General features: G+C 43.9%; 2 protein-coding genes and 1 non-coding gene across 3 annotated transcripts; 2 read left to right on the top strand and 1 right to left on the bottom strand.

Moving 5' to 3' along the window:
• Positions 1-7,907: 7,907 nt before the first annotated feature.
• LOC121293075 (homeobox protein DBX1-like) lies at positions 7,908-53,685 on the top strand. The gene is made up of 6 exons (XM_041215670.1): positions 7,908-8,061; positions 35,483-35,542; positions 37,826-37,896; positions 45,657-45,752; positions 50,426-50,581; positions 53,114-53,685. The coding sequence occupies exons 1-6, from the start codon at positions 7,908-7,910 to the stop codon at positions 53,426-53,428; spliced, it is 852 nt and encodes a 283-aa protein (XP_041071604.1). The 3' UTR covers positions 53,429-53,685.
• Positions 53,686-116,603: 62,918 nt separating this feature from the next.
• On the top strand, positions 116,604-413,513 carry LOC121293181 (protein kinase C-binding protein NELL2-like). The gene is made up of 20 exons (XM_041215961.1): positions 116,604-116,685; positions 117,356-117,484; positions 168,816-168,966; positions 178,420-178,593; positions 182,068-182,164; positions 184,357-184,429; positions 186,771-186,853; positions 189,153-189,281; positions 193,806-193,908; positions 212,830-212,921; positions 215,094-215,196; positions 216,929-217,057; positions 237,192-237,317; positions 289,806-289,928; positions 314,464-314,559; positions 392,367-392,507; positions 393,076-393,269; positions 403,358-403,534; positions 409,804-410,028; positions 413,007-413,513. The coding sequence occupies exons 1-20, from the start codon at positions 116,634-116,636 to the stop codon at positions 413,055-413,057; spliced, it is 2,448 nt and encodes an 815-aa protein (XP_041071895.1). The 5' UTR covers positions 116,604-116,633; the 3' UTR covers positions 413,058-413,513.
• On the bottom strand, positions 391,206-391,314 carry LOC121293462. The gene has a single exon (XR_005946541.1). It is a non-coding gene; the product is annotated as a U6 spliceosomal RNA (small nuclear RNA).
• Positions 413,514-415,445: the final 1,932 nt, after the last annotated feature.

The following is a 415,445-nucleotide window of genomic DNA, read 5'->3' as shown; positions in this document are numbered from 1 at the left end:
TGGAGCTATGGATAGTGATGGTGGAAGTCCAATTTCTTTCCATCACATGGAATCTCTCCCACTCTTACCGCCTGCCATTGGCATATGGTGGAAGGATTTACAAGTTGACAAGGCCCCACATGGGAGACTTATAAAGAAGGCAAATACACATGGGATACAGGGTAATTTGATAAGGTGGGTTCAAAATTGGCTTAGTTGTAGGAGACAGAGGGTGATGACAGAAGGATGCTTTGGTGACTGGAAGCCAGTCACAGACCCAGTGGCGTACCACAGGGGTCTGTGCTCGGTCCCCTATTATTCATCATTTATATAAATGACATGGGTGACTATGTGGGGGGCAGGATTAGTAAGTTTGCGGATGACACAAAGATTGGCCAAGTGGTTAACAGTGAGGTTGAGTGTCTTGGGCTACAGGAAGATATAGACAGGATGGTCAAATAGGCAGATAAGTGGCAGATGGAATTTAACCCTGAAAAGCATGAGATGATACACTTTGGAAGGAGTAATTTGACAAGGAAGTATTCAATGAACAGCATGACACTAGGAAGTTCTGAGGAACAAAGGGACCTTGGCATATGTGTCCGTAGATCTCTGAAGGGAGAGGGACATGTTAGTGGGGTGGTGAAAAAGGCATATGGGACACTTGCCTTTATCAATCGAGGCATAGGTTATAAAAGTAGGGAGGTCATGTTGGAGTTGTATAGAACCTTGGTGAGGCCACAGCTGGAGTACTGTGTGCAGTTCTGGTTGCCACATTATAGGAAGGATTACTGGAGGGGGTGCAGAGGAGATTCACCAGGATGTTGCCTGGGATGAAACATTTAAGTTATGAAGAAAGGTTGCATAGACTTGGGTTGTTTTTGTTGGAGCAGAGAAAACTGAGGGGCAACCTGATCGAGGTGTACAAGATTATGAGGGGCATGGACAGGGTGGATAGGGAGCAGCTGTTCCCCTTAATTGAGGGGTCAGTCACGAGGGGGCACAAGTTCAAGGTGAGGGGGAGGAGGTTTAAGGGGGATGTGAGGAAAAACTTTTTTACCCAAAGGTTGGAGACGATCTGGAATGCACTGCCTGGGAGGGTGGTGGAGGCGGGTTGCCTCATATCCTTTTAAAAGTACCTGGATGAGCACTTGGCATGTCATAATATTCAAGGCTATGGGCCAAGTGCTGATAAATGGGATTAGGTAGGTAGGTCAGGTGTTTCTCATGTGTCAGTACAGACTCGATGGGCTGAAGGGCCTCCTGCATTGTGTGATTCTGTGATGTCTGTTTGGCTGTTTTATAAATGCAATTCCCTTGGCCATCAAATCCTGGACTGGGACTTGAACCCAGAGCTTCTGGCTCAGAGGCAGGAATGCTACCCAACGCACCACAATGCTTCCTATTATGCAGAATTTATGCCTTTTATAATTAACTGAAATATCCTGTCAATACATCTCTGAAAACATCTCTGTTTGCCTCCTAAAAATAGCTCTATTGAATGAATCCATTGTGTATTGCCAAAGTAAAACATCAAAGGAAGACATGCCTGTCAAGCTTTGGTGCATTTACACTGATTAATCCAACCCCTACAAACCTCCGAAAACTCTGCATTCCTCCAATTCTGGCCTATTGTGCACCCCCTTCCTTTGCTCCACCAGTGATTCCTTAAGCCACCTAGGCCATACCCCCTAAAATTTCCTACCCAAACCTCTGCACCTTTCGACCTCCCCTCCTTTAACACCTTCCTTAAAACCTTTCTTTGATCAATCTTTTAGTCACCTGTCCTAATGTCTCCATTTTTGGCCCGGTGTACGCTTTTGGTTGATTAAGCTTCTGTGAAGCACCTTGGGATATTTTACTACGCTAAATTTGTAAATTCAAGCTGTTGTGGTATGCCAAGCTCTATGTCACACCAGCATCATTGATTAGGGGAAATAATCAGAACTATTTAGGATTAAGATACAATTTACTTAAGAAAAGTAATAAAATCCCAAATGGTACAGTTGTTTACAGCGCCAATAGTCAGCCTACCCACACTGCTAAGTTCCTGAATTCAGTCACTACACAATGAGGAAAATTGTTTTTTATGGTTTTCAGGCCTCTTGTGGCTGCTGAAAATCCACAAGGCTTTTATGTTGAGAGCCGTCATAGTTCCTGTTGCAGAAAAATTGCTGTCTCCACTCCAGTTCTTCATAATTAGGCTGCTCCCTTATTCCTGTGTCAGAACTGTAGATCTGTAATAAAATATAGTCTGTGATCTTGCTAACTGGAATGAGGTTTTAACAAAATAAATCTGCAGGTGCACTAATGCACAGACTCTCCTGGGATTGCAACCGCAGAAGCACTCAATACGAAAGTGTCTTAAAAACAGGTTGGCAGTCTGCTAGCCCAGCCAGAGCTGGTCCGTAGCTGTATGTCAGAAAAAGATCATGGTGGAGGATGCTGATTTTGGGCAATGGAATGCTTTCTATTTCAGTATTCATTATTAGCATCAAGCACATTTAAATGCTGATTAAAGCTCCTTGCTCTCTACAACAATATACTTCTGCTTTAACCTTAGGAGAGCATCCACTGCAAATGATGTTTGTGTTATAAAGTCATAAGTCTATCCTTATTTGTCTCCAACACTCTGGTCAACCTGACTTGCGATTAACTGGGATATCTAAGAGGTAATGTTTTAATCTTTAGCTTCAATTAAGGCTCACTATTTTTATACTCACATCTTCTAGTCTCGTATAACGTTTGATCTTTAACATGTTCCTATTGTATTCATAACGTGAACCATGCTCACATTAAAAATTTAAACATTGGTTTTCCTTTGTCTCAGATCTCCATTATTGATATCTTCATGTAATCTTGCTATTGTAATTTGCTTCTCTCGTTTAAATAAAATATAGTACCAGTGGACACTTGTGGGAGAGCTGTATCTTCGGGGTTGTATTCTATTACATTCATATTTGTATCTACAATAATTCCAGTGTGCTTGTTATGTGTACTTGTCTGTGTATCCTGTATTTATACTTTTTACGCTTTCAGGCTTTTCAAATCCAATTGCATAATCCAAGGTGACAACAAATCACAGCATTCCAGATCTGCTTGACGCGAAGTGAGATAAAAGGCATCCCTCTGGTGTTAGAGTGTCATTATCTCAAGATTATATCATAATGAAACCAGCTTATATTTTACAAGTCATTGGGTGGAATTTTCCGAGCCTGCTGGTGGTGGGCGTGAAAGATGGCGTGCACAGAAAATATGGCGAGACCCACTTCACGCCGGTATGAAGGCAGGTCACGATCTTCTGCTCAGCCTGCCGATGGTGGGCCATGTTTCCCACTATCGGCCGGCAGGGAGCTAATTGTAGTACATTAGCATATAATTAAAAGGCTATCCCACCAGGTTTTTGGAACCCTGCCGTATCGTCCATCCACGTTGCCGGGAAAGCACGCCGACGTGTTTCACTACAGCACGCAGGCAACGTGCACCAGGTGGCCTTCACTATGGGGGAACTGAGGGGTGTGGGCAGCAGCATTCTCCACAGCTCGCCCATTGTTCACAGGTCTCGGGGCTCCAGGGGGCAGGGTAAACTGATGCCTGGCCCCACAGGCGACTGCTGAGGGGTGGCGGGGGGGGTGGTGTCTGGAGGCAAGAGTTGACCAGTCTCAGAAGAGACTGCTGAGAGGGGTGGGAAGGACAAGTGCTACCCTGGCGCTGCATCCTACATACAGATGGGAGCCAGGGTAAGCAAGGGAAGTAGCCATGCGTTAGGGACATCTGTATAAACTGACCATGCCTCTGCAACTAAGACAGATCAGTTGCAGTCACAGGCTCCTAGTTTGCCTGCCCATGCTAGCACCGCAGAGGCACCAGAGGACCACCAAGCGGTCTATACCATACCCCTCCCCCGCCTTTCAGGGCTCCACAGGTGACCTCTGTGGGATTTCACAATCTGCCACCCACAAATGCATCCATGAGGTCACAGATGCCATCTTCTCCATGGCACACAACTTTGTGCATTTACTGGGACAGCCAGGATGCAAGAGCCATTGGATTTTCCCTGATCTCGGGATTCCCACAGGTGCAGGGTGCGATTGACTGCACTCATGTGACGCTCAGGTCTCCATCGCTACATTTGGTGGACTTCATCAACCGCAAGGGCTTCCACCCACTGAACGTGCAGCTAATATGCAACTGCTAGAAACGCATCCTACAGGTATGTGTACTGTTTCCAGAGACTGCGCAAGATGCTTGAGTCACTCGAAGTTCCCTGCAGTCTTCCAGTGTCCACAGAGGCTGCAGGATTGGCTCCTTGGGAACAAGGGCTACCTGCAGAGGCTGTGGCTGATGACACCCGTGTGGCGGCCTCAGAGTGCAGCAGAGCGACACTATAATGAGGCTCATGCTGCAGCTCACAACTTGGTGGAGCTGGACATTGGGATGCTGAAGATGCGGTTCCAGTGCCTGGACTGGTCTGGTGGAGCCCTGCAATACAGTACCCAGAGGGTGTCACACATCGTCGTCGTCTGCTGTGCCCTTGACAACCTGGTGCTGAAATGGGGTGAGGAGCTGGCCGAGGGGGAGATGGAGGAGCTGCATATCTCCTCTGATGAGGAGGACGCTGACGGGGATGAGGGTGAGGGGGTCCACAGTGGTGGCGACGACAGGGATGAGACTCTCACACTGGCCAGACAAGGCAGATGCACTCGGGAGGCCCTCAAAGCTGCCAGATTTGTGGAGGATGATGATGACATGCAGTGAGGTGTCCCTGTAGATCCTCACATTGCAGTTGTGAATGTTTGACTCCAGTCTGGCTTATCGCAGCGCCAATACCCTTTGTGAGAATGCTCCTTTCACGGAAATGCAGTGGAGGCCCTAATAGTCGCTCGATCACAGGAGGATAATGACAACATGCAGTGACGACACTCCATAGATCTTCAAATGGCCTCTGAGAATGTCTGACTCCTGTCTGGCTGAGGGGAGCTCGCTTGCCCTCCATGATCAGGGCCATCTCAGAGATGCAGCCATGAAACTTTAGACGCATCTGATGCTGTGTCCACCTTCAGCACCTCAGCCCTTCAGGAGCTGGTGCACAGCATCACTGGTCGCAGATGCTGGTGTGATGGGGGCCAGCCCCACCATAAAGGTGCTGAGAACAGACAGAGAGTATGAGGGAACTCTGTGATGCCAGCCCACTACATTGTGGCAGCAATGACCAGCACCGCCGAGGTGCAGGCATCAGTAATGTTTCCAGGGAGTGTGAGGCTGGACCATCACTGTGGTCTGAAGGCCGCGCAGACCCCTGGACTGAGACACCTGCCTTTTATCTTGTGCAGAAAGGTTTCACAACTGAGCGACAAGAACACAGCTCATCAGGACAAGGAGCCAAAGGTAGGGAGACATTCTTGGGAGTTTATTGACAATAGTGAACATTATGTACAAGTGATTAGCACCTGTGCCTAGACTGTGCAACTAAGTCTTCTTAACTTTCCTAACCCTGCTGCTACATTTTGGCGCACCCTGGACATCCACAGCAGAGGTGGAGGTAGCCTGCTGACCATGACGTCCTGTCTATGATGACTTTGGCAGCGTCCTCTGGAGGGCCAAGACTTGGAGGGCCCCAGACTGCTTTTGGAACCCAGCTGTGTGGCAATACACCCTCCTCGGCCTGTGAAGCTGGAGCTGCGGAGGTCACAGGAAGAGGGGATTCGGATGGGCCGGTCACTCCCAGAGTCACCTGGGTGGATGGCCCCGGAGCGTGCACCTGCTGATCCTCCTCCCTATAGGTGCTGAGGACCCCTGCCTGACTCCGTGAACGGAAGGGGTAGCTGGACTGAGACCAAGCTGCCCAGCATCCCTCTCGCGTACACACTGTTGGGGGCCAACTATGGCATCAGCGACGGAGTTAAGCCCATGCAGTAATGTAGGAGTGACATCCTGGATCAAGGTCTCCATGGTGGCCACCATCCTGCCAGTGTTGACCTCAGCATGTTGCAATGCCAGCGTTATCACCTCAGCCTGAAGACGGACAGAATCCTCCATTGTGCCTTGCAATCTGAGGAGTGCAGCGGACATCCCTTCCTGATGTTCCCTAGCTTGCCTTTGCAGCTCCAGCAACTGTGACATGGCCAAGTCCAGAGGCTTATCATCTGACTCGGACTCAGCAACATTCTGGCCTCCACAGCAGTCCTCCGAGTGCTGGAGACCTGGAAAATCTCTGCCTCCGCCTGCTGTGGATCAAAAAGTGTGATGTGCTCACCAGGTTTTGATCTTGCGGCTGCTCTAAAGCTAGGTCCCACAGACGTGTGTGTCTCTGCACTGGTGGAGGGTGTGGCTGAGTACTGTGACAGGACTTCAGGGAGGATACCTTCAGATTCCTCTTCAGAGGTTTCTTCGGAGCTTGCTCGGAGGCTCTGGGTCCCAGATGTGCCTGTGAAAGCAAGGGGAGGTAATTAGTTTATGGCAGTGGCCTGTGAAAGAGGATACATCACTCACAGCATGGTTGTCTGATGGATGTTGCACTGATGGATCCTCACTTGGGAGAGCAGCACTGACCTCACCGTCAGCACAGAACCGGTACCGGTCATCGCTGGCCAGCTGGATGGCTCTGTTTTCAAATTCTCTCAGAACTATGAATTCCTCCACCTGTCTGAGACCCTTCCCTCCTGTTGTGTGCCAGTTTGTCCTGCTTGGATAGAGATGGGGAGAGTGTATCAGGATGCCTGCCAGGCCAGATGATAAGTATACCTGGCCTGTGTAGGTGGTGAGTGGTCCCATGGATGGGATGAGGACAATGATGGTGTGTGTGAAAGAATGAATGGCGATGTCCCTTGCACTGCCAGCGAGTGAGGGCCCTGAGGGTGTGCGATGGGTTTGTGAGTGTGTGAGTTGGGAGTGATGAAAAGAATGACTTACCCTGGCGGAACGGAGGAGATCATTCATCCTTTTGTGGCACTGGTGGTTGTCCTCCTCTGCAGGGCCTTCATGCTGACCACCACTACTACCGCAGGTGATATGATGTCTTGGTAATGTTGGAAACTTGCCTTAAAAAAAGGACAGGCCTCTGTACTAATTATTCCTGAATGTAAGGTATTCAGGAAATATAGGGAAGGAAAGAAGGAGTGGTAGCAATATTAAGGAGAATATTACTGTGCTGGAGAGAGAGAGGATATCCTAGCGAGGTCAACGACAGAATCTATTAGAGTTAAGAAACAATAGTACTATCATTACACAACGGGGTTATTTTATAAACCAACTGGTGGGAAGGATATAGAGGAGTAAATTTGCAGGCAAATTACATAAAAGTGCAAGAACTATAGAGCTGTGACACTGGGAAACTTCAGTTATCCTAATATAGATTGGGATATTGCCATAAAATAGGGCATCTTAAGTCCATTGTTGGAAGCTGAATGGTAAACCGATGGTCGTAGTAGGAATGTTCAGTGGGTCCTCTGAAAAGGCTGTACCAGTAAAGGAAATTGGTTTTAAAATTGTAGGAGTAGTAGAGGTAAAACATGTTTCCCCAGAACCGACTAGAATGGGGATATGGCTCAGGATAGTCAAGAGAATTCTTCCTTGACTATTGCTAAAGGGAGCTAGGCTACTGGAGGTTTCAGATGTTTTGTCTCAAAGGGAGAAGTATTCCCTTACATCTCAAACAAAACAAGTAAAAAAATTAAAATTTCGAGAGACACTGGGGCAGAACAGTCATTGGTGGTGGCTGATGATACAATTTGTGTCCCAGATAGTTTGTTGAAGGGAAAGGTATTAATAGGAGATATTTGTGGAATTTATAAACATGTTCCTTTGTGTAAAGAGAATTTACCAAGTGACTTAGTAAATGGAATTGTTACAGTGGGAATTATTCTTAGGGCACCTATTGAAGGGGTAGATTTTATTCTGGGTAATGATTTGGCTAGCAAGACAGTAGCATGGTGACAACTGTATTGCAGCTGATATTTAATCATGCTGATCTTACCAAACTCCAAAAAATTACTGTGGTCAAATTTGAGAAGCTTATTGCCAATAACGAGCAACTGAAGGAAAACCAGATCAGTGTGGAGAACCAACTTTCGTGTATGAAAGGTGAGTTTGCCAATAAAAAGTGAGAATTGATGAGAACAATTGAGCATCAGTCACAGAGTCACAGGAAACAGAACACTTCACTGAGGACTTGAAATGTCTAAAAAAATAAACTTGTAGAATCAAATTCAACAAAGGTAGATCTTCAATTAATACTTGGTGAACTTCAAGCATCAGAAGTCTCTATGAAGTATTGTTAAAAGCGCCTTGGACAGGAAAAGGAATTGTTGTTGAATCAGAACAGTTGGTTGAATACAGAATTAAAAGCCAACTGATAAACTATTAGAAGTTCGTCATGAAAAGAGCAATGAGATTCTTGAACTCCGATGTGATTCGGAGAACCAAAAGAATGAGATGCAGAAGAGCAGATCCAGAATTTAAAAGCAGATAGGGCCATTTTTAACAAACAGGTTGAGGATCTAAGGAGTGAACTGAAGAAGTTTGAAGAGCAGTCAGTAACCATGGAAGAAAGATTCTAAAATGAACTGAATGCCCTTGCGAAGTTGTCAACCTTGTTCCACAACTGACCCTGAACAAAGGCAACTGAAATCACCAAGGTAGTTGCTGAGCTGAATGAAAAGATTAACATAGTTGGAAAAGAATTGGAAAGTGAGAGAGTAAATAAATACTTGGATAAAATTGTGAAAGAAGCAGAAATAAAAGTTCAGTTTTTGAAATGTCAATGGAAAGAATAGGAACGTGTGCAGAGGACTGTGGAACATCTTGTCAATAAACTAGAAAAAGATTTGAGTAAAGAGGGGAAACGTCCCTTGGTGCAAGTTTATTCATCTGGTGTTGATCAAAACAATGAAAAGAAAAAAATCATAGCAGGAAGAAGTGAGTGAGGAAGATAATTTTGAAGTTGGTTGCCAATCAGACATCCATGGTTTGTGTCACAAATGTAAAGGCCCCATTGGAGACTTGTTTCCATTAACAGAGGAGAAGAGTAAGAAAAATCTTGTGTTCTTCCATATTAAAATTGAGAAACCAAGGTAAAATTAATTTTTATCACGTAAATATGGATGCATATCAATCATATTTGAAGAGAAGACCACCAGTGTATTGGTTTGCAGTAACACCAGCAAGGTTGAAAACCCTTGTATAAAATAGAAATATAAGCTGATTAATTTGTTGCTAAAGAAAACTTCAACGTATCTTCACTGCCTTTGGTAGACCTTGAAAGGTTATGGCCGGAAACTATATAATTGTTGATGTTCTATTCAGAGTTCAAAGGAAGGCTGTCAGAGAAGATTCCCATTCTGTTAGACCTCAGCTGGAGTATTGTGTACAGTTCTGGGCATCACATTATAGGAAGGATGTGAACACACTGGGGAGAGTGCAGAAGAGGTTTACAAGAATGGTTCCAGGGATGAGAAACTTCAGTTATGAAGATAGATTGGAGAGGTTGGGACTGTTCTTCTTGGAGGGAAGAAGGCTAAGAGGAGATTTGATAGAGATGTTCAAAATCATAAGGGGGTTGGACCGAGTAGATAGGGAGAAGCTGTTTCCGCTTATAAAAAGGATCAAGAACGAGAGGGCACAGATTTAAAGTGATTTGCAAAAGAAGCAAGTGTGACGCGAGAAAAAACTTTTTCACACAATGGGTGGTTCGGGTCTGGAATGCACTGCCTGGAAGTGTGGCGGAGGCAAATTCAATGGAAGCATTCAGGAGGGCATTAGATGATTATTTGAATAGAAACAATGTGCACGGGCACGGGGAAAAGGCAGGACAATGGCACTAGGTCATAATGCTCATTTGGAGAGCTGGTGCAGACAAGATGGGCCAAATGGTCTCCCTCTGCTGTTACAATTCTGTGATTCTGAGTTATGACATAAGAAACAGGAACAGGAGTAGACCATTCGGCCCCTCGGGCCTACTCCACCATTCAATAACATCATGGTTGACCTTCTTGTGTTTCGATTTCCACATTCCCATCTACCTCCTGATAACCTTTGATTCCCTTGCCCAACAAGAATCTATCTACCTCTGCCTTAAAAATATTCAATGCCCCCCACTTCCACCACCTTCTGAGGCAGAGAGTTTTAAAGTTGCACAACCCTCAGAGAGAAAAGTCTTATCCTCATCTCTGTCCTAAAAGGATGACCCCTAATTGTAAAACAGTGCCTAATTCTGGACTCACCCATAAGAGGAAACATCCTTTTGACTTCCACCTTATCAAGGCCGTTCAGGATCTTCAATCAAACCACCCCTCACTCTGCTAAACCCCAGACTGTGTCCAGCCTGTCCAACCTGTCCTCATAAGACAACCACTCATTCCAGGTATCAATCTAGCAAACCTCCTCTGAACCGCCTCCAATGTATTTACATCCTTCCTTCAATAAGGAGACCAAAACTGCACATCGTATTCGAGGCGCGGTCTCACCAATGCCCTGTATAACATCTTCACTTTTATGTTCAATCCCTCTCGTGATAAAGGATAACATTTCATTCGCCTTCTTAATTACTTGTTGTAACTGCATACTAACTTTTTGTGACTGATATTGTGACTTATATGACAATTCTATGAGGTTTATCTCCGTTAATCCTACTTGTTACATCTTTTGACTTTTATTTTGGTTAAATATTTGTAATTGTGTAATACAATGTGTAGTTGTGAAATAAAACGAAAAGATTATCTGTTTCGTATAATAAGCTTTAGAAGGTTTATGATGTTAAGTTTTTGTAAAGAAAGTGTTAAGCCATTGTAAAGAAACCTTCACTGTAGTGAAGCTTTCTTTCTTCTGAGCGGTAGGTGTAATGAGCTCTGATACTTACTTTAAGTTGACTTTGTGAGCCGCAGTTTGGGATCAACAGTTCCTGGTGGCCCTTGGGACGTCTGCACATGCATTAGTCGGGAAATGACCGCAAACGCACAGTTCATTCATTTTTACATCTTTAGGCTGGGAACCAGCCTTGTGCACATGCACAGAAGCAAAGGAAGCAGGGAAAGCAAAGTGAAATGGCATGAAACAGCAGGTCAGGAACCATTTCAAGAGAAGGTGTCCCAGGCAGCAGGACACGGGGAGAGGGACAGGGAGAGAGTCCCACACCAAGAAGGAGGTTCCCAAACCAGGGATTGGGACAGAAAGATGTCCCAGAAGAAAGTCCCAGGCAGGGACAAAGACAGGGATCAGAGATAGAACCCAGTGAGCCAATATCAATGACAGGAGCAGAGAAAAAGGCTCCAGCTTAAAGGAGGAGTTGCAAGGAGGGGACTTGAAGTGATGTGGGCTTGAGAGAAGCCCAGAAAATCCGAGAGGGCGGCCAAAGGTTGGTGACGCTGTGCTGTGGGCCATAGGGCAAAGATACTCTCTAGAGCAGTGGTGTTCCGCTTGGCACAGCTGAAGATCCGAAAGTGTGCTTGGAAGGAGAGGCTTGAGTGCACTCGGGGGTCCAGGGGAAGGAATCTCAGAAGGCGAAATTGAAATCCTGGAGGTAGATCCCTGTTGAAGCTGTCCAGGTGGGAACGACGCTTGAAGAGAATTCCAAGGCGAGATCTTCAAATATGGTGATTGGAAACCCTGGTGAGAAAGATAGATGTTCAGTGAGACCAGTTGGTTCATGGTGTGTCAAGCGTCTGGGTGGATTGTTGAGAAATTCATAGAATCTGCTTTGGACGCATCTGTCATTTATTTTGGAATGCAGTGTGTCTGACCACAGTTCACCTGTGTATATAATGTTCCTTGTTTAATTAATGTTAAAAGTTCATCAGCAGACTCCTGTAAATTTGTTCAGGAACTTTCCTCCACAGCTTCAAAAACAGTTAGGAATTGTCTAGCCAGGTTCCCCTCTGGAATCTGACTTGTCCAAAAGTAACATCACCCAGGATTGGAACAAGTGTCCAAGACAAGTGATGCAGTTGGTAGTATATGGCATTTGGAGATGCATTCACTGACCTTGACCACCTATGTGAGGCCATTAAATTTCTTGGGACTCTGTATCCAAGTCCTCAGGGTTTGACTACTGGGATTGACCCTCACAGCTAATTTCTCCCATTACCTTCCCAGTGTGTGTCTGGAAGACCTCCTGTCCCCTTGTGGATACAGGACATCTTGCTTGCTCATGGTGGAGGAAAGGTTTAATTGTATGAGTTTTGTTCAGACCATCACAAAACAGGTTAGTTTTCTCCTACTGTTGATGTGTTATTGTGATAATAATGCTGATCAGTGTGAGGCGAACAACAGATGACTGTGAGTTACAATTTTAGAGGATTAAAGCAAGAGATTACCATGCTTGGAATTACTGGCTTGCAGTGCTTCAAAAAACTCATTGAGACCTTTGTTGTCAGTTTACACCACCAGGTGGCAGTGTAATTCAATGCAATCTCTTTTTATCCGATCACTGCAATTTACGTGCAGTACAGTATTCCATAAACTGTAACAGTTACTTTAATATGTCACTCTGAAAGGCAAAAATCGCCATCGGTCAAAGCGTACACCAAAGTTTTAAAATCTTTTTCATGAATGAAACTGGAAGTAAAGTATAAAATTAATGAGAGATAAAAAATGTAGTTATTTAAAGATGAAAATAACCTTCCAGTTATATTTTGAAACTATCTTAGTTTATGGGGCTCCTTCAGTGCTGAATTAATACCCACCTGAAGGAAAGGCAAGGAGAAGTATTTTCTGTTTAAAGTATGACTCAACCATTTCTCTTTCTGAAAAAAGTGTCATGTTGCACAGAAAAATCTTCATTTCTGTACAGGCTTCTTGGTTGTTTCAGGTCTCCACCCCGAGCTGTTCTGTAGATATGGATTAGAAGCAGCCCACATGCACCACAGAGTTTAAATGGTTTTCTAATAATCCTGCATCCACTTGTTCCTGTGTGGACAACCTTTGTTGGCCCAGAATAATTCCTCCCGCTGTGTTTTCAGCTAACAGGCCAATTATCTTATATCAGTATGGACAGTCCAGCAAAGCCTGAGAAACATGTTCCTGGGACAGACGCAGCACAGAAAACAATTTCAATGCAAAATGGTTACAATTTTGGCCTATTTAACAGAGCCATTTGTTGAGTTGATAATCGATCCACAGGCAGAATGCCCCTGTGGGCTTGTACTCCACATAGTCCCTAGTGTGAGATCACTGTGGTGAGTCTCTGCCAGTTCAATTTGATTTGTGCTCCCCAGGCTTCACCAGACCACTCTGTAAAGAGTGACTCTTTGCAGGTGACTTGTTATCTCTTCACACACCTCCATTATTCCTGGAGTAACAACAGCACACATTCTGTCCCCTGACAATTTAGTCCCTGACCAGCCTTAATGTGAAATTCATATCTTAGCACAATGCTGCCAGCATTCACCATAACCGGCCAAACTAATCCTGCATTGTTTTCCGATACTAGCCTGGTTTCTAGAAACGGCTAAAGCTATTTGTAAGTTAACTTTCAAGTAATTCCCTATATTACATCATAATAATATAAAAGTGTAAGAAATAGGAGCAAGAGTAGACCATATGGCCACTTGAGAACATCCAACCTAAGGCTGGTCAGGGACTGAATTGTCAGGGGACAAAATATGTGTTGTAGTTACTCTGGGAATGATGGAGGTGTGTGAAGAGATAACAAGTCATCTGCAAAGAGTCATTCAGTGGTCTGGTGCAGCCCAGGAAGCACGAATCAAATTGAACTGGCGGAGAATCACCACAAGGATCCTACACAAGGCACAGTATGGAGTACAAGCCCACAGGATCGCTCTGACCTATGGATCAATTATCATTTCATCAAGTGGGTTTGATGAATAGGCCAAAACTGTAACTATTTTGCAATAAAGTTGCCAGTAGCATAATGGCTGAGCTGATCTTGGCCCTATCTCCACTTTCCTGCCTGTTCGCCATACCCTTAACTCCTCCTGTAGTTAATCCTTAGACTCCTCCTTAGACTAACTAAGCCTTGAATATATTCAATGAATCAGCCTCCCCAGCTCTCTGGGGTAGAAAATTCCAAAGCTTCATGACACTCTGAGTGAAGGAATTCCTCCTCATCTCCATCATAAATGGGCGATCCCTTATCTTGAAACAACCTCAGCATCTGCCTTGTTAAGCCCCCTCAGCATCTTATATCCTTCAGAAAGATGACATCTCATGCTTTTAAATTCTCTGAGTATAGGCACTAGCTGCTCAACCTTTCCTCATAAGACAACCCCCCCATCCCAGGAATCAACCTAGTGTACCTTCTCTGAATTGCCTCCAATGCAATTGTATGCTTCCTTAAATAAGGAGAGTGGAACTATATACAATAATATGTATAAATATCCAATCAAAATGGACAAACTAACCACATTTTGTCCTTCCAGTTTGTGGGTGGAAAAGCAAATCCATGATTTCCTTTTTGTGTGTGAAATGTACACTCTCTACATCCATTATTAAATTATTCTTATCTTGTTCCATCTAATCAGTCATCCTGGTGTAGGAAATGGCAAGTTTCTTTTCCATTTATGCAATGGCATCCAGCAAGGTCAACAACAAATGAGATCAGGATGATCTGAAATAAATGTGATCTCAGGATTTAGATAGGATTTGCCCACATGTCACCTAGTATTAAATTACCAGCTCAGTGCAAGCGCTGGGTCTTTAGAAAAAGGCAGATTTGTATCAAACAGCTATGACTGGATAGAGTACAGTGCTGAGAGTCTGTACCATTTACAGAGTAGTCAGAAAATAGAAAACTGTCACAGGTGGAACTTAATATGGAATCAGCATAAATACATAAGAGATCATCTGTCAGCTCACAACTGGAAATGCTCTATGTATAAATATATAGGGCCTGTTTTTAACCCTGTGTAAGTAGATGGGTTTTGAATGAGTTAAAATCTCATCCTATGGATCCGAAAATAATTGGTAATCAAAAATACTGCAAAGAGTGGATTATGAAATGTTGGAAGAAGCAATTACCCCACTGAAATGTCAAATATTTGAATGCTTGCTGTTCTATATCATAAGAAATAAGTAAAGGATGAGGAAAGTTATTTACCCCATTCATGTTTATCCCTTGAGCACTCCAATTCAACCAGTCAGGATCAAACTGCATTTTAATTGCTCAAAATGTCATTGATATTTTAATAATATTCCGAATATTTCTTATTTTTTAAGTAAGTAAAGACATTTCCCTGTTTAAAGAATTTACACTCTGGTTCTATTCCTTAGAAATACTATTCCAGGTTCACCTTATCTAAACAAATGAACATTTTGTAAATCTCAATGAAGGTGCCCTTTTAACCTTCTCGTGGCTATGTGGGGCCTTACTTTCTCTAATCCTCCCTTACAGTTAATCTCCACTCACCTTGGAACAATTCCTGTTGTTCTTCTTTGCAAGATAATAACATCCTGATTGAAGCGGGAAGACCAAAACCCTACCCAGTCTTCAAAATGCATCGGGCCAATGCATTATGTAACCTCTTTAAAGTTATACTCCACTGTTCCGGCTATCCATCCAAACATATAATTTGTTTATGAATTGCTTGTCCACATCATCTCAGCATTTCAAAGAATGAATCTAGGGTTACAAACCCCTTCCTAATTCTCCTTTTGCTAAATATATTCTTGCAGTTGTATACCCACGTCACTCATTGCTCCCTCCGATATGCATTACTGAAGGTTTTGTCACTATTACATTTCAATTCTTATCTGTCTACTCAGTTGTATAACTGAAACAGTAAAAGTTTTCAGCAAAGTTTTAACTGCTTCCCTTTTTGGCACTGCTGTCCCCATTTTGGAATTCCCTATTAATGAAACAAGTTTAAAACTGCCTTCTGAATATATGCCTAGATGACAAGTTTTCAGCTGGCTGATGCTACCACCCCTGAATTTCTTGGATCTCAGTAATTGCTTTAGAAACATAGACATAGAAACATAGAAAATATGAGCGGGAGTAGGTCATTCGGCCCTTCGAGCCTGCTACGACATTCAATATTATCATGGCTGATCCTCAATATCAATGCCATGCTCCTGCTCTCTCCCCATACCCCTTGATGATTTTAGAGTCTAGCAATCTACCTATTTCCTTCTTAACTATATTCAGTGACTTGGCCTCCACAGCCTTCTGTGGTAGAGCATTCTACAAGTTCACCATCCTCTGAGTTTCTCCCTATCTCAGTCCTAAATAGCCCATCTCGTATACTGAGACTGTGACTCCTTGTTCTAGGACCCTCAGCCGGAGGAAACATCATCCCTGCATCTAGTCTGTCCAACCCTGTCAGAATTTTATACATTTCAATGAGATCCCCTCTCATTCTTCTAAACTCTAGTGATTACAGGCTTAGTTTACCCAATCTCTCCCCCTCCGACAGTCCTATCACCCCAGGAATCAGTCTGGTGAACCTTTGCTGCACTCCTTCTATGACAAATATATCCTTTCTTAGGTAAGAAGATCAAAATTGCACACAGCACTCCAGGTGTGGTCTCACCAAGGCCCTGTACAGCTGCAGCAAGACATCCTTGTGCCAGTACTCAAGTCCTCTCGCAATGAAGGCCAACATACATTTGCCTTCCTAATTGCTTGCTGCATCTTCATGCTTGCTTTTAGTGATTGGTCCCTTTGTATATCAACATTTCCCAATTTATCACCATTTAAATAATAATAGTCATTCTGTTTTTCCTACCAAAGTGGATAACTTCACACTTATCCACATTATACTGCATCTGTCATATATTTTCCCACTCACTCAACTTGTCTAAATCGCCTTGAAGCATCTTAACATCCTCCTCACCACTCACATTCCCACCTAGTTTTGTGTTGTCAGCAAACTTGGAGATATTACATTTGGTTCCTCATCCAAATCATTGATATTAATAGCTGGGGCCCAAGCACTAATCCCTACCGTACCCCGCTAGTCATCGCCTGGCACTCCGAAAAAGATCCATTTATTCCTACTCTCTGTTTCCTGTCTGCTAACCAATTCTTAGTCCATGTCAATATATTACCCCCAATCCCATGTACTTTAATTTTGCACACTAACCTCTTACCTGGGACTTTATCAAAAGCTTTCTGAAAATCTAAATACACCATGTCCACTGGCTCTCCTTATCTATTCTGCTAGTTACATCCTCAAAAAACTCCAGTAGGTTTGTCAAAAATTATTTCTCTTTGATAAATCTGTGTTAACTTTGTCTAATTTTGATGATATTTTCCAAGTATCCTATTAACACATCCTTTATAATAGAGTCTAGCATTTTCCCTACTACTGATGTTAGACTAACTGACCTGTAATTTCCTGTTTTCTCCCTCCCTCCATTTTTAAATAGTGGGGTTACATTTGCCACCCTCCAATCTGCCGGAACTGCTCAAGAATCTATAAAATTTTGCAAGATGACAACTAACGCATCCATTATTTCCACAGCGACTTCCTTTAGTACCTGGGATGTAGATTATCAGGCCCTGGGGATTTATTGGCTTTCAGTTCCATTAATTTCTCTAGCACTATTATTTTAGTAATGCCAATTTCATTCAATTCCTTTTTCTCATTAGACCCTTGGCTCCCTAGTATTTCTGGGAAGTTATTTTTGTCTCCCTCCGTGAAGACAGAACTAAAGCAGCTGTTTAATTGCTCTGACATTTCCTTGTTCTCTATTATAATTTCTCCTGTTTCAGACTGTAAGGGACCTACACTTGCCTTCACTAATCTTTTTCTTTTTACATATTTATAGAAGCTTTTATAGTCGTTTATGTCCCTTGCAAGTTTACTCTTATACTCTATTTTTCCCTCTTAATCAATCTCTTGGTCCTCCTTTGCTGAATTCTAAACTGCTCCTAATATGCAGGCTTGCTACTCTTTCTGGCAACTTCATATGACTCCTCTTTGCAACTAATATTATCCTTAATTTCTTTTGTTAGCAATGGTTTGCCTGCTTTTCCTGTTGTGTTTTTGCACCTGAAAGGTATGTTTAATTGTTACAATGCATACATTTGTTCCTTAAATATTAGCCATTGTCTATCCATTTTAGGCATTGCCTTTTAATGAAGTTCCCCTATCTATTATAGACAACTCACCCCTCATAGCTTCAAAGTTTCCTTTGTTTAGATTTAGGACCCTAGTTTCAGATCAGGCTACTTCGCTTTCCATCCTAATGAAGGATTCTATCATGTTATGGTCACTGGTCCCTAAAGGTCCCTGCACAACAAGATTATTAATTAACCCCTTCGCATTACATAATACCAAATCTAGGATGGCCTGTTCCCTCGTCGGTTCCTCGATTTACAGGTCTAAAAAACCATCTCATACACACTCAGAAATTCATCCGCCACAGTATTATTGCTAATTTGGTTTGTCCAATCTCTATGTAGATTAAAGTCACCCATGATTTCAGTAGCACCCTTATTACATGTATCTCTACTTTCCTGTTTAATGCCATCCCCTACTTTACCACTACTGTTTGGAGGCCTATAGACAACTCCCACTAATGTTTTCCATCCCTGTTGCTTCTTAACTCCACCCAGCTTGACTCTACAGCTAGATTTTCTGAGCCAATGTCCTTTCTCACTATTGCATTGATTTCATCCTTGACTAACAATGCCACCCCACCTCCTTTTCCTATTTGCCTGTCCTTCCTAAATATCGAATACCCTTGGATATTCACTTCCCAGCCTTGGTCACCCTGCAGCCGTGTCTCCTTAATCACAATCATATTATACCCGTTAACATCTATTTGCGCTGTTACTTCATCTACCTTATTGTGAATCTCAGTGTATTCAGATAGTGCCTTTAGAATTGTCTTGTTAACATTTTTTACACAGTTTTTTTATACTATGGCCCTATTTGCTGCTACACCTTGTTTCCTCAACCTTCTACCTTTTCTTTCTACTTTTCTGTCTTTCATCTCTCTTTGTTTCTCTCTCTTGTGTCTCCCCACTGAGGTTCCCATCCCTCTGCCACTCTAGTTTAAACTCTTTCCCACAGTACTAGCAAATACCCCTGTGAGGATATTGGTCCCAGTCCTGCTGGGGTGCAACCCGTCCAGCTGGTACAGTCCCATCTTCCCTAGAACTGGTCCCAATACCTCAGGAACCTAAATCCCTCCCTCCTATACCATCTCTCCAGCCATGCATTCATCTGGTCTATTCTCCTATACCTAACCTCGCTAGCACGTAACACAGGGATAATCCTGAGATTACTACCTTCGAGGTCTGCTTTTTAATTTATTTCCTAGCTCCATATATTCTGATTTCAGGGCCTCATCCCACTTTCTACATGTGTCGTTCATACTGATGTGGACCATGACTGCTGGTCGTTCACCCTCCCCACTTCAGGATGTCCTGTAGTTGCTCAGTGACATCCTTGACCCTGGCACTAGGGAGGCAATATACCATCCTGGTGTCATGTCTGCGGCTGCAGAAGCATCTATCTGTTCCCTTTACAATAGAATCCCCTATCCCTATTGCTCTCCCAATCTTTTTGCTCCCCCCCACAACCCTCCCCCCCACCCCACCCCCCCCCACCCCAAACCACGCCCCCCCCCCCCCACCCCCCCACACCCCCGATCTCTCCCGTGCAGCTGAGCCACTTGTGGTGCTATGGACTTGGCTCTTGCTGCATCCCCCTAAAGAAACCATCTCCCGCAGGAGTAGCCAAAATGGAAAATCTGTTCGAGAAGGAGATGGACCCAGGGGACTCCTGCACTACCTGCTTAGTGCCTTTACTCTGTCTGGTGGTCACCCATTCCCTTTCCACCTGTGCACTCTTTACCTGCAGTGTGACCACCTCACTGTACGTGCTATCCACGAAGATCTCACCCTTGCAGATGCTTCACAGTGACTCCAGCTGTAGCTCCAGCTCCGAAACACTGATTTTGAGTAGCTGCAGCTGGAGACACTTCCTGGACACTGGTAGTGTCCTTGACTTCCCACGTTGCACAGGAGGAGCCTTCCATGTGTCCGAGCTGCCCTGCCATGACTTACCCTTAAATTACTCCTTTTTCTTTTACTTCCTCTAGTTTGAAGAATATTAAATATATACTAGGACCTTACTTCTTATACTTCAAACACTACTTAATCTAAACTAAAGACCAATTTTAAAAACTCTACAGTAGAAATGCTCACCAGCTCCTACTTAACAAATCCATTCCTCTCGCGCTGGCTCCCAGTCCTGCACTGGTGTCCGGCCTAGTTCCCCTCACTCTTTAAGGCTGCTGCTCCTCTCGCATTATCAAATGCCAAAGCAAAAAGCAAAGGAATACCTCTTTCCTTTCCTCCCCTCACCCAACTCCCATCAGTCTATTCTAAGTTGCGCCAAGTTGGCTGGCTTCATATGCCCCTAAGACAAAGGCGAGCTGACCCAGTTACAGAGGAACCAGTCTCAGCTGCTTCTTTAATTAACTAAGCCCAACTGCTCACCCAGTGGAGACCTTGTTAAATCCCAGCTTAAGGGAAGAACCTTCTGGCTGGCCTGCACGCCAGCGCTTAAAATGTCAGCACGCGGCATCGTGATATTTAGATCGGTGGGTACGCTATGCAGTGGGATGCGCACCCGCCATTAATTAAAGGCCGTGTTAAGGCCATTAACTCTCCAATCGATCAGGATTTTGAGGTGCCCGTGCAAACGTCGGCTCAGCGCACAGGCACAACGGGCAGGCGGGTGAGTGATTTTTTTTACAAACATCATTCAGTGGCGGGATGAGGTTTGATATCGGGATTAAAAACTTTTAATAAAGTGTTTGTGTTCTTCACTAACATGTCCCATCTCATGTGACATTTTCACGAGGGGGACATGTTAATGATTTTAAAATTTTTCTATGTTTAGAGTTTCACAGAGTTTCAGCAATCTCCCTGAGACAGCACTTAGCCTCAGGGAGATGTCCACTCTTTCATGTGCATGCATGAAAGAACGCACTCTGGCAGTTGGGGAATCCCAAACCCTCCCTCCCATCTGCACAGGACCTGCATAGCGCTTCCCATCGGGCATCACGCTGGGCAGGCCTTAATTGGCCCGCCCACTTAAAATTGCGGTGGGGCCTGTTTCGGCGGCGGCGATCGGCTGCCTGCCCGCCTGTCAAGGGCAAAATTCTGCCCTAAGGCTGGGAACTTTAGAATTTAAACTGTGGATTTCAGTTAAATGCTAACTGCAAACAAAATTAGAGTGCGATGGCGGCGATGGCATAGATGGTGACTAGTAATCCAGAGGCCCAGTGTAATGCTCTGGGGATCCGGGTTCAAATCCCACCATGGCGGATGGTGGAATTTGAATTCAGTAAAAATCTGGAATTAAAAGTCTGATGATAACCATGGACCCATTGTTGATTGTTGTAAAAACGTTTAGGAAATCTGTTATCCTTACCTGGTCACATGACTCCAGGCCCACAGCAAGGTATTTGACCCTTAACTGCCTTCTGAAATGGCCTAACAAGCCATTCAGTCTGCTCAAACCACTACAAAGTCACAAAAAATAAATGAAACTGGATGGACCACCCGGCATTGATCTAGGCACCGGAAATGACAACAGCGATCTCAGCCCTGTTGATCCTCCTCACTAACATAGTGCCAGAGCTGTCCACAGACTAGTCAAGCAACAGCCTGACATAGTCATCCTCACAATATCAAACCTCACAGATAATGTCCCAGACACCACTACCACCTGGGTATGTCCTGTCCCACCAGCAGGACAGAGCCAGCAGGAGTGGCAACTCAGTGGCATACAGATGGGAGGGAATTGCCCTGAGAGTCCTCACCATTGACTCCAGACGCCATTAAGTCTCATGGCATCAGGACCAACATGGGCAAGGAAACCTCCTGCTGATTACCACATACCACCCTCCCTCAGCTGATGAATCAGTGTTCCTCCATGTTGAACATCGCTTGGAGGAAGCAATGAGGGTGACAAGGGTGCAGAATGTACTCTGGGTCCATGTACTTCAAGGTCCATCACCAAGAGTGGCTTGGTAGCACCATTACTGACTGAGCTGGCTGAGTCCTAAATGACATAGCTGCTAAACTGGGTCTGCAGCAGATGTTGAGGGAACCAACAAGAGGGAAAAACATACTTGACCTCATCCTCACCAACCTGCCTGCCACAGATGATTCTGTCCATGAAAGTATCGGTAGGAGTGATCACCACACAGTCGTTGTGGAGACGAAGTCTTGCGTTCACATTGAGGTTACCCTCCATCGTGTTGGGTGGCACTACCCCATGCTAAATGGGATAGATTTCGAGCAGGTCTAGCAACTCAAGACTGAGCATCTATGAGGCACTGTGGGCCATCAGCAGCAGCAGAATCAAACATAATCTATAACCTCATGACGCAGCATATCCCCCACTCTACCATTACCATCAAGCCAAGGGATCAAACCTGGTTCAATGCGGGAGGGCATGCCAAGAAGAGCACCAGGCATATCCAAAAATGAGGTGTCAACCTGGTGAAGCTACACCACAGGACTACTTGCATGCCAAACAGCATAAGCAGCAAGAGATAGACAGGGCTAAGCGATCCCACAACCAACAGATCAGATCTAAGCTCTGCAGTCCTGTCACATCCAGTCATGAATGGTGGTGGACAATTAAACAACTCACTGGAGGAGGAGGCTCCACAAATATCCCCATCCTCAATGATGGAGGAACCCAGCACATCAGTGCAAAAGATAAGGCTGAAGAATTTGCTACAATCTTCAACCAAAAGTGTCGAGTGGATGATCCATCTCGGCCTCCTCCAAAGGTCCCCAGTATCACCAATGCCAGTCTTCAGCCAATGTGATTCCCTCCACATGATATCAAGAAATGGCTGAAAGCACTGGACACTGCAAAGACAATATTCCAACATTAGTACTGAAGACTTGTGCTCCAGAACTTGCCGTACCCCTAGCCAAGCTGTTCCAGTACAGCTACAACACTGGCATCTACCCGGCTATGTGGAAAATTGCTCAGGTATGTTCTGTACACAAAAAGCAGAACAAATCCAACCTGGCCAATTACCGCCCCATCAGTCTACTCTCCATCATCAGGAAAGTAATAGAAGGGGTCATCAACAGTGCTATCAAGTGGCACTTGCTTAGCAATAACCTGCTCACTGATGCCCAGTTTGGGTTCCGCCAGGGCCACTCAGCTCCTGACTTCATTGCAGCCTTGGTTCAAACATGGACAAAAGAGCTGAACCCCCGAGGTAAGGTGAGAGTGACAACCCTTGACATCAAGGCAGCATTTGACAGAGTATAGTATCAAGGAGCCCTAGAAAAACTGGAGTCAATGGGAATTGGGGGAAAACTCTCCACTGGTTGGAGTCATACCTCGCACAAGTGATGATGGTTGTGGTTGTTAAAGGTCAGTCATCTTAGCTCCAGGACATCACTGCAGGAGTTCCTCAGGGTAGTGTCCTTGGCCCAACCATCCTCAGTTGCTTCATCAGTGACCTTCCTTCCATCAGAAGGTCAGAAGTGGGGATATTCGCTGATGATTGCACAATGTTCTGTACCATATGTGACTCCTGAGATACTGAAGCAGTCCATGTCCAAATGCAGCAAGACCTGGACAATATCCAGGCTTGGGATGACAAGTGACAAGTAATATTCATGCCACACAAGTGTCAGACAATGACCATCACCAACAAGGGAGAATCCAACTGTCACCCCTTGATGTTCAATGGCATTACCATCACTGAATCCCCCACTCTCAACATCCTGGGGGGTTACCATCGACCAGAAACTGAACTGGACTAGCCATATATACTGTGGCTATAAAAGCAGATCAGAAGCTAGGAATTGTGTGACGAGTAACTCACCTCCTGACTCCCCAGAGCCTGTCCACCATCTACAAGGCACAAGCCAGGAGTGTGATGGAATACTCTAGGTATTGCCTGGATGAATGCAGCTCCCACAACACTCAAGAAGCCTGACACCTTCCAGGACAAAGCATTGATTGGCACCACATCCACAAACATGCACTCCCTCCACCACCCACATACACTAGCAGCAGTGATTACCATCTACAAGATACACTGCAGGAATTCACTGAGGCTCCTTCAACAGCACCTTCCAAACCCATGACCACTACCATCTAGAAGGACAAGGGCAATAGATAGATGGTAACACCACCACCTAGAAATTCCCCTCCTAGTCACTCACCATCCTGACTTGGAAATATATCACCGTTCCTTCACTGCCGCAAGGTCAAAATCCTGGAACTTGCTTCCGAACAGCACTGTGGGTGTACTTACACCACATGGACTGCAACGGTTCAAGAACGCAGCTCACCACCACCTTCTCAAGGGCAACTAGGGATGGGCAATAAATGCTGAATGAATAAAAAAGAGTAGTAATCCAGAGGTCTGCACCAGCGATCTGGAACCATGATTTCAAATCCCATTATGGCAGTTGAGGAATTTAATTTTTGTTGATAAAATGAAGCTGGAATAAAAAGCCAGTATCAGTAAAGGTGACCATGTAACTACCAGGTTGTCATAAGAACCTATCTGGTTCATTAATGTCCTTTAGGGAAGGAGATCTGCCACCCTTACCTGGTCTGGCCTGCATGTGACTCCAGAGCCACAGCGATGTGGTTGTCTCTTAAATGCCATCTGAAAAGGCCTAGCAAGCCACTCAGTTGTATCAGAGGTAGAAGTGAGCTGTCCGAGGCTGAGAGACTATGAGGTTGGAAGTTGAGGAGGTTCCTTCCATAAGTGAACCAAATATGTTTTTACAGCCATCAGTAATGGTTGTAAAAATATAAAAACAAAAAACTGCAGATGCTGGAAATCCAAAACAAAAACAGAATTACCTGGAAAAACTCAGCAGGTCTGGCAGCATCGGCGGAGAAGAAAAGAGTTGACGTTTCGAGTCCTCATGACCCTTCAGCAGAACTGGGTGAATCCAAGGAGAGGGGTGAAATATAAACTGGTTTAAGGTTGTGGGGGGGGCGGGGGTTTGGTGGGGGGAGAGAAGTGGAGGGAGGTGGTGTGGTTGTAGGGACAAGCAAACAGTGATAGCAGCAGATCATCAAAAGATGTCACAGACAAAAGAACAAAAGAACACAGAGGGGTTAAAGTTGGTGATATTATCTAAACAAATGTGCTAATTAAGAATGGATGATAGGGCACTCAAGGTATAGCTCTACTGGGGGTGGAGGGGAATAAAAGATTTAAAAATAATGGAAATAGGTGGGAAAAGAAAAATCTATATAAATTATTGGAAAAAACCAAAGGAAGGGGGAAGAAACAGAAAGGGGGTGGGGATGGAGGAGGGAGGTCAAGATCTAAAGTTCTTGAATTCAATATTCAGTCCGGATGGCTGTAAGTGCCTAGTCGGAAGATGAGGTGCTGTTCCTCCAGTTTGCATTGGGCTTCACTGGAACAATGCAGCAAGGACAGACATGTGGGCAAGAGAGCAGGGTGGAGTGTTAAAATGGCAAGCGACAGGGAGGTTTGGGTCATTCTTGCAGACAGACCGCAGGTGTTCTGCAAAGCGGTCGCCCAGTTTATGTTTGGTCTCTCCAATGTAGAGGAGACCGCATTGGGAGCAACGAATGCAGTAGACTAAGTTGGGGGAAATGCAAGTGAAATGCTGTTTCACTTGAAAGGAGTGTTTGGGCCCTTGGACGGTGAGGAGAGAGGAAGTGAAGGGGCAGGTGTTGCATCTTTTGCGTGGGCATGGGGAGGTGCCATAGGTGGGGGTTGAGGAGTAGGGATGATGGAGGAGTGGACCAGGGTGTCCCAGAGGGAACGTTCCCTATGGAATGCCGCCGGGGGGGTGAAGGGAAGATGTGTTTGGTGGTGGCATCATGCTGGAGTTGGCGGAAGTGGCAGAGGACGATCCTGTGAATGCGGAGGCTGGTGGGGTGACAAGTGAGGACAAGGGGGACCTTATCATGTTTCTGGGAGGGAGGAGAAGGCGTGTGGGCGGATGCGCGGGAGATGGGCTGGACACGGTTGAGGGCCCTGCCAACAACCGTGGGTGGAAATCCTCAGTTAAGGAAGAAGGAGGACATGTCAGAGGAACTGTTTTTGAAGGTAGCATCATCAGAACAGATGCGACGGAGGCAAAGGAACTGAGAGAATGGGATGGAGTCCTTACAGTAAGGGGTGTGAGGAGCTGTAGTCTAGGTAGCTGTGGGAGTCGGTAGGCTTGTAATGGATATTGGTGGACAGTCTATCACCAGAGATTGAGACAGCAAGGTCAAGGAAGGGAAGGGAAGTGTCAGAGATGGACCACGTGAAAATGATGGAGGGGTGGAGATTGGAAGCAAAACTAATAAATTTTTCCAAGTCCCAACAAGAGCATGAAGCAGCACCGAAGTAACCATCGATGTACCGGAGAAAGAGTTGTGGAAGGGGGCCGGAGTAGGACTGGAACCAGGAATGTTCCACATACCCCATAAAGAGGCAGGCATAGCTGGGGCCCATGCGGGTACCCATAGCCACACCTTTTATTTGGAGGAAGTGAGAGGAGTTGAAGGAGAAATTGTTCAGCGTGAGAACAAGTTCAGCCAGACGCAGGAGAGTAGTGGTGGATGGGGATTGTTTGGGCATCTGTTCGAGGAAGAAGCTAAGGGCCCTCAGACCATCCTGGTGGGGGATAGAGGTGTAGAGGGATTGGACATCCATGGTGAAGAGGAAGCCGTTGGGGCCAGGGAACTGGAAATTGTTGATGTGACGTAAGGTGTCAGAGGAATCATGGATGTAGGTGGGAAGGGACTGGACAAGGGGAGAGAGAAGAGAGTCAAGATAATGAGAAATGAGTTCTGTGGGGCAGGAGCAAGCTGACACGATCGGTCTACCGGGACAGTTCTGTTTGTGGATTTTCGGTAGGAGGTAGAAGCGGGCCGTCCGAGGTTGGGCGACTATCAGCTGTGGGAGGAAGATCTCCAGAGGAGATGAGGTCAGTGACAGTCCTGGAAACAATGGCTTGATGTTCAGTGGTGGGGTCATGTCCAGGGAGAGGTAAGAGGAAGTGTCTGTGAGTTGACGCTCAGCCTCCACAAGGTAGAGGTCAGTGCGCCAGACAACAACAGCACCACCCTTGTCAGCGGGTTTGATGACAATGTTGGGGTTGGACCTGAGAGAACGGAGTGCAGTAAGTTCAGAGACCGACAGATTAGAATGGGTAAGAGGAGCAGAGAAATTGAGACGACTAACATCACGCCGATAGTTCTCAATGAAAAGATCAAGAGAAGGTAAGAATCCAGAGGGAGGGGTCCAGGTGGAGGGAGAATATTGGAGGTGGGTAAAAGGATCCGTTGAACGGGGAGAGGACTCCTGCCAAAAGAAGTGAGCCCGGAGACGAAGATGGTGGAAGAAGAGTTCAGCATCGTGCTGAGCCCGAAATTCATTGAGATGAGGGCGTAAGGGTATGAAACTAAGTCCTTTGCTGAGCACTGAACGTTCAGCATCAGAGAGGGGAAGGTCAGGGGGTATACTGAATACACGGCTGGGGCTGGGATTGGAAGATGGGGTGGGGACGGAGGGACAGGCAGGGGTGGAGGGTCCTAGATGGGTGTTGGTGTCGATGAGTTGTTGGAGATTGCATTCCTTAGCACTTGAGAGAAAGAGAAAAAGTTTCTTGTTGAGGCGTCGGATGAGACGAAGAATATAATGAAACTGGGGGCAGCTTTGAAAAAGGGTACGGCGGTGCTGCTGGAGGGAGAGGTCGAGTGTGTTCATATGGCGGCGCATGGCATTGAGTGTGGATCTCAGAATGTGACGGGAACAGCAGTCCGAGAAATGTTTTATGTCCCGGAGATACCTGTAATCCTGGGTGGGTTTGAAACAAGTCATGGTCATTGTTACAGAGACTAACATTATATTCCAGATTTATTAATTGAATTTAAATTCCACCAGCTGCCATAGTGGGAATTGAACTCATGACCCAGATCATTAGCCTGGGCCTACTGGATTACTAGGCCAGTGACATTAGCACTATGTCACCATCTCCCCCAATTACAGATGAATTTCCTCAGAAGAAGCACTGTAATTCCGCTTACCCCTTAGTTATGTCTATGCTTTCCATGAAATTTCAGAACAGTTCCCCATTATTTGGTCTAATTTCTTATCCAGTAACTCAAATATATTTAAGTGAGCCCCATCCTATAATCTGCATCTTTATCTGATTCAATATGGTTAGCAAAGGAATCAAAGGAGACAGCAGGGAACTATTTTTATTTGGCATGTTGTTATGGTCTGAGATGTGGTGTCTGGAAGGTGGAAGGAGATTCAACAGTAACTTTCAAAGGGGAATTGGATATAGAATTGAAAAAGAAAAAAATGCAGGGCTATGGGGGAAGAGCAAGGCAGTGAGATTAATTGGCTAGCTTTTTCAAAGAGCCAGCACAGGCATGATGGGCTGATAGGCCTTTGTCTGTGTTGTAAGATTCTGTTTCATTGCTGAGAAGTGGATTCTACAATTTAGCGCCTATATATTTGCCACTTTCCATTGGCTTTCTCTCTTTCTACAGTTCCATCTTGATGGATCTTCACCTGTAACCTTAGAAGATTATTAATGCCTATCAATTTCCACTTCATGTGCATAAAATTGCAATGGAGATAATGTCATGTATTGAAGTTTCGCTTTCCTCTCAGCCACATTACATGGCAAAAATATCTTGAGAATATCAATGGTAATTATGGCAAAAAGTGAAATCTCTGTTGCTAAATGGCTTATTTTGAATGTTTCTCTGAGGAAAGTGGCCTCATATTGATGTGAATCCCTCTTATTGTCACTTCATGCCTATTGACTCTTTATTGACTGGCAAATTGAAAGCGACAATAACAGGAGTCATCTGTATTATAATAGAAATGTTCCTTTCCTAAAAGGATAACGTTTGCATCCAAAACAGGGTAATTCTTGTGTTTTCTTTTTTTAAAAAAAACTTTGCGTTTAGTGACATTCTCATCTCTTGTGTTAATGCAAGGTCTATTGAGCTTAAGCTCATGCTCCATTACCCTCAGTCTGTGACTGAATGTGCATAAAGTTCAGGGGTCTTGAGCACAGTGTGAAAAGGCAAGAGGTTTCACTCTCACCCTCAGAGCTCATTGGAACTCCATCTAAACACAATAAATACTCGCACATTATCAGCAGTTGCACTTGAGAATATTTACCAGATTAACAGTCTGGTGTCACGGGGAATTCAATACACCAATACTGCATCCCACACAGTGAATCAGTCAAGTGACTGACAGATTCGTTGATTGGTGTTGTACGTTAAATAGTGTAAAACTATCACTTTTCAGGAGGGCAAATTGCAATTTGTTAGTTATTCTCTCCAGTTATGGAAGAAGCAGAAACAAGTATGTGTAAACAAGACAGGAAAAGGATACAGATTTGAGCAGAAGACTGAAAAATTTTCCCCATGTACAAAACCACTGCTTGAGATTAAAAATATCCAAAGACTTTTAGGGTAGTTGTGTGAATATTTTTAAAGCTGAAAGTTGATGATAATAATAACAAGGGCAAATGAAAATAACGAAAGCCACCATTGTGTAATTTCCATGGGGATGAAGGACAGACTGATCCCAAAACACCAGCTAAATCCCCACCATCCCATGAAATTTGGTTCATTCAGAAATCATAAACCTGTGGCACTGTGGTTTGATGTCAGATTATTTTCATAACATTTAAATGGTTAAGTACATGCAATCAATTTAAAAATATTCTTATCTCAATGCAAGTCAATTTGTTTTATGTCAATGGGTTTCATGTCTATTGTTTGCTGGCCCTATAAGTGTCAGTTATTAAATATGTTCCATGTGCATATTAAATGCACCTAAAATCACTAAACCAGACCAATTAAAGCAGAAAAACATTCCCATTTCAAATTCCTTCTTCGAAGTATAGTCAGTGGTCTCAGACAAAACTGTTTTCGGGACATTATAGTCTCAATCGATTCAATTCTTTTATTCTTGAAGCCTCAGTGTATGGTTCACAACTTCAGTCGAAGGCATCACTGACCTTTGTAACACTTGAAGCCAATAGCTGTGTCTATATAGCACAGACATCTTGATTATGAATTGTTACGCACTGTACACTTTACGATTTAACTTCAATTAACAACTTCCGTCGGCTTCTGTTTCTTTCCTTTTTCGAGTAAGTCTGGTTACATACTCTCTACAAATGTAAACTCTCAGTGAGCTCAGTTGCACACCATTCACTCGAGAAAGACCCCTCTGACAGATCCCAGTAAACAAAGCACCATAGAAAATCTCCTTGCACTATCACAGGCAATAGGCATGGAAAGTGATTTTTCACATTAGCAGTAGCCTGTTGAAAAATTTAGGCAGGGCAATGTCACTTTATTTTTTTTCAGTATCTTTAGCTGTGGGCAACTTTTAAATGAGCTTACATGCAACCTTTGGCTTCCTATCACTCTAACAATAGAGCAATTTGTTAAGGACAATTTTACTACACAGCATGTGGCTTCCAATTTTTTTTCGCATTACAATGTGGCCACTGGCTGCTCAAGGCAAAACTTCTATGGGACAAAGATTTGCCCAGTTCATACAGCATCATTAAATGATTCCGTTGTGGAGTAAGCAGAGTATGTATGTTCCAAGCAACATCAAATAGATGTTTTGTAATTTGATATACAACAGTGAAACACCACGACAAATAAACTATATGAATCCCTTTGTTCCTAGTGTATGACTTAAACAAAACATGCCTTACTGGAGCATTGGGTTCTCAAACGGAAGGTCTATAACCCTTCGCTTGATTGACATAAATGCTTGAATAGTCATGGGTGATTTCACTAGTTTCTGTCTAGGTCACCTGACTGGAAATTTGATCTCTGGGGGCAGGGTGGGATATTAGGACTGTACCACCCACAACAAAGTGTTCTTCCTATAAAGGAACAACATTGACAGCAGCTGTAAAATGTAGTGATTTGGCAGGCCGGGCTGTTCTAACCATTTAGGTGAAGCGCGAAAATAAAATACTATGGTGAGAATCTAATGGAGAATAACCACTTGACACATTTACAATTAATAAACACCATACATTAAAGGGCTATTTGCTTAGATGTTGAGACTTATGTAAAGCTTGGATAAAGATTTTAGTTCACCTGGCCTAGATGGATAATTGAATTTTCTTCTTTTAGACACCAGATCAGCACAATTCACTGTGGGACCTTGGCAGTAATTCTCTGAGCCCTAGAGGATGGGGTCAGAGGCAGGAAGGCTAGCAACATGGTGTGGGAAGAGATAAGGTGTGCCCAGTGCCTTCCCACCACCATGCCATTTTGCCAATGGCAACCCAGAATGGAAAAACAGCAAAAACTGGGAAATAAGAACTTAAAAACATATGAACAAGGAGCAGGACTGGGCCATTCAGCCCCTCGAGCCTACTCTGCCATTTGATAAGATCATGGCTGATCTGATTGGAACCTCAAATCTGTATCCCATCTACTCCTAACAACCTAGCACCCTCTTGCTTACCAAGAATCTATCCACCTCTGCCTTAAAAATATTCAAAGTCTCTGCTTCCACTGCCTTTTCAGGAAGAGAGTTCCAAAGATTCATGACCCTCAGAGAGAAAAAAATTTCGCTTCATCTCTGTTTTAAATAGGCGACCTTTTATTTTTAAACAGTGACCCCTAGTTCTTGGTTCTCCCACAAGAGGAACCATCCTCTCTACATCCACCCTGTCAAGTCCCCTCAGGATCTTGTATGTTTCACTCAAGCATCCTCTTATTCTTCTAAACTCCAGCGGATACAAGCCTAGCCTGTCCACCCTTTCCTCACAAGACAACCTGCATGTTCCAGGTATTGGTCTGGTAAATCTTCTCTGAACTGCTTCCAAAGCATTTACATCCTTCCTTAAATAAGGAGAGCAATACAGTACACAGTACTGCAGATGTGGTCTCACTAGTTTTCTGTATAACTGAAGCATAACATCCATACTTTTGTATCCAATTCCCCTTGCAATAAATGATAACATTCTGTTAGCTATCCTAATTACTTGCTGCACCTGCATACTAGTCTTTTGCAATTTATGCACTAAGACACCCAGATCCCTCTGCATCTCAGAGTTCTGCAATTTCTCATCATTTAGAAAATATGCCTTTCTTTTATCCTTCCTGCCAAAATGGACAATTTCACATTTTCCCACAATAGACTCCATTTGCCAGATCTTTGCCCATTCACTTAACCTATTTATATCTTTTTGTAACCTCCTTATGTCTTCTTCACAACTTATGTTCCTACCTATCCTTGTGTCATCAGCAAATTTGGCAACCATCCCACCCATCCCTTCATTCAAGTCATTTATATACATTGTAAACAGTTGAGGTCCCAGCACCGATCCCTGTGGCACACCACTCATTACATCTTGCCAATCTGAAAAATGCTGGAGTTGGTGACCACTTAATTGCTGGTTAAATTTAATTTAGAAACTGAGGGCAGGATTCTATGTTGCTGCAGTGAGGGGTTTCCACCCCTCTGCAGCCCCCCCTCCCCCCACCCCCCGCCCCTGGTGAAAAAGTTGGTAGTGAGCCCACGTCTGCTCCAGTGGATTGCCCCACAGCCGTATAAAGCTCGGAGAGACATTAATTTTTTCAAGGTGACACTTCCACCCCCAGCCACCTGGCAAGAAAGCCCTGTCTCCAAGGGCTGCTAGCCAATGAAAATGGTCTGCAGCTCTCTGGTCCCAGCAATCCACTGGGAGCAGTGTATAGCCACTGCTGGGGCTGCATGTAGTACCCAAAAGCGATCGTAACTGGAGCCGGATGAGTAGGTTTGAGTTGGGGTGTTGTGTGGGGTGGGGGTGGGGAGGTATTGGCAGGGCCAGGCTAGGAGGCCCCGGCAAGGGGGTAAAGAAGGGTGGGACTGGGGTACTCAGACCAAGGGGGAGGGGGGAACCCAGGGGGATTAAGCATTGGGGTGGATCCTCCAATGGGCCCAGGAGACCATAACATAGGTATCCCTCCCTTTCTTGCTAATAGCCCAAGGAGTGAAACCTGGTGGGCTTCAAACTTGGCTTCAGCTTTTACCCACCAGGGGAAGAATTGCAGAGGGGCCTGCGATTGCCCCATGGGTGGGTGGACCGCCTGACGTCTCCCCCACCATGCGTGAAATTGTGGTGGGGTTGGGAGTGGATGGGTGGGCGTCCGGAATGGTGTCCATGGCAATAGGCCCAATTTTATGCCTGCCGCTGCCGGCCTGCCAACCCGCCCCGAGGGAAGGGTTAAATTATGCCCACAGAAAATTAACCATTTCTGTTTAGGGTTTTCATATCTTAACTGTGTGAAAAAAAAAACCTCTCAACCATGCCATCCTTTTGGTGATGATTTTAAATTTATGCTCTCTAGTTGCTGACTCATCGTCCAATGGAAATAACTTTTTCCTGATTTAGTTGAGTAAAATTCTGATCATTTCTGAGCACCTCTAATTGATCTCCTCGGAGCCCTCAGAGTTAACATTTCAGCTCAATGATTTTTCACCGAATGGAAGGTCATTAACTGGTAATGTTAACTTTGTTTCTCCCTCCACAGATGCTGCCTGACCTGCCGAGTTTTTCCAACATTTTCTGTTCTAGTTTTACATTTCCAGCTTTTCTTTTAATGAGGATTTTAAATGTTTTTTTTTCAACAGATGTACAAGCTTGATTTCTTAAGAATTCTCAGGGAAACTAAACTTGGTCAGAAAGCTAACAGTGACATCAAACTGACAAAACAGCAGGTTCTGAAAATAGCAATAAAAGCTATGGAAGATCAGACACAAATCAAGAAAAGCATGAAAGATCACACGAATAGCACTTATTAAAAAGGAGGCCGCTTTACTAAGCAAGGAACGGCCCTGGATTAGATCCAACGTGGAAAGGAAGCCCGAGAGAATGCCACTATTTATTATGAAAATTTATGTGATCAGCATATTACAGCTGTTATGGACAGTTCAAGTGATACGAACAAACATACGAACAAGGAGCAGGAGTGGGCCATTCAGCCCCTCAAGCCTGCTCCGACATTTAATAAGATCATGGCTGATCTGAGAGTGACCTCAAATCTGCATCCCACCTACCGCCAATAACCAATCACCCCCTTGCTTACCAAAAGTCTATCCACCTCTGCCTTCAAAATATTCAAAGACTCTGCTTCCAACACCTTTTCAGGAAGAGAGTTCCCAAGACTCACGACCCTCTGAGTGAAAGAATTTCACCACATTTCTGTTTTAAGTGGACGACCCCTTATTTTTAAACATAGATCCCTAATTCAAGATTTTTCCACAAGAGGAAACATCCCCTCCACATCCACCTTGTCAAGACACCTCAGAATCTTGTATGTCTGTTTAAGGAATCCTCTTTTGATTTGAATGTTCTGCTTTTCTCTCTCAGACAGCTACCTCCACAAGGGAACTTAAGTTGGAGACACACCTCCTAGTGGTTAGTTACAGAAAGTTAGATGGCAGAGATACAAATAGCATGGTGAGAATGAGAGAAAGAAAATGAAAGAATATTTTTCTGAGAATAGTAACATAATAAACACAAGAAATGCATAGTTAAAAATGCTGGTCACTCTATTCAAAGAGCTAAAACTTAAAATAACAACAACTTACATTTATATGGCAACTTAAACATAATAAAACATCCCAAGGTGCTTCACAGGAGCATTATCAAACAAAATATGACACCGGCTGCATGAGGAGATATGAGGTCGAATGACCAAATCTTAGTCAGAGGTAGGTTTTAAAACTAATTACTTGTTTACTTGCCTCAAAGCTATTTGTGGGACCTTGCTGTACTTAACTTAGCTGCTATGTTTGCCGGCACAATGGCAACTACAATTACCCATGTAACAGCCACTGTTATTGATAATTCATTCCATGGATCCTATTTCTAAAATACTATTCCTCATGATCATTTCTCTTCTTTTTATTATTTCACGGGAGCGGGCGTTGCTGACTAGTCCGGCATTTAGTGCCCATCCCTAACTGTCTATGTGAAGGTACGGGGAATGTGGGGTGGGCAATAAAGGCTGGCCCAGCTGGTCACGTCCCGTGAATGAATAAGAAAAAAAGGTAGTGAGGGGCAACCTTCTTGAACTGCTGAAATTGCATTTTGTGATCTTGTGAATCCTCTGGCTGGCGTGCTAACATTATTGCTGACAAATCTTCCGGTGAAATTGATCCCAAGTGAGCTGCATGATTAAGTAGATTAGCCGCCATTAAAAGCTTTATAAATTATGCTCCACCGCACTAAGAACAAAAACACGTACTTTTATATAAATAAACGTGATTCTACTGTTGTATTGTGGATTGACATTTAATGATCAACTGTTTTAAATTGTTCATGTGGCCATTATTAATAGTGTTATTTCTAAAAAAAAATTTGATATCTTTACGCTTTACTTCAGTCAGTAGGATGTAGACTTTTGTGAGCATGGTCCACCACGTCACATGCATTAAAAGATCAATTGAATCGACATTTTATTCTTTGAATTTCAATAATTCGTTTTTAATGAGTTGAAGGAAAACAAAATAAATTGTGTCCAAAGTCTGTATTTGGGTCGGTGCTTTTGTTTCTTTCACACAGCTCATGAAGAAGATAAATTTAGCTACTCTGTTCTGAGCTACTTCCAGCAAGATGTTCAAGGTAAGCTGGTTTCTATAAACAAATAAGCTCTTGGTGACACAAGCAATACAAGAAAAAGCTGATGTGGGAAGTGAGGTGGGGTATTTAATTTAAAGGAGGAGTACCTTACACACATGTAAGCACAGGCTGGAATTTTCCTTTCCCACTGGTGTCGGGCATCATGGCAGATGGGAGAGCACAATATGACGAGAAGGCCAAAGATCGGTTTCACACCAGCATGAGAGCACAGAGGGGTGATCTGATGGTAAACAAAAACAGAATTACCTGGAAAAACTCAGCAGGTCTGGCAGCATCGGCAGAGAAGAAAAGAGTTGACGTTTCAAGTCCTCATGACCCCCATGCAGCACCTGCACTCACCCAACACGAGGATCCACTCACTTTCGATTTCGACAGCCATGGTAATCGTTAAGTTTCTCATCAGCACCCCTGTCCTTTCCCCTGTGAACTGAAGTAGAGATAATTAGTGCATGGCAGCAGAGTAAGAGCAGGAGAGAGAGCACTCATGTTCTTTCCCCCATCACTGTTGACTCCCCTGGCATCACCTTTCACCTCCCCCCACTGCCACCTGCCAACCCAAACTCTGCTCTTTCTGCGGTGACGGAGCACGAGGTTGAGGGGGGTCAGATGCAAAGGAGACTCGGAGGGAGTGGAGAGCCTCTGAGATTCTTGAGTGGATGACCTGGGGTGCCCAGCTGCCGCTCTTCCTCCCTTTGGGTGCCCAGGGGCCTTGGCCTGACTTTTTGAGGGGAAGCAGCACCTGGAGGTGTGTCGCGTTCCCCGTTTTCTTCTTGCGCTGCCACTCTGTTGAGGGCTTTCAGCAGCTTTGCATTTCATTCCCCTGCCTTCTGCTGACTTTCCACGATGAGCTGGAAGGTCAAATCCAGGGGCTTGTCATCTGACTTGGACCGCACAGATGTCTCTTCCCCAGCAGAGCTGGGGAGCTCGGCCAAACCTGCCTCCTCCTGCTGCGGACATTTGCCCGTATGTGACCACCGGATTGTGAACCCGAGCCTGCTCTAGATCCAAGTCCCACCGTAGTGTGTGTCTCTGCGCTGGTGGAAGGTGTGGGTAAGGGCTGTGACAGGTCTTCAGGCTGCTTATTTCCAGCTCTTCAATGGAGGAGGTGTCCTCTTGGCTGGAGGTGAGGAACTGGATGGAGCTGAGGGGCTGGCTAGCTGAGGGTGTCAGTCATGTGGTAGAGTTCCCTGTGAACTGAAGTAGAGATAATTAGTGCATGGCAGCAGAGTAAGAGCAGGAGAGAGAGCACTCACAGTTACATTTAGAGAGGGATGATGGGGTGCACGATCCTCATGTGGGTGTTCACTGCCAACTTCACCATTGCTGGCAAGGTCCACATCCTAACCAGTCAGCACGATGGCACACTCCTCAAAGTGAGTGAGGGATCTAATGTGGTGCACGCCACCCTTGGTCTGGGACCTCTCGCTCCTGTTGTGAACTAGATTCTCCTGCATGCAAACAGATGGAGAGAGTGCGAGCAGGGCGCATGGCCCCGCGTGGAATGTTTGTGTGGTGAGCAGAGCCATGGACACGATGAGGATGTGAGCTCCAGAGGGCATGAGCCTGATGGAGATGTGAGGGTGTGTGTGAGAGTTAGTGGTGTTGTCCCTTGAGGTGTGAGATCCCTGTGGATGTGTGATGGGTTTGTGAGTGTGCGAGTTGAAGGTGATAAGAAGAGTGACTTACCCTAATGGAACGGATGAGACCATTCATCCTCTTCCTGCACTGGATGGCTGACCTCCTCTGTGCTCCAGTGGCGCTGACCACCACTGCCACTGCCTCCCAGGCCGGATTGATGACTCTGATGGACCTCCTGTGGCCAAAGAGGGGCTAGAGCTCATCACAGTGGCCTTCCACGTGTGCGGTAGGTACTCCAGAGAGGCCTCACTAAATTTGGGGGCTGAGGTCTTTGCTTTTGGGACCATCTGTCACCTGGAGCAGTCCTGGTCTGAAGATATGAAGTCGGCTGTGCTCTGGCGTGCTTTAAATATGGTGCCCGGAGTGAGGAAGCGCTGAGGTCACAGCGTGGTGGGCAAATCCAAGCTTGCCTGCCAGCCATAGGCATGTTTCCCATGAATGCATAATTAATGAGACGGGACCCGGGAATGGGACCAAACAGTGCGAAAAGCCGCCATTGCGTCCTTTTTCCCGCTCTCTACCGCACTTTGCGAATCTGGGACGATTCCGCCCACAGTTTCTGGGTGGCCTGATTTACTTAAGCCTCGCCTGGGCAAGTGTAAGAATTTGCTGTTTAATGTTTCACAGGAACTGATAGTTTCCCACAAATAGTGCATATTGTGGACTTTCATATGCTTCTAGTTCCCATCTCCAGCTGCGTAATAACAAAAAACAATCACATGCATAATAATAGCTACAACCTGTGGCTGCCGCCTTGTACTAAAGAGAGTTATAGAAATGTAATAATTAATGTAGACCCTTGTAGCAAAAAGCTGAAAGTTATCCAAAAATGTACCTTCCCCATCCTAAGTACTAAGCGATATTTCCTTTCCCAAATTACAGTTACGCATATTTTTCTGCATCTTCGTGGTACTGTTGGCTTCAAATACACCGTTATGAAATCGGAATGTTTTTTGCCGCTTGACCCAATAAGCGGCTTTTCGTTTTTATGTTGCGTTTGATACGCTGAGCTGCACTCTGCTGCTTAAACTAGATACAACCACCAGCCAACCCTCCGTTCCTTTACTAATCAGAAGGTTACTTCCTTTGGTTTAACTAACAGCCAGCATATTAATTACTGCAAAGTAAAATAATTAGGCAGGAAAATGTAATTAATGGGATAAGTTGTGTTAATTATCATTGATAGTGCTAATTTATTCTAAATGCTTAGAGAACCAAGCGACTCCCTCTCCCCATATTAACAATTAGGAGATTCACCACTCATCTTTGAAGATTGAAAATCACACTGAAACTGTAGCCGAGCCATTTTTCTAAGTGCACGCCTGTCTGCAGCAGACATCTTTCTAAAGTTGGGTGGCATTCTCGAAAATCGCGAAGGGGATTAGAAAAACAGAAATGAGTCAAACATTTCATAGCGTCCAAGGGAGGCAGCTGATGAGTCAAATGTATTTAAATACAACCAGGCAAAACTGAGTGCGCGCCTAATTTCGAAACGGAATAGCCATTTTGCTTTACTTCCATTGAGCACCACGTAGCTTTGCTGAAGAATTAGATTACAGTCCTGCCTCTACTCTTCACAATCACCCGCTTGCCCCACAAGAAACTGGAGCAGATTTACCTCTGAACATTACTGGGAATGTTTTCCACTGACTCAGAACTTTTTAGATCGACCCAGAATATATATATATATATTTAATGATGATAACAGATAAAACAGAAAGATGGAGTAGCTGGACGATTCTGCAGCAACCCTGGATAAACCTCGCTTTCTGGGGGGCATTATGTGTCTCTAAATAGTCCGAGCCGTTTCGGAGAGAATTATCCCGGGCTACTTTCACAGGTATCCCCCAAGCTAGTACAACATTTCGACTACCCGCACACAAACCGATCCACGTTGTAACGGATGAATCGCCCTGTCAGTATAGTAGGGCCCTTCATCCAGAATTATCATTCGCTTCTATGTAAAACTGGATGCAGCACAGTATCATATCTAACCAATCATTTGCGACGGAAAATGGGCTACAGAATTGGCACCGGTAGAGATTATAAATTCGTTTCTATTTGATGGTGGTTTAGATAGACGCAAATTACCTCCAACCCCCGGGCATGTTATATTAGTATCCAGTAACACTGGCCTATTGGACTATTTGATTATTGCAAACTTCTGCAATGTGTTTTTTTTAAAGTCTATCGGTTTTCACCCTCGTTTCTCCCTTTTGATTCGTTGTTTATTAAAAATTCGAATGAAGTCCGTGCGAGGACAAGACACCAAAGCAGGTGTGATCTTTCGGGGTTTCTTTTCTGTTCGCTTATTTAATGCAAGTTATTGATGGGCAGGGTTATGCAAAAAGAAAAGAGAGAGAAAAAAAGTTTGTAGAAATGCGGCCGTGTAATTGTGAATAAGTATTAACCAATTGTCTGGATTTATAAAATCCAAGAACTGTATCCATCGGTTATTTCAATGAAGGCTGCATTTCAATATTTTGAACTCATCTGTAGGATGGATTTTTTTTTCAAATGTGTTATTTCTTCAGTGTTGACCTTCAAATTAGGAATGAACCATAAAATTGTGTGTTCATCTCTGGAATCTTCTTTCAATGCAATATTGGAATAGTAAAAGTTTTTTTTAAATAAGGGGAATAATGAGATCGATCTACCAGATTAAACATATGCAAATTTAAATCTAACACGGGATTTGACACTTCTGAAATTATCCTACAAGAATTATCCTTTTTTATTACATTTTATACTATATATTTATTGATATATTTATTTATTATATATACATATTTATATACATTTATTTTATAATATAAAAGAATTACTTTATGTACAGGACCGGCGCCAAGGTTAAAAATTATATATTTTTATTATTCACTCATGGGATGTGGGCATCGCTGGCTAGGCCAACATTTATTGCCCATCCCTAAATGCCCTTGAGAAGGTGGCGGTGAGCTGCCCTCTTGAACCGTTGCATTGCATGTGGACGATTATTATCATTTGCGGAGAATTCAAGATATATGATTGTAGTTAATTTCGTATGGGGGGGCGGGGAGTGGGTGATAGTGGTACGCGATATTTATGATGCTAACCCACGACCAGAGAAAACAGAATGTCCTGGCGTTTCCTTTAGCAGCCGATTTCATTTCGAATTCCCAGTTACCAGTTGGTCCGTCTTTGGAAGGCGCCTGCAGAATTGACTGGGAGAAAGTAGCCATTCGGATGTCTTTCGTGGTGAAGTGAGGAAACTGGTGAGGTGGCTCAAGGCGGGTGAAAGGGATGGATGGCCCTTGGAAATTCTGACCTTGAGACCTGGAGCCCAGTGTTTCGGCAGACTAGGAATTGTTGCTATAGTGCGGCTCGTCACCGCCTGGCTAGAGAAAGCATTTTCACCACAACCAAAACAGGGAAAAAATAGCTCTGATATAAAACAGCTGACATTTCATTTCTGCTCGAGATTGAAGTGTTATTTCCTTTTGCTTTTAATTGCCTAAAATCAAGATTAACAAATTGCAAAAAAAATGTTACGGATACAATGATAAACAGAATTTCAAAGACTAGTTCGTCGAATATTATCAGGATTCAATGTTAGAAATCTGTTCATTGATGTGAGGTAAAGGTTGTGTTCATTACCACGAGAAAATTCGCACTTGGGCCTTTAGCCACCGGTTTTGGCTATAATTTGAAAACGGATTAGGATTTGGGAAAAACTTCCCTTTACAGTTGAAAGTTTTACTGTGTGAAAGAGTGACATGTGGACACACCTTCCGTACCGTCAGAATTACATTGTTCATCTCACTGCAGAATCACATGTAAAGCTTCGGGCCAATCGCATCACACCCTGCACTGAGAAAGCAGGACTGACTCCAGACTTTCCCAAAAGTTACAACATTTTGAAGAGTTACTTATCAACAAAGGACCGAGCACCTTCGGTTGCGTTTGTGTTTCTAACTTGCTTGGAGTGAGAGAGAGAGAGAGAGTGTCGGTCGCTACAATCGTTGCTCCCGTTTTGTTCATTCTCAACATGCTCCCCAGCCCGATTCCAACACAGTCAGTGTCCTGGGAAGTGCTGGGCTCTTCTCCTTTCCTGGACTCACCTCAGCTTCCCGCATTCCACAACTCGGGCAAAAGTTTTCTAATTGACAATTTGCTCCGGGTAAATGGCCCCTTGAGCCGCCCGCTTCGACCGATCCTTGCAAATCCTGTTCCAGTGAAAGTGCCCCAAACTGCGGAACAAATCGGCCCATCGGGAGGTCCACATCCTACAAGACCCTCCTTTCAGCTCGTTAACCCCTCAGACAACCAGCTTGCTTCAGTCACCTCCAACAACCAAACAGTCTCATACCCTGAAATAGGTAAGAGTTCACACAATTTCGCTTTATTCAGCAGACCACATCAATATCACTGGAAGGTATAAATCCCTCATTTTGAGAGCGCCATTTCTGAATTATACACCTGTGTTAGCATTTTTACCTGTAAACGTTTCACGCAGAAACATTCCGAAAAATAGTGTTGCTACCGTCTAGTTAAAACTTATTGATGACTTAATTATTCAAAAAATGTTCATGCGCGATTTTGCAGTTTGGTCAATATTCTAAATCAGTGTTGATTTTAAATCATAGTATAATTTTGTCGCACCCCGTCTGTGAATGTTCCTGTAGATTCAACTAAAAAATAATTATAAAATTATTATAATTATAAAATAATTATAAGGTTGATGGACCTTGTGCTTTCATGGCTGCAATTTACACTGTTACTTTGGCACTGAATGCGAAGCAGATTCAGATAAACATTAACACAAAAGTAACGCTGCAAACCATGATTTGATTAGACTACATCCAAGTGATGACAGCACTAATATAGGAGGCTGTATCACTCCACTTTGTCTTTACACAGGGTACAATATAACCCCAGCCCAATGCCAAGCCAGCTTTTAAGAATTTTACTGGGATCTCCTTGGACCTGTTCCTTTAATGTTCAGGAAAAACAAACGTGTCTACCCCTGCTCTCAACGTTAAAAAACAAAAAAAGTGAAAGAACTGGGGTTGGGATGGGGGGAGGGGGAGAAACGAACATCGAAATTCTGTGGCCAGGGCGGTCACCTCAGTGTTTCCGTCCCAGCCTGGAACATTGACCTGTTTGTTTTTTCCACAGGTACCAAAGGACCTGTTGTGTGTTTCCGGCATTTTCTGGTTTTTGTATAAGACCTGTGTTGCCTGGGGAGCTGAGCCCTGCGCAAGCACCTCACTGTGACTGACAACAATGTGCAGTCTGGCAGTATAACTCCAGCTTGATGGCTGCACATTTCACACGTTGCAGATACTAAACTGAGACTGGTGGCCAGATGTCTTTTGCATCTACCCACACAAAGATACAAAAAAAAGGACAAAAAAGATCACGTTCTATAATTTCTGACAAGACATACTACCATTCAACCATGATAGAGAATGCCTTGTAACCGAGTTTTCTGCAACAATAATTGGCCAATTGTGCTACATATTTTGAATGTATGAGAATTGGCTTTAGCTTCACATCAATCCAAACTGTGTGAAGCTCGCCAGAAGTGAGTTTACCAAGAGATCACGTCGTAAAGGTTCAAATGTTTCTCTGGTTTCACAATGGTTGCAGCAAAGCTTAAGCGGTTCCTCAGATGCAGATTGGAGTCCAGGGAACTTTTTAAAATTTGTTTTCACGTTAGCATTAATCCGCATTTAGATGGAGAGGGAGTGTTGCACACTGATAAATTCCCAGGTCCAGGCTGAGGGACAGGGCGGCTGACAAAGGCCATCCCCTGAGGCCTTTCAGCCACAGCACACCCAGCAGCTCAGGCCTTTCAGCCACAAGACAGAGGGACTGGCAAGTGGGTGAACCCCCTCGGGTTGTATGTTTGACATGTAATGAATATTGTAAATATTAACTGTAATTGTAAATGCAGTGAGTAACATGCAATATTGGGGGGAAAAAACTGATTTGGTTTGCAACTTGTCCAATGTCAACTTTGAACAGTCATGTAATGTACTTCTATCAATTTTATCAATAAAGTATATTTTTGGAAAATAAATTAGATGGAGGGGAAGACTCTGCACCCTTGCAAAGAACTCCATTTTCCCTAACCCCAGTAGTATAACTTAGATCAATTGACTACATGGCCTTGTAAACACATACTGACGCCAAAGTAGCTTTTAAAGCCACAGGAATATCCAACAACACTGTTATGTTCTTCCAGAAAAAGGGGGAGTATTTCACAAATATCATTGCTTTTAAAGATGTTGAAAGCTAATGTAAATATATTCATGTCGTTCCACCATATACACAAGAGCATAAACATTCTCTTGGAACTGTAGTTTAACCAACAGGAGTTGTCCAATTAATGTTTCCTTGGTATCAATTAAAGAACCCTGTTATAAAGTGCTAACTTTACTCCTGCCCATAATTCCAATGCCACTCATATGTTTTATTTCCTGCCTTAAAAGTAATTTAAAAAATCAAACGTTATAAATTATCCTAAGTAATCATAAAAATTATAAACATCTGGTTTACAGAAACAATAACAGAGAAGACTGGAAATATTCAAGTCAAATACTAATCAAAAATTCACCACTCTGACAGTCAAACACTGGTTGATTTCTTTCTTCCAGGTGCTGAGCAATGTGCTGTGTATTTTCAATATTTTCTTTCTTTTTCAAATAAATTCCAGTATTTCACGTGACCTTACACAGATTCCGGGCAATATCCATAAAGAAGACAAGAGGAGTGTTCCTCTGTATCTTTCAGACTAAGCCATATCTTGAAATGTATTATGAAGAATAATTGAAAACTTGGCTGTAGTTGAACTGTGAATTTTGCATTGGTACAACTTGGTTTTAAAGAGATAATGTGCAGACCTAAGTTAACTAAAGTTAAGCAGCAGGTGATTCCCCCTGTGAGGCCGGCTTGCATCAGTTTGTGTATTTACTGGTTGTAGCAAACATTTCAAGTTTTCTTTGGAGCAACCTTTAAAAGTAATCAAAGTTTGCATGGGATCTTTTTAATGTTGTGGGGAAGGGGCACTGGTGCACTCTCAGCTTCTCCCTGGGTGGATGAGGGTAATGCTGTTGATGTGGTATGTGGTCTTCCAAAAAGCATTTGATAAGGTGCCACAGAGCAGATTTCTGAGCAAAGTTAGAGCTCATGGAATAAAAGGGACAGTAGGAACATAAATATAAGAATTGACTGAGTGACAGAAAATAGAGGGTAGTGGTGAATAGTTGTCTTTTGGATTGGGGGAAGATTTATAGTGGGGTTCTGCAGGTGTCATTGTTAGGATCCCTGCTTTTCCTGATATATATTAATAACCTAGATATGGGTGTACAGGGCACAATTTCAAAGTTTGAGGATGAGACAAAACTTGGAAGTATTGTCAACGGTGTGGAGGATAGTGTTGAACTTCAAATGGACAAGTGGCAGATAAAATTTAATGCAGAAGCGTGAAATGATTCATTTTGGTATGAAGAACAGGGATAAACAATATAAAATAAAGGGTACAATTCTAAAGGGGGTGCAAAGCAGGGCACAAATCATTGAAGGTGGCAGGACAGGTTGAGAAAGTGGTTAAAAAAACAGACAGCATCCTTGGTTTTACAAACGGGGGCACAATTACAAAAGCAAGGACATTTACAAACCTTTATAAAGCATGGATTCAGCCTCAATTGGAGTTTTGCATCCAGTTCTAGGTGCCACACATTAGGAAGGATGTAAAGGTATTAAAGAGGATGCAGAAAAGATTCACCAGAATGGTTCCAGGATGAGAAACTTCCCTTATGTAGATGGATTGGAGAAGTTGGGACTCTTCTCCATGGAGAAGAGAAAATTGATCGGGGTATGCAAAATTATGAGGGGTGTGGACAGAGTAGATAAGGAGAAACTGTTCCTAAACGTGAAAGGTTCCAGAATCAGAGGACATGGATTTAAGGTAAAGTAAGCTATTAAAAAAAATGGGGGCATGAGGAGAAGCTTCTTTATGCAGCCAATGGTTAGGATCTCGAATTCACTGTCTGAGTGCGTGCAGGCAGATTCAATCGTGGCTTTTAAGAGACTTGGATCGTTATCTGAAGAGGAAAATTTTGCAGGTCCATGGGGAAAGGACTGGGGATCGGCACTAGGTGCATTGCTCTTGCAGAGCCGGAACGAACGACACGACGGACCGAATGGCGTCATTCTGTGCTATAACCATTCTTTCATTTTATACTATTCTGCAGTAAGATGGTCCCGACGACCAGCGCAAATAATAACACACCTAAAAGTCTCCAATTCGTTGCCCCGTGATTTACAAAACATGTGTAGACACCAGAGTCATTAGTATGCAAATGATTTCAGTGTTAGTCATTTTAAGAAATACTTTTGTAGTTTTTCATTTGATGGGTGAAATACGCTGAACAAACTGTTTATCTCAATTTTTTTTTTGGTTTAATATTTGTAGCTTTATCCAAATGTTTCCTGCCGACTTACCCCCAGGTCTTCTTGGCTTGCTGTGGTGGGTCCTGTCAGCAGCCGGTCTCCCCCACTGCTTTTCCGAGTAAGTTTTTGTGCTGCATCAGTAATGCTTGATGTGTTTTGTATACCGTAGCAATACGATTTCATGTGGTCTGAAAAATGGTTACAAGTCAAACGCCACGTTTCAGCTTCACAGTTAATGTGTCAGCATTTCAATATATTAAAAATCAGCCGCCTCATTGACACTTTGTAAGTTTCCATAGAGACTTGCGTCACTTAACGTAACATTGCATGTGCATGACTGTATTTAAAATGTATTAAAATGATCTATTCACAGTTAGCACTTAACCTATTCCAGGGTTTGGCGCAGAAGTAATTGCACCTTCATTCAGTCTCGGAGGAAAAAAAATGACTTTTATTTCTAGATTGTTTACAATAAGAATATTTCTCAGTAAATTAGGGGAAATGAGCGACTAACGAATATTAAGTACATTAAAGTGGTATGTTTTTGTGATAGCCTTTGCTTGCCCAAGGCACTGTGGCATTAAATCAAACCGGCTGTTAAGTGAATTCAGATTTGCAGTGACTAAATGGCTTTTTTTAAAAAAAAACTCCGAAAGGAGAGTTGCCAACTTGAATGCTTCTTGACAAGTGAGGCAGCAAATTCTGGCTGTTTAATGAGCTGAGACTCTCTGAGATGTTTTCAGGGGGCTGCCACTTTCCCACAGAGCGTTTTACATGGCTGTGGCTCCTATACAATAGCCAACAGGACCATGACCAATCGCCACTTTCACTTTCTTCATCCACACGCGACCTCGCCACTATTTTTCACAGTGCAGATGAACTTTCCAAATCAGCCTGCATTAAGAAAGCACTGGACGGGGGTCAAGCGCCCTTTCGTACTGCCATAAATAAAGCTCTGTTTGCAAGTATCAACTCAGTCTCTCACATTCCATTGGAGGATCCTGCACCACAATCATTGAGATCAGTTCATTGAAACATAAATGAAACCGACTTTTATAGACTTTCTTTAGCTGATCTGGGTAGACCGTCCTGTCTACCTCAATAGAAGTCAGTGGATGAACAGAGGTTAGAAGCAAAGACATTGCTAAGTTTTCTGATCATATGGTGATTAAATCCCCAGCCAGCCAAAAGCACCGTCTTTCGGCTGCTCTATTCCCAATAACACGTTACATTTCGATCAGGCTCATCATACATGGGAAAGATACTTCCAAGCATATAGCAGGAAGCAGAAGGAAAGAATAGGTAGAATCGGGCAGAGCTAACCGAGCACTTGAACTGCTTAGCAGGCTTTTGAAAGCAAATAGGAGGACTTAATGGATTACGATTATAGGAGGGGATTCCAGAGGGTAGGGACATGGTGGAATACCAAAGGGTAGGGATATAGTGGCCCAAAGCATGATGGAGTGAAGAAAAAATGAAATCCAGAGTCAAACCATGCTAGAGGAATGCAAGTGTGGGCATGGGGCTGAAAGAGATCTTGGAAATAAGATGGGGCGAGCCATTTGAGGCATTTGAAGACAGAGAGAAGGGTCTTTGTAAGGGTATGGGGAGCTTGGTAAGGACCAAGGTGATGATAGCTCAGGCTTCGTTCAGGGAAGTCTATGGTAGCAGCGTTATGAAAGAGTTGCAATATGTAGAGGGTGGAAAAAGTGGGGAGTGAGGGGAGCTGGTGGTGGGGGGTTTGGTTAGGAAAGTTATCAAATTCTCAGTTGGTACTTTGGAGAGTTAAACACTGATTGTGAAAGGTGGTCTAGGTGAAGAAAATGTACAAAGAGCAAATTCAACTCATGATCCAGCAATATACTAAGATTAATATCTTGCATTGCTTATTTACCCTCTATTTAACTATTTAAGTTTTTAAAAGATATATTTGCAAGCCTCATGTATAGTTTGTCTTATTTAAATGTGCATCAGGGTTGTCTGCCAAAAAATTGCTTTATTTGTTCTCCGAACAATGATTGATACTAGATTAGTGAGCTCCAGTAAGTGGGAAAAATTGTGATACTTGTAGTGTATTTTGCCTTTTGAGTCTAGTACAGATTCCATCATAATTGGTTGGGTTAGTTTATTAAAGGAGCCCCCTGTAGGAATGATATAAATCTTCTTCCACTGTCAATCTTCCTGCATTCATGGATCTCATGGTGAAATTAATACATCTGAATGAACCAATGATGATCTAAGGGTATCTGCTGAATGGGTGCATACTGATTTGTTGCACAGGTAATAGGTACATCCATTATGCTGGGCTTTTACCTTTAGTGATGACACAATTACACATAAATGATTCCTAAAATCAGTCATGATAGTGATAGTAATTTAATATGTTCATCCCCCTGGCTTTCAGTAACATCAATCTTAATCTGATGAACAATAGCTATTTAAATCTGTATTTGGTATTAATTTAGCTAATTACCCCCACTCACCTACAACATACCAAACCTCTTTTTTAGATTTCAACTTTTTATAATATTTTCCCATAAAATTTGGATTTATAACTTTTATTTGCTTAATGTCACAGCCATATCACGCTTTAATTAATACTTGATTTGTGAGCAGATACTTAAAGATTTCCACTGAATGCCAAGATTGGACTGTTCTTGTGGTTCATGACAACCATATCCCTAATATGATGTTTCAAAATTAATTTACTTTATTATACAATGTAAGAAAATAATTTTTAAAATTCCATCTTGCAGAAAACAAACAGAAGTATGGTTATAGAGTAATCTATTAATTATTGTCTATTTTTAGGAAGTGTTATCAATGACTTATTTTTGCATTGGAAATGTTTTAGCTCTTTAACCATTAGTAATTCACTGATTGAATAACAGGGATGTTATTTTTGCAAAGTTCAGCCAGATTTTGAAAAGAAAAATCATTAAGCACTCTGATGAAAATTAATTCTAAATAACAATACTGGATTCAGTCAGCTATTATCAATGCTTATGATTTTCATGGAAAAACAGGTCGCTGGCACACTGCTTCATGCAACCTCTCATCTATGCATAGCTGATTTATTTTGAAATTGGTTTTGTTTCAAATGGGTGCAATTGCAAAATGTGAACCTAAATCAGTGGTTAAAATAGCCTGGAATAAAAACAGAAGTTGATTTATTCAATCACCATAAATCACATTTCAGGATAGGATTTTCACAAATGAGATATTCTGCAATTTTTCATAAATTATCATAAAATCCTTTAGCTTGCTTTGTTAAGAATGACCTACTATATGTGACACTGTTTATCAATTAGTCCATGCCAGATTAGAACAAAATAATGTTTTCATCATCAAATACCCATGAAACAAGATGTAAATTTATAATCCAGGTTGCAATTCAAATTGAATGCATAACACAAAGTACATTTCTGTTTGTGAGTATAGGTATTGTAACTAGACAATGCTAATCCAATAGTTGAGTTGAAAGTAGAGCAAACTGTATATTTATTTGACACCTTACACCCGTCAGAAACATGCCAACATACATCACATACAAAAAGTGGCCCACAGTTTTCCAACAAATAACTAGTCAAATCTATTTTGATAGCGTTGGGCCAATGGAATGTTTACTAGAATACCTGTAGAATTCTGCGCGTTTCTTTGAATAATGGGAGAGAATCTTCAATTCAACCTGATTCACTGGAATGGACAGAATGGCATTGGTTTAACATTTCACCCAGAGGACAGCACCTCTGACACTGCAGAACTCCTTCTGTATTTCACTGTAACATATGCCTGGATTATATATGTTCAAAGTCATAGAGTGAAGCTTGGGAGAATGGGTGGAAATTCAAGCAAGTGTGGGTGAACAATAGAGATATCTTATCAGTCACACATTAAACTAATTTGATAATTTTTAGGTTCTCGATGCATCTAGATTTGCCATTCAAAGTTCCTGACCACCTCAATGTTTCATTGGCATTTGGAAAGGAAATGTTATGTGTTGAAGGAAAAGCTACCCTTAAAATTGGGACTGTCATTTTAATTATTGGAAATTTAGGTAATACCCCCATGATAACAAAGATACTACCAGAGCTGAAGAAGAGTCATAAGGACTCGAAATGTTAGCTCTGTTTTTTTCTCTCCATAGATGCTGTTAAACCTGCTGAGTTTGTCCAGCATTTTCTGTTTTTGTTTCAGATTTCCAGCATCCGCAGTATTTTGCTTTTATCTTAAAGTTTATGGAAGTTGGACTTATTTCAATTATGAATGGGATTGACGCAGTTGATGTAGAGAACTTACTCACTCAAATGATGGGTTCAAAACCCAACAGACATCATTTTAAGAATTAGCAGTAAACAGAAGCATTTCACGTGAAGGATAATTGGCAGAGGGATAGATTTTATGAATTCATATTTCCAGCACTGAGTGTTGTATGACAAGTGTGGATTGAAAATCATGCAGGAAGCACTGAGTTCAGTGCATTACTGATGCATGCTCCCTTTGTGCAAAGCTGTGTGCTGGAAGCACCAAGCCTTAAAATCCACCCTGTAAAAAACAAATTGCCAGGGAATATTATTGATGCAAGCCATATAAACCAGTGCAAGATTCAACTAAATACGTTTCTGGAGAATGAGGTGATTGAGGGATAGGGTTGAGATTAATCAATTAGTGTAAGTTTTGCAGGTCAATTTTTTTCCCTTTTCCTAAAGCTTTCCATAATCCTAAATATATTTATTTTACTCCTTAGTTAGCACATCTTTCAGGAGCTGTGAATTTCCTCTTTGGCCCCAGGTTAGTCACAGCAAAGTGCGAAGAGGAATCCTGCGGAGAGTGGTCTTCTCTGAGGAACAAAGAAAAGCACTGGAGAAAACCTTTCAGAGACAGAAATACATCAGTAAAACAGACAGGAAGAAATTGGCTACGCACCTTGGGCTTAAAGATTCACAGGTACTATAAATCAACATCTTAACTGATTAATTAGCAATTAATAACAACAACAACTTATATTTATATAGCACATTTAAAGTCATGAAATGCCCCATGGTGCTTCACTGGAGCATTATAAAACAAAGAATGGCACTGAGCCACATAAGGAGATAATCAGATGGCCAAAAGCTTGGTTAAAGAGCTAGGTTTTAAGAAGTGTCTTATAGGAGGAATGTGAGGCAGAGAGGCGGAGAGGTATAGAGAGAGTATTGGGGCCTAGACAACTGAAGGCATGGTGACTAAAGGTGGAGCATGAATAAAAGACACATTCTATATGTTCAAACGTTTTGCATTTGAGAAAGAAAAACTCATATGATGCAATGCTTGCAGAAGAAATATTGTAAAGTAAGGTTGCTTTCAGCGTGATGTGATAAAATATATTAATTATATAATACATTAAATTGGAGCTAGACTTTTGAAGCTCTTCCTGCCAGAAAACTGATCATGACGTGCTCCACTGAATTCTTGACCATGCACTCGCTCACCACCTCCTGGTGGGCAGGTGTAATGACAAAAGATGTACCTGCCCATGTGCAAATGAGGCAAATATCCCCTTCAATGCACTACTTGCTTTTATAACTTCAAACTGATGAATGCAAGAGCTACTGAAAATGTTTATTTCAGTGTCAAGGCCTGTACTCTCATTGTTAAGAGTGTGGTCATGCTCAGGGCTCATAAAGGGGAGTGGGAGCACAGCAATTAAAAACAGTTGACCTTTTTCAGGTAGTTCAGAGGCTGCCTGCTTTGGCACAACGTCTTGGTGAATGACAGGGTATCAGCCCCAATATAATAACGACTTTGGAGTCAGAAGTTCTGCTTTGTGGTAGGTACAAGTCCACTCTATTAGAAATTCATAACAGCATGGCAAAGAGAACGATGGGTGGATTTCAAAAGTGTTCAGTTTTTATCAGTATCTCGAGTCCAGCAAGGCATTTACTGAGACGTTATCTAAGCATATATCCAAATATAACAAATAGGTACTTAGGCCTCAAAAATATCCCAAAATAAATAATACACATTATGTACCTAAACTTCAGAGTATGCAAAAGTCTACAGTGTTAACAAATTGGGTTATATTTCCTTTCCTTTCAATCATGTTGTGTTTTTATATAATATTTTGCTGCATTTCAACTTTGTTCCTGTATTCACTTATCATCACACATTCTCATTTAGTTTACAGAACTGTAGTCATTGTCAGATTTCTCCTGGCCAGTGTCATTAACACCCAATGATGTGCTCTCTTAGAGGGGCAAAATTTCTGCTTAAGCTGGAGCTCTTCAATGTAGCATGGTAGTTCAACTGCTGAAAAACATACCTGGTCAAGGCAAGACATTCCAGAGCTCACCAAGGCCAGGCTTTAAACTGATTACTCATTAGGTGGAAAATAAATGAAAAATATTTTCAAGAATCTGATAAAACATTATATTTACAGATAACCTGAACACAATTTATATATGGAAATACATTGAAATGGTCTATTTATGTCTTAAGTATTTTTTGATCACTTTTATAACAGGGGATTGTGAATAATAACTTCCTTAAAGCAGATTTTGCCCAAACAAAAGGAAGAAAGAATACTTGGAATGCAAAGATCAGTTCTTATATTATAACCCGCACATTCAGGAGTGTGTTTGGCGAGGGGGGTGGGGGGGGGGGGGGGGTGGTGGGCGTTGGTAGTGGTAGCTTAGTTGGCTAGCTGTGTACTGTATGATATGAAGCCACCAGCGCAGGTTCAATCCCTGTACTTGAAATAATAGTTCACGTTTGCAGAGTAGTGCCCCTCAAGCTATTGCCTCTCTCTAATGGAGAGAATGCCTATGGTCCCTTTGCGGTCTATGGCCTAATCATATTACCATTCAGGAATGAAAACTATCAAAGATGCCCTTACAGGGAATTTCACATCATTCTGTAATACTGCTACATGTTATAGTCAATTGCTTATTTTATGTTCAGTATTTAACTTGAAAATTTGGATTTGTCCACTTCTTGAGAGAGACATTTCTTTTTATCTCGTCCTTCAAGCACCATGCCCTAAGAGGGCATTGGCAAGCATAGACATTCATTGGATTGGTCTATGATTATGTTTAGCAAAGTACTGCAGTGGTTTTGCTATTGCCTTCTGAAGTATGGTGACCAGGAATCTCTGCCACCTGCCATCAGGCACATTGGAAGGATTTATAAGCTGATAATCAACCAGGTTACAAATGCACCTTTCATGGCCATCAAGTCCTGAAGTGGGACTTAGAACCTAGAGCTTCTAGACCAGAAGTAGGGACACTACCACTGCACCACAAGACCTCCTTTGTCTTTGTTTGGGGCTTCTAAATGGGAAATGATTCCAACCAAATCCTTTCCAACGATGTAATTTCAATACTGCATCTAATTAAACCATCTCTCTTAATGCATTCTTAGTTTAAACAATGAAATGCAGGCAATCCATTGTTACTTACAATACTAATAATAATGCTTTTATTGATATTTTCAATTTAAAAGGTAAAAATATGGTTCCAGAATCGAAGAATGAAATGGAGAAATACTAAGGAGAGAGAACTGCTTACACAAGGTTGCTCACGTGAACAAACCCTACAAGAGAAACCAGCTTCAACTTCTGACCTGAACAACATTACTCCAAGTGGGTCTGACAGAAAAGCAACACATGTAGGACAAGCATCCATGTGCAAGTATGTTGCAATTTCGTCAAGGTCTCAGCATAGTCAGGCTGCTGAGAACAGAGTTCCAGATCTGAAAATAGAGTTGTTAGAGACAGCTCTACATTCCAGCTCTGTACAGCACAAAAAAGACACCTGAGCCTTTGTTTCCCAATGGTCACAAATAGTAAACTTTCGCCTCGTTAATGCCCCATTCTGTGTGATCTGCTTCTCTGGCTTTGCCAGTGCTTAGAAGGATTCACACTTGTTTGGAGACATTTTCAGCGATTATAATGCCAACATATGAAATGTAGCATGTCTACAGTAATGCTGACGATTTATTTCATTCAGATGCCTTTAAACATTGATTCGTTTGCAAATTTTTCAAAGTTGCTCTGCTTTGTTGATAAAATGTTTTTAGGAAATGTGCTGATTGTAAAATATGGAACAAAGTTTTACATAGGATTAATATTCTTCAAATTGAATTTGGCAAATGTAACATGTTGCCCATGAACTATGTTTCTTGTATAAAAACTAAACACAAAATAAAGCAAACCTTAACATTGCCATGAAATTGTACTGTATTCTGGATTATAACATTGGCATTGAAATTATGTATTTGATACATGTGTATCAACACAAATGTTAATATAATATTTGCTATGAGGAAGTAATGCCAGAAAATTATACCAGCCTTGTGTTGCCATCATTTTCAATCATCTCCGATTTAGTCATCAAAAACAAAATTAATTATTTAATCCAAAGTGATTTGCATATTAGCAGATAAAACTGGTCTCTTAATGTTACCATGCTCAAAAACATTTGTAGCCTGTTAACTTTAGATTACCCTGTCTAAAACAGCCTAGCTTGAAACTGTAAACATGATGGGCTTAATTTTCAGGCCCGCCAATGGCAAGAATGGAGGAGGATTGGGCCTAAAATTACTGGTGCCGGCCAGCATGCCAGTTTCCTGACCCCATTCCCAGTGCTGGCCATTTTTACCGAGGCAGATTTGGGGCTGGTAGGGCTACCCACTCACACTAAGGGCGGAATTTTCCGTGCCTGCTGGCGTCGGGTGTATTCAGTGGCACGAGTGGACAATATGGTGAGAAGGTCAAAAATTGGTTTCACGATGCTGTGAAACCAATTTGCAATCGTCCGCTCTGTCCGTCAATGGCAGGCTGCATTTCCCGCTGTTGGACATTGGGAACCTCATTGTAATACATCCGCATTTCATTATAAGCCCAGCTGGCCAGAACCATCCCCCCACGCTGGATTATCTGAGCATGCCAGCTGTATGACTCTATTTTCAAAGTCTATTAGAACCTTGATGTCAGGCATTCCTCCACCAGCCTGCGAGCTCTCCCTCTTGTTGTGTGCCAGCTTGCCCTGCATGAATACAGATGGGGAGAGTGTAAGTGGGATATCTGCCAGGCCAGGTGATAAGTATCCCTGGCTTGTGTGGGTGGTGAGTGGTGACATGGATGGGGTGAGGACAATGAATGTGTGTGTGAGCGAGTGGATGGTGCTATTCCTTGTACTGGCCCAATGGGTGAGATCCCTGTGGATGTGTGATGGGTTTGTGAGTGTGTGAGTTGAGAGTGATGAGGAGAGTGACTTACCCTTGAGGAATGCAAAAGATCATTCATCCTCTTGTGGCACTGGATGGCTATCATCTTTTGTAGGGCATTGGCACTGACCACCACTGCCATTGTCTCCCAAGCTGGATTGGCGATATTGCTGCCCCTCCTGGGCCAGAGTGTGGGGTAGAGGACATCACAACAGGCCTCCACGATGCCCAAAAGGCACTCGAACGGTGCGTCATTAAACCAGGGGCATGCTGTTTTCTTGCCTTCCAGAGCCATGTCTCCCATGCACCAATCCTGGGCTGGAAGCACTGAGAGGTGTGTGCGCGGCTGCACTTTAAATATGGCACCCAGCATGAGGAAGCAGTGAGGTGATGGTATAGCGGGTGATTGAGAGCCCGCCCACCATTGAAACGTCATGTTTCCTGGGAATGCATGATTAGTGAGGCAGGATTGGAATGATATGGCGTGAAAAGCTGCCATTGTGGCCGGTGGGAGAAACGTTCCTTTCCCACCCGCTACCGCACTTAGTGCAAATCTGGGAGAGTTCTGCCTAAAGTGTTCAGCCAATTAGGCTTGTTAAGAACATTGTTAAGCGCACTTAGAGAAGGCCAGCTGGGATTTTCCAGTTGGCCTCCAGTTTCCTGAAACGAGAAGGAGCGTAGTTTAACTGCCTAGAGCCCAGCATCCAGCAGCAGGCTGGAGTGGTCAGTGCTCCATGCAGGCCTAGAGGCCTTCCCTGACTGCTTGGGTGTGGTAAAGAAACTTCTGGAAACTATAGTACGGGATAAAATCAATAATCTAATAGACAAGTGCAGGATAATTAAGGAAAGCCAGCATGGATTCATCAAGGGAAAATTATGTTTAACTAACTTGATGGAGTTTTTTGAGCAGGTAACAGAGATGGTTGATAAAGGAAACGCTGTTGATGTGGCGTATATGGATTTTCAAAAGGCATTTGGTACAATGCCACACAACAGACTTGTGAGCAAAATTCTAGGTCATGGAATAAAAGGGAAAGTAGGCACTTACATAAGAAATTGGCAGAATGATAGGAAACAGAGAGTTTTCACCCCTTTCCTATTTCTACTTAGTTCTGTCGAAGGGTCATGAGGACTTGAAACGTCAACTCTTTTCTTCTCCGCCGATGCTGCCAGACCTGCTGAGTTTTTCCAGGTAATTCTGTTTTTGTTTTGTAATAAATGGTTGTTTGTCAGACTGGAGGAAGGTTTGTAGTGGAGTTTCTCAGGGGTCAGTGTTTTGGACCCTTGCCTTCCTGGTACATATTAATGAGCTAGACTGTGGTGTGCAGGGCATGATTTCAAAATTTGCATATGATACAAAGATTGGAAATGTTGTCAACTGTGATGGGGACAGTCTTGAACTTCAAAAGGACATAGATAATTTGGTGGATTGAGCAGACAAGTGGCAGATGAAGTTCAATGCAGAGAAGTGTGAGGTGATTCATTTTGGCAGGAAAGATACAGTGAGACAGTATAAAATAAAGGGAGAGCTTCTAAAGGAGCTGAAGAACAGAGAGACCTCAGTGTATACGTACATAGGTCATTGAAGATGGCAGGGCATGTTTAGAGAGCAGTTAATAAAGCATATAGTATCTTAGGCATTATTATGGACAGGGTAAATAGTGAGAAACTGTTCCCACTCAAGGGAACATCAAGAACTAGAGGGCACAGATTCAAAATAGTTGGCAAACGGAGTAAATTTGATGCGAGGAAAATTTTTCACCCAGAGGATGTTGGAGACTGGAACAAACTTTCTGAAAGGGTGGTGGAGGCAGGTTCAATTGAGGTATTCAAAAGGGAATTGGATTGCTCCCTGAAAAGAGTGAATGTGCAAGGTTATGGGGATAAAGCAGGGGAGTGGGACTAGGTGGAATGCTCTTTCAGAGAGCCAGTGCAGACTTGATGGGCTGAATGGCCTCCTTCTGCACTGTAAAGGTACTGTGATACTCTGTGGGTGATGCCACCCTACACATGTGGCCTGGCTGCTGTATCTGTTCATTATTTAATGTTTAAAGAATGTCCATGGAAGGGCACTTCCATGTTGAAGCACCCTCTGTCAATTACCATCCATTGCAGGCTGCTGCTCATCTGAAGTTGAAAGGCCTCTGATTGACTTTCCAACGTCAAGAGCCCCCTGCTGCCTTCAGTTGGACAGGGAATCTATCTTCATGCCAATTAATGGGGTGACCCTGTGAAAGCCCTAAAGATTGATTGTTTTCTCCCCAACTCCTGATACCCCTCCACCACCCAGGGACAGATTCGGAACCCAGGAACAGTCCCGACTTCTGTTCCCTGACCCCAACGTCCAAATTCAGCTTGATGATACAGCACAGAAAAAGGGTCATTTTTGGCCAATAAGGAACCCAAGGGGGATGTTTTTCTCCTCGTCGGGTGGGTGGGCCCGGGAGGGCCGTGAAACGGTCCACCACCCGCGATCGAGCCCTGATGGTGATTTCATGCTGGCTGACCAATTAACGGCCAGCCAGCCGTGAAACACATGCTGGGACCCTCAGTGCTGCTGGGGTGGGTGTGGGCGGGGTGCGAGCGCTGAGGTTTTGTGCATGGGTGAGGGTGTGTTCACTGAAACCTCCCTGAAGGCACTGAGCTGCCTCAGGGAGTTGAAGATTTTTAAACTGAAAAATAAAGATTTGAAAAATAAGGAAAACATGTAAAAAAGGAGTTGAAAATTTTTTTATTGCTTTTTCAGTCATTGTTGGAAACCTCATTCTGCCCGTGGATGAGGTTTTGCAAATAATGCAAAGGCCGCCTGGTCTATTCGCCTGCCCGCCACCTGGAAGGTTGGACGGGCAGTGAAAAATTCAATTAAATTATTTGATTAATGGACTTAATTAGCCCCCTTAATTGTCGCCGGGCGCGCTGCTGACTCTTGCACATGCCCTCCGACTGAAATATCACATGAGTGCGCGATGGTGCGCCTGCACACCATGCTGGAAATCCTGCCCGCTGTCTCATTTTTGACAAAAAGTTTTATGTAGCAGGCACGTTCTCATCCTCAGCTAATGTATTTGTGCCTGTCTATTCTTTCAACATTATTAATACTAACTACAAAACTGCCTACAATGTAACAGGTAATTAAAACATCCAACTCAAAAAAAAATATTTTTAAACTTTCTATGTTAGAATAAAACATTACGGGAAGCTTGTGTGTATTATTTTGGATTAATTCATTATTATTCTGATATGTTCATTTGCTGAATATTATCAATTTTACAATATTGTAACTGGGCTTCATTTTATTATGAGAATTATCCTTTAGTTCCTTTGAGTGATAAGTAGTAATTAAAGGTGAAACTATACTTACAACCTCTAATAAATTATATCACACAATACCCTTAATGATGTAAAACACCCTAAGATTCATTGGAGTATAATCGGATAAAAATTAATGTCAAGTCAAAGACAGAGAAATTAGGGCAGGTGACTAAAAGCTTGGTCAAAGACATGTCTTTTCAAGAGCATCTTAAAGGAGAGAGATGCAAAGAGATTTCAGGAGGACATGCCACTTAGGACTGAGATGGTTGAAAGAATTGCATTCATTGGTAGATGATTGGAAGTTGAGGATGCATAAGGAGCCAGATTTCTTTGTTTCCAATTGTGGTTTAAACGTGGAACACATATTTTCTTCTAATTTATTCTGAAGTGTCAAGGGAACCTTTACAATCTTTTAAGGTCGTTTGAAGTAGTGAATTCTACAAGCTTTTGAAAATCAAAGCTTGAAACAATTTTAAACCAGATTTGAGAAGGGGTTGATTATCCAGCCTTCACACTAAACTAAGTCATTTTCATTTATGTTGAGAATACAATTTTCCAAGCTCAAATGAACATGGTAAATTCTGTTGTATATATTTTTATTCTTTCAAAGGGTGTGGGTGTCGCTGGCTAGACCAGCATTTATTGCCCATCCCTAATTGCCCTTGAGAAGGTGGTGATGAGCTGACTTCTTGAACCGCTGCAGCCCACAGTGGTGCAGGTACACTCACAGTGCTGTTAGGGAGGGAGTTCCAGGATTTTGACCCAGCAAGAGTGAAGGCACAGAGATATATTTCCAAGGTGTGTGGCTTGGAGGGAAACTTGGAGGTGGTGGTGTTCCCATTTTGTTTATCCCAGTTCCAATAGAATCAAAAGTATCTGGTGTGCAAAATAGTAAAAGCAATTTTATATCTTGAATCCTTTTCTTTTTGTGCTAATGCTTTCCCCTTTGTCTGTTCATGACATTTCTTTTGAATTTCCAAGACACAACTTTGGCAGACGACCAGCAGAGTCACTGAAAAATTGGCAAGGATAGGTAAAATGGCCATTAACCTTTTCCCTAGGGATTCTGCCAATCTGCTTCCCAAGTTAGAGGGAGAGATCCAGAGAATTTAATGCAAATTCTCTCCTATTCATTCCTTGCTGTACAGGGTGCCATCTTGTATTTGAGGATTATTGATATGTAAAATTAGGTGATGAATGTCGGCAGGCTATTTGGCCTTAAAGGGCATCACAGACAATACTGTCCTTGTGCAATGCTCACGCACGCGCTCACACACATACACATACACATACGCATGTGTGCACACACACAAACACACATACACAAATGGAATAGCTATCAAAAAACCTTTTTGAACCCATCCCCACTGAAACAGGTCTTCAGATCTTACTCCATCTACTACTATACCTTATGGGATTGTGAAAAGTTCCATTGGTAGCTGCGTGTCCTGACATTGTAAGTGCACTCATGAAATGAAGGACTTTTACTGGGAAGTCTTCAAATACAAATTTACCATTTTGCTGCACAAAGCAACCATTACTAAATAAACTTTGCTTAGCCATCAGATGCAGGTTGCTATTTTCATTAATTCAGGTCAGTGTTATAAGCTGAGGTTGTGTTGGGTTAGTTCAATATGATTTGCTATTTATCTCTATTATCAGATTTGCTCAGTTAGTCACAATGATGTTTCTAAGCCAGAAGGCCAGTATTCAAGTCCCAGTTTAGGATTTAAGAATATAACCTAGGCTGACACTATAGAATAAAGGGTTAACATCAGGAGCACCTGAAACTGATGTAACTGTGATACAATGTCACATGATTAAGCAGCCACGATCTGGTGGGAAGCAGAAGTACAACCTCATGTAGAGTATTGAGATATATATATAGATCTGTAAACGAACATGAATGTTTCAAAGAACAGTTTTCAGTAGCATTTTTAGGATAACAGGCAAAACCTGAAGAAACCAATCTAGACTCAGACCCAAGACAAAATGGATCAGAAGTTAAGCAAATACCCACGTAATTGTTCAGGTGGATGTAAATGATATCCTGACACTATTTGAAGAAGGAGGAGCTCAGTCCCGTGACTTGCACATCGTGCGCTGTGTGGGAAACCCTAGATGCTCTTGGTGGTCTGGAAGACCATGTGTGCAGGAGGTGCCTCTGACTGGAACAATTCGAGCTCCGGGGTTTGGAGCTTGAGTGGCAGCAGGGGGCACTACAGAGTGTATTCACGAGGCTGAGAGGTTCGTGGATAGCACGTCTCAGGATGTGGCCACACCACAGCTTAAGGAAGTGCAGGTAGAGAGGGAATGGGTGACCGCCAGACAGAAGAAAGGGACCAGGCAGGTAGTGAGCGAATCCCCCAAGTACATCTTGCTCACAAACTGCTTTTCGGCCTTGGAAAATGGTGAGAGTGACGGTTCCTCTGTGGCAGCCAGCCAGAACAAAGGCCGAAAAACAGTTTGTGAGCGAGATGCCCTTGGGGGATTCACTCACTACCTGCCTGGTCCCTTTCTTCTGTCTGGCGTTGTGGGTGGTCCAGCTGCTGAGGGCGGGAGGAAGAAGTGTGGAAGGGCAGTAGTGGTAGGGGATTCAGTAGTGAGGAGAGTAGGCAGGCGCTTCTGCGGCCGTAGATGTGACTCGAGGATGGTATGTTGCCTCCCGGGTGCCAGGGCCAAGGGTGTTACGGAACGGCTACAGGGCATTCTGAAGGTGGAGGGTGAACAGCCAGAGGTCATGATCCATGTTGGGATCAATGACATAGGAAGAAAGAGAAATGAGATCCAGCAAGCAGACTTTAGGGATTTAGATAGGAAATTGAAAAGCAAGACTTCAAAGATAGTGACCTCCAGATTACTCCCAGTGCCACACAGTGGTGAGTATAGGGACAGAAGGATAGAGCAGATGAATGCGTGGCTGGATGGATGGTGCAAGAGGAGGGCTTCAGATTCCTGGGGCATTGGGACCATTTCTGTGGGAGGTGGGACCTGCAGAGGTTGGACAGCGGGTTTGATAATGCTGTTGGGGTGATTTAAACTAAATTGACAGGGGGATGGGATCCTGAAAAGTAGTTCAGTGTGGGGAGAAGTTGCGATGGAACTAGAAGTTATATCATTGCTATGACTGAGACTTTGCTAAAAGAAGGCAGGATTGGTAGCTCAACATTCCTGGTTATAGGGTATTCAAACAAGATAGAGAGGGGGATAGAAGAGGAGGAGGATTTGCAATATTGATCAAGGAATCAATTAAAGTAGGGAGGAGGGATGATATTTTGGAAGGATCATCAAATGAGGCTATATGGATAGAAGTAAAAAACACAAAAGGGGATACCATGCTGTTGGGTGTGTCCTATACCCAAACAGTCATGGAGAGATAGGGGATTAAATATGTAATCAAATTTCAGAGAAGTGTAAGAATAATAGGGCAGTAATAGAAGGGGATTTTAACTAACCAAATATTAGCTGGGATAGTTTTAGTGTACAAGGTAGGGAGGGAGCAAAATTCTTAAGTTGCATCCAGGAGCATCTTTTAGCCAGTGTGTGGAAAGCCCAACAATGGAGGGGGCAGTCTGGATCTAGTATTCAGAAATGAGCCCTGGAAGCTTGAAGGAGTATCAGTAGGGGAGCATTTTGGAGACAGTGACCATAACTGAGTTAGGATTAGGGTAGTTATGGAAAAGGATAAGGGTGGGCTGGGAATAAAAGTTCTAAACTGGGGAAAGGCTAATTTTACTAAGATGAGATACGATTTGGCCCAAGTGGACAGGGAGCAGCTACTTGCAGATAAAACTGTGTCAGAGCACTGGAAGGTATTCAAGGAGGAAATAGCAAGCATACAGGGCAAATATGTTTCCATAAAGCTGGAGGGTGTGGGGTGGGGGGGTGGAGGTGGGGGAGGGGGGAACCAAGTCCAGAGAACACTGGATGTCAGGGACATAAATGTTAGGATTAAGAGATGAAGAGAAGCTTATGGCATATGCCAAGGGCTCAGGGATTGTCAGCATAGATTTGTTAAGGAAAGGTTGTGTTTGACAAATTTGATCAAATCTTTTGAGGAGGTAACCAGGAGTGTTGATGAGAGTAATGCATTTGATGTGGTCTACATGGACTTCAGCAAGACTTTTGATAAGGTCCCTCATGGCAGACTGGTCAAGAAAGTAAGAGCCCATAGGAGCCAAGGCAAAGTGGCACATTGGATCCAAAATTGGCTGAGAGGCAGGAAGCAGAGGGTGATGATAAAGGGATCTTTCGGTGACTGGAAGTCTGTTTCCAGTGGGGTTCCACAGGGCTCGGTGCTGGGGCCCTTGCTGTTTGTGGTGTACATAAATGATTTGGACTTAAATGTAGGGGGTGTGATCAAGAAGTTCACAGGTGGCATGAAAATTGGTAGGGTGGTAAATAGTGAGGAGGATAGCCGTAAACTGCAGGAGGATATCAATGGACAGGTCAGGTGTGCAAAGCAGTGGCAAATGGAAGTCAACCCTGAAAAGTGTGAGGTAATGCACTTGGGGAGGGCTAACAAGGCAAGGGATTGCACTATGAATGGTATGACCCTGGAAAGTACTGAAGATCAGAGGGACCCTGGTGTGCATGTCCACAGATCCCTTAAGGTCGCAGGACAGGTAGATAAAGTGGTTAAGAAGGTATAAGGGATACTTGCCTTTATTAGCCAAGGTGTAGAATACAAGAGCAGGGAGGTTAGGCTGGAAATGTATAAAATGCTGATTAGGCCACAACTGGAATACTGTGTGCAGTTCTGGTCACCACATTATAGGAAGGATGTGATTGCACTGGAGAGGGTGCAGAGGAGGATGCTGCCTGGGCTGACGGTTCTGGACTATGAGGAAAGATTGGATAGGTTGGGGTTGTTTTCCTTGGAGCAACAAAGGTTGAGAGGGGACCTGATAGAGGTGTATAAGGTTATGAGGGGCATAGATAGGGTGGATAGGAAGGCACTTTTTCCATTAGTCAATAACCAGGGGGCATAGATTTAAGGTAAGAAATAGAAGGCTAAGAGGGGAGTTAAGGAGAAATCTTTTCATCCAGAGGGTGGTGGGAGTCTGGAACTCACTGCTTGAAAGGATGGTTGAGTCAGAAACTCTCGTAACATTTAAGAAGTATTTAGATATTCACTTGCATTGCCATAGCCTCCAGGGTTAAGGGCCAAGCACTGGAAAATGGGATCAGTGCAGTCAGATCTTTGCTAACCGGCACGGACACGATGGGCTGAATGGCCTCCTTCTGTGCTGTAGTTATCTATAAGTCTATGAGTCTCTATAAGAACTGGAAGTTCTCCAGTTATAAGGACCAACGCTTTTCTCTTGACCAACACGGCTAAGTAAAAAATAATTAATTAATTTAAAGCAAACCAGAAGCAGCATGAAGCAGAGCGGAGCAGGGTGAAGCAGCACAGGGGCACTGTATAGCAGAGTGGATGAAGTATGAAGCAGAGTGAGAGCAGAGTGAAGCAGAGTGTGAGCAGAGTGAATCAGAGCGTAGCAGAGTGAAGCAGAGCGGGAGCAGAGTGAAGCAGAGCGGGAGCAGAGTGAAGCAGAGCGGGAGCAGAGTGAAGCAGAGTGGGAGCAGAGTGAAGCAGAGCGGGAGCAGAGTGAAGCAGAGTGGGAGCAGAGTGAAGCAGAGCGGGAGCAGAGTGAAGCAGAGCGGAGCAGAGTGAAGCAGAGCGGAGCAGGGTGAAGCAGCACAGGGGCACTGTATAGCAGAGTGGATGAAGTATGAAGCAGAGTGAGAGCAGAGTGAAGCAGAGTGTGAGCAGAGTGAAGCAGAGCGTAGCAGAGTGAAGCAGAGCGGGAGCAGAGTGAAGCAAAGCGGGAGCAGAGTGAAGCAGAGCGGGAGCAGAGTGAAGCAGAGCGGGAGCAGAGTGAAGCAGAGCGGGAGCAGAGTGAAGCAGAGCGGAGCAGAGTGAAGCAGAGTGGAGCAGAGTGAAGCAGAGCGGGAGCAGATCAAGTTGCGATTTATGAGTCTGAAGTGAACAGGAGAGGGAAAAAAGAAAAAAAAAGCTGATATCACATGACAGGGCAGATTTTTGGGAACAGTCCACTGGTTCGCTTTTAAGTTAATTTAAATTAACCATCCATGAAATAAGACTTGATTAGTTAATTAGTATAAAAGCTAAAAATTTAATCCAATTTGATAATTTATTATATAATTAAATCAGTACTCAGTTAATCAACCAGATCAAACAGATAAAGTTAAAGCTTAATAATAGGATGTAGTAAAACTAAAGCAGGAGAGGGGTGAAACAGAGCAGGAGCAGAGTGAAGTACAGTGGGAGCAGAGTGAAGTACAGTGGGAGCAGAGTGAAGCAGAGCAGGAGCAGAGTGAAGTACAGTGGGAGCAGAGTGAAGTACAGTGGGAGCAGAGTGAAGCAGAGCAGGAGCAGAGTGAAGCTGCACGGGAGCAGAGTGAAGCAGAGCGGGAGCAGAATGAAGCTGCATGGGAGCAGTGTGAAGCAGAGCAGGAGCAGAGTGAAGCAGTGCAGGAGCAGAGTGAAGCAGAGCAGGAGCAGAGTGAAGCTGTGTGGGAGCAGAGTGAAGCAGTGCAGGAGCAGAGTGAAGCAGAGCAGAAGCAGAGTGAAGCAGAGCGGGAGCAGAGTGAAGCTGTGTGGGAGCAGAGTGAAGCAGAGCGGGAGCAGAGTGAAGCTGCACGGGAGCAGAGTGAAGCTGCACGGGAGCAGAGTGAAGCAGAGCAGGAGCAGAGTGAAGCAGAGCGGGAGCAGAGTGAAGCAGAGCGGGAGCAGAGTGAAGCAGAGCAGGAGCAGAGTGAAGCAGAGCGGGAGCAGAGTGAAGCAGAGCGGGAGCAGAGTGAAGCAGAGCGAGAACAGAGTGAAGCAGAGCTGGAGCAGAGTGAAGCAGAGAGAGAGCAGAGTGAAGCAGAGTGGGAGCAGATCAGGTTGCGACCTGTGAGTCTGAAGTGAACAGGAGAGGAGAAAAATAAAAAAATACAAGGTGAAATCGCAGGACAGGGCAGATTTTTGGGATCAGTACACCGGTTCGCTTTTAAGTTAATTTAAATTAACCAACCATGAAATATGACTTCATCAATTAATTAGTATAAAAACTAAAAATTAAAGCTGATTTAATAATTTATTATATAAGTAAAACTAGTACTCAATTAATCAACCAGATCGAGTAGATAAAGTTAAAATGAAATAATAAGAGATAGTAAAACTAAAGCAGGAAAGGTGTGAAGCAGAGTGGGAGCAGAGTGAAATGGGGCAGGAGCAGGATGAAGCAGAGTGGGAGCAGGGTGAAGCAGAGCGGGAGCAGAGTTAAGCAGAGCAGGAGCAGAGTGAAGCAGAGTGTGAGCAGAGTGAAGCAGAGCGAGAGCAGAGTGAAGCAGAGCGGGAGCAGAGTGAAGCAGAGCGAGAGCAGAGTGAAGCAGAGCAGGAGCAGAGTGAAGCAGAGCAGGAGCAGAGTGAAGCAGAGTGAGAGCAGAGTGAAGCAGAGCGAGAACAGAGTGAAACAGAGCGGGAGCAGAGTGAAGCAGAGCAGGAGCAGAGTGAAGCAGAGAGAGAGCAGAGTGAAGCAGAGCAGGAGCATAGTCATGCAGAGCGGGAGCAGAGTTAAGCAGAGCGGGAGCAGAGTGAAGCAGAGCGGGAGCAGAGTTAAGCAGAGCGGGAGCAGAGTGAAGCAGAGAGAGAGCAGAGTGAAGCAGAGAGAGAGCAGAGTGAAGCAGAGTGTGAGCAGAGTGAAACAGAGCGGGAGCAGAGTTAAGCAGAGCGGGAACAGAGTGAAGCAGAGAGAGAGCAGAGTGAAGCAGAGTGTGAGCAGAGTGAAGCAGAGCAGGAGCAGAGTGAAGCAGAGTGTGAGCAGAGTGAAGCAGAGCGAGAGCAGAGTGAAGCTGCACGGGAGCAGAGTGAAGCAGAGTGTGAGCAGAGTGAAGCAGAGCGAGAGCAGAGTGAAGCTGCATGGGAGCAGAGTGAAGCAGAGTGTGAGCAGAGTGAAGCAGAGCGAGAGCAGAGTGAAGCAGAGTGTGAGCAGAGTGAAGCAGAGCGGGAGCATAGTCATGCAGAGCAGGAGCAGAGTTAAGCAGAGCGAGAGCAGAGTGAAGCAGAGTGGGAGCAAAGTGAAGCAGAGCAGGAGCAGAGTGAAGCAGAGCGGAAGCAGAGTGAAGCGGAGAGAGAGCAGAGTGAAATGGGGCAGGAGCAGAGTGAAGCAGAGAGAGAGAGCAGTGCGAAATGGGGCAGGAGCAGGGTGAAGCAGAGCGGAAGCAGAGTGAAGCAGAGCAGGAGCAGAGTGAAGCAGAGCGAGAGCAGAGTGAAGCAGAGCAGGAGCAGAGTGAAGCAGAGCAGGAGCAGAGTGAAGCAGAGCAGGAGCAGAGTGAAGCAGAGCAGGAGCAGAGTGAAGCAGAGCGGGAGCAGAGTGAAGCAGAGAGGGAGCAGAGGGAAATGGGGCAGGAGCAGAGTGAAGCAGAGCGCGAGCAGAGTGAAGCAGAGCAGGAGCAGAGTGAAGCAGAGCGGGAGCAGTTTGAAGCAGAGCAGGAGCAGAGTGAAGCTGTGTGGGAGCAGAGTGAAATGGGGCAGGAGCAGAGTGAAGCAGAGCAGGAGCAGAGTGAAGCAGAGCAGGAGCAGAGTGAAGCAGAGCAGGAGCAGAGAGAAGCAGAGCGGGAGCAGAGTGAAACAGAGCGGTAGCAGAGTGAAGCAGAGCAGGAGCAGAGTGAAGCAGAGCGGGAGCAGAGTGAAACAGAGCGGGAGCAGAGTGAAGCAGAGCGGGAGCAGAGTGAAGCAGAGCGGGAGCAGAGTGAAACAGAGCGGGAGCAGAGTGAAGCAGAGCGAGAGCAGAGTGAAATGGGGCAGGAGAAGAGTGAAGCAGAGCAGGAGCAGAGTGAAATGGGGCAGGAGCAGAGTGAAGCAGAGCGGGAGCAGAGTGAAATAGAGCGGGAGCAGAGTGAAGCAGAGCGAGAGCAGAGTGAAGCAGAGCAGGAGCAGAGTGAAGCAGAGCGGGAGCAGAGTGAAACAGAGCGGGAGCAGAGTGAAGCAGAGCGGGAGCAGAGTGAAGCAGAGCAGGAGCAGAGTGAAACAGAGCGGGAGCAGAGTGAAATGGGGCAGGAGCAGAGTGAAGCAGAGCGGGAGCAGAGTGAAACAGAGCGGGAGCAGAGTGAAGCAGAGCGGGAGCAGAGTGAAACAGAGCGGGAGCAGAGTGAAGCAGAGCGGGAGCAGAGTGAAATAGAGCGGGAGCAGAGTGAAGCAGAGCGAGAGCAGAGTGAAGCAGAGCAGGAGCAGAGTGAAGCAGAGCGGGAGCAGAGTCATGCAGAGCGTGAGCAGAGTGAAGCAGAGCAGGAGCAGAGTGAAGCAGAGCGGGAGCAGAGTGAAACAGAGCGGGAGCAGAGTGAAGCAGAGCGGGAGCAGAGTGAAGCAGAGCAGGAGCAGAGTGAAACAGAGCGGGAGCAGAGTGAAATGGGGCAGGAGCAGAGTGAAGCAGAGCGGGAGCAGAGTGAAACAGAGCGGGAGCAGAGTGAAGCAGAGCGGGAGCAGAGTGAAATGGGGCAGGAGAAGAGTGAAGCAGAGCAGGAGCAGAGTGAAATGGGGCAGGAGCAGAGTGAAGCAGAGCGGGAGCAGAGTGAAATAGAGCGGGAGCAGAGTGAAGCAGAGCGAGAGCAGAGTGAAGCAGAGCAGGAGCAGAGTGAAGCAGAGTGGGAGCAGAGTCATGCAGAGCGTGAGCAGAGTGAAGCTGAGCGGGAGCAGGGTGAAGCAGAGCGGGAGCAGAGTGAAGCAGAGCAGGAGCAGAGTGAAGCAGAGCGGGAGCATAGTCATGCAGAGCGGGAGCAGAGTGAAGCAGAGCGGGAGCAGAGTGAAGCAGAGCGGGAACAGAGGGAAATGGGGCAGGAGCAGAGTGAAGCAGAGCAGGAGCAGAGTGAAGCAGAGCGGGAGCAGAGTGAAGCAGAGCAGGAGCAGAGTGAAGCAGAGCGGGAGCAGAGTGAAGCAGAGCGGGAGCAGAGGGAAATGGGGCAGGAGCAGAGTGAAGCAGAGCGCGAGCAGAGTGAAGCAGAGCAGGAGCAGAGTGAAGCAGAGCGGGAGCAGATTGAAGCAGAGCAGGAGCAGAGTGAAGCTGTGTGGGAGCAGAGTGAAATGGGGCAGGAGCAGAGTGAAGCAGAGCAGGAGCAGAGTGAAGCAGAGCAGGAGCAGAGTGAAGCAGAGCGGGAGCAGAGTGAAACAGAGCGGTAGCAGAGTGAAGCAGAGCAGGAGCAGAGTGAAGCAGAGCGGGAGCAGAGTGAAACAGAGCGGGAGCAGAGTGAAGCAGAGCGGGAGCAGAGTGAAGCAGAGCGGGAGCAGAGTGAAACAGAGCGGGAGCAGAGTGAAGCAGAGCGGGAGCAGAGTGAAACAGAGCGGGAGCAGAGTGAAGCAGAGCGAGAGCAGAGTGAAATGGGGCAGGAGAAGAGTGAAGCAGAGCAGGAGCAGAGTGAAATGGGGCAGGAGCAGAGTGAAGCAGAGCGGGAGCAGAGTGAAATAGAGCGGGAGCAGAGTGAAGCAGAGCAGGAGCAGAGTGAAACAGAGCGGGAGCAGAGTGAAGCAGAGCGGGAGCAGAGTGAAGCAGAGCGAGAGCAGAGTGAAATGGGGCAGGAGAAGAGTGAAGCAGAGCAGGAGCAGAGTGAAATGGGGCAGGAGCAGAGTGAAGCAGAGCGGGAGCAGAGTGAAATAGAACGGGAGCAGAGTGAAGCAGAGCGAGAGCAGAGTGAAGCAGAGCAGGAGCAGAGTGAAGCAGAGCGGGAGCAGAGTGAAACAGAGCGGGAGCAGAGTGAAGCAGAGCGGGAGCAGAGTGAAGCAGAGCAGGAGCAGAGTGAAACAGAGCGGGAGCAGAGTGAAGCAGAGCGGGAGCAGAGTGAAGCAGAGCGGGAGCAGAGTGAAATGGGGCAGGAGCAGAGTGAAGCAGAGCGGGAGCAGAGTGAAACAGAGCGGGAGCAGAGTGAAGCAGAGCGGGAGCAGAGTGAAATGGGGCAGGAGAAGAGTGAAGCAGAGCAGGAGCAGAGTGAAATGGGGCAGGAGCAGAGTGAAGCAGAGCGGGAGCAGAGTGAAATAGAGCGGGAGCAGAGTGAAGCAGAGCGAGAGCAGAGTGAAGCAGAGCAGGAGCAGAGTGAAGCAGAGCGGGAGCAGAGTCATGCAGAGCGTGAGCAGAGTGAAGCAGAGCAGGAGCAGAGTGAAGCAGAGCGGGAGCAGAGTGAAACAGAGCGGGAGCAGAGTGAAGCAGAGCGGGAGCAGAGTGAAGCAGAGCAGGAGCAGAGTGAAGCAGAGCGGGAGCAGAGTGAAGCAGAGCGGGAGCAGAGTGAAATGGGGCAGGAGAAGAGTGAAGCAGAGCAGGAGCAGAGTGAAATGGGGCAGGAGCAGAGTGAAGCAGAGCGGGAGCAGAGTGAAATAGAGCGGGAGCAGAGTGAAGCAGAGCGAGAGCAGAGTGAAGCAGAGCAGGAGCAGAGTGAAGCAGAGCGGGAGCAGAGTCATGCAGAGCGTGAGCAGAGTGAAGCTGAGCGGGAGCAGGGTGAAGCAGAGCGGGAGCAGAGTGAAGCAGAGCAGGAGCAGAGTGAAGCAGAGCGGGAGCATAGTCATGCAGAGCGGGAGCAGAGTTAAGCAGAGCGGGAGCAGAGTGAAGCAGAGCGGGAGCAGAGTTAAGCAGAGCGGGAACAGAGTGAAGCAGAGAGAGAGCAGAGTGAAGCAGAGTGTGAGCAGAGTGAAGCAGAGCAGGAGCAGAGTGAAGCAGAGTGTGAGCAGAGTGAAGCAGAGCGAGAGCAGAGTGAAGCTGCACGGGAGCAGAGTGAAGCAGAGTGTGAGCAGAGTGAAGCAGAGCGAGAGCAGAGTGAAGCTGCATGGGAGCAGAGTGAAGCAGAGTGTGAGCAGAGTGAAGCAGAGCGAGAGCAGAGTGAAGCAGAGTGTGAGCAAAGTGAAGCAGAGCAGGAGCAGAGTGAAGCAGAGCGGAAGCAGAGTGAAGCAGAGAGAGAGCAGAGTGAAATGGGGCAGGAGCAGAGTGAAGCAGAGAGAGAGAGCAGTGCGAAATGGGGCAGGAGCAGGGTGAAGCAGAGCGGAAGCAGAGTGAAGCAGAGCAGGAGCAGAGTGAAGCAGAGCGAGAGCAGAGTGAAGCAGAGCAGGAGCAGAGTGAAGCAGAGCAGGAGCAGATTGAAGCAGAGCGGGAGCAGAGTGAAACAGAGCGGTAGCAGAGTGAAGCAGAGCAGGAGCAGAGTGAAGCTGTGTGGGAGCAGAGTGAAATGGGGCAGGAGCAGAGTGAAGCAGAGCAGGAGCAGAGTGAAGCAGAGCAGGAGCAGAGTGAAGCAGAGCAGGAGCAGATTGAAGCAGAGCGGGAGCAGAGTGAAACAGAGCGGTAGCAGAGTGAAGCAGAGCAGGAGCAGAGTGAAGCAGAGCGGGAGCAGAGTGAAACAGAGCGGTAGCAGAGTGAAGCAGAGCGGGAGCAGAGTGAAGCAGAGCAGGAGCAGAGTGAAACAGAGCGGGAGCAAAGTGAAGCAGAGCGGGAGCAGAGTGAAATGGGGCAGGAGAAGAGTGAAGCAGAGCAGGAGCAGAGTGAAATGGGGCAGGAGCAGAGTGAAGCAGAGCGGGAGCAGAGTGAAATAGAGCGGGAGCAGAGTGAAGCAGAGCGAGAGCAGAGTGAAGCAGAGCAGGAGCAGAGTGAAGCAGAGCGGGAGCAGAGTGAAACAGAGCGGGAGCAGAGTGAAGCAGAGCGGGAGCAGAGTGAAGCAGAGCAGGAGCAGAGTGAAACAGAGCGGGAGCAGAGTGAAGCAGAGCGGGAGCAGAGTGAAATGGGGCAGGAGAAGAGTGAAGCAGAGCAGGAGCAGAGTGAAATGGGGCAGGAGCAGAGTGAAGCAGAGCGGGAGCAGAGTGAAATAGAGCGGGAGCAGAGTGAAGCAGAGCGAGAGCAGAGTGAAGCAGAGCAGGAGCAGAGTGAAGCAGAGCGGGAGCAGAGTCATGCAGAGCGTGAGCAGAGTGAAGCTGAGCGGGAGCAGGGTGAAGCAGAGCGGGAGCAGAGTGAAGCAGAGCGGGAGCAGAGGGAAATGGGGCAGGAGCAGAGTGAAGCAGAGCGCGAGCAGAGTGAAGCAGAGCAGGAGCAGAGTGAAGCAGAGCGGGAGCAGAGTGAAGCAGAGCAGGAACAGAGTGAAGCTGTGTGGGAGCAGAGTGAAATGGGGCAGGAGCAGAGTGAAGCAGAGCAGGAGCAGAGTGAAGCAGAGCAGGAGCAGAGTGAAGCAGAGCAGGAGCAGAGAGAAGCAGAGAGGGAGCAGAGTGAAACAGAGCGGGAGCAGAGTGAAGCAGAGCGGGAGCAGAGTGAAGCAGAGCGGGAGCAGAGTGAAGCAGAGCGGGAGCAGAGTGAAACAGAGCGGGAGCAGAGTGAAGCAGAGCGGGAGCAGAGTGAAATGGGGCAGGAGCAGAGTGAAGCAGAGCAGGAGCAGAGTGAAATGGGGCAGGAGCAGAGTGAAGCAGAGTGGGAGCAGAGTGAAATAGAGCGGGAGCAGAGTGAAGCAGAGCAGGAGCAGAGTGAAGCAGAGCGGGAGCAGAGTCATGCAGAGCGTGAGCAGAGTGAAGCTGAGCGGGAGCAGGGTGAAGCAGAGCGGGAGCAGAGTAAAGCAGAGCAGGAGCAGAGTGAAGCAGAGCGGGAGCAGAGGGAAATGGGGCAGGAGCAGAGTGAAGCAGAGCGCGAGCAGAGTGAAGCAGAGCAGGAGCAGAGTGAAGCAGAGCGGGAGCAGAGTGAAGCAGAGCAGGAACAGAGTGAAGCTGTGTGGGAGCAGAGTGAAATGGGGCAGGAGCAGAGTGAAGCAGAGCAGGAGCAGAGTGAAGCAGAGCAGGAGCAGAGTGAAGCAGAGCAGGAGCAGAGAGAAGCAGAGCGGGAGCAGAGTGAAACAGAGCGGGAGCAGAGTGAAGCAGAGCGGGAGCAGAATGAAGCAGAGCGGGAGCAGAGTGAAGCAGAGCGGGAGCAGAGTGAAACAGAGCGGGAGCAGAGTGAAGCAGAGCGGGAGCAGAGTGAAATGGGGCAGGAGCAGAGTGAAGCAGAGCAGGAGCAGAGTGAAATGGGGCAGGAGCAGAGTGAAGCAGAGCGGGAGCAGAGTGAAATAGAGCGGGAGCAGAGTGAAGCAGAGCAGGAGCAGAGTGAAGCAGAGCAGGAGCAGAGTGAAGCAGAGCAGGAGCAGAGTGAAGCAGAGCGGGAGCAGAGTCATGCAGAGCGTGAGCAGAGTGAAGCTGAGCGGGAGCAGGGTGAAGCAGAGCAGGAGCAGAGTGAAGCAGAGCGGGAGCAGAGTCATGCAGAGCGTGAGCAGAGTGAAGCTGAGCGGGAGCAGGGTGAAGCAGAGCAGGAGCAGTATGGAGCAGAGCGGGAGCAATGTGGAGCAGAGAGAGCAGTGTGGAGCAGTGCTGGAACAGATCAGGTTGTGATCTATGAGACTGAAGTGAACAGGAGAGGAGAAAAATTTTTTTAAAAGGTGATATCGCATGACAGGGCAGATTTTTGGGGTCAGTCCACTGGTTCGCTTTTAAGTTAATTTGAATTAACCAACCATGAAGTAAGACTTGATCAATTAATTTGTATAAAAACTAAAAATTAAAGTCAATTTGATAACTTATTATATAATTAAAATCAGTACTCAATTAATCAGATCAAGCAGATAAAGTTAAAATTAAATAATAAAAGACAGTAAAACTAAAGAAGACTGAATGTTTCATTAAGGTGAAGTCTACAGCTTCTGGAGTATAAGAATAAATAAAAAATACTTTCAGTTAACTGCTCCAAAAAATAAAGTAATATCCGCACAGGAGAAGCAATTGATTTGTGAGTAGCTAGTGTGCCATTATTTATTTAAGTAGTAAGTTTAATAGACTAATAAATAAAGGCTTGGCAAGGCTGTTCAGACCTGTGAAGTGCACATCCTGCTCCATGTGAGAACTCGAGGACCCTACTTGGGTCCTGGACAACCATAGGTACAGAAAGTGTTGTTTAACTGGAGGAGCACCATCTCCTGTTTATGGAGCTTGAGCAGCAGCTGCCATCACTGCAGTGGTGAAACTGCATTCTCGTGGGTAGCACGTTTATAGTTTTGGTCACCTCACAGCTTTAAGGGTATGCAGGAAGAATTAATGGGTGTCTGCCAGGCAATCAAGAATAACCAGGCACTGAGTACAGGAGCCTTTTGAGTGCATCTCATTCTCCAACTGGTGTCCTGTTCTGAATACTGGTGGGAGTGATGGGCCCTTGGAGCTGTGCAGCCAGAGTGTGGTCTTCGGTGCCATAGCTGGCCCATCTGTACAGGGGAAGGGATGTGGGCGTGTGGCACGCAGAAAGCAGATTGGAAAATCATTAGTGATGGGAGATTTGACAGTTAGAGGAACAGGCTTGGGGAGATAGGACCTCTAGATGCTGGATGGGTTGCTCCTGAACAGGGCTGGGGCCAATGTCCTTGTGAATTTGCTAGAGCTACTGGGGTGAATTTAAACTAACTTGACAGAGGTGTGAGAACCATGAGAGAAAATTAGAAAGGAAAACCAAGGGGCACAGAGAATTAGGAAAGACAGATGGCACTAGAGTAGATAATAGTAAGGTCAGAGTAGGAGGGAATGTAATAAGGTCTAAATTAAGTTCGCTGTGCAGGTAAGTGAATGTACAGAGCATGGTAAGTAAGGTTGGTGTGGGGCAGGTGCAGATAGCCTCATAGAAATATGATATCATGGTAGTAGCAGAGATCAGGCTCAAAAAAGGGCAGCACTAGGTATTAACCGTTCCTGGATACAAGGTGTTCAGGAAAGATAGGGAAGGAACAAACAGGAGATATAGCAGTATTGATTCAGAAGCAAATTACTGTGCTGGAGAGAGGGTATCCGAGCGGAGTCAAGGACGGAATCTATTTCGTTAGAGCCAAGAAACGATAGAGGTACCATTACACTACCGGTGTATTCTATAGGGGAAGAAATAGAGGAAAAAATTGGCAAGGACATTACAGAAAGATGTGAGAGGTATATGGCAGTTATAGAATTATAGAGTGGCTTTAATTTAGACTGGGATTGTAATAGTGTAAAGGGCAGAGAGAAGCAAAAGTTCCCAGAGTATGTTCAGAAGAATTTTCTACATTAGCACTTTTCTAGTCAATGGGAAGAAGGCATTGCTGGATCTGGCTCTGGGGAATTAGGTGGGCCAGATGGATCATGTGTCTGTAGGGAAACCTTTAGGGGACAATGATCATAGTATCATAAGGTTTAGGCTGGCTATCAAAAAGGGTAAAAAGCAATCCACCATAAAAATAAAAGGGCCAACTTCAATGGAGTGAGAGCGGATCTGGCCCAGGTAAATTGAAATCAAAGATTGGCAGGCAAAACTATAACAGAACAATGGGGTGCCTTTAAAGAGGAAATAGTTCAGGTACAGTCAAGATACATTCCTATGAGGGGGAAAGGTCGGGAAAACAAATCCAGAACTCCCTGGATGTCGAAAGAGAGAGTAAGATGAAGCAGAAATAGGATGCATCTTATAGATAAAAGCAAAAAACTGCGGGTGCTGGAAATCCAAAACAAAAACAAAAACACCTGGAAAAACTCAGCACGTCTGACAGCATCTGTGGAGAGGAATACAGTTAATGTTTCAAGTCCGAGTGACTCTTCAACAGAACTAAGGAAAAATAGAAAACAGGTGAAATATAAGCTGGTTTAAGGGGGGGGGGGGGGGGGGGGGGGGGGGGGGGAACACGTGGAGCTGGATAGAGGGCCAGTGATAGGTGGAGATAACCAAAAGATGTCGTAGACAAAAGGACAAAGAGGTGTTGAAGGTGGTGATATTATCTAAGGAATGTGATAATAGGCGACATTAAGAGTAGAAAGCAGGAAAAGCAAGGTAAAGATAGCCTTAGTGGGTGTCGGGTCGGGGGAAGGGATCGAAATAGGCTAAAAGGTAGAGATGAAACAATGGACAGAAATACATTTAAAAATAATGGAAATAGGTGGGAAAAGAAAAATATATATAAATTATTGGAAAAGGGGGAGATTGTAAAAGGGATAGGGATGGAGGAGAGAGTTCATGATCTAAAATTGTTGAACTCAATATTCAGTCCGGAAGGCTGTAAGGTGCCTAGTTGGAAGATGAGGTGCTGTTCCTCCAGTTTGTGTTGAGCTTCACTGGAACAATGCAGCAGGCATGAGAGCAGGGTGGAGTGTTGAAATGGCAAGCGACAGGGAGGTCTGGGTCATGCTTGCGGACAGACCAATGATGTTCCGCAAAGTGGTCACTCAGTCTGCATTTGGTCTCTCCAATGTAGAGGAAACCACATTGGGAGCAGCGAATGCAGTAGACTAAATTGAGGGAAATGCAAGTGAAATGCTGCTTCACATGAAAGGAGTGTTTGGGCCCTTGGACGGTGAGGAGAGGGGAAGTAAAGGGGCAGGTGTTGCACCTTCTTTGGTTGCATGAGAAGGTGCTGTGGAGGGGGTTGAGGTGTAGGGGGTGATGGAGGAGTGGACCAGGGTGTCCCAGAGGGAACGATCCCTGCGGAATGCTGCCGGGTGGTGAAGTGAAGATGTGTTTGGTGGTGGCATCATGTTGGAGTTAGTGGAAATGGTGGAGGATGATCCTTTGAATGTGGAGGCTGGTGGGGTGATAATAGAGGACAAGGGGGACCCTATCATGTTTCTGGGAGGGAGAGGAAGGTGTGAGGGCGGATGCGCAGGAGATGGGCCTGACATGGTTGAGGGCCCTGTCAACCACTGTGGGTGGAAAACCTCGGTTAAGGAAGAAGGAGGACATGTCAGAGGAACTGTTTTTGAAAGTGGCATCATCAGAACAGATGCGATGGAGGCAAAAGAACTGAGAGAATGGGATGGAGTACTTACAAGAAGCGGCGTGTGAGGAGCTGTAGTCGAGGTAGCTGTGGGAGTCAGTAGGTTTGTAATGAATATTGGTGGACAGTCTATCACCAGAAATTGAGACAGAGAGGTCAAGGAAGGGAAGGGAAGTGTCAGAGATGGACCACGTGAAAATGATGGATGGGTGGAAATTGGAAGCAAAATTAACACATTTTTCCAGGTTCAGACGAGAGCATGAAGCAACACCGAAGCAATCATCGATGTACCAGAGAAAGAGTTGTGGGAGGGGGCCATGGTAGGACTGGAACAAGGAATGTTCCACATACCCCATAAAGAGTCAGGCATAGCTGGGGCCCATGCGGGTACCCATAGCCACACCTTTTATTTGGAGGAAGTGAGAGGAGTTAAAGGAGAAATTGTTCAGTGTGAGAACAAGTTCAGCCAGACGGAGAAGAGTAGTGGTGGATGGGGATTGTTTGGGCCTCTGTCGGAGGAAGAAGCGGACAGCCATCAGACTATCCTGGTGGGGGATGGAGGTGTAGAGGGATTGGACTTCCATGGTGAAGAGGAGGCAGTTGGGGCCAGGGTTGATATGATGTAGGGTGTCAGGAATCACGGATGTAGGTGGGAAGGGACTGGACAAGGGGAGAGAGAAGGGAGTCAAGAGAGCAAGAAATGAGTTCCATGGGGCAGGAACAGGCTGACACGATCGGTCTGCTGGGACAGTCCTGTTTGTGGATTTTGGGTAGGAGGTAGAAGCGGGCCATCTGAGTTTGGGAGTCTATGAGGTTGGAAGCTGTGGAAGGAAGATCTCCAGAGGAGATGAGGTCAGTAACAGTCCTGGAAACAATAGCTTGATGTTCAGTGGTGGGGTCATAGTCCAGGGGGAGGTAGGAGGAAGTGTCTGCGAGTTGACGCTCAGCCTCTGCGAGGTAGAGGTCAGTGCGCCAGACAACAACAGCACCACCCTTGTCAGCAGGTTTGATGACAATGTCAGGGTTGGACCTGAGAGAATGGAGTGCAGCAAGTTCAGAGACAGGCAGGTTAGAGTGGGTGAGAGGAGCAGAGAAATTGAGACGATTGATGTCACGCTGACAGTTCTCAATGAAAAGATCAAGAGAAGGTAAGAATCCAGAGGGAGGGGTCCAGGTGGAGGGAGAATATTGGAGGCGGGTAAAAGGATCTGTTGAACGGGGTGAGGACTCCTGCCCAAAGAAGTGAGCCCGGAGACGAAGACGGTTGAAGAAGAGTCCAGCATCATGCCAAGCCCGAAATTCATTGAGATGAGGGCGCAAGGGTATGAAACTAAGTCCTTTGCTGAGCACTGAACTTTCAGCATCGGAGAGGGGAAAGTCAGGGGGTATGGTGAATACACGGCCGGGGCTGGGATTGGAAGATGAGATGGGGACAGAGGGACAGGCAGGGGTGGAGGGTCCTGGATGGGCATGGTGTCGATGAGTTGTTGGAGCTTGGGTTCCTTTGCACCCAAAAGAAAGAGACAAAGTTTCTTGTTGAGGTTTCAGATGAGATGAAAAATAAAATGAAACTGGGGGCAAGGGCAGCTTAGAAATAGGGTACGGCGGTGCTGCTGGAGGGAGAAGTCGAGTGTGTTCATATGGCGGCGCATGGCACTGAGTGTGGATCTCAGCATGCGACGAGAACAGCATTCCGAGGAGTGTTGTATATCCCGGAGATACCTGTAATCCTGGGTGGGTTCGAAACATGAGGGATGGAACTTCAGTTGAAATCCACGTGGGGTAAGTCGGAGACGGAGACAGTCACTGAGGAAGGAAATATAGCTGTGAAAGCGAGTTTTAGTCAACTCCTTGTCAAACACCAGGAGAGAAATGGAAACAATGAAGGTGAACAAGGCAAAAGAGAGAGACGGAAATCCTGTCAGAGAGAAGAGCAATACTTCTTCAAAGTAGGCATTCCTTGAAGAGAAGTGGCAGTCAATCAAACACTAAGATAAAAGCAAAAAACTGCGGATGCTGGAAATCCAAAACAAGAACAAAAATAACTGGAAAAACTCAACAGGTTTGACAGCATCTCCGGAGAGAAACACAGTTAACGTTTCGAGTCCGTGTGACTCTTCAACAGAACTAAGGAAAAATAGAAAACAGGTGAAATATAAGCTGGTTTAAGGGGTGTGGGACAGGTAGAGCTGGATAGAGGGCCAGTGATAGGTGGAGATAACCAAAAGATGTCATAGACAAAAGGACAAAGAGGTGTTGAAGGTGGTGATATTATCTAAGGAATGTGATAATAGGCATCATTAAGGATAGAAAGCAGGAAGAGCAAGGTAAAGATAGCCCTAGTGGGGGTGGAGTGGAGGGAAGGGATCGAAATAGGCTAAAAGGTAGAGATGGAAATACATTTAAAAATAATGGAAATAAATGGGAAAAGAAAAATCTATATAAATTATTGGAAAAAAGTGAGATCGGAAAGGGGGTGGGGATGGAGGAGAGAGTTCATGATCTAAAGTTGTTGAACTCAATATTCAGTTCAGAAGGCTGTAAAGTGCCTAGTCAGAAGATAAGGTGCTGTTCCTCCAGTTTGCATTGAGCTTCACTGGAACAATGCAGTAGGCCAAGGACGGGCATGTGGGCATAAGAGCAGGGTGGTGTGTTGAAATGGCAAGCGACAGGTTTAAATATGTCTTCTTGCTCGAGTTCAAACTCATTGAAATCAATCCCAGTGGCTGTATGAAAAATACCACCTAATAATCCTATACGCAACTTAAAAGTGCATGTATATATCATAGAAAGCAACGGCTGAATTCTTTTCTTCATAAAGTGACTATTTGTCTCCTCTATACAACTATTTCCTCTGCTGGGTGCCAAGCAATTGTTATAGTGACCTTTCCATTTCACTGATTTCATGCTGATTTGTACCTTGCCCTCTATCCTTCCCAGAGGACCGTTAGCAAGTATTTTTCTATCAAGATTGATTGCTTTAAAATTTAATCATGATTTGAATGTGCTGTGCACTCCATCAGGAACATAATGGTGTTATCTTTGATATGACTTGAATGTGATATGGGTCGATTTTCTTCAACTATTTGAGAGCAATGCTGCTTTTTATCAGCAAGTAACTTATTTTACTTCTGTTGAGGCTGGGGATAGAATTCCTGGGGCTACCCTGGACATGGCTCTTGATGTGTCAAAAGGGTCAAAAGATCAACAGGTCATTACACTTCATAGTGCATCCAGTGCAAAGCTACTGATCAGCTCAAGTAGCTCATTGACAATGTGTGAAGAAATTGAAAAGGCGTACTTTCATTTGCAAGAGATGTAAAAAAGTTACCAATCAGAAATGAACAAGCAAAACAACCAGTGATACTATTCATTAAATAAAAGCGGAAATCATTGGAAATAATCAGCAGGTCCTGCAGCATCGGTGGAGAGAAAAACAGAGTTAATGTTTTTGTTCAGTTACTCTCTGTCAGAGCCCAATGAAATTAAGTCATTATTTTCTGCAAATTCAGCATCTGGAGCCAGCAACTACCAGGAAACAAACCAACTCAATTGTTTGAATTATTCCTTCATAAATTTAACTGGCTAAAAAAGTCTTTCCTCAAGTCGTCTTTGCTTCTTTTGCCAATCACCTTAAATCGATGGCCTTCTAGTTCTCGATCCTTCTGCAACAACAAGAACAGTTTCCCCAGATCTTTAACAATTAAGGACTGGAACAGTCTTCCACAAACCTCAATCCCCAGGGCCTCTCAGGTTTCATCTAATGAAAACCTGTTGAACTTTTTAAATTAATGTGTCCTTCAACTGCTGTCATTGTGCACTTCCTGTGAAAATTCTCTAGTAGAAGTCTATGGAGGGAAATGTTACCAAGTACCAAGTATATTTTAATGGCTGTCTTCCTTCTTCATGCAGGGCAGCATATACAACTGGAACTGACGTATAACCAAAGCATGAAAAACTACAGTCATTGATAAATTATAGATCAGACCTGTTACATCACCGAAACAGGCACTTGGGTCCATCAAGACTGTGTCAGCATTTTTCTTCACATGAACCATCTTGTCTAAACCTACTTTTTGTGTAATCCTCATATCCTTAAATGTTCTTTTTCAAGCATTGATTTAATTTCCTTATATAAGAATTTGTAGAATCTGCTTCAATAATGCTTTGTTACAGAGTTTTCTTTAGCCTAAACATCATCTGCATAAAGAAATTCTTTCTAAGTATTCAGGGGGAGTAGCCTTGTATTATTTACCCTATTATATAACTCCTTGTAATCTTGAAGATCTCTATCATCGCTTACTAACCTCATCAGCTGCAATGAAAAAGGCCATAGTTTCTCATATGTCTCCTCATAACTGTTACCCCCTTATCCCTGGTAACATCCAAAGCAATCTACACCTTTTCATTGTTTTTCTATCCTTCTTATAATGAAGTGCCCAAAACTGCAGATAATACATCAATTATTGCCTAAGGTCATGTACAAGTTCAACATTCCCTATTTCTTTTGTATTTCAACATCTCTAGATCCAGAAGCAAAGCTCTCAGTACTACACTGACGTGTCAATCCACACAAACAAAAATTGTTTATAAAAAAAACTTTTTGTCTCTCTATCTCTCCGCCCCCCACACACACACCTTAAACCAGCTTATATTTCAACTCTTTCTTGGACTCGAACGCAAGTTCTGTCGAAGGGTCATGAGGACTCGAAACGTCAACTCTTTTCTTCTCCGCCGATGCTGCCAGACCTGCTGAGTTTTTCCAGGTAATTCTGTTTTTGTTTTGGATTTCCAGCATCCGCGGTTTTTTTGTTTTTATCTCTGTGTTTAATTGACTGCCACTGCTCTTCAAGAAATGCCTACCTCCTTGAAGAAGTTCTGTTCCTCTCTGCGACAAGATTTCCGTATCTCTCTGTTGTCTTGCTCACCTTCTTTGCTTTCCATTTCCCTCCTAGTGTTTGACAAGGTGTTTACTAAAACCCACTTTCATAGCCATATCTCCTTTCTCAGTGACTGTCTCCGTCTCCGACTTACCCCACGTGGATTTCAACTGAAATTCCACCCCTCATGTTTCGAACCCACCCGGGATTACAGGTATCTCCGGGACATAAAACGTTTCTCGGACTGCTGTTCCCGTCACATTCTGAAATCCACACTCAGTGCCATGCGCCGCCATATGAACACACTCGACCTCTCCCTCCAGCAGCACCGCCGTACCCTTTTTCAAAGCTGCGCATGCCCCCAGTTTCATTTTATCCTTCGGCTCATCCGACGCCTCAACAAGAAACTTTTTCTCTTTCTCTCAAGTGCTAAGGAACGCAAGCTACAACAACTCATCGACACCAACACCCATCTAGGACCCCCCACCCCTGCCTGTTCCTCCGTCCCCACCCTTTCTTCCAATCCCAACCCCAGCCGTGTATTCACTATACCCCCTGACCTTCCCCTCTCCGATGCTGAACGTTCAGTGCTCAGCAAAGGACTTAGTTTCATACCCTTACGCCCTCACCTCAATGAATTTCGGGCTCGGCATGATACTGAACTCTTCTTCCGCCGTCTTCGTCTCCGGGCTCACTTCTTTGGGCAGGAGTCCTCTCCCAGTTCAACGGATCCTTTTACCCATCTCCAATATTCTCCCTCCACCTGGACCCCTCCCTCTGGATTCTTACCTTCTCTCGATCTTTTCATTGAGAACTGTCGGCGCGACATTAGTCGTCTCAATTTCTCTGCTCCTCTCACCCATTCTAACCTGTCTCTCTCTGAACTTACTGCACTCCATTCTCTCAGGTCCAACCCTGACATTGTCATCAAACCCGCTGACAAGGGTGATGCTGTTGTTGTCTGGCGCACTGACCTCTACCTCGCGGAGGCTGAGCGTCAACTTGCAGACACTTCCTCCTACCTCTCCCTGGACCATGACCCCACCACTGAACATCAAGCCATTGTTTCCAGGACTGTCAGTGACCTCATCTCCTCTGGGGATCTCCCTCCCACAGCTTCCAACCTGATAGTTGCCCAACCTCGGCCGGCCCGCTTCTATCTCCTACCCAAAATCCACAAACAGAACTGTCCCCGGTAGACCGATCGTCTCAGCTTGCTCCTGCCCCATAGAACTCATTTCTCGTTATCTTGACTCCCTTCTCTCTCCCCTTGTCCAGTCCCTTCCCACCTACATCCGTGATTCCTCTGACACCTTACGTCACATCAACAATTTCCAGTTCCCTGGCCCCAACGGCTTCCTCTTCACCATGGACGTCCAATCCCTCTACACCTCCATCCCCCACCAGGATGGTCTGAGAGCCCTTAGCTTCTTCCTCGAACAGAGGCCCGAACAATCCCCATCCACCACTACTCTCCTCCGTCTGGCTGAACTTGTTCTCACACTGAACAATTTCTCCTTTAACTCCTCTCACTTCCTCCAAATAAAAGGTGTGGCTATGGGTACCCGCATGGGCCCCAGCTATGCCTGTCTCTTTATGGGGTATGTGGAACATTCCTTGTTGCAGTCCTACTCCGGACCCCTTCCACAACTCTTTCTCCGGTACATCGATGATTACTTCGGTGCCGCTTCATGCTCTCGTCAGGACTTGGAAAAATTTATTAATTTTGCTTCCAATCTCCACCCCTCCATCATTTTCACGTGGTCCATCTCTGACACTTCCCTTCCCTTCCTTGACCTCTCTGTCTCAATCTCTGGTGATAGACTGTCCACCAATATCCATTACAAACCCACCGACTCCCACAGCTATCTCGACTACAGCTCCTCACACCCTGCTTCCTGTAAGGACTCCATCCCATTCTCTCAGTTCCTTCGCCTCCGTCGCATCTGTTCCGATGATGCTACCTTCAAAAACAGTTCCTCTGACATGTCCTCCTTCTTCCTTAACCGAAGTTTTCCACCCACGGTCGTTGACAGGGCCCTCAACCGTGTCCGGCCCATCTCCCACGCATCCTCCCTCACGCCTTCTCCTCCCTCCCAGAAACATGATAGGGTCCCCCTTGTCCTCACTTATCACCCCACCAGCCTCCACATTCAAAGGATCATCCTCCGCCATTTCCGCCAACTCCAGCATGATGCCACCACCAAACACATCTTCCCTTCACCCCCCTTATCGGCATTCCGTAGGGATCGCTCCCTCCGGGACACCCTGGTCCACTCCTCCATCACCCCCTACTCCTCAACCCCCTCCCATGGCACCACCCCATGCCCACGCAAAAGATGCAACACCTGCCCCTTCACTTCCTCTCTCCTCACCGTCCAAGGACCCAAACACTCCTTTCAAGTGAAGCAGCATTTCACTTGCATTTCCCCCAACTTAGTCTACTGCATCCGTTGCTCCCAATGTGGTCTCCTCTACATTGGAGAGACCAAACGTAAACTGGGCGACCGCTTTGCAGAACACCTGCGGTCTGTCCGCAAGAATGACCCAAACCTCCCTGTCGCTTGCCATTTCAACACTCCACCCTGCTCTCTTGCCCACATGTCTGTCCTTGGCTTGCTGCATTGTTCCAGTGAAGCCCAACGCAAACTGGAGGAACAACACCTCATCTTCCGACTAGGGACTTTACAGCCTTCTGGACTGAATATTGAATTCAACAACTTTAGGTCGTAAGCTCCCTCCCCCATCCCCACCCCCTTTCTGTTTCCCCCTTCCCTTTTTTTTCCAATAAATTATAAAGATTTTCCTTTTCCCACCTATTTCCATTATATAAAAAAAACCCCACTAGAGCTATACCTTGAGTGCCCTACCATCCATTCTTAATTAGCACATTCGTTTAGATAATATCACCAACTTTAATTTTAACACCTATGTGTTCTATTGTACTATTGTCGTTGACATCTTTTGATGATCTGCTTCTATCACTGCTTGTTTGTCCCTACAACCACACCCCCCCAAACCACCCCCACCCCCCCCCCACCACCTTTTTGTCTCTCTATCTCTCCGCCCCCCACACACACACACCTTAAACCAGCTTATATTTCAACTCTTTCTTGGACTCGAACGCAAGTTCTGTCGAAGGGTCATGAGGACTCGAAACGTCAACTATTTTCTTCTCCGCCGATGCTGCCAGACCTGCTGAGTTTTTCCAGGTAATTCTGTTTTTGTGTTAAAAATTGTTTATACTTGCTTCTTTTAGCTCTAATAGTGAACATGATATGGGATGTACGCTCCATCTGCCATGGAAGTATAACAATCGTGCTACAGATTTCTCCAACAAACAAACTAATTTCAGTTGGGAAGAGGGATGAATGCAAAGGGTAAGCGAGTCAGCTAAAGTTACCTTTTCCCAACTCCACCCAGTGGCAGATGAGTTGAGGAATCTATTTTTTCCAACAGTGAACTATTGCTGAATCTGGGACTTAAAAAATGCATTCTTTGTAGTTATTATGACTCTGTCCCTGCCTCAGCTCATCTGCTGCTGAAACCCTCATCCATTCCTTGGTTTCGTGTAGACTTGACTATTGCAACACATTCCATGCCTTCCATGTTCTATCCTCAGTAAACTTGACATCATCCAAAAACCTGCTGCCCAAGTCTTAATTCTCACCAAGTCCGATTCACCCATCACTCCCTCACTTGTTGACCTATATTGGCTCCTGATTGAGTAATGCCTCAATTTTAAAATTCTCTTCCTTGTTTTGAAATCCCTCCATGGCTTGTCCTTCCCAATTGTTGTAATCTCCTTCAGCTCCATAAATCTGGAAGATAACTGCATTTCTCTAATACTGGCTTCTTCAGCATTCCCAATTTTAATCACTGCACCATTGGTGGCCGTGCCTTCAATTGCCTGGGTCCCAAGATCTGGAACTCCTTACCTATACCTCTCCGCCTCTCTACCTTGCCTTCCGTCTTTAAGAGCTACCTCCATGACCAAGCTTCTGCCCTTTATCTCCTTATCTGCCTTGGGTATTATATTTTGTTTTATAATGCTCCTGTGAATCGCATTGGTACAATTCGTACTATACAAATACAAGTTGTTGTTTTTTGTTGTGATACCATTACATGTCAAATACTTGCCATAGTTCGAATAAATGATTGCATGAGAGAACAAAATATATTTAGTGGCCCACATTTTACAGCTTTCTAAGCTTTTTTAAAAAATATTGTAGTGCAATATCTCTTAAGTACACTATCACAGCAGCAACTCTCTGATGATTCACTACACAAAGATACATTCAGACATGATGGTTAACAAAATTCTACTGCATTAATTTAAGTGTCAGAGTGCAATATCATCAAATTGGATTGGAAATAAAACTCCAGAAAAGACAGGTTGGAATGAACAACAACCACACTAAGTACAGCAGTGTAAAAAAGGAGCATTGACGCTGTTAACTAACATAATTATAAATGTTACGGCAATAGTTTTCTGTAAAATAATTACAAAAAAAATTCCTACCCTTAACCATATTTTACTTGGAGCAAAAGTTGAGAAGGATGACATTCCTTGGACACCCTGATGAATTCCTGCCCCAATTCCAGTGGGAGTCAAATTTCAGTGGAATGGGCACAATTTCTACAAGGCCAGAAAGTGAGCCGGGAGAAGGGGTGTGGGAGTGGGCCAGCAATGTCCAGACAGGGTGAGGGGCGAGGACTGTCCGGAGAGGGTGAGGGGGATGAACACTGTCCGGAGAGGGCGAGGAGCTGAGGGCTGTTCAGGGAGGGTGAGAGCTGTCTGTAGAGGTTGAGGAGTGAGAGGGTGAGGCCTATCCGGAGAGGGTGAGGGGGTGAGCACTGTCCAGAGAGGGTGAGGATGTCTGGAGAGGCTGAGGGGTGAGAGGATGAGGACTTTCTGGAGAGGGTGAGGGAGTTAGGACTGCCCGGAGAGGGTGAGGGGGTGAGGACTCTCTGGTGAGGGTGAGGTTGAGCACAGTCTGGAGAGTGTGAGGGATAAGCACTCTCTGGACAGGGTGAGGGGTGAGCACTCCCTGGAGAGGATGAATGGGTAAGCATTGTCCAGAGAACCATTGAGGGAGGGGGGGGGGGCGGTTGAACACTGTCTGAAGGGAAGGGGTGAACATTGCCAGGAGGGAGGTAAAAATTGATGGGGGTGGGGGTGTGGGGGCTGAACATTTCTGGGATGGGCTGAACATTGCCAGAGGAGGGGGTGGTGAACATTGTTGGGTGGGAGGGGTATTGCTGAGAGTGGGGAGGGTGAACATTGCTATGGGCTCTGGAATGCTTTGACCCTTCAGTCGATTTACTTGGAGTTATGCTGGTTTTATACCTGCAATGAAAACTATAAGTAAACCTGTGTAAAAACCAGGTTAGGTATGGTGCGAACAGCTCAAGTCTTCATGGTTCTAGCCATCTGATCCCACTGCTTTAGAATCACAGGGAAATCTGGAAGGTTAAAACCAACAATCAAAAATTTAAATTTCCCACTGAAGCACCACAGGCATGCTTACATTGGGGTTTCCTCAGTATCATGAGGTGCACCAGCAATGGAAGTTGAGTTCGTGGCCTCTCCCACATCGGAAGATTTGGACCCATGTACGTTGAAACTCCTGTAAGCCCTAAGATGTTTTAAAGTTCTATAAATAAACTGTTTTGATTTAGAACCAGAGTCATCTCTGAATTGCTTTGAGACATATAAGATATACAGCAACCCGACGAATACATGCCAAAAATTGGTGACAAGGATGGTTGAGAGCAGTTTAATTTTATCAGCTTCAGGATAGTTTCATTCATCACTGGGACACCCTCCCACTTGCTCACCACGGGGATTGAAAGTCTGGATGTAGCAGTGATTTGTTAGAAAATGATACTTGTACACTGTCTCAGAGCAGAAGGCCAGCGAATATTCAAGCAGCTCACAGAAGAAACATCCTCATTTGATCTGATGGTTAATCGCTCTCGAAAAATACTTTGGGCGAAAGAGAAGCTTGTTGATCGACCAACATGCATTCGGTCAGAGCTCGCAAGGGAACAGTGAGTCCATCAAACAATACGCGGTAGCATTGTAGCACTTAACCTCTACGTGTAAATTTGGCACATGAATCAATGAACTAATCTGTGACTAAGTAATTGAAAGGGCTTCAAATCCACAAAGTAGGGGACATCTCCTCACTAAGAATGGTAACTTAACTTTGGAAAAAGTCACAATTTTGGCAGTCCAAATTGAACCTGCCATGTTAGAGTTGAAGAGGAGATGCACCCTCAGACTCTGGTTTGCAGACACAGTTTGCCCAACCAGGTCAAGTGCAAGGATTAAGGAACAAGGGGACCTCAGCAATCTCGTCAACACGTACCGCATCACGGTATCTTCAAAACTGTACCCAAGTTGTGGAAATGCTCGTCAAGTCATGATGCCATATCCAGCTCAAGGAAACAGGTGAAACTCATGCTTTAAGTGGAACCATTTTGAAGAAGTGTGTAGGTTGCTGAAGCAATTGTTTGACATGTGAAAGAGTCCTCCCTGAGAGTGAGGTACAACATGTGTATACCATCACAATAGGGTCATTTTAAGATGTGCTAAGTTGGGAACAAACCGTACAAACCCAAACAAAAACAGAAAATGCTGGAAAAACTCAGCAGATCCAGTTAGACCTGCAGAGTTTTTCCAGCATTTTCTGTTTTTGTTTCAGATTTCCAGCATCCGCAGTGTTTTGGTTTTACCTACAAACCCAAACTTGATGGAAAACGATTTGCTCACAGAAATGTGTACAAGAACCACAAAAAGATACACTCAGAAGAGAGTCCATTCCGGTGTGAGGTGTGTAAGGCTTTGTTTTGCATTCTTTCTCTCGGCAGAGACATCTGCTGATCCACAACAGCGAACGAACTTTCAAATCTGATCTATGTGATAAAGCCTTTGTGATTGCCTCTGTGCTTAACAGTCATAAAAAGACACACACTGGGCAGGAGAAGATTTGTTCACACTGTGACCAGGAATCTTCCAACAATGAAACATTACATGTGCATATTTGGTGAACGCCCTAACTGTGTCCCTACTGTGACAAAGCTTTCAGCAAGAATGACAGATTAAAAGATGCATATTAGAATACACATGCGGCACAAATCTTACCAGTGCTCGGAATATAACAACTTTTAGTTAGAAGAGGGGCCTGGATGAATATATGAAGACACCAGGTGAACTTATGGTAGGTCAGAATCTTTGCGCACCACTGAGCCTTGTTCACCACATTCAACACCTCTGTGTTCTTTTGTCTGTGACATCTTTTGGTTATCTGCTCCTATCACTGCTTGCTTGACCCAACAACCCCACCCCACTTCTTTCCCTCCACCCTCCCCCTTAAACCAGCTTATATTTCACCCTTTCCTATTTCTACTTAGTTCTGCTGAAGGTTCATGAGGACTTGAAACGTCAACTTTGTTCTTCTCCGCCGATGCTGCCAGACCTGTAGAGTTTTTCCCAGCTATTTCTGTTTTTGTTTTTGTTAAAGCAAAAGCATACTTTGACAAGTGAACAGGTGCAAGGGAACCAGGGTTTGAGGTTGGAGATTGGATTGGAATCAAACGGCCAAACTGTGACCACAAATTTTCATCACCTGTATCAGATCCAAAGCAAATCAAATGGCTACTTGGTACCAATGTGTGGTGAGTGTCACTTTAAGGCCAGTTCAACTGAGTAGGGGTCACGTGAGTTTTTCAACCAATGTGTGGCTAGTGCAGAGGAATAAATTCTAGGGAGGTGTTTCTTAGGAAAACTGGCTGTATGAGGGGCTGGCTGGATGCAAGCAGCCAGGGAAGCTCTTGTGTAAATAAAGTTCATTTTGTTTGACTCAAGAAGCCTCCCAGAACGTGTTTCTTCACAATGCTTATCTGTTAGATGACAACGCCAAGATGAATGTGAGACACTTGATAGCAAGCAGACCAGGATCTTTTGAGGACAGTGATTATGAGGATACATTTCCTTTTCCAATGAGTGGTGTTGATCATCTGCCTCATTAAGTTGGTCATCTGAACCACAACATCACTTTCATAGGTCTAATCGCAGAGCAAAGTATCTTCGTAAATCAAACTCTATTTCTGTACTTAAGAGAAAACAGATAAGTTGAACTCTAAGAAATGACTTGATGTATATATGTTTATTGTTTAGAATTATTTAATTGAAAATAAAGTCTTTAGTTAAAAGGGGGAAAGGAGTAGTGTTCAATGGTTTGTCTCTCCCATGTTTCATTATGCTAATCTGATTCATCCTTCTCTCCTAAAAACTTTTCTTTGATTAATTTCACAGGACCTATTATCTCATGTCTGTAAATTAATTCAAAAGAGCTAAAACCAGTAGATTCATTTGGAGAATCTTGGGTAGCTAATAAAAGAAAATCCAGTCCTTTGTCCCAATCATGGGGATATTCATGACAATGTGCTTTAGTAATTGTTTTGAGAGTTTAATGGTACCTCTCTAAAGCGCTCTGTGTTTTTGGCTGATATGCTGTGAACTTTAACTATTTTATACCCAAACTGCTTATTATGTCCTGAAAAATTTTAGACATAAAATTGGAACCTTGATCCGACTGGATCTCCGTCAGTAATTCATATTGAGTAAAAAATTGTGTTAACTTCTCTAGAACTACTTTATCCCTAATGGTCCTTAAAGGGATGGCCTCTGGAAATCAAGTTATCATGTCATGTTAGTAAGGATATACTGGTGTCCTGCTTTCATTTCTGGTAATGGTCCCACAAAATCCTCTAACACCCTGCTGAATTGTTCTTTAAAACTGGTATAGGAAATAAGGGTGCCAGTTTGATTACATGTTGTGGTTTCCCTACCATCTGCATCTGTGGCACATTTTACAAAAACTGCACCACGTCCTTATGAAAACCTGGCCAGTAAAACTGCTGGTTTATCTGCGCTTGAGTTTTCCATATCTCCACATGTCATGCCATAGGAATTTCATGTGCTATCCATAATATCTCTTTACGATATTTGGGTAGTACCACTACCTGATGAACAGGCGTCCACTCCTCATCTGGAGGTCTGTGAGGAGATCTCCACTTCCTCATTAGAATTCCATTTCTAATATAGCAATATTCTGGAACTGCCTTAGCCTCAGCTTCAGATTGGGCTGATTGTGCTATCTTACTTAACTCTGGATCAGCTTGTTGTGCCTCAACTAGAGAAGATTTGTTAAATGTCTCTTTTGGATTATCTAAGTCTTTAAAGCAAGTTTCAGCAAGCCCAATATCTGTCTGTGGTATCACTTTGACCTTTGATGATGGACTCTGATTAGCCATTGCTCGGGTCATCACAAAGGAAAAATTCCTGGAATCTTTTCTTGTATCTGCTCCATCTCTTTAACCTCACTTGGGCTTTCTGTAATTATGGGAGAAGCTATTACCTTTGCTCCAGCGAAATCATTTTCCAGGAGTAAGTCAACTCCATCTATGGGTAACTTCTGAACAACTCCTGCCTTTACTGTGCTAGGCAATAGTTCATACTCCAAGTGCATCCAGTACAAGGGTATGGGTATATACTCCCCACCAAAATACCATTGACAAAAACTTTGGTTTTTAATGTGGTCTCTGGTGGAAAAGTTATGCCTTTCCCCAGCAAAAGTGTTTTGAGTGGCTCCTGTATCTCTAAGGTTTAGCTGTCTCATTTGAGTGATAAGGGGTTACATTCCCTCTAGACAAAAATTCTTTATAACTCTCATATATTTCATTCACCTCTCCTGAACTCACAGCAGTGTTCACACTCAGCTCCACAGCTGAAGTTAACATTACATCCTCATCTGCTGTGCTTTCAGTCAGGGCTCCTTTTCCTGAATCACTCTTATGTACCTCAATAAGTCCCATGGGTTTCCCATACAACTTCCAGCAATTGGCACGAGCATGCCCCACCTTGTTACAATGGAAATACTTACGCCTTCAAACATCACTTCCACCCTCAGCATTTTCCCTTCTGGGCTGAGGAGGAGTTTCTGGGGTATTTCCAACTGTCCCTTCTTTTCCCTGGCTACTTGTCTTCCTTTCACCTTCCCACCTTCCCAGGTTTGTGGGGATGAAGAAAGCGGGTTTAAATTTATGGATCACATCCTAATTGTCAGCCATCTCTGCTGCCTGCCTAGCTGTTTTAAACTTCTGGTCTTCAACATGGGTTCTAACTATTGCAGGAAGTGAACCTTCAAATTCTTCCAAGAGAATAATTTTTCTAAGAGCTTCATATGTTGTCTCTACCTTTAATGCCAGTATTCAATGGTCAAAATTACTTTGCTTTACCTTCTCAAACTCAACATAGGTCTGCCCAGGCTGATTCCTAATATTCTGAAATTTCTGCCTGTATGCCTTTGGGACTAACTCATATGCACTAAGAACAACCTTTTTTACTGCATCATAATCCACGGAGGAGTCAGGAATCGAGCAGTGTACAAGGAACTGATCCTTATACAATGCTTGATTGCTGACTTCCAGCAACCCCCACCCCCCACCATCCCTGACCCTTTGACTACCCACCCACCCCTCGACTACTCTCTTGACCCCCCCAACTACTCCCCTACTTTCTGACTACCCCCTGACCCCCTGACTACCCTCCTGACAACCTGACTGCCCCATGCCTACCCTTACATCCCTGACTACCCTCCTGACCCTCTGAAAACCCCCCACCATCTTGATTGCCCTCCCAACCCCTGAAAACACGCCCACCACCCAACTGCCCTTCTGAATACCACCCCCCCACACCCCTGACTACCCTCCTGATCCCTTGACTTAAGCCCACATCCCAACTACCGTCCTGACACCCCCTCAACTCCCTTTCCCCCCGACTGACCGCCCGACCCCCATGGCCCATCCTACCCCACTCCGACCCATCTTACCAACACCCAACCCATCCTACCACTCCGACCACCCTAGCCCTCGCTCCTCCATCCTACCCACTTACCTTCCCCACTTAGTTTCTCCCTGGCTTCCTGAAGTGGCTGGGACCTTTAAATTTACCTGCTTTAAGGCAGCTGCTGCTGTAAAATGGGGGTGTGGCTTCACTGCCTCTGACTTTGCTGCACTAGACCGAAGGCCTAGGGAACCCGCTGTGCTGCACTATTCTCACCTGGCCCGAGTCAGAGGGTCGGGTGAGAAATGTGCAGCTCCATTCCAGTGAAATTAAAAAGGAGCAAGTGGCAATCCAACTGTGATTGCCAACCCTTGGAAGTTCTAGCCTATAATGCGTTGAAATTCCTGTAAGTTCTAAGGTGTTTTAAAGTTCTATAAATACACCATTTGGATTTAGAACTGGAGTCATCTCTGCACTGCTCTGAGATAGATAATATATAATGCATCCCAGCAAATACATAACAGGGAGCAGGCAACATTTCCATCGTTCCACAGTTAGTTGTGCACCACTGCATCAAGGAGGTGACAGAGGCCAGGTGTGAAAGGGGAATTTATCACCATCTCTTGTGCCAGAGAGGAGCAGGAGGTGAAAGGACATAGCTTTTCCACCTGGCTTGTGGGATTTCCAATTGAACAAGTGCGCCATCACTGTAAGCATGTGATTTTACAGGCCCCATCTGTTAGCGGAAGGATGGATGTATGGCCACTGCAAGGGGCACCACTCCATGAATGTCCAGTTCAAGTGTAACCATGCACAAAGAATTCTGTTGGTGAATGCCTTCCATTTTGGAAACAGCCATGACATTTCCATCCTGCACCCCTCAGCTGTACTTGCCATCTTTGGCCACAGTGACAAACCAGAGGCTGGCTACTTGGTGACAGGGACACCAATTTACACTTGGCTCATGGCTCTCCTGCACCACCCAACCAGGCATGGAGAGTACACATACAATGAGAGCATTCTACCACCAGGGACTTCATGGCGCAAACCATTGCCCTCCTCAGACAATGGTTCTACTGTTTAGATGGCTCGGGGGAGCCCTGCAGTTCCAATGGGAATGTAGGTCCAAGTTTGTGATGGCTGCTGCACCATAACCCTGCTGCCATGAGGGTGCAGCCTTTGCCACCAGGCCTTTGAATGACACCACAGAAAGAGGAGGAGGAGGTGGTGGAGGAAAAAGACAAGGAGGAGGAAGACAAAGGGAGGAGGCATCTGGGACCTCTTTGTTCTGGGCAAGCTGTCCATGAATGGTTACTCAGACTCCTGTACCCTTAAAATTTCATCCCAACATCATCGTTGTTCCACAATTCCCCACCTTTTCATTCCTCTCTGCTATGGACCATCACAGCGACCTCTTTGCTAAAATCCTGAGATAAAAGAATACCACTAAAAAAGAATTCCGCAGTAACTTTATTCAACAACACTTCCAATAATGCATGCAAAACTGAGCTATTCAGCCTTGTACGTTTCCTTAGTGGCTGTCCTGTGCATGCCTTTGCCTGGCCTAGTGCTCCTATGCACTACTGCCCCAATGGCTACAACATGGCTGGTGGAAGGTTGCTGAACTTCACGGGAGGTGACGGCAGGCTGCAGATGGCCTTGCAGGATGTCTTTGAGCAGCCCTGGGCCTTGAAGACCCGGCTTCAGACTCCACCACCTCAGCATTTCGGATCTGGTGGAAAACATACATTGCAGAAGTGACAGCCATTATTCTAAAGAACCTGCGTTGTGTTAAGGAATCACAACAACATAAAATGTAAGATCGCAGGCTATGGAAATATAAATGTAACGGGCTTCCAGAATAGATTAGAAAACAAGACCAGGTGCTCAATCGATCTTCAGGTCACTGGGAAGTAGGATTATTGAATGAATGAACATGCATGTAATATATGTTCATAATGGAAGACATATATTAATATATGTATTATATTATTAATATATCAATATATATATCAATATATATATCCATACAGAGATGGAGTGAGAAAAGAGCTTTGGAGAAAATATGGAATATATAATTAATAGGAAGATCCCTTCACTACCAATCAGTTGGAGGAATCAATATTGTGGCACCACTATGCATGAGAAGCTTGGGAGATTGGGCTTGGTATATTGGGGCAATTCTAGGCTTCAGGGAAGGTGAAAAGGGGAAGTTAACACAAGCTGAAGCATTTCCAGCAGGGGAGATGTCAACCTCATTCTGTTCAGTAGTTACACAGAACATGACATAGAATTTACAGCACAGTCTTTACCATTGTTTGTGCTCCACATGAGCATTCTCCCACCCTGCTTCATCTAACTCTCTCAGCATATCCTTCTAACCCTTTCTCCCTTGTACACTCGTATGTTTCCCCTTAAAGGCATCTACGCTACTCGCCTCGACTGCTTCATGTCGTAGCGAGATTCACAGGCGGATTAATAAACAGGATTATGGTAGTAAAATCCACGGCACTGTATTAAAACAATAACAGCCAAAAAGGCATCGTAATCTGGGACCACACACCTATGAAGTAAAAAATTTAACGTGAGAAAGACAACTTGCACTTGTGGCCAAAAATCAACATGTAGGAAAAGCAAAGAAAATGTATTGTGGTAGAACAGTTGAGGTTTTGGGATAGGATTGGGAAAATCTGTATGAATTCCTTCATTAATTTGGGCACTGTTCGTGCCTGTGAAAGCTAAATTTGTTTTCTGCTGTAAAGCAGACTTAGGGAGAGCTTGTGGGAATTTCTGGTATAATTATAACAAGTTTCACCCAAGTCAGGTTTTGAGAGCAGGAATGAAACAGTTTGTTTGAAGTGTTCTTTTGAGAGTTTCAGGAAACCTTAAAAGGAAACATTGACAAAATGATGATTACTATTGGCGTTTAGAATAGAGCTGGCTACATTTAAAAAAGGCATTTAATCTATAAATGTCATTAGGTATTTAGTGGATTGGTTCTGCTCATTAATCTATCATATTCTCCAGGGGAGACGCCTTTAATGCATTTTAAATTCATCAATTTTATAAATGGGCTTTGCAATTGGAACAATACCATATGATTTCTCAAAGGACCCACAAGCCACAGAATGCGCTCAGTGTATCTGGAATTTTGAAGAAAGGGAATGATCTACGGACTAATGACTGTAATGAATGGTCCATCATGCTCAGTTCTGGATTGAGCGGCTTTGAGCTAATTAATACACTCAAGTGTACTTTGTGCCTTAATCAGCTCTCCAACTAATAATACATTGCTTTGCAGTGTTTACATTTTCTTTTCTCTTCCTAACATGACAGTAATTAGGAGCTAGGCTAATACTAATCAGAGAACGTGATGAATATTCGATTTAAAATTTATTATAAGGTACGGTTGTCAACATTTTTCCATCATAACATGGGTATTTGTTGCTTTTTGTTGTTCAATCTGGATATTTAAAGATGAATCTCACTGTTTTGGGCAGGTCTGCTTGTTGCTTGTAGGTTAATTCCAGTTAGCCAAATTGGGGCGCAAATGGAGTTCTTCATCCTTTTGGAAATATGAATTTAATGGTGTTCGCTTGGGAAACTTTGAAGGTAGTAGGTGATCAGAATAAACTGGCACAGTTCAGGTAATGTAAGGGCAATAAGAAAAGGAACTTACATTTATATAGCGCATTTCATGACCTGAAAATGCTTTGCAGCCAAGTAAGTATTCTTGAAGTGCAGTCATTTTGGTAATGTGAAGAAATTATTAACACATACGGAGAGTATCAAAGCATCCTCTACATTGCAAATGTCATTAAACTTAATTAGGCAAAACTTAATTAAGTAACACTTAATTATTCTGCTAAAACCTAATCTATGAACTATGAACTGAAAACTGAGGGCATTAGCATAAATATATTTAATTTTCAAAGAAACTTCCTTAATTATCTTGATCAATTTGAGTGATGGCGTTAGCAAAAAAACTCTTCTAGTTCTTCCAACATCACACACCTCATGCAGCCCTGTTGGCATCTGAAGGTGAGTCATAGGGACTCAAAACATTAACTCTGTTTCTCTCTCCATAGATGCTGCCAGACCTGCTGAGTATTTCTAGCATTTTCTGTTTTTATTTCAGAGCATCCGCAGTATTTTGCTTTTATACTATTGTCTTGAAGCTTGTTTTCTGTCTCTGCTAAGTAATGTTTTGTTTATATGAACCTTCATTAGCATTAGCCTTTCTCTTTCCCATCATTCAGTCTGATATTGGCTCCATCTTGAAAACATATTTAAGGCCATTCTTCGGTCAATTCTCTCACAAGTATACAGCCAGTGTCTTGGAGGAGACTAGGAAAACCAACAGTGAATTTAATTTAACTTAAGTTTGAATTCCAGTCCCAGGAAATAACTCTAAACATTGAAAACAAAAACAAAAATACCTGGAAAAACTCAGCAGGTCTGGCAGCATCTGTGGAGAGGAACACAGTTAACGTTTCGAGTCCGCATGACTCTTCAACAGAACTAAGGAAAAATTGAAAAGGAGTGAAATATAAGCTGGTTGGGGTGGTGGGGGGTGGGGGGGTGGGGGGGGGGGGGGTGGTTGGGACAAGAAGAGCTGGTTAGAGGGCCAGTGATAGGTGGAGATAACCAAAAGATGTCACAGACAAAAGGACAAAGAGGTGTTGAAGTTGGTGATATTATGTAAAGGAATGTAATAATTAAGGGTAGAAAGCAGGACGAGCAAGGTACAGATAGCTCTAGTGGGGGTGGTGTGGGGTGAAGGAATCGAAAAAGGCTAAAAAGGTAGAGATAAAACAATGGATGGAAATACATTTAAAAATAATGGAAATAGGTGGGAAAAGAAAAATCTATATAAATTATTGGAAAAAACAAAAAGGAGGGGGAAAAATCAGAAAGGGGAGGAGAGAGTTCATGATCTAAAATTTTTGAACTCAACATTCAGCCCGGAAGGCTGTAAAGTGCAGAGTCAGCACTCTAAACATTGGTTTTCTTTGTACTGAGTAGTGCCAATGCTGTTAATTTTAATAGAGATATTTTAAAAACCCATTTATTTTCCACTCCCTTTCACTTTCAGATGCTTCCCTGCACCATGCACCGACTCTTAAGGACAGGAAGGAGGCCATGTGATAGTAGCCTGTAGGAGATTCTCCACTGTTACGTTTCCCTGTCCTTCCAATAAGGAGCCACTTGGTAATTACTGGGTGTCTTTCTGTGACAGCAAGACATCATCATGTGCATGATTATGAACATGAATTTGTATTCCTTAACTCTATATTACAGCGTGTGGATCTGCTTCTTAAAATTACTACGCTGATAAATTACACTTCATATTTTAAAAGTGAATATTTATCTCAGGCTAACCCATCAGAGCCCCTATTACATCAATTATTATTAATAAAGCAAAGTATAATCAGGGAAAACCAATTTTTCTATTCCCTCAGGAATGATTTTTCAAATAGTTTTATATACCAGCTAGACAACTTTTAGTGGGAACCACTGAAATAACTAAATCACACGTGAGAGGCCCCACAATTAGAGAACTAAAATTTTCAATTGCAGAGGGTGAGTTCTAAGCACCATTAATATTTTGGTTTTCTATTAGACATCACTGACCCTATATAATCAACACAAGTCAATTGCAAAGCAATGCAGGTACTTTAAGACATAAATGTGATCATCATATTCTAGCATTATAACATGATTATAACATTATCATACTCTAGTGAAAGGCTATGAATGTGAAATGCTAACTTTGTGTCTTTCTCCACAAATGTTGAGTATTTTCAGCATTTTCTGTTTTTCAGATTTCCGGCATCTTATCCCTTCTGCCTGTAAACTAACCATGTGGCCACAAGATGGCAGCGCAAACAAAGAGTTGACTATCTTGAAGGCGCACCAAACATTAAAATTTCTCTCTTTGGTCCCAAAGAATCTCCCAGCAACTTGGAAAATTATTCAGCATTGTAATCACACACGGAGCACAACAGCAAATTTATTTCTCCCTTCCATGCTTCAGCTAAGTTTAGTTGTTTCACCTCTCTGGTGCTTTAAATCATTGAGTTGGACAAGTCATATTATATCTTCAAGATACGTGTTAGTTGCTACATAGCTAAGGCTGACTCAGGCCTCACAGGGATGGAGGGGCTCTCTGAAACCGCCAAAATAGCGCTGGAGCCATAATTCCGGAAGCCCTGCCCCCGAACCAAGCACCCACCATTTTCGACAGGGGGAACACAGAGGAACACAGTGTGTTTGCACAGAGGAAGCTGCCTTCAACAGGTCCAATTTTCACCAGTGGGATGTCTAAAACATGACTTGTAAGCTTTATACCTTTCAGGAGAAGGTCTCACCTTACCAGAGTTCTTTGGAAAGGTAGGCTACCCTTTTGGATAGGTCCAGGGACATCATTGGGAGGGGTAAGGTGCCCTTTGGGAGAGGTCAAGTACCCTTTGGGATTGTTGTAAGTAGACATGAATGTGCATAAAACGTGGGTAAATTCATTGGAATTGCAAAGTTGTCGAGGCGTTTAAATCTCTTGTCCTTTATTCTTAAAATCAAACAGGCTGCAGTTTAAAAATAATCTGCACTTGCAACCTCACTCTGTTGTCAGAAGCCTGAGAGCTCTTATTATAGGATTCATGCTGCAAAACTGATTTCATAACCTATCCTTATCACAATGGGGTGCCTGTCAGTTCACATTTTGATAGATAGCTCTGAGTGGTTATAAAATCTTTGATGTGGGCCTATGAATACATATGATTGTTTTTATAAGAGATTAAGCACTTGAAGTAAATGTTTGTTTTTATAAGCAATTAAATCATTGAAGAAATTAAGAATGGTGAATGGGTTTAATCAATGAGAGTATTTTTTAAAGTAGTGAAATCATTAGTAAAAACTTAGAACTTTATTTTATTTAATCTCAGCATGGGTCCTGAGGTTTGCCCATGGTGGATACTTGGTGAGCTGGCATGGAGGTTGTAAGGGCAAAGGGTAGTGGGTTGTGGTGGCATGGGCTGGCATTAAGATGGCATAGGGACTATAAAGGCACATGGGGTGGGTAGAGGGGCATAGGTTGGTGTGGAGAGCATGAGGGCCATGGGCAGTGGGTAGAAGGACATAGATTGGCAGAGGGGTAATGAGGGGTCAGGGGCACATGAGGTGGCATGCGTTGGCATGGATGGGGCATGGGGAATGTTTGGGGGAGTGCTGAAGAGTGTGAGGGGTGAGTGCTGGAGGGCTGTTTTTTGGTTTATTATTTTTCTTACAAGTCCCGGAGCACAAGGTGGCATTCCACGCTGCATCTACATCTGACAGTTCCTTTGGCTGCCTCCCCACTGTTTCTGGATGCGGCCCGACTTCTGTTAACTCCTGCCTCCCGGAACAAAAATCAGACCATCCCGGGCAGTTTCTTGGGAGTTGGGTTTGCGGAGTTGAGGCTTTCCCCAACTCTGCATGCCTAATGTGAGAGCGAAAATCCAGACCTCAGTTGCTTCTGCCAACAGGTCTCCACTATAACTGCATGTAATGATTACATGTAAATGTAAATACTGATAGTTATCCATCTTGAATGCCAAAGGGCACTAATTCTAAGCTATTTTGGCATTTCAGTTTTCCCTTGCTGCAAGAATTTCTAAATGATCCATCCAGAACTCAGGGTAGTCAAGAACAAAATTACTATTGACCATGATATACATACTTTCATTAAGCACAAATGACTCGAAGGGTTAAGTAAGGAATTAGATCATCTGTAAATCCAATGTACAGAATAGACATTGCAATTTACAACACATTAGAGCAATAGGATGAAACAGCTGCAGAAAATGTTTGGAGATGTAACAGTGCAGCATTAAGAAATAATTGTAAGTGGAAGAGTTAGATGTGTCGCAAATGATTGGGGAAGAGTACATTTAAATAAAATGTGAAAAGAGACGTCTAGTGTTTCTGTAGGGATAGCCGGGTTAACAGAAGCTAATAAGAAGGATGAAAACACCTTGGGCCAGGATTTTCCGTGCCCGATTGTGACGGGCATGTTCGGTGGCGAGATCGGAGAATCTTGCGAAAAGGCCCTAGGCGTGTTTCTGGCTACATGAATTCAGGAAGCGATTGTCCCCTCTCTTCACATCAATGGTGGGCCACACTTATCTGCCGTTGAATGTCGGGAACTTAATTTGAATGCGTTTGCATCTCATTATTGTGGCCACACGCCAGGATCAGCACCCATGTCAATGTGATTATGACAGCCTGATTTACAATTGCCTTTAAAAGGTGTGCACCTGGCGACCTGAACTTCTAGGGGAACCCAGGGGTGAGTGCACAGTGATCACAGTGCAAAGAAGCGGCTCCGCAGATACAAGGGGAGGGGTCATAGGCAAATCTCCACACTGTCTTCTTAGCAGCTCGATTGTGGTGCTGGGACAAAGACAACAGTGCAAGAGGGGAAGGGAACTTAGGGGCAAAGGCTAAAGAGCAAGGGGGAAGGGGGAGAAGGGAACTTAGGAGCAAAGTCTAAAGTGCTGGGGAGATGGAACCGTGGGGTAAGGGCTACAGTGCAAGAGAGGGTCGTGGCAGCACAGACTGAAGGTTGAACATAAACACATGTCAGGGGTGAGCACTCTTCCACAGCTGAGAGCGTTTAGCTTGAGCTCAATTGAGATTCCTGGAGTCAGGCTAGTCAAACAAATGTGCCCACTCAAGCAGCGCTAATTCCTCACGGTGCCAATGATTGGTCCTTTACTGTTAACCCCTTGCGCGCACACTTCAAACTTGAATGAGTGCTATGGTGCTGCAGAACCATTGGCGATTGGACAAGTTTGAGGATCCTGTTGGGAAAGTTGACTATTGAACACTGGCGGAGGGGTGCGCTCCTAGTCCCTTGCATTATCACTATGTTTAATTTGACATTGAAAAGTCACCCTCATTGTCCAAGCAAACCGTGAAGCCTTGGAGTGCAGGTTAGGACAATGACTGCGTCTGAGATGAGAGTTCAGGATGCAGTCGAGTGGCCGAAGCTGTCACACTCGGTCATGTGGTGTGGGGCAGTGCTGGGTGTGGACATGGTGAGCCAGCATGCACACTAAACACTGGGCATCCATGTGGTGGCCTGGACCCTCTGGCATGCATTAGAGGCCTTGAGAGGCAGCCGCAGGTGATGACTTGACCAAGAGTGGTCCTTAGGAGACAATTGCTGACCCTTGCGTCTCTCTCTTTGATACTGCAGTGAAGGGACCATCAGGAACATGGAGCCTGGAGATCTCACTGTCTGCCACATTGCTTATAGGCAGGAGAGAAGAGAGAGAAGAATGTGAAGGAGGCACCTGGCTGGCTAAAGGGAGGAGCAGAACCCTGAAGACCCAGGGGTGGCACAGCTGCCTCTGCTTGCAGAGGATGAACCCCACAGATCTGTCGTATCGCTGGATCCAGGGTCTATACATGGTGCATGAGCTACCTGCAGACGAGTGAGAACCTCAAACTACCAACCCGTGGCTCCACTCTCCTGAAAACTGTCATCCCATTTCCAATCTACCTTTCCCCTTCCAAGTCCTCGAACTTGATGTTGCCTCCCAAGCCTCTGCCTATTTTTGAACACCTGCGACCAGAATTCCACCACTGCCATAGTTCTGAATCATAGTGACATCTTAGTTGGGTGGGACAGAGCTAAACCTATTTCTCCTTGTCTCATCTGCCTGCAGCATTTGGCATGTTTGACCACAAAATTCACCTGTAATGCCTCTCCACCATTGCCCAACTGGAGAGCACTGCACTAGCTTTTTTCTTTATGTGCTCATGGGGCTTGGGCATCACTGGCAAGGCCAACATTTATTGAGACACATGTAGGCCAGACCTGGTAAGGATGGCAGATTAGTGAACTAGATGGGTTTTTACAATCAGCATCAGATTTTTATTGAATTCAAATTTTATCATCAGTTGTGCTGGAATTTGAGCCCAGACCATTGCCCTGGGTCCCTGGAATGCTAGTCTAGAGACAGTACCACTATGCCACCTCCCCCCTTGATTTAATTATCTATCCAGTCACAGCCAGAGAATCACCAGTAATGGCTTTTCTTCCTGCTACTGCACAGTTATCTCTGGTGTCCCCCTAGGATATATTCTTGGTCCCCTCTTATTTCGCATCTACATGCTGCCCCTTGCTAACAGCCTCTGAAAGGTGTTCCCACATATACATCAAACCAGCCTTACTTCACCTCCATCTCTCTTGACCCCTCCACTGGTCTCTAGCTTGTCACTGCTTGCCTGACATCCAGTACTGGGCAAGCAGAAATTTCCCCCAACTAGATACTGGAAAGAGTGAAGCCATTGTCTTCAGTCCCTGTCACAAACTCCATTCCTACACTACCAACTTCACCCTTCATCCTGGCAACTGTCTGAAGCAGGCTGTTTGCAAATGCAAACCTGCTGAGTACTCCCAGCTTTTTTTTATGGTGTTATGTTTTTATTTCAGAGTGTTTACAATCCTGATGTTATATTTGACCGCTTAATGAGCTTCCTACTGCATAACTGCACCATCATTAAGACTGCCTATTTCTACCTCTGTAACATTGCCTGACTCTTTCCTTTGCTCAGCTTATTTCCTGCTGAAACTATCATCCATGCCTTTGCAACCTCTAGGTTTGACTATTTGGGAAGGCACTGCACCCTTAAAAATAAAATGACCAAACAACTGCTGCGTGGCTCTGCCAAGCTGGCAACAGTAGGACATGCACTCATTTAAAATAGGAACCACGTGAGCTTGTGTCTGAACTTCTTTCCACTTGTGACAATTTATCATGGTGAGTCGGAGTAAAATTACATGTTGCCAACCGGTGAAAGGGTAAGGGTATCAACCTTCACCAGGGGCTACATTGTTATGTGAAAACCCCTGCACTGTAAGCAAGAACATGACTGTGCTTTTTTAGCTTTCAAATCTACAGCCTGCATAGCTCCCAACGCCAACCATTGAAGGGTAAAATGACAACTTCACTACTTTGCTAATGTGCTGCGCAGTGGTTGTTCAATTTTCAGGCACCCAGCTGGCAAATAGCAGCCAACGTGCTAATGTTAGCTCTAAGCAGACTTAGTGTTGCTTCATGAAACCAAACAAAAGGATTGGAGAAATAGGTCTAAATTAATCAAACACAATGCATTGAGCTAATTTTCTCTTTCGCTCAAAGCTGGGATCAGTCAATTGACTCGTGTTGATCTTTCTGACCTCATGCTCCCCACCCCCACTAACCCTCACTACTCTTCCAGTGACAGCTGCTAAATTGATAGATAGTGTGAGTCAGCATAAAAATGGCATCAAGCTATCAGCTGCAACCTGTGTAATCATGTTATTAAACTATCTGCAGTATGACTAGGAACTAATGCTGGAGTCACAAGTTTTATTCGCTTGACTCCAGCCATTGTGCTTTTCCAATCGCACTTTGAGATATACCAAGCTTTAACTCAGTAACTTTGCAAGGGTTTCACACTGGAATGTACTCACAGTCCCTGTTAACATTGTGGGCATGGAGATTGGAATAATATTAGCACTGTGTAAACACTTTAGTGTCATTCTATAATTCTCAGTAGCCAACAAAGGTGCAGTTTTGTTTTAAGCAACATTTAATTTATATCTCACATCATCTTCAAAATAATGAGATTTACAAATTAACAGTAAACTGTTTAGAACTTGGAGACCATTTGCAATAACTATTTAAAAAATGTAATCTTAACATATTTTACTTTTTAGTCCATAAATAGCAGCATTAGCTTAGCTCGGTGGTAACCTCTTGTTCCTAAGTCAGAAAGTTGTAGGTTCCAACCCCACCCCAACGGCTGGGTTTTCATGGAGTGTGGAAGGTTCTGTGGACCATTAAAAATGGTGGGTGGGACCTGGATGAGTAAGTCCTGCCCTAATTTCCAAAAGATTCAATTTTTGCCAGCAGCTGGAATGGTGCAAGGTGTCAATCACTCAGGTGGGAAACTTAAACTCAGTAGGGTCTTTTGAACTTAGTGCTGAGTTCAAACAGACCCCATTTTGGCTGATCTAAGGGCCTTGACCTGCAGTGTGGGAGTCAAAAATTGATGGAGTAGATTAAACACTCTTGAAGGCAGATAATATCTGTTTAACTGTCACAATATGAGGTTCTTTAAACTTGAAAAAGGTAGGTTTAAGCTATTAGCAAGAGTTTAAAAATACCTTTTGGTGGATTACTTTGATTGACAGGACATCTGGTGTAAATTAGAAAAGAATCTGTTTGATCAGTTTTAATAGAGCTTTTTAACAACATTTCCCAATGACTAGTACTATGTCATTATGAATGCTTGGCTGAGTGTCAAAAACTATAATTACATCAGCAGGGGGTGCTGAGATTACAGTTGTGCAGTTTAAAGAGGTCTTTAAACAATTAGCTGTCTTTGCTATGGGGTATGAATACTGTTTGTTTGTTTTTATAAGAGATTAAACACTTGAAAAGATTTAAAAATTTTTACTGGGTTTCGTGAATAAGAGTTTTGTCATGATCAAGTGTATATGAGTAAGAGCTGTAGCAGATTGTTAGTTTATTTTTTTTTATCTCCACATGGCTCCTGAGGTCTGCTCCTGATGGATACTGGGTGAATGGCTATGGGGGTGGCATGAGGGAATGGTGGGCATGTGTGTGGGACATGAGTTGGAATGAAGGGGCCATGGAGGGTATGAAGTGCCATGGGGCTTGGTTGGGATCATGAATTGGCATGGAGGGGCTGTGGAGGTTATGAGGGGGCATGGCATGTGTGGACAGTGGGTGGGGGGAGAACCAAAGTGGATTTTCTAACCAGCCCGCCTTGGCACCCACTAGCCCCATGGCCGATTAGGATCTACTTCTGGGGTTGGCAAGCCCGATTCAATTCCACTCCTGCCTCCCTGTAGCAAAGCTTTGATCTACTGGGGCCCTTTAAACTAAGGTGGGTCTGCCAACTTGGGAAATTTCTTGACTTGAGGCAGCAAAAATCTGGCCCCAAGACTTCAGCATAGAATCTTGAGTTAAAGGGAGTTCTGCACTGTCAGAGGAAACGTTTAGCTCAGGCTCCATTCAGGTCGGTGTAAATGGATCCCATGGCATTTTTCAAAGGGGGATTGCTGGTAGCCTGGCTAACATCCATTCCTAAACTAACACCACCTTTGCTTGCAGAGTTTTTATACACTCTAACAAAAGTAATCCAGTAGCCAGGCAGTGCTTTGAGACATCCTGAGGACATGGTAAGCACTGTGTAAATTTAAGTTTTTATTTCATGCAAATGCTCCTACATCCTTCAGGTTTCCCAAATTATGGTAGACTGGGCATTTGTACCTGCCATAGGCTGGACATAATCCTTACAAACTCAAACAGCAAAAGGTGCTCTGAAAATCCCTGAAGATTAATTCCTCTCTGATGGATACAATTGCCAAAACTTGCATTCTATATGACAGACAGGCAAATAGCTTTAAGCACATTTCCTCAATTATCTGCAGTCTTCCCACTGACATGTTTGGGGAAATCTGTACAAGAAGAAATTTCATTCTGTTACTATTTTCTGGTCCTGAAAACTATTTGTGCTTTGGCCTTATTCTGTACCGTCAGCCCTCTGATTTATTATCTTCTGACATGTGGCACAGTTCCATTTTGCACAGTTAGAATTGAGGTGGATTGGAGATTATAGAGGTGACAACATTTATTTACTTGATGGGTTTTAGGTGCAAAGATGGGCCACTTGATTTCACCCAATCAACCACGCTTTGGGATGTGTCAACTCTTCTGAATTATCAGTGTAGTCATTGCAGATTTCAGATTGACTTTGCTGATCTATTTCTTGTAATTGAATCTATAAGGCAATACAGTCCAGCTTGACAAGGGAATGATATTTCTTCTCTGGGTTTTAAAGTGTTGATTTTACAAATAATCTTCACAGAAACTTAATGTAGCCACCCTGGGTTTTTTATGGAAATGGGACTGCTCCAGTTATGGAAAGTGATTTTGATCCATCCTAAACACTTTGAACGTTTTGAAGAGAATGACTTATTGAGTCAGTGGCTATTTTGTTTCATACAGTACAATATTTAGGAAAAAACCCCAAGAGACTATGATGCTCTGATTTCTTTTCTGCGTGCTTATTACCAGGGTACTGCCATTCTAAATATCTTTGTAACACATTATTAAAGAACAAAAAATGTAGAATGAAAGGTGATACTTTTAAAATGTCAGTAATTACAAGAGGTTAAAGTATAACTGTAATCCATAATTATGGTAGCGAAGAAGTTGGATCCATCTCAATTTGTCCAATTATATGTGAAATTTCATAAAATCACTTAGTAGGTAAAAAAACTGTTCTAGCGAGGAAAAATTAATCACTTTTTGACAGGAGCTCTCATATCTGATTTAGAGGAGGATGTCTGTCATTTTGCTTTGTGTGCTTCGTCTCCTTGCATGATTTTTATTGAGTGTTGCTTGATGAGACTCTTATTTATGCTTCACCATATTACACTGGAGTTAAAGCAGGAAGGTCCATTATATTGGGACAGAGGAGCCTCTGTAAACTTGCACTTTGCCATTTGGACGGGTTCTGAGATTGTGGCATCTCTTGTGCAACTGTTTGAATATATGCTAGAGATAGTTTTATGATTATGATGAAATATTCACAAATTAAATAGGAAAGTAGAAATGCATCCTTTCAGTCTTTTTCTACTGATAAAATCTTTTTAAATTGTCATTGCTTCCCATGGCAATAACTCAAGTCAACCAGTTAATATTATCTTGGGATTCACTGTTACACTTGTTAATTGTGACCTTCCAGAGCCTACAGTATAACACTAACTGCTTGTGGCTATGAAATGTTCTCTTAATTACAGATAAGTATTTTATAATTTTGCTAAAATTCATGTTACGTCCACAGGGATAATGTGCACTTCATTTATAAACTTTCCATTCAGGTGAAATTATACCATTATGATACACAAAATTATAGGGTTTGATGTAGACAAGAACAGTTGGTCAATTGAAATTAACTAGCAGTTCATTCTAGATTTGTACCAGCAAAAAGGCCTGGAATGCTATGTGTTAATCTTTCAAGAATTGCCAATGTCATGTTAGATTTCAGATTACCTTTGCTGATATATTTTCTAGCCTCAGTCATTCAATCTTTTTATATGGGTCTCCTGAAGTCTAGTTCATTGCAGTTCCAGATGGCTCATTAATCAAAGGAATAAGACCCCATATATTTTACAAATAAAGTGCAATTGATCCCTTTCAGTTTGGTACTCTAGTTATTTTGTCTTTGTTGAGATGAGGAATTATTGCAGGTTTTAACCCAAACAGTTTCACAAAATTATACAACAATTGATTAGCACATCAGTGCAGGAACAATTATGTATTTAGTACAACTCCACTGAAAGCTTATTATAATGATCTCTGCTAAAATGAGTCTTTGTAATTCAATTCAGAATCCCAATGCAGTACAGATTCACATAACTACTGATGTAGGGAAACGTTTCTCATTTTCATGGAATTTTGCAATGGCCAGTAACATTTCAGAATAAAAATGTTCCACTATATTAAATTAGATACAGGGGTAATTGTCATAAATGGTATTCTAGGCAAAATTATTAGAGGTCCTTTTTTGACAGATTGTGTAGAGTTGCTCCTCTAACCTAATTTGAAACCTTTGCCTTTGAATTGAACAAAGGGAATGCAATTCAAAGTCAGAGAATTGGATTATTATTTGAATAAAGGAGTGATGATTGAGTAAGAAAAATGTTGCTTGGTAGTATAGCACTTGAGTATAGCTGAAAAAAGAGACATGCTATTGAAGCTTTACATCTTGCAGTTAACTGTTCCCTTTTGCATTCTCCATGGCAACACCTATAAAAATCAGAGTTCACTTGCCAACTAATCATCACTTCCTTGTCATGCAGTATAAATTGTTGTTCCCTTTACCATTGGTATTCTTGCGTATTTGTCCTGATGAGTGCAAGATGAAAAGCTTCAGCAACATGTCTCTTTTTTCAGCAATACGAAAGCAAAATGTATTTAGAAACTATTTCTATGCCATCATTATATATTTCTTTAGCCAAAATGTACAGAATTAACCATTCAACGTTACTGTGATTGTATCATTGAGATGTCAGTTGTGTTCTGCTATTGAGCTGAGAACAGTAACTGCAAAGAGAGGCTCTCAGCTTGGTGAGCACCTTTTGTACAATGGGTTGTGAACTTGCCTTCCTATCACCACCACAGAGTATGTATTTTCCCAGTAGATTTAGAGCGATTTGAGAACATCATTGAGAGCATCAACTTTCCCTAACTTTTTAAAACCAACGCTTCTCCTGTCTGTAAAGTGTCCAGAAGGTATCCAATGGACCCCCAAGAATGCATTTAAAATTATCTTGAAAGAAAGTAGTACGACAAGGCTTCACTGAAGGGAATCTCACACCACACTGCTCCAGAGGCAGCCCAGGCCCTCAACCTGGAGCAATAATTTTAATTCCATGAGGTAATGCTGATAGTATAATCATCTGCTATATTCAGTAACATTTCATCTATAGGCTTACATATGCGAGATAGGGCCCAGCCCTTTAAGTTAATATGACCTTCCACTGCAACTTCTGAGTCGGCAGCCCATGGGCTGAACTTTTGTTTGTGTGCATTTCTGGATCTTCACCCAATGTTGGCACATTATGCCCGATGCGATTTTGGAAGTGTAGCACCCAATTAAGGACAGAGGCCAGGCTCTCAAGGTTTGAGGGCCAAATGATACCCTCCAGCACTGGAAAATCACTGACAAACGTGGGTGCTGCCAATGTAGATAGGAGAGAGGTGGAGGTGCCTTCTGTGGAGTTTTTATAAATGTTTAAGTTCATAAAGGCCAAAGCTGCCAAGCTGTCACCCTGGAGGGGCAAACAAGCCACTGGATGACCAGTGACCATACAGCTGTGCCCTTTGGCTATGGTGGGTGTAGGGCATGTCCTAGCAGGATGGAATGCTGGCACTGACACCCACTCCCCTCCCCATTGGGTGTGTCATTGGAAGGTTGGCTCCATCTCTCTGCCGTGTTTTGGCCTTAATGGGCAGCTGCATGGAGACCTGGTGAGTGCAGGGTATATGTCCATTAATTGGCATAATGGGCTCTAGCCACTGTGGCAGGTAGCTGACCAGGAATAACTACACAGGGGCCAGAATTATTTCCTCTTCGGGCAGGCTCAGCAGGAGTGGGCGGGGGCGGTCTGGAAGTTGACTGCCGCCCGCGAGCGGCTCCGGTCCGCGGTTTTACGCAGGCGGGCCAATAAAGGCCTACCCTGTGTGTATCGCGAGTGGCAGCGCTCAGAGCTACCTGTGCGGGCAAGGGGGAGGAGGGAGAGCAGGCCTGGCGCATGCGCGTGAAAGAGTGCTTCAATCTCCGTGGAGGGAATGGAGTTGCCTCAGGGAGATTGGAGCACTTTTTTAAAAAATGATTAAAGACATTAACATTTTTTTAAATGTCCCCTGATGTGACTCTCTCACATGAAACAGGGCATATTTTAAATTCAAAAATAAAGTTTTAGTTAATGTTTATTTGCTTTAGGAGACCTTATCCTGCTCGTGGATGAGGTTTCCTAAAAAATGTAAAGGCCGCCTGGCCTTTTCGCTTGCCCGCCAACTGTAAGGTTGGATGGGCAGCATTAATTTGATTTTAATTAGCTTGTTAATGGCCTTAATAGGCCTTTCAATTATTGGCTGGTGTGCAGCCGACTCTAGTGCACGCCCACCGAACGAAATATCGTGCAAGTGCGCAATGATGCCAGGACGCATGCCCGATGTCATCATGCGTCATGTTATGTTTGGGTGTGTTGGGCATGTGCCCACACGCCAAACGTAAAATTCTGGCCAGGGTTCAAGAAATGGTCTGCCAACAGCACAGCACACTTTAGATGAGTCCTTCTCTGATTTGTATTCTACTCTTTCTAACTATAGAGTTCAGCATTTTTCTGGCTAAATTTATAGTTGGATAAAACACACATTTTGTATTTTACCAGTATAACACTCACATCATTGTGCAAGTCAATTTAATCTATTTGAAGTCAATGAAAAATTGTTGGAATCATATTTATATATCACATATCATATTTATGCTGAAACTCTGCTGTTCATCTTTAGGGATTTTAAGACATTCCAGCTTATGCAAAACTGGTTTGGAATATTTCTGTGTCTCCTCTTTTAGGGTTTTGTAGACCTGTTAAATGTACAACTCAGCACTTTAGGTATTACACCATTTCAACACATTAAATGTACTGACACACTAAACCATTGAGTGGCAGCATGTGATTTACCATTCTTAGCTAGTGTGGCTGGGGAGAAAAGATAGATGACACTTCAGTGACACTTCAGTGGAAGCAATAGAGGGAGGGAATAAACTAGTGAATTGAAAGCAGCCCCAATGCCATATATTGGGCTCAAAGTAGCCCCTCTAAGATGATAGGTCACTTGCTCATCTTCCATGGTGCATGTCATAGAATGAATTCCAGTTGGAAAAAAATTGCTTTCACAAAATGAAAGAAATGTTTATGTTTTTTACTTTTCAACCAACCGTTTATATGTTTTACGGACAGCAGATATTATTTTAATTTAAAAACTTCTTGAAATCATTTTGAATACATACATGAACTGTACAAATTTTGGAAAATATTTTGTCTGCAGCTGTTGCTAATACTTTTGAGAAGAAAGGTGTGAATTTTACCGAAAGAGAATGCAATTTTCATCTGACCAGCAACCTTTTGCAATCACAACTGCCTCATCACTACAATATTTATTTTTAAGACCTGGAAGACAGACCTTGCAGATTGTGCACTTTATTGCAATTTTCAATGACAAGAGTGATTGGTTGCATAGATAAACTGCAGATTTATTCCCAAATAAATTAAGTTCAATCCCTATTAGCCCATTTAGACATTCGCATTCATTTTACAGGAAATGGTGTGCAAGGCAAATATCATTTACTGGGTAGTTATTTTCCTATATCAGATTTATTGTCAAACATGGGTTTTATTATTTTGTTTTCACTACTTCTGATTTTCTGATAATAACTTCCAGGCAGAAAAATATAATAGAATCCTATGCAAGCAGAAATATATCTTATGACCTATCAAAGCAACAGAATAACTAGATTGGTTTCTAACTGCGTTATATTATACTGTACACACTTGAAGTGTGTAGATTGTATTGTATATCTTTGGATATATAAAGTTTATATCTTCCCTAGATTTCCAATTCTGTTGTATTCTTTAGCATTATTATTGCCATAGATAATAAACACCATTCTGAGTATTTGCTGATATATTCCTCAATAGTGTCATTCTAGTGAGCACCTGAGATAAAGGTGCTATAAGGTGAGACTCAAAGTGGATCAAATTTGTTAGGACCCTTATTTGCATATATTCATGTTACTGCTGCCTGAGTCTGGGAGGGGCTTCAGTTGTGAAAGGAAAAAACGATGTTAACATAGTTGTGGAGTGGGAAATGAGTGATAAGTGTTAAGTGCACTTAAGTTCAACCTTAACACCCATTGCTTCTAGGCAAAGGGAGTTAAAATTCCCTATCTGGTGTCAGGAGCCTGACTTCAGAAGAAGGATAAAAAAAAACTTGCTGTTTACAGCCTTGAAGAGAAATGACTTAGAGATGATTTCAGCAAAGATAGTTAAAGGCATGGAAAAAGAAAATGTGCAAAATTGCCTCAGTGGAGCTGCACGAATAATACAGTTAATACAGGCTCAGGCTGAAAAGGGGGAGATTTAGAACTGATATCAGGAAGTTCTACTCGCAAAACACGACCAATATGAGGAATGGACTATCTGATCGAGCGGAAGAGATGAAAACCATGGAATAATTTAAGAATCAATTTCATACCTGAATGTGAAGACTTTAGGATACTCTGGATGGATGAATTAAGATAAGCTGAGTGACTCACTCATCTGTAATTATCTTGTGATAAATCACAAACTTATTTTTTAATTTCTGGTATAAATCACACTGGTGAAAAATTACCTGGTTGTATAAATCGTCCAGTTGTACTTGACTGAAGTGAAACGCACACCAACCATGAAATTGAATATCAGATGTTACGGTGCTATCGATACTTATTGGAAGAATTTCTAGGAATTTTTTTTCTTATTGTGTCATATTTGTACCTTTGTTTCGTTTCTGCTCCCTTGATCAGTCAGAGAGAGTGAAATGGTCTTCTCCTGTCTTGCACATTCCTATTATCCTTTGAGTACATGTAATGGGAGTCACATGGATTTATGAGGAAGCAATTTGTTATGAGTAACAATTTGTCCTTCCAATAATAACATATTGCAACATAATTACTGTTCAGGCCTAAACTACAAAGATATAGTCACTTCTGAATTACATAAAGACCACCTGTGCACTTGGGTGAACGTATGTCTATCTGTCACGCATTTCATGAGCATCTATTTCATCATTTCATATGCACTGCACACGTTACTGCTTGTAAAGCTCAGCTAATGGTGCATCAGAGTGATCTAATACAGACAAGAAGATTTTTACAGTGAACAACAAAATACATTTGATACTATTGGTACCAGCAAACACCTGATGCCGCCAGAAGTACAGGCTACAGGGAAACCATTTACACATTTTTACAAAAATTGATCTTTCAGAAAACATGAGCTCAATGGCTTTCATGTATGTCTGGTAGACTGTTCTTGAGCTTTATTCTATCTATCTCAGAATTAACTCGCATGTTCTCACATAATCACCTCTTATTCTATACCGGCCACAAAAATTGTTTATGGCGAATTCAGGCTAAATAAAACTCCAGTGAAAAGCTTGATTGCGGTGACTTGCTTTGCATTTTGGGGTGAAGGATTATCAGAAGCAGGCAGGAAGTTACAGTCAGATCAGCCATGAACTTATTGAATGGCGGAGCAGGCTCCAAGGGCCGAGTGGCCTACTCCTGCTCCTAGCTCGTCTGTTCGTATATAATTTAACAAATAAAATCATTAACTGTTTGTAGTGAAAAAAATCCGTGCTAATAGTCCACAGTTTAATACGTGAGGATCAAGGAAATGTTTCTCATGGTAAGCGGAACCCAAGCTATCCAATGCTAAAGCTTTTAATCTCTAATCATACAATGGCTGAACCCTCTGAAATTCACATGTTAAAGTATTCATTCCTTTTCAGTTTTTGAAGACAGCCAGCATTCAGCTTATCTTCCTTTTTATGTAAAGTATGCAGGCTAGTAACTTGGAAAATCATAGGAGTGCAACATTTTTTTTAGATTGGAAAGGAGACAAGTTCAAATTGGCTTGACTTTGTTAAAACCGAATGTCCGCTTTCATCAATCAGAATGGATACTTGTATAAAAAGATTTCCCCGCCTCCCCACTTTCAAGCCAAAGAGCCCATACAACATCAAGACCTCATAAAAAAGATGCCATGTCATTCACAACCTTTCCCCAGAAAGCAGGAAATTTGGCATTATTATGTACCGATCAATCCACGCACTGCCGCAGATAGAGCTTGGAGGACAAGAAGCCGGAAATGAGAAGCTGGAGATCTTAAGCCGGATAAAATGGCAAACTGGAAGAAGAGAGAGGTGAGCGGCACTGAAGAATCCGGAATAGACAGAGAGTGTAACTGAGTCATGAGCAGGTGAAGATGAAGGTGCCACCGAAAATGCCAAATCCAAGACACTCAGTCCCTAACAGTCACCTAAGTTTCTAGTCTTCAATATTTCATCCATTTATTCTCAGGATGTATGTGATGCTATTAAGTCTGCATTCATTGCCCATCAATAGTTGTCCTGAGAATATAACGGTGGAGCTTTCTCCTTGAATTGTTACAGTCCTCGTGATGATGGCATTCCCACAATAGCGTTAAACATGAGTTGTTGATGATTACATAATACACTTTCCTTCTTATTGAATTTTGTAGTAATTATTTGCAACTGGGTGGATTTTTAAGTCATTTCAGAGGGCACCAAGAGTCAACAACATGGTGACTGGGGCTCATGCCAAATATATGCCATGTATATGGTTGTGCTTCCCTGAAGCACATTATGAACTAGTTGGGTTTTTAATAATAGCCTGTATGTTTTCATGGTCACTTTTATGTCACTGGCCCACAAGCTGCTTGATTTATTAAATACAAGTTCGCAAGAGTGGGATTGCAGCACATTGGTGTACTAGTCCAGTACCATAATCACTGGGAGATCATGAGTGTGTAAAATGTTCAATAAAACTCAGTGATCTGACTCCTGTTGTAGCAAAACTGGTAGTTAAATTAACCATCATTTTGGAATTGGTAATTTCAGGTCGTAGAACCATGCAAAACAAAGGAGGCCATTCAGTCCATTGTGCATGTGCCAGCTCTTTGAAAGAGATATCCAATTAATCTCACTTCTCATAGCTCTACAATGTCTTCCTTTTGAAGTATTTATCCAATCTCCCATTGAAAGATATTATTGAAACTGCTTTCATCATGCACCCAAGCAATCCATTTCACATCATAACAATACCATATGTTAAAAAAAATCTCATTATCCTTCTCATTGCCAATTATCTTATATCAGTTAGAAGAGCCAAGTTATATGATTAGGCACTGACTGACTCTACCCCATCTCTCAATCAGGAGAGAACACTGCGCAAGAACTCATATATGGCACACAGGATTCTGCTCTTCTGGTCACTAGAAAGAAAAACTTGCACTTATATAATAGTTCTTATGGCCACCAGGTGTCTGTAAAGCTCATGAAATGCTTCTGAAATGTAGGTTCTGTTGCAATGTAGGAAGTATGGCAGCCAATTTGCACACATAAAGCTCCCATGGACAGTAATGTGATAATGACCAGATAATCTATTTTTGTGATGTTGATTTGGAGATAAATATTGGCCAGGACTTTGGGGACAATGCCCTCTGCTCTCCTTTGAAATAGTGCCATGGGATCTTTTATGTCCACCTGGGAGGCCTCAGTTTAACATCTCATCCAAAAGATTCCTTCAGTACTGTGTGGGAGTGCCATACTCAATTTGTGCGCTCAAGACCTGGAGTGGGACTTGAACCTAGAGGTTGGTTGACATTAGAGGAAACGTATAACACTGGATCCACAAGATTACTGGAAATCTTTTAATCCCAGCTTTACATTGGGAACAAGTTATATTACACTTCATACCAAGTCAAGGTAGGGTGAAGTGACAGCCTGGAGGGTGCTTATCACCTTTTGGCTTTAGTTTGCTCAACAGTCAGAACAGGAGCTTAACTCCTGAGATCTTCCTGCCTTTTGCCTGTCAACATGACCTCAATCCATTTCACATCAACAGCAAGGTGCCAGGATAAACTGGAACCTTAGACTGACCCCTTTCAGAGATAGAAGGCCATGCAGCTCCTCGAGCTTGCTGCACCGCTCAATCAGATTGTGGCATCCATTGCATTTACCTGCCTTTGTTCCATAAACCCTATGTAAACAAAAAAACCTATCCACCTCAGTCTAGAAAGTTCCAATTATTCTGGAAATCACAGCTTTTTGGAGGAAAGAATTTCTGAATCCTGATACCATGTGAATAAGGAGGAGGTGATGGTGTAGTGGTATTCTCACTGGATGATGATCTGGGTTTAAATCCTGCCACAGCAGATGGTAAAATTTTAATTCAATAAAAATATGGAATTTAAAAGTCCAATGATGACTATGAAACCATTGTCAATTTTTGTTGTAAAAATCCATCTGGTTCACAAATGTCCTTTAGGGAAGGGAATATGCCACTCTTACCTGGTCTGGCCTACATGTGACTCCAGACCCACAGCAATGTGGTTGACTCTTAAGTGCCCTCTGAACAAGGGCAATTAGGGATGGGCTAGTAAATCGCTAGCCAGCGATGCCCACATCCCATGAACGAATAAAAAAAAAGTGCTCCCTTATTTCCCACCTGAATCGCCTAGTTCTAATGTTAAGACTAATTCCCCTTCGTTCTAGATTCCCGGAACGGAGACAAAGATTCCTCTATATCGATCCTAAGCATTTTAAACACCTTGATCAGATCAACCATCAGTGCCCAAAGGGAACACAGGCCAAACTGTTGAAACCCGTCTTCCTTATTGACCCCGGGGACCTTTCTGGCGCATCTGTGCAGCGGGGTAGGGTACCTGAGCCCTTTAAGCCCCCGCACTGTTCTATTAGATGTGCTCCCATTCGATCAGATAGCGCCACTAATGTCAGCGCTGTTGCAAAGCACACAGGTCACCAGAAATGTAGCTCAATAAGGGGAGAAAAGAAAGTAATCTCATAAAACAGGCGATCAATTCTGCCTGCCTTCTGTGGTGGGTGGCAGGGCTGTGTATTTTGTTTTATTATGTAGGTGTTGGGTGTGACGAAATGAGAAGGGGTATTATTCCGTGAAATAAATCAGATTTTATCGCCGGAAATCTTGTTTCAAAGTATTCTGGCTTCAGGGGTGGATTAGAGGCACTCAGCGCGCTGAAGGCTGATACAGCGAGAAAGATTCTCCCTGCACTTGCTTGTTGGTGGAGATTTTCGCTCCTGTGAGGAACCCACAAGGAGATGTAAATAGCCCTGAACTGCCAGTTGTGTGTTTTTTTTAGTGTCTCCCGACAGCGCTGGTAAAGCAAGTCTCTCTTCAGGCTCTCCAGAGACTGACACATAACAGGTTCCCTCTTTCATCCTCCAGCAGTTATCCTCCTGCTCCTGACGGTTGCCGACCTGGGTCGGACCATCAAACTCCCCACACTCCAGACCGCCTTAACCAACGCAACTGGATTTCATGGTGATGCTGTGAAGCCGGAGCTTGTGTGATGTGCTGGGCTGGCTGCTGATGGTCGCCAGTGTCTCTGTCTCTTGTCTCTCCCGCTCTCTCTCTCTCTTTCGGCCTGATCCGCATCACCACTTCGGCTCGCTTCCACTTTTGAGGCAGCCCTCAACCGCGGTGAAAGCGCTGGGATAATTATGGACTAGGAGTTCTCCCCACGATGGCATTCGCGATCTTCAGAACTGTCCTCGCACTTTTTCATATCGCACAAGGTAACAGTCGCCTCGTTTCTCTGGGTTTTAAAAGCCCGTAGAACGAAACAAGGGGTCTAACGCCCTACAGAGGGACATGGGTCTCAACACTCTGAGGATGGGCAAGGGGGTCTTATCACCCTTGTGATAAGAGAAGGCAGTTAATATCGTGTAGATGGGCAGGGTTTTAACAGCCACAGAACAGCAAGGCTTTTAACAATATATAGGCGGAGAAGGGTTTTAACACTCTATAGATGAACAAGGGGCTTAAACATCATGTAGGTTAACAATGGTTTAACATTTACATGAACAAGGGGTTTGACATTCTGTAGATGAATTTAGCAACCGCCGGTTTCAAACCAGAGCGTTTTCTAGTTAATCAAATTGAAGAGTAGACTTTTTCTTTAGGGGAATAGAAGGTAGCCGAGTGTTGGATAGGAAGCAATTTGAGCTGGCTGCTTGGGAATGCTTTTCCGAGTTGAGACATACAAACAAGATTTATTGAGTTGCAGTCGCTTTGTTTCCGCTCCTGAGATTTTTGCACATGAAAAGTAAATAAACATGAGAACGGAAGAGGGGGTCTGTCATTTTTTTTAAAAAAAACATCATAATACGGTGTAACTTAGATCGACAACTTGCTTCTGATCCAGCGGAGATGACTGTGAGTCTAGTAACATCTGGTTGATATCAGTTTTAGGATTCGGCGTCGATCCAGCCCTGGAAATTGACGTTTTCTCTGCATTGCAACTGAGCGATACGACCGAGGGACTTGCCCAGGTTCCAGGATTCCGCAATGGCAGCAGAGCCTTTCTGTTCCAAGGTAACCAGGGGCCCCTACCCCTTTGAACAAGTCCCGCCTGAAAGGACCGTGTAGTTTCATGCCCGGTCTTTCGACTCGCCCTAGAGAACAGGATAGTGGTCCGAGTGTGCACCAGTGCAAACGGGACACGAAGTGTAGATTTGTGTGGCGTGATTTCCACCAGTTACCGGCCCGCGCGTTCTATCACTAGGCTTGTATAAGGTTAAAAAGTAGAATTTCCCCTTTTGCTTAATAAAGGATTATCAATGATTAATAGAAACTTGACTGACGGTATGTTAAACTAACCTGAGCGATAAGCCTGGATAAAATATCAACCAGGCTGGTCGAACAGGTGTAAAAAAAAAGATCGAGAGCTTTGTCGCATTTCATTAACTATCTCACAAACAGAAAAAGTACCACTCAATGAATTGACAATTATAGATCTATTAATTGGAAACAAAAGCAAAATAAGAATTTCATTTGGGGAGGAAAATAAAATCTCTGCCCAGAATTTGACAAAATAACTTGGCAGGACCCGTTGCATTCCTGGGACAAGTTGCTGATCAATAGCTGGAGTGACCCTGAAGATTGACTGTGAGATCCTTTCTGTGAAGGCTCAGTGTTTATAATGCAGCGGAGTTACTGCCGCCCAGCTCCGCTTGACTGAGGGCTATTGAAAATATGTGCAATGCTGACAATTTCTCCCTGAGCGTTGATGCAGGATTTATTAATGTTTTCCTGTAATGTTTGGAGCGTGGCATTTCACATTTAATAACATCGTCGCGTGAAGGCAAACAAACAATGCTTCATAGAAATTTGTAAAAAAAAATCATATTTCTGCTTGTGAGACCTTGCTGTGTGCAAATGGACTTCTGTGCTTCTTACATGACAACAGTGACTACATTTCAGAAAGTACCTGTCTGGCAACGATGTGATGGTTTTGGGAAGTCATGCGGATGTGAAAGTTGTAATGCAAGTTCCTCCCTTAGCACAAGGCTGGAGTAAGACTAACTTGTATGGCTATCCAGAGTCTGGCCATCTAATCTCTATAGATACGCTGGAGACTTCAGCATTAGAGCTATGTTTAGAGCTATGTTTGCTTCACTTTGGAAATAATGTGTTAATTGCCTTTGCTTAGCAAATTTTAATCGGTGGCAGTTCAGTGAAGCACCTTCTATGTTTTAGGCTCCATATAAATGCAAGTTGTTGTTCCAGTTCACTGGACATAAATTAAAATGGTGGACCAGTGCACTTCTGGCATAGGTGTGTTAGCACAAGTTCATTCTTGAAGTATGAACATTGCTGTCAAGGCCAGCATTTATTTCATGTCTTCCAGTTGCCCTTGAGAAAATGATCTTGGGTCTGGGGTTTGGGCGGGGGGGGGGGGGGGGGGGGGGGGGGGGGCGGAGGTGGGGGGAAGGGGGCGCAGGCAGTGTCCATGTTTCAGTCAGGATGGTAGTGATGGTTGGGAAAGTTGGACTGGGTAGAGGCGGGGATGGTGGGAGTGCGGGGGAATGGGGGTAGAGTAATGATGGTGATCTGGGGAATCGTAGCAGTGACTGGGGGAGAGCCGTGACCAGCTGCAGCTCACGTGGTCCAGAGAAGCATTCCTCCATTTAGGTAAGTATTTTTCCTGTTTTGGATGCAGTCTGCAGTTGCTCCTTGAAGGACTGCCTGATAGATCACATCTGGACTTGTTTTTTCTGATGCAGCTAGTTTTGGCTGCTTCAGGTCAAACTGATATTACTGAACTCTAGAGGTGCAGTGAGAGTGACTGCCCTTGATATCAAGGTAGCACTTGACCGAGTGTGACATCAAGGAGCCCTAGCAAAACTGGAGTCAACAGGAATCGGGGGAAAGTTCTCCGCTGGTTGTATTCATACCTAGCACAAAGGAAGATGGTTGTTGTTGGATGTCAATCATCTCAGTTCCAGGACATCACTGCAGGAGTTCCTCAGGGTAGTGTTCTAGGCCCAAACATCTTCAGCTGCTTCATCAATGACCTTCCTTCCATCATAAGATGTGGTGATGCTTGCTGATGATTGCACAATGTTCAGCACCATTTGCAACTCCTCAGATATTGAAACAGTCTATGTCCAAATGCAGCAAGACCTGAACAATATCCAGGCTTGGGCTGACAATTGGTAAGCAACATTTATGCCATAAAAGTGCCAGGCAGTGACCATCTCCAATAAGAGAGAATCTAACCATTTCCCCTTGACATTCAATGGCATTGCCATCACTGAATCCCCCACTATCAACATCCTGGGGGGTTCCCATTGACTAGAAACTGAACTGGACTAGCCATATAAATACTGTGGCTACAAAATCAAGTCAGAGACTAGGAATTGTGTGATGCGTAACTCACCTCCTGACTCCCCAAATCCTGTCCACTATCTACAAGGCACAAGTCAGGAGTTTGATAGAATACTCCCCACTTGCCTGGATGAGTGCAGCTCCAACAACACCTAAGAAGCTTGACATCATCCAGGACAAAACAGCCTGCTTGATTGGCACCCCATTCCCAAACTTCACTCTCTCCACCACTGACACACAAAAGGCAGCTGTGGGTACCATCTATAAGCTGCACTGCAGGAATTCACCAAGCCTCCTTAGACAGCACCTTCCAAACCCACGATTGCTACAATCTAGAAGGACAAGTGCAGTAGACACATAATAACACAAGCACCTGGAAGTACCCCTTCAAGCCACTCACCATCCTGACTTGGGATTTTATGTTCCAGAAAACTTCTAGGCCATAGTTTATGTGCTAAATTAAGCCAAAAGGGAGTTAACATTATTATTCAATTGATGTCATTACACCATATCAACATAGTCCTTACTGCCTTGTCAGATCCTACCACATCAGATTTTGTTGAAGTACAAAAGGCTGATAGAGTTGTGTCAATCGCCACATCTTCATGATTTTTTAAGTGTGAATTCTGGTGGCTATCATGTAGACAAACACAGCAGCATTTGTTAACATTCCACAGATAAAGTTGCAGGACCTGGATGACATTCAGCCTTGGGCTGATAATTGGCAAGTAACATCCACACCACACAAATGACAGACATTAACTTCTGCAACAGTGGAGAGTATATCCACTTCCTGCGACACTCACTGGCATTATCATCACCAAATTCTCCACCATCAACATCGTGGGAGGGGAGGGGGGGGTGGGTTAACATTGACCAGATAACGATATAAATATTGTGGCTACAAGAGCATATCAGAAGCTGGGTATTCGCAGCAAATAACTCACCTCCTGACTCCCCAAATCCTCTCCACCATCCACAAGGCACAATTTGGGAGTGTGGTAGAATGATCATCACTTGCCTGTATTTCTGCACCTTCAACAATACTCAAGAAGCTCAATACCACCCAGAACAAAGCAGTCCACTTGATTGGCACCACATCCACAAACATTCACTCTCCCCACCACCAACGCACAGTAGCAGCAGTGTCTACCATCTACAAGATACACTGCAGGAATTCAACAAGGCTCCTTAGACAGCACCTTCCAAACCCATGACCACTACCATTTAGGAGGGCAGCAGATAGATGGGAACATCACCACCTGGAAGTTCCCCTCCAAGTCACTTACCATCCTGACTTGGAAATATATCACCATTCCTTCACTGTCGCTGGGTCAAAATCCTGGAAACCCATCTCTAATGGTGCTGTGGGTATACCAACACCACATGAACAGCAGTTGTTCAAGAAGACAGCTCACCACCACCTTTTCAAGGGTAATTAGAGATGGGCAACAAATGCTAGCCTAACCAGCCGTGCCCACGTCCCTTGAAAAATTAAGTAAAGCAAGAACCCACAACAAGCCATCAGAAGCACGGTTGATTAATCTACGCTTTGTATTGCTGGCTGAAGGAGAACTGTTGGTCATGGTATTCAGAGAACTTCTGCCCTTCATTGAATAGGCTTAACTAATTCTTTAGAATTAATTTTTTAATGTTTATGTGATACAGTAGGACTGCACTTCCAGCAATGCAGCACCCCCTCTGTCTGCTTAGCATATGTGCTTAAGTCCTTTAGTGTGGCTTGAACCATAATCCCACTAATTGAGAATATTGTCAACTGAACAAAATTGACACTATCTTTAGTCGAAGGAAAGAATGACACTGGGCCTGGTATTTATAGTTTGCCACTTCCCCACCCCCCTTCTCCCTGCCCACACCCCCTCCCCCACCTCACCCCCTCCACCCGAGCTAAGGGTGTTTGGGAAAAACAAGAAATGCAGTGATCTCACTTCCTGAAATAATGTTTTTAGTTTACCAGCACACAAAGCTCTGGGGGGCAATTTTCAATTACCAGCTGCCCAATTCTTTCACCTGCTTGAATAACAGGCAGCAACAACTGAAAACTAGAGCTAGGCATCTCTGCGGCCTTATGATTGCCCTTATAATGTAATTTTCAGGCTGACCTGTGATTTAACAAACAGTCTACTCACCTGAAAGAACAGAGGAGTGGGACTGCTTAAATATGCAAACTGGGGCTATGAAACCTGAAAAATGGGCACAGCGTGCACTCTGCATGTTCAGTTTTACCAAGCATTGAGTGACATAACCAGCAGTCCTTAAAGAGACTGCTGGGTGCTGCATGTAAATAAATAATAGCCCAGGAAGCTTGCAAATTTTTTTAAGAGCCCTTCCTGGATTCCCCAAAAAAGTTCAGACCACTCTGCCTGTCCATTCATGGCCCCTCCTGGGGTAGCTTCACTCCTCTTCTATGCCTAACCTGCCAACTGTCCTAGAGTGGGAGGTGGTCAATTTCCTGCCCAGTTGGTACCTCAGCTTAATGGTGGCATGTTAATATGGGCCAGGGCATCAAAATAGCTCAGAATTCATGTTGGCACAGAGAGGTGGGCCGAGTGCCACTCCACTGGTTTTGCACCCATTTTGCTATTCCTTTAAAATTTCACCCTACGCTCACTGCCCCCCCCCCCCCCCCCCCACCCCCCCCCGCCCCCACCCCCCACCTCCCCTCACCCCCACCTTCCCCCTGCCACCCCTTCATTTCCTATTTGTTTTATCAGGAACGGTTGTAACTTCCCTGAACTTCTGAGGTTACATATGACACCTCTTAATTTGTAGTTTGGGGGGATGTGCATTCACCATAAAAATAAAGCTGCATTGCTGACGATTAGAATCAATTGTATGAAAATGTGGTGACACCATGATTCTTTGCCTATGAAGCTTTAAAGCAAATTGACTGATTGTGTTTGCCAGAGTGATTTGTAGAAATGGCATTTATTTAATATCCATTGGCTACATAAGACTGAAAAAATATACTTCAGTGTACAATTCACTACAATTCAGTTTTCAATAAACGATTTATGAATATTGCACCAGCCTAGCTCTGTAAAGGTAGTTTTAGGAGGCTTTTACTTCTGGTGCCAAACCTCTGATACTAACCTGAATTTGCTGCAGTAAATTAGGCTGAACTTTTAAAACTTTTTAATTGTTCCCTTCAAAAAAGAAATGCAGTTCTTCAGTTAAATATACCCACAGAGAACGATAACTTCTTAAAAAGAAAGCAATCCCCACGAAGCCAATGGAAAGAAAACTCGTGCACAAGGTTTCACTTTTTGAAACTTCTGCTGTAACAAACCAACCAAAATCAACTTAATTCAAACATTAATTAATTCAACTAAAAAGGTAAATTTTGCTTTAATTAGTTGATACAATAAAGATGCTCCTCACATAGTTACAAGTGCTTGCATTACTTCCTGCACAAATGTACGGCCACATGTGATCTCAGTCTTTCCAACTCAGCTTCTACTATGCCACTTAATTGTTTTGGCCCTTGAGTCGCATTCACCAGCAGCTTTGTTCCATTCAAATTCCTCGGATATGGTCAACACTGACAAGGTGGCTGTCTACAAGCCCTCTCTCACTCGGGTCATGGCAGTTCTGATGCCATAGAATCCCTGGAGACTCCCTTCTCCAACTCTTTTAAACTGTCTTGTGGGTGCTGGCAACCCTCCCCGGCTTCAGCTTTCTGGTCTTTCCAACTGGATAACAGACAAGTAGCACAGTTTCTGCTCTATTCTCAGAGACCTGCTTCAACACTAGGAAATCTAAAGATTTCCAAACAGAAACTTTGGAGAGAAATTGCTTGTCTCCTCTTTACATGAATTCTCTGTGTACTCTGAACTGCCAAACAGAAAACACTGGCTGACCCAACCTGACTGCAATGCTTTCTATTTATTCTTTGCTCTTGGCTGTTCATCCTGATGGCAACCCCAGGTAACCTGAGCATTTCTTGGAATGTAATGATGTCAGGAACCTAATTAATCCTCTTTCTGAATAGTCCCCAGCCCACTTTGGTCATAAAAGGATTTTGCACAAAAGAAAATACAGACTTCTCCCAGCACATGGGTCTTCGCAATGCCCTGTAAATTGGATGTAACTAATATAATTGATACAAAGGGGAAGAATTTCTGTGCTGCTTCTTTTGACTGATTGCCACAACTTTGGCAGAAAATCTGCAGAAACCCTGAAGAAACGCTGTAAATACTGCTTTTCATGATTTTCAGTAGATCATCTGCTTCATAGGTGGTGGTAGATCAGGAAATTTACCTCCAATATCGCTAATGACATAAAAATTATTCAAGAGTTGTTTTGGTTTTGATTTTGTCTGTGCTAGTGTACGGTATTTATAACATCCTATCAGTGAAAATGTTTCTCACTTGTGCTTCATCCTCTTAGACAGGCAGATGCAGATTCTGAATGCTTGTGAATATTAATCATGATTCTAAGGTCAGTTACTGACTATAAACTCGTAAATATAAGCAGAAATGCTGGGAAAACTCAGCAGGTCTGGCAGCATCTGTGGAGAGAGGAACAGAGTTAATATTTCGAGTCCAGAATGATTCATCCTCAGAACTCTATAAGCTATAAGCTCTTTTTCTTATTCACTTACTAGTAAATCTTGTCTGCATCCTCTCCAAGACCTTGACTTCCTTTTTAAAGTGCGATGCCTAGAACTGGCTGCAGTATTCCAGCTGGAGCCTAAACAGTGTTTTATAGAGGTTTACTATAACTTCCTTGCTTTTGTACTCTATGGACTATTTTTTTTATAACAGATCCGGCCCTGACCCACCTCCAGTGGGAAACTGATTAAAGTTAAGATTTTCACTTGGGCTAGCCCTTACTTGGCATTGAGGCAAGTTCCCTGTTCAATTAAGAGTGGGTGGACTCTTGAAACTGGAAAGCCAGTCAGAGGATTTTCAGCTTAAGGGAAGCAGCTGGCTGCGGTGCAAGGTAAGTATCTGAGAGGGCCCCTCAATAAGAAGGTGTCATCTCAGCCATTTATTGGAAAAAAAAATTCAGAAACAGAGAACGCAACCAAGCCACCACTGTTGGGGATGGGGGAAGTGTTGTGGTGGTGGTGGTGAGGGGGATGGGGGTGAGGGGTAACTCCTTGTGACCTTTGACTTTAACCCAATCCAGACAGGCAGAGAGAGCCTGTAGGCCTGTCTGACGCACTGACAACTCAACCTGCTGTTGGGTGCCCCTCTCTAGGTGTTTGATCTGCCCCTCCTGTCACGTCAAAAAACTGGTGACCGACTGCAAAATCCCAATTGACCTCCTTAAAATGCCTTTAACAAGGCACTTAATGAACAGAATTGCCTGCCTGTCTCGTTGGGGGGGAGGTTGTCTTCCCAGGTCAGGAAACCCTATTCAGCCATTATCATGCCGGCTGGTGCTGGTATTTTCAGGTCCCCCCCCACCATTGCCCATCTCTGTTCCCCATCTCGGTGGGGGTGGGGACCCGAAAATTCAGCTCTGCACCTTTATTTTGAAAGCCACGGATCCCGTATGTCTTTTTAACAGCCTTCCCAACTAGTCCTCTCACCTTCAAAGACTTGTTCAAGTACGTTCCCAGGTTTCTCCTCCTGCACCGCTTCTAAAATTGTACCATTTATTTTATATTACCTCTCCTCATTCTTTCTACTGAAGTGAACCACATCATACTTTTCTGTGCTACTTTTCATCTGTAATGTGTCTGTCCATTTCTTCATGTCTGTGCCTTTTGAATTTGTTGCTATCCTTCTCATTTTCTACTGCATTTCTGAGTTTTGTGCCATCTGCAAACGTTGAAATTATGCCCTTTATACCCAATTCCAGGTCATTAATATATATCAACAAGAACAGCATACTTCCCCAGTCTGAGAAACAACTATTCACCACTAGTGTCTGCCTGATGTCTCTTAGCTAATATCATATCCATGCAGCCACTGTCCCTTTTATTCCAGTGGTTTCAATTTTGCTGAAAAGTTGATTATCTGGTATTTATGGAGAGCCTTTTGAAAGTTCATACATATATCAATCACGCTACCCTCATCAGCCCTTTCCATTACATCATCAAAGAACTCAATCAAGTTAGTCAAACATATTTTGCTTTCAATAAATCTGTGCTGGCTTTCATTTAATAACCCTTGTTTTTCCAACTGCCAATTAATTTTTTCCTGAGCTAATTTCTCGAAAAGTTTCCCCGCCTCTGATATTAAGCTGACTGCTTTGTAGTTGTTAGATTTATTCCTCTCCTCTGTTTTGAACAGGGGTATAAGATTTGCTATTGTTCAGTCCTCTGACATCACCCCTGTAGCTAAGGAGGATTGGAAGACTGTTGCCAGAACCCCTGTAATCCCTAACCTCAGAAGCCGAGGATGCATCCCATCAAGACTGGATGACTTTTCTACTTTGAGCATTGCCAACCTTTAAAGTACCACTTCTTTGTCTATTTTATCCAATTTCTCGATTGCCTCTTCCTTCACTATGACATTGGCAACAGATTCTTTAGTGAAGAAAAATGCAAAGTGGTCATTTTGTACCTCAGCCATGTCGTCTGCCTCCACATGAAGATTTCCTTTTTGGTCTCTAATTGTCCTTACTCTTTCTTTGACCATTTTACTATTTATATGTTTATAAAATATTTTCAGGTTCTCTTTTATATTACCCGCTAATCAATTCTCATTCACTTACATTGTCTCTCTTATTTCCTATTTCAGTTCCCTGTTGTACTTTTTTCTTTCAGCTTGGTTATCAACTGAGTTACAAACCCAATATTTTTCATTAGCCTCCTTTTTCTGTTTCACTTTAATCTCTATCTCTTCACCCATCCATGGGAGTTCTAGCTTTGGATGCCCTTCCTTTCATCTCATGAAATGTGACTGGCCTGTACCCGAACTGCATCCTCTTTGAAGTCATCTCATTGCACACCGACTGTTATATTGATCAATCTTTGATTCAATTCCACCTAGGCCAAATCACTTTCCAACTCATTGAAATGAACCCTCCTTCAGTTAAGTATTTTCACATTTAATTTTTACTTGTACTTTTCTATAACCACCTCAGACCTAATGATTTTATGATCACTGTTTCTTAAAAGCTGTCCCACTGAAACATGCTCCACTTACCTCACTTCATTCCCCAGAACAAGATCCTGCATTGCTTCTATCCTCATTTCGGCTCATGGTAATCAAGGAAATTTTCTTGTGCACATTTCAGAAATTCCTGCTTCCCTTTGCTCTTTTTTCAGCCTCTACTAGGATAATGGAAGTCCCCCATTTTCACTATTCGATTGTTGTTGCATTTTTCTGCAATTTGCCTGCAAATTTTCACTTCTCATTTGTCCCATTATTAGGTCATCTATACTATATACCTGGCTCCATAATAGCTTCTCTATTGTTCCTCAATTCTGACCAAATAGATTCTGTCTTTGAACTCTCAAGTAAATCATCCCTTTCTAATGTGTAACAATATCTTTGATAAATACTGCCATCCGCCACCCTCCTTGGACTTTTCTTCCTTCATTATCTTTCAGAAAGTGGGGATAGCTTAGTTGGCTAGCATGTGGTTCAGAATAATGCCAACACCAAAGGTTCGAATCTGGTTCTGGCTTGGGACCTCCTTCCTCGCCCTGCCTCTGAGAGTGAAAGTCAATGGCAAACCACCACTGACAAAAAGTGCCAAGAACATGGCTCAGGATAAAACACCAGCAGACAATAAGCCAAGGAACTCAATGAATGACCTTTCATGAATACAGCTTAGCTAGGAATAATAAGTGCCCATTCTTCCCCTTGCTTGAACATGGTCTCAGTTATAGTAATTGTATCATAATCTCATGTAATTACCTGTGCCTGCACCTCACCAATTGTGCTCCATGCATTTTCACAGTCAATCTAAATCTGTCTTAGTGTGCCTTCCATTTCCTTCCATCTGATGCCTGGTATTTCTGGACTATTCTTCATCCTAATGATGTTTGTCTCTCTCAGTCCTCTGTGTATCTTGTATCTCCTCTCTGGTGCTTCATCCTAGTGTTTTCTCCCTGCTGAAATTGACTTAAACCATCTCCTACAGCACTTGTTAACTGTGTGGTCATTGGTCACAGTCCTGTTGAGGCATAACCCATCAATATTTTATGGGTTTCTCCTTATCCAGATCTGGTCCCATTGAATGCTCCAATGTTTTCTATGGGATTACTGCTGGGACAGAGTGACTGGTGAATTTGCCAATGACAGTGACGGCATTCCAAAAGCCATTCATTGGAGGTCATTTTCACTTTGGCTGGGACAGAGAAGTATCAGTAAAAACCCTGCTTGATGTTCCTTTGCTGTCAAGTCAATGGAAAACTAAATTGGGCAGTGGGAAATAAGTTTACACTCCCACCGAAAGTGACAACTATCCTCATTGTGTAAAGCCCTTTGAAACGTTTCAACCTTGTGATAGGTACTCCATGAATGTAAATCAGTTTTTTTTTCTGTGGAGGTCCTGGCTTAATTGTGATACCAAAGTTAAAGCGATGGTATTTTTTTTCTCTTTTCAGAACTGAGAGTTGACTTTGTTAGATACAGGATTTACTCTATTTAAAAAGATGATGGGTCTTATGTCTGGAGCTATTGGATTGCCTAGGTGCAGAAAATACAGGAATATCAGTCAAGGTGAGCACATGCCTTTAAAAGACCCTTCCTGTTATTTCCATCCATTAAATTAAATTTGCAGGGCTATGGGGAAAGAGAAGGGGTATGGGTCTAATTCGATAAATGCTTCAAAGAGCCGTCACAGACACAATGGACTGAATGGCCTCCCTCTGTGCTAAAGGATTCAAAGGGCTGAATTTTCCACCCGTTGGGGGAGGGGGGGGGCTGAGGGCGGGGTTGTGCTGGGGCGGGCGGGAGCGAGCGCAAATCCAATCGGTGCCCCCGATCAGGTGCGTGCCGCCATTTTACATGGGCGGGCCAATTAAAGCATGACGCACACCCGGAAGCGCTGTGCGCTCCCTTTGCGGGCTGGGGGGGAGGAATTCCCTCAGTCAGGGCTTGCGCTCCTTCATGCACATACGCACGAAATGGGACAGAAATCTTCCTGAGGCATGGAGAGGCCTCGGGGAGATTAGTTTAAGTCCTGGAAAATTTAATAAAGGTGAAAAAAAAATTTAAGGACATGAAACTGTCACATGAGCTGGGACACGTCCATTAATTTTTTCAAAAATTTTTATTTAATTAATAAACCCTTCATGAAACCTTAACCTGCCCGTGGATGAGGTTTCATGAAAAATGCGGAGGCCGCCTGGTCTCTTCGCCCGCCCGCCAACCTTAAGGTTGGACAGGCAACATTCTTGGCAACTTTCATTACTTTGTTAATGGCCTTAATAGGCCTTTGACAATTCGGCAGGTGTGATGCCCACCGAACCGACAAGCTAAATGATGCGCGGTGACCTCGGGACGCCCGCCTGACGTCACTGCGCATCAACGTAAGCGTCGGCGAGCGGGCCCTGCCCCCGCTTGCCGACAGGAAAATTCTTCCCTATGAATACAGGCATGTGCTCCTCGCTGAGTGATTTTCCAGTATTTGCAGCACCCACTCAATCTTATAGGTGAAGATGCAGGAAGGAGGAAAAGCCTCCCCGTAATTCTTGCTGAAATGCTATAAATTTCTTTGGTTGCTCCTGCATTGATTACTAATATTTGTCATTATTACAGAACTGGCAACAAAACTCCAGCAGCAGAAGGGGTTACCATATGTACTGGGTAGCATTTCTGTACTTCAATTTAACCCAGTCCTTTTGAGAAATGAGAATGATAGTTTGTAAAGAACAGGCTAAGGCTCGAATGGCTGTTGTGTTTAAGAATGAATATATGAGCATAAAAGATATAACCTGGAAATGAGGATCTGACATGTATAAATGAATCATTCTGTAAAAGATGGACCACTTCACAATTGGATACTGTGCAATAATGATAAGGGATGGCAGAGGTCAAATATACAAAACACAAATTGGAAAGGGGAGGAGAGTGAAGGCAGAAAATGAACACATTTTACGTGAATTTATTTACTTCGGAGCATGAGCAGGCGCTACCATAAATCCCAGGAGGCTGTCTCTCTGGGGATGCATATTTTGCACATCAGTGACAGTGAGAGAGAAAGATCAGGAGAGGAGAAGTGAAAGGAGAAAGTGGATAAATAAATATATAGAGACCTGTGAAATTCTGCCTGATGTGAAAGAAAATAGAGAGGGGGAACAGTACTGCATTTCAACACCATGCCAACTTTGCATTTGCAAAAGGCAACGCTGAATAAGAAATAGAAGATAAGTACCAGGAGACAGGGAGAAATTCCATGAAAAGGGAACAAAGGGAAATGGGTGTGGATCGACCACATTAATATTTATAAACGCCAAAGCAATATTGTTTGAATTTTATTATTGATGTTACAATTAGGCAACAGGCAAATCGCAGCCACTGAGGTAATTGGATTTTGAGGGCAGCCCTCCCTAGCTCAGTTCAAAGCATGGTATAAAAAATTCTGAAAGCTGATTAAAGTGAATTAAGATATTGTGAAGCTGGCGGGATGGGGAGAGTGAAATGAAATTAAGCTGAGGGAACCCAGCCTTCAAAGTAGGCTAATATATTTAAATCGCAGCATGCAATGTTAATAACAAATGATTTTGTAAATTTATGTGAAATTCCTTTGTTAAAATAGTGAACAGAGAAATGGCAACAGGCATTGCCGAGCTCAACTTCAATGCCTTAGATGGAGCTTATTAGCTGGCAAAAGATTAATATTCAGTTGCTGGAAAAGCAGACAAATGGTTTCTGAGTCAGTCAGAATAATAATGGCAACATTGAATAGAGTAAGTTTTAAGTGAAAAGGAATAGACAACAACATTTCTCAAGAACGTAAGCATATCATTCCGATGATACTTCGATCACCTACAAAGACGATTTTAAGGTGGAAAGATATTTTAATATTTTTGGAGTTTGAGTTGCTATTGTGGCATGTAAATTGATATTTTCTCATCTGATCTAAAGCATTTTGTTTAACAAAGGATCATCATACCTCAGGCTACATTTGTTCAGATAGATAAGTTTGTAACTCTGCAACTAGCAATCAGCTAGATTATTTGAGGATATTTATGCAAATAAACTCAGAACCCTGAAGAATAAAGAGTGAGGAAAAACTCTTGCTACTCTGCCAGGACGGTCAAGTGACAAGTTAGCTGAGGCACAGGGATCGTAGTTGTATGTTTCTGTTCAGCTTATTTCAAGGAAGGCTTACTTTGTATCTGTCATTATGCCTGATCCTGAGAGAACACAGTGGCCAGTGTGAGAGGCAGGCTTGAGTACATAGCATCTGAGCAATGATAAAATTAGGTCCTGACGTGAATGAAAGTCACAACTTCCCATAATTTTATTTTGTGTCTTTTTTTAAAACACAGAATGATAAGATGTGGCAGGGAGCTGGAATTCTGCATATATAAAGTAAGCTATTGAGTTAGCTGGCCATTCAATGGCTAAAAAAACCGGCACAAATCATGTAAGGCTGCTCCCACGCTTTTCACTGCTGGCTCAGCTGTAGCATTGGCACAGGCCTGCGAGCAGGTTCTCTGCTTTACACACTCAGCTGGGGTTCTTGTTGTGGAATGAGGAGCACCTGAGAAGGAAGGTGAGAAAAGCAGTGTTTATAAAAAAAAAACAAAGAAATTGATCTGTAAATTAATTGACTTTATTAAAAATGTCATTTGAGTCTTCAGGATTATTACCTAAAAGAAAAATTCCCAATGAAGCTGTCCTCTGCCATTCCTTTCCTTTTTGGCCAATGGGATTTCACTGTTTCTGATTTTGAAAGCATTTCCTGATTGAAACACCTTGACATACAGCATCCCGTGTCATAGTATCCAGCACATACACAATGGTGGCAAGATGAACACTTTGATGTGATTGCTTCTGAACTGCTTCATCATTTATTGATGATTCTATTAAAGTACCACATGTGTTTGAATCATCCAAAGGCATTGCCAAGGAATGAATTAATATCTGCTCAGTGAAAACGCACAGTACTTCAGCTCTTCTAAATAAATTCCTACCCAAGGAAAATTATGGGGTAGAAATGAGTCTGAGCCCATTTTTAGGCCCACGCTTAGTGCTGAGGAACTAGTGCGCTCCTGAAGCAGGAAGCCCAAAGATCAGTAGAAACCATTACTCAGCCCTCATTGGCATACTTGGAGTGAGCTATTAGTGCTGGTCCTGCCCCATGGGGGCAACTGATTTTTGGCTGCCTGAATTGCTGGCAGTGACCCTCAATTAAGTCCTGGGAGAAGGACTGGAACGGTGTGGGGTAGGCTCTGATCACGACTCCTTTGGAGTTGGGGCTGGACTTCTGGTTCTTCAGGTACCATAGGAGAGTGCTTTTGACAAAAAACCCCCATAAGTTTGCCTTTGGTTGGTTGCCACGGAGGCTGGCGAATCTTGAAGGCTCTGGTCAATATGACTTTGCCAAAAGGCTCCTTTAACATGCGCCAGGCCTCAAATTTACATACTTAAGAGGCCTTATGCTTAACTGTTAAGTTTACCACAACTATTTTAACCCCTATTACCCTAATTCTGCTGGATGGACTGAGTTCAAATGTGTCGCATAAAATCTGACACCTGTTTCTCTTAATTCCACATTATTTCATTTAAAATATTTGTTAACCTCTATGTTCACCAAAAAGATTATTTCTGTTAGCTTGAGCTTTTTTTTTTACCCCCATAGGATTTGCTGTAATTCAATTTTCCTTCTGCCCTTTTTATTAATTGTTTTCTCTCAGACTCTGCATCATTGATTTTATCTGTTACAGAGCTAATGTTTCACTGAGGCTATGTGTCCTTGATTTGCAAGTTTAAGCTGTGGGATTTTGGACTAAGTGACAAAAATTCTTCACTCAGAAAAGTACTTTTTAAAAGAGAATCATTGCAGTTTTAAGCAGTTAAGTTAAATTGTTTGTTGTCAAAGAGCTGGTTATCATTATTGCTTTAAATATCAAGCACAAATAATACTAAAACAAGATGTGACATGGTAGCATTTTTGAGACATGAATTGCCATTACATATCTACAGAGTACCTAATTACAGACAAGCAAAAATATTTTACATTTTGAAAGGGTAGCAAATCCCCTTCTCAACACTGTGAATCCTCCATTTTGTTGCCTGTAAGGTATTTGAAGTAACTTCATTCGGTCTGATGTTTGTGCAGCATATTAGACATGAGGTCAGCAGTACATAGTCTTTTAAACGACCTTTAGTCAATAGGGTCAAACCACAACTAAGTTGTAGCTTGACCTTGTCAAAGAGAAGCCCGGTTGTACTGTGAAACTTAACAAATCCACTTGTGAACGCAGTAATCCACTATGGGCTGGGAATTCAGAAGAGATGTGCGAAAGCTTTTGTAAGGAAAAACAATATACAGAAAAGCAGATACTGTGTTGCTGTATTTAATAATGTGTTAGGAACAAAAGGTTTTAACATGAAAGCGTTGAGCATTCAGGCAATGACATTGGACAAGGTAATTTCTGGATTCAAATCTCATGGCCAGGATATATTCCAGATGGCATGGTTTCCCGATCTGCTATCTGAGGAAGTGGCAGGGAACACATCACGGCTGACTCTGCCTGCCCTGCTGCCAGTTAAAGTTCCTCACTCCGGAGGAAGCCCCACCTTAGGGAGCTGGTCAATCTGATTGGCCGGCAGCTCTCTGGTCCCTGCAGCGACGGGAGCCGCAGTGGACAGAGGTGGAAGTTCATGCAGCCAATGTTCCGGGAGAGCATGGAAAGGTGAGTTTTCAGGGTCTCGGGGCGGGGAGGGTAGGGAAGGCCTGGGTGGGGGTGGATAGTGGGGGATTGGGGTGTTGGGGGAGAGGCCGGGGTGGGGGATGGGGAGGGTGGACCCGAGGTCATTGGACCTTAAGTGGGGGGCAGGGGGGTGGGTGCCCAAATTTAGAAGGGGGCTTCTGATGGAGGTGACCCCCACACCATTCCTGCCCGAGACCTAAACCCGATCATTTTCAGGCTTCCCCCACACCTGGGAAATCCTGCCAGCAGCCTAAGTAATTGGCCACTTAAGGGCTTCAGTTGGGGAAAGGGCAGGCAGCCTGTCTGAGGCAAGAAGCCCGTTCGAGCTATTTCACACTCTGATGCCCCCCCCATCCCCACACCTCAAAGCCCACCGGCAGGGGAACATGAAATTCAGGCTCATGATTTATTTTCACAATGAATGAATTTCCTGTGGTTAAGTTAACTGTGAGTCCTATGAATCTTTGGGGGTAATTTTCTCCTTCATCACTTATTTGGTAAACTGGTGGAGGAGATCATCTGCCGGCCATAGAACCCACCTGAAAATCAATGGAAATGAAAATTGGGTGAATTGACAACAGGCAGGCAATCCACTCCATCAGATTACCAACCAAGTGCTGAAAGTGACAATGATCTCCCTGTTTTCTATATGTCTTCACGTTGTGGTGTTGCTTTGTCTCTTTATGTGCCCTCCTGTTTCTGTGTCCTTCCCGATCCTCTGTATCTGCACTTTGCTGCTTCAAAGTCTGCACCTCTCTCTGTCTTTTTGCATTGCTCTGCTTTTTCTTTTCCGTCTTATCTTATGCCTCTACCCTCTCTTTTCTCATTCCTCCTCCTGGTGTCTCATGCTGTGGCCCTGATATTTCTGAGGAGCTGGGGAGGGTGCGGAGGAGAGCAGGAGGTGACCCTGTCAAGACCGGGAATGTGAAGGCCCTGCTGATCTTACTGGCAGAGTCGCTTTTAAATAAGAGAATGCATGGCCCCACAGCCAAACCTGCCAGATTGACAGCTCCATTCTTTTAACTGACCCGTGCCAGCTGATTTCCGCCAGTCAAGTGCAATTAAAATCAGACCATGTGTTTCACTTCTCTTCTGCTGGATTTTATTTTTCTTCCCTCTCTCTCTGTATTATTCTACTACTGTTCAGTTTAGCATCTAGACATCACAAGTGGCAGATAGAATTCAGACAGAACCTCAGGCAGGTGCAATATAGTGGGTAGAGGATTTTCATGGATTTAGCTAAGGTCCCAGGCTGGTGGGACTTCAGGACTCATGGACATCAGGGGAGGGAGTGACCCCAAGCAGCAGTTGGATGTGGAGATGCATATGATATAGGGCTACAGGCAGAGGCACATGGGTGGAATAAGAAAGTAAATAAGAAAGTGAAGTGATTAATAACCTCCTGAGGTTTGAATGGTGTGCGTACTTAATGGTTGAAAATATAAATTGTCACTAACACCTCCTACTGGCAAATGAAGATGCAAATGACAGAAACAAAGCTATGATTGATCCAAAGACATTAACAAAACTCAGGCCAGTACTTAGAGCAGATATGCTGCTTTAGGTTACTCTGTTTTAATGTTAAAAATGCCACTGGCAAACGTTAACTTCACTGGACTCAATGGAAAGTTGCATAGTGTTGCGAAATCTCCAGGATTGGCCTGGAGTCTCCAGGCATTGAAGATCAATCTCCATGTGCAACCCTGGAGAAAAATCATAGGAAGAGTAAAAAAATATTTTTTTTTGTCATTTTCAACAAACATTTCTCTTTACCAGGTAAAAGAAAATATTAAAAATGGGGAAAAAAGTCTAATTGGCTGATGGTCATGCCTCATCCAATTGGGTTATGAGTCTTATTGCCTTCTAATTGGTGTAGGAAGGCAGTGTATCACAAGGATGGTTGTGTTGGGTGACTAATGGCTGGCATATGAGGGCAAGTCATATGATGAAACCTCCAGGAATACATTTCATCACGGTTGGCAACCCTAGAGCTACCTGCAATATTCTTGCTAGAGTTTAACACAATTGGTTCATTTGGTAGAACAACAATTCTCCCTGGATAGTTCAAAATAAAATCTCTTAATAGCACAGTCTTCTTCAATATTAATTCATAATCATTTGAAAAACACCACTATAAATCAATACAAAGCTAGGTCTTACCCTTTAAAATTGATACACTAAAGGTTTTAAGTTAGAAATCCTTTGGATTTCATGAGTTCTATCAACAGCCCAGTCAGTTTATCATTTTACTTTCTCCAGCATGGGCACAGGACCTTTTAGGGCACAATCATAATAATGTTTTTATTGTAACCTCCTAGAGTTTGCATACCTCAGCGTGGAGATCAGTAAAACTACAGAAATCGTATTGAAAGAGAATCAGTTAGTTATTGACAAAAAACAACAGTTAGTTATTGACTTGGCCTGGTCCCATATCTGTGAATATCTAACAGTTTGAGAGTGCCCTTGTGTTCATTCATTTATTTTTGTCAGCTCTTTTCCTGTGTTTGTCTTCTATTTCCAAAAGTCACTTTTTGTACTTCTGTATGTGTGTTCTGGGAGCTTCTTCCCCTGGTATTTTGGAGAATATTTTTGTCTTGTTGTGCTAATGCAGAATATTTACAGAGTTCACTGAGGTAAGGAAAGAGTTACCTTTATTAAGAAACACATCTTACTGTAGCATCCTTGCCATGAGGTCTACAAGAGAGACAGAACAATAAGATATTGCATCATGTCCTGTGATGATGTACACTGTGTCCCATTAGCATATTACACAGTTAGAATTAACCGTTATACTACATCTCCCCCAGGACTTTCTGTCTATTTTACTACACCTCCCCACCAAGTCTCTGACTTTCATTTTTTTTTCAAAAGGACAACCACTGTGGCGGTTTCATTAGTCTACCCAAACAGGTCCTCAGCTCCTTTGGAGGAGATTGTCAGTTTGAGTCCTGTGGGTGATCTCTCACTCTGGTGAGCAGAAAGGAGAATTAATGGATGAATCATATTCAACAGCCTGGTAGTCACGTGTATTGGTAGATGAATACAGCATCTCTGGTCTGTTCAATTTGGTAGATGGCTGCTTTGACTGTGTAGAAAGTTACTTTTGTGTGGCAACAATGCAAGTGCTGTTCTGTCTCACCATATCATTATCTGTTTGGATGAGGTAGGACCATGGATGTGGTGTCTGTTCAATCACTTGTCCATAGTGAGCTTGGTATTGGATCCAAACTGGTGGGAGGTCTGGCAGGTTGCATGCATTGTAACATTTGTCTTGGTTCTACACCTGGCTGGAACAAAACTCCCTCCTATTTTGCTCTCACTTTTTCCAAGTCATATCTGCAGTATGAGCTTGTATGGGAGAGTAGGGAGTTGACTTCTCAGCCTTCTTCCCATTAGGAGTTCACAAGATGCCCATTTTGGAGTGGAGTTGAATGACAGCCCAGAAGTTAAATTAAATGTCATTGTTCTTCTTCAGCAATGCTTTCACTTAACACACTTCTATTTCAGCTTCACTGTTGGCTTGAGTATATCTTGCTGAGCTGGTAGTATGGACAAATCCATATGATGCCGTGTACTCTTTAAAATATTCACTGGCAAACTGTGGTCCATTGTCTGCGATTACAAGGTCTGAGATTCCATGTGTTGCAAATGTCTCTTTCAGTGATGTAATCACTGCTTCAGAAGTGTGACCCTGCAGTTGCTTGACTTCTATCCAGCTTGAGTAATAGTCTACTACGATCAAGAACATCTTGCCTTTGTATTCAAAGAGATTCATTCCAAGACATTCACATGGTCTTGATGGAAAGGAAGAGACATCAACTGTTCTCTTGTCTTCTGATTATGAATAGCACACGTAATATAGTTTGACATCATCTCTTCCAATGATTTTGAGAGATCTGGCCACCAAACAGAATATCTCTCTGTGGCATGACATTTTGTGATGCTCAATGTCCTTGGTGCAATCGTTGCAGTATGTTAAGGGCAGAATTTTGCCATCGGCGAGTAGGGGGTGGGGCCCGCTCACCGAAGTGTAAAATGATGCGGATGACATTGGGCGGAACCCCCAACAACACCCCGCCCCATTTAAACTTTCAGGAAGGCGGGGGTGCAGCAAAATCAGCTGCAGGCCCGCCGACCTGTTAACGGCCAGTTAAGGCCATTGACAGGATCATTTAACCAATTAAAGGACCTGCCCGTCTAATCTTATGGTTGGCGGGTCGGCCAGGAGCCCTGACGGCAAATAGAGAAAACATGAAACCTCATCCAGTGGTGGGATGTGGTTTCATGCAGGGTTTTAAAAATGTTAATAAAGTTATTATTTAAATTATGAACATGTCCAAACTCATGTGACATTGTCACATGAGGGGGACATGTAAGGGATTTTATCTTTCCTATTTTTAATATTTTTCAAAGTCCAGGCGTTCTCCCTGAGGCTACACTTAGCCTCAGGGAGATGTGTGCTCTTTCGTGCGCATGCGCAAAAGAGTGCACTCTCGCTTTTAGGGAATCCCCCCCCCCCCCACTGCTCAGGGAGTGCATAGCGCTTCCCGTTGGACATCACACTGGGTGGGCCTTAATTGGCCTGCGCACGTAAAATGGCGGTGTGGCTCGCTTTGCTGGCGGGGATCGGCTCTGCGCCTGCTGGAGATTGGGTTGGGCCCGCCCGCTTGACAGGCAGAAAATTCTGCCTCAAGTCTCAGAACTCTTGGAATTATCAATCTCTCATCACAGATGGGTAAATCATCAACTACACTGAAGTGCCCTCTCTGTTCATAGTACGGTCTGAGAATGGAATTGTGTGGCATGTATGCTGGCCGTCCTTTGAAATAGTACCCTCTGGCCTGAACACATTCTTGCTCAGATTTCTGTCCATCGCTGGTTTCATTCAGTTTGCTGAGTTGTTGCTTACAGAGTAGTGGTTGTTGCCAATGTGAATGTTCCCACCTCTTCAACAAGGGCTGCATCATCTTGTTCAGGTCTTGCTCCAGGGATACAGGACAAAGCATCTTCTTTAGTCTGCTGTTTTTCTGAAACATACTCCGTCTTTGCATCAAATCTCATCATTCTCAGGCTGAATCATTGTATTCGTTGAAGCATTTTTGCTAACTTCTCAGAATTTAAGAGTGTCACTAAGGGTTTGTGACCTGTCTCTATTTTGAAGTGGAGACCAAGAACAAAATCTGCAAACTTTTCACAAGCCCATGTAACAGCTAATGCTTCTTTCTTTATCACTTTTGTATCTCTGTTCAGTCTCATCAGTGCATGGGATGCTAGGTAAACTGATCTGCACTTACCATCCATCTGTATCTGAAAGAGTACAGCTCCCAATCCTGTAGAAGATGGATCTGCAGCAATGATAATGAGCAGCCCTGAGTCATAATGAGCTAAAATATCAGGCGATATCAACATCTCTTTGATTTTCTCAAAAGATCTCTGTTGTGCTTCCTCCCAGCACCCTATACTGTCCGGCCATAACAGCTGATGTAGTGTCTCATTGACGACTGCTGGTCGAGCAATAACTTTCCGACTTGGTTTACCATACCAATGAATTTCTGGAGCTGAGTCACGTTTCGAGGAGTTGGAAACTCTTTGATTGCTCTTATCTTCCATGGATCAACTCTGACACCAGATACATCCACAATTTGCCCAAGGAGCTTGACAGGCGACTGCGAGAATTCGCATTTGTTGTTCAGTGTAAATCCCGCTGCTCACACTCTAGTATCACTTTCTGTGTGAGCGGATCTATGGATCAGGACATCAGGCATGTGACATACAACTCCATCCAGTCCTTCCAGAGTATTTGCCATTGCTCTCTGGATGGTTTCTGGAGCTGATGTAATGCCAAAGGGTAATCTTTGAAATAAAACCTCCCAAGTGGTGTAATCTAGGTTGTGAGCAACTTAAACTCTTCATCAAGGGGTAGTTGCCAAAAACCACTTTGTATCTAGCTTTGTGAATATTGAACTCTTTCCCAATTTTGTTAAGCTTTTGCCTACAGATGAATTTCAGAATGAACTTCGCATTCAACTGTTTTGTTCAGCTGGATAAGATTTACGCAAATTACGCACTAAGGCACGAGCGGAATCATCCCCCCAGACCAGATTTATCATTTTGCCGGTGGGAAACCATGACGTCTCAGAACATGTCCAGGCAAGTGTGATGTGCAGAAGTTGGGGCTTAATGTTAGAACCTTGCTCAGATTGTGGACATCTGAGGACTAGAAGATGCTGGAGCCTTACAGCTACTGGACCCTGGAGGAACAAATGCATCGCCTGCTGGGTAGATTCTCATGGAGATGGCTCCACAGCGAAGCAGCTGTCGGAAGGTGGGAGGTCTCCATTGATGTCTCGGGTCTACTTCGGAACATCACGGTCTTGGCCATGGGCTGCTATGGATGATCAACAAATTAGGGGAGACGAAAATCCAGCTGTGATTGGGAGAGGAACGTCTACCGGGAGGTGGTGGGAGAGGAAGTCCTAGGTTTGACTGGGAGAGGAAGGGGGAGAGGTTGGGAGAGGGTGGGTGAGGGTGTTGGTGGGAGGGAGTGAGTTTGGCAGGAGGGGGAAACTAAGGTGTTGTGGGGATGAGGTTGGGAGGGGGGAGGAGGGTATAATGGGGGAGAATGGGGCAAGTGAGGAGGTAGGAGTAAGGAGGGAGGAAGGTTCAAGGAAGGCTTTCGGAGGGGTGAAAGAGTTCGGGGGGAAGGACTTTGGGAGGAGGAAGGAGTTTTGGGGGAGGAAGAAGTACAGAGGGTGGATGTAATCCAGTGGGAGGAAGAGGTTTGGAGCAGGGAAGGACATCAGAGGGGGGAAAGGACTTTCGGTGGAGGATGGAGTTCAGAGGGAGTAGGGAGTAAGGGTGGAGGAGGGAGTAAGGGTGGAGGAGGGAGTAAGGGGAGGGATGTCCAGGTGAAGGTGCAAGGGAGGGGTCTGTAGAGTCAATGACTGCCTCCTAGAGAATGAACTGAGAGTGAGCGTGGTAGGAGGGGATGGTGAGTATGTTGTGGGAGGCGCAGATTGAGCCGGAAGGGTGGGAGGGTGAGGTTGCGACACAAGCTGTAGAAGGGATGGCAAGATTGGTTGGTGGGGGCAGACACAGACTCTGGGGGTGGGAGGGAGGAGGTCAATGTGGATGGGGTGGGATTCTCAGGAAGGTAGGGTATGTGCAAGTTCATCTGGACATCCTGGAAAGAAAAAGGCTTGGGTTGGTAGGTGATGGTAGGGAGGTGGAATGTGATGCCAGAGGTCTCACCATGGATGAGGGAAAGGACATGGGTGATTGGGGGAAGGGAAAGGGCGGGGGAGCTAAGCAGAAACGTGACAAATACCATTTTTCTCAAATCGCAAGTGTATGGGCACAAGTGCTGCATGAGAGTGTGATCAGTGGGTGGTGGAGATGCAGGTCAGCTCAGATGGACAACTGAAAGAGAACCCCAACATTGAGATGACTGTGATGGAGGAACGCTCTGAGTGTGCGAGGGAATGCTTGCACAAGGCTCCAAAAGGCCCTGCCACATTCACACTCCTCCCTCCAGAATCACCCGTGCTCCGGCTGCGTGTAACTGAATTGATAGCTGGGGGAGGGATGCAGGGGGACAACTCGTGAAACCTGTAAATGAAGCTGAAAGACACCATTACACATTATTCAGTGAAAGTGGATATGTTTTCAGATTATAGAGTGACAAAATGTGTTCACTCATGCAACCACTTGTGATCAGAAATTCTTAATTTTTCTAGGCCTACCACTTGTTCTAGGTGCTGCCCTGACATCTGCTGGAGGGGTGGAGACAGCCGGTGGAATGGTTGGCCCTCTTGCCACTGATGACTTAGGCGAAAGCTTTGGCTGTCCTTCAGTGAGCCAGCTGCTCCCTCTCCGGTGACAGAGGACGAGGTTGAGGGAGTAACAAGCAAAGGGGATCCGGAGGGAGTGGACAGCCTCTGAGATTCCTGAGTGGATGACCCAGGGGTGTGCAGCTGCCATTCCTCCTGCCATCGGTTGCTCGAGGGTCCCGGCTTGACTTTTTGAGGGGAAGGAACACCTGGAGGGATGCCCTGTTTCCCTCTCATGTTGCTACTGCAGGACCTCACCCATGGTTCCCGCGATGGAGTGCAGGTCTGTGCATATCTCCACATTCTGCTGGTCCAGTGTCTCCATGGCGTCCACCACCTTTCCCATGTGCGCATATGTGGGCACAACTTCATCAGAGAGCAGGCAGATGCTCTCCTCCGACTTGCATTGCACTCTGCTGAGGGTTTCCTACAGCTCTGTGTGATGTTCCCCCGCCTTCTACTGACTATCCAAGATGAGTTGGAAGGCCGAATCCAGAGGCTCATTATCTGACTCGGACCTCACAGATGCCTCTTCCCCAGCAGTCCTATGAGTGCTGGGAGCTCAACTGAATCTGCCACCTCCTGCTTCTGACATGTGTCCGTGCGGTGACCACCAGATTGTGAACCCATGCCTTCTCTAGATCTGGGTCCCACTGAGGTGTGTGTCTCTGTGCTGGTGGAGGGTGTGAGTAAGGGCTGTGATGAGTCTTCCAGGCTGCTTATTTCCAGCTCTTCAATAGGGGAGGTGTCCTCTTGGCTGGTGGTCAGTACCTGGATGGAACTGAGGGACTGGCTGGCTGAGGGTGTTGGTCACTTGTCAGAGCTCCCTGTGAACCAAAGCAGAGATAATGAGTGCATGGCAGCAGAGCCAAAAGCAGGAGAGGGAGCACTGTTGTGTTGAGAGAGGGATGATGTGGTGCAGGATCCTCATGTGTGTGCTCACCGCCGACCTCATCGTCACTGCAGGCACTGTCCATGTCCTCATCAGTCAGCGTGATGGCATGCTCCACAAAGTGAGTGGGCGGCCTAATGTGGGCCACTCCACCCCTGGTCGGGTGCCTCTCCTTGCTATAAAACCATAAGGCCATAAAATGTAGGAGCAAAAGTAGGCCATTCGGTCCATCGAGTCTGCTCTGCCATTCAATGAGATCATGGCTGATCTGATAATCCTCAACTCCACTTTCCTGCCTTTTCCCCATAACCCTCAATTCCCTTACTGATTAAAAATTTGTCCATCTCATCCTTGAATATACTTAAGGACCCAGCCTCTACAGCCTTCTGCGGTAAAGAATTCCACAGATTGACTACCCTCAGAGAGAAGAAATTCCTCCTTATCTCTGTTTTAAATCAGCACCCCCTCACTCTGAGATTCTGTTCTCTGGTTCTAGACTCTCCAACAAGGGGAAACAACCTCTCAGCATCTACGCTGTCAAGCCCCCTAAGAATCTTATATATTTCAACAGGGTTGCCTCTCATTCTTCTAAACTCCAAAGAGTACAGGCCCAACCAACTCAACCTCTCCTCATAAGAAAATCCCTCCATACCTGGGATCAACCTAGTGAACCTTCTCTGGACTGCCTCCAATGCCATTATATCTTTCCTTAGATAAAGGGACCGAAATTGTTCATAGTATTCTAGGTATGGTCTAATTAGTGCCTTGTATAATTTTAGCAAGACTTCCCTATTTTTATACCCCATTCCCTGTGAAATAAAGGCCAACATTCCATTTGCCTTACCTATTACCTGTTGAACTTGTATGTTAGCTTTTTGGGATTCATGCACAAGGATTCCCAAATCCCTCTGTGCTGCAGCTTTCTGCAGTCTTTCTCCATTTAAATAATATTCAGCTCCTCTATTCTTCCTGCCAAAGTGCATAACCTCACATTTTCCTACATTATATTCCATCTGCCAAGTTTTTGCCCACTCACTTAACCCGTCTATATCCCTCTGTAGGCACCTTGTGTCATCCTTACCACTTGCCTTCCCACCTATTTTTGTGTCCTCCACAAACTTGGCGATAGTACATTCACTTTTCTCATCTAAGTCATTAATATATATTATAAATAATTGAGGCCCCAGCACTGATCCCTGTGGCACTCCACTAGTTACAGACTGCCATGCTGAAAATGTCCCCCTTATCCCAACTCTCTGTCTTCCATTAGTTAGCAAATCGTCTATCCATGCTAATATACTACCCTCAACACCATAGGCTCTTATCTTATTAAATAGCCTTATTGAACACCATTTGGAAATCCAAATATATTACATCAACTGGTTCCACTTTATCTATCCTGCTTGTTACCTCCTCAAAGAACTTTAATAAATTTGTTAGGCATGATTTCCCCTTCATGAAGCCATGCTGACTCTGCTTGATTAGATTATGTATTTCTAAATGCTCTGCTATTACATGCTTTGTAATAGACTCCAACATTTCTTCAATGACAGATGTTAAGCTAACTGGCTTATAGTTACCTGTTTTTGTCTACCTCCCTTTTTGAACCAGGGTGATACATTGGCTGTTCTCCAATCCTCTGGGACTTTTCCAGAATCTAAGAACTCTTGAAAGATTACTATCAGTGCATATACTATCTCTGTAGCTACTTCCATCAATATCCTAGAATGCAACCCATCAGGTCCAGAGGTCTTAGCAGCCTTTAGCCCCAGTAGTTTCTCTAGTACTTTTTCTCTAGTAATAATTATGCAGTTATGAGCTGAGGTGAGTCAGCTTCTCCTGCATGAAGACAAATAGAGAGGGTGTGAGCAGGGTGCATGGCACTGCGTGGAATGTTTGTGTGGTGAGTGGAGCCATGGACAGGATAAGGGTGTGAGCTCTAGAGGATATGGGCCTGATGGAGATGTGAAGATGCATGTGAGAATTGGTGGTGTTGTCCCTTGATGTGTGAGATCCCTGTGGATGTTTGCTGGGTTTGTGAATGTGTGAGTTGAGAGTGAGGAGGTGGTTGACTTCCTGGCGGAACTGATGAGAGCATTCATTCTCTTCCTGCGCTGGTTGGCTGACCTCCTCTGTGCTCCAGTGGCGCTGACCTCTGCTGCCACTGCCTCCCAGGCTGGATTGGTGACTCTGATGGACCTCCTGAGACCAGAGAGGGGGTAGAGGACATTGCGCCGGCCTTGCATTATGTCCAGCAGGTGCCCCAGAGGGGCGTGACTAAATTTGGGGTCTGCTGTCTTCTTTGCTTTCAGGGTCATCTGTCACCTGGAGCAGTCCTGCTCTGAACTCATGGGGCAGAAATTTGCCCTGAGCAGGCGGGTGCGTGCTTGACCTGCTCGAGTGTGAAATGACGCGCGATGACATCAGGTGAGGGTTCGGATGCCGTTGTGAACCCATGTGATATTTCAGTTGGCAGGAGTCAGCAGCGCGCCCGCCGACAATTAACAGGCCTATTAAGGCCATTAAAGTTATGGTTGAATGAAATTTTTCACTGCCCCATCCAACCTTAAGGTTAACAGGCAGGCGAAAAGGCCAAGCGGCCTTTGGATTTTTTAGGAAACCTCATCAACGAGCGGGATGAGATTTCCAACAGCAATTAAAAATTAAATTAAAAAATTAAAATTTCATTTATAATATGTCCCTGTTCATGTGACAGAGTCACATGAGGGCACATGTTTTTAACATTGCTAAGTTTTTTCTTTCTGATTTTTTAAATCTTCAGCTCCCTGCCGCAGCTCAGTGCCTCAGGGCAGTTTTATTGCGCATACTCAAGCGCATACGTGAACTTCTGCGCTCGTCCTCCTCCCGCTCCCACCCCAGCAGCGCTGAGCCCTGCAGCGCACGTTTCACTCTGGCCAGCCGCTAATTGGTCAGCCAGTGTGAAATCGATGTCGGGGCCCGATCGGGGGCAGTGGTCAGCTTCGCGGCCGATCCTGGGCCCGCCCACCGCATCTGCCTGACGAGGGGAAATTCCTGCCCGTGAATTTGGCATGCGCTCTGGTGCACTTTAAATATGGCACTCGGAGTGAGGAAGTGCTGATGTCACAGCGTGGCGGGCAAATCTGGAGCCCGTCCACCAGCAGTCTGGCGTGTTCCCCGTGAATACATAATTAATGAGGCAGGGTGCGCCAGGAATGGGACAATATGGCGTGAAAAGCCGCCATTGTGGCCAATGGGTAAAACGTTCCTTGTGCAAATCTGAGACGATTCCTCCCATTGGCTTCATTTTAGGATGTGGGTGATGTGAAGCTGTCTTCAGCTTTCCCAGTCCTCTGAACAGCTGTGGAAATTCAGCTCTGCTTGACTTTCTAGTTCCTCTACCCTCAAATCAGATATAACTTGATACAGACTTTCCTGCTTAACAGTGAACTTCTCTGTTTCAGTATTACATATGAGGTTCAGAAGCAGAGGACAGCAATTTAGCATGATTGCCAAAAGGAGCAGAGACGAATTAGACTCTTACCTGAATAAGAAGAATGTGCAGGATTACTGGGTAATCCTGGTACAGGAAGGTGGGGTAATGGCACTAATTGAATTGCTCATTCTGAGAGCTGGTACAGACATGATGGGCTAAATGGCCTCCTTCTGTGCTGCAACAATCCTATAGTTCTATATATTCAGTTGTCCTATGAGCTTGAGTTCTGTGCTTCTTGGCCTGTGTAGTTTTTTGCAAGCTGGTTGAAGAAAACTTTTCTCCAACCACGGTTCAGCATCAGAAAGAACCAAAACTGCTACAGCTGTGTCTAGCTTGAAGTGTGAGTTTTTTTCCCTCTACAAGGATATCAGCATTTCAGTAGCTTCCTCTTGGTGCTTGGATCTCTCCAAGAAAAGGTATCTTAATATAATTGATATCTTCTACTTCATGGACCTTGCCATCTTTCAACAGCTTCTCTTGTTGCTTATTCTGCACAGGCTCCTTGCTGCGACACACAGCCTGAAAGTGGCCCTTCTTCCTGCAATAATGACATGCGTCCTCTGTGGTGGGACAATTTTTGCACTTCTGTTTTTTTCCGCAACTCCAGTTAGCTGGGGTGGTTGATGGACACTCTTCCTGGCTCCTCTACTTATGTATGGCCACCTCTCTGCTTTTAAATTTAACGTACTTCACTGAGTCAGTCATTTTTGGGATATGGCTCTCCCTGTCACCCTGAATCACCAATTGATTTTGCTTCCTGACCGCAGCTTGTCTGCTTAGTTGAATTGCCTTTGTTAAGGTTAAATCATCTCTCAATTGTAAGTGTACAATGCTTCATCCAAGACTCCAACAGTAATTCTGACCCTGATTAGTTCATCTCTTAAGCTGTCATTTGTACAGTTCTTTGCAAGTCTATGCGGAAAGTTGATAAATGTATCAATACTTTCCCCTTGTCATTGGGTACGTTTGTTAAATTTAGCCCGCTCGAGCATGGTATACTTTCACAGATTGAAGCAAGCACCAAGTGTTTTTATTAATTCATTGTACAAAGCTTTTTCTTCATTGATCCCTTGCCTGGCTAGGATATTGTCTGCACAGTCACCCATCACATATGACAACGTACTGCCCGGCTCACTGCTCAGCTTTGCAGCGAGGCCTGACAAATCTTTGATGCCAATTCAGCCGTGCTTCTGCTTGGCTGGGGCCTGCAACTTGGTCAAAGCTTTCTGGTAATGGCAGAGACTTTTCCATAATTGTTTTCTCACTTTCTGCCACCATATAATATTCTTGATCTTGTTGTGCTAACGCAGAATATTTACAGAGTCCTCTGAAATAAGGAAAATGTTGACTTTGTTAAGAAACATGTCTTTTTGTGGCTTCCTTGCCATGAGGTCTACACAAGAGAGCAGGATCATCAGGCATTGCATCACTGCAGCAAATAGGGTCAAAGGCGGAAAAAAATGGTGAAAAGGCTAAATTAATGGCTCTTTACTTAAATGCATGTCGTATTCGGAACAAGATAAGTGAATTAATGGCACAAATAGAGATTAATGAGTATGATCTTACGGAGACATTGTTACAAAGAGGTCATAGCTGGGAACTAAATGTTCAGGGATATGTGACTTTTTGAAAGGGCAGGCAGGATAAAGGGTGGTTGGGTAGTTTTGTTAGTATGAGATGGAATAAGTACGATAGCAAGAAATGATCTTGGATTGGAAAATGTAGAATCTAAATGGGTGGAGGTAAGAAATAACAAGGGGAAGAAGACATTGGTGGGAATAGTCTATAGGCCCCCTTACAGTAGATATACTGTAGGACAGAGAATCAGGAGATAATGAGGGCATGTAAAAAGGCAGTACATTAATCATGGGTGAATTTAATCTTCATGTAGGTTGGGAAAATTAAATTGGCAGAGATAGCCATGAGCAAGAATTCATAGAGTGTATTCGGAACAGATTCTGTTGTGGATCCAACCCGGGATCAGGCTATTTTAGATCTGGTAATGTGTACTGAGGTGGGTTTAGTAAATGATCTCAGAGTAAAAGATCCCCTAGGGAACAATGACATGGTAGAATTTGGCATTCAGTTTGAGAGTGAGAAACTTGGGTCAGAAACAACTGTGCTAAACTTAAATAAGGGTAATTACAAAAGAATGAGGGCAGAGTTGGCTGGAGTGGACTGGGAAAGGAGTTTAGCAGAAAAGATGGTTGATGAACAAGGGCAGGCATTTAAGAAAATAGTTCATGACTCACAACAAAGATATAATCCAGTGAGCAAGGAGGATTCTAGGAAGGGGATAAACTGACCTTGGTTAACCAAGGAAGTTAAGGATAGTATCAAATTGAAAGAAAAAAAACATACAATGTGGCAAAGAATAGTGGTATGCTGGAGGATTGGGAAAGTTTTAAAAACCAACAAAAGATGACCAAAAAAAAAGGGAGAAAAGTACCTTTGAGAGTAAACTAGCAAGTAATATAAAAATGGACAGTAAGAGCTTCTTTAAATAGTTCACTTCTTTAAGTGAACATAGGCCTCTTAGAGAATGAGGCTGGGGAAATAATAATGGGGAACCAGGAAATGGCGGAGGGGTTGAACAAATACTTTGCATCAGTCTTCACAGTAGAAGCCATCATTGCATTCCAAAAATACTAAATAATCAAGAGGCAAAGTGGGGAGGAAATAAATAGAATAACTACCACTAGAGAAAAAGTACTAGGGAAACTAATGGAGCTAAAGGCTGATAAGTCCCCTGGACTTGATGGGTTGCTTCCTAGGATATTAAAAGAAGTAGCTACAGAGATAGTGGTTGCACTGGTAGGAATCTTCCAGAATCCTTAGGGAAAAATTTTCCCCTCGATGGGGGGGAAGTGTGGGAGCAGGCGCGGGTGGGTGCGCCTCTGATCGGCCGATTTTACATGGACAGGCCAGGGGTGCACATGCGCATGAAAGATTGCATAGATCTCTCTGTGGCTAAGTGCTGTCTCAGGGAGATCAGCTCCAATTTAAAACTTTTAATAAACATGTGGATGAGGTTTCATGCTTTTTCCAAAGCCCGCCAGAGCTCCTGGCCTGCCCGCCAACCTTAAGGTTGGATGGGCAGGTCCATTAATGACCTTAATTAGTTTTTCAAATGGCCTCAATAGGCTGTTGACAGGTTGGCAGGCGCACAGCTGGCTTGGCTGTGCCCCCGCCAACCTGAAAATGGAAATGACGTGGGGTGATGTCGAGAGTTCCACCCGATTTTACACATTGGCGAGTGGGCCCTGCCCTTAGATTCTGGAAAAGTCCCAGAGGATTGGAAAACTGCCAATGTAACACCCTTATTCAAAAAGGGAGGAGACAAAAAAACAGGTAACTATAGGTAAGTTAGCTTAACCTCTGTAATTGGGAGAAAGTTAGAGTCTATTATAAAGGATGTAATAGCAGAGCATTTAGAAATGCATAATATAATCGAGCAGAGTCAGTATGGCTTCATGAAGGGAAAATCATGCCTGACAAATTTATTAGCATTCCTTGAGGAGGTAACAAGCAGGATAGATAAAGGGGAACCAGTAGATGTAATATATTTGGATTTCCAAATGGCGTTCGATAAGGTACCACACATAAGGCTACTTAATACGATATGAGCCCATGGTGTTGAGGATTGGAGTGCCACAGAGATCAGTGCTAGGGCCACGATTATTTACAATATATTTTAATGACTTGGATGAGGGAAGTGAATATACTATTGCCAAATTTGCGGATGACACAAAAATAGGTGGGAAAGCAAGGGATGAGGATGACAGCAAGAATAAAAATGTAATAAAACATGTCCTTTTCATGTGACTCTTTAATTTTAATAATTAAATTTTAAAACTTTTATTTTATTATTATTTGCTTTTGGAAACCTCATCCTGCCCGTGGATGAGGTTTCAAAAAACATGCAAAGGCCTCTCAGCCTTTTTGCCTGCCCACCAACTGTTAGCTTGGACGGGCAGTGAAAAATTTAATTTAATTGATTGTTTGATGGCCTTAACAGGCCTTTTAATTGTCGGTGGGTGCGCTGCTGTCTCCGGCGTGTGCCTGTTGACCAAAATATTACGTGGCTGCACGTTGGAGTCGGCACGCTTGGCCGAGATCAACGTGCATCATTTCATGCCCGAGTGGGCCTGGTGTGCGCCCGCCCGCCAGGAGAAAATTTCTGCCCATAAGGTTCTTAGGGGTCTTGACAGGGTAGATGCTGAGAGGTTGTTTCCCCTTGTGAGAGAGTCTAGGACCAGAGGGCACAATCTCAGGGTAAGGAATCGCCCATTTATGACAGAGATGAGGAGGAATTTCTTCTCTCAGAGGGTAGTGAATCTATAGTTAATCTGTGGAATTCTTTACCGCAGAGGGCTGTAGAGGCTGGGTCACTAAGTATGCTCAAGTCTGAGATGGACAGATTTTTAATCGGTAAGGGAATCAAGGGTTATGGGAAGAAGGCAGCAAAGTGAAGTTGAGGATTATCAGATTAGCCATGATCTCATTGAATGGGAGAGCAGACTCGATGGTCCAAATGGCCTAATTCTGCTCCTACGTTTTGTGGTCTTATGGTCACTCCCTATAATGATGCATACCATGTCTCATTAGCCTATTAAATAGTTAGAATTAGCCAGTTATGACATTTTGGAGGTAGGTCTCTTTATTTGTCTGTGTGTTTTGGGGGATCTCTTTCCCTGAATTTGTCTTTGTATTTCTGTCAATCTCTCCCTTCATGCTTATCTCTGTTATGCTGTAATCCCCAGTTATATTGAATAGCTTGATTGGATGTTACTGTAAAAGGATGGCTCTGCGACACCAGATCTCATCCTTGAACTAATCAGCGGTGAATTCCATTCTGACATCAGTGAGCTAAATAAAACAAAGCTTTTCAATAGCTGTAGTTTGCTTTTAAATAGCACCTTTAACATAGTAAAATGTCCCAAGGTGCTTCGCAGGAGCATTATCAAATAAATTTTGGCACTGAACCATGTAAGAAGATGATATGGCAAATGGCCAAAATCTTGGTCAAAAAGGTAGGTGCCTTTTAGGATGAAAGAGAGATAGAGAGGTTGAGAGAATTCTGGAGTTATGGCTTCGGCAGCTGAAGGCATAACCACCAATGGTGGAGTGATTAAAATAATGGATGCTCAAGAGTCCAGAACTGGCCAATTTGAACCATCAGCATGTTTAATTGCAAAGTGTACAGCAGTCAGCGATAACACCAGACTGCCACTGAGATTAGTATTTTTAAGTTATTCCTCTGCTTTCATGGCTATCCATTGCTGTTCTTTTGGATCAAAGGATATGTCACGATATCAACAATGTACATCAAAGAAGTTTCACCATGTAATGCTTTTGCTATGCACATCAAACAGCTTTTTAAAAATGCTTTGATAGCCACTTATTTCCTGTAACTAATAATATTCAAGGCTTTGTTACTGCACCTGTACCTTTATGGACCAGTACAGCCTTCCACTGACTCAAAAACAGAAAATGCTGGAAAAACTCAACAGGTCTAGCAGCATCTGTGGAGAGAGAAACAGAATTAATGTTTCGAGTCTGTTTGGCCCTTCTTCAGGGCTGAAGAGAATTGGAAATGTGACAAAATTTATACTGTAAAGTGGGGTGGGGCAGGTGGAGCTGGATAGAAGATCAGAGATATGTGGAGACAAAGGAGGCATTGACAAAGATGTCATGAACTAAAGGACAAAGGGAATATTAATGGTTGTGTTTAGTGCTAAAAAAGGTGCTGATAGTGGCATAAGGGTAAGAAAGCAGACCGTGATATTAGCAGAACAAGGGAGCCCACAAACTGCCACAGCTACCTCGACTACAGCTCCTTGTATCATGCCTCCTGTAAGGACTCTATCCCATTCTCTCAGTTCCTTCACCTCCATCGCATCTGTTCCAATGATGCCACTTTCCAAAACGGTGCTTCTGACATGTCTTCCTTCTTCTTTAACCGAGGATCCCCCTGCAATGTGGTTGACAGGGTCCTCAGCCAAGTCCGACCCATCTCCCGCGCCTCTGCCCTCACACTTACCCCTCCCTCCCAGAACCCCCCCGAAAGGGTCCCCCTTGTCCTCACTTTTTGCCCCACCAGCCTCCGTATTCAAAGGATCATCTTCTGCCATTTCCGCCAACTCCAGCATGATGCCATCACCAAACACATCTTCCCCTTGTGCCCCCTGTCAGCATTCTGTAGGGACCATTCCCTTTGGGACACCCTGGTCCACTTCTCCATCACCCCCAATACCTCATCCCCTTCCCACGGCACCTTCCCATCACAGAAGGTGCAACTCCTGCTCCTTTACCTCCTCCCCCAACATTGTCCAAGGGCCTAAACACTCCTTCCAGGTGAAGCAGTGCTTCACTTGCACCTCCTTCAATTTGGTCTACTATGTCCACTGCTCCCAATGTGGTCTCCTCTACATCGGGGAGAGCAAACGGTGACTGGGTGACTGCTTTGCGGAACACCTTCATTCTCTCCGCCAGCATGACCCAGACCTTCCTGCCACTTGCCATTGTTCTCATTTTCACATGTCCGTCCTTGGCCTACTGCAATGTTCCAGTGAAACCCAATGCAAACTGGAGGAACATCTTCCGATTAGGCACTTTACAGCCTTCTGGACTTAACATTGAGTTCAACAACTTCAGACCATGAACTCTCTCCTCCATCCTCACCCCCTTTTTTTAATCTCCTTTTTTCTACCTTCATTTTTATGTGTTATCCATTTTTATTTTTATTTGTATTCATTTATCGGTGGTTTAATCCCCCTTTTTATCCCCCCTTTCATCCCATTTTCTATCCTTTATTTTCCCATCACCGTCCCCTCCCCCCAACCCATCGCCTACAGGGCCATCTGTTACTTGTTCCATGATGTTCTTTCATACAATGTTACCCTTGTTCTGATATTATCATATTCTGCTTTCTTACCATTATGCCACTATCAGCAGCAACCACGACCATTAACATTCCCTTTGTCCTTTAGTTCATGACACCGTTGTTAATCCTTCCTTTGTCCCCACCTATCGCTGGCCCTCTATCCAGCTCCACCTGCCCTACACCCCTTTAAACAGTATAAATTTCATCACATTTCCACTTCTCTTCACCTCTGAAGAAGGATCATACAGACTCGAAAAGTTAACTCTGTTTCTCTCTCCACAGATGCTGCTAGACCTACTGAGTTTTTCCAACATTTTCTGTTTTTGCTTCCACTGACTCGCCTCTTCTCGATGCCAAAAGTATACTCTGTTTCATTTATTGACATTCGGTTTCTCTTTGTGAGCTTCAAGAAGCAACTTTTTGCTTTTCATATTTTTTTTCTCTGGGAACATTAGTTGATAATAAACTCCAGCTTCCTGCAGAATTTTGACAGAAAGGTTTTAGAGAACAGCACTCATAGCTGACAGGTACTGTGCTGCAGCAACTCACTCTCTGCTTGTTGTCTGCTTTCAACTACATCTTAAAGAGGCTCCCTGGGCGAGTTACAAAGGCTCAGCAAAATTATACCAGCTGTTGACAGTAGCAGGTGTGGGGAGGGGGGTTGGTGGCGTTGCAGCTGGGTGGTGGCAGGGTTTGGGGAGGGGGGGCGGGGTGATGATGGGGAACGACATAACCAGGCAATGTGCGTGGTTTTACTAGGTATGAATATTGACAAGATCAGGATTGGAATTTTTCAGGACTACTGCTTTTCTGATAGTTTTATATGCGTCCACTGAGATCAGTAAAGTAGGCCACTTGCTCCAGCTTCATCCCAAACACTGTAATATAAAATATTTAATAAGAATTGCATATATGTTGGCTGTTAGATTCTTTCTCTGAAGTCGATTAACATGTGTGAAAGAATTTACTGCAGACTTTAGCAAATGAGTTACTTTGGGATTTCTCAACACTGTTTTAAATCCATATTTCTCTTTGTTTGAAGCAAAAGTGCATGAAAACGTTAGTCATAATAATACATTTTTATATGCTGATAAATAATAATGTCATAAGACATAGTAACACTTATATACACTCCTTGACAGGGTAAGTTTCAGTGTATATTGGTGTAAGTCAGCTGATGTGACATCCTACAGCTGAGGTAAGATCATTAAAATTGTATAAATTTGAATCAGCTAAGCACTTTTAACATGCCTTAATGTTTAAACATCTACAGGAAAATAAATTCATAAGCCTTAACATTAAATGGTGTGATATTAGTGTACAACAGCCTAATGTGTTCATATGAAATTCCTTGGTTAGATATTTTATTGGAGAATTTGACCTGCTTATTTTCATTAAAATCGTGCTGAAAGGGAATTTACAATTGAGACAAATGTTCAAGCATGGCTATATTGTATTGTACAATAAAGACCATAGTTTTTTAGTACTAGTTCACTTAATCAAATCAGATTTCTTGAAACTAGCTTTCTCAAAATAAAGCAAGAAATGGGAGCTCAGGAGCATTTGTTGTTCATGATAGCAGAAGAAGCAAAAGCGATGTGAAAAAAAAACCTTTCTCATGCAGCGAGCGGTTAAGGTCTGGAATGCACCGCCTGAGACTGTGGTGAAGGCAGGTTCCATCCAAGCATTCCAAAGGGAATTAGACTGTTCCCTGAAAAGGAAGAATGTGCAGGGTTACGGGGAGAAGACGGGAGAATGGCACTCAGCTCATTTGGATAGTTGGTGCAGACGCAATGGGCCGAATGGCCTCCCTCTGAGCTGTAACAATTCTGTGATTCTGCGGGTGGGATTTTCCACACCCGCCCGCCCCTGCGATCTTCTGGTCCCACCACAAGTCAATGGGCTTCTGGCACTGCCTCACCCGTGGTTGGTCCTAAAATCCCGGCCTAGGATTCTGTGTTAGCTTTTGGTAAACATGATTTTTTTTTTTGTCAGCTATTGAGGATGTTAAAACATAACAGTTTAAGAGTTGGTCTTGTTAACATTCAGCTGTGCGTCAACCTCCTTCCTTCTCTGGTTTACAACATGAATCGAGTAAATACAAGGTGGAGTAAATGAAGCAAACTTTACGTAAACTAGTATAGGTGACTGACCTAACTAGGGCGATAGTTAAAGCAGGTGTCAGGGGGCCTTGTGAGCGTCATCTCCTTTGGGAAAGGCCCATTGGTATTAAGTGCCTCCCAAGCACTTAAGTGGCTGGTGGAGGGCTTTTCCCAGGATCAAGGATCCTGGGGGCAGATGTCCCACCCCCAAGACCTGTTTGCCAATCAGAGGCCAGCAGCTATCCATTGCAGGCAGCACCAGTGGCAGCTTTGGCGATGCACCCAGGGGGATGCAAGGTGAGTGAAGGCAAGATGGAGTTTGTGGGATGGGTGGGGAGGATTGCTGGAAGGAGGAAATATGGCAGCAAGAGCAGGGGGTGGCTCTCTGCATGCACCCCCTCCTCACCTTGGGTCCCTTGATCAGACATTGAGAGTCTTTGAACAAGGGATCCCCTGTCCCTCCCTCAGGAACCCACAAGCAAACCCAAGAGGGTTTGCTTTTTGGGCTTTCGATTTTCAACGAGTGCCCTGCCTTCCACAGCGTTGGTGGGATGAGGCCATTAAGTTGGCATTGATTGGAAAGGCAGGGGGCAGCAAGGTCCCCACCTGGCACCCTCCCACCTCCCCAATTAAATGTTCCCCCCAACTCGCCTAGGGAGAGGATACTAAATTCCACCCGGAGAGCAGCTTTCAGTTCCTCTATTTTTTGATCTGTTTAAAAAACTGTTGAAAACCATGCTCCGTCATACATCATATTTTGCCTACATTAAAAAGGGCACAAATACGACCTCATGATACGACTGTTCCTGAATCTCTTGAAAAAATGTAAACAATTGTAGATGTTTACTCCAAAGCCACATACTTTATACTAGACTTTCTTGAATCCTTTGAAGAACAGGCTTTATTAACCATTACTGTCTATATTATTAGTTAGTGGATCCCTCTACTTTTATCTATTCCCCTAATCACTAAAGTTATACCTTAATCTGTCATGCTGACATCATTGCTGTCACTTTATACTTCCTTGAATAAGCACTTTCATGTACAACTCTCAAGACACTCAAAGCAGAAGACAGAATATACACTCTTCTCACAAGACTACAAAACCACACTGCTTATATTGGAATATCTGATGCTCCAAGATACAAACAAGTTCAATTATTAACCCTTAGACTCCCCAGGAGCCAACGTACAACTCTCCAGGATGCCAAACACTTCATTGCACCCATTTCTGGGTGAAAAAAAAAGGTAACAAATACCAATTTCATGGGCTTATTTCTGTGATCCGTAGCAACATAGAAACATAGGACTTGGGAGCAGAAGGAGGCCATTTGGGCCTTCGAGGCTGCTCCACCATTTGATAAGATCATGGCTGATCTGGTTATGACCTTAACTCTTACTTTTCCCCCTATAATCCTTGCCTCCTGAGAATGATTGAAATGTGCCCAGCCCTTTTGGAGGCAGGTGCTTCTCTGGCAGCCACTTAAAACAGACCTCAGGCCCCTTCCACATATTAATTAGAGGTGCGACGCCAGTTTGAAGGTCCCTTTGTCAATTTGGGCTGCCCCAAGTGGAGCATGTGCAGGACATGCTCTTCTTAAGTTTTATTCACCATTAGTATCTTTACAATAGTTCATGGATCCCTCTACTGTTAGTTGTTACCCTGGCCACTAAAATTTTAACTTAATCAGTCATGCAGCTTTGACACCAAATAGGTAAGTAAAAATGTTTTTTTAACAGCAACATGTGGAGCCAAGGAGAGCAGGAATCTAAGGGAAGTTGCAGCCCGCTGATCACTACACCCCCTCCACAGTCCCTCTGCCATTGTTCTTCACCACCCTTCCATCTCCCAAAAGAAGGCGGATCAATATTGGTCTCTTGGAAATGAGTGATTTGCCTCTGGAGGCAATACCTAGAGTATTCCAATGAGGCCCAAGGCCCAATTTAGGAACGTCTTCAAGCCTTCAGATTTGGCACAAAAACAAGTCATAACTGATTTTTACTGTTTTGAATAAACCCAATTAAACTAAATTAGCATAACGAGGCACAACATTAAAACGTAGCTCCTTAAAGGGAAACTGCAAAAAGAAAAATGATCTTAAAGGAAACTTACAAACATCAGATCAAAATGTGATTAAAGGGGTCAATAACACACCCCAGTCCCTGTGGGGCCCACTGGGCATGGGAGACCTCGATTACGCCAGCGGAACCTTGTTCAGAACCAATTTTTACCCCAGCTTTTCCTGCTTGGGAACATGCAGGCAAAAGATACTGAAAATACTCAATAGTTCATGCAGCATCCACAGAGAGAGAAACGGAGTTAAAGGACTTAAGTATACGAGGTGCCGGATTCCTCCACCACTGGCTGTTAACGAGCTGGAGGCAAGACTTCCATCCTTCTGGATCAGGAAGTCCCACTTTGGAGAGCTGCCAGCCAATCAGAGGCCGGCAGCTCTCCAGCACTTCAGGACAGAGGCATGTGGTGTTGGATTTGTGGATATGTTTGGGGGTCCCTTTGGTGATGATGGGCCGAGGAGACCAAATAAACAGGGATCCCCTCCTGTCCAGCAGCAGCCTGTGCAAAGAAACCTACCGGGCTGGCTGGTTAGCATGGGCCTCTCCCACTATCGGTTAAATCCCGGCAGCAGTAGGATGAGACCCTTAAGCGGGCATTAATTGCCCACGTAAGCACCTCAGTTGGCCGACTGGTGGGTGAGCCATCCAATGCCACCCCCACCGCTGTTTTTAATTGTGATGGGGTCAGGGACAGGTGGGGAGCAATGGGCAGCCCACCCACTGGTCTTAATGAGCCCCTGTGCCCCTCCTGCCAGCCTTCAAACCCATCGACGGTGGAGCATATAATCCAGCTCAACGTATCAGGTTAATGACCTCTCATCAGAACTATAGAAGTTAGAGATATAACAGGTTTTAAGCAAGTACAGAGGCAGGGAAGAGTTGTGAGTTGGAAAACCAAAGGGAAGATCTGTGATAGGATGGAAAGCAAGAGAATTAAATGATCAAAGGGTCGATGTCACATTGCAAAAGGAGATTTTTATTCACAGCTATGGCACTGGCATTCATCTGAAGTTGCCTAGTTTCTGCATCAGCCAATTATCAGTCTATGACAAAGGGCAGGATTTTCAAAGGCTGATGTGGACAGGATGGGAGGTGGGCAGGCCTAGAATTTTGTGCTGCCGGCCAGCTTGCCAATGCCCATGCCATCCCTGAACCTTTTTCAAGAAGACCTAACCATCTGGATAGGTGGCCTCTACCACATTGATCCCACCTCCGGGAAAATCGCCTGGAGCTGGAGCACATCGGGTGCCTGACCCAACGTGCTGTTTTGCACCTTTACCCTTGGTTCCACCCATAACCTGTCTCTGTAGGATCAGGAAAATTCAACCCATCGAGCAGTTTTGTCCCTTCACCAATTGTCATGTTGGACTTAGGAAAACACATGCAATTGGCAGCACAACAACCAGGTAGATTAAAAAAAAAACCTACACAACTGATTGGGGATTAAACAATTCCACAAAGTTTTCACGAGAACAAACATAAAAGGCATTGATTTTGGGAAGAGTGATGGAGACGACCAATTCACTGCAAATGAATTTCAAATCACTAACAAGTCATTGGAGTTATAAATATGTCACTGATACATGGGATACTTCTTGGGTGTTTCTTTATCATGTTAATTTTTGGGCATCTGTTTTCTTTTTGATCAGAATGTTTCTGCTATCTCTTTAATTTCTCTGCTTCAGAAAGTGCACACATGACCTCTCTAATGTCTTATTAAATGCTATCTTTAAGCTGGCCAATTAGCAGCTTATGAAAGTGGTATTAAGTTGTGCAACCTTGGGTAGGATTTTTCTCATGGGCCTCAGGGCACCAATGTCAGGATCAAGTGGGGGTCAGAAGCCCGTGTTGTATGAAAAATAGTCCCCTGACTGTGATTTTCTCCAAATTGGTCAATGAATGACCAGAGGGCATGCTTATCATCCAATTAAGAACAGCTCTCAAAGTTGGAGGGCCAATAAGGGTTTAAGTTAAAGTTTTAAACCAGAAATGATCTGAATAGCCAGGCCACCATTGTAGGAACACCTCCAGAGGGTAGCCTGCAGCAGCAGCTGTGACAGGCTGAAAGGCATCTTCAAAATAATGACATGGGATCCTTTACATCACCTGAGAGGGCAGACAGGACCTTGGTTTAATATCTCATCTGAAGGAGGACACATCTAACTGTGCAGCCCTCCTTTAGTCCGGCACTGAAGTGTCAGCCTAGACTTCAAGCCGAAGTCTTTGGGGTGGGACTTTAATCCATAACCTTCTGCAGCAATGAGAGTGTGATCCACTGAGCCAAGACTGACAAAGCTTTCATTTTGCGTCTCCATGGCCATCGTCATTGACTGTCCCTCGATTCGAGGATGACGTTTACTCAGGATGGTGAGTTTCTGCCATGGGTCATCATATGACTGAATACACATTGCAGGATGTCCCACAAGGTATTGGGATCCCGATTACAGGGTTGCCTTCATTATCTTTCTTTCTCTGCTGCCACTCTGCCTCTGCCTGTTGTGACTCAAAGCGTGATGAAGCTTTATGGACAAGTTGTCACCATTTTGAATGACTGGTAGCAAGTTCTTCCCAGTCATTAATGTCAATGCCGCTGTGCTTCAAGGAGAGCTTCAGAGGGTCCAAGCAGTGTTTTCCTCATCCTGCCCAGAACACTGTTCAATTAATTGCCGTGCCCCTCAAAGTAAGGGATGTTCCTGATATGAATGGAATACTTCCTTTGTAATTATCATCAGCAGCAAGCACTCTCAGATCAGACATACTGTGGCCTAGGTACAGAATAAAGTCCCCAAAAACATTCTGAGTTAGATATAACATGTATTAGTTATGTTCCCTCAATTTTGTGTCTCAAGTACTTTCAGCACAGGTTAGAGAAAACAAGATCTGGTGGAGGAGACACTTCTCAACCATCTGGGCAAGTGTCCAGTCCATTAAAGTTGACTTTGCAGGAGTTTTGCCTGAATGCTTATGCAGCTCATTCCAAGAAGGACACCAACAATTGTTCACTGGCCTCCCATTGAATGGGGAGGACGGAATTTCTCTAGCACTCTTATGTGTCACTGATGCACAGTCCAGGTCTCACTGCAGGAGTGTGGTGATGACAACTGCTCTGTACAGTAGGGCTTTTGTTGACTTGTGGAGGTCTATTGTCAAACACTCACTGTTGTAGTTTGTAGAAGGCTCAGCTGGTGTAGTGTTGTTGGATCTCCTCACCAAGGGCGACCTTTTGAGAGGGGTGGCTGCCAAAATAAGAGAAGTGCTCGACATGTTCCAGAGTTTCTGCTTTAACATACATGGAAGGTAGAATATTTGGCTGGACAAGTCTGGGTTGATACCTGAGTTTTGTTTCTGCAACATTCAAGGATGGGCTGAGTCTCTTGTATACCAAACTGCAGAGATTGAGAGTGGCTTGCAAATCTGGTACACAGTGGGTGATGACACTCCAGTCATCTGCAAACTGTAGACCGTGACCACAGTGGTCAGTTTAGTTTTGGCACGGAGGTAACTGAGGTTAAAGAATTTTCCAACCAGGCATTATTTAATACTGACAGCAGACGGCATTTGATCTTCGATGATGTGATCAGGTAGATTGTAAATAATATGGCGGCTATCGTACAGCCTTGCTTGACCCTGGCCTGATTTTGAAGGCGTCTGTTTCAGATCTCCTTCTCGGTCATATCATCATGAAGTAATTGCAGGATTGTGACAAAGTATCTTGGACATTCAAATCGCTGGTGCACAATCCACAGAACCTCGCGATTTACTGAGTCAAATGCTTTTGTCAAGTGGATGAATACAAGGAAGATTTCTTGGTGCTGTTCTCAACATCTTTCTACGGTTTGTCTAGCAGCAAAGACCATGTTGGAGGTTCGTCTGAAAGGTCCAAAGCCACACTGTGCCTCTGTGAGGATTTCCTCAGCCACAGGAAGTAGATGATTCAGGAGAATCCGTGTAAGGATTTTCCCTGCTATGAGCAAGAGGGAAATACCTCAGTAGTTTCCATAGGGGTAGGGGAAGCCTTGAACGAAGGATGCTCAGGGTATCTTTGTGGGGACTGTTCTTCCTCCTGACCCACAAGAAACCTTTGTAAAATATAAAAGTTTAATTTACCTGGGCCACCTATTAGTGAGTTTGAGATTTTGGGGCCTTTAGTCATTCGCACATTTAAAATCCTGACAACACAATTTATATTAGGCCCTTACTCCTCCGATATGGGCAGTCTTCCCATGCCTGAATTCATGCAATTAAAGACTGGGGACATGGAAACATTTTGGAAACAGGGTGCAATGCCCTTCCCCACATCTGCTATCTTAGCCTACATCGCCAAAACATTTTCACTGAGCTGAGAAGAGAAGGCTTGTGGACAGAGGAGGAAACAAGATCAAGCCTTAAAACAGCCTGTAAATGAGATCAGTGACTTGGAAATCAATATGACGTTGGCAATAGTTTGTACATTTTTTTTTCACTAAGAAGTTGCTTGTATTTTGCCTGCTTGATTGGAAAACTGTATGTTTTAAGGGAGGAATCAATTTAAATTGTAGCTTGTGGCTCAGAATAATTTGCCAGTGTATAAGAATGTTAGAGGAACTAATCTGCAATGAAGTAAAAGGTGCAGTATAGGCATTCCCATTGATGTATAGTATTGTGAGAAGGAGCAGAGGTCACACAGAGCAGGAAAAACTGCTAGAAGAGGGAGGAGGAGGAGAAAGACTCTCAATAGGAGGTCATCTCTGTCCAGCATGTTCAAGGAGTAATTCTCCTACCTGAAACTCAGTGAGGAACAATGGGTGGAATTTAATGCCCTGCCCCATAGCGAGTTTGGTGGTAAGGTAGCATTTAATTGGGCAGGAGGATGGTGGGTGGGGAACCCACAACCTACCCACTTCCATCCTGATTAAGTCTGTGGCAGAAAGGACCAAGGGTGGTCTCTCCCACTCCCCCCACTGCCAATTATGGCCCTCAAGTGGGCAATTAATGCTGACTTAAGGGTCTCATCCCACCACCACTGGTATTACTGGTATTAACCCAGCAAAGTGTTGGGGGGGGGTGGCGGGTGGGTTTGCCATTGGGGGAGTATGACAAGCAAGCCCATGAGGGACCCAGCATCGGAAAGTAGGCAGGTCACTGAGAGCCATCCCCTGCTCTTGCTGCCCCCCCTCCCCTGTGACCCCCCCACCTCATGAACACTTACTGGCCATCACTCACCTGTGTGCCTCGGTCTATCCACGACCCTAAGCCTCAGATGGGTGTTGTATCAGCAGCAGCCATTACTTCCCTCGTGGCACTGCTGTTAAATAGAACTGCTGTCCTCTGATTGGCTAGCAGCTCTTGATGTGTGCGACATTCCTGGGACCTGAGTGGCACCTGATGTGACAGCCCTTCCCTAAAAGTGACCTCCGTCATCTCCATTAAATCAAACACCATGTGTGAGATATTTGCACTTGATTAAGGACGTTTGAGCTGAAATCTGCAACAGGTGTAGCTACAACTGTCAGCTCAGAGCAGGGAAAAGACTGTATTACCAATGGCTGTAAAGGTGGTCGTAGTGATTAACTTTCATGTGTCTGGTTCCTTTCTGTCAGGAGCTGGAGGTATTTGTAACACCTCACAGTTTGCTGTTCACTGTTGCCTAAGGGAGCTCACTGAGGCTCTCTAGTCAAAGGCAGCCAAATACATTTCATTCTCTCTGGCCAGGGACAAGCAGGTGGAGCAAGCACATGACTTTGTTAGGACTGCAGTCTTCTCCATTGTGCAGGGTGCCACTGGCTGCACACAAATCATGTTGCAGGCACTGCATGTCAACTCTGTTCTATACTGGAACTGGTAGGATGTGGCATTTGAAGATGCATTCACTGACCTGTCCACTCGTGAGAAGTCACTGAACTTATTGTGGCACTACATCCAGGTCTCCAGAACTTGGCTCCTGGCATTGATCTCCGCAGCTATCTGTTGCCCCTGCTTTTCCAGCATGTGTCTGGAGGGTCTTCTGGCCCCCTGTGGATACAAGATATTTCGCCTACTTCGACCTCCTCCACCAGGGCCTCCATTGCAGTGTTTTCAAATTGTGGAGCTCAGCTACTCCCATGTTGTATCATTCTTCACTGTTTCCGAGGCTAGATTTTCTTTGGAAGATAGGAACATAGGGCTTAGGAGCAGCAGGAGGCCATTTGGCCCTTTGTGCCTGCTCCACCATTCGATAAGATCATAATTGATCTGACAGTGGTCTCAACTTTACTTTCCCATCAACCCTCCCATAACGCTTGACTCTACCAAAAATCTATGCAACTCAGCCTTGAATAAATTCAATGACACACTGTTTTCTGGGGAAATGAATTCCAAAGTCTAGCAACCCTCAGAGATATAAATTCTCCTCACCTCAGTCTTAAAAGGCAGACCTTCCTGCTGGACTCCCAGTGCCTGCTTCAGCCACAAAGCACCTTCCCTTTAAGCAGTGGAGGCCACCTTTAACTGGTTCTGTAAAATCAAGCTTAGGGATGCCATATCTGCTGATTACAAGAAACACATTGGAAATGTACTAGCAGTTCTGAGTTACTCTGTGATTTGATTTACCTTCCTCAAAGCATTCTCTGAAATTAAATGGCTGATTGGCTTAGAATTTGTAAATTCAGGTTGAAAAACAGAACAAACTTGTGACAGAAAGATAAACGAAGATTAATGTAATTTTCTGTTCAATTTGAATGTGAATATAAATTGATATTCAATCATAGTTGGCAACTTGCTTTATGTCAAATATAATACTTGCAGCATTTTTTTAATGTTACTGATATGAGCAATTATTTTAGATAGCATTATTCTGTTGGTGTTTTTAAAGTTCCCTGGTTATCTAGTTTTTAAAGCAAATGTTAAAGCAGTTGTTATGACTACGTGAGGAGGGGTAAAAATTGTTTCCCCTAACTCCCCACTCTGGCTGTAACGGGATTTTCTGAAGGTTTTAGAAGGATGGAGGAATTTTCTCAAAGTCTGTGTTTAACCATTTACATACTAATTGTTAAGAAACGAGTCTGGCAGGCTTTCTTGGACGTTTTAAAAGAAAAAGGGGTTAGTTTTAATCAAGTTAAGAATGCACCCGGGTAAAGAAAGCAAAATATTTCAAAAGACAAATCCGCCCTTCTCGAACTTTCACGACCCACATTCACACACACAAGCATGCAAAAATTACAAGTGATACTGGAGGTAGTTACATTCTTAGCCAGATTAAAAGTTGATGCTGAGAGATAAGGAAATGAGAGCTCACAGTTTGAGTCCTTGGCCGCAGCAGAATATTTTCCAGGTTCCTTTAAATTCCAGGGGTTGAGTTGAAGTCCATGTAAAGCTGCAATTGTCAGAGACAATTTTCTTTTTAATCTGTAACCCGTCTTTTCCAGAAATCGATGAGTTTTGCTCATGAGGTTCCTTTTGATGATGAAAATTCATTATTTGTGTGCTGGATTTTTAAACTGATAGGGTCTTAACTTGGGGAAGAATAGAGAAGGGAATACCTTACTGCTCCTTTGGCAGCTTTCCTGACTATTACTTTACTTCTGAGTTTAGTACCTGTATAAAGAGATTTCAAAAATGGTTACCAGTACAAACATGCAAACATATGAACAAGGAGCAGGAGTAGGCCATTCAGCCCCTCAAGTCTGCTCCACCATTTAATAAAATCATGGCTGATCTGATAGTAAGCTGAAATCTGCATCCCACTTACCCCCCGATGACCTATCACCTTCTTGCTTACCAAGGATCTATCCACCTCTGCCTTAAAAATATTCAAGACTCTGTTTCCACCACCTTTTAAGGAAGAGAGTTCCAAAGGCTAAGAGGGCTGCCTCATTTCTGTTTTAAATGGGCGACCCCTTATTTTTAAACAGTGACCCCCAGTTCTAGATTCTCCCACAAGAGGAAAAATTGTCTCCACATCCACCCTGTCAAGACGCCTCAGGATCTTATATGTTTCAATCAAGTCTCCTCTTACTCTTCTAAACTCCAGTGAATACAAGCCTAGTCTGTCGAACCTTTGCTCATAAGACAACCCACCCATTCCAAGTATTAGTCTGATAAACCTTCTCTGAACTGCTTCCAACACATTTACATCCTTCCTTAAATAAGGTGACCAATACTGTACACAGTACTCCGAATGTGGTCTCACTAGTGCCCTGTACAACTGAAGCATAACCTCCCTACTTTTATATTCAATTTCCCTCGCAATAAATTATAACATTCTATTAGCTTTCCTAATTACTTGCATACTAGCCTTTTGTAATTCAAGCACTAGGATGCTCAGATCCCTCTGCACCTCAGAGCTCTGCAATCTCTCACCATTTAGATGATATGCTTCTCTTTTATTCTTCCTGCCAATGGACAATTTCACATTTACCCACATTATACTCAATTTGCCAGTTCTTTGCCCACTCACTTAGCCTATCTAAGCCTATCTTTGTAGCCTCCCTATGTCCTCTGTATAACTTACATTCCTCCTTAACATTGAGTCATCTGCAAATTTGGCAACCATCCCATCCATCCCTTCATCCAAGTCATCTATATAAATTGTAAACAGTTGACGTTCCAGCACTGATGCCTGTGGCACACCACTCGTTACATCTTGCCAACCTGAAAAAGGCCTATTGACGCCTACTCTCTGCTTCCTGTTAGTCAGCCAATCTTCTATCCATGCCAATATGTTATCCTCTATACCATGAGCTTTTATTTTCTGCAATGGCTTTTGATGTGGCATATATCAAGTGCCTTCTGGAAATCTAAGTACAGTACATCCACCAGTACCCCTCTATCCACAGCACATGTTACTTCCTCAAAAAGCTCCAATAAGTTAGTTAAACACGATTTCCCTTTCACAGTTCAAGTACCTTATTCAAGCACCTTGATCTTCTTTTCCACAATGATTTTAGAAAGGGTTTGTTTATCTGATGTCTGAATCTGGCTTTTGATCTATGCTTATAATGTCCCAGTCATTGGCTTCTGAAGGATTCATTATCCATTTTTATGACCCTCTTCCAAATAGCTATTGTCCTGGTAGACTTTTGGTCTCTGCTGGAGAGGTAATCTTCTAAAGATGCAAATGATATGTCTCATTCCTTTCAATAGTTCCCTTTTGAAATGGACTTTGACACCCTTGGGTGTGAAATTCTATGAGCAACATCTGTCTTACTTAATTAACTTAGAAACCTTAAGATCATTATTTTCAACATTGACTTACATCATTTGATACACACATCGACCAAATCCAAGCATGTCTGCAGTGCAATCCTGGGGGTTACCATTGACCAGAAACCAAACTGGACTAGCCATATAAATACTGTGGCTACAAGGGCAGGTCAGAGGCCAGGAATCCTGTGATGAGTAACTCACCTCCTGACCCCCCCAAAGCCTGTCTACCATCTACAAGGCACAAGTCAGGAGTGTGATGGAATACTCCCCAGTTGCCTGGATGAGTGCAGCTCCAACAACACTCAACAAGCTTGACGCCATCCAGGACAAAGCAGCCCAGTTGATTGGCACCACATCCACAAACATTCTCTCTTTCAACCACTGATGCACAGTGGCAGCAGTGTGTACCATCCACAAGATGCGCTGCAGGAATTCACCAAGGCTCCTTAGACAGCACCTTCCAAACCCACAATCACCATCCTCTAGAAGGACAAGGGCAGCAGATAGATGGGAACACTACCACCTGGAAGTTCCCCTCCAAGTCACTCACCGTCCTGACTTGGAAATATATCACCATTCCTTCACTGTCGCTGGGGTCAAAATCCTGGAACTCCCTTCCTACACCACAGCAGTTCAAGATGGCAATTCACCACCACCTTCTCAAGGGCAACTATGGAAGGGCAATAAATGCTGGCCAAGTCAGTGAAACCCACATCTTGTGAATGAATTTAAAAAAAAATCCATATAGAAACTTTCCAGAAAAGTGGCCAACGTACACATCAGGTGACCTGTGGCAGCCATCTTTGTTCAGTGTCTTTTCTTGTCTTTAAGAAGTCCTTGTTGAACAGTTCAATATAGGTTTGGTCAGCCGATAAAACTACAGGTTAATATGCAGAAATCATGCAGAAATCCTGTCATCATGACACAGTAAACAATGCATCAGGATGACTACCTGAATGAGTGCTGATAACATTGGTTATTGTCTATTTCAGGTTGTAGTAAGTATACTGAACAGTGTTTTCCCCAGTGATTTTGACTCGTTAGCAATAACTTGTACCACAATTAATGTCCATTTTATTTAGCTACTGTCATGAAGAGATATTGATGTCTATAATAATATTATTTTTAAAATTGAATTGTAGCAGAGTTTGTGGTTATGTGTTTGACTGTGTGTGTCTTAACTGGATTAAAACCAGCTAGTCTGGGTGCTTTGATGTATAGTAGTTTGAGATGTTAATTGGGTAAACAGTAAGGAGGATAGAAGGTAAAGCGTAAATTTGCATTTGTTGAATAAAGCATGCACCTAGCTGGGAGACACCAAGCAATGCATTTATATTACTAATAAAATTAGTGGGATGAAAATGTTATTGTTAGAAGATGTGATGTTAAAAGCTGAGGATACCACAGAAAATTTACATTCAAAGGAAAAGCTAGGTATAAACAGAATGGAATTTGTGTGTGTAAGACAGAGGCATTTAAGATCTAACCAGCCCGTTAGCCAGGAACTGTGTCTGCAAAGGAGTCAAATTGCAAGGAGCCTCATTTTGAAATTGTAAGGTCAAATGTGCTCTGCCTGGTGTCTGTTTAAAGTCTATGGACCGAATCTTCCTTTCGGCACGCCCCCACATGCTGATGTGTAAAATGATGCACAGTGACATTGGGCGTGCGTCCTGACATCACCGTGCGTCATTCTGATCTTCAGTTCGGTGGGCGCGCTCTGGAGTCCGCTGTGCACCCACCGAACTGTCAAAGATGTGTTGAGGCCATTAATTACCTCATTAAGGTGATTGTCGGGACTGCCTGACCAGCCTTAAGGTTGGTGGGCAGGCGAGGAGCCCTATCAGCCTTGACATTTCTCATGAAATCTCATCCATGGGTGAAGGGTTTATAAATTAAATAAAATTTTTTATTAAAATTCATAACCATGTGATGGCTCATGTGACACTGTCACATGAGGGGACATGTCTGAATAATTAAAAAAAAATTGTTTAACATCTTTTAAACTGAACTTAATTTCCCTGATGCACGGAGCTGCCTCAGGGAGATTTTTGCGCTGTTTTGCGTGCATGCGCTAAAGAGGCCCCTCGTCTCCCTCCTCTCCCTGCCCGCACAGGTAGCACTGAGCACTTCCAGGTGCGCGTCACACTGGGCAGGCCTTAATTGGTCCACTCACGTAAAATGGCAGGGCGCAGCTGATCCCGGGCGGCGATTGGCTCTGCGCCCGCCCGCGCTCTCTCCCCATCAGCCCGCCTGAAGGGGAGAAAATTCTCCTCTATGGGTTATTGTTGCCTTAGTGGAGTTTTACCTGGGAGGGATTAGTTTGGGGATTTGTTTAAAAGATATTATGGTATTATTTTGTAGACATGTGTATGTGTTTAATTTGTTGTTAAATTAATAAATGTTTAATTTAGTTTTATTTAAAAAACCTCTTGAGGCTCAGTGGTCTTATTCCTGAATCCAGATATGCATCTCCAACACACCAATTGAAAGTATAGGTTGTGACAGTTGTTTGGGTCTTAACCAACCTTTACCAACTGCTGTGTCATAACACTACTGTTAAATGAAATGTAATTGTGAGCAAAGTGGGGCTAGAGCACTGTGAGAAGACCACTTGGCCTGTTAAGGATATTAAACTATTGAATTCTACCAGTAGTGCAAAATAAATTGTGGTAAATTTGCAGATTTTTCATTAACATTACCAGCTCTCAAAAGAGAAATTCTTAGCCTGCTATTGAAATTTTGGAGGAAATAATTGTGGCTTACCGCTGGTTCACATTTTCCCACCGTGTACTTTACAGATACTGCAAGAAGCCTAAAAGCATCTCCGTCTGCAGTTGAACACATCTCTCAGAAGTTAAGACACACACGCGAGTTTACCGTTCTGATTACACTGAAGCAGGTCCATTATAATTCAGGAGTCATCCTGTCGATTCATCATTCAGATAAGAGGTCAGTGGCATCCTGCTTATTTCATATGAAGACTGCTCATTCTGCCTGTTTATGATAAGTACAGTAAAAATCAGGGAAAAATCCATCCACAGCTGCAGTTTAATATCCAAGGTAAACAGCATTTGGGCTAATTACAAAATCAGCTAAATATTGCCTTTAGGAAAAAATTACAGAATATATTTTATTACTTTGGCACATTGTCAGTTTATTTTTCCCACTGCATCTTTCAGATGAGAGCAAAGAGAGCACTACATGATGCAGTAACAAGAGATCAGTTGACTTCAGAGCTTTGTGGGGGGAGAGAGTCTGTCAGCAGTGATATTTGGAATCAGAAGTAAAAGTTCAAAGCTGCAAAGCTCTGTAGCCGCAGTTTGTTTTCTTCAAGTTGCCACTATATTTTTAACTTCCAATTTTTCTCCTCTCTTGAAGGCAGGGAGTCAGGTTGGTGCATAATTGACAGGTGTTGTTAGTCCTGTAGTGCCTGACCCAAGTGGCCATTCTTCAGGTGTCAAATAGGGCAGTGAGCATTGACTGGTTGTTTGACCATGGGGGCAAAATTCTTTCTCACTTAAGATATATGCACCTTGTATTTTTATAATGCTGGATAATAATTAAAAAGAGGGAAACTCTGGCTGTGTTTTCTCACTCTTCCTAACTTGTGGAATATTGCGGCTAATTATAATATTTGCATCATTCTCTTGGTTGAGATTATGGAACTTGGTATGAACTGGGGAATAAACTTGGTATCCTGATGCAAAGTATCTTTATTTGTTTTTCACTTAATGAGAAAGGATAAGAGTTCACAGGCACTTCTGTTTCTCCTGCCAGTAATCATGAATATTTAAACAATTGCCCCAAGACTATTTATATGACATTGCTGGCGTAAATGCTAATTTCTCATTAATTCAATGATATAAACTTTTACATGGCTATTTGCCAGTGCTTTTATGTTGCTATGATGGTAGCATAATCTAATGCTGTAAATATAGGAGTCCATGTGTAACATAAATTAAAACTGACATCAGTGTTCTTGGAAGAGATTACATCAAAAAAGATCAGATGAACTCAATCAGAATTTTCCTCCAATTAATACGTTGAAGGATCAGTGGATTATGCTAACCAGTTAGTCAGTTGTTCATCCCTTACCTCTGACTGTAAAAACTCATCAGGTATTTTTTAACAAAGACATCAGGATGAAGCATATATGACTTTAGCTGTGAATAGAGACCCAAGCCTCTCTGATGTCTCTTTAGAATATATATTAAAACAAAACCATACACAACAGTGAACACTACAGAAACCAGTAATAAATTTCAAGCATAAATTCATCCCTGGGCCATTTGTCCTCCAGTTGGGTTTTATGAACTCCTTTAATCTTCCTTATCCAACCTCGATGATTTACCCAAGATGTTCTCAGTTATTTAGATAATGGGAGCTGCACACTGTTTCACAATAAGTTCTTGGAATCCTACTTTCCAAACTCAATAATTTTACCTTCTTCCAGACCAGTAAGATCATAGTGATGTTTCTCTTAAGGAGCTTTGAGCATTTTATGTGCATGATGTCACTGAACAAGTTATTAATGGATATGAAGATGTTTTAAACAATACAATCAAATGGGATTTAATTTCCTTTAAAAACCTTTTTTTAGTTTTCAGACACTCCCCACGCCTTGCTTTTCTTCAAATATCTGATAATGGCTCAAAAAGTATAATTCCATTATTTAAAATGACGTGGTTCATACTACTTTTCTTAAAGTTTAGCATTAAAAGATGACTTTCCCTAATCTTGCATTACAAAGGTAATCTTCTAAGAGTTTGTGAGTAGTTATAATAGAAGTCCATCTCAACACTTTCATTCAGGGATTGTAATTGTAGATACTAAGGCTACAGACTGGAGGGCGCGCAATTAATAGAATTCAATATTCTGCAGTTCAATTTCTGATGCAAAAAATGTGAAATCTTTAAAATGGATTGATTTAAATAATAAGGCAAATCTAGGACTGATTACAAAGGGAATAGTAGATACCTAGGATTGATTGCATAGACAATATTGGCTACCTATGAGTGATTGTATGGAAAATAATGGAAATCGAAAAGCCATTACATAGAGAATAATGGAGAGCTAGGATTGATCTCAAAGAGAATAATGGATGTCTTGACTCACTTACATATACAATAATGAATGCCTGTAATTGATTGCATACAGAATAATGGATACCTTGCAGAGATTATTACATATAAAATAATGGAAATCTGAGAGTGATTACCTAGAGTGTAATGGAAACTTGAGAATGATTACAGAGTGGATAATAGATATAAAGAATTGATTTCAAAGAGGGTGACAGAAGTCTGGTTGTAGTTGCTTAGGGGTAGAAATTCACTACATAGAAAATGGGGAAAATGCTTCTTTTTCCCAATAGTTGATGACCTAGTCATTTCAATTGCAGAAATCATACATTCCAAAGCCACAGTTTTCCACAATTTCACTAGTAGGCCTTTAATTATGGAGAAGATAACAGGTATTCTCCTATTATTCACTGAAAGACGAATTTTGCCCAACCTAAGATTAAAGGTTACCTGTGTGTAATTGCACTGCAATAGTCTCATGGTGACTTCCATAATAAATCATCCGATGGTTTGTAACTCATCTGGGATTAAGTTACTGCCTTGTAATCACTCTAGTGTGTCAATTATATTTAAAATAAATGCTCTGTGGGGGAAGGGTTATTCAGCAGATTCTGTTCTGCACTGTATTGTTGGCGTTTCACACTGAAGATTTAATGATTTCACTACAAGAAATTTATTGAGAATGGATTTGCAGTTCTTTAAAGACATTGTAGGAACTGTATTCTTAGAATGTGATATTTAGTAAGAGCCATAAATTAATATGAAACCTTCAGAAAATATTAAATGTGCAGTGTAGTTTGAGCCTGCAGTCTTAATCCCTTTAATAAACATGTGGGATCAGATGTAAGGATTAGTCTGTGTGGTAGTAAGATTTACAGCTGATTTGTCCCCCATACGTTAGAGTGAAGATACAGAGCAGCCTGGGGTCAAATGTGCTTCATGACTTTCATGTCCCTGCTGACACAGTACTTTATTCTTATGTTAGCCTTTATGTTACTGGGAAAAATCTCAAAGGATTCACTAGATGACACTTTTGCTGGCTGAAATCCCAGAATACAGAATCTGTTTTTTCAGCTACTTGTGCGATGTTTTCCACAACAGCTATGTTGCCAGAGATTAAGTTGACACAATAATGGGGCTATCTCAGCATAGCATTTGTTATGTAAATGAACATTTCAGATAAATATATCAAGGGGGCACCAATTGCAGGGCTTTGGTATTAGCATCTATCTATTTTTTTGTTTCCATGTGGACCAGGAGAAGCAGGAGCAGACACTCAATCAACCCCACCCCCATTCCCACTTAACTCACTACAGAGACCATCCACTTGAGACTCCAGTGGTTGATTCTCAAGATCTTAAGTCTGGCCAGCTGTTACTGGCCAGCTAAACTGAATACCATAGGAAGATAGGAACTGGAGCAGGTAATTTAATTGCTCACATCAGTTCTGCCATTCAATGTGGCTGAATTGTGACCTAACCCCATATCACTTAATATATTTGGTTAACAAAAATCTATCATTCTCAGACTTACAATTAACAATTGACCTAGCCTCAATTGCCATTTATGGAAAAGAGTTCCAAACTTCTTGCATTGTAAAAGTGCTACCTAATTTCACTCCTGAAAGGCCTTCATCTCATTTTTAGGCCATGTCACTTAGTCTTAGACACATCAACCGGCAGAAATAGTTGAGAATAAAAACAGAAAATGCTGGAAAAGCTCAGCAGGTCTGGCAGCATCTGTGGAGAGAGAAACAATTAAAGTTTCAAGAACATATGACTCTTCTTCAGAGCTGAAATAGACTGGATAGAGAGATAAACTATCAGTTTCCTTTTACATCTTGGAAACTTCAGATCACGCCTTATTCTTTCAAACTCTGGGGAATGCAATGCTAGTTGGTGTAATCTCTCCTCCTAGCTTAATGCCTGGAGACCAAACACTACTCCAATAAATCTACATTGCACTCCCTCCAAGGCCTCCCTTTCTAAGGTAGAATGGTCAGATTGGAACTCAATATTCCAGTTGTGGTCTGCTTAGGGCTTAGATGAGAATTTTAAATTTTGAGGCATTGAGAGACTAAGAGTCAGCATAGGTCAACAAGCATACAGTTAATTGGCATGCAGGATTTAATGAGGGATGGGATACAGGCTGGACAGAGGATGTTAGGTGAGTTGAAGTTTATGGAGAATCGAACGCGAGAGGCTGACTACAATATCACTGGGATAATTGAATGTATGGTTGGATGTTTCAGTGACAGATGAGATGAGGTAAGGCATGAGGCGGGCGATGTTATGTAGGTGGAAGTAGGTGACTTAACAGATATGGGGTCAGAAACTGACGCATTGCTCTGCCTGTAGCATAATTTTTACCCCCTGGATTAGCCTTCCAGATGTAAAGGCCAGCTTCCATTGGCCTTTTTGATTATTTTCTGTACCTGTCCAGCATGTAATTGAATCCTACTAGGTGCCAGATGGTTTCCTGCCCACTTTGGAACCCAACTGTATGAATCGTGCCAGGAGTTATAAAATCTGAGTGCAGCTCCTTGACCCCTCCCACAACCTTTGTACTTTTTTTATTCATTCATGAGATGTGGGCATTGCTGGCTAGGCCTGCATTTATTGCCCATCCATAATTGCCCTTGAGAACGTAGTGGTGAGCTGCCTTCTTGAACCACTGCAGTCCATGTGGTGTAGGTACATCAACAGTGCTGTTAGGGAGGGAGTTCCTGAATTTTGACTCAGCGGCAATGAAGGAACGGTGATATATTTCCAAGTCAGGATGGTGTGTGGCTTGGAGGGGAACTTCCAAGTGGTGGTGTTCCCATGCATCTGCTTCCCTTGTCCTTCTGGATGGTAGCATTCGTGGGTTTGGAAGGTGCTGTCTAAGGAGCCTTGGTGAGTTCCTGCGGTGCATCTCTAGATGGTACACACTGCCACCATTACGTGTTGGTGGTAGAGAAAGTGAATGTTTGTGGCTGGGGTAGCAGTCAAGAGGCTACTTTGTCCGAGAGGGTGTCGAGCTTGTTGAGTATTGTTCGAGCTGTGCTCATCCAAGCAAGTGGGGAATATTTCATCACACTCCTGACTTGTGCCTTGTCAATGGTGTACAGCTTTGGGGAGTCAGGAAGGGAATTACTTGTCACAGGATTCCTAGCATCTGATCTGCTCTTATAGCCACAGTATTTATATGGCTAGTCCAGTTCAGTTTCTGGTCAATGACAACCCTCAGGATGTTGATAGTGGGGGATTCAGTGATGGTAATGCCACCGAATCTCAAAGGGCGATGGTTAGATTCTCTCTTGTTGGAGATGGTCATTGCCACATTGCAAATGTTACTTGCTACTTGTCAGCCCATGTCTGGATATTGTCCAGTCTTGCTGCATTTGGACTTGGACTGCTTCAGTACATGAGGAATGGCAAACAGTGCTGAACATTGCACAATCATAAGCGAACATCCCCACTTCTGACGTTATGATGGAAGGAATTTAATTGATGAAGCAGCTGAAGATGGTTGGGCTGAGGATACTACCCTGATTAACTCTTGCAGTGATGTCCTGGAGCTGAGATGATTGACCTCCAATAACCACAAGCCTTCCTTTGTGCTAAGTATGACACCAACCAGCGGAGAGTTTTCTCCCTGATTCCCATTGACTCCAGTTTTGCTAGGGCTCCTTGATGCCACACTTGGTCAAATGCTTCCTTGATGTCAAGGGCAGTCACTGACACCTCACCTCTTGATTTCAGCTCTTTTGTCCATGTTTGAAACTAAGGCTGTAATGAGGTCAGGAGCTGAGTGATTCTGGTGGAACCCAAACTGAGCATCAGTGAGCAGGTTCTTGCTAAGCAAGTGCCGCTTGATAGCACTGTTGAATATTACTTCCATCACTTTACTGATGTTCAAGAGTAGCATGATGGGGTGGTAAACGGCTGGGTTGGATTTGTCCTGTTTTTTGTGCATGGGACATACCTGGGCAATTTTCCATATTGCTGGGTAGATGCCAGTGTTGTAGCTGTACTGGAATAGGTTGGCTAGGGCGTGGCATATTCTGGAGCATTAGTCTTCAGTACTATTCCGGACTATTGTCAGAGCCCATAGCCTTTGCAGTATCCAGTGTCTTTAGCTGTTTCTTGATATCACATGGAATGAATTGAATTGGCTGAAGACTGACATTTGTGATGCTGGGGATATCTGGAGGAAGTTGAGATGGATCATCCATTCAGCACTTCTGGCTGAAGATTGTTTAGAATGCTTCAGCCTTATCTTTTGCACTGATGTGCTGGGCTCCTCCATAATTGAGGGTGGGAATATTTGTGCAGCCTCCTCCTCCGGTGAGTTGTTTAATTGTCCACCACCATTCATGACTGGATGTGGCAGGATGGCAGAGCTTAGATCTGATCCACTGGTTGTAGAATCGCTTAGCTTGTCTATCGCATGCTGCTTAAGCTGTTTAGCATGCAAATAGTCCAGAGTTGTAGCTTCACCAGATTGACACTTCATTTTTAGGTATGCCTGATGCTGCTTCTGGCATGCCCTCCCGCACTCTTCATTGAACCAGGGTTGATCCCCTGGCTTGGTGGTAATGGTAGAGTGGGGGATATGCCGGGCCTTGATTGTGGTTGAGTGCAATTCTGCTGCTGCTGATGGCCCTCAGCACTTCATAGATGCCCAGTGACTAGATCTCTTCAAAATCAATCCCATTTAGCACAGTGGTAGTGCCACACAACATGATGGAGGGTATCCTCAATGTGAAGGTGGGACTTCGTCTCCACAAGGACTATGCGGTTGTCCCTCCTATCGATGCTGTGATGGACAGATGCATCTGCGGAAGGTAGGTTGGTGAGAATGAGGTCAAGTATGTTTTTCCCTCTTGCTGGCTCCCTCACCGCCTACTGCAGACCCAGTTTAATAGCTATATCCTTTAGGACTCAGCCAGATCAGTCTGTAGTGGGACATTGGAGTCCTCCACCCAGAGTACATTTCCACCCGCAGTGCTTCCTCCAAGTGGTGTATAACATGGAGTACTGGTTCATCAGCTGAGGGGGCACAATATGTGGTAATCAGCAGGCAATTTCCTTGCCCATTTTTGACCTGATGCTATGAGAGTTCATGGGGCCTGGAGTCGATGTTAAAGATTCTCAGGGCAACTCCCTCTTGACTGTATACCACTGTGCTGCCACCTCTGCTGGGTCTGTCCTGCTGGTTGGATAGGACATAATCAGGGATGGTGATGGGGGGGTCTGGGGCGTTCTCTGTAAGTTATGAGACCATGAGAATGACCATGTCAGGCTGTTGCTTGGCTAGTTTCTCAGACAGCTCTCCCACCTTTGGCACTAGCCCCCAGACGTTAGTAAGGAGTACTTTGCAGGGTTGGCATCGGCATTGTCATTTCCAGTGCCAAAGTCGATGCCAAGTGCCCCCTCTGGTTTCATGCCTTATGGGTTTTGGCTTGCTAGGCCATTTCAGAATCAACCACCAGGTAAGGAGAGCAGGTTTCCTTCCGTAAAGGGGCATTAGTGTATCAGATGCATTTTATGACAATCGACGATGGTTTTGTTAGATTTTTATTGAATTCAAATTCCACTCTCTGCCATGGTGGGGTTCAAACCCAGGCCTCTGGATTACTAGTCCAGTGACAATACTACTGCACCACCACCTTCCCCTTAACACTGATTCTATCCTTCTCCCGAACCAGTGCTTTGGGCTGACACAGACTATTCACTACGTCAGTATCCTGTTCAATCCTGAGGTGACTCCATATCTTTTCCATCACCATTAACATCACAGGGCTTGCCTCATCCCATCACAGGTCTTACCTCATCCCATCTGCTACCAAAACTCTCACTGACACATTCAATTATCCCAATGACACACTGGTCAGCCTCTCATGCTCAGGATTCCATCAACTTTAACTCATTTAACACTTTCCCAGTTGTATACGATCCATTGTTAAATCTGGCACACCAAATAACATTTGTCCTTGTTAACCAATGCTGGCTTTTAATCTCCTGACATCTCACATTTACAATTCTCATCCAAAATCCTTCAATGATCTTTCTCCTCCTTATCCCTATAACATTGTCATCCCTACAATCTCCTTGGATTCTCCAATCCTCTGTCTCTGGCATCTTCTCCTTCTTTCTCCTCCTACTTTAGGCGGCCTTCAGTCACTTGGGCCCCCTTGCCTGAAATTCTCTCCCTCAACCCCTCTGCCTTGCCACCTTCCACCTCCCTTCAAGACCTTCCTTAAAATGGACCTGTAGTCAAGTTTTCAATTACTCCTCTCAACCTTTCCTTCTTTGACTCATTTGGTTTTCCTGATGCACGTGTGAACATAGGAAATAGGAACAGGAGGCCATTTAGCCCATCGAGCCCTGCTTCGCTATTTAATTAGATCATGTCTGATCTTCTACCTTAACTTCTCTTTCTCACACTATCACCATATTCCTTGATGCCTCTACTATCTAGAAATCTATCGATCTCTGTCTTGAACATACTCAATGACTGAGCCTCCACAGCCTTCTTGGATAGAGAATTCTGAAGATTAGCCACCCTCTGAGCATGGGCCTAACCATTATTCTGAGATTGTGGCGTCTGATTCTAGACCACCAACCCCACCCCCCCCCCCCCCCACCTACCACTCCCACCACCACCCCAGCCATGGAAAAATCCTTCCTGCATCTACCCTGTTGAGCCCTGTAAGAATTCTGTATGTTTCAATGAGATTGCCTCACATTTTTCTAAACTCTAGAGAACTCAGGCCCACTCTCCTCAATCTCTTATCATAGGACAGTCCCATCATCCCAGCAATCAGTCTGGTGAATCTTTATTGCATATCCTCTGTGGCAAGTATATACTTCCTTAAGCAAGGAGACCAAATCTGTACACAATACTTAAGGTGCTGTCTCACCAAAGCTCTCTACAACTCTTACAACTACTTTTTAATGTTAAAGGCACTTTATGAGTGCAAGCTTCTGGCATTGTTACATTTTGTTAATGACATTTATGTAGCAACAGAAACACAGGGAATGCATTGCAACAAACCTTTTGTTAATCCGTCCTTGTTTTGTTATTACTGAGAAACCAAGTTAAAGAACAACACCCAGGTTAAAAAGAGTGGAAGGGAAGATATAGCTAATCAAAAATTAGTAATTGTATGATGTCAAACTTGGACTTTAAAAGAAAAGATTGTAGGGAAACAGAAACGCTGAGGCAGATAAGGCATCTTGCGTAAGAGTAAAAGGTTGTGAGGTAAGTCCTGATTTCAACACGAAGAATTATCTCAAGAGTTTTACAGGCGTTACAATAAGAATGCTATCTTTTCTAGGTACCTGGAGGTGGAGAGTAGTGGCCATCGGAATGAAGTGCGTTTTCACTATCGATCTGGCAGCCACCAGTCCCACACAGAGGTGTTTCCATATGCTTTGGCTGATGGCCAGTGGCATCGAGTTGCCTTGGTCATTAGTGCATCCCACTTGATTTTATATGTGGACTGTAACAAGTAAGTAAATGAGGAAAGTGGATAGAGTTGGAATGCTCATTCTGCATGGTGAGTTGTAGGTAATTGCACTGCACTGAACCCAAGACTAATAGCCATTGGCATTGATGACAAATGGGCAATTTGATCAATTTTATAACCTATTTTACAGTCATTGATTAAACATGCACATTATTACTAGAGATTACTCATTTTCTCCTAAAATGGACAATTCCACATAGATCTAAATGACACGAATAAGTTCAAATTATCCCATAGCCAAAGTGAATGCAGATGGCTCACAGCAGTCAACCTCATCTCCACGGTATATACTAAAGTATTCACAAAAGCGTCTGTTTAATAAGTGAGTGAAAGGCATCCCACATGAGGAAATGGGATATCCTTGCAGCTTTTTTTTGTTTAATTTTGAGATGCAGAATGCAGGGAGGGCTCATTTCTTGCCCATCCTTAGCTGCCCTAAGAAGCTTCTCCTCGACCTCTGCTGTCTTTGTGCTGATAAGGTTGCCATGGTGGTGTTAAGACTTTGAGCCAGGAATGGCAGTATATGTCCATGCCAGGTTGGTATGTGACCTGGAGGCCACCATGGTTACTTGATCTTGCTGTTGTTCCTTTTCCTTCTTAGTGGTAGAAGTTGGGGGCTGGGAAGTTCTTCTTGAAGTAAGCTTGATGAATTAGCTCAATGGTTATAACCAAATTTCAATTATTAAAAGCATTCTAAAAATATATGAAAAATTAAACTATGGCCTTCCTCTAGAATTCTCAATTTTTATGAAAAGCTTTTAGTCATATTCATCATTCAAAATGTCATCCTGTCAAAGGCGCTAGCCTAGTTCCTGCCATCTGTAATATTTTGCCTGATTTAACAGCTCAGAAGTGGTGAGACATTCTAAAACTTAAAAGCGGTTCTTAGAATTTTGTAATGTGACATCAGTTTTTGAAGAAGGGCTTGAAAATGTGGGCCTTTTCACATGGAACAAAGAAGAAACAAAAAGCATCTAATAGAGTTTTTAACGTTTTAAAATTATGAAAGCCTTTGAGAGATTAAAAGGTGAATTTTTTCCGCTGCTTGGAGATTCAGGATTAATGGGGTGTAAACTCAAGGAGGGTGAACCTCCTCAGAGGATTCAACTCTTTTGCTGCAGTGGAAACCTTGTAGACAGGTTTACATCAACTACCCTTGAGGTTATGGTGTCAGAACGGGAGAAGCCCCAAGGAAACTTAACCCCCCCTCCCCCTCCTCCAAACTAAGATTGAACAAACAGGGAGGAAGTTAGAAGAAATTTTTCACAAAGGGTATGGAGGGACAAATTTTCATCTTCATGGCATGGCCAGTACTGGAACATTGGATAGGGGGTGGTATAATAGTGGTAATATTACTGGATTAGTAATCCAGAGAACCAGACTAAAGCTCTGCAGATATGAGTTCAAATCCCACTCTGGCAGCTGAAGGCATTTAAATTCAGTTAGTTAATAAAACTGGAATGAAATACTAGTCTCATTAATAATGATGATAGTGTTTTGAGGGGTGTGTTGTAGTCTGTACAAGCCTTTGGAGCATAGGGCTCACTGCTGCCCAGTTAACCATGACCTTAGTCTCAGGTTTGAGATCTTGGTCTTCAAATACTCTTTTCTTTAGAAAAAAATATATAATTATATAAGGCTTTGATGAGAGCACTTCTGAAGCACTATTATATATAACCTTATGTCAGGTCAGCCATGATCTTATCAAATGGCGGAGCAGGAAGAAGGGCCGAATGGCCTACTCCTGCTCCTAAGTCCTACGTCCTTATAAAACTATTGGATTGTTGTAAAAACCCATCAGTTTCACAAGTGCCCTTCAAGGGAGGAAATCTGCCATCATTCCCTGGTCTGGCATACGTGTGACTCTACACCAATGTGGTATACCCCCTGAAAGTTAATCCCGAGTAAGCAACTCAATTTCAAGGGCAGTTAGGGATGGGCAGTGAATGCTGGCCTTGCCAGTGATGCCAACATCCCCAAAAAACGAATAAGAAAACAGTAGTGGTTAGTCCACCTGTTACAGAATCTGCTTGATTTTCATTCCACTGATTTCCATGGAATCAGAGCCAGACCAATTCTGTAGCGGGTGGGAGATTTGCTGCACCGGATTACTGCCCATGAATGTTTTTTTCTGAAGAATCTATGGAGGCAAAGAATAACATCGCTTAAAAGGGAAATGGATAAATGTGGGTAAAGGAAAAATGAGAAAGCTTATGGGGAAATGGTGGGAAAATGAGATTGGAGTAGGTAGCTTCATGGGAAGATCCAGCATGGATACAGGTCTGATCTGGTAAATGGTTCCATCCACTGTTGCATGTTTCATGATTGTGAGTCATTAGTAATAGTTGTGAACTATTTATTACATTTTGTGGATTATTTTGGTGAAAGGGTGAAAACAGGCACTAAGTGGGTGCTGTGCTAATAGGCTATGCCAGTTTGGAAATCTGATTTCAACACACAATTTTGGCCCTAATTGCTGATTACCATAATTTAAACTTTCTGGGGATGCTAAAACAGACAATCGCAGCACCCAAGCGCTGATTAAGAGCAAATTTTGTGGAGCAGCATCTGTGGACTGCACACATTGATATCCATTGAAGGTGTGCAGTGCACTGGCTGATGCACACCAGCACAATTCAGGATGACTCAAGGATTGGGGGAGAAGGTGCACGGGTTTTCCAGTGCAGCACTGAAGGAGGTCCAGAGGAGGTGGGCTGTCTACAGAGTGGGGGAAGGATTCTACTTCACTCTGCTGTCCCTCCTTTCTGCAGTATCTGGTGCTACTCTGCCTGGCCTCATGTTCTCCTCTCATTTCTCATCCAGACCAAAGGGGAACCCAAGCAAAATGACCCTAACCAAGCACTCCCATTCTCCTGGTGACTCCTATAAGGTGTCCAATAAGTATGTAGCAAAGCATTTAGACTTCTTAGGTGAAGTCTTCAGAGAATTTCTGGAATAAATGCTGATAGAGTGTTGGTGAAATCTTGACAAAGTGTCCCAGAAAGACTCCTGATGTGTTTCAAACCTCCAACAGCAAGTAATAAACCTTTAAGTAGTGCTCAAAATACTCAGCAACATCTTGATTACTCCTATTCAGCTGGTTGTTGTTCGGAGAGGGCATTAGTTCAAGAACTAGTTGCCAAAATCCATACATGCTGGCAGACAACTTAATTGACAAGCAGTCTCTTAACAGTCCTCCGGGTGCTCGTTCCTAACCTGTGCTTCAAACTCCTTTACCAAGGTGGTGTTGTGAGCTACACTGGCTTTCCAGCTCAAATACCCACCTTGACCACCTTGTAGGCTCTTCAGTATCTAAGTTATCTGGGGAAAATCACCCCCTTAATGAAAGCCATCTCACATAAAAATCAATTCTCTTAGCCATTAGACTCACCAGGATTCACAAATCACTCTAGTGATGCATTATATTTGGACATCTTGGTTTTTTATTGTCTGTAGGATTTATGAACGAGTTATTGAAAGGCCGAGTATGGACATTCCAACTGGCTCAACATTTTGGTTAGGACAAAGGAACAATGTTCATGGCCTTTTCAAGGTGAGTGTGTGTCATAATATTATAACTGCTATATTCTTAAATTTTAAATGAGTATTAAAATACATTTTTATTAATAGATAAAAATCTATTGTTTGAAAATATATATCTCTATTCTGAATCATATTTGCATAGAAGATATTGAGCTTTGAAAGCTGTTAACGTTATATGTTTTTGTCCTGTTCTCAAAAACATATGCTTCAGAACTAGTATCAATAAACTATATGGTTCATCATGCAACCAGGCCAGAAATCGAAGTTGCATTTACACTGCAGCTACTCTCCCAGCCAGGTAGAACTCTGTTTGCATTGCTTGCTTTCCTTGGCTGGCACTCTAGTTTCCAGAAAAGAGCTCTGGGGATGCCCAGATACATGCATAGGCAGAACACCTTCCAAATAGTTAGACTTCTATATCTTTAGAGAGCTTGGGTGCTCGATTCCCTGCTCCCCATGCACTTTAAGTGAGGCCAGGCAGATTCAATAAAAAGTCCAACAGTCTCTTGAGTGTTGAACTGAATTTAAACCCATGGCAACTCAAAGCAGTGTGAGATCCATGCTTACATTTCAAAGTTTAGCATGAGTGCAAGGCCCAAAACCACTTTGTATTGACATTTAGGGTAAAGTACAAATGCACCCTCAGGCTAATCTGAAATGGACTGGTTTGCACGTGGCCTGAGAAAGCCAAATTTTGTCTTGGATTGTGTCAGATTTGTACTTTGCTAAGATTGGCGCTAACTAAATGTTTTACTTTGTCAATAATGAGGAAATAGGAACTTAGTGGGATTTGTTTATCATTGTTGATCTGGGAATCTGAATCAAGAGCACCTTTCCCATCCTAACACTTCAATTTAATGACACAGTTGTTTTTGTCAACATAGCAAAACCAGAGTTTGAGGAAAATTTGTATTTGTATCTACTTTACATCACTTGTAGAACTTATGCTGAAATAAACCAGTGCCATCATGCATTTTTACAAACTCAAGCTGTAAATTCAAGAAAAGGATGAACTGCCTCCTTTGATACTTGTGGTTGACCATTTATCCAGCATAACATCAACATCAGGCCTCTGGATTCTGCACTGTGATCTGCCGTAGCCCGAACGGTGCCACAAGTGCAATGGGACCACCACAGTCTCACCTCAGTCAGTTTTTAGTTAGCCAGCTTCACCTGCCTGAAACAGATGTTAGACTCTTTATATATAAAAGCTGGATTTCTGCACTGATGATGGGACCCTGAATTTCTCCCCTACAATCTCTAACCCTTACTGGGTTAACACCAATTCATCACTCAAGTTTCGATCTCGAGTTTAAGATGAGGTGATCATTTCGAATGATTAAAATAATTCTGGACCTCAACCCAGCGGGGCAGGAGCTTCCCCTTGTCGGGCGGGGCGGGTGGGCCAGGGAGCGGCTGTGTAATGGTCTGCCACCCGCGAATGGGCCCCGACTGCGATTTCACACTGGCCGGCCAGTTAACTGCCAGCCGGCGTGAATCCCGCGCTGGACCGCTCAGCGCTGCTGAGTTCGGGGGGGGGGGGCGGGAGGAGAGCAAGCGCTTCAGTGAAAGCTCCCTGAAGGCACAGAGCTGCCTCAGGGAGCTGAGGATTTCTAACATTAAAAACAAAGGTTTTAAAATTAAGGTAAACATGCCCCCTCGTGTGGCCCTATCACATGAGCAGGGACATCTTTAAAAATGAGAGTTAAACATTTTTATTTTATCTTTAATTAACATCAAAACCTCATCCCGCCCGTGGATGAGGTTCCCTCAAATATCGAAAGGCCGCTTGGCCTTTTCGCCCGCCCGCCAAACGTAAGGTTGGACGGGCAGGGAAAAATTCACTTTAATTATTTTATTAATGGGCTTAACAGCCCTCTTAATTGTTGGCGGGCATGCTGCCAACCTGCGTGTACCCACCGACCGAAATGTCGCATGATGACCTCAGGACACTCGCCCGACATCATCGCGCGCTATTTCACGCTCATGCGTGTCGGGTGCGGGCCCGCACGCCAAGCTGACAATCCAGCCCAGGGATTTCTTTTTACTTTTGCATTGAAGTTAAAGAATGTATTTTTTTGTACAAAAGAAGTGGGAGCAGCCCTAGACTGACTCTGTAATTGAAGAATGTAATTATCTGGAGAATTGTAATAGAGCCCTTTGTGTTGATAACTCATTCTGAAAATTATTTTTTCTCTACAGGGTGTGATGCAGGATGTGCAGATTCTTGTGATGCCGCAGGGATATATTACTCAATGCCCGGACCTCAATCGAAGTATGTTTAATGATTATATTAGCTGTGTATATATATATATATATATATATATAGTGAAAAATCACAGATGAAGACATCATCAGAACGAAGGCCATCAGTGTTATGAACCTGGCCATTCTTTACTTCTCCATTAGCTGCCTGGCTTATAAAACAAAGGATGCCAAATGATTACTAAAAGCTATTTGACAGTAATGTGCACTTCAGTATGTCAGGGTAAATGTCATATTTTAATAATCCTGTTTATTTGTGGTTGGGAGGGATCAGCAATATCAAATGTTATCTTAAAAGCAAGTATATTAAGAAACAGAAAATGCAGTGTGTGTATGCAACTCCTGCAGGAGAAGTAGAAGCAGAAATTGCTGGAAAACTCAACACTCCATTCTCTGGAAGGAAACAGAGTCAATGGGCTAGACATTCAATGCCTAGTAAACATGGGGTTAGAGGCAGGAGGGGGCAGAGAAAATAGGGATTAGCCACATCAGGACAGCTCCCTGATACGTTCCTGCCACCTAGGACATTTCCCAATGGCAAGTGAGAACCTGATTGGCAGCCAGGCCAAGGAAGCGGGCAGCCACTTAAGATGATTCGAGTCCCAACTAGGGGCAATTTTATGGCTTCACCAGCATTTTGTAGCTGGTGGGACAGACCCCCTGCCATGTATGGAGGCTGCCATCTCACGGCAGCCTCTCTGTTCCATGCCCCAATAACCCGATTGCGGGCTGGAAAGCCCCACATCCATTGTCTAATCAATTCCTCTGGAGGAGTTTGCACTCTGCTCAGAGTAACCTACAATCTTCAGCCCTCGCCACTTTTCATCTTCATGAATGCCTCCCATGGCGCCTCCACGTTGAGATGGTCGCTGTAGTCACCGACCTGCCTCAAGGAGCACCAACTCTCTTGGCGGGGCTGCCAAGGTTTCAGACCAGCCAGCCCTCCGATTAATAGGATGACAAATGCAATTAGGAGATTAAGCAGCCAAATAGGAGTGCACCTCCGGGAACAGGCACCGGCAGCCAAGAGCCAGTTCAGGAACCCCAATTGATCCCAACGTCGGGGCTCTGAATGCTGTGGTAAAATCCAGCCCTTCATTTCAATCATTGTTCATCAGAGCATGAACTCTGATGCTCTGCCCAGAGATGTTGCCTGTCCCGCTGAGGGTTTCCAGAACACCCTGCTTTTATTTCAGATTTGCAGCATCGGCAACATTTTGCTTTTGAAAGCAAGAGACGAATTTATATAGCGAACAACACTCTTCATCAGAACTAGTCGGCTAGAGTCACAATTGGAGTGTTAATCTCTCCCATTCAAATGCTAAGAAACCTATCATACCTTTCCATCATTTTTGTCTTTTATTTCAGATTCCCAGTATTCATCTTTCTTAGGCTGGGATTCAGGCAGGATCTGTTGCGGGCAAGAATGGAAAATTTGGAGAGCCAGCCCAAAGTACGTTGACTGGGATTTTCCAGCCCTGTTGTGGTGGGACCTGGCATGGGGGGTGAGGCGGCCCTCCAAAATGTCTATTGACTTTTGGCGGGACTGGACCATCCCGGTGGCAGGCGGGGCTGGAAAATCCCGCCCTTTATTTTTTTACAGGATGTGGGCGTCGCTGGCTAGGCCAGCATTTATTGCCTATCCCTAATTGCCCTTGAGAAGAAGGTGGTGAGGTGCCTACTTGAACTGCTGTAGTCCATGTGGTGTAGGTACACCCACAGTGCCGATAGGGAGGGAGTTCCAGGATTTTGCCCCAGCGGCTGTGAAGGACGGCGATATAGTTCCAAGTCAGGATGGTGGACAGCTTGGAAGGGAATCTCCAGGTGGTAGTGTTCCCATGTATCTGCTGCCCTTGTGCTCCTAGATGTTAGCGATCATGGGTTTGGAAGGTGCAGTCTGGAGCTTTGGCGAGTTCCTGCAGTGCATCTTGAAGAAGGTACTCACTGCTGCCAGTGTGTGTTGGCGGTGGAGGGAGTGAATGTTTGTGGATGGGATGCCAATCAAGCAAGGTGCTTTGTGCTGGATGATGTTGAGCTTCTTGAGTGTTGTTCGAGCTGCACTCATCCAGGCAAGTGGAGAGTATTCCATCACGCTCCTGACTTGTGCTTTGTAGCTGGTGGGCAGGTTTTGGGGAATCAGGAGGCGAGTTATTCGTTGTAGGATTCCCAGCCTACCTGCTGTTGTAGCCACAGTATTTATATGGCTAGTCCAGTTCAGTTTCTGGTCAATGGTAACCCCCAGGATGTTGACAGTGGGGGATTCAGTGATGGTAATGCCATTGAACGTTAAGATTTTTATCTGTCTTGAATTTCACATTCTTGCTTTAAAAACTCAAACTCTATCATTTCAGCCTGTCCAACATGCAATGATTTCCATGGACTTGTACAGAAGATTATGGAGTTGCAAGATATTTTAGCCAAGACATCAGCAAAGGTCATTTTTTTTAAAATAGAAAGACTTTTAGATAATCAATTTCTCCGTTAGTTAATTTTTTAAAAAATGATTTAATACATTATTGCACTTCTCTGGGCACCCCAATGTGCTTCACGTTTCCTATTGTTATGTAAGCAAATATAGCAGCCACTTTGCACACAATATGAGTTCCACAGATAATGAGATGATTGACCAATTTGGGCTGCTTTTGACAGAATTGATGGAGGAATTGGCTAGGAGGCTGGAAGAAATCTCTGCTCTTCAATTAATACCAAATACACTGGATCTTGGCATAATGGAACGAACTCTTCAAAAACTGTAATAGTATTTCCACATTAAAAAGCAAGAGTATATTCTCTAGTTTATTCAGAGAGCATTATGAATTAAGAATATCACAAAACTTATTTTAGGTTTCGTTGACTGCAGTACAGTCATGTGGCTCCTTCTGAAGTATGCTGATGATATGACAATCAATATCCTTTGGGTTTCAATCACTTTCTGTTTAAGTCCTCTGACAGTAAATGAATCTGTTATCTTTTTGTTCTTGATTAAATTGTGGTTCTGAAGTCAAATTTGAAACCAATTAAAACAAAGCAAATTATGAAGTTTGACTGAAGTTTCCCATTTCCCAAGTTGTTTGGTTTAAAATGTCATGTCTTGTATCGGAAATATGAAATAATCCCTTCTGGAGTGTGGAACCACCCCTAATAGGCTTTGAGCCTGGCATCAGTTATATTGCTCAGGCCTCAGTGAGATGGACCGATCACTGTAATTACAAATGAGACTTGAGATTTTCTTTTTATTTCATTGAGAGGATGTGGGCATTCCTCACAAGGTCAGCAATTATTGCCCATCTATACTTGAATACAATTGAGTGGTATGCTGGGTCGCTTCAGAGGGCAGTTAAGAGTCAACCACATTGCTGAGGGTCTGAAGACATGTATAGACCAGAAAGGGTGAGGAAGGTATACTTGCTTTCCTGAAGGACATTAGTGAACCAGATTGGTTTTTATGACTATCCAGTAGCTCCTTGGTCACCATTATGGATAGTAGCTTTTTGATGCAGATTTTTGGAATTGATTGAATTAAAATTCCCCAGCTGCCGTGGTGGGATTTGAACTCATATTTCTGGATCATTAGTCTAGGCCTCTGGAATACTGGTCCAGCATGCTACTGTAAGCAGCACCTGGCCCTCCCCCTCCGCCCCACAGTACCTACACCACCCTCGCCCACCCCCGCTTCAGATGTTAAACAAAGCAAGTTGAGGAAATTTTGAAGCAATTTGGGATTGACCAATTTTTTGTGATCAGCTGTCCAGAAAGCTCCTCACAGTGGCAGACATGGGAAAGTCAAATTGAAGCAGTTCCTGTATCAGCTGCAGCATAAACATTCATAATGCACTTTTCAAATATTTTTAAACTAAGCTGTGCAACCATTTGAAGCTGATGTGACTAATGATAGGATTATGCATTAACACTGATTTCATCATACCTACTTGCGTTTACAAAAGTCGAGTGTTTTTACCAGACATTTACTTTTTAAGTAGCTGAAAAGAGACTTGTTGCTGAAGGTTTTTGTAATAGGCGGAGTACAAACCTGTACACAGTACAGCCCATGCTTGCAAAACATAAAAATAAAGTCTAATGCTAGATGTGATTTCATGATTGCACAGCGCTTGCCGAACAACCCTGAGTGAGCTAATAGCTACGCTAACAACCAGTTTGAGATAATAAATTGAGCCCATAACATGGCTCGTTTACTCTTGCTATAAACAACATACATTCGTAAACAAGGACCCATCCTCTACAAACAAGAGCAACGTGTTCAAGCCATGCGCCTTTTTTAAAAATTCCCCGGGAGGTTGGAGAGCCCATGGTTCACCACTGTTTTCTCCAAGGCATTGCCTCAGCCAATCAGAATCGACTTGCCAACCAATCAGCACCTTTTTCTCCTATAGTATAAATTGGTTTAATAGTTTGAAATTTGACATTCTTGTGTTTGTCCTAATAAGTTCAAGACAAAAAGATTCAGCAACATATCTCTCTTTTCGGCAGGATTCAGGTTCTATGCTACCAAGTGACTGTTTTTAAACAGCTCTGTATGTGGCAATTTTGAGTACTTTTAATTTGGCCCAGCAATGGGGCTCCATCAGAGCATAGCCTGAAATCCCAGATTACAGGAAGCAGCTTCTCTCACAGCAGTCAAAGTATTTTCTTCTTTTAAAGTAACCAGGTACTTATTTGCTATATAAAGGTTATATAAGATTATAATGAGTCTGTGAATTGAATTGTTCACACAGCTATCTTACGCTGAGGAGAAGATGAACAGTTTGGATCATTGTTACTGTGAGAAGAGCTGTAAGGTGAAAGATCGGGTCTACAGGGAATCGGTGTATTGGGCAGATGGCTGTAAGAATTGCACGTGCAAGGTACTCTGCAACACTTGCTCTTTTACCAGTGCAGATAACAGTGCTGAAAGCTAACTCTTCCTTTGTTTTATACTTTCCCAGTTTCTATGGCTCCTGAACAGCCTGTGTAGAACTGTTCTGCTTGTTATATGAGATTAAATTGAAAACGAGGCAGCATGGGGGAAATTAAATGCGTTGGAGGGAATACCTCTTCCCCCCTCCCCACCGATTTGTGGTTTTTAGCATGCCACAAAAATTTTCATTTAACACCAGTTTAAAAATGTCCCAAGATGCTTACAGCGGAGTGGAGAAAACATAGATAAAAGGAATAAAGGATTGGACAATAAATCGTGGGCTAAACGTTAGGAGAAATCTTGATCAAAAAAATGGATTTTGCAAAGAACAAAATAGAAAGGTGGAGAGGTTTAAGGAACTGGCTGAAGAGAGTTTGGACAAGATGGTGCATGTTCTGTTACCAATGATAATAAGTGAGTGGCGACCCAAAAAATGCTTGAGTTAGATGACTGAAGGATTGGAGAAGGGATATAAAGCTCCAATACAATGGACCAATGGTCTCTAGAAAGCAATTATGCTTAGCCAGCGGTGACTGCATTTTCACTGGCCTGTGACAGTGGGTTTGGACCCCGAAAACAGAAGGAAATTCTTGTTGGGCAATGGGCAGGCTTCATGACATATTTTTTCCTATATAGCCGGCACTTAGAAGAAGGAGGATTGATGGTCGGAACAGTTACCTGCCATGGCATAGCGGTAACCTATTAATCCCCTTAAAGGGTTAATTAAGGGCTTTCTCCTGATGCTGACTCGACCTGTTATCTGGTGCACGAGTTGTCAAGAGGCCGCCCATGAAACTGTGTCAGACTCCCAGCAGCATGGTGAGCAGACCTCAGAGCTGGAGGCTCCAATGTATCTGGAAGTCTCCGCTCTGAGAATTGACTGCATCTGCAGCAATGCCCATTACTGTGGAGGGCTTTTCCCCTAATCCCTGAAGGCCCTGGCCTGTCTAGCTTTGTGAATGACCAGATGTGTGTCCAGCGAACAGGAATGGAGGTGCCCTTGCGCTGCCTTACACACTTCAGTAGCGTCCACCTCTCTGCCAATCTTTCACCATTGGAAGGCCTGCTATTAGCCCTCCAGACTCGAGAGCTTGCTTGCTACCCTTAATTGGGTGGGGTTCCCAGAGTTGGCTACTCGTGGCTGCCTCCTTGAAATTCCCCCTCTACATCCCAGCACTGGCGGGTCTGGATTCCCAACTAGTCTTGTCAACTGTGGTTAAATGTATTCCTGGAGGTTTCATCACATGACTTGCCCCGCACTCTAGCCAATAGTCATTTGACACATCCATCCTTGTGATGCACTGTCTTCCTACACCAATTGGAAAACAAAGAATCATTACCCAACTGGGAGATGCTTGGCTGTCAGCCAAACAACATTTCTTCCAATTTTGTTATTTTATATCTGGTAAGGAGAAATGTTCAAAGAAAATTAGAAAATAAATCTTTTTTAATATCTCTATGACATTTCTCCAGGAGTGCCCTGGAGATTGATATTCAATTCCTGGAGACTCCAGGGAAATCCTGGAGGATTAGCAATCTGCACTTCCTCCCAACGGTGGGATTGGGAACCAGGAATCAAAATTCAGCCTCAGAGATCTATTGTGTCAGTAGACCACAACTTTATTCTAAGTACCAAAGAGTTCCATTTTCCAACAGTTACTGATCTGATGCAGCCAGGTTAACTATGCATGTCTCCAACCTAGAGCAGGTTGTGTGTCCCATCCGGACAGCAAATCTAACCCTCAACATCTGATTAACAGGAACTTTCAGAGACATGCAATGTTACCAAAATATGACCAATGCTGACTATTGTATTCATGATGACGCCATCATCTAAAGTCTGGTTCTTGTTGTTACACCTGTGGGCGAATCAGACAATTTAATTCCCAGCAGATACCTCTGACAGCACAAGTGGAATGCTTCCAGTTTCTTGATGTCTTGCTTAACCAACATCCATGTAGGGAGTAGAGGAAAAGGACGAAGATTGTAAATGCAGCAAAGGACAGGGAACTGATGTATGTCAGCAAGGGTAACAATGGGTGAATGGGATAAAATGTAAGGCAGGGTTTGGGTATCGAAACTTTTGGATTCTATGAAGTGTAAAAAGCAAGGAAACTAGAAAGCACAGTGGAGGAATCACGTCTTATATGGGATAAACTTACCGAATGAGCTTCAGCAGTGGGTGGGAAGAATATCTTCAGGGTGGGGACTGACGCAAGAAAAAATAACTGAACCAATGTCCAAGGGCCTTTCTTAAAGGAGGAAGCCTAAAGGCAGGAGTCAACAATGTTAATCCAGTTGGGGAGCCCCTATACAAACTCAGTGATTCTGCTTGGAAACATCAATAGGCAAAGGCCTATCCAAGCGTCATTTAACATTTCTTTTACAACTGCACCTGATTGCACTGGCCAATTTTGTGGATAGGGCCAGCTTTGGGTGAAATGTATTTTAGATCAGTGTTAAAATTTGCAGGAACTTGATTTATGCTTAATGTAAAATTCCCTGTTAGCTGGCTGATTTCATAAAATGGAACAAACGAATGGTTACAGCACAGAAGGGGACCATTCAGCCCATTGAGTCCATGCTGGCTCGCTGAAAGGGCAAACCAACTGGTCCCACTCCTCGGTCCTTACCTCATAGCCCTTTTCAGCTGGATTGTGTTGATAAAACCAGCACAGCCTAACTGCTCTGTGTATTGTGAGTGGGAGTTTAGGTACATCAATTAAACGCTGCCTGGGAATAATGTAGAAAAGACATCTTACTCTTAAGCCTAATAAGATAATAGCACAATGCACTGATTGGCCAGCTAGTTAAAACTAAAAGTTGGGAGGAGCTGGAAGCAAAGAGCCACTCTATAAAAAAATATTGAGGCACATTTTAGTATGCCTATAATTTCACTTTAAGTTCTGCAGGGCACAAGGCAAACGCTCATGCCAGAATTTTCCTCAAAGTTTCCGCTATAAGTTTAGACTTTCGGATGAAGTCCAAGGAAATTCCTATCAATGATTTCGAGCTCATCCTTTTTTCTTTGCTGACCTTTGCCAATATTATAGGTATGGTAATATAGACAGAGTCATTTTGAAGTATAAAGTGTGAAATCATTCCCCCTCCCTCTTTTATCTACCCAAAGTGTGAAGGGAACATTAGTAGGAAGAATTACAAAACATTAGGACTTCTGAAACAAAACAGAAAATGCTGGAAAAATTCAGCAGGTCTGACAGCGTTAGTGGAGAGAACAAAAAACAGAGTTAATGTTTTGAGTCTGCATGACTCTTCTTCAGAGCTAAAGAGAAGTAAAAATGCAATGAAATTTATTCTGTTTAAGGGAGGGGGGACAGGTGAAGCTGGATAGAAGGCCAGTGATAGTTGGAGGCAAAGGAGAGATTGTCAGAGATGTCATAGACAAAAGGACAAAGAGGTGTTAATGATAGTGGTGCTAGCTAAAGGAGGAGCTGATGGTGGCATTAAGGTCAGAAAGCAGAATGTGATAATAGCAGGACAAGGGTAAGCACTCTGGAAAGAACAACATGAACGAGTGACAGACGGTCCTGGTGGGAGTGGGGTTGGGGGAGGGGATGGTGCTGCGAAAAAAGTTTGAAAATAGGATAAAAGGTGGGGATAAAACAATGAATAAAAATAAGTTGATTAAAAAAATTTAAAAATGAAAATGAATATTGACAAAGGAGATAAAAAAGTGGGCGAGGATGGAGGAGAGAGTTCATGTCTGAACCATTTTTAAATTTTTGTTATCCACTTATTTTTATTCTTATTTATTTTCATTTTTATTCATTGTTCTAATCCCCACCTTTGATCCTATTTTCAATCCTTCTTTCCACCACTGTCCCCTCCCCCACCCCACCCTTGTGACAGGGTCATCTGTCACTCGTTCATGTTGTTCTTTCCAGAGTGCTTACCCTTGTCCTGCTATTATCACATTCTGCTTTCTGACCTTAATGCCACCATCAGCTCCTCCTCTAGCCAGTATCACTATCATTAACACCTCTTTGTCTTTTTGTCCATGACATCTCTGGCAATCTCTCCTTTGCCTCCACCTATCACTGGCCTTCTATCCAGCTTCATCTGCTTAACCCCCCCTTAAACAGTATAAATTTCATCACATTTTTACTTCTCTTTAGCTCTGAAGAAGAGCCATACAGACTTGAAACATTAACTCTATTTTTTTTCTCTCCACAGATACTGTTAGACCTGCTGAGTTTTCCAGCATTTTGTGTTTTTGTTTCAGATTTCCAGAATCCGCAGTGTTTTGTTTTTATTACAGTAGGACTTCTGTCAGTTAGATTTTACAATCATACATAATTTTTTTTGCAATATTATCAGTTCCTCAACATGTAAGGGATACATAGAAAGATTGGTATGTATAAATAGGCCAAGAATTATTATGTTTAATAATGCATTGATGTTGATGTCTAGTGAAGCGAGTCTTGAAATAACATCACAATGTTTTCCCCAGAATGGAACAGTCCAGTGCAAGAGGCTGATCTGCCCTCCTGAGAATTGTCCTCCAGGTAATGCTCCAGTGTATGTGGAAGGAAAATGCTGCAAGGAATGTCAGCGTGAGTAGCTTATGATTTTATCTATGCTTTTGTTAATGTTACGAGTCCACACTCCATTATTTCTTGAAGGGCTAAAAATCAAGATGCTGGAGCAATTTACACTTTTCACCTTTACAGATCTTTGTTTTTTTTTAAATTTGATACAATGGGTAATCATAAAGGCTGTCCCAAGACAATATCACTTCATAAACAGCAGCTACAAATGGTATCAGAGTCCACCAGAGTCTTATTTTTCCTGTTGCTTACTGGAGAATTGCATTGTTTTCCACTCCCTGCCATTCCTCAAGCTGAGCTATTTGTGAATCAAGGATGTCATTGCGCCTATGAACATTCTATAGTGCAATGTGGTGATCTATCAATGTGCTGCTAACTTTACTATTTCTAATGATTGTAAATGTTTATGTGGTTTAAGACAGACCAAGTCCAAAATCTACCGCCAAAGCGTCTGTAATCTTGAGAGACCAGGCCTCTCACTCCTACTTTCTGTGTTGCATTTGTGGGCCCCAGTTTGCTTTCCCCTATTCCTTGAGTTACACCAGTGGCACTGATATGCACCTTCTGCTTTCTGCACTTCATTTCTGACTCCCAAACTACCCTCTGGGAATAGTGATTCTTTCTCATTGTCTCCACACCCAGGGACTCTTCAGCTATTTTCACTCGCTAGCTCTACATTCTCCTCTTGTGGTACCAACAATGCAGCAAATAACTGAGCAGTCAGGAGAAAAATATCCCAAGGTGCTTTACAGAAGCAGTGATGGAGGTGTTTCCATGGGAATGAAGCTCCAGGACATGTGCAAAATCGGTTGCGGGCAGAAAAAATGGTGATGGTGAGGTTGGAAGTCACCATAAGACCCAGCAGCAGTGGAGAGGTGTATTTTGGCTGAGAACAGTTCATATCTGGCCAGGAACTAGGCTGTAGCTGAAGTTAAGAAACCATGTAGGCCAGTCACAGACACAGCAGGAAACAGTGACAGTGAGTATGGGCTATTAGCTGAGCAAAGTTACTTTATAAGTTAAGCAACTGAACAGCAACTGAGTCTTGTGGTGTAGTCCAGTGCAGAAGCATAGTCTTGATGTCCTGAGAAGTGCAAGAATTTGGAAATTTAGAAACTTGAGAAAAGATCCACTGCTACTGAGGAAAACAAAGAGCATTCACTGAATAAAGTGACTACTTAAAGAAGATCTGCATTCATATAGAGCTTTTCATAACTCTGGATATCCCAAATTGCTTTACAGACAATGAATCAGATAATAACCTGATCATCTGTTTTAGTGATGTTAGTTGAGGGATAAATATGGCCAAGACTTCTCCACTCTGCTCTTCTTTGTAATTATGCCATGGGATCCTTTACTTCCATCTGAAAAGGCAGGTGGAGTACTGCCAGAGTTACCTGTCTCAATTTGCTTTCCATTTGCATATCACTGAACTGTCTAGCTGACACTTCAGATGCGTTTTAGGAACTGGCAGATTAAAGTGTTAATTCTGGACTCCACTGTAGGATTTTTTTCTCTCAAGAGTAAAACTCTTCATCTGCTAGTGGTCCTGACACATTGACATTAATGAACATCCAGAACTGATTCACTGAATCTTCCCCAACAGTTTGCTATGGTTAAGCGCACACGATATTGGAAAAGAAACGTTAAATGAATAACATTTCATCAAGAAATGCAGGTTGTGGGCTGCAAGCAGAATAGTTGACAGGAGTCTTTAAATATAGATTTTAATCAACATAATTGAGCCCTACATATCGAAATTGCAGCTGCAATGCTCAGTAGCTATTTTGCCTCTCTCACATGGGGGAAGCTGCATAATCAGTGACTTACCATCCAGTATCATCTGTTATTGTCGGAATAATAATAAAGTGGGGTCATTTGTCAATACAATCTGCAGACCGTGTCTCAGCCAGAATAGATTGGGGTGCATCAGCCATCAACCTTTAAGCTTAGTCTGTTTCCTGCTTGACAGAACATTATTTAATAATTTGCAGGTACTTGTGAAAATAATGTAAATTGCTTTTACAACTCAAATTTGAGTGCACTCTTGAGTGAAGAACATGTGTACAGTAACTTTGTTTCTCTCTGGGGATGTTTAACTGTCCTCCAACTCCACTGGGATTCCTTCTTGTTTCTTGTGACTATTTTGTTTTATTAATAGGTCTGTATGTCAGTAATAATGTGCTTATTATAAAAAAAAACTAGTTGCCTTTGAAGAATTAGGTTTAGATTCTATTGCACTAAATTACACTGCAATTCGTGCATGTAGATAAGGAGTTGCGTTGTCTTCTCTCTTAAAGTCAGATGTTTGGGGCATTTGAATGGAGAAGGTGGCCAATATTAGTTTGGTACCTGAGGTGCCTGCATTGTCAATTTTCCTATACTTTAGGCAGTGCACCAACCTCACACCCCATTTACTCACCTGTCACCTGGCTGCAATGTATAAGAAGTAAAGGTAAATTACAATTCTACACTGTTATTTTTAAAACAAATTGTCATTAACTCCAATATGATTAAGGGCACCCTTTCCAGTTTAAAAATATTGCTGGAGATTTTCTCACGTGTTCTCCAATCAGGTGCTGTAACCTTAGCGGAAATTCCCATTTAAATGTCTATCCAGGATTTCCGCTAATCTTAAAGCTGTGAAAATCCCAAAAGAAATTTCCTGGCATATGACTTTTGAGTCGCATCAAGAAAAGCAGGGAATGTGTGGTGTCTTTAAATTTTAAGCTCCATGTGAAGCTGGGCTTATTGATTTTACAATAGAGTCAAAGCAGAAGTGGACGGGCGAATATGCTGAAATGATTAACGAAACAGTAATTTGGCAGTACATGGTGTGTTTGGTATCATCAATTACAACCTGGTTTTCACATCAAGATGATAGAACGGTACCTTGTGTTCCCAGTGAGACTGAACTGACGGATTCTAAAAATAGAAATGATAAAATGTAACTGTTTTACTCAAGGAATCCATGAGTTTTTTTTGTGCTTCTTCAATTTCAAACTTTTAGATCTCATTGGGTTTCACCTCAGTAGTAATTGTTTTCAGGAGGTTACTTATTTAAATGGACAGCCAAGGCACGCTATTTTAAAAAAGAATGTATCGTGTAACATTCATATGTACTAGTCAACCTTCCATGGCATTGCTCAGTTAGGCTGGGGAAACAATGGGGTGGAACTTGATTTAGCGCCCATTTAGTCATTTGGTAGCACAGAACTTCAGTATTGATGAAAAAAAAGACATGTCGAAGTTTTTCATCTTGCACTCTTCTGGACACTCGCAAGAATACCAACATAAGGGGAAAGCAACAATTTACAGTGTGTGTGAAGAAAGTGCTGATTGGTTGACAATAGACTCTGATTGGTAGAGGCGTGCCATGGAGAATGCACTAGTGATGGTGACTTATAATTAACTGCCAAGCGTTGTTTGAAATTTAAACCAGGTAGCTTTACCCTGATTAGTTTACCACCCAAGTATTGAGCCATAAGAATTGCCCCGCCAGTGTTTTTTTTAAAGAGTGTACAGTGCCATCCTCTAGAGAAACTTGGATACACATGCATTGCCATTATGGTGATAACCCATTGACTTCAATTGCAGCATTGGCAGCTTGAATGGCATGCTCACAGCAATCTTCATAGTCTAGCTAGTTTGTATATTTAGCTATGTATATCCCATAAAGACTTTTTTGTTTGAGATAAGACAAGTAAAATTGATCCTATTGGGTATTCAGGGTGAGCATTTAGACTGTTTTCACTTTTCATTTAAGCTACAGACCCATTGGATATCCATAAGACTGAATATCTATTCATAACTTTGCAGTCAAGTATCAAAGTTGACTGCCACCTTCCCCCAAGTTAAAACAATGAGGGCCTGGATGAGTGAAGCTCAACAACACTCAAGAAGCTCAAGGGTGTTCAGGGCAAAGCAGCCTGCAAGATTGGCACCCCATCGACAACTTAAAGATTCACTCTTTCCATCACCAGTGCGTAGTGGCGGCAGTGTGCACCATCTATAAGATGCACCCTGCAGCGACTTGTGAAGGCTCCTTTGATAGCGCCTTTAAATCCAAGGGCCAGAATTTTGACGTCAGCATGCAGGGACAGGCCTGACACAGCGATGTGTAAAATGATGCACAGTGATGTCGGGCGTGTGTTCCAATGTCACCATGAGCCATCACGATATTTCGGTAAAAGCAAAATACTGCAGATGCTGGAAATCTGAAATAAAAACAAAAATAGCTGGAAAAACTCAGCAGGCCTGACAGCATCTGCGGAGAGGAATTCAGTTAATGTTTCGAGTCCATATGACTCTTCATCAGAACTAAGGAAAAATAGAAATGAGGTGAAATATAAGCTGGTTGAGGGGGTGGGACAGGTAGAGCTGGATAGGGGGCCAGTGATAGATGGAGGCAAAGAAGAGATTGCCAAAGATGTCGTAGTCAAAAGGACAAAGGGGTGTTGACAGTGGTGATATTAGCTAAAGGATGTGCTAATGGTGACATTAAGGGTAGAAAGCAGGACGAGCAAGTGACAGATAGCCCTAGTGGGGGTGGGGTGGGGGAAGGGATCGAAATAGGCTAAAAGGTGGAGATAAAACAATGAATGGGAATACATTTAAAAATAATAGAAATAGATGGGAAATAAAAATATATATTAAAAAAATATATAAAAAATATATAAATTTTTGCAAAAAGGGGGATTGGAAAGGGATTGGGGATGGAGGAGAGAGTTCATGATCTGAAGTTGTTGAACTCAATGTTAAGTCCGGAAGGCTGCAAAGTGCCTAATCGGAAGATGAGGTTCTGTTCCTCCAGTTTGCGTTGAGCTTCACTGGAACATTGCAGCAGGCCAAGGACAGACATGTGGGCATGAGAGCAGGGTGGTGTGTTGAAATGGCAAGCGATAGGGAGGTCCGGGTCATGCTTACGGACAGACCGAACGTGTTCTACAAAGCGGTCACCCAGTCTGTGTTTGGTCTCTCCAATGTAGAGGAGACGGCATTGGGAGCAGCGAATGCAGTAGACTAAATTGAGGGAAGTGCAAGTGAAGTGCTGCTTCACTTGAAAGGAGTGTTTAGGCCCTTGGACGGTGAGGAGGGGGGAAGTAAAAGGGCAGGTGTTGCACCTTCTGCGGTTGCATGGGAAGGTGCTGTGGGAGGGGTTGAGGTGTAGAGGGTAATGGAGGAGTGGACCAGGGTGTCTCAGAGGGAATGATCCTTACGGAATGCTGCCAGGGGTGGTGAAGGGAAGATGTGTTTGGTGGAGGCATCATGCTAGAGTTGGCGGAAATGACGGAGGATGATCCTTTGAATGCGGAGGCTGGTGGGGTGATAAGTGAGGACAAGGGGGACCCTATCATGGAACTGGGAGGGAGAGGAAGTTGTGAGGGCTGATGCGCGGGAGATGGGCCGGACACGGCCCTGTCAACCACCGTGGGTGGAAAACTTCGGTGGGTGGGTGCACTATGAGCTCTGGTGCGCACCCGCCATTAATTAACGGGCCACTTAAGGCCCTTGAGGCATTAATAGATGGTGATTTTTCAGAGCCTGTGCGATCTGCAGAGCATGGCATGGGTGCAACGGGCAGGCAGGTGGGCCACATTTTTAAAAACCTCATCCATGGGCAGGATAAGAGGGGTGAGTGGGCTCACAAGTGGTATTTGGTAGACATTTAATGTTTAAACTTAATACTACTTGTCTGTGTGAACAGGAGAATTTCAAATCTCTTCACAGCTGCTTGCACAGGAATAACAGGCTTCAAGTCAGGACTCTGGAGTAAACATCATTCTTGGGGCCTTGCTGGTTTCAGGCAGCCTTCCCTTACTCTGGGAATGGGGGTTGTGCTCTCCACTGGAGGCACCACCTCTGAGGAGGAAGAGAGGGCCTGAAATGGGGAGGAGGCCAGGAGTCCATATTCAGCCTCCAGGGGAGCCACCTATAGGAGGACAGGTGCAGGCACAAGGGGCTCAGGGTCAAACGGAAGTGCAAGGCAGAAGGATCAGCAGAAGATGCCACTCTCCTGCTGCCAGGGTTTACAGGTGGCGAAGCAGCTACCTCAATATGTCTGAGGTGCAGTGCCGAAGGAGGCTCCGTCTCTCAAGGGAGACAGTCATCTCCATTTGTCAGATAATGGGCCTTGAGATCAGCGCCAATTGTGTGGGTGGGCACCCCTTGCCAGTGGCGTTGAAGGTCATGGCTGCCCTCAACTTCTATGCCTCTGGCTCTTTCCAGGGATCGGTGGGTGATCTTGTTGGAGTCTCCCAGTCAGCTGTCCACAGTTGCGTCAAGCAGGTCATAGACACTCTGTTCGGGCGTGCATTAACTTTCATTCACTACCGCTGGGACGAGGCCAGCCAGACAGAGCAAGCCAGAGGCTTTGCAGCAATTGCTGGGTTTTCCTGCGTCCAGGGTGCAATCGACTGCACAAATGTGGCCATCAAGGCGCCAGTCCGTGAGCTGAGTCCCTTTGTCAACAGGAAGGGATTCCACTTCCTGAATGTGCAGATAGTGTGTGACCACACGATGCAGATTCTACAAGTCTGTGCAAGGTACCCAGGCAGCTCCCATGATGCCTACATCCTCAGACACTCCCAGGTGCTGAGGGTCTTCAGTGCCCCGCCCAGCTGGGTGGATGGCTGCTGGGTGACAAGGGCTATCGCCTCAAAAGGTGGCTCATGACACCTCTCCGCCATCCAAGAACAGAGATTGAGCAGCGGTACAATAGGAGCCACACCTCCACAAGGGCTGTGGTGGAAAGAACCATTGGTCTTGTCAAGATGCGCTTCCGATGCCTGGACCATTCAGGGGGCGCACTCCAGTACCCCCCAGATTATGTGTCACTGATAGTGGTTACATGCTGTGCTCTCCACAATCTGGTGCTGGAAAGGGGAGATGCAGTGGAGGAAGAAGATGTAGACGCAGATGCTCTGGCTGCACATGATGAGTCCAGCAGTGGGTCCAAGGACGAGCACGCTCAGGAGAAGGCTGAGGAGGCAGACACTGACCCGGGCATATGCCAGGGTGGCAGGGTCACCCAAGAGGCTTTAATGCAACGAACCTTCAGCTAGCCCACCACAGATGGACCTCCAATACACATCAGGGCTGCAGGCTCCATATTCGATAACTGAGAGCAACATCTGCCTGGTTAGGAATATTAACTATGTGCCTTGTCAATAAAGCTTACCAACAAACAAGTCACTTATAACATCATGGGTTCCCATCCACCTGCAGAAGTAAGGAAACACCTTGAGCCTTGTTCACAACTAAAACATTTATGAACTCACAAAACAAAACGGAAACGAAACTTCATTCACAGGTGTTGAGCTGCACACTGAATTATAATCAACTAATTGCGGGGAAATAGAAAACCACCAGTGAGAAGCCCATGGTGTGCCTAAGGTGCCTTAAGCTTAAGTTTCCGGGTGTCATGTCTAGGTGCTCCTCCCTCGCTGGCACTGGCATCTGAGGCAGCCTGCTCACCCTGCTGTCCTGTTGGCCTTGATCACCTTGGCGGACATCCCCTGGCCCATGGAGCCTGTAATGGCCCTGCCTGGGAGGGAGTAGCCAGTGGCATGGCTGGCATCTCCCCAGGTGCCGCAGCCTCATCGGATCCCATGGTCATTGGCAGAGAGGCGGATGAGCTGCTGCCCTCTTCTGGAGTGCCCTGAGAGGAGCCCGCAGAGACGATAGGCAGTTGCTGCGCCAACGTGAGGTCGCTTCGGGCCTCGCTACTCACCATTGATGGATGGGCACTAGCTGGGATACTGGGTGCCCAATCCATTTCCCACACTGACGCTGACCACCTGAGGTCATTGTCCTGTGAGGGCTTGCTGGTCCAAGCGCATCCCCAGGAAGCCCTGAATATTCTCCTGGACGAGCATCTCCATGAGAGTCTCTCCACAGAGGAGGCATTACCCTCGGCCATGAGAGTCAAGGCATTGCTGATGCACTGCATGGAGCCCTCCATCACGGAGACCATACCACACATTGCCTCATGTATCTCCGCCAGATCCTCCCACGGATCCTGCTGGACTTCCAGCGTCTGCTGCCTCAGGGATGACGCCAGAGGCCCATCATCAGGTACCAACTGAGCATGTTCCTGGTCCCCTGTAGTCTTCTGACTGCCGGTGCCATGGGCACTCTCTGTCTCTGCCTGTACCTCAAGTGAGTGTGAAGTGCCCTCACCACTGTGCTCCGGGATCTAGCCGACAATCTCATCCTCACCGAGGTGCTAGTATCTGTGATGGTGCCTGCCTGGTTGGTGCTTGTAAGTCATCAGGGCCCTCAGGTGTTAGTGGCGGGCCCTCTGCTTCCTCGTTCTGGGCGTGCTCCGGTGAGACTGAAAGGAAGAACGGTTTGTGGTGGTTGGGGGGGCTGCAGAGGTGGCGAACCTACCTGCTGTGCTAAATGACCCGTGCCAACACAGTACTCGCCCTTCCCGATCTCAGCAGGTCGGCGAAGTGCTTGCAGCACTGAACCCAGGTGCGTCGCACCACATTGTGAGCGCTGACCCTTTCTGCCACCCCCTCCCAGGCACTTTTTGTCATGTGGGGGGTGGGGGGGGGCCTCCTCTTCCTGTCCCTCAGCACTAGGATTTCACGTGGTGCTGCCACCTCCTCGACGAGGGCAGCAAGGCATTCACCTGAGAAGCAAGGGGCACAGTGCCCAGCTGACGTGCCCTCCTGCCTGGCCTGCTCAGCAGCAACACTCTCGGGAGCCCTTCTGCTGGCCATCATTGCCAGCCTTTGAAAGGCTGCCTGTGCGCTCTTTAAACAGGGCGCCGGGTCGCCATTGGACACAACAGTCATTGCTACCTGCCCCCTCCCGCTGTCCTAGGGAGCTGCGAATCACGCTGGGCGTGCCTTAAATGGCCCGCCCATGTAAAATGGCGGCACGGAGCCAATCACGGGTGGCGATTGGCTCCACGCTCACTCGCCCTCGCTTCCAACTGGCCCGCCTGACAGGCAGAAAATTCTGCCCAAGATCTTTTCCACCTAGAAGGACAAGAGAAGTACATGCATAGGCACAGCCATGAGCTGTAAGTTCCTTTCTAAGTGACACATCGCCCTGACTTAGAACGATATCACCATTCCTTCACTGTCACTGGGTCAAAATTCTTGAACTCCCACCCTAACAGCAATGTGGGTGTACCTACACCACATGGACGGCAGCAGTTCAAGAAGGCAGCTCACCACCACCTTCTCAAGGGCAATTAAGGATGGGCAATAAATGGTGGTCTTAATCATATGCCAGGAACGACTAATAAAATAAGGGCTTTTTGGCTTTGAAGCACTTTCGATGTCCTGATTTTTCTGAAAGATGTTGTATAATTGCAACCTGTATATTTATCCTATCACTGAAGGTTTGAGAAGAGAATACCACAATGAACAGTTGGTGAAGGACATGTTTTCAATTTGTACAGCTCTTGCATTCAAAGCCACTTCAATGGCACATCTATAAACACTGAGGCTTGCCAATAAAGCTGTCCATGCTAGCATTTTTTGGACACTCATTAGATTTATTGCTTGTTGCACAGACTGTGGTGTAGGAGCTATTGTGGGAGCCTTTTGAAAGTCATAAGGTTCAGCGAGATGAAGCATTCTCATTTAGCTCCTGTTCTAAATCTTCAACTGCTTCTTCTTTATTTACATAGTCAACCAATAAGATTATGATGTGAATGTTACCGATTTATTTAATAAGTAAAATGATTATAGTGCTTATTCCATAAAGAAATGGTATTTTATTTCAGTTTCTGTATGTATTTGTCTTGAAGAGGTGGGTGAATATCAAAGCTCCTCACATAAAATAAAAACCTTAAGGGTAGAAATTTATCTTTTGCGATACTGCAAAACAGCGATTTGAAATCCAGAAATTTCTACCCCATTAGCTTTATCAGGATTGAACACAGTTGAAAACTATTGTTGGGTTGAAGCCTTTTTTAATGATCATTTACTGTAGTGGAGACATTTAAAACAGTCAGCTATTCCTGTTTAACCATTAGATTTAACAAAATTATATAACAATGTCCGAGTTCAAAACCAGAAGGCTTGACTGTGCATTCTTATAGATTTGAATTGACAGTGACCTGCTTACTTATAAGAAATAGGAGCAGGAATAGGCTATTCAGCCCATCGAGCCTGCTCACCCATTCAATAGTTGGGGGAGATGGTGGTATAGTGGTAATACCATTGTAATCCACAGGCCCAGGCTAATGCTCTGGGGGTATGGGTTCAAAAGCTACCATGGCAGATGGTGGAATTTAAATTCAATTATTAATAAGTCTGGATTGCAAACTAGCTGCAGTAATGGTGAGCATGAAACTATCATTAATTGCCATAAAAATCCATTTGGTTCACGAATGCCCTTTAGAGTTTAAAATCTGCTGTCCTTACCTTGTTTGGCCTACATGTGACTTCAGACCCACAGCAACGTGCTTTACTCATAGCTTCCTTCTGAAACGACCTAGGAAGCCACTCTGGTACAAAACTACTACAGGACGGACTATAGTAGTTCAAGAAGTTAGCTTACCACCAGCTTCTCAAGGGAAATTAGGGTTGAACAATAAATTCTCTGTTTAACTTGAATATATTCAGTGACCCAGCCTCACTGCTCTCTGAGGAAGAGACTTCCAAAGATTAGCAATTCTGAGTGAAGAAATTCCTCCTCATCTTTGAAAATGTGAGGGCCAGGATTTTCCCCTCAGCGATTTGGGGGCGGGGCCCGGTCGCCGAGGGTAAAATGACACGGGATGACATCACTGACAGGCTATTTAAAGTAATTAAAGACCTGCCCGTCCAACCTTAAGGCTGGTGGGCAGGCCAGGAGCCCCAGCTTATTGATGAAACTTCATCCACTGGCGGGATGAAGTTTCATGTCCGTATTTGTAAAAAATTAATAAAGTGTATGTGTTCTTTATTAACATGTCCCATCTCGTGTGACATTGTCACATGAGGGAGACATGTTAATAATTTTTTAATGTTTCTATTTTTAATGTTTTTGACACTATCAGTATTTTTCCTGAGGCAGGACTTTGCCTCAGGGAGCAGTGCGCACTTTGACAGCTGGGGATTCCCTCCTCGCCCCCACCGCACAAGAAATGCATTGAGCTTCCCGTTGGGGATGCTGCTGGGCGGGCCTTAATTGGCCCGCTCAGTTAAAATGGCGGCGGGCCCCGTTTCAGTGGCGGGGGTTAGCTGCCCACCCGCCGCTAAGCCGGTGGGGCCCACCCACCATCCAAAGACAAGATTCTGCCGGAGATCTCTTATTCTGAAAATGTGCCCTCTAGTTCTAGTTTCCCCACACGAGGGGAAACGTCCCCTCAATATCTTTCCTATCAAGCATTCCAGAATCTTATCGGTTTCAATAAGATCACCTCTCATTCTTTGAGTACATTCCAATGAGTATAGGCCCAACCTGCTCAACCTTTCCTCAGAAGACAAGCAATTCATTCCAGGAATCAGCCTAGTGAATCTTCCCTGAACTGCTTCCAATACAAGTACATTGGCTCCTTAAGTAAAGAATCCAAAACTGTATATGGTACTCCAGAGGCAGGCTCACTAAGGCCCTACACAGCTGTATCAAAACTTCCCTACTTTTATACTCAATCCTCTTTGCAATAAAGGCCAACATTCCATTTGTCTTAATTACTTACTGTACCTGCATGCTGATTTTTTGTGATTCATGTACAAAGACAACAAGATCCCTCTGTACTTCAGAATTCTGCAGTCTCTCTCCAGTTAAATAATATTCTGCTTTTCTGTTCCTCCTGCCAAAATGGACAACCTCACATTTTCCCAAATTATGATCTATCTACCAAATCTTTGCCCACTGACTTAACCTATCTATATCCCTTTGCAGACTCCTTGTATCCTCCTCAGAACTTGCTTTCCTACCAAATTTGGCTACAATACCTTCGGTCCCTTCATCAAGTCATTAAAATACCATAAGACCATAAATAAGAACTGGAAACCATTTTTACCAACCCTTGAAGCCACCCCACAAACAATTGAATCTACACTGTTTCTGAACTCCAGGCATAAAGCCTAAATTTCAGTTCTGTACTCCAGGCTTAAAGCTCGAATTTCCGTTCTCCAGGCATAAAGCCCATATAAAAGAAAATGTTTATACTGAAACCCGGCCCTAGTGAGAATACTCTCTGCATTGCAGGCATAAAGCCCAGACAGTAATGTCAGTATACTAATGTCACCCCCTTAAGATTAGTTGGTAACTCAAGAATATAGACAGTAAATAGCTGAGGTTCCAGCACTGATCCCTGTGGCACTCCACTAGTTAGTTTGCCAACCTGAAAATAAACCCCTTCTCCTCACTCTCTGTTTCTTGTTAGTTAATCAATCCTCTATCCATGCTAATATATCACCTCAACACCATGAACTCTTAACTTGTGCAGTAATTTTTTATGTGGCAGCTAATTGAATGGCTTTTGGAAATCTAAATACACTACATCTACCAGTTCCCCTTTATCCACTTGTTACATCCTGAAAGAAATCTAATAAATTTGTTAAATACAGTTTCCCTTTCACAAAACCATGTTGAATCAACCTGATTGTATTATAATTTTCTAAATCTCCTACCATGCTTAGTAATGGATTCTAGCTTTTTCCCAATGACAGATGTTAGACTAATTGGCTGATACTTTCCTTCTCTCTGTCTCCATCCTTTCTTGAATAGTGGTGTTACATTTGCGGTTTTCCAGTCTGCTGGGACCTTATCAGAATCTAGGAAATTTCAGAATCTTACAACCACAATCTCTGCAGCCACTTTATTTAAGATGTTAGGATATGGGCCATCAGGTTCAGGGCACTTGTCAGATTTTAGTCCCATTAGTTTTTCTCGTACCTTTTCTCTAGTGATTGTTTTAAGTTCCCCCCTCCCTTTTGCCACTTTTCAATTATTCTTGGGGTGCTTTCTGTGTGCTACTGTAAAGACAGATACAATACACTTGTTCAAAGTCTCTGCCATTTCCTTGTTTCCCATTATTACATCCCCAGTTTCACTCTCCAAGGGACCAGTGCTTACTTTCACTATTCTTTTAATTTTGATATATTGTAGAAGATTTCACTGCCTGTTTTTATATTTCTGGCTAATTTCTCTCATAGCCCAATTTCTCCCTCTTTTTTTAGTCATCCTTTGCCTGTTTCTAAAATGTTCCCAATCTTCAGATCTGTCATTAATCTTTGCAGCAGTTTGATACCATCCTGAATTTTCTTAGTCACGGAAGGTGCATCCTTCTTATACAGCCTTTCTATCAAAATTGAATATATCTTAATTGAGATTTATGAAATATCTTCTTAAATGTCTGCCACTTCTCTACCATCTTACCTTTTCACCTATTTTCCTATTCCTCTTTAGCCAACTCTATATTCATACGTCTGTAATTGCCTTTATTTAAGTTTAAGACACTTGTTTCAGGCCCAAATTGCTCACCCTCAAACTATTTATAGATTGTATAAGACTTGTTACCAATGTCATAAACATATATTTATTATGTACATGTCAGTGATATAGAGGTAAATTGCTTTATATTCTTCAGTGCAAAAGTTATGGGTGAGGTTTACAACTGATGATTTTTCATTTTGTGCCTTAAAAATTGGCGACTGGCAGTTAAAAGGCCTGTTGGGGTCCTCCTGCAAATAATTGCTTTCAATTCCCAGGCAGGCCTTTAAATGGGGTCTCATTATGCGCTCCAAAAACAGGCAGGACATTCTTTTGTTATACAAATTGGGGGCCTATGAGGCACTGAGGGGCCTAACAGAGCCCTTAAAATGACAGTCCTCTCCATAATGCAGTACTACAATACAACAGTGACTACACTTCAAACATACTTCACTGGCTGTAAATCACTTTGTGATGTTCTGAGGTTCTGAAAGGCATTATATAAATGCAAGCTCTTCCATTTTCCATAAAATCAATTCTCCTAACTTCTCTCATTTGTTCTCTTAGACTTTATTATTTAGTGCAAGCTGATCCGTATTCTAATTTTTGTGTTGCACCTATTGTTTCACTTGATTAGCCACCTGAAAGTTACATTTTTCTTTTAAAAATATCTAATTCTCGTGGGTTTTTTTTAATATTTTGACTATTGCAGCTGGAGTCATGTCCCCAGTTTTAATTGCATCTCTGGGCTGGATTTTACAGCCGCAAATCAGGAAGGTTGCACCCTCCACCCCCTGCCAGCGATTACATCAGACATGTTGTGCTGATCTCGGGTCAGCAGTTCAATGTCACCCCAGCAGTCTCTGATAATATGGCCATTGAAATTGGAAGCTCACCGACCATTTTGAAAAATGCAATTATCTGGCTATTGAGCTTTTTAAAGAAGCAATTGACTGCAATTTTACATTGCACATTCTATGTAGTCACATGGGAAAAACACTGGGGATGAGTTGGCTTACACCAGGTATGAGGAGGCAGCACAAAGCAGATTGAAAAGCCTGCAAAGGGGACCATGGGGCAGTAGCAGCAGAGCCTGCTGCTGAAGGTGGCAGTGTTGGCTGTTAGTAGACTTTACTTCAGTTTTTCTATAGGCTGACATTACAAATAAGGAAAGTGTCAGAGAGAAGGGGGCCTGATGATAGGGCTATCCTGGAGGGTGAGGGCTCCAACAAAGGAACCTGAGATCACTGTACCCATGGAGACTGTGCACTCTGGAGGAGGCTTCTCCAGTGAGGAAGAAACAAAGAGAAGGAGGCAGAGGAGGCCAGCTGTCCAGGGACAGGGGCACCCTGCGGTCCAGGCAAGAAGGGGACCTGCTACTGCATAAGGACCAGAACAAGACAGACAGCAACAGCAACCAGTCCATGGTAGGACAAGACACTATCCTGTACAGGGAGTCTACAGGCAAAGAACGAATTCCCTTCAGCTCTCGGAGCACCACTACCTTCACAGACTGCGTCTCTCCAGGGAGACAGTGACCTCCCTTTGCGAATTGTTGGTTGGGGAGATCAGTTCAAATTTTGTTGGTGGCCATCTATGCCTGTTGCTCTCAAGACAATTGTGGCCTTGAATTTTTATGCATCGACATCTTTCCAGGCACCAGCAGAGACCTTTGCAGCATATCTCACGCTTTAGCTCACCATTGCATAAAGGTAGTCATGGAAGTTATGTTTAGGTGGGAAAAAGGCTTCATCTCCTTCACCACTGGTGATGTTAGTCAGGCCAAGAGAGCCAGAGGCTTCACTGGATTCCCCAAAGTTCAAGGTTTGATAGATTGCATGCATGTGGCCAAGAGAGCTCTATTGGGCTGGCCTGGGGCATTTGTCGATTGTAGAGGTTTTCATTCCATTCAAATGTCCAACTTGTGTGTGAACATTGTAAAGGATCATGCAGGCGTGTGCTCACTCCCCTGGGCATAGTCACAGCTCATACATCCTTAAGGAGGCCCTTCCAGGCGCCATGGATGTTCTGTCCACCAGAGCCATTGGAAGGTTGACTACTTGGAGACCAGGTGACGAGATGACTCATGACCCCGGTGAGAAATCCATGGACAGAGGTTGAGATACGTTACGATGAGAGCCACGCATCTACCAGAGCCATCATTGAGCAGACCACAGGTACAGGTGGCTCTCTGCTATTTTCTTTGGCCTGTGTCTCACTAATCAGCATGATCTGCTGCGCCATACACAACCTAGCATTCCAGAGATGGGAGGCCACAGCAGAGATGATCTAATAGAGTGAGCCACATCCTCTGACGACAAGTCTCGGGATGAGTCTGAGGATCAGCAGGAAGTCATTGTCGAATCATGTGGCTATCCTTGGTCTAAACCCACAATTTGGCCTAGCAGCAGCAAGAGATGGTGAGGATTTGAAGCAGAGAGTGCTGGAAATGGCCAGGTGGTCTTTCAGCCTCGGTGGAGAGAGACAAACAGTGTTAAATGGTAGAATATAACTTTTTCTGAAAGTTTATTATTCAGAAGGCGAATGGGATAGGTGTGCTCAGATGGCATTTCCTCCCTGGCAAGGGCCCTGTCTGAGCCACTGCTGGAACGATAGTCCACAGAATGAAAAAAAATTACTCTGCCACCTGCTGCTACTCCACAGCTTCAGCATCCGATATGAAGGCTGTCACCTTTGAAGGGCACAGCCACCGTGGAATTCTCACGAACCAACCACAGCCACCAACCCGATGCCAGCGTGCCTTTAAATGGGTGGCCATGGCCGACTTCCAGTTCATGGCCTAACCCTGCTCCCGCTGAATGTCCCGCCCTACATGCCTGTTTGGACATGGAGCCCTCCTTCCCAGCACTAAATGGCCAGCTTTTCTGTTGGACAGCCACTAATGGCGAGCCACGCTTGATTAGCTGTGCTGAAGCGGCAGGGGTGGAGGCGGGGTCAGGAGCAAGCGGACCACTTTCTGTTCCGCCTCCCTGACCCCACCAAAAACCATAAAATCCAGCCCTCTGTGTTGCACCTGAGAACCTCCCCTGGCTTTATCCCATCAACGAAGGAGGGAAACATTAGTTTGCAATAGACTGCTGTACTGTCCTCCTTTGTCACAAATCTCTAATACCAGTACTCTGAAAAAAAGTACATGGAAGGCTATTTGTAGAATGGACTTGCCGTTAATGTCAGATAGCAACCCAGGTGACAGCTGGCTGTATCTCTTCAGTTACAACATCCTGTAATTGAGATGTTAAATCTAGGGTTTTAGGGAGATTGATTTCTGTATGGGTGCAGTGTGTGTGGCATGGATCCAGTATTTGAACTGCTGTTTCCTCTCTCCCTGATTGAGAATACACCGGATTTCAGAAATCAATCTAGTGCATTAGATATTTTAAACGTGTCAGTCGTTTTTTGTTACAGAATCAAGCACTTCCATTTTTTTTGTGCCACAAGTCAAATAAAGTGTCAAGCTCCTTCCACTCTGTCCCCACAAGGTCCATTCATTTCAATCTTTGAAACCTTTGAATGTATTGCTTTCCTTTCCCCTCCTCTCCCCACTGTGTACCTGTCACTTGATGCCATTCCTGGCACCAGCCATTTTTCCAAAGGCAGCAGGTAGCCAAATAGGCTTGTCAATTGGTCCTAATTAGGCCCTTAAAGGCTGGAATTTCCCAGATTCCTGCATCAACCTGGATCACTTCAACTGCGTTGAGGCAGGCACCCAGCAGCAGGCTGGGAGGTGGGGAGATGGTGGGGGAGGTGAGGGGTGCCGCATTCCAGGCAAGCCTAGAGGTCCAGCCAGCCTGCCAGCCACAGGCCACAATATAGAGGGATTCTGCCTTTCCCTCCCACCCCCCCTACCCACAGTGGTGGCTGCTGTTTTTCAAATAAGTTGGAAAGAGAGACACTCCATGTTGAAGCACAATCTCTGTTCCTTACCATCCATTACTATCTGCTCCTCCTCTCAAGTTGCAAGGTCTCTGATTGGCCCCTCCAGCATCCAGAGCACCATCACACCCCCTTAATCGGACATGGAACCCATCTCCATGCCAATTAATGAGGTGCTTCCATGAACATCCCAGGTCAGTCGCTGAATCCCCTTGGACACAGAAACAGTCCCTACTCCTGTTACCCATCCCAGGAGGGAAACTCCAGCCCCACCTTGTTGTAGGACCTATATACCACTTTGTTATTTAACATAAAGCACTGAGGGACTGCGTGATGCATTGATTTAGCAGAGCGTTGTTTCATGTTTGACACCTGACTTTAAATCCAGCCTGGATGGATGAGTTGAAATTCTTTCCCTTTAGGAAACACTTTTTTTATATTTAGGGTTTCTATATTTCAGGTAGCGAAAGATGAATATGTGGATCTTTGAATCTACTATCAGGAAAAAGGAGACTGATTTAACAATGTCAATGTGGTGGGGTTGGCACAGGGATATGTGCCTCCCAAAATGGTACAAAAATTTTAAGGATTAAATTAGATGTAGTTGGTAGGGACGTGGTCTTGTGGTGGAGTGGGTAGCATCCCTGCGACTGAGCCAGAATCTCCTGTTTCAAGCCCACCTCCAGGACTTGATGGTCAAGGAAGGTGGATCCGTAACACAGCCAAACGGTTGAGGATCAATTTGTAAATCATTCCAACATCTGCCAGTGGCAGGCAGTAAGTGCAGGAGAGATTCCTGGTCAGCCATGTGATGGAAAGAAATTGGGGCCTCTACCTATAGCCCCACGTTATAACATTCGTGTAAGAGTGCATGTTTCCACAGCAACTCTGACTTCTTGGCCCCGTCAGCTGGACAGCTGGTGTGGATCAGATTGGTGCCAACAGCACAGGGTGGATTCAGGACTTGCCTTTGGATAGAGAATTCAAGAAGTAGTTGTTGGAAGGGAAAAGATTCTGGGCCTTTCATCCCCATTACAGCTCAAAGCACAAATCAAAACCTAGAGGCATCAAAGCAGTTTCACTCAGGATGATTACAGAATGACTGGAGAAGGATATTGATAAATTCACATTGGCACAATATGTAGGACCCTGCAATGAAATTTGGATTATCACAGGAAATGTCCCTTCGATCATGCTTTACTGCTAATGGCTTAATGTCCAAAGTGTCCAGCCCCTTGCCAGGACTAAACACCAATTGGGGAATTTCAGAATTCGATTATTGTCATTTTTGTGGCATTTAAGTCTTTATCCCAATACCTTTTGTTTTCAGTGTTATTATTTATGGTAAAGTTTCATATTATTCTTTTCGTAAAGCTAAAGCCATTCCGCTCAGTCATAAGGATAGCCTCTTGGACACAGTACTGGTGGATAGCTGTAACCTAGAGTGGGTCTGCACCTTTAGGAGAGACAGGAAAATGTCTAACAGATGCCTTTCCATCAGGGATATAACTGTGTATTGCTGAATGATTGTCCATCAGATGGAACCTAATTAATGTTCTTTATTTTTCCAACCCTCTTGCTTAGAAAGATTGGCTGCTTTGTTGAACAGATATAAAAACTGAAATTATGTGTTTCTGTTATCAGCTGTATGTGTCCTTGGCAACAAACTTTACTATAATGGGCAGAGAATGACAGACTGGAAAGCATCAGGAGAGTGTTACCTCCTGGAGTGTAAGGTAGGAATTGTTTAAATGTCATACAAAGCTACTTAATTCTAAATGTAAACTTTGATGTGTAAATGCAAGTACTCACTTTGTTCTTATTTGCAAATTATTAGTTTTATTTAGATTGTTTTCAGGATATGGGTGACATGGCTGCTTTTATTGCTCATTCCTTTTGTCCTGAAAAATTGATGTGGGCCTTTTCCATGAACTGCTGCAGTTAATTCTAGTGACAGTGTTAAGCAGACAGTTCCAGGATTTTGACAATGAGGGATCATTATAAATGTCCAAGTCAGAATCGGAAGGAGCCTTGATCTTGATGGTTTGCTGTGATCTGCTGCTCTTGCCCTCCTTATTGGTAGAGGTCACTGGACTCCATTCAAGACTGAAATGCTTGATTTTTTTTCCCCCTCTGGTTTAGTGTTGCCAATATAACCAAGCCAAAGATGGACAGGAGTAGGGGAGGGAGATGCAACTGATGGAGCTTGTGTTTTTGTTGGTCATTTTACCAATTACAAACTGCAGCCAAAAAAACATAATCAGCAATGTAAATGAGGACTGAGTTCATGGATTTCAATGCCTTTAGCCTTAGTTAGTCAAATCCAAAATATGCTGTGCACACGGCTCACTTGCTGACAGATACATTACTTGCGCAATTTCTGTTTGTTAACAGCCAGATGTTCTTTAAGTTGTTCAAAATGTATTGGATTCATAACTCTAGTTGCTAATTCTCTCTCTTTTTTAATAATAATGGTCTGATTGAAGCAAGGTTCCTGCACTGCACTTCAGGTTGCTGAAGTTCCTCTTGCCCTTCATCCATGTGCAAAGCTGAGTTACAAATTACATTGGAACTTAAACCAAATTGTGTCAATTTTAAATCTTTCCTATCCTCCCACTGCCCAGAAAGTTTTAAAAGATTAGATTAGAAATTAGAAATTCTTCTGATTCTAAAATTTCCTGCTGTCCCACAAGGGATGTGCCTGTATTCCAGATAAATTGGCTGTTCAAACAAAAAAAAAGACAGGTAGCAAATGCTATTTGCTGGCATTAGACTTTCACTCCTGCATCTGTAGCACCTCCTTAAATGGTTCACTTTTAAGTTATGAAGTATTGATGCGCATTTCTATAATTGTGCTGCAGGATCTAGCTACCTGAAGAGGTTTGCCTAGAGGAGAAGCTGGCTGTTTAGGGAGAACTGAGCTTTTCCTATAAATGTTGTGCTGTGAAAATAATGTTCTGTTTTCTAAATTGAAATATATATTTAATAATCTCCGAAACCTCATTAGTGCATGGTATTGTGCGATAGCTATGCCAGCTTTAATGTGAATAAAACTTTGGAAGTATCCCAACATCATTTTTACTTAGCTTGTTATCATCCTTTCCTCTATGACAAACCACAAAACTACAGAGTGCAGTGAATAGGGGGTGAAGAACACAATAAATCTCTTCCTATGTTGCAAGTTTAGAAGAGAGTCTTACCCAACTTTTCAGACAACCTGACACCAATTGGCAGTCTGCTCAGAAAAGGCACGAGAATGGCACAAGGAGTCACATTGGTCTAATGTTGTCAAAATGACATGGAAACATTTTCAGTTCTTGAGCACTGATTTTTTTCCCTGCTCAACTTCCAAAAATAAATATAACAGGTGCACAACTGACACTCTGCAACTTCCGAATGCAAATGAGAATTAAGGGAAGAAAAATTCCAAATATTTTATGAGTAAGAGTTAAACAGTGGTTATATTTGTATGGCAAATTTTACCACAGTCCTCTTGAGGATTAAATGTTCAAAAGCTAAATATCTGTTAAAATATACAATTGTAAACAGTAGACGTAAAATCCTGAAGATGCAAACATAAAATTTGGTAATAAAAATAATGAAACGATTCTGTTCAAAGCAATAACAAATAAGTCTGCTTTTGGTAGCACAGAACTTCAGTATTCCTGTAAAAAGAGACATGTCAAAGCTTTTCGTCTTGCACTTATCAGGACGTTCACAAGAATACCAATATAAGGGGAAAACAACAATTTATACTGTGTGTGAAGAGAAAAGCTTAGACATGTTTTTTTTGGGCAATATTTAAGCCTACCTTAAAGAGTAATGATTCTTTTAGACAATTAAAGCTCTAAAGTGACAAAGTTATGCTTCTTAAAATGGGTTTACTTAACATCTGCATCACTTGACAGGACAAATCGATGCAACGTGTTCTATATCCAAGCTGCCCTTCACTGCCTTGCTCACGATCAAGCCAAATCTCCCTGACGAACAGTTGCTGTAAAGTTTGCAGAGGTAACCAATGCAGAGCTTAAGGGTCTTTATTGAAGTTAAGCCCTGACTCAGGATCACTGTACCACATGTGAAATCCAGCCTGTTCCATTTTAGGACTTGGTTGATCAAACCTTCCTGGTTAAATGTTCCACCTAAACTCTGGCAAATCTGAACAACTGCTTTGAATAAAATGAGCATTTATTTTCTTTGAGATGCCAGAGTGTAATTATTATCTGCCCAGATACTGTGTTACAGTGATTTTGAGGACTACTGATCACTGTTCTTTGTGCATGACAAAATAATAGAAAGTCAGGTATCCATTTGCAAAATCACCATGCTTCAGTGTGCTGTGATATGGAGCAGCAGGTCACATGTCATGCCTATAGGTCTCCACTTGGTGAGAGTACCCTTTCTAACCAGAATCAGCCAGAGAGTTGTGTAGAATGGGGGTTGAGGAAGGGATCGTCAAAGACCAAATTGATCTGGCCTTTTCTTGCCAATAACTAATGGGCTAAAGAGCACCACGCAAAAAGGTCTGAGAGGAAATTACATGACTGTTTTTTCAAGGAATGAAAGACTTTGGCAACAGTGGGAACACTAATAGAAATACAGTTCTCATTCCAGAAAAAGTCACATTGGGGACTGGGTCCAGCTATTTAATATGCATAAAACAACAAATAATGGGCCAGATGTTTCACAATCATATTAAGTTCAATGGGGAGTCTCACAGCAAGAAAAAACTGCTTTTGGCTAATGGCGGACTGTCACAAATCATCCAACAATTTGTGGAGGATCAGAACTCATATCATCCATCTTTTACTCAGCAAATACCTGGACATGGTATTTATGCATTTATAATGGGGAGTGATGTTAATGCATCATTCTAATGGTGTGAATTCCCATGAAATGTCTAACCCATTAATTCTGCACAATAGAAATATTTGGTAGTGGATATTAATTATATCAATGAGGGGAGTTGGATGGAAAAGTATTTCTGCAGTAAATCACCATTCCACCATTCCACCCACCATTCTCTGAAAATTCTGTCTTAAAGTCCAGCCTCTCCTCATTTACTGAAATATTCCCTTGACAGTGACAGGTGGCATACCAATTGCTGTTCTATTTTGAGCTCCATTTGTCATTGTCAACTATTGACAGGGTCTGCCTGTAAACTGGTTTCACTCAAAAGAGCATCCATGGAAAATTAAATAACTTACAATAAATAAATAGTCCTATGAACTGGCGAATAAAACATTGGAGCTAACTTGAATGAAGTCATGAAAATTATAGTAGTCTTTACCTCTAGATGTGACCCAATGTATTTTTATTTGCTTTTAGTGATTTTCAGGTTTGCCTCCTTGATGCATGATTTTAGATGAATGGGAATTGATGGGTTGATGGGACATGGGCAATGGGTCCTTCATAGCGGACCCACCAAACAGCATCATAGGCGCAATTTTATGGCCCCTCTTGCCAGCAGGATTTTTCCAGTCCCGCTGAAGCCAATAGACTTTTGAATGACTCGTCGTGTTTTCTGGCCCTGTCCCTGCTGCGCTGGGGCTGTAAAATTCTGCCCATAGGTACAAGTGGCAGATTGAATGAAGCTCTCTATCTTTGAGTGCAGGGTAAGACCTCGGACCTTCTAAGTAGCTCTGTACTGTACCAAAGCTGAGGAACATTGCATGCCACTCCTATTAGAGTACAAGGAAGGCTTTCTTACTAAAAGAACTTCAATCATTCTTTCCCGCCGCAGATAATGACTTTTGCGCTGAGGGTCCCAAATGCATTGAGAATTCTGAATGTAGGAACTTGGAAGCTGGTGCAATCTGCAAGTGCAAAACTGGCTTTACGCCTCTCCGAGATGATGAAGCCTACTGTGAAGGTTAGTGTGTACGCATTTAATAGTAGAGCTTCTTATTTCATGTGCCAATGTTCACCTTTACTAATTATGGGAAGGAAACATAGGGGCAGGAGTCAGCCATTCAGCCCCTCCAGCCTGTCTGCCTTCAGTTAGATCATGGCTGATTTGGCTCCAGTTTGCTCCCTTTGTTCCATATCCCTTGGTGCCCATACCTAACAAAATTCTATCAATCTTAATCTTGAAAACTCCGATTGTCCCAAAATCTACAGACTTTTGGTGAAGAGAGTTACAAATTTCTACTATCCTGAAAAGGCATTTATGTTACAGTAGAAATGCTCGTAATGAGATTTATGTACTATTTATGTATAACATTTACACACAGATATATTTTTAAGCTATCGCTTAATGGTGGATGTTTTCATGCTACATGTATTAGGATAAATGTTAAACCTACTGTTGCAAGATAAAACTGGTGCTGAAGATCAGCTTCCCATCATGGAAAAGGCCCAACTTATACTTCCATACACATCAATGCAAATGAAAAATTACAGTATCAATAAGAGGTGGATAATCCACAAAGCCAATTTTATGTCCGTGTGGGAAGTTGAATATCCATAGGGGCAGCACATTATGACGTTGTGTAGTATTGTGATACTGCAACATAAATATGTTGGGACTTTAATTTCACGATAAAACATATGCTGTTGGCAAGATAAGGGTAAAACAATAATTGGAAGAGATTTTTTGGAAATTCATGTGATCGGATTTATGTTTCCACAAGTGAGTCAGTCTTAAACTTGAAATGGACAAGCTGCAAGTGAGTAACTGTCAGCCTCATATTGACAATAAATCAATTTAAACAACAGCCACCGCATGTTCTACTTGCAATATTTGCTACATTGTTTTTTTTTAATATTGGGTATTTGAGACTGGTAGATTGATAATAAATAATTTAGTGATGTTCTGCTTCACTGTGGAGATATGAATTTCATTTCTATAGTTCAGAGAGTACACATATGTTTTAAGGATAGTTTACTTTGCTATATTGGTGTACTGTGCTATAGAGCAGTAGGTTACACTTCCAAGGCTTTGTTCTTTACCAAGCCACTGGGGAAGCTGTGGAAAGGAGGTGAGGCATCGGCCAGAAGGAGGAAGAAAGAAGGATGAGATTGAATTAACTTGGGCAGTGCAGCCGCCATCTGAATTATGCAGTACTTCCTGTGTTTGCAAACTGACATTGGCTCCTGGTCCAGCCATGCTTAGATTTCAAAATTCTCATCCTTAATCCCTACATAGTTTTGCTCCTCCCCATCTTGCGACCTTTTCCAGCTCTACAACCGCCCAAGAACGCGGTGTTCCTTCAACTCTGGCCTTTTGGGATCCTCCACTCTCTTTGATCTACCCTTAGCTGCTATACCTTCAACCATCCAGGCCTTAAGCTCTGGCATTCCAGCCCTGAGCTTGTTCACCTCTCCCTCCTCCTTCAAAACACTCCTTAGAACTTTTCTCTTTAATCAAGCCCTAGGTCATCTTTCCTAATAACCCCCCCTATCTTTGCTCAGTGTCAATTACTGAATGATTGTACTTTTCTAAAGCAACTTGGAACTTTATTATATTAAAGGAAAGGCACTATATAAATATAACACTGAGTTCAACAATTTCAGACCATAAACTCTCTCCTCCATCCTCACCCCTTTCTTATCCCCTTTATCAATATTAATTTTTATTTTTTTATTTTTATTTTTTATCCACTTATTTTTATTTTTATTTTCATTTTCATTTTTATTCATTGTTTTATCCCAACCTTTTATCCTATTTTTGATATTTTTTCGGACCACCATCCCCTCCCCCCAGCCCACCCTCACCAGGACCATCTGTCACTCGTTCATGTTGTCCTTTCCAGAGTGCTTACCCTTGTCCTGCTATTATCACCTTCTGTTTTCTTTCCTTAATGCCACCATCAGCTCCTTCTTCAGCCAGTACCACTATCATTAACACCCCTTTGTCTTATTGTTCATGACATCTCTCCTTTGCCTCCATCTATGGCTGGCCTTCTATCCAGCTTCACCTGCTCCATCCCCCTTAAACAGTATAAATTTCATCATATTTTTACTTCTCTGTAGCTCTGAAGAAGAGTCATATGGACTCGAAACATTAACTCTGTTTTTCTCTCCACAGATGCTGTCAGACCTGCTGAGTTTCTCCAGCATTTTCTGTTTTTGTTTCAGATTTCCAATATCCGCAGTATTTTGCTTTTATACCATATAAATACAAGTTTTTGTAGTTGTAGGATTCAGAGAATAAACAGTGGTATACATTTTTGTGCATGTTGCAAAATCAGTTGGGTGTCAGATTCAATTGTTGTACAATTTTCCATCTGTAAGAGCTTAAGGAACATGAGCAGGAGTTGGCCGTATTGTCCCTCAAGCCTGATCTATCATACAATATGATCATGGCTGAACATTTACATCAGCTCCACTTTCCTGCTCCATCTTAATATTCCCTGATAACCTTAATGCCCAAAGATTTATCAATCTCATTCTTCAATATATTAATCAACTGATCATCCATAACCCTCTGGAGTAGTGACTTCCAAAGGTTCCCAACACTGAGGTGAGGAGATTTCTCCACATCTCAGTCCTAAATGGTCAATTCTTGTTATTGAAGATATTACTCCCAATTCTAGACACTCTATCCAGTGGAAATAGCCTCTCAGCATCTAACCCTGTCAAGCCCTTTAATAATTCTGTAGATTTCAATGAGATCACCTCATTCCTTTAAACTCCAGAGAGTATAGGCCCATTCTAGTCAATCTCTTCTCCTAGCACAGTCCTCTCATCACAGGAATCAATCTAGTGAACCTTTGTTGCATCCCCTCTAAAGCAAGTATACCCTTCCTCAGATGAGGTGTTCAAAACTATACCTAGTACTCCAGGTGTGGTTTAAGCAAAGCCTGTATAATTACAGCAAGACTTTCTTATTCTGATACTGCAGCCCCCTTTCAATAAAGGCTGACATACCATTTGCCTTCCCAATTACTTGCTGTACCTTCGTTAAGATATGGACAAAGAATTCTGGGCCAATGAAGTTGAAAAGTCACACAAAACTGCCCACCCAGATTGACAAGGGGTGTGTCTGTGTGTGTGGGTGTGTTGTGCATGTGTGTGTGTGTGTATGTGTGTGTGTGTTTATGGTGGTGACCCTGATAATGTAGAAAAATAAAGTTATGCAAATAAAAATGTTAAAATTAAGCATTTCCCACAAGCTCCGGCAAGGTAGAGCAGTTATTTCAAGAATACAGAAGAACCAAGGTTCAAAAAGGTTTCAGGCACAAGTGGGTAGTGATAGTCAATTATATGAGTGAAGACTACCTGGAATTCAGTCATGAATAAGATATCTTATTAATTGTGTGGAAGCATAACTCCTGAGGGAATTTAATACTGTTCTTTAAATTTCATTGCGGAACTCAACGCACAGCTCACTAATAATTATTAGCTCACACTTGGGAAGGAATATTGGATTTACACAGAAGTGAAATAATCCCATGAGGCATTAAATGACTGGTAGAGACTGAATAAAAGCCGGTACAAAGGTCGTTTGAAAAGGTACAGTAATCTACTTTGCACAGTGATCAAAAAATACATTAGATTCCACTGTATGTAGTAAGCAGCAGAAAGCTGCAGTGCTTGTGAGGCCTGCCAGCACACAACTAGCTGCTGTCCTCTGCAGTAAAAACAACATTAACTTTGGAGATTAAATGGGGTGTGGGTTTTGCTGGCTGGGCCAGCATTTATTGCCCATGAGAAGGTGGTGGTGTCTTGCTTGGCCATTTCAGAGGGCACTTTTAATAGTCAACCACAGTGCTATGGGTCTGGAATCAAATGTAGGGCAGAAGATTTCCTTCCCTAAAGGACATTAATGAATCAAATGGGTTTTTACAACAATCATCATTAGATTTTCAATTCCAGGTTTTTATTGAATTCTCATTTCACCATCTGTCATGGTGGGATTCAAACCCAGGTCCACCAGAGAATTACCCTGGGTTCCTGGTCCAGTGACAATACCACTAAGCCATCGCCTCGCTCTAATATTTCATGAAAAGCAATGCTGTGCATGTGGCCTAGATAAGAGAAAAACAGCTGCCAATTGCTACTGACTTGCGAATAAACCCTAGTGCAGAGCAGGCATGACACCAGTCACCCTTTGCGAAGTCAGAGTTATCCTATCAATCTGTATACATGTGCCTGAACCTATCATTAATTATCAGTATCCAATATTGATCATATAATCTTCCCATGTTGTACTATGTATGCAAAGCTGGCATTAAATGTGATAGATGCACAACTATGCACAACTTGGTACAGCTTTTTAAAAAACCTTTTGAAAATGCACCAACATTGACAATAATTCAAAGTGGGTAAATCTTTAGAGGATTTTTAAGCAAATTCCAATCAGTTTAGATTGTTTAAGTTCAGTTCATTCACAGCTACACTCACTCATTGGTTCTAGAGATGTACATTTGATTAATTAGAATGATATGGTAAAGGCTGTAGTGCTGAAACAATACTTCAATCAAGAAACAGCGAAGACAGGGGACAGGATTTTATATTCGGTGTGTGGGGGTGGGCCCGACATGCCAGAGCATAAAATGATGCATGATGATGTCAGGCGTGCGTCCTGATGTCATCGTGCACCCTTGCGATATTTCACTCGGCGGGCGCGCACCAGAGTCAGCTGCACACCTGCCGATAACTGAAAGGCCTATTAAGGCCATTAGCTAGGCAATTAATTTCAAGTTTATGCTAAAAACAAAAAGATAAAAACAAAAAACTGCGGATGTTGGAAATCCAAAACAAAAACAGAATTACCTGGAAAAACTCAGCAGGTCTGGCAGCATCGGCGGAGAAGAAAAGAGTTGACGTTTTGAGTCCTCATGACCCTTCAACAGAACTCAAATGAGTTTATGCTGCCTGTCCGACCTTACGGTTGGCGGGCAGGCGAAAAGGCCAAGCGGCCTTTACGTTTTTTAGGAAACCTCATCCACGAGCGGGATGAGGTCTCCTAAAGCTTTTACGAATTAAATAAAATGTTTTTTCTGAAGAATATAAGCATGTCCCATCTCATGTGACACAGCTCCGTGCCTCAGGGAGATTTAAACGCTCTTTCGTGCGTATGCGTGAAAGAGCGCTGGACCTGACTCTCCCTCCTCCCCCCGCCCGCACAGGTAGTGCTCAGCACTACCGCTCGCCTATTACGCTGGGTGGGCCTTAAGTGGCCTGCCCGCGTAAAATGGCGGTGCGGAGCTGATGGTGGGCAGCGGTCAGCTCCGGGACTGACTCCGCCCACTCCTGCCGAGCCTGCCCGACGTGGGAAAAATTCAAGCCATGGATTCAAGCCCATGATTCCATACATGGTGAGTTCCTGATCTGGCTCCTGTCAAAGAAAACACACTGAAATGAATTTAGGTTTTTCCCCCACAGGCAGCTATCAGGAATGAAATCTCACATCTCTCTTAAAAAAGCAAAATACTGTGGATGCTGGAAATCTGAAATGAATTCAGGAAATGCTGTAAATACTCAGTAGGTTTGGCTGGCACCTGGGGAGGGAGAAACAGCTAATGGGGAAATTTTCTCAGAGAGCTGGAGGTGCCGTTGAAGGCAAATGGGCCAAAAATTTTGTGCTAAAGGATGGTGTGTTGTGATTTTCTGGAGGCGGCTTCACAGAGATGACTATTTCCTGTTTGGCAATGATGGGAATGCAATCAACCCAATTAAGGATCCGCTTGACGGTGCTAATTGGAGAAGCGCAATGATTTTTGCTAGTGTCGCACTGTCCCCCTACTGCATCTGCATCCCATCAATTAAAGGAGGTGGCTACACAAGGGAGGTGGAGGCTGCATTACAGATGAAGAAAATGGCAAGGCTGCTGTTTTCCCATCTCACAGCCTTGCCATTGACTGTGGAATTCCTGGAGACAGGTGACTTTGTTCACCATGGACCTAATTTTTTTCTATTCATTTATGGGATGTGAGCATTTCTGGCGTTGCCCTTGAGAAGGTGCTGGTGAGCCGCCTTCTTGAACCGCTGGTGTAGGTACACCCACAGTGCTGTTAGGGAGGGAGCTCCAAGATTTTTGACCCAGTGACAGTGAAGGAATGGCGATATATTTCCAAATCAGATGGTGAGTGGCTTGGAGGGGAACTTCCAGTTAGTGGTGTTCCCATATGTCTGCTACCCTCGCCTTTTTGGATGGTAGAGGTCGTGGGTTTGGAAGGTGTACCTTAGGAGCCTTGGTGAATTCCTGCAGTGCATCTTGTAGATGGTACACACTACTGCCACTGTGGATCGCAGGTGGAAGGAGAGAATGTTTGTGGATGGGGTGCTAGGCAAGTGGACAGTATTCCATCACAGTCCTGACTTGTGCCTTGTAGATGGTTGACAGGCTTTGGGGAGTCAGGAGGTGAGTTACTCATCATAGGGTTCCTAACCTCCAATTTGCTCTTGTAGCCACAGTATTCATATAGCGAATCCAGTTCAGTTTCTGGGCAATGGTAACTCCCAGGAATTGTGGGGGTAAGGGTCAAATTTGGGAAAGTGTGGTAAACCAAAGAGTAGAGACAAAGCAAGAGAGAAAGATATGAAAATGAGAAATGATAAACAGATGTGACAGGAAGAGACAGAGAATACAAATCTAAGAGTAAATCAGTAGCTAAGGCTAAATGCTACAAAAATATTAAAAGGACAAAGCTAAAGGCTCTGTATCTAAAGGCACATAGCATTTAAAACAAAACAGATGGACTGATAGCGCAAATAGAAATAAATAAGCACAATCTGATAGCCATTACAGAGATTGGCTATAGGATGACATAGATTGGCACCTGAATATTGAAGGGTATGTGACATTTAGGAAGGGCAGGAAGTGGGAAAAGGTAGAGGGATGGCTTTGTTAATTAATGATAGTATTAGCACATTAGAAAGGGATGACCTAAGTTCAAGAAACCAGGATGTAGAAGAGGTATGGGTTGAGGTGAGAAATGTTAAAGGCAAGAAGTCACTTGTGGGAGTTATGTACAGGCCCCCTAATTGTAACTACACGGTAGGAAAGAGCATAAAAGAAGAGATAATGGGAGATGGTCAGAAAGGTACAACAATAGTCATGGGGAACTTGAATCTACATACAGATTGGAAAAATCAGATGGGCAAGGTTAGCGCAGATGAAGCGTTCAATGAGTGTCTTTGGGATAGTTTCTTAGAACAGCACATGCTGGAGCCAACCAGAGAGCAGGCTATACTAGACCTGGTATTGAGCAATGAGATAGGATTAATTGATAACCTCATAGTGAAGGCACCCCTAGGTAGCAGCGATCAAATGATTTAATTTTACATTCATTTTGAGGGAGAGATGAGTGCATCCAAGAAAAGTATTTTAAACTTAAATAAGGGTAATTATCAGGGCATGAAAGTGGAGCTAGCTAAAGTGAACTGGCAAATGGGTTTAAGGAATCACTCAATAGAGGTTCAGTGGCAGACATTTAAAGCGATTTTTCAGAATAAACAGAATATACACATTCCAATGAGAAAGAAAAATTCCAAGGGGAGGGCCCACCATCCGTGGTTAACTAAAAAAGTTAAGGACAGGATCAAATTTAAAGAAAAAGCATATAATTATGCAATGAAGGGTGGCAGGTCAGAAGATTGGAAAGAATATAAAGAACAACAAAGAATGACAAAGTGGTTAATAAGGATGGAAAAATTAGAGTATGAGAGAAAGCTAGCTACTAATATAAAGATGGAGAGTAAAAGTTTCTATAGATATTTAAATAAGAAAAGAGTTAATAAAGTGAGTGTTGGTCCTATACAAAATGAGTCTAGGGAGTTGATAATGGAGATGGCAGTTGAATTAAACAGGTATTTTGCTTCCGTCTTCATTACAGAAGACACAAGTAACATCCCAGAAATAGCTTAAATCAGGAAATGGAAGGAAAGGAGGGACTCAGGAAAATTCCAATCACCAGGGAAGTGGTATTTATCAAATTGGGCTGTGGGCTGACAAATCTCCAGATCTAGATGGACTTCATCCTAAGGTCTTGAAAGAAATGGCTATTGAGATAGTTGATGCATTGGTTTTAATTTTCCAAATTCCCTAGATTCGAGGAGGATTCCATTAGATTGGAATATAGTGAATGCATACTCATTTTTTCAAAAGGGGAGGGAGACAGAAAGCAGGAAACTAAAGGCCAGTTAGCCTAATATCTGTCATAAGGAAAATGTTAGAAGCTATTTTTAAAGATGTTATAGCAGGGCACTTAGAAAAATTTAGGGTAATCAGGCAGAGACAACATGGTTTTGTGAAGGGAAAATCACTTTTAACCAATTTATTAGAGCTCTTTGAAGAAGTAACATATGTTGTGGATAGAGGGGAGCCAGTGCATATACCATACTTAGATTTTCAAAAGGCATTTGATAAGGTTACCACATGAAAAGTTATTACAAAAAAAAATCATGGCATAGGGGGTAACATATTGGCATAGGTAGAAGATTGGCTAGCTAACAGGAGGCAGAGAGTTGACATAAATGGTTTTTTTCCCTGGTTGGCAGGATGTGATGAATGGTGTACCATAGCAATTAGTGCTGCAGCCTCAATTTTTTACAATTTATATAAATGACTTGGATGAAGGGACAGAAGGAATGGTGGCTAAATTTGATGATGACACAAAGATAGGTAGGAAAGTAACTTGTGAAGAAGACATAAGGAGGCTACAAAGGGACATAGATAGGTTAAATGAGTGGGCAAAGGTCTGGCAAGTGGAGTATAATGTGGGCAAATGTGAAATTGTTCATTTTGGCAGGAAGACTAAAAAAGAAGCTTATTATCCAAATAGTTAGAGATTGCAGAGCTCTGAGATTCAGAGAGATCTGGGTGTCCTAGAGCATAAATCACAAAGGCTAGTATGTAGGTACAGAAAGTAATTAGGAAAACTAATAGAATGTTATCATTAATTGAGAGGGGGATTGATTACAAAAGTAGGGAGGTTATGCTTCAGTTGTACAGGGCACTGGTGAGACTGCATCTGCAGAATTGTGCACAGTACTGCTCTCTTTATTTAAGGACAGATGGAAATGCATTAGAAGCAGTTTAGAGAAAGTTTACTAAACTAATACAAGAATGGGTGGGTTGTCTTATGAGGAAAGGTTGGACAGTTCAGGCTTGTATCCACTGGAGTTTAGAAGAGTAAGAGGCGACTTGATTGAAATCTTTAAGATCCTCAGCGGTCTTAACAGGACAGATATGGAGAGGATGTTTCCTCTTGTGGGAGAACCTAGAACCTAGGTCAGTGTTTTAAAATAAGGGGTCGCTCATTTAAGACAGAGATGAGGAAAAAATTTTTCTTTGAGCATTATGAGTCTTTGGAACTCTCTTCCTCAAAAGGCAGTGGAAGCAGAGTCTTTGAATATTTTTAAGGCAGAACTGGATAGATTCTTGATTAACAAGGGGTTGAAAGGTATCAGGGGTAGGCAGGAATGTGGGGTTGAGGTAACAGTCAAATCAGCCATGATCTTATTGAATGGTGGAGCAGGCTCGAGGGGCCGAGTGGCCGACTCCTGTTCCGAATTCATATGTCCATATGATAATGGGGGATTCAGTGGTGGTAATGCCATTGAATGTCAAGGGGCAATGCTTAAATTCTCTCTTGTCGGAGATAGTCATTGCCTGGCAGTTGTCTCAGGTAGTCTCCTGATACCAAAGACAGCTCCAGTGCTTTCCTGCTGCTTAAGCCTCGGCAGCGCCCCCATTGATCGCACCTTGCATTGGCAGGGTTCTGCCTCAGAATGCGCCTACTGTCCCTAATTCAACCAATTGGCAATATGATGTCAAATGGGGCTGGGACAGGGAAATGGTCCTGACATGAACGTCCCAATGCTTGCAGAAAAACCCAGCCCAAAGTTTCAGGTGGATGACCTTTCATCAGAATTGGGGAAAGGTCATTGATCTCAAATGTTTCTCTCTCCACAGATGCTGCCAGGCCTGCTGAGTACTTACACCTTTCTTAGTGGCCCTTGCTAAAGTAGCCAAAGTACAGGCTTCAGAGAAGTCCTTTAAACATCCTGTTGAACAGTGCATGACAAAGAAAGACTGAATTATGTACTCAGGCTTTTAAGCATAATGACTCATGAATTAGTGCATAATTTAATAAGTTGAAACTTGCAAAAATGAAAGGGATTGCAACACCTGGTTTGAGAGATTTAAGTATAACTTGCATATTACAAATCCTAAATTGAATAACATAATTTATTAGTGAGGCAAATGGCCTATTTCTAGTTAAGTTTTTGAGGCCTTGCCTATTTGTGTTTATATAATGATTGTGGAGGGAATATATAATTCAAAACTGGAACAGAAATAAAGACGGCAAGAAAATAGCAACAATAATACGATTGAATTTGATTTTAGATTTGAGAGGGAGAAGGGAGAGTCACAACCAAGGTTTTAATTAAGGCAAACTTTGATGAGATGAGAAATGTATTAACTACACCAAACTGTGCTGAACTATATAGACCTCCAATAGGCTTTTGATAAGGTTCTGGCAAAGAGGTAATTAGCAATAGAGTGAATACAATTATTTGTAGCCATGTGATTTTATGTTGCTTGGGAGGTAGGAGACAAAGAATAGGGATGTCCTCTCATATCCCACATTGCCACCTCCATATCCCCATGCCCCTTTAATAGCCCCCCATGCCCACTCTCCCAATATTCACTATGGACAGAATGCATAAGCCCTATATTGACATTAGGAAGTCTTTGCTCAGGAAACTGTCAAAATAAACAAACAGCCATTCAAAAACCTCTTCAAAATGCTTTAATCCTATTAACTGCTCATAAATCCATCAATCAAAACAAAGTTCACAATCCTCTTGACACTGTATCAACAACCCCTGCTGAATTGAATTAATTAGTGGGGTTTGGAACTAAGCCAAACATTCATAATGGGATTCCAAAGCACAGCTATGTCAAAAAAGCCTCCAGAGCTGAATACACTAAAACCTTTTGGAGCAGTGGAGCTAATGGCCATCTGTTCCACTGCTTCAAGACGCTAATCATATGACTGCACTGTCCACCAAGGAGAAGATAAAGCAAAGGAGGAAATTGACACTTAAGATCTTAGTCTCAATACCCTTGAATGCAGAAAAGTACTTTATTCACTGCTGTGCTTTACTGAGGTCTGGCCAAGTGATAATGGATAGAAATCAATTGAAGCATTTTGGAATCATTGGAGCAGGAGTAGACTCTTTGGCCTGGATTTTCATGCCTCTTTCTGTATCAGAATGAAGATGGACAAGATTTAAAACTGACTATTTCTGCCCCCATTCCCATCATGTGGGATTTTTATGGTCCCAAGATAAAGGTGCGGGTAGCGAGCCCACATGCAGCAATCCCACCCTTGTCTACTCCATTGTGGGTGGATATTTTAGACCCTGTGCTATTTACATGGGGTCAGGCCCATTTTGTTAGGAGGCATGGTCCACAGCACCTCAGAGGAGATGTGAACCATGCAGAAAGCCTTGTCTGGAGGGAACCTTTTTGACAGGTAAGGTCAAAAGGTATTGACAACTTCACATAATGTAATGATGTAAGATAAATTATATAGGTTTTCATAGTAATTAATGGTAGGGCTTTGGTCTTAAAAGGCAAACAATCATTGAACTGACCAGCATTATGAAAGTGTTCAGATGCATAAGAATACTTTATAAAGTACATTATTCACTTTATAAAGTATTCTTTATAACAAAATGGGCCTGACCCCATGTAAATAGCACAGGGTCTAAAATATCCACCCACAATGGAGTAAGCAAGGGTGGGATTGCTGCATGTGGGCTCGCTACCCGCACCCTTATCTTGGGACCATAAAAATCCCACACGATGGGAATGGGGGCAGAAACACTGTCAGTTTTAAATCTTGTCTATCTTCATTCTGATACAGAAAGAAGCATGAAAATCCAGGCCAAAGAGTCTACTCCTGCTCCAATGATTCCAAAATGCTTCAATTGATTTCTATCCATTATCACTTGGCCAGGCCTCAGTAAAGCACAGCCTTTTCCTTGGATGACAGCCATCAAATGAAAATTGCAGTGTGAGGGCAGCCTTTTTTCAGTTTCAATTCTTCCAGAAAAAGAAACACTTGGCAGGAAGTTAAAACAGCCCTATGATCCATCACGTCAGATTCCTTCTCGTAGTTGTGACACAGCCAAGGAAAGCTACCTCGCATTTCCTGGCTATTATTGAAGTTCTGCCAGCTGTCAAGTAAAATTACTCTCCAAGGTGTTTGAAAAAAATATATATTTTCTTAAGATGTAATGATACGTTGTTGTAAATTTTCTGTGTTGCATTTTAAAAAGCAAGACACACTGTAACCCCTCCAGCCCAGAATGCTGGGGACCAAGTCATTTCTGGATTTCAGCATCTCGATTGTGGAACGACAGGATTATTGGAACATGTAACCACAAATGTGTGAACAGAGAAGCACTGTTGATATAAATATTTACCTGAATCATAAAACAGTGATAAAACACTATAAAGCAGTAATAAAAGTTGTTTCGCTTATCCAATTACTGTATCTTCTATGTTTCCGCTCCCAAAGTACTGTACTAAAATGATGCTGATGACCTCAAGAGCCTGCTCAAACAATTTCTGGACAACTGGTGTTTCTATACAATAGATTTCCAGACTGGAGAGGTTACGGTGTAATAGATTTCTACTCACGGAAATCTACTGGTCTTTTAAACTAATACAGGTCATCTCATGAGGCCTTCACACTTCAGTAACATTACAGTGTAATTTAAAAGAAACAGCTCCTCAGTGATGTCGTGTATTTTAGCTTTTTTAAAAAATAAAATTGTTCTTTACAATGCTGTTATCGAAACAAACAACAATGCATTTCTAGTGCGGTTGATGTAAAGAGCATCATTTGAATGCTGTTGAGGTGTTCTTGTTGAGATCAGTGACACGCTGACCCAAAGCATCTGTAAATTGTTCTAGTCTCCCTCCTCCCTCAAAGTGCTCGTTTTGATAGTGTTGCACGGTAGGTAATGGAGAGCCAACAGTTTAACATTAATAAATTACTTTGTAGATTCAACTTCATGCTCTTGTTAAAATATGCACTTTAAATATTTATTAACTATCTGAATTAAGTAACACATGGCTTCCACAGCTGAGATTTACACGGAATGTACAGCACATAATTAGACATTCTAGCCAACTGCTCTATGCCGATGTTTATACTTCACATGAGTCTCCTCCTACCTAATGACCTCTTCCCATCCTACCCCCATATCCTTTCTTCCTCATGTGAGCAGCAAGTCACCCACTAAATGTGGTAAGGCCACCTATTTCAGACACTCCATGGGCTGCATATTACAGGGTAGTGGGGAGGGGTGGGGGGGGCTTGTGAATGGCTCCCCCGTCCCGGAAGGAAAGTCAGCCGGAAGCTGACTCATTCCCTGCAAGCCTGCACTGCAGCCATAATATGCTGCAGGTGGACTTTAGGGGGAGCCGGTGTCGTCTGGTGGCATCATGGAAGATGGTGGAACTCGAATCCAATAAGAATCTCGAATTAACAGTCTAATGATGACTGCGAAACCATTTGCCGATTGTCATAAAAGCCCATCTGGTTCACTAATGTCCATTAGGGAAGGAAATCTGCCTCACCTGGTCTGGCCTACGTGTGACTCCAGACCCACAGCAATGTGGTTGACTCTTAAAAATGGCCCCTGAACAAGAGCAATTGGGGAGAGACAATAAATACTGGCCGAGCCAGCGATGCCCACATCCCATGAATGAATAAAAAAATACTAAATTGGCACTTCCGCTCCCTTGCTGCAGCTTGGTGAGCAAGTGGGTAAGAAGGAAGTGGGGGCGGGGTACTACTCAGGGAGACTTCCCACCAGATGTCCAAAGGGCATGCCCTGAAGATAGTATCACCCCTTCCTCCCCACCCTTCTAAAACCTTTTTTTTAAAAAAAGCGGCCTGTGCACCCCCGCCTGCCTGCCCAAGCCAATCGTATTATGGCACGGACAGCATATTACTGGGGTCAATTGGCTTGTAAACAAGCTCAATTGTCCATTAATTATTTACATATGGCATCTGCACCCACCCATCTACCATGTTATCGGGGCGAACATGGGATGGTGGGGGGCTGGCCACCTGCTCTATTTTACATGTCCAGTGCCCACCCCCACTGAAAACATGCTCGGCGTTTCAGCAGGTTCCATATTTACATAATGAGGTAGAGCTCAGCAATCTTCATAAGCTCACGTTCCAACCGAGAAGCCTGAAGTGGGCTGAAAATTGGTCCCTAAGTCTCATTAGTATTTTACGTGTGAGCTATTGGCAGCTGCTGCTTCTCCACTGAAGTATTGAAATGGCACATGCCAAGTTGCTTTCCTTGCCCAGCTGCAAAGTGGGAACTGGGGGCATTTGTGGTGACTTTGAGTCAGGAGAAGTATTCCTGGTCCTGCTGGCTCCTTGGAAAGCTTTTCTTTAAAAAAAGCTATGAACATTTTCAAAAAATGCACCTTTCACTGACAGCCCTCAGAGTCACTGATGATTTCTGAGTGAGGCATCAGTCCTGCTATTGTAAACCAGTTTTAAAATGGGGTTCATAAACAAGAGTCAGGGTCCTTGAATATCTGAATGGGGGGAGGGCGGAAGGATTTAACATATTTTAACACATCCAGTACTGGTTGAGCAGAAATTTCCTCCAATTAATTGCTGGGAAGACTGAAGTCATTGTTTTTGGTCCCTGTTCCAAATTCCATTTCCTAACTAACTGTTTGAGTTTTACACATAACCTTGGTCTGCACTCTGATCCAATATCGAGGGCTCGTTGAATTATCAGGGATGCCATTCTTCAACTGAGACATTAAACCAAGGTTCTACCTACCAGCTATAGTGATTCAGTTAATGTTAAAGCATGATTAATGTCAGAGCATGATTCGAAGAAGCTCTTTGCAGCATTCCTCTCCCAACCAACATCAACACAAACAGAATTAATGCTTGTGTATCTCAATGGTGTTTGTGGAATCTTGTGGCATGCAGACTGGCTACTGCATTTGCCTGCACAATATTTCACAGTAATTCATTGCATGTGTTTGTGATATTTTAGTGCAATGATAATGTGATATATAAATACAACCTTTTCTGGCTTTTTATTATTTTTCCATTCACTGCATAAGTCTCAACAGAGAAGGTCTGGACCAGATTTAATAAAAACATTTAGCATATGCTCGCTGACACAGAAACAAATACTAATATTACAGTAACACTCAAATGCCAAGAGTAGCTTTCTCTATAAGAAAAGTTTGAAAATATATATAGTCATGACAAAATAATTAAACAAACTTTAGGCTTCAAGTATTGAAGTCCAAAGTTATGAGTTAAGGCAAAATGGAGCCTGTGGATCTTGGTAATGTGTTGATTGAACTGTTCAAAGCATGTAAAACCATTGGAATCCAATTAAATTTTGTTGCATTTAACTTCGTCAACATTCCATTCAAACTGTTAGGGCATTAGCTTAATGACCATAACCTTGAAGTAATGAAGCACTTGCAATCATCTTCAGCCAGAAATGCCGAGTGGATGATTCATCTCGGCCTCCGTCTGAGGTCCCCAGCATCATAGGTGCCAGTCTACAGCCAATTTGATTCACTCCACGTGATATCAAGAAACGGCTGAAGGCACTGGATATTTCACAGGCTATGTGCCCTGATAACATTCCTGCAATACTACTGAAGACTTGTCTCCAGAACTAGCTGCACCCCTAGCCAAGCTGTTCCAGTACAGCTACAACACTGCCATCAACCAGAAATGTGGAAAGTTGCCCAGGTATGTCCATGCCACAAAAAGCAGGACAAATCTAACCCTGGCCAATTACCGCTCCATCAGTCTACTCTCCATCACCAGCAAAGTGCTGGAAGGTGTTGTCAGCAGTACTATCAAACGGCACTTACTCAGCAGTAACCTGCTCACTGACGCTCAGTTTGGGTTCTGCCTGGGCCACTCAGCTCCTGACCTCATTACAGCCTCAGGGTCTGCTGCAGACTAGCTGATAAAGATTGATTGGTGTGATAAGTCAACAACTCCATTCTTATTGTATCATGCAACTACCAGGATTGCAGGAGACAAACTAAATGGGCCTTGTTCGTTTTTATCATTCAGCACCTCCTATGTTCCAAATTATCAGTGTATGGAAAAACTCCTTTCTGTCATTCATAATCCACTGTTAATTACAGATATGGAGATGAAGGCGATTAGGCCCTCGCTCATATCTACACCAATCTAGAGTTGCATTTTTTCGTAACAATGTGCACCAACTCATTCATCATTATTAATCAGCTCCTCGGAGATCCTGGGCAATGATTCTTTTGTTCAATTCTAGCTGAGATGCAGTTGTTCATTTGTTAGTTATCCTGGGTCTTTATTTATTGTGGATGCTTAGTGGTATTCTTGGTCAAATGGAATATCATACTTGCAAAATGTGTTAAAATAATGGAGATGAAAAAGCTTCTTAGTTACAAACCTTTTCAATCTTGAATCCTACAAGAAGAACAGTGACACATGCAATAACTGATTTCTTTGTCCTCTCTGGCTATTTGTCACTGATGATTGAATATACTTTTAGCCGTTGAATCTAACAGCCAATCACTGTCACTAGGCATATCAGAATATAGCCGTATAGATAAGGCAATGTCACTAACATTTAATACCGATGTAATTTGGAAATTTAGAATTGTTGATTTGTATCATGAGTCATTTAGTGATAAGGTAAAACCTTTTGGATTTCAAGTTTTTGAAACTCACTCTTGCTATTACATTTGATTGAACTGGTCTTGCATGGTGTAGGCATGCTAAGATAAACCCTTTTTTATTAAAATGTTAAAAGCAAAAAACTGCGGATGCTGGAAATCCAAAACAAAAACAAAAATATCTGGAAAAAACTCAGCAGGTCCGGCAGCATCTGTGGGGAGGAACACAGCCAACACTTCGAGGCCAAATGACCCCTCAACAGTTCTGTTGAGGGGTCATTCGGACTCGAAGCGTTCATTAAAATGTTGCTGCCTAAATGGACCACAAAATGAATGAACCATTTTGTAGCCCCTTTACCTAAATTTTAGAATAACCATTTTAGTTTATTTGGTATTTCCTCTAGAAATAAAGGGTACCTTTTATTAAAATCCAACAAATTATTAATTTTTTAGCAGAAGCTGTTGATTTCACAATAAACTTTCCAAAGGCATGCCCTAAAAGCTGGCAGAACAAGTTTTGTGGTTAGTTGCCCTAAAAATGAGTCTGGCCTTGTTTTGGGGTCTAACTGATGATGTATGACTCATACATGCCTGAACTGAGAGGCCAGGGGATCAATAGAAATTGGCCCTTGAGCCTCGTCTACATATCTGCTTTTGGGCGTGCCTTAGAACCATAGAACCATTGAAAAGCTACAGCACAGAAGGAGGCCATTTGGCCCATCTCGTCCATGCCAGCCTGACGATACCCAGGTGCCCTTTCTAATCCCACCTTCCTGCACCCGGCCCATAGCCCTGCAGCTTACAGCATTTAAGGTGCAGATCCAGGTACTTTTTAAAAGAGTTTAGCGTTTCTGCCTCTACCACTAACTTGGGAAGCGAATTCCAGACACCCACTACCCTCTGCGTAAAAAAGTTCTTCCTCATTTCCCCCTACACCTTCTGCCACTTATCTTGAACCTATGTCCCCTGGTTCTAGAATTCTCCATCAAGGGAAACAATTTTATCCTGTCCACTCTATCTATTCCCCTCATAATTTTGTACACCTCAATCAAGTCACCTCTCAGCCTTCTTTGTTCTAAGGAAATTAACCCCAACCTATCCAATCTCTCCTCGTAGCTACACTTTTCTAACCCTGGCAACATTCTTGTAAACCTTCTCTGCACTCTCTCCAGAGCTATTACATCCTTCCTGTAATATGGTGACCAGAACTGCACACAATACTCCAGTTGTGGCCTCACCAGTGTTTTATACAATTCCAACATTATATCCTTACTTTTATATTCTATACATCTGCCAATGAAGGAGAACATTCCATATGCCTTCTTTACAACCTTGTCTACTTGAACTGCTGCCTTCAGGGACCTGTGCACTTGGTACTCCAAGAGCTCTCACTTCACAGGCAGTTTGCCCTAGCAAAGACATTAATATCAGGCTGCCTGCTTCATCGGTGGCAGTTCACAGGCAAGTCCCAGCAGGGTAGATTGCAGCAGGTTATAGGGTTGGTGTGGTGGTGGTTGAGTTGGGGCGGGGGATGAAAGTGGGAGGGGGGTGGTGGTGTTTGGGGGGGGTGGGGCGGGGGGTGCGGATGGTCCTGCCTGCTGCCCTGATCATCACTAACTAATTTGAACAAGTGTACTAAACATCTAACTTACATCCTTAACGGACTGGTGCCTGTTGTGTTGGTGTAGGACGCCTAGAAAAACGGTCCCATGGATTTAGCAGCAGGTCCAAAGCTTGTGCAGATGGGTGTAATTCGGTTTGCTTTGCACTCGTTTTACACTCCAAATCAAGTTTAAAGCATGTCAATTTCTATCCCATTGAATTTTACCACAAGCGTTTTTTGCATTATTTAGCCAAAAGCGTCATAATATTTTGAATATTCTTCATCTATCAATGGGGCAAGGCAGAAGTCCAGTTTGCACATTACTATTAAATATTAGCTCTCCCCATCTTCTGCTCTTGGCTGGAATCAATGCCCATTGTTACAGACATAGTGAGGTCATTACGATGTTGCAAATGTAATGGAGAATAAATTTACAGTGTGAAGTAAAATGCATTCAGAATTTTTCCATGCATGCTAAAATCTTTTTTGCATGTATTTATATTTCATGTGTAAAAATGGTACAAAGCAGTTTTGGCTTTATACTGACACTAAACTTGGAGTGCAAATCAGTTATAAAGGCATGAACTGCCAAAGCAAAATGGAGTGAACTTATTTTTGCTCCACTGTCGGCTTGGTTTCAGACGACAGATTCGGGCTGCCTTTTCACTATGACTGCAAAGTTGATGTGAAGCCAAACTGCACCGCACTGATGCTACTATTGTTGTGTATATGTACCCATTTTCTGTTGAAAAGCGTTTCAGTATACCATCCAAATATGTTAATCAGCAAAGAAGACTCCTGCTGTTTCTGTTTGAAGAATCATGAATGAATCATGAATAATGATTGAGAATATGTGAAAATTGGATAAATGACCATTTTAGCTATTTCTGTTGTGGTTCTGCTGATTGACTTATGAAGTTACACTGGGAGATTGGGACATACCCTGCAGAAATTTAGGGTCTGGTATCTAGATTCAGCTAATATGTAGCAGCAAACAATGATAGTCTCCTTTTTATTTTTATTTGAATATTTTCCATTTTGCTTGCAATTTATTTCCCTTCCTGAATCTTTGTTACCATTCCATTGAACATGGATAGTCCACCCTTAAGGACCCCACTCCTTGGGGCCATTCTTCACCTCTGAGGCCAGAGAGTGAGTGTCACTGTCAATAGGTTACATTGTAGGCTTCACAGCTGTGCCCAATCCTGCCCTTACCGATTGTACATCGAATAAGGTAGGGGCACCAAGACCAATTATAGTGTCCCTATGATCCCAAACTGAGAGTGGGTAACTCAGGACAGGCCAAAGATTGACTATTGGACTTTCTTGGTTTGAATGGTTCACCTAAGCGCTGCCTTAATGAGCCATCGACGGCAGAGAGTTAGTGTCTCTCTGTAACAATGTACTAGGAAATGACAGTCAATATTGGCATGCACTTTTTATAGTTTCATCATTAAGAGGAAACAAAGAAATCACAAAGTGCCCTTTCAGCCACAGCTCTCTTAACATGTCTTTGTGTGGATTCCAAGGACAGTTTAATAGAGAGGGTCAAAGAGATTGGTAGCAACCTATTGGTTTTCTACAGGCTTCTTTCTTAATGGGGGAGGATTGAAATAGTTCTGCAGAACTGCACAGAAACACTAACCCAATTTTTTTTCTCTTTGTGTTTATTTGCAATAACATCATCCAATTGTTTCAGTGCTTTGGAGGAGCTGATTTCACTGATCCTCGTTATTAAATTGTTTCGATTCATAGATATTGATGAGTGTGCCCAAAATAAACACTACTGTCGAGAGAATACCATCTGTGTGAACGGTGCTGGATCCTACATCTGTATCTGCAAAACGGGTTATATTAAGGTTGACGACTACTCCTGTACGGGTAAGAATTATGTTAATAAGAGCAATCACTCAGAAGTTTGAAAAACCGTTTTAAAGCACATCTACTGTTTAGCATTTTGACTTGGTTATTGCCCATGACAATAACACTTCGCCTAAAATTCTGAACCCGTTGCATCACCAACAAATAGGACCACAGAATCATACAGCACAGGAGGCTGCCATTTGGCTCGTTTTGTCTGTGCCTGCACTTTGTAAATGCTCTGCAATCAATCCCAAATAATGAACCAGTCCTTAGATTTCAAAAGGGGCACATGATGACATCAACGGCACAACTTTATGTCCCGCGCTGGGTGTCCGCCAGACCTGATCGGGCGTAAAATAGCGCGTGATGATGTCGGGCGAGCATCCCAATGTCATTGTACGCTCACGCGATATTTTGGCCAGCGGGCGCACGTGAGAGCTGGCAGTGCGCCCGCCGACAATTAAGAGGCCTGTTAAGGCCATTAAAATTTCAATTAATGTGGATTTTTCACTGCCTGTCCAACATTATGGTTGGTGGGCAGGCGAATCAGCCAGGCGGCCTTTGCATTTTTGAGGAAACCAAGAGCGGGATGAGGTTTCCGATATTAACTTTAAAAAAAAATGTTTGGACAGAATTTTTATTATCTACGTTCAGGTGAGTGACATTACGTGGGCCTCATTTTTTTCAGAATTTCATAATCTGAATTTTTGATTTCTAAATTCGTCGGCTCCCTGAGGCGGCCCTCTGTCCCCAGGGAGCTTCCATTACGCGCATCCCCCGCACCCACGCTGACTTCAGCGCTCGCCCTCTTCCCGGCCCCCTCAACCCGGCAGTGCTGAGCTTTTCAGTGCGCCTTTCAAGCTGGCTTAATTGGTCAGCCAGCGTGAAATCGTGGTGGGGGCCCGTTTCCCAGCTGCTCCTGAGCCTGCCTAACGCGCCCTCCCCATGACCCGAAAATCCTGCCCCAGCTGTAAGGGTTACCATTATTGCCAGTTACCACAATGTTTTGAACCACTTATTGATTGCCTACTTATTGGGGTAATTTTCACTTTGAGTGCAAGCAGAAAGCTGGCAGTTACCGATCAGCTTCACATTATGCATCTCAATGGCATCACTTGAATTTTTTGACAATACTTTTGCTAGGTGATGAAGCCATGTCAGGTGGCAACTACACGTTGGCAAAATATTCACCTGCAATTAACAGATCTTCCCTAATCACCCACAGACAGTGGGAGATCATTCCATTGCAACGATTGGGAAAGGATGCAAATTTTTATTGAAGGAGTTAGAAATGCACCTGAAAGCCCTTGTGCAAGATTGGTTCCTGTAGCAGAAATGAATAAATAATAAAATTTTCTCACCCCACTCCAGGCAAATAAACAAAGAGATTTGTTCCACTCACAGATGCTTGATAAGTATCTCTTCCTGTGCATGTAAATGGGAGAAGGATGGTTCAGGGCCATATGATTTTAGGATTATTTTGTTTGGTAGATTGGTGTCAGGGATGGGGCGAAGCCACATTATGTCCAACTGCTATTCGTATTTCGAGAGTGCAGAAAGAACTGGAACATCCAGACACTTAAACCTGAGCCTGCTCACTGGGTTAAAAAAAATCATGTAATGTTCCTGGTAAAAAAGTGAGCAAAGTGACTGAAAAGGTGGGAGGAATGTACTTCTGGAACAGTGTATAAACACATTTTAACAGCAAAGTACATAAAGAAATCCTTGTACATGCATGTTTTTTGTGTCAAAGATACTTCACAGAATGCAGATAATGTAACTTGTTTCAATACTTTTACACACGCGCACGCACATGTACACACACGCGCACACACGGCACATGCACACGTGCACACATGCACATACGCACACATGCACACACACACATGCTACTTGCATTGCTCCTTAAGATGATCTTATCAGCTGCTAGTCCTATCACTGTTTCTCCACTGTTGAATGTTTTGTGAAGCAGTGCTTTGTAGAAACAGCGAGCTGGATTTTACGACACCCACCCCCCACACCCTGCCCCGCGCATGTTTTTGGCAGGAATAAAAAAAGGCTCACAGCCTTCCCAACCCTGTCCCCATAATACTGTAGGCAGGCGGGCACCGGATTCGGCAGCCTGCCCACCATATTGACGAGCAATTGAGCTATTACCAGGCAAGTTGACCTGAATATTACACTGCCCATGCCATAAGACTGTTGGCATGGGCGGGCGAGCGGGAGTGGGTAGATGTTTTTTAAGCAAACTGCTTAAAAGACGGGAAGAAGGGGCGTGCATCCTATGAGTGGGTGCTCTGTACGCGTTGGGGGCAACCCCTCAATATGTTAACACATCTCCCCCCCACAACTTAGTTTCTGCCCATTTGGCCTCCAAATACGTAGATGAGCAATACCCCACCATTCCCCCTAACCCCTGTAACATATATCCCAGCAAGTCATGGCATGCTCTGTCAATGACCAATGATACAGTGAACCCAAGAAACAAAAATCTAAGCAATAATAGGAAGTTGTAGCTTGCTACCTTGTTAAATGTCTTCAACTAACATTGAAGGTTTTGGGAAGGCCATGAACTTAAGCTCTCGGCTATAGAGGAAAGTAAAAGAGAAGGATATGCTCCTGAAGAAAAACATTGTTCTATTTAACTTTAAAAAGGAAAAAAGGTGCCATAGATAAGTTTAAACAATCTCGTCAATTTTGTATTTTTTAAATATCCTTAAATTGCTACAAATTTTGTGGCTGTACAGGACATTGGTGAGACCACATCTGGAATACTGTGTACAGTTTTGGTCTCCTGCATTAGAAGCAGTTCAGCGAATGTTCACTCAGCTCATTCCTGGAATGAACGGGCTATCTTATGAGGAAAGTTTATTTAGGTTGGACATTTACCCATTGCAGTTTAGAGGAATGAGAGGTGATCTTATTGAAACATACAAGATCTTGAGGGGACTTGACAGCGTAGATACCAGAAAGGTACTTCCTCTTGTAGTGGAGATTAGAACTAAGGGATACAGTTTAAGAATAAGAGGTTTCCCTTTTAAGATGGAGATGAGGAGAATTTTTTTTCTCTCAGAGGGTCGTTAGAGTGTGGAATTCTCTTCCCCAGAAAACATTGGAGTCTGGGTCATTGAATTTATTCAAGGCAGAGTCAGTAGATTTTTGATAGACTAGGGAGTCAAGGGTCGTGGGAGCAGACAAGAAATTTGAGATGTGACCACAACCAGATCAGCCATGATCTTATCAGATTCCAAGGGCTGAATAGCCTACTCCTGCTCCGAAGTCCTACATTCCTAAGTAAACTTAAACTGACAAATGTACGGTGACATTAATATAAGTCCCCCCAAGATAGCAGTTACGTAAATTTCCACTTCAACCATCAGTTCAGATATTTTTAATCAATAGCATTTGCTGACTTGTTTTAGTTCCAATGTTGCTATCACTATGATCCTTGACCAGACCCACAAAATTTTGGCAAGATTCAGTAAGGGACCAAACACATTTTGTTCAAAGTTCAATCACATTGCTGTGGGTCTGGAATCACATGTAGGTCAGACCAGGTAAGGATGGCAGATTTCCTACAGGGAATTAGTGAACTAGATGGCTTTTTATGACAATCAACAATTGTTTCATGGTTATCATTCCAGAATTTTTTTATTGAATTCAAATTTCACCGCCTGCCATTGTGGGGTTTGAACCTGGGTCCCCAGAGCATTATTCTGGGATTCTAGATTACTAGTCCAGTAACAATACCATTATACCACAGAAATCAGTAAACAATGTGAGACAATTAATCTGAAACTCTGCCTCTCTCACGCGGGACTTCAGTCTTCACCGTTGAAGATTTAACCTTGGAATCCTCTCCACAAGTTGCTCCAACTTGGATGGTATCAACAACAGCCACCTTGCAGGGTTTCAATCTTGTCTCCTGAGATTCTGATCCCCTGGATTCCTGAGTACGCACTTAAGCACAATTTTAGATCTTCGGCCGGACCAAGCAGAACACTAATGCTCCAAAGGGGTACCTTTTCCCCAACAGCCCTCAACTTGAGGTCACCAACCTCCCTGTGCCTTCTTGGCTCTTCAGGGCTTCTCACGAGCCTGCTTTGATTACACGGGCTTCACCTGAATTCTCATCAATTACCAGGGCTTCCCCAAGCCCTCTTCGATTAGTAGGGCTTCTCCTGAATCCTCTTCACTTAAAGTCTGGTAACTGCAGCCCTTTACCTAATCTTTAACTTAACTGGGACCCCTTCCCGTCCCTCTCCGGGACCCTTCTTTTAGGACCTCTCACTGTCCCCTCTCCCTTTGAGTCCTCTCCCTGACCCTGCTTGGGACTTCAATGGTGTGCCCCCCCCAGTCACAGGACCCAGGTTTAGCCACCATTATTCTTCCTGCACAGATGTGCTGGGCCTAAAGAGCTCAAAATGCAGATCTGCGCATGTACAGCCTGCTCCCGGTCTGCACATGTGCAAAAGCTGTGAGGTCTGTTGGGAGTTGAAGTTCCCGACCCCCACTCTCCAATGAGGTAAGTGTGGTTCTCATAACACTATTCTAAATTTTCTTTGAAAGTTTAAGTACCATTTTGCATGCTCATGACTGCTGTATTCCCCACCTGTGCACTTGTGATTTGTTGCTGTATCATGAAATGACAATCAATAAGTTGCAACTGTGATAAAGAAATTTGTAGTGGTAATCTGCCCAAGGGAATATCCCCTGCTCAATTCTTCATGCCTCCAAGTCCTATGCTTTCCTCTTCAGTTGCTTGAAGGGCATCCCATTTTCAAATTCAATGAACAATGAGCAATGTGACTACGGTAAAAAGTATATGAGATGATTTGCCATTGCCTTCCTTCTGTGTGCTTAAAGGAAACGCAAGTCCTTTTCCAGAATCCTTCACCTGAATAAAAACAAAAAAACTGCGGATGCTGGAAATCCAAAACAAAAACAGAATTACTTGGAAAAACTCAGCAGGTCTGGCAGCATCGGCGGAGAAGAAAAGAGTTGACGTTTCGAGTCCTCATGACCCTTCAGATGCAGATCTGCGCATGTTCTGCTGAAGGGTCATGAGGACTCGAAACGTCAACTCTTTTCTTCTCCGCCGATGCTGCCGGACCTGCTGAGTTTTTCCAGGTAATTCTGTTTTTGTTTTGGTGTTCCTTCACCTGGAAGTGGCCGTTGTCCCTCAAGGTTCCACCTCTTCTGCCATCACCACCGAAAATTCACTGGTTCCATCCCTGGTCATGGCTCATAACCTGACCCTTAGCTGGGCCTGGGGCGAATCACAAAAAGGCAGGGACAACCATCCTCTGAGGTTTCAAAAGACCCTGCTACCCTCCCAAAATTTGTAAGAGCTCAATAAACATAATTGGAAATGCCATTTAGAAGAATGATGACCAAAATGTACCTTAGGCAATAGACTATTTATAAAAATGCTCCAATTATTAACAGTGAGTTGGGCAGTAACTTAACAATGATAGAAACAATGGCCTGTATCTTCTGGTCAGTGTATGGGGGTGGGCCCAGATCGCTGAAGCGTTAAGTGATGCACAGTAATGTCGGGCGTGCGTCTCGATGTCACCGCGCGTCATTCAGATGTTCAGTTCGGCGGGCATGCACCGGAGTCGGCTGTCACATGAGGGGACACGTCTGAATAAATTTTTTTCTTTATTTTAATTCTTCATAATCAAACTAATCTCCCTGAGGCCGCTCCATGCCTGAATATTTAAGTGGGGCGGGATGATGTCGGGGGTTCCTCCCAACGTCATCCCACATCATTTTCACATCGGCGAGCGGGCCCCATCCCCTGCTCACCGATGGGAAAAATCTGGCCTATGAGTCTATGGCCAGAATCTTTGGGTCGGTGAGCAGGAGCGGGGCCCACTCATCGACGTGTGAAATGACGCTCGGTGACATCGTGTGTGCATCCCGACGTCTCCGCCCGTCATAAAGACGTTGAGTTCGGTGGGCGCGCGCACTGGAGTTGGCTGCGTGCCTCCCGAGCTGTCAAAGGCCTATTGAGGCCACTTAAACAGAAATTAAAATAATTCACTGAACCGCCTGTCCAACCTTAATGTTGACGGGCAGGTGAAGAGCCCAGGCGGCCTGCACAGGCCCCGACTCAGCCTACTCCCCCCACCTGTACAAGGACCGCACAGCGCTTCCAGGTGCGTGTCGCACTGAGCGTACCTTAATTGGCCTGCCGATGTAAAATGGCGGCATGCAGCTGATCGCTGGCGGTGATTGGCTCCGCACCCGCTCCTGCCCAACCACCGCCCCCCCCGCCCCCGAATGGGGACAAAATTCTCCCCTATGAGTTTATGCTCCAGTTTATCCCAGACAGCCACCTATATCTGGCAAGTGATGCTATTTCCCATTACTATTGGTGTTCATTACAAAGACAGTGCTTATGCCTGAGCTTTAGGCAGTTCAGCAGCTGTTTGCACCCTGTTAAAGTGCAATTACCTGTCATTAAGTTCTGTGATGGTTGTATTGTTGCATTTGTCTGCCATGGTTTGATCTATTCCCCCAAACCTGAAGTATTGCAAAGGAAAGCAGCAAGCATGTTTAAGAGCTTTGTTCTGTGTAATTAGGTTTGCTAATGATTCTGGCACACAGGACCAGAGTATTGAACTTTCCATGACTGGTTGATCTTAGTGAAACCTACTCCTTGTAAATACTTGCTCTCTCTCTCTTGGTATTATTGTCAAGTTTCACAGGGGAAAAAAACTGTAAGGAATTTGTGGATCATTATTCAAGCTTTGTCAATGGCACACCTAATGCCTGCTGCTTAGTAAAAGTTTTTAATGCAACATTTAATTGTGCCAAAAATGGTATCCTACAATTATATAAAAGCAAAATACTGCAGATGCTAGATACCTGAAGTAAAAACAGAAAATGTTGGAACAATGCAGCAGGTCTGGCAGCATCTGTGACAAGAGAAACAGAATAAATGTTTCGAGTCCGAATGACCCTTCTTCAGAGCTTCACAGATGCTGCCAGACCTGGTGCATTTTCCAGCATTTTCCATTTTTATTTCTGGTATCCTACAATTACTGGGCAGATTTTGTACCTACAACAATGGCACACTATTAAAGTTCAGGTTTTCCAGTAAGTTCAGGCTACTAAGAGATGCACCATGAGGTGTGAATGTCCAGGCTGGTCGACATATGCTGCTCTCCCATTTACTTTGCATTGACGGCATCTCACCCTTAGCCTCCCAGTTATTTTTAGGTACTTATGAGGTTTGGTCATTAATTCACCGTTAAACTCATCGCAGAAAGTTAGGGTTTGTAATTCACAGCATAAGTTTCTTTTTAACAGTGTGATAATTGTTAGTGCAATGCCCGTCACCTTCTCTTGCCCAGAAATTGAATGATTTAAATCGGGGTGTCTAATTCTTCCAGGTGCTAAATAGTTCATTGGGATTTTAATAATGTCAAATTTTTAATTTAATTTATTTTCTTATTTATCTTTTATCTATTTCTGTCTCTGACTCAATCTAATCTTTCTTTCTCAGTTGCTGATTTTTTTTTCTTTATTCTTTAATGAGATGTGGGCATCGCTGACAAGGCCAACATTTGTTGCTCATCCAGAATTGCCCTTGAACTGAGTAGCTTGCTAGGCCATTTCAGAGGGCAGTTAAGAGTCAACCATATTACTGTGGGTCTGGAGTCACATGTAGGTTGGACCGGGTAAGGGCAGCAGATTTCCTTCCCTAAGGGACTTTAGTGAACCGGATGTGTTTTTACAACAATCGATGATAGTTTCATGGTCACCATTACTGAGACTTGCTTTCAATTCCATATTTTATTAATTGAATTTAAATTTCACCAGCTGCCGTGGTGGGATTCTCACCTGTGTCCCCAGGGTATTAGCCTGGAGCTCTGGATTACTAGTCCATTATCACTATGCCACCATCTCCCCATAAATTTGATTTGACTGTGATTCACACTCGTCCTCATTTGTTCCTCTGCTTCTTTCTAAATCTCATTGGCTAAGGAGATACAATGTTGGTTCTACCTTTAGCCAAGGTCTCAGGTGCCCTGTTGTCCTCACCATGGCTGACATGCACACAAAAGAGCTTTTGAGCTGAAGGGTGCAGACGAAAGATGTCCATTATCAGATTGGCATTTCAGAATTATATAAACCATTTTTACTGTATCCTTGGAACAAAATTAGTCAGGTCCTTAAATGTACTCTTGTTAGAATTTCTTTCCTTATCTCTGATTTATTGAGCATAGATAATTGGTTGCAATAAATGTGGACATGGTGCCTGTAAGGTGCCACTTTCTGATTTCTACTTTAGAGAATCACAAATATTCTGTTTAGAAATTCAGCTTAAAATTGATCTAACCCAAATACCAGCATGTACAAGGGACAAAACACATTCACACAAATGTGCCCTCTCTAAACAGTGGGGTCTGTATAAAGAATGCAAGAACTTAAGAATTATGAACAGTAATAGGCCATTTGGCCCCTTGAGCCTGGTCCGCCCTTTGATATTATCATGGCTGATCTGATTGTGGTCTCAACTCCACTTTCCTGTCTACCCACTGTACCCTTAGATTCTTGATTGACAATGGAGTCAATCTAACTTAGCTTTAAAAATATTCATTGACCCTGCCTCCACTGCTTTCTGCGGAAGAAGATTCCACAAACTAACAAAGCTCAGAAAGAAAAATTCTCCTCATCTCTGTCTTAAATCGGACACCTCTTATTCTTAAACTGTATCCCCTAGTTCTAATCTCTCCCATAAGGGGAAACATCCTCTCTGTATCCACCCTATCAAGTCCTCTCAGGATCCTATATATTTCGATAAAATCGCCACTCACTCTTCTAAACTCCAATCGGCATAGGCCCAATCTGTTCAACTTTCCTCATAAGACAACTCCTTCATCCCAGAAATCAGCTGAGTGAACCTTCTCTGAACTGCATCTAATGCAGTTATATCCTCTATTAGGTAAGGAAACCAAAACCAAGATGCAGTCTCACTAGTGCCTTGTACAGCTGTAACAACACTCTCCTATTTTTCTACTTTGTTCCTCTTGTAATAAACACCAACATCCCATTTGCCTTCCTAATGACTTGCTGTACCTGCATGCTAGCTTTTTGTGATTCTTGGGTCAAGTCAACTGGTACAGGAACCTAAAACATTTATAATGATGATTATTCCAAAATTTAAAAAAAGACCACTCACATTTCCCCCAAATCTTAGGGCCTTGGAAAACTGCAAGAGTTACAAGGAACAACTGGGCAGGCAGGCAGCCAGACCACAGTTTGGGTAGAACATGGTCCTGTTAGTTACCCGCTCCTCCAGAAGCCTGCAAGGCACTTTTTTTGCATCTCTCTACACTGTACAAATATCAGAAGAGATGGGACTTGTGCAATGATGCCACCAGTTAGGAATGCTAATAGCAATCGATTGCAGAGTGATCTGTTGCTGTTCAAATAGAAGCATTTCTGGATACTGACGATTTTCATTACAGCATCTACAATTAAATATGTACTCCTTGATTCAAATGAGAACACATTCTCAGCATGAAGCATTGTCATAAACACTGCTAACTTTAAAACACATTCACTAAATTGCAAAGCAAAGTTTCAAAATGTTCTTTGGCACAGGGCATGATGGCGACCTGCCCAATTTCCTGATTATTGAAGAGCCCCTCTGCTGATACATGCATCAGGTCCATTTGTGGTCAGCTGGCATTCTCTTGAATTAGGATCAACATCCTTCACAAGTTCTGTATGCTGACCTTGGCATCTCAATACCACCATATATCTATTACCAGCTGTGAAGTGGCATGCCGTGTAGATCTTTTCCTTGGCATCTGTTGTGAACACATATGGCTCCTACCACAATACACTGTGTTGACAGGTTCATCTATGTTTCTCATAGTACTTGCAGGTGTGCAGTCTTGGCACTGTTGAAAAATTAATCCTCATCAAGTAAGACATCATTGATGCAAATGGGAATAGAACATAAAGATGCTCAGTTTGAAATATTGCATCAGAAATTAATCTGCCATTTTGCCTGTACTTATCTTTCTGGATGCAGTCTCCAACTCTACTCATTTGCAAGTTACTGAACTCTTCTTTTGTCACAAGACATTGTTGGGTTTAATGCATTAAATGCTAATTTGCTTGCCCTTTACCTTCAACCTATTTTCAATAATTCAGTAATGTGTCTTCCCAAAGAAAAACTGGTTTACAAATCTCCAAATACTGCTCTGGGTAAGTCACTAAATGTGATTATAAGATCAGACCGATATAAATACTTCTCACAATTCATGATTTTTGATGTATGATTGGGCTTGTAAAAGTAGATTGTGCAAATTTTAAAATTTTACGAATGATAACATTCTTCCAGCTTCTTTTGTTTTGGTAGACTATAATTTGGTAGACTTTAAGGTTTATTCACGTTTTATTTAGAAACATAATTACTACTGTCTGAATAGTGACAGTTTGACTTAATGCACTCATTTCCCCTCCATCCCTAGCTTCAAATTACGATGGTTTAACAATACGATAGCAACAGGAGTACATTAAGAGTGTTATCCAATGAGAATGGACTATCATTAGAATTCAAATACCTTTGATTAGAAGTGCTACTCCACTGGTTATCAAACAACATAACATGTACTGTTTTCTTCACCTCATTATAATTACTTGCAAAATACACAAGAGCTTATTGCCAGTGTTCAGTAAACTACAAGAACTGAATGTCACTAATATCTTATCAATGATACTCTATCACAATTATAATTAAAAGCATGATAAAGGTAGCTCAACAAATAAAACTAATAACGGTCTCTATTAATAATAGTAGAGGCAAGTAGAATTTAGTGCTACAATAAGGCCCTTCTTAAATAAGGCTAAGGAATTAATTATTTCCTCCTCAACCAGCAATCTCAGGTTCAGTTTAGCATGTATTAGGTATAGGTTAAACTGTGTATGTACAGTTTTATAGGTTGGCAATGGCTTTCAAAGTCCAATGTTTTCATTGTTTGTAAGCAAATTGTTTTGCTTGACATGTCTGTGTATCAGTCTCATTACCTTACCTACTGCAAGATTGTCGAGATTGGAGAAGATTTTAGGTCCCGGTTTGAGAGTTTGTGGCAAAATTTGCATTTCTGCTTTAAAATACTTTTGAAAACAAGAGAACAGAGGAGGTAGACTGGAGGATTGACAGTGTATTCCTCAGCTACGACGAAGGAAATTGTGATCTGTTGGATATGAAGAAACAAGTACTATTAATTATTAATCCTGCCATTCCTATTTGGGTACTAGCTATGTGCTTCTGCCGTGGGTGAGATGGAACAAATAGTGGCTTAACAAAGGGTTTCTAGGGTTCAGTGACTAACTCAAAGCAGCTGACAGGAAGGCATTGGTCCTTTAATTCTGACCTCAAACAGCACTCATAATATTTTTTATTCATTCATGAGATGTGGGCTTTGCTGGCTGGGCCAGCATTTATCGCCCATCCCTAGTTGCTCTTGAGAAGGTGGTGGTGAGCCACCTTCTTGAACCACTGCAGTCCATGTGGTGTAGGTACATACACAGTGCTGTTAGGAAAGGAGTTCCAGGATTTTGACCCATTGACAGCGACATATTTCCAAGTCAGAATGCTGAGTGGCTTGGAGGGGAACTTCCAGGTGGTGGTCCTTTCCTAACAGCACTGTGGATGTATCTACACCACATGGACTGCAGTGGTTCAAGATGCCGGCTCACCACCACCTTCTCAAGGGCAACTAGGTTCCCATCTATCTGCTGTCCTTGTCCTTCTAGATGGCAGTGGTCATGAATTTGGAAGGTGCTGTCGAAGGGGCTTTGGTGAATTCCTGCAGTGCATCTTGTAGGTGGTACACACTGCTGTTACTGTGCGTTGGTGGTGGAGGGAGTGAATGTTTGTGGATGTGGTGCCTTTCAAGTGGGCTGCTTTGCCCTGGACAGTGTCAAGCTTCTTGAGTGTTGTGGGAGCTGCACTCGTCCAGGCAAGTGGGGAATATTCCATCATATTCCTGACTTGTGCCTTGTAGATGGTGGACAGGCTTTGGGGAGTCAGGTGGCGAGTTACCTGTCACACAATTCCTAGCCTCTGACCTGCTCTTGTAGCCACAATATTTATATGACTAGTCCAGTTCTGTTTCTGGTGAATGGTAACCCCCAGGATGTTGATAGTGGGGGATTCTGTGATGGTAATGCCATTGAATGTCAAGGGGCGATGGTTGGGTTCTCTCTTGTTGGAGATGGTCATTGCCTGGCACTTGTGTGACACGAATGTTAATTGCTACTTAGCCCAAGCCTGGATATTGTCCAAGTCTTGCTGCATTTGGACATGGACTGCTTCAATATCTGAGGAATCGCGAATGGTGCTGAACATTGTGCAATCATCAGTGAACATCCCAACTTCTGACCTTATAATGGAAGGAAGGTCATTGATGGAGCAGCTGAAGGTGGTTGGGCTGAGGACACTACCCTGAGGAACTCCTGGAGTGATGTCCTGGAACTGAGATGACTGACCTCCAAAACCACAACCATTTTCCTTTGTGCTCGGTATGACTTCAACCAGTGGAGAGTTTTCCCCCTGGTTTTCATTGACCCCAGTTTTGTTATGGCTCCTTGATGCCACAATCAGTCAAATATGGCCTTGATATTAAGGGCAGTCACTCTCGCCTCACCTCGGGAGTTCAGCTCTTTTTTCCATGTTTGCACGAAGGCTGTAATGAGGCCAGGAGTTGAGTGGTCCTGACGGAAACAAACTGGGCGTCAGTGAGCAGGTTATTGCTAGGCAAGTGCTGCTTGATAGCACTGTTGATGACCCCTTCCATTCCTTTACTGATGATCGAGCGTAGACTGAGGGGGTGGTAATTGGCTGGGTTGGATTTGTCCTGCTTTTTATGTACAGGGCATACCTGGGCAATTGTCAGTGGTGTAGCTGTACTGGAACAGCTTGGCTAGGGGCACAGCAAGTTCTGGAGCTCAAGTCTTCAGTAATATTGCTGGAATATTGTCAGGGCCCATAGCCTTTGCAGTATCCAGTGCCTTCAGTTGTTTCTTGATATCACGTGGGGTTAATTGAATTGGCTGAAAGCTGGCATCTATGATGCTGGGGACCTCTGGAGGAGGCCGAGATGGATCATCCACTTGGCACTTCTGGCTGAAGATTGTAGCAAATGCTTCAGCCTTATCTTTTGCATTGATGTGCTGGGCTTCTCCATCATTGAGGATGGGGATACTTGAGTCTCCTCCTCCTGCAAGGTGCTTAATTATCCACCACCATTCATGACTGGATGCGGCAGGACTGCAGAGCTTAGATCTCACCCATTGGATGTGGGATTGCTTAGCCCTGTCTATCACTTGCTGTTTATACTGTTTGGCATGCAAGTAGTCCTGTGTGCAACAGTGATATTTCCATTCCAACCATTCTTGTCGTACCTATAAATGGGATTGGTCAAGTAATCATGCCAAACTGGACTTGTATGCAAGGAATGTGAATAGAGAACATTCAAATTCTCAAGTTGAATTACAGAACTAGGCATAGGTTACACTTCACAATGCTCTGATGCTTGATTGTAAATGGAAGTTTTTTCTTTGATTTAATGTTTAGTTTTGACAGTTTGGTTTCGGTTGCATTAACTTGCTGATTGAACGGGAGGGTATTTACAGCTCCTATGGCACTTTATTTACATTTGTTCCCTGTCCTGATGGCTGATATGCAAGTTGAACGCATAGATCTTGGGAAGCAGCTCAATAGTTCAACAGCACTGGGTTGCTTTTTATATTATTTTTAGAAAGATATGTTTCAGTGCCTCAGTAAAGACATGCAGTACAAATATTTCTATGGCTGTTAACAAATATAATTTTTTAAAATTCATTTACGGGATGCGGGTGTCGCTGGTTAGGCCAGCATTTATTGCTTGTCCCTAATTACCTTTGAGAAGGTGGTGATGAGCTGCTGCCTTGAACCGCTACAGTCCATGTGGTGTAGGTACACCCACAGTGCTGTTACGAAGAGAGTTCCAGGATTTTGACCCAGTGACAGTGAAGGAACGGTGATATCTTTCCAAGTCAGAATAGTGAGTGTCTTGGAGGGGATCTTCCAGGTGGTGGTGTTCCCATGTGCCTGCTGCCCTTGTCCTTCTAGACGGTAACAGTTGGTTTGGAAGGTGCAGCCTAAGGAGCTTTGGTGATTCCTACAGTGCATCTTGTAGATGGTACACACTGCTGCTACTGTGCGTCAGTGATGGAGGGAATGAATGTTTGTGGAAGGGGTGCCAATCTAAATAATATTGATATTATTAAATGGTGAAAAGGCTAATCTAGTGTTATTGGCTGTTAATCTAACATTTAAGAGAAGTGTCAAAGTGATACAGAAGGCAAGAAGGAAAGTGACCTACATTTGTATTTAGTATTTTTTTTATTCGTTTACAGGATGTGGGCTTCACTGGCTGGGCCAACATTTATTGCCATCCCTAGATGCCCTTGTGCCCATCCCGAGTTGCCCTTAATTTTTTTTGACCATAAATGCAGTTGATACTAGGTTGAAATAAAACCTGCTTACTAAATTTATTTTATACATTGAATTATTTGAATATTGCAGAAAAGGGAGACGTTGGTGAAGCTTTTTGTCTAGCACTCATCAGGAGAAATGTAAGAACGACAAATTTCAAATGTTAACAACAATTTATACCACAGGAAAAAAGGATGCTGACTGGTTGGCAAGTCAACTCTGGTTGGCCAAAGGCATTGCCATAGGGAGTGCTGTCAGAGGGCTGGCATATCAGCAGCACCACTGGGAGCAGTGGCTACTGTTGGGACTGCACCCGGAGAATGTGGGTGCATCAGTGGTTGATCAGGCAGACCCTCATGAGGAGGGGAGGTGGGGTATTACTGAGAGCATGTAGTGCTGTTGCCACTGGGGACACATCCATGGACCTTGGAGAGCCCAAAGTGGAGGCTGTATTTGGTAGTCTCCTCCAAGGCATAACAGAGAAATAATGTGTTCTGGTGCTTCTCCTGTTTCTGGGCCCTTTATTCACCACCCCCTGCAACAAATCCCCTGCCCCCCTTATCTCTCTCCCTTCTGTACCCCCCTTATCTCCCACCTTCTCTCCCTCATCTCCTGCCCTCCCGTTCTTATCTCCCACACCCCCACCCCACACATTTAACCCTAAGACAAACGTAACACTTTAGCAAAGGAGGAGCTGGGTCCTGAAAGACCCCTGCCCTCCCCAGCAGCTTGTTATAATAACTCATCACTATTTAAATACCTGTCCCTTAATTCCCAATAGCTTAAGCGAGATCAAAGTAGAGGCTGAAAGGTGTGGTGGTCTGCAGCTGACACTGAATCCCAACTGATCTGTAGCAGTGTCTGCTGCTCAGGCCTAAAACCAGTCCTATATTTGAGTCAGCATTACGGAAACCAACTAAATCAGAGAGTTACCTAAAGGGCTAGGTAGGAGCAATTCTACCTAATGAGCTTTCTGTATAAGTAATGCGGAGACAGTGCTGGCTCTCACCAAATTGCTTATTATCTCTATATTGCACTCATCTTTATTATTTTTGAATTAATGATATACATTGTGGAGTTTATTGCAAGGTATGAGTCCTTGTCAAATAGCACTTGTTAGATCTTTGTTGGGAAGTGTCGCTACAGCCAATCGTGCAAGTGGTGCTCAAGAAAGGCATTCATTTATGTCACACTTTATCGAAGCTCAGAAACATGACAGGCTTAGTGTTCAATGAATCACATGATAGTTATTTAAGGGGAAATGGCTAGTTTGTAAACAGCAAGATCCCATAAAGAGCAATTAAAATAATGACTAGTTAATACTTTTTGTTTAGTGACAGCCTTGAGCCCAAGCCCCGCTAAGGCATGGGCCCTGGTGTTTTTCATCATGTGCGCCCCCACCTCCCCCCTCCCCCCCCCCCCCCCCCCCCCCCCCCCCCCCCCCCCCCCCCCCCCCCGTCCCTGGACTCTCCACATGGTGGAGAGCCCTCAGCGCAATGGTTAAATGCCAGCGGAGGCAGGAAGTGGCCCTTCATATTGGATATTTAAGTGGCTTAATTGGGCTCCAGGCGGACGGGCTATAAGATCCTTCCTTCCACTGACAAGATGACATGGCAGTAGCAAGATGATGTGCATACCACCCACCACCTTCCTGCACCATCTCACCAGCCTTCCCATTTCCCAGCCCAATGTTTCAGGCTCACGAACCTTCCATAGAACTGGCTTGACTGTAACATTCAGCATCTGTTAAGGAAGATCTTGAAGAAGAAGAATTCAGAGTTGGCATTATGTTTCAAAATAGGTTTTGTTTTGCATTAACTGAAGAAAATTTTAAGCAATAAGTATCTGTGTCCCACTCCCAGTTGTTGGCTGTGATCACTTGGAACTGCTCACTAAATCATAAACTGAACTATTCAACTGCCAGAGGAACAAAGATCATCTTTTGATGATGAGGCTGATGGTGGCAGCAATTCCATGTATCATGGAGTAATGTTAAAGCTGAAGAACACCATTGAGCCTCACTCCTTAGAGTACTGTGTGCAGTTCTGGTCGCCATACTATAAGAAAATATAGAGGTACTGGAGAGGTGTAGAGGGAATTTACAAAGATGATACTGGAAATATTAGAGTATATATATCAGGAAAGGATGACTAGGCTGGTTCTCTATTCTCTTGAAAGAAAGACAGCTGATGTGACCTCATAGAAGTTGTTAAAACTATGAAAGGTTTTGATAGAGTGGCTGCAGAGAGAATGTTTCCTCTTGTGGGAAGAACAAAACTAGAGGCATTGATATAAGATAGTCAACAAGAGATCCAATAGGGAATTCCTAGGAAATTTCTTTATCCAAAAAGAGTTGCAAATGTGGAACTTGCGGCCACAGTGAATGATGGAAGCAAAGAGTATAGCTGCATTTAAGGGAAGGCTAGAAAAACATGAGGGTGAAGGGAGTAGAGGTTTTCGAGTAGAGATTTATATGGGGAAAGATGGAAGGAGGCTTGAGGGAGCAGTCCATGTCCAAATGCAGCAAGACCTGGACAATGTCCAGGCTTAGGCTGACAAGTGGCAAGTAACATTCATGCCACATAAGTGCCAGGCAATGACTAGCTCCAACAAGAGAGAATCTAACCATCGCCCCTTGACATTCAATGGCATTACCATCACAGAATCTCCACTATCAACATCCTGGGGGGTTACCATTCACCAGAAACAGAACTGGACTAGCCATATAAATACTGTGGCTACAAAAGCGTGTCAGAGGCTAAGAATCCTGTGCCGAGTAACTCATTTCCTGACTCCCCAAAGCCTGTCCACAATCTACAAGGCACAAGTCAGAAGTGTGATGGAATACTTTCCCCTTGCCTGGATCAGTGCAGCTCCAACAACACTCAAGAAGCTCGACAATATCCAGGACAAAACACCCTATCAACAAATGTTCACTCCCTCCACTACCGATGCACAGTAGCAGCAGTGTGTACTGTCTACAAGATGCACTGCAGAAACTCACCAAGGCTCCTTTGACAACACCTTTCAAATGCATAACCACTGCCATCTAGAAGGACAAGGGCGGCAGATAGATGGGAACACCACCACCTGGAAGTTCCCCTCCAAGTCACTCACCATCCTGACTTGGAAATATATCGCCGTTCCTTCACTGCCGCTGGCTCAAAATCCTGGAACTCCCTCCCTAACAGCAATGTGGATGTGCCAGCACCACATGGACTGCAGCAGGTCAAGAAGACAGCTCACCGCCACCTTCTCAAGGGCAATCAGGGATGGGCAATAAATGCTGGCCTAGCCAGTGAAGCACACATCCGTTAAATGAATAAAAAAAACACTGGCATGGACTAGTTGGGCCAGTTGGTCTGTTTTTTCACTTTATATCCTATGTAATCCTTTGTAAACCCCTACTTACTCATTCTCATTGAATGCACTAAAACAACATCTAAGCTCATTATGCTGTTTTATAATAGTATTATATGTGTAAGGCTCCTGGTTACACTATGCATTTTGGCATCACAACAATGTTATAACTGTAGCTTTATAAACTGTAAATTTTTCAACATAATATTCAACACTTGGTAATGTCAAATAGCACTTAATAACATCAATCCAGAATAGGACAGTCTATAATTAAAGGCTTGGATACAACAAATCATTTAATCTAGACAGAAAAGTATTCACTTGACATTATTTTTTAACACAATTATCTTAGATAACAGGAGGGAATATGCAATAAAACCAATGTTTTTCTAAAGTTGTAAAGTTTGGTAAAATGTTTCCTAATTAAATTTCCATGTAAGTATACTGATTTGTAAATACAACCAATTGCATTTGGAAAGCACTTTTAAAGTAGAAAAAATTCCAAGGTGCTTCACAGAGATGTAATCAGTCAAAAGACAGAAAACAACAGCTTACTTACATAACGTTTGTCCCGCAAAAGGTATTTTTGGCATGTTACGTGGCAAAATAATGAGCCACAACTGGAACAATGACAAAGCTATCATTGTTAACCTAAGTGGTTGCTCAAGCCACAGAGAAATGGAGAGGCTGGGATATCAAAGAAGATTTCACAGCTGTTCTATCACCTAATGTATGCTTGAGCAACCTACCTTCAGTAACCTGCGGTTAACTCCATGTTTAAATGCCTGCATCCAACGGACAGAATTTCAGATAGCAACAGTGTGTGGGAGAGTTACACAGTCGGGAGAAATAATGCGTGACGCTTCACCATTATCTGTGTATGTGGGTGTTTTAGATTAATACAGAATGTCAAAGTACAACCACAGCAGCTCTTGTGTTCTTGACATAGATGGAGAACTCTGATCTAATTATGAACAACTTTCACTGTGCTGCTGCAGTTAGAATATTATAGCCAGCCGAGCGCTCAGCTAGGTTTCATCACTACTGTGAGCAGTGGTCCCTGGCATACAGTCAGCCATTCAGTGCAAGTTCACAGCTCTGCAAGCTGTATGGATCTGGAATTGAAAATCTATCAATAATGAAGGACTGAATATTCTCAGGTTGTTCTTTCTGACCTGGAGGTTGTCTTTGTGATTGACAGCCACAGTGGAGAATGAAAATGGCAACAGAGTAAAGAGTCTGAAGTCGTTGTAGGTTATTACAAAATGGCCTTTAATAAAAAAAAATGCTCTGCTTGCGTCCAGCTTTAATGAGTCCAGGACAGGAGGAAGAAAATTGTTTTTTTACCTTTGCCAAGTAAACAGTTGGAATTATTCATCACTGAGCAGATGCTGATCTTGTTGAATGCTGAATTCAAAGAATGATAAGTTCAGGTGAGCTTTCTTGAGGATTTCTACTCTAATCGTTATTCAAGTCACCTTCATTTCTTTGCCCCAGTGTGGATCGATGTGATTTCTAAGCCAACAAATACAACATTTATAACTGAAAAGCCTTTGCAGCTCTTTCAATGAGGATGAGAGGCCAACATTCACATTCAACCTTGCACTATAGAGTCCTAAGGGACTATTGAACCATTGGTTCTGTCCTACCCAAAACTCCATCTGCTCTCAGGTGGATACAAAGGATCCCATGGCACTATTTAAAACAAAAATGCTGAGGAGCTGTCCTGGTGCCCTGGCTGACATTTATCTCTTAACTAATGCCATTACACCAGATAATTGTTCAGTTAACTCATGGCTGTTTGTGGAATCTTACTCTGCGCAATTAGACCCTGCATTTCCCTACATTACAATAGTAACCATGCCTCACAAGTACCTAATTGACTGAGATGTTTTGGGACATCCTGAGGTAGTGAAGGGCACTATATGAATGCAAGTTCTTTCTTCTAACTTTTGAAATGGTACAATAATATCTTTGGGTCACATTAATATGTTCCTACAATAGCACATATAGAATGCAAATAATCTTGTTCTGCCAGGAAATAGGATAATTGCCATAAGCATCTCCTAAATTTAAAATAAACCAGTTATGAGACAAATTTTCATGCAAAGAAAATTAGGTTAGCAAAATCTGGCTCCATATTGCTGTAGTTGTTGTGCTGCGGGTCCAGGTTCAGTTGAAGAATGGCATTGGTGCCACTCTCAACCATTCCAGCTTAGACATTGCTGAGCACAATGTTTTTGAGGGTAATAACATTGGTGTTATATGTATGCACCAGAAGTATACAGAGCAGGCAGATGGTCAAGTCAGCCATTGTCAAATGCTGATTTAATACCAGACCTACCATTTTGGACCTCGCTGTTCTAGGTACCACCCTCTCAAACACACACAGCTGACCATGTGTTCAGCAGCATGAAGGACACCCCACCACCGGTGCTATTTAAAGGCATCATCATACAACCTGCAGGTTCATTGCTTATTGCTTTCTACAGGTCTTGCTCAGTTTGTACAAGTGTTCGGTTGTTGAAAAAGTTCAGAAAAGCTGCTGAAGTCTGCAAGAAGCGGTGCTGGATGTTAGGAAGGTGCAGGCTGCTACTGAAAGCTCTTCGAGTACACCATTGCTCCTTGCCCTGGGGTGGTTGCAGTTCCCCTTGTGATACAATTTCAGATGGAGTTGCAGCAAAGAAGTGAAGCTGCTCTCAGAAGGAGGCGGAGGAGGAGGAGGACTCTGAGCAGGTGGCCTTACCCATCAATGGACTTAAGGAAACAGTTCCACCTGCACCTGTACCAGGGAGCAGTGTATTTGGTGGCTGTGCTTCACCAAGAAGGTGGTCACAGGGCTGCCAGGCCAGCAGCCTCAAAGCAGGCCAATGATAGTGCTGTGAGGTGTAGTCCAGCTTACTGTGGCCCTGCATTTTTTCCACAAGTGGATCCTTCCAGGCTATAAACAAACAGTTAGCTATCCATTGCTGCATCTAAGGGGTCACAGAGGATCAGTATTCCAAGAGAGGGGTCTTCATTGTCTTTTTAAACAGAATGAAGCAGGAGGAGTGAACACGTGGCTTTACCAACATAACGGGCTTCTCCATAATGTACAGTGGCATCACCTGCGCACACATGGCATTGGGGGTGCTGGATCTCAATGTTGAGTTGAAAACCATAAAATATATGAGTCACTTGTATAATGTATAATTGGTGGACAACCACATTATGCTGGTGAATGCCAGCTATCCAATCAGCAGTCATGATTCATTTATTCTGTGCCAGTCCTCTGTGCCAGCAATCTTTCAACCATCATGTCAAACCAGGGGGTGGCTTCTTGGTGACAAGGGATTTCTGCTCTACACCTGGCTGATGACATCTCCCTTCTACAAACCATGTGGCCAGAATTCAAATAATGAGAGAGATGTTGCCTAGAGGGAGGACATTGAGCAGAGCTTTGGGTGCTGAGCCAACAGTTCCACAGCTTAGACTGATCAGGAGAAGCCCTCCAGTACTTTGACGGAGTGCATGTCCCACTTTGTGGTGGCCTGTTAAATCTTTCACAACCTGGCCATCATGAGGGCATAGACCTTTCCACCATGGGTTTAGCAAGCACCTCCAAGAGGAGGAGGAAGAAGGAGGGACGAAGTAGAGGAGGAAGGGGAAAGTAGGAGGTAGCCAGCATATCCAAATCCCAATATTGTGAATACCTGATTTCATAATTCATGTTTTAGAAAATAACTTTTAGTTTAGGAATTGAATTTAAATGTAGATAAACGGAAACACTTGGTTGAGAAACTGATAAACAGAATTGGAGTAATTACAGTTCAAAGGGTGATCCATGTTTATTTATTAATAACATTAGAGCCAGAAGTGAGCAAACTTAAACAATGGATGACCCATCCCTGTGTTTTTGGTAGGGACAGGAGGTCAGGTTGACAGTTATTTTAATAAGGGATTTGGATTATTCATGTAGTTCTCAGATCAAAGAAGCTAAAAGCACCTTTGTAAACAAAGGGATTTCATGGTGGAACCAGCAGGTCTGGAAAGAGGGCCATTAACTCTATTAGAGATATAAATTATTCATGTGGGTCCCAGAATCAAAGGGTTATTGTGAAAGTAAAAAATAATGAGTTTAAATTTCTGTTTGGGACATCCCAGGTATGCCATGATGCTATGGAGATAGGTTATACAGGGAGCTACTCTTGGCTGTTTTGGGTTTTTCTGTGTGTATTTGCACTGAGAAACAGGCAGTTGGCAGTTCAGCTTGGGAACAGGCAGGGAGTGAGAGAAATCTGCCAGGAGCTTAAAGCAGCTGTGGAACCAAGGGCTGAACAAGAGCTGTGGAACAGACAGGGAGAAAAGCAATCTTTGTCTGTCCAAAGCCAGGGCAAGGAAGGGGCAGAGAAGCCATTAGAAACTAGGGGTGTTCCTACTTTTTAAAAATCACTGAGCATGAATGTAGTGAGGCACAAGATAGAGCTCAGAAGTCCATAGTCATGCAGTATTGAAGAGAAGTTGGAGGTTCACTTATCCAAGCAAATAGAAAGATCCCCATGAAATCTCTTACCTTGGAGAATAGCTGGAACACTGAAGAGAAATCAAAGTGAATTCTGGAGAGCTGTGGCATACTTAGTTTGGGTCCAAAAAGAGAAGTGAATGAACCCTCACGATCTCAATATATAAGGGAACTCTTGTGAAGAATTAGGAAGCAGAAGGGGAACTATATTTACAAGTCTTGATAAACTATGGTGTTAAGTTAGTCATGCTTGCTTTGCTTTTTTACATACAGCAAAGTTTATTTTTGTTTAAAAACATGATATCTTGTAGGGCAATTTCTTTCAGTTGATAACCGTTCGTGTGAATTTCTCTTTAAACTTTTGTGGCCTCTATAGAGATTGTAACTAAAGAGATTGTCTGTGAGCACTTCATTAGGCTCTGGTTCTCCCGAATGAAACCCCAGCTCCCCATTGTGCAATGTTAACCAACCTTATCATCCCTGTGTGACAGACCAGCACAGCATCACCTTGGCCACAACACTGACATAAAAGTTACTACTAAAAACCAGATTCATGCCAACTTTATCCAACAAAGCATCCAATATTCAAATAATCACCCCTTCTGCATTCCCTTAGTGCCAGTCTTGTTGATGCCTTTACCAGGCCCAGTGCTGATATATAGTACTACCCAAGTGACTCCAGCATGACTGGCGGAAGGCTAATATATTTAAGAAATAGTCTATGGAGGATGGAGGCTTAATTTTAAAGTTTACTATACATTTCCTAGTATGTAATTATATCAAAGCTGAGGTAAGTTCATTTCACAACTAAAAAAAATGCTCAAATTAAAAGAATTAGCATTCATCATGCAGAAACATCATTCTTCTAAACATTGACTGAATCTTAATGTGTACTTAGATCTGAAATGTCTTTTTTCTCAGTGCGACTCCCATTTCGCATAAGGTTTAATTATCGGCTATATGCTTCTAAAATGCACTGTTATGCTGAACTGCCAAAATAAATACCACCAGTTATTTATGTTGTTAATTGCATTTCAGCTTGTAAGTGGGAAGTTTTCCAGTTGCCTCACCTCCCTAAGTTATTGATTTAATTTACTTTTAATGATTCTGGCAGTAACCATTACTGCTGGGCAGAATTACTAGAGATGAGCAGTCAATCTGCCACCAGTTGTCTGCCACTTACAACATTTTCCCACTATTAGTGGATCCACCCTTATGCTACTGCCAATCAGAAATTCAATTGCTAGAGTTACGTTTCACAATCTTGTGTATTTCTTATGAACGTTTTTATGTTATATACCCTAGATTCAGAAGACAAATTTTAACTGTAAACGAGGACAACTAGAAATTTAGGGGAAAAGCAATCTTATTAGAGTTGAAACGAGGATGTTAATGTTTTACAAAGTTGATGTTGAAGAGGATCAAAGTGGGACAGGCTTGGGACAGAAAACATTGGATCTCAGTAATGTCATTATTATGTGGAGTTTGTGACAGATGTCACAGCCAGCCTTGATATTTACAATGGGTAATTATACCTGATTGAAATAATTGACAAGTTGTTTTGCACACCAAGAGAAATGTTGAACAAAGCAACGGCTGGGATTTACCATCCCCGCCACTAGTGGGCATTGTTGCAGGTGGGATGGGAAAATTTAGAGAGCCAATGCCCACTGGTCTTGGGTCTGGAAAATCCCACCGGTTAGAACCTAACGCCATGTAGTAGGAACTTGGTGGTCTGAAATGATTTTTTTAAATTATGCAATATCTTGAATTGAGATGTGTATACAGTTCAAGAATGAAAAAAAACAGGCCTGGATTAAAAACAGAAAATGCTGGAGACACTCAGCAGGCCTGACTGCATCTGCAGAGAGAGAAACAGAGTTAATGGGGAGAATTTTCTCGCCGTCGGGCAGGCGGTTTGGGAGTGGGCATGGGCGGGCGCAGAGCTGATTGCTGCTTGCAATCGGCTGCGCGCTGCCATTTTGAGTGACGCACACCCGGAAGCGCTCAGCGCTATCTGTGCGGGCGGGGGAAGGAGGGAGAGTTGGGGCCTGTGCTCTTTCACTTATGCGCACACATGAGTGCAGAAATCTCCCTGAGGCAATTAATTTAAGAATCAAACATTGCAAAAAAAGAAACAAAAATTACTCAGACGTGTCCCCTCATGTGACAGTGTCAACATGAGCTGGAGCATGTTTATGTATTGTAATAAAATTTTTTATTTATTTTATAAACCCTTGATGATACCTCATGCTGCCCGTGGATGAGGTTTCGTGAGAAATGCGAAGGCCGCCAGGGCACTTCGCCTACTCGCCAACCTTAAGGTTGGATGGGCAGCCCAGACAATCAGTTTAATTAGGTGATAAATGGCCTTAATAGGGCTTTGACAGTTCAGCGGGCGCGCAGCCGACTCCGTTGTGCTCCCGCCAAACTGAAGATCGGAATGACGCGCTGTGACATCGGGACGCATGCCTGACATCACCGCGCATCATTTTACGAGTTGGCCCCGCACGCCAATTGGCCAATGTTTCCAGTCAAATATGACTCCACTTCAGAACTGGTCTGAATTGTCCACTAGCATGCCATCAGTAATAAGCAATGACGGTATTATTTTCCTTTTGTCATTTATTTCTTTTGTCTCCATGTCCCAACTGAGAAGGTAAGCTGAAGGTACATCCACTTTCTAATCAAACGCTAGGAAATCCTTGAGTTGTGCCTAACATTCTGTTCCTCCCTATCAGAATGTGCCATCTGGCCTTTGCTTTCTACCTTCCCATGATGATACAATCGAAATTAGAAGTTCATTATTGGAAAGGAGGGAATCATTGTTATGGTTCTGAAGAGCTGCAATGTCATTACTGTGTGCTTTTTGAATGCATTTATGGTATTGTTCCCCCCATGTGGGACATGTTGGATAGAAACTCACTTCCTACAAATAACTCCAGGCAGATTTCCTAGATCTGCTCAATAAACATCAAAATATTGCAGTGGTTGTATCCCATTTCTCTACTGGCAACAGAAAGGAACCTCGCTAATGTAAAGGAGCGATTCCTCACCCTATGGCAAATTGTCAGCGTGGTAAAAATCCAAACCTTTCTTTTCCGTACACCCATACACACGTCGTGAACCCAATTCCAGCTGTGGGACTTTGTAACGATGCACTGGCCTGGATTTTACAGTCAGTGGCAAACCCATCCTTTACACTGACACTGGTCACAGATTTTCAATGGCTTCTACACTGGAATTGGTGTTGATCAGAAATCTTAAATGGGGTAGTGTCCTCTAGAGGGGATCTGGGACCTGTGTGAACAGGGCAAGCAATGGTGTGTCTCCTCAAACAAACAATCAGATTGAAGACTCCATGCTGAGATGCTTGGGGTGGGATGGGGCTTTGATTTTAAATAAGAACAGGGGATGGAGGGCAGTGGCACATGGAAAAACTAGAAGTCTTGGTTCCCCTCTCACTGTGGAGTTTTAACTCGACAGCATGTTCCTTTCATCGTTGATTGGCTCCCTGCTCAGAAACTAGTCTGATTGATGGGCTTGGATTCCCATTGGGCTAGGAATGCTCCAAAGGAATATGCAGGACCAGATAGGTCTGATCCCTAACCCAGGGGTGAGGAGCTGGGGGATTGTTGGAGAAGATTTCTGATCTACAATCCCAGAGGGGAGATTCTGTGGGGGGTGGTGGGGTGTGGATGAGTGCTTGGGGCACCGCATGAAAGCACACCTTCTCCTTCTGGTCCATGAGGAGTACTGTGAAGGTAATTGTCTTCTCCAAAAGGCTGTCCTCCCCTCTTCCTATTGTGATTCCTGAGACCCGGGAATAATGGCCAGTCAGATTAAGCCTGCAAAGCAGGTTAAATTAAATCAAAGGCTTACAACCTTATTAAAGTGTTCAAAATGCCAGCCTACTTTCTGGCCGTGGGTTGTCTGCCTTCCTTTTGATCTACATGAGTAAAACCTTGAAGTTGGCAGATTGGAGCCAGCTTCCCAACACACCCATTTTTTTGCCCATTTAAACCCCACCCACTTGCCCGAGTTAATATTCCCCCTTCAGAGCCTAACTGGGAAGTATAACTGGGAATAGTTAATTCAATGCCAGCTCAATGCTAAATCATGTGGAATAAAGGAGCGATTGAGAAGAAGTAAGAGAGACAGAAAGGAAAAAATTAAAATCGCCAATGAATAATAAAATAATAAATAAAATAACAAAAATGAATAAGTGAAAATCAACACTTGTTAAAATTAATTTTCAGTGCCAGAGAGGCTGTTTGTTATTAGTAATTAAGAAATTTGCTTATACTTGAAAGGGCACACCTAACTATTTCTGGCATGTTTAATGGGTATCTATCATGTAGGAGCAGCAACCTCATGCCGTTCCATGTTTTTCAATGCTGAGTCTCTCGGCAAGATACCACTATAGAAAAGCTTCTGGAGGCGTAGGATAGCTAGGGCGACAACTTTTTGATTTTCCCATTTAACTGCGCATGTGCGGACACTGGAAGTTGCTGTCTGATTTACTGCTTGATAACAGTGAGGGCCATTGCTATTTTTACTGTGAAACTTGGGCCATTGTTTAAAACAATGTATTTGACAAAGCACAAGTATTATGTCTCTGCAGAAACTGACAACTTTTAAAAAGACAAATATGCATTTCACAGTGACCAATAGGAAGAATCACAGAAGGTTTCATGGTATAAGACTTTTACAAGCTAAAGTTAACATTGACTAAACATTACTTAGTATAGGCAACTAATATACTAAACGACAAAAGAGGTGCTTTCCCCATTAAATAATTGACAAATTGGAAAATCCCATGCCACATTGATACTCTCACAGATATATATCGTTGTAGATAAAGTCCCAAACTCCACCCAGCTTTCAACAGGATCCCTTCTCCCTGCCACACCAGTGTCCCTTTAAAGTTCCTCCACTCAATCGTCTGAGTACCATGGAACTGACTTCCAGCAGCGAGGCAATCTCTGGCAACTCCTTGGTCTTTAAATCTCTACTACAATTCCTGTCTTTCAAACAAGGAATCTCTTCTTACCAGCACTCTGCTTGGTGGTTAACAGTCTTTCCTTCTGCTTGGCACAGCATCATCTGTTTTTAGTCTTCCTCTGCACATCTCTCTGTGCGAGGGCGGAATCATCCCAGATTTGCACAAAGTGTGGTAGCAGGTGTGAAAGAAGTCATTTTACGTGCTGGCTGCAATGGCGGATTTTTGTGCCATATCTCCCCCTTCCTGCCACGTCCTGCCTCATTAATAATGCGTTCACAAGGAGCATGCCGGATCGCTGGTGGGTGGGTTTGGGTTTGGCACACCGTAACCTCAACGCTTCCTTGCTCCGGGAGCCATGTTTAAAGTGTGTTATGACCGATGCAGTTGGTAAAGCTGCATTATTTTTAAAAATCCCAGAGGGAAACCTTAAACAACTGTCATAACCAATAATTTTAAGTGTTATGTCTGAGATGCGACTGTAAACTCAGGAATCAGACCACTAGTCCTCCAGGTTTTACATTAAACTAAATGAAATATTTTATTCATTTACACAGGTTAAAATATATGTACATATGGTTACAAATTACTACTATCATAACTTTTAACAAATTCCCAAACTAATCTTCTTTAAGGCAACAGCGACTCATGGCCTTAATCAAATACCAGGCAAAGCATTTTCACCGTACGAATTCAGAATGAGGTTCTTCTCACTGTGCAGCTACCTGGAGGCTTACAGCTGCCCTTTGATCTTACATTGCCTCTGCCCTGCACACCCGAAAACTACTGAAGTTATACCTACCACCACTGATTGAATTCAAATTCTCATTGTCTCAGCAGCCTCTTTGAGGTTTACCTTTTAATAATGAAACCTATTTATGTACCAGTTTTATTAGTGATATAAACATATTGCTTGGTAGCTGTTAGAAAGGCATCAAGTTTTCATCCCATTTCTTGAATGCTCTCTTCAAAAAATGCAAATGATTCTCTCTCTCTTACATATTAAAACCAGTACCCGGACAAGCTGGCTTTAATCCAAGTAAGACACCCCCACGGAGTAAATCTTTATTTTAAAAGAAAAATATTTTCCAAAATATTATATGCATTAATAGCTTCATGACAAGCGCACCAGAGCGCAGCCTACTTCATGTCTTCAGACCAACACTGCTGCAGGTGACAGATGGCCTCGAAAACAAAGACGGCAACCCCCAAATTTAGTGATGCCTCCCTGGGGCACGTGCTGGATGCAGTGGATGTCCTCTACCCCCACTCTGGCCACAGGAGGTCCACCAGAGTCACTAGTCTGGCCTGGGAGTATGTGGCAGTGGTGGTCAGCGCCACTGGAGCACAGAAGAGGTCAGCCATCCAGTGCAGGAAGAGGATGAATGATGCCATCTGTTCTGCCAGGGTATGTCAACCACCTCATCACTCTCAACTCACACACTCACAAACCCATCACACATCCACAGCGGTCTCACACCTCAAGGGACAATGCCACTAACTCTCACATACACCCTCACATCTCCTTCAGGCTCATACCCTCTGGAGCTCGTGTCCTCATCTTGTCCATGGCTCCACTCACCACACAGACATTCCACACGGTGCCATGCGCCCTGCTCACACTCTCTCCATCTGTTTTCATGCAGGAGAAGCTGGCTCACAACAGCAGGGAGAGGTCCCAAATTAGGGGGTGAAGTGGCCCACATTAGGCCTCTCACTCCCTTTGAGGAGCTTGCCATTGTTCTGACTGGTGAGGACATGGACTGTGCCAGTGGCAATGGTGAGGTCAGCGATAAACATCCATGTGAGGATCCTGCACCACACCATCCCTCTCTCAATGCAACTGTGAGTGCTCTCTCTCCTGTTTTTGACTCTGCTGCCATCCACTAATTATCTCTGCTTTTGTTCACAAGGAGCTCTGCTGAGTGACTGACACCCTCAGCTAGCCAGTCCCTCAGCTCCATCCAGGTCCTCACATCTAACCAAGAGGACACCTCCTCATTGAAGAGCTGGAAATAAGCAGCCTAGAAGACCATTCACAGTGCTTACCCACACCCTCCACCATCACAGAGACACACACCTCGGAGGGACCCAGATCCAGAGCAGGCTTGGGTTCACAATCTGGTGGTCACCTCTTGGACACGTGTCCAAAGCAGGAGGAGGCAGGTTCAGCCAAGCTACTACACTTGGAGGACTGCTGCAGAAGAGGTAAAAACAAAAAACTGCGGTTGCTGGAAATCCAAAACAAAAACAGAATTACCTGGAAAAACTCAGCAGGTCTGGCAGCATCGGCGGAGAAGAAAAGAGTTAACGTTTCGAGTCCTCATGACCCTTCAACAGAACATAGCTAACAGAACAGACCCTATAGTTGAAGGGTCATGAGGACTCGAAACGTCAACTCTTTTCTTCTCCGCCGATGCTGCTGAGTTTTTCCAGGTAATTCTGTTTTTGCTGTGGAAGAGGTATCTGTGAGGTCCAAGTCAGATGACAAGCTTCTGGATTTGGTCTTCCAACTCATCGTGGAGAATCTGTTGGAAGCCCTCAACAGAGTGGCACACGAGTCAGAGGAGTGTGTCTGCCTGATCTCTGATGAAGCGGTGCCCACGTGTGCGCACACAGAGGTACCCATGGGAAGAATGGCCGATTTCATAGAGATCCTTTTCCAGCAGAATGTCGAGATGTGTGCAGACCTGCACTCCATCGCAGGACCCATGGTAAGTTCCTGTAGTGGCAACACGAGAGGGAAACGGGGCACCTCAATGTCCCTTCAAGTGGTCCTTCCCCTTAAGGAGTCTGTCCAGGGCCCTCGGGCACCCTTGGGTCATGCACTAAGGAATCTCAGCGGCTGTCCTCTCCCTCCGCATCCACTTTACCTGTGACCCCCTCAACCTCGTCCTCTGTCACTGCCGAGGGAGCAGTTTGTGTATCTGAGCTGACCAGCATCTCTGCCCACTCACTGATTACACCCCCTTGCCACACCTATGCCCATCCAAAAGGAGGCTCTGGCCACTTTTGATTTCGACAGCCATGGTTGTGGTGAAGTATACTGTCAGCTCCCCCATCCCCTCCCCCAGTCACCCAAGTCCTTTCCCCCATTGCTGATGACCCCCCTGGCATCACCTCCCACCTCCCCACCATCACCTCCCAGCCCGAAATATTGACTCTCCTGGATGTCTAGGTTAACGTGCACGTTCCATACCTTCCGGAGAATTCCACCTCCATCCACAATGACTTCCCCAACCTCCTCTTTCCCACCCACAGGGTCGATGTCTGCCTCTGAGTCCCCTCCATCCTTGCAGTCCCTTCTACCGCTACCGATGCACCCCCAATCCCACCCTACCAGTGCCCTTTGACCCTCTTACACTCATCATTCCCTCCTACCACGCCCACCCTCAGTTCGCTTCCTAGGAGGCAGTCATTGACTCCGCAAACCCCTCCCTTGCATGTTCACCTAGACTTGCCCACCCTTACTCCCTTCTCCACCCAGACACCTTCCTCCACCTTCGAACGCCCTCCTCCATTCTTACTCCCGCCTTCCCCCAGACACCTTCCCCTCTCCGAATTCCCTCCACCCCCAGTCACCTTCACCCCTCCGAACTCATTCCCAGACCCAGGACACCATCCGCCTCCGAACTCCCTCAATGACACCTTCCTGCCCCCTTACACCTATCGCCCCACTTGCTGCACTCTCGCCCACTTACACCTTCCTCCCTCCGTATTCTCTCCTCCCCCTCTTGACCTCACCCCACTAACATCTTCGTCCCCTACCTCCCAACCTCAACACCCCCCCCCCCGACACCTTCATCCAACCCCTCCCCCTAACTCACCCCAACCCCAACCCTCGGTACAGCTCCCTCTTACCAGTCACAGATGGACCTTCTTCTCCCCACTCTTTGCCGATCATCTTTAGCCTCACATGGCCAAGGCTATGATGTTCTGAAGCATCAACGGAGACCTCCCACCTTCCATGAGCACGTTTTCCTGCCAGCGTAACGGTAAATTGGGCGTGGGGGAGACTATTCTGGTCAGGCCTTACTTTGCATCCCATTAACGGGTTCACACCGGCCTCCAGTGGGATTTGCGTCCCGCCATGGCGGACACCATCAGATGATCCCGCTGTGCTTTCACACCAGTCCAAAACCGATTTTTGCCCCTCATGCCGAATTACTACCCCAACTGCCGCCACCCCCCCGCCCCTCCCCACCAACCCGCTATGACGTCTGCCACCAACGGGATTAGACTATTTCACCCTGACAGTCAATGTCCAGCAAAACTAATTTGTGTCAATGTGTGAAAACTAGCACTTGGGTTTCAACCTGGGCCTCAGTCCACATGATGAACAAATCGCATGGTCCTGTCTTCAGGCAGAGATCAATATGATTTTCACCATCCCGCCACCATCCCCCCTCCTCCCCATCTCCCCCCACCCCCCCCCCCCCCACCCAGCCAATCTGTTTTACCTTAAAAGAAACAGTTGAAAACATAACTATCTTATAAAGTTTCGCATTTGTTGCACACGAAAGGTGGAAAATCAGCTTTGTAATTCTGCTGATTCTCCTTCAGTAACCCTGGTCCAACCATTTGACTGGCATGTTGTTATCATGGCCAGAATTTGGCGTTCTGAAGTCGGGTACGCCCCTGACCTGAACACACATAAAATTGTGCGAAAGGACGTCGGGCGTGCGTCCTGATGTCATTGTGCACGCGTGCAATGTTGAGGTCGGCGAGCGCATGCGGTGCAGAGTCGGAGCAGCAGCCGCTAACAATTAAAGGGCCAATTAAAGCCATTCAAAAGACATTTGGCCACAATTTTACGTTGACCATGCAATTTTTAGCTCGTGGTGCAGGCAAAACCAACGGGCGGAATTCACATTTTTATCATTTCCTCATCCATGGGCAGGGTAAAAGGCCCTAGCAGCAGCACTTTCTCTGTCATAGCCAGTTCTTTGCTGTGTGAGTACAGAGTTGTCCCAGAGTTTCTTTGCATCTCGTTTGATTGTCAAGCCTGCCTTTCAGCATCTCAGGTCCTCATCTTCCCTGGAAAGTTCCCCTAGGTATTGCAGCACAGCGCTCCTTCATTTTCAAGGCACTGCCCCTTTGCATCCCATCGAATGGGGATAGTGTATTTCGCTGGTGGAACGTCCTCTGAAGAGGAAGAGAGGGGCAGGAGGGAGAGGAGGCCAGGTGAGTGCAGGCGGCGTCCCAAGGACAGACCCTTTAGAGCAGAGGTGTGGGCTCAGTTGGCGCAGGGCCAGCAGACAGGCCAAGGTGGGAGGGCACGCTGAAGATGCCACTACCCAGCGGCTCGAGTGTTCAGGCAGCACTTCAACTACCTCCAGATGTCCGAGGCCCAGCGCCACTGGAAGTCCACCTCTCCATGTGTCATGAAAGAATTAAAAATCGCCTCCAACTGTGTGGGCAGACACCCCATGCTGGTGCCTTTGAAGACCACAGTGGCCCTCAACTTCCTGGTTCTAGGGCTCAGTGGGAGATGTGTGCGGCATTTCTCAATCAGCTGCATCAAGCTCATGACTGATGCCATCTTCAGACACGTCTGCACTTTTATCCAATTCTGGACAGATGAGGCGAGCCAGGCCGAGAGAGCACGAGGCTTCACTGCAATGGTGGGTTCCCCCCGTGTCCAGGGTGTAATAGATTGCACCCACGTGGCCATCAAGGCACCAGCAGGTGAGCTGGGAGCTTTCGTAAACAGAAAAAGTTTCCACTCAATGAATGTTCAGATCTTCTGTGACCACAGGGCACAGATTCTCCTAGTTTGTGCCCGTTACCCTGGGAGTTCACACAATGCTTGTATCTTGCAGCACTCACCAAGGCTGCTTGTGGCTCCTGCATGAGCAGATGGATGGCTGCTGGGTGACGAAGGCTATCTCTTGAAGAGGCCCCACTCCGTCACTCAAGAACTGAGGCCGAGCAGAGATAGAGCAGGAATCATGCTTCCACAAGGTGGTGGAGATGACCATCAGGCTGCTGAAGATGTGCTTCAGATGCCTGGATTGATCAAGGGGAGCATTGCAGTATCCTCCAGAGTGTGTCTCCCTCATAGTCGTTGTATGCTGCACCCTGCGCAACTTGGCTCTGGCCAGGGGGGACCCACTGGAGGCTGATGAAAGCAAGGCAGCTCCACAGGCACAGAGGATGATTCAAGTGATGGCTCAGAGGAAGAGCCTTGGGAGGCACAGGGCGAGGACCTCGAGGGAGAGGACAGGAACCCACATGGATGCAGGGAAACCAGGGATACTTTGATCCAGCGAACATTCTGCTAGGCATCCAAGGCATTAATGCCTCATCAAGCCAATGGCGCCATCTCCTTTGCTAACAATCAATAATTAAGACCCCAATCCAGTATGCCAGCACCACACAGTGCCATACTTTTACAAGCTGGTGCTGCATAAATGTTTATGGTACTTAACATGGTCAAACAAACAACAAACAAAGTGTCCTTCCCTACAACAGTAAAAACAACTGCAAAAAAGGTAATCTGTGACACGCCCCTGTTGTGCTCAATGTGCCTTCAACTTGGTGCCTCTCCCCCTCGCTGACAGTGGTGTTGGAGGCAGCCTGCTAACTCTGCTGTCCTGGTGGCCCTGATGACCTTGGCAGTCATCCTCTGGTTGCCGGACCCCAGTAGGCTCCACCTGGGAGGGTGCATCCAGCCCCATGACTGGGCACTCCTCAGTCATCGCGGCACCATCAGATGCAGTGGCCAGTGGCAATGAGCTAGTGCCCTCATCCAGAGTGCACTGAGAGAAGCACACAGAAATGACAGCTGCTCATCTGCCAGCGTGAGGTGCGTTTGCACCTCCCTGCTCACCATTGATGGACGGGGACCTAGCAGGGAGGCTAGCTGCCTCATCCATCTCTCACACTGTGACCTCCTGAGGTCATTGCCTATGTGAGAGCTTGCAGGTCCGAGTGTAACCCCAGGAACCTCTGAGTCTGCTCCTGAAGCTGCCTCTCCATGAGAGTCGCCACTCTCTCAATGGAGGAGGCTGTGCGCTCGGTGTTGAGGGTTAACACAGAACTCATGCTCCACGTGGACTCCTCCATGATGGTGACCATGGCATGCAGACCCTCATGGATCTCCGCCAGTTCTCCCAGCGCATCTTGCTGGACACCCAGCATCTGCCGCCTGACGGATGACTCCAGAGGCCTGTCATCTGCCTCGGACACAGCATGGTGCTGGTCTCCAGCTGTGCTCCCACTGTCGGCTCCCTGGGACCTCTCTACCTCTGCCAGCTCCTCATGGCAGTGTGGTGTGCCCTCACTGCTGTGCATTACCCACGGAGGCGAAAACCTAATGCCCCAACATGTGGGTATCTGCGCTGGTGTCTGGTTCAGAGAGATGGTGTGATGTTGGTGTGGGTGTGCTGTTGTCCCTGGGGGGGGGTCCTCGGGATCGCCAGCGGCTCCTGCGATTGGCGCATCTGTGGAAGGAAAGTAGAAGATCAGTACATTCAATTATCATAGCCACTAAGCATGTTAGGCAGGCTGAGGAGACAGCGGAGACTTGCTGCATGGTGCCATCTGCATTGGAGCTTCAGTGGGCTCTCTGGCTATGACAGTTTGGCTTCTGTTGAGAGGAGCCTTGTTATGTTTCCAGTACCCACCTGTCACTCGCACTCTTACCTTCATCGGAGACCCTCGCCTCACCACGACCGGAGGAGCGAGCCATCCGGGGGCATTCAAGCTCCATTGTATCACTCTTGTGTTTAGTGAGAAGATACAGATTTGGCACTCCTCCACGTGTTCTGCACCGCTTCTCCTGGAAGGGAAAAATAGCCTCATTATTGCTCTGTCTCCCTGAAGGTCCTTTCCTGGTTCCCACTCACCCTCCAACCTGGGCATTAGGCAGGCAGTGTCACTGTGGCATATCTCACCCTGCAATACACTGAGGCCAATCGTGCTGACATCCCAGCCTTGGCAGGGCAGGCTTAAGCACCAGTTGGCACACACACTCTTAGACCCCTGAATGTTCCGAGAAACGGGCACCAGACTAAAGTTCTCCGCACAGGTCCATGACATTTCTGCACCTATCCTTGCTGACCACAGCAGATCATTGAATTGTGCGGCCAAATCGTGCCCACTGACCTGGGCGGTGACCTCTGTCCAGGCCTTCTTGGTCAGGTGGGACGGCCTTCTCTTGCCATCCCTGGGCATTAAGATATGTCGCCTGGCACTCACCTCCTCGACCAGCACTCCCAGGCACTCATCTGAGGAATGGGGAGGGGGGCAAAGTGCCCACCCAACTTGCCCTTCCACCTTCTGTGACCTCCAGATGCTGAGACCATGACTGTACACCAGGACATTTCTTCAGCAGCTTCCAGATAGGTCCCTCAGCCTCCCCCACAACTCCTGGCAGTCTTCTGGGAGCTGCCTCTTTGGTTTTTGAACACCGTGCAGGGTCCCCATTGGACCCGGCGCCTGACGCGTTCCCACCACCATGCGTGGAAAACATGTTCGGCGGTCGGGTTTCACGCTGGGCGGGTCTTAATGGGCCACCCAGTGCAAGATCGCAATCTTGGCCCAGAGTGGGTTCTACATCCGCTTCCAGCCGTGCTGAACTCGGGCTCACCCCGGGGGTTAAAATTCAGGCCCTTGGTCAGGATTTTTCTCCCGCCCGACCCAATCCGGCGTGAAATTGCCTGAAATGAGGTCAAGCAAGCGTCCCGCCGTCAACTTGCGATCATGCGAAATCTCGGTCGGTGGGCCTGCTGACAATTAAGAGGCCGATTATGGTAATTAATGGCACAATTGTCTTTAATGTTACGTTGCTCGTCGAACCCTACGGTTGGCGGGCGGGCGAATTGGCCAGGCATCCTTTACGTTTTTCATGAAACCTTATCCAAGGGTGGGATGAGGTTTTCGTGGTGAAGTAAGATACAAACAAAGATTGGTGGGCAGCATATTTATCATGTGTATTTTCAGGCGCCTGATTGGGATGCCTGGACATTTTTTTTCTACTTTTCGTAACTTTATTTGAGGATATTTGGGCCTGTAGCTCCCTGAGGCAACTCCCTGCTTTCAGGGAGCTTTCTCTCAGCGCTCGCCCGCGCTCGGGTTGATGTCAGTGCCCGCCCTCTTCCCGCCCCCCTACCCCGGCAGCGCTGAGCTCCTTAGGCTAGCCAGCGTGAAATTGCGATTGGGGGCCGAGCGGGGTCTACGATCCGTTCCCCTGTCGATCCCGGGCCTAGTGATCACACCCCCCCACGCCGGCCTAAAAATTCTGCCCCATGTGTGTGTGCAACGAGTGCAAAGGAAATGGTTTCACCAGATGAATCTTTAATGAAGATTAGGCAGTAAATATAACTTTGTAAAATATCCAGCAATAAGCAAAGAAAGAAAATTGCGTTTATACAGAGTATTTATGATCCCAGGACATCCCAAATTGCTTTGCAGCTAATTAAGTGCCTTTGAAGTATAATCACTGTTGGAATGTAGCCAACAGTCAACTTGCACACAGCAAGATCCCACAAACAGCAAAGTGATGTTGACCAAATAATCTCTAACTAGTGGTGAAGGGAAAATATTGGCTAGGATCCTGGGGAGGACTCTCCTGCTGTTCCTCAAAATAGTGCCACGGGGACGTTTACACTCACCTGAGGGGGCAGACAGCAGCTTGGTTTAAATGTGTCATCTGAAATGTGCATCTGATCGTGCAGCACTCCCTTGGTGCTGCGTTGAAATGTCAGCCTAAACTTCATGCTCAGGTCTCTGCAGTGGGACCTGAACCATCAGCCTCTAACTCAAGAGCGACAGTGTCACCTACTGAGCCACAGCTGACACTGAAATAATGATGGGCAGCCATGACGCCCAAGCATCCATTGCAGGAGCAACTGTCCAAAACTGGCTGTGGCTTGGAACCACCTTGCTTTGCTCCGCTGAAAAATTTATTTCCAGAAGAGCCCCAAAAGATTTGGAGAGAGATTAGGTGTAGCTCAACGAGGATGGATGTCAGTGCTTGTACGTGACTGAGGTGACCTTTCGAAGCAGAACACTTCCATAGCTACATTTTTAAAACTGGTGAAGCTTAAAAAAAGTAGTAACATTTACCTTCTGTCTTCCAGAGCAAAAGCATCAGCTAGAAGCCAAGGGAATGCATGATTTATGTCAAATATTTATTCACCACCCTGCTCTGCTAAATTGGAACCGCAGGGTTCACTGGCTCTGCTCCTGGGGTTGCTCATGGCCTAGCGCTCAGTTAATAATACCACACACTCCAGGGAAATTAGAAGTTGCCTGGAAGTTATTACAGATACTTTCACAGTTCAGTTAGAAAACAGTTTTCAACCCTCTATTTGATAAGGGGTGTGAAAACCTGTTTGATTACGATGAGCATAAAACATCCCTACCAGGACTGGCTAAAAATAACAGCTTATAGAGTCACTGGTACAACATCTCTCCAATTAATGTTTTTATCTATAGTCCTGTAGGAAATTTCATTATTCTGTATTAATGGCAAAGATGTATTGTCATTTCAGAATTTGGACACACTGCACTTTAATTCCTAACTGAAAGGTTTGCGTTCTATTATGGCACTGTCATAAAAACTCCAGTCTGTAAATGCATTACCATCCAGCATAATTTATGTTCCTTTTTACAAAGTGTGGCATTCATTTTTCTTTATCAGCAGAGATGTAATGAGCAATGAGATGTGCTGCATCATACTGGGTTTCGCTTGTGCTCGAGACAGTGTCGGGAGAGCTCTTGCCTCTGGCACAGAACATAAAGGCGGAAACAATATTGAGAAATAGCTCACAGACTATAGTTAGAAGTGAAATGCACTTGAAAAATTATTGCAAAAATTCCACCAGAACCCAATTCTTTGTGGACGCACAATGGCTCCTGCACTATAGAATTAAGTCCTTGCTTTAAGTGTCTTGCGAGGGGAAACCTCCACTCTTGGACAGCTGACTGGGAAATGCATCATCCAGCACACACCCCTCCCCCTTCTGTCAAATGGGTGAGGGTTCCCAGCCATTCTGAGCTTGGGCTTCATTTGAACCTCATTGGTGAGCCACGTGCTCTACCAAATATCCCAGTGGACCACTATCAGGTGACTCATACAGGTAGGTAGTGGAGGTGAATGGGGAAAGTTGGGTGACCCCAGGCCCAAGACCAACCAACAATATTTGTGTGGAGGCAGGATGAGCATTGTTGCTTCACGCAGCTCCACAGATGAATAGCTCAGTAATCTTGCTTTAGGACTGAGCAACAATATCTTGCAGAGCAGCTGCATGGTTAAACCACTGAATGCCTGGACACATGGGTGGAGTTTGCATAGTGCAAACTTGCCCTGCGTAACTGAAAATTGCAATCAGAGCTCTAACTACACTACAGCAGCCTGCCTTCAGAAATAGGCAGCAGCTCCATTCACTTAAGGGTAGGCCCCTGTCAAAATGGCAGCTGCCAGAGCATCAGTGATAATATGGCAGTAAATCAAATGAGCTCAGCTTGAAGCCCTGTTGTTATGTAATGCACATGTTGTCTGTGGAAATGAGGCTGTATCTCCTTTTATTATTCCCAATCAGAGACATTGTTTTGAAGTACTTCCAATGGTATTGGGCCTGCATGCCACAGTAATTATATATAATGTACATAAAGTAATTCACTTTTTAAATTTATTCTTTCTTGGGCTGTGGGCATCGCAGGCTAGACTCACATTTCTTACCCATCCCTAATTGCCCTTGAAGTAGGTGAGCCACCTTCTTGAACCGCTGCAGTCCATGTGGTGCAAATGCACCCACAGTGCTGTTATAAGGGAGTTCCAGGATATCGAGCTAGCAACAATGAAGAAAGGTGATATATTTCCAAGTCAGAATGGTGTCTTGCTTGGAGGGGAACTTCCAGGTGGTGGCGTTCCCACGCATTTGCTGCCCTTGTCCTTCTAGGTGGTAGAGGTTGTGGGTTTGGAAGGTGCTGTCCAAGGAGAGCAGTGCATTTTTTAGATGGTGCACTCTGCTGCCACTGTGTGTTGGTGGTGGAAGGAGTGAATGTTTGTGGATGGGGTGCCAATCAAGCGGGCTGCTTTGTCCTGGATGGTGTCAAGCTTCTTGAGTGTTGTTGAAGCTGCACCCATCCAGGCAAATGGACAGTATTCCATCACACTCCTGACTTGAGCCTCGTAGAAGGTGGACAGGTTTGGAGAGTCAGGAGTTTAGTTACTTGTTGCACGATTCCTAGCGTCTAACCTACTCCTGTAGCCACAGTATTTATATGGCTAGTCCAGTTCAGTTTCTGGTCAATGATAACCCCCAGGATGTTGATTGTGGGGGAATTCAGTGATGGTAATGCCATTGACTGTCATGGGGCCATGGTTAGATTCCCTCTTGTTGGAGATGGTGATTTCCTGGCATTTGTTACTTTTTATTGTCACGTTTTAAATTTTTTTTTAAATGGTGATATAAGTCACCAATTTAGGTATTTTTAGTTGTATGCAACAAATAATTAGTTTAAGCTAGCTTGCTTTCCAAACAGGTGCCCCTGGAAATTAGCAGTGGTGGTGGGACCCACCGTATCCAGCTATATCCCCTGAGCTTATGCTTCATTTAAATCTTACTGGTGAGCTACGCGCTCTACCAAATATCTCAGTGGACCACTATCAGGTTGCTCTTATAGGTAGGTAGTGGAGGTGAATGGGTAAAGTTGGATGAGCTCATCCCCAAGACCAGCTGGCAATATTTGAGGCAGGATGATCATTTTTACTTCACGCGGCTCCACAGATGAATAGCTCAGTAATCTTCCTTTAGGACTGAGAAACAATACCTTGCAGAACAGCTGCATGGTTAAACCACTGAATGCCTGGACACATGGGTGGAGCTTGCATTGTGCAACTTACCCTGTGTAATTGAAAATTGCAATCAGGACCCTAACTACACCACAGCAACCTGGCCTGCCTTAAAAGCCCTAGGACCCAGGCCAAAGCAGCCCGCTTGATTGGCACCCCATCCACAAACATTCCCTCCCTCCACCACCGACACTGGGAACCCTCACCAATTTGACAGGAGATGGAGGGGTGGGTGCTGGATGATGCATTTCAGAAGCTGCATGGATTTCTAAGGATTTTAATTATATAATTCCATAGATATCTAGCAGGGAGAATTTTGTTATGGGAAGAAAGTTGTCATTAAGCTCCTGGCTGGTGGTTATCAAGTTCGAACATATGTTGCAACTGGAAGAATGGCTGAGGTAATGACCTTGAAAGGAAATGCTTTTTTTTTCATTTTAGTCAGGATCCAATTACACACAAATGTGCACAGATGGTACAAACTTTGTAATTGTCCTTTTGCACATGTGCAGAAGCATTAGTTTCAAGGGACATGTCATTCTGAAAATGGTTCCTTGCAATATTTGAATGTTGGACTGATTTAGGATAGAAAATTGCTTTTTCCCTCATTTCTATAGCAATGCACAACTGTCACTTTAAGATATCAATTGAATATTGCTATGAATATTTAGGTTCTTCTGCAACTAACTGAATTGACTGATCAGTTTGTGATATTGCTGCCGTAACAGCAACAGTTAATCAATGTCTGAGTGAGGACTGCTGACAGCAATAGAGACCCTAAGATGAAGATGAAATTGACAATGCAGGCATTGCAAAACTCATCAAACAACCACTGGGGGGGAAGATACTGTCAGAGGTAGTAATTATATCAGGTAATTGGTGTCATTTACCTTGTCACAGCCCACTGAATGTGACTAACGCAGGGCATTTGAGCTGTCACACACTGTTAGCTTTGAGGTGCCAGAGCTTTAGGAATTGCATGAGGTCTCACTCATTTTGAGAAGAAAAATACATACAGCAAAATGAGTTTCTGAAACATTAAAAAAAACGTACCTAAAGAAAAGTTAATCTGATTAAAAGAAAAGTAGTTTCAATGTATGATGGAAAGCTTGGATTTTGTTCCAAGAATTAACCCTTCATTGCCGAGGACACATGATTTAGTAAAGTAAGGCCTGGAGGTTTATTGGTACTATGTCCATTTTTCAGGTACAAAATGCATGCCTAAACATCCAATGTGTTGGATGGATTGTATCTGCTTATTAAGGGCCTAGAGACCCACAGAAAAGAGTCCAGGGTATTTTACTGAAAAAGGAATAAATACAATGGGACATCTTACATTGCTCGAGGACACCTTTTCAAAATTGGGTTGTTGTGAAGGTTGTAATGTATCTTTAAGGGATAGCAGCATGCCATCACTAGAAGGGAAGTGTGTCATATGACCCAGTCTCAGTTTCACTGGCCAATGAGCAGAACACAGCATAGATGTCTTCAGACATTCTACCTTTGTAAAGTTTTTCTTATATCCCTAGTCTAAATAAATAAACCCATGCATTTACCCAATCCCTAACGAGTGATTGGTGCCTTTTTATCATTATAAAAACATGTCATGGTGTTCATCAGTGGTCAAACAGTATGGCAACAAGATTAACAAGTGGTCTGAATCACAGAATCACAGAGCAGAAGAGGCCCTTCGGCCCATTGAGTCTACACCGACACGTGAGAAACTCCTGACCTACCTACCTAATCCCATTTACCAGCACTTGGCCCATAGCCTTGAATATTATGACGTGCTCATCCAGGTACTTCTTAAAGGATGTGAGGCAGCCTGCCTCCACCACCCCCCCAGGCAGCGCATTCCAGACCATCGCTACCCTCTGGGTAAAAAGGTTTTTTCTCACATCCCCTCTAAACCTCCTGCCCCTCACCTTGAACTTATGTCCCCTTGTGACTGACCCTTCAACTAAGGGGAACAGCTGCTCTCTATCCCCATGTCCATGTCCCTCATAATCTTCCTCTGACACCTTATGTCACATCAACAATTTCCAGTTCCCTGGCCCCAACTGCTTCCTCTTCAACATGGACATCCAATCTCTCTTCACCTCCATCCCCCACCAGGATGGTCTGAGGGCCCTTAGCTTCTTCCTCGAACAGAGGCCCGAACAATCCCCATCCACCACTATTCTCCTCCATCTGGCTGAACTTGTTCTCACATTGAACAATTTCTCCTTTAACTCCTCTCACTTCCTCCAAATAAAAGGTGTGGCTATGGGTACCCGCATGGCCCCCAGCTATGCTTGTCTCTTTATGGGGTATGCGGGACATTCCTTGTTCCAGTCCTACTCCGGCCCCCTCCCACAACTCTTTCTCCGGCACATCGATGATTACTTCGGTGCTGCTTCATTCTCTCGTCAGGACCTGGAAAAATTTATTAATTTTGCTTCCAATCTCCACCCCTCCATCATTTTCACGTGGTCCATCTCTGACACTTCCCTTCCCTTCCTTGACTCTGTCTCAATCTCTGGTGATAGACTGTCCACCAATATCCATTACAAGCCTACCGACTCCCACAGCTACCTCGGCTACAGCTCCTCACACCCCGCTTCCTATAAGGACTCCATCCCATTCTCTCAGTTCCTTCGCCTCTGTCGCATCTGTTCTGATGATGCTACCTTCAAAAACAGTTTCTCTGACATGTCCTACTTCTTCCTTAACCGAAGTTTTCCACCCACGGTGGTTGACAGGGCCCTCAACTGTGTCCGGCCCATCTCCCGCGCATCGTCCCTCACACCTTCTCCTCCTTCCCAGAAACATGATAGGGTCCCCCTTGTCCTCACTTATCACCCCACCAGCCTCCGCTTTCAAAGGATCATCCTCCCCCATTTCCGCCAAATCCAGCATGATGCCACCACCAAACACATCTTCCCTTCACCTCCCCCCCCGGCGGCATTCCATAGGAATCATTCCCTCCGTGACACCCTGGTCCACTCCTCCATCACCCCCTACTCCTCAACCCCCTCCTATGGCACCTCCCCATGCCCATGCAAAAGATGCAACGCCTGCCCCTTCACTTCCTCCCTCCTCACCATCCAAGGGCCCAAACAGCATTTCACTTGCATTTCCCCTAACTTAGTCTACTGCATTCATTGCTCCCAATGCGATCTCCTCTACATTGGAGAGACCAAACATAAACTGGGCGACCGCTTTACAGAACACCTGCAGTCTGCCTGCAAGAAAGACCCAAACCTTCCTGTTGCTTGCCATTTTAACACTTCACCCTGCTCTCTTGCCCACGTGTCTGTCCTTGGCTTGCTGTATTATTCCAGTGAAGCCCAATGCAAACTGGAGGAACAGTACCTCATCTTCCGACTAGGCACTTTACAGCCATCCGGACTAAATATTGAATTCAACAGCTTTAGATCTTGAACTTCCTCCTCCATCCCCACCCTCTTTCCGTTTCTTCCCCCTTCCTTTTGTTTTTTCCAATAATTTATGTAGATTTTTCTTTTCCCACCTATTTCCATTATTTTTAAATCTATACCTTTTATGCCCTGTTAGTCTTTCCACCCCACCCCCACTAGAGCTGTACCTTGAGTGCCCTGCCATCCATTCTTAATTAGCACATTCGTTTAGATAATATCACCACCTTCAACACCTCTTTGTTCTTTTGTCTGTGACATCTTTTGATTATCTGTCCTATCACTGCTTGCTTGTCCCTACAACCCCACCCCCCACCCCCTCACTTCTCTCCCCCCACCCCACCCCCAACTTAAACCAGCTTATATTTCACCCCTCTCCTAATATTACTCAGTTCTGTTGAAGGGTCATGAGGACTTGAAACGACAACTCTTTTCTTCTCTGCCGATGCTGCCAGACCTGCTGAGTTTTTCCAGGTAATTCTGTTTTTGTTTTGGATTTCCAGCCTCCGCAGTTTTTTGTTTTTATCCCTCATAATTTTGTACACCTCGATCAGGTCACCCCTCAGTCTTCTCTGCTCCAACGAAAACAACCCCAAGTCTATCCAACCTCTCTTCATAACTTAAATGTTTCATCCCAGGCAACATCCTGGTGAATCTCCTCTGCACCCCCTCCAGTGCAATCACGTCCTTCCTATAATGTGGCGACCAGAACTGCACACAGTACTCCAGCTGCGGCTTTACCAAGGTTCTATACAACTCCAACATGACCTCCCTACTTGTGCAATCTATGCCTCAATTGATAAAGGCAAGTGTCCCGTATGCCTTTTTCACCACCCCACTAACATGCCCCTCTGCCTCTAGAGATCTATGGACACACGGCAAAATCCCTTTGTTCCTCAGGACTTCCTAGTATCATGCCATTGAATACTTTCTTGTCAAATTACTCCTTCCAAAGTGTATCACCTCATGTTTTTCAGGCTTAAATTCCATCTGCTACTTATCTGCCCTTTTGACCAGCCCATCTATATCTTTCTGTAGCCCAAGACTCTCAACCTCACTGTTAACCACGTTCAAGTACAACATGGTGAACAACCTTAGATCGTGCTACATGGCTTTAGACAATCCTTAACATTCTGGTCAGACTATAGTTCATCTGCAGTATCAGAAAGTTTTGAAATTGCAGTGTGGTGACTGCACAGAAAAGCCTGGAGAACACAGTGCTCATATAAAGAGCTGGTAAGCAGGTGGATCCCTCGTGGTGAGATTGCTGTGCATAACCTGTTAGTTCCATCAGTGGGACAGCGCATTGAGAGGAACAGTACCGGGTTATGTCATTTGGGAAGAGGAGTGATGAGGGTGTGGACCGGATCAAAAGCAAGCAAGGAGTGTAAAACAAAATAAAAACAAAACTGTCATAAAAATCGGGCCAGAGAAGGTTGCAATTATTACAGGTATCTTTGGGAGTTGCTGATAAATTGAATAAAACAAGGAGGAAAGTCAAAGGGATATTGTCAGAATGTCCACAAAATTCCCCAGTTTGAATTGGGATGCAGCTGATTTACTATCTGAATTCAAAATCTTTAAACAGCGACAGAGCTATGCTTTCTTGATTCAGATGTGTCTGAACCAGACAAGCAAGCCATAAGAGCTAAGTGATCCCCAAAAGATATGGACCACTTGGGAAGACTGGTTCAGAATTGGGTTAAACTTCTGTATTCATCGACTAGAGTTCGTATCACTTCAACAACAGCTTACAGAATCCATTGGCCAATTTGTCAGCGATACAGAGAAAAGGGTGCGTACTCTGATTTTTCAAACACAGAGCTAGCAGACAGAACTGTCGAGTTGCTGATCACATCCACTCCCATGGAAGCATCTGCTAGACAAGCCAAAAATGTATAGCATCGAAGAGCTACTCAAGAATAGATGTAAGTATGAAGTGATCCTCACAGGTTGACAAAGCTTACAGGTCCTAAGTACAGCCCCAATTACTGACGCTTTCACTAGAACACCAGCAAGACATGTGGAAGGTGCTGAATTGAATCAGGCCATCCTTTGATGATGGTTTTCCACAGTTCCTGTTGTGGGAACCTTCTGCCGTTTCTTCTTTTAGCTACTGAGACTTGCGTTGTGCAAAATGTACCAGATCGATTTGGAGAACATCTTCAAGTTTGCCTCCATGTAGGAAATGCCCAGCTTTTCAGCAATTCTGCAAGGCATGTAGCAGAAAGGACCATTGGCAGCGGTAGTGCACTAGAGCAAAGGCTAATGCAGCTGCAAAGAGATGTGCACTGATTCAAATAGACTGTACACAATGGATACCTACAAGCAATAAGAATGACCATCCAGTATCCCATTAGGGACATGTACCCAAGGTCACTGACAAACCAAAACATGACTATGATGTGCACGACAAGCCGCAGAGAGTGGAGAGTATGTTTCACACCATCAGTCCTGTGGAAAATGTAGATACCGTCACACCACCTGAAATATTTGTCAAGATTCAAATGATCTACCCTAAGAAAGTTGGTAACTATTAGTTATTGGCCAAGATTGAACAGGGGCAAGTGCTAACGTCCTACCTCTATGGGCTCCGAAAGACATGTATCCACGGACATGGAGGGCCATGGCGGAACCTACTACTGCGCAATTTTCAGCATACAATGTTTCACCAATTCCATGTGCAGGTTCATAGTCCTGGACTGCAAGTACATTCAATCCTCCTGGGTGTCATAGATGTTCTACATCGTGGCTGTATTGCTGACGACTTTGCTATTGTGAGAAGAACAAAACAAGAACATGACCATATGCACTTATTGATGCAAGTGGCATGACAGTCTGAAACATGCCATCAATGTGCAGCAGATCAATTTATTCAGGTCTACTTATCCCAGTGCTGGCATATGTCCCGACTCAAGTGAAATAGGAGGACATTAAGACCATGCCAACTCCATAAGATAAGGATGATCTACGAAGATGTCCAGGTCACTTTAATTTCTTGTTTCCATATCCAATTTCGCTCAAAAATCATCATCACTGAGGGAATTGTTGAGAAAGGATGTGCTTTTTCTGTGACCACTAATCCCTCTTCAAAGCTCTGAAACAATTATTACCTGAAACATTGACATTGCAATTTTACAATTGTAAGAGGACAACTACTCTGAAGATAGATTCCTCACAGAAAGGTTTGGTAGCATGCAGACTACAAAAAGGCGAACCATTTATTTCAAAATCTCTGTAACACAATCCGACTACTCCAACTTAGAGCGGGAAACATTAGCTTTAATGTTTGGAATCATGCGTTTTCATTCTTCTCTATTTGGCAAAAAGATTTGTGGAGAGACTGGCCACGAGCCACTGGAGATGACTTGGTGAAAACCATTGGCCAGCGCACCACCAAGATTGCAATGTCTGTTGATAAAGATTCCAGGTTATGACTGAGATTAGGTGCAAGTCAGGTAACTCGATGGCCACATCGGATACACATAGCAGATTGCCTAATCCCACGAAAACAGGACATATATCCTTGGATCTACAAGTTGACTTCATTCACATCAAACTTGAAGATGTTCTCCAAATTGATCTGGTACATTTTGCACAATGCAAGCATCAGCAGCTACAAGAAGAAATGGTAGAAGATTCTACACTACAGAAACTGGAAAACCATCATCGAAGGATGGCCTGCTTCATTTCAGCATGTCCACAAACCCGTGAAATCATTTTGGCCTTACCGGGTTGAGCTAGGCATCTTCATCATACCAGAATCTTTGCAACCTATTCTTCAACAACTTCATCACTCACACATGGGCATAGATCGGATGAGAAGACTTGCAAGTGAGACAGTCTACTGTCCGGGTTTGAAGAATGACACCGAAATTGTCATCAAGAAGTGTGAGGCATGTCAAGAGCATATGCCAAGTCAACACAAAGAACCACTGATTCCACATGAAGTCCCTACCCATCCTTGGTCCAAAAACGCATCCTACCTCTTAAATGTCCATGGTACTGACTTCGTAGTTATCGTCAACTACTTTACCAAGTACCCCATCATTTGACCATTGCACAATACATCAAGCACAACTGTTGCGCATACGCTAAGTGCTATTTTCAGTTTGTTTGGTGTGCTTAGAGAAATCTTTATAGTTAAATGGTCCGCAATTTGTTGATAAGCCATTTCAGGATATGTATGATAAATGGAATATCAATCACACTACTCCTCCTCATTTCCCTCGACCTAATAGCCTAGCTGAATGGATGATTTGCACAGTGAAATCCCTAATTCTCAAATGTAGACAGACCAAGCAAGATCTACACATTGTACTGCTACACCTGTGAGCGACACCATTAAGTGCAACTATTCCATCACTGGTGGAGCTCATGTTTGACAGACCAGTGCATACCAATTTACCTACTCTTACCGATTCTACTCTCTCAGAAACCAGAGAGTAACTTTTAAAACTGCAAGATAAGGTGGCCAACGTGCATGATAGAAAAGTGGGTACAGAATTGCCAAGTGTACAGTTGGGATATGTTTATATCCAGGATCCCACAGAAGGTATGTGGCAACCAGCCGAGGTGACAAGGATTTGTTTACATACGAAAGCTCAATGGTGAGGCGTAACCAAGGACAAATCTGATCCTTTCCAGCTCCTCAACTACCATAGAGTCCTATTGCATCTAGGACAGGTCCCAAATGCAACCAGGACCAACATCCAAGGGTCATGAGGACTCGAAACGTCAACTCTTTTCTTCTCCGCCGATGCTACCAGACCTGCTGAGTTTTTCCAGGTAATTCTGTATCTGAAAGGAGACTGCTTGAATGAAGGCTGAGAGTGCAGGTCTAATCGATTGGTCTAGATGGTCAAATGGAATACTGAAAATTAAATGCGTTGCATATTTTTATGCTGTTAAACTAGTTAAAAAAAAATAATTGTCTGACGTCTGGGAGCTGATAGAACTCACCCTTCCCCAGCCCGACACGTCGCTCATGTGCTGTTGTGAAACACATTGCCGTGTTTTCCGGCTGGGGGGATCCAGTGGGAGGGTGGTGGGGGTGTTAGTGGGTGATGAATCCGGCGGGCTGGCCTTATAATAACGTGCTGATATATTACAATGAGGTTCCTGACGTCTGATGGTGGGAAACGAGGCCCCCGCCATCGGCGAGCTGAGCGGACGATCACAGACTGGCTTCAAGCCGTCGTGAAAGCGACCGTGCCATATTGTACGCTCCCGCCACCAAACACACTCGACACTGGCGGGCACAGAAAATCCCAGCCAGTGATTTCTTTTCCAAAATGTCGCTACCACTCAGTATCTAAAACAAGAGGCCAAAAAGTGAATACAAGATCAAATCTGTCACATTAATACTGGCCCTGGAAAACCTCGTACTGTTTCATAGCACCGTGCAAATGCCTTTATTAGAAGAAAATATCATAACATCGAAATTGTCTGTGACTTTTAAACTCAGGAACCAAATAATAAAATATCAGCTTCAATTGTGCATGATTCACAGAAAAAAGTTATCCTTAAACACTGCGGGCCGAATTTTGCTGTCGGTGAGCAGGGGGCGGGGCCCACTCACTGACGCGTAAAATGAGGTGGAATGATTTCGGGGGGGGGGAACCTGTCATCCCGGCCCTTTTAAATCTTCAGGAAGGCGGGGGCGCAGCAAAATCAGCTGCACCCCCCTGACCTGTCAATGGCCAATTGAAGCCATTGACAGGATCTATTATACAATTAAAGGACCTGCCCGTCCAACCTTAAGTTTGGCGGACAGGCCAGGAGCCCTGGCGGCTAATGGATAAAACATGAAACCTCATCCACCGGCGGAATGACAGTTCATGCAGGGTTTTAAACAGTTTAATAAAGTTTTACTGTAATTTATAAACATGTCCCATCTCATGTGACATTGTCACATGAGATGGGACATGTTGAGAATTTTGTTTTCTTGACTTAACTTTATTTCCCTATTGCTTATGTTTCTTACTTAAATGTAAGTAGCCCCTTCTTTTAAAAAGATGCGCTTTTCTAATTCTCAGCTATTTGATGACACTCCCTAACAGCAGTTTCTCACCAACCAATGAATTTATGTTTCTCTTGTGATGTTAGGTGCTAGGTGCTGCTGACCCAGGGTCGCCCTCTTGCATTCTCCTCTAGGTGCTGCTGACTGCCTGGCTTGGTGTTCTCCTCTCACACTCTCCTCTAGGTGGTGCTTTTTTTTATTTGTTCATGGGATGTGGGCAGCGCTGACTAGGCCAGTGTTTATTGACCGTCCCTAATTGCCCTTGCTCAGAGGGCATTTTTTTAAGAGTCAACCACATTCCTGTGGGTCTTGGGCCGCATGTAGGCCAGACCAGGTAAGGGCGGCAGATTTCTTTCCCTAAAGGGCATTAGTGAACCGGGTGGGTTTTTAGACAATCGGCAATGGTTTCACGGGGCAGAATTTTGCCCTTGGCTGGCGGGCTCGGCGGGGGTGACTGGGAAGCCGGCTGTTACCTGCGATTGGCACGGCACCGCAATTTCACACTCCCAAGCCAATTAAGGCCCGCCCAGCATGAAACATGAGTGGCAGCGCTGAGTGCTGCCTGTGAGGAAGGTGGGGGGGCGAACAGGCTGAGCGTGAACTTCGTGCGTGCACGCAACACCAACATGCTTGGCCGACGTCAATGTGCATCATTTTACGCTCCAGCGGTCGGGTGCACGCCTGCCCGTGGAGCAAAAACTTCCGCCCATGGTGATCACCAGGCTTTTAATTCCAGATTCTTATTGAATTCAAGTTTCACCATCTGCCATGGTGGGATTCGAACCCTGGTCCCCAGAGCATTACCATGGGTCATCTGGAATGCTAGTCCAGTGACAATACCACCAAGCCACCACCTCCCCAGCTGATTGCCTGGATCAGGGTCCTCCTCTCACATTCTCCTCTCCCCAGTGCCAACAGGCACAGAAAATTCCACCCTTCATCTTTAGTCTTCAATTATTCCTCCGATATGTTGCCCTTCAATGACATTATTCACAAACACAAGCATTGTGTGAGGGACGGGTGGGGGAGGGGGGTGTAGCTGGTGGTGGAGGGAGGGAATCAGCTCTCATATGCATGCTGATGGTACCTAGCTTACTACACTTGACTTCATAGTGTTATTAAAGTATGCAAGATAATGAAGGTCAGACCAAAAAGGATTGGCAGAATGATACATATATCTCTGAATAATAAAATTTATTTAAGGATTAAACAAATAATTAGGTTTAAAGATGGTGCAGGACTTGGAGATCAGGCATGCTGTACAACACAAAATTATCATCTGAATTCACTTCTCAATATCCCACATTATGATCCAGACCAGGCACATCCCTTATGGTGCCCCAGAAAATCAAACTAAAAGTAATCCAAGTTCCACAAATCCAGCTGTGAATTGAATTCAATAACTGTAGTATTTTGTGGGCTAACTCCAGTAAGCGTTGTCAGGTTGTCATGAAAACCCAACGGGTTCATTAAAGGTTCTTTAGGACTTTTCAATCTTTCATCCCAGCCTCACCTGACTTAAAAGTGGCTCTGTTCATATGATGTGGTTAACTCTTAGTGCCCCTTAAAGGAAGCTAGAAAGCCATACAGTTGTTATAGCAACTAGAGATAGGTAATAAATTTAACTACATGGGCAGGATTTTGCCCTTGGCGGGGGTGCTTGGTGAGGGCAGGCTGGGGCAGTCGGGAAGCCGACCGCCACCAGTGATCAGCTCCGCACCGCGATTTCACGTGGGCAGGCCAATTAAGGCCCACCCAGCGTGGAACATGAGCGGCAGCACTGAGTGCTGCCTGTGTGGGTGGGAGGAGGAGGGCGAGTGGGCCTAGCATGATCTTCGCGCATGTGAATGAAACTGCCTCAAGGAGATGAAGCGCTGATTTAAAAAAATAATGAAGGAAATAAAATTGTCATGAAACATGACCCCTCATGTGGCTCTGTCACATGACCTGGGACATGTTTTTAATTCAAAAATAAAATTTTTATTTGACGCTTATTTGCTTTGGGAAACCTCATCCTGCTCGTGGATGAGGTTTCCTAAAAATTGTAAAGCCTGTTTGGCCATTTTGCCTGCCCACCAACCATTAGGTTGGATGGGCAACATAACTTTGTCTTTAATTAGATTGTTAGTGGCCTTAATAGGCCTTTTAATTGACAAGGGCATGTAGCTGACTCCGGCACGTGTCCGCCGAACACAATATTGCGTGTCATTTTACGCTCGGGTGCTTTGGGCGTGCACCCGCGTGCCGAGCGTAATATTCAGCCTCATATCTTGAGAACCGACAGCAAAAAATAATAAGGTTAATTTAAATGATCGGTATGAGATTGTGTTCGATAGCAATTTGGAAACTTCAAAGCATACCCTCTCATGTATCTGCCACTGCCTCGAGATGTATAATTATGTGAAAGGTTTGAGGGTCGTCACACACCCAATATTGCACCTTGTTGAAAACCTTAACAGATCACAACTGAGCAATTCCTTACCTTGAAAGTTTGTTAAGGCAACAAAGAGAGGACCTGACAATCTGAAGAAATTTTCATCTCCAGAAACAAATCTCTAATCAATCTCGACACAACACCCTCACGGTGACCTTAAAAAGGGACAGGTCAGGTTAGCAGCTAAATATTAATAAGCCCATGGGAGACAAGATATAAATGAAAAATCTTGCTACAAAATAAGAATAGATATTTTTATTTGTCTTAAAGAATGGAAAAGCAGAATATTTCACAATTGATTCCTTATGTTGACATTTGGGATTCTTCACTCTGTGGCCAAAGTAAAGGGAACATTTAAAAATATTCCTTTTTTTAAATCAGAATTTTGGAAATGCGCTTTAATCACAATTGAGTTTATTATGATGCATATGATTTTTCCTTTTCTTTCCCTCAGATCATGATGAATGTAGCACAATGCAGCACAGCTGTGATGAGAACGCTCTGTGTTTTAATACTGTCGGAGGCCACAACTGCATCTGTAAACCGGGATATACTGGCAATGGCACTCATTGTAAGGGTAAGTACTGCCAAGATATTTATTAGCTGTCTGGTTGAAACTCTAACACTTTCCAAGAGACTTAAATAAAATGGTTTAGTGGATTTTCTTTCCAGCACTGTCCAATCACTGTGGCTTGGTGCATATACAAGAATGTTATTGTGCTCCTTGCCTTTCTGATGACAAAAAGACCTGTCAAAGGCATATGTCAGGCATAAATTGCAACACAATCAATATCTCATTGATGTTACAAGTTCCCGATTTGCAGCAATTCACAAACACTCAAGTGAGTCCACTGGCCACATAATCTACCACCAAATAAGTGGCATTGAAGTCGGAATTGGTGGCAAATGAAGTTTGCCGTCTTACCTTTCTCCCAGTCTGTTTCTGCAGTGTACTGAAGTTAACAATCCCCGCAGTATCTATGTTTCAGTCTGATTAGTATATTTTTGCTGCAGCAGTCAAAAGAATGTACCTATAATCTCACATAAAGTACAAGTTTCTTAAATAAAACTGAATGATTCTACACTTTAACAGTCCCATAAATAATTCAGCTAAATCCTATCATCCCAAAGTCACTTGTTGATTGAGATCAGCTATTGTCAATAGACATGACCACACTGCCAAAAAATGGCTTTGGAATGGAGATAATCTTGGCTTTCTTTTTCGCATGGGGACGACAAGTGGAGCAGGGAAAGCTCGTCATTGAATTTAGACTCATCATATTAACCCCGGGAATCTCCAATACTATTAGTTACAAAGTCAAAGGGGGTTAAATTGGTCTATGCCAGGCAGCACAAAAAGGGCTGGCAGTGAATCGGCTGCTGAGCTTTCATCGTGCCAGGTTTTATATTCCTTTGACTTGGAAAATGTTGCCAAGATTTTTATTTTCAAACCAAGAAAAAAACGATAGTGAGATTAAGAAACAATCCTCTGAAGAAAGAGCTTGAACTATTGTTCAGAGAACTTCAGTGGAAAGATCGGGTGAGGTGAAAAATCAGCTTTCAATTTGCTAGGAGCCTTTTCGCGCTGTTGGCATAGGCTGATGTTAACCTCACCGCACCCCCCTCACCTCCCAAATATTTAATTCCTTCATGAAGGCAGAAGCAACATGCCAAAATTGCAACCAACTGAACAAACTGAACAGTTTATATTAAGAGAACTTTTGGAGTATGTAACAGTAATCTTATCATCCTAGCGAATGATGTGGCTCAAGGTTTGGACCACAGGATTTCTCTGGCTAGTCACAATCACATCAATTACCAACTATAAAAGAAGCACCATACTGCACATAATGGACTTCATGCTTTAGGAGCTAAACTGGCATTTTCAGTTTTCCACAGCCAGCTAGATATAAAATATATCAGGCTCAAAAGTCTCCACAAAATTTCCCAAGAATCACTCACTTTGATTATTATAGAGATCCCTTGCATCTTTTTGCTACAGTTTCCATAGCTACAGAGCTGCTAATGGAACCCTATTAATGCAATCGTTTGAATATCAAAAGATACTGAAATGAGTAAATAATAATCTTTAAGCGTCTCATATTTGGAAGACAAAATAAGCAGTTCTGCTTCTTAATAATTATCATGACCATTTGTATAAAAGCTATCAAATCCAAGCATGTGGAAACATAGCACAGGCACAATTTGAGTGTAAACTGGTTGAAATTGTGAGTTTTGAAGGGGCACTGCTGCACATCTGTAAAAAGCAGACAATGTAATTTTCATATGAAAATCTGTCTGTTGTATTAAAAGCTCACATACAGAATTAACCATAGTGTGGCGAACCATAAAATAAAGGAACACTTGCTTTTCCGTAGACCACATGCAGTTCCTAAGTACTTTTACGGCCAATTAAGTATTCTTCACTGCTATAATGTAGGAAAAGTGGCAGCCCCAGCTAAATCCCATGACAGCAAGGACCAGATAATCTGTTTTTGTGATGTTGATTGGTTGGTGGATAACTCGCAACTGCAATAGGATCTTTTACTTTCACTCGAGTGGCAGTTGGGCCTTGACTTAACATTTCATCTGAAAGACAGCACCTCCGGCAGTGCAGCACTCCCTCAGCTTTGATTTATTTGTTTTCAAGTCTTGGCGTGGGTCTTGAACTCAAACATCCTGACTCAGATCAGCGCGACCAACTGAGCCACAGCTGGCACCTTGGTTGAACCATGTTGCTGATATATTAGGCTTCATGATGACTTTAGTCTTGTCCTACATAACCCAGCATAAATTCTCTCGGGTGTCAATTTTCTCCCCATCAGGCGGGCAGGTTGGGAGCGGGCATGGGTGGGCGCAGAGCCTGCGATCGGCTGCGCACTGCCATGTTACGTGGGCAGGCCAATTAAGGCCCGGCCAGTGTGACGGGCACCTGGAAGCGCTCAGCACTACCTGTGCAGGCCGGAGGGAGGAGGGGGAGTTGGGGCCTGTGCTCTTTCATGCATGAACATGGAGCTGCCTCAGGGAGATTAAGTTCAGTGCAAAAAATGGTTAAAAATAAAAAAAAAAAATTATTCAGACATGTCCCCTCAGTGTCACATGAGCTGGGACATATTTACGACTTTTAATAAAAATTTTAAATTAATTAATAAACCTTCATGAAACCTATCCCCGCCCGCGGATGAGGTTTCATGAGAAATGCAAAGGCCGCCTGGGCTCTTTGCCTGCTCACCAACCTTAAGGTTGGACGGGCAGCTTTCTCAATAGGGTTAGTTGTATAATTAATGGCCTTAACAGGCCTTTGACTGTTCGGCGAACGTGCAGCCGACTCCGGTGCGGGCCTGCCGAATGGAAGATCAGAATGGCATGCAGTGACATCGGGATGCATGCCCAACACCACCGCGCGTCATTTTACGCATCGCTGTGCGGGGCCTGCCCCCTCACCCCCTCCCACATCCCTCCCCCGCTCCTGCCCCCTCCCCCCCCACCCCCGCATGCCGAGCAGAAGACTCTGGCCTTGATCTTTGTTCCGAGACAGCATTCAAAGAATGCCCACACTGTGGGCAGAATTTTATGGCCCCATTTCGGTGGGGACGGGGCCATAAAATGCGGCTGGGCCGTTATAAATCCCATTGATGACAGCGGGAATCCCGCTGTGGTGAAATTCTGCCCTGTGTTACTGAATCAGAAAGACACTGAACCAAATAACTTAAACTACAGTATATAAACCAGGAGTTTAAATTGAGGCTCAGTTTGATGCCTGTTCCATACCTTCAATGACTCTTAAATTAATAAACTGATTTTTTAGGGTGAAAAGATCAAAGTTTGAGGTTTTGCATTCTTTCTGCATCATGCACAAATGAATGTGTACAACAGAATATCACTTTGACATTCAACTTCCTTCCTCAATAGGTAAGCTTACACGAGTTAATGAAGGTGTTTTTCTCAAATCAATGTTGATCGAGGGTATAATTTTAAACTTAACCCACCCAGCTGGAAACTGATAGGATCAGATCAACTGCCCAGTTTACACCCAGCCAGATTTTACTTTCTGTTCAAGTCAGTGAAAAAATAAAGATCAGACTTGGTGTTAAACTAGCAGCTGATCTGATCCAGTTAGCCAGGTGGATTAGGTTAAAGTGACCCTCCTCTTTCTCGCGCCTTAAGTGTTGTAAACCAGTACTGACAGTTTCCAGGATGGTCTCACTATGTTATAGTTATGTTGTAGCTAACTGAGTGAAAGAGGGCCTACCAACTGAACTGGATGGCTGCCTAGCAATAGGCCCTGTACAAATGCCGGCGTCTAAAATGAGTGTTGCTGTTAATATGGTCAGACTGTATGTCTTCCAATTCCATTTTGAGGCCATTATCAGGCGATAATGGCGATCTTGGCAAGTTAAAAATCAACCCCACAACTCTGCTTGTGGTGCGAAGCTGAATTTAATAAGTGCTCAATGTAAACCATGGATCCCCTGAGCAGTATATACACTGATGCAAAATTTAAAAAAAAAGTACTTTGAGAATGCAAAAGCTGGTGCTCTCAAACATTTAAACTTTTAGCAGCTGGGACTACAGTCCTACTCAGCTGTCGGAGTGGAATTCCTAGCCAGACACAAGGACAGGCACTGCATTCTACAGCTACCAACCTCAGGTCAAATTGCATATTAACCTCTGCCTCTGTTAAACAGGAAGATCCCGTTTAACAAACTTTGAGTGCCTTCACATCCCCCTTAAATAAAATCCACCACCCGCCACCCATCCCCCCCCACCCCCCCACCAAAACCTAAGAGGACCAAAGGACTCTGATATTTCTTATATTTATTATATCAAAATAAATACAGAAAATGACAAATACAAAGCAGCTTTTGAAAGAAATCAAAACAAACGTTTGGGCGAGATCTTCATCAGGTGCCTTTGATCTTTTGCACATTCTCCGTAGTTCCTGATTTTATTTCACATGCTTTATCACAACTACCATTATTTAGTCTTGCTTAAGAACAGTGGATGCAGTGTGTGAAAATATAGGTTAGCAAGTTTAAAAACAATTTATCAAATAGAAGTGTGTGTCAGAGTCAATTTTCCACATCTGTGCATCTTGCTAAAACTAACATAGAAGAGTTGGTTAAAGTGATTGCTCACACAGATCACTGTCATTGACTTTCTACTGTTCATGATTCCATTAGGGATATCTATTGAAGAGCTACATGCAATTTATTCCCTGAAGAAGTGGTTAAATGCTTGAATAGTCAAGTGCAATAGCAATGCGATTATTTTATAAGCTCTTTTGAGAAAGGGTTGATGGTGATGGGCGGGGTGGGGGTTGGGGGGGGTTGGTGGTGGAGAGGAGTGGGGGTAGAAAAGAGTGTGAAGACAAATGTGTTTCAATTGAACTAATCTGTAGACATACAGACAGGAATGTTATATGGTCAATTTGCCTCATCACCCGGTGACACCAACATCACTTGCAGCGTGTCCCTAGCATAGGGAAAAAAAGTTCAAGCCACACTAACAGATGAACAAGCTTTCATGTCCCATTTGCTCACCCAGTTTTGTGTAGGCAAACTGGCTTTTTAATGTCAGCTATTAGCACATTTTTTAGCTAATATCACCACGGTCAACACCTCTTTGTCCTTTTGCCTATGACATCTTTTGGCAATCTCCACCTATCACTGGCTCTCTATCCAGCTCTACCTGTCCCACCCTCCCACCCACCCCCTCCTTAAACCAGCTTAATTTTCACCTCTCTTCTATTTTTCCTTAGTTCTGTTGAAGAATCATACAGACTTGAAACGTTAACTGTGTTCCTCTCCGCAGATGCTGTCAGATCTGCTGAGTTTTTCCAGCTATTTTTATTTTTGGTTTTGTTTTGGATTTCCAGCATCTGCAGTTTTTTGCTTTTGGCTTTTTACTATATTGCCAAAGAGAGGATTTCTCTGTGCAGGACAGAGGTTCTGTTCACAGCAGCCCCACCACTGTAAATTTCTCCTACTTAACCTTTTATACAGAATATGGAAGAACCAAGTTTTGCATTTGAAGTTAATGAATGCCTTTCCGATTTGCCACTGGCAAAAAGATTCTCCTGCACTGTTTGAAAATACATCACCAGGCTGAGAATGGGACAGTATCGTATAGGATAGAAGGTGGCCACTTGGCCCATCATGTCAGTGCCAGCTCTACAAAATTAATGCTAAGATAAAAGCAAACTAATGCGGGTGCTGGAAACCTGAAAAAAACCCAGAAAATACTGGAAAAACTCAGCCGGTCTGACAGCATCTGTGGAGAGAGAAAAACAAAATTAACATTTCGAGTCCGTATGACCCTCCTTCAAGGCTCTGAAGAAGGGTCATACGGACTCAAAACGTTAACTTTATTTTTCTTTCTCCACAGATGCTGTCAGACCGGCTGAGTTTTTCCAGCATTTTCTGTTTGCGCTACAATTAATGCTGCTCTTTTCCCATTTTCCTGCAGTTCTTTTCCTTTTCAAGCATTTATCCAATTTCCTTTCTAAAGTTATTATCTATTTCCTTCACCTTTTCAGGCTGTGCATTCCACATCTCAACAACTTGTTACATAGAAAAGTTTCTCACCTCCCTTTCTTTTGGGAATTTCCTTAAATCTGTCTCCTCTTGTTACCGACCCTCCCGCCAGCGGGAGCAATTTCTCCTTATTTATTCCATCAAAACCTTTCCTAATTTTGAGCATTTGTTCTTCCTTTAACACATGTTCTCTGCAAGATTTTTTGAAAATTAGATTTCCAGGAGCCAGTACTACGTTAAGCCAGGCGTTCGCAATTGGGCTTTTGCAAGAATATTTCAAGAAGCCCACCAAAATTCAAGGATGTGTATAAAGTAGGCCTTGTAAGTCCTGTCCGTGCCCCTCGCCCCCTCTCTCTGTCTTTCTGTCTCTCGCTGACTCATGAATTTTTAACTTGCTCGAGTTCCACAATCACTCAATTCAGCCACTGGCCAGTAACAAGCTTCACCATTAATGCAGGCTCAAGGTGGTTCACAAACACACTACCTCCCTGAGCACCAGCTAGCACCAGCGACAAGTTTCACATCAATAATTAATATTTATGTTTAACTGTATAACTAATTTTATACAGAAAAGAAATATTTGTTTTGTGTTAGATGGGATCCATGGAAATTTTATGACTGGGGTGTGGGTGGGTTTAAAAAGCAAGAAGGTTGAGGATGCTTATATTAAACTACCTTACCACCCCCCACCCCCCATGCCAAAAGAATAAAATTATCCATGAGGCTTCTATTCTTTCATTCTTAATTTGATACACAATGGGCAGAATCTTGGGGTCGGCGAGCTGGAGCCCATAATTCGGTCCTAGCTCGCCGATGCGTAAAATGACGTGCGGTGACCTCACAGCGCGTCATTCTGATCCTCAGTTGGGTGGGTGTGCAGCCGAGTCGGCTGCCCGCCCACCGATCTGTCAAAGGCCTATTAAGGCCATTTAAAAACTAATTAAAGCAATTAACTGAGTTGCCCATCCAACCTTAAGGTTGGCGGGGGCAGGCAAAGAGCCCAGGCTGCCTTCACATTTATCATGAAATCTTGTCCACAGGCGGGATGAGGTTTCATGAAGGGTTTATAAATTAAATAATTTTTTAAATTAAAGGTCCTTGACATGTTCCAGCTCATGTGACAGTATTGCATGAGAGGACATGTCAGGGAATTTTTTTTTTCTTATTTTTCAGATTTTTTATTGTAGAGCCAATCTCCCTGAGGCAGCACTTAGCCTCAGGGAGATAAGTGTGCTCTTCCGTGCATATGCGCGCAAGAGCACACTCTCGGCTCAGGGAACTCCCCCCCCCCCCCACCCGCACAGGGAGCGCATAAAGCTTCCTGGCGGATGTCACACTTGGCGGTCCTTAAGTGGCCCCCCCCCCATGTAAAATGGTGGCGCGCTCCCAATTAGCAGCACCAATTGGAGGCGCTCTTCCGCGCGCTCACTCTTAAATATCCCCCCAACGGGGGGAAAATTCTGTCCTTGAAGTTATTACAGAGCTTTAAGTGGGAGATGGTGCAATACCTTTTCCTGTTGGAGTCTGGTAGTGGGTTTAACACCAATATGTAAGCCACAAGGAGTCAGAATGCAAAATAAAATATTCCTTATATATTTATTTCATGCAAATAAAAATTAATTTCCCTAATGTTTCGGAATCTGCTCTCTCCACTGAGATTATTTGACAGCCCATTTCACCAATCTTTTTCAAATAGTGGATTTAGCGCCATTTAAAAAGTCAGTTTGGAAAAAGTTACAATAATAGGAATTTTTTAAAAAACAAAGATAAAACTTTTTTTGCTTTTCACAATCAGCGTAACATAGTCCTAGCCATAAATTCACTGCCATCAAATCCAACCGTTTCCACAGTATGCTGGCAAATGTGCCAGGCTTTATGTGATGCCGTAGTATCTTATTGGCAGCCGTCGCTGGAATAAAATATCTGGCTTTCCCTCGCAGTGCACAAGTAGCTCAAGGCGCTCATTCTCCGAGTTGCCCTGTCTCTAACTTGGGAAATTATCCAGGCTTTAATTGATATATTCCCCTGATAATAGAACCAAGATTGGGAATTTGACTTATGAGAGATGAAATCATATCCTTCTTCCCAGCATCATGGTTGACGATACATGATTTAAGTGTGTTTTTTTAAAATCTCTAATCACTTGGGCTGTAAGAATCATCTGGTCATGGGGCTAGGCAGCCTCTCTCTTGTTCTCTGCTAATGATTGCCCTTTGGAAAAATAGTTTTATTCCCCCTATCTTCCTTTCTGCTTGGGCTTCATGCATCGGTGGAGTCGAGATTAAGAACTCAGCTGCAAATGGAAATGCATGTGTTCCCATTATCATGGTGCCCCAAATACCGCTTGGTCATTTTGTTTTCTTAAAAATGGAAACAAAGCTGCTTCGGAGGTGAGAACACTAACGATTATCCATGGGGCCGAATTTTACACCAGCGGGATTTCACCTCTGCGACGGGGCCATAAAATTCCATCCATGGATTCCTACATGAATGAACGGGATTAATTAAGAGAAGGGGTCAGTTTCATTATGCTCAGAGTCTATTTACAGGCCTATTCTTAAAAAAAAAATCTTCAGGACGTATTCACATTGATTTCCTTACTCAGCATTCCAACAAGACCACTCAACAAAATAAATGGACATACAACCATTTGAATATCTACAAAGCCAAATTTTTAAAAAAAAACACATCTTATGTTAGAAATCTCCTACAAAAGTGTTTACCCCTATTTAACAGTATCCATTAACATCCATTTTTGGTTACAGAAATTTAAATGCAGCCAAGGTTTAGTCCCACTACAAGTTCTCTCATTATTTCCTTCCTTCTTGAATTCCAACTCATCCATGAGGCTGACCTCCTACTCCTTCAATTCTATTCTCTTTCTGGCTCACATACTGGCTAACACGATAAATGGTTTCCTAGCCTCGAGTAAAGTCGCCTTTCCTTTCAAAATGACCATCAACCCCAAACTCAAAAAAAAACATGGTTCACAGGGCAGGATTTTACTCGGCGGGAGCGGTGGGGGGTTAGGAAGCTGACCGCTGCCTGCGATTGGCACCGCACCCAGATTTTATGTGGGCGGTGGTGGGGGGGGGAGGAAGGAGTGCAAGCGGGCCTCATGCAGACTTTGCGAGTGCTTCAATCTCCCTGATGCACAGAGCTGCCTGAGGGAGATGAAGCGCTGTTTAAAAAATCTAATGCACAAAATAAAAATGTCATAAAACATGTCCCTCACGTGACCCTGTCACGTCACTAATTCAATTTTAAAACTTTTATTTTATTTTTATTTGCTTTAGGAAACCTCATCCCGGCCGTGAATGAGCTTTCCTAAAAAACCTGAAGGCTGCTTGGCCTTTTTGCCTGCCCGTCAACGGTTAGGTTGAACGGGCAGTGAAAAATTCAGGACAGTTGTTAACTTATTAGCGTTAATAGGCCTTGTTGGCAGAGGTGCTGCTGGCTCTTGTATGACCCTGCCTATCTAACTACCGTGGGACTACGTGATGATATCAGGAAGCTCGCCTGACATCATCGGGCATCATTTTACACTCAGCCAGGCTGGGAGCACAGCCACCCACTGAGCTCAATATTCTGCCCACAATTCTGTCCTAGTTGATCACCATCCCATCTTCAATCACCTCTTCCTCTCCAAGGTCCTTGAAAGTAGTTGTCCCAAAGATCTGTAAACCTCTGTACCCCAGTCCCTTCACGAATTTCTACATTTGGGGCCTGAATTTTATGCCCCGTGGGCGGAAGCGTGCCCACCCCGTTCAGGTGTAAAACGGCGCGAGAAGGCGTTGGGCGAGCTCCCGATGTCGTTGCTCACTCGCGCGATATTTCGCTCGGCGGGTGTGCGCAAAAGTTGGAAGCGTGCCCGCTGACAATTAAGAGGTCAATTAAGCCCATTAACGGCGCAATTATCTACGCTTTGTCGTGGCCCATCCAACCTTACAGTTGGCGGACGGGTGAATCGGCCAGGCGGCCTTTGCGTTTTTCATCAAACCACATCGAAGGGTGGGATGAAATTTCCGTTATGTAATAAAATAAAAATATCTGTGAGCAGCATTTTTATCAGTTATATTTTCAGGTGATTAATTGTGATGCATGGACATTTTTTTTTTGCAGCTTTTTAAACATTCATTTGAGCATTTTCAGGTCTTCAGCCCCCTGAGGCAGCTCTCTGCCTTCAGGGAGCTTTCTCGCGGCGCTCACCCACGCCCGCAGTGATGTCATCGCCCACCCTCTTCCCGCCCCCACTCCGGCAGCGCACGTTAATTGGCCAGCAGGTGTGAAATCGTGGTCGGGTGGGGGGGGTGGGAGAAGAAAACCCATCAGGGGCCCGTTTCACGAATGCTCCAGGGCCCGCCGGTCGCACATGCCCACCAAAGGTAAAATTCAGGCCTAGGTTTCTGTCCCTCCCACAGCACTAGAACAGCTTTAACTGAAGTTCTGGAATACTTTCTCCCTGACTGCCAATGTGATGCATTATCCCCCCTCAAACTTTCGACAGCTACTGATATGGGGGTGAGCACGTTATTGGACTATATAGTGACATTAATGATTAAAACATTCCAGGGCGCTTCACAACAGCGTTATAAAGCAAAATTTGAGACCGAAACAGCTTAGCTAAAAAGGTAGGTTTTAAAGGAGGAAAGAGAGGTAGAGATGTGGTGAGGTTTGGGAGGAAATTCCAGATCTTAGGGTCTTGGCAACTGAAGGTGCAGCCAATAATAGCGGAGTGATTAAAATCAGGGGTGCTTGAGGCTGGAAGAGTTTACAGAGAAAGGGAGGGACATAGCTATAGAGACACTTGAAAATAAGGACAAGAATTTTAAAATCAAGCATTGCTTAAACAGGAGCCAATGGAGCTCAGCGAGGGCAGCGGTGATAGTTGAATAGGACTTGATGCAAGTAACTTATATTGAAAGTAGAATGAGGGAGGTTGGCCATGAGTGCTGGAGTAACAAAGGCATGGATGGTGGTTTCAGCAGCAGAGGAGCAGATGTGTGATCAAAAGCACATTTTGGGGTCAGATATGATCCTAAGATTGCGAGCAGCTCAGTGCAGCTTCAGACAGTTGTCGAGCAGTTGAATGGTGAGGGAATGGAGTTTGTTGTGGGCAATCGAAGACAATAGTTTCAGTCTTCCCATTATTTAAGTGGAGTAAATTTCTGCTTGCCTACCACTGCATGTCAGATAAGGAACCTGATAATTGAGAGGCAGGATAGAGAAAGACGGTAGAACTGGGCTTCATTTGTGTATGTGAAAACTGGCGCTGCATTTTCGGATGATGTTGCCGAGGAGCACCATGTAAATGAGAAATAGGAGGGGGCAAGGTAGATACACAGAGGACACCAGGGACAATGATGCAGGAGCGGCAAGAGAAACCTTTCATTCTTTGGTTACAATTAGGTATATAAGAATGGAACTGGACAAATTCAATTTCACCTAGCTGGTCAACAGTGGAGGAGCCAATGGAGGAAGATGGTGTGGTCAACCATGTCAAAAGCTGTAGACATCGCCAACATCTCTCCCCCATTATCCAACTCAATGGAATTGTCCTCACGTGGTTCCACTTTTACCATATAATCATAGCTGTAGCATCTCAAACAATGGCTTCTCAACCTACCCCAGCACAATTAAAAGTCCCTCAAAGATACACCCTTGGTCAGCTTTCTTCACTTCCTCAACTACGTTCTGCCCCACGGTGAGCTTTCGCATACATGTTAATGACATTCGGCTCTACCTGCTCACCAACTGCTTGGAACCCTCTGTTGCTGCTATACTATCAGGCTAATTGCCAACATCCAGTTTTGGTTGAGTCACCATTACTTTCGGCTAAACATTGGGAAGGCTGAAGCTATTGTCTTTGGCTTCTAACACAAACTCCATTGCTACTCCTGGTCACCATTTCAGACTGTTTGCAGTTCCAATGTTCTGCTTGACCCCATATCATACTTCTGACCCCAGATCATCATCATCACCAATGTTGTTTATTGCTATCTTTGCCTCAGCACATCTGCAGCTGAAAATGAGACAATGCTTTGCCAACAGCAGACTTGATTAATGTTTTTCTACTAGTGCCCCATCCCTGTCCCTTAATAATCTTCCACTGATCCAAAACTTAGCTTCCTGGATCCTATCATGCACCCGGGTTCTATTTGCCCCTCACCCCTGTGCTTACTGACTTACATTGATCTCTGATCCCCTGACAGAGTGGTTTTGCCACTCCCCGTCTCTGTAACCTTATTGAGCTCCACATTGAATCTAGGCTCATGGGACAGAATTTTATGGCCCCATTTCGACAGGCACATAAAATCCTGCTGTCATAAAATTCTGCCCGTGTGCAGTCCCATCCCTCTGCATTCTACCATCCAGGCCCCATGCTTTTCCTAAAATCCCTTCTACTCCTCACCGCTCTCCTCTTTAAAACTCACTTTTTTCTTTGGCCACATTTTGAGTAGTGCAAGCTGTTATTTTCTCCCTTGTCTTTGCATTAATTTTTCCTTACTTGAAATAGTTTTTACATTAACAGTGCAATTTCTGCTCCTCTTCTGTTCTCATTAGATTTTGGGTACTAAGGGAATTACGGGATGCAGGAATAGTGCAGAAAGGTAGATTAGGGTTAAAAAATCTGCCATGATCGTATTAAATGGAGGAGCAGGCTTGAAGGGCCATATGACCTACTGCTGCTCCATGCAAACATACATATGAACAATCCTTATGTTCTTATATACATGAAAGTTATTGTGGTGTAGAAGGCTTTGGAAAAGGTTTCCCCAGCATTAAATTTCTAGGTATAAATAGGTTAAGTCCTAAGGAGCATTGATCTTCTGAAAGGTACTTTGATAATGCTTTTTAACTGTTCATTTGTAGCCAAAGCTTTTCTTTTAAAAAATTATATTGACAAGTGAAATTGCTTCTGTAAAATCTGCACATGGTAAGAGTTCTGATCATTTTCCCAATAAGTTTCTAATCTTACAATGCGCAAGTGTTTGGAATTCTGAATCTGAGTAAACAAAGTAAATGCAAAATTGTGTAGTTTAAAGAAAGAAAGGTGAATAGATTTCTGTGGCTCAAGTCAACATACACTAAACTAAAGCTTGATCTTCTAATGTAGTACAACAAAAAAAATGATGGGGATAAGGAAGCCATCCAAAGACAGATGAATTGCTCATTCTTTTTGAGCCACTTGTTATAAAGCATTGAATAGCCATTGAAATGATATGAGCAAGTCATTGAATTATGCTTATATCAAATGTGTTTATCATGTTATGACAGTAAATTATGGGTTGTGTGTTCTTTTGCGAGTCTGTCAGCTTGTCCATGTGTAGCATGCATGACAAATTGCACGAGTAAAAGAGTTTCATAAGAAATTATGTCACTCATGCCTTCAAAAATGCTTTTGTAATCATACTTTGAAGAAGATAAATGAAAGAACCAGATAAAATATTGACAGTGAGCATTCTGCACGTGTACGGTTTTTACCCTTGATTTATTTTTTTTTAAATGAAAAATTGAAAAATGTATTTTAAATGATTACAACTTATCATGCAAGTGGCACTTTTAAATGATGCGGTTCAATTTTGGATGTGTATTAAAATGAGGCAGCATAATGTGTAGTGTCCATTAATGCCCTCAATTAAAAAAGGCTGCTTTTACAAGTGCAGGGCAGATCGTGACTTGTTTACTGTATCCTTTTCCTTGCAGCAGTATATTAGGCTTAATCCTTTCCAGATAATAAAACTACTAGAAATTACGGGAATACCTAACTTTTTTGATGTTTGGGAAACCTTTTGGCTTGTCTTGGAAAGGTTTCGCTAGAAACAGTTTTTCAAAGGTTATTATTATTTGACATATGTTAAGTATATTCTCATCAAGTGTTATCCACCATCACAGCTATCGATCTTCAGCCAACTCCATTCACTCCACGTGATATTAAAAAAAGAGCTGAGTATACTGAATACAGAGGTTATGGGCCCCAACACTCCCCAGCTATAGTATTGACAATGTGTGCTTCAATGTGTGGATCTAGCTAGTCTGTTGTGGTACAGCTACAACACCAGCATCTACCCGACAAAGTGGAAAATTGCCCAGTTATGTCCTGTCCGCAATAAGCAGGACAAAAGCAATCTTTCCAATTGCCATCCTGTCAGTCAACTCTCAATCATCAATAAAGTGATGAACATTGTCATTGACAGTGCTATCAAGCAGCACTTATACACCACTAACTTGTTCACCGGAGCTCAGCTTGGGTTGCACCAGGTCCACTCGATTCCAGATCTCATGAAAGCCGCGGCTCAAACATTGAGAGTGACTGCCCTTGACATTAAAGATTGCCTAGTAAAATTGAACTCAGCGGGTATCAAGAGGAAGACTCTCCACTGGTTGGAGGAATCGCACCTAGCACAAAGGAAGATGGTTGTGGTTGATGCAGGTCAATCAGCATAGCCAGAGAATGTCACTACAGGAGTTCCTCAAGGCAGTTTCCTGGGTCCAACCATCTTCAGCTGCTTCAACAAAGACCTTCCCTCCATCATAAGGTCAGAAGTGCGGATGATTGCACAGTATTCAGTTCCATTTGCATCTCCTTAGATACTGAAGCAGCCCATGTCTACATGCAGAAAGAACTAGACAACATCCAGGCTTCAGCTGATAAGTTGCAAATAGCGTTTATGCCAGATAAGTGCCTGGCAATGATCAACTCCAAAAATAGAGACAGCCTATCCCCCTTCCCTAAACATTCAATGGCAATACCTTAAATTCCCTGACCATCAGCATCCTTGTCGGGGGATGGGGTATGGTGGGAGCAGGTGGGTGGGGCAGTGTCACAATTGATCAGAAACTCAACAGGACCAGCCGCAAAAATACTGTGACCGCAACAGCTGGTCAGAGGCAGGTATTCTGTGGTGACTGATTTACCTCCTGACTCCCCAAAGCCTGTCCACCATCTACAAGGCACAGTCAGGAATATGATGGAACACTTGCCTGTTTGACTGCAACTCCAACAGCATTCAGCTCGACTTTGTCAACAGCACCTTCCAACACTATGACCTCTACCACTTAAAAGAACAAAAGGATCAGGTGCATGGGAACACTGCCACCTTCAAGTTCCCTTCCAAGTGGCATAGCATCCTGACCTGAAACTATAGCACCACTGCTTTATTGCTGCTGGGTCTAAATCCCGAAACTCCTTCTTAACAGCACTGTGGGTGTATCAACACCACAAGGCTGCAGCAGTTTAAGAAGGCAGCTCATCACCATCTTCTCGAGGGCAGTTAGAGGTGGGCAATAAGTGCTGGCCTTGCCAGTGATGCCAATATCCAGTAAATGAATAAATATAAAAAGCCCTGAAAGAGTTTATCAAATAGATCTTATTGAATGCTATACTTCTCTGACAAGTGGACTTGGCTGAATAGTGCTGGAGGGGTTAATCATATGAAAGGCCAAATTCTTATCTGTTTGGTACATAGACACACTGCATTCCCAATGTTTAGATTCCTTGAAATTGACTGCTGAATGTTTAAATTGATAAAAATTATTTTGGAAGCGTCCTTGCTTTCATACATTTTCCTGTTTGAGAAGATGCTAATGGAGAATCCAAACAATAGTTTGAGCAGGGAGCAGGCAGGGGTATTTTCAGTAGTTTGAAGTTTGAACACTGCAGCCAAACCATTCCCTGTACCTCTGCTATTCCCCTTTAGCCAAGAGCTTATCCCACTCATTTTCAGCTTCACTAGTTCCTTTTGGGCTGTATCTCATTCCTGGCTTTGTTTCCCTTCTCTCTGGCAGCAGATTGATATTGAGCACTCTTTAGACTCCTGGGGAGCCATCCATTTAGCCCATTGTGCCTAGCTGACTCTTTGAAAGAACTGTAAAATTAGCCCTATTCCCTGGTCCTTTCCCCAGAGCCCTGGAAAATGTTCCCCTTCAAGGGCAGAATTTTCCCCCTGTCTGGGGGGGGGGGGGGGGGGGGGGGGGGGGGGGGGGGGGGGGGCGGGGGAGGGTTCTGTGGGGGTGGGCACCAACCTGATTGGCGCCCCCGATCGGGTCCGTGCCACCATTTTACATGGGCGGGCCAATTAAGGCTAAATGCTCCCTGTGCGAGCGAGCGGTGGGGGGGGGGAATTCCTTGAGTCAGGGCCAGCATTCTATCGTGCACGCACGCAAAAGAACGCAGAAATCTCCCTGAGGCACTGAGGTTAGTTAAAGTTTTTAAAAGCTTAATAAAGGAAAGAAAATATTTTAAGACATGCCCTCATGTGATGGTGTCACATGAACTGGGACATATCAAGAAACATTAATGATAAACTTTATTTAATTTCTAAAATCTTCATGAAACCTCATCCCGCCTGTGGATGAGGTTCTATGAAAAATGCAAAGGCCGCCTGGGCTCCTCGCCTGCCGGTCAACATTAAGGTTGGATGGGCAGCTCATTTAGCTATTTTAATTAGTTTTTAACGGGCCTTAATAGGCCTTTGACAGTTCGGCGGGCGCGCAGCTGACTCGGCTACATGCCTGCCGAACTGGAAATCTAAATGACGTGCGGTGACATTGGGACTCATGTCTGACATCACCGTGCGTCATTTTACACATCGGCCAGTGGGCCCCACCCCTGCTCACCAACCCGAAAGTTCTGCCCCAAGCATTTATCCAATTCTCTTCAGCAAGATATTTTAGTGGGCACCTTCTTCTGGCCCAGTAGGTTTTGGAGAGGCAGCAGAGGTTAATCAGAATGATACCAAGGATGAGGGATTTCAGTTATGTTGGATGAGATAATCCAAGATTGTCCTCCTTAAAGCAGAGGAGATTCAGGGGAGATTTACTAGGTGTAAGGGTTGAGGAATTTTGAGTGTGTATTTTGTTTTATAATGCTCCTGCAAAGTGCCTTGGGTCATTTTACTACTTTGAAAGGCACTTTGCAAACACGTTGTTGAGTAAATCAGGCAAAATTGTTTCTGCTATCAGAAGGGTCAGTAAGATTTAAGACAGCTGACAAAAGAATCAGGGAGAGAAGAGGGGAATTTATTTCAAGTTGTTATGATCTGGCATGCGCGTCTGAAATAGGTTGGTGGAAGCAGATTGAAGAATAACTTTCAAAATAAAAAGAAAATTGGATAAATATTAGAAAAAAGAAAAGACGATAGGGAAAAGAAGTGAGATTAACTGAAAGCTTTTTCAAAAACAGCTGGCAAAGGCACAATGGACAGATGGCCATCTTCTGCACTGTATTATGACTCTTTGCTCATCCTGTCATAAACTTTCCACCTGAATGGATTGCTTTGGCTAGTTGTGGATCCCAGTAACTACTTTACACTGCTGTTAGTACCACAGTGACAGCCTTCTCCAGCTGTGTGGAACCATGTAACTTGTGGTAACAATTAGGATGGGCAGGCAGCAATAACTAAATAGGGAAAGCCCCGGCAAATGCAAACATGTCACTGCAGAGTCTCTTCTCCTCCTTTGATGCAATGGTCTTCAGGGAAAAGTGCAGAGTTGATAAGGAGGCTTGCTGCATGCCATTGAAAAAAAATGAAAAGAGTGCCAAGATCAAATTCCGAGGCAGGATGCACATGAAAGCTCAATCAAGATAAGACCTTTACCATGGCTTATTCCTTTTGAAAAGGCAATTATGCAGATGGACATGTGGTTTCATTGTATAGGAATTGTAGAGATCATTTGTGTGGGGGGGGTGGGGGCCTCATTGCATATAGTATTTTTAATTATTTGCAACTGTTCTTAGAAATCTCCACTTTTCTCCCCCCAGTGCAGCTCACTGGAGAGCTATCACTTTGGAATTACTCAGTTGATGTTAAATACTGGTGCTGTCATGGAGCATCAATGTGGTCAACTTGAGTTGGAGGCTGATCTCAGGCTTTCCGCATTGTAAAAATTTGCTGCTCGCCAAGCATTGTTGTGTACTTGATAGGCCTCAGCTTTTCATTCCAATGTTTCCCCAGTAACCTCCCCCTCCAGCCCATGTCTTTCATTTAATCCCTTTACAGTGAGGTTTCCCACTATCTGTCGTACTTACCTCGATTGTGGTTCCCTATCTTCTGCAGGATATTTATTTATTGCTGAAAGCCTTTCCTCTTGCTTTACGGCATTTTGTGCAAATATTAATACTCTCATCAATGATTTTCATAATATCCTAATTTCAAACAATCATCTAGAAAATGTCTACCTCATGTCGGTAGGGTCTTGGATCTCGCTGTGCCTTGAGCCCTGAGTGTTTAGCTCGTAAGAGAAATGCGTATTGTGGAATACATAGTTAATAGTCAGCAGATCTATATCTATTGGAGGTGCTGCCTCCAGCATTGTATTTCGCTCATCTCTAGATAAGGTCACCTCCAATGATACACCATGGTCAGGTCAATGCTCATGGTTGCGGTGATCCATGTTCACCAGCATCTTGACCTTCTAGAGGCCCTGCTGCGTCTTGCTGCTCAGGTCCTTGCTCCCCCTGTCCCTGTGCCAACCAGCAAAAGGCCCTCCATCTTCTCATCTGGATGAGAGCCATTACCAAGACAGGATTGTCTGCAGCATCGACACCTCAGTGGATGTGTGACTGAATTGATGTGATACATTTAGTGAGCATGTCCTTTACAGGTTTACCTCCAAAGACAGCAGGCTCGTGCTAAGCCCTTTGCTTGGCCTCCACCTTATGATCCTAGGCTAGACTTCCAAGTTATTGGTCAGATCTGGTTAGGAACCAATAACTTTTTGTTTAAAGTAAACAAAGTTTGGGATTCAAGACACTTGCTCAGTGAAGAAAGCTACAAGATTCCAAGGTTTTGAACAAATAAAAGTAAACTTTACTATATATGGTAAGAAAGATAAAACAATTTACAGTATCTCTCTTATACTCTAACATTCAGGGTTAGTACGAGTTACATGTGAATTAACAAATCAACTGTGGTTGAACATATCACACTGCACAATAAATGGCAGATGCAACCAAGACAGAGTCCATGGATTTCTCAACAACCCACCCAGATATCAGTAACAGTGAGAGTCAACCAATCTCACTAAAACTCTCTCATGAGGGTTTCCAGTCTTTAGCTTTGAAGATCTAATCTTGGAATTATCTCCAAAAGCTGCTCCAACTCTGACAGCATCAATGACAGCCCACCTCGCAGGGTTTCAATCTTGTCTCCAAAGATTCCATACCCCAGGATTCCCGAGTGTGCGTTCAGGCACCAACTCATAAGCAGAACTTCAACTCTTCAGCTAAGCAGAACACTACTGCTCCAAAGGGGTACCTTTGCCCCAGTGGCCCACAGCATGGATTCACCAACCTTCTGCTGCCTTCTTGGATCTTCAGGGCTTCTCCTGAGCCCTCTTCAATTACCAGACTTGGACGGCATCAATGACAGCCCACCTTGCAGGGTTTTGAATCTTGCCTCCTGAGATTCTATTCCCCTGGATTCCTGAGTCTTCACTTGAGCACCAAATTACAGGCACAACTTCAGACCTTCAGCCACATTGAGCACAACGCTACTACTCCAAAGGGCCCCAGTGGCTGCCTTTTTCACTTAATGTCTGCTGCCCATAGCCATTTGGAACCTGTTTCCCTGCTCCTCTCATTAGCTGAACAGGGACCTTTCCCTGTCCCTGTCCTGTCCCTGTCCCTGTCCCCTCTCTGGAACTGTTCTTTTGGGACCTCTCCTCATTTGCTCTTCCCTTTGGGACCTCTCCCTGTCTTTGCCTGGGACTCTAGCCTTCCATGGCACTCCCCTACTAGTCACTTGACCTGGGTATTTACACCATTCTCCTTCTTGCACAGGAGCGCAGGGCCTAGAGAAAGAGAAAATGTAGAACTGGGCATGTGCAGCCTGCCCCCAATCTGCACACATGCAAAAGCTCCGAGGTTCATTGGGAGCTGAAGCTCCTGACCTCTGCCCTCCACACAAGGTGAGTTTGGTTTTTAAAACACATGATAGCCCCACCTCACCCCTTCCAAGTAGAGGAAACCCTGGATGACCAGAAATGGGTGTTCCTCCCATTCATATATGGAGACATTACTCTGTGACCAGGGTGATAAGTGCCATGTACAAGAAGCCTCCCACTGACACTGTTGCGCTTGCCTCCACTACCCTTGAGACTCTATAGAGAGACCATTGCCTTGGCAGCATAGAAAGACTAATCGCATAAGCCCTTGTCAGCCATGACCATGCAGGAGGATAAATGTTTAGAGTCGTGAATTGGCTGCTGTCCACCAGCTGGGCGTCTTGGAGGCACCTGCCTCCCTGCCAATGGCCAATGGTACAGAATGAACAGCAGCTTCAGCCCTTGCTGGGATATTGATGTGGGCATCACCAGAGAGAGGAGAACATAACCGAGCATGGTTGACTTCCAGCTGCCTCATAATTATTAGGGTGGCCCTTTAGTCGGTCGCTTGTGCTGACTTTGAACTCCACCCATCCAAAAAAGACCCTCCTCCCACCTCGAGGGATCTCACTGACTAACTAACTGTGTGGTCAAGGTCAGATTTGAAAGGTGGTGCACGTCACCTTTCAAACTCGCTCCACCACCCTCCCTGTCACCCACCAACACCCCCACACACTAACATCACCATTCCTCCCCCCATTTCCCTGGACCCTTTCACGGTCCACTTCCACATGCCTCCCCTCCCCTCAGACCGATCTCATGCCCACCCTGACCCTACCCCCTCCCGATATCTGAACCACCTGTCTAGTTAAGACCATAAGACATAGGAGCAGAAATTAGGTCATTCGGCCCATTGAGTCTGCTCTGCCATTCAATCATGGTTGATAAGTTTCTCAACCCCATTCTCCCGCCTTCTCCCCGTAACCTTTGATCCCCTTACCAATCAAGAACCTATCTATCTCGGTCTTAAATATACTCAATGACCTGGCCTCCACAGCTTTCTGTGGCAATGAGTTCCATAGATTCACCACTCTCTGGCTAAAGAAGTTTCTCCTCATCTCTGTTCTAAAAGGTCTTCCCTTTACTCTGAGGCTGTGCCCTCAGGTCCTAGTCTCTCCTACTAATGGAAACATCTTCCCCACGTCCACTCTATCCAGACCTTTCAGTATTCTGTAAGTTTCAATCAGATCCCCCCTCATCCTTCTAAACTCCATCGAGTATAGACCAAACCTTCCTCATATGTTAAGCCTTTCATTCCTGGGATCATTCTTGTGAACTTCCTCTGGACCCTCTCCAGGGCTAGAACATCCTTCCTGAGATACGGGGCCCAAAATTGCTCACAATATTCTAAATGTGTTCCCCTCTGTGACCGCCCCCCACCCCCGGTGAGACTTTCACCTACCAGACGTTCACCTTGGACCTGCCGCCTGACTGCATCCCACTCCCCCCTCTGACTGTGATGGTTCCCTCCTATCACCAGTACCCTGAGTTCACCCCTCAGGACCCCATCGTCGATGCCACCATCTAAGACACGCCCCCTCCCTTCCCTGGACATTCTCCCCCCCCAGCCCCACTTACCCGGACTTCTCCCCCCAACTTGCCCAGACACTCTTTCTGCACACCCCCCACCCACCCTCAACCTCCCACACTTCCAGACTTCACCTGCCTCCTGTTTCCAGCCTTGGCACAGCAATTGCTACTGGCACTCGAGTGACGTTATGTGAGGTCCCCACCTGGAGAGGGCGCATAGGATATTTACCAGGATGCTGCCTGGACTGGAGGGTCTGAGCTATGAGGATAGATCGGATAAGCTGGGGTTGTTTTCCTTGGAGTAGCGAAGGTTAAGAGGGGACCTGATAGAGGTGTATAGGATTATGAGGGGCATAGATAGAGTGGATAGGAAGGCACATTTTCCATTAGCAGAGGGGTCAATAACCAGGGGACATAGATTTAAGGTAAGAGTCAGAAGCCAAAAAGGGTAGTTGAGGAGAAATTTCTTCACCCAGAAGGTGGTGGGAGTCTGGAACTCACTGCCTGAAAAGGTGGTTGTGTCAGAAACACTCGTAACATTTAAGAAGTATTTAGATAGTCACTTTGTGTTGCCATAGCCTCCTGCGCTATGGGCCAAGCGCTAGAAAATGGGATTAGTGTAATCAGATCTTTTCACAGGCACAGGCACGATGGGCTGAATGGCCTCCTTCTGTGCTGTAAACGTCTGTGAGGCTATGAGTCTAAGAGAAAGCAATATCTGCTGACCTCATGGTTGTGGAAGAGGTGAAGCTCACCAGGTGCACTCCACTTATATGCAGCTGTAAAACTGAAATATGTTCTAAATTCTCACTGGTGGGGATCTTAATTTGGAGGATGAACGTAATTCTGGTGAGGTGGCCTTTTAATTAGCATGCATGAGATACTAGTTAATGCAAATGGGGCTCCTGACATAGTTCGTCAGGAAACCTGACCCACCACGAAAGCTGGGAGAACAAAATTCGCATGGATTTCCTGTCATAGGGAAACAGATGTTTTGCCTCCATCAAATTAAGTGCCCCTCTTGTCACAACGGGAATCAAAAATTTTGCCCCTAGTGTCAGCCGTGGCCCAGTTGGTTGTATATTTACCTCTGAATCACAAGGTTTTATGTTCAAGTCCCAGGGCTTGAGGACAAAAATCAAGGCTGACACGCCAACGCAGTACTGAGGGAGCACTGCACTGTCGAAGGTGCTGTCTTTCAGATGAGATGTTAAACCGAGGCCCTATCTGCCTGATCGGGTAGGTGTATAGGATCCCACGGCACCATTTAGAAGAGGAGCAGGGGAGTTATCCCTGGTCAATATTTATCCCTCCATCAACATCACAAAATACGGATTATTTGATCATTATCACATTGCTGTTTGTGAGAATATGTTGAGCTGCTGCGTTTCCCTTGTTACCACAGCGACTACACTTCAAAAACTACTTCATTGGCTATAAAGCTCCGTGAGATGCCCTCGGGTCATGGAAAGTGCTTTTTAAATACAAGTCTTTCTTTCTTTTTATTTAAATAAATCAAAATTCCTCTTAGATGCTTATTAATTAATTCAACATTTCCAGGGTTTCCAATTTTGACTATAAGGGTTGAATTTCCCCCGTGCTGGGGCGGGGTTGTGTGGAGCGGGCAGGAGCGAGCGCAAACCCGATCAGTGCCCCTGATTTTATGTGGGCAGGTCAATTAAGGCCCGCCCAGCGTGACGCACAAGAGCGCAGAAATCTCCCAGAGACACTTCCGTGCCTCAGGGAGATTAGTTTAAATTCTGTAAAATTTAATAAAGGTGAAAAAAAAATTTTAAGGACATGTCCCCTCAGACGAAACTGTCACATGAGCTGGGACGTGTCCATTAATTTTTTCAAAAATTTTTATTTAATTAATGAACCCTTCGTGAAACCTCAACCCTTAAGGTTGGACGGGCAGCATTCTTGACAACTTTAATCACTTTGTTAATGGCCTTAATAGGCTTTTGACAGTTCGGCTGTGCGCCCGCAGAACTGACAAACTAAGTGACGCGCGGTGATGTCGGGACGCGCGGTGATGTCAGGACGCCCGCCCAGCCTCACCGTCCGACATTTTACGCTTGCTCGCCGCTGGGAAAGTTTTTACCTAAGTTTCAAATTATTCGCGTTTATTTCTGTATCACACTTGAGTTTTCTCCATCGAATAAATGCAGACATTAAGAACATTATTAGCCGAGAATAGCTTTTTAATCAGAAGATTTCCAATTAACAACCTTGCACCCAAGCCCTGCATAAAAGAACAGTTCAAATACCTTGTCAACCCAGTTGATTACTTGATAGAAGCAGCTCCTGCTTATCAAATTTAATGATCGTCACTGGTTAGAAGTCACATGGTTGTTGGTTCTAAAACATTTATTTATTGCCTGATTATTTTTAAAACGTTTAACTTTTAGGCTAAGGGTAGGCTCCAGAAGTCCCACTTCCCTGCATATTTAGGTTTGTTTATTTTCAGCTTATGCGTTGTGAAGCTAAAACATAATAATATTATTCAAACATTAGAAATACCTTTATTTATTAATCCTAAAGTGTGAAAAGCCCAAAATACAAAATGGAGTTTTAACTCTATCATCCTTGTGGAAACTGAGCAGAGCAGGAGTTAAAAATCAAAGCCATACATTTATCGCTCATTACCTTCCCCGGGGCTGTTTTCACACGACTGTTTACCTCAGTGGCTTAGGCACCAACCTGACCAAGACAGCAGCCTCATAAATATGTGCAAAATCAGGGGCCTAGCTCATAAATAAGACACCAATGCTATTGTAGCAACTGACTGAATAGGATACTTGCTCTGGACAAACTGCTCCGCAGTTGTCTACCTGAGGCCCTATCATCTATCATGCAAGTGTGCAACTTCCCTTTTTGGGATCATGCGTCTTTCTCCTGGCCCCACTAGGAAAGTTTGAGAGTATGAAAACTCATCCCTTATTAAAGTCATTTGGGATTTCCATGACTTTTTCTAAGTAGGTGCCAACACATGCGCTTAATTGTTGGCAATGTAATTGTAGGTTTGTAATTTAATTGAAAAATTAATTCTAGGTCCTCACCCACGCTAACGCTTTAATGGATGAAATCAATCTGTTGTTTGCTGTGAGGGTAATTACTGGAAATGTCATGCTAAAAATTCTTTGGTGTCTTCACCAGCGTTTTGTGAAGATGGCTGCAGGAATGGAGGCACCTGCATTGCTCCCAACCTCTGTGCATGTCCACAAGGATTCACGGGACAACTTTGTGAAACGGGTAAGCAGAGGAGCTGCTTTACGCAGTATTTCAAGGATGTGATAGGTATCGTCAGACAAGTGCTTTTATTCTAGCTCTGCAAAGAATTGAATAGTGATTGCGCTGGTCCGTATGTCTCGCCCCTCCAGGTTTGTATATCATATAATTCTGCATCAAACCATGACCTATAGATTTTATGCTATATTTCACTTACCTTACAGTTCGATTCATATATAAATATGATTATGGAAAGCTGCACCATAATACCTCACATCAGCAATCCAACAGTCAGGATGGTTTTGCTTGAAGATTAGTGAGAGATTTTACTGCCCAAAATTAATTGAAACAGGACTAATCTGTCAACCACCTCATTACTATGATGTGATCCATTGATTTAACCAGCTGCTGAAGCATACTTGTGACTGACTGGTAATAGAGTACTGCCAGAGTACAGCCTGATTATATTGCCAGCTCGGAGACAACTGAATGTGATTCCTCTGAAATTTATACTGAGCTTTGACCATGTTGGTGTTGCAGGAGTTATTAAATGATCTGCCTGCTCTATCCACTGACAGTTTCCCCGAGGCTGATTCTGGTTAGAAATTCTCCTCGTGTAGCCTGACATGGGTTTGGATTTCTGCAGCCCAGGTGCACATTGAGGTCAACAGGTTAGAGGCTTTAATCCACCAAGAAGTCAGTGTAAACCCCTTTGTATTGTTCAGACTTCACTTTTCGGTGCAGCTCTGATGGAAATACACAAGAAATGAATGTCAGGGGCTGTAAACAGGGCTTAGAGATCCGTCTTTCAGTGAAAGGCAGTCAGGAGGCACAGAAATAACATAACTCCAGCACCAAGTTTGATAAGAGTTGTAATAAGTTTTACTTGGGAGGTGTGGTTATTACGGACTATGAGAATCTCACTGTCAGTCTGAGCAAACTCAGCATTCAAAATTCCTAAATGCCTGTAATAGTTGAACCAAATTCTATTATTCTATTCTTATTTTGCAGCAACCTTTTACCACATTAAAATAAAATAAGCCATCAGCTAATTCCACTGCAAATGCTAAACATTCTCAAGAATGGTGTTCAACTAATTACCTGTGATAAGTATATCTTAGCGGACAGCAGATGGCTATGAACACTGTATTCAATGTTCTATTTCATTTGTGTAAAGAAAATTGTTGAAGAACATAAGAAATAGGAGCAGGAGTAGGCCATTCGGCCCCTCAAGCCTGCCCTGCCATTCAATAAGATCATGACTGATCTGCCCCAGGCCTCAACACCTCTATTGTGCCAGCTCCTCATAACCCTCAACTCCCCGATATTTCAAAAATCTGTCTACCTCCTCATTAAATTCTTTCAGAAGAAAGCCTTAAAAAACATAATCAGGAGCTTATTTGCTTATTTTTGTCAGTAAAAATATCACCACCTACACTATACAATTTAATTTAAATTAGGACATATTAAATGAAGTAAGCAAAGCTTTTCTTTACAGTTTGAGCCAGAGTCAATTATTGACAATTGTGCAATTTCCACTTGATAGCAGAAGTGGATTTCTGAATCATTGCAAGGGAGATGAGGGCTAAGGTTGAAGCAAATTTATCTGAATGCGATCTCTTTGGCAGATTCCGTTCGATCTGAATCTTTTGCAGTAGTAATGCGGTACAAATGCTTTTTCCTGCACGTCTCTCCTTTCCAATCACTCCAGCCATATTGTACGAGTAGGAGATTCCCCAAGTCTGCTGAGAAAAATTGCAAAAGTGGCTCATGACAATATAGTTTAGATTTTTTAGATCCCACCTTCCCCGCCAGAAGCAGCTGGGCTTTGAAACTGGCCATGCAGAAAGTATATGAGAGATCAAACGGGTTTACCATCAACACATGTAGTGTTTTTTATATTGCGACTACACATGAGGCAGAATTTCACCCATGTCGGTCGGAATCGGTAGGGGTGGGCAGGCGGGGGTGGTTGGGAAGCTGACCGTCGCCCGCGATCGGGGCCGGAAGGCAATTTCACACTGGCAGACCCCTTAAGGCCCGCCCAGCGTGAAACATGAGCTTCAGCGCTCAGAGCTGCCTATGTGGGTGGGGGGGTTTGCGAGCAGGGCGAGCTGTGAGCAAATGCCATTTGCAAATCTCCCTGAGGCACAGAGCTGCCTCAAGGAGATAAACAGGTTTAAAAAAAAAACATTTTATAAATGTTATAAAACAAATCCCCTCATGAGACTCTGTTACTAATGAAAAATTAGGGCAGAATTTTCCGTTTGATGTGTGGGGTCGAGCCCTGCACATCAGCGTGTAAAATGACACGCGGTGACATCGGGCGAGCTTGATATTTCATTGGGCGCGCGCGTGATGAAGTCCGACACGTGCCCGCCATTAATTAACAGGCCACTTAAGGCCCTTTAGCGTTCAATCGATGCTGCTTTTTTGGCGCCTGTGTGATCTTTGGGTCGGCACACGGGCACAATGGGCAGGCGGGTAGGGGACATTTGTATTAACTTCATCCACGGGCGGGATAAGAGGGCTCAGTGGGGCCGTGAATCTGCTCTGTGATTTATTTATTGGAGAAAGTTTTTCAAACTTGCCTGTGTGATCTGCAGTACTTCAAAATGCATCCCAGCTGCTTATTCTGGACTCTTAACCTCCAGGTCAGCACTCTGCGCTGAGGAATCTTTTCCAGGCCTGCAGGTTTCAGGAAGCCTTCCCTTAGCCTGGGAATGGGAGCTGATCTGTCCATTCAAGGCAGCACCTCTGAGGAGGAAGGGAGGGCTAGAAGGGGGAGGAGGCCAGGAGTGCACATTCAGCCTCCAGGGGAGCCACTTTTGGGAGGACAGGTGCAGGCACAAGGGGGGCAGGGCCAAGAGGTAGACCAAGGTGGAAGAGGCCGCAGAAGCTGCCACTATCCTGCTGCCAGGGTATACAGGCAGTGAAGCAGTTACCTCAATATGTCTGAGGTGCAGTGCTGAAGGAGGCTCCATCTCTCAAGGGAGACAGTCAACTATATCTGTCAGATGATTGGCCCTGAGATCTCCCCTAACTGTGTGGCTGGACATCCCATGCCAGTGGCTCTGAAAGTCACAGTTGCCCTCAACTTCTATGCTTCCGGCTCCTTCCAGGGGTCGGTGAGTGATCTTTGCAGTGTCTCCCAATCAGCTGTACACACTTGTGTCAAGCAGGTTACAGACGTTCTGTTCTGACAGGTATTGACCTTCATCCACTTCCGCTGCGACCAGGCAAGTCAGACACAATGAACCAGACGCTTTGCGGCCATTGCTGTCTTCCCCCGTGTCCAGGGTGCTATAGATTGTACACATGTGGCCATCAAGGCACCAGCAGGTGAGCCCGGTGCCTTCGTCAACAGGAAGGGCTTCCACTCCATGAACGTGCAGATAGTGTGTGATCACAGGATGCTGATTCTACAAGTCTGTGCAAGGTACCCAGGCAGCTCCCACAACACTTACATCCTCAGACACTCCCAGGTGCTGGGACTCTTCAGTGCTCCAGCCCGGCTAGATGGATGGCTGCTGGGTGACAAGGTCTATACCCTCAGAAGGTGGCTCATGACACCTCTCTGCCATCCCAGAACAGAAGCTGAGCAGCGGTACAATAGGAGCCGCGCCTCCACAAGGGCTGTGGTGGAGAGAACCATCGGTCTTCTCAAGATGCGCTTCTGGTGCCTGGACCGTTCAGGGGGCGCACTCTAATACCCCCCAGATCGTGTGTCGGTGATAGTGGTTGCATGCTGCACTCTACAATCTGGCGCTGGAAAGGGGGGACACAGTGGACGATGAAGACATCAACGCAGTGGCTGCGGCTGCACCGAGGATGAGCATGCATAGGGAAATGCTGAGGGGGTAGACACTGATCCAGGACTACTCCAGGGAGGCAGGGACACCCGGGAGGCTTTAATTCAATGACTCTTCAGCTAGCAGACCACAGATGGACCTCCAGGACAAGCCTGGGCTATAGGCTCAATACTCGACACCCAAGTGCAAAATCTGCCAGGTCAGCAGCACTAACTAAGGGCCTTGTAAATAAAACTGAATGTCCAACATATCACTCATTACACTTTTGTCAACCATATACATGCAGAAGAAATGAGGCACCTTCGGCCATGGTCACACATCTGCTTTTAATGTGTGAAGCAAAAGAACTTATCACAAAGAGAAAACAATAGTGTTAACAAGCAAAAATAACTTTTTAATGGCCCTAATAGGCCTTTTAATTGTCAGCAGGCGCACTGTTGACTCTGGCGCACACCCACCGACCGAAATATCGCGTGAGTGCGCGATGATGTCAGGATGCTCGCCCAACGTCATCGCGCGTCATTTTACGCTCAGTCGGGTCGGGCGTGCACCAGCCCAAAAATTTTACCCATGTCAAAGTGCTCAGTGGTTGTATAGCACTTTGGATTGCCCCATGGTCATGAAAGGGGGCCATGAGAGGGGCTACATAATGCAAAGCTCCCTTTTTACCTATTTTGTAAAATAAATCAATAAATACAATATGCTAAAACTTGTTAGTTTTAGTTTTTGTCTTGGGCCACACTCTCCTGAAATAATCCGACGTAACCTAATGACTTGTCTGATCACATCAGTAGGGCCATTAGCAGTTTGAATGAAGAAAGATCTTCGTTGTACACTGAACCAAATCATAATTGGACAGCATTATTCTGTATAAGTATCTTATAATTGAAGAGATAGTGTTAGAGAAACAATAGCATGGAGTCTTGTGTAAAAATTATATAATACAGCAAATCCTGTAATTAGACACTTTTAAAGCAATAGTCTAAAAGATTAGAGGAATTAAGAGATTAATATAAATGTAATTAGTAGATGATCTGCATTCTGCATCTTGAAAGCAATAATGATACTTCACAACAGATATGCTATTCAAGTGAAATGAGAGCAAGAAAGAAAATAGTTTAGATTGAAAACAAATTAGCTAGCTAATTGGAACCAAGGTCATTTTATCAATTCCAGTAGCCCAACTTGAGCAGCTGTCACCAGTGATTCCCAGGGGATTGATCAGTGACACTTACGTTTTTAATATTTATTAATGGCCTTCCTGATCTCAAGAAAGAGATTTGGTCCAAAGAGACCTACAGAGACTGAATGATTGCACAAATGGATTGCTGATGCTATTTACACATGCCGCTTACTTTGATTTCGCACTGTGATAGTAGCATCACTAGTGTCAACACACAAAAATGTAAACTGTTTTTAAAAAAAAAATCAAGTGGAATATCACACCTGCTGCCTTGCCAGTGCTGTCATTTTGCATTTGGGTAGCTGAGTAGAATGAAGCTTTTGTTGTTGCCCTCCTGCTGGCTGCTTCCATTTCCAGGGCAGCATGTTGCACAATGAAGGATGCGGTTAGCTCACTATCATATCTGTCATTTCAGCTGACCTTCAGCCAAAATGGAAGGATTAAAAGGACTGATCCCTAAATTATTGAAAGATTAGATTATCCTTTCAATTTCCATCATGGTACATACATGTAAGGAATCAAACAAAATATTTGGGTTGGGATATTGAACCCAACGGGCAAAATCAGGTTGCATTACGTGTTACATGCTGCCAGATCAAACTGGATTGGAGCAGCAAGCTCGAGTCTTGATCCAGAGTTAGGGTTCTGGACATTGAAAAAAAGGCAGATATCTGAATACCTTACAGAAGGAAAAGCATGGTGATCCTGGTTCCCAATTCTGACTTAGGAAGAGCCTGGAATAACGAGTTCAACAACAGCAACAACAATGCACAACTTGCATTTATCTGGCACCTTTAACATAAAATATCTCAAGACACTCCACAAGGGTGCAGTCAGGTAAAAAGATTGACATCAAAGGAGGACACTCAGGACAGGTGCCCAAATGCTTGGTCAAAGATGTAGGTTTTAAGGAGGAGAGAGAAGTGTCGTGATTTAGGGAGAAAATTTGAGAGCTGTAGGTGTGGCTGTCAATGGTGGGAGGAGGAGGGGCAAGGGATGATGAGTGGATGGACATCAGGATGCACAAGAACCCAGAATTTGAGGGATCTTGGAGTGCTGCAGGGCTGAAGATGATGGAAGGGGTGAGTCCATGCAGGGATTTGAAAATTGAAGGGTGAAAATTTAAAATTCAAAAGGTGTTGGTGCACTGGGAGCCAATAAACACTGGAATGGCAGATGAATGGCCCATGCTGCGAATATGAATGAGGGTTTCAGATGAGGCAGGGGTGGAGATGGATAATATTACAGAGGTGGAAATAGGTGGTCTTGGTGATGGAGAAGTTAAGGAATATGTACTTCACATAAAATAATTCCTAACCTATACAAGAGGCTACCAGCTAGTCCAGTAAATGTAGCTACCATTGAAGAACTCAACAGGGAAAAGAGCAAGAAGGTACAGCTGGTTTTGGCTTTGCAGCAGGGAAGATGGAAGATAGAAAGGGTCTACCTCTGGTCAAGAAATAATGCCAATCACAAAATCTAGGCCACAGATTCAATGCTATTGACAGTTCAGTTAGTTCTTGTGGGTGTGTATTTAATTGTATGGTGCATAAACCAATTTCTGGAATCTAGTGTCTATATAAAGTGATAGGCAGGGGACATTTGCCTAGTGCTGGACTGATCCCTAACTGCATTGCTTTGCCTTTGAGCTTCATAAAGAGATACATTTGGTTGGTTGTGAGGCTAGAGAAAAGCATCAATGGTCATCTCAAATACTCACCGTGTTGCACTCTATATTACAATTGTTTTCAATTTATGTAACATTTATTCAACTAGAAATAAATGGGGACAAATTTCTTTGGTCATTCTACTGGACTCCCACAAATCCTGGCTGGAGTTTGGTGGAATGACTTGAATAGAAAAAGTCAGGACACCAGTACAACAGGACCTGACCTCAGTTGAGAAAGTCTGGTTGGCATTGGAAGAAACAGATTCTCTGCTGTCCTTTACAAGTCCAGCAGGGGCCAGTGACTCTGCCAGAGCGAGGACTCCCAATGCTGAGAATTCCTGTTTACCTGGACCATCTGGAGTATTGTGTCCAATACTGAGAACTACAAGGACATGAAGGTTTTGGAGAAGGTACACAAGAATTTTACTTAATGGCTCAGAGGATGAGGGATTACGCTATCATGGATGGACTGGAGAAGTGGGAATTGTTATAGAATAGGATAGAATAGAATCATAGAATCATTACAGAAGAAGACCATTTAGCCCATCGTGTCTGTGCTGGCTCTTCTAAGGAGCAATTCATGTACTGCCACTCTCCTGCCCTCACCCCACATCCCTGCACCTTCCTCCGTTTCAGATATTTAGAAAGCATATTAAAAAATTACAGAACAGAGAGACACCACTCTGCCCATTGTGTCTGTGCTGGCTGAAAAATGCGCCACCCAGCCTAATCCTATTTTCCAGCGCTTGGTTCACATTCCCAGAAGTTACTGTATGTCAGCTGCATATCCAGACACCTTTTAAATGAGTTGAGGGTTTCTGCTATCCTTTCAGGCAGAAAGTTCCAGACTTCTACCACCCTCTGGACAATAAAAATTTCCTTGGGCAGAATATTACGCTCAGTGTGCAGGCGCAATGACATCGGGCGAGTGTCCCGACGTCACCTCGCAGCCTCGCGATATTCTGTTTGGTGGGCACATGCTGGAATTGGCTACGAACCCGCCGACAATTAAAAGGTCTATTAAGGCCATTAAGAAGCCAATTAAATTCAAATTTATGCTGCTCGTCCAATCTGTCAGTTGGCAGGCAGGCGAAGAGGCCGAGCGGCCTTTACATTTTTTTCGGAAACCTCATCCACGGGCGGGATGATGTTCCCTAAAGCAAATAAACATCAAATAAAAATTTTATTTTTGAATTAAAAACATGTCCCAGCTCATGTTTTATGACAATTTTATTTCCTCTTTTTATTTATTTTTAAAAAGCGCCTCATCTCCCTGAGGTAGCTTCGCACGCCAGGGAGATTGAAGCGCTCTTCCGTGCTCATGTGCGAAGTTTGCGCTAGGCCCACTTGGACTCCTCCCCCTGTCAGCACAGGCAGCGCTGAGCGCTGCTGCCCGCGTTCCATGCAGGGCGGGCCTTAATTGGCCTGCTTGTGTAGAATCGCGGAGCGGAGCCTATCGCGGACGGCCGTCAGCATCCCGACCACCACCGCCCGCCCATGCCGAGCACCCACACCAAGGGCAAAATCCTGCCCCTCATCTCCCCTCTAATAGGATAATAATAACATCTGAATATCCCATCAGAGTAGAGACTGCCAAGAGGAGATTTGATAGAGATGTTTAAGATGTTTAAAATTGAAGATGTTTAATATCATCAAGGATAGAGTATGGAAATTGTTTCCAATGCTGAACGTTCAATGAACAGACAGCAGAGATGTAATGTAACTGGCAGGAGAACCAGAGGTAAAACGAGGAAAAACTATATGTCTATTTTCACACACACAAGTGGTTTAATAATAACCTTCAGAAGGGAACTGGATAAATACTTGAAGGGGAAGGAAATTACATGGTTAAGGGGAATGAGTGAGGGTGTGGGACTAACTGGATTGCTATTTGAAAGAGCTAGTATAGACTCGATAGGCTGAATGGACTCCTTCTGTGCTGTACTTGTCTATGTTTCTATGAATGGGATCACCGTGGAAGACTGGAGGCCAGTATGCCGTCAAATGAGGTACGACAGATTCCAGAAAAAAAAGAGTCTCAGCCCCAAGGAAAGAGTGGTGAAGGCTTGGACCACCAAAAGACAGGACTTTTTTAAATTTAAGTTTTGTTTTGGCTCCCTTACATTGAAGTATTGGGTCATGGGGGGCAAGGGAACCACAGCACCTCCTAGATGTTGGTAAGCAGGAGGGGTGGCCATGAATATAAGTTGGAGAATTTAAATGGAAGGAGAGGTTAAGGGAGGACAGTGAAATTATAGAAGAGGATGAGGCCAGTTGAGGTGAAGGTTGAAAACAAAAGAAGTTTCTTATTGAACTTCGTTGTGTCTCTAAACAGTTTTCTTTTTTGCTGGCACTGGTGTAACATGTTTCTGTTGATTAGAATTACAAGAGCATAGACCCATTTATAGTTCATGCACTATAAACTGTGGCAGCTTTATGGTTCGAGTGGAAGTTTTAAAATCAAACTCCAGTTGTTCACTTTTCTTTTCAAACATTACTCGCTGGAAAACCTTGATTCATTATATACGGTTAACAGGGTACCACAGTCATAGTGATTCAAAGTTATTTGTGCTGGACGTGAACATGAAGTTAGAGCCATAATTCTAGGCCACATCACAATCTAACTCCAGGGGCAGCTTTTTATCGTCGGCGAGCAGGGGGTGGGGTCCACTCACCTACGCATAAAATGACACGGGATGACGTTGGGCCACCAGTTAAATTTTCAGGAAGGCGGGGGTACAGCAAAATCAGCTGCGGGCCCACTGACCTGTCAGTAGACACTTGAGGCCATTGACAGGTCATTTAAACAATTAAAGGACCTGCCCGTCCAACCTTAAGGCTGGCGGATAGGCCAGGAGCCCCGGGGGCTAATGGAGAAAACATGAAACCTTATCCACCAGTGGGATGAGGTTTCATGCAGGGTTTAAAAAATGTTAATAAAGTTATTCTGTAAATTATGAACATGTCCCAACTCATGTGACATTGTCACATGAGGGGGACATGTTAGGGAATTTTTTTTTCCTATTTTTAATATTTTTCAAAGTGGAAGCGATCTCCCTGAGGCTGCACTTAGCCTCAGGGAGATGTGAGCTCTTTCGTGCGCATGCGTGAAAGAGCGCACTCTCACTTTTAGGGAATCCCCTCACCCGCTCAGGGAGCGCATAGCGCTTCCTGCTGGATGCCATGCTGGGCGGGCCTTAATTGGCCCTTCCACATAAAATGGCGGCAGGGCCCGCTTCTCCAGAGGGGATTGGCTCCCCGCCCACTGGAGATTGGGTGGGGCCCGCCCGCCCGACAGGCAGAGAATTCTGTCCCAGAAATTAAAGCCCAACAGCCCCGACAGTGTTTGGATTCAACAGCAGTGTAACTCAGAAAAATGAAGTCACTATGAAAAATGAATTTACTATCACAATCAAGGCAATGCCAATGGCACGTGCTGCTGGGTAAATGGCACTGCAACTTTAAACAAGAAGATGCGCCGGTTAAAAGTGAATGTCCCAAAGTTGCTGCCACAGGTTGCACTGCTCTGCTGTTAGTTTTGCAGGAACAGAATGTCACGCTTCAATTCCTTGGTTTATTTTTACAACTTGCTGAGGGAGAAAATCACTTGCGTAATGCCACTGCTACCTGCACTACGCAGGCTTACTTCAACTCCCTGCACCACTGTCTGCCTCGGGAAATCGAGTTATGTCTGCAATAGGGCAGATAGAAGTGATGTTACATGAATGAATTTCTCCTCTGCTGTATTTACCCATTAACAGCTCATTCAACACATCACAGAAAGTTAAGTTTTGTCATTACAAGTGCAAGAAGCCTTTTAAATGATAACAATTGGCAATCAACCTCTCCAGCACCAAAAAAATAACTATTAAAACTCTCGAGTCTCTTACTTCAGGTTTTAACTTTTACAGGGAGATATAAGATGTCATTTAAAAATATCCTCACTTCTCTTGTCTTTTCTTCTCTCTCAAAATCTTAACCTCACTCTCCATGTAACTAATTGACATTGAATTCACTCTTGTTCTCAGTCCTTCCTTTGTTTATTTCCCAGTCCTTTAGAACTGACGATATATAGGGACAAGTCTGGCAATGCCAGACATCATTACAGGCCCTGCTGCAGGAAATTCTGGGCCAAAGGGCTCAAGTTGCTCCATAGGGCCAACTCAGTGCTTTAGAAACTTCCTACAGAATTTATCTTTAATGTTTGAAGGAAGCAGACACTTCCAATGCACTTTCAGAACATGGGGCAGGATTTTCAGGCCAATGGGTGGGCGGGCCCAGGAGCAGCCAGGAAACGCTCAGCAGCCCGCGATCGGCCCCCCCCCCCAACCGCGAAGGGTGGGCTGAGAAACTCAACGCTGCAGGGGCAGGGGGCGGGAGGAGTGCGAGCACAAGAGTCTGCGCATGCGTGGGGGGGGGGGAAGCGTGTGCTGGAAGCTCCCTGAAGGCAGGGAGCTGAACAATTTTAAAATCAAAAGTAAAGATTTTTAAAACCTGAAAAACGTCCCCACATAGGACTCACTCACGTGGACAAAGACATAGGCCAGGATTTTCTCTTCCTGCTCAGAGGAGGTGCCTCCAGTGGAGAGCACAACCGCCATCCCCAGGCGAAGGGAAGGCTTCCTGACACCAGCAAGGCCCCAAAAATGATGTCGGCTCCAGAGTCCTGACCTGAAGCCTGTTACTCCTGTGCAAGCAGCTGTGGAGAGTTTTGAAGTATTCCTGCTCACACAGGCAAGTATCTGTAACTTTCACAGTTAAATGTCTGACAAATAACACTCATGATCCCACTGACCCGTCTTATCTCACCCGTGGATGAGGTTTATACAAATGTCTCCTACACGCCTGCCCATTGCACCCAATGCGATGTCCTGAAGATCACACAGGCCCCAAAATATCCCGTCAATTACTGCTTCAGGGGCCTTAAGTGGGTGATTAGTTAATGGCGGGCGAGCATCGGAGAACATCGCGCATCCGCCCCCCTCGACATCACCGTGCAGCATCGCGATGTTTAGGGGGGCGGACACGCGATGTTCTCCGATGCTCACCCGCCATTAACTAATCACCCACTTAAGGCCCCTGAAGCAGTAATTGACGGGGATATTTTGGGGCCTGTGTGATCTTCAGGATATCGCATTGGGTACAATGGGCAGGTGCGTAGGAGACATTTGTATAAACCTCATCCACGGGTGGGATAAGAGGGGTGCGTGGGGTCATGAGTGTTATTTGTCAGACATTTAATTGTGAAAGTTGCAGATACTTGCCTGTGTGAGCAGGAATACTTCAAAACTCTCCACAGCTGCTTGCACAGGAATAACAGGCTTCAGGTCAGGACTTATGAGTAAACATCATTTTTGTGGCCTTGCTGGTTTCAGGAAGCCTTCCCTTCGCCTGGGAATGGGAGTTGTGCTCTTCACTGGGAGGCACCTCCTCCTCCAAGGAAGAGAGGGCCAGAAAGGGGGGGAGGCCAGGGGTCCACATTCTGCCTCCAGGGGAGCCAACTTTGGGAGGTGAGGCGCAGGCACAAGGAACACAGAGCCAACAGGAAGTCCAAGGCGGAAGGGGCCACAGAAGACGCCACTATCCTGCTGCCAGGGTATATAGGCGGCGAAGCAGCTACCTCAACCTGTCTGAAGTGCAGTGCTGAAGGAGGCTCCGTTTCTCAAGGGAGACAGTCACCTCCACCTGTTAGATGAGAGGCCCTGAGATCAACACCAACTGTGTGAGTGGGCACCCTATGCCAATGAAGGTCACGGCTGCCCTCAAGCTCTATGCCTCCGGCTCTTTCCAGGGTTCAGCGGGTGATCTTTGCGGAGTCTCCCAGTCAGCTGTCCACACTTGTGTGTCAAGCAGGTGACAGATGCTCTATTCAGGCATGCATTGACTTTCATCCACTACTGCTGGAATGAGACCAGCCAGACACAGCGAACCAGAGGCTTCGCGGCCATTGCTGGCTTCCCCCACTACCAGGGTGCAATAGACTGTACACATGTGGCCATCAAGTCACCAGCAGGTGAGCCCGGTGCCTTCGTCAACAGGAAGGGCTTCCACTCCATGAACGTGCAGATAGTGTGTGATCACAGGAGGCTGATTCTACAAGTCTGTGCAAGGTACCCAGGCAGCTCCCACAATACCTACATTCTCAGACACTCCCAGGCGCTGGGGCTCTTCAGTGCTCCAGCCCGGCTGGATGGATGGCTGCTGGGTGACAAGGGCTATCCCTTCAGAAGGTGACTCATGACGCCTCTCTGCCATCCGAGGACAAGCGGTACAATAGGAGCCACAGCTTCACAAGGGCTGTGGTGGAGAGAACCATCGGTCTTCTCAAGATGCATTTCTGATGCCTGGACCGTTCAGGGGGCGCATTGCAATACTCCCCAGAGTGTGTGTCACTGATAGTGGTTGCATGCTGCACTCTCCACAATCTGGTGCTGGAAAGGGGGGAAGCAGTGGAGGAAGAAGATGTAGATGCAGATGCTCCGGTTGCACACGATGAGTCCAGCAGTGATTCTGCGGATGAGCAACATCTGTCTGGTTAGGAACATTAACTAATGGCCTTGTCAATAAAGCTCAAAGTCAAACAACTCACTCATAACATCATGGGTTCCCATCCACCTGCAGAAGTAAGGAGTCACCCTGAGCCATAACACATATCAAAATTTTGTGATTTTACAAAATGAAGTACAGGAAAGAATAATTACAAATGTGTTACACATCACACCAAGTGGTCATGACCTCATTGCGGGGCAGCATAAAACTACCAGTGAGAAACTTGTGGTGTGCCTAAGGTGCCTTAAGTTTACACTTGTGGGTGCAACGTCTAGATGCTCCCCCCTCGCTGGCATTGGCATCTGAGACAGCCTGCTCACTGTGCTGTCCTGTTGGCCTCGATGACCTTGGCGGCTGTCCTCTGGCCCATGGAGCCTTTGATGGCCCCACCTGGGAGTGGCCAGTGGCATGGCTGGCATCTCCTCAGTCACCGTAGCCTCATCGGATCCCACGGTTACTGGCAGAGGGATGGAGGAGCTGCTGTCCTCATCCTGACCACCCTGAGAGGAGCCCACAGAGATGACAGGCAGCTGCTGTGCTGACGTGAGGTTGCTTCGGACCTTCCTGCTCACCATTGATGGAAGGGCACCGAGCTGGGATACTTGGTGCCCAATCCATCTCCAGCACTGGCACTGACCAGCTGAGGTCAATGCCGCTGTGAGGGCTTGCTGGTCCATGCCCAACCCCAGGAAGCCTTGATTGTTCTCCTGGAGGAGCCTCTCCATGAGAGTCATCACTTTCTCCATGGAGGAAGCATGGGGCTCAGCCATGAGGCTCATTGCATCAGTGATGCTCCATCTGGACTCCTCCAGCACGGGCACCATGTCACACTTTGCCTCATGTATCTCCACCAGATCCTCCCGCATACCCTACTGCCTCACAGACGACTCCAGAGACACATCATCAGCCACGGACCGAGCATGTGCCTGGTCCCCAGCAGTCCTCCTACTGCTGGTGCCACGGGCACTCTCTGTCTCCGCCCATACCTCAAGTGAGTGTGAAGTGCACTCACTGTGTGCTCTGGGACACTAGCCTAATCTAATTCCCACTGAGGTGCTAGTATCTGTGCTGATGTCTGCCTGGCAGAGATGGTGTGATGCTGGTGTGTCCAATTGTTCAGGGGCCTCAGGTGTGAGAGGTGGCCCCCTGCCTCCTCCTCCCGGCCCTGCTCTGATGGTGCTGAAAGGAAGAACAAGGACATTTGATAAGTTAAAGTGGAGACAATGTCAATGTGCATGCCTGTCCCCCAGATCATTATGCGCTCATCCTTCTATAATCAATGGTCAACCCATGTTGCAAGCTTCAGTCACTGAGCATTCAGCAGTGCCATGGCTGTTGGGGTACAGATGGTGACCTCAGTGCTTGGCCATCATACCTCCCTGTGGCATCCCAGCATCACTGCTGCCAGTAGACCTGGATGCATGGCACTTCTCCAGATCCATGGCCTCCAGCTCAAATCTAGTCAAGATGGCCAACTGGGCCTGGCCTCTGCCAGTCCGCATCCACTCGGTGGCATTGCGTGCCATCTTCTCCTGAAAAGGAGAGAAGAGCATTGATTACTCCAGCTTGTACCTAGATCCCCATCACATCCCTGCCACCCCAATCAGAGTGGGACATTGCAGGGCTCTAGTTGTCACCCTGCAGCTGCCACATACTCACACAAAGAAGCCAGGGCTGACCACCCCACCCTTGCCCACATGCTGCCCCTCCATCACATTTGGTACCACACGGTTTAACCTTGCAAAGCAGGGATGCACAGGCATGTGGAACACCATGTGAGCAGCAGATGGATTGGTGCCCTGCCACCTAGAAGTTCCCCTCCCAGCATGTTAGCACCCTGACTTGGACATGTTTTACAAATCCAGCACTGTGCCTAGGTGCAGATCTTTGAGGTAGCCCCCAAAAGATACTCAGGGTGTCAGTTTAACACATGCGTGTGCAGAACCCATCTCAGCACTACCTTCTCAGGGTGAACAAGGCATGGGCAATATCTGCTGGCCCACCCAGCTAGGGAAACATGTTGTGAATGATTCAATGCTGTAACTACATTGAGAGTTGAGGTAGGGGGAGGCCTTGGGGCAAAGGCTACTGGATGTGTTAAGTTACCTATGCCAATATGGTACTCACCCTTCCTGAGCGCAAGATGTCATTGAATCGCTTGTGGCACTGGACCCATGAGTGTTGCATCATGTCATGGGAGCTCACACTCTAGGCCACCTCCTCCTAGGCATACTGGGTGGGCCTCTGCCTCCTGTCCCTCAGAGCGAGGACCTCCCGCTGTGTTTCCACCACCTCATGGAGGGTACTCATTGGAAAAACCGGGAGAATTCTCCCCATAGTAAAAATGTTGTCAAAACACCCTTTTTAAATTTAATGTTGGAAACCTCATCCCGCTCGTGGATGAGGTTTCCTTAAAAATGCGAAGACCACCTGGCCGATTCACCCACCCGCCAACCGTAAGGTTGGACGTGCAGCGAAAAATAGATTTTAATTATTTGATTAATGGCCTTAATCGGCCTCTTAATTGTTGGCAGGCACGCTGCCGACTCTAGTGCGCACCCGCTGACAGTGAGTGCGCCACGACTTTGGGACACTCGATCGACGTCATCACGCGCTATTTTACTCCCGATTGGGTCAGGTGCGTGCCAGCCGACTGGACGTAAAATTCTGCCCATGAACTATTTAGCAGTCAAGGCCTTTGTATATTTGCAAGCAAGCAGGCGGAGAGCTTTCTGAAATATAACATCCGTCTTGGGTTGCAATTTATGTTCAAGATCCATCTGCGGCACACTAACTCAATCTTACCACAGTTTCATAATTGGCTAATATTTGTAACTTAGTTTTTGAATTCAATACCATGCTTTAACCTTGTAGTGTAATCCCTCAATAAACCATGCTTTAACATTATATTGTAATCCTTCAATAACTACCAATGATAAACTGATTTGATGATACAAGCACTGTATTTTGTAATATCAGAATTGGTGCTTTTTTTACACTAAAAATTGTATTTAAAGCTTCAGTCTCTGTTTTAATGTGTTAGAATCAAATTTTAAACTTGGATCAGATATGCCTTGGTTTTGATCCACCATCTATGTGGTATTCTAATGAAATTTTCGATCCAGAAGCAATCTTCACAGTTCCTTGGAGGCAACTTTTCATAAAATGTACTTGAAACTTTCCACAGAATGCATAAAACTGAGACATATAATTAAATGAAAAACTCCAAGCATATTACCTGTTTATCAACTGACAGCCTTTTTAAATTAAAAATTTAATGTCAAAAATAAAGAAAAAGAGTTTTAGCAGCTCTCAATATTTAGAATGTCTTTTCTTGGTATATCATCTGGGTTCCAATTTAAATAACATTTGAACAAATCTGGCTAATTCTGGCCTTATAAATCATGACTTGTACTTGTGTGTCAACCAGAGTGTGGCTTTGTTGACAGGACACTGCATGGCACTTCTAACAATGCATTTACTGGATGGTATGAATAGACGATTCAGACATGTTAATGCAGTTCACGCATTATAAGGTGAAGTCCAATGTGCACAATTATCGTTACCCTTGCCCCTCCCCCGTTTTGTAAATCATTTTAGAGTACCTTTCTTTTGGGTACCTCAAAAATCAAAGGGCAGCTCCTCAGAAGGTAGATTTCACCGTCATGTGGGATTCTCCCATGCACCCTAACTGAGCTCTGGAAACACCCGCCGATGCTGCCAGACCTGCTGAGTTTTTCCAGGTATTTCTGTTTTTGCTCTCGAAACAGTTATTTTTGCAAGTCATACAGTCCATCTCTCACCTATCCAAACATACCGCACCGGTGCACACGCCATAACCACTAAACTAGCCCTTGACCGGTGTTGCTATAATTACAACTGGCATGATGGTGAAGATGCTAACACATAGATTGAAACAGAATTCAGGCGGTTCATTGAACATAGAAAAGGACTGACTATGCCCTCAGCTCTTAGGCTTCAGAAGCAGTTGGAGTGCCCGTAAGCAGAGTTGTGTATATTGCCTGTATCAAGTGGATACATGGAAGACTGGTTTCCCTGAGTAAAGAGCAATATCAGCATTTGTATTACTGAGTTCTGATGCTACTCCAAAAATAGTATCAAAGTGATAGCAGAATCAAGGGTGTCATTGAATCCTATTGTATCCTCAATTAGTTTTGACAGCTAATTCTTACCATTTGTTTTTCACAGTAAATCATTGATGTGCTGTATGCCAGTGTTTCTTGCATGAACAAAGCCAGGAAAAATAACACCCTCACCGTTCACTAATGCTATGGATAGCAGCACTTAATTCCTCAACAAGGGGAGGTGATGGCGTAGTGGTATTATCGCTGGACTAGTAATCCAGAGGCCTGGGTTTGAATCCCACCACAGCAGATGGTGGAATTTAAATTCAATAAAAATCTGGAATTCCAAGTCTAACGATGGTCATGAGATCATTGTCAATTGTTGTAAAAAAAATCCATCTGGTTCACTAATGCCCTTCAGGAATGAAAATCTACTGGTCTGACCTATAGGTGACTCCAGACCCACAGCAATGTGGTTGACTTTCAAATGCCCTCTGAAATAGCTGAGTAAGCCATTCAGTTGTAACAAACCACTACAAAGTCACAAAGAAAGGAATAAAGCCGGATGGACCATCCGGCATTGACCTAGGCATCGGAAACAACAACGGCAATCTCAGCCCTGTCGATCCTGCAAAGTCCTCCTTACTAACATCTGGGGGCTAGTAACCAAATTGGGAGAGCTGTCTCACAAACTATCAGCAACAGCCTGGCATAATCATCCTCATGGAATTATACTTTACAGATAATGTCCCAGAGTTCACCATCCCTGGGTATATCCTGTCCCACCACAGGACAGATCCAGCAGAGATGGCTATACAGTTGGCCTGGGAGTTGCCCTGGGAGTCCTCAACATTGACTCCGGACCCCATGAAGTCTCATGGCATCAGGTCAAACTTGGACAAGGAAACCTCTTGCTGATTATCATGTACTACCCTCCCTCAGCTGATGAATCAGTTCAGTGCTCCTCCATGTTGAACATCACTTGGAGGAAGCACTGAGGGTGCAAGGGCGCAGAATGTACTCTGGGTGAGGGACTTTAATGTCCATCACCAAGTGTGGCTTGGTAGCAGCACGACTGGCTGAGTCCTAAATGACATAGCTGCTAGATTGGGTCTGCGGCAGGTGGTGAGGGAACAAGCAAGAGGGAAAAACATACTTGACCTCAGCCTCACCAACCTACCTGCCACAGATGCATCTGTCCATGACAGTATCAGTAGCAGTGACCACTGCACAGTTGTTGTGGAGACGAAGTCCCGCCTTCACATTGAGGACACCCTCCATTGTGTTGTGTGGCACTACCACCGTGCTAAATGGGATAGATTTCAAACAGATCTAGCAACTCAAGACTAGGCATCTGTGCGCCATCAGCAAAAGCAGAATTGTACTTGAATACAATCTGTAACCTCATGGCCTGGCATATCCCCCACTCTACCATTTCTAACAAGCCAGGGGATCATCTCTGGTTCAATGAAGAGTGCAGGAGGGCATGCCAGGAGCTGCATCAGGCATACCTAAAAACGAGGTGTCAACCTGGCGAAGCTATAACACAGGACTACTTGAGGGCCAAACAGCATAAGCAGCAAGTGATAGACAGAGTTAAGCAATCCCACAACCAACGGATCAGATCTAAGCTCTGCAGTCCTGCCACATCCAGTCATGAATGGTGGTGAACAATTAAACTACTCACTAGAGGAGAAGGCTCCACAAATATCCCCATCTTCAATGATGGAGGAGCTCAGCACATCAGTGCAAAAGGTAAAGCTGAAGCATTCGCAACAATCTTCAGCCAGAAGTGCCGAGTGAAATATCCATCTTGGCCTCCTCCAGAGGTCCCCAATATCACCAATTTGACTCACACCACATGATATCAAGGAACGGTTGAAGGCACTGGATAGTGCAAAGGCTATGGGCCTTGACAATATTCTGGCGATAGTACTGGAGACTTGTGCTCCAGAACTTGCCGCGTCCCTAGCCACGGTGTTCCAGTACAGCTACAACACTGTCATCCAACTGGCTATGTGGAAAATTACTCAGTATGTCCTGTACACAAAAAGGACAAATCCAACCTGGCCAATTACCACCCCATCAGTCTACTTCTGATCATTGGTAAAGTAATGGAAGGGATCCTCAGCAGTGCTATCAAGTGGCACTTGCTTAGCAATAACCTGCTCAATGATGCTCAGTTTGGGTTCCGCCAGAGCCACTAAGCTCCTGACCTCATTACAGCCTTGGTTCAAACATGGGCAGAAGAGCTGAACTCCTGAGGTGAGGTGAGAGTAACAGCCCTTGACATTAAGGCAGCATTTGACCGAGTGTGGCATCAAGGAGCCCTAGAAAAACTAGATTCAATGGGAATCAGGGGGAAAACTCGCCACTGGTTGGAGTCATACCTAGCTCAAAGAAAAGTGGTTCTGGTTGTTGGAGGTCAGTCATCTCAGCTCCAGGACCTCACTGCAGGAATTCCTCGGGGTAGTGTCTTAGGCCCAACAATCTTCAGCTGCTTCATCAATGACCTTCTTCCATCATAAGGTCAGAAGTGAGGATGTTCTCTGATGATTGCACAATGTTCAACACCATTCACAACCTCAGATACTGAAGCAGTCTATGTCCAAATGCAGCAAAACCTGGACAATATCCAGGTTTGGGCTGACAAGTGGCAAGTAACGTTCGTGCCACACAAGTGCCAGGCAATGACCATCTCCAACTAGAGAAAAAGCTCTGAGCAAACTATTGGGATTAAAGGGTGACAAGTCCCCAGGACCTGATGGCCTACATCCCAGGGTCTTAAAAGAAGTGGCAGCAGAGATAGTGGATGCATTGGCTACAATATTCCAAAATTCCCTGGATTCCGGAAAGGTTCCAGTGGATGCTAATATAACACACTTATTCAAAAAGTGGCGGGGGTGGGGGGGGGGGGGGGGGGGGGGGGGGGGGGGGGGGGGGGGGGGGGGCGGGGTGGCGGAGGCAGAAAGTATGAAACTATAGACCAGTTAGTTTAACGTCTGTCGTTGGGAAATTGTTGGAATCCATTATTAAGGAAGAAGTAATGGGGCATTTGGAAAGTCAAAATGCAATCCATCAGAGTCAGCATGGTTTTATGAAGAGTAAATTGTGTTTGACTAATTTGCTAGAGTTCTTTGAAGATGTGACAAGCAAAGTGGATAATGGGGATCCTATAGATGTAGTATATCTGGACTTCCAGAAGGCTTTTGATAAGGTGCCGCACAAAAGCTTAATACACAAGATACGATCACACGGAGTTAGGGGTAATGTATTAGCTTGGATAGAGGATCAGGATAAGTGGGTCTTTTTCTGGATGGTAAGCTGTAACTAGTGGGGTGCCAGAGGGTTTTGTTCTTGGGCCCCAGCTATTTATAATCTATATTAATGACTTAGATTCAGGGATAGAAGGTACTGTAGCTAAATTTGCAAATGACACCAAAATAAATGGGAAAGTAATTTGCAATGAAGAAATAAGAAATTTACAAATGGATATGGTCAGGTTAGGTGAACGGGCCAAAATTTGGCAGATGAAGTTTAACGTGGATAAGTGTGAGGTTATCCATTCTGGTCAGAAGAATAAAAAAGTGACTTATTATTTAAATGGAGAGAAACTTCAGAATGCTTCAGTGCAGAGGGCCCTGGGTGTACTCGTGCATGAATCGCTTAAAGCTAGTTTGCAGGTACAGCAGGTAATAAGGAAGGCAAATGGAATTTTGGCATTTATTGCTAAAGGAATAGAATATAAAAATAGGGAAGTGTTGTTGCAACTGTGCAAGGCATTAGTGAGACAGCACATAGAGTACTGTGCACAGTTTTGGTCTTACTTGAGGAAGGATGTAGTTGCAATGGAGGCAGTTCAGAGGAGGCTCACTAAATTGATTCCAGAGATGCAGGGCTTGTCTTATGAGGAGAGATTGAGCAGTTTAGGCCTATATTGAATAGTGTTTAGAAGGATGAGAAGAGATCTAATTGAGGTATATAAGAAGCTAAAAGGGACAGACAAAGTAGACGTGGAGCGGATGTTTCCCCTTGTGGGGCAGTCTAGAATGAGAGGCCATAGTTTTAGGCTAAGGGGTGGTAGATTTAAAACAGAGATGAGGAGGAATTACTTTTCTCATAGGGTCGTGAATCCGTGGAATTCACTACCTCAGAGTGCAGTGGATGGCAGGATGCTGAATAAATTTAAAGAGAAGATAGACAGATTTTTAATTAGCAATGGGTTGAAATGTTATGGGGAGAGGGCGGGAAATTGGAGTTGAGGCCGAAACGAGATCAACCATGATCGTAATGAATGGCGGGGCAGGCTCGAGGGGCTGAATTGCCTACTCCTGCTCCTAGCTCTTATATTCTTATGTTCTTATGTAAGAGAGAATCTAACCATCGTCCCTTGATGTTCACTGGCATTACCATCACTGAATCACCCACTCTCAACATCCTGGGGGTTACCATTGACTAGAAACTGAACTGGACTAGCCATATAAATACTGTGGCTATAAGAGCAGGTCAGAGGCTAGGAATCAAGCGACGAGTAACTCATTTCCTGACTCCCCAAAGCCTGTCCACCATCTACAAGGTACAAGTCAGGAGTGTGATGAAATAATCCCCACTTGCCTGGATGGCTGCAGCTCCCACAACATTCGAGAAGCTTGACACTGTCCAGGACAAAGCAACCCACTTGATTGGCATCATGTCCACACGCATTCACTTCCTCCACCACCAATGCACAGTAGCAGCAGTGTATACCATCTGCAAGATGCACTGCAGGAATTCACCAAGGTTCCTTAGACAGCACCTTCCAAACCCACGACCACTACCACCTAGAAGGACAAGGACAGCAAATAGATGGGAACACCACCACCTAGAAGTTCCCCTCCAAGTCACTCACTATCCTGGCTTGGAAACATATCACCATTCCTTCACTGTTGCTGGGCCAAAATCCTGGAACTCCCTTTCTAATAGCACTATGGTGTACCTACACTGCATGGACTGCAGCGGTTCAGGAAGGCAGCTTACCACCAACTTCTCGAGGGCACCTGATGGGCAATAAATGCTGGCCCAGCCAGCGAAGCCCACACCCCGCGATTGAATAAAAGAAAACAAATAGTGCCCTTCAGCACATAAACCATGATAGGAAGTAGCCTGTAAAAAGATCTGCTGTAAACAAATTCCTTCTTCCAAACACTGTCAAATTCATTTTTTTCATATATAAATACAGAATTATATTATTCTAATTATATAGAATTAATATAGAAGTTTACTATTTTCATAATATTCCTGCAGCATTTATCGTTGGGACTGGGAAAACATTCTTAGGACCTTGTAATTTCCAAAGTACAGAAACCACAACTGTGTGTGAAGAACGTATCTTAACAGCTTAGCCATTTGAGACCTCAAATATATTGAATGGCTCAGCTCTTCAATAGAGCTCAGTTAGTTAGTATCAGAAGTGGGGATGGAGAGGAAGATTTGTGCAGCTGGTTAGAAACTAGCCTTGACTTCAATTTTTTTATTCATTCACAGGGTGTGGGCTTCGCTGGCTGGGCCAGCATTTATTGCCCATCCCTAGTTGCCCTTGAGAAGGTGGTAGTGAGCTGCCTTCTTGAACCGCTGCAGTCCATGCAGTGTAGGTACACCCACAGTGCTGTTAGGGAGGGAACTCCAGGATTTTGACCCAGCGACAGTGAAGGAACGGTGATATATTTCCAAGTCATAATGGTGAATGACTTGGATATTTAGCCCAAGCCATTGAGGTGGGAACCTCCTCTGTCTGCTGCTTGTCATTGTGCAATGAATTTAAGCCGTCTCAATTAAACCGTAGAAAGCACAGACCTATAACTACAAACTTGTTCAACACCAATTTCCAAAATGAGAGAGACCACAACACAAGTGGTGACAGAAATGGAAAAAAAGTCACATAGATGCAGTAAGGAGTGCTTGCCTAAAATTTGGGGCTGAGTAAAGTTGTTGATAAGAACAGAGAGAGTTTTACTCAGCAGCTGACTGCATTTTATCTGATGTTGCCATTGAAGTGGAAAGAAGTCCACTCTTGATCACTGACAGCCCTCAGTCTGACAATCACAAATGACCCTTTGAATTCTCCAGTTGGCATCGACAGTGAGCAATCATGTCGGTAAAAATTAACCATGCTATCTCCGCAGTGGGTTCAGACCCTATGGTCTTCTTTTAGGCTGAGAAATAGGTAAACTATTTAAATGACTCCAGTAATATCATGAGTTTCCCATTGTAGCTGGACTGGGGAGGAAGATGCTGACTCAAGTCATAAGATGCTTCCCAGAAAGTCAACACACATCACATTGATAATAAGCCCAGTTCAGAGTGCTGGCAGGCAGAAATTCTCTGCCTGCTTATCATTCAAATGGTGAAAGGAGCCTGACCAATGAAGAAAATAATTGGAGATCTTGTGAGGGTAGGACGAAATTTAATAATGTTCCATTTGAGTTCTGCAAGTCCTGAATTCATCAGTTTGTGAATTATCTTATAACCCAAGGATAACGTGCAACATTTCACCTTCTCAAGGGCATTTAGGGATGAGCAATAAAAGTCAGTAACCCTCACATCCCTTGAACAAATGGAGAAAAGATCTGATTTTTCATGTTTCTGATTAAAATTAAATAGTGGAGCAGATATTTGATGATACATTTCAGTTTCCACACTCCCCCCAACCTCAAATCCAAGGTAATTGAGCTTCCTGATGGGATTAATTTCCCTCTGTCAATAGGTCTATTTCCATGGAAACCAGATTTCAAATGATTCAAAGATTCATCACCTATCTGTTTTACACTAGCATAAAGAAGAGGAACATTATGAACAGGACAAGTCAGGAGACAAATAAAATGCAAGGCTTCAGGACTATTCACAAACCAACGTATATAGTAACATGTTGTTACCTGAGTTTGTGGCCTAATTTTGACTAGTCACAGCTTTGCAGTGAGTTACAGTAGTTTGGACGGACATACGCAGAACATAGATGAGAACTGTCTCTAATGATAGTCTAATTCAAGCCATGGTTCATTACCCTGGGCCATGGTAATAACTACACTGACTGCAGGAATGTGTTTTTTCTTCTTTCTGAACTGTTTTGATAAGATTAGCCATGCAATTCAGAATTACACATTTCCAATCTATCAACTACAGCATAAGTATCTGGAACTGCATTAATATAAGTTGCCACACCAACATAGATCCATGCATCCAATGAATTATAAGCTTTTACTAGATACATCTAAGGGATTAAAAGCCACATAACAGCCAGCCTAAAGCCATGGAGGGAGAAAGGAAGGAGATTAATGAGCAATGACTTGGCTGAAAGAAAATGGAGAAATGATAAGGAGAGATGGTGGTAATGTCATTGCACGAGGAATCCAGAGGCCTAGGCTAATGCTCTGGGAACTTGAGTTCAAATCCCACCAATTAATAAAATCTGAAGTTGAAACCTATAGCCCTCGATGGGCGAGCGGCAGGTGGGCAGCCGACCCCCGCTGCCGAAACGGGGCCGGCCGCCATTTTGATAGGCGGGTCAATTAAGGCCTGTCCACGGCCTTCCCGAAAGCAAGTGTTATGTGCTTCCTCTGTGTGTGTGTGTGTGTGTGTGTGTGTGTGTGTGTGTGGGGGGGGGGGGGGGAGGGGGGGGTGGTGGGGGTGGAGGGATTTCCCATCTGTGTCAAAGTGCGCTCTTTTGCGCATGCGTGCGAAAGAATGCACTGCTCCCCGAGGCAAAGTCCTGTCTCAGGGAGATTAGCGTCAGGTAAGAAAAGTCAAAAAATAGAGAAATATTAAAATTATTAACATGTCCCCCTCGTGTGACAATGTTATACAAGATGGGACATGTTAATAGGAAACACATAAAGTTTATTAAATTTTTAAAGAACGGACATGAAACTTTATCCCGCCAGTGGATGAAGTTTCATGAATAATCTGGAACCCGCTGGGGCTCCTGGCCTGCCCGCCAGCCTTAAGCTTGGATGGGCAGGGTCATTAACAAGGTGAATGAGCCTGTCAAAGGCCTTAATTGGCCATTGAAAGGTCGGCGGGCGGACAGCTGATTTCGCTGTCTGCCCGCTTTCCTGAAGATTTAAATGGACTGGGATGAAATTGGGGATTTCTCCTGACGTCATCCCACATCATTTTCCCCTCGGCGAGCGGGCCCTGCCCCCAAATCGCTATGGGGAAAATCCTTCAACTCTAATCTCAGTAATCATGACTATGAAGCTATCATCAATTGTTGTAAAAACCCATCTGGTTCAGCAATGATTCACTAATGCCCTTTAGGGAAGGAAATCTGCTGTCCTTACCTGGTCTGGCCTACAAACATGTGACTTCAGACGCACAGCAATGTGGTTGACTCTTAAATGCCCTCTGTGCCCTCTGAAGTGTTCAAGGGGAATTAGGGATGGGCAACAAATGCTGGCTTTGTCAGCGACATCCACATCCTACGAAAGGAAAAAAAGTATACATAGAGTATAGCAAAACACAAATGGTGACTCACAAGTAACTAATCAGATATCTTAAATTTAATGATAAAAAAATGAATGCTATTAATCATGGCGAAGTTTTTCTACTTTGGTGACTCCAGCTCCCCTCACAATCTAAGATTCCACACAAACTAATTTACATATTGCCAAATGTAAAATCTGCATTGAACCAGTTAGAAGTTTCAAAACATTATTTTCTTAAAAAGAAGTAGATTTTGCTTTAAAAATTGTTCTTTGATAAATTTAAGAGTGGTAACCTGGTAAAGTCTGATTAATACAGCTGAAAATGAGTTTATCACATTTTAAAAAATGTAAAAAATGTAAAAAACATATTAAATAAACATGTAAATCAATGTCAATCCACGAGACGTGAACAAACCAATTTTAAATGACTGAAATTTACTTTTTTTTTAAATAAAAAAAATCCTTTTTCTAACCACTTTGGGATTGTCAGTTCTTTAGTAAGTTTTTAAAAAATGTCATTCAGAATCTTTCAGAATGTTGTTATGGATGGGTGTTGGAATAATTTCCCCCTTTTTTCCTCAACTCTTGACTGAATGCAACAAGATGTATTTTTGAGAAGAAATGTTTTAACCGCTGAGTTAACCTGTGAGTTTAAAGAACAGACATCAAAACATACTTTCTGGGAAGTTTAAATCAAAAGAAAAGATAAACGTTTATTTTCCACAACACCCAAAATGTAAAAACAAACACCCAGTCCTCAGTCCACACAAACATGAGAAGGTGATTTCTAAAGATGTAGCATGCACTTAAGTTATCTTAAAGAGTAAATAAAAAGGTCACTTCTAGTCAGTCCGCAAGATGGTAGTTGACATGTTGCAGGGCTGAAGGATTTTCCCTTGATGCACTGATAACTGATAAGTGAAAGTTGGAGGTTTCCATTGATGAACTCATACTGGTTTACCCCAAGAACCAGTAGGCTTCTGGCTTTCTAGTCAAAGTTGTTTTGACCAGATGAGGGGGAATGGGTTGCCTCCCCTTTTTTCAACCCCCTCGGTTGGTTGCAAAAAAGATTTGTTTAATATTTTTTTCCCAAACCAAATGTGTTTACTTTTCATAAGGAGCTAATTTCATCAGGTTTACTTGAGTCAAGGAAAGAGTAAATTTATTAGTTACTAAAATTTGAGGAAAAATAATAAAGATGCCACACCCACACAAACACACACACACACACACAAATACTCACACATACTCGTCAGAAATGAGAAAGTTCAGAATCCAAGTAAAAGTTAAAAGAATATACAAATCAGTCCTTGGCTTTTCTGTGAGGCATTGATGGTGGTACATTGTGGGTTTAAACTATATGATTATGATTGCACTTTGGAACTGTCCATGCTGGTTTTGCAGTCTGTTGGAGACAGTTGCTGGCTTGCCCCCAGAGGCAGAGATGACCTGGTTGTCTCTGCAGGATTAACTGAAGAGGCTGTCCTGTTTCTTCCTGTTTGCTGCCTGTTTTTTTCCTGTTTGCTGTTTCTTCCTGTTTCTTCCTGTTTGCTGCCTGGCTCTGCTAAAACACACTTGCCTCCTGCAAAAGAGAGAGAGGGAGAGAGAGAGAGAGGTCCTTCTTGTTTCTTTGTTCTTCTGCTGTTTGTCACTCACTGGTCTTCAGCCAGTTTTAACCCATTTTCTCTGTGTATTGCCGAGAGAGGTAAATAAGCATCTTGCATCTACAGTCTGTTTTGCTTTCATCTCAGAACATTTTCACACATTGAGATATAAATCAACAGGAGATGGTTTGTTTGAATTTCTGATGAGATATATAAAACAGTCCATTGTCTGCACAAACACAGGAGATTCAAACCCAGCCTTCTGCATTTTCCATACCTTTCTTTCAATACCTTACCTTTCTATTTGAAGTGGGCCTTGATACCTCTTCAGGTACAAAATTCCATATTCTCAGGACAAGGTCTGTCATTATATTCCACATAAGAATTTTCCAGAAAGTGGTCACTTTACAGTGTGAGCCATCTTTTGATCAGTGTCCTTACTTTAAAAAACAGAGGACATCCTTAAAAAGTTCAATATGCCCATAGGTATTTGGTGAAGCTGTAGCCCACTTTTGTGACAAAGGTGGTCGAGCCTCTGTAGTGAAGGACTATAATGTTGAAGGTAAGATGAATCAGCCCCTCTTCACTGCCTGAGAATATTATCTTTCTGAGGCAGGGTGCTTTCATTTTGTTGGGCTAGGGTGCTGGTCCCAGACTACCTGCCCTTCCTGTCTTTGTGAATTAATATGGTATTTCCAGGCATTTCCTATCACAAACAAAAAAAAAGAAAATACTGGAAAGACTCAGGAGGTCTAACAGCATCTGTGGAGAGAAAGACAGAGTTAACGTTTCGAGTCCATATGACTCTTCTTTCGAGCTCTGAAGGAGAGTCATACGGATTCGAAATATCAACTCTGTCTTTCTCTCCACAGATGCTGTTCGATCTGCTGAGTTTTTCCAGCATTTTCTGTTTTTGTTTCAGATTTCCAGCATCTGCAGTATTTTGCTTTTATTTCCTATCACAAGCCAGTTTTGATCATGTGACAACAGTAATGATGTTTCTCATTGTCCACACAATGGGTTGTTGGCAGGTGTAATTTGCCACACCATGAAAGATATTTGCTATCTCATTAACATTCTAGCTGTGATTAAGCCCCTGAAATTTCTTTATTTGAAATGGCATCTTCATGGGGCCAGCAAGTCTAATAGTTATCTTAAATCTCTTCCATTGAATGGACAGAGGCAGTTATCACCACTTAGGCAAGATTGTTTGCATATTAATGGTTTTCCAGAGACATGTGCAGACATGAGGCAATCCCTTTTCATATAGAAACCACAAAAGAATTCACTTGGCCCTCTGGAGTCCATTTTGTCAAGGTTAACTGTTGATTTCATGCTGCTTTTAAAAACGTAAAGTGTCCATCTTCTTAATTTGTTTTACAGACATATAATGTAACCTTGCCAACGTTCCCATTGGTTTGCTTGCACACAAAAGTTCCAGCTTATTTTTTGGAGCCTCCTCAAAGGCCTACCAATGAGTGCAATTGGTGGAAACTCACAGGGGTGAATAAATCAGTCTGGGGGTATGGCCAGTTTTGTGGGGAAGCCGGCTTTTAGCACAGTGTTTTTAAAACTAGCGTTTGCAAAACTTCAAATTGCACGCAATGCGATTTACGCTTAAAAGTTCCGCAATCTTTTGCACCAGTTATGCCAATAATCAGGGAGTTTTGGTTGAAAAACCAGTATAACTCAAGCAGAAACCCCAGTCTCCCATGCATGATTTCAGAACATAAATTTATTGCCAAAATAAAAACTTGATGTGTTTGATTTAGCATCATTGTTAAGTTAGTTTTAAAAAGTGAATTGCATCCGGTGAGAATGATGACCATGGGGTAACATTTTCCCCCCGTTGTGGGGGGGTGTGTGGGAATGGGCACAGATGGGTGGGTTCCCGATCGGCGCCCCTGGTCGGGGGCGCGCTGCCATTTTACGTGGGTGGACCAATTAAGGCCCACCCAGCGTGACGTCCGCCAGGAAGCACTGTGCGGGTGGGGTGGGGGGAGGGGGGTGGTGGTGGGAATTCCCTGAGGCCGGCTTGCGCTCTTTCACGTGCACTGCCTCAGGGAGATCGGCTCAGGTTTGAAACATTAAATAAAGGTAAGAAAATAATCTTGCTGCCGTGTCCCCTCATGTGACAGTGTCACATCAGTTAGGACACGCCCATAACTTTTATTTTAACATATTCTGAAATTTTTAAATCCCTCGTGAAACATCCCACCAGGGGTCCCGGCCTGCCCGCCAACCTTAAGGTTGGACAGGCAGGTCCATTAATGATTTTAATTACGTTTTTAATGACCTTAATAAGCCCCTAACAGGCCAGCTGCACGCCCACCAACCTGAGAGTGTAAATGACGCGGGGTGATGTCGGGACGCCCTGCGTCATTTTATGCATTGTCGAGCTGGCCCCGCCCCCTGCTCACCAACCGGAAGATGCAGCTCCATGAGACAAAACCATTTTCTGGTTGATCAGTGCAGGGCGATGGTTTGGAGTCCAGCCCGCATGATCTAAGCATATGAGGCAGCTGCAACAAAGAAGTTTTTTTTTGTTTTCAAGCAGGGTATCAGCTCTCGTGGAACTGTTGACAGCACTGCAGATAAAAATAACGAGGAGCATTTAGTTCACTGTTTAAATCAGCTGGAGACCAGCAATTGTGCAAAATATGGCAAGTTGTAGTTAGGCAGAGATGATTACGTAAGTGCATACAAGATGATCTTGATTGTTGGCATCATCATCAGCCTGCATTTACATCATACCTTTTACATAGGAAATATCCCAAGGCACTTCACAGAAACACAAGGAAAGATAGAATTTTTAAAAAATTAATAAGTCCTAAAACGATTTAAAAAAACATGTTTTTAGGGTATGAATGAAAAGGAGCAATGGATTTTGGATTTAATCTCACATCAGACAGAAGGCTCCACTTTAGACCTCACTGTTTATCTGCCTGATCTCAATCAGAAGATGCTTATATTTGGATCTCTTTAAATGTATGCGTACTTATACATTATAATGGATCCCTGGACAGCTGGAGAATCAAATACAATTACTCTGTATTTTAGCATTTCTTTTGCTGGAGCAGAGGACACCCTACTGTTTCACCACACACAACCTAATTTCACATCCTAGACTGCACAATTTCTTTTTAATGTGATTTCAATAAGCACAAACATTGAATATTAGCTGGCGCATTGTGTAATCATACATATATTTATCTTGTAAATTCTGAGCATTGATCTTTATCTTAAAACAAACCAGATTTCAATGTAGCAATGGAAGATTCAACACATTTGAAAAGTATGGATTTTTAAATAGTTGAAGATTGTCCTGGTGTTCCTGGTTATAAGAGGTTACAATTTGACAACATATAATTTAAGACACAGATTTACAAACTGTAATGAAGTTATCTCTGCAAACCTAACCCAAAAAAATCTGCAAAGGGTTGTCCTAAATTGCCTAGAAACGTAACTGAAATGAAAACAGAACTGCTAGAGATCTGGCAGTGTCCATTGGGAAAATGAGACAATTGATATTTCAGTAGAATATCTTTCCCAATACCTGAATGCAAGTGACTTCACTAATGCTACTCCTAGTCACATAGGGAATCAGTTCAGCTGAACAACATTCATGAAGAGGTTCAACCATATGAATAGTAATTGTTTGCTTCAAGAATTTGTTTACTACATTTAATCTGATTTAAACTTACCCAAGACCAAAGATTTGATCACATTAAAAAAAATGTAATCCTAAAGTGCTACCCAGAAATACGAGTGCAGTTCTTATTATATTCTACAAGCTATCACGTACTTTAAACTAAAAAAATCAGTTTGAGTCTTTACATACCAGTTTTCTGAAGGGGGAGGGGAGTGTTAAAAAACCCCGAAAAAAGGGTATTCCATTGGATTACAATGACATTCTTCATAGATGCGCACAAGTGAATGGGAAAGAAAATCAAATTATAAGTTTGGAGTAATGCAAGTCGACTTTTTAAATAAAATAAAACTACTTTATGAGCTAATAGAGGTGAGTGTTTAGTTCTGCTGATGACTGGTTTCCAGTCTGAGTATGCAAATATATTTATTTTGTAGCTGGAATGAGGCAAGAGTCATATGAATTTGATTACTGGTCGAACAAGAGCGTGCATTCACATATTGGAAATCTATTTGGGGACTGCATTGATCTTTAATAAATTCTAGTGAGGGTTGTGCACCATTTGTTTGTGTTGGATTAGATTCAGATTCGCACATGCAAACCAAATCCGAGTTGTTACCTCCAGTTTGTCTGCAGACATCAGTTTTGTGGATCAATGCAATCTAATCATCTCAAAAACTAAAAGTTATAATTTCTTCATCTTTTTAATATTTGTCTGGCCTTTTGAGTAATTGGGGGTAATTTTCAACTTTTCCACCTGGATAATTTTCAACTTTGCTAACCTGGCAGAGCCCGTTGTAAGTTATGGCCCAATATTCACGCCTTTGAAATTAATGGGATGCAAATCAGGTGGTTCTACAGCCACAATTGGTTCAGGTGACCCACTCTGCCTGGTTATTGCACAGGCAGTGAAGTTGAAAATGGCCCTATTAAAGCCTCACTTAAAAACCATTAATTGCAACGACATCAGTTGTCCTATTATGAACATATGGAAAGGTTTATTCGGAAGTAACCACTTGACCTTAGTGCATTCATCATTCATCTCAAACTGTTTGCAATGAAAATGATATTGTATATTTACTTTGATTATATATCTCACATGTGTTTTGTAAATGTGAGAAATGATCTCAGTGACAAACTGCAATCGTTTTTGTTGCACGGTAGCATTATGTGTAGATTAATTAATAAGCAACACAAGTTTGCTGAAATTGGTCAGGGAAAAAAAACTGCAGGCCATTGAAACCCCACAAACTCCTGCTTTTGAACAACAGATATTAATTGAGAACAGCTGCTTTTGCTTATGTTTATAACGTATGAGATTTTGCCTCTGAGCGGTGTACAAACTTGGACTAAATTCTCTGGAGAGAATTTCTCCTTGCCTTTGGAAATTATGCAAAATGGAGTGCATTTGGTTCCAATTAATAAAACCCAACACCTGGAGTTTCTACATTTGCCTAACAGTATATGTTTTAAATGACATTATCGCATTAAATAGCAATACAACTTCACAGCCCATTATAAAACTGCACAGAGGTAAGACCTATGCACGTTTACCTCCTTTTGTCAATACTGTGCTCATCAATGCAAACACTGGGGAATGGACCTCTTTCCATTTTGATTCTCCAGCATCAGTATCTAAACATTCACAGGTCAGGTAGAACTCATTAAATGCAGGCAATAGCTCCTTCTGTTCTGCAGCAATATCAGAAAACAGCTCTAGCATCCAAGCCATACTTCTTTTCCTTCTGAACGCTGATAAACCAGCTCATGAAGCTGAGAAATACGTTTGTTTTCTGCGTATTTTGATGTTGGTGGGCTGCTGAACAAATCCTAGGTCAGAGCACCAAGATCTATTAGGATCAGGAGTTCAATCTAGTGGAAGTGTTTAGGATGATTAAAACAGTTGATAGGATAGAGAGAAACTATTTCCCCTTGTGAGACAGAATGAGAGCACATGACTTTAATATTAGAGCTATGCTCCTCAGGGGGTGATGTTAAGAGTACTCCTTCGCAAAAAAGGTAGAGGAAATCTGAAACTCTCCCCCCATAAAGTTTTGGAGGCCAGGTCAAATGAAAATTGCAAACTCAGATTAATCTATTCCATTACTCTAACAAGAATCAAGGCAGGTAGATAGAGTTAAGATACAGATCAGCCATGCTCTAATTAAATGGCATAGCGTTCTAGTAAATCTCCTTTGCACCCTCTTCAAGCTCGAATGGCAAAGTTTTCCAATGATAAAAGCACTATCGGAAGCATATTATTCAAAGTACTGAATTCCTAAATACTGTTCTAAACAAATGACAATAAGTTGTGTATTTTCTAAATGATCAGGTGTCGGTGAAACAAGAGTTATTTGGTGCCACATTTACACAATATATCTTCAAAATATTGGACCATCGATGCCATAATTTATGTATAGGATTGAAGCATTAACTGAGGAAATGGGATTTTGCATCAACTCTAACAGATTCTATTCTCCAATTTAAAAAAAAAATGAGTGGTCATTGAATGTTAAACATCCTATGATTACTACGCCTGGATTGATGCTAGAAAATTGTTGCAGGATGCTGACATTTCTGTTTTCTGAAGCACGAATACAATTCATCATGCTTAATTAGTTCTGCTGAATTATTATCTCCAATTGTTTTAAGTGCCTTTTTGCAGAAGTACAACCTACTGCTGAAGAGGCTGCATACTGATAAATTAATGTGTGTCATCATTGCTAGCAGTGTTTTAGGGGCCAACTCATATTACAGAGTCAAATGGATGCTCCATGTAGCCATTTTTAAAAATCAAGCATCTCTCCAATGGCCACCATTCAGCATTAGGTCAATGTTGCATTAACCCATGACTTAAGTGCAACTTTGGATGGGCAGTGGTTAGTATTTCCTTAGAGACGCATAAAAACAAATTACAAAACCACGATACTGGAATTTTAAACAGTTGCACTTCATTATCAGTCATTACTTATTATTTAATCATTTCAGTCGTATCCTAGGAGCATTACATATCACAGTGCAGTTTATATATCAGGACCAGAGCAGACCAACACTTTGATGTGATTTAATATTCATTTTCTTCGTGTGACATGGTAAGAACTTACCCTCCAATCATTTCCTCTGGTGGAATAGCCAAAAACGAAGGGCAGAACTTTAACATTAGACCCAGACTTGTTCAGGGGCGAAACCAGGATGCACTTCTTCAGGTAAAGGGTAGTGAAAATCTGGAACCATGTCCCACAGAAATGTTGTTATGGGGAGAAGTTGAAAATTGTAAGGTTCAGAAATGAGAGAGAGAGAGAGACATTTGTTAAGTAATGCTACTGAGGGGTTCTGGAGCTCACATACAGATCATCATTAAATTTTTAAATTCCAGATTTTTATTGGATTTAAATTCCACCAACTGCCATGGTGGGATTTGAACCCAGGTTCCCAGAGCATTACTTCTGGATTAACAGTCCAGTGGCAATGCCAGTACCCCATCACCTCCCCCAGCACTTGTATCTGAGTTAAACGGGCATGGGCTCAAGCCCCCTTCAAAAGACCAAAACGCCACAATCTAGGCTAGCACTTTAATGTAGTACCGAGGGACAACTGATATCTTTTGGATGGGACATTGAATCGTGCGTGGCTCCATCTTCTTGCTTGGAATATGTAAAAGATCACATGACACTAGTTGAAAAGCATGGGGGTTCTATTGTTGTCCTAGCCAATATGTAGCCCTCAAATTACTAAAACAAATTATTTGGTAATTTATTTCATCAGGACCTTGTTTGCAAGTTGGCTGCCATGTTGTCTTGAATTACAATAGTGACTAAATTTCAAAAGTAGTTAACTGGCTATGAAGGACTTTATAATGTCCTGAAATCATGAAAAGTTTTATTTATTCTTTGACGGGATGTGGGCATTAGTGGCTAGGCCAGCATTTATTACCCATCCCTTGAAGTGGTAGTGGTGAGCCGACTTCTTGTGCCTCTACATGCTATGTAGTGTAGGTACGCCCATTGTGCTGTTAGGAAAGGGGATTCAGGATTTTGAGCCAGTGACAGTGAAGGAAGAGTGATACAGTTCCAAGTCAGGATGTCGTGTGTCTTGGAGGGGAACTTGCAGTTGATTGTGTTCCTATGTATCTATTGCCTTTGTCCTATACTATATAAATTCAAATTCTTTATTTTAGCGTTCTGATGGATCTACACTCTGCACTCTTTATGGCTTTAATGTTTTTTCTACAATGCAGTTCCCAGAACTGTACTCAGTACTGTAACTGTAGCCTGATTGTTTTATGGCCCCATTTATAAATCCCTTATTCAACAAGGCATAACTTTGCAGCAAGAATAAACATAAAAAGAGGAAGTTCAGGTCAGTTCAGTGATTTCTAGATTTCAATCTGTGAGGGCTTCACCCAGGTACCCTGTGGAGGAGCAAGGAATCACTGACAGCAGCTTCTGGAATAACATAAAAGCAAAATACTGCAGATGCTGGAAATCTGAAATAAAAACAGAAAATGCTGGAAAGCTTAGTAGGTCTGACAGCATCTGTAGAGAGAGAAACAGAGTTAACGTTTTGAATCTGTAAGACCCTTCTTCCACAGAAGACCTGCTGAGTTTTTCCAGCATATTCTGTTTTTATTCTGGAACAACATGTTTAATTGTGCATGTGCTGATGCCAGAAGTCACTGATAGTTTCACAGAATAGTGAAAGCGATTGCTGACAACTTAATTGTCATTGCAACTGCAAAATTAGACCTAGAAGCTCAATTAATTGATGGCCCTTTCTGTACATTAATGCGGTTAGTGTAAATTTAATTAACATCTTGGTTTGTCACATTTGAATCAACATCCAGATTAGACCTGGTTGGTACAACTGAGCACACATGTTCCTAAATACTTTCAGATACTTCAATAAACAATTGCAAATAGAGTGTTTCACAAAAAGATTTCTAGTCATTTCCAGATTTACAATTAAAATGGCACTCTACTGTAGTAGAAATAGACTCCATTAGAAGTCCCGTTTGACCATTCTGCATTGTGTACTCTACTCTTTAATATTTCTCAATTCTTTACAGGCAGCAATATTTTCAGATTTCACTAAAACTTGTGGGACAGTAACTTTACATGAAACTGTTAATAATTGTATCTGCCAACAAGAGTCCTTTGTCTATAATTACAGTAGATAATCAGCTAGGTAAGTCAGTTATTTTCAATATCTCAGTGGCGAGGAGCACTTCACATTAATGGCATTTTCACCATAACAATGTTCTCCTTTAGATTCAAAAACATTTTTTTAATTTTGAAGGTGAAGTTACTCAACTAATTAAAAACAAAAAAGGCAATTAGCTATAGTAATTTTTGCATAGCATGCAATAGTTACATTTAACCCTTGTCACCGTAGACACTTAGCAATGTTTATTGCACATTAAATTATTCAACATAAAAATGCCTCATAATAAGTGTACTACAGTGTTCGGAGCCAAGTATTTTCTCAATAGATTTCAGTACATTGCTCATCTGCAAATAGTATCAACTAAATTAAATTTATGGTTCAGTTGGATCTCATAAAAGGTGGAAATGATAGCTTCATCAGCTTTTGTGCAAATGTGTTGAACAGATCACTTCATCACATCACTAATTAAAATTGTGGTTTAAGCCTAAACAAAATTAAATACAGAAATCAGCAGATTACAGCTTCCTATACAAATTTATTGTTCATATACATTAAAAGCATATTACCAAAGTCATTATTGATCCTTAGCACAAGTGATGTCACTCCAGTAATTAATTACACAGATCAAAGAATAACTGACGTTTAATGACTGCTTAATTTAGAGTGCATGTAAAGCACATCTACCATTATGTCATACATAGTTTTGAATGTGTGTGAAAACACTATAGCAGCAAAAATAGTTCTCATTAAAATCCAAATGGCTTGAGCTGACAGAATCTATATTAATTGAAATAAAGACAGCCAGAATATACACATTTTATAATGGTATACCACTTCAGATTATTTTTAGGTTGTCTGTCCATAGCAGTGGAGTCAAAAAAGGCTTCGAGAGAGAGGAATATAATAGAAAACAAAGTGCATTTTATTCAGTGGCAAACATTTTAGTAGCCAGCAAAAGAGCTGAGGTCACAAGCCAGACTTTGATATTTGCAACTTGTCAAAATAAAACACTTTGGACAATTCTAACCTGACCCTCCCCTGTCAAGAAGCTGAGGGGTATCAGATGTAATGGTTGTTTTATACCTCACCCGATTTTGCCTTCCATTCAAGTCAGTAAAACCAGTGTTCCGCAGAATCCCCTAAATTAGGTTAAAATTATCCCATTAGACTTTCTGAACTTTAAAGCAAGCAAATTGAGACCACTCAGAGCCATCTAGTTCCATTGATAAAACAGTTTTGTGTCTGCCACAAAGTCATTGCTAAATATTGCCCCAGCTATAAATTCTTTTGTTAATTGAGACAGTGCTATAAGCACTAGCTGAGTTAAATCGCTATCAACTACGGTTCCAATCTTAAGTCTTGTCCGTAGCATGCCAAATTTCAACATGATTACATCTCAAATATTTGTCGCCCTTCTGACTCAAATTTCCAAGGAGCACTTTCAAAATACACTTCAATATTCAATTATCCCAGCACAAGCTTTAGCTATGAATCTGTTGCACCGTCGTATTTTATAATTAATTCCATGAATCAGTCATACAGTTTGCAAACTGAATAGATTGGATGGGATTTTCTGGACTTGCCCGCTGCTGGGATTGTCCGATTGCGCACAAAGACTTTTGGTTGGGCCGCCACCCCCTCCATGGTGGGTCCTGACCTGGTGGGGCTGGAAAGTCCCATAATGACCAAGTCAGGAAGTACTGTTTGGAGTGAATGAGCCATAGGGCTGAATTTTGCCCTTGACGGGTGGGCGGGCAGCCGATCGCCGCTGCCAAAACAGACCCCGCCGCCATTTTACATGGGCAGGCCAATTAAGGCCCGCCCAGCGTGTTGCCCGACGGGAAGCGCTATGCGCTCCCTGTGCGTGTGGGGGGGGGAGTTTCCCAACTGCGAGAGTGCGCTCTTTCACGCATGCGGGCTAAGGAGCGCACATCTCTCCCTGAGGCTAAGTGCTGCCTCAGGGCGGTTGCTGAAAGGTTGTGAAAGTTGAAAAATAGAAAAATAAAAAAATCATTAACATGTCCCCTTCATGTGAAAATGTCGCATGAGATGGGACATGTCAGTAAAATGCACAAAAACCTCATTAAATTTTTTAAAATCCAAACTCAAACCTCATCCCGCCACTGGATGAGGTTTGTTAAAAAAATCACTCACCCGCCTGCCCATTGGGCCCGTGCGCCGAGCCGAAGTTTGCACGGGCCCCTCAAAATCGGCCTCAGTTGCTGACTTAATGGCCTTAACAAGGCCTTTCATCAATGGCGGGTGGGTGCGCAACGCGCTGTATGGTGTGCCCGCCGACCTGAACATCGCAATGCCGCGCGCTGACGTCGGGACGCTCGCGTGACATCTCCGTGCAACATTTTAAGCGCTGATGTGCGGGCTCCGCCACCCACACGTCAGCCAGAAAATTCAGCCCATAGTGATCATCTGAAAATGCTGAAGTTGCAACAACATAATTCTCCAATATCACACATTACAGAGATAGCATCCAAGGATCATGAAGAATGCATAGATATTAAGGGCTGCCCTCACATCCAAAAAGTGAAACCATGATTAGGAAGGGATGTGTTAATTGACAATTATCCTACATCATTGCAATTCCTAACCTGTGTCTGTCAGCTCTAACTGGCTAATAGTTGAGAAACAGTCCACATTTGATCTGGGCGTGAGCGCAGATATTAAATGCCCACCTTAAAAGTGTCAGGAGCAGCTAAAGAACATACAGAACAAATGCTGTTACAAATGATCAAATTAGGTAGTGGCATCGGCCACTGGGTTAAAGAAAGCAAGCAATGGCAAAAACGATATGCAGAATTATAACATCCCCAAATAATTGCTTTACTAATGTGATAAGAATTGTAAATCATCTGAAAGCCAACAAGTGCAAATCTGGCACCGAAGGTGAACAAAATGTCCAAGTTTGTCAACCGTATCTGACATCATGTTGTAACAGTTATTTTAAATCAAGATAAAGATTCGCAAACTTACAGGTTCGGGTTCTTCTAATAGTGTGCCTTAATTACTTCAGATACATAAAGTAATCACATCCAAATCAAACGCTATCCATTGAATAGACTTTGCAATGATCTGCAGTTACCTTGAATATATTTTACCTCAGTACATCAGCCATAACACCTCATATAACTGCATTCAGAAAAATGAATGTCTAACTAACTGCCTGAAGATTTAGAGATACCAGTGATGGTTCCATTGGGCAGGATTTTCTGGCGTTGGCCGGGCTGTCGAATCTCCCACGATGGGTCCTGCCACGAAGGGAATATCCGGCCTTAGTTTATCACTTAATTCCAATTTATTCTGCGGTAGTTCTGCTTGTTGTACTTGAAGCTGCAGCTCATTTACTTGGATGTTTAAAAAAATAACAGTTAATGATTATTCGACCTATTTCTTACTCCAGCACTCAAACAGTTTAAATAATCTTTTTCTGTTTTTGTTTGTTTTTAAGCAGCTGATGTCCACTCTCCATCGGTGGAATAAAAACACCCAGTCATTTTTCTCATTATAATTACAACAACAATTTGCAATTATACAGCAAGTTCCATGGAGCAAAATCCCCCCGGGCTCTACAAAGGAGTGAAATCAAATAAAAGACGGGGATACGAGGACAGGTGGCCAAAAGTTCTGCCAAAGAGGTCATCTTTAAGTAGCACCTCACAGGAGTAGAGGTGAAAAGGCAGAGAAGTTTAGAGAGGGAACCCCAGAGATTAGAGCTTTGGAAGCTGAAAACCTGGCTGCCAGTGGTGGGTTGATTAAATTTGCAGACGCCCAAGAGGCCAGAATTAAAGGATCAGAGATATCTTGAGGGTTGTATGTCTGGAGGAGATAGAGAGGGCAAGGCCATGGAGGGATTTGAAAACAATTCTCGAGGCTTTTCTATGAGAGGACAGTGTAGCTTCAAATTTAACAGATTTGACTTCAAGACCTCCCTGAAGTTAACCCTTTCCTGCCAGCTCAGCATTGTATTCTCTCGGAATCGTCTGGTCTCATTGACGTTGGGTGTCATGGTGGGCGTGAGCGGACAATGTGGCGAGAAGGCCAACAATCAGTTTCACGCCGTTGTGAAACCAGTTTGGGATCGTCCGCTCCTCCCATCAATGGCGGGGCCACGTTTCCAGCCACTGCACATCGGGAACCTAATTTCAATACTTTAACATCTCATTATAACCCCCTATTTGCCAGAATCATCCCCCCCCCCCACGTCCAATTTAACGCTCACGTCGGCGTGACTTCAGAACAACGAGCTTCAAAACTGTCTTTAAAAAGATGTGTGCCTGGCGATCCAAACTGTGAGGGGAACTCGGAGGTGAGTGCACACAACTTTGCGCAGCGCTCGCGAGCATGGCTGCAGCACATCAAGGAAGAGGCATTCAGGGGGTAGGGGGTGGTGGGGGGGTGGGGTGGGATGGGGTGTGCACAGGCAAGTCGCTTTTTCCCAGCTGGCTTTCAGTTTGGTGCTGGGGCAAGGACTCCAATGTGGGTGAGGCCAGCGTAGGGTGGGGGCAAGGCAGCGCAGACTGAAGGAAGTACATTAGCACGTGCCAGGGTATGGGGGGGTGGGAAGCTATCACCACTTGGAAAATCAAGTCAAAAGTGAGCATTCTTCCACAGCTGAGGTCGTTCAGCTGTAGCTCCATTGATACGCTTGGAGTCGGGGCCTCTGAAGCTTTTCTGCCCACTCAAGCAACACAAAAGCATGAAAACGCCTCCAAGTACTCCAGAACTTTTCACCCCTCAGACATAGACTACAGATTAATGTGCGTTTTAGGGGGCAGCAGAACAACTGACCAACTGGGCAAGTTGCAGAATCCCCTTGTGAAAGGCAGCCATGGTGCAGTCACTGCTGGAGGTGCTCACAGCCCCTTGCAATGTCTTTATTAAGGTTTGGACCAGTATCCATCATGGTTCAAGCTAACAGTGCAGCCTTGCAGTGAGAGTTAGGAGAATGCCTGTGCCTGAGCTGAGCACAGCATGCAGTCCAGTGGCCGAAGCAGCCGCCAAACGGTCAAGTGGAGTGGGGTGGAGGTGAGTGGGGTTTCGGATAGCCATGAAGCACACTACACACTAGCATCCAGGTGGCAGTCAGCACAGTCCTGCTTGTGTGAAGGGGCCTTCAGACTTAACCAAGAGAGGTTCTTAGGACACATATGCTAACTCACGTGTCTCTCTCTTTGATCCTGCAGGAGGAAAACATCAGGATCATGGAGCCTGGTGATCTAGCGGTCTGCCTCATGGCTTACAGGAAGTGGAGAAGAAGAAGAGAGTGGCACAGTCACCTAGCTTGGCAAAGGGAGGAGCACCTCCCTCAAGATGAAGGGGCGGCAGGGCCTCCTGCACACACAGCTGAAGATCTACAGACAGCAGTCACTCATAGGTGCCTCACTAGACCCAGGGTCTATAGATTGTGCCTGTCATTCCTGCAGGTGACTGAGAACAAGTGTCACCGAAGTGTCTAGGGAACTGGTCAGTCACATATGCCACCTGCTGCAGGATTTGATGCCACGGGGACATGGAGGACATCCACTGCCAGTGGCCATGAAAGTTACCGCTGTGCTCAATTTTTATGCCAGTGGCTCATTCCAGGGTTCCACAGGGAATGCAGGATCTTGCAAGCCTCCACACACAAGTGTATCCAGGAGGTCACATCTTCACAAAGGCACAGCGCTTTCTGCATTTCGACCAGGATCAGGAAAGCCATGAAGCAAGAGTGCTGGAGTTTGTGCAGATCTCAGGTTTCCCACAGGGGCAGGGTGCCATCAACTGTACTCATGTGGCACTTAGATCTCCATGACAACAAGCAGTCAACTACGTCAAATGCAAGGGTTTCCACTCGCTGAATGTTCAGCTGGTGTGCGACCACCACAAACACATCCTACATAATCCCCAGAGAGCGTCCACACCTCCTACATCTTTAGCAGGTCTCAGATCCTTGGCATCTTCCAGGGTCCAGAGAGGCTGCAGGGTTGACTCCTTGGGTTCAAGGGCTACCCACAGAGGCCGTGGCTGATGACGCCTGTGCAGCGGCTTCAGACTGCAGCAGAGCAACGGTGTAACGAGGCTCATGCTGCGACCCGGACTTTAGTGGAGCAAACGATAGGCATCTTGAAAATGAGGCTCCGGTGGCTCAACAGGTCCAGTGGAGCACTGCAGTACAGTCCGCCCAGGGTATTGCATATCATCGTAGCTTGCTGTGCACTACACAGCCTGGTGCTGCAGCAGGGGGAGGACCTGGCTGAGGAGGAGATGGAAGAGTTGCACATCTCCTCCAATGAGCAGGATGTCGAAGAGGATGAGGGTGATGAGGTCCTAATCGGCGGAGGCCCTAATAGTCACTAGATTCCAGGAGGATGATGATGACATGCAGTGAAGATACATCTTTACATTGCCTCTGTGAATGTCTGAACCCTGCCTGGCTGTGGGCAGCTCGCTTGTGCTCTGTGATCAGGGTCATATCATGGAGACGCAGCCATGAAACTTTAAATGCACCTGATCCTTTGTCAGCCTTCAGCACCTGACCCCTTCAGTAGCACAGCATTGATGGTCACAGATGCTGAAGAGATGAGGGGCCAGCCCCACATTAAAGTTGCTGAGAGCACACAGAGAGAATGAGGGAACTCTATGACGCCTGTTCACGACATTCTGGCAGCAGTGAAAAACAGGCGTCACTGATGTGTTCAGTAGTGTGAGGCTGGACCATCACTTTGGTCTGAAGGTTACACACTACACAGGAAAGAGGCCCTGGACTGAGACATCTGCCTTTATCTTGTAGGGAAAGGTTTTACATCTAAATGGCACGATCACTGCTTATCATATCAAGGAGCCATACGCAGGGAGACATTCTTGGGAGTTTATTTACAATAGTGAACAGTATGTACAAGTGATTAACCACCGAGCCCACACTGCGCAACTAGATCTTCTTAATCCTCCTAACACTGCTGCTACGTCTTGGTGCTCCTGCGGCATCTACAGTGGAGGTGGAGGCAGCCTGCTGACTGCTACGCCCTGTCTATGATGACCTTGGTGGGTGTCTTCTGGAGTGCCCCGGCCTGCTTTGGGTATCCTGCTGTGGGCCAAATGCACCCTCATTGGCTGTGGGGCTGGAACTGCAGGGGTCACAGGAAGAGGGGATTTACATTGGCTGGAATAACCAGGGTGGATGGCCCCCAGGGTGTGCACCTGTTGGTCTTCCTCCCAGTGGGTGCCTGTGGGCCCCTGGCTGACTCCTTGAGGAGAAGTGGAAGCTGGAGTGAGATTGAGCACTTCCCAAAGCCCTATCGCATTGACACTGCTGGAGGCCAACTATGGTGTCAGCGATGGAGTTCAGCCTGTGCAGCAGTGCAGAACCGATGTCCTGGACCAAGGCCTCTATGGCAGTTACCATCCTGCCAGTGTTGACCTCAGTGTGTTGGCCTTGGACTGAAGTCAGACAGACTCCTCCATTGTCCCTTGCAATCGCAGGACTCCACTAGACATCCTTTCCTGATATTCCTGTGATCGTGCTTATAGCTCCACCAATTGGGGACCGAGTCCAGAGGCTCATCATCTGTCTCGGACTCAACAGATTCCCTACTTCCATCAGTCCTCTGAGTGCCAGTGACCTCGGATGTCCCTGCCGTCCCCTGGTGTGCTCACCAGATTGTGACCCTGAGGCTGCTCTACATTTCGGTCCCACTGAAGTGTGCGTCGCTGCGCTGGTGGAGAGTGTGGGTGGGCGCCGTGATGAGATTTCAGTGGTGCTGCCCTCAGGGACCTCATCCGAGGCGTCCTAGGTGCTGGGGTCAGGCTCAAGTTTGCCTGAGGGTGACGTGTCAGATGTGCCTAGGAGAGAAAGTGGAGATTATTAGTGCTTGGCAGGCATGTTGAACACAGAGCACTGGACTCAGAGTGGTGTTGAGAGAGGGGTCATGTGGTGCAGGATCCTCATGTGCATGTTCACCGCTGACCACACCTCGCCACAGGAATGGTCCAGCTCCTATCTGGTAAGCTCTGACGCACAACTCTTGAACGGAGTGAGGACTTGGATGTCCTGCACTCCACCCCCAGTTTGGGTCCTCTCCCGTTGATTGTGTGCAACCTTGTCCTGCATAAAGACAGGCGGAGAGAGCACGAGCAAGGTGCATTCCAGGCCAAGTGGGGGTAGAAGACTTGGCAGCGGGCCTCCACGACATCCAAAAGGCATCCCAGGGACGCGTCACTGAATTGGGGTGCTGCGATCATCCCGGATTTTGGGGCCATGTCTTCAGTGGAGCAGCCCTGGGCTGCAAGAATTGCGAAGTGTGCGTGCAGCTGCGCTTTAAATATGGCACCCGGTGTGAGGTAGCAGCGAGGTAATGGCATGACAGGCCATTCGGAGGCCTGCTGCCAGCGATCCGGTGTGTTTCCCCTGACCGCATAATTTATGAGGCAGGAAGGGGATGATTACGGGGTGAAAGCCCACCATTGCAGCCAGCGGGCAAATCATCTGCTTTCACACCCGCTACCGCACTTAGTGCAAACCTGGGACGATTCCTCTCTAGATGTCTGCCCATCATGACCTGTTAGATTGGGATATTTTGCCAAGGCACTTCATCTGGCTTTTTATAGGCATCTTGAGATGCACAGGAAAGAAAGAAAATCTTGCATTTATGTAAGACCTTTTATAAATTCTGGATGTCCCAAATGTTTTCCAGTCAATGAAGTTCAGCTGAAGTGTAGCTCCTGTTGTAATAGTATATTTAACAAAATATGTTTTAAAATTTATAATAAGCAATGAAGCTTGACTGTTTTCTTCGAATATTTTCTGTCTGCATGCATTATGGAAATGTAATATGTCACATGCTTATTTACCATTTATGTAGAAATACCAGGTGTAGTTCATAAAATATGTAACTTCCAAAGATAACGGAGGTTCTTAGCGTGGCTAAATAAACCTGGTAAAAGTTGGCTTGGCTCAGTGGCAGCATTTTCACCTCTGAGTCAAAAAGCTGTGGGTTTAAGCCCCAGCCCAGAGATGCCTCCAGGGGCAGGATTTTCGGGTTGTCCGGCAGAAGCGTCAGGTGGGCCTGGGAGCAGCCGGGGAGTGGTCCACCTCCCGCGATCGGCCCCCGACCACGATTTCACTCTGGCTGCCCAATTAATGGCCAGCCGGCATGAAACGCGCGCTGAAAGGCTCAGCACTGCTGGGGAGAGCTGAGCTATTCTGTGGCACCATTCAGAGAAGAGTCGGAAGCTCCCTCAGATTGCTGGCCAACATTTATCCCTCGATCAATGCTATTAAAAACATTATTTTCTCCATCGCTGTTTATGGGATCTTCCTGTACACAAATTAGCTACCATTATTTTTATATGCTTCAGAAGTAATTAAGTAAAGTGTTTGGAACATCCTGAGGAAATGAAAGGCCTGACATAATGCAAGTTATTTTTACCCATGCGCTGAACGACATGCCCTGTCGAGGCGTTGAGTAAATTGGGCCAGTGTAAAATTCCACCTTAGGGTCTTATTAAAATATTATTAATGCTCCTTGTTTGATTTTTCCATACAAAAGATAGTTAAACCTGCATGAACATTACAACATAACGGGCGGGATTTTTCAGTTGGCGTGTGGGGGCGGGCCTGACACTCTGATGTGTAAAATGACGGGTGATGATGTCAAGCGTGCGTCCCAACGTCATCGCGCTGAGTAGGGATGTTTCGTTCAGCGGGCGCGAACTTGAGTCGGCTACGCACCCGCTGTTATGTAAATGGCCTATTAAGGCCAGTAAGAATCTAATTGAGGTTATTGTAAACGCTGTCTGTCCAACCTTAAGGTTGGCGGGCAGGCGAAAAGGCCAAGTGGCCTTCTCGTTTTTTAGGAAGCCTCATCCACAAGCGGGATGAGGCTTCCAAAAGCTCTTATTAATTAAATAAAATCTTTTTCAAACATATAAAAACATGTCCCACCTCATGTGACACAGTCGCATGAGGGGACGTGTTTAAATACATTTTTAAACCTGTTATTTAATATTTTCAGAAGCCCTTCAATCTCCCCTGAGGCCGCTCCGTGCCTCAGGGAAATTGAAGCGCTCTTTCGTGCACATGTACGAAAGACCACTGGCCCCGACTCTCCCTTCTCCCCCCCGCCCGCACAGTACCTCTCGCGTCTTACGCCGGCTGGGCCTTAATTGGCTCACCCGCGTAAAATGGCGGTGCAGAGCCGATTGCAGGTGGCGATCAGCTGTGACTGCCCCCACCCGCTCGCCACCTGAAAAATTCAGGCCAACATGAAGCAGAATATAAATATTTGTCTCAGATAATCTACCTAATTTTCACGAAAGACATCTATCCTTGTGTTATTTATAACTAACTTGAATGTAAGGTTGGCTGTAAATTCGACGAAAATCACAACATTAATACTCTAGCCATCTTTTCATGTATCTTGAGGAGCATAGAAAACTTGTAAATTAATCAGTTAGATTTGGGAAGTTTTGATTGGTAACCAAAGGAGAAAATAAATGAACATTAACTTAGTAGTCAAATACTGGGCTGCATTTTATGTACCTGCGCTGGGTGTGTTTTCAGCAAGCAGGTGGGCACCACATCATCTTCCTACCCACCCCCGAGCGCCAAAATTGGCATCCCGCCGGCCATATTTAAATGGCTAATCAAACTTGTTACCAAGCCAATTGACCGCCATAAAACATGTGATGTGGGCATTCAGGCTGGAGTGGGCAGCCTGATTTTTTAAAAATGATCTGTTTAAAAGGTAGATAGGAAGGGCAGGGGGTTCTATTTTCGGTGGTTGCCCTTTGCTGAATGGTGGGAGAAACCCTTAAAATAGAATCCCCCCAACCTCACCCCACTTTCTTCCTACCTGCCTGCAGCCTTCAACCCAACCCTCATCTCACTGCAACCCCCAACACTCCTGAACCAAGACCCTGGACTTATCTGTCTCCGGTGATCCATGGGTGTGATCCCTCCTCTACTTGCAGTCCCAGCATAGCCCAATAATGCGCTCTTGGCACTGCCAGGACGGATGGAGCCAAATCCAAGTGGTCGGCAGCTCCGGAGGGCGAGTCTTCCTCCCCAGTGAGGGGCAGAATTCCAAATCGGCCCTTGTTTAGCCCGCCTGCAGCATGCCATGGCTGCAGGGCAGGTCGATGTGGAGCAGGTCAGCTCCACACCAACCTTGCTTCTGGGGGAGCAAGCCACCGTCACAATCCGCACCCCCCCCCCGCCTCCCCACAGCCATGACATTTAACCAAATGTTTCTAAATTATAATCATGAATGATCATTTAAAAAGATACACTTGGAAATTACTATAGTATTTAAATATTCGAGCAGGTAAATCTAAATTTTCTGATATCCAAACCACTTAAAGTGCCGAATCTTCTTGGGATGATTATTTTTGATTATAATTGATGATTTTAATATAGCAATATGCCAGATTTATAGATTGCAATGGCACTGGATAATTAAACTTAACACAGAGAATCAGAAAGCAACCACAACATTTATTATAGGTTCATGTTAAAAAAAAATGTTCGTCTTACATCCCAAGTGATAAGAATCCACTTTGACTGGCTATAAAAGTTTAATGTTGAGTGCTACAATCACCTGGAAGTAACATCGGCAGATAGCAGACCACTTAGCAATTGCCATCTGGGTCATGCACACAGTGATGTCAGATATTGTAATGAGGAATATTGCTCGTAATGTGTTCATTGAACTGATTAACCAAAACAACAATAAAAGACACCAATAAAAGTGAAAGGGTATAATGAAGAAATTGTTAAGCATTGTCCCTCACATTATAGGAATGATTCTTTCAAAGTATTAGTTGAAGTGAATGGTCTGAGGGAAGAGAAAAAATTTACAACAATGTCCAGGAAACTGACTTTCTATGTTTACATCCTAGGACTCGGACCTGGTAACTAGGGCGCAGGACTTCCTACTCCACCTCAGTGACTCCTTTAGCTACTAACTAGTAAAGGAACATCTGTAATAATGGATGACTTTAATATGCATATAGATTGGGCAAATCAAATTAGTAACAATACCGTAGAGGAGGAATTCCTGGAGTGTATACGGGATGTTTTTCTGGACCAATACCTTGAGGAACCAACGAGAGAACAGGCCATCCTCAACTGGGTATTGTGTAATGAGAAAGGAATAATTGGCAATCTAGTTGTGCAAGGCCCCTTGGGGATGAGCGACCATAATATGATAGAATTCTTCATCAAGATGGAGAGTGACGTAGTTGATTCTGAGACTTGGGTCCTGAATCTTAATAAAGGAAACTACAATGGTATGAGGTGCAAGTTGGTTATGATGGATTGGGGAACGTTACTTAAAGGGCTGACGGTAGATAGGCAATGGCAAACATTCAAAGAGCGCAAGGATGAACTATAACAATTGTTTATTCCTGTCTGGCGCAAAAGTAAAACAGGGAAGGTGGCCAAACCATGGCTTACCAGGGAAATTAGAGAAAGTATTAGATGCAAGGAAGAGGCATATAAATTGGCCAGAAAAAACAACAGACCTGAGGCTTGGGAGCAGTTTAGAATTCAGCAAAGGAGAACCAAGGGATTGATTAAGAAGGAGAAAATAGAGTACAAGAGTAAGCTTACGGGAAACATAAAAACTGACTGTAAATTTTCCATACGTATGTGAAAAGAAAAAGATTGGTGAAGACAAATGTAGGTCCCTTACAGTCAGAAACGGGAATTTATAATAGGGAACAAAGAAATGGCTGATCAACTAAATACATACTTTGGTTCTGTCTTCACAAAGGAGGACACAAATAACATACCAGAAATGTTGGGGAACACAGGGTTTAGTGAGAGGGAGGAACTGAAAGAAATCAGTATTAGTAGGGAAATGGTGTTGCGGGAATTGCTGGGATTGAAGGCCAATAAATCCCCGGGGCCTGATGATCTACATCCCAGAGTACTTAAGAAAGTGGCGCTAGAAATAGTGGATGCATTGGTGGTCATCTTCCGAGATTCTATAGACTCTGGAACAGTTCCTACAGATTGGAGGGTAGCTAATGTAACATTATTTAAAAAGGGAGGCAGAAAGAAAACAGGGAATTATAGACCAGTCAGTCTGACATTGGTAGTGGGGAAAATTCTAGAGTCCATTATAAAAAATTTAATAGCTGAGTACGTGGAAAACAGTGGCAGAATCGGACAGAGTCAGCATGGATTTATGAAAGGGAAATCATGCTTGACAAATCTACTGGAATTTTGAGGATGTATCTAGTAGAGTTGATGAGCGGGTGCAAGTGGATGTGGTTTATTTGGGCTTTCAGAAGGCTTTTGACAAAGTTCCACATAAGAGATTGGCGTGTAAAATTAAAGCGCATGGGATTGGGAGTAGTGTATTGAGATGGATAGAAAACTGGTTGGCAGACAGGAAACAAAGAGGAGGAATAAACGGGTCTTTTTCCGAATGGCAGGCAGTGACTAGTGGGCTACCGCAGGGATTGGTGCTGGGACCCCAGTTATTCACAATATATATTAATGATTTAGACAAGGGAATTAAATGTAATATCTCCAAATTTGCAGATGACACAAAGCTGGGTGGGAGGGTGAGCTGTGAGGAGGATGCAGAGATGCTTCAGTGTGATTTGGACAAGCTGAGTGAGTGGGCAAATGCATGGAAGATGCAGTATAATGTGGATAAATGTGAGGTTATCCATTTTGGTAGCAAAAACAGGAAGGCGGATTATTACCTGAATGGCTATAAATTGAGAGAGGGGAATGTACAATGAGACCTAGGTGTCCTTGTACACCAGTCGCTGAACGTGAACGTGCAGATGCAGCAGGTGATTAAGAAGGCAAATGGTTTGTTGGCCTTCACAGCCAGAGGATTCGAGTACAGGAACAGGGATGTTTTGCTACAATTGTACAGGACCTTGGTGAGATCACACCTGGAATACTGTGTGCAGTTTTGGTCTCCTTATCTGAGGAAAGATGTACTTGCTATAGAGGGAGTACCGTGAAAGTTTACCTGACTAATTCCTGGGATGGCAGGACTGATATATGAGGAGAGATTGAGTCGATCAGGATTATATTCGCTGGAGTCCAGAAGAATGAGGGGGGATCTCATAGAAACCTATAAAATTCTAACAGGACCAGACAGGATAGATGCAGGAAGGATGTTCCCAATGGTGGGAGAGTCCAGAAGCAGGGTCACAGTCTGAGGATATGTGGTAGACCATTTAGGACTGAGTTGAGGAGAAATTTCTTCATCCAGAGAGAGGTGAGCCTGTGAAATTCATTTCCACAGAAGGTAGTTGAGGCCAAAACATTTATATGTTTTCAAGAAGGAGTTAGATATAGCTCTTGGGGCGAAAGGGATCAAAGGATATGGGGAGAAAGCGGGAGCAGGCTATTGAGTTGGATGATCAACTATGATCATATTGATTGGTGGAGCAGGCTTGAAGGGCTGAATGGCCTACTCCTGCTCCTTGTTTCTATGTTTCTATGTTTAGTAAAGCCTCTGAGGTTGAGCAAGATATTACTGCTGCTGGAAATCTGAAATATAAACAGAAAATATGGAAAATACTCAGCAAGTCTGACAGCATCTGTGGAGAGAGAGAGAGAGAGAGACAGTTTTAGTTGGGTGACCCTTCATCAGAACCCAGTTCTCTGTTGTTATTTAAGATATCAGCTGTACTAAAGGAAGTGATACATGGAGCTAAATATTATGGGGCGAGGGGGAGGCAGATGGCTCAACCCCCCCCCCCCCCCACCCCCACCAACGGAAGCAAAATCAGTGTGGAGCCGACATGCTCCAGACTGACCTGCCTCTCAGCCATAAAGTACGCGGGTTGGCTAAACGAGGGCCAAGTGGGACTTTTACCACTCACTGGGGAGGCAGTCCTGCCCTCTGGGGCTGCCAGCCAATCCGATTGGCCGGCAGCTCCATCAGTCCCTGCAGCGCCAAGAGTGAATCAGTGGCTGCTGCCGGGACTGGAGGAGAAGAAGGAAGAAGGCCACTTGGATCTCCGAAGCAGATACGTCCGGGGTCTCGGGCAGGGAGGGTTTGAGCAGGTCGAGGAGGTGTCGAGGGGAGTGGGTGAGTTTTAGACTGTGGGCGGGGATGAAGGAAGGAGGTTTCGACCTTAGGGGGGGCCGCTGTCTGATCGGTAAAAGGCCCGTCCCAATTGACACCCCCTTCCTTCCGGTCCTTTGATGAATTTTGTTTAAAAAATCGGGCTGTCCTTTCCTGCCTGACCGCCGGCTGTTTTATGGTGTGAGCAGCGTATTATCAGGGTCAGTTGCCTTGGTAACAAGCCTCTGACTCTTGATTACTTATTTGAATATAACTGGCAGGCTTCCGGTTTTGGCAGCCACCCACCCCCGGGTTATGGGAGCGAGCTCGGGGGTGGGTGGGAAGGTGGTGGGGTGGACACCAGCCCTATTTTATGTGCCCCCCCACCCCACCTAAAACAAGTCCAGCAGGGGCATGTAAAATGGAGCCCATGGTCTGGAGAGGGAATTGGCCTATTTGTTCTTTTCGCAATTCACATTTTCAAATAATACAATGGTAGGCATTAGCATTCAGGGGTGAATATGAATAGATTTAAAAAAAATGTTTGCCATCCTGTTTAATGCTAGAATGATAAACAGATAAAGGCCATTTGGCCAAATCAGTCTATGTTGGTGTTTATGCTCCATACAATCCTTCTCCCATTCTATTTACTTTATTCTCGCCCCATCGTTATCATCGTTTCTCTCTCAGGTATATCCAGCTTCTCCTTAACTGAATCCATGTTATTTGCCTCAAACATTCCTTGTGTTTGCAAGTTCCAAATTCTCCCCACTACAGGTTTATAGTGGGCATGTCGCCTATTTTCTCCAGTGCCCTGTTCCCACCAAAAGTCCAAAGAAATATAATAAAGAACTCCCATAAATGACTTAGAATGCTTTAACAAACTCACAGCAGTGAGAGATTGTCATTCTTATCTACGGCAAACAAGCAGATGCAAAGCAAACGGTATCTTCTTATCCTGCAGGAATGTCATTGTTAAGTGGGAAGAGGGAAAAGAGGAGAAAGTTTTCAGAATTCTGGTTTATTCTGGGGGAGGGGGGAGTATAAATAGTGGCTGGCACAGCAACTGTGCTATTGTACTGTACAGTAATTCCCCCATTTAAGGCACTTTCTGATAATACGTTTTCAATTAAGTGCGGTTTTCATAAAAGGGAACTTTTTTGAATAGCGCCACCTGAATTTTAGTTTAACGCAATTGGTAAACCTCAAGGGATCAAATGCATTGATCCTGTGATTAGGAATTGATGCTCCCCCTCAGTCTGTCTTGGTGGGACAATGAAGTATTCCAACTTGTCCTGGTGAGAGGTCACTCACTCTGTAGTCTCTGCTGTTTGTACAGAATCGGAGTCAGCCAACTCCACAGCTTAATCTAAAAAAATTACATGTTTCCTTAGGGGGAAATTATTCTTGTTTACAGCGTTTTCATTCAGCACATCGTTTTTCGAGGACACATTTGGCTAAATAAATATATATATGTAGGCTAAATAAAGCATAGCTATATTCAGAATCCACTGAAATTTCGCAAGACTTTGAAACGCGTTTCCTTGTGATCTGGATAGACAGCTTTTGGTCTGCCCTTCACAAAATTTCTCCTCGGATAATATTGTCTGATTGCCATGCCTTATTCAATACCAGTTGAAAACAATGAAATTCAGGAGACCAAATCTTCGACGTTGACTATCCATCAATTTAATGAACTGGACTGAGGCCGTGTAATCCGTCAGTGAAGTATAACAAGAGATCAACCACTTCCAAAGGGAGGTAAAATCTGTCATCCTTTACAGCAATTGTCTCCTTTCACTGCACGTTTTCCCAAACCAGTGTCAGCTGTCAGCATCAAAAGCAGGAAATTTAGAGACCTGATTAAAATCAAAGATACAATTACAGCCGTACGGTCATACCTTCACGGGTCAAATAGATTCTCCTCTTGAACTGAACCATGACCAAAACTCCAGTTAAAGAATGGTAAGTAAATTAGGTGTTCATTCTGATTTCATATTCAGAACCTCTGAAATTGGAACCACAGCCCTCTGGAAAATAAAATTAAAACTGACAAGTGTGTGAGGGGGCTGATATGGCGAGTCTTTACAGACTGCTGGGAAAGCATTCCTTGGATGGCAATTATTCTGAACTGCCAAGGAACTGTGCGCTCCCGTTATCTAATCCCAGAAGACCATCCCAGGGCATTGGTGGTTTGAATAGATCCTCATATTCAGGCTGAGGGATAAATGGACACCTCAGGGCAACGTTTCATTTTGCCCAGGACAGAAATCAGTTAGACAGGGTGGACAAAGCACCACGTAGATTAAAATGATTATCTGTCCCTTCATTCAAGTGATTATGCAAAAGGCTCATTTATGTAGCACTTCTCACGTAATGTGGCATTGTGCTTGTGGAATATAACACTGAATTTATTGACAGTGTATATGTATAAAACCATAATTGGCACAGCATAGTACTCATCAGAACCAAAATCATAGCAACGGGGATTAAAAACAGAAAATGCAGGAAACACTCAGCAACACCTGCGAAGAGAGAAACAGAGTTCACTTATTGTCAGAACAGCCTGAAATCTGAACTCTTATTTCTCCCTCCAAAGATGTTGGCTGACCTGTTGAGTATTTCCAGCATTCTCCGTTTTTCTTACAGATTTCCAGCATCCACAATGTTTTGCGTTCATATCCCAAAAATGGAGACACTCTGAGGGGTAATTAATGGAGGTGACGGGGATCTTGCCCACTGTCTGGACAGCCGGTGAGAGACCCTGCGTCGCCTCTTTTAAGGAATGTTCACTGCATTATGTGCCACTCAGGCACTTAACCGGAAAGCAGTGGGCCTTCCCCAGGGACAAGAACCCCGGGGGCAGAATCTTCTGGCTGGCATGGGGATGGCAGAGCCCGCATGCCAGCGCTTAAAATGTCAGCGTGCGGCATCGCGATATTTCGGTCGGTGGTCGCACAATGCAGCGGGACGCGCACCCGCCATTAATGAAAGGCCTTGTTAAGGCCCTTAACACGTCAATTGACGACGATTTTGAGGGGCCCGTGCGAACTTCGGCTCGGCGCACGGGCACAACGGGCAGGCGGGTGAGTGATTTTTTTTTTACAAACCTCATCCAGCGGCGGGATGAGGTCTGATATCGGGTTTAAAAACTTTTAATAAGGTGTTTGTGTTCTTCACTAACGCGTCCCATCTCGTGTGACATTTTCACATGAGGGGGACATGTTAATGATTTTTAAATTTTTCTACGTTTAGAGTTTCACAGAGTTTCAGCGATCTCCCTGGGGCAGCACTTAGCCTCAGGGAGATGTGTGCGCACGAAAAAGCACGCTCTGACAGTTGGGGAATCCCCCCCCCACCCACTTAAAATGGCGGCGGGGCCCGTTTCGGCGGCAGCGATTGGCTGCCTGCCCGCCGCCGAGCCGGTCGGGCCCGCCCGCCCGCCCATCAAGGTCAAAAATCTGCCCTGGGAGTGGAATCCCCGCCTGCTGAGCGCTGCCAGCCAATCAAAAACTGGCAGCTCTATTGACTGGCAGCACCACCAGGGAAGGGGGTGGCTGCTGCCTGCACGATACCCACTCACTGATGGACCCAGGCACGAGTGAGTGATGGCAGGATGGGGTGTTGTGGGGTGGGGGTTGCGGGGCGGAGGGACGAAGATTGTCAGCAGCAAGGCCAGAGGGTGGTTCACCGATGCCGGGTCCCTCGATCGGGCACTGAGTGACTTTGAACGAGGGACTCCCCTCCTCAATCCCAGAAGCACACAAGCTCGTCATGCGCCCCCTGCTCACTGCTGAGATTAAACTAGCAGTTCCAGGATAAGGTCCTTAAGTGGGTATTAATTGGTATGGACCTAATCGGGGCGGAGGTGGGAAGATGGCAGGGTCCCCACCTGCCACCCTCCCACCTACTTAAATGCCCTCCCTTGCCACCAAACCCACCACGGGGGGGAGAACATTAAAACCTGCCCCCGATTCTGAATGAATCTAATTCCATCCAATTCAGATCGATCCCATTTTAAACTCTGTTTGAAGTTCATCTGTGGTACTCTGCATACTAAATATATTTGGGATGATAGGTAATTCCGACTGAAGGTGGAAATAGCCTACACTAAGCTGAAAGAAATGTGCATATATCTGAATTGACAGAATTCTGCAGTGTAGAAGAATGCCATTCTGCCTCCATAAAAAAACAATCCAAGAACAATCCATTCTCCTGCTCTTTCCACATAGCCCGGCAAATTCCCTTTTCAACGTACATTTACTTGATAAGTAGCTATACCTAGGCAAAGCACTCAAAGCTCACTTAAAGACTACGTGTACAAAAATAACTGTTATATTGTTTGAAAAAAACTTAAAGGATGAAAGTTTCATATTTTAATTTAGCTATTAAAATCAGATCAGGGTTGCAGTTTAAGATGTTTACATTTTTATATTAGACATCTATCCAAATCTTCCACGTATGTTATTCTCAACTTCCATGAATGGCGGTGCCACACACAAAGCTTGTTTAAAATAAAATCACTTGTGTGTTCATCTAAAATTAATGCACGTAACTGTAAATGTTCAGTGAAGCATTGGAACTTCTTTTTCGCTAATAGCCATTAGCTCAGAGACAATTGTATGAAGAGGTTTAAATATTTTAGCTAATACAACTGTAAAATATTCTAAAAATAAAATGTTTGTTGGGAGGAAGGGGGAGGACTTAAAAGCTGCAACCAATTACAAGAATCATCAAAAATTTATAAACCACTTGGACCTCACTTTGAGTTACAGAATCGTTACAGCGCAGAAGGAGGCCATTCAGCCCATCGTGTCTGCCCCAGCCCACCGAATGAGCAACCCGCCTAGCGCCATTCTCCTGCTTTCTCCCCATAACCCTGCACATTCTTCCTGTTCAGATAGCAGCCTAATTCCCTTTTGAATGGCTTGATTGAACCTGCCTCCACCACACTCTCAGGCAGTGCATTCCAGACCTTAGCCACTCACTGTGTAAAAAAGCTTTTCCTCATGTCGCTTTTGCTTCTTTTGTCGTTTATTTTATATCCAGGCCCGCTAGCCTGCTGCCGGCTCCCTAAATGAGCAGAGGGTGTGACTTCCTCCCCTCAGTGGGAGGAAACCCTGCCCTTGAGAGCTGCCAACAATCTGATTGTCTAACAGCTCTGGAGGTCACAGCAACACCACAACTCAGTAGTGGTGCGCTGGGACTGCAAACAGGCAAATGAAGAGCATCAATGATGGCCAGGCCCAGGTAAGTCCAGGGTTTTTTAGGCGGAGAGCGATTAGGCACTCTAGGAAGAGGGGTGAGGGGGGTGGGGGGAGGATTTTGGAAGCCAGTGGAGGAGGGAACATAGTTGGGGGGGGGTCTCATCTTGTGGGGAGGGGTGCCCCCGATGCACACAGAGCACTCCTGGCTATGGGCCAAGTGCTGGTAAATGGGATTAGGTAGATAGGTCAGGTGTTTCTCACGTCTTGGTGCAGACTTGACGGGCCGAAGGGCCTCCTCTGCACTGTGTGATTCTCTGTGATTCTCTGTGATTCTGTGAAATATACAGCCCCTTTCCTTCCCACTTTTTCACCTCAGATGGTCAAAATACAAACTCTCCACCCTCGCCCACCTGCCCACACCAACCGCATTACGGCAGGGGCAAGGTAATATGAAGGTCAATTGGCATGTTAATAATTTTAAAAAAAAACATCGGGCAGGCTGCCGATTTCAGCGCCCAACCACCTGCACATTAATGTCGGGTTCGTAACCCTGATGTCATCACGCTGGATTTTATAGATGTGCAACATAACAGCTCAGTCCTGATTTATGAACTATGATGTTTTCTAAACCCTTGAAATAACTAATGCACAGGTATGAGTTAATGGCTATATTGGTTCAGTCAACATTCATCAACTGTTCGAGTTTCACTCTTGTGAATCATGATGCTATATCAACTCTCTTAATTGGGTTAGTGCCTTGGAACTCCCTGCTCAATGGCAATCATAAATTGATGAACTGCTCTTGGTTCAGGTTTTGTAGTTCAACTGAATCTTAAAACAGACCTGACCTACTGAAAAGGATGTGCAAAACAACAATGGCTGGGATTTTCCAGCTCCCGTTAAGAGTCAATGCTATCCAAATTTTCCTGCCCTGCCCATGACAATGCCCGCCAGTGTCGGGGCCGGACAATCCTGCATAATGTGTCCGGATAATTAATTCTATGCTAGGCTCAGCATTTCTTTGTTAAACTGTGTTTTCTTAGCTTGAGTAATGCCCCCCACCCCCTCTCCCCCATTTGATTGTACCGTGTAAATTGAACTCTCTGCAGAGAAGTTAGTTTATTTTTGATCTTTTGATTGTTGTCTTATGAGGGAAGGTTGAGTAGGTTTGGCTTATATTCATTAGAGTTTAGAAGAATGAGAGGTGATCCTATTGGAACATATCAGATTCTGAGTGGATTTTACAAGGTAGACGTTGGGAGGAATCTAGAACTAGGGAGCACAGTTTCAAAATAATAAATAATCTTTCCTTGAAGGTGAGGAAGAATTTCTTCACTCAACGAGGGTCATTTGGAATTGTCTTTCACAGAGAGCAGTGGAGGTTGGGTCATTGAAGATATTCAAGGCTAAGTTAGACAGATTTTTAATTGACAAGGGAGTCAAGGGCAATAGGGGACAGACAGGGAAGTGAAGTTAAGGCAACAATCAAATCAACCATAATCTTATTGAATGGCAGAGCATGCTTGATGGACTGAATGGCCTACTCTTGTTTCGATTTCTTATGATCTTATGACCTCATGAAGGTTAACTTCAGCAGGACATAGAGTGTTTCCATAGGATCATAAATTAATACAGTACAGAACAAGACCATTTGATCCATAGGGCCTGTAGACTCTCTGAAAGAGTTATCCAATTTGCCCCACTCCCCTGCTTTTTCCTGCAAATTTAGCACTCCAAATTTTTCCTTTTCAAGTTTACACCCGGTTTCCTTTAGAAAATCATTGGGCTGGATTTTGGGGCCAGCAGTGAATAGTAATGGTGTTTGCGATCGACTTCAAAGAAAGCTGCCCACAAAGGAATGTGTCTGACAATTAAGAGGCCAATTGGTGTAATTAAAGTTGCAACTGTCTCCGATTTTTCATGGTCCATCCAACTTTACTGTTGGCGGACGGGTGAATCGGCCAGGCGGACTTTGCATTTTTCATGAAACCTCATCCTAGGGTGGGATGAAGTTTCTGTTATCAAATTTAAATAAAAATAAAAACCTACAGGCAGAATTTTTATCATGTATATATTCAGGTGACTGATTAAGATGCCTGGACATTTTTCTCCTGATTTTAAAAACTTGATTTAACTGTTTTCAAGTCTTCAGCTCCCTGAGGCAGCTCTCTTCAGGGAGCCTTTGTTCCGTGACCCCCTGTGCCCACGCTTACATCGGTGCCCACCCTCCTCCTGCCTAAACCCCGGCAGCGCTGAGCATTTCAGCGCATGCTTCACGCTGGCTGGCTATTAATTGGCCAGCTAGTATGAAATCATGGTCGAGGGCCAATCACGGCCAGCGGTCTGTTCCCCGGGCGATCCTGGACCCGCCAATCGTGCCTGCCAACCAACCTAAAAATTCTGCCCGTGGGATTAAGGTGGAAGATGAAATACAAATTCAAAAAACATTTTGTTTTAAAAATCTATGGTTATTTTTTTATCATGGAATGGAGAATTTCTTTTATTCATTCACAGAATGTGGTTTTTGTTGGCTGGGCCAGCCTTTATTGCCCAGTCCTAATTTCCCTTGAGGAGGTGGTGGGTGAGCTGCCTTCTTGAACCGCTGCAGTCCATTTGGCATAGGTACACCCACCATGCTGTTAGGGAGGGAGTTCCAGGATTTTGATCCAGTGACAGTGAAGGAACAGTGATATATTTTCAAGTCAGGATGGTGAGTGGTTTGGAGGGGATCTTCCAGGCGGTGATGTTCCCATGTGTCTGCTACCCTTGTCCTTCTAGATGATAGCAGTCATAAGTTTGGGAGTGCTGTTTAAGGATCCTTAGTGAGTTGCTGCAGTGCATCCTGTACATGGTATACACTGCTGCCATTGTGCATTGGTGGTGGAGTGGATGTTCATGGATGTGGTGCCCTTCAAATGGGCTGCTTTGTCCTGGATAGTGTGAAGCATCTTGAGTGTCGTTGGAGCTGCACTCATCTAGGCAAGTGGGGAGTATTCCTTGTGCCTTGTAGATGGTGGACAGGCTTTCAGGAGTCAGGAGGTGAATTCATCGCCACAGGATTTGTAGCCTCTGACCCACTCTTGTAGTCACAGTATTTATATGGCTAGTGCAGTTCAGTTTCTGGTCAATGGTAACTCCCTGGATATTGATAGTAGGGGATTCAATGATGGTAAAGCCATTGAATGTCAAGGGGCGATGGTTAGATTCTCTCTTATTGGAGATGGTCATTGCTTGGCACTTATGTGGCATGAATGTTACTTGCCACTTGTCAGCCCAAGCCTGGATATTGTCCAGGTCATGCGGTATTTGGACATGGACTGCTTCAGTATCTGAGGAGTCACGAATGGTGCTGAACATTGTGCAATCATCAGCGAACATCCCCACTTCTGACCTTATGACGGAAGGAAGGTCATTAATGAAACAGTTGAAGATGGTTGGGCTGAGGACACTACCCGGAGGAACTCCTGCACTGATGTCCTGGAACTGAGATGATTGACCTCCAACAACCACAACCATCTTCCTTTGTGCTAGGTATGACTCCAACCAGTGGAGAATTTTCCTCCTGATTCCCATTGACCCCAGTTTTGCTAGGGCTCCTTGATGCCACATTCGGTCACATTCTGCCTTGATGTCAGAGACAGCCACTCTCAACTCACCTCTGACACCTTGACACTCCTAAATATAAAGTTAGTTTTCCAGGGTTGGTCAGGTTGTTCAGCAGTTATTGTAGAATCGTAGAATCATAGAAAGTTTATGGCACAGAAAGAGGCCACTTGGGCCATTGTGTCTGCGCCGGCTAAAAAATGATCCACCCAGCCTAAACACACTTTCTAGTATTTGGTCTGTAGCCCTGCAGGTTACAGCAGTTGAGGTGCCTATCCAGACACCTTTTAAATGAGTTGCGGGTTTCTGTCTCTCCTATCCTTTCAGGCAGTCAGTCCCATACCCCCACAATCCTCTGGGTGAAAAATATTTTCCTCATTCTCCCTCTAACCTTTCTACCAATCACTTTAAATCTATGGTCCTTAGTCACTGACCTCTCTGCTAAAGTGAATTGGCCCTTCCTATCCACTCTATCCAAGCCCCTCACAATTTTGTTCATCTAAATCGAACCTCCCCTCAGCCAAGGTCAAGTTCCAAGGAGAACAACCCCAACCTATCTAATCTCTCCCCATAGCTGCGATTTTCCAGCCCTGGCAAGATCCTCGTAAACCTCCTCTGTAACCTCTAATGCAATTACATCCTTTCTGTAATAAGGTGACCAGAACAACACACAGTGCTCAAGTTGTGGCCTAATTAATGTTTTATATAGTTCCAGCATAACCTCCCTGTCTTTATATTCTGTCCCTCAGCCATTAAAGGAAAGGATCCCATTTGCCTTCTTAACCACTTTATTGACCTGTCCTTATATCTTCAGGGATCTGTGGACATTCGCTCCAAGTCTCATTTCCTATACACCTCTCAGTATCCTCCCAGTTAATGTGTAAACCTTTGCCTTGCTTGGCCTCCCCAAATACATCACCTCACACAGCTCTGGGTCGAATTCCATTTGCCACTTTTCCTCCCACCTGAACTGTCCACTAAATTATGATTTAGCGTACCATTAAACATCCAGTTACACCTCATTCAAAGAGACAAAACTTTTTCAAGGGTTTTTTTCAGCCAGAATAGAGCATAAGAAGTGAAAGTTCATGTCAAATCAGTGATTTCTAATCAACAACCTGAGGAGGGGCAGGGAACCAATGACAGCAACATCTGGATTTTCGTATTCAACTGCACAGCTTTGAATGCCAGAAGTTGCTGTTGGCTTTACAGAGTAATGATGGTGAACAATGACATTTTCAATCATTACAACAACAAAATCCAGGGCAATTTTGAATCTGCCTCAGCCAGCCTTTCAGTCAGTGCATTCCAGATTATACCAGCTCGCCAATTCACAATACAAATGCTGTCGAGCAACGGGGTATTTTAGGGACCTGCAACAACTGTTTTGAAATAAGGTACTTAGAAACATGACTGACTTGGGTAGCATGTAATTCTCTGCAGCTGTCAGTTCACAGAGCATATGTATACAGGAAGCATTCAGGCTAAGAATCTAGTGAACAGAATATACATTTGTCCTTGTCTGAGAATCAGCATCAAACTCATATAAGCATTACATCACTCAGCAACAAAGAAAAGCAACCAATATAGGTCAACTAGTTTAAAATTTGATAAGGTTTCAGAATGCATGTTCCTAAAAGTGATTGTAGCTGCTAATTTGCCAGCAGGTTGCTAGGAGCTGTGTGAGTAGTGTTCTTAGATATAGTGCCAGACTGAATGTGAAGCATTTCTGCACAGTGTACATTAATGTTTAACAGTTTGGCCTTTAGGAATGATAAAGTACAAACAAATTTGGTTGCTGTTTTTCTATAGCACTTCAATCACAGAAACGTTCTCACTATGGCTGGTAATTACAGAAGTCTTGCTAAGAAATATTACTTAAGATTAATATGTAATTTGCTTCCAGTGAAATGGCAGTTGCATGACTTTATATTGTGAGTGCTGAGAAAGCAAACGTAAAAGAATATTAATAAACAGCAGAATACCGCAGATCCCAGAAATCTGAAACAAAATCAAAGAATGCTGGAAACACTCAGCAAGTCAGGCAGCATCTATGGAAAGAAATGCAATTAACATTTCAGGTATTTTTCTTATTTGATGGGATGCAGGTGTCACTGGCAAGGCAGCATTTGTCATCCATTCCTAATTGCCCTTGACCTGAGTGCCTTGCTCAGCTATTTCAGAGGGCTGTTAAGACTCAACCACATTGCTTTGGATCTGGAGTCACATGTAGACCAGACCAGGTAAGCCTCCCTAAAGGACATTAGTGAACCAGATGGGTTTTTAACAACAGTTAATTATGGTTTCATGGTCATGAATACTTTCAACTAGACTTATTAATTGAATTCAAATTCCACCAGCTGCTGTGGTGGGATTTGAACCCATGTCCCCAGAGCATTACTGTGGGCCTTTGGATTAGTAGTCCAATATGCCACTGCTTCCACCATTTCAGGAATGAACCCTCCATCACAACTAACGCACATTACAGGTGAATTGAAAAAGAACAGAAGAGGAGTGTGAGGATGAGGGGATGGGAACAAGCAAGTCCCTATAATGTTCTGAAATGGAAAACTGAAGAAGACTAAATGGCAGAGGTGATGTAAGCATGAGGCAGGAGGCATGAGAAAAATATAAGCAAAGGAAGATGAAGCTTCCCCTCTTACACCTCTTTCCAGGGCCCAAACATTCTTTCCAGGAGAGGTTGCAATTTGAGATTATTTCCTCTAACCTAGTATATGACATTTGCTGCACATGGTGCAGTCTCTTTGACATTCGGGAGTGGGCTTTGGTGAAAACCTCCATTCAGTCTTCAAGCCCTACCTTGAGCTCTCTGTTGTTAGATACTTTCTCTCGCCCACTCACAGTGATGCCTACCCTTCCGAAGTGAAAGACGAAATTTTGAAATAAAAATTAAGACTCATACACGAGCCATGGGAGCACTCCAAAAATTCGAAAATTTTGACGCCGATTGGCGTAACAGTCCTTCTGTGTATGTGCCTGGGCCTTGGAGAGCTGACTGCAGGGGAAAACCAGAGATGGGGCCTGCCAAAGAGTGTTTCTTTGCAGATCCTGAAGCCTGAGGGAAGCTGCCTTGCTTTACCTTGGTCCCAGGTCGGACAAACACAATCTGATCTCAAGGCTGGAAGAGTAGTTTTTCTAGCTGCAGATGGTGAGCCAGCTCCAGTCCCTGAGCTCCCTACATGTTACTGGCCATTATTTTTTTGTAGCTTTGAGGCAACATTTGAAAACTGTCATGATGCATAACCCAGAGCGTGCAGAGACTTCATTAAAGGGCCCCAATATTTCTGTCACGCAAACCAGAAAATCCTGTTTAGCAGATTCTGTTGCTCAGAGCACATTTGCGAGTTCTATTAACGAAGATTTTGAAACAGCTTGAAACTATCACTTTGGTTTAGAAATCAATTCTTTCAAATGATTTTGGTTTCAAATGTTTTTGACTGCTTTTCCATTTCTCAACAACCTAATTCTACCTATAAGGGATTGGACAGTAAAAAAAAAGCTATCAGCGGGATTTACCGCACCCGCCCGCCTCCGGAATCTTCCGGTCCTGCCGCGAGTCAATGGGCTTCTGGCTGGGGCGCCGCCTCGCCCACAGAGGGTCCCGCCCGTGACGGGGCCAAAAATCCCGGCCTATATCAGTATCTATTTGTTTTGACAAGATAAGGGATATGATTACTTGATATTTAAGTTAAGTTATCCTCTACCAGCATCAAGTACAAACATTTACAGCATGGACAATCGCAGACCAAATTACCCCTGGTCGATGTCAACATTTCTTTGCTTGAGCTTGAGAAAATAATTCTTTGCTGCACCACTACGAATTTTGTTGCTTTCCAGGCCCATAAACTTTTAACTCGTTGAGTGGGATTGATGGCTGTTCTGAATTTTGGGAAGTTTGTGCTGTAGCCTGCATTCATTAGGAGCTGAATTAAGACCGGCCACTTTCAGTTGTAATAATACACACATACAAACAAATTGGGAGCAGGAGTAGGCCACTCAGTCCCTCGAGTAACAAGAGACTTTCACTTAAAAGCAGGAATGTTTGTTCTATTTGGTGGTGTCATTCACCTAAGCATGATATTAAAATGCCCAATACGTTTTACATGTGAGAGTTATTTCACCACCTCAATTTTTTGTCAACCCATCCCTCATCCCTTCACTGTAGCATTATATAACTCTGCAGAAAAGGCACACATTTGGAAGAATAAAACCTATTGTATTGCCAGGTGTTTTTTTTTGCAGTTCAGGTAGACATAGTTTGAAAAGTTCATTCAGCCACGTCACTACGTTTACTGAAATCCCCAGAGAAAACCAGAATGTAGTCGTGTGAAAATTCCACACATTCACTATGGCAATGCTGAAAAGTGTGGTTAAAGCACCTGGTCTGATCTAATTTTAAACCCTCTTTCTACATATGAAAGGACTTTGCCAATCAATGGCGTTACTCTATTTCAATGATGGATTAAGTTTCTGTATCAGCTTTTTGACTTTTTCAGATTTCAGGAATTTAAGTAAGATAATGTCATTGTTAACAAAATGGTCACATTTTGAAGTCTAATCTTGTGCAGGAGAAAAACTCAATGGTCAGGATTTCACTGCCCCACCACGTCATGTCTCTCCCACCAGCAGATGCGACGAGCCATTTAAATCTCCATTCAGTTTGGTGGGACCATAACATCCTGCCAGGTGGGGGGGGAGCCATAAAATCCTGGCCAATGGGTACAAGTCCATGGGCAGGATTTTTCTCTTGTCCGGCAGGCGGGCATGCGCCCGATCCAAATAAAAGTAAAATATTGCACAATGACATCTGACGAGGGCAAAATTCAACCCCATGTTAGACAATGTTCATTATGTTCACTTCTACTTTTGTAATATCATTACTATTGAACAGTTTCTAACTTCAGATGCAACTCTGAAACTGTTCGAAGCATATCTACTGAAATGAAAGGGAAGGAATAAACGCCTGCCTACATTTTTGATATCACTAAATTGACTTGGTGGAGTTTTGTTGTACAGGATAGAAGTGCTTTTATTAAAGCATCTTGAAACATTTGAATAATTTGTACAGACATTTGGATATAAAATCAGTTTGGGTGGAGATAAAAAATAGCGAAGGAAAGAAGTCACTGGTGGGAGTGGTTTATAGGTTCTTGACAGTAGCTATGCAGTAGGACAGATTATAAATCAAGAAACAAAAACAGAAAATGCTGGAAAAACTCAGCAGGTCTGACAGCAACTGTGGAGAGAGAAAAACAAACTTAACATTTCAAATCCGTATGACCCTTCTTCAGAACTGAAGAAAAGTGGAAATGTGATGAAATTTATACTGTTTAAGGAGGGTGGGGCAGGTGAAGCTGGATAGAAGGCCATTGATAGGTGGGGACAAAGGAGGGATCGACAAAGATGTCAAGCTTTAAACTAACTCCGCAGGGGTGTGGGAGCCTGCCAAGTATATTACAGAGTAATACCAAGGTGCACAAAATACTGGGAGAGACAGATAGCACTAGAATAGAGAATAATAAGTTAATAGGCAGAGTTGGAGTAAGGGAGAAAGTAATGAAGTCCAAATCAGGGTTATACTGCATGTATGTGCATATATGGATTGTAGTAAATAAGATTGATGAGATACTGGTGCACATTGCCATGTGGAATTAGGATGTGGTGATAACTGAGACCTGGTTCAAGGAAGGACAGGACTGGGTGTTAAATATTCCTGGGTACAATGTGTTCAGGAAAGATAGGGCAGGAGGAAAAGGAGAAGGGGTGGCTGTATTGGTTAAAGAGAGTATTGCCATGCTGGAGAAAGAGGATGTCCCAGAGGGTTCAAGGACAGAACCAATTTGGCTACTGCTAAGGGACAAAAAGGGTGCAATTACATTGCTCGGTGTAGTCTATAAGCAGCCAAAGAGTGGGAAGGATGTAGAGGAACAAATCTGCAGGGAAATTACAGAGAGGCACAAACATTAAAGAGTAGTTATAATGGGGGACTTTAATTATCCAAATATAGACTGAGATAGTGGTAGTGTAAAGGGCAGGGAGGGGCAAGAGTTCATAGAGGGTATTCAGGAGAATTTTCTACAGCAGCATGTGTCCAGCCCAACAAGAAAGGAGGCACTGCTAGTCCTGGTTCTTGGAAATGAGGTGGGCCAAGTATATCGAGGGTTAGTGCGGAACACTTAGGAGACAGTGATCATCGTATCATAAGGTTTAGCATGATGGTAGGAAAGGACATGAGCAATCCAGAGTAGAAATAAGTAACTAATGGAGAGCGACTTCAATGGGGCAAGAACAGAGCTAGGCCGGATAGACTGGAAACAGAGGTTGGTGGGAAAAAGTGTAGCTAAACAATGGGCTACCATCAACAAAGAAATGGTTCAGGCACAATCAAGGGAAAGGTCAGGCAAACAAATCCAGAGCTCCCTGGATGAAAAATGCGTTAGAAATTAAGATAAGGGAGCAAAAGTGTGATTATGACACATGTCAATTAGATATACAATTGAAAACCAAGCTGAATACAGAAGATTCAGAGGAGAGAAGAAGAAAATAAAAGAAGCGAAGAGGGATTATGAGCAGAGACTGGCAGCCAATATAAAGGGGAATCCCAAAGTCTTCTATAGGCACATAAATAGTAAAAGGGTGGTAAAAGGAGGAGTAGTATAGATTAAGGACCAAAAAAGGGGGCTACACATGGAGGCAAGGGGCATGGCTGAAGTGTTAAATGAATACTTTGCATCTAAATTTACCAAGGCCATGGTGACAGAGGAAGAAACTTTGTCACTAGAAGTGATAAGGAGGAGGCATTGTATAAACTATCGGTACTTGAAGTTGACAAGTCACCAGGACCAGATGTGATGCATCCAAGGATATTGAAAGAAGTGAGAGTAGAAATTGCAGGGACACTGACCATAATCTTTCAGTTTTCTCTAGACTCAGGAGAGGTACCAGAGGATGGGAGAATTACAAACATTATGGCCTTGTTCAATAAAGTTTGTAAGGATAAGCAAAATCAATCAGTTTAACTTCGATGGTGGGGAAGCTTCTAGAAATAATTATTCGGGATCGAGTTAATAGTGACATGGAAAAATATGGGGTTGATTAGGAAGTATGGATTTCTTAAGGTAAAATCATGTTTAACTAACTTTCTGGAGGAGGCAAAAGAGAGGGTTGATGATAGTAATGCTGCTGATGTGGTGTATATGGACTTTCAAAAGGCATTCAATACAGTGCCACACAACAGACTTGTGAAAAAAGTTATAGCTCATGGGATAAAAGGGACAGTAGTAATGTTAATGTAAAATTGGCTGAGTAATAGGAAACAGCGAGTAATGGTTAATGGATATTTTTCAGGCAGGAGGAAGGTTTGTAGTCGAGTTCCCCAGGGGTCGGTATTGGGACCCTTGCTTTTCCTGATATGTATTAATGATCTAGATCTTGGTATGCAGAGGACAATTTCAAAGTTTGTGGATGATACCAAACTTGGAAGCATCGTAAACTGAGGAAGACAGTGGAGAACCTCAAAAGAACATAGACAAGTTGGTGGAGTGGGCAGATAGGTGGCAAACAAGTTCAATGCAGAGAAGTGTGAGTTGATTCATTTTGGTAGGAAGAACATGGAGAGACAGTATAAAATAAAGAGTACAACTCTAAAAAGTGTGCAGGAGCAGGGAGACCTGGGTGTATATGTGCATAAGTCATTAAAGGTGGTAGGACAGGGGGAAAGAGCAGTTAGTAAAGCATACAGCATCCTAGGCTTTATTAATAGGGGCATAGAGTACAAGAGCAAGGAGGTTATGCTGAACTTGTACAGGACACTAGTTAGACCTCAGCTGGAGTACTGTGTACAATTCTGGGCACTACAATTTAGGAAAGATGTGAACACATTGGAGAAAATGCAGGAGAGGTTTACAAAAATGGCTCCAGGGATGAGAAACTTCAGTTATGAGGATAGGTTGGAGAAGTTGAGACTGTTCTCCTTGGAGAGGAGAAGGCTAAGAGGAGATTTGATAGAGGTGTTCAAAATCATGAGGGGGCTGGACAGAGTAGATAGGGAGAAAGCGTTCCCGCTTGTAAAAGGATCAAGAACGAGAGGGCACAGATTTGAAGTGATTTGCAAAAGAAGCAAATGTGATGTGAGGAAATACTTTTTCACACAGTTAATGGTTGTGGTCTGGAATGCGCTGCCTGAAGTGTAGTGGAGGCAGGTTCAATCAAGGCATTCAAGAGGGGGCCGATCACAGTCGGCAGTCCATTCCCTGGACACTCCCAGCCTGCTGATCGCGGGCGCCCGCCAACTAAAAATCCTACCCATGGTGTTGGGGATGATATATTAGCATGAATAGATGATTGGCTAATGAATAGGAAATAGAGATTTGAGATAAAGGGTTGGTAAACTGTAACAAGTGGGGTGCCACAGAGGTCCATGTTGGGGCCTCAACTATTTACCATCTATATTAATGACTTGAATGAAGGGACAGACTGTATTGTAGCCAAATTTTGCTGACGATACAAAGGTGGGTCAGAAGACAAATTGTAAGGTGGATACAAAGAGCCTGCAAGGGGATGTGGATAGGTTAAATAACTGGACAAACATTTGGCAGATGGGGTATAATGTGGAAATGTGTGAGATTGTCCACTTGGCAGGAAGAATAGAAAAGAAGAATTTATTTAAATGGAGAGAGTGCAGATTGCTGCACTACAGAGGATCTGGATGTTCTTGTATATGCACAAAGTTACCATGCAGGAATAGCAAGTTACTAGGAAGGCAAGTGAAATGTTGGTCTTCATTGAAAAAGAATGGATATAAAAGTAGGGAGGTCTTGCTACAGTTGGACAGAGCACTTTTGAGAACTGTGTACTTGATCTCTTTACTTTGAAAGGATATATTTGCATTGGAGGCAGCTCAGAAAAGGTTCACGAGGCTAATTCCTGGGATGAAGATGTTGTCTTATGAGAAAAATTTGCAAGTTGGGCTTATACTCATTGGAGCTTAGAAGAATGAGAAGTGACCTTATTGAAACATATAATGTTCTGAGGGGGTTTGACAGGGTAGACGTTGGGAGGATGTTTCCTCTCGTGGGGGTAATCTAGAACTAGGGGGCACAGTTTAAAAATAAAGTGTCTTCCATTTAAGCTGGAAATGAGGAGGAATTTCTTCTCTGAGGGCAATTATTCTTTGGAATTCTCTTCCACAGAGAGCAGCGGAGGCTGGGTCATTCAATATATTCAAGGCTGGGACAGCTTTTTGATCAACAAGGGAGTCAAGGGCTATGGGGGTCAGGCAGAGAAGTGGAGTTAAGACCACAGTCTCATTGAATAGTAGAGCAGGCTCAATGGACCAAATGGCCAACTTCTGTTCCTATTTCCTATGATCCGATGTCCACATCAAAGATGCTATATAAATCAAGTTCTTTATTATTATTCTACTTGTTTTCTAGCAGCTTCCATTATTTTACCAGGGAAATATCTCTCCATGCACACAGTGGGGTCACCCAGCAACAATTAGGGACTCAAACAAAGACAAATCATTAAGTTGCAAGAAGCTGGCTGGCCTTTTACAAATCCTCTTGCCTAAAAGCACAGCCCAACAAACCATAATGATTATTTCCCTCCAGGCATTTTTTAAAGTGGAGATCTGACTGCGTCCAGCTCTGCGAAAGATGCTGTGACATCACTTAAGTCCTATGAAAGCTATTTAAATGTTTCAGCTGGGATATACTCATACATACTCATTTGGCACAAGGGCAGAGTCCCAGGACTGAATTTGTTCTTGGGGGCAGGAAGCAGGAGTCAGGGCTGTTTTCAGTTCCCCAACCCACCCCTAAGAGAATAGTTGTTCTTTGGGATTTTTATGGAAGTGCTCCCTTAAATGGTATGGAGAAAGTTTCCCTGTTCATTTAAGAGTGGCAGATGGGACCTCAAAGCTGGAGGGTCAATCAGAGGCCTTCCAGCTTGAGAGAGCAGATGAAAGATAAGTAACTAAGAGGGCACTTCAACATGGATGTGCCCCCTCTCCAAATTGTTGAAGAATGTCAGTAGAAAGCAGAAAAAGCAGCCAGGCCACCCAAGGCGGTGGGGTGGTGGGGGGGGGTGGGGGGGGGGGGGGGGGGGGGGATGGTGGTTTGTGGGGGGGGTGGTGGTGGGGATGGGATGGGGTTGGGGGGGGGGCGGGTAGAAGAGGAAGGGGGTGGGGAGAAGAGGAGGGGGAAGGTGTGTGTCATGGAGGAGGGGGAATCCTTTTACATGACAGCCATGGGCTGTACTCCCATCCAGCCCAGCAGGGAGGGCCTGTAGAGCTGCCTGGAGTACTGGCATCCCAGGGCCTCGAGGCAATTAAGCTGCCCCCACCTCAACATTGTGATGGGTAACAGGAGGCCAACTGGAAAATTCCAGTCAACCCCCTATGCCAAAGCTTAACAAGTCTCTTAACTGAGCTTAACTAGCTGCAGGGTAGCTCTCCCAAGCCCACCTCAGCCAAAATGGCCAGCGAAGCCAGGAAGCCAGCATGATGGTCAGTGCTGGATTCCTGTCCACCTTCATTCCCAATCTCAGTGGGGCCCGAAAATTGAGCCTGCAGAAGTATGATTTCCTGTCCATAGCACCCTGGGAACTGGCTCACACTGGGCATGATGGGCAGATTAATTGGCCCCTTGGCATTTAATTGGCTATTACCGAAAAGAACCTTGGAACGTAATTTTTTTTTTCAAAAACAAGATCAGTTCAGTGCATTTTAAATGAAACTATGGTGTCCCTTTGTACAGACTCAGCAACCCAGAATCTAGAAGTCATATTTCAAATGATATCTGTGCTGTCACTTTACAGCATATCTGGTTCATTTTAGTACAGGAAGAAAAGAAATGTATTCAACAATTACATATACTTTTCTTGCAGTCTGCAGCATTGGGAGAAAATAATGCATGGAGTCTATAATTTTTGACATTCTTCAAGGCTGTAACATTGCATTTATCAGCATGTTCAGGGTATTAGAATTGTACCTGACAGAATATTGTTTCTCCTTTTTTTTCAGCATTAACGAACTGCTTTAAATTTAAAACTGAGTTGACTTTGGGATTTATTGTTATATTAGTTGGTCGGTTTGACAGCATTTCATTTGAAAATTAGCCATTTGCTTGCATTGAAAGAAAATAAACAGGATCAGAATCATCTCTAGATGTTAAGATTGTCATTTCTTATTATTCATTTCATTTCTGATACCCGTGTTACTGGAGCTCACAGGAGAATCAAAAGAAAGATGGTGAAGTGCATGTGCACGTGAAAATGTGAGGCCTTTAGAATGGGCGTTCTGATGCCGATTCATTTTCAGAGACTACATGGTTTTCTTGAATGAGCCAAATTTCAGTCGTTTGTGAATAAGTTCATGAAAGTACAGGGTTGGTCCACTGAGCAAGCATTCAGGTGGAGAGCTGGCAGTCGCAGATTACCCTGATCAGAGTGATTAGAAATCTAGAGCCTTAGCTTTCTCTGCCTCTTGATTTAAATGGATGAAACATCACAAGATGTAATCCCTTGATCTCTCTACTTATGCTTGCTTGCATTTGCCATGATTGCCTAAGAGGGGAATCAGCCCTTATTTATCAAACCCATGTTTCATTTCCTGGCAGGAGAAGAATAGCGATGAAAACATTTTAGCAGATAACATTTTATGCCAAAGATTCACTGAACTGTTCCAATGCAATGCTACCCCATTTTACTGCTGACTTTTACTCTTTCTGCACAATAGTCAAAAGATCTCATCTGGCACATTGAGATTACGGCGCCATAAATGAGATAGCACTGACTAGAAAAGTATATTCTGCTTGATAGCTCAGGTGTTACAATGATTAACATCAAAGGATAAATTTTAGTCCTTAATGCCTGGGCAGCATTTTGGCCCATGATAGGACCAACACAATTTATATTCTAGAGAAACTCAACAGATCAGGCAGCATCTATGGAGAGAAACAGAGTTAATATTTCAGGTCAATGACCTTTCATCAGAACTCAGGTCACGGGCCTGAAATGCTAACTCAGTTTTTCACCACAGATGATGCCTGACCTGCTGAATGTCTCCAGCTTGTTCTGGTCATGTTTCAGATTTCCAGCATCCGCAGTCTTTTGCTTTTGTGTTACAATTTTAATTTTGCTGAGATCAGCAATTCCGGCACTTGATTGACTGAAAAATCACCCCATGAAACAGCTTTCCAGTCAATGTCACAGCTCATAAATCAATATGTCAGCATAAGGTTAATTTTCTTTGAGTCTACTTAGTTGATGAGTTGAATATTCGATCATTAGAGCTAAGTGTTCATTTTAACAACTTGCTTTTAATGACATTAGTTTGTGTTATAACTGTTTAAACCCATTTAGAAAAATATTTGATTATTTCCATTAAAGACTGTAATTAAAGTATTAGTATTGCAGTCAGTACCAGAGCAATGCATTTGCAGCTGGAAATTACTGGTTACTGTGTAACTACTTAGCATGTTAGAATTGCTGAAAAAAGAGACATGTCGAGGCTTTTCATCTTGCACTCATCAGGACACTTTGCAAGAATATCAATATATAAGGGGAAAACAACAATTTATGCTGTATGTGAAGAGAGTGCTGATTTGTTGGGGAGTGGCGTTGCCATGGAGAATGCACCAGTGATGATGACTGACAGTCAACTGTCAAGCACTGTTTGAAATTTAAACCAGGCGGCTTGACCCTAATTGGTCAAGGCAGTGAGTGAGCGAATGGCTGTCACTTATTTTGCTTCACTGAAACAGGCACATTATGTGTACATGTTCTTTCTGTCTGCAAAGAACAGGGCCCTGTGCATTGATATATGTAGCTTCTAGTACAAGCAAATGTGCCACACTGTAAACCTGACTGACAACCTTATATTGGTTGTCAGCGTAATTCTTAGCACACTGAGGATTATTTAGCAAATGTTGTCCAATTGGGGAATTGCATCTAATGTTGGAAACAATGTTTTGAGTTTTGCAAGCACGAGCTGGTTTACAAGGTTGTCGATCTTCTACGTGTGGAACTGTAAGAATCCCAATGCGTATATTGACCAATGAAGGTAGGCTTGAGGTAGACCGTGGTGGAGAAGCCCCTGGCAGATTTCTCGACTAGTACACAGGCAGGGTAAAGACTACACAACCAACCCGTGCTTGCAAAACTCAAAACACAGTGTCCAACATTAGACGTGATTCAACGGTCGGACAACATTTGCTAAATAATATTCAATGTGCTAAGAATTATGCTGACAACCAATTTAAGATTGTGGTGCATTTGTGTGTACTGAAAGCTACATAAATTAATACACAAGGTACTGTTGTTTGCAGGCAGAAAGAACATGTACACACATTGCACCTGTTTCAGCTAAACAAAATAAGTGACAGACATTCGCTGACTCATTCCTCAGGGCAATGCCTTGATCAATTAGGGCAAGCTGCCTGGTTTAAATTTCCAACAACGCTTGGCAGTTGACTGTAGGTCACAATCACTAGTGCATTCTCTATGGCAATGTCACTTGCCAACCAATCAGCACTCTATTCACATACAGTGAATTGTTGTTTTCCCCTTATATTGGTATTCTTGCAAAGTGTCCTGATGAGTGCAAGATGAAAAGATTAGGCATGTTTCTTTTTTCAACAATACTCAAGTTCTCTTATTACCAATGGCTACTTAATACATTTGTGTCACATCACTTTGTCCTCTATTTAATCAAGTCATTAACACATGTAAACTAAGATGACTAACAACTCCATTGAAACAGAGGAGAAAGGAAATTCAAGGAATGCATTAAATCTTCATGCAACATAAATTACTCAATAATCTCCAAACTAAACACTGGAATCTTCTTCAGAATTTCATCCATTCAACCCAACTCCCACCAAAGTTACGCCAAGATAGAAGGAGAAGTCGTGTTGGAAAATCATTTCAATCAGAGTTCAAAATAATAAGCTAAACCTGCATGAAAGAATAAAACTAGTGGAACAAGAATAAAGAAGACTTCAGTTACATGTAGCATGTACGTGCTTTCTTCCATAACAATAGGATGTTCCTGTATCTATTCCTCAGTTCCTGATCCCCCTCTGTTAAGCCAATTGTGGGGGAGAATTTTCTGCTTGTTAGGTGGGCGCGTGCCTGGCCCGATCGAGGGTAAAATGATGCGCGGTATTTCAGTCAGCAGGTGCATGCCTGAGTTGGCAGCACACCTGCCAGCAAATAAAAAACTTACTAAGGCTGTTAAAAGGGTAATTGAATGAAACTTTTCGCTGCCCGTCCAACCCTTGTGGTTGCCGGGCAGGCGAAAAGGACAAGCAGCCTTTGCATTTTTTCAGGAAACCTCATCCACAGGTTTCCAACAACAAATAAAAATAAAATAAAATAAAAATTTTAAAATTTAGTTAACAACATGCCCTGCTTATGTGACAGAGTCACATGAGGGGACATGTTTTATAATATTTTAGAAATCTTTATTTTTACTTTTTCATATCTTCATCTCCCAGGGGCAGCTCTATTAAGTGCACAGCCACGTGTATGTGCAAGGTTCGTGTTTGCCCTCCTTTTTCTCCCCTTCCTCACACAGGCAGTGCTGAGCGCTGCCGTTCACGTTTCACGCTTGGCAGGCTTTAATTGGTCCACCAGCGTGAAATCATGGTCTGGCCCTGATTGTGGGCAGCGGTCAGCTTCCTGACTGCCTCCACCTGTCCCTGATGAGCCCACCCAACGAGGAACCCACCCCGGGTCTCCACTATTCTCACTCTTGGTGTGCAGCAGTGTCATGCAGACTGTTTCTCTTTAATTTGCTCAGCTTGGCACTTCCCCAAGGCAGTCTGACTGAGTCTAGTTTCCCAGTCACTCAGGGGCATTCCTCATAGCCATGACTGACTGAACCACAATATCACTCATTTTTACTCTCGTTGGTGATGCTTATTTTTAAAACTTAAATGTGAACATCGTGCAGTTGCCAATTTTAGGTTTATAGATTTTGCCCTCATAGTAATTGCAATTGGATTCAGAAATATACAGTTGGTTTAGAGATTGCAAATGTAAGTATTACCATGCAAAACGTTACTGGAACATTTTCATCTGGGTAATGGTGCAGGAAGAAGTAACCCAGAGACACATATAGGCAGAAAATCTAGGGTAAGTTACGCTAGGCCCAACTGCCAGCTTCCATGAAAATTACAGCAATATGCTTGACATTTTCTGATTTGGAGCAAGGAAGTCTTAAAATTCATCCCTATAATGTATTTAATTTTTTGCATTATTCAAGTTGCATTATCTACACTGGTGCATCAGTAAATACCAGGCGAATGAACACTGCTTTTCTGATTTGTAGATGTTGCATACCTGACTGGCAGACAGACTATAACCCAAACTGAAGGGAATACATATGAAATCATTCCGAAACCAGGTGATGAAGTTGGAAACCAGACACCAATCTTTTACTTAATACCAGATATATTTACAGAATATAACATTACATATGTCTGCCCCCTTCCTAACCAACCTCCAGTGACCCAGAAGCCTCTCTTAATACTGTTTTGAGTATGGCAATAAAAAATAAACTAATTAACAATTAACAAATTGAAAGACCCTTAAAGGCGCACTGTAACAAAAGAAAACTTTAAAAAGAAACTTAATAACTCAAAATAAAATGTTGTTTCTGGGGCTGCACTCCAACTGCTACGATACCCATTGGTCGCAGAAGGCCTCAAGAATACTGGCAGACACCACGTGCTCCCTCTCCTGGGTGCGCACATAGCCGCGGAAGGGGGATAGACATTCGGGCTGAACGAACCCCTCAACCTCCCACCTCCTGGACCTGTTAATGGCCATCTTGGCCAGGAGCAGGCTTACGAGTAGGCCCTCTGCCCTGCCAAACCCTTTGCACCGACCGAGTGGCCAAAGGTCAGGAGTGTGGGGCTGAAGTGCAACCAGAATTTGAGAGCAGGCCCTCAAATAATCAGAAAGGTGCTGCAACCTATATATACATGGAACATGGACTGCTCAAGGCTGCAGAAAATACAGGTGGACTGGGAGTCTGTGAACCATCTTAACCTTTTATTGTACGGGTCTACTGCAGGCAACACCCTCCATGCCAAATCCCTGATGTTTAAAGGGAGGACTCCAAGGTAGATAGCCCTCCGGATGGCAGGACAGAACACCGCCACATGTCTGGACGGTTGAGGAGAGTGAGGAAGTGAAGGGTGTGCAGCAGCAACCCATGCAGGAAACCCTTCCAAGCAGAATGAAAAGTCACAAAGGGGATTTCGACGATACGGCTCAATTTGTGACGTCAAGGTTTCTGAGGGAAGTTTCGGGACCTGGAGTCAACATGAAATTCTGTCCAAACGGCAGTCAGATCAGATGGATGTCCAACTGCACGCTTGAGCTGCCTCGACACCTTGAGTGCAGTCAGGGCCGAGCACCACAGTTTTGAGACTGTGGACGGCTTTGGCTGCGAGCTGGATATCAACAGACGCAAACAAAAATCAACAAATTGAACTAAAAATCACTCAGTCAGAAGGGGTGACAGCAACAGCCCCTGGTGCGGCACTAACTAAAGCAAAAGCGTGAAAGGAAACTTACAAAATCCAATCAAAATGTCATTTCCGGCGATCATGATGCACCCCAGCCCCAATATGGAATGCTTCACGAATTTGCATGTCATCCTTGCACAGTGGCCTTGCTAATCTTGTCTGTATTGTTCCAATTTTAGTATATGTGCTGCTGAAGTGTCAGTGCCCTTCACCTATGTATCCTTAACCTTAATAATACAATTAACAATGCAGAATAGCAGACTACTGATACAGAAGACAAAATTCTGCGGCCTCTTCAATCCATTAAATGAGCACAGGACTGCAACACTGATTCTGAGAGTCAGGCTAAAATGGAGTTATGCTAGTCCATTAATCTTCATCAGCTGGCCAGTGGGGGCGAGACACATCAGATTTTGCAACAAGAATCCTAACTCCACCCTACCCTCCCAACAATGTGAATGAGTTATTGACATGGAAATGCTTGTCCCATAGTGTCACACACATGGCAAGGGAAGATATAATTCAGCAAGGCAACAGTTTTCCATAAAATACTGGAAGCGTAATGGTAGGAAAATGGACTAGTAATTAGATTAGAGAAAGGGAGTCAAAAATGGTGACCAGATCATGTTGCAGGGAGCGCAGTTAGGAAAGTAACCCCCCCCCACCCCACTTACTTAGGGCTCGATTTCCAAGAAAGGCAAGAGTCCATTCAGGCACCATGGCCCCAAGGTCTCCTTCTGTGCTGCCAGTTTCTATGAGCGGGATCTTCCGGTCCCACCTGCTGGCAGGATTTACCAGTGCCGCTGAGGTCAATGGACTGGCCAGCTCACCGCATCTGCTGCAGCGGGGCTGGAAGATCCCAGCCTATGATTTTATGAAATGTTGGCCTTACTAGTGATTCCTGCATACCAAGAATGAATTAATAAAGAAATCATAATGTCCATAGAAATTCCAATATTTTTGAAGAATTTTAAGTTTTAGACTGCAGGGTGTTTATTATCGTCTTGTTTTTGGTTAGTTTGAGTGTAAATGTGCATTATATGCATAAATGCACATTGTGTATATGCATAAATGCACATTGTGTACGGTGCAAAATTGGACTTACACTTCTAAGGACAGTCTGACAATTGATTACATAATGCAGCGCCCTTTATTTTGGCTCCGGGTACAGATTCTGTGTGTGAATGTATTGGATATTCAGTGTGTAAAACTTCAAGTGACAGTGTTTTATTATGTTTTTTTCTTGGCTGTGTACAGACATTGATGAATGTGCGGAGGGTTTTGTTCAATGTGACAGCCGTGCTAATTGCATCAACCTTCCTGGATGGTACCATTGTGAATGCAGGGATGGCTACCATGACAATGGTCTCTTTGCAGCAAATGGAGAGACATGTGAAGGTCAGTGTCTTAAAAAAAAAAGCTTCTAATTTTATCCATTCTCACCAGAGAATTTCTGCCATCCATTAAGTTGAAAGAAACGGAGCAAAGTTTTTCTGGACAGAACTCTGACAGTCTTTGGTGACAGCGTGTGTGTCTGCAATATTTAATTATCATTGTTGAAATGTGATTATTCAATTTAGCAGCTGAATTAGTCATATGGGGACACTTGGCAATCACAAAGCATTGCTGTGTGGACATTCTAATAATGCCAAATGAGTTGGATAGATGTCAGTTTACAATTTTTTTATTGTACTGCAATGAACTGTAATTACATTAAAGTGTAATTATAGTAAGGGGAAATGGTTGTTGCCCTTAAAAAGATGAATTCAATTTGAAAGATTTCACTGGTTCAGAATGTTCATCAACTACAGATTTCTTTGGAGTGCTTGGGGGATTGAACATTATGGGGTGAATTAATTTTAAGTTTGAAATTTTTTATGCGAGAATTATTTATGTCATCTGCGGAGGAAGCATTATGTTGATTGGATATGCTCTGAAAAATAAATTTACATGTGTTATTTCACAGACATTGATGAATGTGGGACCAGGAGACACAGTTGCACCAATGACACTGTTTGCTTTAACCTCGAAGGAGGTTATGACTGTAGATGTCCTCATGGGAAAAACTGTACTGGGGACTGTGCCCATGAAGGTAAAATAAAGCACAACGGACAGATTTGGGTATTAGAAAATGACAGGTGCTCGGTCTGCTCGTGCCAGGTGAGTTCATATTTTAAATATTTTGTCATCTTCTCCTGTTGCCAGTGAAATATGTTTTCTTACTTAGTCAGATGTCAGCCATAGATCAGTTGACAGCCCCATCGCCTCTCAGTCAGAAGATTGTGGGGTCAAGCCCCACGGCAAAGGCTTGAACAATAAAGATCTAGGTTGACACTGCAGCGTAACATGGAAGCAGTGCTGTGTTGTTGAAGGTGCTGTCTTTTGTATGAGGCCTCTAAGGTGGTCATATAGATACTATGGTGCTATTTTGAGGAAGAACAGTAATGCTATCCCCGGTGCCGTGGCCAATATTTATCTCTCAATCAACATCACAAATACAGATTATTGGGTCAATATCACATTATTGTTGTGGGGGTGCGCTGCCACATATCCTGCATTATAACAGTGACTACACATCACTGGCTGTAATGTTCTTTGAAGCACCCTGAGCTTGTGAAAGGCACTACATAAACGTGAGTTTCCCTTATTTGCTTTTGTCTCTTCAACACACGCACACACAATCCTACACATTGCGCTGAATTTTATGGGGGGTGGGGGGGTGGGGGGTGGAGCATTTTGCTCAATCCTTCCCCCCCCCCACCCCCGCCATTAAAAAAACTCAGTCGCAAACCAACCAGCATTAAAAAAGGCTGCCCCGTGGCGATAACATGATGCTGGTGGCCTTAACAAGCAAAGAGTAGGACTTCCGCCCCTCGGGTGAAAGGAAGTCCCGCCCTCGGGAGCTGCCAGCCAATTAGCTCTCGCAGTCCCAGCAGCGCCAGAACTCAGTCGTGGGCACTGTTAGGACTGAAAGCAGTTCCATGAAGAAGCATCATGGACACCGGACCCAGGTATGTCCTGGGCTTTTTTGGGCGGGGAAGGATCGGGCGCCCTAGGGACGGAGCGAGGGGGAAGGTTTTGGAGGCCAGGCGTGGAGGCAAAAAGGGTGGGTACAATTTTAGGGGGGGGTTGCCACCTCCCACCTCCCACCTTCCTTCCATCCTTCCCATTCTTGCCCACCTTCCACTGCACAGCATATTATGGCAGTGGAGGCAGATTAAGGTCCTTAAGCAGCTATTACTCAAGGAGGAAGGAGGGTGAGCGTGACGTTCATGCACGTGTGCAAGAGAGCGCTTTATAATCTCCTTGAGGCACAGAGTTGCCTCAGGGAGATGAAGAAGTATGAAAAAATTTTTTTTTAATCAAAATGTAATGAAACATGTCCCTCTGTGACTGAGTCACATGAGCAGGGACATGTTATTAATGAAACGTTAAAGTTTTCATTTTATTTTTATTTGCTTTTGGAAACCTCACCCCACCGGTGGATGAGTTTCCAATAAAATGCAAAGGCTGCTTGGCCTTTTCGCCTGCCCACCAGCCATAAGGTTGGATGGGCTGCGAAAAATTTAATTTAATTGATTACTTAATGGCCTTAACAGGCCTTTTAATTGTCGGCGGGTGTGCTGCCAGCTCTGGCGCGCGACCGCCGACTGAACTATAGTGTGACTGTGTGTTGACGTCGGCACACTTGACTGACCTGCCGAGCGAAAATTCCTGCCCTCTGTTTCTCCCTCTCCACTGATGCTATCTGACTTGCTGAGTATTTCCAGCATCTTCTATTCTTATCCAGGTGTTCCACTGCAAGGCCTCATTGATTTCCGTATTTGATCCAATGTAGTGACACATCTCCATTATCCATGTTCAACTACCCACTCTCTTAATTAACCACTAGGACTTCCACAAGGCAATGGTTTTTGTGGGGCATCATCTCAGTGCACAGTCCACTCCAGCAATCTCCTCGTGAGTAAGATGAATCACTCTTAAAGACTAAGAAAGATATGAATTTAATCTAAGTTATTGGTGCTGCGGTTGTCAACGTTTCCTGGAGTATTTTAGTGCTAATTACATGGGCGGCCATCTTATTACAAATATGCATATTCTTGTGAATTTGTAAATTGAAAGCGTGAATTTGACCTTCTTCTGTTCCAACACCCTCTTTGCTCCTTACTACCTCTTGCCCTGGTTTTACCTGTTTGAATTTCATGGTCTTTAAAGTTTAAGGGCTGTTCTATGTGCTGATGTTGCTGATTTAAGATTTATTCGTGGAATTCGAAAAAGTAAAGCTACGAAAGGAGCATCATGGAGCAGTGCGGATTTAGATTTTAACAAAATCCTGACAGTGCAGCAGGAAGGTTCAGCCAAAGGCCAGCAAGAGAGGAGGGGAAAACTTGCCCAGTTTGAGCAAGGAAAACAATTATTTCAGTCCGAGAGAGAGAATATATAATACTGAAGTGGGGGGGGCAATTGGGGATTGGTGATGTGAATTGATTGCCATCAATTTCCTCCCATCTTCATTGGCCTTTTCTTGAAAAGGAATATAAATTGAGGAGATGTCTGGGACTTGTTTTCCTGGTTTAAATTCCATTTAAATGAAAGAAAGCCTTGCATTTATATAAAACCTTTCATGACCACCTCAAATCTCAAAGTGCTTTACAGTCAATTATGTACTTTTTGAAGTGTAGTCACTATTGAAATATAGGAAAGCTGGCAGTCAATATGCGCTGAATTAATTCCTACAAACAGCAGTGTGATAATGACCAGATCATCTGTTTTTGGTGATGTTGATTGAGGGATAAATATTGGTCAGGACACCAATGATAACTTCTCTGATTTTCTTTGAAACAGTGCCATGGGATCTTTTATATCCAAATGTGATGTGCAAATGTGACGTGAGAAAAAACTTTTCCACACAACGAGTGGTTCAGGTCTGGAATGCACTACCTAGGAGTGGAAGGTTCCATCAAGACATTCAAGAGGGCATTAGATGATTTTTTGAATGGAAACAATGTGCAGGGGTTCGGGCAAAAGGCAGGGCAATGGCACTAGGCCATAATGCTCATTTGGAGAGCCGGTGCAGAAATGATGGGCTGAATGGCCTCCTTCTATGCCGTTAAAATTCTGTGATATCCACCTGAGCAGAAAGATGGGGCCTGGGTTTAACAGGTCATCTGAAAGACTGCACCTCCAACAGTGCAGTTCTCCCTCAGTACTACTGCACTGGAATGCCAGCCTTGATTTGTATGCTTAAGCTCTGCAATGGGGCTTGATTCCGGAACCTGTGATTGAGAGGCAAGCAGACAACTAACTGAGCCACAGCTGATACATAAGGGATGTTGGGTATCATTACTGGCAGCTTAAGAAAATTATGGTGACTACCCTGCACCCTTGCTGTACAAGACAAATTGGATGTCCATATAACAGATCATGTTTGTATAGCATCTGTAATGTAATGAACAGGTGCTTCACAGGAGCGTTACGCCTTCATTACCTTGAGACTTGACTATTGCAATCCACTTGTGGTTGGTCTCCATATCCTGCCTTCCATAAATTTGAGGTCATCCAAAATTCAGCTGCCCATGTCTTAACTTTCAGCAATACCCAATTCCCTGATCATCCCTATGCTCACTAACTTACATTGGCTCCCGGTCAAGTAACATCTTGACTTGCAAATTCTCATGCTTTTCAAATCCCTCTATGGCCTCCCCCTGCAGCCCACCCCGTCTTTTCCAGCCTCACAGCCCTCCGAGATATCTGCGCCCTCTAATTCTGGCACCTCGTGCGTTCACAACACCATTAGCGGCTGTGCCTTCAGGCACAAAGGCACCAAGCTCTGAAATTCCCTCCCTAAACCTCTCCGCCTCTCTACTTCACTTTACCCCTTTAAGACACTCCTCAAAGCCTACCTCTTTGACCAAACTTTTGGTCATTTGACCGACTATCCTGGATTTCTGTCCCTCAGATGCGTGCGCAGAGCTGCAAAATCTCTCCGCTCACTATACCCATCTTGGGAAAAACGTGTCCTGAATGGCAGGATCTTTGTTCTGGGGCAGTAGGTTGAGGAATGGAGTCAGGCCTACTGGCCCTGGGTGCACATTGGGCTGCCAAGTGTCTTGGTTCTCTGGGACTTTGTCCATATATTTTTTCATAAACATTAGGCCCTCTAGCTTTCACCCATCACAACCCCTCACCCTCCACCTGCTCCCATGTCCATACATGCAAGCCCTTGCCAACCTATTACCCCAACCCACTTCCATGGCCCCTTATGGCCCCTATACTGACTTAGTGCCAACTCATGGCCCCTTATAGTCCTTTTGCCAACTTAGTGTCAACTTATAGCCCTCCATAACCTTTGCCCTTAAACCCTCCATAGCAACTCACCCAGTAATCACCATGGGCAGACTTCAGGAGCTATGCTGAGATTAAATAAAATGAAGCTCTAAGTATCTGTTACTGACTTCACTATATAAAAAACTATCATTTATAAAAGACCATTCAGTACATTTAAATCCCCTCAAGTAGTTAATCCTGTATAAAAACAAACATTTTTAATCATAATTTCACCAAGACAGGTAATCTTTTAATAATCTCTTTGAGCTATCAAACCATGAATTTCTAGCCACTCCCCAACACACTGTGAGAATGATAGTTTGTGAAAAGCAGTCAAGCAATAATAATGCTATGAAGTTAGCACTTAGGGTTATGTCAATAAACAGCTACTGAAACTGTTAGGACAGATTTTTTCCAACTCTCAGACACAGGCAAGCAGATCCCCCTCAATTTTTAAAGGGTAGGGGATATAAATAACTCAACAGCTTGACAGTTCTACATACCGTATCATGTCTATATAACAAATCATATTTATATAGCATCTGTAATGTAATGAACAGGTGTCTCACAGGTGCGTTACACCTTCATGCCTTCATTACCTTGAGACTTGACTATGCTTCAAGAGCATTTACACCTACTTTAAAAACTTATAACTCACAACAATGTGGGATAGTGCCCTTGCCCCAGTGAAAATGGGGTCTGTTTTAACACAACACTGGGCTGAATTATTCTCCCGTCAGGAAGGAAGTTGATGGGAGGGTACGTGCGGGCGCGCTTCCAATCGGCGCCCCCGACCGGAGGCGCAGCACCATTTTACGTGAGTGGGCCAATTAAGGCGTGATATCCACAGAGAAGCGCTACACGGTCCCTGTGCGGGCAGGGGGGATTCCTAAAATCGAAAGTGCGCTCTTTTGCGCATGCGCATGAAGGAGCGAACTCATCTCCCTGAGGCTAAGTGCTGCCTCAGGGAGATCGCCTCTGCTTTTAAAAATAGGGGAAAAAAAATTCTTTTACATATCCCGTCATGCGACAACGTCAGATGAGTTGGGATATGTTCATAATTTCCAAAAAAACTTTAAAATTTTTAAAACCCTGCATGAAACCTCATCCCGCCTGAGGATGAGGTTTCATGTTTTTTTCGGTTCCCGCCGGGGCTCCTGGCTGACCCGCTAACCTTAAGGTTAGATGGGCAGGTCCACTAATTACTTTAATTGATCTGTCAATGGCCTCAATTGGCCATTGACAGGTCGGCGGGCCCACGGCTGATTTTGCTGTGCCCCCGCCTTCCTGAAAATTTAAATGGGGCGCGGTGACATCGGGAGTTCCGCCCAACGTCACCGCGCATCATTTTAAGCGTCGGTGAGCGGGCCCTGCCCCCGCCCCCACTCGCCAACGGTAAAATCCAGCCCACTGAGGTCAACTGGCTTTGCTGAGTTCAGGTTTCCCACATGTAGGAATTATGTCCTGCCCTTGATTCCCCACCATCTCCTGGTGAAAATTGTTTCTGCTGGATTTGGGGGTGGGATTTCCTGATTCGGGGTCCATCCACCATTTTGGATGTACCATGGAGTCTCCACAGCTCTGGAAATCCAGGCCAATATCTCCTTAAGTGGCTCAGTGCCATACTTTGTTTTATCATGCACCCTGGGAACCTTTCATTACATTAAAGGAACTGTATAAATGCAAATTGTTGCTGTTGTTATTAAAACAAAATTTGATGCCGAGCCATACAAGGAGATAATACGGGAGATAACCAAAACCTGCTTTAAGGAATGCCTTAAAAAAAGGCAAGAGAGGTGAAGAGGTTGAGGTGTTTAGGAAGGGAATTCCAGAGCTTTGAGCAGCTAAAGGAATGGCAAACAACATTGTAGCAATTAAAATTAGGGAATGCTCAGAGAAGCACAGAATTTTTTTATTCTTTCATGGGATCTGGGTGTTGCTGACAAGGCCAGCATTTGCTGCCCATCTCTCACTGCCCTTGAACCAAGCGGCTTGCTAGGCCATCTCTGAATCAATCACATTTCTATGTATCTGGAATCATATGTAGGACAGACCAGGTAGAAATGGCAGATTTCCTTCCCCAAAGGGGCATTAGTGTACCAGAACTGAGACTAGCAGTATATTCCAGATTTACTCATTGAATTTTAATTCCACCAGGTGCCATGGTGAGATTTGAATTTATACGCCCCAGAACATTGGCTTAGGCCTTTGGATTGCTAATCCAGTGACACTACCACTATGCCATTGCTTCCCCATATCTCAATGGTTTATGAATTGGAGGGGACTTAGAGATTGGGAAAGGTGAAAACATGGAGGGATTTGAAAACAAGGATGGGAATTTTGAAATTGGAGATTTGTTTAGCTGGTAGCCAGCATAGGTCAGCAAGCATGCGGAGCTGGGTGAATGAGATGGTGCAACTAAGAGCACAGACAGCAGAGTTTTGGATGACCTCAGGTTTATGGAGAGTAGGCTGAGAGAGGCTGACCAAGAGTCTGTTGGAATCGTTAGAGCTGTGTGTCATCAAGAATACATGTGAAAACTAATGCTGTGTTTTTGGACATTGTTGCCTCGGAGCAGCAAATAGATGAGAAACATGAGGAGACCAATGATAGATCATTAGGGTCCTCAGAGATACTGACGATTCAGCAGGAGGAGAAGCCATTGCAGGTAACATTCCAGCCATATTATATAGATAGGAATGGTCTTAAGGGAGGGGAGATGAGTTCACACCCAGGGAAATGCCCTGGGCAAGAGAGAGTAATGGTTTTAGTGGAGAGTGTGGCATCAAAGCTGGAGGGAAGGATGCAGTTAAGCAAATCAGTAGCTGCTAAATTGTTGTGATGAACGGAGGGCCAAAGGCTAGAGCATTGGCACATTGAAAGTGCAGATGAAAATGAATTGGGAAATATCTTTTTCCAGGTGCAGACACAAAAGGAAGTAGGGTTGGGATAGGGAAGGGGGGAGTGGGTGGAGAGTGATACAAGGAAGTGATCAGAGATGGCTTTACCTGCAGCTGATATAATGGGAGCAATGAGGCCATATGAAATGACAAAGTTGAGGGGGTGGCCGTGAATATGGGTTGGAGGGAGAGGATAAGAGGCCAGTGAACCCAGAAGAGAGACAGCTTAATGAGATGAGATGGAGGTTGGAATCCTCAAGGATGAGTTGTCATTCGGTGCAGAGGCTGAGGAAAGAAACCACTTGGGTGGCGATAGAGGACGAAGATTTTAAATTAGTGGGGAGCGGAGAGGAACCAGGCGACCGTATGAAAGGGAAGCTGGCGGGATTTTCTAAAGTGGCAGCAGAAACCCAGCATTTGTTTATTTTTATCCATTCATGGAGTGCAGGCATCGCTGGCAAGGTCAGCATTTATTGAGATCCATAAGCTGAGTGGCTTGCTAGCGGCCACTTATGGAGGACAGTTAAGTGTCAACTACATCTACATAATATGTATTGAAGTTACTTCAAATTTCTAGTTTGGTAGCTTTTACCATTGATGTTGTACCATTGTTTTGTGAATTGATGTAATTAACAGTCTAATGGCTTGTGTCATGAAAACAACATATTGCAATTTATTGGTTGTGAGTTCATTTTGGCATATGTTTAAAAGAGTTTTAACACTCTTACTGTTAATCACAGACTGAGAAGATTATGCATTCAGCAGATGTTAATCTAGTTACAAAAGATCACAGACTTTCTTTTTCAACAGAATAACTGATTTATTGGTAATAGCCCTTCAGCATTCATGGTTTGTCCTGTTTCCAATTTCTGCAGTTCAAGAACACCATTTAAAACCTGCAGTGGGTGCATTTTATTTTCAATATGAGTTATGCAAAAGGAAAAGAAAGAGAGAATAATGAAGGATTTATACTAATTTTTCAAAGATCAACTCATGCTTATAAATTCTTCCAGAAATTTATAATTTTTTTTATAATTTATAAGAAAGAGGGAGTCAAGAAGTTTAGCCAGCCGTACATACCTGTTACGTTTGAAGTATTCAGAACACAGAGCCCAAAGAACAGAGAAGCTGGCTGCCACACACAATGATTTTCCATTTTCTATGTGAGAAGCTTGAGGGACAATCTAAATGAAGTCTTTAAAATTTAAATGGATCGGATGGGTAGTGACAGAGAAGCTGTTTCCTTTGATGGGTGATTCAGGAACAAGGGAATGTAATCTTAAAATTAAAGTTAGGCTGAAGCACTTTTCACACGAAGGGTAATAGATATCTGGGACTTTCTTCCCCAAAAGGCTGGGACAATTGGAGCTTTCAAGGATGAGACAATGGACTTTTGTTAGGCAGGGGGTTCAAGGGGTACCCAGACTGTCAACTGTCTGAGGCTGACCAGACCATTGGCCATTTTGGTTAAATTCCAACCCATATTTACACCAGCACCAAAATTGCCTATATCCACCTCCATAGCTTCCTCTGGTCCTACCAGCTACTATCAGGTCAGCCATGATGTTTATTAAATGGCGGAGCAGACTTGAGGAGCTGAATGGCCTACTCCTGCTCCTTGTCCGTATGTCCCTGTGTTCGTATGTATCCCTGCCTCACTCACGTCTTCATTAGCTTTAGAGCATGTTTGCTTCAAAGCATTTCTGTCTGACCTCTCATCTTTCAGCCTACATAAATTTGAGAGCCAGAAATCTGCTACCCATATATGAAATTGCACTATGTCCCATTCACCCACCACCCCTATGTTTACTGAGCTGCATTGGCTCCTTGTCCAACAATGCCCTGATTTTAAAATTGCATCCTTGTTTTCAAACCCCTCCATAGCCTTGCCCCTTCCTTGTCCTGTAACCTTCTGTAGCCCAACACGCTTCTGAGATCTCTGGGGCCTCTTGCATTTTCCTGAATTTAATCCCTCCAACATTGATGGCCATGCCTTCAATCGCGATGGCCCTAAACTTTGCAATTCTTCTGTGAACCTCTTTGAGCCTCGAACTTGAACTCCTCCTTTAAAACGCTCCTTAAAACCCACCTCATTGACCAAACTTTTGATCATCCATCCTAGTACCTCCTTTATGTGGCTTAGTATCAAATTTTGATAACATTCCTGTGAAGTGCCTTGGGCTATGTTAAAGGCGCTATATAAATGAGCCTGTTTTTGTTGGTCTGGAGCTCAAGTGGTCTTGAGGTGCCGATCAGCCATGATCTAACTGAATGGGAGTGGGCTCAAAGTTCTGACTGCCCTTGTGTTCTTAAGGAAGTGACTGATACGCAACAGTTAGTTCTGGCGGTTTTTGATCAGGCTCTTTGTTAGGATGAGCAATATAGCACACAGAAAGTAGTAATTCTCACTCTGCAAAAATCCTATTTCCTGGATGTTGGTAGTTAATGGAAAACCCTGTGTTTTATTGTATCTGTGCCTTACATACCTACTTTTGTCCAGTCAAAATGAGTATGAATGGTAGTGAACAGGCAAGCTATAGAGAAGTGGATGTGTGTGTGTGTTGGGGGGGAGGTAATTAATTACAGATTTAAAGAAAGAGAATTCAAAGGACTATTAAGTATTACTGTACAAGAGTGGTATTTGCAGAGAATTAGATATCCAAGCCAATATCAATTGGACTATTTGTGGTGGTCCTCAGTTTGCCTGCTAACTCCAGCACTAGATGCCATTTAAGGATCATTCTTGAGGGAAACAGCTGACAGAACCACTGCTTTGGCAATGAAGTACATTGCTTATTGGACAATCTCATGAGAGGCAATGAAATTGACTGGAGAAACTTGTGATTCAGATGTTCTTGTTCTGCTGGATTAATGCAAGAGTCCACAAAAGGGAATATAAAAACTAATGTGCAGTTGAAAAAGTCTGTAAGAAAGGTGCTCATGAAATCTTCCTTTCTACCCGCACTTGATAAACAATAACACTATCTGCTCCACCAACCTACTGTTTTCATCCCATAACAGGCTGGCTTGGTGCTGTGTCGACGGATGGTCTGTGACTGTGAAAACCCTACAGTGGATCTTTTTTGTTGCCCAGAGTGTGACCCACGACTAACCAGTCAATGCCTGAATCAAAAAGGAGATGTGACCTATAAAAGCGGAGACACTTGGGTGCAAGACTGTCAACAGTGCCACTGTGTGGTAAGCGATGGCTTGTTCTGACTTGGGGCCAGAATTTTGACCTTGTCGGGTGGGCGCGGCGGGCAGGCCTGAGAGCAGTTGCAAAGCCGCCTGCGATCAGGCCCCAACATCGATTTCACGCTGGCTGGTCAATTAACGGCTAGTCAGCGTGAATTGTACGCTGCAGCACTGCCTTGGTGGGTGGTGGGAGGAGGGTGAGCGCCCAGGTTCGCGCATACACCCGAGTGTGCGCAACGAAAGCTCCCTGAGGCACTGAGCTGTCACATGAGCAGGGACATGTAATAAATGAAATTTAAAAATTTTTATTCAATGTTTAATTGCTCTTGGAAACCTCATCCCGCCCATGGATGGGGTTTCTGAAAAAATCCAATGGCCACTTGGCCTTTTCGCCTGCCCGCCAGCCATATGGTTGGACAGGCAGTGAAAAATTTCATTCAATTAGATCTTTAATGGCCTTAATAGGCTTGGAAATTGTCAGCGGGTGCGCTGCCAACTCCCGCGCAAGTCCTCCGACTGAAATATTGCGAGTGTGCGCGATGATGTCGGGAAGCTCGCCCAATGTCATCGCACGTTATTTTATGGCACGCCCACCCAGTGCAAATTTCTGCCCTTGGTATACTTCAAAGTAAATACTCACATTTGATCCCATGAGAGCGCATTAAACGTAGCACAATGATATATGAGGCTTGCGCATATCCCAAGGGAAATGGCTACTAGCAAAATATTTCCAAATACTTTATAGAAAATCAACTAAATTCATAAATCATTGAAAAGGGTAACTTGGATATTGTACGATGAAGAATAAAAGCAGCTGACATTGCAGAAAGTAAAATAATTCAATACCTTTTGCAATCTTATATAACAGTGTAATAAACATCAGAAATGGTGCTTTCACACTATTTTTTGTGCACTTGCCTGAAAGTTTCCCCAGTCACTGTTGATCAAAGTCATTATGCTCCAAGACCATCCATCATATTTGTCGACTTACAAAGTTATTTTTTTTGCTTTCGACACAAAGCTGATGGCTGAGGCATAATGTTTTGATGGTCTGAAAATAATGCTCAAAAGGACACGATTCGGCAATGCAAAAACACCCATAATGCTGGCACTTTTTCTGAAGTCTCAATTGTAAAAATTCCAGAGTTTGGTGTGTGGTGAATAGGATCCCTTTGCTCTGAAGCTGAATATGATACAGCTGTCAGAGTCCACCAGGCACCACAAGCTGATTTTATTGTTGGAGTTGACCGGGTGGAGGTTACGGGCAGCTATTTTACAAACACTGACCCGCTCCAGCAATACTACTGGAGTTCATTCCCTCTTCTCTTCTCTACCCTGCATTGTGTAGAGTTACTGTGAGGGCTTGATGAGGGGATAGTCAATGTAAACATGGATTGATCAATAAAACCACTAACTGTCAACAGTATCAACTTTATTCCTTGGTGTAACTTGTGGCTTAAGGCAAAGCTAGGCTTGTATTTTATTTGCGTTTGTTGGGTCCTAACACAGTTTACATCTGAATTCTGTAGTCAGCCATGTAATTAATTCCAAGCAATGAGATCAGAGACAGAAAAGCTTTTAAGAACCCACAGTAAGGTTTATTGGCCAGGCATTCTTATGGTACTGGCTTGAGGGGGAAATTTTATGTGACATGTTTTCTGGGACTGACCAACTGCCAAATATCAAATAGAAAAACCAGTCTACAGTGCTTGGTAGCATCATTGGGTGAAAATTGAAATAGTTTCTGACAATAATAATAAAAACAAAAAAACTGCGGATGCTGGAAATCCAAAACAAAAACAGAATTACCTGGAAAAACTCAGCAGGTCTGGCAGCATCGGCGGAGAAGAAAAGAGTTGACGTTTCGAGTCCTCATGACCCTTCGACAGAATTTGAGTGAGTCCAAGAAAGGGGTGAAATATAAGTTGGTTTAAGGTGTGTGTATGTGGTGAGGGGGGGTTTGGGTGGGGGGAGAGAGAGAGAAGTGGAGGGGGTTGGTGTAATTGTAGGGACAAACAAGCAGTAATAGAAACAGATCATCAAAAGATGTCACAAACAACAGAACAAAAGAACACATAGGTGTTAAAATTGGTGATATTATCTAAACGAATGTGCTAATTAAGAATGGATGGTAGGGCACTCAAGATATAGCTCTAGTGGGAGTGGGGGGAGCATAAAAGATTTAAAAAGATTTAAAAATAATGGAAATACGTGGGAAAAGAAAAAGCTATATAATTTGTTGGAAAAAGCAAAAGGAAGGGGGAAACAGAAAGGGGGTGGGAATGGAGGAGGGAGCTCAAGACCTAAAGTTGTTGAATTCAATATTCAGTCCGGAAGGCTGTAAAGTGCCTAGTCGGAAGATGAGGTGTTGTTCCTCCAGTTTGCGTTGGGCTTCACTGGAACAATGCAACAAGCCAAGGACAGACATGTGGGCAAGAGAGCAGGGTAGAGTGTTAAAATGGCAAGCGACAGGGAGGTTTGGGTCATTCTTGCGGACAGACCGCAGGTGTTCTGCAAAGCGGTCGCCCAGTTTACGTTTGGTCTCTCCAATGTAGAGGAGACCGCATTGGGAGCAACGAATGCAGTAGACTAAGTTGGGGGAAATGCAAGTGAAATGCTGCTTCACTTGAAAGGAGTGTTTGGGCCCTTGGATGGTGAGGAGAGAGGAAGTGAAGGGGCAGGTGTTGCATTTTTTGCGTGGGCATGGGGTGGTGCCATAGGAGGGGGTTGAGGAGTAGGGGGTGATGGAGGAGTGGACCAGGGTGTCCCGGAAGGAACGATCCCTATGGAATGCCGACAGGGGGGGTGAAGGGAAGATGCGTTTGGTGGTGGCATCATGCTGGAGTTGGCGGAAATGGGGGAGGATGATCCTTTGAATGCGGAGGCTGGTGGGGTGATAAGTGAGGACAAGGGGGACCCTATCATGTTTCTGAGAGGGAGGAGAAGGCGTGAGGGTGGATACGCGGGAAATGGGCCGGATACAGTTGAGGGCCTTGTCCACGACCGTGGGTGGAAAACCTCGGTTAAGGAAGAAGGAGGACATGTCAGAGGAACTGTTTTTGAAGGTAGCATCATCAGAACAGATGCGACGGAGGCGAAGGAACTGAGAGAATGGGATGGAGTCCTTACAGGAAGCGGGGTCCATCTCTGACACTTCCCTTCCCTTCCTTGACCTCTCTGTCTCAATCTCTGGTGAGAGACTGTCCACCAATATCAATTACAAACCTACCGACTCCCACAGCTACCTCGACTACAGCTCCTCACACCCTGCTTTCTGTAAGGACTCCATCCCATTCTCTCAGTTCCTTCGCCTCCGTCGCATCTGTTCCGATGATGCAGCCTTCCGGACTGAATATTGAATTCAACAACTTTAGGTCTTGAGCTCCCTCCTCCATCCCCACCCCCTTTCTGTTTCCCCCTTCCTTGTGTTTTTTCCAATAAATTATATAGATTTTTCTTTTCCCACCTATTTCCATTATTTTTAAATCTTTTTAAATCTTTTATGCTCCCCCCACCCCCACTAGAGCTATACCTTGAGTGCCCTACCATCCATTCTTAATTAGCACATTCGTTTAGATAATATCACCAACTTCAACACCTATGTGTTCTTTTGTTCTGTTGTTTGTGACATCTTTTGATGGTCTGTTTCTATTACTGCTTGTTTGTCCCTACAACCACACCAACCCCCTCCACTTCTCTCTCTCTCCCCCCACCCAAACCACCCCCCCCACCCCCCCACACACACACACCTTAAACCAACTTATATTTCACCCCTTTCTTGGACTCACTCAAATTCTGTCGAAGGGTCATGAGGACTCGAAACGTCAACCCTTTTCTTCTCCGCCGATGCTGCCAGACCTGCTGAGTTTTTCCAGGTAATTCTGTTTTTGTTTTAGTTTCTGCAATACTATTTTTATTGCTGACCTCAGAAAGTGATATACTGAGAAGAAAGAGTTGTGCACTGTACTGATGTAAAAATAAACAATTAGCATGCTATCAGAGGACATAGTAGCCTGGATTTTCCAGTTGGGAACAAGCCTGATGTTGTGAGCACTGCCCCTACTATAATTTCCAGACACAGCCGGCTGAAGTCTACATAATAGAAATGCTATTTCTATTTGTATAAGTTATTTGTAAAACTGTGCAAGGACCCAACATTTCTATTTCCACCCTTTTGGGGTTGGAAAATTTTATGTTGCTGCAGGATTTAAAGAGCTGAAACTGTTTAAAGGGGAAAACAACAGCATTTAGGAAAAGAATAGCTGCGAATTAATGCAGAATGCCTGCCAGGTCGGCAGAGACTCCCTTCGTTCTCTGATGGGCTAATGAAAATACAGCTGCAGGAAGTTAGGCAATGAAGAACCATACTCTTTGACGCAAATTGCTGTAAGGCCACAAGGAGAACTGCCCAAAGACTACGGCAGGATATTACCAGGGAAGCACATTTCAGTCTCCTCAGGAACCTGTGGTAGAAAGGGAACCAGACTGGACTGCTAACACAGCAGCATTAGAGTGTATCTTGCAGTAGGTGCAATTCAAGTCGTAACTGCTTTGAGGTGAATGCTATCACAAACTGCTGCCAAAGATCTTGGAGAAACACAACAGTAGGATTATGAGCACATGCAATGCTACCAAGAGGAAACACTGTAGTAAGAAACACTTGGTAAACGTATGGATTTTCTATAAAACTATAACACCACACAAGTTGTACAGGCATTGGCTGGGATTTTCCTGAGACAGGAGGGGTTCTGGGGCTGAAAGCAGTGGTGGTGGGGCTGGGGAGAGGCAAACCTGCTTCAGGGAGCCCCACTTTGCTGGCAGCAGCCAATTAAGCAGCTGCTGCTGGGGCTGCCATCCCTATTAAGGACAGTGGCCCACTTCCAAGAGCTGCCAGCCCAATCAGAGGGTTGGCAGCTCGGCAGCGCCACCAGAGTGGTAGATTGTGCTGGGGCGGCACTGAAAGGAATAAGACATGTGCCTCACAAACAGGTAAGTAGGATTGGGGATGTCAGGGGCCTGTCGGGTGAGGGAGATGGTGAGAGGGTTTGCTGACAGCAGAACCAATGCTGCACAGACAGCCATTGCCACTGTGGGGTATCTTTGGGCTAAAGATTGCCTGAAAAGGAGAGCAACTCCCCATAGCCTGCCAGGAGACCGCCACGGTTTACTTGGTGGCTTCCCTTATGGCGGAGGGTCTCCCCACTGCTGGTAAAATGCCTGCAGGGGCAGGGAGAGAGACCCTTGATTGGCCGCTTAAGTGGTTCATTGGGCTCCAGGCTGCCACCTTTCCCATTGATGGCAAAATGGCATGGCAGCAGGGCCCAAAGCCTTCCCACATCATTTTGCCAGCCTTCCCCTCTCTGAGCCCATTCCCAAAGGCCCTGTTAAATTCAGCCCATTGCTTTTGTAGAGGTCTGGAATTAGTTTTCACTGGGTCACATGAATGGGAACCTGGTGAACTGTGATAGTCAGGGGAAGTCCTGAATATAATCACATACTTCTGGAGGAAAGGAGGAAGGTGTAGGCAGGTGTATTAAAGTAGTTGGCAAACATGGTGTTCACAAAAAGGCTTTCAGTACGAGTCTGACATGAATGCCTCATAGGTATAAAAAGTCTGGCCTCCTCACACTTCTCACCTGTTGTTCACCTTGTTGCCTGGAGGGCGCTTTGCCCATCTAGGATCTCGAAAATGAGATTTCTTTGTAAGGCACAATTGTGAAGAATGTAACACGCAGTCATGGTCTTTCAGGTCTAGCTAAACAACATTGCAGGTCATCTCAGATCAAACTAATCAACTGAAGTACGCAGTCAAGATATCAGTGAAGTTATTACTCTGGTGCGTGAATGTACCTCAGTATGATGGTGTTCGTGTCCTTGGATACAGAGCATGGATTCCTTTATTTAGGCACCCATGTTTGCTGTTTTTTAAAATATACGCCATCAATCTAAATGGAGCAAAATGTTTAAACCAAAAAAATTACATCCAAATGGGAAGTACATTGATTCTTGTCAGTGTCTACCTGTTGTAAATTGCAATGTCGCTTACGAGTGGGGTGCTTTTCTTTTCATGGATTACATTTAAGACATATAATTCCAGTTCAATTCTATCGTAAACCACATATTTCCCACAGGTTTCACATATTCATGAGAAGTAACCCAAGGCACTAAGTATTGGCTTTGTAATGTATGCGCTTCAAAGTGTCGCTTCATGTTGAATCTGCCCACTTGTACAATGACTTAGATTCTTACCCTTTGTTGTTTGCTTTTTTCAGCAAGGTGAGGTTGACTGCTGGCCTCTGCTGTGCCCAGAAGCTGACTGTGAATTTAGCATGATCCTTGAGGGCGAATGCTGCCCGCAGTGCATCGCAGATCCTTGCCAAGCCAACAAAATCCGCAATGATATCACCAAGACTTGCATAGATGAGCTTAATTTGGTCCGCTTTACAGGATCATCGTGGATAAAACATGGCACAGAGTGTACTCTCTGCCAGTGCAAGGTGAGGCAGGGGCATTTGTTAGGATCAGCAGTAACCGTTGGTCTAGAACTGTAATATTTCACTGATAGCAAAGACTTGCATTTCTATAGCTTCTTTCATAAATGCTGTACGCCCAATGAAATACTCCTGAAGCACAGTCACTGCTGTAATGTAGGAAATGCGGCAGCCAACTTGCACATAGCAAGCTCCCACAAACAGCAACAAAATAGTAACCAGGTTATCTGCTTTACTGACATCGGTTGAGAGATAAATATCGGCTAGGTTCCCCAGCTCTTCTTCGAAATAGTGCCAGACGCGACCTTAGTTTAATGTTGCATCCAAAGGGTGGAAAATAAAGAGCAAGATTCCAAAGGTTATAATCTGAAATACAAGCAAGAAATGACAGTAGATCCTTCAATATTTGAAAAGACAATATTTCATGTGGCAAACACAGTCTTTAGAATGAATCTCAGGTGAAGTATATTTTCTAGTCATGTTTTACTCATCTGATATATCCCAAGCCATTTGTCAAACAGAGAGACCAATATCTCCTGGTAACCCTGTCAAACATAAATCAAAGCAGACAATCATCCCTGATACATGTAAGATGAAAATATTTTAATTTTATTGAGCTACCAAGATGTGAATACAGAATAATGGTTAGCCAGGAACAATTACAAGGTAGTATTCTTTGAGGCCGGGGCTCAGGTATGTTATAAGTAGGAGCTTGTAACTAGCAGCTGAACCATAGATTATATTACGGGCTTCAAATCAGTTCCAAGTGTCAACTGTTTTTCGCAATATACAGTGTGAAGAGCATGGAAGCAGACTGCAGTTCTGTTCCATTTTTGCCACGAATGAGCAGCCTGGCAGAACACTATATGCCATTCATCTGTGATGATGTCCTTACTCTAATCATTGGAGAGCTTTTTTAAATAAGAGATCATTGATTACTAGAAAATAACACCAAAGATATGTGTATTTAATAGAAAAAAGGCTCTCGACATTTTTTTGATCAATTTAATGATTCTTTCTCCTCAACGCTATTCTTAACATGTTTCTTCTTCAATACCATGGAGCTTTAATTTAGAGCATAGCTTTAGTTTGCGACTTCACAGATTAATGCATTGCAATTGATTATTTGGTTACACAAATGTAATTAACTGTTTATGGACTTGCAGCTGAGTCAGAGAGTAAGGGTATTATATATATATATCTATGGAAGCAGCGTATTTGCTTTCTCTCTCCATATGATAAGCAAATAGTGAGAATGGATTTTTTTCTTCCAGTTTCTAAGTGATTAGTATTGGCTAAAATATGAGACCTGAAATTCCTCTGGTGTGGTGCCACTATAATGTAGAACAATACATTAAAACATAGGTTTACCAAGGCCATTACATCATTCGCAATAATTTAATGTTTCAGCATATGTAATTCCTCATCTCTTTAATTGACAGGAAGTTCTGCTTCGAAGGTAATTGGCCAGCGCATCTATATCCTAGTGTGTTTAATAAATCACAGTTAAAATGATTTAGGGATGAACAAATAATTTTTCGAGGTATTGAACACATGGAATCGACTCCCCCAAAAAAAGCTGTTAGAGCTGTTTTCACTCATTCCAAAAGAACCGGATAAGTATCTTGTTAGGAGTAAGACTGACAGTTACAGAAACAAGAAGAGAAAGGGACTGTCAAGTACACAATAGAATGCAGTGATTTTTGTACTGTTGGGGCCATGGAAATGTCACCCCTGGAAAGTAAAATGGCCAAAGTTGAATAATAATGGTGTATGACGCAGTTGCCTTTAGGGTTCCAGAGAAAAAATTATGCTGAACTTTCTGTCAGTAGATTAAGTAAGTGGGGCAGAGTCCATGATAGATCATCTTGCGTATGGTTTGCAAAAAGAATAGACCAGGTTTCTTATCGGTGTGTTAAAACAATAACCATGTTCTAATCACTCATGACTGATGGTACAGGTTTGCCACACTGAACAGGGACATGACATACGCATTACTACAATTCCTAAAGCATTACCAATAGGTATTTAAGAATTTCTTAATATACATCCAATAATTAATATGCACTAGGGGTATTTTTATTTTATATCTAGCACACAACTCTTGTTCAAACTTAGCATGATTTTTTAATACCACTGATAAATTATTGAGACCATTCACAGCCCCTTGGTGTTGTATTTGACACTGAGATGAGCTTCAATTACATATTTGCCCCTGCTCATTTGCTGGTGAAACCCTCATCCATACCGTTGTTACCTCTAGAATTGATTATTTCAACTTGCTCTTGGCCAGCCTCCCATCTTCCACCCGACATAAATTTGAACTGTGCTGCTCATATCCTAACTCACAGCAAGAGCTATTCACCCATGTGTGCATTAGCTTTATTGGCTCCTGCTCCAGCAATGCCTCAATTTTCAAATTCTTACCTTGATTTTCAAATCCTTTCTTGGCCTCACCCCTCCCTATCTCTATAACTTTGTCCAGCCTTACAGCCCTCTGAGATATCCACACTGTTCCAATTCTGGCTTCTTCAGCATCCCTGATTTTTCTCATCTCACCATAATTGGCAGTCATGCCTACAGCTGCCTATAGGGCCTAGTCTCTGGAATACCCTCCCCAAACCTATATGTCCTGCTACCACTCTCTCCTTCTATAAGACACTCCTTAAAATCTCCCTCTTTGTTCGAGCTTTTGGCCACCTGCCTGAATATCTCCTTACGTGGCCTGCTGTTAGATTTTGCCTGGTGTGAAGTGCCTATTGTCTCACAGCATTAAATGCACTATCTAAATACAATTTTTTGTAGTCGCTACCCCTTTGAGTTTGATTTAGGTTAAGATTACTGGATTTGTATAATTCTGTTACACAACTTTGAAATGAATGTAGATCTTTGACTGTGGTACTCTGAAAGGATTTGGGAGCTTCATGATTTGCAGTGTGACCTTTAAACCACGTCTCATTACATACTTTTCTTTTGTCCTTCAGAATGGTCATGTCTGCTGCTTAGTGGACCCTCAGTGCCTTCAGCAACTTTAAACCGTAAAGCACTCGATATAGCATTTGTTGTGCCATTTGTATGGGATTCCTGTTTACTCTGCAGGGCTAAGAATTAACATCAGTACAAAGATTCTTCAAGAGCAACTTTCCTGTCAGAAAACAAATTTATACCAAATACCAGATTTATGTTCAGCCAAAACGGAAGCTGTTATCATTCAAGAGGAAATCGCATCCTAGCAAGGACTGAGAGTGCTGGAGCTGAATCACTTTGCAACCAGAGAAATCATTTGGAAGCAAGTGCAGGCTTGTTAGATTGTATGTGAAAACAATGTTTTAACAAGTTTAGAAAGAATATATGTACAAGCATGACTAGAGAGCCAGGATCTCCATGCAAGGGAAGTCATGTGATGTATTTTTTTTCCGTTATTTGTTTGAATTGTTGTTTCCCAGTTCTAATGATTGCTGACTTGCTTGTCTTAGTGCAGAAATGTCGAATTTAAATTAAAACAATTTTCATTCAATTTCAAAATTACTTATTTCTTTTCTTCAATTTAACACAACGTTGAGAAACCTGGTGCAGTTTGACTGCCCTTGACACTACGGCCGGGATTTTATCAGCACGGAGGGGGCCCAGATGATGGGGCAAAAAGCTGGGGGGTAACACTGCCTCGGTTATTTGTGGGACTCCTGGCCACATTTTTCAGCCATCTGGCAACTAGCTCCTGTCCTTTGTCCGGCCCCAGAAGTTGCCAGCCAATTAGAAGATTGACAGCTCAACGGTCTCAGCATCATCAGAAGTGGCTTCCACTGCTGGGACCATATCTGGCAGAGAGGACACCGGGCTGCCCTCACAACTGTCAAGTGGAGTCTGGGGCTGACAGGTCCAGTCAGGCAGGCCCTGGTGAGGCAGGGCTTTGGGGGGGGGTGGGGGAGAGATGTGGCAGTGGTGATGGGGGAGGTGCAGAGTGGAGCAGGAGTTGGTGAGGATGTTATGGGTAGTCACTGCTACTGGTGGGTCCCACTTGGGGCCACAGAGTATCCGATTAGGGAGGCAAACCTGTGCCTGCAGGGTTGTCACCAGAGTTCATCGAGCGGTCTTCCCTTCTAACAGAGGGGCCACCCACCCCTGGTAAAGCGTCAGTGGTGGCAGAAAGATCCCTTGGTTGGGCCCTTAACTGGCTCAGTTGGCCTCTAGGTGGGTGGGCTGTCCTCCACCTTCCCTGCCTCTTGTAAAATGTCTTTGTGGTGGGAAGGCAACAACTCCCACCTCCCACATTCCTTCACTATTTTACAGGATCTTCTGCCTCCCAATCCATTCCCAGAGGGCTGGATTTCCAGCCCAAGGCAGCCCTAGTGAAATTGGAGTCAGTTGGAATTGGGGGAAAACTTTTCACTGGCTGGGATCACGCCTAGCATAAAAGGAAGATGGTTGTGATTGTTGAAGGTCAATCATCTCAGCCACAGGACATCATTGCAGGAGTTCTTCAGGGTAGCATTCTAGGCCCAACCATCTTCAGCTGTTTCTTCAATAACCTTTCATCCATCATAAGGTCAGGAGTGTGGACCTCTGCTAACGGTGACAGAATGTTGAGCTCCATTTAAGTTTTCAGATAGTGAAATAGTTTATGTCTGCATACAGTAAGCCTGGACAGCTTTCAAGCTTGGGCTGATAAGTGACAGGTAATATGCACCATACCAGTGTCAGCCAATGACCATCTCCAACAAATAGTCTAGCCACCTCCCCATGACATTCAATGGCATTACATGATTTAATCTCTCCGCTATCAACATCCCTGGGGGGGTTACCTTTGACCAGAAACTTGACCAGATTATCACATAAATACTGTTGCTTCAAGAGGAGGTCAGAGCCTGGGTATTTTCTAGTGAGTAATTCATCTTCTGACTCCCCAAAGCCTTCCCACCATCTATAAGGCACAATAGGAGTGTGATGGAATGCTTTCCATTTGCCTGGATGAGTACAACTCCAACAACACTCGAGAAACTCAATGCCATCAGGTTCAAACAGCCCTTTTGATTGACACCAATGTTTCCTCAAAATTTAGTTGTTGCGCATGGTCCCTTTAAATTTTTTTGCTACGAATGCACACGATTTTTCACAGGGCAAGGTCTGTATGGTAGCCAGTCAGCTGTGTAGCCATGAACCCACAGAGATTAGTGGGAACATTGATTGGTATCTCATCCATCACCAGCACAACATGTCTTCAGCGTTTACCATCTACCAGATGCACTGCAGCAACTTGCCAAGGTTTCTTCAACAACACCTCCCAAACCTGTGATCTCGATTGTATAAAGGGACAAGAACAGCAGGCACATGGGAACACTTCTACTTCCAAGTCTCACTCTGTCTGGAGTTGGAAATAGATTGGCATCCCTTAATTGTCGCTGAGCCAAAATCCTGGACCCCTT

The sequence above is a fragment of the Carcharodon carcharias genome, chromosome 21 (genome assembly GCF_017639515.1).
Source record: "Carcharodon carcharias isolate sCarCar2 chromosome 21, sCarCar2.pri, whole genome shotgun sequence".
NCBI lineage: Eukaryota > Metazoa > Chordata > Chondrichthyes > Lamniformes > Lamnidae > Carcharodon > Carcharodon carcharias.
This window is presented reverse-complemented; position numbering and strand designations above follow the sequence as displayed.

Coding starts and splice junctions, on each gene's coding strand:
- LOC121293181 (XM_041215961.1), top strand. CDS start 116,634: ATGGCATTCGCGATCTTCAGAACTGTCCTCGCACTTTTTCATATCGCA. Junction 184,430..186,770: donor ATGCCCGGACCTCAATCGAA/GTATGTTTAATG, acceptor CTATCATTTCAG/CCTGTCCAACATGCAATGAT. Junction 393,270..403,357: donor GCTCGGTCTGCTCGTGCCAG/GTGAGTTCATAT, acceptor ATCCCATAACAG/GCTGGCTTGGTGCTGTGTCG.
- LOC121293075 (XM_041215670.1), top strand. CDS start 7,908: ATGGTGACAACTGTATTGCAGCTGATATTTAATCATGCTGATCTTACC. Junction 37,897..45,656: donor TAGTTCCCATCTCCAGCTGC/GTAATAACAAAA, acceptor TAATATTTGTAG/CTTTATCCAAATGTTTCCTG. Junction 45,753..50,425: donor CTCCCCCACTGCTTTTCCGA/GTAAGTTTTTGT, acceptor CTTTGGCCCCAG/GTTAGTCACAGCAAAGTGCG.